The sequence below is a fragment of the Hemicordylus capensis genome, chromosome 4 (assembly GCF_027244095.1).
Source record: "Hemicordylus capensis ecotype Gifberg chromosome 4, rHemCap1.1.pri, whole genome shotgun sequence".
Taxonomy (NCBI): domain Eukaryota; kingdom Metazoa; phylum Chordata; class Lepidosauria; order Squamata; family Cordylidae; genus Hemicordylus; species Hemicordylus capensis.
In genome coordinates this window covers 4010496-4527191 of record NC_069660.1, presented here as the reverse complement: position 1 = coordinate 4527191, position 516696 = coordinate 4010496, and the positions used below count along the sequence as shown (strand labels likewise).

Sequence of the window (516696 nt, the reverse complement as noted above, 5' to 3'; positions counted from 1 at the left end):
CAGCTTTTGATTTCCATCACTCATGTTTTTCATTAAGATTTTTTTTTAAAAAATACATTCACACTGTGGATTGTTGGCTCATTCGGCAGATTGAGGATCCGTTGATATGTAAAGCCACACAATATATTTTTCATAATATATTGTTGCCTCTCCGTTTTTCATTTCTGCCTTCAGCCCTAGGTTTTGGTCACATTTGTCTCTGGAATTTGATATGTAATGCTGATTTCTATTTGAAAAATAAAAATCTAATGTATTTCCACTCGGTTTTATTTCCGCTTTTGTCCTTGGCTTTTGATCCCATTGGTCTCATGCCCCATGTATTCGGTGCTTCTTCTTGCACAAAGGATAAACTTGTTGCACCTTTGCACAAAAGCACCAAGAAAGGAGTTTGTTTGTTTTTAAGTTTGTCATGTCAGCGGTTCCTCACCCCCTCCGTGACCTTATTGGCTAGAAATGCGGGGGTGGGGAGCAGTGAATGCAATTCAGGTGGAATATGGACACCTCCTGCCTGAAAAATCCATTGCAGTGGCGGGCAATAAGGACAGCCAAAACCCATCACGTTGCATAGAAAACTGCATCAAAACTGCTGTGCTTGCAGTTTCAAACCACTGCCTAATTCCGATGCACTTTGCAACACTTTAACCTTTGCAAATTTCGTAGTCCAGAAAATGGCCTTGGTGAAGGGGTACACTGCCAAGCAAGCTGCAATGGAGCAAGACCGCCATCTGCTGGTTCATTGAGAACCTGCAGTGCAAACGTGCAAAGTCCTGACTGGTTAGGACTTTGAAGAATGCATATTCTTTGAATCTTGAGCTTGCTTCCTTTGTCATTTTAATGCACCCTGTGCAATGGTGGTTAGCTCAGAGCCGGGGAATTTTCCATGGGTGGGTGAATCGCCATCACAGAGCCACACAAAGCTAAGTTGGAGTGGATGATTATATGGCGAATATGACAACAATGAATATTTATATTCTGCTTTTCAACAAAAGCTCCCAAAGTGGTTATGGAGTCTGATCTTGTCTATAGTTTCCAGTCTATCCCACCCCCACAGTAATTAATTTTGAAAATAATTTTCAAAATTAATTGAAAATTATACAAGTGGGCATTTTGCTGGAGTTCCATTATTTATTTATACCTATGTAAACCGATATGGAACTTTTTGTTGAAAAGTGGTATATAAATATTTGTCGTATTTGTATTTCTGCATTTCCTGTGAAAAGACCACAAACAGAGAGAGACTAGCACGACATTCTCTGTGACATTGACCAACTCATCAGAGGCTGGAGTACAGAAGAGGGAGAGGGGAAATCTCTCAACCTTCAGCCAGGTAATGGTATACCCTGGATCACCTGCTGACTCTACACTGATAATGATCATTTTGGAAAATTCTGGCTTGTTTCAAGTTTTTGGTATCACTGTAATATGTACAGTATCTCTTACGGTAAACCACCTTCAGTGCCTGTAGAGGTTGAACAGCGGAATATACACTTTTAAAAATACAGACATAAATGTTGCCGCTGTGTTCAGGTGTGGACAGCAGTGTCAGATGGAGCTAAGAATCAGAACATCCTCAGTTCAAAGCTTGGCTCCGCCATAACCTCACCAGGGGATTTTAAGCCACACCTAGGCACAAAGCTCTATATTTGGAGACACCAATTTCTTTTTCTCTTTCAAAAAAACCAGTCATGAGGCATAGTTTGGATCAGGTCCAAGGGGAAAGAAGGACCTAAGCCTTCCCCCCTGCATTCTGGCCCCAACCTAACCCCACCCCCCATGCTGCTAATAACCATGGAGGGGAGAACTTCTGGGACAACATTTTCCCTTTTAGTGACAGATTTTTGGGGGTCAATTGGGCCAGGGAATTGGTGTGGGGATGAATTAAAAGGCTAAATTTCTCTTCCCCTGGTGTCTTAGCCGCAGTTTAAACATAGCCCCCATTGGGAAAAGCAAAAGCAGTCAGAAGCTCCAATCACTGAGTTCTCACATTATATCTGGTTTGAGTCTTTTAGTCTCAGCCCCCCCACCCCATCCTTTGATATGGGGAGCAATAATCCTTGCCTACCATATAGAGTCTGCATAAGGATTTTAGCCAGATAATTCATGAGAAGCATCCTAAACACCTGACAGTGGTAAACAAATGTTACCTATTAGTAGACTATACAGAGGGGTCTGTAGATTGCCGGGCGGAACGAAATCGTCATCAGGGCTGTGCTGGAAAGTCCTACATTTCTGAAGGAGCACAGAAATTCCACAGCATGTGATACTAGGTACAAAACCCATCTTTCTGAGGATCCTAGATTTAGTCATTTTTAAGAGAAACTACAAATTTAGCATTATTTATTTATTTATTTATATTTTATTTATATACCGCCCTTCCAAAGATGGCTCAGGGCAGTTTACTTTAAAATAAACAAAACAAAACAATTAAAATAAAAGGCCAATTAAAAGCAGATTAAAATACAATTAAAACTAGATAACATTGAGACTAAATATCATTCAAAGCCAGGCTAAAAAGATGGGTCTTTACGGTTCACCTGAAGGCCTCCAACAAAGACAATCCTCTTATATCCACGGGGAGCACGTCCCACAACCCAGGGGTGACAACAGAGAAGGCCCGATCCCAGGTAGCCACCAGGTGGCACCCGAAGACGGACCCCCTCCTGATGATCTCAATTAGCGGTGGGGACCTTGTAGAGAAAGGCATTCCCTCAGGTAACCCGGACCTAAGCCATTCAAGGCTTTCAAAGTAATAACCAGTACTTTTTACTTTGCCCGGAAACATATTGGCAGCCAGTGCAACTGTTTGAGAACAGGCATAAGTGTATTGAAGGGGTGGGGTATAAATATTTTAAATAAGTAAATCATGATGTGGTCTCTCAGGATACCCCAGGGACCAATCTGGATGCCAAATTTTGAACTAACTGAAGTTTCTAAACTACATACAAAAGCAGCCCTATATAGAACGCACTGAAGTAGTCCATCCTGGAGGTTACCAGTGGGTGCACCATTGTTTCAGGTCACTCTTGTCAAGAGACGGGCAGAATTGTCGAATTTGTCACAGCTGGTAAAAAGCACTCCTAGCCACAGCCTCAACCTGAGGCACCAGGATGAGACCCGGGTCCAAAAGCATTCCCAAGCTATGAACCTTTCTGGGGAGTGTAACCTCATCCAGAACAGGAAGTTCTATCCGTTCTTGCAGATTACGACCCCCAACAATGGGCACCTAGGTCTTGCTTGGGTTCAACCTCAGTTTATTATCCCTCATTCAGCCCATTATTGCCTGTAGGCAGACATTTAAGGGGCCAATGCCATTTCCTGATATTGATGACAAGGAGAAACAGATTTGGGTGTCATCAGCATATTGATAACATCCAACATCAAATCCTCTGATGACCTTACCCAGTGTCATGTGTACAAGTTGAAGAACTGAGCTTTTCTTAGTTGAAGTTGGGTTACCAGGGTGCAATTCCTCCTCCTTTCTTTTTTAAGCAGCCAGCACACACAGCACACTTAACTTCCTTTTCTGATAAGCAGAATTTAGAAACACTCCCTTACAGGATATTGTGCCAGGAGGCATAATTTCAACACCTTCAACCTAACCAGAGGTGGAAAGTATCTGCACCAGCTACAATAATGGGCTGCTGGTATTGAAGTTATTCTTCTCTGTGTTTACACTTAAACATGAACCCAGCAATTACAACATTCCCCTAAGATTGCCCTTTGCTCATGTAGGCCCAAGTCACTTGCATAAGTTATGTTTAGAATGCATTTTTGGTGAGTTGTATACATGTAACACGGGGCATTTGAAAGACCTTGCTTGCCTCTTGAAAAGAGCCAGCATGCCAAATAAAGAGGCAAACATTGTGAGGCAGTTGGGAGAAGGAGCGAAAGAATCCAGACAGCTGAGGGAGAGAGCTTGGAAAAGAAAACTGAGACTGTGGAGTTTTTTAACTCAAAAGTCTAGGTATTGACTAGGAATTGTAAGCACATGATATGGCTTATTGACTAACAAGAATCTGTTTGCCAAGAATGATTCACTAAGGCAATGATCTTCACTATTTTTCAAGTGGGGACCACTTTGGCAAAAAACAAACAAACCCCAAAGCCTTCAATGGAAGAGCCATTTCCCACTGTGCTCCCTCCACAGAGGACTGTGCTTTTCTGAGTGCTGCAAGGGAGAGATGGAGTCCTCTCTGGAGAGCTCTGTGGGGAAAGCACTTCCCAGCACTCTGTGCAGGCCTTCCAAGATGGTGCAGGGGCCCAAGAAGGCTCCATTTCCTTTAAAGGAGCCCCCTGGAGCTGGGCACAGCACAACACTGCATGGTAAGGATGTGCAAACAGGTTCGACGGCTCTTCGGCCCATTCGGGCCTTCCCCACCTGGCGCGGTGCCTCTGCATGGCCTGGGTCACGCAGTGGCCTATTGCAGGCGCAGCAGCCTCCAAAATGGCCACCGTGCTGGAGGGGGAAGGCCTGGACGGGCCGAAGAGCCAGCCGAATGGGCCGGTTTGGGCTGCAAGGAAGGCTGGCAGGGGAAAGGGGAACCTCCACGGACTCCCCCCCACCTCCTCCATCAACTCCCCCAAAGGGGGTAAGGTTAAAAAAAGAATTCAAGGTCCGCGAACCCCCATCCCAGACTGAACCGAACTGGGGCGTTCGAGAGGGAGCCAGACCGAACTGGCCTGGTCTGGTTCGAATCTGATCTGGACCTGAACTGAACCAGGCCAGCCGGTTCCATGCACATCCCTACTGCGTGGTGAGGCTAGTTAGCACAGTGACAGGGAGACTGTGCAAAGCGTTCTGCTTTGGCCGAAGCCTTGCACAGGCCCCACAGTCAGGCAATTAGACAAGCCACGGCTGTCAGCTTCCAGATTATGAGTACTTGTTCTGGGAACAGGGAAGTTTCTGGTTAAACGCAAGTTGGTAGTGGCTGGGACCTCTCCGAAGTAGCCGTGTTCCATGGCTCCGTTGCCACCACTTGGCCACACTCAGCCCTCTACCCCACCAGCTTTTTCGAGATCTTAGTATGCTCAAGTGATCCTGAGAAAAGGATCCCTCCTGAGCCCCGGTGGCCATGCGGATGGCAGGGTGCCTAAAGGGTGGGAGGAGTGACCTATCGCAAGGCCAGCCCTGCAGAAGAACACCCCCACCCCTCCACACCACACCACAATCAGAGGATGCCCACCAGAGGCTCCTGCCAGCGATACAGCTCAACATAACAGTTGCAGGATGCATTGGGAACCCCACTAGGCTGTGCTGTTCTCCTTCTGACATGCCCCCGTTTTACCTGTCATGACATTCTGCTCTTCAAAAGGCAGGTGGGGGTGGGGAGGATTCCTTTTGATGGGGGCTGATCAGCCGTAGCACAGCACTAATATTCCGGGGAGGGATAGCAGTGGATGATGTCAGGATTAAGATGAGCCAGGGATCATTCTTGGAGGATGTGATCAGAATATATAAGGAGTGCCTCTGAACATCTGCAGAATGATTTCTACGCAACCACATGATGCTGTTTGTTTGACGTGGTTAAAGGAATGGATAACATTAAGAAATTCCAGAATACTTGATTTGGAAGGATTTGGTAGAAGGTTTGGCTGGCACTCATATTTGTGGTAGGATAAAAGCAAAGTGCATAAAGACTTTCTTAATCACTATGTAAGAAGGAGTCTGATGGGAGTGTGGGCAAAATATAAAAAGTGGTTGGAGTGTAAAACACCATTATGGGTATCCCCGATTGAGGCTTTGGCACGTAAAGAGACAAATATGCAATCTGAATGGGGTACCTATAGGGATTTGTGATGTTTTCAAGAGAAGGGCTGTAAATTAAAAAATTTAAATGAAGTACAAAATTTGGTTAGTAATTGGTTTCAGTATCATCAGCTAATGAAATTTATCAAAAGGATCTTAACGTTGGATTTGTGGATCAAATGTCAAGATTCGAGGAGGAGTTGTGTGAAAATGACGAAAGATTAGTCTCTAAGATGTATAAGTTGTTGCTTTTGGAGGAGACAAGAGACGAAGTGGTTAAAATGACTATGATAAAATGGGCTCAAGATGTGGGTCATAACATAGATATGGCTGCTTGGGGAAAATTATGGAAAACTGATTTAAAGTTTACTGCATGTTATACTTTAAAAGAAAATTATTATAAGATGATGTATAGGTGGTATCTGTCAAAAAAAATAGCATTAATGTATAAAAATGTTTCAAACAAATGTTGGAAATGTGGACAATGTGAAGGAACTTTTTTCCATATCTGGTGGTCATGTGGGAAGGCAAAGGCTTTTTGGGATATGATATATAATGAGTTGAAGAAAAAATTTTAAATGACATTTCCTAAGAGGCCAGAATCCTTCCTGCTGGGAATAACTCAAGGAGAGTTTTCCAGAAGAAATTTAACATTTTTTATGTATGCAACCATGGCGGCCAGAATAGTATATGCACAGAAATGGAAGGACAATGAAATGCTCTCAAAAGAAGACTGGTTGATAAAAATTTTGGAATATGCTGAGATGGCAAAACTTACAGCACTTATAAGGGATGAAAATTTGGAATCTTTCAAAGAATATTGGAAACCATTCTTACTATACTTAAAGAACTATTTTTCTAATATGGACTTTTCAGTAGGGTTTGAAATATAGTAATAACAGCAGGTTGGATAGGGTAAAATTGAGTAGTAATATGGAGTATCTATGTTTTGAATTATTATGCAATGGTTTATATGTATAGTTAACATGAACCGCGCAGATAGGTAAGCGGGAAGTCAATGTTTACTTAATTGTAAGCTATTGTAAAAGCCAATAAAAATTTAAAATGCAAAAAACAGTCAGGCAATTAGACAAGCCATGGCTGTCCACTTCCAGATATGAGCGCTTGTTCTGGGAACAGGCAAGTTTCTGGTTAAGCACAAGTTGATAGTGGCTGGGACCTCTCAGAAGTAGCCGTGTTCCATGGCTCCGTTGCCACCATATAGAGTGATTTCTACGCAACCACAACTATCTTTCACAACTCTGGGATTTGGAAGCTCTGGCTGCCAATCGGACGTGAACACCAGAGTGCTATGGCCAGATCCTATTACCCTCTGGTTCAGTAAATGCATAAGAACAGCACTGGAGGATCAGGCCCAAGGCCTGTCTAGTCCAGCATCCTGTTTCAAACTAAATGGGCATTCACTCCCTAAATGCCTGCCTACAGGTAGTAATGGGCTAGATGAGGGATAACAAATTGAAGCTTAATCTAAGCAAGACAGAGGTGCTCATTGTGGGGGATCGGAATTTGAGGGATGAGTTAGATCTTCCTGTGCTGGATGGAGTTATACAATAAAAACAACCAATAAAAAGATTAAAACTTTTCAACAATTAAAATTTAAAACATTAAAACAATTAAAACACAATTAAAACAATTAAAACAATATCTAATTAAAATCCTGGGTGAACAAATGCATCTTGACTGCCTTTTTAAAAATTGTAAGAGATGGGGAGGCTCTTATTTCAACAGGAAGTGTGTTCCAAAGCCTCAGGGCAGCAATGGAGAAGGCCCGTCCCCGAGTAGCCACCAGACAAGCTGGTGGCAACTGTAGATGGACCTCTCCAGATGATTTCAATGGGCAGTATGGCTCATAGCAAAAAAGATGTTCTCTTAAATACGCAGGGCCCAAGCTGTTTGGGGCTATATAGGTTATAACCAAAACTTTGTACTTTGCCCAGAAAATTATCGACAGCCATTGTAGATCTTTTAAGATAGGAGTGATATGGTCTCTCTGAGATGACCCAGATACCAACCTGGCTGCTGCATTCTGGACTAACTGAAGTTTCTGGACTACATACAAAGGCAGCCCCACATAGAGTGCATTGCAGTAGTCAAGTCTGGAGGTGACCAGCAGATGTACTACTGTTCTGAGGTCATTTATCTCAAGAAACGGATGCAGCTGGCGTATCAGCCGAAACTGATAAAAAGCACCTCTGGCCATTGCCTCAGACTGGGACACCAGGGAGACTTTTGTGTCCAGAAGCACCCCCAGACTGTGTAGCTACTCCTTCTGGGGAAGTGTGACCCCATCCAGAACGGGCAGATCAAAATCATCTCCTGAGTTCCGACCCCACACAATAAGTACCTCCGTCTTATCTGGATTCAGCCTCAGCCTGTTACCTCTCATCCAGCCCATCACTGCCTCCAGGCAGGCATTTAGGGAAGTTATGCTTTTTCCTAATGATGTTGACATGGAGAAAAAGATTTCAGTGTCATCAGCATACTGATAACACCCTGCACCAAATTTCCTGATGATCTCTTCCAGCGGTTTCATGTAGATGTTAAACAACATCGGAGACAATATGGAACTTCGGTATGGTGTCCCTCAAGGTTCCATCCCACCCCCAACCCCCTCAGATGCTCCAGCAGGATACTACAGTCGATAGTATCGAAAGCCACCAAGAGGTCCAAAAGGACAAACAGAGTCACACTTCCTCTGTCAATTCCCAATTGGAGATCATCCATCAGGCCGACCAAGGCAGTCTCCACCCCATAGCCCACCTGAAAGCCAGTCTGAAACAGGTCTAGATAATCAGTTTCATCCAAGACTGCCTGGAGCTGGGAGGCCACCACCCTCGCAATTACCTTGCCCAGCCAAGGGAGGTTGGAAACAGGCCTATAATTGCTCAACTCTGAGGGATCTAATGCTCTACGTGGGGCTGCCTTTGGACGTAGTTTGGAAACTTCTGTTAGTTCAAAAAATGTGGCAGCCAGATTGGTCTCTGGGGCAACCTGAAGAGACCATATTATGCCTGTTTTAAAACAGTTGCACTGGCTCCTAATATGTTTACGGGCAAAATACAAAGTGCTGATTATTACCTTTAAAGCCTGAATGGCTTGGTTCTGGGCTACCTTAGAGAGCACCTTCTTCTGTATGATCCCCATCACACGTTGAGGTCATCTGTAGAGCTCTGTCTCAGGTTACCACCAGTACATCCGGTGGCGACTCAGAACCAGGCCTTCTCTGTAGTTGCTCTTGGCCTATGGAATGCACTCCTGGCAGATATCCACAGTTTAGGCTCGCTGTTGTCCCTTAAACGAGCTTCCCCCAAGGATCCCTCTCCTGGTCAGTCACCCACAGCTCAGACCCCATCAGCATATATGTGAAAGACCTAAACACATAGGAGGATGGTTTCCCGATGAAACACTGGCATCTCTTGGTCCCTTTTAATCTAGCTACACCATGGCTGCATCTCTATAGCACCCACCAGCTGAAGCCAGACTTCTCCCACAGCCACAGTGGCTGGTTGACACAATGCACCATATGCTAATCAAGGTAACCCAGAGCATTGCTGGTGGCTTTCCGAGAGGGGAGGGGAGGGGCACGGCCTGCTGAGGTCCGACTGCTGTGTGTTTTGTGCTTAACTGGTGCCTCTTCCGCCTCCCTCCAATTCTGAGTTCAGCAAAAGAGTCTTTGGTTGCATCAAAGTAACACACATGGAGCAATTTGCATTTTGCAGAAGGAAGTTGTTGCCCATCTGCAGTTTCCGAGAAGAGGCTGGCCTTTTGGCAGAGGGACAGGATAAGGTGGGGGGGCTGCTTCTCACTTGCTACCTGATAAGTGAAGAACAGAAGAGCAGTCCTGCTGGATCAGGCCCAAGGCCTATATAGGCAGATCTCGAGAAGGCAAACCTGGCCACAACTACCCATGCCTGAGTCACGTCATGGCTGGCTTACTGTAACGTGCTCTACGTAGGGCTGCCCTTAAAGAATATCCAGAAACTGCAGCTAGTGCAAAATGCGGCAGCTAGGGTTTTATCTGGAGCTGCCCGGTGGGAGCACATCACACCCATTTTGAAAGAGCTGCACTGGCTGCCAGTTTGTTTCCCGGTCCAATTCAAGGTGCTGCTTTTGACCTTGAAAGCCCTTAACGGTTTGGGCCCGGGGTATCTGAGGGACCACCTGCTCCCAAGGGTTGCTGCCCACTTGACGAGGTCATCTGAGGGGGCTCTGCTCCGGGTGCCGACAATCAGGGAGGCTCGGCTGTTGTGCACACGGGACAGGGCCTTCTCTGTTGCAGCCCCCACACTCTGGAATGCTCTCTCGGTGGCTATTCGCTCCTCAGTCTCCATCACAGTTTTTAGAAAGCGAGTAAAATCTTGGCTTTTCCCCAGGCTTTTATGTGATTGTTTCCACTGCTGCTGCTTTGTATTTTGTATGGTTATATTATGCATGTATTTTTAAATATTTTAGTTAGATCTATTTTTGTTTTTTTAGCTTAATATTTTAACTGTGGAATTTTTATAGTCTTGTTTTAATTTTTCTATGTGAACCGCATTGGGATTGTTTGAATGAAAGGCGGTATACAAATCTAACAATATAACTATATAGCCCAGTATCCTGTTGCCCACAGTGGCCCACAAGATGCATCCGAGAAGCCCACAGGCAGGGGGTAAGTGTATGCCCTCTCTAATCCTGTTGCTCCCCTGCAACAGGTATTTAGAGGCATATTGCCTCTGAGGCTGGAGGTGGCCCATAGCCACCAGACTAGTAGGCATTGATCGCCTGTCCTCCGTGAATTTGTCCAAGCCCCTTTTAAAGCCATCCAAGCTAGTGGCCATCACCACATCCCGAGGCAGAGAATGCCATAGATGAGTTATGCACTGTGTGGAAAAGTACTTCCTTTTGTTGGTCATAAATTTGGCCTTAAATTTCATGGGATGACCCCTGTTCTTTTTTTGCTTTTTAAAATTTTTCTTGGTTTTTACAATATCTTAACAATCCCGTTACATCTAATTAAGTAAATATTGACTTCCCGCTTGTCAATCTGCGTGATTCATTAACTATACAAGTCAACCATTGCTATAGTAATTCAAAACATATATTCTACACATTGCAAACTCAATTTTACTCTACCCAACCTGCTATTATTACTAAATTTCAAACCCTGCTGAAAGGTCCATATTAGAAAAATAGTTCTTTAAGTATAGTAAAAATGGTTCCAATCTTCTTTAAAAGATCCAAGTTTTCATCCCTTATCAGTACTGTAAGTTTTGCCATCTCAGCATATGGGATGACCCCTGTTCTAGTATTGTGAGAGAGGGGGAAACATTTCTCTCTGTGCACTCTCTCTTCTGTATGCATAATTTTATAAACCTCTATCATGTCCGTAGTCGCCTCTTTTCCAAAGTAAAAAGCCGCAGATGCTGTAGGCTTGCCTCATGAGGAAGGTGCTCCAGGCCCCTGATCAGCTGCCCTCTTCTGCACCTTTTCTAGTTCTACAATGTCGTTCTTAAGATATAACGACCATAATTGTATGCAGTACTACAAATATGGCCATACCATATATTTGTATGTGGGCATTATAATATTAGCATTTGCATTTTCAGTCCCCTTCCTAATGATCCCTAGCATGGAATCTACTGCATACAATTATGGTCACCGTATCTGTAGTGATCAGTCTCCCCTCCCTTTAAAGAGTTAACTGGAAGTGAACCCTGTTTTTGATTGACAGGCTGGTTAACACCAGGGCTCAGGCAATCAGCACCAGAGGTGCACCTAGGTAACTTTGGAGCCTGGACCTAAAGGCCTTTGGAGCCCCCCACCCCACCCCACCCCCACCATCCCCTGCAAATTAAGTATCATCATGCTCCATCAGGTGATCACACTACCCAGTTCAGACTAAAGAGGGTTTTGGGGGGCAGCTGCGGAGGTCCTGGACTTTGGCCCCAAAGTCCAGGGGTAAGAGCACCTCTGATCAGCACATCAGGTTGGTGGGACCTAGAGAGCTGTTGCCAGGAAGAAGGGAGTAATTTGTTAGAGAAGCAGCTAGGCTGGAGGCAATGAGAAGGACATGTGGCCATGGAAGTTGGCTGCAGGAGAATAACTCTGCAGATCCTTGAAAGACAGGAGGGCAGTAAACTTGAATTCTCATCAGGAGTTTGGTGAGTCCAAGAAAAGGAGCCAGGGCTTATGGCTTGGGGAAGTTTAGCATAGAGGAAATTTTGTTTATTCAGACTTTGCATTAGAGATGTTTTATTTCTTTGGTGTGTACGCTTTTGCATATTCCTGATACTGTTCTATTATTGTTTACCTGTAAAGTAATTAAAATAAGAAACACTAGCCTACGCCTATCCTACATAGGGTGTTGCAGAAGACTCTATAAACATTTAAACATGCATTAAGGGAACCTATTTGTGTAACCCTACTAAGTATTCTTAACTGTACTTAAAAGATGAGAAAGCCTCAGATGGAAGCAGTCTGTAGTAACTGAATAAAACTGTTTTTTCGTTCTTTTCTTTTTACAAGCCTCTCGGAGTTGTTTTTTAACTCAGAAGTGTGGGGGGAGGGATTCCTCTGGTGCAAACACATCCTCAAACATTCAGCAGCTATCAGTTTCTCACCACGTGTAGGCCTGCGTGTGGAAGATTTTTGTACTGGTCCAAGAACCAAATTAAGAGCATTGTTTCTGGGTTATCCCACCCCAAGCCCAGAAAGTTTCTGTAGACAAAAGAGGTGGTGGCAGCAGCATTTTGAACCTACCGATAATACAGAATAGTTTTTGGAGAAGCCTAGCCAGGCAGCTCACCAGGGATGATCCAGCATTTCCTTCCATCACGTGAGCTTGCTCTGAAACAAAGGCTTTAAGCTTAAGAAGGACATTGTAGAACTGGAAAAGGTGCAGAAGAGGGCAACCCAGATGATCAAGACGATCTTCAGTTAGTGGATGCTTCCCCCGGGAGGGAATGAGTCACCAAAAGCACACTATTACAACACAGTTCTGGCATCTACAACACAGGCAAAAATTTATTTTTTAAAAAACTATTATTTTAAACAAAATATTATTTACAGAAAAGCAAACATTTCTCAATAAACTTCTGTCAGCCCTATGTAGGTTGGGTTCAGTCTGGTTCTCAGGAATCTCTGGTTCCTGAGGAACATGCCACAGCAGCACTCTGGATGGGTTAGCAACCACAGCTGGCGGCTTAAGGCCATGAGATACTGGAGAGGACTCAGATCCGAACTGGGTGGATGTGAAACATCCCTTCCAGGCTCTGCTCCAGAAGAACCCTGAAGCCAGCAGGGTTCCACTAGAACTTGGTAGCAAATAGGGGTCTTTGGTGCTGAGAGAGGCAGAAAAAGAATTGTTATGCAAATGACATCTACTTCCCCCATTTCATGAGAAGCTCTGCTGCTCTGGGCAGCTCTGAGCCTTTGCTGCAGGCTTTCTTGTAGCTCAGCTATGTAAATATGCACACAAGAAGGAACTAGCAAAACCCCTTGATGCAAAACTAAACCAGGAAGCCTCTTTGCAGTCAAAAGGGTGGCCGAAATTTAGGACCGTCAAGAGGAAGTACTTTTTCCCACAGCATGTAATTAATCTATGGAATCCTTTGCCATGGGATGTGGTGATGGACACCAACTTGGATGGCTTTAAAAGGGGCTTTGACAAATTCATGGAGGAGAGGTCTATCAGTGGCTACTAGTCTGGTGGCTATAGGCCACCTCCAGCCTCAGAGGCATGATGCCTCTCAATACCAGTTGCAGGGGAGCAACAGGATCAGAGAGGGCATGCCCTTACCCCCTGCCTGTGTGGGCTTCTCGGATGCATCTGGTGGGCCACTGTGGGCAACAGGATGCTGGGCTATATAGTTATATTGTTAGATTTGTATACCGCCTTTCATTCAAACAATCCCAATGCCCCTCTTCTGCTGTGACTCCCTGGCAAGTGGCAAATGTGCCAAGGGGTGCCAAACAAGGCACAGCTTTGTCTCCCATCCTGCCCTGCTCCCATCCTGCCCTGTCTCCCATCCTGCCCTGTTAATGAGAGCTGTCTTGCTTGCAGGCTAGCTGTTCTTCAGGTAGAGCTGCATGTGTTTTGTTGTGGTTGGTTTTGAACCTCCATCCTAGTTCATAAGTTTAACCAGGACGGGTTTTTACCTGCTGTTGCATTTTCTAGTTTTTGTATGGTTTTATTGTATGCGGTTTTATATACTTAATTGTTATGTTTCAAGTTTTTGTTTGAGAAGCCATCTCAAATAATATTTGAAAGGACACAATATCTGGGCATATGGTCACGATCCCCCTGCCATTGCCATGCAAGGAAGAGAACATGTAGAGTTCGGCCCAAACACAAGCTTTGCCCAAGTGGACCTTCCCAAAGCCTCATCTTGTACCAGTGGACGGTGAGCCCCTTCCATCCAAGCGGTCATTATCCTGGGGTTGTAGCTCAGTACAGGAGGACAGGTATGCTGGGCCATGCCTTTCTCCCACTATCTGTCCTCGGCCTAGACATCTCTCACAAAAGTTGGGGGCAAGGCTGCAGCTCAACAGGAGAGCATCTGTTTTGCATGCAAAAGGTGTCAGGCTCAATCCTTGGCATGGACATCTGCAGGGGGTTTTTTTGGGTGTGGGGAGGCACAAAGGCTACACTCCTATGTCCACTTAAAGGTAAAGTATGCTGTCAAGCTAATTTTGACTCCTGGCGACCCCTGAGCCCTGTGGTTTTCTTTGGGAGAATACAGGAGGGGTTTCCCATTGCCTCCTCCCACGCAGTATGAGATGATGCCTTTCAGCATCTTCCTATATCGCTGCTGCCCAATATAGTACCAGCGGGGATTCGAACCAGCAACCTTCTGCTTGTTAGTCAAGCATTTTCCCGCTGCGCCTATAAAGGTGACCCTATATCCACTTACCTGGTGGTAAACCCCACACTGAATTCAAAAGGACTGGCTCAGTCTGGGAGGGAGGGAGGGAGGGGGGAGCTCTCCCTGAAAGAGAGGCTGCTGCCAGTCAGTGTAGGAGACAGGCCACTGCCGAACTAGAAGGACCAGCAGCCCCTCTCCGCAGAAGGCAGCTTCCTGTACTCCTGGTGGCACACCCAACGCCAGGTGGCCTGGCTGTCTCTCTGCCTCAGAAGCCCGTGAGCCCCCAGGCAGCCCAAGCTTCTGCAGGCTTCCTCTTGGAAATAAGTCTCACTGTACGGAATGGAGCCTACTCCCAAGTTAGCATGCACAGGATCAGTTGCAGCCTGGGCTGTTCTCTTGAACTTGCCGAAATATCCTTGCTTGCACGCACCCTCCTTTGTCCACCCCGACTTTCCTCCCCTGTCGCTGCTGTCAACATTCGGAATGGTGAACTGTTCTGGGCGGTGGCAGCCCCTCCCTCCCCTGGCTCTCTTTGCTGATTCTCTTCTCGAAAGAGCCAGGTCTCGTGCTGGTGCCCCCTGCATCAGCAAGACTGGTGCTGTGTGTCAGTGGCGAGACATGCAATCATATCCTCTTGCAGTCTTCTTCACATCAAGCCAGCCAGGGACTCCCCCTTGCACTGATGCAATGTTTCAACCACAAAATGAGTTTCAATGAACACAAAAGGCCCATCTGTCACAAACAAGCCAGGGTGTGATACACTGCGTCCCGCAGCAAGCCAGGGTGGATTCGGTGCCCTTGGCTCCTTCAGCGATCCCAGCCTTCTCCTGTCCTTGAATGATGCCTGGAACTCTCCAAGAATGCCTGCCTGCCTGCCTGCCTGGTGCTCTCCCTTCCCTCCAATCCCTCCTCAAAGTCCACCTTTCCCATGAAGCCTTTGGCTTGACCCCTTGACTCTCATCCCAACAGGAGTGAAGCTGGTGCATTTTTAACTGCAACACAGACTGCATTCCTCCTTCTCTGGCTGGGCCTCTTCCCTTCCCTTTCTTCCACCCATTCTCTTTGTTCTCTGCTGAAAAACAGATTGTTGAGAAGGGAAGGACATGTCTCTTTTGCCAATGAATGACTGAAGTGCCATCATAAGAACATAAGAACAGCCCCACTTGATCAGGCCCAAGGGAGCCCATCTAGTCCAGCATCCTGTTTCACACAGTGACACACCAGATGCCTCTGAGAAGCCCACAATAAGGAGGAGAGGGCATGTCCTCTCTCCTACTGTTGCTCCCCTGCAACTGGTATCGAGAGGCTTCGTGCCTCTGAGGTGGGAGGTGGCCTATAGCCCTCAGACCAGTAGCCGTTGATAGACTTCTCCTCCATGAAGTGATCCAAATCCCTCCTGAAACCATCCAGGTTGTTGGCTGTCACCACATCTTGTGGCAGAGAATTCCACAAGTTGATGGTGCATTGTGTGAAAAAGTACTTCCGTTTGTTGGTCCTAAATTTCCTGGCGATCAATTTCATGGGATGACCCCAGGTTCTAATGTTATGTGAGAGGGAGAAAAATTTCTTTCTGTCCACTTTCTCAACACCATGCATGATTTTGTAGACCTCTATCATGTCTCCCCGCAGTCATCTTTTTTCTAAACTAAAAAGCCCCAGGTGTTGTAGTCTTGCCTCGTAAGAAAGGTGCTCTAGGTCCCTGATCATCTTGGTTGCCCTCTTCTGTACCTTTTCTAGTTCTACAATGTCCTTCTTTAGATGTGGTGACCAGAACTGTATGCAGTACTCCAAGTGTGGCCTCTCCATAGTTTTGTATAAGGGCAATATAATATTAGCAGTTTTATTTCCAACCCCCTTCCTAATTATCCCTATCATGGAATTGGCCTTTTTCACAGCTGGTGCACATTGAGTCAACACTTTTAACGAGCTGTCCACTACAACCCCAAGATCCCTCTCCTAGTCAGTCACTGACAGCTCAGAGTCCATCAGCATATACTTGAAGTTGGGGTTTTTTGTATGTGCATCACTTTATATTTGCCAACACTGAACCGCGTTTGCCATTTTGTCGCCCACTCAACCAGTTTGGAGAGATCCTTTTGGAGCTGCTCACAATCTCTTTTGGATTTCACTACCATCATCAACATGATGATGGTGATGACAAAGACAGTGAGTAATCTTAGTGGGTAAGAGAAATCTTAGTCAAGGGATCACTGGAATTCTAGTAAGTTGATTAAATATGCATATTCATACAGTCATTTTTTCCACTGACTGTCTGAATATGCATATTTTAAAAACATCGAAAACACACACACACACACAAATAAGTCCTGTACGAATTTTTAGTTTTGAAAAGATGGCTCTATGGGGAGATATGTTAGAAGTTTATAAAATCATGCATGGAGTAGAGTGGACAAAGAGAAATTTTTCTCCCTCTCTCACAACACTAGAACCAAGGGTCACTCCATGAAAATCAAGGCAAGGAAATTTAGGACCAACAAAAGCAAGTCATACAGCATATAAACTATGGAATATTATATAGATTATATAATCTATATAATCATACAGCACATAATCTATGGAATTCTCTGCCATGAGATATGGTGATGGCCACTAGCTTGGATGGCCTTAAAAGAAGCGTAGACCAATCCATGGAGAGCAGGTCTATCAGTGGCTACTAGTCTGGTTGCTATAGGACCCCTCCAGCCTCAGAGCAGGCAAGGTGCCTCCAAATACCAGTTGCAAGCAAGCAAGCAATCGCAGGAGAGAGGGCATACCCTCACCTCTTACCTGTGAGCTTCTCAGAGGCACTTGGTGGGCCACTATATGAACAGGAAGCTGGACTAGAAGCAGCTAAAAAACAAGAAGCCTTTGGCTGTTCTTATGTTCTTGACTGGTTTTCCTGCTTCTCTGTCTGTCGAAATCCCCTCTGGCTAGGGAAGGCAAGACCTGGCATGATTCTAGATATAAAGGCACAAGGTGTCTGCCAAGGGTTGATGCCAAAGGTGATTGTGCCTTTCACTGCTCTTAGAGGCGGCCCGCCCAGGAGCAGGCAGGCTATACCTGTGTTTTGCAAGACCCTCTGAAAGAGCATCAGGAGAAGGCTGAGCTGGCTGGAGCACTGGGCCTCCTTAGGGAACAACCTGAGCAAAGTTCTACCCCCAGGGCTGCTGCCACTGAGGAGCCTGTTGTGTGCCTCTGAGCCATGGAGAAGGGCTCTCCGCTCACCCCTGGAGAGATTATCTGCTTCCAGAGGGAGAAACTGCCTCTTACAAGCTGGGGGAGCTTCCCAATTTGGTTTTTGGAAGAGAAAAGGGAAGAGATAAATTTGAAAATCCTCCTAGTGTGAGGCGAGTAAGAGAGTAAGGATAAAGAAGACAGACAGACAGACAGACACACACACCCCAGTGAGGTCTGGGGAGTGGAGGATGCAGTTCTGAGTGAGAGGCAAAGTTGCTATCCATTCTGGATTAGTTACTGAAAATTCCACTATTCAAAAGTGTGATTATATTTTCATGTTTTTTTAACAGACCACTATTCAGGTAACATGGTCAAAGAGGTTTACATAGCACAGGACTGAGAAGATGGTTCTCTGTCCACCAGGGGCTCACCGTCCAAAAACAGTCACAAGGGACAGAGAGCCAGCCAGCAGAGAGGTGCTGTGCCAGGCTGAATAGGGGGGACCACTGCTCTTCTACTGCTAAACACAGGAGAACAGCTGCTTTAAGACTTCCACTTTAAGGGTGGGAAGGATGGAGAGGAGAGTTGGTCTTGTGGTAGCTGGCATGACTTGTCCCCTTAGGTAAGCAGGGTCCACCCTGGTTGCATATGAAATAAAGACTAGAAGTGTGAGCACTGCAAGATTTTCCCCTAGGGGATGGAGCCGCTCTGGGAGGAGCATCTAGGTTCCTGGTTCCCTCCCTGGCAGCATCTCCAAGAGAGGGCTGAGATAGATTCCTGCCGGCAACCTTGGACAAGCTGCTGCCAGTCTGTGTAGACAATATGGGGCAAGATAGACCTATGGTCTGACTCAGTATATGGCAGCTCCCTCTGTTCCTATGTAAGGTTTATATATTAGAATTCCTTTGGGATTAATAGCAGGGGCGTATCTAGGGTAGGTCAGGCAGGGCATGTGCCCCGGGCGCCACTTGAAGGGAGGCGCCATTTTTTTAAATGAAAAAAAAATAAAATAAATGGCCACCAAAAATAAAATGGCCACCGTGCATGCTCAAATGGCCTCTGCAAGGCCCTAGGCCAGGCCAGGCCTCACAGAGGCCAATTGAGCATGCATAGTGGCCATTTTGTTTAAGGCAGGCATTTTTAAAAATAAAAAAAGCTTTTAAAAATGGACACCGCACATGCTCAAATGGTCCCTGAGAGGCCCTCAGCCCGGGACGTGCTGAAGCGGTGAATTAAGAGGCCAGTGGGGAGAGGGGGAACTTTTGCAGACCCCACCCCCATGGCCTTTCAGAAGCCCCCCGAAAGGGCTACAGGTTAAAAAATAAATAAAACATTAATATAATATGTCACTGTACACATATTCAGTTTGGCACGATGTACAGAGAATCAGGGCTTGTGGATACTGAGCTGAAGCTTATGAACTAGGATTGTATTCATTTTACTTTGCTTCTTGTGATAAGTGAGTTAAATGTGATGTCTTAATAATATGGCTGTTAATGGTGAGTTAGTCTTTGAATCAGTTTGAAATCCTTATTATTAAGGCCCACTGGGAGTTTCTTGCTCTCTTTCTCTCATTTTAACTGTCTTTCTGAAATACTAGAATATATTCCAAGCAGTGCCAGTTTACTCGGCACATCCTTTAATTATTTTCAGAGTATCTGGGAAAAGTCAAATTCTCCATTTATTTTTAAAACTTATGTAATAGTGATGCTACAATGCATAGTAGAGAATTAGACAGGCACTTCTGTTTAGTTTTCCAAGTATACCTCCACATAGTATTTGGGTATTTCATGAGCCCCAACATACTGAAATTTGTAGTTTCCCAGCATTTTTTGGTCTGGCTACATCCACTGCTAAATAGTTTTTGAAATATTAAAAGATTAATGAACTTGATTTGTATTTTTGAGCTGATATTATGGTGAAGTTATCTGAAAGATGGGTGTCAGATGTTTGGACAGGGGGCGCAATTTCAGTGCTTGCCCTAGGCGCTATTTCCCTAGATACGCCTCTGATTAATAGCCAGGTAATACCTGGCTGGTTGTTGCCTTGGGCCGTTCATGAAAATACTCTTGGTTTGCAGCTTGTATATGAATTCACCTTTGTATTTGAAAATCTTTTGAAAGAAATTTCCTATTTTTAATGTAACACTATTGTATTATGTCGTATTTAGAGCTGATCCTATTTTGCAAGCTGCTTTGGGTGTAATTTGATGCAGAAAAGCAGCACAGAAAGAATATGATGTATGGAGTTTGCACAGAATAAACAGGAACCGTGCACCTCTTATTTTAACAGAGTTTGCACATAGGCGCTGCCTCATACCAGGTCAGATCATTCGCTGGTGCATCTAGCTCATATGGCAGCGGCTCTCCACGGTTGTAGGAAGGAGTCTTCCCCAGCCCTACTTGGAGATGCGGCCAGGGGGCGAGCCTGGAAGCTTGTGCGTGCCAAGCAGATGCCCTGCCCCTGAGATACATCCCCATGCCCAAAAGTCATGGTGGAGTGTGCCCTTTGTTCATCATTGCATCCATTGGAGGGGAGCTTTTTGTGACCCACCAGTGATAGGCTGCATTGTGTGGCATGAATTCTAACAAGTAGGTTGGGTTGTTTTGACCTGCAGTGACCAAAAATGAATACTTTGTACTCATCAAATTGTCTTCCCCATGGAGACTGCAGCTGAACAGAAACTGGGAACCACTAAATAGATCTCTTCCTTTTCCAGCAAGCATTTGATTTCTTCTTCTTTCCATTTCCCCAAAGGAAGCCGTAAGTTCTTAATTAAGCACAAAGAAAGAGTGCAGGCCCTGAATTCAAGGTGCTTGCCTTGGCCTTTAATGCCATAAATGGCCAAGGCCCAGGTTATCCAAAACAAAACACTCGCCTTCTCCCAAATCTACCTGCTCATCTAAGGTCATCACCAGAGGTCCTTCATCAGCTGTCCCTGACTTCCCAAGTTAGGCTGGTGGCTGCTGAAGATAGACCCTTCTCAGTGGTGACGTTCAAACTGCGTAACTCTATGTTTGCATGGCGCCTCCACTGGGATCCTGAGGTACCAGGCAAAGCCTGTCCTCTGCTCCTGGGCTTTAATGACCATTGCCCTTTGTTCATTTTTTATTGTTTCTTATCAGGACTCATATCCCAGTCAGAGGCATTCTTAGCCCTGGACTTTGGGACCAAAGTCCAAGGCCTCCACAGCCCCTGGAGGCCCCCCAATCCCCTTTAGTCTGTCCCAGGTGGTGTAGTCACCTGGCCGAGCATGATGATGCTTAATTTGCAGGGGGAGGGGGGTCTCCAAAGGCCTTTAGGTCCAGGCTCCAAAATTACCTAGGTGTACCTCAGATCCCAGTTCAAGGGTTTGGCTTGGTTTGCATATGAATGGGCGAGTTCTGTTCTCTATAAGGTATTCCCCTTGGGGGATGGGGCCGTAGCTCAGTGTTAAGAGCATCCACTTGGCATGCAGAAGGTCCCAGGTTCAACCCCTGGCAGCATCTCCGGGCAGGGCGGAGAAAGAATCCTCCCTGAAACCCTGGAGGGCCCCTGCCACAGCCAGTCAGAGCCGGATAGACTAATGATTTGACTTGGTATAAGGCAACTCCCATGTTCCTATGTGCAAACTCCATTAAAATAAGAGGTGCATGGTTAGGCCCTTCCCAGCTTATAATTCCGCAATTCTCTGCAAACTCCAGTCCAACTCCAGTCCTCATGGAGCAAGCCTGGCAGCTTCCTATGTTCCTTCCTTTTCGCTGTGGTCTAAGGCAGCCAGTAAAGTTATTATAAAACACCACAGTGCAATCAAACTAATAAAAGATCAATAAAAATACAGCCAGCTAAAATGCCAGAAGATACTATAAACCATTTTATAAAGACTGTTTTGCTCAGGAGGGATAACTTATTCCACGGATATTCAACAAAGGTTCTCAAATTTACATAGTTTATAAATAAGTTTACATAGAAAAATAAATAAAAGATAAATGAAGTTCTCAAGAGGGCTCACAATGTAAAAGAAAATATAAGGAAGACACCAGCAGCAGCAACCACTGGAGGGATGCGGTGCTGGGGATGGATAGGGCCGGGTGCTCTCCCCCTGCTAAAGATCAGAGAATCACCACTTTAACAAGGTGCCCCTTTACTCTGTTAGTAGAGCAAAATCACCAGAATTCTCCCATGCCATAAAACACCTGAGAGAACGGGGCAAACATTGCCTGGTACCAAAAGGACAGCAGTGAAGCTGCCGGGCACAGCATCTTGAGAGGAAGTCCCAGCCTTTGGGCATCCCCACAAGAGGCTCCTCTGCACTGCACTGTGACATTAATTCCCCTTTGGAAGCGGATGCTTGTTTTGATGAGTTCCTTGGCTCTATCGGCTTTCCCCCTACTGAATTCTTGTTAATACTTTGTTGTTGATATTGATACTTCCTTCAGATATTTGCCACTATGCGGAATATAAGTCTCGAAACAGGCCAACAAATGTGAATCGCTCATCTAGACAGGTCATCTAGACAGGTCTAGATGAGGGTAAATTAATATGCTAAGAGTTCTAGCATATGTTGAGTGCTCTTCCAAAGAACCCTTAGCAGTGGTGCTGTTAAGACTGGACTCTCGGACACAAGTCCAGTGCCACCCCACCCCTAGTGTATGTGGCGGGGCGGGGAGCAGCTTGTCTCTAGAGGAACATGGGGGTGCTTGAAAAAGTCCTCCTCACTCTGAGCCACAGAGCTGACTTCTCTCTTTCCCCCTCCTACTTGCTGGGAAATCTGTTCAGGCTGAAAGGAAGCAGCCAGCAATTCACTGGGTGAGCCGCAGGTCATGGGCTCTGCCAGGTTCTCACCCTGCAGAAGGCCTGAACCTCAGGAGAACCCCAGTATCTGCAGGGGTTCTCTGCTACCACAGATAACAGAACTGAAGATACCAAGGCATTGAGTCAATAGGGGGTTAGGCTCCTGGATGGGGTGGGGAGGTCAAAAGAATGCCCCAAATGGTCAAAATAATGGAGCAAAGTGCTGTACCATGCTCTACAGATCCCCAAATGTCCAGTAGTGCCCCCCAAGCCCAATTCCACCTTTGGGGGCATAATTAAATCTCATTTCCCCCCCTTAACAAATGAGCCACAAAATGGCAGCTGGAAATGGCCTCCAAGTTCATTCCTAGCCACCCTGAACCTGTAGATATACAGAATTAAACCTTTTTTGCTGGTTCCTTTTTGCGTATGCCGAGGTCAGGTGACAATTGCCCAGCCACGGATACATTAAACCGTGGATGCTGGATCCATGAATGCTGAGGTTCTCCTGTACTAGGCTCCTAGAAGGCTGCTGCAGAACCTTTTTATATTGATGGCTGCAGCCTTCAAGATACAGGTTAGAGCACACGTCCAGGGTTAGGGATATGCATGAACCGAGGTTCATGCACAGGTTTAGTGCCAAACCAGTTTGGACGAGGACCAAACCAATACCAATTCAGTTTTGTGTGAGGAGGAGCTGAGAGTGGGATTCAGCACTTGGGGAGAGGAGCTGGGAGAGCAGGTCCTTGCCTGCTCTTTGCCGCCACATACAACTTCCTCTTGCGCTGCCGCAACTGGTGGCGGGGTGCAGGAAAAGGAGATTGCAGAGAAGCCAAATGAGTTCTTTCCATCTGTCTTCACGGCAGAGGATACTGACCATATACCCACTCTGGAACTGAGCTACTCAGGCTTAGAGCGAGGCTGAAGAACTGGGCCAATTTGAGGTGACAAGCGAGGATACTCTAAACTGTCTTCACAGCGGCAGCTGTGAAAAAGGCCAATTCCATGCTAGGGATCATTAGGAAGGGGGCTAAAAATAAAAATGCTAATGTTATAGTGCCCTTATATAAATCTATGGTGCAGCCACATTTGGAGTACTGCGTACAGTTCTAGTCACCGTATCTTAAGAAGGACATTGTTAGAACTGGAAAAGGTGCAGAAGAGGGCCACCAAGATGATCAGCGGCATAGAGCACCTCCCTTATGAGGCAAGGCTACAACACCTGGGGTTATTTAGTTTAGAAAAAAGACGACTGCAGGGAGACATGACAGAGGTCTATAAAATCATGCATGGTGCGGAGAAAGTGGATAGAGAGAAATCTTTCTCCCTCTCTCACAACACTAGAACCAGGGGTCATCTCATGAAACTGAAGGCCAGGAAATTTAGGACCAGCAGAATGGAGTACTTTTTCACACAGCACATAATTAATCTATGGACTCTTCTGCCACAAGATGGCCATTAGCTTGGATGGCTTTAAAAGGAGCTTGGACAAATTCATGGAGGAGAGGTCTATCAACGGCTACTAGTCTGATGGCTATAGACCACTCCAGCCTCAGAGGCAAATACCAGTTGCAGGGGACTTGTCTGTGGGCTTCTCAGAGGTCTTGGAATTTAAGGACTTTGCGCTGTCTCTTGTCTCAATGACAGTGGAGGACAGACTAGTGAGTCAGAGGGCTAGAGGGTCAAGACACTGGTCATCCTTCTCTACTGCTCTGACACTATCCCTTTGGAATGTAGATTGCTAATCTCAGGGACTTCCTTCCTTCCAGCAACTCACTTCCTCTCTCTCTTCTCTTGCTGTTCCTTCTACCTTGCAACATGCCAAGCTCCTCTCCCTGCAGAATGTGTGCAGAGAAGATGCAGAATCCATCTGCATCCAGCTAGAAAGATCGATTAGAGATCCTAACTCCTCACTTTCCTATCTAGAATGGAGTTCCTTAATAAATGCCTTATATATTGATTTGAAACTATGAGCTGGCTCCAAGTTACTTTACTCTCAGCACACACGCATGCCTAACTAAATTCCTCTGTGCTGTGCCTCTGAGCACTCTGCTATAATGAAAAAGGGATTCTCTTACCACAGAGAATTCCCAACAAGAGGCACCTTGTGTGAAACAGGATGCTGGATTGGACAGGACTTGGGCCTAATCCAGCAGGGCTGTTCTTATGTTTACGCTACGCCACAGCCCTGAGTTTAGCGAGCCTTCCATTTAGCTACCCAGACAACCTCCTCTTCACTCTCATCTCATGTATCTATTACCTAGCTGGGCCGGGCACAGAGCATCTGAGCCTCTCGTTTGCCGCAGCCATTTTCTCTTGGCCGCCCACCGCCATGGGCCGATTTCTGCCCGCCCACCAGTGCTTACTTTCCCCGCCAGCTGGCCAGCCAGCCGGCCACCCTCCCACCGGATGCCTCCGCCTGCCTGCCGGCCCACCACCTCCTCCCACCCACCACCCGGCCCGCTACTTCCTCCCCCCGCCGGCAGCCACCCACCAGCGCTGTTTTCTCCCCCGTCCCTATCACCATCTGGGCAGCTGCTTGCGAACTCCCACTAGAGCTGTCACACATGGGATTAGCAACGAGTACGTCTTAGAGAAATAGATATAGATATTGATTATTTTTCTATGTAAATAGCTTTGAGAACTGTCATTGTTGGGGGGGGGTGTCTTGTAACAAGCGAGCCCCCCCCCCCCCCCGGCCACCATGTCCAGAATCTGAAGTTACCTAGCTGCACCCATTTGCCCCCAGGTAGGCTGGGAGAGCTTTTGCAGATTTCGATCAAAATAAGGAAGTATCAAGTGCCAACTGGCCATATTCACTCCTAAGAAAGAACAAATGTTCCTGATTTGTAAAAGTTCACGGGATTTCCCCCCAATTTCAGAGAGAATGTTTGAAAAGGTTACTCTTTTTGGCCGAATGTGAGTATATTTTCTTCCTTTATCATCAATATTTTGTTGCTTTATAAGCAAATTTAGGACAAAGGCATGCGGAGTATTTTGAATGTTGAAATATTCTGGTGGCTTCAGATGATTGCCATTTTCTCCCCCCCACCCCCCAGAGTATGTCTGGCCAGTCCAGGCTGTGCCTGCTTGGAAGGAACCCCAGGACTGGGGGGGGGGCTGCATTCCCCAGGAGAGCCCACAGAAGGGAGAGCACCTCTAGCAAACCTTTCGGTCTGCTCAAGTGGGCACAGCAGCAGCAGGCTTCCCGTCACTGCCCGGGCACTTCCCCCTTTGCAACAGGGGAGGGATGTACTGGGCCATGACAAACAGTTATTACGTTAAACAGCCAAGGAGAGGGAGACAAAAACAGCCGTGGTGGCCACCAGGATACCCCTCTGGGAGGGCTGTAACAAGACGCTGCAAACATTTCAGGACCAGATATCTTCTCAGATATTGAGATGCTGATTTTTGTTATTCATTTTCGACATTTGTTGCCATTTACAGATTCAGAATTTAGCATCAAAGTCTGTCTGTTTGGGCTAAAACAAATGAACGAAGACAAAACGTACTAAATTCTGTGCAAGCCAGTTATCAAATTCTGTCTAGGACTGCATGCCCGCTACCATGTCGAATACTTACTTTTATTTATTTATTATTTATTTCATTTCTATTCTACCCCATCTAGTAGCCCTGGGTAGTTTACAGGCAAGCCAGTGTAGTGTAGTGGTTTGTGTGTTGGACTAGGACCGAAGAGACCTGAGTTCGAATCCCCATTCAGCCATGAAACTCACTGGGTGACTCTGGGCCAGTCACATATCTCTCAGCCTAACCTACCTCACAAGGTTGTTGTGAGGATAAACATAACCATATACATTGCTCTGGGCTCCTTGGAGGAAGAGCAGGATATTAGTAATAAATATAATAGAAACAATCCATAAAACAACAATCCATTAAAATAGCTAAAGTTAAAACAATTTAAAACAACTTATGTCATTTTTCAGCCATCGAAGGCCAGCCTGAAGGACTCCCTCTCTTGAAGGCTGCTAGTGTGGGCCAGTCTCAAATTCCTGCATGGAGAGCATCCCATAGTTTGGGAATGGCTACAGAGAAGGCCTGATCCTGGGTCTTTCCTGGTCTTTCTGTCTGGCTGCCGCTGCATCCCAGATTGGTGGCAGCCGGAGAGAGACTTCTCCTGAATATCTTAATACACAGTGGAGATCAGGCAGAAGAAGGCACTTTCTTAGGTAACCTGGTCCTAAGCTGTCTGGGGTTTTAAAGGTGATTCTCAGCACTTTCTGGGAGACCAACCTGGCTGCCGCATTTTGAACTGAAGTTTCTGGACAATGTATAAAGGCAGCCTTACATAGATGGCATTGCAGTAATCCAATCTAGAGAGTCAACAAATGCACCGAGTACTGAGATCTCTCTCTTGAAGGAACGGCACACAGCTGCTTTATCAACGGATGCTAATAAAAAGCACTCCTGGCCACAGCCTCAGCCTAAGACATCACGGTGAGACTTGGATCCAGGAGCACTCCTAGGCAGCGTACCTGTCCCCTCCAGAACAGGAAGTTCTAACCACGTTCTTTGAGTTCTGATCCCTCCCAATGAGCACCTCCCCGTTGTCCGGATCTTATTAATTTGTTTGTTTATAAGATGTCACACCCCACTTTTTGGACCAAAGCCTCACAAAGTGAATAAGGATAATAAACTAAAATAAAGGAATAAAAACAGTAGAGGCAAAATAATACAACAGCTATATATTACACATTCAACCTTACATTGCGATACCGTCAAATGCTATAATTTTGTGCATATGCCCCAAGGGGTATACAATTTTTTGCTTCACCCAAGGATGGTGTAAGTGCAGGAAACTAGCCAGCACTACATGTCAACTGTGAAATAGTGTTAAACATTACTGCCTGCACTTATCAGATGTTTTCAAATGCTGTCTGCTATTGCATGCCATTCAATGGTTCCCAACCTGGGTTCCTCCGGATGTTGCTGAACTACAACTCCCATCACCCCCAGCCCTGGGGATGATGGGAGTTGTTGTTCAGCAACATCTGGAAGAACCCTGGTTGGGAACCACAGGACTCAGGCACTGATGACTGTCAAGCCACTGAAAATCTTGGGCTGTCAAATGCTGATGCAGAAGACAGACAAATATTCGCACAGCCAGATAATCTGTAATCTGTAAACAGTAATCTGGAGGATATTTGCCCTCAAGGCGTGCAGAATGAGGATGGGGGAGTCATTTCAGTTCTGCCATCTGGCTTGTTGTGGCAAGAATGTTCTTCGTGTAGGCAGCCTGACCTGAAAAAGTGGTTGGCAGAGATGTAGATGGGTTAAGGCAACTTTGACCAGATTTTGAGCTCCCAGAATCTGCTTGTTTTCTGACTACAACCTTGTGGTCCACCAACCAGAGCCAGATGCAAAACAGCAGCTTGCGGGGAGGAGCCAATGCAAAGTGGTGACTCAAGGGGAGGAGCCAGCCACATCTTCCAGACCAAGCAGCTCAGTGGCAGAACAACACCTGCTTTGCCTGCAGAAGGTCCCAGGTTCAGTCCCTGGCAGCGACTCCAGGTAGGGTTGCAAAGACCCCGCCTGAAACCCTGGAGGGGATTGCTGCTGCTGCCAATCAGAGTGGACAATACTGGCTAGAAGGCCCAGAGGTCTGACTCTCTTGAAGGCAGCTTCACCATGTGTTCATATGACAGCTGCTGCTGGGCTACACAACACAGAGCCTGACGGCTGAAGCTGCACCAGAACGAACAATCACACCTCTGTGCATTCATGTGCATGGATGGGCAAGTACCTTAGACAGGTGGTCAAACTCCAGCCTGGCTGAAGGCCGGTCATCCGGTGGTAGCACAGAGCGGAACTGCAGCGACCTCATTCTCAGCCGCTGCTCAGAAGGAGGGAAGGCAGCGGATCTGGGTGTTTCCACATCTGCCGGGGACACCAGACTGGCCCCCTGGATCTGGGTGTTTCCACATCTGCCGGGGACACCAGACTGGCCCCCCTGACTTTCTAGACCAGCAGGATTATGGGCATGTGAACATAGGAAGCTGCCATATACCGAGTCAGACCATTGGTCTATCTAGCTCAGTATTGCCTTCACAGACTGGCAGCGGCTTCTCCAAGGTTGCAGATGGGAATCTCTCTCAGCCCTGTCTTGGAGAAGCCAGAGAGGGAACGTGGAACCTTCTGCTCTTCCCAGAGCGGCTCCAGCCCCTAAGGGGAATATCGTACAGGGCACACACATCAAGTCTCAATGTCCCATCATTAGCCTGGCTGGCGCAGGGAGCTGTGAGCCAGTTCCTGGTCCCTAGGACTCCTGCTTCCTGCCCGCTGCTGATATATGATGAAGGGGGCTCTGGACCTCCCAGATGATGCCAGCAGTGGCTCGTCCTAACAAGCCAGGGCTGGGAGCGCCATATGTGGCACAGCTGTTCCCAGCAGCTCCATTTGCATAGGTTTCTCCTCTCCTGTCCCCTCCCATGTTAACAAGAGTTGCACTGCCTGCAGGCTGGCCATTCATCAGGTAGAGCAGGGTAGCCCACACAGCTCTACCTGATGAATGGCCAGCCTGCAGGCAGTGCGGCTCTTGTTAATGCAGGGTGGCATTGAGGGGATGGCAGACAGAGAGAGGTGCAACTGGGAACCAGAGGCAGCGGCGCTTTGTTTGGCTCATGAGGACAAGCCCCTGCTGGCTGCTGCACTACAACTCCCATCATCCCCAGCCACATGATCCAAGGGATGATGGAGGTGGATTCCAGCAACTGGGGACCCAAGGCTGGGCAACTCTAACCTAGGATACGCTGCTGCCCAGTGGCAGGCTGGTTACATTTTGTGGCCCTGCTGGCTCAGGGCCCTTGAGAAAGGCCCGTCCAGGGGCCCCAGGACTGCAGCCCTTGGCCGGAGCAGCTCCCTGGCCAGCAGCCTCCCTCCTCTCCCTCTCTCTGCTGCAAGCAAAGGAAGAAGCAGACCCGTGATGCTCCTGTCCTTTCCTGCCACTGGTGGTGCCCAAAGCCGAAAGTGATGTGGCCGCCGGGGTGAGGCTGGGGCCAGGGGAAGCTCCACAGGCGTCATGCTTTTTTGAGCTGGAGGGGGAAGTGGGGGGGGCATTTCCCCTTTTGCTCTCCCCAGAGAGGTGAGCTTATTTGTGCACTACAAATCTGCACCGCCCTCTCGCCCCACCTTCCCAGACGGACCCTCCCGAGCAGCCTGTTGGGCAGAGGCAGGAGCAGGGGAGACCTCGTGTCCCGACGCTTCCCTCCCCGACGTGCCTGCCTGGTCTGAGCCCGCCTGGGCTCAGGGGGCCTGCGGCAGTTTCCTTGGGGGGGTTTCTTGGCCGTGGTGGTCCCTCCCAACGTGAGCAGTTGTGCGGATGGAGGGGTTCCCAACAGGGGCATGGCTCTAAATGAACAAGCGGGGGGAGGGGGGACCAATGTCCCTGGGCCCCTGAGGGAAGCCAGGGGCCCGCCAGCTAAGTGACAGCTTGCTCTTCTGTTCACTCCCCCCTCCTGCTTCTCCAAAGAACAGAAGGGGCCATCCTCACTTTTTGTCCCAGGGCCCACTCCAACCTCATTATGCCCTTAAGTTCTCAACCTTGGGCCTCCAGTTGTTTCTTTGACTACAACTCCCATCATCCTTGGCCATTGTGGCAAAGGATGATGGGAGTTGTAGTGCAGCAACCCCTGCTAACTGGGCAAAGAGGCACCTTTTACTGTGGTGATTCTCTTTATTTAGCAGGGGGAGAGTAACTGGCCCTCTCCACCCCCAGCACAGCACCCCTCCAGTGACTGTTGCTGGTGTCTATCTTATGTTTCATTTTAGAATGTGAGCCCTTTGGGGACAGGGAGCCATCTTATTTATTTGTTGTTTCTCTTTGTAAAGCACCCTGAGCTATTTTTGGAAGGGCAGTATAGACATTGAAATAATAATAACAACAACAACAACCACCTTGAAGAGCACCTCAATACCATCGGGGCCACAGAAATCACCATCAGCCAATTACAAAAAGCAACTTTACTGGGAACAGCCTATATTCTGCGACGATATCTATAACAATTGACAATACAATTCAGCCATCCCAGGTCCTTGGGAAGGACTCGATGTCTGGATAAAACAAACCAGTCAATAACACCTGTCTGACTGTGAAAACAAGAAATAACAACAACAACAACAACAACAACAACTGGGGACCCAAGATTGAGATCCTCTGCTTTCAAGAGAAGCACTTTAAGTGGTGCCCAGCAATGGGCTGGCAGCCAGCATCCTTCCGCCTGGTGGCTGGCTCTTCTCTGCCTCCAGATCCCTCTGCAGAAGCACCTTTTCCAAGGAGCTTTTTGCTCAATGCCTCAGTCCTCCTCTTCCCCAACTGTAGTTCCCCAAGTTTCTGTAATTGCCTGGAATAAATGCATATGCTTCCTCTGTTTATTCTTCAACTCCCCCTTTTCCTCTGTTGTCTGCTTTGTGTCCATTTCTATATTGCAAGCTCCTTGGGGCAGGGACCTGTCATCTCATCCTTTGCGAAGCACCTACTTTGCATATGAAGAAGATGAAAAAGAGAAACCTGCAATTGCATACATCCTTCCCCGGCCTTATCTCTCCCGCCCCGCCCCCCTTTTCTCCACTATCTGTTTTAAGCCTGCTGTGCATGACCCCTCGGGGCAGAAGCCTATCCTGTCTGGGTATGGAACTGTAAGAGGCCATGTACACCAAGGGCGTTGTAGTGGTGGTGGTATTACTGCTACTGTTATCAGCAATAATAATAACTTGCAATGCTAAGCTAAGCAACGGATATTATTATAATTATTTTACATTTCTATCCCGCTCTTCCTCCAAGGAGCCCAGAGCGGTGTACTACATACTTGAGTTTCTCCTCACAACAACCCTGTGAAGTAGGCTAGGCGGAGAGAGAAGTGACTGGCCCAGAGTCACCCAGCAAGTCTCATGAGGCTGAATGGGGATTTGAACTCGGGTCTCCCCGGTCCTAGTCCAGCACTCTAACCACCACACCACCAAGGTGGCGGTGGCGGCGGCGGCAGCAGCAACGGAGGAGAAAGAAGCAGCAGCTCTCCAGGGTCTTCTTCTTCTTCTAGGCGCTAGCCTGCCGCTCTCCGCCTCTTCCTCTCAGCGCTGCTGGGGGAGAGCGAGCGAGAGCGAGCCTTTGTCCGGAGGAGGAAGCGCCCTGCTTGAAACCCGGGGGTAGGAGGAGCGGTGTGTGTGCGCGCGGACGGGCGAGCCTTTCTGGAAAGAGGCGCGGCCGCCGCTGAGCTGGGCGGCCCCTCTGCGCGACGGGCCGCGTCGGACAGACTTCTTCCCGGTCCGGAATCTGCTCACCACCCCCCAGCATTTATCGCGGCAGACTGCGCGGTCGGACGGCAGAAGACACTGTCGGAGAGCAGCCGCCGCCGCCGCCGCACCAGCAGCAGCCTCGCGGGGCAGAGACCTCCGCTTCTCTCTGGCAGGACTTGGGCGCTTCGCTCCGGTCGGAGATGCTCCAAGCGCCCGAAGTGGAGGAGCAGGCGGGCTGCTGAGGACGCGCCGTCGGGCTCGGTGGAAGCAAGCAGTGAAGAGGCGGCCGGGAAGCGGCGAGCAGCGCGCCGGGGAAGCAGACGCCGTCGCTGGGCTACCTCGGCAGCCGCGGCTCCTCCCGCGAAGAAGGAGGGGAGGCGACGGGGCACGGACAGTCCGCCGGGCAGGCTGCCGCTCCTGAGTCTCCGGAGGGGAGAGCGCAGAGGTGAGGGTCGCGGCCGGTCCGGCGGGCGGGCGGGCATCCTACCAAGATCCACACCGTTGCCGCGGGAGTTGTTTGTGCAGAGTTCCTTGTTTCTTCCTTCCAGAGGCCTCATTCAGGGTTCCAGATCGGAGAACGCGGCTTCTAGGCAGGAATCTAGAATCCCTAGATTCTCCGATTAGAAATTAAAGCGCTGCCACCTGACCAGCCACCTTTCATAGAGAACGTGTAAAGCTGCCACCTACTGAGTCGGACCACTAGTCCACCTCGTTCAGTATTGCCTACTTGGACTGGCAGTAGCTCTCCAGTGCTTCAGACAGGGCTCTTTCCAGGGCGGGCCTGTCCCCCAGGCAGACCTATAGGGTCATCACCGAGGGCACCTGTGGGGGCTCCATGCCTTCTTCATCTTCTCCAAGCAACCACAGACATGTCTGACTTGTCCACTCTCTGGCCCATTTGCTCTCCTTCCTGAAGGATGAGTGCGGGCGGGGGCGGGGGGCAGAAAGAGTGAAGGACCGAAGCCGGCCCTGCCCTGCCTTGCCTTGCCCTGCTCTGCTCTCTCTCCTGTCCTGAGCTCGAGTCTCTCTCCGCGTTCTGGTGAGTGAGCAACCGGCAGGGCTCAAGTTACAGCCGGGGCTGCTTCTTGGCCGTGCTCGGCTTGGGGCGGGGTGTCTGCGCCACAGTCAGGCTTCGCCTCGGGCTCGGGAGGCCAAGAAGAGCCCCGGGGCTGGCTTTGGCTCCTTCTTCCCAGCACTGCCTGGAGAGGCTGCTGCCGGGGGTGCAACCTGCCGCCCTCCCACATGCAAAGCGGGGAATAAAGCTCTACCTGGCCCCGGAACTGTGACTGCACCCAGCGGCGGGGCTGCAGAGAGGCGCGCCTCGTTTTCGTGGCGTCCAGAGCGCTCCGCGGGCGCTTAAATGCCGATGCATGGCGCTTCGCAGGAGTTTTAGGATTTGCTCCTTCCTTCTAAGTGGGGGTGGGGTGCCTTTCCATCGGTGTTCAGCTGCCAGTGAAGCCTGCTGTCCAGTGCCTCTCGCCCGTGCCATTCGGTGTGCATACGGAGGCTGCCGGTGGTGCTTCTTCTGGGATAATGAAGCCGGGGTGAAAGGCTGGCCAGGCCGGTGGCCCTTCACCAAGGGGCCAGACCCTGGCGACTGCTGGAGGGCCTCAGTTAGCCTCCTTGTTTGCAGGCTCTTGCTGAGCCTTAGGACAGGGTTTGAGATGCGCATGTTAAAGAGCCGGAACAGGCACGGTGCAGGAAACTGCAGATGACTGACCCTTTAAACTACCTCTGGGTGGTGGGGGTGGGGGTGGGGGCAGTATTCTGATTTTGGTCGGAGCAGCAGTGTTGGGTGAGAACGGGAGTTGACCCTCCCCCGTGCCATTTCCCCACCGAAATAATGCAATGTGTTTTGTCACTTCACCTAAATCCTCCCCCCTCCATTAGCAGGCCGTGTGTGTGTGTGATATAGGCATGCTACAGGCTGCTTGCCTTTTTTCCAGACGGGTTGGATTTGGACTGGGGAAATCGGGAGGGGGTTAAACCCACCTCTCTCAGCACTACTACTCCAGTAAAATCAGAGTCCCAGAGATTGATTCATATTCCTTCTCTCTCTCTCTCTCTCTCTCTCTCTCTCTCTCTCTCTCTGGTCAGGAAAGCTGATTTTATATTTCCCGCCTGCCATTGTCCTATGATGTTTAAGTCCAACACCTGTAAACAATGACTGTGACAAGCATGAGTTTGCAAGCAGGTGTACTGTGTAAATCAGGGGGTCCAACTTTGGGTGCCCGGATGATGTCAGATTACAATATGGACTACATCATCTCCAGCCTTTGGCTATCATGGCTGGGAATGATAGGAGTTGTAGTCCAACAACATCTGGGGACCCAGGTTTGAGAATCCCTAGCTTAAGTCAAATGCCCCAGCTGTCCGACAGACAAGGCCCTCTTGACCAAAGCAAGTGTGTCCTGCTTGGACACCATTATGGAGGCAGATCCATTTAAGGCAGCAGATCAAAAAGTGAAGGTGCCAAAAGGGTGCTGATCTCTTGCTGTGCTGAGTCTCCTTTCTGATGAATAAGCCACTCTGAGGCCAGGACCAGCCAGACGCACTTCTCAGAGCCACACAGAACCACCCACAAGCATCTTGGAGCATTTTCCTTCCTTTTAAAAAACAACACCCTTCGTAACACTAGGACAGCACGGTACATAATTGAAAGCTATGGGAGGGTAACTGTAGGCCACCACAAGAATATGCATGTAGCCCTTTAAAAAGGAGAGGAAGGGATGCAAAGTTAGCCGTCCCCTCCAGCTTCAGAGAGAGAGAGTGCTTCTGAATCCCAGCTGGCTGCCGGGGAGCCAGGACCAGAGAGGGGGCTTGCCCCTTTCAGCTCTTCCCTGTGCCTCTTCCCAGAGGCCTCTGGTGGGCCACTGTGGGAAACGGGGCTTTGGGCTAGATTGGCCTGGAGTGGAGCCTGGTCCAGCAGGGCTGACGGATTCATCCAAAGGCAACAGTCTCCAAACGGAACTGGTTTCATTCTCCTGGAAACCTGTCTGTGGAGACCAGCCAGGCGTTCTCCTAGCTTTGCAGAGGGCACTGGCTAGGATGCATCCTGTGTGGTGGCATCCTGAGCCACCCCTTTCCCAACACGGCTCCCTATACCCTGCTCTCTTGGATTTCTGACCAGGTGCAGGTATGGGGCAAAGTGCTCTTGAAGGCTGGTAGGCTGGCTTACTCAGAGGCTGTCAGCCAGGCACCCCCTCATGAGTTGCGTTTGAGTGGGGGTCACCTGAATTTGCTCCTTGAGACCAGCTAGAGATTCCCCAGAGGGAGGACTAAAGCCTTGGATGCCGTGAGAGGCCCATATCTACTCCAGGCAACCCATGCTGTGACCTCACTGCACTTCCCACCCCTTTCCCCTGCCTCATGGCATGTGGGGCCGAGGAGGTGCATAGTGCCGTGATGCCCCATTGCATACTGTCTCTATTAGACCTTGCGAATCACAGAGAGGTGCGGGAGGCACATATAGTCTTGTGTTGCCCTTAAAAAAACATCAGAAGAGACCTTCTGGATCAGACCGAGGTAGATCCCGTTTTCTGTGACCATCTAGATGCTTCTTTGTGGCAATGCCCCCAAGCAGGCCATGAAGGCAAAGGCAACCGCCTCCCTCACTCTTTCCCCACCGTCCTGCAACGTGTATTCAGAGATATACTGCCTCAGAACATGGAGGCTCTGTTTAGCAATTGTGGCTGTTATGCCATTTCCCATAAATTTCTGTGCTCACTTTTTAAAGCCATCTGGGCAGTGGCCAGCACCACATCCCATAGCAGCAAGTTGTGTACATGAAGCAGAGATTGTGTGAAGGAGGACTTGCTTTTTGAAGTCTTTTCCTTCCAAAGGAAAGGAAGCATTTGCTAGGTGCTTGATGTGCACGTTCTAGGAATGCTGCAGGGGGCTGAGTAGCCCACAGAGCTCAAGAGTCAAAAGATAGATTTCTCAAGAACACTCTATTTTAACCTTTTTTTCCTCTCTGTTGCAAACCAAAGGTGGAAGTTCCTGAGAAGGAACTGTATATATCAGCAATAAGGTATTTCCCTTGTCTTTTGCTTCCTGCAGTTGTAGATAAAATGCAGTCTAGTGCTGCGAGCGAGGAAGTTCAAGTTCCTCTTCAGACTTTCCCTGTGTGGCAAGAGTGAGTGTGTGTGTGCGTGTGCGCATGTGCACACAACTCTGCAAGCAGAGGAAGACCACAGATCAGGTCTCTTGAAGGCGCAGCCACCACCACTTCAGAACAATGCTCACAACCCCAGGCTTCTGCGGTGAGGAGGGCTGCTTGGTGAGAACTGGTCCTGCACTCAGCTGGGGGGCTGCCCCTGACATCTTTCTGCCCCAAGTGGCTGAATTGCCCACCTACAAGGGGTCTCGCCACAATCATAGGAACATAGGAAGCTGCCATCTACTGAGTCAGACCCTTGATCCATCTAGCTCAGTATTGTCTTCACAGACTGGAAGCGGCTTCTCCAAGGTTGCAGGCAGGAGTCTCTCTCAGCCCTATCTTGGAGAAGCCAGGGAAGGAACTTGGAGCCTAGATGCTCTTCCCAGAGCGGCTCCATCCCCTGAGGGGAAGATCTTCCAGTGCTCGCACTTCTAGTCTCCCATTCATATGCAACCAGGGTGGACCCTGCTTAGCTAAGGGGACAAGCCCTGCTTGCTCCCCACCAGACCAGCTCTCTTCTCACAATCCCTATGCAACATCATGGAGGATGCTGAGGCACAACTCTCGGACTGTGTGCATCTAGTTTTCCCCAACAGTCACACCCAACCGCCAAGAATTTGCCCCAACGTCCCCTGCACTTCTCAAGGACCTGCCTACCCGCCAATCTACTTATCAGTTAGTGCCCTGGCCCAGCAGCAGCTCGTCCTAATGAGCCAGGGGAGCGTCAAACGAGACGCAGCTGCCTCTGGTTCCCGGCAGGAGCCCAAATGTCTGTGTGTTTCTCCCATCCCACTCACCCCTGCATCAATAAGAACCGTGCTGTTATTATAAAAGCCAATCAAAATTTAAAATGCAAAAAAGAAAAGAAAAAAGAACCATGCTGTCTGCAGGCTGGCCATTCACCAGGTAGAGGCACAGCTCTACCTGATGAATGGCCAGCCTGCAGGCAGCATGGCTCTTGTTCATGCAGGGGTGGGTAGGAGGGGAGAAACAGGTGCAGTTGGGTTCCCGGGTACCAGAGGCGGCAGCATCTCATTTGGTACCCTCCTAGCTCATTAGGATGAGTTGCTGCTTCCCCAGCTCATGGGATCCATTGTGGCTGAGGATGATGGGAGCTGTAGTCCAACGACATCCAGGAACCCAAGGCTGAGCACCTCCACCCTAACCTGCTGCTTCTCTTAGCAAGCGATGAGATCAAAACATTTTGGCGCTTAAGTGGGAAAACGTCGTTAATGGCCTTCAGTTAATTAAGAAGGGGCACCATCTGACTGGGCAGTCCTTTTGTGCATTTGAAATGAGTGGGAGCTACACAAGAACAGCAGCTTTGGCAAGCGATCATTCATCCCAGTGGGGCTTGTGCAAGAGAACTTCCCAGTGAATATTTCAGCCTCCCATGACACTCTGCCACTGATCTGAAGGCCACCCTTCTTCAACACGGTACTCCGAATTAGAATTGATCAAGAGGTTTGCGACTGTGTTCAGTTAGGACTGAAAGTAGATAACAGTTTCCTTTCCCAGTACAGTGGTTCATTCGCTTAACAACACTCGGACTGCGGGCATACAGCTGTTGGCTCCATCTCTGGAAGTTCCCAGTGGATTGTGTACTTACATCCACCTTATGGGAGGGGCTGACCTGCCCTTCTCCGCACACACACACACACACACACACCGGCAAGTGTGCAAGGCTGGTGAAAAGGCAGAGGTGTGAGACAGGCAGAGGTTGAGCTTTGGAGAGTCTGGAATGCAAAGGCAGGTGGAAAGCTATGCACTTTTGTGTGCAGGGTTTTCTCCTTGGAGAACTTAACCTGGCAGATTTGCATGAGGGCTCAGCTATTCGGCTCTATCCAATGCTCTGTTTGCGTATTTATAACCAAATATTACCAAGATACCACATGCCTCCAGTGGTCTCTCCTCCAAAGGAAGCCAGGATCCTAGCAGTGCTCAGGGAAGCGTGGGGAGCCACAACAATGTATTCATGGGGTGATGTGTGGGTCACTGGCTGATATTCCTGAATGGCTCTGTTAACAGCTTTGCTCTCTCCCTTGAAGGGAGGTGAGGAATCTTGCAAGACTTGTAGAGAAGTGTGTTTCGTCAGTGTGAAAAAATAGCAAGTATCTTTTTTATTGTAAACCACCCAGAGATGTGAGTTTTGGGTGGTATACAAATATGTTAAATAAATAAATAGAGAGCTGGTCTATAGATTTTAGGGCCTAAAACCTACGCCAGGCAAGAGTGGCAGCCAGCACTTGAGGATGCAAGCAGATTACATCTTGATGTAACCGGCTGATGCCTTTTAGAAATGCGCCGCTATCCTCCGACTCCATCTGAAGCTCAGCTTTTATACAACTGTGTCAATACACCAAATACTGCAAAGTCACAAGTCTTTGGTAATCCAAGGGAAGCCAGAACTTGCACTGCATTTCTGTAACCTCTCACCATCCGGAGAAGTGCAACTGGGTGTGTGTGTGTAACAATTACAGCTGTGCACAATCACAAATTTCAGATTGGATCGGATTGGAGTTGAAACCAAAGGTACCAGTTTCAGGTCCTTTGGGCCCTTCAGAATTCCGAGGTTGGACAAAATCCAATTCCCCCACCACCACCACCACCAACCACTACAGCAAAAATCCTCATAAAAGTCTATGGGGAAAGGAAAAAAATAACCAGGGGTTGGGGGAGGAAACCACTAGAAAGGGAGCTCTGAAAGTTGGCACAGAAGTAGTTAAAGATGGCTGGACTCTGTGTATTTAATTACAAATGAATCTGACCATGCGTTGCTTTTAAATTATTATTTTTAAGTAACCTGGAAATTGTTCTCACAGAGAATCATAGAGGAAAAGTGATGTAACATCCAAGAATCTCATGGAAAGTGATGTAACATCAGAGATTCTTCTGCTTTCTTTTTAAAATTGTGAGTAAAATAACCAGCTAAAGACTTAAAAAAATTAAGAAATAGATGCATGGTTGGGTAGGTTGATAGATGTCAGGAGGTGATACCCCGCCCCCCCCCAACGTGATCAGAGGGGGACTCCCCCTGCCGTCTGGAGCTTCAAAATGCTCCAAAATTCCCCAAATGGTATCAGAGAACCATGAACCAAAATAGGCTTCCCTAGGATATTTAGATGCCGTGATGTGTCTATACCTACAAAGATTAGAATTGTTTGGACAGTGGTTTTTCCTGTCACACTCTATGGATGTGAAAGCTGGACTTTGAAGAAGCAAGATAGAAAAAGTATTGATGCTTTTGAACTTTGGTGCTGAAGAAGACTATTGAGGATACCATGGACAGCCAGGAAAACAAACAAATGGATCATAGAACAAATCAATCCAGAATTTCCACTCAAGGCACAAAGGACCAGGCTCAAACTATCATACTTCGGACATATTACGTGAAGAAGACCCAGTTCCCTTGAGAAGTCCATAATGCTGGGGAAAGTGGAAGGAAAAAGAAGAGGACAACCAGCAGCAAGGTGGATGGACTCTATCACTACAGCTCTGAATGCACCACTGAGAGACCTGAAAAGCCAAGCTGAAGACAGATCATCCTGGAGAGAATCTATCTATGTGATTGCTAAGTGTCAGCACCGACTTGACAGCACTTAGTCAATCAATCAATCAAAACTGGATTATCTCCTATACCCTCCGAAATGACCCAAATTGGACCATTTCCAGCCTTGCCAATCCAATCTTGCACAGCCCTAGGAACAACACTCATGTGGTGGTGTGAAGAGCGCTTATGTTAATTTCCACTAGATTTGCAATCAGAGGTGCAGTGGTTTCTTGCCTGTGTGTTCAGGGTAGCATTCCCCTGTGGCTGGTGCTGCATGTTGTCCTACGCCAGCTTCTGAGCACCAGCTTGCTTCACCAAAACCCTTGTGGTTTTCAATGGCGGCCTTTCATGACTGGTGCTGTGAGCTGTGCTCGAGCCCACACACGGAACAGGGTCTCTTCCGTTCTGTGGCATGCTTCTGGTTTGTGTTGTGAGTGACCCATGTGTGGGGGGAGAGGTGCTTGGCCCAGGCGCTTTCTGGAGGGTGGTGTCATGGGAACAGGCTGGAGCCTAATGTGGGTGATGTGTATTGAGAGGCGCTTTGGAAACGTTGGATGCAGAACCCCTGTGGAGCGATTTATGTATTTATTTCATTTATATACTGCCCATCCCAGAATGGCTCAGGGCGGTTAACGTACAAAACATTTAAAATATCTAACGTAACATTAAATCTTTTAAAAACATAAACATAAAATAAAAACAGTTAAAATTAACATAACACTCATTTTAAAAACCAATTTAGTATCATTAAAAGCCAGGCTGAAAAGTTAGATCTTTAGGGCCTGAGAAGATGGTAAGCCTCTTCAGGGGTACACGTTGTTTGCTTTTTGTTTAGGGGTGTTTTTTTTACCCTGCCTTTCCCTATTAAAATAATCACAAGGCAGTTTGCAATACATACAAAACTGATTCCCACCCATGTCTTTCTGGCTGCTGCTTCATTACAGCAACATGTGAACACAATGCAGTGTTGGCTACTGGTATATATTCATCGCTTTAAAAAAGCATTAGACCTTTTGGGGTTCTCAGTCTTAGTTCCCCAGATGTTGTTGGACTACAGCTCCCAACATCTCCCATCACAATCACCATGATGGGAGTTGTAGTCCAACAACATCTGGGGACCCGAGGCTGAGAATCCCTGCATTTGCAGTATAGGCAAATGTTAGCCATAATAGCTAAATGAAATTGCCACCTTTAGAGGCAGTCAACGGAGATAGCTAGCTTGTGGGCTTTTCAGAGGCATCTGGTTGGCGGTGGCCACTGTGGGAATCAAGATGCTGGACAAGATGGCTCCTCTGATCCAGCAGGACTCTCTTAGGCTCTTATTAGCCATGATAGGAATGGAACCTCCATCTTTAGAGGCAGTCTACCTCAAGATGATGAGGACAAACAGCGAGAGAGGTTTGTTGCCCTCTCACCCTGTTGCCAACCAGGCACAGGATGCTGGAGTAAATGGACCCTTCTTTGATTCGACAGGGTTGGTTTTACGGCTCTGATGTAGCCTTGGAACATCTCTTGGCATATGAGGAGAGCAAGATAGTGAGGGCTGGACCTGGGCCCCAGTAAGTCTCGACTCTTGGAAGGAACAGGAGCTAGGTCTTGCTTCATACTTGGGGTTCCTCTAAATGTTCACAAGATACGGGACTGGGAAGGAATTTCCCCCCATCTCGTTGGCCTGTGACTTCATTGCTTCTGCCCAACCCTGACTTCTGGTTCTATGTGGTTTTTTTCTCACTTAATTGAGCAATCTGGGATTTCTGGGGGTTTGGGGCTTGTTTTTGTTTTGAACAAGTCATTTCTATTCCTTCCGCTCAGATATTTGTGCTCTTCACTTGAGATATCGGGAATGAAATCTGGGATCTTGTCCCTACAAAATGTTGCTCTGGCAGTACTAGAGAAGGAGAACCACACAAAGGAGATGTGCCATTTTCGCTTGCAGGGGTGTGTGTCACACGACTGATTGCTCCCCCTGCCCAAAGCTCCCTCTCTGTGGAAACCTAGCCTGTCTGGGAGAAGGAATCTGGCCTCTTCATACCAATACTGTGTCTGATCTGCCTCCTGCTCTGCTCCCCCCTTCGTGGCATTTCCCGCCTACAGTTCAGACAGCTGCCCCATATTCCTTCCTGGAAGGGCCAGTCTGAACTGCACTCAAGCTCCCTCTTTCTTTTTGCCGCAAAAGCCAGATGTGTGGGATTCTCTCTCTGGATTTCAAGGGTGTCTCTACTTGGATTCCAAATAGACCAGAGCCAGGCTAGAGTCCCAGAGGGAGTTGGCCCAGTTTCTATGACTCAGAGAGGGTCTAATCCTTGCACATTTTGAGGACTCTTTGCTTTCGCCTCCTTGAGTGAGATTTCCAGATACTCTTTTCCTCATAAAGGCAGCCCTAGGGTGAAGGCACTCTTCCATTCAGTTGCTGGTTTTCTTCTTTAAATGTCTCTTCACATCCTTAAAATTTCCCATAGTGGAACAAAATCTCCCTCCAAATAGATGTTAGTGCCAAACTGATGGCATTTTTAGGACAAGTTTTATGATGTTCTGAAAATGCAAAACAGGCACAAAGAACATGACCACTGCACCACTGTCTCCATAGGTCAGGGGCTCTCAGGCTTGGGTCCCCAGATGTTGTTGGACTACAGCTCCCATCATCCATAGGAGGACTGCTGGTCTGGTGGTAGCAAGCATGACTTGTCCCCTTAGCTAAGCAGGGTCCGCCCTGGTTGCATATGAATGGGAGACTAGAAGTGTGAGCCCTGTAAGATATTCCCCTTGGGGGAATGGAGCCACTCTGGGAAGAACAGAAGGTTCCAAGTTCCCTCCCTGGCAGCATCTCCAAGAGAGGGCTGGAAGAAACTCCTGCCTGCAACCTTGGAGAAGCTGCTGCCAGTCTGTGTAGACAATACTGAGCTAGATGGACCAAGGGTCTGACTCAGTATATGGCAGCTTCCTATGTAGTTCAGCAACATCTGGGGACTCAAGTGTGAGAACCCCTGCCATTGGTCAACAACTAAGCACAGCCGACTCTTGAGGTGTCTCAGGCTGATGTGAGCAGCACCTCCAGAGAGAGAGAGAGAGAGAGAGAGAGAGAGAGAGAGTGCGTGCAGCCTGCCAGATTAGACCAAAGTTACTTCTTCTGCTTCTTTTGGCCAACTTGATGCCACCTTTGGGAAGCCTAAAAGCAGGGCTTGAAGGCAACAGCCCCCCCCACCCGACACACACTCTTTGTCCCCTCCCGCACATCTGGTACTGTCACTGTCTCTAAACATGGAGGTTCCATTCCTGACTTTCATGACTAGTAAGAGCCTGTCTGCTGGGTCAGCCCGGGTGGGTTTACCTGGTTCAGCCTCCTGCTTTCTGCAGTGGCCGATCATCTGCCCAGCAACCTCCTGTAGAGGGTAGTATCATAGCTAACTGGTGTTAATCGACCCACCTACATAAGAAATGGCCCTGCTGAATCAGGCCGGAGTTCCTTCTCCTTCAGCATCCTGTTCCCCACAGTGGCTGGCCGGAGGTTTCTGGGAAGCCCCACAACAGAGCATGAAGGCCATCACCCTCTGTCACTGTCGTTCACCACCAGCTCATATTCAGTACAAAACTGCCACTGACCGTGGAAGTTCCATTAGCTATGGCTAACAGGGGAAAGCATGTGACAAGCCTTTCCTAAAATACACTTTTTAAAAATTTAGTTTAATTTTCTTAGTTTGAACTAATTAAAATGTAATTAATATGCAATCTGGGAATCAGTTCTAGCAATTATTTTGAACTCCCCCCCACCCATGCAAATTAAGACAATTTATATTCTTATCTAGAGGCCAATAACTGTGCTGCCTTTTCACCACTATCCAGTACTTTAAGTTAAAAAAATTATGTATACTTAGGAAGAACGCATCTTATTCAAACAAATTACACCCAAGACTCCCTGCTGTACATTTCCAAATGATTTTTTGTCATTCCAGTAGATAGCTGCTATGAAGTCACTATTTATTAGCATGTATTCTTTCCCAGATTTTTTCATAAAATGTGATTCTGTATATTAGTGCTCTGTGTCCAGTAGTGGCTCATCCTAACAAGTCAGAGGGGTGCCAAAATAGGTGCAGCTGCCTCTGTTTCCCGGCAGCAACTTGGGTTGCACAGTTAGCCATGCAGCTCTACCTGATGAATGGCCAGCCTGCTTGCATTTTGTTGAAAAGTGGTATATAAGTATATTTGTAATAGTAGTTCTACCTGATGAATGGCCAGCCTGCAGGTAGCACTGCTCTTGGGCAAGGTGGGAGAGGAAGGAAGCAATCTGAGCTGCTGCTGGGAAGCAGAGGCAGCTGCTCCTCCTTGGGTGCCCCCCCCATTAGGACTTGAGAGCCAAGCTATCTGCAGGCTGGCCATTCACCAGGTAGAGCAACTGCTATGAATATATACTGCTTTTCAACAAAAGTCCTCAAAGCGGTTTACATAGAAAAATAAATAATATATAAAGATGGCTCCCTGTCCCAAAAGGGTTCACTGTCCTAAAGTACCATAAGGTGAACATGAGCAACAGCCATTGGAAGGATGCTGTGCTGGAGTTGGATAGGGTCAGTTGCTCTCCTCCTGCTAAAAATAAGAGATTCGCCACTTTAAAGGGTGCCTCTTTGCTCAGTTCGCAGGGGTTAACCATGCACCTTTACCTGATGAATGGCCAGCCTGCAGGCAGTGTGGCTCAGAGCAGGGTGGGAGAGAAAAGGGCAACCCAAACTGCTGCCGGGAGCAGAGGCAGCTGTGCCTCCTTGGGCGCCCCCCTCCCCCCCCCCAGCCCCGGCTTGTTAGGATGAGCGGCTACTGTCTTATGCCCCACACACCTCTCCACTCCACTCATCCATTGTGAGAAGGAACCTCAGAAAACATTTTGGAGCCATGAATGCTTGTCAGGAACATGAAATGTTGCTTCCTTGAGCCTGGCAAGGGAGCTTGTACGTCTTGAGAAAATTTCCCCTTCCCCTGCTGAGAAAATGCCATGATGTGGAGGAGGGCTGTTTCCTCCTGGAGTGCCTCTCTGGGCCATTTGGAGCCAGCTGTGAGCTGCATCTTGCTATCAGTGGGTGTGTCACTCTTTTGAGGAAGAGGAGGAGGAGGAGGAGGAGAAGCTTTTGTTCCCTCTTTGCTGGCGGAGGGGATTGCTCCAGGGTGGAGGGAAACAGCTCTTTCCTCCCCGGTCTCTTGCCTTGCCCTGTGGTGACTGATGCTCTGTAATGGAAGGTGTTTTGTTTGTTTGTCTTTTCCCGAGATCTATTGGGAACTGAAGACCCAACTAGGCTTTGCTTTCAGCCGCAATCATTAGGGCAGGTGTGTTTTTAACTCAGTAAACAGCATGCACGGGGGTGGGCGGCGGGCGGCACTGATCTGGATTGGGACCCTAACCATTTTTGTTCTTGTACATTGCCCAGAGCCTTTGGATAGGGTGGTATAGAAATGAAATAATAAGTAAGTAACACAGGGAGGGGACCTTTGAGCCCCATCATATCAGCCCTCCCACAGCTGCGATTTGCCCCATGAAGAAAGCTCCCATTGGCACCAATGAGAGCGTCCTAGGGCAAAGAGCAGCCACTGAAGGGCCCAATCCAGATAAGCACCTTGGTTGGCCCAAGCTTTGGTTCCCAGATGTTGTTGGACTATAACTGTGTATCGCCAGACACCATGGCCCAAGGGCACTCCTGATACACAGGCACAGCAGCACAGAAGCCTGCCCCCAGAAGAGACTGGCCCCTGAATCTCTTCAGGAGTTCCTGTTCATCAGACAAATGTCCAGAACAGCGACTCACACAGAAACACAGAAGGAAGTTTCCTACAAGGATGCACAATTTTTATTCAGTTGGTGTGGTCTAGTGGGGCATCTGCAAGCAGCCTCATGAAGACTGATAACTTCTTTGTGTATCAAGAATGAATGAATGATCCAGTGGAGAGACATGGATTATGGGAGTTGTAGTCCAACAATCTCTGGGGATCTAAGGTCAGGAACCCCTGTTCTAGAAGGTATACTCAGTACACAGAGGAATGAGTGCAAAACTCCATAGGCCTGGCCACACATTGGTTTGGTGTCGGCTGTAGAAGGTTCTCCAGCTAGCGAAATGACCAGGAAGGTGTTCCATGAGGGCAGAAGGTTTGAGAACCAGTGGATTGCCTCCAGGGGTTTGAAAGGGAGAGGAGGACCCTGCTAGAATGAGGTATCTGGACTCCTTGCTCAGGTAACTGACCACAGGAAGCATAGCAGGGTTGTTCTTTCTGATAATGCAGAGGTAGCTGGTATGCAAAGAGGCCAGGAAATAATGAGCCACGATAGGGGTGTGTGTGTGTGGTTGGAATTTCACAAACTTCCTTGATATATCTGGGTTGTTCTTACTTACTCCGTCAAAATGCAGTTGTGGTTATCCTTGGTTTGTGATCCTGAGATGATGATAACCCCTGTCAATATAAGCAGATTTCAGGATGGAATTGTGTAGTGCAGCTTGGGACACTGCATTACTTCAGAATGTAGACGCAGGATCACACAACTGAATGTGCACGCACGCCAGGCACTTCCGGTTTGACGCTGGGTGGCAAAGAGGTATGTTGCCAGTGGGGGAAATACAGCCGTGGTGGGCGGGGAGCATCCTCCTGGTCCCTAAAAGGTAACCCCCAGCCGCCAAACTGGCTCGAAGACTGGAATGGTTCGGAGATCCTGAAAAGGACCTCCGAACTGGTTCGTGCACATCCCTACTAGCTAGGCTTCTTTCTGAAGGGCTATATTTCCATGTGCAGCAGGGAGCAGCTGGGTGTCCGACCCCAAATTCTGCCCTTGGTTGGCTGAGCCCCATAGAAAACTGGAATGGTCACAACTCGGTGCCTAGCTAGTGAGGAGAAAAAGGTCCGGTCCTGCCAGCAAAGACACCCCATTGAAAACATCTCTTGGAGTATGATGTGTTTCTTTCGTTTGAGACAGTTCTTTGTTGGAAGTTTCTTCCTTTCCAATTGCTTTGCCTATGCTAATAATGATTTCATAGCAAGGCTGGGATGTGAGTTTGAAACTTTCAAAATATCATGATTCTGGTTATAAGGAAATAAGAAAAGGTGTCTGTTTGGAATGGATGCAAATAAGAAATGACTCCATCTGTGGCAGCCAGATCCCTGTGCAGGGTTTCTCAAGCTGTGAATGTGGTCTCTGCAGCTTATGGCTTGTGCACCGTTCAGCATGTTTTAAAACAGCCACAACTTGTGGCTATTTAAGAACACGCTGCATAGTTTAATCGGTCGCAGCTAGTGCCAGCCGCAGCCGCTTGCTTCCTTTATGGCCGCTCTGATAAATTCAGCATCTGACAGACATTTGGCAAAAACGCTCCAGGGCCTGGCTGGAGTGATGGGACGTCCAGGGGTAGCCTTTGGGTTTGCATGGAGGGAGATAGTTAAGAACCATCCAATGAAAGGCTGACACCCTGATGAATGGAGCTAGCACAAGGGCACAGAGCTTTGGCCCTCCTGCAGATGCGTCCTCCAACTCCCACCATCCCTGACTATTGGTCACTGTGGGAGCTTGACTCCAGAAATGGCTGGCGGGCAGAAGCACAAAGCTGCTCTGCTAGCTGGCTGTGCTGTGTCTGGTGCTGTGTTTGTGCACAACCTGTGGATGCCTCATCTGTGTTAAAAGAACATAAGAACAGCCCTGCTGGATCAAGCTGAAGGTCTGTCTAGTCCAGCATCTTCTTTCCCACAGTGGCCCACAAGGGCGCTTTCCAGACTAGACCCTGCAACGGGGTCATGACGCATCTCTGAAGTGTGCTTCCACACTTCCTGTGTCGTGACACTGCAGTCCCGATGAAAGTGCCAGGGTGCCGTTCATATGTCGGATGCCTTGTTTCGAATTTAATCGCTGTGACTTAGTGCTATGACGTCGTTTATCCTGTGTAAAAAAGGTGTTGTTTGGGGGGGTTGTTAGTTTTCGTGAAACTGCTCCCCGTTCAAGTTTTACATTTTGAAAGTGATTTGCCTGAACGAAGCACTTAGCCGCTTTTGAGAAGCTAGTCTGGAAAGCGCCCAGATGCCTCTTGGGACCCCCACAAGCAAGAGCTGCTAAGGGCAGGCCCTCTCTCCTGCTGTTGCTCCCCTGCAACTGGTATTGAGAGGCATCATGCCTCTGAGGCTGGAGGTGGCCTCTAGCCACCAGACTCGTGGCCACTGTCCTCCACTGATTTGTCTAAGGAACATGTCCAATAGTGCAAGAGAGATTTCTCAGCAGTGGGGCCACAGGCATGGAATTCCGTCCTTGGGGAGATCCACCAGGCTCTTTCCACTATAGATGGGCTCCCTACCTTTTGGACAGACCATTGCTGTATAATAATAATAATAATAATAATAATAATAATAATAATAATAATAATAATAATAATAATTATTATTATTATTATTATTATTATTATTATTATTATTATTATTATTATTGCTGCTCTAAGAACATAAGAACAGCCCTGCTGGATCAGACCCAAGCAGGCCCATCTAGTCCAGCATCCTGTTTCACACAGTGGCCCACCACATGCCGCTGAGAGCCTACAGACAGGAGTTGAGGGCAGGCCCTCTCTCCTGCTGTTACTCCCCTGCAACTGGTACTCAGAGGCAGCCTGCCTCTGAGGCTGGAGGTGGCCTATAGCCCTCCAGCTAGTAGCCGTTGATAGACCTCTCCTCCATGAAGTTATCCAAGCCCCTCTTAAAGCTATCCAGGTTGTTGGCTGTAACCACATCTTGTGGCAGAGAATTCCACAAGTTGATGATGCATTGTATGAAAAAGTACTTCCGTTTGCTGGTCCCAAATTTCCTGGCAATCAATTTCATGGGATGACCCCTGGTTCTAGTGTTATGTGAGAGGGAGAAGAATTTCTCTCTATCCACTTTCTCCACACCATGCGTGATTTTATAGACCTCTATCATGTCTCCCTGCAGTCGTCTTTTTTCTAAACTAAATAGCCCCAGGTGTTGTAGTCTTGCCTCATAAGAAAGGTGCTCTAGGCCCCTGATCATCTTGGTTGCCCACTTCTGCACCTTTTCCAATTCTACAATGTCCTTCCTTAGATGTGGTGACCAGAATTGTACACAGTACTCCAGGTGTGGCCACACCATAGTTTTCTATGAGGGCATTATAATATTAGCTGTTCTATTTTCAATCCCCTTCCTAATGATCCCTATCATAGATTTGGCCTTTTTCACAGCTGCCACACGTTGAGTCAACACTTTCAACGAGCCATCCACCACGACCCCAAGTTCCCTTTCCTGGTCAGTCACCAACAGCTCAGATCCCATCTGCGTATACTTGAATTTGGGGTTTTTCATCCCAATGTGCATTACTTTACACTTGCCAACACTGAACCACATTTGCCACTTTGTTGCCCACTCCTCCATTTTGGAGAGACCTTTTGGAGCTCCTCACAATCCATTTTGGATTTCACTACCCAAAAGAGTTTTGTATCATCTGCAAATCTGGCCACCTCGCTACTTACCCCTACCCCTAGCTCACTGATGAATAAATTAAAAAGCACCGGTCCCAGTACAGATCCCTGGGGGACTCCACTTCCTACTTACTTCCACTGTGAAAACTCTCCATTTATCCCTACCCTCTGTTTCCTGTCTTTCAACCAGTTAGCAAACCACACATGTACTGTATATGCTTAGTAACCTCTGCCATGAAGCGGATGCAAAGAACTCATTGAGCTTCTCTGCAACCTCCATATCCTCCTTAATAATCCCTTCCACTCCCCCATTATCTAATGGTCCGACCACCTCCCTGGCAGGTTTCCTGTTTCTGATATATTTAAATAAGTTTTTGTTATTCCCCTTGATGCTTTTAGCTAAATGTTCTTCAAACTCTCTTTTTGCCTCCCTTATTGTCACCTTGCATTTCTTTTGCCAGGGTTTGTGTTCCTTTCTGTTCTCTTCATTTGTACAGGCCTTCCAATTTCGGAAGGACGTCTTCTTCCCTTTTATGGCTTCCTTGACGGTACCCGTTAGCCATGCTGGCATCCTCCTGGACTTAGTGGTACCTTTCCTCCTTTTGGGTATACAATCTAACTGGGCTTCTAGTATTGTGGTTTTGAGTAAACTCTAATTGGTTCTTATGCTGTTTTTTGTAGCACAGACTGTTTGATGACTGTCTTTTAAAACTGTTTTGTTTTTTCAATATGTTAAATTCATTAGCTGTATTCAGACATTATGTTGTATGAGTGTCCAGGTGTCTGTATGCTCATACATGTTTTTGTGTGAATTATTGTATCTACGATTTTACAAGTCGGGCTGGGTACAGGCTCCTCAATGGCACAGACAGGAAATGCAATGCTGTACCGGTGTTCAACAGAACGTATGGCTAACAGTACCTGTATACAGTTCTATGCCTGTATACACTCTACTCAGTGCTGAACATAATGTGTGAATAGGGCTATTGTTTAGGGGATTTTTATGCCACACTTGATGACAAGTGGGATAACAATAAATTTTACCAGCCTGTCTAACTGGGTTCTTTCAAGAATCATTATTATTTTTACATTTATATCCTGCTCTTCCTCCAAGGAGCCCAGAGCAGTGTCCGTGGTTATGTTTATCTTCACAACAACCCTGCAGTTCCTTGCACATCCTTACCGTCCATGCATATCGACTACATGTATAAGCACTGTTTTATAGAAGTAAGCTGGCAGCAGATTGTTAGAACTGATGCCTATTCTTCTTTTTAAGATCCAACTTATTTTATGATGAATGCATTATTTGCCTGTGTGTATGTAGAGTTACACATGAGGGGAGGGATTAGAAGTGAGACAATAATTATGAGAGGAGAGCTGGTCTTGTGGTAGCAAGCATGACTTGTCCCCTTAGCTAAGCAGGGTCTACCCTGGTTGCATATGAATGGGAGACTTGAAGTGTGAGCACTGGAAGAGAATCCCCTCAGGGGATGGAGCCGCTCTGGGAAGAGTATCTAGGCTCCAAGTTCCCTCCCTGGCATCTCCAAGATAGGACAAGATTATTTTTTTTAATAGGACAAGATTTTTTTATTGAACCAACAAACTACCAAAGCATACAGTACGTTGCCAAAGCACAATTATATACAAAGTGGTTGTTTGTACATGATATATCTATAGAGATTTACACACAAGGATTTGGAAACCCACAAGGTTATGAAGTATATGCAGGTAGTACTGTAACTCGGGGGTGGGGGATTACAAGGCACATCAGGTAATCGGTGGGGGGTGGGGTTTACGTCCGACGACCATTTCCACAATTTGTCCCATTGCTGTTTAGAAGAGATATACTTGTCTCTTTGCACATAACCATACAAACTTTTCCAGAAGAGATTTACTGTCTCATCTGCGTGAACCTCTTGGTTGTGTCTTCCCTCCCTATTCCTATGCACGAGCATTGCATAAATGACATACAGGTTTACTAACCTGATTACGAGGAGGGGAACATTCCAATTCCCTAGTATGAGGGGCACCCGTTCCATCCCGTTTCCTTGAAGGTTTCTTTCTGGGACCTCGAAAGGAGGTTCTATCGCTCAAACCCGAGGTTAGTTCTTCCCAAGTCTGTTTTTCCAAATCAGGCCACTCTAACAACTTGCTTACTCCCTGCCACACTCTTTTGGCTACCACACACTCTTTTAAGAAATGTGAGTGGGTTTCCCTGAATGTTTTGCCTAGCTCACTAGCTTTCTGTTTGCAGGTTATTTTAGAGCACTCTTGCTGGTCCTCTGGGAGCCATGGCTTAGCCGCATTCATAGTACTTGATGGTATAAGCGCCACCTTGTTTCCCATAAATGGAAAGGGACTTTTTTCTCCTTAAAGAGAGCGATAGGGTGATCGGGTTGCAACAAGTACTGTGAAGTGCGGTGTTTGTAGCGTTTACGTTCTAAATCAGGTTTTAAGAAACCCACTTCTAGAACCTCTCCATAAATTGTTTTCCTTAGCTGCTTAACTGAGGAGGATCCTTTCAATACATCCGGTTCAACCTTCCATTTTTTAAGTGTGAATAACAAATCTCTCAAGTAGTCCAGGTGTTCTCTTTTTAATACTTGTGTGATATTACCGTTGAAAGATCCTTTCCCCCACCATGCTATGCCCCATGCTGACTTGCACCAACGCAGAGCGAAAAGCGAGACCCAGGTTTTTTGCAGGAGGTTGGACATATCATGGACATTCACGAAAATCCAGTTTCCAAAATTGTAGGACATGAATTCAGTTACAAAATAGGGTTGCAGGGCAGGTAGGACTAGGCCTCCCCACTCAACCTCCTTAAATGCTACCGCACGGGCCAAAGGGAAGGATGCTGTGTGCCATACTAGATGGAAGATCTGGCTTTCAACTCTCCGAAGGAGATCGAGCGGGGTAGGATAGACTACCGCCAGGTTATGCACCGGGGGTAAGTCCGGATGTAAACCGCTTTCTGGTACATGGCGAGGCTCCATTTTTTCCACATGGTGATTTTAAGCATTACTTTTTCTTCCCAATCTGTCCAATTTCCCCCCCAGGCTTTTTCCTTAATCCCATATTCAATCCCCAAAATGTTTACTGTATCTACCCACTTCAGTTTGGACTCTGGGGCCCCTTCGCTTTTACATTCAGAGATGGGTAGGCACGAGAGTTGCTGGCGTCCGGGGTCCATTTTAACAAATACACTTTTGTCAGCATTTAATTCTGAGCCCGAGATCTTGCCATATTCCCAGAAGAGGTTTAGTATTACAGGGATTTCATTTTCATTCGATAACAGTAATGTAACATCATCGGCATGAGCTACAAATTTTACCCTAAACTCAGAATGCGGTTCTGAGTGGACAGGTAGTTCGGCTATCCCCTCACTCTTCCTCCTCCTCCCTCCCGGGAAGATCTCGCAGGGCGGAGGGATAGAGACCGAGAGTCCTTGCAGATGGGGTTCTCTCTGAATCCTGATCAGGATTGGATCCAGGGCAAAAACATAAAGTAATGGGCTCAGTGGGCATCCTTGGCGGACACCCGAATGCAAAATGACCGGGTTGCCCCGCCATCCATTAATCTGTGGTGTCACCTAGATAGGGCTGAGAGAGATTCCTGCCTGCAAACTTGGAGAAGCCGCTGCCAGTCTGTGTAGACAGTACTGAGCTAGATAGACCAATGGTCTGACTCAGTTTAAGGCAGCTTCCTATGTTCCTGTGAGGTAGGCTAGGCTAAGAGATACATGACTGGCAGCTGTGAGATTATAGGTAGAAAACTGGAGAGAAATTCTGAAGGAGTCAACAAAAATATGCTTCTCCTGCAACCACACACCCCGTTTCAGGTGGTGTTTGTTAATAGTTAAGAGTCAATTAGAAACAAAGGAGAGCTAGTCTTGTGGAAGCAAGCAATATTTGTCCCATTAGCTAAGCAGGGTCTGCCCTGGTTGCATTTGAATGGGAGAGCACATGTGAGCATTGTAAGGTATTCCCCTGATGGAGGGGGAATGGAGCCGCTCTGGGGGATGGAGCCGCTCTGGGAAAAGCAGAAGGTTCCAAGTTCCCTCCCTTGTAGCATCTCCAAGAGAGGCCTGAGAGAGATTCCCACCTGCAACCCTGGAGAAGCCGCTGCCAGTCTATGAAGACAATACTGAGCTAGAGAGACCAATGGTCTGACTCAGTAATACGGCAGCTTCCTACGTTCCTGTGTTCCCAAAATGAATAGGTTCTTTTATTGACCATTCCTGCTTATCTCTGTGCTTCCCCAAACTTCCCTTTCTTGGCTGCCTGAACTGTGCCACTTCCTGTTAGCTGGTCCGCATACTCTCTCTGCATCCCCCGGCAGCCTCCCTGTCTGCTGCACCAACCCACTTATCTCGTTCCCACAGACTGATGCTGCACACCCCTGCTGCCAACAAAGCCTCACTATAATGTCAGTGTATACTTTACCTATTGGCCCATAGCTCTTGGGGCCAGTTTGGGGAGTTTTCAGATGGAGAAATACTCTGTTGGAAAACAGAAGAAGCCCTTCCTGCTCCACCACTGAGCATTCAGAGAAGGTCATCAGCCAGTGTTCTTAATGGTAAAGCCCCCCCCCCCCCGCCGGCCCCCACAGGAGCCAGCCCGTGGCATGATTCCCCATCAAGCCGAAGGATGGCTCCCTGGCTAAGAGTTTATTGGGCCTGTGTGAAGCTTCGGCCAAAGCCAAGTACTCTGCACAGTCCCCTGGCACCCGGAGGAGACGACCATTCTTGCCCAGTGCCGGGTGGGGGGCTCCTTGAAGGGAAAGGGAGCCCTCTTGAACCTCTGCCCCATTTGGAAGGTGTGCGCTGAGTGTGGGTAAGGATAGCCCTGCTGCTTTTAGTGCCAGCCCCCTCCTAGCACTAAGGAAAGCACAGTACTGTGCAGAGGTCAAACGGCTCTCATAGTTAAGATTATTATTTGCCAAAGTGGCCCCCACTTGAAAAATAGTGAAGATCACTGTCGGTGGCTATTCTGCAGTTTCGCAGCACCCTCTGCTGGCCATTTGCTGCCAATCCGTGATGAAAACTGAGTCTTACTCTATTCTCAGCACAGATTGGCAGCGGATAGGTAAAGGTAAAGCGTGCCGTCAAGTTGATTTTGACTCCTGGCGCCCACAGCACCCTGTGGTTTTCTTTGGTGGAATACTTGCCACCTCCTGCACAGTATGACATGATGGCCTTTCAGCATCTTCCTATATTGCTGTTGCCCGAGATAGTACCAGCGGGGATTTGAACTGGCAACCTTCTGCTTGTTAGTCAAGCATTTCTCCGCTGCACCACCTAAGGTGATTTGGCAGTGGATCGGCTTGCAAAATTGCATGGTGGGATGTCATCTGAACACTCAGCAGTAAGAACTTCCATTTTCAGAGTATTTCTCTGTCTAGAAACACCCTTTTCTGGGCCAAACTATTTGAAGGGGGGCCACCAAAAGCATGTCCATTGCAACATCTTTCATGGATAATCCTCCCGGCACGTCCCTTTACCGAGTGGGGAAGCTCTTCATCCCAATGGCTGCTCTGCATGCCACTATGTAGAGTGGCCATTCAGGCTAACAGCCCTTCCATCAGAAAAGTATTGTCTGAACCCCTGCTTTAGTAGGATTTGTTGTTCTGGGTCCTTCTCTTAGTTAGGATCTTTTGAAAGTCCCTTGGGGCTATAAAGTGGGGTATATGTCTTCAAATGGTCAAACAAATAGCAGAAGGAAACATATGGCAGTAGCAGCAATCATTAAATGAAATTCTGCACAACAAGGGAGTCGGCCCCGATCAAAAACAGCCCAAAGAAATTCAAGGACATGTTATAATGAGCACAGGCAGCAAAGGCGGGGCCAGAGAGGCCTCACTGCAGAGGCCGTTCACAGCGTTGGTGCCACAACATCTCAAAACTACAAAATGAACTGGGATCGGCTTTAGAAAGTATAGTAGGCTTAACCTGAAGCTATCATGCCAGCACCAAAGCAGCTCCTGCTTAGAGAGAGGCAGTCTGGACACTTGGAGCCTGTGTGGGGTGGGAGGTGACCTTTTATCTCCGAGGCCTGAATTCAGACCTCAGCTCTGCAATGCCTCGACTGCCCCCGCTGCCCCCATTGGTTGTGAGGCAAGTCAGTCTTCCTCTCTCCCCATTTGTTTAATGCAAAAAGTGGTGAATTACTTCTCAGTAGGGCTGGCGAGAGTGCAACTCCCATAGAGCTGCAAACCACTTTTGCAAATTCAAAATGCTGTATGATGCCGTGGTTTGCAGCTCTATGGGATCTGTATCAATGAGAAATGGTCCTTGTGCTTTTAAGGAGTATTTCCTTTTCCATTTTTAACTCCAGGAGCTTCTAATGCCTCCAGCCAGAGACAGTAGGGGAAATGGGGAAGCAGAACTTATGGGTTGAGCTCTTGAAGGTTCTGCTTTTCCCAGACAGAACACTGAATGAAGTGGGCCCTGATCCAGCCATGTGCAGGGACTGGATGAGCACAGCCAGAGCAGGTTCCTTTTCCCATAACCTGGCTTTAATTACGCCTTTTCTTTCTCTCCTTGCAGGATGGGCTGTATAAAATCTAAGGAACTCAGCCTTCATGGAAAGGTCTCCAGAGCCAATTCAAACTCCAGCCTCCAACAGGGACATTACGTGAAAGACCCCACGTTCAAGAACAACAGAGTGAGTCCAAAGGCCAAGAGAGCTCCTGCCAGGGTCAACGGGAGAGTCGGAAGTGGTGCTCCACTGCACTCAAAGGGGCCAGGAGGCAGAGGAGGCGTTACCCAATTCCCTGATGGCTTAGCCCACTTCAGAGAGTCAAGGACAGGGGTCCCCAAACTTGGGGGTTCCCAGATGTTATTAGACTACAACTTGGGAGGAGAGCTGCTCTTGTGGTAGGAAGCATGAATTTTCCCCTTTGCTAAGCAGGGTTTGCCCTGGTTTGCATTTGAATGGGAGACTACATGTATGAGCACTGTAAGATATTTCCCTTCGGGGATGGAGCCACTCTGGGGAGAGCATGGTTCCAAGTTCCCTCTCTGGCACCCCCAAGATAGGGCTGGGAGAGACTCCAGCCTGTAACCTTGGAGAAGCCGCTGCCAGTCTGTGCAGACAGTACTGAGTTAGCTGTACCAGTGGTCTGCCTTGGTATGTGGCAGCATCCTAGGTTCCTATCCCTAGCCAAAGGCCATTGTGGCTGGAATTGTAGTCCAACAACATCTGAGACTTCTGGGCTTCTTGTGTTCCTTCTTGCCCTTGGGCCAGGGTTCAAGATGAACCAGTGCTCAGTCCTAGAACTTATTCTCAACACTGGGAGGGAGCCCTAGAAGAACTGGTCTTGTGGCAGCAAGCATGACTTGTCCCCTTAGCTAAGCAGAGTCCACCCTGGTTGCATATGAAAGGGAGACTAGAAGTGTGTGCCCTGCAAGAGATTTCCCTCGGGGGATGGAGCCGCTCTGGGAAGAGCAGAAAAAGGTTCCAAGTTCCCTCCCTGGCAGCATATCCAAGCCAGGGCTGAGAAAGACTCCTGCCTGCAACCTTGGAGATGCTGCTGCCACTCAGTATATGGCAGCAGCTTCCTATGTTCCTATGACATGCAAATTCACTATGGTGCTTCTGAGGGCATCTGCAGTGGCGTACTGTGGAGTATGCCAGTGTCAGCTGTCTATATATGTTAAAAAAATGTTTCTGAGCCAGGTGTGTGAATGTGAGTGTGTGTGAATGTGAGTGTGTGTGTGAGGAGTGTGTGATACTGTTTGCACAGGAGTGAGAGGAAGGGCATGCTGAGAATGTTTTGGTCCACCATGTCCCTATACTTCTTCTGAAGCACAGATATGGGGAGAGGGGGAAATCTAGGGGGTCCGAGGGGCCCACCTGAGCCCCTTCTCCCAGCACCCACTCCATCCTTGCTATCCCCCTTGATCTGCACTAGCTATAGAAGGGTTATTGGGGAGATTTACTGGGTGCTCTCTCTACCTATGAGTGAGATGTACTGCTATTAAAAACCACCACCACCAGGAACAGGCATTGTGAAAATAGTGATGGACATGGAGCTTCTGCTCCACAACTCTGAACCCATTTGCTGTCTGTGTAGACGGCCTCTGCCCGGGCACCCTCTTCTCATGGCCCTGCTCTCGGGCGAGGCAAGGTTCAGCTGCCCGGTGCTAACGGCTTCCCCTTCCACACCATGAGCAGACCATTCTTCTGGAGCTGTGGAGCGTGCACAACCTTCTAGAATTATTCTCCCACACCTTTTCCGTATCTCGCTGCTGGTTGTGAATCATGTTTTTAATTGTAAACCACTTTGGAATATGTCATTTGAAAGTGGCATATGAATATCTAAAATACATACATGGCTAAATTATCCTGCATCTCCGTCTCTGTCATGTTAGGAGAGCAAAGATAGTGGGGACTATGAAGTAACGGGCAAATTCAAAATGCTGACCTATTCAAGGAGCCATGCCTTTCTGTTGCATCTGTTTCAGGTTACCAAAACACCCAGCAAGGTGCCATACCCAGGAAATGATGGTGAGTATGGTCTGCTTCTGAGCAAGGCCCTTCCTGACCCAGGCCTGAGTGCTCTGTCTCAGGCGGAAACTCACGGGCTCTCAAAGGTTGTTCCACAAAGTTGTTGTTGAACTGCATCTCCCATCATCTCCAGACAAAGGTTGTTGTGGCTGGGGGTGATGGGAGTTGTAGTCTAACAACGTCTGGGGACCCGAGGTTCAGGACCCTTGGGCAAAGGCATGATTTCTCCTCCATTAGCAACCATGTTTGCCAGAGGGCTGTTTTGAGAGCCAAACCCCTTGTTGTAGGAAATCTACAATTGGAACTCCCTGCATTTTTTGGTTTTCCTTTAAAGCATCTGTAGGCGCTCTGGTTTTGAATGGATTGGAGACTCCTAGGCAGTTTCTCTGAGCTGTTTTTGCTATTTAATTCTACCTCCTCTGGCTCTGAAGATGCTATTAGCCCTGCGGGCGGCAGGGAGACTGGCATGATGCAGCTAGTTGTATCCCCCCCCAGTAAAGCCAATCACAGCTTTGTGGGGGAAGGTTTAGATTCAAACACACACCTTCTGCAATGCTGCTGTTCTGATTTAAAAAATAAAATAAAATCGGATCTTCCCCACACTCTACTGTTCCTTAAAAAGACAGAGATCAAGGGAGATCGAGATCTAAGCATTCCTGCATCACGTGGGCTTTGGTCATGTAATGAGGAAGGGGAATAGTAGACAAAGGACCTAACTCTACATTACATGCAAATGCATGCTACAGCAAGAGCGTGGATGTCTTAAAAGACAAACCTGTTTCAAGATTTTGACTGGAAAAACATGGGGGATGAGAATGAGATGCTTAACTTGTTTGGGTATATTGTGTTGATGGGGGGACACATCCCCCCAGATCCTCCCAGTGGCCTGCCAGTGAGTCCCATTATCACAGGGCTTTGCAAACTTGGCCCTCCAGATGTTGTTGAACTACAACTCCCATCACCCACAGACCCGATTTGCTGTGCCTGGGGATGATGGGAGTTGTAGTTCAACATCTGGAGGGCCATGTTTTCCCAGCCCTGCATTATGCCCGCTGTGATTTCCTCCGTGTTCCCTTTACCGAAGGATTGATAAGGATCCAGGCAGCCTCCCTCAGTCTAGCGGGCTGCATTTGGCAGAGGGGTTACTTGTTGCAACCCCTTTTTGCTCAGTCTTCACAGCTGTAGCTCCAGACAGCTTTCTTTCCTTTCCTCTTGCTGTTGTAAGTGTTGACCCATCAGAGATAGCAGCCGATGCCTTGCTTGGACCAAATCAATCTGGATTGGAACCTGAGCAGGATAAAATAAAATAGAGAGAAAGAGAGAGAGAATGGAAGTTGACCCCAAGAGAACTAAGTTACAGAGGCTGCAATTCCATGCACTGTTACTCAGGAGTAAGTTCCATTGAACTCAGTGGGATTTATTTCTGAGAAAACATTGCATTGTTCAGTCCTAACTGGCCAGATTGGGAAGTCTGGCCAGATAACTTTAACAGTAGACTGTTAAAGTTATCTTTACCCAGTGCTACAGATTAAATAAATAAATAAATACCGAAGTAGATGCTGCAATCTGAATTAAATATGCAGATTAAGCAAATGTCTCGACTCCTCTCCCTGCAGACACCTTTCCCTGAATCAAGCTGTCCTGAGACATCATAGCCCCCAATAGCAGCACCAAAAGAAAATTGGGGGTGGGAGGGACAGATGAGAGAAAGTGCCTTTATGGATGGGCAGGCTGTGTCCCACATGTTAGATTTCTGAAACAGAAGTGGGGGGTGGGGGAGTGGCAAGCTGCTTTTCGGAATGGCGGGGGGGGGCCTTGCCCACCCATACCCCCACCCTGGAACCACCCTTGGCAGTCTCTCTCAGGCGTGCTGATGTTTCTTTGCTCAAGGAAGCTAGTGTTACCCCTGAGCCCAGCCTCCGTGCCGCGAGGGAGTGAATGCCAGCCTTTGCCTGTTCCCACAGGTCCAGATGAGCCCGTCGTCCTGGCCCTTTATGATTATGAGGCCATGCACAAGGAAGACCTGAGCTTTCAGAAGGGAGAACATCTCCAAATCCTCGAAGAGTAAGTGCTAGGCTGTCTCCGGTGCTTCTGTTTCTTAAACCAGGGCTTCCCAAGCTTCAATCCCCAAATGTGGTTGGGCTCATCCCCAGCCAGAGTGATCTTTGGCCCCTGTGACTGGGCATGATGGGAGGAGTGGTGATCCAGGCACATCTAGGGACCAAGCTTGGGAACCCTTGCCTTAAACAGCAGAGTAGCTGGTGCTGCTGGAGACTGTCCTGATGACGGTCCTTCTCAGCCCGTTTCCCCTGAAGCTGGTTGGGCCCCTTTGCCATGTCCTCTCCAGACTGGGCCAACATGGCAGAGGCATAAGAGCCCCTGGTGGCACAGTGGTAAAACTGCTGCCCTGTAACCAGAAGGTTACAAGTTTGATTCTGACCAGGGGCTCAAGGTTGACTCAGCCTTCCATCCTTCCGAGGTCGGTAAAATGAGTACCCAGAATGTTGGGGGCAATATGCTAAATCATTGTAAACCGCTTAGAGAGCTCTGGCTATAGAGCGGTATATAAATGTAAGTGCTATAGTGGCCCGCTTCTAGTTTGATGCTTTAGGAAGTCCAAGAGTAATTGTCCTTCCCAGGTGCCTCAAAAAGAAGGGCAGAGAGATCTGCGAGATGATCTCTTGATGAGGAACCAAAAAGACCCTCTTGAGTTGACTGTCTCTGTTGCAGTAATGGGGTGTGTGTGTGTACGTGTGTGTGTGTGTACGCACGCATGTGCATATGAGTGCAGAGAGAGTCATTCAAAAGGCACAACTGCAGCACAAAAAATACATTGCTTTTATACCACCCTCTAGTGGCTTTCTGCTGAGAACCCTGGGATTTGTAGTTTGGTGAGCAAGCTGAGAATTCTGGGGGCCAGTTCAGACGATACAGCTGCTGGCGCACACAATAAGGAGGCCGACATGCTGAGAGCACACCTGTTGGGACGTCCTGCATGGACAGCCTGACACCCTTCTAGTGCATCCTTTTCAGGGTGGGGCTGTTCATCTGAACGGCCCCTATATACATGCTCCAAGTGATTTTTTAAAGAAGTACTTAGAGCACATGTATAAGGGCCGTTCTGATGAACAGCCTCCCCATGCAATACATGGACACACCGGGAGGGCATTGAGACATCCAGAGGATGTTCTGACAGCATTCCTTTCCTTGTCACATATGCCAGTGGATGTATCCGCTGAACCAGCCTTGTTGTGAGATTCCTAGCCTATTCTTGCAAAACTTATGATTTCTGCGATTCCACAAGGAAATGGAAAACTGTTCAATCTGTGCCATAGTGCCATACGTGTGCCCTGGGGTTCCATCCAGGCAACATGTCCTGACTTATTTTGGTCACTGGAAAAGGCTGTGCATAGCAGCTCTCAACCTGTGGCAAGCTGTCCAGGTTCAGCTTTCAGCCCATGTTGGTAAGCACTGTTCTTCTGTCACTTGCCAATGCACGCTATGAACAGATATCATGGGAGTTGCAGTGTTAATTTGTAGCCCATCTTATCAACAGGATTTTGGGTGAATCAACAACATTATGCATGCAAATGTGGGGTGGAATATATGTAACATCTCTAGAAATACACATTTGAGTGTGTACTGATTAAATAAAGGCTTGGCAGTCCAAGCCCACAGCCTTATATTGTATCTAGAAGATGCCGGGTTTAGGTGAGGCTAAAGAGCAAGGGGCGGGGGGATTGCACGGCTGGGGAGCAGCGGCTGTGATGAAGGTCTCTCTCAGGCCTACCTGTGCTTTGACTCATTTTGAGGATGGTATATTTGCTGCCTCTCTGCAATGAGAGATTGAAATGCTCTGTCCCTCCTCTCTGCAGGTCAGGCGAGTGGTGGAGAGCAAAGGCGCTATCGACGGGAAAAGAAGGCTACATCCCTAGCAATTATGTTGCCAGGGTGAACTCGCTGGAGACAGAAGAGTGAGTCTGTCCCTTAGCTGTAGAATGGGGCGGATCTTGTCTGTGCAATGTTTCTGACTTAGACACCTGGCTATTTGTCCTGGTCCTTGGGCTGTTGTGGCTGGCTGGAGCCTTTCCCCTGATTTTCTGAGAAAGCCGCACACATGTCCTTCTACCAAATGTGGAATGAATGGTCCCTCCCCCTTGCAAGTCCTTGTCCTATGTGAGTCTGGGAATTCCCTGCTGACCCAGGAATCCTCCAGGAAGTTTTTCACAGATGGCTTTGAGAGCCCTTTAACTTGCATCTCCTCTGGAATGGCGGCGGGGTGTGTGTGTTCACATATTGGCTAGATTTACCCCAAAGTCTCTGCAGTTTGAAACACACAATTTGAGTTTTTCACTGTGTATTAGAGTGTAACCCGATTTATATCCAGGGTAAGAAAAAACCCTCCATTTGTGTCAGGTTTTGGGGACAACTTCGAGCTCACAGTAAAGCGAACTCCCGTAACACACGGCAAAACTTGCTGTGCGTAAAAGCCGCTGGTAGTCTTACATGTCTGGCTGGTTTAAAATAGCATTGAAGCAGATGGCCACCAGCCATCGATGATAATTTAAGCGAGAATATTTAACCCATCAGTGCCTATTGAAGAAGCTAGATTATTTTTGCAACTAGTCCTTTTCTGGCCTGGAAACCATAAAATCCAGTCATGGGATTCATGTTCCGGTGAAGTTGTTCCTGACAGGCTCTGGGAAGTGTGGTGTGATGGCTAGAAGGTCAGAAAAAGAACTTGCTCACCTGGCTGTCCTGTGAATGTTGCCCTGCTAGGTGGTTTTTCAAAGGTGTCAGCCGGAAGGATGCAGAGCGGCAGCTGCTGGCTCCTGGGAATTTCCTAGGCTCCTTCATGATACGCGACAGTGAGACCACTCAAGGTAACGACTCCTTGGAGGCAGCAAGGTGTGTGTGTGTGTGTGTGTGTGTGTGTGTGTGTGTGTGTGTGTGTGTGTTCGCCAGATGGACTCTTCTCCCTAGAAACAGTTGTAGCAGCACCAGAGGAAATAAGTCTCTCGTTTTCAGAGACTTAGCGCTGTCTTAACCATGGTTGCATGCATTCATTTTTTCTGCCTGTAAGTGATAGGAACATAGGAAGTGGTCTTATACCAAGTCAGACCATTGGTCCATCTAGCTCAATATTGTCTTCACAGACTGGCAGCGGCTTCTCCAAGGTTGAAGGCAGGAGTCTCTCTCAGCCCTCTCTTGGAGATGCTGCCAGGGAGGGAACCTAGAACCTTTCTCCATGCATGCAGGCAGGTGCTCTTCCCAGAGGGGCCCCATCCCCTAAGTGCTCACACACGTAGTCTCCCATTCAAATGCAAATCAGGGCAGACCCTGCTTAGCAGCCGGGACTGTTCACTCTTGCTCCCACCAGACCAGCACTCTTCCCCTTCACTATTTTTCAAGCCACGTTGGCAAAACAAACAGACGACCCTGCAAGAGGCACTTCCCACTGCACTGACGTCTGTGCAGTGCTGGGCTTTTGTCAGTGCTGCTGAGCCATCGAGTTCTAGGGCTGGGGACACCACTCCTCAGCCCTCCGTGCGCTGCTCCTTCAAGATGGCACTGGGGGTTTGACAAGCCTCCATTTTGCTTAAAGAAAGCCCACCCCCACCCCCGGGTCACTTCTCTGCTCACTAGGAGTGGAGGGCAGCCGTGTGGCATTTCTGGCTTGGGCCAGAGCTGCCAGTGGCTGCAAGGAAGAACACTGGCCCATATTCTCGAGTCACACAGGTACTGCGGGTTTTGGAGTCCTGCAAAAACATGGGCTATTTCAAGAAGGCGCCAAGGTTTAGTTGGTTAATTGATTACATAATTCTAAAAATGTTTTAACTGAATTAAAAAGATACCCTCAGTTCATCAGGCAACAGACTTTCTAAAAATTATTAGTTCTTTATTTCTAATGCAAGTGATTGCAAAAACTATGTCCGGCAGATGCCCCTTCAAAAGAGGCATTCTCCTCGGCCCTGCCCTCTCAAACCACAGTGCTTCTTCCAATATGTTGATGCTTACCGCAATAAGTCAAAATCAAAGAAAGTATGCCTTTCCCCGCTTCAAAACTGTTGTTCTATTCATATGCAAATTTATGTGGATTTTATTACTTGATTGAAAACATGTAGCGTTTAGGGTTTCCTTAATCAGATGACGGTATTAAGTGAGGTATATTTTAAGTACTGTTTCAGGTATTCAATGCCCAAGACCATTATAGGGCAGAGAAAATGGATGTGTTTACCCAACAGGCAACAACAGCTCTGACATAAGCAATATCCCTGTATCTTTTCTCTCCAGGGAGAAAAAGCAACTTGGGGCATGAGTGGGAAAACAGCTCGAAGGGAAAGGGTAAATAAGCCACGGCAGAGAAGGAGGAATGCAAGATTGCAGCCTCCAACTGCTCTCTTTGTTTAAACAAACAACAAAAAAGGAACAGTGGGGGAAACTTACACACAATTATACGTAACATGTAGACTGGCCTTCTGAAAAACAGACCTTTGTAGCCAGCTGGAGGATGCATCCAGATGGCAATTATTGTCACTAAATATGCTTGTTCCTTGTTGAATCAGGCTCCTTGGAAACATTTCCCCTGCCTGCTGTTATACTGAGTCAGCCCCTTGGTCCATCTAGCTCAGTATTGTCTTCACTGACTGGCAGCGGCTCTTCAGGTTTTCAGGCTGGAGTCTTTCCCAGCCTTACCTAGAGATGCTGCCAGGGATTGGTTTAGGACTTGGGATCTCCTGCAAAAGCAGATGCTTCACCATTGACCTATGGCCTCATCCCAACCCATAATGAGTTGGATCTCAGATCCCATGCAGAAGGTTTTGGGGAAGCTGGTGAAAAATTCCTATCCTAACTCCCCATTCCTTTCCCTCCCTCTTGATTCAGGGAGTTACTCTCTGTCTGTCAGAGATTTTGACAACCAGAACAAGATGGACACTGTGAAACATTACAAGATCCGGACGCTCGACAGTGGCGGCTTCTTCATCTCCCCTCGGAACAGCTTCAACACTCTCCAGGAACTGGTCACCCATTATAAGGGTAACCCTTTTGCTGAATGCTCCTTGTCCTGTGCTGGGAACACACTTTGTCTCTGCTCCAGGATGACTTACGTTCCCATGGTCAAGGCTGTTGCCATAAAGCTGGGTCCCCAGAGGTCGCTGGACTACAGCTCCCATCCTCCCCAGCCACAATGGCCAAGTCCAACATCCCAAGATACTGTAGTCCAACAACATCTGGGGACCCGAGGTTGAGAACCCCTGGAGGATGGTATATGAGGGCATCAGCATGCAGTCTGCCTTCTAGCGATTATCCTGGGTGGTGAAAATGCCTGACGGGGGACCCCTTCTGGATCTCTTTCAGGCCAAAGTGATGGGCTGTGCCAAAAGCTGACTTTCCCTTGTGTGGCGCCAAAGCCTCAGAAACCTTGGGAGAAAGATGCTTGGGAAATCCCCCGGGACTCCCTGAAACTGGAGAAGAAACTTGGAGCTGGGCAGTTTGGAGAAGTCTGGATGGGTAAGAGTAAAAGAAGAAGAGTTCTCCTGGATTGGACTCGGAAGGTCTGTCTTGGGGTAGCCAAACTGAAGCTCTCCAGCTGATGTTGGACTACAAACCCCATTATCCCCAGATGAAACAGCTGGGAATGATGGGATTTGTAATCTGACGACAACTGGAAAGCCTCAGGTTGGCCACCCATGGTCTTTTTAGTCCTATTTCCAACCAAAGCCCACAAACAGCATAAAAGTAATAGCCCCCCTTTTGTTGTATTCAGAGGTAGACTCTCTCTGAATATGGAGGATTCACTTCTATAGCTAATAGCCATAGAAATGCACAACAGAAGCAGTGAACCAGCCAGGTAGCTTTTCAGCTGCATTCAGTGCTGTGATTCTCTTGAGGTTGGGTTGAGACTCTGCAAGGTTCTCCAGAAGAGATGTTTGTACTTGGGGATAGAGTATGGTGTGTGTCGCTTGTACCACTTCAGACTGCAGGTACATTTTTTTAACACTATCTAAAACTCCTTGCATGAAGAAAACTAGCAAGAGAATTCAGAACCTTTATCCCCAACATGCTATTTTTCTACAAGTAGACATGGGACTTCACCAAATGCTGCCCATATGCTTTCTCTTCACGGTCATAAGGGACAGAAACTTCATTTTTTAATGAAAGTTGAGAGAACCAAGATGCTGAATTCTGCACTGCAAACAACATTCTGCATTTCTTATTTGTTTGCACAGAATACATGCAGCCCTGGATCCAGGGCAGTGAATGGGTCTATGTGACTGATTATGTACTTTCTAACTGTGGCTCTGTGCCCACTCTCTCCTCCTCAGCCACCTACAATAGACACACAAAAGTGGCAGTAAAAACCATGAAGCCAGGAAGCATGTCCTTGGAAGCTTTCCTGGAAGAGGCCAACATCATGAAGACCCTGCAGCATGACAAACTGGTCAAGCTGAATGCAGTAGTGACCAAGGAAGAGCCCATCTACATCATCACTGAATTCATGGAGAAAGGTAGGAACCTGGGTTGAGCTATGGGTTCTAGAGCAAACATTTTCAGCTAGCAAGCAAGCTTTGTTGGGGTGGGGGTGAAAGCTTTAGTGGTTTTTGGTTCATTCTTCATTTCCTCTTTGCAGTGGCAGTACTGACTATGTGCCTCGACACTGCTGTGCACAACTTTTAAATGACAAGATGTCAAAGTGAGGAGAGGAAGCATTGTCTTCACTCTGATTTGGCTTTGGACATAATCTTGTAGCTATCTGAACTAGTAGTGAAGCCAAATCAAAGTGAGGGCAAGATAGTAGTAGTGAAGCCAAATCGGAATAAGGACAATACTTCCTGCCTTCAGTTTGGCATCATGTGGGGAAAAATTACAACTAATGAACTACACTACCCAATTACAACTGGCTTTCACTTATCTGTGAATCTGGCCTTCCATTACCTGATGTTGGTTGAGATGTTACAAAATGTTCAGTCCATGTTGTGGAAGAGGCACTGAATGTCAGCTGTCCAGATGCTGTGAGGAAAGTGGAAGGTCAATTTGGCTGAGGAAAACCATGATGTGTTGCCCAGGGATACACCTCAAAGTACCTGTGAACCAGATCATGCTGGTGAGCTCCAGATCATTTGAATGGGTCTAACTCTGTGCTGCAGGAGAAAGTAGATGTAGGTTCCTGGTTCTTGAGCTCTGCAGCAGGGGAAGATTCCAGCCACCTGGCTTCCTCACCCTTCTGCAATTACTTACTCTGGCAAGTGGGGTTTCAGCTCTGGGGAGGGAGGCAGGTAATGAGGAAAACGGCCGCTTGCATTGTGCATATCGAGCAATTGTACTTCCTTTTTAGAACTCAAATAGTGGCTGTGAAGGCGCTGATCAAGACCATGGCATGTGGGAAGGAGGGCTTTTAACGCTCCCCCCTGAGCCAGTCTTCATCCAGAGGGGGCCATCCTGTGTCTTTTTCCCCCTGGGAGGAGGCTCTCATTGATAAACTGCTTTGGAAACTTTTGTTGAAAAGCGGCATATAAACATTTGTTGTTGATGCCAATAGGAGCTTCCCTCCTCGGGGAAACAGCTGCAGAGAGGCAAGCAATCTATATTGGGCAAAGGTTTAAAGCCCCCCGCCCCCAATATTTAGGTTACAAAAACAAGCTTGTCGGCACCCATCACAGACAATGGGGCCATTCACACGACTGGTCAGTGGGGAAGGCTGCTCAAACCCACCTTCCCCTCTGACGAGCACAAACATGTGGGCCATGCTCCCATACGATCTGTGCTGTGCCTCGAAGCGTGGAGTTCCGGAGGCCGGGACAGTGCATCCCGGCCTCCAGGTATCCCGCAATGCACCATGCCACGGGTGTGGTGCCTTGACAGGATTCCCCATCAGACGGGCACTCTAGGCACCAGTCTCTGTGTCTCCTCAGGCACACAATCCCAGCAGCGGGGTTAAGGGAGTGCTTGCTCCCTTAAGAACCAGGCTTGGAGTGAGATGAGGCTGAGCAGGAGCGCCAGGATCCGGGTGGATCCCAGCTGTCCACATGAGCAGCCTCCATGAAATATACCGGGGTGACCAAGCTGAGACTCTTCAGCTGGTGTTGGACAACAACTCCCATCACCCCCAGCTGCATTTTATTGCAGCTGGGGGAGATGGGAGCTGCAGAACAACAACAACAGCAAGAGGACCTCAGGATGGCCAGCCCTGGAATACGCTGTTTTGCTCCTGGGTCAAGGAAAGTCAGGGCCCTCCAATGGGGACAGGCTGTTGTAGAGGGAACAGCTCTGAATTTTCCAGAGCTGGTACAGAGGTGAGTAGACTTGTCCTTGTTGCTCCTAGAAGTCTGGCCCGCTGGTGTTTGTGCCCCAAGATCTGCACAGAGCTGGCAGGGAAAGACCTGGGGAAAGCACAGCGGCTGCTTTGATGCCCTAAAGAGCACCTCTTTCCCCCCTTCACAGGCAGCTTGCTGGATTTCTTGAAAAGTGACGAAGGGCATTTGCTGATGCTTCCAAAACTGATCGACTTCTCTGCCCAGGTGAGTGTCCTGCAAAACCCAGCCCCTCCCAGGGAAGAGGGAGCTGCTTAATTGGAGACAGCTCACCTGGTTCAGTGCCAGGGTTCAGCCTTGGGATATGGCATGAAGTAAGACATTAGTGCCTTTGAGCAAGTGCAGAGTGTGACTTCTTTGGGGAAATGCATAGGGCCTTATGGAAAAGGCGCCAGTGCCTGCCATGAGGAAAAAGTAGTCCTGTTGAACTTAAAAGGACATGCAAGATTTTAATTCCAATGGGATTACTATGACTTAAGTTTCCTCCTCCTGTCAGCCAGTGTCTAAAGACTTCAGGGAGCTGACTGTAGCCTTCATGGTGGAGGTCAGGTCCTTTCTCTCGTCCCAGTGGACGCAACGTGCAGGAAGGCCTCACCTGTGCCTGGCAAGTCACAAAGTCCGCCCTGAGCGCATCTGTGCATGCATGGGAGCATCCAGAGAGCCTGTCGCTTGTCCGCCCTGCCATTTCTCAGGGTGCTGCGTGCCCCAGAGGTAGACTGTGTTCTTGGCCGCCCTAGTGCCCCAAATGGCTCTGTGGAGTGATGGCTGACCCATGCAGGTCACCAGCTGCCCAGTGGCCTCCTGGAGGCACTGACATTTGCCTTGCCGGCACCTAGAGGTCTTTAGCAGGTGGCCAGCCATGGGATGCTGCTGCCTATTGCAACTTTTAAGTATGGCCAGTCCAGTGAACCCCTTCAGAGGCATGATTGCAAAGGAGCCTTGACACCTTGGCCGGGTCCTCTGCCTTTGTGGCATTGTAATCTCTAGTAACCTGCTCCTGAGAGGGCTGGGAGATGCTGTCTTGTGCTGGTGAAGAGCCTCATTGTTCCCAAGTGAAAAGCAGCAAGACGGATTTGAATAGCAAATCTGCATGTGGGCGGCCGCTGGCTTTTATTTCCCTGTAAAAGAAGCCCCCAAACTGGACAGGCTCTCGGGGCATTTCCTTCCTGCTGGTCTTCTCCTCTGACGCCTAATTGTTCTCACCCTGCTGCACAACAGCCAGCCCTTTGTTACCCGAGGCTTGGGCTTGGTTTCCCCCCACCACAATCAGCAATTCAAAAGAGCAGGTGTGTCCCCTGTGTGAGGCATCTGGCTTGGCTGACAGTTAATCGCTCCCTCTTCACAACTCTCCTTGGCAGCAGCAGCAGCGGCTTATTTTACTGAGCCTGCGTGGGGGTGGGCACCAAATGAGGCGCATCTGCTTCTAGTTCCCAGAAGCTCCAGTTGTGTCTCTCTCTCCCACCCCAGGACATCTTAGGAACATAGGAAGCTGCCATATACTGAGTCAGACCCTTGGTCCATCTAGCTCAGTATTGTCTCCACAGACTGGCAACGGCTTCTCCAAGATTGCAGGCAGGAGTCTCTCTCAGTCCTATCTTGGAGATGCTGCTGCCAGGGAGGGAACTTGGAACCTTCTTCTGCTCTTCCCAGAGCGGCTCCATCCCCTGAGGGGAAATCTTCCAGTGCTCACACTTCTGGTCTCCCATTCAAATGCAACCAGGGTGAACCCTAATAAGCTAAGGGGACTAGTCATGCTTGCTACCAGAAGACCAGCTCTCCTCTACACACACACACACACACACACACACACACACACACACACACACACACACACACACACCAGTTTCTTAGTTAGTCATTGTCGCCAACCTTCATTGGCCAGAATATGCTCGTCTGCAGAGGGTGGGAAGTGCCTGTAGCTTGGTAGCCACTGAGGAGAAGCAGCGGAGGAGGAGGACCCCCTGCAGTTCTGCCCTAGACTGAGGGGAGAGCCAGGATGGAGGCAGAGGGTGTGTCCCACTGTGGGCACCAGGAAGTGAGATTATAGTTGCCAGCCCCCACCCCACAAAAGGACTAGAGAGAACGACACCCGGTGCAGATGCTGCTGCATGCAAGTGTCCCCTCATGGGGACAGAGAACAGCTCCAGGGGAGGGGGACAACAGGGCAATGCTGCTGCTGGGCCATAGTAAACTTGTGCCCTTGAGTCGGTGTCGGCCTCTGGCGCCCACAGAGCCCTGTGTTTTTTCTTTGGTAGAATACAGGAGGGGGTTGCCATTGCCATCTCCTGCACAGTATGAGACGATGCCTTTCAGCATCTTCTTATATCACTGCTGCCCGATAGAGGTGTTTCCATAGTGTGGGGAACATACCAGCAGGGATTCGAACTGGCAACGTCATGCTCGTTCCCCTTTTCCAGCACTGCAGTCCCAATCCAAATCACTCCTCCCCCGTAGCTGCTTTTTACAAAAAAGCACAACCAAAAGACAAATGATCTCCTCTAGTTTGGACTTCACTGTTGCATGTCAATGCCACCTTGCCTGGGTGCTGCTCCCCTCCAGTGAAAATGCTTTGCTTCTAAAAGGAGCTGGGTTGTGGAGGCTGTGCTGGATTGTTTTCTGTGCCTCTTTTGCATTTGTAGTCTGTAGAGCTTGTTTGGATAACTGTCATAGTCCGGAAACAAACTTCTGTTCCAGAAAGAGAAATTCATGTGCATGTGGAGGGAAACTTAAACTCTACAAACATGTCGGGTCACTTTTCTTTCCATTGTACAAAGCCGAGGCTTGCCCAAGGCCATGGAGACCGGAGACGTGGCTGAGCAAGCATCTGAACCACTCCTGCATCATGCCCTTGGCTTACTTCTCCTAGCCTCATCCAGTGTTTCTTTTGTAATGACAGCAGATGTCTCTCTTTCTCTCCTTGTGGCAGATCGCAGAAGGCATGGCTTTCATCGAGCAGAGGAATTACATCCATCGGGACTTGAGAGCCGCTAACATCCTGGTCTCAGGAATGCTAGTGTGCAAGATTGCTGATTTCGGCTTGGCCAGGGTGATTGAGGATAATGAATACACAGCCCGGGAAGGTATGAAGAGGTGCTTTGTATCCTAACTGCAGTAGCTGGCCTCATATTCCAGTCTGCTGTTTTACAATGCTGAACAGATCTTAGGAATGTAATTGTAGCTTGGGACAAACTGGACTCTAAGGCTAACGGGTTACACACTGGAAAAGAGGCCCAAAAGAATAAGGACAAGACGCACATTGAAGATTTAGCAATTGTTAAGAAAAACCAAACATGAATTAGCAACGTAATGCTGCAGCAGAAATGGCCAGTTTTAAGTTGGCTTCTTGTTATTTGGCGGGGTGTGTGTGTGTGTTCCATTCCTATAGATGCGTGAATACGGAAATGGTGAATAACGAAACCTTGCGTCAATGGGAATTGGGCGGTTAGATTCTTAACACACACAAAAAGGCCAAAAAAACAGGAGGGGCAGAAATAAGAGAAGAAAAGGATGATACCTTATTCTCCAGCAATGCCTGCTGAAACCCCAAATATGGTCGAATATTTGCTAGAACCTTTTTAAAAGAGCCACAAAATGGCTCTCTGCTGGGAAGTGGAGGCTGGAAGTCATTTCAAGCCACTCACAATCGGGGATAGGCGAATTTCACCTCTTTTTCTACCCACAGATAATGAAACTGGGTCTCTAGGACCCAATAGTGGATACGGAGTGCACGGATAACGAGGGCCACCTATATTGTGTGTATGCAGAAAATCCAGATTCACTCCCCATGCATTTAGGAAGCTGATATCTATTCAGTACAGGAGCAAAAATGTGGCCCCTCTTGTATCCGCACTGCATTTCAGAAAGCAATCAGTTCATAGCCTACAAACCACTGATTCTGGCTGAATATACTGCATTTTCCACCGTCCAGAAATCCCTCTCCTGGAGCTGCTTTTTTGAGAGACCGCTGGTCACCTGTGCTCTCCTGCCACTGCCTTCTTACTGCATCTTACCTTTGTGTTCTGTTCTCTTTGGGCAGGTGCCAAATTTCCCATCAAATGGACAGCACCTGAAGCCATCAACTATGGCTGCTTCACAATAAAATCAGATGTCTGGTCCTTTGGGGTCCTCTTGACGGAGATCATTACCTATGGGCGGACCCCATATCCAGGTGTGTAGTTGGAAAGGTCATCTATTACTACTACTACTACTACTACTCTACTACTACTACTATGAATATTTATATACCATTGTGACGGGACAGGGGTGACTCTATGCTTTCCTGGGATCTACCCTTAGTAGAGAGATTGCTCTGATCCCAATTTTAGGAGCACGCCACTCCTTCAAGGTAGGCTGCTCCAGGTGCCCCGCTGACTGAGCAGCGACGAGGCCTATTTTCCAGTCACTGTTGTTGGTTAGAATGTGTGTGCGTGGGGGTGGGGGGTTTGCAGGTAGCTAATACTTGCTTTAGTTAATTTGAATATAATGATGTGCTGAAAATGGATCTCGGCCCCCTCACACACAGTCATGGTTGGTTCTGGCCCACTGAGGCATTGGCGTTGTGCACCCTTGTTCTAGTAGTAGGCAGGTCCCTGGCTGTAGAGATCAATGCTGCAAGACACCTTGGGGAGTCCCTGCCAGTCCGAGTGGAGAGTCCCGGGTAAGATGGAGCCAGGGTCTCACTCGGTTCCAGGCAGCAGCTTGGCTTTGCACTGCTTAGGCTGCTTTGCTTGTCCAGGAGATCATTTGTGAATGGGCCAGGATGGTTGGTGTTTCCTCCATAGGAGCTGAAGCCTGGGACTGGAGTTGCCTTTCGGAGCTTGCGGGAGGTGACCCCCCCCCCAGGCTAAGAGAAGAGATGGGGTTGCAAACTAGAAGCCCCTTGGAGGGGTGCAGGGCTTCTTTGGGGCTTGGGGGATGCTGCCTGCCTCTACTTCTGCTCCACTTGTAAACACAGCAAATACTACTCAAGTGCCTGCTCTCCCATCCAGAGGAAACCAACGGCCAGATAGTGCTGCTGCTGTACTTGGAGAAGTGGGAAGCACAGCAGTCTGGCTCACCTAAGATGGGTGCAGAGGCGCTCTTACCCCTGCACTTTGGAGCTGAAGTCCAGGGCCTCCACACCCCCTGGGCCCCCCTCAAATCCTCTTTTAGTCTGTCCTGGGTGGTGTGGTTTGTGCCCTCAAAAACCTACATGTTAAAAATGATGCTTAACTTTCGGGGGGGGGGTCGGGGCGCTCTAAAGGCCTTTAGGTCCAGGCTCCAAAACTACCTAGGTACACCTAGGTGACACTACCTGCAGGAAGCCTCTCTGTTTTCATTGTTTCTGACAGGGATGAGCAAGTTAGTCTTGCTCCTTAAATTCTACAAATCCTTAAAATTAAATTTAAATCCTTAAACTCTACAAATCTCCCTCCCTCCCTCCCTCCCTATAATCCAGGGATGTCGACCCATGAAGTGATCCGTGCCCTTGAGCGTGGCTATCGGATGCCCCGGACAGAAGGCTGCCCAGAGGAGCTCTATGAAATTATGATGCGGTGTTGGCAGAAGAAGCCAGAGGAGCGCCCAACGTTTGAGTACAATCAGAGCATCTTGGAGGACTTCTTCACTGCCACAGAAAGTCAGTATCAGCAACAGCCTTAAAACGGAGGGATGACAAGACTGTGGAGCAGGAACATCCCTGCGAAATGATGCTACAGAAAGCTAACCAAGTTGCTATCGCTGCCCTGGGCCTCCATCCCCTGAGCCACTGGGGCAGACTGGGGGGGCCACTAAGTGGACTCTGCAGCCCATCCAACATGAGCAATCCTTGCGTTCTCTCGGGCTTATAGAATGCTGAACAAACTCCAGAATTGGCAGGGGCCAATTTGAAGGGAAGCTGGTGTGCATTTTTGATTTGGTCTCAAGGCTTTGTTGCCAACAGGAGAGCCACTGAGCTTCCCCCGAGAAATGCCTGAAATCTATGGCTGGTGTGATGGAGAGATTCTGAGTGGCTTCACACAACACACAAGAAGCCGAATGGCTGGCAGAGCTCGGCAGAGAGCCCAGTTTCCAGTTGTGTGTGTGTGTGGGGGGGGCGCAATATGTTGACATTGGTCATGTTGTACAACCCTGCCAGTATCTTCATGAGAACAGCCCTGCTGGATCAGGCCCAAGAAGGCCTATCTAGTCCAGTACCTTGTTTCACACAGCGGCCCATCAGATGCCTCTGGGAAGCCCACAGGCAGGAGTTGAGGGCATGCCCTCTTTTCTGCTGTTACTCCCCTGCAACTCATATTCTGAGGCATCGTGCCTCGGAGGCTGGAGGTGGCCTATAGCCACCAGACTAGTAGCCATTGATAGACCTGACCAGCATGAATTTGTCGAAGCCCCTCTTGAAGCTATCCAAGCTAGTGGCCATCACATCTTGTGGCAGATAATTCCATAGATTAATTATGCACTGTGTGAAAAAGTACTTCCTTCTGGCAGTCAATTTCATGGGATGACCCCTGGTTCTTGAGTTGTGTGAGAGGGAGAAAAATCTCTCTCTACCCCCCATCTCCACACCATGCATAATTTTATAGATCTATATCATGTCTCCCCTTAGTCTAAACCAGGCCTGCTCCACTTAGGCCCCCTCAGCTGTATTTGGCCTACAGTTCCCATAATCTCCAGCCACGGTGGCCAATAACCAGAGATTGTGGAAATTGTAGGCCAACATCTGCAGGAGGGATGAAGTTGAGCAGGTCTGGACTCTAAACTGAAAAGCCCCAGATGTTGTAGCCTTGCCTTAGAGGGAAGGTTCTCTAGGTCCCTGATGATCTTGGTTGCCCTCTTCTGCACCGTCTCCAGTTCTACAGTGTCCCTTTTGAGATACTGTGACCAGAACTGTACACAGTACTCCAAATGTGACTGCACCATAGATTTGTATAATGGCATTAGTGATCCTGAGCATGGAATTTGCCTTCTTCACAGCTGCCACACACGGAGTCAACACTTTCAACCTGCTGTCCACCACAATCCCAGTCAGTCACCAATTATAGCTCAGATACCACCAGTGTAGATGTGGTTGGGGCTTTCCCCCCCAATATGCATCACTTTACACTTATATTGTGCTTGACTTGCAGTTCCAAACCAAGATTTGAAGTTGTAACAGAGGTTTGGTTCAAAACCGCCCGTTGAGTGGAATACGCTGACATTGGTGGATTGGTTTGTGTTGTCAGATGTCTGTATATCACGCGTACTCCCATGGAAGTCTCTGGAAACCGGCAGTTCGGCTTTTTGCGTGTCATGTGAAGCTGCCGTGTGTGTGTGTACACCTGCGAGTTGGCCATTGAACTAGCCCAAAAACTTCCTCAACTGACCAGTCAAATAAAGGTCTTGTATTTAAAGCATTAATTAATTTTCACTTGCCGGGTGGTGACTCAGGAGTTGGCCTTCTCTGTAGTCACCTCTAGGCTGTGGAATGTGCTCCCTATTAGACACCTGTGGTTTCACCTTGCCAACCTTTAAAACAGCCCTTGATACGTTTTTTCAGCCAGGCTTTCAGTCATCTTTGAATGTTTTAAATTTTTAAATTGCTGTTTTTAACAGTTTGTTTTGGTTTTTTGTGTGTTTATTTTTGTGAACTGCCTAGAGCCTTTGGGGTCAGGCGGTAAATAAATAAATAAATAGCAGTGCAATCCTATGAACATAAGAAGAGCCCTGCTGGATCAGGCCCAAGGCCCATCTAGTCCAGCATCCTGTTTCGTGCCTCTGAGGCTGCAGATGGCCCACAGCCACCAAACTAGTAGCCATTGATAGATCTTTCCACCATGAACCTGTCTAAACCCCTTTTAAACCCATCCAATCTTTAATGTGTGTTTACTCAGAAGTAAGTCCCACTGTGTTCATTGGCACTTACTCCTGGTAAGTGTGTTTAGGATTACAGCCTTAGTACTACTACAAATATTTAATATTCCGCTCTTCAACCAAAGTTCTCAAAGTAGTTTACTTAAAAAATAATAATAATACATAAAAGAGATGGTCTCCTGAGCCTAAAGGGCTCACAACCTAAAAAGAAAGAGAAGGTGGGCACCAGCAACAGCTACTGGAGGGATGCTGTGCTGGGGCTGGATAGGGCCAGTTGCTTTCCCCCTGCTAAATATAAGAGTATCACCACTTTGAAAGGTGCCTTTAGAAGAAAGAATTATGCTAATCACAAAGCTCCAAGTTAGTAACAAGTATGAGACAATGATATTAAATTCTACATTGCCATAACAGCTATTTATTTACAGCCAACCATATTATGCAAATGTATGCCAATGATATTCAAAAGATCAAGCAGTTCTTCTTGGCTTTTACTTGGAGTGCCAGGGTGAGCTCACACCTTGTCTAAAACAAAGCCAAATGAACCAAGCATGTCCAGCTACTATCAATGTCTGGTTTAAAATGTAAGTTTGGGGCAGTATAAAAATATGTTGAATATGTGACTCTGGGCCAGTCACTTCTCTCTCAGCCTAACCTACTTCACAGGGTTGTTGTGAGGAGAAACTCAAGTATGTAGTACACCGCTCTGGGCTCCTTGGAGGAAGAGCGGGATAAAAAATAGATAAAAAACCAATAGCAGCCGTAGCGCTTGGTGAGCGGGAGAAAAGAGAGCTGGCCCCCTGCATTTTTCACTGGGTGGAATATTTGAGTGCACTCACATAACAGGTGGCCGATTGACAATATGTGATAAATATTCCCGTGTGTGTGTGCGTGTACAAGAGGTTTACAAGCCATGGAAGAGCATCAGAGAGCATCCTTCTCTCTTGTGCTGCATTGCCTCTAGCAATACTCAGCTGTGGCTCATCCTAAGGAGTTGGCGGTGGGGGGGGGTGCCAGATGAGGAGCAGCTGCCTCTGGTTCCCAGCAACTCCGGTTGTGCCTCTCCCCCCCATCCTGCCCCAGCCTAAGGAGCCTCTGCTGGCAGTACTTTTGCATCTCTGCATACAAGCAGCATCCCTGATGGAAAAATCCTTGAGTTCCTCGGGACCAGGGTCTTTACTTGCAGTGTCCAACAACAGTAAAAAATGGCTGGGTTTTCAGCATGAGACACTCTTCGCATCCGCTGTTTTGTTGTTCTTGTCTTTAAAACACAGCAACAAGATGGCTGGGTTTAAAAAAAATATATCAGTTACGTCCACTTATCTGCAGCTTCACAACTTCAGTGCAAAATAAATTTGGCAATTTGTGTGGGGTTAGGTGTAGCAAGCAAAGTTGGAGTGGGCCCTGGGGCAAAAGTGAAGATGGAGCCTTGTCCCCCTCCCCAGTTTCTCCTCTCCCCAACCCCCAACCCCACGTCTTTGCTGCCGAAGAAGTGTAAGGACATAGTGAAAAACAAAACCTTCTCGGCATGCCCTTTCTCTCACTCCTAAGCAAATAATATCACACGTTCCCCATGCATGCAGACTTTCTCACAGAATTTTTTTTTAAACCCACATATAGCTAAATATATATTTCCTTGAGAGGGCTTGTCTTTTTTGAAGCCCAGATGAGTTTTTCGACTGAGGAAGCAACGGCATACCAGAGCAAAGAGCGGTTACCCAGGGGCCTAGGAACATTTGTTTTCCCGCCTCCTTTTTTCCAGTTATGGCTATGTCCCTTAATTTTTCCCCCCATTGAAAAGATGGCTAAGAAGTGCAAAGCTCTAACCCCACTTCTGTATACACTGGAGAAATAACCTCACGTTTGATTAAAAGAAAAAGTTTTACCAAATGGCAGAGTGAGTATTCCATTCTGTTTCAGAAACGGCACAGAGTCTGCACATCCCCTCTCCCCGCTTTCCGAAACCCCACCTTGCCATCCAGTCAACCTCTTTCTTTTTAATCATTTTGTCAGTCCATTTTCCTTAGTGTCTTTTGTGGTGTTTAATGTATTGTCCACAAGCTGCTCTCAAAGCAGGTGAAATACTCAGTCTCCAAGTTGGGAGGTTTACATTTTTAATGTTGGTGAAAGCTGTGGGAATCTTTTCCATTCACTAACTGAAATGCACTGGCAGACAGAGTGTCTGGGTTGCTTCGGCACCTAAACCCACAGCTCTGCAAAAACAGGATGGGTAGGAAAAAATGGAATATGACTTTAAGGATATTTACTTTGTATTGTGATGTAAATGTTGTGATGTAAAGAGTTTGCATGTTTTGTGATAAGTACAAGATGCTAAATCTGTCTTTGGCTGTGTCTTCTGGCCATAAGCATCATCGTTTTGGAACTGTGGATTTGGAAGCAACTTTGTGCTTAACAGTGCCAGTTTAAACCATCTCACTTGCAATGGGATATCCTACACAAGGGTACTGTACTCAGAAATAAGTCCACTGACTCCAGTGGTATGTGCAGCCAAGTAAATGTGTCCATGGGAAGCTACTGTGGCCTCAGACCCTTGGTCCATCTCGCTCATCGTTGTCTGCACTGACAGCCGCTTTCCAGGGTTCTAGGCAAAAAGGGGTCATTCCCAGCCCTACTGGAGATGCCAGGGGTTGAACCTGAAACCTCCTGGGCGCTTTCCAGATTAGACCCTAAAATGGGGTCAGGGTGTACCTTTGAAGTGTGCTTCCACACTTCCTGTGTTGTGACATCGCAGTCCCGACGCTGACCGCAGGATGCTGTTCATATGTCGGATGGCTTATGTCGAATTTAATCGCAGCAATTTAGTGCTATGATGTCATTTATCTGGCACAGAAAAGGTGTTGTTATTTTTCGTGAGACTGCTCCCCCTGCAGGTTTTACGTTTTGACTGTGATTTGTCTGAACAAGGCATTTAGCCACTTTTGAGCAGCTAATCTGGAAAGCGCCCTGTGTGCAGAACGGATGCTCCTCCACTAAACTGCAGCCCCCACTCCCCGGCCTCCCCTGGGCGTTCTGCAAAATGCTACAGTCTCCCACCTCAGGTACTTGGCTTGCCCAGGCCAGCAACTCCCTCTCCAAGGTGGGGAGGACCCCAAGCATATCACACCGCCAAGCCTTGCCTCTTGTGACCTTCAGGCCAAAGGTCTGAAGCTCAAGTTAATGAATTCTCAGGGTTGTGTGTATGAACAGTCTGAATTTTCTAATAGGTTTTCTGATTCTCCAATTTCCTTGAATAACATTCCAAACTATAATTAACTAGTATGTGTGCCTTTTTAAATGTTATATTTGTTAAATAAATTACTTCTGATCAGTTTTTCCTTTTTCTAAAAATTTCTGGGGTTTGGGGTCCCACTAGATGTCGCCAATATATCACAAGGGTTCCTTGACCAATAAAGGGCTGAAAACTGCAGGTCTGCCTTGCTGAGTAGCAGCTTTCCAATGGTCTCAGGTAAAGATATTCATTCCCCAGCCCTACCTGGAGATGTCAGGGATTGGACGTGGGGCCTTGTGCAAGCACTGAGCTGGAGCTCCTCACCTGCAATGGGCCAAAAGAAGGATTGCAGCCGTCTTCAAATATCTGCAGTCTTGACAGTGCTAAAAGCCATTGAAGCATCCTCTTACTTTTCCATAGGTTTTCAGGCTCCTCATTTTGAAGCCTTAAACGACACCTTCCCACCACACTGACAACGATGGGCATGTTCACACACAACACTAAAAAACCACAGGGCTGACTGTAGAGGGGGTGTTAGATAGGGCTGCAACCCCTCATCCCAAGATCAGGTTAACAGTTTGGAGATGCTGTTAAACCCAGCTTTGATTATGGATACCCAAGGATTGCCCATGACACGGAATGCCATTTGCCACCAGTTGTGTCTTTTACTGGTCAATGATTATCTTGTCACAGTTACCCATATCTCAGTAATGTCCCAGTTGGATTACTACAATGTGCTATAGGTGGGGCACCTCTGAACAGTACTGGGAAACATCAGCTGGTCCAGAATACAGTGGCTAGTAGATCAACTAGAACCTACCATTGGGAACATATTTCATCAGCACTTAAATATTTGTGCTGCCTTCCTCTTTCTTTGTGGGTACAGTACAATTCAAAGGCCTGGTTTCAGCCTATAAAGCCCCAGACATTTGGGACCAGGGTCTTTAAAGCAGGGTTTCCCAACTTAAGGCTCCCAGAGGTTGACTGCAACTCCCATCCCCACACAGGGGATGATGGGAACTGTAGTCCACCAGCATCTGGGCTGCCAAAGTTGGGCACCCCTGCCCTAAAGACCCAACTTCTCTGGAGTTAACTGTCTGAGAAGCCACAGGACATGCTCTATGCTCATTGTCAAGGCTCCGCTGTAGGCACAAAATAGCCTCCAATTCCTCCTTTTGGAAGGGCGGTATAAAAGTTTTAATAATAAACAAACAAACAAACAAACCCCATCTCTGGTTATGAAATGGCCCTTCAGGTTCTGTTGTCTCAGACTCACAGGTGCCTGTCCAGTTTGTGTTTGTTCAAAAATGATCTGATGGTAACAGAGGCCACAACTGCTGAGGACACCAAAATATGCAGGACGGTGAAAACCCAAGAAGATTGCAAAGTGGCCAGGTGAATGTGCAACAAAATAATAAATGAGGTTCATTGCAAATAAGTATAATGCTGGGGCAGAACCTTTCAGTTTCACATTTACACTGATGGAGTCTGAATTGTGACCAGGTGCGCAGGATAACAGAGTGGACGAGACACATGTCCCTGGGCTGCAGGGAGGCCACCAAAGGGCCCTCTTGCTCCTCCAGGAACCCCTGGTTCCCCCAACTCCATTTCCCCTTCCCCCCACTGCACTTCCTACCAGGCATGCTACCCCCATACCAACCATGCCCCTTCCCCCTGCATCAGCACCTCAATGCAGAGGGTGTGGTTGGCTTGGAACGCAAGCATGGAGGCCCCTTGCCCTCTCCAGCTGGTGACCAACGTGCTTGCCTGCTGCAGAGGGTGAAGGGCTGCCATGTTTCATTCCCGGGGTCAACCATGCCCCCTGCAACAGTGCACTGATGCAGGGGGAAGGGGGTGTGGCTGGCACAGGGTAGTGCATTTGGTGGCGGCCTCGGTGGCTTGTCTCAGGGCACCAGCAACCTTGCTACACCCCTGGCCATGACTAACCAGGAAAGAGATCCTGGGAGGCAGCTCAGTGAAAATGTGGGCCCAGCATGCAGCAGGCGTGAAAAAGGTAAAGTCCAGGCTAAGGAGTATTAGGAAAGGGACTGAACGCGACACCAGGAGTGTCATCATGCCTTTACAAAAAGTGATGGTGACGCTAAACTGGAACCATCTGTCCACTTCTAGTCCCCCTCCCCACTTCAGAAACAATATAGTACATCGGGAAAAGAGCAGCTAAGTTATTGGGGCGGGGGAGTGGACTGACCAGGAAAGAAATGGTGGTGTTGTGGTGGAAAGCTCACTGAGGAGAATTGGGCAGGAGGGGGCTGCAGAGAGCAGGGTAGGGGCCCACCAGACCCTCAAATCTCTCTCTCTCTCTCTCTCTAATATTTATGCCCCACCCCTCCAGTGCCACACTGCTCAGAATGGTAGGTGCGAGCATTCTTTTCTCATTTTGCATGCAAGGGGCCAGTGCTGGGCATCCGCAGAGACACAGACCTGCAGCCAACTAGGCTGGGGTGTACAGAACAGCAGTGTCTGCCTTACAGGTGGAAACAGGGCTGCAGCCTCTGCTAGGGGAAAAACAGCCGGGGAGACAACTGCAGGGGGGAACCAGAGGCATTATCCCACCACCAGGAGTACCTGAATGTGATGCTTTGTCTCTCTCACTCTGGCCTCAGGATGATGTGGGATCTTCCATTGTGATGCACCTGTTGTTCTTCAGCATTACAATGAGAGAGAGAGGGAGGGAGGGGCAGGAAGGGACAGAATAAGGAAGGAAAAACAGGTCTTGTTTGAGAAACGTGAAGGCAGAAGGGAGTTAACCGCTGTTCCTTGGGCCAGGGTTGGTCTGACACTTGCTGCTGACAGTCTGACAGGTTTGCCCCAGAAGGTCACAGAGGATTGGGTGGGCCCCCAGCACTACTCCGGGCTGCACCATGATCTTAAGGGCATCCAGGGATACCTCAGAGCCAGGGATGCAGCTCCCAGGGCAACCAGTCAGAACCATGGCCAGAGCTCAGCAGGAACTGCAGGAGTCAGGCACTGCAGCAGTGGCGATTTGCTCCAGCAGTGTCTCAGCAGACTGCTGGGTCTTATAGTCTGCTGCTCAGGTAGGGTGACTCAGCCCCAGGGACCTTGCCTGATTTTGAGGCATTTGCTCTGGTGGTGCTGGAGGCTTCCACCATGACTGGGAGGTCCTCAGAGGACTCTTCTGACTTGGAGGACCTGGGCCAGGCAGAATCCTCAGGTTTCGGCAGGGTTGCTATTGGGGATCCTGTGCTTCCACAGGTGTGGGGGTCCCAGTGGTGCAGGGCCATTGTGTGCCTGGGTCACTGCTGTCTCCCAGTCATTTTCCTCCCTTAAATTCCACGCCCCTACCCCCACCTGTGATGTTCCAAAGTCTGGGGTCAAGACAGGTTGCCAGCTCTGTCTACATTTATTCCTGGAGATGTCATTTTCATCCCCTCTCCCCCAATATTTTTCACAATATCAAACCATGAAAATCTCCAGGATTGCTTTCAAAAGTCTCCTGGAGACAGATGCCAATTCCTGGAGCCTCTGAGCCAATTGCGGTGGGTTGGCAACCCTACACCCTGGTATGAGGGGGCCCATGGAGGGCAGTTTGCCCAAGGCCACAGAGACTGAAACCTGGAATTGGTGGTAGAAAGACTTAATGGATTGTGTGATGCTTTGTGGGTGCCCATAAAAAGAGTGCTGCTCCAAGCAACTCTTTGGGTCACTGAGCTATCAGGGATGATCCTAGAGGGGCAAGGAGCCTGGGAAAGGGTTTCATAAGATAAAGCGGCTGCATGAGGGGGCAGGGACAAGTCTGCAGAGAAGACAGGCCAGAAGAAAAGGCAGCTAAAGCTGATCAGGAAGCCCAAGGGAAGAAAAGCAAAGCAGCAGGGAGCAACTTCTGACTCCTGGCCATTGTGGCTGGTCAACTGGAAAAATCAGGATGTGTGCATCTCAGACAGAAGTGTGTCCAGCAGCCCTAAAGTTCAGGAGCTCAACTGTACTAACCCAGAATCATCGTCATTCCTGCCCACCCACAATCTCTGGTGAGGACTGGATACAAGGTCTGCCCCACGTTGGGGGCATGAGTTGTTGAGCCACAAAAACCAGAGGGTAGGGAATCTGAAAAAGAGGAAGACTTTATCACAGAGTGGCAAAGACCAACCACCGCACACTGGAGGAAGGAGGAGCCCCACCTGCCCCTCCCATTGGATTTCCTTGGTTTGGAAAGGAGAACATAGGAGGAGAACATAAAGATCGGGATTGGGTGGATTCCTAACTGGATTCCAAATGTGAGATGCCTGCAGATCTGGCAATGCAGCTAGAGGCATTATATAGCTCTCATATTCCCAAACTGAAGCTGTCCCATTCTAGGGGCTTTCCAAAGGGACATTCAGAACCACTCAAGGGTATTGTGCATGCAGTGTGCACTGCTGCAACACACACCTGGGCATGTTTCCTGGTCTGTGCACACATACTTAGTTGCCTAGTGTCACATTCCTTGCCACTGAAAATGCTCCCCTGCGAACTGGGCAAAGAGGCACCTTTTTAATGTGGTGATTTTATTTAGCAGGGGGAGAGTAACTGTCCCTATCCAGCCCCAGCACAGGACTTCCAGTGACTGTTGCTGGTGTCTATCTTGTGTTTCTTTTTAGAATGTGAGCCCTTTGGGGAGAGGGAGTCATCTTATTTTTTATTTATTATTTCTCTATGTAAACTGCTTTGGAAACTTTTGTTGAAAAGGTAAAGTGTGCCATTGAGTCGGTGTCGACTCCGGGCAACCACAGAGCCCTGTGGTTGTCACTGGTAGAATACAATACAGGAGGGGTTTACCATTGCCATCTCCTGCGCAGTGTGAGATGATGCCTTTCAGCCTCTTCCTATACAGGTGAAACTCGGAAAATTAGAATATCGTGCAAAAGTCCATTAATTTCAGTAATGCAAATTAAAAGGTGAAACTGATATATGAGACAGACACATTACATTCAAAGCGAGACCACTCCCTTGTCATGGACAGATCATCACCTGGTGGGGTTTAGTTTGACTGCTCCGTCTGCCCTCTGCAGGGGTGGTGGGCCGATTAAGATGGTCCGCCCCCGGAGGCTTATGGATCCGCTTGGATTTCAGATGGCCCTCGGGGAGTTTCCAGTGTCCAGAGCTGGTGACCCTGTCGAGGCCTTGGTTGATCTCTGGAATGGAGAGATGGCCCGGGCTGTTGACACGGTTGCCCCCAAACGCCCTCCCCGGCTTGGTGGAGCCCGTTCGGCTCCTTGGTTTTCCTCGGAGCTTAGGGCGATGAAGCAACTCGGACGACAGCTGGAGCGACGCTGGAGGAAGAGTCATCACGAATCCGATCGAACATGGGCTAGAACCCATAAGACCTCTATTAAAAAAGCCCTCCCTTGATCCCTCCAACCTGGACAGTTATAGACCTGTGTCTAACCTCCCTTTTTGGGCAAGGTGATGGAGCGTGTGGTGGCGTCCCAGCTGCAGAGGGTCTTGGATGATACGGATTATCTGGACCCTTTTCAATCTGGCTTCCGCCCCGGGTACGGGACTGAGACTGCCTTGGTCGCTCTAGTGGATGACCTACGCCGGGAACTAGACAGGGGAGTGCATCCCTGTTGGTTCTGCTGGACCTCTCGGTGGCCTTCGATACCATCGACCATGGTATCCTTCTGGGCTGCCTCTCGAGTATGGGAATCGGAGGCACTGCGTTGCAGTGGTTCCGGTCCTTTCTTGAGGGGAGGGTCCAGAAGGTGGTGCTGGGGGACTACTGCTTGGCCCCGTGGCCGTTGGCCTGTGGGGTCCCGCAGGGTTCGGTCTTGTCCCCCATGCTGTTTAACATCTACATGAAGCCGCTGGGAGAGGTCATCTGGGGTTTTGGACTGAGTTGTCAGCAATATGCGGATGACACTCAGCTCTATCTCTCCTTGTCATCTGATCCTAGGGAGGCGGTGGATGTCCTGAATCGGGGGCTGGAGGCCGTGATGGGTTGGATGTGGGCTAACAAACTGAAATTGAATCCGGATAAGACGGAGGTACTGTTGGTCAGTAGGAGAGCCAATCGGGATTAGGAGATTTTACCGGTTCTGGATGGGGTTGCACTCCCCTTGAAGGAGCAAGTACGCAGCTTGGGGGTACTACTGGACCCGGCTCTGCTTTTGAAAGCTCAGGTGGAGGCGGTGGCCAGGGGTGCCTTTGCACGGCTTCGGCTGGTGCGCCAGCTGCGTCCCTTTCTCAAGAAGGCAGATCTGGCCATGGTTACCCACGCCTTAGTCATGTCACGGCTGGATTACTGTAACGCGCTCTACGTGGGGCTGCCCTTGAAGAATATCCGGAAACTGCAGCTAGTGCAAAACGCGGCAGCGAGGGTTTTATCTGGAGCTGCCCGTTGGGAACATATCACCCCCATTTTGAAAGAGCTGCACTGGCTACCGGTTCGTTTCCGGGTCCAATTCAAGGTGCTGGTTTTGACCTTTAAAGCCCTAAAAGGTTTGGGCCCGGGGTATTTGAGGGACCGCCTGCTCCCAAGGGTTGCTGCCCGCTTGACGAGGACATCTGAGGGGGCCCTGCTCTGGGTGCCGACAATGAGAGAGGCCCGGTTGTCGTGTACTCGGGACAGGGCCTTCTCTGTTGCTGCCCCCAGACTCTGGAATGCTCTCCCAGTGGCCATTCGTTCCTCAGACTCCATCACAGCTTTTAGAAAGCTTGTAAAGACTTGGCTTTTTACCCAGGCTTTTACATAATCGTTTTTACTGCTGCTGTGGGTGTTTTTATCTGTTGTATTGTTTTATGCCTGTTTTTATATGTGTTTATACTCTTAGCATGATGTTTTTATTGTGTTTTTATTGTATGTTTTTAACTTTTGTAAACCGCCTTGGGGTTATTTTTTAATGAAAGGCAGTATAAACATGCAAAAATAAATAAATAAATAAATAAATAAATAAATAAATAAATAAAGTCAAGCCTTAATTTGTTATAATTGTGATGATCATGGCGTACAGCTCATGAAAACCCCAAATCCACAATCCCAGAAAATTAGAATATTACATGGAACCAAGAAGACAAGGATTGTAGAATAGAACAATATCAGACCTCTGAAAAGTATAAGCATGCATATGTATTCAGTACTTGGTTTGGGCCCCTTTTGCAGCAATTACTGCCTCAATGCGGCATGGCATGGATGCTATCAGCCTGTGGCACTGATGAGGTGTTATGGAAGACCAGGATGCTTCATTAGCGGCCTTCAGCTCTTCTGCATTGTTTGGTCTCAATTCTCTCATCCTTCTCTTGGCAATGCCCCATAGATTCTCTATGGGGTCAGGTCAGGTGAGTTTGCTGGCCAGTCAAGCACAGTACACTGTATACTTTTCAGAGGTCCGATATTGTTATTCTACAATCCTTGTCTTCTTGGTTCCATGTAATATTCTAATTTTCTGGGATTGTGGATTTGGGGTTTTCATGAGCTGTACGCCATGATCATCACAATTATAACAAATTAAGGCTTGACTTATCTCGCCTTGCATGTAATGCGTCTGTCTCATATATCAGTTTCACCTTTTAATTTGCATTACTGAAATTAATGGACTTTTGCACGATATTCTAATTTTCCGAGTTTCACCTGTATTGCTGCTGCCCGATATACAGGTGTTTCCCAGAGTCTGGAAAACATACTAGTGGGGATTTGAACTGGCAACCTCTGGCTTACTAATCAAGTCATTTCCCCACTGAGCCATAAATTGTTGTTGTTGTTGTTGTTGTTGAAAAGCCTCCAGAAAGTGGGAGACAATCCTCAGAACTGCAAATTCTGTGTTATACTCACTGCTGAAGATTCTGAGGAGTAGCCATGTCATCTGCGGGAACCATCTTTGGCAGGAGGAGGAGAAATGGGTACGCTTGCTCCGGGGCTGGGTTCTGGAGGAGCCTAGACTACGCACTTCACTGTTTTCATTAAGATGAGTAATACAATTTAAGTACGACTTGAATCTTTGAAGTGCACAAATGCTCTTTTAGAACTGCACTTTCTTTTTCTGGAGCTGCACATTTTGTGTCTGGTGGCACGTTTTTAAAAAGCCCTGTCCCATTCATATTTACGCTTTAAAAGGTGGACAGTTGAACCCAACTCTTGAATTTCACAGTGCTGATGAAATCAATTCTGTGGCTGGAATTCTGATTTCCTTCTCTGAAGTTTGCGTTTCTGACAGCCATAGTCCACCCTCAAGACTGGAAGCAGCCTGGTGAAACTGGAGCATCTCTTTCAAATATGAAGATGAATATCCACATTTTGATTTTTCACAATTTCTCATTCACACTTCCAGATTTGTTGCTCTCACTACCTTTCTGGGGAAGATGTAGCGTTATTTGGTTGCAAAGTGCCCTTGGTAATGGCTCCTTGCAGCATCTTCAGCACTCACTGAGCTGACTTTGGTACTGCATTGCGGAAGGTGCTATCACTACCTCTCCGACTCATAATGCAACCAAAGCAGTTAAGAAAGAAGGAAGAGTGTTTTATTGCTGGTCTAAGATCTACAAAATGATGGTAAAGCCAAAAGCTAGATTCTGTTTTCCATATGGTACAGAAGGAAGGTACATTCAAAACACCTCATCTGCTAAAGCCAGTATGGTTGGATATGTGAAACATAACTATTTGCTCTCTCTCCAGTTTCAAAGTGTGTGTTGTAGAACAGATTTAATATGTGTTGTATTTCATTAGTTTATTGTAGGGGTGGAAGAGGAAGGGGAGAGGAGATGATGCTTGCACAGCAGAGATGTGTAAAGGTGATCATTTTTGTCCACAAGTTCTCTTTAACTGATTAGACTGATAGTAATTTGATCAGCAATCATTTGTTTGACGATCTGGCTATTTTATTTCAGACTGTAGAGGAAATCAGGATACAGCTACACATCTGGAACAGGCCAGGTGAGTGGCGGAGAGCAGGAGATATAGTGTGCATCTATAATCAAGAACCCGAAAAGGAATGAGTTCATCCCATCACGCCATGGACCACTTTGCAATACAGTAATACTCAGGTGGGAATAGCAGCTTCTGTACTGTTCTCTTTGGACTGCAAAACATGTTTTTCTGTTGTGGTGGTAACTCCTTGAACAGGTCGTCACCTTCAGTCATGGTGGATTGAGAACTGAAAGGGAAAGGTTCTCAGCTCTTGTCAAAATCAAGAAGATGCTTCTGGACCGGTTGCCACCTTGGCTCCACTCCCCAAGATGATGCTTCTGGACCAGGAGGTAAGGCCTTCAGAAGTCTTCTTGTCAGGTGAGAATGATGTTACTTTACAGGGCTGGCTTTGGTAGAAGACAGAGAAAAGGTGGTTGCCATCTTCTCTTCACAGGTTTAAAAGGATTGCAAAACATGTAAACAGCCTTTGGAATGCAAAACATGTTTCTCTGTTGTGATGACTCTTTTGCCTTCAGTGGTGGTGGACTGAGAACTGAAGAGGTCAGGAGACTCGTTTCTTGGAGTGATGGGAGTCCCAAGCAAATGTAGGAAAACAAGGGTATCTCATGGGGAATGATTCAGTCTAGCCTGAGTGAGTGGGGATTTCTGGTCCTTGCTGACATGCCCAGGGTAGCTCTGACTGCCATTTTTGGGGTCGGGAAGGAATTTTCCTCCAGGGCAGATTGGCCAAGTTTCTGGAGTATTTTTTGCCTTCCTCTGGACATCCACCAGGGGTCATATATTAGGCTATTTTAGGAACGGATAGATATGAAATAAACATGATAATTTTAAAAAAAAACCCAACAACCTTGCAAAAGCTGAACTCAGCAAATAAAAACAGAACACTAAAAATAAAGACAATTAATAAAAAACATAAACATGGACATGGATTTTGCCTCTTTTTGCTGTATTAACTGATATAGGAAGTACATCATTGATACTCATAGGACTTCAGCAAATTTCTTCAAAAACATCAGGAAACATGGATTGCTAACTATTGCATGAATGGTTGCTGGAAAACATCAATGCAAGGGCAATCATTCTCAGTGGGGGGAAACTGGGAAGAGGGTGTTGTACATCCTACTCTGTAGTGGCCAACCCTTGGTGTGTCCAGTTCTGGGCATCACATTTTCAGGAGGACACTGATAAACTGGGATAGGTTCAGAAGAGAACAACAAAGATGGTGAGAAGGTCTGGAAAACAAGCTTATGAGGAACAGCTGACAGAGCTGGGGATGTTTAGCCTGGAGGACAGAAGACAAAGGGGAGCCATGAGAACCATCTTCAAATATCTATGACCGCCATCATCCTCAAAGGGCTGTCAAAAGAAAGAGGAGTGGACTTGTTCTCTGTTGCTTCTGAGGACAGAACGAGAACCAGTGGGTTAAGAGCCAGTGTGGGGTAATGGTTAGAGTGCTGGACTAAGACCAGGGAGGCCTGAGTTCAGGTCCTTGTTCAGCCATAAAACTCACTGGATGACTCTGGTCCGGCCACTGATGTCAGCCTAATCTACCTGCCAGGGTTGTCTTGAGGTAAACTTAACATGTATACCACTCTGGGGTTCTGGAAGAAAGAGCAGAAATAAACTGTAGAAATAAAATATATGTTACAAGGCAACAGATTCAGGATAGATGTCTGGAGGAATTTCCTAACTGTTTCAACAGTGGAACAGCTTGCCTCCTAGCCGGCAGGAGCAGCCAGTGGTCAGGGAACAAGCCGCAGGTGCTGCTCGTTCACCCTTGTCTCACCGCGCCTGCCTGCCTTTCGCCTTGCCCGGCTGCATCATTAGCTCCAGGCATGCCAGGTCCCCAACCTGGTGGTGAATGAGCCGCCTGCATGCCTGGGGTTATTGCTGCAGCAGAGCATGATGAGAAAGGGAGAATGGGCCGCCCCCTCTGCTTTACCCTAAAGGGCCACCACCACTGGCAGAGAGACCAGATGCTGCCAACTCAGTGCAATGAGTAAAAGTAAGATGTGCCCTCGAGTCAGTGTCTACTCCTGGTGCCCACAGATGATTTGTGATTTTCTTTTGGTAGAATACAGGAGGGGTTGACCATTGCCTCCTCCCGCGCAGTGTGAGATGATTCCTTTCAGCCTCTTCCTAGATCGCTGCTGCCCGATATAGGTGTTTCCCATAGTCTGAGAAACATACCAGCGGGGATTCGAACCCGCAATCTCTGGCTTGCTGGGTCGAGTCATTTCCCCGCTGCATCATTAGGTGGCTCCGGTGCAATGAGACTCCTCAAACTGAGCAGCTTTCAGTTTTACCAGTGGGAAGAGTCAAGGGGCGCCCAAAGCAACCAGGCAGTCCAGCCTGCAGAGGGAAAAAGAACCGACAGAGTGCAGCAGTCTTCCCAGGTCGTGTGAATCTCAGTGAGTGACGTAAATGAGGCTCCCGGCCAAGACGGACACGCGCGGCAGACAGTGCGGTACTAAATGAGGTCCAACTTCCCGCAGTAAAAATGGCGCCCGGAGCCGCTTCTCTGTTGCTGTTGCCAAAGATGGCGTCACGATCCTCATGGGCAAAACTGCCCTCAGTAAACATGGCATCCAGACCTTTCCCCGCTTATTCGTCGTACCGAATGGCGCCGGGATCTTTTTCTAGTAAAGATGGTGCCTATGGTAAAGCAAAGCCGCCCATAGTAAAGATGGCGTAGCCCTCAACAAAGATGGTGGAGGGAGGGAGCCTTCCTGCCAGCAACGAAGATGGCGATGCTCTGACTTGCTTCGTTTCCCTCCCCGCTCACCCCCACCCACCCCGGCCGAGTTCGGCGAACCACGTGACTTTCCCCGAGTGTGCCGTTTCTTGGAGACATCGAAATCGTCGTTGCTGGCCCCGGGCGGGTATACCGAGGGTCTCTCCCGGGGCTGCTTCCGCTTCGCACTTCCAGGTCGCGGCCTGTTGCCGTCTCCATGGAGACGGTGCACCTCGGCCAACCGCGAGCCACTTCCGCTGACGTCAACACCGACACGTGGATCCAAGATGGCGGCGTCAGGGATGCTGGTGAGTGAGCGGGGCGAGGCCGGGGGGTGCCCCTCTCCCCCAGCCCCCCCATCTGGGGAGGGGGGGTCCTTCGTGGCTCCGCCCCCGCCCCGAGGACCGCCTCCCTCCAGGTGGTGGGGCGGGGGCGCTGTGGAACTCAGGGGGCGCCGCTGCTCACCAGGCGCGGAAGGTTGGTGCCCCCTGGCCGGGGCAGAGCACGGCCGGAACTCGGCCTGGCCTCGGGGAGGGGCGCGGAGCCAGGGCCGGTAGCAGCGTAGGAAGCTGCCTGTTACTGAGTCTGACGCTTGGTCCCTCTGGCTCAGGGTTGTCTACCCTGACTGGCAGCGGCTCTCCAAGCTTTTAGGCAGGGATTTGTCCAGCTCTACCAGCCATACCTGGAGATGCTGCCAGGGAGGGAACTCGGGATGGTCATCATGCAAGCCGTCAGGTGGGCTAGTGTCAGGATGTCCTAAAAGATATGACAGGCATGCCCCCTGAAAGGCACTAGTTTCTTCCGAATGGCCAGTTCAGAGCATTCCTATGGCCATTGGGAAGGAGCCCTTGCATCTCAGTGGGTGTTCCCTGTCATTCATTTTAGCTCATTCCCTAGCCTAAGTCTACATAATCAGGTGCGTGATGTCAGCCAAGTAGACTAGCAACTTAGAAACTTCCTTATATCAAACCAGGTCCTTCGTCCTTCTACCTCAGTATTGCCTGCACTGACTGGCAGTGACTCTCCAAACATAAGAACAGCCCTGCTGGATCAGGCCCAAGGAGGCCCATCTAGTCCAGCATCCTGTTTCACACAGTGGCCCACCAGATGCCACTGGAAGCCTACAGGCAGGAGCTGAAAGGGGCAGGCCCTCCCTCCTGCTGTTACTCCCCTGCAACTGGTATTGAGAGGCATCCTGCCTTTGAGGCTGGAGGTGGCCTACAGTCCTCCAACTAGTAGCCCTTGATAGACCTCCATGAAGTTATCCAAAGCCCTCTTAAAGCCATCCAGGTTGTTGGCTGTGGTCAAGCAACATCTGTGGACAAGGTTGTGGTTTGCCCGCACAGCTCTACCTGGCAAATGAATAGCCAGACTGCAGGCAGTGTAACTCTTGTAATGTTGGGCTGGGTTGGATGGGAGAAACAGGCACAATCACGGGGCCCAGAACCAGAGGCAGCTGAGTTTTGCCACCCCGTCTGGCTTGTGAAGATGCATTGCAGCTGTGGAGTAGCCTGAACTGATGAGTTCTTCCTGAAACTGTCAAAAGTGAATTTGGGTCTGGACATATTTGGACAAAATACATGACATGCAGAAGCTTATTCTCCGAACATATGGATTCCAGAAGGTGGTGTGAGCTTCCCATACTGCATCTCATGGTGACAGCTTCAACGCTCTTTCTTTCTCCTCTCACTACTTAACATCAACCTGCGGCCTGGGTTAGGACGTTGGAGGATTTGTGGTGCGGAGTCGCCAGTTTTCTGGTATGCCTTAGCTGTACTTCTGGCTCAGGAGAAGAGGTTCTGAACGGATGCCTAGGAACAGTGGTGAGGGCACATAGGCTGAGGGTTATCTAGTCTGGTGACTGTGGGCCACCTCCAGCTTCAGAGGCACGATGCCTCTCAATACCAGTGGCAGGGGAACAACAGCAGCAGGAGAGAGGGCATGCCCATACTTCTTGCCTGTGGGCTCCCCAGAGGCATCTAGTGGGCCACTGTGTGAAACAGGATGCTGGACTGGATGGGCCTCCTTGGGCCTGATCCAGCAGGGCTGTTCTTATGAGGGCACATAGGTGGAAACTTGATCCAGAAAAGATTGGGGGAGAGGTGACTTTGGTGTAGAAGATTATCCTGTTTCACCAGTGTTGCACTCCCCTTTAAGGAACAGGTCCGCAGTTTGGTATGCTTCAGGATCTCCCTTGGCACTTGGATGCTCAGAGGAGTGACCCATGGCCAGGATGAGGCACCATTTGTGTGCAGTCCTTGGAAGCTATTGCTTGGCTAGCTGGGCACACCTGATGCATGCTATGCGAGCTGCCTTTGAAAACCATTTGGTACTTGCAGTTGGTTCAGGATGGGGTGGCCAGACTGTTGACTGGTACCCACTGCTTTAAACACAAATTGCCTGGATGAAACTTTTGTGCTGGTACTCAGGTAGTCTGTGAGCACAGCTCAAAGTGCCATTCTTGAAATATAGAGCCCTATGCAAGCAGGGGCTGGGGTACCTCAAGGACCACCTTGTCCTGCGGAGACCTGCCTTAACAGAGGGTATGAATAAGACTAATATTTATATACTGCTTTTCAACCAAATTTCTCAAAGCAGTTTACAGTAAATATACATAAATATTTATTTTTGAGTTAACATAAAACATCTTAGAATGATTTAAATGTTAATTGCTGTTTAAAGTTTTTAGTTTTAGTAATTTTTTAGTGTGTTAATTTTTTAAAAGTTTCTGTTAATAGCTGCTTGTGTTTGTTTTTGTGAACTGCCTGGAGCCTTTGGAGTCAGGTGGCATATTAATTAATTAATTTTCCCTGTCCCCAAAGGACTCACAATCTAAAAAAGAAACATAAGAGAGACACCAGCAACAGCCAGTGGAGGGATGCTGTGCTGGGGCTGGATAGGGCCAGTTGCTCTCCCCCTGCTCAGTAAAGAGAATCCCCACTTTTAAAGGTGCCTCTCTGTCAGTTAGCAGGGTAGGCTGACCATCATCGGAAGCAGGGCCTTTTTGTTGATCTCCCACCATCACCCCCCGCCCCGTTGTGGAACCCCTTCTGCAGCTGGACCTTTCCCTCCTCTCCCTTCAGTCACGGGCAAAAACTGCTCTTTTCCCAGAAAACCTTTGGAGGGAATTGGAACTAAGTTGGCTCTATACTGCATTCTGGTTTTTTTAATTGTATTTGTTGTTGTCTTGGTTTTTTAATTTGTGTTCTGGCCGTATGCACATTGTGAGCTGCCTTTGAGAGCCTTTTGGAGTGGAAGTGGCAGGATGTAAACTTAGAAATAAAATCTTGGACTTTGATCCTGCATAACCTTGCCTGGGTGTAGGTTGTTCTTCAAGCTGTGTGGATTACTGTTGAATGAGAAATGTGCACAGGGCTCAAGCTGTTGGTAAGAGAAAGCAATATAATAAACTTTGGGGAGGAACACTGTGCTGGGGCTGAATAGGAACAGTTGTGCCGTCTCCCCCCGCCCCCCGAGTATGAGAGACCCACCACTTTTAGAAGGTGCCTCTTTGCCCAGGTAGGAGGGGCTTTAGGAGAGCCGCTCCCTCTTATCCTCAGTCCCCACCATCTGCAATAATACCTTACAGGGTTGTGGTGAGAGAATACATGTTGTCTCTGGGAAGTAATGTAGAAATACTAAGCGTTGCTCTTGCAGCTCTCCCTTGCTCTGCAGTCATAGGTGCTTTTATGTGCAGTCGACCACGTGGTGTTTAAGGTTTCCAAGTGCATGTAGACAGCTGCGCCCAAGTGTAGTATTTACTACTACTACTATTTATGGCTACTCTTCAGCCAGGTTCTCAAAGTGGTTTACACAGAAAAATAAGTAAGACATAAATAAGATTTACTGTAACTTGTTTGGGATGAGGGAAATTCATTTTTATTTATTTATTGTTCAATTTATATACCGCCTTTCATTAAAACAATCCCAGTGGCAGGCCTGATGAGCAGGGCCCCTTGTGGAGTTGCACTCAAGTGGGGCTCTTCTCTGGGTTCATCTTGATCCCGTGTGGCAAGTACCCACTGCATCCTGAGATACGTTATAAACTGCACGTGGGAGGAACTTGCTAGAAGCTTGGCTCTGTGTCTCATAGCAGGGGGCATCATCATGTCCTGGACAGGAACCAGAAATGCTGGGACACGCAGCACGCACCTAAACTGTCCTCAATGGAGGTGACTCTCACAGGGTTGAGGTGGAGCAGCTCTGTGACCCATAGTCATCGCAGCGGAATTTTTGCTCTTGATGGGCTGGGCACTTTTGTAGTAACTTGATCTCAAGGCTGTCCACACATGGGCAAAGACAAACAGTACAGGAACAGTTATTCTAGTGCAGATGCCTTTAACTCATGCAGTACATTTCCCCCCATAAGGAGGGTCATGTTTAGCAACGTCGTGGGAGGATGTCCCAGAGATCTCTCTCTCTCTAGGGAGGCATGGAGGAGGCCTTATTCTGGTGAGTAAACCAGTTTGTGGGTGAGGCCATGAAAAGAGAGAGTATGAGCAGAATTGACAAGAGAGGGCATTCTGCTCAGTGGTAGACTATCCCTTTCCTTGGCAGACACTCAAGCAGTTGCAAAGAGAAAGATACAGGGCCAAGCAGGAGACACTCTGGAAGGGAATAAGGACCGGTTCAGGCCATCCATCTGACAGTCTGTCTAGTATGGCCTCGTATCTAAATATCTATCTTCTGTCTATATATTTAATTCTCTAAGGCATACCCGTGGCTAATCCTGTGCATGGCAGCTCTCACAAGAGTTCGGAGAGCTGCCGGATAGGCTAGCCACAGGACAGGTGGGAGAGGGGAAAATGGCTGTGGCGGCCAAAGAAAACTGCAAAACGGCGGCGTGCTGCATGGGCAGGCAAAACAGCAGTGACGGCGGCTGGGGAAGAAGGTGGTCATGGCAGGCGGGTCAGTGGGCAGGGGAAGGAAGAAGCCGGGTGGGGGTAGGTGGGGGAGAAAACAACGGCGATGGGGGAAATGGCGGTGGGTGGGGAGTCGGCGGGGCAGATGCTCTGCGCCCAGCCCAGCTAGTTTATTTTATTTAGCGTATTTGTACACTGGCAGAAACTCATGTTTCTTGGTGGTTTAAAGCAAACATAAAACAGAAATTAAAACAGTTTAAAACCACAATTCTGGTTAAAGAGCTTGGATGTTTAATTCATTTTTATTCATCTAGATTCATCTTTATTCACCCAGATGAATAAAGAGTCTTTTAAAATCTAAAGGTAAAGTGTGCTGTCAAGATCGATTTCGACTCCTGGTGACAACAGAGCCTGGTGGTTTTCTTTGGTAGATTACAGGAGAGGTTTCCCATTGCCTCCCCCCCCCCCCCATGCAGTCTGAGATGATGCCTTTCAGCACCTTCCTATATTGCTGTTGCCCAATATAGTACTAGCAGGGATACGAACCGGCAACTTTCTGCTTGTTAGTAAAGCATTTCCCCACTGTGAAATCTAGAGGCTCTTTTTTAGGCAAGGAGCGCATTCCAAAATCTCGGGGCAGCAACAGAGAAGGCCTGTCCCTTAGTAGCCAGCAGACAAGCTGGCAGCAACTGCAGATGGATCTCTCTGGATGATCTCAACGGATGGTGGAGCTCATAACGAAGGAGATGTTCTCTTAAATACTCTGGGTCTAAGCTGCTTAGGGCTTTATAGGTTATAACCGGCATTTGGTATTTTGCTGGGAAATATATTGGTAGCCATGTTAGTTCTTTTAATGTAGGAGAAATGTGGTCTCTTTACCATAGGTGACCAGGAATTCTGTCCAAGTGACACATTTTGTATGTGGGCAAGTGGTGATCGAGAGGCTTTTTTTCTTCATTGCTTTAACTTTGTTACACCAAGGCCTCTGTGGATAGCAGTGCCTTCAGCAATGCTTAGAGTTCTGCAGAAGCCATTGCTGCCCACAGAGGCTCAGCATAAAAAAAGGATTAAAGCAAATAAGGCAATCTGCCCCTGGTTCTTAAACATTTGAGCAGGCTAGTAACCTTTTGTGGCTTAATGACAAGGCTGTTCTAGCCCAGCATTCTGTTTCCAGCAGTTGACAGCTGGGTGCCTTTTTGGAAGCCCACAAGGAAGGATGAAGGCAGCTGTTTGCCGTCTGTCCATGACATCTGGGAAAGCAGTTTTTTTTAACTTCTGCTTGGAAGCTCCTTAAACCTGATGAAGTTGTCTTTTTGGATTCCTTTGCAGAACTCTTCAGCAGATTAATGAAGGACTTTGCTCCACAGAGACCTTGTAGATTATGAATACTCAGGCTGTGTAGTTGGTTCCATTAATCTACAACCTGTCCTGTACTGGCCATTGCTCAGGCTGAGGATTCTTGCAGGCAAACAGGAATGCACCAGAGCAGGGTTTCTTAACCTTGGGCCCTCAGATGTTGTTGGACTACAACTCCCATAATCCCCAGACATGGCCTTTGTGGCTGAGGATGATGGGAGTTGTAGCCCAACAACATCTGGGGGCCCAAGGTTCAGAAACCCTGCACCAGAGAGGTCCTGTGAAAGCTACAGGAAGAGATTGGAGCAGCCCCTGAAAGGATTTGTCCCCAGTGCCCGCTGAGGAATAAGGGCCACATGCTTGAACCCGGTGAGGAAGAGGAGAAATCAGCATAAGGCCTCTTATCCCATTTCCAGAGACAGATGGGTTGTGAGTCTGCCTTTACTTCCTTGCTCTGGGACAGATAAGGCTGGCCACCATTGAAGACAGAAGAGTTGGGCTGGTGAGTTCTTGGTCTCATTCCCTGCTAACTGAGCAAGGAGGCACCTTTTCAAAGTGGTGGGGAAGAGCAAATTGCTCTCTCCGTCCCCAGCAAAGCATCCTTCCAATGGCTGTTGCTGGTGTCTATCTTATGTTTCTTTTTTAGATTGTGAGTCCTTTGGGGACAGGGAGCCAATCTCTCCCTCTTGCGCGTGCTCTCTCTCTTTTGAAAAATGGTATATAAATATTATTTGTAGTCAGATAAGCCATTCTTTGCTACTCCACTTACTATTTGGCCTCTCAGTTTGGAAAGTACTAACACATGCCATTAGTAAATCATACACTGTCCTGAGTACATTGGCAAAAGGGTGGCATTATTAGGTAGTAAGTAAATTAATAGAAAGAATAGTAATAGATTCTTAGATTCATCTGTTGCAGCTGTTTTGTAGAGGTGACTGTTCTGTAGATGGATCATTTGGCTGTACTCGCTTGTTCCAACTTCTTTGGAAAACCATTTGACATATCCAGAACCACACAAGTTATGAGTGCCTTTGTAATGGGTAGCATCCCAACCAAGTTAGTCAGTATGAAATCTCATTGAAATGAATGGGATTTAAGCTAGTCATGACTTACTTGTCTCATGGATTTCACTGGTGTTTTGTCATTCTCAGGAACTTACATGTGTGTGTGTTCTGGTTGTGTGGTAGTAGTGGTGGGTGGATATTTTATCGTTTATGCTATAGTGTTATGGCTGTTCTAAAAATTGGGGCTGCTGTTTATAAAGCTTCTGTTGTTTTAAGTAGTCTTGGGTGAGATTGGTTTATAATGTGTTTAGACTTGTCTGGAGAGGAGGAGACAGAGGGCATATCCACTGATTATGGGCTGGCTATTCCAGTGGTGGTGGGGAATAGAAGAAGTAACATGGCAGGTCAGCAGGCCATTACAGGGAAATCAGAAACATAATTGCCATTTCCCCTTCTGGTGTTCCTGGCAGCTCTTTGACCTTGGGGAGCAGTGCCAACCACCAACAGAGCCTCACTTTGCTCCTTTGTAATGCCAGGTTGGTCCAGAATAAACCAGAAATCATCCATAACTGAATCATGGATGGTTCCTGGTTTATTCTGGACCAACCTGGCATTACAAAGGAGCAAGGTGAGGCTCTGTGGGTGGGTGGCACTACTCCCCAAGGTCAAAGAGCTGCCAGGACAACCAGAAGGGGCAGACCTAGTATGTATCACAGAGACTTGGTTCAGGGAGTCTGGTGGCCCAGTGTGGACCCAGCTTCTCCTTCCAGGGTGCTTAACAGAGCAGCAGGTGAGAGGATATGGGCGGGGAGGTGGAGTGGCTATGATCTATAACAACAACATCTCACTAGGGGTGTGCATGGTTCGGAGTCCCCCTGGGTCCGGCACGGGGGGGGGCTGTTACTTTAAGCAGGGGGGTGGTAGTACTCCCCCCCCCGCCGCTCTTCCCCCTCCGGCGCTGGTCGTTTTAAACATCTTCTTAGGGCGGCAGAGTTCCTCCCTGCCGCCCCTGCCCCCTAGCGCTAGTCTCTTTTAACCCTTAAGGAACAACGACGGGGGCAGGGGCGGCAGGGAGGAACTCTGCCGCCCCAAGAAGATGTTTAAAACGACCAGCGCCGGAGGGGGAAGAGCGGCGGGGGGGGGGATTACTACCACCACCCCGCTTAAAGCTACATGCCCCCGCCCATCCGAACCTCCGGACTGCCGAACCGGTCCAGAGGTCTGTAACAATGTGCCCAAACCAAACCATGCACACTACTACATCTCACCCTGATCCATGTCAAAATTTCTGACCATATTGAATCTGTGTACTTAAGTTTGGGGACCAGGGATAGACTGGGACTTCTGTTGGTGTACCAAGCACCCTGCTGCCTAGTGGAGTCCTTAACTGAGCTGATGGACTAGTTCTTGGGCTTGACATTGAAGTCTCCCAGGCTTTCAGTGGTGGGGGACTTCAGTGTTCACTTTGGGACCAATTTGTCCAGGGCAGCTCAGGAGTTCATAGTGGCCATGATGACACTGAGCCTATCCCAAGTGGTCTTGGGACCGACACACATTGCTAGTCACACGCTTAATCTGGTCTTTTACTCTGATCAAGGTGGTGTTCTATGGATGGAGACTTCTGTGATTTCCCCATTGTCATGTACAGACTACCATCTGGTTAAGGTTGGACTTACAACTACATCCCACCTCCACAGGGGTGAGGGGCCTATTAGGATGTTCCACCCAAGAAGGTTATTGTATCCAATAGGATTCCAAGAAGCCTTGGAAGGATTTATTGTTGGCAATGCTGGTGATCCTGTTGATGCCCTGGTGGAGAATTGGAACACCAAACTCACCAGAGCAGTAGACATGATCGCTCCTAAGCATCTTCTCTGACACACTTTAAAACTGGCCCCTTGGTAAATGGAAGAACTGCGGGAGGTGAAGTGGCAAGGTAGACGACTAGAGCACAAGTCTGGAAAAAGACTTGACTTGAATCCGACAGATTACAACATAGAGTGCATTTGAAGATCTATGCTTAGGTAATACGTCCTTTTCCACCGTTCTGCCCATATTGCATCTGCAAGCTCACGTCCAGCAGAGTTGTTCATGGTTGTGAGAGGGCTAGTGCATGCCCCTCTGCCTGTGAATCGGAATTTGGAACCATCAATTTAACCATTGCGGCATTTTTAATGAGTTCTTTGTGGGTAAAATCTCTTGTATTCGGGCCAACTTAGACTTAGACCCCACAATTACTGCAGTGTCTGATGCGGAAGTGTCCAGTAACTGCTCTTGTGTGGTTAGGCTGGATCCGTTTCTGTTTGTGACTCCTGAGGATGTGGACAAGCTGCTTGGAACAGTGCGGCCTACCACCTGTTATCTTGACCCTTGTCCGACATGGCTTATACCATCTGGCTGTGGGGCTGTTGTAGAAGGCCTGGTAGAGATTATAAATGCTTCTCTGAGCGGGGGCAGAATCATTAAGACCTCTTAATGGCAATCATTAGACCTCTTCTGAAGAAGCTTGCCTTGGATCTGAAGCAACTATAGGCCTGTCTCCAACCTCCCATGGCTGAGCAAGGTAATTGAGAGGGTGGTGGCCTCCCAACTCCATGCAGTCTTGGATGAAACCGATTATCTAGACCCATTTCAGACTGGCTTTCAGTCAGGATATTGGGTGGAGACTGCCTTTGTTGGCCTGATGGTTGATCTGAAATTAGGAATTGACAGAGGGAGTGTGACTCTGTTGGTCCTTTTGGATCCCTCGGCAGCTTTTGATACTATCAACCATAGTTGTAATCCACCCAGAGAGACGGAAGTTTGGTCTACAAATTTGTTACGAAATAATAATAAAATAATAAAATAATGTATTATTAGTTGGGTGCCCACACCTGAGCATTACTTTGGATCTGTAGTGCCCTGTCTCTGGGAAGGGCTTGGATTATCTGTGGGTTCACGTCAACTCTGCTCTCTTTGTATTAGAGCTTAAACTAGAAATCAGCAACTGGAGGCTGCTGGGCCCAAGTTAGCCTCCCTTGCCGTCCTGCAGGTGAAAAAGGTGTGCCAAAGGGAGCATTTGAGTCAGAATAACTTCTTGGATTTTCGCTTTACAGTAGGGTTCCCATGATGGTCTACCATCATCTCCAGCCACAGCGGCCAAAAGCCATTGTGGCTAGGGAGGGTGGGAGTTGTATCCATCAATGTATGGGGACCCAAGATTGAGGACCCCAGAAATGTAAGTTGAGAGGCTGGCCCAAGTCTACTCAAAAGAAGTCCCTGTGCAAGGGATCTGTTGCTGGGCTGTCCCGTTTGAGCCTGCCGGTGGGTGACTCAAATGTTAGGCAAACATTTCTATATAGGAAATGCTTCTCCATATAAAATGCTCTCTGTGCATACAGAACTAGCATGTTGAAGGGAGGGGCTTGGGGAGCTTTGCCTCAGACATGCTTGTGTTGTATGTGTGCAGAGTGTTTTATGGGTAAAGGGGTTCAGACCTTCAAGCTGCTTGTCTGTCTTGGATTCCAAGTAATGTTGTTTCAACAAATGCATGTGTGTCTGAGAGAGAATGAGCCATCAGTAAAAGAGTTCAAGGAAGTTAGAACAGGCAGTCTTGAATGCTTCTTGTATATTTCTTCTTCTTCTCGGACTTCAGAGTTGCACCGCGTGCCCCTACTGGATTCTTTTCCTGGCAAAGAGAGTGCAGGGAACACTGTCAGTGAGGACCACAGTTTGACAACCTAGTTGTTCCCCCAGTCTCTCTTTAGAAGGCTCCTGCCCCTCCAGGAATACAGGGCCCAGCCTTCTGACCACTGACCTCCTTGGGTACGTCTAGGAGGCTGAAGCAGGATGCGGCCAGATGAGGCCTCTGGAGTGGTGCCTCTTTCTTGGCTCCTGCCCATCTGCTGTGATTTCCTTCTCACTGAAGGAGTCTGCAAGGGGTTTAGTAGCAGCAAGATTAGGTTTCTCTTGGTTTTCCCTCTGTCTGCTGCTACTTCAGTTCCTGCAGATTTGCTTAAAACAACAGATCTGGTTTTGTGCGTTTGGCCTTATTTTTTTAAAACAACAACTACAGGTAGGTGATGTCGGAAATGGCTTAAGAACATAAGAGCAGTACTTCTGGATCAGGCCCACCAAGGCCCCTCTAGTGCAGCATCCTGTTCCACCCAGTGGCCTAGCAGGGTTGCATTCCTCCAGTGACACAATCTGCTTTCTCTCTGCAGGAAAGGCTCACGTGTCCGGTGCTGCTGCTGCTGATGTGCCATGGGGTGAGCTGCTTCTATGTCCCAGGCGTCGCACCCATCAACTTCCACAGAAAGGCTCCTGTAGAAATCAAGGTGGGTTGGGACCATGAAATGGTGCAAGGCTTCTCACAGTGTCCCAAACGCGATTTTGTTGGGTTGTGGCTCTCAGACACCAAAGAGAGGAATCCAGGTTCCGGCAAAGGCATTGACCTTTGAACTTGACTTGGGTGATTCAGCCTTTTTACAGGGTTGTTATTCCAAGGTGCTCTATTCAGCAGCTGATGTGCTTGCACTCAGATCCCTTGATTTCAACGAGAAAGTTCCATGTGTTAATTTTCTCCTGTTGAAAATAATTAAGATGTAAAAAGTTTTCAACTTTGATTGGGTTTGCCTCCAGGCATGTATTGATTTCCTCCCTCCCTCTCTCTCCATGGGCCTGAGATGGCTTTCAACAGTGAAAAAAAAACCCCAATCTGGGGTTCATAATACTGGCTTGCATGTATCAGGGACGTTGTAAGGCTTACTGTGATAATGAGTGTGAAGTGTTTTGATGTGGTGTTCTTCAGCTTTGTGGGCTGCTACTGGACGTCAGGTCGGTCTGTCCAGGAGCTGCAACACGTCTGCGCTTTGTTCTTTAAGAGAGATGGGGGTGGGGAGGGGGGAGGGCTATGTCCAGTGCTCCCTCTAACAGCGAATCCCAGATGTTAACTACAACTCCCATAATTCCCAGCCAAAGGCCATCACAGCTGGGGATGCTGGGAGTTGTAGTCAACAACATCTGGGATTCCCTGTTAAAGGGAATGCTACACACTAAGTAAAGTTGCGCCATTGAGTCGGTGTCGACTCCTGGTGACCACAGAGCCCTATAGTTTTCTTTGTGGGAATACAGGAGGGGGTTACCATTGCCATCTTCCGCACAGTCTGAGATGATGCCTTTCAGCATCTTCCTATAGCACTGCTGCCCGATATAAACATACCAGTGGGGATTTGAACTGGCAAACTCTTGTTTGCTAGGCAAGTTATTTCCCTGTTATGCTATTAGGTGGCCATATCTGCACACTAAAGTAAAGTGTGCTGTCAAGTCAGTTTCGACTCCTGGCTAGGGATGTGCATGGAACCGCAGAGGTGCGGTCCAGCGCTGGCAGGGGGTCTCCCATTAAGGGCGGGGGGTTGCACTTACCGCCGGCGCTCCGTTTTTTGGAACCGATTTTGGGGCGGCAGCATTCCTCCCTGCCGCCCCTGCCCCTGTCATTTGCAGGAAATATTGGAAGTTAGCAGCGCAGCGGGGGTGGTGGCGGGCGCATGCACGCTTGTTACTTCCAGTATTTCCTGCAAACGACAGGGGCAGGGGCAGCAGGGAGGAATGCTGCCACCCCAAAATTGGTTCCAAAAATTGGAGCGCCGGTGGGGGGAAAGCGGCGGGAGGGTAAGTCCAAACCCCCCACCCTTAAAGGGAGACCCCTTCCGGTGCCAGACCAGGCCACGTTCAAACTGGTCCGGAGGCCTCTGTCATGGTCTCCAGACTGGTTTGTGCACATCCCTACTCCTGGCGCCCCACAGAGCCCTGTGGTTGTCTTTGGTAGAATACAGGAGGAGTTTACCATTGCCTCCTCCCACGCAGTATGAGATGATGCCTTTCAGCATCTTCCTATATCGCTGCTGCCCGATATAGTCTGGGAAACATACCAGCAGGGATTCGAACCGGCAACCTTCTGCTTGTTAGTCAAGCATTTCCCTGCTGCGCCACTTAAGTTACTGTGTCTGCACACTACACATGTATAATTGGTTATGTGTAAGCTGAACTGCCCTGTCTTCTCCCCTGCCTAAATCCTAGGAATAGTAGTTTGGTGTGGGTGATGTGAATTCTCTGCATTATTCTCTCTGCCACTTGCACTACAATTCCCAGGGAGAAGGAATTACTGTTTAATCAGTATGTCTGCACAGGGAAGCCATGCCAAGAAAAAGGCATTAAACCATCGAACATGGGTGCCAGGTGGAAGGCTGGAGTTAAATCTGGGTCCCGGTCTGAAGAGACTGAAGGCTCCTTCTGCTTTTCCGCATGACAGGCCTGCTGCAAAGTGCCCTGCTGGTGAGTGGTGTGCACGGAACCGGTGGGGGGGGGTGCTCTTGCCGCTCCTGCCTCCTTTCCCCCGCCAGCACTGCCTTCTAAATGGACCTCTGGGGCAGCAGCATACCTCCTTGCCCACACGCAGCAGCAACTTCCAGTCCGAGGAGGCACTGGGGCAGCAAGGAGGTATGCTGCTGCCCCGCTGGACCATTTTAAATATTATAAAATATAATGAATAAGTAAATAAATAAAATAAAAGGCAGCGCCAGCGGGGGAAATGTGGCGGGAGGGGTGAGACCACCCTCCCCCATCCTTAAAGAGACACCCCCTCCTTCGAACTGCCCGTCTTTTAAACCAATTAGGAGGCCCATAAAGGGCCTCCAGACCGGTTCCGTGCACATCCCTACTGCTGATACTGTAGGGCACCCCCAGCCCCCCAAAGGGGTGCTCTTCTCCAGCCTGGAACCAGCAGCCTTGTGGCGTTCTTCAGGCCTTGAGTGGGCGGAAAAGCAAAAGACACCACTCTTCCTTCTCACTCCCTCGAGGCTTTCCCCTGCTGTGGGATATTGTGCTGGAGGGTTGGGCTGGGCTGCCAGCCCCAGACCAGAACATTTTATTGCTAGATAGCAAGAGTGCTGGAGCCCTTTCCCCTTTCTTTCCTCCAGAAACTTTCCTGTATAGTGTAGAGAAGGAAGGAGGAGTTCAGCTTCATGGTAGATCTCTCCCAGCCCTAACCCCTGCTTCCAGGGTATTTACTATAAACTGTTAGAGGCTTGAGCAGGCTAATTCCCCCTCTCTCTTGACCCGGCTTCCTCTTTTTTTTTTTTTTTTGGTATTTATTTTTCTCCACCGACACCTGGACATTCGATGTCAGCTCTTCTCTTCAACTGTTCTTAACCCCAGCCTTACAGATTCCCACGGCTTACCCTGCCTCTGGTTTCTTTCTGTTCTTTTCACTGGGGGTGGCAACAGGGGAGAGAACTACCATAGAACCCAGTGGAAAAGTCCGGTGTTTTTGTGAGCTGCGACTGGGTGGCAGTGGCATATCTGACAGGCACGCGGGGCACCTGAGTTTGTGCATAATGTACAAGGATGATTGTGGGTGCCGGAAGAAGGCAGCAACTCACGCTGGGCCTTTCTTTTCAAACAAGACAAAAGAAGCATTTCCAGGATGTGTCTCCTTCCTCCATAACTGGAAAACCACAGCGGGCTCCTCTGTCTGTGCTTCACCACGTGGGGGGAGGGAGTGCTACATGGTGCCGGGTTCTCCAAGAGCACTAATGTGTGGTTCTGGGGTGGTTGGCAGAACCTCTCAGGGGTGAGTCAAGCCCTGAACTCCAGGCAGAATCCACGACTGCGGGGGTCTTTCTGTTTGTTTTTGTAAAGCTGTGGCTTTTGTCTTGTCTGGGAAGGCTCCGAAAATATGCCACTTAGGTTTGGCAGGCACTGAGCACAAGAAGAGCCTTCCTGGGGGAAGCTGGCGATGGCTCCATCTTGTCTTGTGCGCTTCCTCTGTAGTACATAATTTCTCTTGTTGGGGAGGTCATGGGGGGCAACGTTTGTGAACTCTGATTGGGGGGGGATGTGGGGAGCTGCCCTTGCCTCTGGTGGGTTGGAGTGGCATCTAATGGCATCTCTTATTTTTCCAGGCTGTGAAGCTCACCAGTTCACGCACCCAGTTACCTTACGAATATTATTCCTTGCCATTCTGCCAGCCTCGCAAAATCACCTATAAAGCTGAAAATCTGGGTAAGATCTCAGTGCCTTGTGCTCACTCTCCCTGCCAAGTCTGCAGTTCCTATCTATGCAAGTGGTGTCTGCTGTGGGGGGCACGGGGGGCGCAGCAGCAGCAGCACCTGTGTGACATGGGGTGGGGGTTGCCCATTCTGTCTGTGTGTTCCTGCAGTGCTCTCTCCTTTCCCCAGTATTCACCTGCAGAGAGGTTCTCAACCTTGGGCCCCCAGGTGCTGTTGGACTGCAGCTCCCATTATCCCCAGCCACAGTGGCCTTTGGACTATATAGCCTAAAGCACAGGAGGCAATACATAGTGCTGCTTGCATCCTGTGTGGTGAAGTGCTTTAGTCTTGGGTGGTGGGCAGCCTTACAGAAGTTTGAGCGCTTCCTGAAAAGAGGCATGAAGTCCCAGTCCCCATCCAGCAAGCTTGGTAAAGAGCAGGGAAGCAGCTAGACAGCACGTTGCCCTAGCATGGGGGACCTGTTTGGTTGCCTTAAGAGTGGTGGTTGCTGCAGCCTGCTTTTGTTTTTCATTTTTCTTGGGAACTGGGAGGGGGGGGGGGAACACATGACTGACCTTGGTCTCTTTTCTGACTCCTCCCTCAGACCAGCAGCAGCTTAGCTAGTGATTCCACTCTATGTGTCTTCCTGGGGGGAGAGTCCTACCATATTTCTATCTACTTTCTGTGTATTTTGCTGTATAGCTGGACTTGCCTGCGAAGAGAGGGTATCCACGTTGAAATTTAAAAAACACAGACAGTTTGGTCTTGGGCAGGTTCCTCGCCTACCACAATCCCAAGCCCCAGGCCTTAGAGAAATATGGCAAAGGCTTCTCCTCCCACTTACTGTATTATCCGGCCATATAGCCTTGGTTCAGAGGATGTAGTGGTTCTGCCAGTGCCAGCAGGCCCTTTGGGGTCCCCGGTTCTTCCTTAGCCCAGAAGGCGGTGCCTTGTTGCTGGGGCAGAGGAGTCCTGGCCCTCCCTCCGACGGTCTCTTTCTCTGCCCTGCAGGCGAGGTCCTCCGAGGGGACCGGATTGTCAACACTCCGTTCCAGGTTTTCATGAACGTTGAGAAGAAGTGTGAGGTGTTGTGCGACGTTCCCAACAAGCCAGTCCTGCTGACAAAGGCGCAGAGCCAGCTGATTGCCGAGCGGATCCAGGAGGATTACTACGTCCACCTGTGAGTCTCTCAACTCTGGGCAGAAGACAGAGGGGCTCCCAGGTGGCCTCTCCCTTCGGATTGGGCCCATCAGGAGGGCTGCGGGCGGTGGGGCCTGACTCAAGGGTTTGTGTTGTTGCAGCATCGCTGACAACCTGCCTGTGGCGACACGGCTGGAGTTCTACTCAAACCGCGAGGAGGAAGAGAAGAACAAGGAGAAAGATGTACAGTTCGAGCATGGCTATCGGCTCGGGTTCGTGGACAGCAGTAAGGTGAAGATGGCTGTTTTTGCCTGCAGGGAGGGGAGCAAGGACATTGTCGCCCATGTTTCAGACCACTTAAAAATTCCTTAGGAGCCATCTTTAACTTGCAGAAAGCAAGTTACCTTGACTCTGGCCAGCCTTGCTATGAAGCTTGCCCATTTCCTGTTGCAGGGGGTTCACAACAAACTCACCTTCCTCGCCTAATATGGGAAGGCATTTGAGCCACCTGGGCATAAGATGGCATCGTGCTCCCTCTTGTTTTCATTTTGGAGATGAGTGCAAGTCAGAGCTGCACAACTTCAGCCCTCCAGCTGTTTCTAGACCACAAATCCCATCCTCCCTGGCCAGAGTGCGCAGTAGCCGGGCATGATGGGAGATGTAGTTCAGCATCTGCAGCATCTGCACAGGAGGATGTGCAGCCCCTACTCCTGCTTACTGCAGGAATTCTCAGGCTTAGATCCCCCGATGCTGTTGGACTGCAACTCCCATCTTCCCCAGCCACAATAATAGGCGGGGAGGAGTTGTAGTCCACTGGCCTCTGGGCACCTGAGTTTGGGAATCCCTGACAGGCAGGGATTAGGATCGATGCTCGATTGAAACTGGGTCATGGTGGAGCAGGGAGTGTGTGGCCGTTGCTGCTCTTCTCTGGCGCCACCTCCACAGGTGAGCAGCCGGGCAAGGTGGCCGCTGCTTGTGCTGCTCAGTCTCTGCTTCTCCTGGCTTGGTCAAGCAGCAGCTGGGGGTTGCTCCTGACTCTCACAAATGCTCCGAGGGCTTCTGGCTCCCGAGTGCCGGGCTCTCAAGAGGTTCCTGTTCACGAAGAGGGCAGTGAGTGTCCTAGCCTCCAGGAGGGAGGAGACTTAAAGCCTTCTCCTGCAAAGGGCATGTCTGAGGTGGCTTTTGAGGCAGGGTGGGCATGGGGCGTGTTGAAGACCAGCGCAGCCCAGCCCAGAACTGGCATGAATGCCGAGGGCCTGTGTATGTGCTCAGCGACTGAATCGCTTGCCCCTTTAAGTGGTGGTGATGGAGGACTTCCATTGGTCCGGAATGGGTCTTCTAGCGCCCTGCACAGGGACAGATCCTGCACCCTCCCTTCACACCACCCTAGTCTCTTGCCTCTTCCCCACTCCTGATTCTTTGCCAACTGGCTGCAGATGTTTGAGAGTGAGTCTTGGGTGTAAACTGAATGTGGTGCCCTGAGAGAGGAAGGCCGGACAGGAGGCACCCAGGCCAGGGGAGAGCAGAACATCGGCTCCCACAGAGACCAGCTCTGGCCTGTGAGGACTGTTGGGGCAGCCCCTCCTCCACGAGTCCTGAAAGACCTGAAAGGAAGGCGAGGGGGCTCTTGTCCTCTGCTCCTGAAAAGACCAACAGCCTGAGAGGTCTCATTAATCTTATGTAATTTTTAAAATATATATATTGTAAACCACTTTGGGTGCCTTTGTCAAGGCAGAAAGGCGGTATAATGTAACAAACAAGTAATGTATGTGTAGAGCATAATTATACACTTCATGTGGGTAATGTATCCCAACAGCCAAATTTGGAATTAGATTTTCTGAGCAGGGGGTAACACCAGAACACTTGCATCTGTAGTAGGCATAGTTTGCTGTGTCTTCCTACTTGGCATCCACCCCTCTCCCCGCTCCTCCACCATGGAAAGTTTGGGGAGAAGCATGGCTCACAGCCCTGGCCTTCTGCAGGAGTCCTTTGAGCCTGAGGGGGCCCAGACCTCCCTTGAGGAGATTCTGCGTGTTGCCCTGTCTGGGGGCCTCTAACGTGTCTCTCTCGATGTCGGTCTGTTCTAGTTCTACCTGCACAACCACCTCTCCTTCATCCTTTACTACCACAGAGAGGATGTGGAGGAGAACCAAGAGCCGACCTACAGAGTGGTTCGTTTTGAAGTTGTTCCTCAGAGTATTAAGCTTACGGGTAAGATGTGTCCTCTGCCGTCTGGGAAGAAAGCCCTGTCTGGCTGGAGCTGGGAGGGGCTTTATGCTTCTGTGGGACCAGAACGCCTTAGGCCAAAGAAAGCCGAGCTCTCCTGACGGGAGGTTTTGTCCTTTAGATCTGAAGCCTGACGAGAAGGGCACATGCACCTTGCCTGAAGCTGCTGGCTCAGCTCCTCAGGAGATTGATCCCACCAAGGAAAACCAGCTGCTCTTCACCTACTCTGTGCACTGGGAGGTGAGGGATGGGGCAGGAGAGGGAGCGGTTGGATGGGGGCATGAGGTCGGGGTATTGTGGGGAGCCATGTGGGGCCTGGGGTGTTGTGTCCAAGAGGAGGACAGGAGTTGGTGTCAGTCTTAGATCCGGAGGCCCGAGGGTTGGGTCTCAGTCATGCTGAAGGGGTCTTGCTGTGGGTGCCGCCTCCTCCTTCTGAAGCAGGAGTGGCATCTACTAGAAGTCTACCTTTTTCAGTGGTGGGACTCCCCTTCCAGGCAAACGTACCAGGCTTTGCTCCCTTGTGATGTGAGGAGAATGGAAGACACTTCTGTTCGGCCAAGCCTTCAGATGGCTCTTTGGCAGGGTTCTGCAAATGTAGGCTTGGCTCACTAGCCAGACATTATTTGGGGTTGCCATTGATCCCCTCACTTCCCTCAGGTTCCTTTCTGACACACAGAAAGAGGGCTCAGGAGAGAAGCAAGTCTTCTGTCATATGCACTTGGATCTGGAGATGGTAAGAGACAGGAGGAGCTCTGATCTGCTGCTGCTCAGCAAGGATTCCTGCCGTTTCTTACCTTCTCAAAAATGTCAGTGTGAGAAGGAGACCTCTGAGAAGGAGATCTGTGTGCTTGCTGGGTGTCCTGCTCTCCAGAGGGTTGGGGGTACTCACTGCTGGCAGGCAGATTTGCAAGTGCCCGCTCTTTGGGTTTTTTGCTTTATTTTGTTTTAGCTTCTTAGGAATTGGATGGCATTTGCATCTGGTATCTTCCTGTGTACCTTTACAAAGCTGCCTTTGATGCTGAGCCAGGTCACTGGTCCATCTAGGCTAGGATTGTCTCCTGTTACTAATGGCAGCTCTCTGAGATCCTAACTGGGGATTGAACCTGGAATCGGCATGCAAGGCAGATGCTCCACCACTCAACTGTGGCCCCTCCCCATATTTTAAGATTATTTTTAAAAATTTATTTTTATAACAGTTTCCAATTGAGGCGTCTTCAGAGTGGCATCTCACTCCCAACACCCATCTCCCTTTATTGTACTTCTTTTTGCTCTAAGCTGCTTGGTGGGTCCTGGCCAAAGAGCTATATCTCAATAAAAGTGGAATAGTTTTGCTGGATAAGTTGCTTCCTCCTTCACTTTGGCCCCCTTAGTCACTCTGCGGAGGGATCAGGGGATGCTGGATTGCCTGCTGAGCCAGTGAATCTTCTCCTGTAGGAAAGTGACATTAAATGGGCATCTCGCTGGGACACCTACCTCACGATGAGTGACGTGCAGATACATTGGTTCTCCATCATCAACTCTGTGGTGGTTGTCTTCTTCCTTTCCGGTGAGAGCAAAGCTGGCTCAGTGGGTGGGGTGAGGGGAGGGAGATAATTGGCTTGCTGCTACAAGTTAGGATTAGGACCCTCATTTGCACCGTGTGAGCCTAGTTGTGCTGTGGTTTGTGGGGTGCCTGTGGGGTGCTTGGCGAGTCATAAGTCTGATGGAATCCATGGGCCCAGATTCAAATTCTAGCCTTGCCACGCTGCCTCGGCCAGTTGCCTATGCTTGCCCTCAGCTTCCTGTCCATAAACAGGAATGATGACACCTGGTTGGCGGGTGAGCATCCTTCTGTGTTCTGAGCTCCTGTGCTGGGTGGCATGGCTCTGCCGAGTCACACTGCCTCTGAACCTGCATGGCTTGTTTCTGAACAGTGACCAAAGTAATGATGGGGAGCTGTTACTGGTGTGTTGGGAGGGAGATGCAGGCCTCTTCGGCTGCTTCTGTGTTTGGCCAGCTCACTAGTTCTTACATAGAGTAACCATTGCTAATGAGCAGTTAAGTGGGGCCATGTGCTAGATGTACACCCCAAAACATCTCTCTGCTTCCCAGTGAAGAGGGGAGGGAGGGAAGGAAGGAAGGAGTGCTTCCAGTTGGCAGGAGAAATAGACTTCTTCAGATGTGGAGGATACAGATCTATTGCCTTACTTCTCCACCCGCCCTTTGTACTGCTGAGTTATATGTGCTGGTGGGTGGACTCCTGTGGACTCCACAGGACGAGGTGGAATATCCTCTGCTCATTCTGGATTTGTGCTTTTCAGGTATTCTCAGCATGATCATCATCCGGACGCTCCGAAAGGATATTGCCAACTACAACAAGGAAGATGACATTGTACGAGTTGCATGTGCTTGGGCAGAGGGGGGGCATTTGGAGAGGTCTTTGCTTGGGTTTACTTACTTATGTACCACATTGAAGGGTAACATCTTCACAAAGCCATTTACAAAGATATAACCATAGAAACAAGAACTCATAGGCAGAAGATAGGAAACATAAAAACAGACAACAAAAAATAAACAGGGTGAAATCAATAGGTATAAAACCAATAGAGATTTCATGGCAAACATTGCCCTCTCTTCCTCACTAGTATGGAAACATTTCGGACATCACTAGAACCCAGAAGCAGTGTTAAGCTCTTGTGCTGTTGTGATGGCTCACCTCTAAGGGGCGGGGGTGCCCTGAGGCTGTGTTTCTCCCCAGGGCCTTCTGTGAGCCTGTCCTCAGTCCTGTCCTCTGTCCCTGCAGGAAGACACCATGGAGGAGTCGGGGTGGAAGCTGGTGCACGGTGACGTCTTCAGGCCGCCTCAGTATCCCATGATCCTCAGCTCCCTCTTGGGCTCTGGGATCCAGCTCTTTTGCATGATCCTGATTGTTATCTGTGAGTAGCACCTGGAGGGTCTAAGCATTCTTCCTGTAGACGGGTGGGTGGGGGGTGATCCCGAGAACCTGGGCAACCTCTCATTGAAGCAACTGACACCTCTGTGGGCTGGTCTTTGTTGCTTGCAGTGTATCGATGGCCCTGCCTCATGAGAGGGGAATTGTTGTCCTTCAGCTCTGTGGTTTCAGGATGCCTCTGGACATGCATCTGAGGAAGGAGAGAGAGACCACAATGCTGGTGGTGCTAGGGGAACCTAGCTTATTCGACAGTCGAGAAAGGACAAGAGACTCTTGTGCACTCAGCTGTTTCCTTGTCCACCCCACTCCCTTCAGGGAGCCCACTTCCCACCGAGTTACAACAGCCCTGAACATCTCCAGTAGAGGAAATGAAAGAACACACCCTAAGTGGGAGTGTTGGCAGGGCAGAGCCAACAGCCCCAGCTTGAAGCAGAGGTTCAGGGTTGGGGGAGCCTGGTATAGGGCACCCTTTCAACCTCCACTCCTGTGGCGAGGCCAGGGAGGCTCCCCTCATCCCAGCTTTTCTCCTAATGGTTCTTGGTTCCTCCTCCACAGCCCTCTCCCATTTTATTGTATTACACTTTCTTGTTCCGCTCTTTAGTTGAGACTTCTAGAATGATTTACTTCAGTTTAAAACTAGCAGTAAGAAAATCAATCAAGATTTTTGAAAACAGCCAGCAGTAAACACTCGGCATAAGTACAGAATGAAAACGAGAGCTCTAGGAAGCCTTGGAAAAGGAAAATGTTCTGACCTGGTGCTGGAAAGACATCAGCTCAGTGGACAGGTGAGCCTCTTTGGCCGGTTCCCTGCTCCCAGCCTTAAGAGGGGATCCCAGCACCTGGGCGGACTTCAGTAGTAGTAGTAGGAGGAGAGCCTTGAGGCATCTGCTTCACCATTCCTGGGTGTGTGTTTGGTTGCCCTGGAGCTGCCAGCTTTCCTGGGCTCCAGTGCCAGTCGAGGCCTCCTGGCCCCACCGGCCACTAGTTGACTCTTCTTCTTCCCCCACCCGCTGATGCCACAGGAGAGCACAAAACAACCCCTGAAGCAGTGGTGAAAAACTGTTCCGTGGACATCCCAGAACGTGGTCTCCTCCTTGTGTACGTGCAGACACACACTTTCCAATGTGGTTGGCTTGAACAACAAAGACCAGATCAGGGTGCACAGCTTTGGCTCTCCAGCCACTGCTGAACTGCAGCTTCCATCCCCCCTGACTTCTGGCCACTGTGGCTGCCAGTGATGGGAGTAATAGTCCAGCAACAGCTGTGGGGGGTGGGCAGTATAGTATAGTGGTTAGAGCAGGGATCCTCAATGTTGGGCCCCCAGATGTTCTTGGACTTCAGCTCCCATAATCCCCAGGCCCAGTGGCCTTTGGCTGGGGATTATGGGAGTTGAAGTCCAAGAACATCTGGGGGCCCAACGTTGAGGATCCCTGGGTTAGAGTGATAGACTAGGGACAGGGAGTCAAGGGCTCAAATCCCCACTTGGTCATGAAGCTCATTGGGCAGGATGGAAGAGAGAGGCACAAGCAGAACTGATGGGAACCAGAGTCAGCTGCGCCTTGTCCCCATCCCTCCCCCCCCCCCGGCTCATTAGGACAGGCCGCTGCTTGGGGTGAGGCGGGACACACCAAGTATGTTGTTCTGAGCTCCTTGGAGGAATGGGGGATAAATGCTACCCAGTAAAAAAAAGAACCTGGTCTTTCCTGACCTGCTGGCTGACTGCGATGGCCTTGCGCATCCTCTCTTATGCCTCCGGTCTTGCCTTGCAGTTGTGGCCATGCTGGGGATGCTGTCTCCCTCAAGCCGGGGTGCCCTGATGACCACCGCCTGCTTCCTCTTCATGTTCATGGGGTAGGTGTGGCCTCTGCCTCCGGTCCTTCATGCCTGTGCCTGGCCCATGATGGGAGATGGGTAACACTGAGTTTTTTTTGCTCTGCCTTAGGGTTTTTGGTGGTTTCTCCGCTGGCCGGTTATATCGGACACTGAAAGGCCATCGGTGGAAGAAAGGGGCTTTTTGTGTAAGTGATTCTGCTGCCTGCAAGTGAGGGGGTGGGGTGGAGGTTCGGAGGGGTTTGGGGATGAGGAACAGGCAAGGGGGAGGTGCAGTAAACAAACTGTGGAGCAGACGGAGCAGCTTTGCAGAGACTTGTTCTCCTGCATAATGTGTTCTGCTCGTCACGGGGGTGGCACGCTGAAGCCCTGCTTCTGGCCAGCAAAGGCTCCGCCAGCATCTGCAGACGCCAGCCCTGTTCACATGTTATGTTTAGCAGCCGTACAGTCTGTGTAAAGTATAAACAGGCACAGTTGCCGTTCACTCCTGAACGCTGGTAGAGTAGTACACTTCCAGTCCATAGCGGGTGTTTCAGGGGGCCTGTACCCAGGTTTGCTTTTGCAATGACTGTAGATGCAGTTGTGCACACACAAAATGTGTACATGAACGGAAGTACCACGTAGTATCTGAACAGAGCTTCTTAGTTTGCTGAACCCTGTGCCTGGTGCTGAACTGCTGCAGTCCACTTGCAGCCCTGGATTCCTGCAGCTTGCCGGCGTTCTCTGCCCTCCTCCTCCTCCTGGGAGGTCATGACCCAGTCTCATTGCACATGTTTGCTTTCCTTCTTGCAGACAGCCACCCTGTACCCAGGAGTCGTCTTTGGGATTTGCTTCATCCTGAACTGTTTCATCTGGGGCAAACACTCGTCAGGAGCGGTATGTATCCCCTCCCCTCCCCTCCCCTCTCCCCTCCGCACTCTTTGCTTTACTCTTGGTCTGCTCTTCTCCAGCTCTTGCAATTGTGGTTTTCTTTTGTCTTTTGAATTCCTGGTTTTTTCAAATAACAATTGACATCACAATGCTATTCCGGCACAGGAAATGCCACGTACGCATCACCTCGAAACGGAGTGTTCTGACCCACTGCCAGCCCACTTGTTTCCCATAATGAGTTAATTTTGGCATCCTGGCAATATCCCTTTCCATATGCTGTCAAATCATCCTGCCTCACAGTGCAGAGAAGACAAACAAAGAAACAAACATACATACACTTGTTTGTTTGTGGATATTATCATTTTGCAGCAATCAAAAAGACTTTTACAACTATTTCTAAATCTCACTGTTTGGTCATTAGGAATTGCATATCACCTGTCTATTGTATCAGATATTCGTGTCTTCTGCCAGACTGTTTCTACACTCTGAGCAGCTGCCTGTCTCTGTCTCTCTCTCGCTCCCCCCCCTCTCCTCCTCCACAAGTTGCCTTCAGATCCCTCCTTGCAACCCCTGGTTGATAATATTCCCTCCTTTCCTGCCCTTCTGTATGCAGTTAATTAGTTAATCGTCATTGGTGTTACTGTGGCTTTCATAAAGCCATTCTATCCATCTTCATTAGTTTTTAAAAACTACATTTATTGAGGCACTCAGTGTAGAACATCAAGTCAAATATCCTTTTCCTTTTCTAGCACGATTGCCTCGGGGTATTCCTCCTCCATTCAGAGCCCTTTGGGCAGGGGTTGCTACTTTTTGCAATATGCCGTCCTTTGCACCATGTCACTGCATTAACATCCACATTCCCTGGGGCTCTGGAACAGTCTCCCAAATGAAATCAAAACCTCCCCATCTCTGGCTGTTTTTAAACGGCTTTTGAAAACACACCTATTTTATCAGGTTTTTCGTTTATAATGTGTTAAAGTTTTATTGATGATTATTCTAATCTATTTTAAATCTGTTTTATATGATTTAAGGTTTTAATTGTTGTCGGGTGGACTAGTGGCCACTCTGGCCAGGGATGATGGGAGTTGTAGTCCAAACTGCCCAGATAGATAAACTTTATTACAGACTTTGACCAGTACAGAAATATGAAGGAAGGAACATAATGGCACACCCATGCAACAATATAGTTTTACGAATATATAGTGACATAGTAAATTATTCCACGCCGTTAGTCATTAGATGTTTGTCGTATATTCATTGCAATACAAAACTTAGCCATGTTGTAAGTAATGTTGTAAGTAACATTGGCTTGATGGTCTGGCACGAAAATGAGAGATCTACTTCATCTTCTCTGCCTGGTATGTCCATAATCAGGGGTAAAATTAATGACTCATGTGAGTCCCTATAAATTGCAATATAATAAAACGTGACCCACATCTTCTGTGGCCTGTGCATCACGTGGGCAGTAGCGTTCAGAATAAGAAGCCTGACCACATCTTCCATACAGAACTGCTGAGGTTAATACATCAAAGCGGGCCAGCTTAAATGCTCTCTGGTACTTAGGAGTAACTAAAGCTTGACAGTAATCAGCTGGATTAGTACTCCAGGTAAATCTGATTTTGAGTCATTTCGGGGCCCTACCTACCTCCTGTTGCCATTTCATGTCTAATATTCTTTGCTTTACAGCCTCTCGTCAAACTGCCTAAGGATTTCATACAGGGTGGTGTATAAATATGATAAACTAGTATGTTAAAGCCCGTTTTAAATACAGGCTCTAGTTATGGCGCTCCTGGCCCCCCGCCGCCATTCCCCTCTTTGCCGCCCGTCCGGCCGCCCTCCCTCCCAGCTGCTTTTTTCCACCCATCCCCCATGTTTAAGGGCCAAATTGGCCCATTCACTCACCCCCGGCCGCAGCGAGCCAAAAAAGGGGCCTGACGGGGCCAGAGCGCCGCCGCCTCACCCGTACTTCCCATAGGGTGGCGGCCGCCGCCATCGGGGCCAGTTGCCCCGCCGCGGCCTCGCCAGCACTCTATTCCCGTTGGCGGCCGCCGCTTCTCTGAGGCCGCCGCTTCTGGGCTTGAACATGGCTGCCTGTGTCTGGGCGGCCGTATCTTTTTGGCCCGATCTGGGCATGCGCTCTGCGCATGCCCAGAACGGGCCAAAAAGACACGGGCGCATGGGATCACGCCGTAGCCTTTTATTATATAGGATAAACGGATAGTGGCACCCTGTGAGCCTGGGGGAGGGGTGCGGGCACAGGTGTGTCTCAGCGGTTGGTTCAAGCTGGTGTCCAGGTGCAGCTCACCTCTGGTCCAATCCCTTTGGATTTTTGCTTGCCCATAATTTGGAGGGTTGGGCTGTCTTTGCAGGTCCCTTTCCCCACCATGGTGGCTCTCCTTTGCATGTGGTTTGGCATCTCCTTGCCCCTGGTCTACCTAGGCTACTACTTCGGATTTCGCAAGCAGCCATACGACAATCCCGTGCGGACCAATCAGATCCCAAGGCAGATCCCGGAGCAGCGGTGGTACATGAACAGATTTGTCGGGTGAGTGGATCGGAGGGCCTTCCCCAGGCCAGTGGGCCTCTGCTGCTGGGTGGTCTCAGGAGGGGGTGTGGGGAAAAGATTCCAGGCCCCTTTGCTGTCTGTCAGCCTTTCCACTGCCAGCTCCATGGCAGGAGTCAGCATGCTCTTGTGCTGCTTCTGGTTGGCCTCAGGGTGATGTCCAGCGAGCCGCTCAGCATTTAACGGCTCCCTTTGAGTTGGTAGGAGGACTTGTTTCTTAAAAAAAGAAATATTGCTTTTCATTTGATAAGAGAGAGAGGTTTTCTAACGAGGGCAGAGCTCTCTCGCAGACCCCTTGTAGATCTGCTCTTGCATTTCTCCATGAGTTAGCATCTCCATCCCAGTCCGCTGGGCCAGCCATGACCACCCCAACCCCCAGGTGAGGGCTCAGCAGCTCCACAAGCATTTTCTGCCATTTGCCCTTTCAGGAGCAGTCGTGAAGGAGAGGAGCCCTAGTTCAGTGGTAGAGCATTTGCTTTGCATGCAGATGATCCCGGGTTCAGTACCCTCCAGTATGATGGCTAAAGGTGGGAAGGCCTCTGTCCAAGACCTGAAGGGTGCTGCTAGTCAGGGCAGAGAATACAGAGTTAGAGGAACTAAAGTGCTGGCTCTGTATCAGGCAGTTCCGAATTCATATGCATGTCTGGCTATAATGTTCTCATAATCACTGGCTTAGATTGTTTTAAAAGAGGATTAGACAAATTCATGGATGAAGAAACGTCTATTAAGTGAAGATTTAAAATACAGTTTGGTGTCTGTGTCTTTCTCATGTCTCTACCAAGAAATGGCTGTATCTCGCTAGAGGACCAGATTGTTCCCAGGGGGTAGTGCTCAGTTCCCTTGGCTCTGAGGTGCTCTAGAGCATATGCAGAGTGCAAGGTGGCTGAGAACCCAGCATCTGAGAGGTACTTAGTCTCAAAACAATGTATGGACTCAAAGTTGAAGACCTTGGGCTACATTCACTGGAATTGGACAGATCCTTGGAATAAGGATCTCAATTTGTTACTCTGAAATTGGGCTGGTCTGTCTCTGCTCTGAAAGAGAGAGAGATCTCAAATCAATATTTGGAATATTGACCAAGTATCTAGCTTTTGGGGTTAAGAGATTTCAAATTCACCCTGTTCTATTAGAGATCAATTGGACAAGACTTTCAGTGAAGGTTTTTTTTAAGTGATAAGCACATTATTGACACTTAGTGGCATAAGCATAATACACACACACACACACAGAAACAAGGTCTTCTGAGTCCAAACTACCCCTGTGGGCACAACATTGCTAGGGAGTAACCACAGGAGGGGACAATTGCCTTCAAGACTTGCTTGTGGGATTTCTGGTGTGTATGGCTGACCCCTATGGGAATCAGGAGGTGGAGGAGAGCAGGTCTTGTGCTAGTGAGCATGAACTGTCCCCTTTGCTAAGCAGGGGCCCCCTTGGTGTGCATTTGGATGGGTGACTAGTCTGCTGTAAGATCTTCCCCTTAGGGGTTGGGGCCAGTGCTCAGTGGTGGAGCATCTTCATGCTTGCATGCAGAAGGTCCCGGATTCCATCCTTGGCACCTCCAGTTAGGACTGGGAGATGCTCCTGCCTGTAACCTTGGAGAGCCACTGCCGGTCAGTGTAGGCCATACCAGTGGTGGACCAATCATGAAACTCGGTATAAGGCAGCTTCCTATGTTCCTAGACGGGCCTTTGGTCTAGTGCAGCAGGGCTCTCATGTCCTTAATGGGGCAGCCCCAGGTAGCACACTGTGCAGTAGCCGGAACCGGGGGCATGAGCTGGCAGTTGTCGGATTGAAATGGAGCAAAACAAACAGGCTCCTAACAATAAGAGATGCTTCTCTCTCTCTCTCTTTTCTGTAGGATTTTGATGGCTGGCATTTTGCCCTTCGGAGCCATGTTCATCGAACTCTTCTTCATCTTCAGCGTAAGCATGGCTGCCACACCTGTCTCCTTTCTGAAGTGGGCTTCCCAGCCAGCTGGAACCACACACACCCTTTTGAGGAGGGGCTGTGCTATGGGTGGGGCAGTTGAGGTGGAGAAGGGTGGCAGCCACTTTTTGCTTCCCCATGTGATCTGGTCAGACCTTGCAGGCTTGGTTTGTTGGTCTCTTGGGTCAGAATTGCTCCTGCAGAGTCTTCCTGCATTGGCCATGGCAGCTCTAAAGTCAGGGGTGAGCAAACTGACCCTCCAGCTGATGTTGAACTACATCTCCCACCCACCCCCAGCCACAATAAATTGGACTTCAACAGCAGCTGGAGGCCAAGTTTGCCCACCCCTGTCTAAAGCCATGGAAGTGATCAGACTTGGCCCATTCGGGTGGGGGCAGCTAGGTAGAGTAGCGATTGCTTCTTAGCAAAACCATGTAAGATGTTACTGGCATCTCCCTGCTGTGGAGAGCGGAGGTAGCTTTCGCCAGGACAGTGGGGGCTCCTGGATCCTCATATTTTCTCGAGGTTGTCGGATCCTTCTTCCTTGAACCCAGCCAGTGTGGTCTGGTGTGATAGATACACTTGGCTCTGGGCAACCTGAATGGGGCCTTCTTGACTGTGTAAGTTACCCAAACATCACCTGAGGAAGCCACATACCTCGGGGTATTGACAAGAGGGTATCCAGGCAGAGGGGTCTGCCGCCTCCTCTTCTCCCCTCTCACAATATGAGAATTGTACCCTGCATCTTTTGCGTCATGGCTGGTGCCGGCTCAAGGGGTTGTGGCGCCCTTGGCCAATTTGTTCTCTGCCCCCCACCCCAGCAGCAAGAGCCTATTGGAAAGTGTGATGTGTGCGCATGCACCCTGATGCTTTATCAAGGTGCATGTGCATCCCTTGCCATCTTCAGTAGGGGTCTTGCTCTTGCCAGAGGAGGAGAATTGTTATCTTCCTTCACGAGAGAGCTGATTTTCTTACCCTGGCTGCATCAAGAGCCAACACAGCAGTGTCAGGGAAAAGGTGGCAGTGTGGGCAGGTCCTGGAAAAGGCATCGCAACAGCCATTGCAGTGCAGGGTGAGACTGCGTGGCTGTGTGCTGAAAATAACTTACGGGTGTGTGTGTGTATGTGTGTGTGTACTAGGCTGCACACCTTAGAGGGAGAACAATGGCACCCTTGAACTTCTGCGCCCTTGGCCAGTGCCACCTTGGCCCCTGCCCTAAGCCGGCCCTGGTCGTGGCAAGAATCCCGAGCCCCACTCCTTGCTCTCATCATGCAGTGCAGCCACTTAAGGCAGCCCTCTGCAGTGTTTTCTTTTTGTAAGAATTGCTATGTAACGAGTACATCATGGTTGTAGAAGAGTTTGGAGCGGATGCTCTTGCCCTGGTTCTTCCATAATTTTTTTGCTGGCGCTTTTCTCTCCTCTGAGCCGGCTGTGACTCAGTGTTCCAGAAAGGGAGCCGTGTTAGTCCAGAGTGGCAAAGAAGGCAGAGGGCCATGGCAGCGAAGTCCTACTTCCTTCTCCCTGAGCTGGTAACTTGGGGGTCTGGACTGCCACACTTTGGACTGCAAGAGGGGAACTTGCACGAATGGATGCTCTAGAGTCTACCATGCACAGCTATTCCTGATACAATTAGTGCATTGGAGAAAAGGCTATGTAAGAATCCATCTCCTAGGTGTTAAATTAGGAAGGATTCAGTCATGACATGCAGACCCCCCCGCCCCCGCAGTCCATAATGGTACAGCCCAGGCTTAAGTTTACCATCTTGGTGAAAATTAAGCTTGACTGGTGGAACATCCTGTCTCTGGCCTTAAGTAATCACCTAGCTGCCCACAGCTACAGAATAAGGATATAAATAAATACTTAAAATTTTAAAACCTGCGTAAATAAAATTAACCAATATGATACATGCAATTTGCATAATGATTGTGTAGGTTATCTCCCCCTAGATGTCATTTCACTGGTTGCTATAGCAGTTGTTTTCTCTTTTCTTGGAGGTTTGGTGCTCTAGTGCACTCTTGCATTCCACCCTACTGCTCTGTACCCCAGCAGTCAGGCTGCAATGATTACATCCCCTTCATCGTGACTAGGAAATCAGGCTTATTTTATGGTTTTAATGTTAAAATTTATTTTTTTAATGTTTTTAATTTTGATTATGAAACGCCCTGATCCGTCTTGGATTGGGCAGTACACACATGAAATACATTTTTATTTAATCATTTTTGGATGGCTTTATGGATTTGTAGCGGATATGTTTTTGTATAAATTGTAAGCTGCCTTGGGGTGGCTATTCTTCAGTCAGGGTATCAATCTGTTAAATAAATAAATCTTATCCTGCACTGAACCTCCAACTCCCTGTAGACCTCCCTGCTTCCTTCATCTGACATACGTGATGAAGGAGGCTGTTGCCTACAAAAAGCTTCGTGTGCTTCAGCGAAGCAGCTCGTGTCTCCAGGCAAGTCTCTACACTGCAGACTTGAAACTAGTTCAGTGGCCATCCTCTCTCCTCATGGCATCATGGGAAAGTAGGGCGGGTTAGGGAATTAATCCTCAGCACCCTCAACAAACTACAGATCCCAGGATTTTTTCGGGAAAGCCATGACACTTAGTGGTGTGAAAGTGATGGAAGCCTTTGGTATAAGCAGGGGTGCACAACTCAAATGCCTCAGTGGGTCAGAACCAACCATGACTTCTTGTGCGGGGGCCGAAGTCAATTTTCAGCACATCAATTATTACATTAAAATAAATTAAATTAAAAATACTAATGAATGTGAGGAGACAGAGGGTTGGGGTCAGGGGGATGATGTCAGTGGGCTCCGGCCCAGGATGGGGGAAATCTGCTCTTAAGAAGCCAACTTCATTCAGCGGCCGCTGGTGGCCAGAAGGACAGACCAAGAGCTCTTCATGACTCCTGCTGTTGCCGCAGGATATTCTTACCTCTGGGCCACCAAATAGGCCTTTAGGGCCAGATCTGACCCCCTGGCCTTATGTTGTGCAGGCCTGGTACAGAGGCACCCTTTTCTTTTCTCTGTAGCTATTCGCATCTTCAGAGAAAAGAAAAGGGTGCCTCTGTACCAGGCCTGCACAACATAAGGCCTTTAATTGACTTGACGGCACACTTTTACCTTTATACGCATCTTGGGATAATCTTTGCAGATCAATGTTTCCAAGGGGGTGTGTTTTTGTGTTCCTCTCGTTGCTCCAGGCAATTTGGGAGAACCAGTTCTACTACCTTTTTGGCTTCCTCTTCTTGGTGTTCATTATCCTTGTGGTCTCCTGCTCCCAGATCAGCATCGTCATGGTGTACTTCCAGCTCTGTGCTGAGGTAAGGGGCCAGATGCTTCCTGGGCACGTTTTGTGGGGGAAGGAGGGGTATGAGAATAGAATCTGAATGTCTCCCCTGTGTTATAACAATAAATAAACCAACCACATTCCTGCATGAAGAGATCTAACATGTCAGAGAGAATAATGAAGCCTAGCTCTTTCCTGGCAAGCTAATTTTCTGTGTGCAGGAAAGGTATTTTGGGGAGAAGAATCCATGCTTGCCACCCTACTCTTAACTGCAGCAGTACAAGTCCAGGAAAATTTTCCTACATGATTCTACAGAATTTATAAACTAGTCCTACAAAATGGCAGCTTTATTTTATGTTATGTTCTTACATTCGTCTCTTGAACCAAAAGGTTCTCAGAGCAGTTGTACAGAGCAGATGGATGAAAAAAAGAATGTGTTGTAGGGTTAGGGTTGAGCTGCTGAAGGTAATGCGGATTTGCATTTGGATTGTAGTTATTTGTAACACGCCTTGGGTGATGTTGCTCAATATATTTTGTGTTTAACTGCCTTTGTAAGCCACCATGTGAGAACCAGTATTGGGGGGGGGAAACCCTGCTTTGCTCATAAAATGGAGTATAAATGCTAAATATTCTTACTGCTACCTAGGGAACTCCTGGAATAATAGCCAAGGCCTTAAGTTTCAATTATCCATTCTGTATCACATTTAAATACTTAGGAAAGGTTGTGGTGTTGATTTCTTTTTAAAGTGAGAAGGCAGATGCTTTCCCCAAGCCTAATCTAGTAGCTTTTTTTGAAGGAAGATGTAGGCGGAAGACTATAGAAAGGATTCTGTAGAGGACTGTCTTCATTGTACTTTGTTCAGAAGACCTGGGCGGCAACCATGCAAACCTTTGCCTGTACTCTGCTAGTGCTGTCAACTAGAAGCGGAGTCTGTGTTTAGGCAGCAGAAGCTTACCTTGTGCCCAAATGGTATTCCCTTTAGTTCTGCAGATGTGTCATCTTCCTTCTCTGCCCCCTAATTTCCATCTTGGAGCTTAGGGAAGTTTATGTGCAGAAGGATGTGCAACAAGCACATCAGAAACCAACTTGAAAAATAATGGGCTTAACTAAACTCAAGTGTCTCCTCGTACTGCAGGGAGGAGAATTATCTGTTTCTATGCACACATTAATGTGTGTTAGCAACAAAGCTTTCCCCTCTCCAAAGCAGGAGAGTTTGAACAGGTTCTGATACAGATTTCCTGGCTTTTCAGTGCAGACTGACTGTGGTTAACTGCTTGTGTGGACAAACTATGGGTGTCCAAAATGCCTGGGATTCTAAGAGGGACAATGAGGGCCTTGACAAATAATGCAGTTTCTTCCTCTCTCTCCCCCCGCCCCAATTTTTTTGCAGGATTATCGATGGTGGTGGAGGACTTTCTTAGTGTCTGGAGGATCTGCCTTCTATGTCTTGATTTATGCAATCTTCTACTTTGTGAATAAGGTATTGTTGTCATCTGCAATAGGCTGGAATCCCTCTTTCCCTACAGGCTCACTAGCTAGTGAATGGAAGGGAATTCTGGGGCAGGACGTTGTAGAGTGTTAAAAGATAACCTTTTGGTGGCTTGCTTAAGGTGGGAAGCCCCAGAGAGGTGTGTTCAGTGATCCACTCTGATTTTGAGAGTGTCCTGTGCTGCTCCTTCCCTCGCAGAAGAGGGCCCACGGGAGGGTGTGGCTCTCTTGATGCTTTTGTGCCTGTCCTCACCTTGGTTCTTTCTTCCAGCTGGACATTGTCGAGTTCATTCCCTCCTTGCTGTACTTTGGCTACACAGCTCTCATGGTGCTGTCCTTCTGGCTCCTGACGGGGACCATTGGCTTCTATGCAGCCTACATGTTTGTCCGCAAGATCTATGCTGCTGTGAAAATAGACTGACTATCTGCTGACGCAATACAGCACAAAGCAGCCATCTTCTCAGTTTCCTCCTAGGAAGGAAGTGGGGAACACTCTCTCCAGTTTCCCCCAAGGAAACAAACCATGGCGGGAGTGGGACACAAGAAATAAAATAGTTCAACTTTTGGAATGTAATCTTTGGCACAATGTCCGTGGAATCTGGGGGTCTCCTGGTGGGGAAGGGTGTGTAGATACTTTGCATTTTAAATTTATCCTATTCCGGTTATAAGGGATTTCTTTATTTCTTTCAAGCTGAGAAGCATCGCTCAACGAATGATTTTTTAGGGTCTCTTGTCTTAATTCATTTTCTATGCCACAATAATGCGAGACTGCAATGGATACAGGTTTGTGAAACAGGTATTGAGTTGAGGAAGGGTCCTCCTTCAGTTTTTGTGGAGTCGGCTTTGCCTGTGCTTGGAAAAAGACAACAGGAGTTGTGGTCTCCAGAGACAAGAGAGTGGAGTTGTCTCTTCCTAGACAAGACCTGCTCTAGTTCCAGCAATTGTCCATTCCAGTTCTATGGAGATGCCATTTCAAGCTGAGCAAGTGCAGTTTCTCATGGGGGGGGCCTTCCAACTGTGACCTGCCCTGCCTCTCCCACCCCTTCGATGCCAGGTCTGTGATCTGCTGGAGGCTTTAGCTGAGACAGCAACAGCTTATCTTGTCAAGATAATGTGCTTCGAATGATGATTAGAGGATGAAGTGGAAATAATGCCTGTTGGAAGGAGGAGAATGTGCCTGCAGCCTTGTCAAAAGGGCCTGAAAACCAGCGAAGGCTACTTAGAAATCATGGAGGAATTCTGGAGAAACTTCAACCTTCCCAGTAACTCTTGGATTCAGCTGGTTAGAGAACCTGTCCAAACTCACTCGGCTGTTCATGTGCCAAGGAATCCAAGGTTCAGATGCTGGGAACTTCTGCTGTAATGTGCAGGAGAGGAAAGGCAACTAGATGAGTGTGGGGGGGCTCCCCCCACCCCCAAAAAGAATGATTTGTTTCTCTATTTCTACCAACACATCTCCCTTGCAGTCTTGGCTGACTCATATTCTCCACCCCCCCAGTCCAGTTCCGTCCATTCAGAAGCAGCATTTTGCATATCAGTACTTTTATTCAACTTCTGCATAAACTGTGTGTATGGTCAGTGAGCAGCTTCAGGGCCCCCGGCTTTTCCCTATACTAGGAATGAAAATGGTAAAGGGGGATTTACTGTCATTGTAAAGACTGTACCAGCAAAAGTTAGTCTTAACTAAAAACAAAATTTCAGTCTCCTCTCCCCCCCCCCCCCCACAACATTACATGTACTGTGTTAGGCATTGTCTGTATAGGATATAAGCTAACTGTACTCCAGTTACTGGGAGATGTGTTTTTGAAATCTCCTTTTGAAAAGCAAAAAATTTCCTGCGTGATCAGAATTAAAGTTGATTTGACTCTTCAATTTCATTTTTAGTAGTATTTTTAATTATGGCATGAGCTAGTTTCAAGTTACAATTTTTTTTGCCAGATCTAAAGCTCAGTTCCCACAGTCATTTTTACTGAAGTAATTTCATCCAAAGGTCAGACATCTCTGTAAATTCTTCCTTCTTACAAACAAATCCTTGTGGCAAAACAGAATACCATGCCGGGGGGGGGGGGAGGCCACTTTAATTTTCTGTGGAAGAGATCTATGGATGTCTCTTTTTGAGAGCACATTTAAAGGAACTAGGCATGCATTTTTTAAAGGCATGGTAAGACCTCCATTTTATTTAAAACAAAGCAAGCCACCCTCTAAATTTATCCTAAGATGACTGCAAGGAAGGATTCTAGGGTTCCCTATGAGTGTAAACAAAATACAAGTCTGCAAGAACATGAAGACAGCTAGGAGGTGGTGGTGGTGGTGCTGCTGCCTGCCGCTTCAAAAGCTCCAGTCATCTTCAAGATCCTTCATGCCAAAGCCACACTAGCCAAGAATCAAGATTCAACCAAGAGGAAGCGTGAAATTTGTTACTTGTGCTGTGGATTCCTTCATGAACTCAGACTTGAACCAGCTTTAGGATACTTGAATGAACTTTAATTTTAATTCTCCCCCTTGCCCAGATTCTTTTCCAGCCAGGCCTGCTGTATCCCTCCACTATACTCCTTGTATTTTTTAATGTATTGTTTGAGCCCAATTGTAAATAAATATGCTATTGTCCTGTTGCCAGTCCTGTATGCTTTTTGATAAAGCTATGTTTGGATTTCAAAGTGCCCGCTGATCACAATGTGTGAGTGGGGAGTGACAGTGTGCAGAAAAGGTAGCGCCTTATAGCTTTGAAGGGAGTGGAGTGAGCCACTTCCTGTCCCTGCAGGAAGACACCCTGGAGGAGTCGGGGTGGAAGCTGGTGCACGGTGATGTCTTCAGGCCGCCTCAGTATCCCATGAGCCTCAGCTCCCTCTTGGGCTTCCTTGGGCCTGATCCAGCAGGGCTGTTCTTAAGGGAGGCTCTGCTGCTTCATTCTGAGTTGGCCATAGATGATGTTTCCCCCAACCCTGCGGTGTGCCTCGGGGTGCACGAGACAAGTGCCTTGCTGCAAAGAAGTCTAGGTCAGTGACTGCCTGGGAACCTCACATAAGCCCTCAGGAGCTCCATAATACAGTATTTTCAAAGGCATTGACAGCCATAAAGACTCAAAGCCTTTCTATATATTGTTTGTGCGTGTATATTACAATAGCACAACCGCCCATCCCAGCGATCCTCCGTGTTTGGTTTTATGAGCCGAAGAGGGCCCAGGGCATTCAGTAACCTTGCCTGACCTGCCCTACTTACTAGATGGAGGCTGTTAAGTGTCAGTCAGGTGTAGAACTCTGATCACCATTCACTCATGAGAGCTGAAGATGGGCATTCCAGCACCCACCCACCCTTTATAGTAACTGCCTGTGCCAAACCACCTGTATTTTAGTGCACAGGGACATCCAGAAGCATCTCTATTGCCCAGAAAACTTGGGAAGGGGCTATGACTTCCTGGCAGAGCATATGCTCAAGATGCCAGAGTACAATACAGCTTCACCGGCAAGGGACTGCTAGCCTCTCGTTTGCTAATATGCACTTATTAAGTCTGGAGGCACCCTAGGAATCGATCAACCCACATCAAGATAGTCTCCTGCCTCATACGCATCCCTATCCCCGCAACCACCTGCCTGCACAGAATGCATCTGCTCGCTAAACAGCTCAGGGCTCCACGGGAAACTAGAGGCAAGGCATCCCACTCATGAGAATTCCCACTCTCTGTGCTGTTTGTGCAAGGTGGAAGAGGAATCGTCACAAGTGGCAAGAGAAGCGGGTAGTTGGTCTAGGAGAGGGGAAATTCTGCACAGATTAGTAACTACAGTCCCACTCTCCCAAAGAAAATGACACAGATACTTCAAACATTTTAATAAGGAATTTCATTTTTTAAAAAACACATCCTCTCATTTTGGACTTAATTCAGTAAGACAAAAGGAAAAGCTAACTGAACAGTAACGAACTGTACATTTCCTAATGGCACTTCAATCTTTACAGTTTTAAAAACCTGGACTTGTAAGAAGCCCCAAAATACTCTTGATAAAGAGGTTATTCGCTGTGTTTATAAAAAGTGCTAGATTTGTTTGAGAAGTCCAGCTTCAGGCCTAGAGGAGCAGCCCTACCTGAGGTGAGGGTGGGCAGGCAGGCTTGAGAAGATGAGGCTTAGCAGGGCCAAAGAGGTCAACTCTGTCTTGCAGAAATGCATATGGACTCTCAGGCCCAACTGCTAGGATGCAACAGCCCAAACACACAAAAGGGACCAAGTGAGGCCATGTGTGAGTTCTGACTACAAGAGTGATCAGCAGAATGAGACAGCAATTTGCCTTCTGCTCCCAACCGCATGGAGATGTGTGAAGGGACAGAGTATTCCTAGCCTCTATTCAAATCTCTGCAGCAGTGGCAGTGTGTGAGCCTAATGAGACACGGCTGCCTCTGGTTCCCAGCAGACGGGAGAGAGAGAGGAGCCACTAGAGCAGCCAGGAACAAGAGACAGCTGTGCCTCCATTGTGCCCTGCCCCCCCCCCCCCCATTAGGACCTGCCACTGCTGAATCTCAGGCTTCACACAAGGCCAGACCAGTGTTCCCTCTAACGGATTCCCAGATGTTGTTGACTACAACTCCCAGAATCCCCAAGCAGAAGCCATTGCAGCTGGGGATTCTGGGAGTTGTAGTCAACAACATCTGGGAATCCTTGTTAGAGGGAAAACTGGGCCAGACTCTTGCATAAAGGGTGACTTGGCTGCCCATTATCCTGCTGTCCCTTCTTGCAGTGCAAAGCACACTGCTGTATTACACTATGTCAGGTATTATGGCTTCTGCAGGAATAGAGTCAGACCTCGGCACATGCCAACTCTCTTGCCACCAAGCGAAATCCACACACTCCAAGGCTTGGATTCCTCCATGGTGGGGTGCAGGCCACCACAACTCATCCTCCTACACCCATCACTCTCTTTCTCAAACAGCACAGCAGTTGCCCTGTTCCCTTATCATCCTTTGCACACATACCTGGTGCAAGGTATGAAGGGAACACAGCAGCCATCACAAGCAGGTGGTGCACCGGACAGAAGGTGGCCTTCATGTGGTAGGTCACAAGAGGTGGCCTGTCCCAGCCCACCTGCCCCCATACTCTAAGGCAAGCTTCATTATGTTTAGCAGTAACACCTTGGTTAAAAAAAAAATTACATAGAACATTCTTTTAAAAAAACCAAAAAACCAACAACCACAGCTCTTGGATATTAAGACAACTAAAAAACAAAAACCAACCAAAGGGACTTAATGAGATATTGGCTAGAGACTGAGAGCACACCCTAACAGAGGGACAAGAGAAGGCAGCCATTTCCAGCCTGTCAAGATGCAAGAGAAACCCATGTGCTTGGACATGTGCCGCCCCCCCACCCCGCGCCAGATGCACAGCTTGGGCACCCTGGCTGAAGGATGCCAGGACACAATCATGAGCTGGCCAAATGGCGGCAGAGGGAAGTCAGGGCTATCAACACAAGGAGGTCTGTCTGTGTTGGCTTTTGGGGGTGTGAATGCTCAATAGAGGCAGATCCCACTTTCTGTGGTGCCTCAAGACTAGAGCTATTGCTATACAAAATGCAGAAAGTTTTAAACTCCAGAGTAGCACAGAGGAGTTGACAACAGACATGCCTCCCTCAACAGGCTCTCTCCTCACAACTCCCATCTTTGCACTACCTCAACCATTCCCCCCCACCTATCCCTCTCTCCCAGGACCACACATACCAAAGGGACAAACATGCAGTGCACACACAGCCAACACACTGCAAGTCAGATTCCCAGGGCAGAGCTCGCCGGCAATAACCCCTCCTAACTGACGGTTTAAGCTTCTGTATTGTGCTGGTCCACGCTATGCAACTTTCTCTTTTGGTGATTCAGCAAAGAATTTACTCCTAGAAGGACAGTCTCTTTTCAGCTCTGTCCAAAGGAAGAGTCTCGAATAATGATATTTTAGACGTTAATTCCAATGGTTGTTACAGATGTATTCAGAAAATATCCTGAGCAGTGAGGGAAAGAGTGAGGAAGAATTCATAAAGGCATGTGCTGAACAAACAAGGCTGGAATCACAGATTCCATGGATAATATAATTAATTCTTTGTCAGATATTACCACCAAGTTTCAAGCAACTTGCTATCACGAAAGAAAAATCAAGCTAAACATTGAAGTTGTGCCAGTTAAAGGCAGAGATGATACATGTAACTCAATGGACTTGCTATTTACACAGAGAAGAGGCCTATGCTAAGAAAGGCAATGCCAAACCACTGGATTTATGGCTGGTCAGAAGGGAAGCAACAGCTTAGTTACAGCCTAAAACGGTGAAGGAAGTTGCCACGCATGGCTGACTGCAGAGGAAGGGTGTGCAAACTGGGACAGCAAGAAACAGTGGCTGTTCCAGCAGTGCTAGAACACACCTGTCGCCAGCACTTCAGGAACTGAGAAAGCTATCTGGGGTTGGGTGGAGCTGCTAGAACACTTGCACAAATCAAACCAGAGGAAGACCCACTTTTCAGCTTCCTCAATGGGGAGTTAAAAAGGCACACAAACACCCACCAAGGAGGATCAGGCTGCCAAGAGATGGACAACAGAGGCGGCTTGAGCCAATTCATCCTTTGGTTGTGACATCATGAAGGCCCAAGGAGGCAAGCTTGCTGTATCCATTTTGCATGGTGCATGTCGTTTCAACATGTGGCAAGAGCCAGCCTCTCCCACCCAAGGAAAACTTTGCCTTTAATTGCTCGCTAGAGTTTGGTAAATATTAGGTTGCACCATGCATGGATGCAAACCACATGCAGAAGAAAACTGATGTGGTAAGGTTGCCTTGTTGCGATTTAACATAACAAAAAGTAATATATCAATCATAAGTTGAGGGAAGGAGGAAGTGAAGGGATGTTACCGGTGAAGCTTACACCTTTTTGCAAAAGGAGGAAGTGTCCCATTTTGCTTTATGCAACTAGCACAATACACACCACAATCTTGAGATCATCATGTGAAATCAAGTCCCCTTTAAAGCAGGATGACTCACTTCTACATACAGGATTATAAATCAAGGATATGACTGAGTTACAATTTTAAAAAAGCAGCACAATGTACTAGTAAGAAAGGGTGAATAGGGACCAGTTGCTTAAGTCTGCATGTTTACAGGGACTCAGTGAAATTAATATACAGCAGCTTAACAAAAAGGTTTCCCCACCCCCTAACCAACAAGTGTACTGGTAATTTGTGGATCTAGCTGCTACTAGGTGCAAATATGGCGAAAATTGTAAGAGTAAACCCAACCCTGCAAAAGAGATCAGACAATTCTTTGGAAAATAGATCATCCATAGCTATTTGACAAAAACCTCAGGATGTTTAATGTCTCAGATGACCCAAACATTTGAGGCTGTGCACAGACTATTGTTTCTGCAGTTAGGAGACTGTCCTCTCTCAGTTCTATTGTGGTCTAACCTTGAACTGGCACCAGCAGCTTGCCAATTGTACAAGGAGTGGGGAGGTGCCTATTAATTCATCTCTTAGTGAAGTTACTGCCAGGGTCCTGCTGGTGAAATTGACTGGACCAATCAATTTTACTCCTCAGCTGTGAAATATAAGGGATTCTAAAGTGTGAATACATGTGTCTGTTCCTCCCACAAAATGCACCTTGGTTGAGAGATACTGGGCCATCAAGGTGAAGTTGATATATTTGCTTTCTTTGGATGAACTCTGGTCTGCTAACTGGAGTCCTTGCACCAGAGAGGGCCACTCTAAGACAGACAGAAGTGATGAGAGGTTCTTGACCTTGACAGAGGTCATCTTGTTTCTCTCTTTCTCCCCCTTCATAGTAAGCTACTTGTGCAGATGTGTGGAGATTTCATTGTTTCATGAACTTACAATAATAAAGCTCTCTTACTAATGAGCAGAGTGGGACATAATAAATGCATATCATGGCAATTATAGCTTTACAATAGTACCTGCACTATTTCAACTATTTGAAATGCTATCGGTGGTACACAGCCTTAAAATACTGGAGCTTGAAAATAGACAGTTTAGAATGGGATCCTTTTCTTTGATAATCTCTAATGACTTGCCTTGAGTAAACTAGGCTAATAAGGCTCCTCTCTTCCTTCCTGCTCCACACCACCTCTTTCTGATATTTATCCTGGCCAGGAGCATGCTACTGCCAACTGAGAGGTGTGAATGTAACTGAGTGTGTGTACTACTGCCTTTTGCTACAACAGCTGGGACAGAGACAGACAACATTAGCCACAGGTGTGTATGGAGCAGTAGCCAGGTGTGGGCAGCCATCAACCTTCCTCGGTCCAGCTTTGATTGGATAACACTGATCTGTTGCTATAAACTTTTTGGAAGTGGCTAAATCCACATTGCTGAAGCTGAACACCAGACTGGACAAAACCCCTGACCCACTGCAGCTAAATAAATCACACAACCCTCCACTCCAATTACTAGCAGGATAATATTTTGGTATAAATATGAACACAAGATTGCTCCTGATTAAATAGTCAAATTTCTGCTTAACTGCCCAACATAGATATAGATAAGAGATACAAGTGAACAGTGAAACAGTTGAATATTGGCCAGAAGGTGAAAAATTCTCCTGGGCCAAACTTCAGACAGATCATAAAGCTGGGAGCAGCAAGCAGGTAATGGAAGAGGCAGGAGTTGCCAAGAAGTTGGCGAAGTGACGCAACAGAAGCATAGCAACTCAACCTGTGCAATCTCTTGAATCAGCCACGTTCAGAAGTCAAATGCCATTTCTGAAGATGGCAAAATCTATCACAAGTGTTGAGGTAGGGATGTTATGAGGGTTGCATAAGAAAAAAAAAGACTGTGCAGCAATTTCTGGGAAAAGGAGAGTAACAGGAGATGCAACTGAGGTATTTCAAAATACTGAATGATAAGGAGAAGTCCAGCCATTCTCCTATTTACCCAGCGAAAGGCACACACTGAAATTAGAAAGGCAACATCTTAAAACACATCAGGAAGCACAGCTTGTGGAACTAACTGCCACATGCAATTGTTGAGGTAAGTATTATACAAAGTATTAAACTGATATGGGTAAAAAAAGAAAAGAAAAGCCAGAGAAAGAATAGTTATGCCAAGCCTAAAAGCTCTGTCCCTCCAGTGGTGGTGGGGGTGTGGTGGTAGTAGAGAATCCTGTACACAAAATTCTGGAAGTCGGTTAGAGCTTAAAGGAAAATGGAATTAACATAATTAGTAGACAAACATTCCAAGAATTTGCTTAAAGAGGAGGGGATCCAGAGAAACCAATGAGTGTATCTGCAGAACCACTGCAGAAGCTTACAATTCCTGTGCAGGCAAAGAGAGGGGCTGTAATGGGCCGCTCTGGATTTATCCCTCCTGCAAGTTGAGGTATGAAGATATCACACTGGAGGCTTGTGAAGATACCTTGAAACACAACACAGCTGGACTGACCCCAAATGAGGCCACCAAGTGTGATTTTATAAGAACAGGGAAGTGGGGAACCTACATATTCCCTGTGACATGGATGGGAAGGGAGAATAATCCATGCAGAGAACAGAGGAAAGGCTGGAAACTGCAAGGGCAAGAGAAGTTGACCCTAAGCTAGAGGGAAAAGTAGGAACCAAGACAGCCCCTGAATTTATGCTGAAGCAGCAAAAACACAGGCACACAACTGGATGAGCAATGCAGAGAGAGCTCCCATGCACTGGCAGCCAAGCATAGGCCAACTCTGTCCTCCGGACATCATCAATGTGCTACGGAAGACAAAGCATACAGGGACCAGCTCCTGCTAGTCACACCTTCAGCACAAGGTAGCTCCCTACAACATGCTTTGCTTCTCCCCATGCTTTGGCTTCCTGGACCAATGCAAGATCTGTTTTTCTCTCAATAAATTCCACAGAACAGCCCTCATTCTACTTGGACACTGCATTCCTCTAATGCAGGGGAAAGGTGAGGCACGGGCTATGGGGGAAAGGGACAGAAAAAGTTAAGGTGAGGAATTCTTGGGGCTGCATCATGCTGGCTATAGTGCCCCATCCCTTTCTGTCCACCCCGTGCTAGGAGGTGCTTGTTTTCTGTGCTGTGGATGGGGCTTGCCAAGGTTGAGGGTAGCCTTTCCAAAGCACCACCTCACAGTTTCCTCCAATGAGCAGGCTAGAAACAAGTCAACATCTTATCAGGATTTGGACTGAGTGGACTTGCTTCTGCACTGCATCCTTCTTACCTGTTTGACTTGTCACCCCTTAGCAAGCCCATAATAACCAAGGATCAAGTGTCAAACTTCAAGAAGGACCTCAATGATTAGCAGGAAACCACGGAAACAGGAACCATCCCAAACAGCCAAGCCTCAAAGCTTTCTTTAAAATGGACAAGCCCACAGCCACCAAGCACTGCCCACAACCCCTCTCTGTCCCCACACATGCTTTGGGAAACACTCCTACACCTACACACACACACACACACACACACACACACCCCTGTTATGTTGCAGGATCCTTCTGACCTGCATGACAGAGCAGTCAGCTAAACTGGCAGAAACTGAAGCAATCCAAAGTCAGTTTAGTTTCCCCACAGGGGAAGAAATGGAAGTAGTGAGGTGAAATCAGTGTGATCTGATTCCATTGTGTAAACAGTGTGCTAGCTATACCAGAAACAAGAACTGTGTTCCTGGGACTTCTTGATTTGTAATGGTGGGGAAAAGATCCGGGGTTGTGTGAGTGGGATTCTGCTGGAAGAAACCTTTAAACAAAGAGGCTCCTCAGAGAGTAACGAAGTGTTGTGTCTGCACACGCCACAGACCCAGTGTCATGGGCACAACCAGCAGAGGGGAAGGCAGGGAAAGGCAGATTCTTTCAGCCTGCCCCCTGGACTGAGACACTAAAATGCGGAACCAACACCGGGCCCTAACTTAAAACAGGCCCATATTCAGCCTCTCCTAAAGTGGAATGAGGCTGGAAGCCCCCAGTGGCTCTAATTTACCAAAGAACAAATGGGGTCGGGGAGGGGGGGAGAAGAGATACCTGAAATTCTATTTGCTGCAACCTACTCACTGTCCAGGACTGGGGCACACGCTAAAGTGTACACAGCAGTTCCAGTCCTCAGATATTCCTCTCTCCAGCTTTCCCAGCCCAAGATAGGAAAGAGAAGAGATCTGGGCACTCCCTCGGGATCCCATTCACAGCTCAGGGATGGTCTGCTCTCTACAGCTACCTCACTGGAACGCTTGATGGAAACGCGGCAAGGTGGTCGTACCCAAGCCCGGAGAGAATACCGACGGCAATGAATGAAGGGCCCCAAAGCTGAGTGAGGCTGTGGCTCCTGGTGACTCTTGCGGTGGCAAAGTGGTGAGGAGTGACTGGGTATCTCCCTGCGAATAACCCATGACCAGCCCTCCTGAGGACACAGGAGGGTTGCATGGAGGAAGGTTCAATGGGAGGAAGCTCAGAAGATGGGAGAAGTCCATGTTAGCAGCACAGAGAGCTTCAGAAAGTAGAGCAGGGCTCTTGGAGAGTAGAGTCTCCTCCAGAGTGGCAGGCTGAGGAGGGGACGAGGATGGCTCACCAGGCACGAGAGACAGGCCTCCAGGGAGCTCTGCCAAACAGCTGTCCACCTCTGCTTTGGGTAGTTTGTCAGGCAAGTATGAGGTAGACCCAAGCTGGTATTTGGGTGGAGGTTGTGGTGGAGAGGACGATTCCAGGGGGTAACTCATCCCCATTGGCAGGGGGTTGGGGACCAAAGAATGGTGCATCCCTGAGCTGGGCATGGCCGGGACATGTGCGCCATACATGCCCATGGGCAGTATCCCAGGGAAGTTCTTGCTGCTCATCACATCCCGGGAGGCCATGCACAGGACAGGGCTCAGCTCCTCCTTCACCGCTACAGCCGAGCTGCAGCTGAGAAGGCCCAGCATGTCCACTGGCTCCGTTTTGATCTTCAGCAGTTCTTGGGAGTGGCTCTTCTTCATGTGTCTGGTCAGGTGGTCTTTGCGTCCAAAGCGCTGGGCACAGTACTGGCACAAGAAGTCCTTCCGGCCCGTGTGCACAACCAGGTGCCTCCGCACGTCCTTGCGGGTGTAGAAGCGCCGGTCGCAGTGATCACACGGATGCTTCTTTTCCTTCACGCTGCCCGATGGCCTCCGGGAGTGGGCCTTGAGGTGCTCCAGCAGGACCTGAGTGCTCTCAAACATCTGCAGGCACACTTTGCAGCTGAGGTCACCGCTGGCAGCCGCATGCATGGCGAGGTGACGCCGGTAGCCAAGCTTGGTGTTGTAGTTCTTGCCACACTCCGGGCAGTGGAGAGCTTCTTTGTTGGGGTCGTGCGTCTGAAGGTGGTTGCGGAGGTGGTCCTTGCGGTGGAACATTTTCTCACAGTACATGCATTGGTGGGGCTTCTGAGCAGAGTGGGTGGCCAGGTGCCTTACAGGGAAAAGAAGAGAAGAAGCACAGATTAAAACAGCCTTGGCTGCTGTTCTGTCCACCCACTGCAGAGCCTGTTTAGCTGGGGAAAGCAACTCACATGCTGTGTGTTACCATTGTACCATTGTTTAGAGGCCTGTGACTGAAGGGGAGCAAAAGGCCATCTGAGTCAATACCCCACCACCATGACATGCACTGTCATCTCCTTCCCACGACACCATCTATGCAATCCAGATCATACACATGACTCAACAGGGAAGCAAAGGCCCAGAAGTCTTGCACAATGGGACTGGATGCATTTCATTTGCCATTTCAAAGAGTGCTAACTTTGCACCGTAATCTTGGTAACACTCAACCTATAGCTTTAAAGGATAAGTTCTCTTTCTCACATTGGATATCCTCCCATCTGCCAGGAAACGAATCATTTCCGATTCTCCCATTCCTACTCCAGTACCGCTCCTACATTAGGTACTGAAACTGCATTTGCACTGCTTGTTTGCTGTGGAAAGTGCCTAGTACATGGGTTTATTCACTTATCTTGAAGTGAAGCACTCCCCAGAATGCTTTAAGCTACCATTGGAACATTCCACAGAAACCCCCTACGCCAATTAGCCCTTCTAGTAACTACTATCACCTCCAACTTATCTGAATTAAGTTGTAGCTTGTTAGCCCACACCCAGTCCATCAAGGCCTCCAAATCCTAGCTCAGGACCTCTTCCACCACCCTGGGATCAGATGACATAGCAAGAAAAAGCTGAGCATCATCTGCAAATTGATGACATTGCAGTCCAAATCTCTGGACAATTTCCTCCAGGAGTTGAATGTTGTTGTTAAACAACAGGGAGGATAAGATTAATCCCTGTGAGACTCCACAGGCCAACAGCCATGGGGTTAAGCAGTAGTCCCCCAACATCACCTTCTGGACCCAGCCCTCAAAGCAAGACCAGAACCAGTTCAAAACCAAGTCATCCAATCCCAACTCAGAAATGCAGACTAGGACGTCACTGAGAGTTTCCAGCAGAACCAACAGGGACGCACTAGTTCTTGGCATAGATTATTCACTGGGCCACCAAGACAGTTTCAGTCCCATAATCAAATCAAAAACTAGACTGCAGCAGGTACAGATAGTTTATGTCATCCCAGACCCTCTGCAGCTGGGTTGACATCATACACCTTATCACCTTACTCAGAAAGGGGAGATTAGAATTGTTAAGGTCTGAAATATCAAGAGAAGGATCACATCCTTCTCTTAAGAAAATATAGCAGCAAAGACCAAGGCACTGTTGACCACCATGTGCAAGAGACGCACATGGTAAACACAACAGATAAACACCACAGTTTTTAGGCAAACAGAAACAAGTGGGCCTCTGGAACACGTCAAGGTAGGTAGGACACCAACCTACCTGTAAACCTTGTACTTGGAGGCAAAGGCTTTGCCGCAGTGCAGTTGTGGGCAGCAGTAAGGCCTCTGTTCTGAGTTTGCTCTTAGCTTATCCACACTGGGGAAGGAGGCTCCCGAAAGCTCATACTGGCATTTCCCTTCACTCTCACTCTCCCGGCCCTTGGGTCTGGCAACTAGTTTCCAGCCTGCCTCCTCCTCCTCCTGCTTTGCATCTTGAATCCAGTTGGGGACGCTGGTGAAGAACGCTGTCATGGCAGGCCTAGTAGAGGAGGGCCATATGAAGCAGAACTCCTGCCCATGGGCATCTCACTGGTACTGTCACATCCACAGACAACTTTCAAAAGCTTCAACAGGAAGAGGTCTCCACCTGAAAGAGCCAATGAGATGCTTAAGGAAAGTGAATGCATACATGCAGAGAGCTGGGGGAAAGCATCTCACAAACGATAAATCTCTGGGAGCCACTATCTAGTTGCTTTACTCATCCTAACCCAGTTTACAATCCAAACCGACTTCTGCAGTTGAAATGTTAGACACAACCCCCACCAAAAATCTCTTCTGTATACTGAATTATGACCCTCCCATTCTCACTCCTCATTCCTGCTGATTTATTGGAGGCTCTTAAGAGCAAATGTCAGCTTTTATTATTTGTGTTATGAAAATGGACTTTAAAAGTTGACTGATATGGAAGCACCAAATCCTATAGCAATGGTGAAGACAGGGAGCCAAAGTCCTGATCATTGTCCAGATGACAAAACCAACAGTCCCATGTAATCTGCTTTGAACTTTCTGAAGACAGATCAGGGCACAAGAACAAAAGGCATTCAAGGAACAAATGTGTGAATGTACTCTTTAATGCAGTACACACTTAGCGGAGAGTTAGCCTGTAGAATATAATGGGCACCATCACAAGCAAGTCCCACTGAAATTAATGAGATTGAACTTTATCATAACTAACTTGTCTCACTGGTTTCAGTGGTGCTTGGTCACAGTGGCAGCAGCTACTTCTTGGGGCTGGTGGGGCAGAGGGGAGGGGAGGGAGCCAGAGGTAACCATAGGCAGGGCTAACAGTAGGCAGAAGATTGCAAGTTCCCTCCTTGGCACCATCTCCAAGATAGGGCTAAAAGAGACTCCTGCCTGCAACCTTGGAGAAACTGCTGTCAGTCTGTGTAGATAATACTGAGCTAGATGGCCCAAGGGTCTGACTCAGCAGAAGGCAGCTTCCTATGTAAAACTGTCTTTTTAAGGGAGGAGAGCTGGTCTTGTGGTAAAGGTAAAGTGTGCTATTGAGTCAGTGTCGACTCCTGGTGACCACAGAGCCCTGTGGTTGTCTTTGGTAGACTACAGGAGGGGTTTCCCATTGCCTTCTCCTGCGCAGTATGAGATGATGCCTTTCCGCATCTTCCTATACAGAGAGTTGCCTGATATAGGTGTTTCCCATAGGGGATTCGAACCGGCAACCTCTGGCTTGCTAGTCAAGTCATTTCCCCACTGCACCATTAAGTAGCAAGCATAAATTGTCCCCTTTGCTTAGCAGGGTCCACCCTGGTTGCATTTGAAAGGGAGACTACATGTGTGAACACCACTCTGGGAACAGTGGTATCTCCAATTGTTTTCATATGTGTGCAGAATGAGTTCTGTTCTGGGTGGCAGTATGTGTACAGGTATATTCAGAGTGAGACTTTCCTGATTCAAACTGAGCGGGATCTAAAATTAACTGAGTGAACATTTGAAAACTTGTGTGTACACACATTCACATGCCTTAGAGGGAACACTGTCTGGGAAGAGCATCTATATGCTTGCATGAAGGTTTCAAGTTCTCCCCCTGGCATCTCCAAGATAGGGTTGAGAGAGACTCCTCCCTGCAACCTTGGAGAAGCTGCTGCCAGTCTGTAGGCAGTACTGAGCTAGATGGACCAATGGTTTGACTTGGTATAAGGCAGCTTCCTATGTTCCTATGTAACCCTAAGTTAAAAAGAAGTGAATCACCATCCCATGGTTTTCTCCATCTGTAAAGTTCTTTACTTATCTAGACCAAAATCTCCATTATTCATACCAGTGCTTGCAGCTGGCTATTCAGTGCTAATTTAATGCTCAGTTTACCCCTTGGCTGGCTGTGAGTAAAGGAATGTTGCCTTTAGAGTGGTTCATGGTTGGTGTCAGTGTGGGAATTAGCAGCCCTCTCTCTCAAGTTCTTTTCTCCAGTAGCTCCATCCTGTCTTCTATCAGCATTGCCTCCACTTCTCCCTCTCCTTGTAATCTTAGCCCTCTCCTCCTCACCCCATGTAGGAACTAGGCTAAGAAGATCAACTGAAGTGGGGAGGAGTTGGCGTTTTGAGCGCTCTTTTGCAGGTAGCACCTGCATACACACATTCTCTTTATTTTATTCTGATAATTGATTCTTGGTATAAAACTTTGTATGCTTTGATTTCAAGAGATGGAATTTCTTTGTTCTTTGTAATAAAATAATTATTTTTTATTTTAAAAAGCAAGAGGGAGGGTGCTCTTCCCCAGCCCGCACCAGTGTGGGGCAGCAGCATGCCCTCTTGCCACCCCAGTCAGCATCAGACCAGAAGTGGCTGGTGCAACCATCTGCCAGTTAGTGCACATCCCTACCTGAAAATACCACAATGTATTTGGTCACACACAGAGCCCTCTAATTTCTTTTCCTCTCACAAATATGCATACACAGTACATACTTTTTTTAAAAAAAGCAAGCCTCATTTCTCCCTTTCTCACAATATAAGCATTTCAGTGATATGTCCTTGGGCTGCAATCCTATGCACTCAGCAGCTACTTTGGAGTAAGCCTCAATCAGTTCATAAAGGCTTTACTTGGAATAAACGGTATAGAATTGGTGGCAGTTCTATGCAATATTTATTTGAGAGACTCCTTTATCAGATTTGAAAATTAAGCCATATAATCACAAACCTGTACAAAGAACTTATGCTGAGGACCTCTCCTTTCAACACTAATACCATTCACACACACCCAACCCAGCCCAAAAAAGGTAACACAAAATAACCAGCAAGCAAGCACACACACACTAGCTAAGGACAAGAGTTGTGGAGCTATTTGACTATTTTGGACTGGCCTAGTTTCCAAGTTGTGCCTGTTAGATTGCCCATGAAGAAAGGCAATAATCTCAGAATTTTTAAAAAATCAAGACATTTTCTGCATTAAAGACATACACATTTCAAACAAGGTACATTTGAAGTTTTCCAATTAGTAATTCAGTTAAAATGCCTTGTTTTATTTGGAAGCTATAACTCCCCTCTTTCACTCTCATGAGAGAGAAAAAGACAAAGGAGATAGTAAGAGGTTTTGCTTAAAGTCCCAGAAGAAGAGAGAAGGCAGGGGGATACTTGCTTGTTATTAAAATAACTACCCAGAGGAACTGCCAGTCCACCATATCCCCCACTCCCCCCCCCCAATCTTTAGATCTTTGAATTTTGTTAAGATTTGCTAGTGGCATTTTAAAAAGGAAAGGGGGAAAAGAGCTCCCTGCAAATGCTGGAGAATCCAATGCCTCCTGAGAGCTTGGTTGGGGTGCTCAGTGAGGATAAAAGGGCTGGCTTCCCTCTGGAGAAGGAGAAGCTGGAGAAAGTTAGCCAGGACTCCTACCTGTTCTGAACTCCATTCGCATGCAGACTGAGTGCTCCCATTTTGCATACAGATGTCCAGAGAGCATGCCTAGGACTGTGGGATGGATATCAGATGACTAGGCTGGCCTTGTTTGCTGCTATTGGTCAGAATGGGTGCCTTTAAGCTATTCTGACTTCTGATTAGTTGGGGGCTGGGCTAGCCCTTGTCCACCCATAGGGAAAAAAAGAAAAGAAAGGCATATCCTGATTGGTGCTGAGGCACTAAATTGTTTGTGTAGTGACTAAGTATGGTAATAATCTCATTTGCTCAAGCTCTTTGACCTTGGGGAGCAGTGCCGACCACCCTTGGAACCTCACCTTCTATGTAATGCCAGGTCGGTCCAGAACAAATCAGAAACCATCCATGATTTGATTCTGGATGAAGGTGCCGACCTGGTATGTATTACAGATACCTGGTTGGGGGAGGCTGGGGGCCCAGTGTGGTCCCAGCTTCTTCCTCCAGGCTACTCTGTTGAGGAGCAGGTGAGGGACCGGGGGCGGGGAGGTGGAGTGGCTGTGGTCTATAAGAATAATATCTCCCTTACCAGGATCCCTGTTAGAGTGTCAGATCATATTGAAAGTGTGTACTTATGTTTGGGGACCAGGGACAGAATGGGACTTCTGCTGGTGTACTGATCGCCCCGCTGCTCAATGGAGTCCCTAACTGAGCTGATGGACTTGGTCTCTGATTTGGTGTTGGAGTCCGCTAGGCTTGTGGTGCTGGGGGACTTCAATGTTCATTTCAGGACCAATTTGTCTGGGGTGGCTCAGGAGTTCATAGCGGCCATGACGACTATGGGCCTATCTCAAGTGGTCTTGGGACCGACGCACACTGCAGGTCACACGCTTGATTTGGTCTTTCACTCTGATGAGGGTGGTATTCCATGGGTGGGGACTCCTGTGATTTCCCCATTGTCATGGATGGACCACCATCTGGTTAAGGTTGGACTCACAGTCACACCCCACCTTCGCAGGGGCGAGGGACCTATTAAGATGGTCCGCCCGAGAAGGTTATTGGATCCAATAGGATTTCAAGAAGTCTTGGAGGGATTTAGTTTTGGCTCTGCTGGTGATCCTGTTGATGCCCTGGTGGAGAATTGGAACAGCAAACTCACTGGGACAGTAGACATGATCGCTCCTAAGCGTCCTCTCCAACCCGCTTCAAAACTGGCGCCTTGGTATACAGAAGAACTAAGGTGGCTGAAGCGGCAAGGCAGACGACCGGAGTGCAGGTGGAGGAAGACTTGGCTTGAATCCGACAGATTGCAACATAGAGCTCATTTGAAGATCTATGCTCGGGCAATATGGGCAGCAAAGAAGCTATTCTTTTCTGCCCGTATTGCATCCGCAAGTTCACGTCCAGCGAAGTTGTTCAGGGTTGTGAGAGGGCTAGTATGTTCCCCTCCTCCCTTGAATCAGAATCTGGAACCATCAATTACCCGCTGTGATGTGTTTAATGAATTCTTTGTGGAGGAAATCGTTCGTATTCGGGCCGACTCAGATTCCGTCTCCACAATTACTTCAATGTCTGATGTGGAGGTATCCAGCGACTCCTCTTATACGGTTAGGTTGGATCAGTTCCAGTTTGTGACTCCTGGGGATGTGGACAAGCTGACTGGAATGGTGTGGCCCACCAACTGTCCTCTTGACCCTTGCCCGACATGGCTTATACTATCTGGCAGGGGGGTTGTTGTAGAAGGCCTGGTAGAGATTATAAATGCGTCTCTGATAGAAGGTAGGAAGTCTCCTGGTTTTAAGGAGGCAATTATTAGACCGCTTCTGAAGAAGCCTACCTTGGATTCCTCAGAGCTGAGTAACTACAGGCCTATCTCCAACATTCCGTGGCTGGGCAAGGTAATTGAGAGGGTGGTGGCCTCCCAGCTCCAGACAGTGTTGGAGAAAACCAATTATCTAGACCCATTTCAAACTGGCTTTTGGGCTGGCTATGGGGTGGAGACTGCCTTGGTTGGCCTGATGGATAATCTCCAACTGGGAATGGACAGAGGAAGTGTGACTCTGTTGGTCCTTTTGGAACTCTCGGCAGCTTTCAATACTATTGACCATAGTATCCTTCTGGAGCGTCTGAGGGGATTGGGGGTGAGAGGCACTGCTCTGCAGTGGTTCCGCTCCTACCTCTCGGGCAGGTTCCAGATGGTGTCCCTTGGAGACTGTTGTTCTTCAAAATCTGAACTTTTGTATGGTGTCCCTCAGGGCTCCGTATTGTCTCAGATGTTGTTTAACAGCTACATGAAACCGCTGGGAGAGATCATCAGGAGATTTGGTGCAGGGTGTTATCAGTATGCTGATGACACCCAAATCTATTTCTCCATGTCAGCATCATCGGGAGAGGGCATAACCTCCCTAAATGCCTGCCTGCAGTCGGTAATGGGCTGGATGGGGGATAACAAACTGAGACTGAATCCAGATAAGATGGAGGTACTCATTGTGCGGGGTTGAAACTCTGGAGACGATTCTGATCTGCCTGTTCTGGATGGAGTCACACTTCTCCAGAAGGAACAGGTACGCAGTCTGGGGGTGCTTCTGGATCCGAGTCTCTCCTTGGTGTCCCAGATTGAGGCAGTGGCCAGAGGTGCCTTTTATCAGCTTCGGCTGATACGCCAGCTGCGTCCATTTCTTGAGATAGATGACCTCAAAACAGTGGTATATGTGCTGGTAACCTCCAGACTGGATTACTGTAATGCGCTCTCTGTGGGGCTGCCCTTGTATGTAATCCGGAAACTGCAGTTGGTTCAGAATGTGGCAGCCAGGCTGGTCTCTGGGTCATCTAGGAGACACCATATTACTCCTGTATTGAAGGAGTTATACTGGCTGCCAATATGTTTCTGGGCAAAATACAAGGTGTTAGTTATAACCTATAAAGCCCTAGACAGCTTGGGCCCTGGGTATCTAAGAGAACATCTTCTTCGTTATGAATCCCACCGCCCATTGAGATCATCAGGAGAGGTTCGTCTGCATTTGCCACTGGCTTGTCTGGTGGCTACTCAGGGACGGGCCTTCTCCGTTGCTGCTCCAAGGCTTTGGAATGCGCTCCCTAGTGAAATAAGAGCCTCCCCATCTCTGACAGCTTTTAAAAAGTCTTTAAAGACACATCTGTTCACCCAGGCTTTTAACTGATACTATTTTGATTGTTTTTTAATGTTGTTTTAGAGCATTGTTTTTAAAAAAATTAATTGTTGTGTTTTAAATTTCTTGTTTTTTGTTTTTAACTAATGTTTTAATGTTGTTTTTATCTGTTGTAAACAGCCCAGAGATGTAAGTTTTGGGCGGTATAAAAACATGTAAATAAATAAATAAATAAATAAATAAATTCATTTGGGGGCAACGGATCCCACTGAACACCCTAAAATGGAGAACATGGTTTTTCAAAGGAATTTAGAAAAAAGAGCCTGTGCCATCTACTGGCAAACAGTGAAAATGCAAAAGCAACTTTCAAGCAAGACAGACAGACACACAGAAAGAAAAACAGGAGAGGAAGAGATGGTATGTTTGGTGAAGGAATGTGGGGCTGGCAAGAGGGAGGCAATGCTCCCACTGCCCCAAATGTGCAGCCTCCTATGCTTAGTCATGACTAACTAGTTTGGATGTCCCAACAGGACTTATTCTAAGTAAACATCAAACTACATATTTTACGTATGTATATATAAACTGCAGCTTCTAATGCATTTTGCTGTTTTAAAAGTGCTTAATCATTATAGCAACATATAATTTCTACAGCTCTACTTATGGAGAAAATGCCTTAAATTCCTCATCTCTTCCTCACAACCAGCCCTTCATTTATCTTGTTCCATAAACTAATACAACTAGAGTTCAGATTTGCCCCACTGAAACCAGAGAATTTCCTCTGGTCTTGGATCTGAGACACCAACCCTGACTGAAGCCCCCTCCCCCCATCTGAGATCTATCTCACTGCATTTTGAATTCATAAAGATCATTCTTTATCTTTGTTCCAATGGAATTCCCTTCTTGCATCACAGGTTAGACTAGAGGAAGGCCAGGATTTGATGATGCATAGCGGTGTTTGCACTTGCACATCTGCCTAGGAACCTGGCAAGCTGACAGGGCAGGCTGCCATCCAGCTAGGCCAAGAGCTTCCATCCAAGTAGGTCAAATGGGACAAGGCCACGTGATCTTCTCAAGGAGGCAGGAACTAAGCCTGAGCTCCAGAGCTTTTCTCAGGCCTTGTCTCCTAAGAGAAACGGAACTACTACTCAGCACTAGGCACAGCAAATTTGCAGAATCCATGGGCAGCTTGCCTTGTTTAATCCAAGCTCAGCCCGTGACCCGAGTGTCTGAAATGCTACAGCACATCCCTGATGCAGAATCCAGCGCTCAGGAACCTCCTCCCCTGCTAGACTACCAACTAAACAGTTGTAGAGGGGGATAAGTTGTAGAGTTGTCACGGTTATGCACCTCTACAATTGCAGTTGTAGAGGTACATAAACTTATAGAGGTGCATAAACCACCCAGAGACTGCATTTTGGGAAATATACAAATGTGTTAAATAAACAATCATAAATTAGTCCTAGAATGGAGACACAGAGAAATAACTTGCACAGTTACATAACACCACACCAGGCCTGCTCAATTTAGGCCTCCCAGATGTTTTTGGACTACAATTCCCATAATCCCGAGCCACAATGGCCAATACGGGATTACGGGAGCTGTAGGCCAACATCTGCAGGAGGTTCTATGTTGAGCAGCCCTGCACCACACTAGCACTTGCTGCCAGGAGGAGGAGATGCAGGGAATCCCATGAACACTCCCTCCATTGGAGCCTCTAGTTTTCCCGGTTGAGGGGAGGAGGAGATCTTTGGTCTTCAATTAGGGGTTCAGTCTCCAATTGTAACGAGGACTAAGCCCATGCCACGGCATTCACACTGCTCCATCACCTTCATCCCCATCTTCTTCCCTGTCGCACTGTGTCCAACTCAGATTGCAAGCTCCCCGGGGCAGAGACCCGTCTTTTTGTTGTTACTCCAAACTGAACCACGCACCGCACCCCCCCGGTGCTCTCTCACTACAACTATCATCATCAACATTAGCATCACCTCCGGGGGTACCCCAGAAATACCCCTCCCACCACCACGGGGGAGGTGCCCCAAGTAAATTCCACTTGGGGGCTTTCCTCAACCGGCACATTCCCCCAACTCGCGCATGCGCCCTTCGAGCGCCCCCCCCCCCCAGCCCCCGTTCGGGGCTCTCTTGCACGCTCACCCCCGCCCCACGAGCGGCTGCTCCGCGCTGGCTCGTCCCGGTGCATCCAGACCCCACCGAAGCAGGCCCGAGCTGTTGCTGTGGTAACGGAGGAGGCGGAGCAAGCCCCATGACCAGAAACTCTGGCAGCGAAGAGCTCGAGGCGGAGAAGCGGCGCGCCTCAGCCGCCTCTATTTTCCTCTCTCCGGCTCGCTCGCGCCCCTCAAGGCCTCCATGGCGCCACATCCGGCCCAGAGCGGAAGTCACCTCGGGCTGCCTGATGGCGGCAGCCGCCGCCACCTTGCCTAGCCCCGCCCCCAGGAGGCGCTGCATGATGGGAGAGGTGTGGGGAGGGGCCACAGCCCTCCTGGTTTCCATGGAGACGGGTTTGGCGCGGCCTAGCACCCACTGCTGCTCCCGCACCGCACGCCTCGGACTGGGAAGGCCAGGACGGCATGGCGGCCTCTTCGAACTCTCTCGGCGGCAGCGCCGCCGTCCTCGGGCTGCTGCTCCGTCTTCTCCTCATCCTGCTTTGCCCGGGCAGCGGCAGTGGGGACGACGACGACAGCGGTGGCTGGGACCCGGCAGGATATCTGCTCTATTGCCCCTGCATGGGTGAGACAGAGAGGCAGGCGGCGGGTCTCCTCCTTTCCCCCCTCGCCGCCGCCGCCGCCCCCGCTTCCCTGTTCTCCTCGGGGTCTCCGCCGGATCCTCCTCCTCTTTCCTCCCCCGCACCCCGCCTTTCCCGCGAGCTCCGGTTTTATTTTAAGAAGTGAACCTGGAGGAGGAGGAGAAGGAGGAATACTTCTAGACCCCTCTTCAACCAAAGTTCCCAAGGCGGTTTGCGTAGATATAAATAAATAAGAAAGAAAGGATGGCTCCCTGCCCCCGAAGGGCTCGCAATCTAAAAAAGACGCCAGTGTGGTGTAGTGGTTAGAGTGCCGGACTAGGACCGGGGAGACCCGATTCTAGGTTCAAATCCCCATTCAGCCTCATGAGACTTGCTGGGTGACTCTGGGCCAGTCACTTCTCTCTCCGCCTAGCCTACTTCACAGGGTTGTTGTGAAGGAGAAACCCAAGTATGTAGTACACCGTTCTGGGGCTCCTTGGAGGAAGAGCGGGATAGAAAATGTAAAATAAAATAAAATAAAAAGGCTGAGGCAGGCCGCAGACACTGGAGGGGTGCTGTGCTGGGGCTGGAGTGCTCAGCAGCGCTTTGAAATGGTGGCTCAGTTTGCGGGACTGGGGCCTTGCAGAAAGCTGCTCTTCTGGTGCTTGCTGCGGGCGGGGGGTGGGTGGGGAGCTTGCCTGGCCCTTCACAGACTGAGGCTGCCAAGCCCCTTGATGGGCCTGGGCTGCCTCTTCTACCTGAGTCTGGCAGGGCTCTTGCCTGTTCCAGGCGGAGTTCAGCTCCACAGAGTCAAACAAGCAAAAGGGCTACGGAAGGCCAAATAATAAGACTGCCCCCCCCTTGTCTCTTCAGCAAGGGTGAAAGTGGGGGGAAGCCCCCTCCCCAAAGTGGCTTGCCCTCCACTGCCCCCCCCATTTCTGCTTGAGAAATCTAATCTCTAATGCACAGACAGATGGATATAAAACTGAATGTCTATTTGTCTGCTACTACTGATATTTATATACCACTCTTCAACAACATTCTCAAAGTGGTGCACATAGGAAAAAAAATACATAAATAAGATGATCCCTGTCCCCAAAGGGCTCACAATCTAAAAAGAAACAAGGCAGACACCAGCAACAGCCACAGGAGGGATGCTGTGCTGGGTCTGGATAGGGCCTGTTGCTCTCCCCCAGCTAAATCTTAAAGAGAATCACCACTCTTAAAGGTGCCTCTTTGCTCAATTAGCAGGGGTTTCCCCATCTGTTCCCTATGCATTCCCACACCCTTTGAGCGATCAGGACGAAACTTGGCACAGTGACTTCCTAGCAGGGTGGATTTGATTTAAATCACGATTTAAATCACGATTTAAATCACTAGCAGGGTGGATAAAAATCAATGATTTTTTTAAAAAAATCAATTTTTTTATTTTTTTTAAAAAAATCATGGATTTTTATCCACCCTGCTAGTGATTTAAATCGTGATTTAATCAGTTTGATTTAAATCAAATCCACCCTGCTTCCTAGGACACTGCGAGTAACATAGGGTACCCAGGCACCCCAACAACCACCTTGCACAGACAGATGGACATTCAGCAGGTGGATCCACAAAATGGATATGGATGCATTTACAAAAAAAACCTCACACTATAAGCCTAAACAATTCTGGATACTCAAAGCTAGTGTGAGATGCAGCTCACCCACCCATTAATGTACTCTGCCGCCCTCCCCCTTTTCCTGTTGCCGCCGCTACTCTTCAGGAGCGGCCTGGCTTGACTTCCTTACATGACGCCTCATCTGCCCAGCCCTGGTAGTGGGACTCCAGTAGACCAGGGTGGACAACCTGAGGCTCTCCAGCTGTTGGACTGCGACTCCCACTGTCCCTCAGCTACAACTTCTTGTTGGAGGTGATGGGAGTTGTTATTGTTATTATTTTTATTATTTTATTTACATTTTTATACCGCCCTAACCCAAGGTCTCAGGGTGGTTCACAACAAACAAATACTAAAAACAATTTAAAACAAATAATAAACAATCAAAAGTTTAAAAAGTTAAAAAGCTAAAAGGCTTGGATAAAAAGATAAGTCTTTAGACCCTTTTTAAAAGCCACTAGAGATGGGGAGACTCTGATTCCCATGGGAAGTGTGTTCCAAAGTCTCGGGGCGACAACAGAGAAGGCCCGTCCCTGGTGGCCACCAAACAACATGAAGGTAGCCACAGACGAGCCTCCCCTGATGAACGTAGTGGACGATGGGGCTCATGCAGAAGAAGACGCTCTCTTAAGTACCATGGGCCTAAGTTGTTTAGGGCTTTATAGGTTATAACCAGCACTTTGTATTTTGCACGGAAACTTATTGGCAGCCAGTTCAACTCCTGTAATATAAGAGTAATATGGTCTCTTCGAGATGACCCGGAGACCAACTCGGCTGCCGCATTTTGTACTAATTGTAGTTTCCGGACTACGTACAAAGGCAGCCCCACATAGAGCGCATTGCAGTAATCAAGTCTGGAGGTTACCAGCAAGTGTAGTACTGTTTTGAGATCATGAACCTCAAGAAATGGACGCAGCTGGCGTATCAACCGAAGCTGATAGAAAGTGCTTCTGGCCATTGCCTCAACCTGGGGAACCAGGGAGAGGTGTGGATCCAGAAGCACTCCCAGACTGCGTACCTGTTCCTTCTGAGGAAGTGTGACCCCAACTAGAACAGGTAGATCAATATCGCTTCCCGAGAGATGACCGCAAACAATAAGTACCTCCGTCTTGTCTGGATTCAGTCTCAGTTTGTTATCCCTCATCCATCCCATTACTGCTTCCAAGCAGGCATTCAGGGAGGATATGCCTTCTCCTGATGATGTTGACATGGAGAAATAGATTTGAGTGTCATCAGCATACTGATAACACCCAGCACCAAATCTCCGGATGATCTCTCCCAACGGTTTCATGTAGATATTAAAAAGCATTGGAGATAGTATGGAGCCCTGAGGGACCCCATATAAAAGCTGTAGCCCAATAACAGCTGGAGAGCCTCAGGTTGGCCACCTCTGAAGCAGACCCTCAGACACTTGCCTCAGTTGAGTCTGAAACTTAAGATGATGGTCTGGTCAGGGCCCAAATGGGAGACTGCTTTGGCACCCCATGGACACTGCTATGAGTTCCAGGATGGAAGGAAGGTGGGCATATAGGTGTCATAAATAACAACTGAACATCAGTAATGACTGAATATTAAGAATTACTGAGCAAGAAACAGACATTAACACTCAGCCCTTGTAATACAGCAACTAATTGTAAATCCCGAGACTACATAAACAAAGAGTCGTTCTCCCTTTCTGATTTGGGGAGGACCATAGGTTGCTGGTAGAACACCTGCTTTTCATGTGGTCATTTTCTGGTATCTCCAGGTAGGGCTAGGTAAGACCTCTGCTAGAAGCCCTCGAAAGCTACTGCTGACAATAACTAGTGAGATAGACCCATGATCTGACCATATAAAGCAGTGGAAGGTTACACAGATTCATGAAAGACAAGTTTGTCAGCACTACTATATTTATTCGGTTTATATACCGCCCTTCCTAAAGTGGCTCAGGGCAGTTTACATTAAAATTAAAAACACATAACAATTAAAATAAAAAACCATTTAAAAGATTAAAATTAAAATATCGCTAAAAGCCAGGCTAAAAAGATGGGGTTTAAGGCTCTCCTGAAGAAGAGCTTTACTAGTGGGGATGGGGCCATAGCTCAGTGTAAACGATACTGAGCTAGGTGGAACAGTGGTTTGACTGTATAAGGCAACTTTTTTTGCTCCTATGATGCCTTTATGCTGTCTTCAGATACAGAGGCAATACCTTTGAATCTCAGGTACAGGAGAGCAATGGTGGAAGAAGGGGTATGCCTTCATCTTCTGCTTGTGGGCTTCCCAGAGGTATCTATGGTAGTCATCCATTTTGGCAAGCAGGATGCTGAACTAGATTGACATTTGGTCTGATCCAGCAGGGTTCTTCTCATGTTCTTATATGATAGGAGCTCACAGAACAGTGGTAAAGCACCTAATGTGTACAGAAGGTTTCAGGTTCATTCCCCAGTATCTCCAGGTGGGGGTGGGAAATAAGAATATTCTTGCTGGATCAGGCCCAAGGCCTATCTAGCCCAGCATCCTGTTTCACACAGTGGCCTACCAGATGCCAGTGGCCCACCAGATGCTCACAGGAATGAGGTGAGGGCATGCCCTCTCGCTGCACTTCCCCTGCAACTGGTATTGAGAGGCTGGAGGTGTCATATAGCCACCAGACTAGTAGCCATTGATAAATCTGTCCTCCATGAATTGGTCTAAGCCTTTTTTAAAGCCATCCAAACTAGTGGCCATCACCTCATCTCATGGCAAAGAATTCCATAGATTAATGATGCACTGTGTGAAAAAGGACTTGCTCTTGTCAGTCCTAAATTTCCTGACCTTCAGTTTCATGGGATGACCCCTGGTTCTAGTGTTGTGAGAGAGGGAGAAAAATTTATCTCTGTTCACTCTCAACTCCATGCCTAATTCTGTACACCTCTATCATGTCTCCCCATAGTTGGCTCTTTATACACCTCTATCATGGCTCCCCATAGAGCCCCAGATGCTGTAGCCTTGCCTCATAAGGAAGATGCTCCAAGTCCTCTTCTGCACCTTTTCCAGTTCTACAATATTCTTCTTAAGATACAGTGACCAGAACTGTACACAGTACTGTTGTGACACCATAGATTTGTATAAGGTGGCCACACCATAGATTTGTATAACGTGGCCACACCATAGATTTGTATAAGGTGGCCACACCATAGATTTGTGTAAAGGCATTATAATATTAGCATTTTTATTTTCAGCCCCCTTCCTATTGATTCTTAGCATGGAATTTGCCTTTTTTCACAGCTGCTGCGCACTGAGTTGACACTTTCAACTAGGGATGTGCCTGGAACCATTACGGAGACAGTGGGGGTGCTCCCTTAAGGGCGGGGGAGGGTGCAGTCACCCCTCCCACCGCATTTGCCCTCCGGCGCTCCATTGTTTTAAAGCCCTTCGGGGCGGCAGCGGTCCTCCCTGCAGCCTCGTTTCCGTTCTTGGCCGAGGGTGGCCGGAAATACAGTGTCCACCAGGTCACCTTTATCCACATGCCTGTTGACACTCTCGAAGAATTCCAAAAGATTAGTGAGGCAAGACTTTCCCTTGCAGAAGCCATGCTAGTTCTCCTTTAGCAGGGCCTATTCTTCTATGTGTTTATCAATTTTGTTCTTAAGTATGCTTTCCATCTACCCAGCACCGAAGTTAAGGTAACCGGCCTGTAATTTCCTGGATCCCTTTTTGAAAATCGAAGAGTTACATTGGCTACTTTACAGTCCTCTGGTACAAAGCCTGATTGTAGAGACAAGTTACATATTTTTGCTAGGAGATCAGCCATTTCACATTTGAGTTCCTTCAGAACTCTTGTGTAGATGCCATCTGGCCCTGGCAATTTGTAAGTTTTTAATTTTTCAAGACAGTTTAGAACATCTCTTGTCACCTCAAATTGGCCCTATTCTTCAGTTTCTAAACCTGAGAAGCTCAGTTCCGGAGTGGGTATATGGTCAGAATTCTCTGCCATGAAGACAGATGCAAAGAACGCATTCAGCATCTCTGCAATCTCCTTATCCTCCTTAATAATCCCTTTCATACCCTCATCATCTAAGGGTCCAACCACCTCCCTGGCAGGTTTTCTGCTTCTAATATAATTAAAGAAATTTTTGTTATCCCTCTGAGGAGCTATAAGCTCCTCAAACTCTCTTTTTGCATCCCTTATTGTCTCCTTGCATTTCTTTTGCCAGAGTTTGTTCCTTCCTGTTCTCTTCATTTGGGTAGGACTTCCATTTTCAGAAGGAAGTCTTTTCTCATTTTATAGCTTCCCTGACTATTTGTTAGCCGTGCTGGCGGTCTCCTGAACTTGGTGGTACCTTTCCTCCTTCTTGGTATATATTCCAGCTGATCTTCTTGTATTGTAGTTTTAAATAAGTTCCATACTTCTTGGAGTGATATGACCTTCCTGACTTTCTGTTTCAGCTTCCTTTTTACCAGTCCCCTCATTTTTGAGAAGTTTCCTCTTCTGAAGTCCACTGCATCTGAGTTGGACTTCCTTGACAATCCTCCACTCACATACAGTCTGAATTGGATCACACTATGGTCACTGTTCTCCAGTGTTCTACAACTCTGAGATCTTGCACCATTTCCTGGGCACCACTCAGGATTAAGTCCAAGGTTGCCTTTTCTCTGGTTGGTTCCACGACTAACTAGGCACAGTCATTTAAGATGTCTAGAATTTTGACCTCTCTTTCATTACCTGAATGTGGATTACCCAGTCTATTTGTGATTAGTTGGTCACCCATTATTGTAGCTCTGTCTCTCTTTGGCACCTCTCTGATTTGCTTTTCCAACTCCAAGTCACTTTTAGCATTTTGATCCAGAGGGTGATAGCATGTCCTTAGTAACCCATTTCTTTTCAGTCCCTTTATTGTCAACCATAATGATTCTGTGGAGGACTCTGGTCCTCCTAGGTTTTCTAGCTTGTTGGTATCTATCCCTTCTTTAATTTATAGTGCTTCTCCACCCCCAATCCTTCCCTCCCTGTCCCTTCTGTAGAATTTGTATCCAGGAATAATGGTGTCCCAATAGTTCACACCATTCCACCAGGTTTCCATTATGCCCACTATATCTGTTTTAATTAGTAGCCAAGCACTCCCGCTCACCCATTTTGGTTCGGAGGCTTCTGGCATTGGTATATAAACATGTATATGCCAAGTCTCTTACCTGGTGTTGGCATGTACTACGCCAAGTCTCTTACCTGGTGTTGGTGTGTACTATCTCCCTTACCATCATTTGACTTTTTTGACCAGCTGTTATGTGTCATTCTGCACTATTCCTGGTTATATTCTGTCCCCTTTTGGTTTGTCCAAAATGTTTGCACCTTCACACCTTAGGAGATTTTGCTTGCTGAATTAGATACCACCCAGTTCCTGTTGGCAATCCCCCAGATGTCATTTTAAAAGCTGCTCGGTGACTTTTTTAATTTTAAGCATCAGCAGTCTGATTCCAGCTTAGTTCAAGTGTCCCTTTTGTACAGGTTTTGCTTGACCCAAAATGTATCCCAGTGCCTAACAAATCTAAACCCCTCCTCCCAGCACCACCATCTCATCCATGCATTGAGACCCCTCAGCTCCACCTGTCTTGCTGGCCCTGTGTGTGAAGCAGGTAGCACTTCAGAGAACGCTACCCTGGGGGTCCTGGACTTCAATCTTCTACCTAGCAGCCTAAATTTGGCTTCCAGGACCTCCTAACTGCATTTTCCAACATAGTTGGTGCCGACGTGCATCATGACAGCTGACTCCTCCCCTGCACTGCCTAATAGCCTACCTAGATGCAGTGCGATATCCGCAACCTTCACAGCAGGCAGACAAGTCACCTTGCGGTCTACACGTGGGTCACTCTATGCCCTTAACAATCGAATCACCCACTACTAGGAGGCCCCCACCCCACGGAGAAGTATCCTTTGTGCAAGGTGATATGGGTGCATCTACTAAGGAAGGGGTCCCTTCTAAGGGAGCATGCCCCTCTTCCTCAGACTATGTCCTCCTTCCCTGTGACCTTCATTCTCCATGACAGCAGAAGTGCCGTCAGCCTGGTAGTGCAATGCCTCTATCACATCCATTTATATCCATTTGACACCCTAGGGAGCCACCATCAGTATACTCAGCTAGATGGATCACCAAAGTCTCACTCAATATAAGGCAACTTCATGTTTTATCTGCTTGGGCAGACTCTCCTTGCTGCTGTTGCTCACTTACTCTCCTGTTTGGGTTAGCCTCCCATCTGAAACGGGCCCACTTTTAATTATTTTCATATGTGTCTATCTTCCTCTCTCTTTGTTACCTCTCTCTTTCTTTAAAAAAAAAAGGGGGGGAGGGGGGACCTTGCCACTGAAAGACCCATGTTCAGTCAGTACATGACCCACTTGTAATTCTTTATCCAACTGACCGATGATCTTCAAGACTCTCACAAGAGCCTTGAACATAAGCTACCATATCATTAGACCATCTAGTTCAGTATTGGTTACTCTGACTGACAGTGATTCTCTAGGGGTCTTTCTGAGCCCTATCTGGAGAGATGCCAGGGATTGTGTGTAGGACATTTTACATGAAAAACAAGTGCTATGCCACTGAACTGCAGCCCCTCACACTGCACACGTCAGTTTTCTGGATTATTTCTAATAGTGTAGACTGCCTTTCCACTTTTAAGTGCGCAAATAAACATCAAAAACAATTTGAAAAAATCATCCTAAAACTTTGATTCTAGAGCTGCAGCATTATATGTTATAAAGTTCACAGCAAAGGCATTAATCAAGCCAGCAGTATCAGGTACTTTTGCTATACGTCTGTAAATAGCCACTCAGCACAAATCTTACTGAAGGCGAGTAAGATTTGCCTTCAGATTAGACTTCTAATTGCTTTTTACCTTTTTTCTCAATCTTGCAAACAAATCCACACAAGTTACCAGCTCCCCTATCCATGTTTGTCTCTATTAGCCACGTGCCATGTAAAGTGTCTCTTTGTGATCATCTGGATTGTAAGCAATTCTTACTTGCCACAGGTGACCAGCTTTTTGGAAACCAGATTTCTGCTGTTTCATCATTGTTTCTTTCCTATTTTAGAGGTTGCAATTTCAAATGACTTAATGAGGATCCTATGGAAGTTATCTCTGAAAGTTTGTAGAGGGTAGGAATAGTTTCTGGACTCAGTATTTATTCATTTTCTCTGTATGCATTAACGTTAGGAGTAACTGAGTTAAATGAAGGAAGATCTGAATTATTTTGAGTGGCAGCTATTTATTCTTCAGTATGAAGCCCTTGTACAATATGCCAGCCTGATAACTGAGAAATGGTCCTTTTATGTTATATTTCAAGGGAGATTTGGGAACCAGGCAGATCATTTTCTGGGCTCCTTGGCATTTGCTAAGATGGTGAATCGGACCTTAGCTGTACCCCCCTGGATTGAATACCGGTATCACAGACCTCCTTACACCAACGTGAGTAGATATTTGGGTAGTGTGTTTTTGAAGTGCTAGCATTCTTTCCAGTGCCTCATATACTATGACTCAACAGGCATAAGGTCTTAAATTTACAACTCTGTCTCCTAGTGTTTGAGTGCTAGCAGAAAACCTATTAGGAACTGTCAGCTGGTACATAATGTGGCAGATTACTGGCTGCTGCCCGCTGTGGATAATACATCTTGCTTCCTATATCTTTCTAGGCACAATTCAGAGTGCTAGTTCTAATTTTTAAAGCCCTAAACATCTTGGGACTCGGTTAGTTGATAATTTACCTGCTCCCATATAAACCTGTCCAAGTACTAAGATTTTTAGAGGCCCTTCTCTGAGTTCTCCTGTCTTCAGGTGGTGGCAACTGGAGATAAGGTCTTTTTGCTCCTGGTGTCCTGTTTATGGAATGCCCTTCCAGGAGAGATCTGGCTGGCACCTGCTTTGCTAAGTTTTAAATACCAGATAGGACCTTACTTGCCCAAGCTTCCTTGGCTGACATCCAGATTAAATTACTCCTGAGTAGTCCTACTGGAATTAAGTATGGTAGTTTTATAGAGTAACTCCTGAGCAGTAAACTTGAGTGAATATCAGCTAGTGACTGATATTATCAAGAAATGGCATATACATATAAGATGAATATTTATATACCGCTTTTCAGCCAAAGTTCCCAAAGCAGTTTACATAGTAAACAAACAAACAAACAAATAAATCTCTTCTCTAAATGCCTGCCTGGAGGCAGTAATGGGCTGGATGAGAGATAACAAACTGAAGTTGAATCCAAATAAGATGGAGGTACTGAAGGGGTGGGGGGGGACCTGAAAGATAGTTTAGATATGCCTTTTCTGGATGGGGTTACAGTCCCCCTGAAAGATCAGGTATGTAACTTGGGAGTGCTCCTGGACCAAAGCTCTCCCTGGCTTCTCAAGTTGAGGTGGTGGCCAGGAGCGCTTTTTATCAGATTTGGCTGATATGTCAACTACGTCCATTTCTAGAGGCGAATGACCTTAAAACATAACCTCCAGACTTGACTACTGCAATGTGCTCTATGTGGAGCTGCCTTTGTATGTAGTCCGGAAACTAAAATTGGTACAGAATGCGGCAGCCAGATTGGTCTCTTGGACAACATGAAGGGACCACGTAACACCGGTTTCAAAAGAACTGCACTGGCTGCCAATATGTTTCTGGGTGAAATACAAAGTGCTAGTTCTTACCTATAAAGCCCTTAACAGCTTAGGTCCAGGCTATTTAAGAGAGCATCTCCTTTGTCATAAACGCTGCTGCCTGTTACGATTTTCTGGAGAGGTCCAGTTACGGGTGCCACCAGCTCGTTTGGTGGTGACCCAAGACTGGACTTTCTCTGTGGCTGCCCCAGGGCTTTGGAACTCTCTCCCTGCTGAAATAAAAATATCTCCTTCCCTGTTTGTTTTCAGGAAGACCCTCAAGACTCTTCTGTTTTCACAGGCTTTTAATTAGAATTGATTTTTAATAATTTTCAAAGCTTGTTTTGATAACTATTTTGTTTTATTGTTTTTATTGTCATGTATTTTAATCTGTGACTTATAAAAATTTTAAATTTTGTACACCGCCCAGAGATGTACATATCGAGCAGTATGGACATATGATAAATAAATAATCTATTGAGAAAATGCATGTATTAATTGTACATCATTTTTAGATACAGGTGGACCTTGCTATACATCATATCGCTGTTTGTGGTTCCATGTATCTGTGGGTGTCTAATTGACACCCGATCTCATTTTTCATGGATACAAAAGGGTTAAAATCCATGTATCCGTGGTTCCTAGATGGCCGGAAATGACCTCGAAGGTCATTTCCAGCCACCATTTTGTCAATAGGAACCATTTTTTGGCTCTTAAAAAAATAAAGGATCCTCTCCTCCATGATTTTTCATGGGGAAATGGGGAATTTGGGATGGAGGGGCATTCCTGGACAGCTGGACACCCACAGAGCACAGTAGGGCACTTTATCTGCCTCCCCCCCCATGTTTTTGCCCATTTTGCCAGCCTCCAGGAACCTAACGTGCCCAGTCCCATTGACTTTGATGCCCCAATATCTGTGGTTCCATTATTTGCGGTTCCCCTTCAGAATGGAACCCCTGTGGATAATGGGGTCCACCTGTACATTGTTATGCACAATGAACAAATCTTTTAATTACAATTGGAAAGTGAGCTATAAAGCCTTGAATTAAGTAACAAAATACATGGACTTCCCTATCGTCTTTGAGTCAGAAGACAGGCCTTCTGAGTTTGGTATGGATTTACTATTGTTATATTGTTTGCTCAGTTTATTCCTGTGGAAATGCAGCTTGAACTCCATTCTTTCTACTACAGCTACATGTTCCCTATAAAGAGTACTTCAAGCTGGCTCCTCTCCTGGAATACCACCGGGTCATCACCTTGGAGGAGTTTATGGAGAAATTGGCACCTGTCCACTGGGCTCCTGGCAAGAGAGTGGCGTACTGCTTTGAAACAGCAGCTCAGAGAAGTGTTGACAAAAGGACTTGCCCCATGAAGGTAGGAGCTCTGCTTATTCTGAAGGAGCCTGACATGGGCTTGGTCCTTAGGCTAGCATAATCTTACTGCTCTGTAATCTTTCAGGTTACTATCTCTGCTGCTGCCGTTCCTTACACCCCTGATTCTAGATAACTTACTCTGTGGTTTATTTCAGGCACTTTTTCCGTGCCCATCTTTTTCTCACCCGCTCTGTCCCTAGAATATTGCTGGTGAACTTGTGCATAGCTTTCCTAGGGGAGGGTGGTGGGGATGCGGGACACATCAGGAAAGAGCTTGTAGCTCCCCTACTAACTGCAGACCCTCCTGCTTCTCCAGCCTGCCTCACTCTTTGTCTGCTGCGGTGAATGAGCAGCTGCCTTTGCTTTTGCAGGATGGAAATCCCTTTGGGCCTTTTTGGGATCAATTTGCTGTGGATTTCGATAGGTCGGAGCTGTTTGGAGGCATCTCCTTCAGTGCCTCTTACAAGGACCACTGGATCCGAAGGTAGCAAGTCCCACTTGGGGAATGCCATTGGGAGAAGGGCATGGGTAGGTGAGCTGCTCTCCAGGAGAGCTGCTCTGTGGCCATTCTCGTTTGTGGAAGAGTCTCTGAAAGAGAGACGAGTGTTTGCTTTTCCCACTGGTGACTGGAGAAGAAACAAGGAGTTTAAATTAGGGCTGACTATCAGCTTAAAGAATTTGCTTTACTAATCACATTGAAATAAGCCTGTATATTTTCAACATAAGAACAGCCCTGCTGGATCAGGCCCAAGGCCTATCTAGTCCAGCATCCTGTTTCACACAGTGGCCCACCAGATGTCTCTGCGGAGCCCACAGGCAAGAGGTGAGGGCATGCCCCCTCTCCTGCTGTTGCTCCCCTGCAACTGGTATTGAGAAGCATCTTGTCTCTGAGGCTGGAGGTGGCCTGTAGCCGCCAGACTAGTAGCCATAGATAGACCTGTCCACCATGAATCTGTCTAAGCCCCTTTTAAAGCCATCCAGACTAGTGGTCCTCACCACATCCCATGGCAAAGAATTCCATGGATTAATTATGTGCTATCAAAATGTTGATAATATGTACTACATTAATAAATAAAAAGTATCACTCCTGGTTAGTTTTGGAAACCAGTTTTTAGATGATTTGGAGGGGATATTGGTGGGTTTTTTCCTCATTCCCTGTAACACACCAAAGGCAAACTACAAATAAGTGTCTCAGACCTCACCATTTAAAATAGGCCTGAACAGATAAAGTGGTGGCTCTCTTATGTTTAGTAGGAGGAGAGCAACTGTTCCTAGGGGTATGTATTCAGGGACCATTTGCCATGGTTTGGTCCGAATTCAGACTGAACTGGGGGTCCCTGAACAACTTCAGTTGAACTTGCTGATCGGGTTGACAAACCAGCCCGAACTGGTTCAAAGTGGTTTGTGATCAGACCGCTTGAACCAGCCCATGTCGCAGCGGACTGGTTCGTGATCGAACCTTATGTTCTTATACAAGATGTAGTGACAGCCAACAATCTGGATGGCTTTAAGAGGGGTTTGGATAACTTCATGGAGTAGAGGTCTATCAATGGCTACTAATCGGAGGGCCACCTCCGCCTCAAAGGCAGGATATCTCTGAGTACCAGTTGCAGGGGGGTAACAGCAGGAGAGAGGGCATGCCCTCAACTCCTGCCTGTGGCTTCCAGTGTCATCTGGTGGGCCACTGTGTGAAACAGAGTGCTGGACTAGATGAGTCATGGGCCTGATCCAGCAGGGCTGTTCTTACGTTCAGTTCTGCACATCCCTAACAGTTCATAGTCATTCTGGAGTAGTGTCCCTCCAGGGGTGTTGCTGATGTGACCATTGTGTCTGTTTTTAGATTGCGAGTCACTTTGGGCCAGGGATTGATTCCCCCCACCTTTGCTACATAAACCACTGAGAATTTTTTGAATAAAAGCGGTATGTAAGTATTAATAATCTTTAATAATTGGTAGGGAGCAGCCATAAAGCCACCTAATGGCACAGCGGGGAAGTAACTTGCCTAGGGAGCAAGAGGTTGCTGGTTCAAATCCCCACTAGGGCAGCAGCGATAGAGGAAGATGCTGAAAGGCATCATCTCATCCTGCGTGGGAGATGGCGATGGTAAGACAACCACATGGCTCTGTGGGCGCCCGGAGTTGACACCGACTTGGGGGTACAACTTTACCTTTACCTTAGGGAGCAGCCATAGCTAGGGAATAGAGCACTTTCAAAATAATAATTTGATTTCTATACCGCCCTTCCAAAAATGGCTCAGGGTGGTTTACACAGAGAAATAACAAACAAATAAAATGGAACCCTGTCCCCAAAGGGCTCACATTCTAAAAAGAGACATAAGACACACACCAGCAACACTCACTGGAGGTCCTGTGCTGGGGGTGGATAGGGCCAGTTACTCTCCCCCTGCTAAATAAAGAGAATCACCACAGTAAAAGGTGCCTCTCTGCCCAGTTAGCAGGGGTATGCAGTTCCTGGCATTTCCATCTAAAAGGGCTCTTGTGACAGACTTCTCCACCTGACACCTTATATTACCTTCACCAGCTGCCTGTTGAAGTCCATGGTCCAATGTTGTGACTCAGTTTATGGCAGCTTCATGTGTTCATATAATTGTCTGCTGGTTTATAAACCTTGCTGTTCAAGTTTAAATTTGAGGGCGATGCCTTTTGGAACTTCTTTCCTGAGGAGGCCCACCTAAACTCCAGCCTGCAGATTCTTAGGAAGTGATGCAAGGTGTCTGGGGAATTGTTGTAATCTTCATAAGAATTTCAACACTACATTTTACTGGTTAGGCCAAGGGCTGTAACAGCAGGAATGGATGACACGAAGTAACTTTAATCTGGTTAAATTATTATTTGTAACATGTTATACAGTTCTTTACATTCTTAATGATTTTTTTCTTTGTGGAAGCCATTTTCAGCAAGAGTCTGTGACAATAATATCTTAAGAAAAACTTTGTAACAAATAAAAGTAGTATAACCCTGGAAAAAGCAAGCCTTGGCATGTTGTAGCTGTTTCTTCCTTGAAGGCTTTCCAAAAAGAAGAGAGGGCTGCACATGCAGCCCTTAGATATGCCTTCTCACAGTCCTGTTTAGAGGCAGGGGATGGACTAGCTACTGACTTCCTTTTAATGAGTGATACAGCTATGTGGTGGGCATTCCCTTTATCTCTGTCATAAGGTGATTGCTTAGTGGGCCAGTGACAAAGGTGGCAACCACATGGGAGTTCTGGCCCTTTCACTAGAGCTCACTCACCTCAGGTGCTCTGCAGTTCTAGTTTTGTGGGGGAAAGGGAAAAAAATCAGTTTCAGTCCTAATGCTAGTCGGGCAGGTAACTGACTATAGCACTACTATGCTGAACTATTTGTAACCCTAGTATGTACCTTGTGCCTGCTGTTGGCTGTGCTCCTGTAGTAGTTTGGTTGGCTTGATGTCTGTGGTGCAAGACGTTCCTGCTCTCCATGCTGTGGAGCTGTGTCTTCTGTGCCTGGCTCATACCATCAGACAGTGCCTCCAGGTATTCCCTCCCTTCTGTCTAAATCACTGAAAACTTACGTCACTTATTTTTGTTTCATCTGCTATGTCTCGGTTAGATTTCCGCCTTTTGAACATCCTGTTGTTGCCCTTCCGGGCGCACCAGCCCAGTTTCCAGTTCTGGAGGAATATCGGCCTCTGCATCAGTACATGGTATGGTCTGATGAGATAGTGGACAAGGGCGAGTCCTCTATTAATTCTTTCCTGATCAGACCCTACGTGGGAATCCATCTGCGAGTGGGTTCAGACTGGGTATGGCTCTTCCATAGATTTCTAAGGGCACAACACACATGGTCAGTATTGCAATACTTGTTTAGGAATTTAGATCCTCTTTGCAATGCCTCACAGTGGCTAACAATCCATATTTAAAAAATTAAACCACAACAACAATACAGTCCAAAGAAACTAAATCAGTAAACATTTTATCATAAGCATTCAGTTTAAAGGTGGTGGTGGTGGTGGTATGAAATTAACATAGAAAGCCATTGGATGCCTGTGAAGGCTTACATTTTTTTAGTATTGCTTGATGAATGTATTTGTTGTGTTTGTTTTAAAACTTGTGTTTGCTGTGGTGTAAACTATTAGTGCAAGTATGTGCAGGAAATTAATTGGCAGATAGCAACGGCAGTAATGAGACGCCTTCAGGAAGGACAGAGAAACCCTGCTTAGAATGTGGAAGAGAGAGAAAGAGAGCAGTTAGAGCAGGGGTTCTCAAACTGGAGGACCCCCCCCCCTGCCCTTGAGGTCCCAGACAAATTAAAAGGGGGTCCCAAGCAACTCAGGAGGGAGATGCCAGGAGGGCAGGGGCCTTACTCAACTTGTCCAAACAGTGGAAATGGTGAGGGATAGTGGGAATAAGATCCTGAGAGGGGAGGCAGGGGAACCTTTATTTCCTTCCTACTTTCCACATAGGTGCCTGACTTGATTACCTTGTTTCCCCCCTGTGCTGGAGCTCATCAGATAGGGTTGTATACTGTGCATGCTTGAGACAGGACTGGATCACATGAGGCTAATTTCCTGCCACCGGAGGCACCATAGCCCCAGTTCTAGTCCTGTCTTGCTTAAGCTAGCAGGTTGTGAAAAAGCTCTTCATTTTTGGAATATTTCCTAGGCTATGTGCCTCTCCCACTCTTCTTTCTCTATCTATCTAGATTGTGTGAGGGTGGGAAGAGTATTTGGCTACTATTAAAATATTTCTTATTCTAACTTTTTTCAGTTGCAATTTGGCTGATTGATGTATACTAAATTGCATTATTATTTATTTTCTTCATTATGGAGCTGGCTCATGCCGAACAGCTCCTCAGGGGCTCGCTGATGGTACCCCTATTACACAGGAACCTTTTTATCTGGCGCCTTTCTCAACAGCTCCCCCTGTGACTAAGAAATCGGTCTCCCCTGCTCCCGCGCCTTTGGCGACCGCCATCTTAGAGCTGGGTGCCAATAGCCTTCCTTCTAAGAAGGCTGCAAAGAAAATGAAACATTGTGGTGATCAAGTGCACGTGCCGAAAAAGCACAAGAAATATCCAGCTTCCAAATGGGAGAGATCGGTTTGCCTCATTGAGTGGCTGCTCACTCCCTAGACCAGAATGTTTCCCCATCTGAATCTGCTTCTGCTACCATGGTTCCTTTTCCATCTTTTTTTTTTTTTTTAGAAAAGTGATGTGTGCTGAATGACAGCATCCTGCCTCTTCTAAGCCCATAGGTAATCTCCCCAGAAAACATTATTCCCTCCCACAAGATGTTATGACCCTGTACCTAAGGTTGACACCCCGTGATGCAAATTGTTTCAGGTTCCATAGTTTTTTTGTTTATTGGGGGATGGGGGTTGCTTCTTAAATTTTTATTAGATTTTGCAATAACTTTAACATTCAATTACATTCATTTCCTAACTCTACACACAGATAAATATTGACTTCCCGCTCACCTAGCTGCACAGTTCACAATAACTATACATATAAGCCATTGATATAATAGTTTAAAATATACAAACTGCATTCGATACTGCTCGATTTTACCCAACCCGACCTGCTGCTATTACTATATTTCAAACCCTGCTGAAAAGTCCATATTGGGAAAATAATTCTTTAAATAAAGAAAATAGGTTCCAAATCTTCTTTAAAGCATTCGAAATTATCGTCTCTTATAAGTGTTGTAAGCTTTGCCATCTCTGCATATTCCAAAATTTTTATCAGCCGGTCTTCTTTCGAGGGCATTTTAGTGTCTTTCCACTTTTGCACGTAAACTATCCTGGCTGCTGTGGTTGCATACATAAAAAGTGTTAAATTTCTTCTAGGAAGCTCTCCTTCTATTATTCTCAGCAAGAAGGACTCTGGCCTTTTGAAACATGTCATTTTGAAATTTTTCTTCAGTTCATTATATATCATATCTCAAAAGGCCTTTGCCCTCCTGCATGGCCACCACATATGAAGGAAAGTTCCTTCACATTCTCCACATTTCCAACATTTATTTGAAACATTTTTATTCATCAACGCTAGGGGTTTTTTTGTGTCAAATACCACCTATACATCATCTTATAATAATTTGCTTTTAAGGTATAACATGCAGTAAATTTTAAATCCGTTTTTCCATAATTTTTCCCAAACAGCCATATCTATATTGTGACCTACATCTTTAGCCCATTTTATCATTGTCGTTTTGACCACTTCGTCTCTTGTCTCCTCCAAAAGCAACAACTTATACATCTTAGAGACTAATCTTTCATCATTTTCACACATCTCCTTCTCAAAGTTTCAGGTTCCATAGTTAACTCTGAAGGTCAAGAACAGTTAAAAAGTCAGGAAGACCGAAATTCTGACCTACTCCTGAAGAAGGTTCATGAAACCTCAGCCACCACCATTTGGGCGGCCACCACAAACACTATTTTTGCGCATGCCTCAGTACTTTGGGCAAAAGAGCTTGTCAGCTTCGTTCCACCCGAAAATGCCAAACTTCCCCAGGGCATTAATAAAATGGCCAATGCTGCAGCCCTCATGATCGACTCTAGCCTGGACTCTAGCCTAGACTCTATTCAACAGACCTCCAAGGGCATGGTGGCGGTACGTAGGTTGTTCTGGCTTAAAAACTGGAACGTGGGCACCAAGTCCAAACTTGCCTTAACATCTTCTCCCTTTGCAGGCACCAACCTCTTTGGTCCTGCTCTTGACCCTATCTTAGTAGAGACCAGGGACAAGAAAAAAGCCATGACCTCCAATCGCAGGGAATCTTGCAGACCATGTTGTTCCTCCACTCACTCCTTTCATCCCAGCAGACAGTTTCAACAGTCCAGAATGGGGCTATGGTGCTTCCGGTGACAGGAAATTAGCCTCACATGATCCTGTCCTGTCTTGAGCATGCACAGTATACAACCCTATCTGATGAGCTGCAGTCACAGAGAAAAAGAACTCTTCATGGTAAGCCAGTGTTCCTTTCTGACCTGTCTCCCCTCTCAGGATTTTCAGTTCTTTTCATGAACAGGCAATAAGCTTGATGGAGAGAGATGCCAACAACCTCTTGGCTCCTCTGCCACTCCCAAAGCCAAGGGCAGGCACAACAGTGGCACTTCTTTGGCTGATGGGCCTGGGGTGAGTTTCTTCTTTGGAGACACTTGATAGAGCTCATCTAGTGAGTGGCTAAAAGTGTCATTGCTGTGCCTACCCTTGGCTTTGTGAACAGCAAAGGAACCGGGTGGTTTTCATCTCCTGTCTGCCTGCCCGTACCTCTTGAGAAGTCAGAACAGCTCTTCACATTACGTTCTTGACAATGTCCCTTCCTGAATTTTGGATTAATGTGCAAGCTGACTACAAAGAATTACGCAAGAAGGCTATGAAAATACTGACTCTCTTTGCTTGATTCCTATTTGAGTGAATCGGAATTTTCAGCAGTTGCCGCTATAAAGAGCAAATACCCAATGAAAATAACTTGAAGCTTGAAATTAGATTGGCAGTCTCAAACATAAAGCCCAGGTTTGACAAACTAATTAGGAGCAAGCAAGCTCATCATTTACAAGGTAAATGTGCTTTATTTATTTCTGCCTAAAATCAGTGGCTGACATACTGACTAACAAAAGTGTATGTGCTCCTAATATCAGTGAAGCACTAGACCTGCATTGGTCTGCCTTCCTCCCAAAGTGTAGGTACTTTTCCATGCTTGTGCAAGAGCCCAAAGACATTACAGAGCTTACCTGTGCTCTGGGAGTCCCCCGGGAGTGCTCTGTTAGACTGGAAACTAGGGGTGTGTATGCACCCAGGAGGCGCGGGGGGGTGCCCTTATTTCTCCCACCCTGCTCCCCCCTCTGGTACTGCTTCAATAACCGCTGGCGCAGGGTGGCTGTATACCCTCTTGCCGCCCCAGTCAGCATAAAACTGGAAGTGGCAGGCATGCGCCAGCAGTTTTTGAAGCAGCGCTGGAGGGGGAAGTGCAGCGGGGGAGGTAAGGGCACCCTCCCCATGCCTTAAAGTGACACACACACACACCCCACATTTGAACCAGTTCGTACACGGGGGTTCTGAACTGGTACGTACACATCCCTGCTGGAAATGTGTTGCTTGACCCTCAGTGACATGTTTCTGGCCTGCACATCATTAGCCAGGATGTCAGCCAGTAGCTTGGGTGGGGGTCACATCACTTTATGTATTATTTTAGGGGGGTCACAGAAGCAAAAGTTTGAGAACTCCTGAGTTAGAGTTCATTTGGTCAGACAGTTAATGGGAGAAAAAGGTGTTAGCTGGAGACTTGGATCGAAAAAAGGAGGAGTGAACAGGAGGGACTTCTCTGAAGAAGAGAGAAGTGGGGCTTAAGGAGAGGCAGGGAGTAAATCTGCTCTCTATTAGAAAGCTTATTGCCTGTTCAAGAAAAGACCTGGAAATCCTGAGAGGGGTGGCAGGTCAGAAATAAGGTAATCAAGCCAGGCACCTTATGTGGAGAGTAGGAAGAAAAGAAAGAAAGAACCTTAACAGTGTAACATCTGGGAAATATCTGCACTGCTGTAAGTTAGAAGTTAGAGTAAACCCAGAAACCACGCTGCTTTCCCACACTGAAATCTGGTAAACATCATGCTTGGAGAACATTTGCTAAAATAAAACTTGTTCTTTTAGTAGTATTAAAGAATGAGGACATTTTATTTCCTCTCCTGAATCACCAGTGTTCATCAGCTGTTCTGCTTTCTACCTACCCACTGCTCTCTACCTATGTGTGATGCCCCATCCTTTCTTTCCTCTTTCAGAAGAATGCATGCAATATGTTGAAGGATGGCACAGCTGGATCTCACTTAATGGCTTCACCACAATGTGTGGGCTATGATCGGAACTCTGCTGCACCCCTCACCATGGACATGTGTCTTCCAAGTCTGAAGGAGATCAAGCGAGCCCTCAAACTCTGGGTGAAGAAGGTAGAAGCAAAAGCTGTGTACATTGCCAGCGATTCTGAACCCTACACCAAAGAAATACAGCAGCTTTTCAAAGGAAAGGTGAATGTCCTTCCCCAGTTATGCCAACCTCAAAAACGTTGTTGTTTCCCATGCTTATTAGTCACAAACACACCCTTTTGGTTGGTATCTTGCTCCAGGGTGCTTACAGTGGGAATGCAGGGGCAGGCAGAATTCAGGGTGGGGGGAGATAATGGTATTTACATATTATGCCTAATGCAAATGAAGACAACAGGGACATGGAATTAAGAAAGTTTTAGCTCAGAAGGACAGATGACATAAACATGTCCATAGAACTCTTTTGCAACAGTGGCATAGCTGAAACCTAAGGACCAAAGTTGCTCAGATGCAGGTTTGGAGTTTTGGAGCCACTGAATTTTGCTGGATTCAACAAAAAATTTAAATGATTTCCTTTCTACAGGCGTGTCCCAGACCACATTCTAAGTGCTATGATTTCCCCCAAGGAAACATGGGAATTAAGAGCTTCAAGGGAGCTAAGGATCTCTCTTAGCCCCCTTGAATATGATCTGTCTGAGACTTTTGCTCAACTGCTCAGACCTTTCTTGGTCCTGCTGCCAATGCCATGCGGTGGGTTGGCGCTAGAGAGAGGGTCCATCTTCTTGGTTATAGTGCCCAGAATGTGGCCTTCCAGGAGAGGTCCACCTGACTCCATTCACTGCTTATTTTCCGGCGGACGCTGAAGGTGGTTCTTATCCACGTTTTTATGACGTGACCTTTCTAAAAGTGACTTTCTTCTGCTTTCTCACTGTTAATCCTGTTTTGTGTTTGATTTGTATTTTGTTATGAATGATATTTGACTGTGAGCCATCTTGAATATATCTCAATTAGAAAGTCAGATTATAAATGATAGAAATTCCTAATACAAAATAATTAAGAAGTAAGAAACAGTTGACTGTAGCCATTTACCATTACGAGAGCTTTATGGAATAGCATCCTGTTGCTTGTTTAGTTTAATCAACCATCATATTGACAACAAATCATGACATTCCTCTGAACAAATTTCTGGCATATGTTTGCTGCTGCAGCAACAGTAAATTGTGCCCGCTTCTTGTGATCAGTTTGCGTTCTTATTTAAAACTAGAAGATCCAAGATGCTGTAGCCTTGACTCAAAAAGAAGTTGCCCAAGGCCCTGATCATCTTGGTTGCTCACTTCTGCACCTTTTCCAGTTCTACAATGTCCTTCTTAAGATACAGTGACCTGAACTGTCTGCAGTACTCCAAATGTGGCTGCACCATAGATTTGTATAAGGGTATCATAATAGTAACATTTGTATTTTCAGTCCTCTTCCTAATGATCCCTAGCATGGAATTGGCCTTTTTCACAGCTGCCGCACACTGAGTCGACACTTTCAACAAGCCGTCCACCACGACCCCAAGATCTCTCTCCCTGTCAGTCACCGACAGCTCAGACTCCATCATATGTGAAGTTGGGTTTTTTGCCCCAATATGCAGCATTTTACACTTGCTTACATTGAACTGCATTTGCCATTTTGTCACCCACTCACCCAGTTTGGAGAGATCCTTTTGGAGCTCCTCACAATCTGTTTTGGATTTCATTACACTAAATAGTTTGGTGTCATCTGCAAATTTGGCCACTTCACTGCTTAGCCCGACTTCTAGATCATTTATGAATAAATTAAAAAACATCAGTCACAGTACATATCCCTGGAGGACCCCACTCCTTCCTTCCCTCCATTGTAAAAACTGTCCGTTTATTGTATGACTGACAGATCTCTTGGTCACACAGAACACATGCAATCCTTCCAGCACTTCCCCTTTCCTTTCATCCTATGCTTTTGAAGTAGAGTCCTCATTCAGAGACTTTTCATGTAGTTTCCCACATGACAAGTTTAAGGTAAGAAAATATGGTAGGTTATGAAACCAGGTAAACCAGAATGTAGTTCTGCTGTGTCAACACATTCTACTTAAATGAGTTCCAACAGAACTATGGCATAGATGGAGAGTCCGGTGGGTAGGCAGGTAGGCACTTGGTGGGGTGTGTGTGTGTGTGTTGTCACTTCTGCCCAATAACCACTGCAATTCTGCCTGTTTTTGTTTCCCCCAGGTAAAAGTGGTGTATTTGCAGCCTGAAGTGGCCCAGATAGATTTGTACATTCTTGGTCAGTCTGACCATTTCATTGGAAACTGTGTCTCTTCCTTTACTGCTTTTGTGAAACGAGAGCGTGATGTACATGGGAGACCATCCTCCTTTTTTGGCATGGACCACCCACCCAGTCTGCGAGATGAATTGTAGCCTGCAAAGGGAAAGGCACTGTGTTGCTCAGATACCTCTTCTCTTGGATCCACTATTGACACACCACCAGGGAAAACCAGGGCCCACTGAAAGCAAACCTTGCATATATTCAGACAGGCCTGGTGGTGAATTCTGCAGATCCATTCTGGTGCCAGTTCTTGTATATTATTAGATCATTCCCAGGGCTCAGGAAATCTAGTCTATTTGTCCATGATTAGTGAAAAATGATGCCTGACAAGTGAAAACAATCCTGACAAGTAACATACCAACATAGCTTGTCTGGCTGGTGAACTGAACCAACATTTATTGATCCCTGATCATGCCCTGAAAGGAGAAACAGATGACTTCAGGAAACCTTTTCTAACTGCTGTGGATAAATCAGTCAGGCAGTCCACTTGGTTTGCTGCTTGAGTTTCCCTCCTGTTTTTGTGCTTGCTTCTGAGATTGACTTGTACCAACTGGTACTTGCTTAATGCACAGTAGTCTCACAAGACAGCACACTCTGTGAAAAGGAATGTTCTAGAATTCAGTACTGGAAGATTCCACATGTTGTGACTAGCTGATATTTACCTCTTGTGCTTCAGTTTGCAAAATGGATTTAGTCCCCACTTCCTTCACTGGGAAGTTGGGGAGACTGAGAATGAGTTTGCTATCATGTTTGGCATATTTTGGGATCTTGAAAAGGGTCTGAATCTTAACTACAGAGGTGTGTTCTGGATCAGCAGTGCAGTCTGCAGGGACTCGGGCAGCAAGACTGCTGCAGTATGAGTGCATAGAGTTTTTTATTTTTATGTTAACAGTTCATATTACCAGAAATCTCTTTAAGTGTGTTTATATTTTCAGAAATGGCAGTCCAAGTGTCCAGAGTATAAAATGAAATTGCTGAATAGCCAAGAAATAATTGCATTTTAAAAATACCACAATCACCTTAATTGCAAATATGCACTTTTATCAGACAGATATATAACTTGGAGATTCCAGTGCATCTGTTTCCATTTGAATTGCTTGCAGTTGGTCAGCAGCAGTGTTCTCCTCCTGGTATTGCCGTCTGGCCTCTGTCCTGCAACCATTTTTGTTATTATTAGAGTTATCGGAACAAGGACATACCATTTTAGCGTGCGTGTATTTCTTCGTTCTGTTCTCCTGTGTTCTTTGGGCATCCGTTTTATGTTTATAACCTATATATTTTTTAAAGGCTTTCAAGTAGCCGCTCAGTCTGCTTCAAATTTCAGATGCTATCTTTGAGCCTTTTGAAATAGGAGCCGAGATAACATGTCTTGGTAAAAATATTCTCCTAAACCTTTTCCCACAGAATAAATAGCAGCCTGATTGATCATAGCAGACTTGCAGATTGCCAAGTTACCTATTTTTTGTAATATTTCCCCATCATGTAAGATCAGTAATAGCTTTATGTAGTATCAGCAGAATCTCCTTCACTGATATGTTCTGACCCCATGTATTTTGAACATTGACTGATGAATTGTCCTGACTGCTGAATGTGTTTACCTGATTTTCTTAGTTATTTCAAAGTCTCTTGAAATATTACTGTGCGAAGAGGGAGACCTCATTTTCTAAGTGATTTACATGCTATATTGGGCTTGAATTACATAGACAATATTTTTCATATCCCTAAATCTTTTTAAAGTTGTTGATGGGTCTCGATTTCAGCTGAATTTTTTGCTGGTTTAGTTGCTAGCAGGAATATCACAGTCCCCATATCTTTCTGTTTGCCTTTGTGAAATCTACATCTTCTAAATAGTCTGTATTGCAAGTGATGACAGCGTCAACATTTTATAGATTTGGCATTCTTTTGCTGTCAGCAAAGCACATTGATTCCTTGAAAATTTTAAAAGTAGACCTGTGAATGTGTTTATAAGCAGCAACTGCAAGTAACATTCATAGTCTTGCTTGCTTGGTGAAGATAGAGAGTTGCAATTATGGATATTTTCTCCAGTAAATCTGAGTGTCTACAAAAGTTGCTTTCAGCTTTTTCTTGCTTTGCCTTTTTTAGCTTTAGAAATACCAACTAAGCAAGACTCTTCAGTGTTCTGAATTGTAGTTGCTGCATTTAATGCTTGATTGATGCACTAGTGAAAGAAAACACTTCAGTGAGCAGCTACCACATCTTCTTGAGCAAGTTTTATTCTCAATCTGTTTCTGAAAGAGATGAGCTGCTTGCATTTCTTTATGAAAATCTAGTTGACGAATACAGAAATGATGAGCGATAATTACCTTGTCATCAATATTAGGTATATTTGAATGCTGAATCACTGCAGGTGTGCTACCTGTAATATTAATGGTTGAAAATTTCCTTTCTCACTTATTCTTTATGAAATAGTGAAGTTGCTTGGTCAAAAGTTACATCTAACAGGCTTAAAAAAACACCTAATTCAAAAGTTAAATTCAGTGTCATGTACTAGTTTGGGTAGATTCTGCAGCTGAACCTTGTGTGACATAGATGATGATGATTAATCATGTACGCTTCTAGAAATGAAAGAACTCTCAGTATCGCCTCCATTGATGTTAATGCAGAATTAGGAAACATTGTAGGCTGAGACTGCGATAGTACATGGAGGTATTCCGTTACTTTATCTTAACGTTAAGATCCCTGTCAGATCAGACCAAGGGTCCCTTTAGTCCAGCATGCTGTCTAACAGTGGACAACCAGATGCTTCCAACTTGAAAGCCCTCTCTTCTTTTTGTTCCTAGCAACGGCCACTCAATGGCATCCTGCCTCTAAACTGGAAGTAGCATATAGCCATCATGATGACTCACCAGCAATAAATCTATCCTCTGTGCATTTGTCTAAATGCTTATAAGAATAGTTCCCCAGTCTCTCTGTGAGGAGGAATCTTTTGCATGCTTGATTTTCTGATGCAGTATTTTGGTTCAAAAGATTCTTCCTGCTGTGTTAATTGAAAGAAGTAATATTGATGCCAAGTCTAAGCTTTTGTTTACCTGAATTTTATATATTTCCTATTGGTTGTTGTGATGTCCGGACAAAGAACTGCAACGAAGAATGCAGTGGCACCTTGAAGAATAACTGACTTTAACTATACCATTAGTTCTTGTAGAGAACAGCCTGCATTCTTAGTTTCATGTGAGAAGCTCCTAGCATAAAGGATCCAAAGGATCTCTGAAGTGCCACCTTTCAGTCTGTAGCATCAAAAACAAGCAGTAACTTTTCTGCAATTTGTCTACAAGCATAGGGGCTTCTTAAGAGTAGAAGAATTTCCTTGATGGGTCAGACAGAGGTTCATCTAAGCCAGTAGTCTGTTCCCAACAACAGCCAGCCAGAAGCCACTGAGAGCTCACAAGCCAGACATGAAGACAAACACCCTCTCCTATTCACTGTCTCCATCACCTTATACATAGTTATATTGCCACTGGAGACTCTGATTAGCTATCACGGCTAATGACTATTGATGAACCTATCCTCCATGAATTTGTCTAATCATTGTTTAAAAGCCCATTAAGCTAGAGGCCATAACCAGATCCTCTGACAGCAAGGCCTGTGAGATTAATTGATGATGCTGTGTGGAGACTTTGTCAGTCTTGGACTGCTGCTACCAATCAGTTTCATTGGGTGATCCAAGTTGTAGTTCATATTTGCAGGCTTTCTAATTCTGGGCATGAACATGCTGTTGAAGCAAAAGAGCAACTCTGCACAAGCTGCTTATTTCACATATTTTTGTACCATCCCATAGTGTTCTTTTGAAGAACGTGTGTTGGAATGCCTTTCTCTTCCAGTTTTCCCCAAGGGTGCGTGTACTCTTTCCACACTCCAAGCCTTGATATGGTTTCTATCCTGTGTAGATTCTGTGATGGCAGAAGGGCGGCACGTCTGCCTGAATGTGTTTCCCAACTCTGAACATGTCTACAGTTTTTTCTGGAGTGTGGAGAAAGTGGTCTTAGGTTCATGCTCTGACCTTCTCAGCCTTTTCCACACTGAGAGTGCATATGGCTTTTTGCTTGTGTGGATTCTTTGATGGGACAGTAAGCTTTATGCTGTGAGTGAAGTTCTTTTCACAAACTCAACATTTAAATGGATTCTTAGCGAGTTAAATTTGAGATCTGGCTGAAGGTCTTGCATGGTTTCTTTCCTGCCTGGATTACTTGGTGGGGTGTGTGTGTGATGTGATGGCTGAAGCCCTTTGCGCACTCTAAGGAGGTACAAGCTTGCTTTCCTGTGTGGATTAGATGTGATTTATTATGTATTGTTTTAACCTGTAGAGCATTCTTATTTACTTTGCCTCCCTTTTGCCTCTCTTCTTGGTTTGGAATGGCATGGACAGAAGCAGTGATCTTCTTGCTCCTCTGCTGTTCTGCTTTAGTTTTCCTTTTCGGCGGTTCACCCTCATTCTTGCCCTCCCTCCTATCGCCCCACAAGGCCAGATGCCCAGAAATTTCCTCCATGACTTCTCTGTGCAGAGCCCCTTTGCCTGGATCCCAACACCAAAGAGCGAAGGTCCAGCTTGAATTGGGAGAGTAATTTCCCTGCCCAGAGAGGCATTGGTCATCTGAGCTGGTCTCTGTTCTGCGTTTCTTGATCTAGTTCTCCATCTTTAGGGGCAGGATGGTCAGGAACTGCTCCAGGATCACCAGATCCAGCATTTGAGCTTTTATGTGGCTTCAGCTACTACCAGCAAAAGCTGTCAAGTCAGCTGCAAACTCCTTGGGGTCCTTTGGCCTCCTGATAGTGGAACTCTCTGAATCTCTGGGGCTGGTTATCTGAGCTGCTGGCCTCTCCTTCCAGGATCTTCTGTACAGATCTCTCCCTGAGTTCCCTCAAGGCCAAGGAGGTTTTCTTGGTCATGCTGGAAGCAATTTCAGTCTTCAGACAAGTATATATAGTTTAAATATCTTGCCCAAGATATGTGGAAGGAAAACACTAATCTCTGCCTTTGAATGTAACCAATGAATTAGAATTATCTTAGTGAAGCCACTATCAGTACAGAGCTTTTAGAAGCACAGCTACAACTATATCAGTGCCATGAGAATAAAGAGTAGCTGATCCATTAGGTTTTCTAAAAACGGTGGAGTGCAGCCCCACAAGCACTTATGAATTCTCCACTGATGTGACTGGCTCAGAACAGAGGACATCTGGGGTATTTATATGCTATGCATGATACTAGAAGCCATATTTTAATTTTTTTAAACTGTACAGAAAAAGATTTTTGCATTTTTTCACAATAAAACATGAGTATGTATCTTGAGTGTTTTTATATATTTCTCTTCTCTGTAGCTACATCTGCCTAGTGAAATTGCTTGTGATGACATCTTAGGAAAGTGGCGGGGAGTCATTGGCCCAGATGGTCAACTTTCTCCTTTCTGGTTAGGGATGTCCAAACATAGAAAGTCAGTGCTGTGTTGCTGATTAGGCTGATGCTACTAACAGAAGGGCACAGCTTAGAAATGAGATCAGGGACTCTCGCCTTCGACACGAGCTGTGTGCATCCTTCCAAGCAGCTGTTTTTAAAAGCAAAAGATTCTTATACAGAGTGGATTTAGTCACATGCAGTTGACGAGTTTATTCTTCTGTGCAAGAACTTCTGTTATTGTAATTGAATTTAATTAAACCTTTATGGACAATTGAATACATTTAAATGCATTCCATGGAAATAAGTTGTACCTTTTTCTATGGGGCTTAACTTATAAGAGGTTTAGAAGGCAGCAACTCTGGTGGTACTTGACTAGCTCCTGCTTGCTGTGTTAGCTGCTTCAGCTCCTGAAGCAAACTCAGCCTAAGAGCTGAGGGAGGCTGCAGCTGTTCCTTCAGAGGAGGATCCCTAGCTCAATGGCAGAGCACATGCTTTGCATTCTGCATGCCCAGGTTCACTCCCCAGCCTCTCCAACGCTAAGCCTGCTAACTTGACAAAGAGGCACCTTTTTAATGTGGAGATTCTCTTTATCTAGCAGGGGGAGAGTAACTGGCCCTATCCACCCCCAGCACAGTACCTCCAGTGACTGGTGCTGGTGTGTATCTTATGTTTCTTTTTAGATTGTGAGCCCTTTGTGGACATGGATCCATCTTATTTATTTATTATTTCTCTGTGTAAACTGCCCTGAGCCGTTTTTGGAAGGGTGGAATAGAAATTGAATAAATAAATAAGACGTTTCTCTGTTATCAGGATGGGAAAGACCTCTGCTTGAGACCATGAAGAAGTAGCGCCATTCAGTATGGACAGTGGTAGATTAGATGGATTAATAGTCCAGCGCCAGTACAAAGTGGTTCGTGTGTATGGTTAAATTTGGTTTACCACTGCTCTCTTGGTGGAAGAAGAGCTAAAAAGTGAGTGCATGAAAACAAGCTCCTAAGAATATAGGAAGCTGCCTTCTACCAAGTAAGCCATCTAGCTCAATATTGTCTACTCAGACTGGCAGCGGCTTCCCCAAGGTTGCAGGCAGGAGTCTCTCTCAGCCCTATCTGGAGATGCCACGGAGGGAACCTGGAACCTTCTGCATGTAAGCATGCAGGTGCTCTTCACAGAGTGGCCCCATCCCCTCAGAGGACTATCTTAACAGTGCTCACAATTAGTCTCCCATTAAAATGTAAACAAGGGTGAACCCTGCTTCGCACAGAGGACAATTCATGCTTTCTATCACAGGACTAACTCTCCTCTTTGAGGATCAGCCCACTCAACCAATTCTTCCAAGAAAAATCTCCAGTAGATCTTAACAAGTACCGTATACAAATCAGAGTTCTAGGGCAATAGTTACTCGAAATTGATGAGTTCAGGGGCAGAGCTATAATTGAGCAAATGAGTTCAAAGAACAAGAGTTGCTGACTGCCAGGGGCTGCCTCTCTCCCGCCCTCAGGCCACTTTCCCCCTACCCACAGTGCTCCAGTCACTTCTGCTCGCCCCGCCACCTACATGGCAGCTCCTAAAGCTCCAGGAGACACAGCGGCAGCTTTTAAGCTTTCCATCTTCTGCACTTTGTTACCCTAACTGCAAATTTCCCCTCGTCAGCCTTGTGTAACACTGATTAGACCTTGTCCAGATGGTTTTGTTTTGTTTTGTTTGGGGGTTAATCTCTTAGCCCCCAGGGGTTCTCAAATTTGGGTCCCCAAATGTTGTTGGACTGCAACTCCTGTCATCCCCAGCCATTGTGGCTAGGGATGATAGGAGTTGTGGTCTAACAACATCTGGGGATCAAAATTTGAGAACCCTGCTCTTAGCCCCTCCCTTGCCCTGAGTTTGCTGCCATCTGCTCTGCCCACATGTGGCCAGGGTTGAGACTCTTGGGTGCTTGGTCCACTCTTCAGTGGCATGCTGGATGTTCTTGGTGCGGCTCTCATCCATCCACCGACAGCCATCTCTTCCCAGCGGTGTCTTTCTGCTTTTTCTTCACTGCAGGCACCCCCTCCCCATCCATAACTGCCATGCAGTCCTCCTGCTCAGCTGCACAAGCAGTTCCTGACAAGCATTCTAATAGGGCCTTATGCACAACTTCAATAAAGTGGAAACAGAGAAATTGTGTACAGTAAGAGAGCAAAGCGTTAAAGAAACTGCACATGGCAAGCAAAAGGCAGCGGGCAACAAGCCAAGGCTGAAGGCTTTTGTAGCCTCTAGAGCAATTTCCTTGGTCTCTTCCAAGAAGTCCCATAAAATACATTAATCACAATTAAAACGTTTTCCATCAACATACTACTTTGGGGCTTTTATAGAATCCCATTCACATTTTGCTTTCTCGGCCGGGTCTCACATAAATCACGTCGATTCTTCCCACATCCACTCCACAAGAATTACATCAATGGGCACCAGTGCCAAACTTCAGTCCCTAGAAGACTTGTTTGTCCAGTAGGGCTGAGATCATGTGGGATCATCTTTTGCCAATATGCCATACCCATGATAGGTCCAGAAGAGAAGATGTTGGTCAGCTGGAGCCATCCTTCAAACAGACATGAATTCAGTGTGTGATGCCTTTGGATGAGTCATCGTCCTTTAGCCCATTTCTCTGCCTGTAAAATGATGGTGGTGCCTACTTATCATTGTGGTTTTACAGGCAGAGGAATCGGGCTAATGATGCAATAGCCAATTCAGAAAGGATTAAAGAAGGCCTGGATGGGCCAACTAACTGAAAGTTGATTCAGGCATGACAGAAGTGCTCCAGGTCACTATGGATCCTGGACAGGAAATCAGGTTGTGTTGGATGGGATGGCACTCGTGCCGAAAACTCAGGCTCACTGTTTGGAAGTCCTCTTTGACCCAGTGTTGCACCTGGATGTCCAACTGGTGGCCATGACATAAGATTCCTTTGCCCAGCTCAGGTGGGTGCATCAACTGTACCCATTCCTTGATAAGACAGACTTGATTATGGCAACACAGGCTTCTGACACTTTGGGATTGGACTAGTGGAACGTACTCTGCCTGGAACTGCCCTTGAAAAGCTCCTGGAGACTTCAGCTGGTACAGAACGCAGTAGCAAAGTTGCTGAGTGGGAATTGGCCTACTGGACCACATTGTACCAATATAGCTCCAGCTGCACTGACAGCCAATACGTGTCTCGGCTCAAACTGAGCACATGTCCTTGCCTTTAATGACTTAGGCCCAGAGTACTAAAAGGGCTGCCTCCACCCAGATAAGCCTGGCCCCTCTCTGAAGAGGTGAAGAGGCCACAGACAGGCTAACAATGAACATATTGTTGTACTGTACTCTCTACATGGGGTAATGCTCTCGGGACATTTGTGTCAATTTTTATTTCCATTCCTCTGACAACATTGTGATTTTACAACTTTAAAAAGCTTTTAAAACGCCATTGCAAATTTGGCTGCTGCGGGTCAGATGGTCAGTAGGGATGTGTACTAACCTGTTCCGAGGCCCTTTTACAGGTCTCCAAACAGGTTCGAAGGACTGGCGGTTTGAAGGCTGGGGGGATAACTAAGGACTAGAGAGGGTGCACTTACACACACACCCCTCTGAGCTTTCCCCACACCGGCACTCTAAAAGCGGGGCAGCAGTGTGCCACCCTGTTGCTTTCTTGGAGCGGAAGGGACCAGAAGTACCCGACGGGTGCACTCACCGGGAATTTCCGGTCAGAAGAGACAACGGGGTGGCAAGGAGGTATGCTGCCACCCCGCCAAACCATTTTTAAAGAGAGCGCCAGCAGGGGCAACACAGTGTGGTGTGTGTGTGTAAGTGCACCCTCCCCAGTCCTTAAAGTTATCCCACCACCACCACCACCTTTGAACTGGCAAGCGCCGGTTCCATGGACACCACTAATGGTCAAGACAATAAAAGCATGAGAATGCACTGACAGTCTTGCAATGGCAATGCTATTCCCCCCCCCTTTGTTTTTTAAACCTCTAGGGGTGTAGAACTGTTCAAAAACCACCATGAGCATTTGTCTTCTCAGCTGGCACCAACCACCGCAGCTGGCTCATGTACTACTAGGAACCTAGGAAGCCGCCTTATACTGAATCAGGCCCTTGGTCCGTCTAGCTCAGTATTGTCTACACTGACTGGCACTGCAGCAGCTCTCCAAGGTTTCAGGCAGGAGTCACTCCCAGCCCTACCTGGAGATGATGCCAGGGAGTGAAGCTGGGCTTCCTGTGTGCAAAGCAGATGCTCTGCCGTTAAGTTAAAGTCCTATCTTCAGTCCTATGATGTAGCATTCCAAGAAGAATCTGATTATGAGTGCGGCACTGGTCTCTACAGACAAGCACTGCAGCTGTGGACTGCACAGGGGTGAGGATTCTGAACATGTCAGCACAGAAGTGGGGATTCCAAGCACACTCTTGAGGATGTTGTACTCACGTACAGAGTCCCCAGTTTTTTTAACGTCTGAAGAGAGCTGAAATGAGCCATGACCTGAAGTTGAAATCACAGGTTATTTTCAATATTATTGAAAACATTGTTTTCAACACATGTACCCCTATGTACAGTTTATGCATATATTGATCTGTATGCAGTAGAGTTATTCACACTTTATTGTGAATGCAGGTGCAGCAGTACACTTCCTATCTGTACCATTTATTTGAAGGGGTTTGTACCCCAGTTAACTGGTAACAGAGCTCCGCTACAAGGAGCAGTATAAGTCTTTTGTTTACACCTCTTCTAACACTTGGAATAAGAAGCCTTGATGAAGGCTTTGCTGAAATGCATTGAGCCAGTAATAAAGTTCTGTTCAGAGGCATTCAAGGATTTCCCTCTTTTGTTTCACCTCACTTTCAGGATGAACACAGGAACAGACATTCATACAAATACATGAATGGGTATACAGACACTTGTAAAGGTGGGGTATGCATGTATTTAATGAATCAATTTAAAAAACTGAACAGTGGCTTAGTCTGCAGACCTTACTAATCTTTACCTCTGTGTTCTGAATATCTCTCCTGCACATCAATATGTCCTTTTAAGCACAGGAGCAACCCATACTGGGTTTTTCCTGATCCATTGGCACCCTAACTCTTTGTGTCTCTGTGTGTGTGTGTGTACACACACACACACACGTATGTAGGTGGGTGGTTTTGTAAGCTAATTACTGCTATTACACTACAAGAGTCCAGTTATGGGTTTGGAAGGCGTGGGGGGCCAATTTGGAGCTTAGAAGGGGCAAGGGGGCAGTTTGGGTTTCAGTTTGTTTTTTAAAAGAGTCAGGGGGGTTATTTGGGTTTTAGAAGCAGTGGGGTGGGGGTTAGTGTGGGCATTTACATGCACTCCCCAGCTTCTGTTGACAGGTTTACGAAGAGGAACTTCCACCAGCTTTCATTCACAAACATTAGCCCATTTCTTCTTCATCAGCTTTACTACAGAACCTAGCGTCTTCTTAATGAGGATGTCCACCAGCTTCCATAGCCTCAATATCCATTGGGTCAGTTGGCCAATGCCCACCGCTTTACACCTTGGGCATCTGCAGGCTTTAGTTTTGGACTCATCTGCACACTTCTGTGCAAGAAAACTTGCCTTCTCTTCTCATCCACCACTCATCTCCTGTAGATGGCATCAGGCTTGGCCTATGTGGGAAAGAAAAATGTGTTTTTTTAGGCATCTGTGAACTTGATTTAATCCTCCCGGGACTTTGGGTCGAGAACCCCATGGGAGTTCACCCTGCTGTATATCCCCAGGCCCTGCCTCATCTTACCTTTCCCTTGGTAAGCAAGGGGAAGCAGCGCCAGGCTGGGAAGGTCTAGAGTCCCCCCGCCCCCCAAGGTGTTTTCACGCGGTCAGGTCCTTCATATCTCAGTGGTTACAGTCAGGACTCTCCAGGAGACAGATGCGATTCCTGGAGTTTCTACTAGGACAGTCCTGGGGGGGTGACACCCGGGGCCAGTGGTGGCACCAGAAAAAATGGGGGGGGGACGGACCATAAGGTGCAAAGTGGGTGAGTTGTCCCACATGTTTGATTTCTGAAAGAATGGGGTGGGGGGGACTTGCCCCCCTCCCTTGCTGCCCTTTGGAGCCGCCTGTAACAGTAATGCAGAAGTTCTCAAATTTGGGACTACAACTCCCATCGCCCCCAGCAGCCACAATGAATTAATGGGGGGGCACCATGGGAGGAGCAACTTTTCACGGGGGGTGGCCCTGCGCGCTTGCCTCCCGTGGAGCCGCCATTGTCCCTGGCGGGGCGGGGGGCTTTGAGGCGCCCCGGGCTTCCTCCCCACCGCCCTACGATTCCCCGGATGTCGCCTCGCTCCACGTGCGCGACCGGCGGGTGGGCGGTGGAGGCCGGGCGGTTGCTATGACAGGGACGTTGCTATGACAAGGCCGTTGCCAAGGAAGTGATGGCTTGGGGGCGGGCGGCCGCGTTGCCAAGGAAGTGAGCGGTGGCAGCGGCGGGGCCGGGCCGCACCCTCCTCCCCCTGCATCCGGCGCCGCCGCCGTTGCTGCTGCCGCCGCCGCCGCCACTGCGGCGGGACGGGGGCTCCATGGTGACGGCGCAGGTGAGTGCCCCCCCACCCCAGATGCCGTTATGGGGGCGGGCGGGGTCTCCGGAGGGCGCCCACTCCCCTCCTCTCCCCTCCCCTCCCTGAAGATGCTCTGGGGCGGGGCGAGGTGGATGAACTGGGGCGGCACCAGAGGAAAAATGGGGGGCATCGAAGGGGCAAACTGCATTGATGGGTGGGCGAGCTATATGCCCCATTTTAATTTAATTTAACATATTTCTGTACCGCCCGAAACTATTGTGTTTCTGCAGCAGGATTGGGGGCCCAGCCACGTGGGGGGGGTGACACCCCCTCCCTCCACCCCAGTCGCCCTTGGCAAGCAGGCAGGCATCACTGGCCCCTCTTTGCACCCCCCCCAAGAAGTGCGATCCCACCCCCCCGCTCCACCACACACCAAGGTCATCCCGTTCTTGTTTTTGAAACCCCCTCCTTCCCTTCCCCTGCGTGAAGAAGGGTGGGCTCCTGATTTATGCTGCTTGCCACCCCGGTTGCCCTGCTGGCAAAGAGCGCCAAGGGCTGGCCAGAGCCCCCGCCTTGGCTTCCATGTGAAGTGGAGATACTTCACATGTATGCAGATGGGATCTGAGCTGTCAAGAGACTGACCAGGATTGAAATTTAGAGAGAGAGGGGGAAAATGCAGGTTGGGTAGACTAATTGTGTTTGTAAGGGTTTAAATTTATGTTTTGAATTATTTACCCTTGAATAGCAAGGGTAAATTTTATAGCTGATGTTTCACAAAGAGAGATGCGCGGGAAGTCCACTTCTGTTTATTATTTTTGTTATGAATGAATATTATTACTGTTAAAATTAATAAAAATTCAATTTGAAGGAAAAAAAAGAGAGACTGACCAGGAGAGGGATCTTGGGGTTGTGGTGGACCTAGGGAGGGGACTGAAAATAAAACTGCTAATATTATATTGCCCTTATACAAAACTATGGGGTGGCCACACTTGGAGTACTGCCTACAATTCTGGTCACCACACCTAAGGAAGGACGTTGTAGAACTGGAAAAGGTGCAGAAGAGGGCAACCAAGATGATCAGGGGCCCAGGTATTCTCAACGTTGGGTCCAGGGGCATAACTATAATAGGGCCAGGGGAGACAGTTGTCTGGGGGCCCACTGCCTTGGGGGGGGGCAGAGGCAAGTCACATGACTGACTCCACCAGCCACGCACCTGCCCGGGCTTCCTTCAGTTGCATTCATCCTCTGAAATTGATGTGAGTGTTAAGACTTGGAGCTACCAGAACAGCACGTCTTTCTCTAGGACCATGAAATGACTTGCATCGTCCACAATTTACAAAACCTTTTAAAAAAATAATTTAGGATGATGCTCTGTTGTGGCACATAGGAGATATAGATATAGATAAATTTTACTATACTTTTTGTTACCACTATTCAGCCTCAGTTAAGAATTCTTTACTTCATGAGCTGAGCTTCTTGGGGGGGGGCATTTTAAAATCTTGTCTCTGGGCCCACTCCAACCTTGCTATGCCCCTGGTTGGGTCCCCAGATGTTATTGGATTTCAACTCCCATAATCCCCAGCCAAAGGCCACTAGGCCTGGGGATTATGGGAGTTGAAGTCCAGTAACATCTGGGGGCCTAATGTTGAGAATCTCTGGCCTAGAGCACCTTCTTTATGAGGCAAGGCTAAAACACCTGCGCTTTTTAATTTAGAAAAAAGATGATTGCGGGGAGACATGATCGAGGTCTATCATGCATGGTGTAGAGAGAGTGGACAGAGAGAAATTTTTCTTCCTCTCTTAGAACACTAGAACCAGGGATCATCCCATGAAACTGAAGGCCAGGAAAATTTAAGACTGACAAAAGGAAGTACTTTTTCACACAGCACATAATTAATCTCTGCCTTGGGATGTGGTGATGGCCGTTAGCTTGGATGGTTTTAAAAGGGGCTTGGATAAATTTAAGGAAGACAGGTCTATCAATGCTTAGAGCAAAATGCCTCTGAATATTATTATTATTATCATTATTATTATTACATTTATATCCCGCTCTCCCTCCAACGAGCCCAGAGCTGTGTACTACATACTTGGGTTTCTCTTTCACAACAACCCTGTGAAGTAGGTTAGGCTGAGAGAGAAGTGACTGGCCCAGAATTACCCAGCTTCATGGCTGAATGGGGATTTGAACTCGGGTCTCCCCGGTCCTAGTCCAGCACTCTAACCACTACACCACGCTGGCTCCAGCTGCAGGGGAGCAATAGCAGGAGAGAGGGCATGCCTTCACCTTTTGCCTATGGGCTTCTCAGAGGCATCTGGTGGGCCACTGAGTGAAACAGGATGCTGGACTGGATGGACCTTGGGCATGATCCAGGAGGACTGTTCTTATGTTCCTGGAGGATACACTGCCCACACTCCAGTAATCCTAAGCAAAGATGCCTTTGAGCACACCCTCTAGATTTTATTTCTTAGATTCATACCTTGCTCTTCAGCAATAACCATGCCTGCTTTCAAAAGAAGGGGCTGCAAAAATTGTTTCATTATGGGAGGAAAGATTCTTTCCCCCAGGGGCTCACCTAGGTAATGTTGGAGCCTGGACCTGAAGGCCTTCAGATCCCATTCCCCCCAACTTGAGGTCTGGATGGCAGGGGGTGGGGGGAGGCTGTTGGGGGAAAATCAAATTTAAAAAACTTTTTAAAAAACACGGCGGGCACTGAGAGTGGGGAGGCAGCGGCAATAGCTCCTTCTCTGAGCCTGCCTGCTTCCCAAAATGACAGATCGGGCCATTTTTTGCCCATTTAGGTGCTCTCTGTGCATGCACAAAAATGTGCAGAAGCCTGAAACAGCCTGATCTGTCATTTGGGAGGCAGGCAGGCTCTGAGAAGGCGCTCTTGCTGCTGCCTCCCTCCTCCGAGTGCCCTCACAACCACTGGTAGCTCCTGTCCCCGCTGTGTGGTGGCACTTTTAAAAGGTTCTTTTAAAAAAATGGACTTGCCCGGATGGTGTGGGGCATCGGCGGGGCTCTGGGGAGGCCCCCCCAGAAGACAGGAGATGTGACCAAAAGCCCATAGTCCATGGCTAAGTACACCTCTGCTTTCCCTTCCTGGGATAAAAGAAGGGACCTATTTCAACAGATGGAAAACAGGGCTCTTTCAGCTGCATTTCCAGGCATGCTTGGGGGTGTGTTTTTCTGATTAGGCCCTGCTCTGCATTTTCAACATTACTATAATGTTCAGTGACATGCCTTTGCATTTATGAGTGGTTGTGATCCTTTATGAAGAATCAGTTTGAAGTTTGGGGGAGGGGGGTTGCATAAGGACACTTGCTGTGTAGTTTTCTGACAGTAAGAAGCACAGAATAGGGTAAGATGATTTGTTGGTTGGTCCATCTGTTGCTCTAGAAATGTGCAGTATTTCAAGCAGAGTTATGAAACATTTGCATATGGAACCAGACTTGTCCTGCAATAAATGCTTAAATGTAGCTACTTTTTTATTCTGTTTGTTAAAGAGCTCTGTGTAGCTGTACACCTGCCCAGTAGCTATTGGCTGTGATAAAAGGCTTTGGCTTGGCTTTTTATGGTTTTTTAAAATTATTTTATAGGGTTTTGTGTAGCTGGCTGTGATTTCTGGACAAGATGGAAGCATCTGGGGAAGTCAGAAAGTGCAAAGATCTTGGTGTGCATAGATGTTGTTTTCCCAAGTCATGCTAGGGATGAAGAACAGAGAAAAAGTTTCATTCTTGAGGAGAAGCCAGGCAACCATAATTTTTGAGGACTGCCTCTACCCAGAGAGGTGTTAACAACCGCAGTCTGTGAATTCCCCTGCTTTTCCTATATGGATATCTCCAGTCTGGATGGTTGTGTGCATGCCCACAAGCACTGCTGCTGCCTTGGTGGGCAATACCAGTGATCCCAGACATAGGGCAGCTGAATTACTCTTATTGAATAAATTAAAATTATTGCAAGGCAAGCTTTCAAAACATCAGTTGCAAGTATCCAGAAGAAAAGCAACATAAATATACTGGGATAGGTTCATAGATGACCAGATCATAACTATTAGTCATCATTTATTTTACTTCTCTGAAAGTAAAGATGTTGGTAAGGGGGCAAGCTGTGCTGAATGAGTTCCTTTGATAACACCTAGGACCTGGTGGGCTTTGACTCTGTTTTCAAGCCATCTAAAAATGGAATGACAAAAGACATTTTTTAAAGCATTTATCTGAAACATGTTTATATCAATGTTTGGATTCATAAAACCTCTTCGATCAGAAAGCAGATAAGGTAAAATAAACATGTATTTTATTATTTTAGTTGAAGATTAAATTTGTGACGTGCACTCAAAAAATTTCAGTGTCCACTTTTCCCCCAATGCCTACTGGAAGAGTTCTGATGTTTGCACCTGGAATATACCCCATCTGATTTGTGATATTTCTTCACTGAGAGAGAGAAACCTGTTGAGAAAGTAAAATCCAGTTAGGCAGAATAACTGAAAGAACCAAGTGAGGTTAAGAAGGAGCATAATTGCATCTGCAAATACCTGACAGGTTACAGTAGCAAGGATTAAAAAAACGTTTGGGTCTTCCGAGTTGTTTAAAGCTCTGCTCCAGCCTTGCAGGGGGAGGTGTGGATATTTGTTTGGGGCTATTGAAATGAAATTATAGACAATCCCAGAATATATCCGGTAGGTAGCAATCTTGCATTGGTTCGTTGGCTCCAGAGGCAAGAGCTAGTTGAACTAATTGGTCTCCTCAATTCCTGACATCTAAAAATCTCTGATGATTGAGCTGCCACATTAACTTAATTTCAGACTGCACCAGCACTTATTTTTCAAGCATGACTTCATCCTCTACTCCAAGAAAACAGGATTTGAATGGCTTCCCATACTTGATGTTGTAGCCAATTGAAAATGCAATCTGAAGCTCGGACTGTAGTGGATTAGAGTCAATTTGGAATATGGCCAGATTGCTTTGGATTTCATAAGAGTGAGTGCTGTTTCTGGACAGGGCTGTGACATAAAGGAGGGCAACTTATTTGGCACTGAGGACTGCATCAGACCATGAGCTGGTTAGCTGTTGGTAATTTGCGCATTTGGGTGCATGCAATTAATGCATAGTAGTGCTTGTTAAAGCAAGTCAGAAGTGTTTTTTCACTTGGGAGGCTAGTTCTGCATTGGTTGCCCATGTATTTGGGTCACAGAAAAACAATTTCAAAGGAGAGAGGTGCTTTTCTAAGCTATGAGCAGGGCTTCCATCTTAGGACCGTTTTGTTTTTCTTGCTCTTTCTACTTTGCATCTGCAGCTTCTTCCATTGCTTCTTTTGGCAACATGGTCAAATGTATGTGGCTATCTGCATTGCCCTAGAGACTCATGTATGGGGCAGTATAGAAGTATAATTAATTAATTAATCCAGGCAACACTCGGGGACCTTGTAGTATCTTAGCTATTCAGGGATGTGCTTCCTTGCACAAGATCATATTCTAGGATATTATTTATTTAGCATATTTTTATACCGCCCACAACCTGCATATCTGGGCAGTTTACAGTTTAAAATATTTAAACATTAAATCAATTAAACAATTAAAATCATTTAAACATTAAAATCATTAACATTATAATAATTTTAAAAAACAACATTAAAATATTAAAACTATAAATCTAATTAAAAGCCTGGGTGAATAAATATGTCTTCGGTGCCTTTTTAAAAATTGCCAGAGACGAGGAGGCTCTTATTTCAACAGGAGCACATTCCAAAGTCCAGGGGCAGCAATGGAGAAGGCCCATTCCCGAGTAGCCGCCAAACGAGTTGGCGGCAACTGCAGACGAACCTCTCCAGATGATCTTAACAGGCAGTGGGGCGCGTGGTGGAGAAGACATTCTCTTAAATACCCAGGGCCTAAGCTGTTTAGAGCTTTATAGGTAATAACCAGCCCCTTGTATTTTGCCCGGAAACGTATCGGCAGCCAGTGTAGATCTTTTAAGATAGGAGTGATATGGTTTCTCCAAGATGACCCAGAGGCCAACCTGGCTGCCGCATTCTGAACCAACTGCAGTTTCTGGACTGCGTACAAAGGCAGCCCCACATAGAGCACATTGCAGTAATCCAGCCTAGAGGTTACCAGCATATGTACCACCGCACATATATCCTATCAAAATAATGATTATTCCTAGTTCTGTCCTTACTGTAAGCTGGTTCAGATGATGCCATCCACTAGTCCCACACACCATGCCATTAAAAACAAGGGCGCACACATTCTACCCCTACCCCATGTATCATTCTGGTTGACATATTACTATGGGGGCAGGGCATGGAAACCATCCCTAACAGTGTGATTAATATATTACTATTTAAACCAGGGCTACAGCTGCCAGCACCACCTAATGGCGCAGTGGGAAAGTAACTTACCTAGGGAGCAAAGGGTTGCTGGTTCGAATCCCCGGTCGTATGTTTCCCACACTATGGGAAACCCCTATATTGGGCAGCAGCGATATAGAAAGATGCTGAAAGGCATCATCTCATACTGTGCTGGAGGAGGCAATGGGAAACCCTTCCTGTATTCTACCAAAGACAACCACAGGGCTCTGCGGTCACCAGGAGTCGACACTGGCACAACTTTACAACTGCCAGCATCCTCAGCCAGAGTGATCAGGGTTGATGGGAGTTGTAGTCCAGCAACAGCTAGAGGGCTGAAGTGGTGCAGCCCTGGTTTAAACCCTATGATTAGGGATGTTTGGATATTTGCTCCCCCACCCCCGACCACAAGTATGTGAAGTGGAATGATGTGTTGAGGGTGGGGGATGGGACGTGTATCCTTTGTCATGGGTAGAGCCAGTGGGCGCCATCTTCCAAACCAGCCTGTTCACAAAGCAGGGTAAAAGCCCCATGTTCTGAAGTTCAGGAACTGCCCTATATTGCTGTGTCCCATTTAGGCCAATTATGTCTGCTGGCCATGGCTCTCCAGGTTCCATGTCAAGGTCTTTCCTAGCCTTGTTACTCAAGGTCCTTTAACCAGAGATGCTGGGGATTGAACCTGGGGCTTCCTGCTTGCAAAACAAGAACTCTGCCACTCCCCCTTCCTTTGCCTAAGGTGTCTGGTGAATGAGTGAAGCCAATCTCCCCTGTTGCCATGCCTGCGAGGATGACAGGATGGCTAATGGAGCCGTTTGATCCATGTTAATGTTTGTGTGTGCTTATACATCTCCATCTAGTCCAGCTTTCATCATAACTTTCTCATGCTTATGTGTTTCTCAAGCTGTGCTGAGAAACACATGGATAGTTTCGGGAAGATGCATCTGATCTCAGTGACATACGGTACTGGCATGGCATGGCATGGTGGTGTGCTCTTATACACTGGAGGGTCTAGAACCCAGGGCTGGAACATGTATGAGGATTTCAGGGAGCAGGTCTGGCCAAGACACTTCTCGGCCTGAGACGGGGACTCTGGAGATCTGCTGCCACACAGGACGGACACTGCTAGGCTAGATGGCAAGGCAGTGTCCTATGTTCATCCTGAATCTCTTGTTTTGCCGCTCGTTGAATATATTGCCTTATCCTCCAAGGTTCTAAGGAAACCTTGCTTGATCGAGTGCAGGCAATGTCAGCACAGGTTTTCTCCTGCAGTTCATGTTAGGCCTTTGTGTAAGTAAGAATGCAAGCAGTGGCATGTTGTGCTGGGAGGTGGACAGGCAAGGTTGAATTTTTGATTGGAATTGCAGTGAGCTCTTCCTAGCAGTTGACTTGGGGCTATGAGGGTGCTTCTTAGTGTCTCCTCCTAGCAGGAGCCTTGGAATGGAAATGCATCTGTAGTTCAGCTTGTTGGTTTTTCCCTTGGTTTGGATACAGGGACCTGCATCAGAAGATTAGCCGGGTACTACTACACTTAATTTCTCGAAATAATTTCAGGGGCACCTTATTCTTACTGACATGTTCTAGGGTTAAACCTGTTACTGAAAAAAGATGTGAGGGCTGAGTCCTGGTGAAACCTGGCATAGACTGAGCTCTGCATATGGCCTGATTCTGCAACCTGATGGGATAGCAAATGCATTTTGCTATGTTGTAAAATGAAAAGCTGGTTAGAAATATTGTAAGTAGGAGAGCTGGTCTTGTGGTAGCAAGCAGGACTTGTCCCCATAGCTAAGCAGGGTCTGCCCTGGTTGCATGTAAAAGGGAGACTAGAAGTGTGAGCACTGCAAGATATTCCCTTTAGAGGATGATGGGGCTGCTCTGGGAAGAGCATCTAGGTTCCAAGTTCCCACCCTGGCAGCATCTCCAAGATGGGGCTGAGAGAGATTCCTGCCTGCAACCTCGGAGAAGCCGCTGCCAGCCTGTGAAGACAATACTGAGCTAGATAGACCAATGTTCTGACTCAGTATATGGCAGTTTCCTATGTTCCTATGTTGCTCCCCGTGGCCTTGCCCTGGTATCCTGAGCCACCCAAGGACACCGTGCCAGTTCATCAGTGGGCAGCAGCCAATTCTTCTTCTGGCAGTAATTTCTCGTGTTCTGTCTGCTTCTCCAGTGGGGACTCCCATGAACCCGAGCCGCATTCGGTTCAACATTGTACACAGGAACAGTCATTCGCAAGTTATGTTGAACAGGTACAGCAGTATACTTCCTATCTGTATCGTGCATTTGAGAGGCCTGTACCCAGGTTTACTTTTAAAATGAACGCAGGAACAATCATTCGCACAAAAATATATGAGCGCAGCATGACTTGATTATCAAGTCAGAGGTTGCTGGTTCGAATCCCCGCTGGTATGTTCCCCAGGCTGTGGGAAACACCTATATCAGTCAGCAGCAATATAGGAAGTTGCTGAAAGGCATCATCTCATACTGCGCGGGAGATGGCAATGGTCAACTCCTCCTGTATTCAGACAGCCACAGGGCTCTATGGTCACCAGGTATCGACACCAACTCAATGGCAAAACTTTATAGACATCTGTATATTTGTACAACATAATCATACAAGACACATTTATTTTACCAAGCCTTGATTATCTGTAAGTTGGGTTTTATTGTTGTTCTGCTGTTTTAAATTGCTCTACATTTCTAATTCTGGTTTTATTGTTTGTTTTGTAAACTGCCACGAGTCGTTGGTATGAGGCAGTATAGAAATGTAATAAATAAAATATATAAAATAAAATTTAAAAAGTAAGTCTGGATGGGGCTATTTCCATCTCTGTAACAAGCTACAAAAATGGGACACTTTGAGCTCTCCTGCGCCCACAAGCAATAGCCAGTGAAGAGGAGCTGATGGGCAACTAGGTCTGGCGACATCACTCCTATAATGTGTTTTCTAACATTGCATGTTATGCTGTAGGAGACATGGGGCTGTTGCCAGCCATGAATTTTCCTTAGCGTTGAAATGCTGGCCAGAATTTCCACGGTTTCCTGCCAATAAGCCCCTTTTAAGTTTTATTGTGCTATCAATTAAGACTAATGAAGGTGACTTTTACCATTTTTGGAGAGAAGGAAATAGCAGAAGCCATGAGGCAGTTTTCCAGATTACAGTTTAAGAGATCATGGGCTGCAAGTCAAGTTGCTGAAACAGGACTCTGAGCACCCCCTCTTCCTTGGGGCCTCCCTCACAAGAAATGTTGCATTTGAATGTGGTGTGTCTTTTGGCACCTGAGCTTTTTAGCACCAGCTAACTTCGTTTGTATCTTTGACTTGGGGGCAGATTTCATTGGCTGGTGTAGTCCGAGGGCCAGGAAGGAGAGATGGAAACTGTAGAACAGAGTTGGGGCAATAGGATTTGCGATTCAGGAGTGACAAAGAGCTTGGGTCAGTGAGAGAAGCTCAGAGGGACAGGAGGAGTTAGGCAGGATGTGGCAGAAGCCCTGCCTGCAAATACAAGAAGCTGTACCTCCAAACCCAGCTCTGTTATAAAACTGTTAACAGAAATGGCTGTTGCCATCTTTTCTCAAGTTTTTCTCTACAGTGACAAAGTTTAGAAGTGCTAGGTGTTTAAGAGGATGATAACTGAGCTCTTCTAGAGGGATTTTTATGTTAGTGCAGTTTGTTCCCAATATGATGAAAATGCATAGTCTTCTACATACTGATGCACAGTATAGAAAGGATGTAAATTTGGCTGTTCAGAATCAGGGTTTGAATCAAAATATATAAGTCTCTGCAGAATCCAGTATATCTGGGTTTGATTCCAGGGAATCTGAAATCCGTGGGACAGAGTATGGACTTGAAACTGGGACTCTTCGCTTCAAGGCCTCTCAGGTTAGAATGGCTGTTAGGGATGAAAAGAAACAATCCCGTGTATGCTGGAGTTCCTTGGAGGAGGAGACAAATGTCATGATGCTGTGGAAGTAGGAAATGGTCAAGGTCAGCTTGAAGCAGGCAGCTAGAAGCACAGGCAGCATAAGGGCCATCATTCACTCGTGCCTTGCTCTAGCAGTGGGAGCTGTGGCCTTACATTGTATGGCGCCCAAGTTCCTTCCCAAGGCCAAGAGGGAGACAGGCACATGAGACTGATGCAGCTGCTTCCCCAGAATTTTTACATTTTCCGATGTGCTACATTAGCAATAGCAATAGCACTTACATTTATATACCGCTCTATAGCTGAAAGCTCTCTAAGCGGTTTACAATGATTTAGCATATTGCCCCCCAACATTCTGGGTACTGGGTATTAGGAAAGGCACCTTTGCATTCCCAATGAGAACTGGATGGGTCTAGCTAAGAGAAGCCCCTGCTGCCTAAGCCTCTCTGTGCAGACAGCACTCCTGCCTGCTCAGGCCACCACACCTACCTTACTTAACCTGTTGGGAATTCTCTAGGGCTCTTTTGGTAAAGGTGGCCACACAATGGGGCATAATGTACTCCACTTAAGCTGTATCTTATTCTTTCTCTGTGTAAACTGCCCTGACCCATTTTTGGAATGGCAGTATAGAAATCTAATAAATAATAAATAAAATAAATAATAATCATAATCTGTTTGTTATGGGCAGCTGTTGTATGCTGGGCAGAATTCTGTTAACTGGGCAAGAATTTAGTACCTGTTTAGCAGCCATTGCTGTCAGTATGACTCCATACTTAAGTTTTTGATAATGAACCAACAATGTTTGCAGAAATGTCTCTGAAGTAATGGGCTTGAATGGTTATAATACTGGTATTATATTTTAAACACACCTGTGTATGAACACACATGCGTAGTGTGACATGAACATACGTCGTGTGATGCAACACAACAGTCTTGTTGCATCAGATGGCTTTGCACAGACAGATTTATTTAGAGAAGGTGTGATTAGATATCGTACATTATGTGTGCAGCTAAGCTAAAACTTTATTATAAGGGCTGTTCAGTTATTTACTAGCCCTTGTGGGTGGCTTAATTTTCAAAAGTGGTATTTCTAAATTCTAATGAAATACCTTGGAAAGAAGACGGCCTTTAACTCATCATTTAGATATGTCTACTTGCTGTAAGTAATCAAGTCTCAATCAAAGGGGGGCAGGAGGCATTAAAAATAATGTCTCCAGTGATGTCATCTGGAACATGTTCTGCAAAAACATTTTCCACTTCTGTTTTTCCATGGAAAATCTTCCATGCCTAAAAAAATGCATTTTTTCATAAAATTAGTAGCATAATGGATGCAACTTCAAATTTACTCACTTTTCATATGGCTGTTATTTACAATATTAAAAGAAGCAAATAATAGATTAATAAAATGTTGTCTCAGGCTGTTGGTCTTTTCAGGAGTTGAGGACAAGAGCTCCCTGGCCTGGGTGCCTCCTTTCTTGTCTTCCTCTCAGGGCACACTGGTCTTTCCATACTCCTGGGAAGGTGGGTAGGGCAATGTTATCCTCTTTCCATGTTCTGACCATGCATTCAATCAGTGCTTGAAGGAGGAGCAGAACTGTGGTCACTGACCCCAAGCTCATGTATCCACTGGCACTGCCCCCAATTTCTGCCTGCTCAGTGGAAGGCGAGAATGGAATCCATGCCTCTAAAGTCTATTCTTGCCTCCCTTTTAATGTTTGGGGGTTGGGGGAAAGCTGGTGGACATGATCACACGCTCCCTCGGCACGTCACTTGAATGAGTGCACGGAATGTGAGAAGAAGATTTATGCCTAAGAAATTATCTATAGCACAATTCTCTGGGTGTGCTAAAATTATTATGTTTATAGCTTTCAGTGTCTTCTGTTATTTTTAATGAAAAATTAAACAATGTAAAGAAAATGCATATTATTGAATTTGCCTTAAAATGTTTGCAGACATAATTTCCAAGTGAAACTGAATTTTGGTGTGCTTTATGGATCCCACCAAATACATGTGGCCATTGGAGGAAAAAAGTTCAAGAGATTCATACAGCATGTAAAATTAAGTTGGCTTCAGTGTTTATTACTAAATACAAGCCAAACATCCTGCATCAACTTGCATTCTATTTAGGACACTAGAATATCGTAGTCTTCAATTTTTAAAAACAAACCCATTTAGAAAAAATATTTATCTTACATGTTATGTCTTGCTATATTTGTATCTCACAATGATCCCCATGTAAAAAGAAGTTGCTGCTCTTCTCTTATGGTCAAAAAAATGAGGCCAGGACTTGCCCAAGGCCATGCTAGAGACCTGATTAAGCTGGGCATCTGAACTTTTTGTCTCCAGTGTTAAAGCCAAGCAGTGGGCTGAACCAGCTCTTTGGTGCCCATCAGAGTGTTCAGGTGTTGCCTTTGATTCTCACTAGGTCTGGAAGCACCCCTGGCCTTCCCCGTTCTTCTACCAGTTGCAGCTGTCTTAGCGCTAACCTGTCACCATGTCGAAGTTAAAGAGTTCGGAGTCAGTCAGAGTTGTGGTGCGATGCCGGCCAATGAACAGCAAAGAAAAAGCAGCTTCCTATGAACAAGTGGTTGAAGTGGATGTCAAGTTCGGGCAGGTTTCGGTGAAGAACCCCAAGGGAACTTCTCATGAGCTGCCAAAAACTTTCACCTTTGATGCTGTTTATGACTGGAATTCCAAACAGTTTGAACTCTATGACGAAACCTTCCGGCCTCTGGTGGACTCAGTGCTGCAGGGGTTCAATGGGACCATCTTTGCCTATGGACAGACTGGGACAGGGAAAACATATACGATGGAAGGTGTGCGGGGTGACCCCGAGAAAAGAGGGGTCATCCCCAATTCCTTTGACCACATTTTCACTCATATCTCTCGATCTCAGAACCAGCAGTACTTGGTGAGGGCTTCTTATCTGGAGATTTACCAGGAAGAAATCAGGGACTTGTTATCCAAGGATCAGTCCAAAAGGCTGGAGCTGAAGGAGAGGCCAGATACAGGAGTTTATGTAAAGGATTTGTCATCTTTTGTTACAAAGAGTGTCAAAGAAATAGAACATGTCATGAACGTGGGGAACCAGAATCGCTCAGTTGGGGCTACAAATATGAATGAGCACAGCTCCCGCTCCCATGCCATTTTTGTGATCACCATTGAATGCAGTGAGGTGGGGCTTGATGGGGAAAACCACATACGAGTAGGGAAACTAAACCTTGTAGACCTTGCAGGTAGTGAGCGTCAGGCTAAGACTGGAGCCCAGGGAGAGAGATTAAAAGAAGCCACAAAGATCAACCTCTCCCTCTCAGCTTTGGGCAACGTCATATCTGCCTTAGTGGATGGCAAAAGCACTCATATTCCGTATCGGGACTCAAAGCTAACCAGGCTGCTTCAGGATTCCTTAGGTGGCAATGCCAAGACTGTGATGGTAGCCAACATTGGCCCTGCCTCATATAATGTTGAGGAGACCCTCACCACTCTGCGATATGCCAACCGTGCCAAGAACATCAAGAACAAACCAAGAGTGAATGAAGATCCCAAGGATGCCCTGCTGCGGGAATTCCAGGAGGAAATTGCTCGGCTCAAAGCACAGCTGGAAAAACGATCTGTTGGCAAGCGAAAGAAACGAGAGAGGAGGAGGGATGGAGGTGGTGGTGTTGGGGAGGAGGAAGATGAGGAGGATGCCGAAGATGGCGAGGAGGAAGGGGGTGACAAAGATGACTATTGGAGAGAACAACAAGAGAAGTTGGAGATAGAAAAGAAGGCTATCCTAGAGGACCATAGCTTGGTGGCTGAGGAGAAGATGAGGTTGCTTAAAGAGAAGGAGAAGAAGATGGAAGATCTGAGGCGTGAGAAAGAAGCAGCTGAAAAGCTGGGTGCCAAAATCAAGGTAGGACGTTCTTTGCTCAGCTCTGTGAATTCAGAAAATGCTGGTTGTGGAAAGGTGGCTTCCAAGTAGAGACTATGAGGCAATTCACATGCACATGCAAAACTGGTGTAAGAGAGCCCAGCCCAGTTTTGCATGCGTGTGTGGACTCCTGGGATTAGGCCTGATCCTGGTGGCTGCACGGGGGCAAACTCGCTTAAGAAACTCATTTTGAAGGGAGGCTAAAGGGAGCAAGCGCTCCCTTAACTTCATTTTTCTGTTCGTGTGGGCTGGCCCACTTGCGGGGGGTGGAGGGGGAATCCCAGTAATGCACTGTGCACTTGCATTGTGCATTATTGGCGCTCTGGGGGCGGGGCAACATGCGGCGGCACGTCCCAGCACCCCGACCCCCAGACCTGCCCAGTGAGCTGCTGGTTGGGTAGGTGATTTGCCCACCCAGGGAAGGAGCGGGGATCGTCTGTGAGGAAGGTAAGTTAAATCTGCCTTCTCCGCAGACCACCCCGGAGCTCTTCTCACCGATTGTGAGAAGAGCTCCACTATGTGTTAAAGACTGAAACACAAGGCATAAAATACAGATTGAGATGGGAGTTGCTCCTGAAATAATGGGTGGTCCTGACTCCGTCATTATTCCACCACCACACACAAACACTATTCACAGTCCCAGAACATGACAATCAGCAGCTGGTAAGGTGTAGATTATTCATGTTGGCCACGTTCTGGCATCACAAGTGTGGCCTGATATCTTGGTTTGTGAACTAACTAGTTTGAACAAGCCACAGTTCCCCATAATTGAATGTTAAGGGAAACTGCAGTTTGTTCAAAGTCTAAGAGAGGAAATTGAGAAGAATGTGTCAGAACCTGAAGCTGGTGTTGGCGCATTCTCGTTGCAACATACCAGAGTTTTTGCTGTCATGTCTGAAAGCAGTATTCTTGGGAGCTATAGCACAGCACTTCTTGACTACAGAGCTGGCCATTTCCGCTTCAGTAGCTGAATGTGAAAGATTCCTATAACGTTCATCCTATGTATTTGATCAGAGTTTACAAAAGGATAGTATTCAATATAAATAGTTGCCTCATTAAAAAGGGGAAAGCCAGAATGGATTCATGCCACTTAATGGCTTAGGAGCAGCTAATGTGGCAGCAATGCTAAACCTAAGCGTTGATCTGATCAGTCCTTTGGATGGGAGATCACAGGGAGCCCCATGGAAGTGTGATAGAAGTATGGGGAGTGGCCAGAGTTCTATGGCAGGGTATGGGCTTTTCATGTTCAGTCCCTACCATCTCTTGTTAAGAAGGATCTTGGGTAGCCATGTGGTTAGAGAAAACCTCCACCTGAAACCTTAGAGAACTGCTGCCAATCAGAACAGAAAATTCTAGGCAAGATGGGACAAATGGTCCAGCTTGGTATAAGACCTAGAGGCTATTCACACGATTGAAGAAAATTGGGCTAGCCTCTGCTAGCCCGGTTTTCTTCAGCCGTGAGAACCACCGGCCTCGGCTGCAAGCTAACCCGCTCAAGTAGCCCGCCCCTTAGCCCAGGTTTGCGGAGCGAGCGCTCTGCAAACCCAGGCTATCAGATCGTGAATAGCTGTGGCGCGGCTCTGAGCCGGGCCGGTCACGAGGAAAACCCCGGAGGGGAGGTGAAAAGCCACCTCCCGGCTCCAGGGGTCTCACCAGCGCTCGCGCAGGGCATGCTGGAGCTTGTGGGGGCTGGAGCCGGTAATCATGTGGGCGGCCGATCCAGCCGCCCAGGGCTCCCTCCCCGTTCACCACCCCAAACCGAGTCTTACTGATTGTGAGACCGGGTCCCTAGTTTACATGACCACCATGTGAGAAAAAAACTAAAATTCTGTCGTGGAAGAAACTAGTTGTGAGCCTCTGGTGCTAATTCTGTTAATAAGCTTTTCTCCCTCCACCTTCTATTTTTCAGGCAATGGAAAGCAAACTTCTTGTTGGAGGGAAAAATATTGTGGATCACACAAATGAGCAGCAGAAAATCTTGGAACAGAAGCGACAGGAGATTGCCGAGCAGGTGAGATGGTGTCAGAGTTTCTTTCAAAAGCAGTGCTTCCAGAACAGATGAGCTGTATGTTCTGACCCTCAAACAACTTGCATGTGGCTGTTGTGGAACAAACTATTTGGACAAATAGGAAACACTGGAAACACTTCATGGGCAACCACCTTTGAAATGAATAAGCAACTCCAGCGAATGAAAGGAGAGCCCTTCTGGGGTGGACCAAAGCTCCATGTGGTTGCAGCATTCTGTTTCCAGTGACAGCTGGGCAGGTGCTTCTGGGAAGCTTATTACTAGGACATGACGGCCAAAGACTTTCCCTTTTTATCCTTAGCACTTGGTATCTGAAGATATACTGCCTTTGAACATGGTGATTCTGTTTAGCTAGACTAATACTCTTCATGTGTAGCTCCCAGCAATTTCACTAAGAATTGCACCAGAGGTAGTGTTAGTGGGTGCTGCTTTTTCTTCCCCTTCTTAGGTGCTTTTACTATCAATCAACCTTTCTTGATACAGTCACAGACCAGCAAGCACCACCTTACGGGTCGAACGAGAAAAGAAAAAGAAAATATTAATCACAGTGCAAAACATAACTAACAGTATCTAGCAATACTGTGCAAAATAAATTTAATCCCCTATGTGCAACTTGTACATGCTATAAGGAAACTACTATCTGATGTCAAATTTTACTAGCAATCAGACAAAACTTGGCAACATTTAAGGAAATCTCATCCTTCTGGTCAGAGAGCAAAAATGTTACATAAAATAAATCCATATGGCATGGGAAACTGATTAAAGGAGGACATATTTAATGCCGATGAGAATCCCTATAAAACTTACAATATGATAAAACATGAGATATGGTTTCGATGGCGCCTGTTGCACAAGGACAACGTCATTGAGTGTATGGGATTTTTCTAAACCTGCTTTCCAAAACTGCTGAGAGTAATGCATTAAAATGAGCTAAGGTAAGCATCCTGTGATATTTAGGAACTGTAATGTATGTTAAATATCTGGCAGGATTAGAACTAATAGGTTGGCTTCCAAGGAGTACTCCCTTGGGAATCAAAGATTGTTCAGTTTGCCCATCCATATCTAAGACCCTGGTGAGAGCAGTGAGTGCAGACCCTGGTGAGCCCCTGGTGGCGCAGTGGTAAAACTGCCGCCCTGTAACCAGAAGGTTACAAGTTCGATCCTGACCAGGGGCTCAAGGTTGACTCAGCCTTCCATCCTTCCGAGGTCGGTAAAATGAGTACCCAGAATGTTGGGGGCAATATACTAAATCATTGTAAACCGCTTAGAGAGCTCCGGCTATAAAGCAGTATATAAATGTAAGTGCTATTGCTATGTAAGTGGTAAGACATGTCATTTAAGGGCCATTTTGGCCTGGGCATAGGACAGGCTTAGTAAAACCTCTGGGCTAAATCTATATAAGTTTAGCTTCTGACAAACTGCTTTTTCCCAGAATGAATTAAAATTGTCTAATATGAAGCCCAAGGGATAGAAATTCAACTTTAAACAACTGTCAGAAACACTTAACCATGCCCTGGACTCAATTTTAGAAACACCCACTTCCAAATGGATAACTTGAATTAACTCTAATGCTACTGAATTATATACAGACCAGGCTGGGCCCCATAAAGGAGCTGAGCTCAGGATTTAGTTAAAAATAATATAATCATTGGGGGAACAAAGCGTGCACCCCCACCAGAGTGGAAAAAGGACTGGAGGGCTAATGCAGATTTTGGGGCATCTTGAGTTACATACTGAAGATGCGCATTATGCTGGCCTGAAGCATGAAAGACAATACCCAGGTAACTGAAAAGAATTCCAACTTGTTCTAATTTAGGCCCGTTCAGAAACCAATTATGTTGTTTGGGGTGCTTTGCAAAAGCGAGTATTGCTTTTACTAGTTTTCCTTTATTCTCAAAGTATTCAAGCAATAGAGTTCAGGAACCTCATTTATAAGATTCATGAACTTCATTGCTTGAATATTTTGTGAGTAAAGGAAAACTGATAAAGTAAGAACATCACAAGGCAAGCACTTAAATGTGGGAAAGGCTATTTTGGTAAATAACGTATTTCTTCTTTTTAATCTCTTACCATTTTTTTGATCTCTCTGGCTAATTAACACTTCAGAGAAGAATGCCCCTGTTTGAAGTCTATTTCCATGCTTTTGGTTAAGGGATAAGAGTAAAAGGCTAAAATCCAGTGCATAGTTACTTGGGAGTAAAGCCGTTTGAGTTCAGTGGGACTTATTTCTGAATAAATATGCAGATAATGCTTGGCTTTATAAGTCTTTCCTAAGAAAAACCAGTTCTTCAAGCAGAGCCATAAAAAGACCACTCTCAATGTTTTCCAAGAAGTTGTGTTAAATATGATTAAAATCATTTACAGATTCACCAAGTGTGATATGCCTTGTTTAAATTTCCCCCTCAGTAAATTATTGAACTATATCCTAACAGTGCTGAACTCCAGGCAAAATTGATTTAAGCTATGGTTCTTGAGGCCTGGGTGCAGTTTGGATGCAGCAGCCTTCTTTGTGATTTCCTGCAGAAACGGCGGGAACGAGAAATTCAGCAGCAGATGGAAAGTCGTGATGAGGAGACATTGGAGCTAAAGGAGACGTACAGCTCCCTGCAGCAGGAGGTGGACATTAAGACTAAAAAACTAAAAAAGGTGAGCAGGTTCTTGGACACTGGGTAACGTACAATATGTTGGCAGGAGAACATCTCAGGGGGTTGTGCCCAGGGATCCTGCCCAGAGAACTTAACAGTCCACAACTATAGACCATTAGTCTAAACCCTAAATCCCAGGTGAGCAAAATGTAACCCTTGTGAGATTTTTCTTGTGCTACTTTCCCACCCAAAACACCCTTAGAGCAATGTACAGAGAAAAACAGTTTTAAAAAATGAAAAAAAGAGAAGAAAATTCAATAAAATAAAAATAGTCAACATTAAAATAATACTGTTAAAAATAGGGCAATACAACTCATGAAAACAAAATCAGCAGAGCCAGCAGTCTCAACAAAACCATTCCGACTGGACAGGGTGACAACAGGTAGCCAATATTGAAGGGTTGTGAGGCACTTCTAGCTTCAGAGGCAAGATGCCTCTAAATACCAGTTGCAGGGGAGCAACAGCAAGAGAGAGGGCATGCCCTCACCAATGTTCCCTCTAAGGCATGCGCACATGCGCGTGCTCACAAGTTTCTTTGATGTCCAATCATTTAATTTTAGATCCCGCTCAGGTTGAATCAGGAAAGCCCCATTCAGAATGCATGTGCATGCACACTGCCTTGATACTGCTGCCCAGAACAAAAGTCATTCTGCACAGAAATGGAAAAAATTTGAACATTGGCCCTCTGCTCTTGCCTGTGGTCTTCTTGGAGGCATCTGGTGGGCCACTGTGAGAAACAGAATGCTGGACTAGATAGGCCTTGGGCCTGATCCAGCAGGGCTGTTCTTATGTTCGGGTCATCAAAATAAGGCAGTCTTCATTAGACATCAGAATGTCAATAAGAAAGAGTCCAGAGGACCCTCCTGAGAGAGAGAGAGTTCGAGCACAATAGCTGAGAAGGCCCTGTTCTGCATTCCCACCAGCTGCACTTCCAATAAAGTACAGGATGTGATGCAAGGCAGGCAGGATCAATCTCATTAAGATCCCAAAGATTCCAGTATCTAACATTCATGTTTGCAGAGTGAAGTTTTGGCATTTTCAGCACTAAAAATGACCTAGGAAAGACTGGCTGTCTCTAGACTTGGCAAAACCCAGCAATAAGAGAACTGTATTTATATTTGCACATGAACGTCATGTTTTCTCCAAGCAGTTCAGAGCAGTGATTATGGTGTTTGCAGGAAGTTGTCTATCCAAGTGCTGGTCTGCCTCACTGGAACATCAGTAGGTTTTTGTAGGATACCCAGGGGGCTCATCTCAGTGCTTAGGTTGTCACTAACTCCTTAAGCCAGTAATGGACAATCAATTTTCATGTTGGGATGAAACGTGCCAAGTACAGTCGGTCAGAATCTGGTTACTTTTCTGACATGTGGGTTTCTTCTTTACATCATGGTGAGACTGGAAGGCTGCAAGTTGTGGACTTCAGATCCATGTCTGGACCCCTATCATAACAGCCCTGCTGGATCAGACCCAAGGCCAATCTAGTCTAGCATCCTGTTTCACACAGTGGCACACCAGATGCCTTGGGAAGCCCACAGGCAATAGCTGAGGGCATGCCCTCTCTCCTGTTATTGCTCCCCTGAAACTGGCAAGAACATAACCTGTCCACCTGCTGTACATCTTTGACTTAAAACACAGAGTCATTGGTTGGCTTTCTTCTCTTAAATTTACCAACCTGATGAGCAGCAGAAGTTTCCTAAGTTGCAAATGTAATACTTAACATATGACTTAAGAAGTGACTTGCCCACAGATCCGTTTCTTAGAGCCAGTGTGGAGAGGATCAGAGTGCTAGACTGGAAGTGTGGGATCTAGACTTGAACTCCACTTGGCCATGAAGCAACCGGAGTGCCCTTTGGCATATTTCTTTCTTGCTTTTTGTTCACATTTCTATCCGACTCTTCCATTAAGCTCAGGGTGAAGTATGTAGATGAGGGTTATGCCACGTTATCTTCACAGCAATCCTCTAGGGATGTGCACAGAACTGGTTCCGTGCCCCCCCGGGAGGTGGGGGGCTCCTTTAAGGAGCAAGGAGAGTGCCTTTACCTCCCCTGCCCCATTTCCCACACTGGCGCTGCTGCCAAAAACACTGCCGCGGGGTGGCTGAGTACCTCCTTGCCGCCCCGGTCAGCGTGATATCAGAAGTGGCCGGCGTGCGAGTGTGTGGCACTTCTGTTATCACGCTTACTGGGCCAGCAAGGAGGTAGTCAGCCACCCCATGCCAGCGTTTTTGGCAGCAGCGCCGGCGGGGGAAATGCAGCAGAGGAGGCAAGGGCCTCCTCCCTGCTCCTTGAAGGAGCCCCCGCCTCCACATTTGAACTGGTTCGAATGCTAGTTTATGGAATAGAATGCTGAACTGGTTTGTGCACTTCCTTACATCCTCCTGAGGATAAAGCAGGGTAATCCATATATGCCTGAGCTGAGTGGGATATGAACAGGTTTTATTTATTTATTATTTGTCTTTGTATACCATTTTGGAAACTGTTGTTGGAAAGTGGTATATAAGTCGGAGGAGGAGGAGGTCAGGCTGCAAGAGTGATTGGCCCAAGGTCATCCAGTGAGCTTCATGACTTAGCAGGGATTTGAATCGAGGCCTCTCCGGTCAAAGTCCAGCATTCATAACTGCTACATTGCACTGGCTCTCCAAGAGACCAGCAAGTATTGCAATGAGTCAGTTCTTCTTGCCCAGTTGGGTCCATAGGAGGATCTACCTAAGCATGATAGTGATAATGTTACCCAAGGAATGACACTTAGTTTCCTCTTTACTTTTGTACTTTTTAAACTTTTTGTGCTGGAGGGTGTGTGTAAACCACCCCCACCCCCCGTATAAAGATTGCTAGGTGTGTGTATATAGGTGTATAAAGATTGCTAGATTGTGATACAGAGTAGGCTTGACTTTTTGCATCTTTGCTCCCTGTCTCTCAGCTCTTTTCCAAACTTCAAGCTGTGAAGGCTGAAATCCACGACCTTCAGGAAGAGCACATCAAGGAACGACAAGAATTGGAGCAAACCCAGAACGAGCTCACGCGGGAGCTGAAGCTAAAGTAGGTTTCAGCCAGCCTTTTGTGTCTGTGGAGGCCCAAAACGTGAGAAGAGGCTTCAAAATTAGCGGCGTGTGGGGTGAGGGTGAATGTGACACTGTTAGAAGGCTGCATAGAGAGTGTGCTGTCATGGAAACAGAAGTCTGCATTCCTACAACTTGTCTTTCTCTTACCTTACCCTTTGTTGATCTCTACAGGCACCTGATTATTGAAAACTTTATTCCCCTGGAAGAGAAAAATAAGATTATGAACAGATCATTTTTCGATGAGGAGGAAGACCAATGGAAACTGCACCCTATCACCCGGCTGGAGTGAGTTGGCCTCTTGACCTTAGGACTTGGGGAAGGAAGGGTACACCAGTTTTATTTACGTAGATTATCAGTCCAACCCATTCCCAAAGGCTCCAAGTCAGTAACTACATTTTCCATCCAAGCGTCACGCTCTGTTTTCAACTGATGCCCCTGTGGACCACACCAGGTCTGCTCAGAGTATTTGAGATCAGATATAGGCTGGATGGACCTGGTTTTCTTCCTGTAACGGAATTGCTACATGCTTCAATATTGTATCATAGATTTTACAATATAAACCCTGGTGTTTCTATGTTGCAGATTACAACATACAATCTCCAATTTTAGTTTTTGCCCCCCCTACTGTGTAAAATCTTGAAAATTTTGTTTCTCTGAGAATCTCAGCATTCATTTTCAAGTAACGGTCGCATGGATGAAGATGATATTTTAAAAATGTTGAGCTGTCTGTTGAAGGTCAGAAAACAAAATGCCGGAGTGCAGCAGTCTTGCCACTTTTTCTGGTTTTGATGGGATGGGGCAGCGAAGAACAGCTTCATATCATTATGGTTAGATATTTATTCTGCCCTTCCTCCTAGATGCTCAGGGTAGCATGCATCAGTGTTTTCCAGCTGGTGTGCTGCACTGACTCAGCCGCACAAGCGGTGAGGCCCCCTTCCCAGGCATGGAAGAGCAAGTTAGCTGGAAAGCCGGGAGTTTAAACTCACAGCATTGGCAGCTGACTTGCCCCACAATGCGCCAGGAGGATGAAAACAAAACCATGTAGCAGTTTTGCCACATTCACACTCCTTGGGGCGGGTAGTGTGCCCCAATTTTTTTCTCAATCAAAGTGTGCCCTTGTCAGGGGAGAGGTTGGAAACACTGGCATAGATGGTGTCCCCCAGCCTTCCCCACCATCTTATCCTCACAGCTCCCCTATGAGGAAGGTAAGGCTGAGAAGTGACTGGCCATGACCCTTTGATGGCTTCATGGCCAAGCTGGGTCTTGAACCTGTCCTCCCTTGCCTAGGTCTGTCTCTGATTACTACACCACACTGCCTTCAGTAATAATTGTCTCCCAATTCTCCCCACAAGTTGTTTCCTTCTGTCCCTGTCCCTCTTGTGCTTTCCTTCCCTTTCTCTCCCCTCGCCAAAATATATGAATTTTTCTAAAATCCAGGATTGCAGAATGAACTGTGCAGATGTGTTATTGTGCAGACAGTTGTCTGGCTAGGCCCTGTCTCACTGCTCAAGCAGCCCAAGAGGAACATCTTGTGACCTGGAAGTTGTACCCCAGCATTTTCTACAATACACAGAGGGCATCTCTTGGTTTGCCCAGTGCAACCTCTTGGGCTGACAAAATGCCTGGACCTGGCCTAGCACTGGAATGGCCTCATCTTGCAGTGGTGACCTTAACATTGATTCAGTCCACTGGGATGTTTATCCCCAAGAGAAAGATAAGATAGGGTCAGAACAAATCCCAAAGTGCAACAGATTCAAACAGACTGAGGGGGCAGGCTGTGAAACCTCGCTTGTGTATCTGAAAGAAGAAATAGCATTGGCTAGCATATTTTGTAGGAGGGCTCCAAATTCCTTTCATCATCATCTTTATTTGTTAGCTGCCCCATAATAAATTGTTCTCTGGATGGCTCTCAACACAACATAAAAACACACAACAAATTAAATCATAACAGACCAAAAGTGGGAGAGTGGAAGAAAATACAAAATACAATACAAAGCAATTTAAAAACTCCCAACCCATTTAGTCCCAACCCATTTAGAGCTTTAAAGGTTAAAACCAGCACTTTGAATTGGGCCTGGAAACTGACTGGGAGCCAGTGCAGCTGATGCACTAGCGTAATATGCTCAAAATGTCCAGTCTCAGTTAATAATCTTGCAGCCCTATTTTGTACCAGCTGCAGTTTCTGGACCATTTTCAAAGGCAGCCCTACGTACAATGCATTGCAGTAATCCAAGCAAGAGGCTTCCAGAGCATGAGTAACTGTGGCCAAGCTATCTCTGTCCAGGTAAGGTCGCAGTTGGCATATTCTCTGAAGCTGATAAAAGGCTCTCCAAACCACAGAAGCCACTTGAGCCTCTAGGGACAATGCTGGATCAATAAGCACCCCCAGACTGTGAACTTGGTCCTTCAGGGGGAGTGCAGCCCCATCCAGAACAGGCTGAACATCATTCACACTGGCAAAGGAACCACTGACCATAAGAACAGCTCTGCTGGATCAGGCCCAAGGCCTATCTAATCCAGCTTCCTGGTTCACAGAGTGGCCCACCAAATGCCACTGGGAAGCCCACAGGCAAGAGATGAGGGCATATTCTCCCTCCCTCTGTTGCTCCCTGCAACTGAATTTTAGAGGCTGGAGGTGGCCTTTAGTCACCAGACTCGTAGCCGTTGATAGACTGTTCTCCATGAATCTGTCTAAGCCCCTTTTAAAGCCCCTATTGGCCATCATCACATCCCATGGCAGAGAATTCCACAGATTAATTATGCGCAGTGTGAAAAAGTACTTCCTCTTGTCGGTCCTAAATTTCCCGACCTTCAGTTTCATGGGATGACCCCTGGTTCTAGTGTTGTGAGAAAAGCTGAGGGGGGTGTGTGTGTTCTCTGTCCACTCTCTCTACTCCATTTGTATACACCTCTATCATGTCTCCCTGTACTCACCTCTTTTCCAAACTAAAGAGCCTCAAATGCTTGCCTTACAAGGAAGGTGTCCCAGGCCCTTGACCATCTAGGTTGCCGCCTTCTGCACCTTTTCCAGTTCTACAATATCCTTAAAGTACAGTGACCAGAACTGTACACAGTACTCCAAATGTAGCCGCACCATTGATTTGTATAAGAACATTCTAATACTAGTACTTTTATTTTCTATCCCCTTCCTAATGATCCCTAGCATGGAATTTGCCTTTTTTTTTCTGCACACAGAGTCAACACTTTCAACGAACTGTCCACTACAGCCCCAAGATCTCTCTCCTGGTCAGTCACCGTCAGCTCAGCTCCCATCAGTGTATATGTGAAGTTGGTGTTTTTTGCTCCAGTGTGCATCACTTTACACTTACTTACCCTGAACCACATTTGCCATTTTGGCGTCCACTCACACAGTTTGGAGAGAGCTTTTTGCAGCTCCTCAGAATCTGTTGTGGATTTCACTCTGCTAAATAGTTTAGTGTCATCTGGAAATTTGGCACTTCACTGCTTGCCCCAACTTCTAGATCATTTATGAACGAGTAAAGGAGCACTTGATCCCAGTACAGAGGAAAGATGTGCACGAACTGGTTCGGTGTTCTATTCCTAAAACGCCGAACTGGTTCAGAAACCCTGCGTTCAAACCAGTTTGAACATGGGGGGACTGCTTTAAGGTGCGGGGACAGTGCCCTTTTCCCCCCCCCTGCACTTCCCCCTCTGATGCTGCTTCAAAAACCGCTGGCATGGGGCAAATGTATACCCTCTTGCCGCCCTGGTCAGCATAAAACTAGAAGTGGCAGGTGCACATCACACAGCTGAAGCAGCGCCAGAGGGGGAAGCATGGCGAGGGAGGTAAGGACACCCTCCCTGTGTCTTAAAGTGACCCCCCGCCCCCCTGGTGTGCACAGAACTGGTTCCGTGCACACCCCTAATACAGATCCCTGGGGGACCCCACTTCCTACTTCCCTCCATTGTGAAAACTGTCCATTTATTCCTACCCTGTTTCCTGTCCTTCAACCAGTTACCAATCCATCCATACATGAACCGTACATGAACCCTTATACCATGACTGCTAAGTTTGCTCAAGAGCCTTTGGTGGGGAACTTTGTCAAAAGCTTTTTGGAAGTTCAAGTATACTGTGTCAACCGGATCACCTTGATCCACACACTTGTTGACACTCTCAAAAAACTCAAAAAGGTTAGTGTGGCAAGACTTGCCCTTGCTGAAGCCATGCTGGTTCTCCTTCAGCAAGGCCTGTTCTTCTATATGTTTAGCAATTGTGTCCTTAAGTATGCTTTCCATCAGTTTACCCGGAACAGAAGTTAAGCTAACTGGCCTGTAGTTTCCCAGATCCCCGCTGGATCCCTTTTTAAAAATTGAAGTTATATTAGCTGCTTTCCAGTCCTTTGGTACAGAGCCTGATTGTAGGGACAAGTTACCTATTTTTGTTAGGAGGTGGGCAATTTCACATTTGAGGTCCTTTAGAATTCTTGGGTGGATGCCATGTGGCCCTGGCGATTTGTAATTTTTTAGTTTTTCAAGACAGTTTAGAAAATCTTCCCTTGTCACCTCAAATTGTCCCAGTTCTTCAGCCTCTAAACCTGAGAAACAAGCTTCCGGAGAGGGTATATGGTCAGTATCTTCCGCTGTGAATACAGATTCAAATAATTCATTCAGCTTCTCTGCAATCTTCTTATCCTCGATAATTCCTTCCTCACCCTCATCATCAAAGGGGCCAACTGCCTCCCTGGCAGGTTTTCTACTTCTGATATATTTAAAGAAGTTTTTGTTATTTCCCTTGACACTTCTAGCAATATGCTCCTCAAACTCCCTTTTTGCATCCCTTATTATCTCCTTACATTTCTTTTGCCAGAGTTGATGTTCCTTCCTGTTCTCTTCATTTGGGCAGGACTTCAATTTTCTGAAGGAAGTCTTCTTACCTTTTATAGCTTCCCTGACTCTGCTTGTTAGCCACGCTGGCGTCCTCCTGAACTTGGTGGTACCTTTCCTCCTTCTTGGTATACATTCCAACTGAGCTTCTATTATTGTTCTAAATAACTTCCATGCTTTCTGGAGTGATTTGACCCTCCTGACTTTCCCTTTCAGCTTCCATTTTACCAGTCTCCTCATTTTTGAGATGTTTCCTCTTCTGAAGGAAGATCACTCAGGATTAAGTCAAAGGTTGCCTTCTTCCTGGTTGGTTCTGCAACTAATTGTTCTAAGGCACAGTCATTTAGCATGTGCCATAACATTTAGACCAACTGTACTTCTGTCTTGTCTGGATTGAGTCTCAAATTGTTCACCTTCATCCAGTCCATTATTGATCCAGGCACTGATGCAGGACGGTCACTTACTCACCTGCATCTGATGAAAAAGATAGATACAACTGAGTGCCACCCGCATACTGATGACACCTCAGGCCAAATCTCTGGATGATCTCTCCCTGCAGTTTCATGTAGTTGTTAAAACAGCATAGAGGAAAGAATGGAACCCTGAAGAACCCCAAAGCATAACTGCCAGGGGGTTGAGCAGTAATCCCCCAGCACCACCTTTTCGAAACGGGCCTCGAGGTAGGAGCAGAACCACCTCCCAAGCAGTGCCTCCTACACCCAACTCAGCCAGCCTATCCAAAAGGATACCATGGTCAATGGTATTGAAAGCCACTGAGAGATCAAAGAGAATTAACAGGGTTGCACTCCCCCTGTCTCTCTCTCTGCACAAGTCATCCCACAGGGCAAACAAAGCAGTTTCTGTTCCAAAGCTGGGCCTGAAGCCTGATTAAAATGCATCTAGATAGAAATGGATCTTTACAAACAGATAGCATTACTTTCATAATTAATAAAAAGAATATTTGTCAAGAGAGCACATGCTGGGTCCATTCCTTCTTCAAGTGTAAAGTATTCCAAGACCAGCACAAGGAAACCACTGTCAAATCTTCTCTCTCTGATGTTTCCACAGAGCAAATATCCACTGACATGGAGCTTGAGCTCTGTCCTCCTAATGTTCTTTGTAGTCAGTCCAGTTTATTTACGGTCACTGACCAGAGAAATATATACATACAGTTCAAACAGTAACAATAGCTAATCCAGCTGTTCGTAAACCTTATGGACTTCAGCTATACAGATCCACTCTTATTTCATATTCTAATGGCAATGAGACAGAATTTAGTAACTGCAAAAGTAATTTTGTCATCATGATCAGATAAAAGATAGCTAACATAGAATTTATCCAGGCAGCCAGGGTAATTTGCTAAGAGGGGCACTATTAGTTCATAGCGAGTGTCCCTGTAGAAACTACAGTATAGTAGCACATGCAGTCCTGTTTCAATAGCACCTGACTTGCAAGGACACAACTGCTCCGAGTAAGGAATATTTTTGATTCTGTCTTCAAACACTGCAGAAGGTAAAACGTCAAAGCATGCTAACATGAAGGTTCTATAGTATTTCGCTACTGTCTTATCTAAGTAATTAGCAGGTTTCATATTCAATAGTTGGTTACCCACCATTAATCTCCTTGATATAAAACTTCTATTGGATTGTCTCACTAAGTCACAAATTCTTTGGGCACGCACCAGGCTAGCTTGATCAAGATTCATAGCCAACAATGACTGTGGAGCAAACCCATAAGAAAACCATTTCCTTTTAAGTTCCATCTCCCAGTCGGAAGTGAACTTATTTGCTAACATGAGAAGTAACAATCCAGTGGGATTAAGGTTTATTTTGAGTCAAAATTTAAATATTAAAAGCCAGATTTTTAGACTCAACATTTATCAGACCTGCCTCCACTCTCAGAGCTGTGTTAGAAACGCCTCGTGGTACTTGAAATAGCTTTCTAAGAAATTTATATTGGACAGCTTCTACGGCTTGGATGTTAGGATAAAGGCTGAGCTGTGCTCCATACTGCAAATGGGCTAACACATTGGATTCGAAAGGTCTTATGGCTGCCAGGATAAAAAGTCCGCCTCTAGAGTAGAAAAATGCCAATATTGCCTATGATGACCTTTGAGCATTTTGAATGACATATTCTTGATGGATTTGCCTAAATGAATAAAATACAATACCTAAGTACTTATAACAATTGACCTGCTCGAGCTTATGCCCATCAATAGACCAACATAAAAGTCTGGGGAGCTTAGCAAAGCTCATGATCTGTGTTTTAGAGTAATTAATATGCAGAGCGTGATCTTTACAGTAGGAAGCAAGGGAATTAAGCACTCTTCTCAGACCAATAGGAGTCTGCGATAGTATTACAGCGTCATCTGCGTACAAAAGCACTGCTACAGGTTTAGAGGCTAATATTGGGGAATGAAAGTCTGAATGAGTCAGAGAGGCAACCATAGAGTTCATATAAAAATTAAATAATAGCAGAGCCAGAATGCATCCTTGCTGTTGATGGAACGTCTTTAAAGAGATAACCTGCCACATTGCACCTAACTTTCAAATAGGTGTCCTGATACAATTTATATATTAACAAAAGTAAGTGACGATCGATAGTGGATGCTTGAAGTTTAGACCACAGCTTCTCTCTAGATCAGGCCTGCTCAACTTCGGCCCTCCTGCAGATGTTGGCCTACAACTCCCATAATCCCTGGCTATTGGCCCCTGTGGCTGGGGCTTATGGGAGTTGTAGTCCAAAACCAGCTGGGGGGCCTGAGTTGAGCAGGCCTGCTCTAGATACTGAAGGAAATGCAGATTTAAGGTTAACAAACACAGCATAAAGGGCCCCTTTTGGCTTTGAAATGTGCATTGCTCTCAGATGCTGTAGAATCAAGGCCTGAGACAGTGGTGAAGAACCATGCAATGAAGGTGAGCGGAAGAGATGCTGGGGATAGCACTTCCGCTTTTCCGTCTACACCTGATATCGCTGGCTTGGGGCTTAATGTCCAATTGGAGAATATGGACACACACTCACAGACATTACTTCCACCACTGTGATTTCACTTCTCCTCTTTTCTCACAGAGGGAATCATTAATATAAGACAGAGTCTTTATGTTATAGGACTGGGGTGCCCAAACTGTGGTAGTCCAGATGTTGCTGAACTACAACTCCCATCATCCCCAGCTACAATTTATTGTAGTTGGGGATGATGGGAGTTCAGCAACATCTGGATTACCACAGGTTGAGTACCCCTGTTATATGGTTTATTTATTTATTTATTACATTTGCACACCTCCCTAAACTTTTGTCTCTGGGCGGTTAACAATAGCATAAAACGAGCTAAAATATATACAAAAACTTAAAAATTTAAAATTCATCCGCAAATTAAACACCTTAAAATTTTAAAGAACGGAAAAAGCTTGGGTGAAGAGGTGGGTTTTCATATGCTTTCTAAAAATTATCAGAGATTGGGAGGATCGTATCTCAGTCTTGGAGCAGCAACCGAGAAAGCCCGTGGAGGAGGATAGGTCTGTTGATGTGATGGTTATCACATCTGGATTGCTAAATGGAGTTTCCACGTTCAGAGGCAGTGTCTCTTTGAATACCAGATATGGATGTCTTCATGTCCTGGTGGTGGTCTTCCTGAAGGTATCTGACTGCCCCCAGGTGGAAACAGTATGGTAGACTAGATGGACCAACCTTGGTCCAATCCAGCAGGGTCTTAGTATAAGCTTTTTTTGGGGGGGTGTAGATCATAGGAACATAGGAAACTGCTGTCTACCAAGTCAGACCCGTAGTCCATCTAGCTCAGTATTGTCTACCCAGACTGGCACTGACAGCTCCAAGGCAGGAGTCTTTCCCAGCCCAACCTGAAAATGCCAGGGATTGAACCTGGGACCTTCTACATGCGAAGCAGATACGCTACCACTGAGCTATTGTTTCATCCTATATGCCAAGTGTATGATTATGGGAACTTTGCCAGACTAGGGCCCATCAGAAGATGCCTCTTTTTCACCACAGAGAGGAGTAGTCCTAGAACATAAGAACAGCCCTGCTAGATCAGGCCAAAGGCCCTTCTAGTCCAGCATCCTGTGTCACACAGTGGCTCTCTAGATGCTGCTGGAAGCCTACAGGCAGGAAGTGAGGGCATGCCCTTTCTCCTGCTGTTACTCCCCAGCAGCTGGTACTCAGAGGCATCCTGCCTTTGAGGCTGGAGATGGCCTATAGTCCTCCGACTAGTAGCCCTTGATAGATCTCTCCTCCATGAAGTTATCCAAACCCCTCTTAAAGCCATCCAGGTTTTTGGCGGTCACCACATCTTGTGGCAGAGAATTCCACAAGTTGATTATGCATTGTGTGAAAAAGTACTTCCGTTTGTTGGTCCTAAATTTCCTGGCAATCAGTTTCATAGGATGACCCTTGGTCCTAATGTTATGTGAGAGGGAGAAGAATTTATCTCTATCCACTTTCTCCACACCATGCATGATTTTATAGACCTCTATCATGTTTCCCTGCAGTCGTCTTTTTTCTAAACTAAATTGCCCCTGGTGTTATAGTCTTGCCTCATAAGCAAGGTGCTCTATTTATTTATTTATTTATTTATTTATTTATTTGATTTATATACCGCCCTTCCAAAATGGCTCAGGGCGGTTCACAATTAAAACAACTTATAAAACAGTAAAAAGCTAAAACAAATTAAAACAATAAAACAACAGCTAACAATTTAAAACATTTTAAAACAAAAATAAAACATTATCCCCAGACCCCAACTCAAGAAAACGTAGACTCAGTTTAGAGGAAAAGGGCCACAACTTTGTTAACTATTACACACAGCATGGCAGACTGGAACACCAGGTGATTAATCACCCTTGTCCTTGGTTCCGTGTCCTTGGTTCACATGCTGGCTGTTCTTATGGTACTGGGCATGGATTTGTCTGTCACCACGTAGACATGAGTTGGACAATGGCCACCATGAAGAGAAGCCACAGAATGTGCAGGGATCATGATAAAGGGAGTGAGAGGTGGGGGCTTGGCAGGCCGGTTGCAGTGACCTAGGAACATAGGAAACTGCCATATACGAGTCAGACCATTGGTCTATCTAGCTCAGTATTGTTTTCACAGACTGGCAGCGGCTTCTCCAAGGTTGCAGGCAGGAATCTCTCTCAGCCCTATTTTGGAGATGCTGCCAGGGAGGGGACTTGAAACCTTCTGCTCTTACCAGAGAAACTCCATCCCCTGGGGGGGGGGAATATCTTACAGAGCTCATACTTCTAGTCTCCCATTCATATGCAACCAGGGCAGACCCTGCTTAGCTATGGGGACTAGTCATGCTTGCTACCACAAGACCAGCTCTCCTCTCCGAAGTGGGCCACTTGGGGAAGGAGTGCAGCTGTACGAAGCATTGGGTTTAATGTACTTTTTCCCTTAACAGGAATCAACAAATGATGAAAAGGCCAGTATCAGCAGTGGGGTATAAGCGACCCTTGAGCCAGCATGCTAGGATGTCCATGATGGTCCGGCCAGAGGCCCGGTACAGGGTAAGCTCCAACTTTTCTTTTCTTTCTTTCTTTTTTCTAGAAGATTTAAATAAAATCTTGAGTTTTGTGGTTAGAGTGAACAGGAGGGAAAGCTAGCACACTCTTAAAACAGAAGGGTTGTCCACTAAAATGGAGAGGCAGCATGTTAGGCCATTCAAAAGGAAGCACTTCACACAGTGAAATGAGTTCCACATTTTAATCTGTGGAATTCCTTGCCACACAACTTTGTGATGGCTGGCAACAAAAGTCTTTTTTTAAGGGTTAGATTATAATAACCTACACAGAGGATGAGCTTACCAGTGGCTACTAGCTGTGCCAATCAAGTACACATTCTCCATGTGCAGCAGGAGCTTACATCTGCTGACCAGAAGTTGAAGATTTCAGACAAGAGATGATATTGTGCCCAGGTTGGTGAACCTTCCTGAGACATATGGCTGGCCACTTCTGACAGACAGAATACTGAGCTGTGTGGACTGTTTGACTCTGACTCAGCCTGACAATTCAGACATGCTTAATATGGTTATCTAGGATCCTTGGTGGACTTACAGCCCATTTTGAGAAGTTTTGCCCTGCTACAAAACACAGTAATGGCTACCTTTCGGGATGCCTTTAAAAGCAGAATAGACCAACTCATGCAAGACAGATTACCAATGGCTCCTGGTCATGTTAGCTGAGGTGCACTACCTCTTAAGTTCAGAGGCAGCATGTCTCTGCTGGGAAGCAACAGCACGAGAGGGAGTTTGCCGCCTTCTCCTACCTGTGAGCTTCCTAGGGGCAGCAGGCTGACCACTGTGGGAAACAGGATGCTGATTTAGATGGACCTTGATGCTTGGATGCTTAATTTAGATGGATCCAGCAGGGCTCTTCTTCTAGTCACCTGCTGGTGAGTTTCTACCCTCTGGGATGCAGGCATAACAACATAAGAGGGACTCTGCTGAATCAGACCAAAGGTTCCATCTAGTCTAGCTTCCTGCTTCCCACAGTGGTCAGCCAGGTGCCTCTGGGAAGCCCACCAGCAAGAGAAAGCGGCATATTCCCTCTCCCACCGTTGCTGCCCTGCAACTGGGATTTGGAGGCATCCTGCCTCTGAACCTGGAAGCAGCATGACGGCCATCATTATTAGACTTGTCCTCCCTGACCCTCTTTTAAAGCCATCCAAGCTGATGGCCATCACCACCTCCTGTGGCAACAAAGTCCACAGATTATGTGCTTTGTGAAGAAGTGTTTTCTTTTGTTTGTCTTAAATCTCTTGCCATTCTGTTTCTTGGGATGGCCCCTGGTTCCAGTTCTGTGAGAGCGGGCAAAGACCCCTTCTCTCTGCCTGCATCAGGGCAGCCGAACTTCAGCCCTCCAGCTGTTTTTGAACTACAACTCCCATCGTCCCAGCTGCAGGGGTTAGTACTCAGGGATAATGGGAGTTATACTCCAACATCTGCAGGAAGGCTGAAGTGGTGCCACTCTGGTCTACATCATCCATACTAGGAAGCCTCAATCCGGTGGCCTTTTAGCCACCTCCCCCCTCCCCAAATTAAAAAGTCCCATACATTGTAGCCTGTCCTCATAAAGAAGGTGCCTCAGCACCCCACCCAACCCCGATCATTTTAGTTGCCCTCTCCTGCGCTTCTTCCAACTCTCCAGCATCTTGTCTGGAGAGTTATATTTATATACTGTTATATTTATATACTGCCTGATAATGTGCATCTCTAGCCAAAGTACACAATTTAAAACACAATATAAAACAGTGAAAACAATTTCACAGAGGAAATAATTAAAATCTCATGAGGTAAAAACAAATTAAACAGTTTAAAACTGCAGTGACTGGAACAGCACACCGTATTTCAAATATGGCCGCCATACAGATTTGTACAAGGGCATTATAGCAATTTTGTTTTCAGGCTCCTTTAAAATTATCTCCAGGGTGGACTATTCCTTTTTCACAGCTGTCTCACACTAGGCTGGCACTTTCATTGACCTATCTGCCATAACCTCAAGAACAATTCCTTGGTTAGTCACCAATAGCTCAGACCCCATCGGTGTATATGTGACACAAGGATTGTTATTATTTTTTGCCCCAGTGTGCATCTCTTTACACTTACGTTGAACCACATTTGTGCTTGCCATTTTGGCCATTATAGAGAGATCCTTCTGGAGTTCTTCAGAATCTGTTTGGCTGGGCCAGCCCTAGGGTCCTTGGCACCATAGGCAAAGTATGACCTTGGTGCCCCCAAGCAGAGAAGTGCAGAGCCCTGCACATGCCCGGTAGCCAGGGGTTGTGTGTGCAGGGATGAGATGCTCTTCCTCCACACCCCTGAGCTGCCCGGCATCTCGCCCCCTTGGCAGCTCAGTACAGTTGCGTGCTGCAGAACCAGATGCTTGCATTACTTCTCACATGACCTGGGTGTGCAAGGCTGCCGCTGCTGCCTTTGCTGGAACACGCACTTGCCATGGCCCAGCCTGGGCCCTGCCAGGTGCTGCCACCGCCGTCTCCGCTGCCTCCTGCTCTGTTGCTGCCCCCTGCCAGTGAAAGGGCAGATTCCAGGAGCGTGTCTCAAACAGCCAAAGGAAATATACCTGACACAATCGTTATCTTCCTTAAGAAAAGTCTCCATTTTATCCTGGAGGGATCTTTCCTCGTCAGAGGCAAATAAATAGTCCTTGCTCAGTAGCAGAGCACACATGGTTTGCCTGCAGCAGGTCCTGAGTTCAGTCCTGAGGAATTTTGGGCAGCAGGGCTACAAAAGACCCCTGCCAGAGACATGGGGAGCGGCTGCCAGCAGCACTAGGCAAGGTGGGCTCAGTGGTCTGAAGGCAGCCTCGTCTGTTTGTTTGGCATTCAACGGGTGCCCATGCAGCCGTAATCCTGTCCTGTCCCCCAAGCACTCCATGTGAACAACTGTCAGACTTGGGCATGTAAGAGCGAGCAGGTGGGCAGTGGTGGTGGGGGGAGGCAGTAGGGAGGGGGCAAGTGGGTGAGTGAGAGGCGGGGAGGGGGCAAGTGAGCGAGCGGGAGGGGGCAGCTGAGAGTGGGTGGCTGACACTGAGCAATAAAGCAGGGGCTGTGGTGGGGAGCAAGGAGAGCAACAAAGTCCTAGCACACAAATGCTCTGTGCGGGTTCAGCTTGTTGTTGCTGCTGTTACAGCATTACCAGAAAATGGTCTGGCCTGGCTTGGTCTCTGAGGGAAGGGAAGAGGAGGAGCAGCCCCTAACAGCACTTGTGCTCCCTGCATGAGGGCTCAGGCAGTGCCTGCAAGGGAATGCCACTGCTATCTTGAGAAGCTGCCTTCTGTAGGTTCCAGTGGGGCTTTGGAGAAAAGCTTAGAAATGTGTTAAAAATCAGCCACTCCCCCCCCCCTTTTTTTGGTGGGTTGGCTGGTAGGTAGCACCCACCATGCCCTACTACACAACCTACTTTGGTTCCCTAGGAGCTACCCATGGGGAACAATGGGGTGTTTTGAGTTTCCCCATTGATCCCTATGGCCGGAACAAGCTCCACTCACAGTGCAATACATTTTGCAACCCTGCCTTGAAAACCACTGCAGAAGCACACTATAAAGGGGAATCTGTCCCTCCCCACACAGAACACATATTTTAAACACAGTCCAAATGGCCAAAAAAGAATCAGTGACCCAGACTCCACTGTCAGCCCAGTGTCTGAGTGGCAGTAACATCATTGCTACAAGTTACTCTCACACTCTTCCTAGCATTGCAACAGCTGCCACAGAAGCACCCATAGCAGCAAGCATAGCCATAAGCTCAACTTCAGCCACATTTTCGCTGAGTATGTCTTGCAATGCAGATTGCAGAACAGAGAGTGAAGCACCAGTTAGTCTCAAGGCTGGACATGGAACTCATCACAGCAACCACCAAGAAACATTTTATACACATGCACACACAGAGGGAGGGAGGGAGGGAGCTGCCAGTCCATTTCTCACCACAACACTATATCACAAACAAAACAAACCACAACTCAGGGAAGGCAGGCACCCAAGATCTGTCTTTGTCGACCCAGCAAAACCAAATAGTTATAGCAGCAATAGCACAGCATATTATACCCAGAGATGAGAAAAGAAAAATACAAAATCAAACCCTTCTTTCTCCTTTCCTGATGTATCTTTTTTCTTCAAGAGAGGCACACTATAAAGGCTCTCTCTGCCTCCCATTCTCTTCTGAGTACATTTTGAAATTCCTTTCAAAAGTGCTCCCTCCACCCCCCAGCCAATGGGGGCCATGACAACCCGATTTGTATGCTAACAAGCCAACCAGGAAGCAAGGAGATCGTATGCCAATTGAAAGACAGTTCCAGAAAACTCAGCAAGGGAACATCTGGCCTCACAAATGGTGCTTGAAACATCAAGACATTTTGATCAAAGCAGGGTTGTTCTGCTCCAAGCTCGTACCTTGAACTCGAAATGGCCCGTTTTGAGTCGAAATGTTTTGCCGTCGAAACGTTCTACACATCCGGGAATAAATATTTTAATTAAGAACATAATATTTACAGCCCAAGAAGTGGAGCCCTCATATCCCTGCCCAAGACCTTCACTTCACTCCTCCAACTTCACCATGCAGTGCCATTCAAAGGTGCCCTTAAACAGCTCCACACTTTCTCCTTGGCTGCCCCTTATTCCTGACACTCCCTCCCAGAACACATGCCTGATCGGCTTACTTTATCTTCCTTCAAATAGTTTCCACGAAAGCTTGGGCAGCACCTTTGTCCTCAACCCTCGCTGAAACAAAGCCTTAGTACAAGTAACCAAGCTCTGTGCATCTTTCCCTACTGTGTGTCCTTGTGTCTTTCTTCTTTGCCTCCCTCTAAACCTCCCAGTGTTTAATTTTAATTTGTAAGCTCCTCAGGGCAAGGACTGGGCTCCCTGTTGCTCTGTAAAGCACCATCCACACAAATTTAAATTTAAGTTACATATTTAAATTAGAAACCTATTGAATTTACTTTTCCTAATAGAAACGGTCTACTGGGCTGTGAGTGAGTGTGAACTTTCTTGGGTCTCATTATTTAGGCAGAAAACATTGTACTGTTGGAACTGGATATGCCTAGCCGGACGACACGGGACTATGAGGGCCCAGCAATTGCCCCCAAAGTCCAGGCAGCTCTAGAAGCAGCTTTGCAAGATGAAGACGAGATTCAAGTGGATGCCTCCACTTTTGAGAGTACCACAAATAAGAAGTCAAAATCCAGGTGAGCTCTGCTTTTAAGGAAGGGGCTGTTGGTCATTCTGGGAATCCAGGCACTAAGCAATCAAGCTTAAGCTGAATTTGCCAGGTATGGGTCACTTAAATTGAGCAAATGCTGAAGCTGGTATCTGGTAAGGCTGTAAAGTTTTCCTAGAAACTTTGAAGGGAGGCTCCACCCAGGGTGTATTTTCAGTTTGCTGCATCTGCTTGATAAAACCTGCTTAGTTGTTAAATGATACAGCCTGTCCATCTCAAAGGCATGTGGTGGATAACATTTTGGCAGCAATTTGCATGTAACAGGTAGATAGGTAAATAGGTAAAACCATAACAAAGGAATAACTTCTGGCCTTGGATCCTGCCACTAATAATGCATTTAACACAAAGATTAATTATTTCCCAGCTGGAGCAGCCCTGTTCTGACCCAGTCAGTGTTCTCTTGGACTTGGGGAGTGAGAGCTTCTGGAGATGACTTGCTCCTTGTCCCACTGTAGAGGCCAAGAGTGCCAAAACTGCTATCGACATCAAAGCGGTGGGGGACAGGTGGGCAGGCGAGCATCCTGTCCAGAGCATTTGCTGAAGTATGCAAGATCTACTGTACCTATGTAGAAACCTGTCCCTTTTGGTAGTGGAAAACAACTTCTTAAGATTTGTTTTAAAAATGCATAACTCCTTTCTGTGTTTTTAAAATACATTCTAAGCAGTGCACAATGTAAAATCATAAGGACACAGAGAAGCCATTGAAACTTTTTTCAAACATGTTTTCAAGTCACAATAAGTAAGATCTCCGAACAACTTGTGTGCCAAAAAAAAAAAAAAAAAAACTGCCAAGGACATGTATTATTTGCAGGTTCCTTTATTTGTTCATATAGCTAGATAAATTATTTCTAGTCCATTTTTCAGTATATGACTCTAAGGCGGAAAGAATTGATAACAAAAGTATAATAAATCAGCACAAAAGCAAATGATGATAAAACCACAGAAATAACAGCAGAGCTATACCATAATAATTTGCAAAGCATGATGCAGCATCTGGGCAAATAAAGTATTTGTCTGGTGGCAAAAGGACAGCAGAGTTGGTACCAGGCAAGCTTCGCTGGGGATGGCATTTCATAGATGGGGTTCTACATCCAAAAACGGCCCTCTTTCCAGCCCCCATCTGCTTAACCTCAGATGGCAAGGAGACCTGCGCAGGTGCCTCTGCTGAAGAGCAGAGCGTTTGGGCAGGCTTATGGAAAGAAAAGCGGTCTGTGTTCCTCCTTCATATATCTGCTCCATTCACCTCTAAAATGGGATGGGAGTCTACTTTTTTACAACAAATGTACAGATAAGTGAGGAGAGCTGAACCTTCCCCTGCTTTTTCCTACCTACGTCTGCTCCATCATTTCTAGGCACCTTACTCCCCAAGCTAACAAGAAAAGTGCCTGAAGCAATGGAGGATGGGGGAGGTAATGCAGGAGGGTGGGATGTGCTCCCCTCTCTTCCATGTGAACATTCTGTTGTAGAACATAGATCTCTCCTTGCCACTGCAAAGACGAATGAGATGGCTATATGGAGAAAAGTGGCTACCATCTAGTTTTGTCCTTTGAGCTTGTTCAGTTTAGTGGAGAGATTCCAATGAATAACAAGTCATTGTTTATAATTTAAACATGCAAAGTAGCTTGCCCATTTTGTTTGCTCCCACCATAACCATGTTAAGTTTTTAGAAGCCTTGCTTTTCATTGATCTCTATTTTTCTTCTGATTTTTATGCTGCCAGGCCTAAAACTGGAAGGAAGTCTGGAGGCTCTTCTTCCTCTGGCACCTCTGGGTCCCAACTCTACCCCCAGTCTCGGGGGCTGGTCCCCAAATAAAAGCAGGAGTTCCTTGTCGGGGCATGGCTAACATCTTGCTTTTTGAATTGCTGAGCCAAGTGAGAAGCTGCAGAGAGGACTTGTGGCCAGATCTCCAGCTGTTCCTTTGTGAAGAAGCAGTGGCGCCCTCTGCAGCTGAACTGAGGTGTGTCGAGCAGGGGGAGTTCGTGATGGACTTCTGCCCTGCGTGATGGAACTTGCTTTCTCTTTGGCAGTTGGTCTCGAAGGGCAAAGAGACTTTAGTTAGGAAATCAGAAATGCATGAGGTACATTAGTGTGTGTTAGAAGTGACAAGAAGCATGGGGGCGGTGGGGAGGTCGCCTTGCTGTGCTGCTCTCTCTCCTCCTCTTACTGTCTTCTTGCTGCACTTGGCTCTCTTGCCCTTGAGGCAGCGGGGTGGAGCCAAAAGTCATCTCCGCAAAACTAGCTGCCCAGGACTTCCCGATGCACTGAATCTTGTGAGGCTGATAAGTGACAAAGAGCTTTCCCAGCCGTGGCCGATGGGATATTTTCCTTTCTTTCCGTCAGAAGACTGGCATCTTTTGACTGGGGGTGGGGGGTCTATAAACCTGAGGAGAGGTGAAATTGGAATGCATCTTCTAACTAGTTAAACATGTTTCCTTTTTGAAATACAGACCAAAGGAGGGCTTTGAGAACCTGCTCTCCTCCTTCTGGAGCTGAAGCAATAGAAACTTAATAAATCCTTTCACTTGTTTACAAGGAGGATTGGGAAGGATTCTTCCAGGTGGGATTCCTAGAGCTCAGCTGTGACCGGGGGTCTCCCTTGTCCCACAGGAAGCCTGTGTCCAAGTGGTGAGTTCCATGCTCACATTCTTTCTCTGACCACCATCTCACTTCTTCTGTTGTCCTCTACCCAGAGACCCTCTGCTTGGGGCATATCGCGGCCATTGCTTTGTCTTCCACAATCCACTTGGCCTCTGTGGCTTTTTCAGGCTAGTTCTACTTTTCCTCTGCAACAAGGATGGAAGTGAAATTATTATCAGTTCATGTTCTCCTATCAAATACAGAATGTTTCATTGGGATCAGAAAGAGGTTTAAAGCCAGAGTTGCCTCTTATTCTCATCCTGTCCTGAGTGTGTAAGATCTTGAAGTGTTTGAGACCCTCTCAGCTGAATGAGGATGAGATTTAGGATAGACTTTGAGGGAAGAGAACTGTGCCAGTTCCATTGATGAGGCCTGTACTAGAACCTCCTGCTTCTAAATAGTCTCTCTCTCTCTTTATCCCCTTTGAACAATGCTGGCTGTTGAACAATATATGGGAAGTGAGATGCTACTCAATGGGGTAGGGTCAAAAGGCTGAAGAAGGTGCCCTCTCAGTGTATCATTTTGCAGTTCAGTTTGTAAGTTTAAAATTGATGTATATTGAGAATTCAGTTGTTAATATTTCTTCTTTTTTTGTTGATGTTAACTTGTTGTACTGTGAATATTTCCACCGGCTTCCTCTGAATGTTTTAACACTCTTCCCCTACCCAGCCCTTGCTGTGTGACTGGGTGTGTGTGTGTGTATGTGTATGTATGAGAACCTTAGTGTTCATGGCCTTTGCCTTGTGTGTCCTTGTTAAATGTTCTCCAAGTTACTTTCTCCAGGATGCACAAGCTCTGTGGTTTCTGACCCCTTGAGCAAGGGCACTGCAAGAGGCGTCTTGCTGGCATGGTGCCTCAGAAAGCCTAGAGGTGCTCCTAATAGGCCTGGCTGCTTTGATTCATGGAGTGTATTTCTGGAATGGGACCAGTTTGCTGCTTTTAAAAATATTGTACCTGTAGAGTAAACGAATATGCCTCTGGGTGAGGAATCAACTCCCACTGCTGTTACGTTGGCTAGAGGGACCTGGTATTACCTTCCTTTTCTCTAAGCTGGTCTGTTCATGACAAAGAGTCTATTCCATTGGCTCTCGCAGTAGAAAAGAACCTGTTGCTTTTACCCACTCCCATTCTCTCTCTTTGCTCTAATGTTTAATCCTCTTTACTTTGTTCTTTAACAAAAGGATTGTATGGCTTATGTACTGAGGTGCAGTGGTTGTGAATCCAAAGACAGTAATCTTTTCAAGATACAGCTGTGTATTTGTAGGTTTTATCATCCCATTGAGCATCTGTGGCATAGCATTTAATGCTGAGAACCAGTGTTACCTCTAACAGGGATTCCCAGATGTTGTGGATCACAACTCCCATAATCCCCAAACAAAAGCCACTGCAGCTGGGGGTTCTGGGAGTTGTAGTCAACCACATCTGGGAATCTCTCTTAGAGGGAACAGTGCTGAGAACCAGGACGGGAATATATTGGGAGCTGCTTATTCGTGTGAACAGGCAAGGCAGATCTCCTTGCAGGATAGCTAGGAAAAATCACTCAGCTGGGAAACAGAAGGAAGGTGGGAGCAAATAGCTTCTTCAGTGCTGTGCTTATAGTTTGGGGCAGGAAGGGAAGTGGTTTCCCGTGTCTAGACATTCACAATGCCTGTCCCTAGTTGTGTTGTTCTTCTAGGCTGTTTTCATGAAGGAAATGAGGGAGTTTTCTCTAAAACTGACAATCCTGCAGAATTACCTGGATAGCTGACATATGCCAGACTTGCCTAGTCCAGCTGAGGCCTGGCACAGGAGAAACAGAGATCTATTAGGGCTTAGGAAAGGATGTGTACAACTATTCTTCTCACAGGAGATTCCAGTGTGCGTGTGTCTCTGCTCTGTATGATTGGATCTGATTTTTATTTCCCAAGCTCTGTTTGGTAAAAATAGCTCTTGAGGTTCAGAACCAAATGCTATATGATATTGAACACAAAGCATTAAAAGCACTTTCTTCAAAAGCTAACAAGAAACTCTTGGTGAGACTTGATGAAACTCCTGTATGCTGCTCAAAATCACATGGTACACACCACTCCATGACAACTTTTAGATAGGTAAAATGCTGTATACAGATTAGACCCCAAATTCCTAGCTGCCCATCATGGAACGCAGATCTGCTCACCAATATTCAGAACATTGCTGATACTTAAAACTAATTCTCTACAGTCCCAGATTTCAAAAGAAGCCATAGTTCCTGTGGCTGTGTTCTTCCATGGGAAGTCTGCAGGCAAATAGAAGACAATTGCAAAAGTCACAATTGTACGTTGCCCTAATATTGGTCAGCCACATGGGGGCTCCATAGCTGAGTGGTTTGATGGTGGCTTGGTTCTGAAAAGTTGAGGCCCTGGTTGCTTGAGCCTGCCTTAGGTGCAGCCCAGCAGGGCTGTCTCCTGCACAAGCCTGATTGAAAGGAACGGGAGATGCACAAGAAGCACTATCATGCACTTGTGCATCTCCCAATTGTACCAGTGGGGCTTATGCAGGAGACGCATCCAGTGGATGTCACGTGATGGGCACAACTCTCTTCTGCCACCTCTCATTTATGTGGGAGTACCCTTCATCACCCACTCTATTCTTGATCTATACACCAAGAGCAAACATGTCCATAGTAATTTTCTGTCCATAGATTTTACAGCTTGTATCTGTTATCATCTCTCGTCTAGGAATGTAAAAGTGCTCCTAAAGATGTGTAATAAAATCAATTGGACATTGTATGTCAAAATAATAATAAAGTCTCCCTTTCTCCCTTTTGTTCTTGGTTTCTTCTTGGTGTGTTCATGGGTGTTTCAAAAGTCACTTATTCACTGATGGGAAACTTGGTCTTTACTGTTAGAGAGTACTAGAATTTTTATTAGCCTTTCTAGTTTGCCTTATTTCCTTGAGCCTGCCCCCCCTGCCCTTCCAGATTTTTACCCACCCCTTTTATCTGCTTCTCCTTCCCCACTTCCTACCTTCCCATCTCTGGGACCACGACCTCGGGGAGAGCTGGTCTTGTGGTAGCAAGCATGACTTGTACCCATAGCTAAGCAGGGTCTGCCCTGGTTGCATCTGAATGGGAGACTTGATGTGTGAGCACTGGAAGAGAATCCCCTCTGGGGATGGAGCCGCTCTGGGAAGAGCAGAAGGTTTCAAGTTCCCTCCCTGGCTTCTCCAAGATAGGGCTGAGAGAGATTCCTGCCTGCAACCTTGGAGAAGCTGCTGCCAGTCTGTGAAGACAATACTGAGCTAGATAGACCAAGGGTCTGACTCAGTATATGGCAGTTTTCTATGTTTCTATGTTCTATTACCTGCTTTTCTGAATCCCCATTGCCCCCCAAACTTGAATGTGGCCTGCAGTTTCTGAGAAATATTCCCTCCCCCAGCCCAGAGGCTGTTTAAGGTAAGTGTGGAAATTAAATAGAGGGGCCATCAGTGCTCAGGGGAAGAGCACTGGCTTTGTGGGTGGAAGGTCCCAAGTTCAGTCTCTGGCAGCATCTCCAGGCAGGGCTGGGAAAGACCCCGTCTGAAACACTGGGGAGCCCGTCCGTGTAGGTATTACTGAGCTAAATGGGCCCAAGGCGCTGATTCGGAAGGCAGCTTCATGCGTCGGGAAAGGCAATGCCTGTACATATGTATTGCCCCTCCCTCCAGAACCAGGCTCCTGGGGTTTGGGGGTTTAGCAAAAAGGTTGTCTATTCCCCCAAACCCTGATTATACTGGTAGCTCCTCCTCTCGGCCATCTGGTGGTGCTGGTAACAAACCTATATGAGGTGGGCAAGTTCTCCATATGGTTATAGATACTGTGAACTTAATCTTTTATTAGTTAAATGTTCATAATTTGTATTTTCCTTTATACTTGTTTTGATTTCATTTTTTTCTAACTGTGCTTTATGATTTATAGGTTCTGTATGTTAAACCAACTGGATGTCTGTCCTACTCTAGCCCACTTGTTGCCTTGCCAACCCAGCATTTTGGAATGAAAAGTGGGCACAGGGTGATATGCTGGTAAGGCTGGCTGTTACTGCTGCATCTGGCATGCTCTGAGGCATAATCTTGTAGTCTGAAATGGGAAACCTTGCCCAACATGTATTTGCTTTTTGTGGCAAGATACTCTATGTCCTGCTGCTTTTATTTCATTATTGTTGCTAGCGTTAAACCACAACGCTGTATGAAATCAGTTACCCACATGCAAGTGTGGGTTTCTTTCTATAAGCAGCAGTTGCAGCTGCAATCTGGTTGCCTGGGAAAGCAACACTAAAGAACACAAGCTCAGCTTTGCTCCACTTTCAGGGGAGCAAAGCCAGAAGCTACAGGATACCATCGATGGCTCCTGATCGTCCAGAACTGTTATACAGGAAACTGCCTGGACCATGAACTCATATAGCTCTGTATTGTCTACGCTGACTGGAAGCAGTCTCCAAGGTTTCGTGTAAGAGTCTCTCACAGCCCTATCTAGAAAGGCCAGCAAGTGAACCCGAGACTTTCTGCATGCCAAGCAGATGGTCTGCCACTGAGCTATGGCCCCACATTAATGGTAAATTTCTTCTGTCCTTGATACAGAAACCCAGGAAGCTGCCTCCTGTCGCTTCAGACCACTGGCCCTTCTAGCTCAGGATTGTCTGCACGGACTGGCAGCAGCTCAGCTGCAGGCAGGAGTCTCCCAGCCCTGCCTGGAAAGGCCGCCAGGGATTGAACCAGCCCCTCCTGCAGGCCAAGCGGGGTCGCCTGCCCCGGCCTGCAGCCCCTCGGGCGGAGCTGGCTTGCTGGTGATGAGCGAGCAAGCCGTTGTGGAGCTGGTCCTTGCAGCTCTCTAGGCCTCGCCCAGCGAAATAAGAACGCTTGGCTTCCCAGCGGGCGTGGCGGCAGCTGCTGCGACTGGGAAAGGGGAGCCGGAGGCAGCGGGCCCTGCGTTGCACGGGCGGGGTCAAGCCAGGGGCGCTTGAAAGCGGCGGCCTTTACGGCCAAGGCCAGTCGGCTTGGGAGACGGTTCCCTCGGCTGCGGCCGCGCCTGAGGAGGGCAGCCCTGCCTCGCCAGAGAGCCACCGGAGCACCCGGATGCAGCGGCTCACAGCGCGGCCGCCCAGCATGCCTCTCAGCAGAGGCTTCTGCGCAGGCGCGTTCCAGCTAGCCAGAGCCAGACTCGCTCTCCATCTCCCAGCCGGCCGCGGGGCATGCTGGGAACCGCCGCCCTCGGCGCACGCCTTCCCCTCCCCCTCCGCGGCCTTTCTCCCCCAGAGCAGCCGCCGCCCGCCCCTCGCGGACTACAGCCCCCGTCGTCCTTTTCGGCCAAGACCTAAACAAACGCCCTCCTTTCTCTCCAGCGCTTGGCTGGGCTGTCGGTTTTCGCGGCGGGGATTGGCTCTCTGCGGCTTCCGTCGCTGGCTGGCTGGCTGGCTGCCTCCCTCTTCCTTTCCCGCCCACCCTCCCGAAGACCTTTGACCCCCCGTTGTTATGTCGGGCCTGAGCCGCCACCGCTGCCTCCGCATTCCTTAGCGCGCGCTCGCGCCCGGCCTCCCCACGCTGCTTCTCTTCCGACGAGGCGCGCCGCCCCGCCTCAGTGGTTTCACCCCCCCCACACCGCGCCTCCCCTCTCTCTCGCGCGCGCGCCAAAGCCCAGCCGCCAGCCCCTCCCCTCCCCCACCGCCGCGCCCGAGTAACGGTCGGCCCCGCGCGCTCCCTCCTCGGCCTCCTCGCACGCGCGCGCCCGCCCACCGCCCTTCTGCCGCCGCCGCCGCCGCCTCCGGGCCGCTCGTCTGTCGCGCCCCCCCCTCGGAGAAAGATGAAGGAGACGAAGCAAAGGAGGAAGAAGGAGCGCACGTGGGCTGAGGCCGCCCGCCTGGTGAGAGGATGGGGGGGAGGCAGGCCGGCCGGCCGGCAACCGAACAGCTCGACCCCCACCCGCTCCGGTGGCCCCGCCACGAGGGCGGGGTGCTCCTAGGCGGGCTCCTGGCCGTGTTTGGAAAAGCGGAAGGAGGGGTTGTGGGGCCGCGCAAGAGAGGCAGCTGCCTGCTACTGAGTCAGAGCCTCTGCCAGGGAGGGAAGGGAACTGGGACGACCCTTCTGCTCTTCTCAGAGCGGCCCCATCCCCTGAGGGGAATAGCTTGCCCACACCTGTAGTCTCCCATTCAAATGCAAACCAGGGTAGACCTTGCTTAGGCAAGGGGACAAGTCATGCTTGCTACCACAAGACGAGCTCTCCTTTTCTTTCTTTTTTTAGGGGATTCTGGTGCCTTGGGGGTGTCTGATGTCAGGCCTTGTCAGATGGGAGTGGAGGAAAGAGCAGGGAACAGCACACACGCCATGCTTGAGAGGCACCCCAGGGTGGAGGGCATGGCTGGCGGGGAGGAGGGGGAGGGGCTTGCATCCATAGGAACCCGCCTCAGAACCCCAGGCCTGCCATTTGTTTTGCTACAATTTGGGGGTAGGAAGACTTAATTTACAGGGTTGTTGTGAGGAGTATATAAAAATAATACTTGTGGAACACTTTACATGCTCAAAAAGCTCTATGCCAATGCTAAATTGCTCTCTGGATCCTTGCCCAACTTCGCTGCCTCTATCTAGCAAGGAAATTGTTGGAGAACGCCTAGTTAATATAATTAACTCATCACTGAGGGAGGGTGAGATGCCTCCTTGTTTGAAGGAGGCTATGATTAGACCACTTCTTAAGAAGCCTTCCTTGGAGCCCTCGGTAATGGATAGTTATAGGCCGGTCTCCAGTCTCCCAAGCTTGGGCAAGGGGAGTGAGAAAGTGGTGCCTAATCAGCTCCACGCAGTTTTGGAGGAAACTGATTATCTAGACCCATTTCAAACTGGCTTTAGAGCGGGCTTTGGGGTTGAGTCTGCCTTGGTCGGCCTGATGGATGACCTGTACCAGGGAATTGACAGAGGGAGTGTGACTCTGCTGGTTCTTTTGGATCTGTTAGCAGCGTTCAGTACCATTGACCATGCTATCCTTCTGGATCGCCTGGGGGAGTTGGGGGTAGGAGGCACTGCCTTGATTCCACTCCTTTCAGGCAGATTCCAGATGGTGGAGCTTGGTAATGGCTGCTCTTCGAAACAGGAGCTGTTATATGGAGTCCTTCAGAGCTCCATTCTGTCACCAATGCTTTTTAACATCTACATGAAACTGCTGGGTGAGGTCATCAGGAGATTTAGTGCTGGGTGTTATCAGTATGCTGATGACACCCAAGTCTATTTCTCTTTATCATCATCATCATCATCATCATCATCATCATCAGGAAATGGCATTCGCTCCCTAAATGCCTGCCTATGGGCTGGATGAGGAATACAAATTGAAACTGAATCCAACCAAGACGAAGGTGTTAATTGTGGGGGATTGGAATTTGAGGGATGAGTTAGATCTTCCTGTGTTGGTTGGGGTTACACTCCCCCAGAAGTTACAGGTACACAGATTGGGAGTGCTCTTGCATCCAGGCCTCACCCTGGTATCTCAGGTGGAGGCTATGGACAGGAGCACTTCCCATCGAATTTGACTGATTCAACAGCTGCGTCCATTTTTTGAAGAGAATGATCTCAAAACAGTTATACATCAGCTGGTAATCTCCAGGCTTGACTATTGCAATGCGCTCTACGTGGGGCTGCCTTTGTACGTCGTTCAGAAACTTCCGTTAGTTCAAAATGCGGCAGCTAGATTGGTCTCCGAGACAACCCAGAGAGACCATGTTATGCCTGTTTTAAAATAGTTGCACTGGCTGCCAATATGTTTATGGGCAAAATACAAAGTGCTGGTTATGACCTTTAAAGCCCTGAATGGCTTGTCTCCGGGCTACCTTAGAGAGCACCTTCTTCTGTATGATCCCCATCGCACGTTGAGGTCACCCAGTATTTTTTGCTTTAAATTGTGTTAAAATTGTATTTATATTGTTTTAAGTACTGTGTTTTAGAAGTTTGTTTTCATGTTTTTAAAACTAGTTGTGCACGCCCAGAGCCTCTGGATGGGGCGGTTTTAAATGTAACAAATAATAAATAAATTATTACTAGTAGTAGTTTGCCCGGAATGGAAAGAATTTATAGGGTGATTTGTTTATTTATCTTATTTGTTTATGGCCCACCCTGCTTAATTACACACATTTGAGCTTAGTTATACTGACATTGCCTGTGGTGTAAGGATATGGTTATATGGTCCTCTTCACCCCACAGACAAGGTGCCATAATTCATGTGGGAGAAGAGAGTTCTCTGAAGAGATAGCTGGAAGGTTGCAGAAGGGGCAATCACTTCTGTGGCAGATGAAAATGTTTCAAACTCAAAATTAACTACCTTTTACCTGATAAGACTTTCCTCCTCATATGAGAAAAGTCACCCCACATTTGCAAATTCATTTTAGCATAAACATGCAAGACCTGTGTATAACAAACATATGAAGCTATATATTTGGTATAAATACTTACTTAGAAAAGGCGAAGAGAGAAACACGTCTTCCAAACGGACAGGAGAAAGTTTAGTAAATTCTTCCATGTAGGGTCACAGTGCTGAGTCACTGTGCATCTCATACAGTGGAATCATACAAGGGCTGGTGTTTTCAGAAACGGATACTGTTTCCCATGTTATCAAAGCACTGCAAGTGGAAGATACAAGTTGCTACATTCAGCCAGGTTATCTGAAGGATTCTTGGGGAAATGATGCTCCTGTGTCTCCATTGTGAAGAGAAGAGACTAGCAGTTCATTTATACAACTAGTATGTTGAACCCCGTTATAATAATGGGCGCTAGGTTTGTTTATTCACTTTATGGCCGCCGCCGCCCGCCCTCCCAGTTGCCCGATTCCTCCTCTCCGCCGCCCCCCCCCACATGATTAAGGGCCAAATCGGCCCATTCAATTGCGTCCGCTCCACGGGCGTCCATGTAGGCCAAATTGCTGTCCCGCCGCCCGCCCGCCCGCCCTCCAAGCTGGCCGAGTCCTTCTATTGTGGCCCCACTGGTGGCCATTTTGGCCCAATCATTGTCCCGTTCGTTTAAAAAAAATTGCTGCCACGGCCACGCCGGCAACCTCCCGCCCGTCCTCCCAGCTGCCCGTGTCCTTCTTACTCTTTTAGGCCCGCGTCAGTCGGGCGAAAAAAGTCCATAATTTGAGAGGGAAAGAGGAGCTCGCAAGCAGAGCTCCTCTCTCTGAAAAGCCTCTTCCCGAACTGGCGCTTTGGGCGCAAAGGACGCCTATTGCGTCCTTAGCGTCCATAGCGCCAGTTCAGGCAGAGCCTTTGCACAGCGAGGAGCTCTGCTTGCGAGCTCCTCTCTCCCTCTCAAATTATGGACTTTTTTCACCCGGCTGACGCGGGCCTAAAAGAGTAAGGATGACTCGGGCATCTGGGAGGACGGGCGGGTGGTTGCCGGCGCGGCCACGGCAGCAATTTTTTTTAAACGAACGGGACAACGATTGGGCCGAAATGGCTGCCCGTGGGGCCGCAATGGAAGGACTCGGCCAGCTTGGAGGGCGGTCGGTCGGCGGGACAGCAATTTGGCCTACATGGACGCCCGTGGAGCCAGGAGAGGAGGACTCGGGCAGCTGGGAGGGCGGGCAGCCGCGGCGGGATACGTTAAGGGCAATTTGATCATTTTCGCCAACATGGCTGCCCATGTCTGGGCGGCCGTATCTTTTTGGGCCGATCTGGGCATGCGCTCTGCGCATGCCCAGAACGGCCCAAAAAGACACGGGCAGCACGGCCGCACACCTAACCATTTTATGGTATAGGATAATTGCGGAATGGAGTCTGGACTGATACATTTCTTTTTATACTTTTAAAATGAAACTTTTTTAAAACTGAAAGGTGTACACAATTCTCCAGCAGCTATCTTTGTTGGCTGCATTTTAAAACTTCTCAGTGAGGGCACTCTCTTACTTCTACTGTCATTCCCTTGTAAAGTTCTCAGTTTCTGCTCCAGACAGTTACAGGCTGCTGAAACTGTTCTGATGCTGTAAAATACAGGTAGTGTACTTTGGGTTATCTTTCAGCCTTGGCTTTAGAAAAAAAGACTAATTCTGCTTCACACTTGATAGGGGAGAAAGGTCCAGAGATGACACTTCCATATCATGTCTTCATGTACCTGTGCTTAGCAGGAAAGCACTTGAAGCATTTCAAGGGGAATTGCTGGGATGAAACACTGTTTTGTCAAATTAACCATCTCATTTTCCACAAAGCTTCTGTTGAAATTGTCTGTTTAATTCATACAACAGTTGGATCAGATGGGGAATTCTGTCTTTTGTAATGGTGAAACTTGCTTCAAATATGGAACAAGCCTTCTGTCCTCTTGCTCAGAACAACAGGCCATTCAAAGCTCAGAGAAGTCAATGTCATTTCCCAGAATAAAGGAACTTCTCTATTCCACTTCCTTGACCACAGTACTAGGCAGGGGTGAGGAAGATGACAATATAGATTCTCATGTAATGGCTGAAATAGAGGTATGCACGCCTAAAGGCGAGTGCATGTGTATTTCCATTTATGGTGGTAAGAGAAGAAGGCATTTGTGAATAAGCTGCCAGCTGTTAGAAGGTGTTGATTAGATTTCTGTATCTATTTTAATATATGTTCCCTGTATTTATTTATTTAACATATTTCTATACTGCCCCAAACTCATATCTCTGGGTGGTTTAGATATGGACAGAACATCTAGTTGGCTTTGTCAGAGGCATGGGGGTTAATTTTGTGCTGTGTAAAGTGGTATCATTAGGAGTAGACAGCCTAGTAAGCTTTCATCTCCGGAGATGAACCATTTACTAATTCTTCACACAAATAACAGGGAGTAAGCAAGATTGGAGTAAACATGCCTAGGATTGTGCTGAGATTCTGAAGATTCCCTGCTTTTGTTCAGTACTCCCCAGTGCTTCTTAAGATCAAACTGATTTATATTCTAAGGGGCTGGGGCCATAGTTCAATGGCAGGGCATCTGCTTTGGATGCATAAGGTCCCACGTCCCATCCCTGGCAGCATCTCCAAGTGGATGTGAGAGAGACACCGGCCTGAGAAGGCGCTGCCAATCAGTGTTGACAGTGCTAAGATAGATGAACTAAGTGTTTGATTTTGTATAAGGCAGCTTCCTTTGTTCCTAATGTTTGTTTCAAGAATTTACCTATAAAAACAACCCTCCTGGATCAGGCCCAAGGCCTATCTAGTTCAGCATCCTGTTTCACATAGTGGCCCACATGATGCCTCTAGGAAGCCCACAGGCAAGAGATGAGGACATGCCCTCTCTCTTGCTCCCCTGAAACTGGTATTTGGAAGCATTCTGCCTCTGAGGCTGGAGGTGGCCTATATTCACCAAACTAGCAGCCATTGATAGACCTCCCTGAATTTGTCCAAGCACCTTTTTAAAGCCATCCAATCTAGTGGCCATCACCACATTCCATGGCAGAGAATTCCATAGATTAATTATGTGCTGTGTGGAAAAAGTCCTTCCTCTGTCAGTCCTAAATTTCCTGGCCATCAGTTTCATGGGATGACCCCTGGTTCTAGTGCTGTGAGTGAGGGAGAAAAAATTATCTCTGTCTTCTCTCTCTACTCCATACATAATTTTATAGACCTCCATCATGACTCTGCATAGTTGTCCCTTTTCTATACTAAAGAGCCCCAGATATTATTTCTTGTTTACACAGTCAGACAGGTGTTATTGACTGGTTTGTTTTATCCAGACATTAAGTCCTTCCCAAGGACCTGGAATGGCTGAATTTTATCGTCAATACTGTTGGTTATTATAGACATCATCGCAAAATATAGGCTGTTCCCAGTAAAGTTGCTTTTTGTAATTGGCTGGTGGTGATTTCTGTGGCCCCTATGGTGTTGAGGTTCTCTTCAAGTTGTTTTGGAATTGCACCCAGGATGCCAATTACCACTGGGATTATTTGGGTCTTTTTCTGCCACAGCCTTTCAGTTTCAATTTGTAGATCTTTGTATTTTGTGATTCTTTCTATTTCTTTTTTTTCTATTCTGCTGTCCCCTGGTATTGCTATGTTGATTATTTTAACTTGTTTTTCTATATCTGGTGTATTGTGTGGCAGATGTTTGTCTGTTTGTAGTCGGAAGTCCCATAATATTTTTACATCTTCATTTTCGACCACTTTTTCAATTTTATGGTTCCACCAATTCTTGGCTACAGGTAGCTTGTATTTTTTGCAGATGTTCCAGTGTATCATCCCTGCTACCTTGTCATGCCTTTGTTTGTAGTCAGTCTGTGCGATCTTTTTACAACAGCTGATGAGGTGGTCCACTGTTTCATCTGCTTCTTTACAAAGGCGGCACTTGCTGTTTGTTCGACTTTTTGACTTTTGCTCTTATTGCATTTGTTCTTAGTGCCTGTTCTTGTGCAGCTAGTATTAGACCCTCTGTTTCTTTCTTCAAGTTGCTATTCTTAAGCCATTGCCAGTCTTGGTGATGTCTGATTTTCCACTTATATTGTGCAAATGTTGACCATGCAGTGGCTTATTTTTCCATTTTTCTGCTCGGTTCTTGACTTGTTCTTTCTTGTAGGCCTGCTTTGTTTCATTGGTGTTGAATAGTTTCTCGTTATTGACCATTTTAAGTGTCTATTATTATTATTATTATTATTATTATTATTATTAATTCATTTGATTTGATTTGTATACCTTCCAAAATGGCTCAGGGCGGTTTACAATCAAAACACTAAAACAGTAAAGAGCTAAAACAAATGTAAAAACAATATAACAATTAACAATTTAAAAACATTTTAAAACAACAATTAAACAATTACAGTGATTAAAATCCCGAAATCGGGTTTTTAATTTTAAAATAAACCAGATATTAAAACCTCCAAAATTTAGGAAGCTGAGAAAGCTTGGGTGAAAAGATGGGTTTTCAGGTGTTTTTTGAAAATTGCCAGAGATGGGGAAGATTGTATCTCAGTAGGGAGCACATTCCACAAACCAGGGTGGATTTGATTTAAATCAAACTGATTTAAATCACAATTTAAATCACTAGCAGGGTGGATAAAAATAAAAAATATCCGATTTAAATAAAAAAAATCCAATTTTTTTGATTTAAATTGGAATTTTTTTTATTTAAATCGGAATTTTTTTATTTTTAACCACCCTGCTAGTGATTTAAATCAGTTTGATTTAAATAAAATCCACCCTGCCACAAACTCAGGGCAGCAACCGAGAAGGCCCGTCTCTGTGTAGCCACCAAACGAGTTGGTGGTGACTGGAGACGGACCTCCTCAGATAACCTCAATGGGCAGTGGGGCTCATAATGAAGAAGACGCTCTCTTAGATACCCAGGGCCTAAGCCATTTAGGGCTTTGTAAGTTATAACTAGCACTTTGTATTTTGTCCGGGAACCTATTGGCAGCCAGTGTAACTCCATCAGTAAAGGAGTAACATGGTCTCTCCGAGATGACCCAGAGACCAACCTGGCTGCCGCGTTCTGAACCAACTGAAGTTTCTGGACTGCGTACAAAGGCAGCCCCAGATAATGCGCATTACAAAAGTCCAGTCTGGAGGTCACCAACAGATGTACCACTGTTTTGAGTTCATTGATCTCCAGAAACGGACGCAGCTGGCGTATCAGCTGAAGCTGATAGAAAGCACCCCTGGCCACCGCCTCAACCTGAGAAACCAGGGAGAGGTGTGAATCCAGAAGTACTCCCAGACTGCAAACCTGTTCCTTTTGCAGAAGTGTGACTCCATCTAGAACAGGCAGATCAAAATAATCTCTAGAGTTCTGACCCTGCACAATAAGTACCTCCGTCTTATTTGGATTAAGCTTCAGTTTATTCTCCCTCATGCAGCCCATTACTGCTTCCAGGCAGGCATTTAGGGAGGATATGCCAGCTCCTGAAGAAGTTGACATGGAGAAGTAGATCTGGGTGTCATCAGCATACTGGCAACACCCAGCTCCAAATCCCCTGATGATCTCTCCCAGCGGTTTCATGTAGATGTTTAAAAGTATTGGAGAAAGTACAGAGCCTTGAGGGACACCATACTTAAGCTCAGATTTTGAAGAGCAACAATCTCCAATCGACACCATCTGGAATCTATCCAAGAGGTAGGAGCAGAACCACTGTAAAACAGTGCCTCCCACCTCCCTCAGACGTTCCAGAAGGATACTATGGTCAATAGTATTGAAAGCCACCGAGAGATCCAAAAGGACCAATAGAGTCGCACTTCCTCTGTCAATTGCCAATTGGAGATCATCCATCAGGCCGACCAAGGCAGTTTCCATCCCATAGCCTGCCCAAAAATCAGTTTGAAATGGGTTTAGATAATCCGTTTCCTCCAAGACCGCCTGGAGCTGAGAGTTCACCACCCTCTCAATTACCTTGCCCAGCTATGGGAGGTTGGAAACAGGCCTATAATTGCTCAACTCTGAGGGATCTAATGCAGGCTTCTTTAGAAGAGGTCTAATGATTGCCTCCTTAAGAGGCAATCAGATGCTGTAGCCATGCCTCATAAGGAAGGTGCTCTGGGCCCCTGTTCATCTTGGTTGCCCTCTTTTGCACCTTTTCCATTTGTACAATGTCCTCCTTAAGATATGGTGATCAGAACTGTACTCCAAATGTGGTTGTATCATAGATTTGTATAAGGGCATTCTAATATTAGCACTTATATTTTCAATCCCCTTCCTAATGATCTCTAGCATGGCATTTGGCTTCTTAACAGCTGCTGTGCGATGAGTTGAGACACTTTCCACAAGCTGTCCACCATGACCGCAGGATCTCTCTCCTGGTCAGTCATTGACAGCTCAGAGCCTATCAGTGTATATGTGAAGTTGGGTTATGGGTGGGTTTGGTGGGTTTTTTTGTCCCAAAGTGCATCACAAAACAGTTGCTTAAACTGAACCAAATTTGCCATTTTGTCACCCACTCACCCATTTTGCAGAGATCCTTTTGCAGCTCCTCACAACCTGTTTCGGCTTTCACTACCTGAAATAGTTTAGTGTCTGAAAATTTGGCCACTTGGCTGCTTACCCCAATTTCTGGATCATTTATGAACAAGTTAAACTGGTCCCAGTATGGATCCCTGGGAGACCCCACTTCTTACTTCCACCCCACTTTGTGAAAATTTCCATTTATTCCTACCCTCTGTTTTCTGTCCTCCAACCAGTTACCAATCCACACCTGAACCTGTCCCTTTATCACATGACTGCTAAGTTTACTCAAGAGCTTTGATGGGGAATTTTGTCAGAATATTTTTGAAAGCAAGTATACTATGTCAAACAGATCACTTTTATCCACATGCCTGTTGACACTCTCAAAGAACACCAAAAGTTTAGTGAGGCAAGATTTGCCCTTGTAGAAGCCATGCTAGTTCCCCTTCAGCAAGTCCCTTCTTCTATATGTTTAACAAATTTAATCTTAAGTATGCTTTCCATCAGTTTACCCGGCACAGAAGTTAAGCTAACTGACCTGTAATTTCCCAGATCTCTCCTGGATGCCCCTTTGAAAATCAGAGTTACACTAGCTACTTTCCAGTACTCTGGTGGTAGAGAGAGAGAAGAGCTGGTCTTGTGGTAGCAAGCATGACTTGTCTCCTTAGCTAAGCAGGGTCTGCCCTGGTTGCATATGAATGGGAGACTTGATGTGCAAGCACTGTAAGATATTCCCCTTAGGGCATGGAGCCTCTCTGGGAAGAGCATCTAGGTTCCAAATTCCCTCCCTGGCTTCTCCAAGATAGGGCTGAGAGAGACTCCTTCCTGCAACCTTGGAGAAGCCGCTGCCAGTCTGTGAAGACGATACTGAGCTAGATAGACCAACGGTCTGACTATATGGCAGCTTCCTATGTTGGTGACATAGGAACATAGGAAACTGCCATATACTGAGTCAGACCATTGGTCTATCTAGCTGAGTATTGTCTTCACAGACTGGCAGCAGCTTCTCCAAGGTTGCAGGCAGGAATCTCTCTCAGCCCTATCTTGGAGAAGCCAGGGAGGGAACTTGAAACCTTCTGCTCTTCCCAGAGCGGCTTCATCCCCTGAGGGGACTATCTTGCAGTGCTCACACATCAAGTCTCCCATTCATATGCAACCAGGGCAGAACCTGCTTAGCTATGGGTACAAGTCATGCTTGCTACCACAAGACCAGCTCTCCTCTCCTCTCTGTTTCTATGGTACAGAGCCTGATTGTAGGGAAAAATTAAATATTTTTCCTAATTGATCAGAAATTTCACATTTGAGTTTCTTTAGATCTCTTGGGTGGATGCCATCTGGCCCTGGTGATTTGTTGATTTTTAATTTTTCAAGACAGTTTAAAACATCCTCTCTTGTCACCTCAAATTTGCATAGTTCTTCAGCCTCCAAGCCTGAGATGCTTAGTTCCGGAGTAGGTATATGGTCAGTATGCTCTGCAGTGAAGACAGATCCAAAGAACTGCGCTTCTCTGCAATACTTACAGTTGGAAAAGACTTACATTATACATGTGAATTATGAAATCTTAAATGGAGGCATACCTCTTTGTTTTGTGGGGTATTTTTGGTCTGTACATTTGGTAGTTAAGAACAACAGAACCCTACCTTTCTCCAAACTCACAAGAATTAAAAAGAATGGGAATATGGAGAGTTGCAGGATATTTAGATCTACTAAGGGGATAGTCGCCCCATCTTTGCTATATTAATACCTCCCTTCAGGATCTTTGACATTTCCCTCTTTCTGCAAAGTGGAGATGAGCAAAACAGTCAATGGCAAGCTTAGATTTTAGCACAGTGTGGATTATGCAGTTGACTGCTTTTACTGCTACTTTCAGAGGCTGGGTTCACCACCAATGTTTTTCTTTTACTTGGAAAAAAACCCTTTAGAGCTGTGTAGATTGTATATACCCATAGTTTTGTTGATCTTTCTCTTTGCATATAATTGTCAGATGAAATGTTTCGTTTTTAGGTGGTGGTTTCCTTTCTGAGCTATTGCTTGCATGATGGCTGACTAGTATTGGGGTGTGTACTTGTTCCATGTAAAAGTGTTCATACAGCGGTATTTTGTGTGGTGTCCACAAACGTGGAGGCTAGTTTTCTATTGGTGACCATAAGTTTTATTCTGATAACCACTACCTGATCCTGCTGTGGATGCACAACACAGAGTAACATACAGTACCTCTTTCTTCCCCAAGTCCTCTGTGTATCATAGATAACTTAAAGAGTTTTCTGATATGTACAAAGTCCTTAGTAGGATTGGGTAGAAGGGAATGTTCTCATCTTAGTCTTCTCACACTGGACACTAATGGTCAAATGATTAGACAATGTGATTTCAGTAGTTTAAATGTTTACTTTATTAAGTGTTATTTATATCCCTGCAAATGCCAGAGGACGTGGAGGGTGGCTGAGATGGTGGCAACTAAAAATAATGGTCCAGTTAAAAATTTTAGACTCTTGTCATCTGATAAAATATATATACCTGGATTTAAAGATATTGAAGTGGAAGCCGTTGGATTTAAGTGACAGTGTGGTATAATGAAGAGTGTAAAACGCAACTAAAACTCAACAGAGCTACAAAACCTACTAAAAGGAAGTCACAGGACAGTTCCTCTGTTAACTAGCTGAAGAGGCACCTTCCAAAGTGATAATTCTCTTATATTTAGCAGGGGGAGAGCAACTGTCCCTATTTAGCCCCAGCACAGCATTTCCTCTGTGGCTCTTGCTGATGTCTGCCTTGTGTTCCTTTTTAAGCTTATGAGCTCTTTGGCAGCAGGAAGCTATATTATTTTTTTTTAATGTAAATTGCTTTGAGAGTCTTTTCGACTGAAAAGCAGAGTAAGTAATGATATCATTACTACTTTCACTGGCCCAAAGACCTGAGTTAAAAGGGCAGTCTTCAGTTGTCTCTGAAGGATTGGGAGTGAAGGAGCCATGTGGATCTCACCTGAGAGTAAGTTCCAGCCTGGGGGCAGTCACTGAGAAGGCCCTGTCTTGCATTCTCAAGACATGAGTTTTAGCAGGAGACAGCATGTGAATCAGAGCCCTCTTGGTTGACCTAGTCAGGTGGATCAGTTCAGCCGGGAGCAGGTGGTCCTCAAGGTACCTGGGGCCCAAGTCATCAAGGGCTTTAAACATAATAACCAGCACCTTGAATTGTATCCGGGAATGGATTGTATAAGGGCAGCCAAAGCAGTGTTTTTAAAATAAGTGTAATGTGAGCACCTCGGGCAGCTCCAGACATCACACTGGCTGCTACATTCTGCACCATCCATAGTTTCCAAATATTTTTCAAGAGCAGCCCCATGTAGAATGCATTGCAATAATCCAAACGCAAGATGACTGCAATCAGCCTTTGCAAGGAAGGGGCACAGCTGGCACACCAGTTGAAACTGTGCAAAGGCACTTCTGGCTGCCATTGCCTCTTGATTCTCTAAGAGAAGCGCTGAATCCAGGAAGACCCCCAAGCTAGAGTTGGACTGTGTTGGGGATCTGTGTTCAAATCCTCACATATCCATGAAGCAACTTTGTCTCCTCAATCGCTCATGCCCTAGAAGCAAATGTATAAATAAATCAACAAAAAAACAAGGGGGAAAGAACAAGCTAAGTTTATGGCTAGTATTTTCTAGGGTTTGATTTTTGGCTGGTTAGAGGTTTGTGTGTTTGACAGGGCAGCTTTTGGGGTGGAAGATTAGCTCCAGGTGAATCACACAGGTTGGGGGGGGGGGCTACATTCCTGAGGTGCCTCAGTTTGGAAGCAGCTCTTGACAAGACAAGGCTCAGACCAGAGGAGCTGTGCTTCCCAGAAGATTGTGAACAGGAGCTTGCAAACAGATATTGAAGGAGTTTGGCATGGAGTTTAGCGGGGAACTGTGTGGGGAGGCACACCAGTGGTCCCCTTTATTACAGAGGAGACACTAGGCACAAGAAGAAGGTGAGTACTATCCGACTTCTGTAATTTTCTTGGAAGACAGAGATTAAAATCTTTACCTAGCTGTCAACTGCAGCTAAGGCCTAGCTTTAAAGAAAACAAGCTTTATATATTCTAAATAGGCAATAAAAGCAGTCATGAAGGTAGAATGCCATCAGGGGAGGGTTGCATGTATGACTATCTGCCTGAGGGGCAGAAGTCGTGGTTGTGCTCTCATTGCAAATAACTCCTCGCTCTCGGGGACCAAGTTAGTTCCCTCGAAGCCAAGGTGGCTGACCTGGAGAAGCTCGGGGAGACAGAGAGGTATGTGGGTGAGACCCTCAGGGATATGATAGAAGCATCCCACTCCCAGGCTGACAGCTCCTCTGCTGTCATGGAGAATGAAGATCTTGGGGAAGGAGGACATTAGTCTGAGGAAGAGGGGCATGTTCCCTTAGAAGGGACCCCTTCCTTGGGTGATGTACCCATATCCTCTCACACAGGATATTCCTCTGGGGGTTGGGGGCCTCCTAGTAGTGCGTGATTCAGTCATTAGGTGCATGAAGAGATGGGTTTGTGATCCGAATGTAGACCGCACCGTGACTTGCATGCCTGGTGTGAAGGTTGTTGACATCACACATCATCTAGATGGGCTCTTAATAAGTGCTGGGGAGGAGTTAACTGTTGTGCATGTCTGCATCAACGATGTTAGGAAATGCACTCGGGAGGTCCTGGAAGCCAAATTTAGGCTGCTAAGTATCATACTGAAGTCCAGGACCCCCAGGGTAGCATTCTCTGAGGTGCTACCTGTTCCATGCTCAGGGCCAGCGAGACAGACGGAGCTGAGGGGTCTCAGTGCATGGATGAAATGGTGGTGCCAGGAGGAGAGGTTTAGATTTGTTAGGCACTAGGATACTTTTTGAACCAAGATGGAACCAGACTGCTGGTGCTTAAAATCAAAAAGGTTGCAGAGCAGCTTTTAAAATTACTCCTGGGGGATTGCCAACAGGAACTGGGTGGTATCTGGTTTGTTAAGCAAAATCCCCTAAGATGCAAGGGTGCAAATGTTTCAGATAATCAGAAGGGGACAAAGAAGAACCAGGAGTAGAGCAGACAGAAATGCATGACAGCTGGTCAAAAAGGTTAAGTAACAGTAAGTGAGATAGCACACACACACCAATGCCAGGTAAGAGACTTGGAATACAGGTGATTATAAAGAAATAATAAGGGGTATAGGTAGCATAAACAATCCTGATCAGACAATCAATAAGTACCTGATAATGAAATAAGTTATTTTATCAGTGGACTAAAGGAGAGCTGGTCTTGTGGTAGCAAGCATGACGTCCTCTTAGCAAAGCAGGGTCCATCCTGGTTGCATATGAAAAGGAGACTAGAAGTGTGAGCACTGTAAGATATTCCCCTTAGGGGATGAAGCCGCTCTGGGAAGAGCAGAAGGTTCGAGTTCCCTCCCTGGCTTCTCCAAGATAGGGCTGAGAGAAATTCCTATCTGCAATCTTGGAGAAGCCGCTGCTTGTCTGTGAAGATAGTACTGAGCTAGATAGACCAATGGTCTGACTCAGTATATGGCAGCTTCCTATGTTTCTATGTTCCTAATAGGAATATTCACATATACAGTTAAAGGAAAAAATGATACAATATAGGTAATCTCTGAAATAATACAAATAACAAAAAGCTGAGATTATATAATAAATTGAGCAATGTGAAACTTGTGCTAAGATCAAGTTTTGAAATCTTCCTCACTCAATGAACTTCAATCAGTAATCCAGCAACTTGTTTTGTAAATTATAAGCATATTCCAGAGTCTTCCTTTTATCCAAAGGGAGCTAGTAGTCTTGTTTTACTCAACAGATTGACAGTCTTTCTCAATCTTCAGATAGGTAGTACTTTCAAATTGTGGACTCTTAAAAATAAAAGCTACAAATCTAAAATACCAATATAATATTTTTGAAGTAAAAATAAAAGGTAGTCCATGACTTGATTATGGATGAAGAAGCCTACTTGGTATGTATTACGGAGACCTGGTTGGGAGAGGCTAGTGTTCCGGTTTGGACTCAGATTGTCCCAGTGGGTTACTCCATGGTTGAGCAGGTGAGAAGATGTGGGTGAGTAGGTGGGGTGGTTGTCTGTAAGAATACCATCTCCCTTATACCAGGATCCCTGTCATGGATTTGCCCTGTATTGAATGCATGTACCTAAGTCTAGGGACCAGGGATAGACTGGGACTTCTGCTGGTGTACTGATCACCCTGCTACCCATTGAAGTCCCTAATTGAGCTGACAGACCTGGTTGCTGAATTGGCTTTGGAGTGGCCCAAGTTGCTAGTGGTGGAGGCTTCAATGTTCATTTTGGGACTGGGTTTTTGGGAGTGGATCAAGAGTTCATAGCACCCATGACGACTGTGGGCCTTTCCCAGTTGGTCTCTGGACCTGCACATGATGCTGGTCACATGTTCAATTTGGTCTTTGCTCTGATCGGGGTGGTGTTCCATGGGTGGGTACTCTTGTCATCTCCCCAGATGGACGAATCACCATCTGGTTAAGGTAGAACTTACAGCCACAACCCTCCTCTGCAGGGATGAAGGACCTATTAGATTGGCCTGCCTAAGGAGGTTATTGGATGCAATAGAATTCCAATAAGTCTTGGAAGGGTTTAGGGTTGGCTCTGCTAGTGATTCTGTCGATGCTCTGGTGGAATAATGAACTCACTAGAGTGGTAGACGCAATCGCTCCTAAGCGTCTTCTCCAACCTGACAGTCCCGTGGTATTCAGATGAGCTACGGGAACTGAAGCAGCGAGGTAGATGACTAGAGCACAAGTGGAGGAAGACTCTTATGTGAGTCTGATAGGGCACAACACACGGCACAATTGAAGATCAATGCTCTGAAAGTGCGGGCGGCAAAGAAGCGGTTCTTTTCTGCCTGCATTGCTTTAGCAAATTCACGACCAGCTGAGCTGTCTAGAGTTGTGAGCGGGCTAGTATGTACCCTCTCCCCCTTGAATTTGAATTTGGAACCATTGGTCACTCGCTGTGATGTGTTTAATGACTTTTTTGTGATTAAAATCTCTTGGATTCGGGCCTAGCTGGATTCTACAGTTACTGCAAAGTCTACTGTGGAGATGTCCAGCGACTCTTCTATGGGATTAGATTGGATCATTCTCCTGGACCGCCTGATGGAGGTGGGTGGGTGACATACAGTGGTTCCATTCCTACCTTTCTGGCAGTGTTCCCTCTAAGGTGTGCACATGTGCATCTGCTCACAGATATTTTGATGTCCGCTCAGTTAATTTTAGATCCAGCTCAGGTTGAATCAGGAAGGTCCCACTCTGAATATATGTGTGCACACACTGCCTTGATACTGCCTCCCAGAACAAAATTCATTCTGCACACAGATGAAAAAAATTAGAGAGAGCACTGCTCTCTGGTAGATTCCAGATGGTATCTCTTGGAGACTGTTGTTCTGCAAAACAAGAACTAAATTGTGGAGTTCTACAAGGCTCCATCCTGTCTCCAATGTTTGTTAACGTCTACATGAAACCACTGGGAGATATTATAAGGAGGTTTGGTGCTGGGTGTTATCAATGTGCTGATGACACCCAGATCTATTTCTCCATGTCAACCACATCAGGAAATGGCATATCTTCTCTAAATGCCTGCTTGGAGGTGGTAATGAGCTGGATGAGGGATAACAAACTGAAGTCAAATCCAAATAAGACGGAGGTACTGACTGGGGTAGGTGTCATGGACCCAAGAGATGGTTTAGATCTGCCTGTTCTGGATGGGCAGATCTAAACTCCCCTTTACACTCCCCCTGAAAGATCAGGTATGTGGCTTGGGAGTGTTCCTGGACCCAAAGTTCTCCCTGATTTCTCAGGCTGAGGCAGTGACCAGGAGCGGTTTTTATCAGCTTCGGCTGATATGACAGCTATATCCATTTCTGGAGTAAAATAGTGGTACATATTCTGGTAACCTCCAGGGTTGACTACTGTGATGTGCTCTACGTGGGGCTGCCTTTGTATGTAGTCTGGAAACTACAATTGGTACAGAATGTGGCAGCCAGATTGGTCTCTCGGTCAACTCGAAGGGACCACATAACAACTGTTTTAAGGGAGCAGCACTGGCTGCCGATAGGTTTCTGGGTGAAATACAAAGTGCTGGTTCTTACCTATAAAGCCCTTAATGGCTTCAGTCCAGGGTATTTAAAAAAGTGCTTCCTTTGTTATGAATCCTGCCGACGGTTACCATCTTCTGGAGAGGTACAGTTATGGCTGCCACCAGCTTGTTTGGTGGCAACCCATGACTGGGTTTTTTCTGTGGCTGTCTCGGAGCTTTGGAACATGCTCCTCATGGAAATAAGAGCATCTCTTTCTCTGTTTGTTTTCAGGAAGACCCTCAAGATTCACTTGTTCTCACAGGCTTTTAATTAGAATTAATTTTGATAATTTGTTTTACTAATGGTTTTATGTTGCTGTTTTTATTTTTGTTTTTATGCTACTGTTTTTATTGTTTTGTATTTTAATCTGTGCTGTTTTTTAAATATTTTAAATTTTGTACACTGCCTAGAGATGTGCATATCAGGTGGTATAAAAATATGTTAAATAAATAAAATTAAAAAGACAACTAATAATCCAATACCTTTTTCTCCTGTTACCTTTCCAAGAAGATATACCAATAGGCTTGTGCCCGAAACGTTTCGGAGGCCATTATGGAGGCCTCCAAAACGTTTCGGCGCTGGGGGCTGTTTCGGCGCCGGCGGGGATAGCACTTTAAGGGCGGGGGAGGGTGTACTCACCCCTCCTGCCGCATTTCCCCCGCCAGCGCGCTGTTGTTTTTAAGCCCCTCGGGGTGGCAGCGTTCCTCCCTGCCGCCCCGTTTCCCCTGTCGGCCGGAAGTGGCAAGCACGCGTGCGCCCGTCCTTCTGCCGTGTGCGTGCGCACTTGCGCTCACGACTTCCGGCTGACGGGGGGAACGGGGCAGCAGGGAGGAACGCTGCCACCCCGAGGGGCTTAAAAACAACAGCGTGCCGGCGGGGGAAATGCAGCGGGAGGGATGAGTACACCCTCCCCCGCCCTTAAAGTGCTACCCCCGCCGGCACTGAAGATTTTCATGAACATCCCTATGTACTAATACCAGAAGTCTCCAAGCCAAGATGGGTGAGCTGGAGGCTTGGTTGCTAATGAAAACATAGATATAGTGGGCATAACAGAAACCTGGTGGAACGGTGAGAACCAGTGGGACACTGTTATTCCTGGACACAGACTCTGTAGAAGGGACAGGGAGGGGCAGATTGGTGGGTGGAGTAGCACTGTATATTAAAGAAGAAATAGAATCCAACAAGCTAGAAAACCTAGGAGGATTGGAGTCCTCCACAGAATTATTGTGGGTGCCAATACAAGGACTGAAAAGAAATGTGTTACTAGGGTCGTGCTTTCGCCCTCTGGATCAAAATGCTGAGTTGGAGAAGCAAATCAGAGAGGTGTCAAAGAGAGATAGAGCTGTAATAATGAGTGGCTTCAGTTACCCTCATGTTTGGGTATTAACAAAGAGGCCACATTTCTAGACATGCTAAATGATTGTGTCTTAGAACAGTTGGATGCGGAACCAACCAGAGAGAAGACGACCTTGGACTTAATCCTGAGTGCTGCTCAGGACCTGGTGTGAGATGTCAGATTTGTACAGTCTGGGGAATGGTGCCCATAGTGTGATCCAATACAGCTTATAAGTGAGTGGAGCACTGCCAAGGAAGCCGGGTAAATTGATGGAAAGCATTGAAGGCAGAATTATTAAATACATAGAAGAACAGGCCCTGCTGAAGGCAAACCAGCATGGCTTCTGCAAGATCAAATCTTGCCTTTTAGAGTTCTTTGAGAATGTCAACAGGCTTGTGGATAGTGGTGATCTGAGTAAACTTAGCAGTCATGGGATAAGTGGACAGGTTCATGTAACTGGTTGAAGGACAGGGAACAGAAGGTAGGAATAAATGGACAGTTTTCACAATGGAAGGAAGTGAGAAGTGGGGTCCCCCAGGGATCTGTACTGGGACCATTGCTCTTTAACGTGTTCATAAATGATCTAGAAGTTGGGTTCAGCAGCGAAGTGGCCAAATTTGTAGATCTAGCCAAACTATTTAGGGTATTGCATTCCAGAATTGTTAGTGAGGGGCTCCAAAAAGATCTCTCCGAACTGCATGATTGGGCGACTAAATGGCAAATGTGATTCAGTTTAAGCAAATGTAAAGTGATGCATATTGGGGCAAAAAGACCCCAACATCACATATTCACTGATGGGCTCTGAGCTGTCAGTGAAGTACTGCGTACAGTTCTGGTCACTGTATCTTAAGAAGGATGTTGTAGAACTGGAAAAGGTGCTGAAGAGAACAACCAAGATGATCAGGGGCCTGGAGCACTTTACTTATAAATTTACTTTACTTTACAGCATCTGGTGCTCTTTAGTTTGGAAAAGAGACGACTGCAGAGAGACATGATCGAGATATATTTTTTTAATTTATTGTTAAATTTATATACCGCCTTTCATTCAAAACAATCCCAAGGCAGGATTATGCATGGAGTAGAGAAAGTGGTCAGAAAGAAGCTTTTCTCCTTCTCACAGCACTGAGCCAGGGTTCATCCCATGAAGCTGAAGGCCAGGAAATTTAGCACTGACAAAACGAAGTACTTTTTCACATAGTACATAATTAATCTATGGAATTTTCTGTCACAGGATGTGGAGATGGCTACCGGCTTGGACAAATTCACAGAGGACAATTCTATCAATGGGTACTAGTCTGGTGGCTAGAGGCCACCTCCAGCCCTGGAGGCAAGATGCCTTCCAATACCAGTTGCAGGGGGGCAAAAGCAGGAGAGAGGACATGCCCTCATCACTTGCCTGTGGGCTTCTCAGAGGCAACTGGTGGGCCACTGTGTGAAACAGGATGCTGGACTAGATAGGCCTTGGGCCTGATCTAGCAGGGCTGTTCTTATGTTCCATCTCGTAGGGGGGTTTATCTCACTGAGATAGTCCCACAAATGCTTTTTTGAACTCCTTGGAAGAAGTGTGGGGCAGAAATGAGATAGGTTATCAGTGTCTCTATACAGCTGCCTTGTCTCAAGTGTCACCTCAAGATCTCCCTCCTCCTCCTCATTATCTATCTAGATTTCTCTGCCGTCACTAATCCCATGTGGGGCAACTCTCACAAGAGTTAGCGAATGAGTTTCCGGCAGGGGGAGAGGAAAGTGGCGGCAGTGGACAGGCTTGCTGGTGAGGCGGGGAAGATGGTCGGGGGGAGAAAATGGCAGTGTCTGTCAGTCGAAGAAAACGGTGGCAGGCAGGGAGAGAAGGAAAATAGCAGCAGGCGGAGAGGGAAAGAAAGCGGCAGTAGGCAAGCAAGAAAACAGCGGTAGGCAGGTGGGGAGGGAAAGAAAGAGGTGGTGGGGAGGGAGAGAAAGAAAGCGGCAGTTGGCAAGCAAGAAAACAGTGGTAGGCAGGTGGGGAGGGAAAGAAAGCGGCAGCAGGCAAGCAAGAAAACAGTGGTAGGCAGGTGGGGAGGGAAAGAAAGGTGGTGGGTAGGGAGGGAAAGAAAGCGGCAGCAGGCAAGCAAGAAAACCGCGGTAGGCAGGTGGGGAGGGAAAGAAAGAGGTGGTGAGTAGGGAGGGAAAGAAAGCGGCAGCAGGCAGACAAGAAAATGGCGACGGGCATGCAGTGGGGGGAGAACTAGAGGTGCAGGTGTTCTGCGCCCGGCTCATCATCATCATCATTATACCAATTATTCTACAAAACCTACTGGTTTTGTACTCACTAAAGTGAATTTGAAACCTCAGTATTGGGTGCTTTCCTATTAAGTGCAACAGCACAATAGCAGTCAGCAACAGATGATGTCACTGGTAGTTCTGCATATGCAGAGAGCTGTTCTTGGTGACTGCTTCACAATCATGAAGTCCCTTCCTGTCAGATTTTCTGCTTCACTTTAGCATCTCCTAGAAGCAATATAAGATCTGCAGTTGTGTAGAATTCTTTGGTTTAAAAAACCCTTCACTCTCAGTTCTATGAATAGGATTTTCAGACATTAAAATTCATGAACATTTCTTCAAGATTTCATTTAACTGAGAGGTACTACTCTCCCAGTCTGAACAATGGAGTTTAATAAACCTGAATTGCCGGTTTCTGCTAATTTGAGTAGAAATTAGGAGGAAATTAGACTCTTCGATCTCCAGGTGTAGAGAGAGGGGTAATGAAGACCAAGCCACAGAAACTGCTTTGGTCGCCCTGTGGGATGACCTATACAGAGAGAGACAGACAGAAAGTGCAGCACTGAGCAGATTTTGATACCATTGACCATTGGGTCCTTCTAGATAGGCTGGCCTAGTTGGGTGTGGGAGGCACTGCTTGGAGGTGGTTCCATTCTTACCTCGAGGCCCCGTTTCTAAAAGGTGGTGCTGGGAAATTACTGCTCAACTCCTTAGCAGTTGTGCTTTGGGGTTCTGCAGGGTTCCATTCTTTCCCCTATGCTGTTTAACATCTACATGAAACCACTAGGGGAGATAATCTAAAGATTTGGCCTGATGTGTCATCAGTATGTGCTTGACACTCAGTTGTATCTCTCTTTCATCAGACGCAGGTGAGGCAGTGACTGTCTTGAATCAGTGCTTGGATGCAGTAATGGACTAGATGAGGGTGAACAAGTTGAGACTCAATCCGGACAAGACAGAAGTCCTATTGGTCGGTGGTTCCTCTGCCCGGGTGAATGATGTTCAGCCTCTTCTAGATGGGGTTGCACTTCGCTTGAAGAACCAGATTCGCAGTCTGGGGGTGCTCTTTTATCAGCTTTGGCTGATAAGCCAACTGCAACCATACTTGGATAGCGATAGCTTGGCCACAGTTACTCATGCTCTGGTAACCCATCGCTTAGATTACTGCAATGCATTGTACATGAGGCTGCCTTTGAATACAGTCTGGAAACTGCAGTTGGTACAAAATAGAGCTGTAAGATTATTAACTGGGACTTGGCATTTTGTTCATATCTCGCCAGTGCTTCGTCAGCTGCACTGGCTCTCAGTCCGTTTCTGGGCCCAATTCAAAGTGCTGGTTTTAACTTTTAAAGCCCTAAATGGCTTGGGACCAGGTTATCTGAGATTGCCCCATATGCCTTGCCCCATATGACCGGACTTGAACTTTAAGATCTTTGGCGGCCCTCCTCCGAGTGCCACTGCCAAACTAGGTGAGGTGGGTGGCTACTACGGACAGGGCCTTTTCCGTTTATGGGCCTTTTCACCCTGTTTATGGAATATCCACCCCAGTGAGGTTCATCTGGCTTCATCACTTTGTTCATTTAGATGCCAGCTAAAGACCTTCCTGTCCACTCAGGCCTTTTAAATTTGATTTTAAAACTGATTTTTAAAAAAATTAATCATTTTGTACTGTGTGTGTTTATTTGGTGTGTTATGATTTCATGTTTTATGTGTTTTTATTTGATGTATTAATGCTGTTTTGTGAGCAGCCCATGAAACAATTTGTTATCTGGCGGCTAAAAAAGTATTGTTGTTATTTATTATCATCATCATCATCTTCATGACAGATTCCATGCTGAGATGCCTGTCTGCACTTTATGCAGAGATGCTAATCTTTGCAGATCAGGTGCTTTGCATAGACACCTGCCATACTCTGCCGCTCTTTTAACCTTTCTCTCATGCCCGCAGTGTGTGAAGAGCTGCCAGGTGACCTGGAACACAGACTCTTCCTTGTTCTCTTGCCCCTAGAGCCACTAAGAATATGGAGGCCTAATAGAGGATATCTAGGTCTACGTGTGGGTCTCAAAATCCCTGTGTTCATTTTGCCCAATTATGGTGGCCCTTGTATGACAATATAGCAGCTCTCTTCTTGAAGAAAGCTCAGTGTCCCTCTGTGAGTGAACTTGCTTGTGAGGGGACTAGTTTTGTCATGGCCAACTCTTGTCTGAAGGCTCACTTGTGTGCGTGGAATGTACAAGTGCCAGCATTATTACCTTTCTATTTTTGGCTTGTTGCTGGCTCAACCTCAAGTTGGATTATCTACTTAGAGAGTCATAGTCTTTCTGCTTGCACCTGGTTTGTGTGTTGCTTCTCAGGCTGACTGAAAATCCATTCAAAACAGATCTTTATTTAAGTCTGAGCTTTGCTCATCTCTCTCTGTGTTTTCTGAAATGTTGCATTCTCAGTGGTGTTTCTGGATGCCCTGGGTCTCTCGTGCATTCTAACTCCAGATGTTCTAAGGAAAGAATTTTAAATGCATGTAATTCGAATGATCCCTGACACATGCTAAGGTCAGACTGCTAATCTTGATAAAGAGCTAGCCAGAGAAGCTGCAGCCCAGGATTTTAAGGTGTCTGGGTCAGCAAATTGGAAGTGTTTTCAGGCAGTATCTCCAGTTCTTTGCTAGGTGTTGAAGTTGTTTCCCCTGGGCATTGTTTCATCAAATGCTTCAAAAAGATTTTTGTGGAAATAAAATTGCCCTGATAAGTTAGTAAGAGAGCTGGTGCAAATTGATATAGCATCTGATATGAAATCCTGTAGAATATTCACTTTTACATGCTTTGTTAAAAATGACTTCTGTCCTCAGAGTTGGCTGGTGCTCTTTTCCTTGGTAGTGTTCTGCCCTTTCAGATGGAAAGTGTGTGCTCATTTTTTTAACTTTAGGGACAAACCACAAAGTCCTCCTATTGAGCATTCACTTTCAGTGGGTCATCCATGTGAGCCCTGCAGACTGCTTTCTGTGCTTTTTATGGCTGTTGACTGCATCCAGCACCCAGAGATCTTTTTCACATATTCACAGGCATGTTGTACAGTACCTGTGATATTGCTTAAAGTAGGAATCATTGCAGAGGATGAGGTGCAACATATTGCTGTCTGCAGAAAAGTGTCCCTTAGGAACAGGCTTTCTGTGTCATGACACTGATGTGTGGCATGTTTTGTTTTCTGGAGCATTACATGCTGTTAAGATTGGGGAAGCTCAGTTACACACAAACTTCTGTTACTTTCTGATTCATGTGATCCTTTGGTATGGGGCTGCTTGCTAAATTTAGTTGAGTTTTTGTTTTAAATGAGATTTGTGAAAGGTGTCTAAATGCCTTTGTCGCGGGAACAAACTACAGTTTCATCATGGCTGAACCCTTGCCATGGTGTCTCTTTTTTTTTTTTTTTTAAGCAAGGGAGACTAGCTCTTTCTGAAAAGGATCCTCCTGGGCCCACTCTTTATCCCTAAGGGGACTGGGTCATTTAAGAGTGTGTTAGCAGTTTGCCTTGGCACACAATTAGAATGGCTTGCTCTAGTGCTGTGCAGCTTAACACCTTTTTTTTTTTTAAGATCTCTTATTTAGATTCCCTGGGAGCTTCCATTACAGTTAGCTGTAGACCTCACAATTTCCAGTTTCCTTGTCTCTTGCCAGGCCAAATTCACAGTTCTTGGTATATCATTTTCTTAGCATGTACTGTATCTCACTGGGGATATAATTTGCTTTTCCTGGGAAGTGCAGGCAAATTCTTAGCTGTAGTGTGACAGCAGATGTGATGTTCAGAATGAGCTTTTCTTTTGTTCTTGCCCAGGTAGGTGGCTGGTGGCTAGGGACCGCAGCCACTGCTCCTTGGCACAGTGGAGCAACTTGATCTTAAATGAGTCTCTGTCTCTCGCATATACACACATGTGACATGTAGTATTTCCAACTTGTGCTCCCATTAGTGAGACTGAAAGCTGTGATATTGAGAGTGCTGAAATGAGGATTTTAGGTACACCACGTGGAACTTGTTAGGAGAATATGTGCAGTTGCCCGTGGGGTCGGGGGGAGATGTGTGAGCAATATATTTTTCTTAGGAAAAGAGTAGTCATGTAGCATAAGAATGGGGTATCCACCTCTCAGCACTTACTGGTACCTGCCTTCTTAAAAACAGATGCTAAGAAATGCTAGAGGTGGCAGTCGTAGCATTGCCTTGTCCCAAGAAATGTTTTGTTCTTGCCGGGATGTTTTACAGTTTGACTCCTTAACTTACTGAAATTGAAGGGCTTATAGCCTTTAAAACCAGAACTTGATTGCGCTTATTGTTCTTTATTAAAACCTGTTTGAGGCTCTTCCTTTCATTGTGTCTTGTAGCTATGAATTGCTCAGTTTTCAGTAAGCAAGATGTATGTTTAAATATTTCAATGCCAAGTTCCTCCCTGTTGTAATATTATGACAGAAACTCTTGGCCTGCCTCCTCTGTCCTGTTGTTTTGTATACATTCAGGTCAGTTCTTAGAATGTGGTTCCAGTGATTTGTGTGTGGGGTGGGGTGTTTGCACGGACCTTCACATCTCTAGTGCTGACATACTTGTCTGTGCTAGTTCTGAAGAAGGAGGGAGGGAGAGCAGAGGGTGGTGGGGAAGTATGGAAGTATTCCAGCCATTTTGTGGCAAAGATTAACACAGAGGTCTTGCAGGAATTTTCTGTAATAGTAGACTGTCATAAACCTTTCAGAATCCCCCCTCTCCATCATGTGTGCAAGGCTGGAGGGTCAGACTTAGTCATTTGTATTTTTCTCCCCTTGCTAATAAAGGTTGCAGATTCCAATTTTTATTTGTTCTGTGTGGAAACTTGCTTATTGCCAGTCTTCAGGGATTTGGAGTGTGTCTTAATTTGAAGTTCTGGAGAGAATTGAATATAGCGTTCTATATAAGCATTAGCAGAGGTATCTCTGCTTTATCACAGTAAGCATTTTTAAGTTTTTAAAAACAAATGTCGCTGCCCATCCTACTCAAAGAATGTGAATATTGGGGGACTAGGAGCATCCCTTTAGGCTGGCCTTCCGTGTGTGTGGGGGGGGGTGTCGGGGGGAGGGGAAGGGGTGAGTGTGTATGTGTTTATATTATTTTATATTTATATATTTTTATATTATATATAAATATATATTTATATATTTGGCAGCCAGGTTGGTCTCTGGGTCATCTCGGGGAGACCATATTACTCCTGTGTTGAAAGAGCTACACTGGCTGCCAGTAAGTTTCTGGCCAAAATAACAAGGTGCTGGTTATTACCTATACAGCCCTAAAGAACTTAGGCCCTGGGTATTTAAGAGAACGTGTTCTATGCCATGAACCCCACTGCTTGTTGAGATAATCTGGAGAGGTTCATCTACGGTTGCCACTGCCTCCTCTGGTGGCTACTCGGAGATGGGCCTTCTCTTTTGCTTTCCCTGGGCTTTGGAATGTGCTCCCTGTTGAAATAAGAGTCTACCCATCTCTGGCACCTTTTAAAAAGGCACTGAGGACATATTTGTTCACCCAGGCTTTTGATTAGATTTACAGTTTTTAATACCTTTAATGTTAATGATTTTAATGTTTAAATGCTTTTAATTGTAAACTGCCCAGAGACACAAGTTTTGGGTGATATAGAACTATGTTATGTTAAATAAATAAATAAATATTACATTCTTTCTGCAAAACTGGTGTTCTGAGGTTGTCATTTTACTACTTTTCTTTCTTTCTTACATGTATGTATTTATGTATGTATGTATTTATTTATTTATTAGATTTTTATACCACTCTTCCAAATGGCTCAGGGCAGCTTACAATTAAAACAAATCATTAAAACAGTAAAGAGCTAAAACAAAAATTAAAAACAATATAACAACAATTAACAATTTAAAAACATTTTAAAACAACAATTAAACAGTTGCAATAATTAAAAACCCTGAAACCAGGTTAAAATACTAAAACCAATTTAAAAACCTTGGAAAGCCAGGCCAAACAAATACATTTTAAGGGCCCTCCTGAAGGCTAATAGAGAATTCAAATTACAGATTTCTGCAGGGAGCACATTCCACAGCCCCGGAGCAGCTATAGAGAAGGCCCGCCTCTGAGTCGCCACCAGACAAGCAGGTGCTAACTGGAGACTAACCTCCTCAGATGACCTTAATGTGCAGTGGGGATCACGCAGAAGAAGGCGCTCTCTGAGGTAACTCGGGTCTAAGCTGTTCAGGGCTTTAAAGGTAATAACCAGCACTTTGTTATTTGCCCGGAAACATATCGGCAGCCAGTGCAATTGTTTCAAAACAGGCGTAATACAGGTGAAACTCGGAAAATTAGAATATCGTGCAAAAGTCCATTAATTTCAGTAATGCAAATTAAAAGGTGAAACTGATATATGAGACAGACGCATTACATGCAAAGCGAGATAAGTCAAACCTTAATTTGTTATAATTGTGATGATCATGGTGTACAGCTCATGAAAACCCCAAATCCACAATCTCAGAAAATTAGAATATTACATGGAACCAAGAAGACAAGGATTGAAGAATAGAACAATATCGGACCTCTGAAAAGTGTAAGTATGCATATGTATTCAGTACTTGGTTTGGGCCCCTTTTGCAGCAATTACTGCCTCAATGCAGCGTGGCATGGATGCTATCAGCCTGTGGCACTGATGAGGTATTATGGAAGACCAGGATGCTTCATTAGCGGCCTTCAGCAATTCTGCATTGTTTGGTCTCATGTCTCTCATCCTTCTCTTGGCAATGCCCCATAGATTCTCTATGGGGTCAGGTCAGGCGAGTTTGCTGGCCAGTCAAGCACAGTACACTGTATACTTTTCAGTAGTCCGATATTGTTCTATTCTTCAATCCTTGTCTTCTTGGTTCCATGTAATATTCTAATTTTCTGAGATTGTGGATTTGGGGTTTTCATGAGCTGTACGCCATGATCATCACAATTATAACAAATTAAGGCTTGACTTAGCTCGCTTTGCATGTAATGCGTCTGTCTCATATATCAGTTTCACCTTTTAATTTGCATTACTGAAATTAATGGACTTTTGCACGATATTCTAATTTTCCGAGTTTCACCTGTATGGTCTCTCCGGTTTACCCCAAAGACCAATCTGGCTGCCGCATTCTGAATTGAAGTTTTTGAACTACGTACAAAGGCAGCCCCACGTAGAGCGCATTGCAATAGTCAAGCCGGGAGGTTACCAGCTGATGCACCACTGTTTTGAGGTCATCCTCTTCAAGGAATGGGCGCAGCTGTCGAATCAGCCAAAGCTGATAGAAAGCACTCCTGGTCATGGCCTCCACCTGAGAAACCAGGGTGAGGCCTGGGTCCAGGAGTACTCCCAAGCTGTGCACCTGCTCCTTCTGGGGGAGTGTAACCCCATCCAGCACAGGAAGATCTAACTCACCCCTCAGATTCTGAGCCCCCACGATGAGCACCTCCATCTTGCTTGGATTCAGCTTCAATTTGTTATCCCTCATCTAGCCATTACTGCCTGTAAGCAGGCATTTAGAGAATGAGTGCCATTTCCTGAAGAAGAAAGGGAGAAGTTGATTTGGGTGTCATCTGCATACTGATAACACCCAGCACCAAATCTCCTGATGACCTCACCCAGCGGTTTCATGTAGATAGTGAAAAGCATTGGTGACAGAATGGAGCCCTGGGGGACTCCATATAACAGCTCCTGCTTTGAGGAGTGACTGTCACCAAGCTCTACCATCTGGGATCTACCCGAGAGATAGGAACGGAACCACTGCAAAGCAGTGCCCCCTATTCCCAACTCCCCCAGGCGACCCAGAAGGATACCATGGCCAATGGCATCAAACGCTGCCGAGAGATTCAAGAGGACCAACCGAGTCACACTCCCTCTGTCAGTTCCCGGTAAAGGTCATCCATCAGGCCGATCAAGGCTGTCTCAACTCCATAGCCCGTTCTAAAGCCAGTTTGAAATGGATCTAGATAATCAGTTTCCTCCAAAACCGCCCAGAGCTGATTGGCCACCACCCTCTCAATTACCTTGCCCAACCAGGGGAGATTGGAAATTGGCCTATAACTATCCATCGCTGAGGGATCCAGGGAAGACCTCTTCTTGAGGTCTAAATATTGCCTCCTTCAAACAAGGATGCACCCTACCCTCCCTCATTTATATCCTGCTCTTCCTCCAAGGAGCCCAGAGCAGTGTACTACATACTTGAGTTTCTCCTCACAACAACCCTGTGAAGTAGGTTCGGCTGAGAGAAGTGACTGGCCCAGAGTCACGCAGCAAGTATGGCTGAATGGGGATTTGAACTCAGGTCTCACTGGTCCTAGTCTAGCACTAACCACTACACCACGCTGGCTCCTTATTTGCATAAGGGCCATATTCATATGGTGTCAGTCATTGGCAATAGTTTATTCTACAGTGTGAATAGTTTTTGATGTTCTGGAACTAATGTTCAGACTTGTCTCCAAACTAAACACAACTCTTTACTGCCTGTTGCAATTAGTTCTTTCAGTGGAAGAATTGACAGTTGTAGTGTCGTGAATAAAAATATTTAAAATATTATTTATTTTCTGGGTAAACTGCTTTGGAAACTTGTGTAGAAAAGCAGTATATAAATACTATAGTGGTGGTGTCTGAAAGATGATTTATGATGTCCAATGGCACTGCATCCCTTAATGTACAACCAGTCTGGTTGTAGGATCAGAATATATGTATCTTATGCCAGAAGGGCAAATAGCAGGCTTAATGGGGGGTGATTATGCCATGAATGAAAGCCTGATAAGCCTGTCCTACATTCTAAATTATTTATTATTTATTTTACATATTTTTATACCACCCAAAACTTACGTCTCTGGACGGTTTACAACAAAATAAAAACAATATTAAAACATTAGTTAAAAACAAAAACAAGAAATTTAAAATGACAATTTAAAAATTTTAAAACAATATTCTAAAACAACATTAAAAACAATCAAAACAGTATCAGTTACAAGCCTGGGTGAACAGGTGCGTCTTTAAATACTTTTTATTTAAATTAAAAATTGTCAGAGATGTGGAGGCTCTTATTTCACTAGGGAGTGCATTCCAAAGCCTCGGGGCAGCAACGGAGAAGGCCCGTCCCTGAGTAGCCACCAGACAAGCCAGTGGCAAATGTAGACGGACCTCTCCTGATGATCTCAGTGGGCGATGAGGTTCATAACGAAGAAGATTTTCTCTTAAATACCCAGGACCCAAGCTGTTTAGGGCTTTATAGGTTATAACTAACACCTTGTATTTTGCCCGGAAACATATTGGCAGCCAGTGTAACTCCTTCAATACAGGAGTAATATGGTCTCTCCTGGATGCCCCAGAGACCAGCCTAAATAGCCATGGGTGTGCACTATTGTGACCTCAAGTCCTTATCTTGTAGTTAGGCTGAAGGGTTCATGTGCTGCTGAGTTCTTGCCTTGTAATTTTGATTGGATTTCCTAGCCATGGGTGCCTAGGATATTTCCATATTTAACTTAGGATGTTTCTATATTTTCAGGTGTTGGAAAATTATTCTGATGGACCTATGACTCCAAAACAGATTCTGCAGATCATAGAATCTGAAGGCTTAAAGGAAATGAGGTTGGTATTGATCTTCCTGTTTATGTCAGTGTGAAATGAAATTGATGCCTTTCGTTTTCTCAGACACACCTCTTGCTTTTAAAATTTGCTTTTGGTTTCAAAATATAGCATGTATGTTCCTTTGGGCCTGAAGTGAAGGATTTGCTGGATCTCTTGGGAAGAGACGAGGGCCCTTTATTATTTACTAGTATCTTTCAGCCCGTTAAATTAACGGGCGCTAGTAGCCTTCTCCGCCCTCCCCCGCCGCCTCCTCCCACCCGGGCCCACCCCCTCCTCTGGCCGGGGCTGGCGCCATCCGGGGCCGCTGCCACCTCGCCCAGCTTCCCCCGCCACCTCCTCGCTTTGCCCGGCCGTCCGGTGTCGGCGGCGGCCGCTTCTCCTCGGCCTGCCGCTGCTCCTCCCCCCGCCCGGCCTTGGCCGCTTCTCCTCGGCCCGCTGCTTTTCCGCCACCCGGCCAACATGGCGGCCGGCGCCTGCGTCCGTGTCTCCCTCGCCGTGTTCTGTGCACGCGCACCACACATGCGCAGAACACCCGAAAAAGACACGGACGCAGACACCAAGCATCTTATTATATAGGATTTGATTTGATTTGATTTGTATACCTTCGGTTAAAGTCACTCTGCTCTACCTTGCTGGACCATGCCTTTTTCATGGATAAGGCTACTATGTGTGCCCATGCATGTCTGAGGGAGTTCAAAATAGTGTTGCTGTGTTTGGTCCCATGCAATGTGAATGCTGAGTTTACATAAACATTTTGTTTTTAGCATAGCAATTAAAAGTGTAAGTGTTCTTGTCATAAGTACAGGTGGCCCTCGTTATTTACAGGGGTTCCGTTCCTGCCAATTTCTGCAGATACTGAAACCATGAATAAAGAAACCTTAACGCTATGGAAATTGGGGGGGTTAGGTTTCTTGAGCTTAAAACAAATGCTTAAAAAGCAGGGAGAGGTAGAAATAACGGTAGAAAAACATAGTACCTTGCTCTCCATATCTTCAGGAATGCCCCCCAAATCCTCTTATTTTTCATTTAAAATCTTTTTTAAACAAAAAAGAAAGACAAAATGGCTCTGTTCTTCAAAATGGCAGCTGGAAATGACATCCTGAGTGGTTATTTCTGGCCACTCAGGAACTCTGGCTATGCAAAAATTGCCTATATTACATGCAGCAGATAAAGAAACTGGGTCTCTAAGACCCATCTGTAGATACTTGAAACCACAATCCGCAAAACCACAGATAATGAGGGTCTCCTGTAGATGCTTTTGGCAAGGGTAAATGCATTGTTTAAAACAGATGAAATTACTGATATCACATTGTGGGTATTTAATTCCCTGTTTTAAATAATGACAGAATTCCTGTACTTGGGTAGTATGTTCTGTCCAGAGGAGAGATTCATGGACTGTATGACTACTATTCCCTTTCACTCTGTGAGGTTTTCCCCAAGGTAGCATGGGATAGCCTCATTTCTTCCACCCTTCCCTGCATGAAATGTTATCAAGGAAGGGATACAAATAAGGAACAGATTAGAGCATCTACATTCATTTGTGTGAATGCTACTGTAGCGTTCAGGCAATATTCTGTACAGTACTATATATGTAGTATGTATTTAACTCTGATGGGCAGCCCTTTCCCTTTCCCCAGGCATCCAACATAAAGTAAAAGATTACGTCCCCTTCCTGGAGTTCTACCGTGGAGAATTTCAAGGGGGGAGAGGGTCACCCATTTTGTACCATGCAGTTGTACTTCCCTCGAGGCATATGTAAAAAACTAGAGGGAATGAGTGAGGACTCCTCTTGTACTCTGCGCCATGCTTTGGAGAAAGTCAGAAGCAGCATGATTCTCTTGCTGTGTCTGACCTTCCAGTGTCTATTGCAACATCACTGTTGATTCAAGCCAGTCACAAGGGAAGATCAGAACCATTAAAAGTAACATGCACTACCTGACTTCCTCCAAAGTTAGTGCAAAGGGAGCAGGCTGATTTCAGTGGTGACAAAAAGACCACACACAAAAACCCAACCCCCTCCAAAAAAAAAACCCAACTACCACCCAACCACCACCAAATCAAGCCATAATTTGTGACTCTTTGGAGCTTCAGAGTCTTGAGAGGTGGATATTTACTTAGGCGGATATTACTTAGACAATCGTGCTTATTTTCAGACTAAGATAAATGTCTCATTTAAGAGCTTTATGACAAAACGAGGGATTTTGAACATGCATAGAGAAAGGAACAGGATTGTGCCCCTGATCTGTATGTGTTCAATTACAAACCAAATGTGTGTACAGTATATGTGTGCAATTGGGGACCCTTTGAAAAGCAAGGACCGTGATCACATGCACAGACTCTATGTAGCTGCAGTTTGTACTCAGGGTCAGTTCCAACAGTTCACCTGTGTAGGTGGGGGGTTGGGGTCTCCTAGTTCTCCAGATGTAGAGAATGCACTGATTACTACATCTTGTAGATGGCTAAAGTATCTGTGTGATAACTGCAGAGTTTTAAAGCTAACATGGTAACATTCTCTTGCTTTGTTTTGTACTGGAGACTACTGTTATCTGCTGGTGAAGGAGGTTGCTCACTGTGGGTTATCCCTCCCACTTGTTCCAGAAGGCAGGAAATATGTAAATGAAGAACCCTTAGTTGGCCTGAAAGGGGCGGTTCCTTCCAGTCTTATTTCCTGCCTTCACTCCTGTAGGTTTCAGCTTGCCTGTAGCTCACTCTTCCTTTTCTGTACTTCTTTTTCCTTTTATTGTATTTTATTGTCTCATCTCATCTCTGTTTCATTTCTTATCTTCTCTAAATTCTCTGTAAAACCTTGGGAGTGGGGGAGATTTAGTTATTCCTCTCAGCCTTACTAGTTTCACCTTCTATCTATTCCCTTCTGTATTCTCCTTTTGGCCATATGGTAGGGGAACCAAAGAAGACTCCAGTACGTGCTGGCCTTTTGGGCTCAACATGTATGGAGGAATTGATGCCTGTCCCACCACTTGCCACCACGTGTGGAGGAATAGCTGCCTATCCAACTGCTTTGCCACCATGTGTGGAGGATCTGCCCTGCTGTGCTACCATGAGACATGGATCTCCCTGACAATTACTAGTTTAACCACTGCCACCAAGTAGACTTTTGTGCTTTAGGCTGAGTTTACCACAATAGCCTTTCAAACTTCTGTTGCAAAAACAAACTTTGGTAGAGTGGTAAGGCCTATAGGCGTGGGGTGGAGTAAACAGAAACTACATTTTTTCTTTGAAAGATAAACAAATAATTTTACTTTGCCAATTGTTCATTTTAAATCAAAAGTTGCTTCAAAAGTTTAGTATAAAAAACCATTAACCAAAAGAGCATAAGTAATAAACAAAATGTGGTCAAAAATGCATTTACTTATCTGACGCTTACTGAACCCTAACAGAGTCCTTGATGAACACTGTTAGAAACTCTGGCTTGTTCTTTCTCTTGTCCTGGTCACAGTATAGGCCTGGGGTTCAGTCCAGCCTTGTTCTTCAGTGATTTCAGCTCTTGCTACAGCCACAACACTGATTCTCTCAGCCTAAGCTAGCGATCTTCAGCTTTGATTGGTCTCAGTTTCTCCATTTGTACTGAACTCAGTTCCTTCAGCTTTCCAACATCTACTTCTTGTCCTTCTGACTCCTATTGACTCTGATTCACCAACTTCAGCTCTTTTAACTGCAGACTCTGACTTCATCTTCCACTTCAACTCTGACTGGTATCTTCAGAGAGATTCTCTTTCTCTCTCTTTTCCAAAACTGCACTCTGTCTTTTCCAGGACTCTCTCTGTGTCTGACTTCTTCTAGGACTCTCCCTGCTAACCCTCTGAACAACCCTTCTAAATATACAAATTTTTCTCTAACAGTTTTTTAAACAATCCAGTCAGTGCAACACAAAGTTCCCTCCATTTCCCTCCTCTTTGCTCCTTCTGTGCTGCTGCCTTCTTCTTCCTTTCTGCCTACTCCCCTCTGCCTTGCCTCTTTCCTTCTTTTCTGCTGCATGGAAAGGGCTGGCAGGGTTCTAGTGAGCAAATCAGGGGCCATTCTCCAACTAGCATGGTTATTGGAGTTGATGGTATCCACAATGGATTCAGTATCCTGGGCCAGGATACATCTGAACCCTCTACAGTGGGTGCTTCTTCCCTATCCATCTCAGATAGCGTGCAAGACTCAGCTATGCATCAGATTATCGCAAGATCTCATTCACTCTCTTCGTTGGTGGACAATCCCAGAGAATCTATCCAAAGGAAAGCCCTTTTCCAAACCTTTCAGGACCCTGGTCACCACGGAGGTGAATCTGTTGGGCTGAGGGGCCCACTGTCTGTATCTTCACGCCCAGGGCAGGTGGTCTCCAGCAGAGGCAAAACACAGTATCAGCTGGTTGGCATTTTGGGCGGTCAGACTGGCCCTGCTGGACTTCTGTCATGCACTAGTGGGTGCGGATGTGCTCATCCAGATGGACAACATCTCCACAAAAGTGCACATCAACCGCTAGGGAGGCACACGATGGAAATCCCTGCATCGCCTCATGCCCTCAATACATCTCTGGGCGGAGACCAAACTGAATTCCATAACAGCTCATCACATCAGTCAATTATCCAGTGTACAGGTGGGCAGGCTAAGCCACAGGGGCATCAACCCTTCAGAGTGGAGTCTGCATCTGCTGGTCTTCCACTGGCTGACCCCAGAGTTGGGCCATCCCCTAATTGATCTTTTCGCCCCTCCAGAAAATATGGAACATCCCAGGTTCGTGTGTCAGTTTCTAACTTGGGGAGCAGAAGCAGTGGACACCTTCTTGATACAGTGGCCTCAGTCGCTACTCTATGCATTTCCACCTGCTCCCCTCCTAGCATGCTGTCTCAGATGTCTTTGTTGCTCTCAGGCCTCCATCATTCTAATAACGCCATTCTGGCTATGGGGGCTGTGTTTTTCCGAGATGTGAGCATGACGGTCCAAGGTTCACTTCATATCCCGGACAGATGGTATCTTTTGTCCCAGGGGGTCCATATTCCATCCAAACACGGGTTAGTTGAGGCTGACTGCTTGGAGGCTGAAAAAGAACTTTTGACAGCCTGGGGTCTCTCCAAGGATGTGGTGACCACATTTCTAGCCTCCTGTAGACCTTCTATGAACAGGATTTACCAAATCACTTGGAGGAGTTTCCTGCGTTGGGTCTTGAAAAGGGGACTACTAATGATTCCTTGCGGGATTTACTGGTCTTTCTACAACAGGGCCTATCATTGGGTTTGAAAGCCGCAACCCTGAAAAGACAGGCTGCTTGTCTTACAAATATGTTGTTTCCAGACAGGGTTGCCATGGATCTTCTTCACCTGTTGCTGTAGAAGTTCCTAAGGGGGGCAACTCACCTTTCACTTCTGATCTTTCACAGATTCCCATCCTGGGACTTGCATACTGTGCTTCATGCGTTACACCAAAAGTCCTTTTAATTTTCTGCATGAGGTACCCCTACGGGATCCTGTCCTGGAAGGTGACATTCTTGATAGCCATTACTTGGACCCAACAGGTCTCCAAATTGAGAGCCTTATCAGTGAAGCAAGGGCTTCGCATATTTTCCAAGGATGTTCTGTGACTTATTCCGGACTCTTTGTTTACTCCTAAGATCAACTCCTACTTTTTATCGGTTGCAGGACATTTACTTAACATCCTTTCCTCCTCATCCACAACACGGTAAGGAATGGGAGTGGCATAAGTTGAACACCTGCAGGGCGTTGCGAATGTGCATATCAAGAACTGCAGCGTTTTGATGCTTGGACTTTCTGTTCCTGTTCTTTCAAAGCTGCACCCTGGGCCATCCAGTGTTGGCTGCTACCATAGGACGTTGGGTCAAGTTCTACATCTCCTTGGCTTATGAATTGCAACATCTCCCTCCAGCTGCAGGGCAATGTTCCCTCTAATTTTTTTCATCTTTGCGCAGAATGAGTTTTGTTCTCGGTGGCAGTAACAAGGCAATGTGTGCACACATGCATTCAGAATGGGGCCTTCTTGATTCAACCTGAGTGGAATCTAAAATTAGCTGAGCGGGCATCAAAAACTTGCGAGTGCAGGGACACGCCTTAGAGGGAACATGGCTGCAGGGATCACTGCTCATTCTACCAGATCAGCATCCATATTGGCTGCATTCTCTTCGCCTGCATCATTTGAGGAGATTTGTAAGGCCACTACATGAAAGACGCCTTCTACATTCTCACGTCATTACAAATTGGACGTGCATGCCTCCTCTAGGGCGGCGTTTGGTAGGCAGGTCTTACACAAGATCCTTTCAGGGCAGTAGTTTTTGGTCCAGGCTTGTTCCCCCCATGAGCTGTGGTATTACCCACGATGCGTGGCCTCTTACACCAGCAGAGAATGGAACATTGGTACCCTGAAGGTTTCTTCTTGCTGGTGTTACAGAGTTCCCTCATGCCCACCTGGTCTGGGTGGGGTGGAGGGGTCTTTACTTCCTTCCCTCTTCTGTGCCCCCACTGACTGAGTTTTGCTTTCTGTATATACAGTCTGGTTCAGCTCCGCCAGACTTGTGTGGTGTTCTTGGCATGTTGCCTTATGTTCATATTGTGGTGGTTTTTGAGCTCAGGCTTTTCAATGGGCTGGAAGGAACCACTAAGGGTTCTTCATTTACATATTTCCTGCCTTCTGGAGCAAGTGGGAGGCATAACCCACAACGAGTGACCTCCATAACGCCAGCAAGAAGAAACCTTCACAGTGAGTACCAATGTTCCGTTTTAAGATATTACAAAAAAGTGTGTAATGTAATCCTGTGTTTTGCAACCTCTTCCACCGAGACAGAAATATAAATGTGAGAAATAAGTGTCAACCTAATTAGACATCTCTGGGTCAGTTCTACCTACATTTTAATCTTTTCAAGAAATTTCTTTGCAGGTCAGAGAAAGCAGTTTGATCTGTGCTTTGGAGATAAAGTTCCCAGGACTGCTTCTTCCCTGCTGCTCTTTCTTGTTTTAAGTGGATTGTCTGCCATCTGAGGCTTGAACACTCCATTTGTGTTAATTCCACTCTGTTTCCCCATTTCTTTTCATGGGCTGTTTCTCCCCACAATGTAACTAACATCGTTATGGGACCACTGCATGGCCACAGAAGGTAAATGTTTCCTGCATAAAGATGGAGCTCATCAAGACCTTATTTCAGGGATTTAAATGAATCAGTTTCCTCTGATTAGGATTTTTGCCAGCATGGTAATAGCGAAGACCATAGGTTTAAGAGTACTTAAAAATAGTGGCAAGTGGTGACTTTCCACTTCTATAAATTAATTTTACTGAGGGTTTTTTGAAGGTGTGACATCTTCATACAGATACCTCTTCAAGTTAAATTGTTCTCTAGAGAGTTCTGCTCCCCTTTACCATGCTATACATTTTCTATGTCACTTTTCTGTAAATGGGACTCAGAGGGTACATTTAACCTATAGATAGCACATTCACTAAGGCAAGGTGGTATGGAAATTATTGGGTCCTGGCATTTTGGTTAACCTTTAAAACCAAAAGAGGCTGACCTAAGTCTTCACTTCACTTCTTCCTTTTAGACTTTCTGAAATAAAAGGTCATAACCTTTTTATCACTTTAGGGCTCACTTGGGGGGAAAAGCCAATCCTCTGGTCACCTGTGATGAGTAGGAACCTCTTCCAGGTGATTAGATGATCCGTCTTTTCATCCCCTGTTACAGAGAGAAGAACTGAGATTCATATCAAGGTAGTCTTGTTGAGTTCATCTAACAAGTGTAGAGCAGTCTTGCTGAGTTCATCTAACAAGACCTTTTTCACAGCTGCACACTGAGTCAACACTTCCAACAAGCTGTCCACCATGACCCCAAGATCCCTCTCCTGTTCAGTCACTGACAGTTCAGAGCCCTTCAGTGTATAAGTGCAGTTGGGGTTTTTTGCCCCTATATGCATCACTTTACACTTGCTAACAATGAACCACATTTGCCATTTTGTTGCCCACTCCCCCAGTTTGGAGAGATCCTTTTGGAGCTCCTCACAATCTGTTTTGGATTTCACTACCTGGAAGAGTTTGTTGTCATCTGCAAATTTCATCACCTCCCTTCTTACCCAACTTTGTGATCATAAGTCCAGTTATACTATGTCAACTGGATCACCTTTATCCACATGCCTGTTGACAGTCTCAAATAACTCCAAAAGGTTGGTGAAGCAAGATTTACCTTTGCAGAAGCTATGCTGGTTCTCCCTCAGCAGGACTTGTTCTTCTATATGTTTAAGAATTTTATCCTTGAGAATGCTTTCCATCAATTTGCCTGGAACAGATCTTAAGCTAACTGGCCAGTATTTTCCCAGATCCTCCCTGGATCTCTTTTTGAAAATCAGTGTTACATCGGCTACTTTCCAGTCCTCCGGTATAGAGCCTGATTGTAGGGATAAGTTATATATATTTGCAAGGAGGCCGGCATTTTCACATTTGAGTTCTTTAAGGACTCTCAGGTGGATGCCATCTGGCCCTGTCGATTTGTTAACTTTTAGTTTTTGAAGACAGTTTAGAACATCATTTCTCATCCCCTCTGTTTGACTCAGTTCTTTAATCTCTGCCTCTGAGAAGCCCAGTTCAGGCACAGGTATACATTCAATATCCTCTGCCATGAAGACATGCAAAGAACTCATTTAGCTTCTTTGCAATCTCCATATCCTCCATAAATAATCCCTTTCACTCCCTTGTCATCTAACATCCCTTGTCATCGCCTCCCTGGCAGATTTCCTGCTTCTCATGTATTTAAAGAAGTTTTTGTTATTCCCCTTGATGCTTTTAGCTAAATGTTCCTCAAACTCTCTTTTCACCTCCCTTATTTCTCCTTGGTTTCCAGAGTTTGTGTTCCTTTCTGCTTTCCAGTTGCTGAAGGAAGTCTCCTTCCCCTTGACTTTACTTGTTTGCCATGCTGGTATCTTCCCAGACTTGGTGGTGCCTTTCCTCCTTTTTGGTATACATTCTAACTTGTCTTCTAGTATTGTGGTTTTAAATCAACTCCATGCATTCTGGAGCGAAGTGACTCTCCTGACTTTCCCTTTGTTTTCTTTTCACCAAACTCATGTTAGAGAAGTTTCCTCTTCTGAAATTCAGTGGGTCTGTATTAGACTTCCTTGGTGATTTTCTCCTCGCTTGTGTGCTGAATTTGATCACATTATGGCCAGTGTTTCTTAAAGGTTCTGTGACACTGACATCTCGCGCCGTGTTCTGGTCACTGCTCAGGATTAAGTCCAAGGTCGTCTTCTCTCTGGTTGGTTCCATGACCAACTGTTCTGGGGCACAGTCATTCAGTGTATTTGGAAATTTGGCCTCTTTGTCATTACATTTGGCCTCTTTGTCAAATTCATGGAATGTGAATTTACCCAATCTATGCATGGGTAATTTTGGAAGGGCGGTATACAAATCAAATCAAATAAATAATTGAAGTCACCAATAATTATAGCTCTGTCTCTCTTTGAAGCCTCCCTGATTTCCTTCTGCAACTCCCAGTCACTGTCAGCATTTTGATCTGGAGAGTGATGGCATGTCACTAGTAGCACATTTCCCTTCCGGCTGTGTATTGTCACCCACAGAGTTTCTGTGGAGAACTACTAGGTTTTCCTAGATCATCTCGGGTTTTCTAGCTTGTTAGATTCTATCCATTCTTTTAAAAAAATAAAATAAAACATACAGTGCTACTCTTTACATAAAAAAACCAAGCACTGTATATTATTTTTTAATTTATTAAAAATCAGATTATCTAAAAATTGCATGAAGTATGGCCTCCTCTATTGAGTTGTAAATTAACAGGTTTTAATTATCCAGTTTGCACCATTGTTTACGAAATATGTGAAAAAGTATCAGTGGGACACTTGATTTAAATTGAGGGTCCCCCCCCCACCGGTGATTTAATTTGGTCCACTGCTGGACATCTCTCTTCAGCATTCCAGCGGGGGGTGGGGGGGAGTTCCACTGCCAACTAAGAGGGCCAGTTGGGTTTTCCTCACTGTATTACCAGATACGTGAATATATTCTAGCAAATTGGATAGTATTTAATTTAATTTAATTTAATTTATTTTATTTTATATTCTATTATTTATATTTTATTTATTTACTTTATTTATTCATGAATGAATGAATGAGTATTGAAGTTTGAAACAGAGAATTGTTTCAGACCTGCTTTCTTTTTTGACGAGTTGAAACCTGTCAAAACATTTTGAGGGTTTGTTTCTAAGACTGAAATCTGACCTTAAAATAGTTTTCATTTCTGTTTTTGTGATCTTTTAGACTTAGACCATCTCTCTGGGTCTCCATTAGTTTCTGTATAAGTGTAAAATGATATGGAATAAAGGCTTGGGTTTCTCAGCATAGGTTAAGAGGTTGCATATAAGCAAAACCATGAGTGGCTTGGGTGGGTGGGGTGGAATCCAGATAACCCAATTTTATACGTGTGAGTACTGGAGAGATTCAAGCATCTCTCTCCTTTCCAAAGGTGGCCTTGGAAATGTATTGGGGAGGGAAGAGCTTAGACTGCAGCGAAGCAGCTTTTGCCTTTCAATATCAACAGTTAAAACAATATTTGAGAATCCCCATTACAAAGAGCTGTAGATGTCAGACTTCTTGGCTGGAGGATTAAAAATTGAGTGTAACTTGAGACTAAACAGTGAACCATGGCTCTTCATGAAATAAATAATTGTGACCCTGATGTGCTGAGGCTGGGGGTAGTAATTGTTCAGCGTGGGGAGGCTGATTAAGAGTGTGTGTCCTTTCAAGTAGTCTGAAAGTGTCTGGTCAATATTTCTGTGCTTACATGCACCAATGGGGTGTTGTGTTGGAGTACCAGAGCTTGCTGTAATTTTCTGTTATTTTGAGATGGGATGTGTGTGTATGAGCTCGTAGACTGAGTTTTGGATGTTCTCTCCCTTCAGTGGAACCTCTCCATTGGCCTGTCTGAATGCCATGCTTCACTCCAACTCAAGGGGCTGTGATGGACTTTTCTACAAACTTCCTGGGCGTATCAGCCTTTTCACTCTTAAGGTAAGACCAGGTTTCCCTTCCTTCAGTCCATGGACCAGGCAGCTGACTGGTAAATGTTGCGTGAGCTCAGAACCTGGTGGATGATAGTCTCGGTTCTAGGATTTTTTGCAAGCCAACCTTTGGGCTCATAAGCTCAGCATAGTGCATTTGTTTAATTTGCTATTCAGCCTACATAGCTGAAAAAGTTGGGTTTTCCTTTGTTCTGTACCAATCACAGAGTGTCAACCATTAATGCAAAAAGACCTGCCACATAGTTTGTTTCAGCGTAAAAATGGTTTTTAAACTAGCACTCCATGTTTCTGTTTATCTCAGCTGGGTAACTGAATCAAAGTTGTTGTGCTGACTAACCCAGTAATTGACTGGGCATCTGGGTTCAGTAGTATCCCTGTGAGTCTCTGGCCTTTGCCAGCTTTTGAAGAAAGACTTATCAGTGTTCTGATTGGCCCTTTAGAAAGATGCTGTGCAGTGGTCTCGGAACTTGACTGCACCAGAAGGGGAAGAGCTGGATGACGCTGCTGATGCTGAAAGCAGTGGCTCCAATGAAGCCAGCACTGTGAGTGGTGATAATGATGGTAAGTGTCTGCCTGCCCAAATTTCAATCTGCTTGTTATTCTCTTGGATGTTGATAGTGTGACTTTTCTTTTCCAGTATCTTTAGATGAAACCTCTTCAAATGCCTCTTGTTCTACTGAGCCTCAGAGCAAGTGTGTACCTGCTGTCCGAGAAAGTCACAGAGCAGCCTCACAGGTAGGATGCGAGGGCATAAGGTTTGGGAGGCCAAGGAGCACGTTGTGCTGCCACAAAAGGTGGTGATAGCCACTAGCTTAAATGGCTTCAGTTGGGACTGAGACCAGTTCATGGAGAAGCATCAACACTTTTTAGTCAAGATGGCTATATGTGATCTCCAGGTTCAGAGGTAGGTGCTGCTCCTCAGCACATTGGATGCTGAGTAGCAGCAGAGAGTGCTGTTGTCCTTGTGCCCAGCTTGTGGGCTTCCTGAAGGGATCTGGTCTGGATGGAACCTTTTTGTGTTTCCTGCAAGGTAACTGGTGTGTTCCGAAAGTAGAAGATTAGGTCTGAAGAGGTAGCAAATTCCTCCCCTTTCCTTTCGCCATTTCATTCCCCAGACTTGTTTAGCCTGTACTTAATACCACAAAGTGTTTCATAGTTCATTTTTGCCAGTAAAAGTAAAGTCAGGAGTTCTGGTAGCAGAGAAAGGGAAAGAGCCAGGCTGACCCACAGTGATGATTCTTAACTCTTGTGCTGAGTCACCTTTAATGTGGGTCATTAGGACAGAGGGCTTTCAAAAGATCTGCAGTGCAGCAGTACTGAGCAGATAGAAGTCTTTTCTGCCAGTTGACTGTGGAACTCTGCATATAACAAATCAGAGTTGGGCATGTAGACAGTTGCTTCATAGCACCACATAAGTCAGCTACTCCAGTATTTCTGAGGAAGTGCCTCTCAACTTTTCTTGAAAATCTCCAGAGGTGGCGATCTGACATCTTTTCAAATTATTATTTGAATAATTAAAAAATCAGACTGAAGTACTACCGGATTCTTTGTAGAACAGAGATTAAACCAAGAAGGCAGTATTTTGGGAAAGAGCTGCTCATCAGGTCCATTTTAAGAATTTCCAGCTGTGCATATGCTCAAACCCCCACCTATAAATGGGGGGAAATGAGCCTATAGAGTTAATACAGTTGGAGAGAGCTGTTGCTGTTCTGCAACTCCACTCCAGGGTAGATTACTCAGGAGCACACTGCCTAATTCAAATAAATTCTAATTACATTTCTGATTTTCTAGGTACAGTTTAAATATACCTATGCAGATGTGCATGGTCCCCTACCAGCCACATTGGATGGAGAGCATGGAAGTAAGAGAGGGGTTAGGAATTGACAGTCATGGGGAAGGGGACAGCCAGGAGGCAGTGGAAGTGCAGGCAAGCGGAAACTCTGATGCTAACAAAACGAACAAAATTATGTTTAAGAGGCACTACTACTGAATCTGTTGAACACGGTATTCTCTACTGCTGCAATCCAAGGACATCTCAGTGTGGGTTATGCTTCTCCACGTGGCTCAAAGGCAAGACTATGCAAATAAAGTTGAAGCCTTTAAGAGCCAGGGGTGCATAGCTCCTCGGAGTGCTTTTAGTCCTGCGTTTAGCTCCAGGCAGTTCTCTCTCAGTTTTTCTCTGATTGCTTCCTTGTTTCTTCACCTTTTCCCATTTATTCTTCTTGACTTTCTGCTTTGTTCAAAGATCTTATAAAACACTATCTTATCAAAAAAAGAAATGAAAGAAAAATAGGGGAGAGGTTAGCTTTAGTTTTACTTTCAGTCCCGTTCTCTCCCCCCCCCCCCCCCGGCCGCTTTTTCTTGTCTACTTTCTTTCCCTTTCCTGCATGGACCAGGCTAAATGCAAAGTTCACATTAGAGTCCTGAAGGGAAAACACCAGCAAGGCCTTCTAAAGGCCATTCTTGCAGCTGGTAAGCTGCCCAGGAGGTCACATGCCCCTCCTTCTGTTTCCCTCCCTGCCCTAGCAAGCCCTGGGGGGGTGGGGTCTGAAACTTCCCAACCTATGCCAGTTTAGCAGACTTTAAACCACTTGCCTACAGACATGCCACCTGGTTGGTGTTATTGGTTTGTAGGTAGGCTGGCACACTCATTTGAACATTATGACCAATTAAAAAGCGGGCTAGAAAGGGACCATCTTCTCCCTCAAGTGCTTCATCCTCTACCTTAGGGAGCTTGGCCCCTAAAAAGGCACAGAAAAAAAGTGCAAAAACACATTTTAAGAAATCTAAAAAGGGGAAGTCTAGATCTAAACAAAAGGGGAAAGAGCGTACACTCTTCTGAACTCTCGGGCCCTGACTTGCCTGACCCTAGAAGGCCCACCCCACAAGGTACCAGAAGGCTTAAGCCTCCATCTACCCCGGGACCTATTATCCCTTTGGATTTGGAGTCCATATCATCCAATGGAGGATTGCCCAGGGGACCCGCTGCTGTGCCTGACCCTGAACACACAGACTGAGAAGAAGGCGAGTGGTCTGACAGCCAAGAACCAGAAGGTTCAGAGACTTTGCATAGACTTTTCTGCTATTTGGACTTAGCTCCACTGATGAATAAATCTATACATAATCTGGGTCTTGATCCACCCATGTCTCCAGAATTTCAGCCACTAAGTAAAAGTGTGCTTGTGTTTCCTAGCTCAATGGCAAATAATATGGCCCTTCCAATTCCAAAGTTGTTTTTTTAAATGGAGGCATCAAAGGTTGAATGAAAACTTACCACTTCCAATAGAAAGAACTCAGCAATAGCTAACAAATTATTCCTCCCTCCCCCCCCAACAGATGCTCCAGTGGTGGCGATGATTTGAAATCAGTCCTCACCTGGGATGGGGAACTGCCCTAAAAGCCCCCACTGACAAACACCTGAAAGGGGCCATGAGATGCACTCATGATTTAGCCATCTGAGAGCTTCTACATCTGAGGGAGCCCCTCATGGCTTGATACAAGAACCAAACTCTGGTACTGCTTGCATGAGGCAAACACTCATAAAATTATATGAGGCACAGGCCTTTATCTCGGCTTCTACTCTTGACTCTATTCGCCTTACATTACGAGCAACAATGGCTTCAGTAGTGGTCTACTGTAATTTATGGTTGAAATGTTGGCAGGTTGACGCTGCCTCCAAAACCAGCCTGACAGCAGTACCCTTCAATGGGGGGAAATTGTTTGGGATGAGGCCTTAAAAGGAATCCTCCTAGGGTCAAAAAATAAGAAGAAAGTTATGCCCTCCTCAACATGTACTCCAGAACACACACAGGGGAGGAGACTGTTTTCAGCCCATTTTTTGCTCCCTCATCCATCCTTGGTGGTAGGAATCGAGGTTTTAGGTCACAGTACTCTTCCTGGAACAGATCCAGGACTTCCAGACAGGGTTCCGGCAACAGGGCAACCTTCAATGCACCCCCCCCCGGTAGTCTTAGCAGCAATTCTGACGCAGGGTGTGTGGCCTTGGGTGGTCGCCTCTCCACACACTTGCATGCCTGGGAGTGCACCGCCTCCATCCGCTGGGTACTCACCTCCATTGATGCGGGCTACTCCATAAGAGTGGGACACATATCCCCCATCAATGCTTCCTGCCCTCTTCAACCTCCCGCCTACCCTTAAAACTTGAGGGTCTCTCAGGGGCAATCAGCATTTCTTGTCAATAGGGGCCATAGGGCATGTCCCAACAGTTCAACAGGGTACAGGCATCTACTCCATCATTTTCACAGTTCCCGAAAAAGAAGGTGCCCTACAGGCGGTTTTGGATTTAAAATTCTCAACCACTATCTACAAAAAGTGGAAATTTCGCTTGGAGTCCCTAAGGTCAATTGCGGGGGTCCTCCAACATCTCGACTGTCTAACCACAGTGGACCTAAAGAGGCTTACTTGCCATCCCAATACATCAGGACAATCACCACCTACTGCGCTTCCTTTATGCAGGTGTGCATTACCAATGCAAGGCACTCCCTCTTGGCTTTTCCTGAGCACCTCGCATATTTACAATAATCTGGTCACCTAAATGCTAGCACATTTCCGCCTCCAGGGTGTAGGGATATTTGCATATCTGCATGAACTGTTGCTAAAATCTCCTTCACTTCAGACAGGGACCTACAAAAGCACCCTTCAGGACTGCAGCTTTTTGATTAACAGAGAAAAGCCAGCTCATCCCATCTCACCAACTGCTCCATCTGGGCATTCTGATAGATATGCAATGGGACAAACTATTCCTACCCCCAGAGCGCAGGCTCACTCTGGAGAACGAAGTGAGACAAGCCCTAGTATGGAGATCCCTTCTGCTGCTAAGCAGGGTCTGCCCTGGTTGCATCTGAATGGGAGACTTGATGTGTGAGCACTGCAAGATATTCCCCTCAGGGGGATGAAGCCGCTCTGAGAAGAGCAGAAGGTTTCAAGTTCCCTCCCTGGCTTCTCCAAGATAGGGCTGAGAGAGATTTCTGCCTGCAACCTTGGAGAAGCTGCTGCCAGTCTGTGAAGACAATACTGAGCTAGATAGACCAATGGTCTGACTCAGTATATGGCAGCTTCCTATGTTCCTATGCTCTCCCTTTCCATAATCCTGGGGCTGATGGTGGCAGCCATGGAAGTGGTGCCATGGGCGTGCTTTCATCTGAGGTCCCTGCAGCGGTTTCTTCTACCATTCAATCCTGAGATTGCAGTAAAATCCAGCAGAGATGGGTCACCCTGACGCCTCTGGTACTTCGGTCCCTGAACTGGGGAACAACTATTCCATATCTCTTGGTGGGAAAGGAGTTCCTGGATCCACCCTGGACCATCATCACCACAGACTACAGCAGGTACAGGTGGGGTGCCCACTGCTTCTGCGAGTCAGCTCAAAGAAAGTGGTCAAAAGACAAAACACAGTATCAACTGGCTGGAGCTCTGAGTGATCCTGATGACACTGGGGGCATTCCAGTCCATCAACATATGTTGATACGCACAGACAGCACCACAGCAAAGGCGCACATGAATCACCAGAGGGGATGAGATCGGGATCCCTGCAAGCGGAAGCCGTCCTGTTCCAGGGGGCCTAGCAGCCTGTGACAATCCATGACAGCCCACCATTTACAGGGAAGACTTGAACGTGGTGGCAGATTGGCTCAGTCGGAAGGAACTTCTCTCGGGAATAGGAGATGAACTCAAAAACCTTCCACCTTATCATGACACGCTTTGGTCAACCGTCTGTAGACCCTTTTGTGACTCCAGCCAATGTGAAGCTACAGTGTTTTTTCTCCAGGTTCCCCTGCCCTTAGGCAGAGGCAGTGGATGCATTCTCAGCTCACTGGCCGGAGGGTCTCCTGTACACCTCCCCACTGATCCCATTCCTTGCCTGGGTCTTTCAGAGAATAAAACTCAAGGTGCAAATCATCCTTGTGGCTCTGTTCTGGGCCAAAAGACCCTGGTTCATCAGAACTCAGCAACCTGGCCACAGCAGAACACCTGATGCTACTGGTCACGGAGCCCTCCTTCAGCAGGGCTGAGTGTGTCATCAAGATCCAGGCCAGTCAAAGCTAGCCGCCTGGAGACTGAATGGCGCCTCTTAAAACGGCACAACTATTCATCCAAGGTGCTCTGCACAATGTTACCCACCAGATATCCTTCAACAAGTAGGATTTACCAACATACCTGGAGGACCTTCCTCCGATGGTCTACCAAGCATGCAAGGGATCGGCTGCCACGAGGCACTTCTTCCAATTTCTTCAGAATGGACTGGGGCCTTCTGCAAACATGTTAAAATGCCAGGCTGCCTCCCTGGTGGGGCTCCTCTCAGGGGTTTCCAAATGCTCTCTGCAACAGCACCCTCACTTAAATAAAGTGTTTCCTCAGAGGGGCAACTCTGCTCTCTCCCCAGTGGGCACCATCTCCCTATCTGGCAGTGGCTTACTGTCCTTCAGGCGCTTCAGGGTTCCCCTTTAGAACTAGTGAAGCCTCCTATCTTTAGAGCTTGCCTTCCTCATAGCAGTCACTTCAGCCTTCAGGGTGTCAGTGCTCTGCGCCCTGTCAGTGCATAAGAACTTGTTCATTCTTTCTGAGGTCTCTGTTGGGCTAATTCCGGCCTCCTTTTTTCACCCAGAGGTGGCCTCACCTTTTCACATGTCACAAGATGTGGTTTTGCCCTCACTTCACCAAATGTCGGTACACCCGATGGAGTAGGACTGGTGCAGGTTGGTCGTCTGTAGATGTCTAAAGACGTACATAAAACATCAAAACACGTTTGTACCATGGAATCATGTTCTGTTTCTTCTTTACCTCAAATGATGGGCCAGGCCATTTCCCCTGCCACCATAGCTCGGTGGTTAAGAGCTTGCATAGCCCTGGCTTATGAATCCTGGTACCTTAGGACTCCCATTAAAGTGTTTGCTCATTCTACCAGGGCCGCAGCTACCTCGGTTGTTTTTTCTACTAATTCTCCTGTCCAGGATATTTGTAGAGCAACTATCTGGAGGACTCCATCTACGTTCACCAGACAATATAAATTGAACTCCTTCACCTCCGCCCAAGCGGCTTTTGGGAGGCGGGTTCTCCAGCTGCTGCTTCCCCCAGAGTAGGCAGGGTGCTCCCTCCCTAGTTGGGGCTGAGGGCTGTGGTATGTCCCCACTCTGAGACATCCTTGGATTGCAGCAGCAGAGAATAGAGCATTGATTCACTCACCATGAAGGCTGCTTCTTGCTGCTGCATCCAAGGACGTCTCAACCCTCCCTTCAGCACCCGCGCCTCCTTTTATCTAGGGCACCTTTGGGAGTTGTTTTTTCAGATTGTCTGCCAGTTGTTCCTGACACTCGGGGTTTCTTTTTTTGTCATGGTTTGCGGTTCTGCTTGTTCTCTGTTTACTGATCAGTGTTTATCTTCATGGTACTCTTTGCCTCTTGGCCTAAAAGAACTGGGTAGGGCTATGCTCCCCTGACTCTTAAAGGCTTCAGCTTAATTTGCATATTTGAGCCATGTGGAGAAGCATAACTCACACTGAGACGTCCTTGGATGCAGCAGCGATAAGAAGCCATCACAGTGAGTGAACTAATGCTCCATTCAAGATGAGATCTGTTGGGCATGCTGATTCCCTTAATGAAATGAAATGTATTGGGCTTCTCTGCTGTTATTGGATTTTGTTGTATTCTCTGCTATAATATAACCCCTAAATTCTTTTGTTACAGTACTTCTGCCTGGCCACCTATTTCCTCATCTTGTGCTCTCTTCCATAGTTGCAGAGATCAGCATTGAAGCTCAAAGATTTACCCATTTGGGTCAGTTGTGATAGCCAGACAGGATTTGTGGTCGCCAGCACATAATGTTTGAGCCAGGTACCTGGGTGGAACACTAAGATTTGGGACTACTTGGAAAGCAACCGGAGCCTTGCTGCTTTCAAAGTATCTTCAAAGGTTCCTGCCCTTCTACCATACTGCACTCACTAGATCAAAATATGGTCTCCAGTGGGTGACATGGTTTAGCACATTTGTGGACCCTTGGAGACTTCTGAACAATTCTACAAAAGTCGCTGTCATCCCCATGCTTGGATGGAATCTGTTGTTAAAGGTAAAGTGTGCTGTCCAGTCGGTTCCGACTCCTGGCGACCACAGAGCCCTGTGGTTGTCTTTGGTAGGAATTGCTAAATGAAGGCTATCCAAGCATTTCAATTTTGTGCCAGGAAGAGAGACTACTTGCCACTTTAGGCTGCATATTTTGGTATTTTCCTACCAGCACTGTCTCTTTCTTGGTCTTCTCTGGAACACAGGCAAGCAAACAGAAGAAAAGGACTGGTATGATGCTTCCCCGTGTAGTTCTGACTCCCCTGAAAGTAAATGGAGCTCATATGGAAACTTCATCAGGTGAGCAGAAGCCCCCTCACCCACCCTCTGGCTACTAAATCTCCATGGCCTCTACAGCACAAGTCCCATGCAGCTGACCACACATGTACTTTCTCCCTAATCCAGTCTCCAATGGGAATTTATTTGGAACTTTTTAAATATGCTAGTTCTCTGGACCAACATTGTAGGATTCCATTTTTTGTTTAAAGGGCATGTCCCTCTGGCTTGCTCACTGATTTGACTTTAAGCAATTGAAAGAGGGCAAGGGGCACCCCCACTTGCCCCTCCAACTGTAGGCAATTTGTAGGGTCTAGATACAGTCTCTCTAAAATCTTTCACCTGTACCTGCCTCACAGCACTGTTGCAGAGACAGAGAAACTCCTAAAGCAGCTCATGTGCTGGTCCTAGTACCACCACGGTGGTTTTTTATTTTTTCCATATTGCTGCATGTACAAAAAGGATGAAAGCAAGGCTCTACTGGCAGACTTATACACTAAAAGACCACTAGGGAGGAAAGAAGGCAGAGTAGACTAATAATAACTATTAGCCATAATGATTATGGGATTATTGGGAAAGGAGGCTTTGGAGCAGGAGAGAACTGTTGCGGGGTTTCTGAGCCCTACACAGCGGCCTGTTCCTTCCTGTGCCTCTTCTGGCCCCTTCCAAGCCACGCTGCTTCCCTCTGAGAAACGCAGATAATGGCAGTTGGACTAAATTATGCAAACGGAGTACTTAGTCCAAAGCTATACATTATTTTGCCAGCGGTATTTGGGTTTCGATAGTGTGGTGTTTGTGTGCCTGACCATGCACTTAACCCATCTTGATTACTGTGACTTAACTTATTAGAAGGTTCTGTTTCTGAGTATTGGGGTTTCAGTGAGGAGGATGAGGAGGAGTTGAGGCTGCTGGATTGCGTGAGCAGCACTCAGTCCCTCTCTGCAGGGAGAGGTCTCTTGTGCCAGAGCCAAGTTTGTCCGATGGGCTTCTCCTGCCCACTTGTGCCTGTTTCTTTCAGGGCTTACAGGGAGACAAGCGGGTGGTGAGAGCAGCAGCAGCAGCAGCAGCAGCTCTGCAGCCCTGGGGAGCGCTGGAGTGCGCAGCAGGATGGAAATCGCCAGGGACCCTCCTCAGTTGTTCCGGGGGTTCCGGAAGCCCGCAAGCGGTAGGTGTAGTCCTGTGTCTGGGTCAAGCCCTTCTGGAAGGGGGAGGAAGTCCAATGCTTACATGCCTGTGAATAAAATTCCATATATGAACCTCGAGGAGCCGGAGTGATGGGAATTTATGGGTGTTTGCGTGTAAAAAAAAAAAAAGAAGTTTGCAATTACTGATGAAACCTTAAATGTTCTGACTTGGGATAAAGAGAGAGGCTGCAACCTCCTCCTCCTCCATCCAGAATACTCAAGAATAAAAATAACGTGTACAGCTTACTTGAGCCCACGGCCTGAGCTGATGACAAGCCACCTGCTCTTCCATGGCGCTGGAGATAGGTGGGTGCCTGTGCCTTCGGGAGCTCACATTGCCCAAAGAGTCCAAGGCCAGCAGCCCCAGGCCAGCTCTCTCGCCTGCCCCTTGTCGGAGGGTGGCTGCTGTGTGCTCTGGAGAAGCTTGCAGAAGTGCCCCATTTGCACGTCTGTTTAGATGTGCCTCAGCTACCATTCTCTTGGAGCAGATCGCCCTTTGGGCACACGGTATGCAGGTGATGGTTACTTTGTCCAGTCTCCAGATGGTTTGAAAATGCCATCTCTCTCCCTCATCTCTTTCTCTCTCTCTTAAGTTAATACTAGCCGTATTGGTTTTTGGAAACATCTTTGAGAGACCCTTCCTTGTGTTGAAGGGCTGCAGCTGTGTGGAGGGAGTGTGTACCTCTTGAGTGTTAGCTGTGTAAATATTTCTGATTTTTATGGGGCTCTCTGGAAACTGCAGGACAGATGAAGAGGAACAGGGGTGATGACATAGACTTTGAGACGCCTGGCTCCATTCTTGTCAACACAAATCTGCGAGCACTGATAAATTCCAGGACTTTCAACTTGCTGCCCTTGCACTTCCAGCAGCAGCTCTTGCTCCTCCTCCCCGAAGTGGACAGACAGGTATGGTCCCCCACTGGTCATGCCTTGGAGTGCGGAGGCCCCTTGCTTCAGGGCAGCAGTGCCCACTTCCTGTTCCCTTTCCTTTGGTCTTCTTAGGCTGGGACAGATGGACTGACGCGGCTCAGTGGGAGTGCTCTGAACAACGAGTTCTTTGCCCATGCTGCCCAGAGCTGGAGGGAGCGCCTGGCTGATGGTAGGTGTGCTGCGTCTCCTGGGCTGACTCATCCTTTGCAGTGGGGAGGTGGGGGTGACTGCAGGAAGAGCATTGGAATTTCCCTTCTGTAGCCAAGGTCCACCACTTACCTACCGAAGTTTCAGATGTGCCCGTCCAAGAATACAGTTGAGGTGGAAATAGATGAGGCCTGCTTCTGTTTGGGATGCACAGTTGCTGTACTCCACTGCTCATTGTTAGGCTGAAGAAGACCTGACTAGGGATGTGCACAGAACCAGCGGGGTGTGTGTGTGTGTGTGTACCTTTAAGGGTGGGGGAGGGTGCTCTTATCCCTCGCGCTGCGTTCCCCCCACCAGCACTACACTGCAGAAGGGTCTGGCGGGGCAGTAGCATACCTCCCTGCTACCCCATTGCCTCGCTGGGCCGCAAGTGCCCCCCGCCTTCAAACCAGTTGAACTGCCGGTCACTTTGAACCTGTTCAGAGGCCCGTAAAAGGGCCTCCAAACAGGTTCATGCACATCCCTCTACCAGACCACAGTCAGTCTTGATTTATTAAGTGGTCACTTCCTGTGTCGAGTAGGTAGACCTCCCCCAAACAAACTAACACAACAGTGACGGCGGTTTCTGGTGCCAGCAGCCTCCAGCTTTTTCCCTCACCTTCCTTGGCACAGATGCACCCAGTAAACGGACTCTGTGGCAGCCGCCTTTTGCAGCGCCAGGCCATTGAGTGCCCTTCCGTTTCTCCTGGTTTCTGCAGGGTGTCTTGAACAATCTGTGGGCTGCTTCTCGCAGATTATAAAAATGAAATAGAAAGCATTGGGCTTCAGGGTGGAGTTGCCTCCTCCAGGCATTCAGTGTGTAGCACTTGCTGCCGGTCAATCAAGTGCCTCTTGAGCATTTCCAGTGGTGGTCAGAGTTCATGCTTATGTCACCTCCTGGCCTCAAAAGCTGGCTGAAGGCTGTAGACTTGCTTAGCAAGTCCCACTGAACTCAAAGGATTTCCTTCTGAGTAAAAAGGCATACGTTTGTGCTTGTAAATCATGTCGTGCTTCTGAAGGTTTGACTTTAAGTTTTAAGGACAAAGGAGTCCAGAAGCTGTAGAGTATTTGTTGGTTTCCAAACATTTGATCTTTGGCTGACGTGTGTGCTGTGAACGCTTGCCATGGAACTCCTGAGGCCTGTCCGGGGCTCTTGGTTTGGACTTCCCACCATGTTAAAAACTGTTTATATTTTAAATAGGTTGAACTTTAAAGAGAGAGTTAGGTATCACACAGGGCGGCCCAATCTGAATGTCTCAATTGACACACATTCTTTGGCACTATTGCAGAGCATTTTTAAAAAGTAGTTAGCTTGCTGAAGCTAAGCAGGTCAGGGTCTGGTCAGTGTCTGGATGGGTGACCACCAGAGAACCCTGTGAAGGTTGCCTTGTGTTCTGTGATGAAAGAGAGGTGGGGCATGCCTGTAAGTAAGGGAGTGAGACCCCAACTGTTACTCTTGCCTCTGATGGGATGCGGAGGCTTCATCCTTTGTGTTGCCGATGGGTCCTGCTCTGGGCTTTCCTAATGTGAGGTTTGTTGAGCTGCGATTCTTGAGCCTGCGTCCTTAGCAGAAGCCAGCTTCAGTTTGTTGGTGTGCCTTTGCAGGGGAGTTCACTCATGAAATGCAGGTTCGCATAAGGCAGGAAATGGAGAAGGAGAAGAAAACGGAGCAGTGGAAGGAGAGGTTCTTTGAAGACTACTATGGGCAAAAGTAAGTTTTGTTTGTGGTGTTAAAGTAACTGCTTCACTGCCATAGCCACTTGGAGTAGTTTGGTCTCCTCGGGAATATCTCCACTTTCATTTCAAAGCGGGTGGGAGAAGGAATATATCTCTAGCCCTTTAAATTACAGAATGATAAAGAGAAGCATTAGGTTGTATTCTATCCAGTTGCTCAGCAAGCGTGCAGAGGCACTGGGTTGATTGACAAGCACTGTTGCTTGCTTTTAACTGTATTTTCTTGTGATATAAATTATTTAATAAAATATCAATGTTAAACTAGATTTATGCCCCCTTCTGTGTCCCTCTAAGTGCATTCCACCCCCACTCCAGCGCCCGCCCCCCTAATATGCATGTAGAATTCTGGTGAGAGGTCTGGCCTCCTTTATGCAGCAGTTATCAGCCATGAGCATTTTCTTCTGTGCCAGCCTTGAATTGCTGTTCCTGTCAGAAGGGATCATATGGGCTCAATTCCTGAAAGGTTGAGTCACTAGTGAGTTGTCTGGTTGTTCCTTGATAGATTTTTGCCTCTGCTTTTGCATACACAGGCAGGGTGTCAGGCAGCAGCCTAGTTTTAGTATCTTTCTAGTATATTTAATATTAATACAGAATTGCCACCTCTGGGAATTGCCCACTCACTAATTCTGTTGCTACCTTACAGGCTGGGCTTGACCAGAGAAGCACCTCAGCAGCAAAACTCTGTGCAGGAGGATGCAGAGAACCGGACTGCCCCGTCTGCCCAAGAAGAACCTACCAGGCCGCTGCGTGGTCCTGTTACCCGGCAGCGAGATGGGCACTTCAAAAAGCGCTCACTCCGATGCAGAGCTCAGAGGAGCCTGTGTAAATCGCGTGAGCCAGAGAAGGCAGAGGCCGCCACGGAGAGAGAGCAGCCTGTAGAGCCAGAGTCCCCGGATTGTAGAGAGACCAAACCAGAAGTGGACTTGCATGAAGGGAGCCAGGCATCTCCAGAGCCAGAGGTCTTGCCTGAGGCTCCCAGGCTCCTGAGCAAGGTAGAAGATGTGATGGTGGCGGCGGCAGCGGCGGCAGGAAGGATTCCCTGCTTGCCCCAGGAGTCGCCAGACCAGGAGTCCAAGGAGCAGAAGAGAAAGTGCTTTGAGCAGACTGCCTCTGCCTCCTTCCCCGAAAAGAAGCCCCGGCTTGAAGATCGCCAGTCCTTTCGTAACACAATTGAAAGTGTTCACCCAGAAAAGCCACAGCCCACCAAAGAGGAACCCAAAGTCCCACCCATCCGGGTAGGGGAGAGGCTCATAGCTGAGAGATCCTTTGGGGGCACCGTGCTAGAGCGCTCCAGAGCCCGCTACAGGGGTGTCAGGCTCCTGGCTCAAAGAAGAGCGTGGGGGTGGGGGTGGGGGGGTTGCTGCTCCTGCTTGCCACCAGATGAGGACCCCATTGTTTGTGTCTGTAGTTGAGCAGCCAAAGTGGGGCAGGGAATTCCCTTCCGATGTCGAGTGTTAGTGCAGAGCAATGTTGGGTATTGGTTGACTTGCAGGTGTGTCCCTGTGTATGTGTGTGTATTAAGATAGAGAGGTACCTTCAGGAAAAGGGCAGTCGCTCAGTGGTAGAGCACCTGCTGTGATCCCCAAATCAGGCTGGGAAAGACCCCTCTTGGCTGTCATGCTGGGGAGCTGCTGCTGCCGGTCAGTGTAGACAGTACTGAGCTAATGGGGCCAGTGGTCTGCCTTGGTAGGAAGCCACTTCCAATGAGTTATCGATTGGGCTGATCCTGAGAAAGGTCTTCTCTTATTTGCGTTTCTCCTTGCATGAGGGGGAAAGATCTTTGTGTATCTTCCCTTTGCTTTTCAGAAGTTGGAAGCCCTTAATCTGTAGTGGCTTGAAACATCATCTTGTCTGCAGTGCAATCTAGTCTAGGATGCTGCTGCACCATAAAAGCTCAGATCCTGCCCTTCACCTTCATCCTTGGAAGGTCCATTTAGTTTGTCTATTGAGTGTGGTTACTGGGACCCCTTGCTTGATAAAGCTTCAGCCTTGAGCCTGATTGCTGAGAGAGTGCGGCGAATCCTCTCCCTAAGAATACTCACCTTGATAGCGTACAACAATAATGAAAAACCACACACATTAAAATACAATTAAATGAAATGTGGAAACTGGTTTCACAGCCTCCCCCCAGAGCATCCTTTGGGTTGAAGCTAGGGCTTCTAACAGAATGTGCAGCACCTTGACTAAACGACAGTTTCCCACATTCCTTGGAGTCCAACTAATCTGAGTGGCATACAGCAGATGCAAGTTTGTAGTATCTGGGCGCCCTGAGTCCCTAACAAGGGCTCCTCTTTCAAAATAGCCATTTACTGCTCTGTTTTGAAAAGTGGGCAGCAGCACTTCTAAAGATGGGTATTTTTGCTATGCAAGCAGCAGAGTATTGTGTGCATCTTCTTTATTCATGTCTCGTCTCTCTTTTTTCAGATACAACTTTCCCGCATCAAACCCCCCTGGGTGGTTAAAGGTCAGCCAGCCTACCAGATATGTCCTAGGATTATCCCCAATCCAGAGCCCTCCAGCCAGGACAGAAACGGGGCCCCAGCAACTGCTGACTTTAAGGCCTGTGCTCTGCAAGGCAGGATCCAGCGAGAGGCTGCTGCTTCTGCCACCGCCATTGGAGGTGGGGGTGGGCCAGGAGGAGGAGGAAGGAGCACGGATGAAGGCGGTGGTGGTGGTGGCGGCGGCGGCGGTGGCAGCGGCAGCAGGAACAGAGGCCGGCAACCCAGTAACCGCCCCAAGGGCTGGAGATCAAGGAGAACGCGTGGGAAGTGTGTGTCAAATCTACAGCGAGCACAACTATTGCCGCCTTCCCACCTAGAAGGAGAGGCTGGCTTTGAGCTGGCTAAAGCAAATTCACCCACCTGTAGGAAAGAGGCCTCCCCTCCCAGAGCTGAGAGGGATCTTGCATTTGTGCAGGCTGCCAGCATTACTTCACCTGGGGCTGGAAGTGCCACCCGGCTTGCTGAGGCTTCAGGAAGCAGCCACGCGGAATGCACGTCTGCTGAGCTGCCCCTTGATGGCATCGCCACGGAGGCACTGGAGGGCAGCTCTGGGCCTCTCGCAAGTGAGCTTGGCCATGAACAGTCTCCAGGTGCTGTTTCTCAGGAGGATCATGATAGCAAGGCGAGAACCGAGCTTCCTGCAGATAGCAAACAACATTGCTCTTGGCTAGCGGATTCTCCAGTGAATCTCCTTGGAGGTGCTAGCAGAAGGCAGGGGCCTGAGGGTGGCGATCTCCTCATTCTCAACTGCAGTTCTGCTGCAAAGTTAACCACCTGCAGTGCTTCCAGCGACACCACAGATTTGGCAGCCGAGAGCAAAGTGGAAGATGGATTTGATATGCCTGGCCTTTGTGCAGGGGAGCATCTCCCTTCTCGCGGGGATTCTAGTGTCATTGGGGTGGAGGATTGGACTCCCCAGTTCCAGATGTCTCCGCACCAAGTGGCAACACAGAGGCATGAAAGAGAAACACAGGATGGGCTACATAGTCGTGACGAGGAAGCTGCTTTGATGAAACCAGTTCCATGCTCTGTTGGCTTAGATGCCTCCCAAAGCTGCCTTCCAACATGGGGAACACTGGTGTCAGCAGGAGCAGAGGCAGCTGGCCAGCAGGTAGAGACACCACAAAGCACCAGCTCCGCCAGTGACGAGGAAACCAGGAGCATGCTAAGTGAGACAACAGAGACCGCATCCGACTTGGAAGCAGAGCTAACCGATGAGAATGCAGAATTGAATGAGGACTGTCGGGAGGCAACAGAGAAGAGAGCTGCTCTCAACAGGAGCTGTGCAGAGGAGCACCACAAAGTCAAATCTGAATATTCTGTGAGAACGGATGCTCCTACCCACAGGATAGTCTTGCCTCTAGAAGCAGCGACCCCTGCCATTTGTCAGTCACAGTCCTGGAGTCCACAGCCATCTCTTCCGCAGAAAGCTTCAGATTCTTCTCTCCACATTGATTTAGGAAGCCAGAAGAGGCCTGTGTTGGGGACCCCCAAGCCGCTGTCTTCGATAGAAGCAAGCAATCCCCTTGTGGTGCAGTTGCTAAAGGGAAGCCTGCCTCTGAACACTGCTCTCCAAGGAGCTCACAGTGGCACCAAGCTGGAAGCTGCAGCCTCCTCTCTGGACAAGCCCTCTGCAACGTGTCATCCTTTCTCACTGGGGGGTAAGAGCAATGGCTGCCTTGCCCAAAAGTCCCCTCAGGAGGAGGGGATAGGCATGAGTGGCACTATCAGAAATGGATACTGTGTGCCAAGGCCCTTGAAGGACTTGCCGGAAAGGCCAGATGCTTTTGGCCCAACACCCCCACCCATGCCCAGAGAGAGGCTGGGCAAGGAGCCTGAGAGCCTGGAGAAGACCCACCCTGACTGTAGTCCAAACTCCGACTCTCCAGGCCAAGTAGTGATTGCAGTCCAGAAGCCTGAGAAATGGGGCCTGGGAAAGGGGGCACTCTCTTCTTCTTCTCCCTCTGTCCCTGGTATACCAGAGGACAGCACCTCGGCAGAATCTGCCCCCCGTGGGAGCCCTGAGGGGGAGCTCAAACCGCCCATGGCGGCACCTAAACTTTTATCTCCAGGCGTAACCTCTTCGAGTCCAGACCAGCTGAGTGGTGATTCTGCTCAGAAGACACATGGAGCTCATGGGAAGAAGGTCTTTGGTTCTGGCTTCCCTTGCAGTGCTGCTTTGAGAGCACAACGCCCCAACCTGCTTGAGCCCTTCCCCATCCTGGGCATGCTGACGCACAGCAAGCCAGCTCCAAAGAGTAGTGCATCTGGAGATGGCGGGCAAGCCATCAAGGAAGATTGGCCTCCCAAGCAGCAGCGTGCACACAGAGGTGGTGGAGTTGAGAACAAGGATGCTTGTTCTGGCCCAGTCAAGAGGAATGTGGAGAAGAGGAAGGAGGTTCCCCCCAGCCCTGGAGAACTGCAGAGTATTCCCTTCGTCAGGGACTTGCCCTTCTTCAAGTTGCCCAGGGAGCCAGGAAAGGGACTCACCCAGCCCCTGGAACCCTCCTCCATCCCCTCACAGCTCAACATCAAGCAGGCCTTTTATGGGAAGCTTTCAAAGCTGCAGCTGAATTATGCCTCCAACACACCTGTTTTCTCCAGAAGCCTTGCAGGAAGCATGATGCAGCTAAGCCACAAAGCGAACTTTGCCGCATCCCACGGCATGTCCCTCTCTGCGCAGATGTTTGCCGACAGCAGCAGCATGGAAGAGATTTCACTCCAGTGTTCATGCAGTCTTAAAGCCATGATCATGTGTAAAGGCTGTGGGGCATTTTGCCACGATGACTGTATCGGCCCCTCCAAGCTTTGTGTGTTGTGCCTTGTGGTGAGATGATGAACTACGACCCTAGGAGGACAAGGTGTATATTGAGTTTGTCTGTTTTGATAACGAGGACCCTGCAGCCTGTACACAAAATATCATTCTGGTCATAATCGAGGCAATGTTAATGCTGTATGTTTTGGTTTTCCTGCTAGAATTGGCTGTGGTCACAGGGACAGTTCAGTTTTTGCAGGTTTGTCTCCACAGGGACCGTTGGACATGCTGCCTGCTTTCAGCCTTCCCTGGCACTGATGGTTGTATCTCATTAGCTCTTCTGGAGAGGGAGAGTTGGCCTGCGTGGGAACTGGAGCCAACGTCATCCATTTTTAGGGCTGAATTAATTACACTCAGTTTGCTCAAAGTGGAGCAGAATAGTGTCTTCCATTCGCCTCTTCCACTGTCTCCCTCCCCTGGCCTGCAAGTGGAGTGGGGGGAGTTTTGAGAGCTCTCCATTTAGGGAGAGCAGAGGAAATGCATGGTTGCAGGCTTCAGAGCTGGAAGGCAGGGAGGAGGGCAGCTGCAGGAGTGGTGAGTGCACTGCGTCCCACCTCCAGTCTTGGAGTGGCTTGGCTGGGTTGCGGCTGTTGGGCAGGCCGTGTGAGAACTTGGGCTACCAGGGGTTGGCAGGCTGGGTACAGCTCTTTTTACTTTCTGAGCAGTGTCGTTTTTTAATATGTGTGTGTAAATATATACATATATCTATATATATCTTATCTATATATATCTATATATATATATATAGATATATCTATATATATATATATATATAATTTTAAACTTTTTGTTCTTGGGTGTAAAAAGTGAAAACGTTTGGCTCCTCTATGTACCCTCTATGCATCTGTTGGATCATGTATTTATATGTTGTACACAGTACTGGCCAATTCTGTAAATTGATGTTATGTCCATAAAGGGTTTTTTAAAATTCCTTTATTTTTCAGGCTGCAGCAGTATTGCATTAAAGTGGTGTTGGTTACGATTTGCTATACATAGTCAGCTGCTGTGTGTTCTGTCCTGCCTGACGCAAGGTTAACCATGTCTCACAGCTGGGACTGCCTCTTGTGCTGCCAGAATGGGCTCTTCCGTGGTGATGAGATGGATGCTTCCTGCAGAAAGTCTTGTGTAGCTGCTCAGATGTGGACGTTGTGCTTCTTGCTCACCTCCTCTTATCCCTCGTGGGAGCTGAAGGCAATCACCCACATGTATCCCTCACTGGTGAAGGTCCCGGCAGTAGGATTTCCTTCTTGACAGGTGGAGGAGGAAGCCCATGTTCCGTTTTCATTAAGGCAAATGGAGAGCAAAGGTTGGTCATCTTCCTCTTTGCCTTTCCTTAGCTCCTACCTACCTCTTCATTGACCAGGCTCTTTTTCTTCAAGTGTAGACCTTCCTGCCTGAGAGCTGTAGAAGTGTAAAAATCTGGGCTTTATTGTCTCCAAAATGGTTTACTCTTAGCCAGTGTGGCAGCTGTTTAAGACAGAAATACAGCAGAGACAGTGTAAGGTGAAGACATGAATTGCGGTATTAAAGGTAACTAAGCTGATGGTCTGAAACCTGCTTACCAAAGATGGGGGGGGCAGAGCTGAGACCCCCCCTGCTCTGCATCCTCCAGGGCCACTATTGTGTACAGACTGATGCTGGTCTGATGGGGGTGGGGAGTCTTCTCTGATGACCTCTGGTGTTGTATGTCCCTTGTGGTATTGGAAAAATAAACATTTTGAAAAGCTGCATGTGTGGTTTTAATCTTCCATCCTTATGAATTGCCTCTTTCTTTCTGTGTTGGTGGGTCAGGTTGAAGCTAAAGGCTGTATTGAAATGTGCTCCCTATCCCCTGGCAATCAAAACTGGTACTAAACTTCCACAAAGGAACCTTCTGAAACCACATTATAGCGTGTAGTCTTTTGCTTCACTGCTGGGACTTCCAGGTGATTCAGCACTACTGTTTTCTTGACTGCAGTGCTGTTTTATACTTTGTCATGTTTGGGGCTGGTAGTGTTCAAGAAAGACTACTGTAAAGTCATTTCACTTAAGTGAATTAAAATGCACCAGTATTGGCTGGGGGAAACCTGGCTTGGCATTAATACTTGTGAAAAGGATCTAGTGGCTTAGTGGACCACAAGTTGAGCAGGAAGCAGCAGTGATGCCGCTGCTAAAAATGCAAATGCACTCTTGGTGGTATTCGCAGAACCATTGTCTCAAAAAATAGAGTTATGCTCTATTCTGTGCTGCTTAAGCCACACTTGGAATACTGTATCCATTTCTAGACTGCCTTTTAAGGAGGTCATTAATAAACATGAATAGGTTCACAGGAGGGCAGCAAAGATGGCGCACAATCTGGGAGCTGAGGATGTTTAGCTTGAAGAGAAGGCCAAGAGGGGCTCAGCCTTCTCTTGTAACCTCCTTCAAGTATCTGAAGGGCTGGCACAGAGAAGGAGGAGCAGGAGCAGGAGCAGACTTGTGTTAAAATCACAAGGAAGCCGGTTCAGAATAGACCTCAGATAATGCAGCCGTCTGCCTTGTGCGGTGGTGGACTCTCTTTCCCTTCTAAGTTCTGTGATGCTAGGACCACTGCATTGGAAGAACTGTTGACAGAACCCAGACATGCCACTTGCAGCTCCAAATTTTGTTTGGCAATAAGCTGGCAGTTCCCACGCCAGCCTAAGACATGTTGCGGCAATTGGCTGCAGCAGATGATGGCGGGTCTTCTGCCTGGGGTGAAGCATGTGCTGTAGCTGTGGCACCCGTTTGTCCATGGCACGGCAAGGCTGCTTCACATGGCACCCGTAAAAGTCGTCATTGTGGGCTGGCCACTGGACCTGCATGACCCTTGGTGCTTCCCTTCCCAGTCACCTGCTTCAACTGCTGCAGCAGTATGTGAAGCTCTTCTTCTTTCCATTGGCACTCTGAGGGGAGACAAGAGCCCTGACTTGTGTCATACACACAGGGACGCTTCTACATGTGTTTGTGTGAATGACCACACCAATGTAAAGTGATCCTGGGTGCAGCCAGAAAGTGTCTAGCTGAGGAGCCCTCAGTGTATGTTTGGCAGCCAAGGCAGATGGAAATGGCTCACGGCTGTGGCTGCAGTGGGTTTAGGAAATCAAATTACACCCCCGCCCCCACTCTGGGGAATAACCTGGAGGGGGCTGGAAGACAGGCCAAGAGAAGCCCCTGCAGCTGTACTTGAAGCTGGAAAATTTGTTCTGTTATACAGTGTTTATTAAGTAGATTCAGTCTTATAATATGATATACAGACTCAAAAAAAATTCCACGTACTTATGAAATCAGTGCATTTAGCAAGTAATACCATGGATGGAAAGAACCGCTTGATTTAAACAGCTCGTTGGTCTTTAGTTAAGTGAATGGGTCAAGGAGGTGGGCCTGTGCTACTCATTTCACAAACAGAACAGAATTAAGTTGCATCACATAGAACAAACACACATTCTAAGAATTAAAATATTAAGCCACATTTACTGGAAAAAGATCCACTGTATAGAACACAAAAGTATTTCCACAGGGCATGGAGGAGGAAGTGCCCATCTGCTTAGAAGAACCACGTGAAGTTGCATAGGTGCCTGTCAGGAAGGTCTTTTAGAGTTCAGCCGATTAAGCAATAGTGTCACCTTCTCAAGCTGGTTTTAAGTGCCATTTGCTTCCTGTATGGAGTGTGTCTAGGAAAGTAGGGGTGCTTCTGGAGTTCTAATTTTAAGTCAGAGCAGGTTATCCTGGCTCAAACTGCGCTGGGGGCGAACTTCCTTGGTCATGCCTCCGAGCCTCTTGTGCCTCGGTAGTTGGGGCACAAGCAGCTGCTGAACCAAATAGTGCTGTCCTGTGGTTGGGGAGGGGGCTAGCGCGTTGCTTTTGCTTTGTCCCTTTCTCGGAGGGAGCCTGATGTTGGAACTGGCCAGCTGAGAAAACGGGTGGCTGAGGTGCAACCCTTCTTGGGGCACAGCCCAGGAACTGTACTGGCTTGGCATACAGAGACGGGTGGGCTACAGATGAAAGGGTCTGTGGCTTTGCTAAGCAGATGAACAGCGGTGAGGCACGTCTTCCTCACCAAGAGCAGGTCTTGCAGAACACAGAGAGGGGGCACTGGGAGTTCTGTACATGTAAACAGTACACTTTCACTGAGTCCAAAGTCAGGAGCAAAAAGTACAAAGGTTCACATTGGTCTTAGGTAGATACAGGCAAAGAACTGAGCCGTACAGCTCTGAAACGACAACCAAACCAAACTTTCTAAAGCACCACTAAATTATATAAAAATCAGATCATGGACAGATTGTAGTTGGTATTCTGGTGAAACTGCTAGGCTACCTTTTGTAAAAAGTTTTACAAAAAATTACAAATCAAAATTATATCTAACCCTCTGAGTTCAAAGCAGCATTTCTTGTAAATGAATTGGTATGAAATGTTACAGCCACCTATTGGAGAAAAGTGGCCCTCAGTGAACAGGAGAAGAGGTCATCTTGCTTGGAATGCCTTTCCATGGCCCAACATGCTGCTGACGGGGAAGGGAGGGGAAGGAGAAAAGGAGGGTGGAGATTTCTTCCTCATCACTGGTTATTTTAAAAAAAAAAAAAAAGCCATGCCAGCCCACCTAGTTCTCCTTCCCTGTAGAATGGGGGAAGGCAGTGGAGTCTATCCCTGCTTGTGAAAACAGGAGAGATGGCCTTTGGCAGAAAGAAGGGTCCCTACTCAATAGGGATCAGTGAAAGACCAGAGATGTCCTAAGATGATTAGAGCTACAGCTGACACAAACTGGCTTCTGTGACCCAGATATGGAGGAACAGGCCACAGCTGCGATGCTCACCAGAACACCACACAACCCCAGATACAAGTCATGAGCCTTAGCTGGCTTCCTGTTGGTCGTTTTAGCTGCTTCTCGCTCTCAAATGTTCTGCCAGTGGTTTGAAAAACAAAAGCAGCAACATATGCACACTAAACCAAGTTCCAAAGTGATCTAGCGACGGTAACGCAAAAGCTTTACGCAAGTAGTCTGTTCCTTCGTAAGCCTCTGGTAACCAGACCCCATCTCAAGGCTCTGTTCCCAGCAGTGCCTCCAGCAAAGGGAAGGGGGCACACAAGGACCTCCAGACAGCGATTGTCTCTGCCACTCTTTAATGCTGTGGGGTTCCCCCCAAAGGGGATGTGGTCAAGGTTGGCCATTGCTTTCAGGGGCCTTGCACAACAATATTTACACAAAAGTGGGAGGAACGACGCACAGTTTGTGCTCGCTGGGGAAGCAATCCTGTGAAAGGGGGGTTGAAAGGAGGACCCTTGGCCAAAATACTAACCGCAGCCTCCTTGGAAATATTGTTCCAGCTACTCAAAGTCTCCAGAACTATTGGGATGTGAGCTAGGGCCACCCATTCCCAACAAACCGCATTCTCACAGGGAGACCCAAGCCTAGTGATGGACAGTCACAATTGCCAATTGTACTGTGAGAGAATCTGCAGCAGTTTGTTCCTGAGAACTTGCTGTGTGTATTGGTGTGGCTTAAAACAGTCTGGTCCCAAACACACACATTTGGATGTGGAAGGAAAAAAATGAAATTGCTTCCATTTTCATGGGTTCAGGAATGGAGTGTTACCTTTCCTCACCTTGTGTAACAAGGCAAATCAAAGCTCTTAGGGGAGAGAGAAATCACCAGCACTGCTGCAATGTCCTCCTCAACCCTACAAGGGCTGCTCCCTTGAGTGCTGGTGGCAGGGGGTGGGGGGCACTCAAGGTTGGCCAGCTGGGAGCGGAGAGGAGGGGAAGAGAATTTGCCCAGCCTTGCAAGCCTGGGCAAACCCAGTGGCAGCGGCGGCGGCAACAGCGGCTACACAGATTGCATTGCCTGGCTCTGCTTCACAGCTCCGTGCCTGAGCTCCTCATTTCCTGGTTTTAGCAGCACAGGTAAATATTGCACTGAGCAAAAGCAAGTGCATTATGGGGTGGGGGCAGGGAATGCGAGGGAAAAAGTGGCTCAGGCTCTTTCCACACCTCAGAAGCCGTGAGCTTCTGGCACCAGTTCTTTGCCTCAGCTGTGAAATGTTTAAAAGTAAAACTGAACAGGAGGGACATGAAAGGAAGATGCAGTCCCCCCCCCCGCCACCCCCTGGTCCCTCACTGCTGCTGCCGCACCCCCCCCACCCCCCACCCGCTTTGTCATTCTGGTTGCGAACGCAAAGCTGCCTTGAGCAAGTCCTACGCAAAACAGGCTGGGGGGGGGGGGGCGCTGGCCCACTGCAGCCAGGAAGAGGCCAGGTCAGCTGGGCCCCGAGCTGCTCCCCTGTTGCCACATGAACAACAGGCAGTTCTGGGGAAAGCCCACAATGCAGAGTGAGGTAGAGTATGGAGGAGGAAGGCCAGGCAGCATTTCCCCCCCTCTCTTGTGCCCTAGAGACTTTGCCTTTAAAGTGACCAGAGCCAGTCCTCCTGCCTGGAAGTGGCTGAATCTCTGAAGCAGGAGAAGGCCCCAGGCTGTCCCCAAAGGGCTGCTTGGCAAAAGGGGGCCTGAGCCTCAGCGGGGCCGGGGTCTGCAGCTGCCCAGATTTTCTGCCAGCTGAAGAGCCCAGCCCCACCCTGGGAGTAGAACAGTGGGGTGGAATGTGCTCCTGTGCAGGATTAAACCTCCTTCTCATCCAACAGACACAAAAGTGGCAAATCTGTACAAACTCAAGAATCCATTTTCAGAAAAATAAATTATGGGTGGGGTGGGGTAAAGAGCAGGGAAAGGGGCGGGGTCCATTTCTCAATAAATATGCAATGCTTAAGACTTGGAGGAAGTGGGAGAGATGGGGTAGGACAGAGGTGCTGGAAAGTTCTACCATTGGGGGCTCCACAAAGTAAAATTTTGAATACGGCTGCAGCTCCATCCCACTCTGTCCCCCCGCCCCCCGCCCCCAAACAACAGCCCTACGTCTCTCCAAGCTGCAGGGCTGACTCCTCCTGGGTGATGGCATATGCTGGCCCGGGCAGGGTCGAAAGGCAGGTCTTTGGGCCCAGGCTCCTGCGCTAAGACGGACACAGATCGTTTGGGATGCCACCTTCCCGAAAGCAGCGAACGGTGCCAGGTTGGTGGTACTTGGTGGACAGAAGAGTGGCCAGTCCTGAGCAGATTATCAAAGGGAGCCTCGTGCGAGAGGTGGACAGTGTCTTCTGGCACAGGAGCCGCAGGGAGGCAAGCAGTCAGTTCTGCTGTAAAATGAGGTTTTCCAGTTCGTCTGCAGAGCGGAGGAGGAAGGCTGCGGACTCCCGGTAGCCAGCAATCAGCTGCCGCACAGCACTGATTTCCGTCGGGCTGAGCTGGGCTGCTGGCACCCCCCTGTTTGTGCTGTTGGCAGGGGGGGTGGCGCTGGATGCACCACTCTTCATGCTGAGGTCAGTGGGGCCTGCAGACCAAGAGCAAAAGAGCTGGGTCACGAAACACAGCTTGTGTGCAACGGGCTTCCGTTTTTAGCCACATTTTGTCTGCACCTGCTGGTATTTAAAATTGATTTTAAATGGACTTCACTTCTTGGCCAGCTTTTAGCCCAATCTTATTTTGGACGGCTGCTGCCTATTTGTATTTTGTTTTACTGTGGTTCATTATTTTGTGAGCTGCCACAAGCATTGGAGGGATAGAAATGTAAATGTTGTAAGTAAAACAATGCCAGTACCCGTTGCTCTTGAAAATTAAATAAATAAAATTAAATAAAGTTATGCCAGTTCCTGTCGCTCTTGTGATTCCAGGCCAGCAGAGAGATTTCATAACAGACTTCGGGTGTGTTGATCAGGGATATGGATGGAACCAGTTCAGAGGCCGTTTATGGGCCTCCAAACCGGTTTGAATGGCCAGCAGTTCCACTGGTTCGAAGGTGGGGGATATGACTTTAAGGGCGGGGGGGCACTCATTCCTCCCACTGCTTCCCCCTCACCAGCGCTCCATTGTAAACCGGTCCAGTGGGGCAGCAGCCTACCTCCCTGCCGCCCCATCCCCTTGTTGGACTGGAAGTACTCTAAGTGCGCAAGCGAGCGCAACGTGTGCGCACACACGCAGGGTACTTCCACTTACTTGCAGAAGGGGGCGGGGCGGCAGGAAGGTACACTGCTGCCCCGCCGGACCAGTTTACAATGGAGCGCCGGCAGGGGGAGAGTGGTGGGAGGGGTGAGTGCACCCTCCCCCGCCATTATGTCACACACACACCCCCGCCTCCGAACTCCCCTGCGCCGGTTCCGTTCACACCCCTCATGTAATCCATGTGATTCTGGCTTTTGTTTTACTTTGCTTTATCGTTTTAAATAAATGCTGTAAGCCAATTTGAAATCAAGGGGGAAAGCAAAATACAAAATGTTAAACTAATAAGGAAACACACACATACAAATCAATACGTACTTCTATTTTGTAAGTTGCTTAAATCAGCAAAAAAAACAACAACCCAAAAACGTAAACAAGTTGAAACTGCCACCCAATGTGCAACTAGGCCTGCTTTGGGAATCTGCTGCTACTGCTGCAACAGTCTGAGCCATGTTGCCCTGCAGCACTGCCCATGCCAACACCGATATGAACCGCAGTCTCCAAAGGACACACGGCAGCCAAAGCCGAGGAGCAGCCATGGAGGGATCAGGACCGGGGAGAACCTTAACAAGCCTGCTGGGCCAATGGTCTACAGAAAGCAGCAAGCAGGAGGCCAAGCAGTCTTGACTTCTACCAAGGAAGCCAAGAGGGCTGCAGGGGTTCTCCAACTTGGGCCCCCAGATGTTGTTAGACTACAACTCCCATCATCCTTCCCAGCCATAAGGACATAGGAAACATAGGAAGCGGCCATATACTGAGTCAGACCACTGGTCCAGCTAGCTCAGTATTGTCTTCACAGACTGGCAGCGGCTTCTCCAAGGTTGCAGGCAGGAGTCTCTCTCGGCCCTATCTTGGAGATGCTGCCAGGGAGGGAACGTGGGACCTTCTGCATGCAAGCAGGCAGGTGCTCTTTCCAGAGCGGCCCCATCCCCTGAGGATAATATCATAGGAACATACTAAGCTGCCATATACTGAGTCAGACCACTGGTCCAGCTAGCTCAGTATTGTCTTCACAGACTGGCAGCGGCTTCTCCAAGGTTGCAAGCAGGAGTCTCTCTCAGCCCTGTCTTGGAGATGCTGCCAGGGAGGGAACTTGGAACCTTCTTCTGCTCTTCCCAGAGCAACTCCATCCCCTGAGGGGAATCTCTTGCAGGGCTCACACATCAAGTCTCCCATCCATATGCAACCAGGGCGGACCCTGCTTAACTATGGGGACAGGTCCTGCTTGCTACCACAAGACCAGCTCTCCTCTCCTTTGACCTTTGAGACATCTGGGGACCCAAGCTGGAGAACATCTGGAGAACATCTGGAGAACCCCTGCCATTCACAACCTTGGCCACAATTGCTAAGCAGAACGCCTGTGTTCAGTGGCAGTGCCCTTCTAAATCTGGAAGGCCAAACAAGAGGGCAGTTGCCTTTGGTCCCTGCTCGCGGGCTGGACACAGGACGCTTGACGAGAAGGCCCTTTGGTCTGATCCAGCCAGACGTTTCTTCTGTCCTTAAGAGCCAGATGCAGCAACAGCAAAAGCCACAAGGAAGCCTGGGAAGCCCAAGGCCCCTTGGCCAGGATGTCCCCTGCAGGAGGAGGAGGGAGGCTTCCCATCCAGAGCACCGGAGGGCCTGCAGTCTGCAGGGAGGGAAATGGATCACCCTCTTCTCCTCCTCCGACTTGAGGGGATTAGGCGACAGTGGCTGGAGCCCAGGGTGGGGTCTTGCTTCAGGGTTAAGAGGCATTAGGCAGGGATGAGAAGCGTTAATCTCAGAGAGGCATCTTTCAGGACTATGGAAATCACACCCTTCCAGTGAGGGCAAGCCAGGAGGCAGCCAGGGCTGCCTAGAGCAACTTGCCTCAGCCAGACGTTGGCAAACATGGGCCTTGCATTTGGGGAGGGGGGGCAGAGTGGGGTAGACTCAAACTACTAAGGATCCTCCTCCATTCTCAGGGCCTGTGGGGAAAGAAGCCCTTTGGCCACTTCCACCACTGGAGACACGGATTTGGGATTCTGCACATGTGCCCGGCCATATGCAGCAGGTGTGGGAAGTGAAAGAGGCATAACATCCAAAACTCAAGTCACAGAAACCTGTGCTCTGAAGGACAGGAGCACAGAACACCAAGGAGGGACTGAGGGGTAGCAAGCTGGACCCACAACTCGCCTTTACAAATCTAAGGGCACTTTCCTAACTCAGTGTTGCTTCTGATACATCTTCCAGATCTGGCCTTTGGAGCTTGGGCCTTTTGCCTAGACTTGCCGCTGAAAGGCAACACCTGCGCAGAGCTAAAAGACGGGCAGGTGAAGTCAGGGACCGGAGTAACGCCCCGCCCCGCCCCACCCCCCACCCATGAATGCACACATGCTCAGCTGCACCCTGTCATGCGGCCAGCCCTCCTCTCACCATTACTGTGATTCCCTGTCTGGAGTGAAGAAGCCGATTGCAGGCTGCCTCCCAGGCTCCCGTAGCTCCGGTAACTATAGTTCAGGCTCCCGTTGATGTAGACAGGATCTTGGGAGAAGGAGGAGGCTGGCAGTGAGTAGGAGGAATGTGTGATGGCGGCGGAGTCTCGGGAGTGCTGCTTGTCCAGGGCAACTGGCTCGTCCTACAGTGAGGGGGGAAAGGGTGGTGCTGTCAGGCCCTTCTGTACTCGCTGGTCTGGCTAGGAGGCCAAATTCCTCAGGAGAAAGAACCCTCGGGGGCAGACCCACACCACCACCACCAACACCTTCGTTTCCACCAGATTACTGCCCTCCCTCTTCCATGCTGACATTCAGAATCATTAAGGACAAAGTATCTAGATGTGAAACTGGAACGTCAACCAATCCAATAATTTTAATTTGTCCTCTGCTGTGCAGATTTTCTAAACAGAAAAAATGTCCTAAAATATTTTAAATAAAAGCAAAAGTGAAATAAAAAAATAAACCACAAAATCAGGTGCAGCAGTGTAAAATAGCACTAGAAACAGCAGTTCAAACAGCACTGAAGTGATTGTTCCTAAAAGGCCTGGGAGAGGGAGTTAAAAACTGCTTGCCTGGAGGACGGTTAAAATGGGCGGCCGGTGAGTCTCCTCCCGAAGGAGAGACGGCTGAAGGCGGGCTCTCCTTGCCTGCCACCTGCTTCACCCGGAGGGTACCTGTGGGAGGCCTCCAAAGATGATCTCAGCGCACGGGTAGGGACACGTGGCAACACCTGCCGGTTTACCTTTCACCTGTTTTGATGTATCTATTACATCTTAATGAATCCACATGCTACTAAAATCTAAGAAGAGGCTTCTTTCTGAAATACTGAAAAATGTGTGAGATTGCCCAATTGCAATATGCAAAAGCTATCCGCTCACTTTCAGGAAAAAAGGCCATCTTTTAAATGTGTTCATTTGCTAGGACACTTTAGTCACATACAAATGAACCAGAACAGCCTCAGAAGGTAAGACACGAGCACCCAAAATTTGCAACCCCACATCAACCAACTAAAGCTTGGGTTTAGTAATCCTGCAGCCCTGGAAGAAGCTCTGTGTGTGCGAAGAGGGGTGGTGGGGATGGAATCCAGCGCTCAGCAAAGCCCGGTTCCTGACCTGGACCAACTTCCAAAGGCAAGAACCATGAAAAGCGGGAGCCAAACAAGAGGAGTTGCACTCAGCCCTACCCTCTGGATCCCCAGATTTCAAGCACTTCCAAAATGAAATAATAACATAAAATAAAATAAAATGCCCAAGAGAAAAGATAGCAGGCCGAGTAGGCACATCATGGGAATCAACGGCTCCATTGTACCACCTGTAGGACACTTTACTCTGCACAAACACAAATGAATGTTCTGCGAGGCCCGTACCTGTGACGTCTGGTAGATTTCCAGTCGCATTCTCTTGGCTGCTTTCCGTGTCTCACTCTCACAGGCAGCTGCGAGGATGTTCTCGGCCATGGCTGAGGTGAGGTGGGGTGGGGTGGGCCTGGTCTAGAGAAACACAGCAAGAAATGTCAGCATTTGTTAAACAAGGGAACAGTGGATGAGTGGAGGGAGAGCAGAGGAAAGAGAGACAGCAGAAAGACACTGAGCTTCTGCTAACGCAAAGTGTTGGGAGGGAGGAAACAAGTTGCTGACCTGTAACTGAAGGCCTTTGAGTGGTCACCTGTACATTCGCATGCATGGGGCCATTACCTGCACAGAGCAACTCTCAAGCAATCCTAGAGCTCTAGCCAATTGTTTGGTGACAGCAAGACCCTCCTCTCCCAAAGGTGTAGCTGCTGCACAAGCCTTGTAGGATGTGGCCTGCAGCCCTGCTCAGTTCCTTCTAACTGCTGACAGGTAAGAAAGAATGAAGACACTAGCAGAGGGGAAGGCTGGGTGATCACTCAGAGAACTGCAGTCACAGCGGGACAGCAACTCTGCTGCTGCTGCTGCTGCTGCTTCTTTGTGGTCTCTGTGCAGCCACAGGAATGGGACAGCAGCAAGCCTCACATCTGCTCTGGACCTGTGATTTTCCAGAAGACTCTGGAGAAGCAGAGACTAGTGTTTCCACAAAAATAGTAACTGGCCATACAAGTCTCATAATTTGAAATGCAGGTGGACAGAGCTGCCAGGGCATGAGCTTCACACCTGAAGGAGTCAAGCACCCTCCCTTCTTTACCTGTCAGGGCAGGGTGGAGAGCACTCTTTCCAGGGAAGCAGCCACCAACATCGAATCCGGGAAGGGACACGTAAAGGGGGAAATGCAGTCCGCAGGTTGGCCCTTGTGCACATTTGCGATGGTCTCAGAAGTGGGAGGGGTTGGCTCCCCGCTGCCCCAAAGCCTCGACTGTTTCAGGCCGTACAGAGAGCACGGCGAGGGTGACTGGGATGATAAAGCAGCCACGGATGCTGCAGCATGTCTGTGAAGCCGGGCCGGAAGCCGGCAACCTGGGCAGAGCAGGGGCTATGGACTGAGCAGGGAGACACTGGTGAAGCCACACACAGGTGGGCTGCAAGGCTTGCCCTGGGCGCCAAGAGCCAAGGGGCTGTTCCAAAGCGCCAGAGGCAGTTCAGAGGACCTTGGGCTCCTAAGGGAGCGGGACTGGTGACTCCATTCCTCCCAGTCAGACTCCCATTCAGGCCAGGGAGAGCGAGGGTCATGGCACAGTGAGTCATGGCAACAGGAATAATGAAAAGTGGGCCTAGAAGATGGCCACGGAGCACCAGCTCTGTCTGGAGGGAGACATCTCCTCAAGTGGAGAGAAGCATCTCTACGAGGCAAATCATGTGGCCTGGCTGAGTGAAACCCAGGCAGAGATACAGGAGTCAACCCTGTGAGGCGGGGAACACACTGCTCGGAAGAGTGTGCTCACACCACCAAGCCTCTACTGAGGCGCGCATTGCACACACCGTGGAAGCTGCTAAGTCATCCGTCTAAAGTTTTCTTGATCTTTTCTTCTTAATAGCAAGAAAAACACCGATAGAGGACTGGAGAAGAAAGTGAGAAAACCGGAGGTGTCTGTCTGTGTGCGTGTTTGTTTTTCCCAGCTAAAGCTATGAGGGTGAGGTTTCCCTCAGGAGGCTCTTTGCAGGAGCAGCACCAGGCCCAGCAGTTTGAGGAGGGCTGAGCACGAGCAGCCAGCCACGCCTCAAGGGGCGCACACGCACGCACACACACACACACCCCTCTCTCCCTCTGACAGGGGAAGAGGGTGAGGCAGGCGCCCAAACTGCCCTGGCTGGAGCACTAGGCTCTTTTTGATAACTGCTTTGCACCAGCTTAGATCCCACTGATGTGGGTGCCGAGACCACAAAGAAGAACCGCCCGCCCAGGAGTGGAACCTTGGCAGGCTTACGAGGAGGGCCGAGGCGCCAATGGCGTGAAGGAAACCATTCATCCCTGCCAGAGGGTGGGGTGGTTTGCACAGCAGGATCAGTGAGGAAGGCCATGGAGAGTCTCTTTACGCCCAGCAGACAGAGAATTGGATTTGGATCCCTGAGAGGCCAGGGCTAGATTTCCACCCCCGCCCTGCAGTCTGTGGCTCCTGCTCTCCAGCCCGCCAAAGCATGGTTCTGAGGACTGGGATGGAGATTGGCATGTGCGCTCCCCCTCTCCCCTGACATGCCCAGCTGGACGGTACACTCTCGAGGGTTACGTTCTTATGGATGACTTCATGGAGGAGAGGTCTATCAATGGCTACTAGTCGGAGGGCTGTGGGCCACCTCCAGCCTCAAAGGTGGGATGCCTCTTGAGTACCAGTTGCAGGGAAGTAATGGCAGGAGAGAGGGCACGCCCTCAACTCCTGCCTGTGGCTTCCAGCAGCATCTGGTGGGCCACTGTGCGAAACAGGATGCTGGACTAGATGGGCCTCCTTGGGCCTGATCCAGCAGCAAGGTTGTTCTTATGTTCTTATGAGGGTGCCATGATGCCCCCACCAGGGGGCTGAGTCGTCCCTTCAAGCTGAGGACTGCAGGCCAGGCTTGAGGGATTGCTCAACCCAGAGTTTGCCGCGCTGTCCAGCCTAGAGCAAGCGGCAGTTCAAAGTGTGGGAAGGCAGGAGTGTGCGAGCACGGACAGAGGGGAGGAAAATGACCCCTGGATGCGGCCACTGCGTGGGCAGGGTAGGTGCCGGGAGAAGGCTCCCAGCTATGCTGGAGGGAGGAGGTGGGAGGAGAGGGCCAGGGCCAGGAGACCAGCAGCGCAGCGGCAGGGGAAACCCACCATCTCCATGCCGTTCTTCTTCATGCGGCGGCAGGACTTGAGGTAAGTGCGGATGCGTTTGCGAGCCCGTTCCTGGAACTCAGGGAACTGCCTGCTACAGGACTCAATGATGGCCTGGATCTTCTCTTTGGGCTGTTTGGAGATGGGAACCATGCGGTCCAGGTTCTCATCCACAAATAGGCGAACAAACATCTGCAGAAATAAGAAAGAACGAATAAGGGGAAGGGATGCCAATGAAGTCACCCTCCCACCCCAGAGAGGCTCCCCAAGCCCACCCGACAGGCTTGGCACGCATACATTGAAGGCCTTGAGCCGCTCTGGGTCCATCCCTTCCGAGTCGTTCATCTTGTCATTGTCCTCGTGGTCATCGTGGTCGTCGTCGTCGTCATCAGCAGCAGGGGCTCTGCCGACCGTCAGGTCTTCAGGACAGCCGCTGACCTCGGTCTTGACAGAGTCGTAACTGCCTGAGCTGTACGGAGGGGACTGAGGGAGGAGATGGGGAGTCAGCCCTCTGCACCGTCCCCCCACCTGAGCAGAGCTCCCTTCGCCAGCCTTGCTGCTGGTGCCCTGGAGAGAGCGCTCCTCATCATTCCTCCCTCCCCACCCATGCTGTCAGTCCTCAGCAGAGACGTTCGACCAGCTGAGGAGAAGAGGCACCCCCTTCTGGAGCCTCCCAGGGCCTTTGGCCATGTGCACACTACAAAGAGACGAAGAGATCCTGCCCGAGAGCTGCAAGGGCATTCCTGGCAAGAGCAGTCGGCCTCGGAATGCCAGCTGCGGAGAAGCAACCGGGGGAAAGGGCGATGGCCTCCCTGCCCTGATTCTGGGCTGCTTCCCAGAGGCATCCCTGACCACTGTGGGAAGCAGGATGCTGCACTAGAGGGACTCTTGGCTGGGCTCTCCTGCAGAGATGGGGCAGCAAGAGAGGGGTCCCTTGGAGAAGCTCTCTTGGGCACCAGCGGACCATTCCTGCCATGCTTGAGGGTGGACTGGAAGCCACTGTGGGCAGCCCCATCCCACTCCTGTCTCTCCGAAGAAGCCCCTGGATTCCTGCCTGCACCCTCTCCCCATCAGCCTCCCTCACTAGCACTGGAAGACCCACATCCAACCCATGTGCTCTCTTGTGCTTGCACCACAGAATAAAGGCCCACGTGGGGGCGTCTCTCTGTTTTAGTGCCACTGTCAGGCACAGGCCAATGCCCACCATCTTCCTGAGGGCCTACAGCCACCCACCTAACTGACCCTTTTGAGGCAGCAACTGTGGACAAGTCTGTCATCCAACTTGTGCCACCGCTTGCTGTCCGTCCACAACAGGGGGCACCCCCCAGAGACCATTTGCTGCAGGAGAGCCAAAGGCCGTGCGAATTCCGCTCCCCTTCCTGGTCTCCAAGCCAATGGGCAGGGCGGGATGGGCAGGGCATGTCCTGGGGTTGGGGGCTCACAGGGCATCTCCTCCTCCTCCTCCTCCCTCTCTGCACTGTCCCCCTGGCCTTGGGCTCCCCCCAGCCTCTCCCCTCGCTCAGCCCCCGCCCCTGGGCACTTGGCACAGGGGCCCGGCTACAGCCCCCTCCCTCCCGGCCGCAGCTCCCCCTCCGCAGACACACCTCCGCTGTGCTTTTGGCTGCGTACTTCGCCCGGCTCCGCAGGCCGTCAGCGCTGCAGCCGTCCGACTGGTAGGCGGGGGCGACGTGGGCAGGGGCCAGCTTGTCACACAGGTTGATGGGCTGGTCCTCCGACGAGGCACTGAAGTCCATGGGGGCAGGGGCTCCATTCCCGTTCATCTCCGGGTAGGCAGCATCCCCCTGAGTGCTGCTGGAAGTGGACGGGTTCAGGGTGGAGGAGCCGTTCCCGCTGCAGCTCTCCGAGGAGGAGTCGTCTGCAAAAAGGAATCCTGGTCACCCCAAAGCACACCCAGCAGAAGCTCCACGCGGCCGAAGACCGGGCCGTGCTCCATTCTGCGGCCCTGAGAGGAAACGCACAGCCAAAGCCGGCCAGCCCTGCCGGAAGCAGGTGTCCGCGGAGGGCTTAGAGTGGACGACAACCAGGGCAGACGGAAGAAGGCGCGGAAGAAGTGCAGCCGCTCGGGGCCAAAGCAGACAGTACTTTAGGCACAGACCTGACTGCTAGCAGCCCATCCCGACGAGCCGGATGGGGGGAGGCTGGGAGAGGAGGCAGTCTGAGCCACTTCTCACTCTCCCACCCTTGCCTGAGAGCTGGGCTGCCTGCAGGCTGGCCATTCATCAGGTACAGCTGCGTGGTTAACCACACAGCTCTTCCTAACTAATGGCCGGCCTGCAGGCAGCCCAACTCACAAGCAAGGGGGGGCGAGAGAGAGCAACCCGCGCGGCTGGGAAGCAGAGGCAGCTGCACCTCCTGTGGGGACAAGCCCCTCCAGTCACCCCTCGCCCACGGCAGTTTCCCCAACAGCGGCTCTGAATATCCGCGACTGGGGAATTGTGGCCAGTCCTGCCAACCGCGACCCAAGTATCCGCGATTTGGCGAGATTATTCTTCGCGATTGGGGGTTTTCCCACAACTTTGGGGGCTCCAGAGGTTCAAATCCACTTATTCCTCTTGCTGACCCTGCCAACCCCTCACAATTTAAAGTGATTTTGAGTGTTTGGGGGGTGGGTGGGTTCAAAAGTGCCTTTGAGCAATTGAGGGGGGGGTTTCAAAATTTTCCAGAGGTTCAATTTGCTCACTCCTCTTGCTTATTCTTGGTGATTTTAAGGTACTCCAGGTGATTTTTGGCAAATCATCTTTATTTTCTTATTTTTCCATCTTTTGGTGACTGCCATTCCCCGAACCGCCTGATTCTCACTTATTTCACTTGCTGGCCAACTGGGAATTTGCCAAAGGCAAGGTTTTGCCAGAACGGATCCCCTCGTGGTTGGCAAGGGGCGACTGGACTGGACTTGGCCATGGCAGGGTGAAGGCCCCTCCTCCTCACTATGGTCCTCCTCTGCAGGCAAGGAGGATCAATCTAGCTGCGATTTAAGGTGGTGGTTGTTTTTTAAACTGGCCATTTGCAAAGCATGTGCCTAAAGCAGGCCTACACAACATAAGGCCCGGGGGACAGATTTGGCCCACAGGGACTAGTCCTGCGCATGTTTTCTCAGAATTATGTTCCATGGTGTACCCAGTGAGCTTTACTCCCATGCAAGCATGCCTAGGATTGCAGCCTGAAAGCAATGACAATTTAGGGAGAGGAGAGGAGTTGGCATTTATTTTGGGCTGGCTTGCACTCCACGGGCCCCACTGATTGAGCAGATACAGGACCTATTTTCTGGTCAGTATTCTTGGGTCCACTGACGGGGGAATAGATCCACAAGTAACTAATAATAATGTTAATGTAATGATGTGCTTAAAATTGACCTTGGCCCCTGCATGACAAGTTGTGGATGGTTCTGGCCCACGAGGGCATTTGAGTTGTGCAGCCCTGGCCTAAAGTAATGCCTGGTTGGACCCAGTGAATGTGTGCAACTCCCCGCCAGCGGCTGCTCCACTAAGCCAACCACAAACTCACCCACTGGCAACAAGCCCCTCTCCTCTCGGCATCCAACACCCCACCCCACCCCCCGCCCCGCCCCACCCGAGCTGCAAACTCAGGATGGCAACTCTGGCCTTCCTGACAAGTCCGTTGTAAAGATGACAGACAGCAAACTGTGCACAAGGCTGTGCCACCAATGTGGGGGTCACAGGGGCGGGAGGCTGCCCTCAAGGGCTCCACGCGAGCGCCAACTGGTGGTCCGCTTTCCTGGGTCTGTCACATAGGGGGCCGGGGCACTGTGGCGGAGGAATTCCCCACCGGTTTTCAAGCAAAGATGGGGGGTGGGATTGCATGGGATTATAAGAGAGGACACTTTGGAGGAGAGGCAGACGCCCCCCAGGTAGGGATGTGCACGGAACCGGTTCAGAGGTCCTTTATGGGCCTACAAACTGGTTCAAAGAACTGGTGGTTCTGCTGGTTCAACGGTGGGGGGTGTCTAACCTTAAGAGTGGGGGGGAGGGTGCGCTTACCCCTCCCGCCGCTTTCCCCCTGCTGGCGTCCGCTTTAATCCAAGCCCATTGGTGTGGCAGCGTACCTCCCTGCTGCCCCGTTGCCCAGATGTGACCGGAAGTCTCCGACATGCTGGAAACTTCCGGTCATAGCCGGACAATGGGAGCAACGGGGGGGGGGAGGTAGGTACAGAGGGGGCACTCTCCTCCGCTCTTAAAGCAGCACCCCCTGCTGCCTCCACGCCTCTTCCGTGCACGTCCTTTGGTGGGGGCCCCGCGTATGGCTCCCTGCAGTAGCTGCTCTCCTGGCAAAGACACGGAGGCAGAGGGAGAGAAGACGAGCTGAAGGCAGCACAAGAGGCGTCGCAGTTCAGCCCACTTTTGCATCTGGGAAGCAGGCTTGGCGGGGGGTTGTGTGGCTTCAAGAAACCTGCAAAGCCTGCTTGGCCAGAGACGGAAGCGAGACAAAGGCCATGTGCCCACCCCCCACAGGAAGGGGAACAGTCTTCCAAGCACACGGCGGGCTGTCTCTTCTGCTTCGCAGCCACCGCTGCTTGGTGCCTCTCAGGTCTCACTCTGCTCCTTGCTGGAACTTCTGCTTCTGCCACGGTGGAGGGGCGTCTGAGAGGGCGGCAGAGAGTGGCCCTGGACGAACCTCCTGCCACCAAGGCTTGGCAGGAAGGCCAGGCCCCCAGAGGGTGCGGCTGCCAGGGGAACGCGGGCAGGGGCGGGCAGGGGCGGGCAGGCGGGCCAAGAGGCCAGGAGAGCCACCCACACCTTTAGACGGAACCTCCCTTGCGTGGTCCTGGGCCGGGCGCTCGGCTCCTGGTCTGCAGCAAGCGGCACCCGGCCAGGGCCTCCGCGGGCCCTCCCTGGCCTCCAGCTACCTGCAGGGCTTCCTCTCCCAGCCTCTGGAGACACCCCCTCCCCCCTCCCACTGCCAGGCGCTGCTACTCCCCTGGTTCCCATGGTGACCGCCTACATGCTCGGCCTTACCTCCCCACACACTCCCCCGCGCAGACACATGGGTTGCATCCCTGGCATCCATCACACAGAGCAGGTCCTCCCTGCGCGCACAATAGCGCAGGGGCTGGGGGGGTGTGCGTGTGCAGCTGGCGCAGCCTCCTTGCATGCCCCTCCCGCCATGGGGCAGCCCCTCAGCAAGCCTGAGCTGCCTCCCCCTCGCCTGGATCTTGGGGCACCACCCAACCAAGGAGGGCTCTTCCCCGAGGCCCACCTTGGACCCACACCCCACACCTCCTCAAGGCCAGCCGGGGCCTCCCCCCTCTCCTCCTCCCCCCCCCCACGGTCTCAGCCTGTGGCATGCGTGCAGCAGCTGGGAGGCATTCCTGGGCGGCCGCCGAGGAAGAGACCTGCTGCTAGCCCTGCACTCGGGCACCCTGCGCCCGGCTGCTCCAGCAGCCCCAGCCCAAGGCCAGGAAGGAGCCCCTTTTGTGTGCACAGACCACTAGCCCCCCCCCCCCACCACACACACACACACACACACACACACAGAGCGGGAGGAGACGTTTCGACACACACGCCTTCCCGTGGCCCTCCCCCCCCCCTCCTGGCTCCACAGTCAATCCTGGAGTTTCATGAGGTGCTGGGCGGGGAGAGGGGAAAGGGCGAAGGGCGCTTTTGCCGAAAGTGGCTTCCTGTGCAAACTGTGAGCTGGGTGCCAGACAAAGGGCCTGCAGATGGTGCCCCCCTGCTGCCGCCCCCCCCCCACTTCCTGCAGTCTGCTTCCTCGCCCAGGTGGCAGGACAATTGGGGTCAGGCGGCGGCTGGTGGAGAAAGCCTCGTGCCCTTGCCCCCCCCCCGAGGGGAGCGAGGTGGGGGGCGGGCGGGGGGGGGAAGTGCTGCTGCTCCCCCTCCCCACCCCCAGCCGACAGAGGGGCTGCAGAAGGGCTGCCTTGAGGGGCCCTTCCGTCCCCACTCGGAGGGCCGGGCAGGCCAGGAGGCCCAGCTACCGGCAGACGTCCACTCCAGGCTATTCCTGCCTTCTGCCCCAGGGGCCCAATCCTGTGTGGGCCCCCCCATTGCTCTCCAGCTCAGCAACAGCCCCCCCCCACACCTTTGCCCAGCGGGCACATGCAGAGAGCCATGCCTTTGCACTGCACACTGGACAGGCTGGAGGAGCCCCTCTTGTGGATGAGAATCCCCATCTCACCCTCAGCCAGGAGGAGAATCCTCCGTTTCGATACCTGGACGGAGAGTTTGTCTGTTGCATGCATATCCCACTCTCCCTCCCAGGAGCCCAAAGTGGTGTACATGGTTAATGTTTATCCTCACCAACAACCCTGCAAGGTAGGTTAGGCTGAGAGACAAGTGACTGGCCCAGTCACCCAGTGAGTTTCATGGCTGAATCAATGGGGATTTGAACTCGGGTCACTCCGGTCCTAGTCCAACCCTCTGACCCCTACAAAAGATTGGCTCTGGTGTGATTTAAGAGATAACTCATCTGGGCCGAGCACGCGCTCATGCCCTGCCTGTGGGCTTCTTGGAGGCATCTGGTGGGCCACTGTGTGAAACGGGGTGCTGGACGAGAGAGGCCTTCTTGGGCCTGATCCAGCAGGGCTGTTCCAAGCCCCCTCCCTGGCAGCATCTCCGAGATGGGGGGCTGAGAGATTCGTGCCTGCAGCATGGGAGAAGCCGCTGCCAGCCTGGGTACACAATACTCAGCCAGATAGACCAATGTTTCTGACTCAGTATGTGGTACCTTCCTATGTTCCTTATGTTCTTAATCCCTCTGGGGGACAGAGGAAGCTGCCCTCAGTCAAACGGCACAGGTGGGTCCATCGGGCTCTGCACTCCTGACACTGGCTGGCAGCACCTCTCCAGGGTCTCAGGCAGGGTCTTTTCCAGGCCTGCCTGGAGATATCGGGGACAAAACCTACATGCTAGCCCCCTGCGCTGCAGCACCTCCCCTAAAACAAACAAGGCAGAACAGACCAGCTGCTGACCCCACCCGTCATCCCTTTTTTCTCCTGTGGTCACAAGCGGGTTAGAGAGACGACGTTACGCCCGAGTGCAGAGGGGAAAGATCACAGCGGCTTGCTGTATGGGACGGATTGCTTCTAAATGATGCTCTCCAAACCCTCCAAAGAAGACACCCCTTGCCCAAATTCTGCACTGAGAGACCCTCCTCCCAGGGTTGATCTCATTTCAGCCTCAGGGAAGCAGACTGGCCCTAAAGCCACCATGACGACTGCAGTGGAATGACCTCTCGCAGGTGGGCCTGAGTGTGAAGGTGCTGCCCAAGTTCCTCCCGTCTCAGGGGGCCCAGGAAGCTGTGACTCCCCCACCTCAATGCTCTCGAGATCCAAGCATGGTGTACATAGGAACGTGGAACAGCGGAAGCGGCCATATACTGAGTCAGACCACTGGTCGGTCTAGCTCAGTATTGTCTTCACAGACTGGCAGCGGCTTCTCCAAGGTTGCAGGCAGGAATCTCTCTCAGCCCGATCTCGGAAATGCTGCCAGGGAGGGGACTTGGAACTGAGATGCTCTTCCCAGAGCGGCTTCATCCCCTGAGGGGAATATCTTACAGTGCTGCTCACACATCAAGTCTCCCATTCATATGCAACCAGGGCAGACCCTGCTTAGCTAAGGGGACAAGTCCTGCTCGCTACCACAAGACCAGCTCTCCTCTGTAGGGCGTGTGTGTGCGCACAAGTGTGTGTGTGTGTGGGGGGGGGGCTCCAAAGGCCTTTAGGTCCAAGCTCTAAAGCTGCCCGAGTGCATCTCTGGGACTGGCCCAGGGAGGAGAAGCCCCCCCTCCCTTAAACCCAGAGGCTGCTTCGCAGGGATACGAGCCACATTCCAACAGAGGGTGAGGAGGCCAGGACCCATGCGTGTCTACGTATGCATGTTTATTTTGCCTATGCAGGGCAGACGAAAGAGAGCCAGTATGGCCTGGAGGCCCAAGAGTCGCAGGCTCCAACCCCTCCTGGGCCAGGAGCTTCAGTGCACGCTCCAACCTGGCCTCATCCCTTTGCGAAGGAGGCAGCCGGACCACGAGCCGTGGCAGTCCGCGGAGGAGGTCTGGCACACTCTCTTTCTGCTCTCGTGGCTGCTCCCGCCCGTCCATCGGCACCCACATCCCCTTTGTGCCCGGAGCCTGCCTAGATCTGCTGGGAATGGGATCCCTCCCCCAGTCACCGCAACAGGGCGGGGGCCAGCCGGCCGGCCTCCCCCAGGGAAGGAGGGGGAGCTGGAGTTGGAAGAGCCAGGCTGACGGTCCTTGGAGGAGGCGGTCCTTCCCCTGCTCAGCTCCTTCCTGGAGGGAGGCTCCCGGCCTTATCCAATGACGCCTCTCGGTAAGATTAAGGGGAATTATTTCTGGCCGTGGCGGAGGAGGAGGCACGAGCTGCACGGGGAGCCCAGGCATCCTCTCCACAGCAACAGAGCCTCTCCTTGTGTGTGGCCAAGCCAATGACCGGCCTCCCTGCAGGCCAATGGGAGGCGGCAGCGGCGGCAAGGGCTGCCTTGGGACCTGAGCTCCTCCTCCTCACTCCTTGGCCCTGTCTCCTCCTCCTCCGTGGATTAGTATCTAGAGCTTGGAAAGTGCCCGGGGGGCGGGGGGGGGGGGCAGTGGCAGCCCTGGCTGATCCAGCCCGGCTCAACAGTTCACCCTCAGTGGCCGGGGGGGGGGGGGGGAGATGGTCTCCTGCTGTCCCCTTTTCCCCTGGGAGCTGCCTTCACATGCAGCCTGATCAGAATCACAAGGAACTCCGGTGTCATGGGCGGGGGGGGGGCAGGGGAGGAGGAAAGAGCCTGCCGGGAACTCTTATGCACCGACCCCTCTTCCTTCGAAGACACAGTCAAGGTGGCTCAAGAGTGGGGCAGACTCTCCCCACCCTTTCCAGGAATGCTCACTGAGGGGAGTGGGGTGGGGTCTTAAGCCACATTCTCTACTGCACGGAACCACGGTGTGCTGGTTTCTCTAGATTAATTAATGAAGCATTAATCTGCTGGCTATCACTGTACAGCAGCAGGGGACAGACTTCAGAACTGTAAGACCTGCTTTATTTTTCACTAGGTCCATCAACAAGCCGCAAAACAGTGACAAACGGGGGAGATTGACTGACTGATTGCCACCAAGTCAGTGTCGACACTTGGCGACAATTAGGACTAGAGAACGGGGGCCTCTGAGCACATGCTCAGCCTAAGAATTTGTTTTTGGTATCAGAACTGAATTCCGACACCCATTCACCCAAAAACCCACTTCCGTTTTTTCTCCAAGCTTCTTTCATTACAGCAGCAATAATAGGGGAGACTGCAAAAACAAGTAGGCATCCGAAACCCTTGCCAATCTCTTGCAAAGCATGGGCAGACCCTGATCTAGCAGGACCTGCCATCACTATCACACATGTTTCTCGTATCGCTATACAGACGGGCTGCAGCTAGATAATTCCAGGGTCTGGAGGGCCTAATGGCATTAGAGGGGGCCCCTTGCTTCAGGGCCCGGGCCAGACTGGAGGGTGTGCACGCTACTGCTTCTATTAAGAAGTCTTTGCACATGCTCAGAGACTCTCTCGTCTTTAGCATTTGTCCATGCCTTTCCTGTTACTGTGTCTCCAAGCTGGAGAAAGCTCCACTTGATTAACTCACCCTCCAGGAGGGTAATATGCAGGACTTCAATTGTGAAGCGCACAATGAATGTGTGTGTGTGTGTGTGCACGCGCGTGCACACATACACACGCACACACACAGAAGAAGGACCTTCATAGCTCCTGAATAGTCACATATGAGTTTCCTTGGTGCGTGCAACATGGATATAAAGCAAATATGCCAGCTGACTTGCATATAGTCCTGTGAAAGTAAGACATATGCCTTACCTGACAGTTTTCTTGGATCATCTTTTACCTCTCTAAAAAAGTAGGGAGCTCAAAGTACGAACCTTTGAATATTACGGTTTGTTGGGTTTTTTTTAAACCACACACACACACACACACACGACCAGCTAGTGCTAAATATGCAATCAGCTTTGCAGCTGTCCTCATTCATGGCTCAAGGCTGCTGCTGGCCCTACAAGACTATTGTAAGCCTCCCTCCTTAAGGAGGCGATAAACAGATTCAAAGAAAACAATTAGTACTTCTAAGATACAAGGAGGACAACCAAGAAACTCAGCAAACTGCTTACACGCAGCAGGCAGCGGGCTTTTGTGTCCTTCAATGGGCTGTTTGGACCTTTACAGAGTAGCATGAATAATGTCAGTTCCCAGCCCCAATGAGCTTTAAAGTACATTTAAAACAAGGTTGGTGGGAGAGGTGAGGATAAGGAATAAATGTGACATGTCCACTGCTCATTCCTATTCCCAGATAAAACCCATCAGGGGAGGTCTATCAATGGCTACTAGTCCGAGGGCTGTAGGCCACCTCCAGCCTCCAAGGCAGGATGCCTCTGAGCAGCAGTTGCAGGGGAGTCACAGCAGCAGGAGGGAGGGCCTGCCCCTTTCAACTCCTCCTGCCTGTGGCTTCCAGCGGCATCTGGTGGGCCACTGTGGGAAACAGGATGCTGGACTAGATGGGCCTCCTTGGGCCTGATCCAGCAGGGCTCTTCTTAGGTTCTAGGGGCTCCCAGATTTTAGTACCAGAACGATACATTTCAGATGGATTACTGTTTTCAGTCCAGGATCTGGTTGTTCTGATTTGGCAATGTGGGAATTCCCAAAATCTTTCTAATTAATTCTCTTAGCCAGCCATGCATGGGGATGTGGCAAGGCTATGCGTGCCGGTGAAGGAGGCACCTGACTGGCTGAGCTCCAGTTGGCCAGCAGAGGTGCCTGATTGGCCGAGCACCTGATTGGCCGGCAGAGGTGCCTGATTGGCTGAGCACTGGTTGGCCCGGCTGCTGTGAGGTGGCGGCAGCAGGCCTAGCCTGGCCGCGGTCGCAACTGGTGCAGCCGTGGCCTGGGCTGGGAGGTGCTGGGAGGCAGTGGGATGGACTGGCTCTGGCAACGCCGGTGGGGGTGAGTGGGGAATGGGTGGTGGGGGCAAAGCCTCCGCACCTGCTGCAGCCTGGGGCGAGAGGGAAACGGGTGGCGGGGCACAGCCCCAGCACCCGTTGGAGGCCAGGGTGGAAGGGGAACGGGGGGCGGGGCTTCCCTGTTTGCCTCCCTGGAAGAGGAAGGTGGCGGCGGGGCCCTTTTTGGCCACCTGGTGAGACTCTGTTCAGGTGGGGGGGGGAACGGAAGGGAGGCCGTTGGCGGGAGGGAAAGGGGCAGCGGGGCTTCCCCATTCACCGCCCGGGGGGAGGAACGGCGGTGGCACCCTTTTTGGCCGCCCGCTGCCTGGTGAGGCTCTGTGCACGTGGTTGGGGGGAGGAAAAGAAGGGGGAGGGCAAGAGAGCGTGGGGCTGGAGAGAGGGGGGAGAGAGGAGAGACTGGGGCAGGAGGGAGAGGGAGGGGGAAACAGTCGGCCCCAAAGAGCGCACAGATGGTCTGTGTGGGGTCAGCTAGTACTTAATTATAGTACATTCGCACACAATACGCATCCACTATCTGGCTCAGCTAAACTGAATAACTAGCTCATATTTCTTATTTTGTGCAAATGTGCATAATATATTAAGTTGGAGAATTAGGTGTTGAGAGCCAGCGTGGTGTAGTGGTTAGAGTGCTGGACTAGGACTGGGGAGACCCGAGTTCAAATCCCCATTCAGCCATGAGACTTGCTGGGTGACTCTGGGCCAGTCACTTCTCTCTCCACCTAATCAACGTCACAGAGTTGTTGTGAAAGAGAAACTCAAGTATGTAGTACACTGCTCTGGAATCCTTGGAGGAAGAGCGGGATATAAATGTAATAATAATAATAATAATAATAATAATAATAATAATAATAATCCTTGCATCAGTGTTCCCTCTAACATGCGCCTGTGCGCCACTCACAAGTTTTTGGATTTCCGCTCAGTTAATTTTAGATCCCGCTCAGGTTGAATCAGAAAAGCCCCATTCTGAATGCACATGCTCACACACTGCCTTGATACTGCCACCCCGAACAAAACTCATTCTGCACACAGATGAAAAAAATTAAAGAGAACACTGCCTTGCACTACGGTGCCCAGAGCTGAATACAAACAAGTCTAGGAGGCAGCCTTACTGGGGCTCATTCTGGGCTACTGGGACTTGAACCCATCCCTCCTATGTGCGCACGCACACACACACAGACTCTTCCTTCAGCCATCCTCATAAAGCAAGAAACTCCACTATCTCCAGTTAACAAGGCACTGATTCCTACATTCAAGAGCAGGAGTGACAATTAAGAACAGCCCTCCTGGTTTGCAGTAGAGGGTACAGCCAGATGCCTTCCAGAACCCTATAAGCAAGACATGAAAGCCACAACCCTCCCTCTGATATCTGTCCCTTAAAACTGGAATTCAGAGATAGACTGGCTCTAAACATGCAGGTTCCATTTAAGCGTCACGTCTCATAGCTTTAACAGACCTCAATGATTATATTCAATCCTCTTTAATGCTACCTCGAAGCCCATACCCATCACCACATTCCATGTTAACAAATCCCATGAACTAATTATGCATTCTATAAAGGACCTCCGTTGGTCTGTTCTGAACTTGCAGATAATACATTTCACTGCATGACCTCAAATACTAATATTGTGAGAGGGACCAGTTTAGTGTAACAGAACCCTGAGGGCCTTTTTTAAAACAACAACAATGAAGAGAGGCAGACAACTCCTCCTTTGGGAAGGGAGCCACCAACAGCAAAAAAAAAACACAAAAAACAGGTGGCGGGCAGAGGGAAGTTGCTTAATATTTCCCTCACCCCAACCCCACACCAACAGAAGTGGATTTCTTTCTTGTGAGGCTCCAAACGTGTGCTTGCCTGTGCAGACATGCGTTGGGAATCTGCTCGGGGGAGAAGTGGCTGAGGAAGGGCAGGTTTGGAGTGGAAAAACAAGCACTGGTCACTTACTGTGAAGGCTTCTTCTTGCTGCTGGTGTTGAGGACATCTCATGTGAGTTATCCTCCCCAGCAAGCTCCAGACGGGCAGAACATACTTAAATTAGTTAGGAAGCCTTTAAGAGGCCCAGGAGGATAGCCCCTCCCAGTTTAGATAGTCAAGCCAAGCTTCTAGAAAGGAGAGAGAAATTTCATAACCGGTACAGTTAGTATCGAAACACAGGTAACAAGGTACAGACCAGTAGCTGAGGATGCCCCGGGTGGGTTGAGAGGTCCTCAACACCAACAGCAAGAAGCAGCCTTCACGGTGAGTGACCAATGCTCCCTTCTCAGCTGCTGGGTGAGGACATGTCACGTGGGACATGCCGCAGCTAACAAGACCCTGGGAGGGATGGAGACCTGGCTACTGGGGAGGAAGAACGTGTTGATGTACATGCCTGCTGAAGGCAGCCTGAAATGAGTGCATCAGGTCTAACTTGTAATGCCTCATAAAGGTGGATGGAGATGACCACGTTGCTGCTCTGCAGGTATCTTCCAAGGGAGTGTTCGGGGAGAAGACCGCCGAGCAAGTGGAGCGAGCTGTAAGCCTCAGAGGAGTAGAAAGGTGTTGGACTTCATAGGCCAGGGAAATACAAGCCTTGATCCATCTGGACAGAGTAGACATCGAGACCTGTTGTTCCACTGTGGATGGTAGGAACGACATGAACAATGCTTCCGTGGAACGGAATGAAGAGGTCCGAGACAGGTAGGTTTTCAGGCATCAGCGGATGTCTAGCTTGTGCCACTCTTTCTCTCTTGGATGAGAGGGGTTAGGACAAAAGCAGGGTAGAACTAGGTTCTGAGATCTGTGGAATACAGAAGCCACCTTAGGTAGGACCAAGGGGTCCGGAATCAGAGTGACCGAATTTGAAGAGAAGATGCAGGGATCTCAGCTCATAAACTCGCCTGGCAGATGTGATATCAGAAAGGCTAGCTTCATGGACAGAATGCAGACAGATGGAGAGTGCAATGGTTTAAATGGAGCTGTATGTAGTACCCTGAGGACCTTGTGGAGGTCCCAAAAGCAGAACCTGTGAACTACCGAAGGTGATGATAGAGTGGTCCCTCTCAGGAAGCGCTTCAAGTGTGGGTGAGAGGTCAGGCCTTTCTATTTGAAAGGTGAGAGAAGTGATCCCAGAGCTGCTGCATGTCTCTTGACCGTGTTTGAGCTAAGGCCCTTGTCCAAACCGTCTTGGAGGAACAGTAGAAGTTCAGGAAGGCCGCATGCTATTGCTGACAGTTTGCATTGCCTGCACCATCGATGAAAGATGCGCCAGCTAGATTGATAGATGCGGTTGGTGGACGCCCTTCTGGATGCCAAGAGCGTATCTAAGACTCGCCTGTCGTATCCTAGGCGGCCGAGAATGTTGCATCCAGTCGCCAGGCGGCAAGCCTGAACCAGGCCGGGTCGTGATGGAGGACTGGACCTTGGCTAAGAAGACCGCTTCTTGGTGGGAGGAACCACGGACCATCCATTGCCATGTGAAGAATTTCTGTGAACCATGGGCGACAAGCCCAGTAGGGAGCCACTAGGATCACCTGTGCTCCCATCAGTCGGATGCGGCGTAGGAGTCTGCTGAGGAGCAGGACCAGTGGGAAGGCGTACAGTAGTTCCCGTGGCCAAGGAGCTGACATGGCATCCACCCCTTCTGCCTGTTGGCACGGAAAGAAACGAGGTAGTTTCGTGTTGCGGAGAGTCACGAAGAGGTCCACCGATGGGCGACCCAAGGTTCTGGTGGGGAGATGGAAGGTCTGAGGGTGGAGTTTCCATTCTGCTGGGTGTAACTCTTGGCGACTCAGCCAGTCTGCTTGAGTGTTGAGGGAGCCGCTGACGTGATGTGCTATGATGGAGGACAGGTGCGTCTCCAACCAATGCATTAGCAGAACCGATTCCTGGTGGAGGAAGTGGGGTCAGGTCTCTCCCTGGCGATTTACATGGGCCTTTGCTGTCATGTTGTCCACGCTTATTAGAACATCGTTGATTGGTACCCGTTTCTTGAAGGCCCTAAGTGCTAAGCATATGGCTCTCAGTTCCAGCCAGTTCATGCTGTGTCGTTTCTCCTGCAGAGTCCAAGTGCCTTGTGCTGAGTGAGAAAGACAATGGGCTCCCCAGCCGTGGAGGCTGGCGTCTGTCATGACAATTATCCTGGGGGGATCCAGGAAGGCTCTATCCACCAATGCAGAGATTCCTTGATTGGTGGAGGTAGAATGACCCTTGTGTGATGCTTCTGTGCTGTCTCGTTGATAAGCTAGGAGGAAACACTGTAGGGGGCGGAGGTGGAAGCGTGCCCAGCAGAGAGCTTCCAAAGTGGACATCATGAGACCCAATAGTTGTGCTAGGGTCATGACCGATATCTTCCTGAGAGACAGTACGGACCGGGCGAAGGTCATTATCTTGTCTTATCTCTCCTCTGGGAGGAAGAGCCTGTCTTGTAGTGTGTCTATGACCACCCCTAGGTGTTGGAGTTGCGTGGAGGGAGTCAGGTGGCTCTTGGCCACTCAACCCATTAGAAGATAATGTGGCAAGGGTGGTGTTTACATCTTGTATTGCTTACTCTCTGGATTGTATGAGGAGAGCATCTAGATAAGAAAAGAGTCTGACCTTTTGCAGTCAGAGGTGGGCCACCAGGGAGGCCATCACTTTGGTAAAAGATCTTTGAGGCTGAATGGCAGCGCTGTGTACTGGTAGTGGCGTCCCTGGTAAGAGACATGGAGGCAGCGATGGGAGTGTTGGTGGACTGGAACATGAAGATATGCCTCCGTGAGGTTGATAGATGCCAGAAGTTCTCCATGATGTAGGGTTTCCGCTATGGAGCAGAGTGTTTCCATCCAGAATTTCCTGCATCTGACCCTCTTGTTGAGGTATTTGAGGTCCAAAACGGCTCTAAAGGAGCCGTCTTTTTGGGGCACAGTAAACAAGATAGAGTAAATGCCTCATCGGAGCTGATGAGGAGGAACAGGTTCTGGAGAGATGAGGAGGAACTGGTTCTGAAAATGGAATGGTTGACTGCTTGCTGTTGGGCCATGTGTTTCTGGTGAGATTTGGAACGAGGTGTGGACAGGAATCTGTCGTGTCCTTGGGGCGGGAGATCAACTCTATCTTGCAACCGTGAAGAATCGTGTCAAGGACCCATTTGTTGGAGATGGAGGCCTCCCAGGAGTGGAAGAAGCAAGACAGGCGGCCTCCCACACCCGGCGAGTCAAGAGGATTGTCGAGGCTTGGATTGTTGTCCAAATTGTTGTTTCGTAGTGGTAGACTTGGGGTTGAAGCGAGGCCTGTTCCAGCTGGTGTGCTGAGGTCTTGTGTCCCTGTCTCTGGGACGAAATGAAGGCCGAAAGGGCTGATTGAATCTTCGATTAGGTCACTTGTCCTCTTTGCGAGTAGATGAAGGAAGCACTTTCTTTTTATCCTTCATTTCCACTAAGATGTCCTGTAAGGCTTCATCCCCGAAAAGTTTATGGGCTGTATACGCAACTGAGGACAGGTTGGAGTGGGAAGCTGTGTCGAACTGCAAATGTTTAAGTCATAAGGTGCATCTGGCCACAACGTTGTTTGCCGTGGTGCGTGCCCCCAAAAGTACGGCATCCAATGTAGCATTCGCTATGAATGCTTGGGCCATTTGAGTTTTTAATAGGATCTGTCTCTGTCTAGGTGGATCCGGAGGCGGCGATTAAAGGAGTTCGTCCGTCCAGAGAAGTGATGCCCTGGAAAGGATAGAAGCTGCTATGGAGGCCCGTATTGACAATGAAATGCATTCGTTGTTCTTCTTCAGTCCTTGAGGACTAATTCTCCATCTCGGGGCAGGATGGCACCAGATGTGAGAGCGGCCACGTGAGTGTCGACAGAAGGTAACTGAAATAAAGTCACTGCTGTTGGGACAAAACCATAGTGTTTGTTAGCCAGTGTAGTAGTCTTCTGCACGCAAGAGTTTGCCATTCCTGTCTTAATACTTCTGCAAAGGTTTTGGGTAGTGGAAACAACAGATCCGGAGAAGATGTGGTGGGTAGGACCAGGGATTCCTTGGAGGAAGCGGTATTACCCTGTAGGCCCTCAATATTCAAACCCAGAGTCTGAAAGGCTTTCACAAATAAGTTAGAAAAGTCCTCTCATGGAAAAAGCCTGCGGGAATGGGAGGAGGGCTTTGGCCATCTGACCATTCTCCCTCCTTACAGGACTCAAGTTCTGGGTCTGGTTCCGTGGGATTCTGCCCTGATCCAATGGGATCTTCCGGCGGGGGGGGGGGGGGTGTCGATGGCCCATGTAGTTGCAGGGGTTCCATAAGTCTGCCTGGGTGAGGGTCAGGAGAATCATAGTCCAAAATAAAGGGATGAATGCTCAGAGGAGGGTTGCTTGTTCTTTTTGTATTTCTTACCCCTGGACTTGCGGGAGTGTTTGTGCTTGTGATTCCTTTTCCTCCTTTTAGGAGAAGACTCAGAGGACGCCCCAGAGGAGTCCGAGCCCTGAGAAGTGGTGGAAGAGGACTGATCTCTGCGCTTGCCGCACTTTCTATGAGGGCAGCGTTTTTCAAGAGTCTGGTTCAATAAAGAGGAAAACCAGAGACGCCATGGCTCAGGTACCTCCCCGGTGGGAGGTGGGGCTGGAATGGTGATGCCTGTAGGGGGTTGAGGACGCACTGGTCCGCCAGGGCTACTGGCTCAGAAGGTCCTGGACTCACTGGGTCGGGCTGAAGAGGGCTGGTCGGTATTGTTTGGCCCTGTTAGTGCGCTCTCCAACTGGACCATTTGAGTGGAGTTTGAAGCTCCTCCACCCACGCCCTCCACAATGGATCGAGGAGAAGGCATCTCTCCCTGCCTGAGAGAGTCTAGGGAGCCAGCCGGGCTCGCTGATAGAGAGGAGCCCGTGGTCATCTCGCCCGTCCCTTCCCCGCATGTTTGTTTCCCTCTCTTTGGGGTGGGTGCGTCGGCGTCCTTTCTCAGTTTCTTTGAGTGTGGCTCTGGCCGCGAGACTTCTAGGGCACTGAGAACGGCTTCCTCCAAGACCACGAGGTTGGGGCTCACAGGCTTGTTAAGGGGGGAGGTCGGATGGTAGCGCTTCCTAGTGCACTGAATTGCCGGGAGGAGACCACCCCCATGTACTAGCAGTGGATCATGGCCCTTACTTCCCCCCATCACACCCAATGAAGACACACTGGTTGGTCCATGGCAGGGCATTTGGGGCGGCGCGCACCATCACACGGTAGTGAAGGGGCTTACCGGGCTGAACGTAGTCCGCCAATCGCTTCCCTTTAGGCATCAACACATGCAGTATGCCCGATTTCTTAGGCTCCATCGGCAGGAGGGGAGGGAGAGGAGGAAGAGAGCGGGGAGGGAGAGGAGGAAGATTGCGGGGAGGGAGAGGAGTTTGTTTGTTTGTTTGTTTGTTTGTTTGTAGTAGTGGTAAAGGAGGTAAGTGGAAGGGAAGCCAGGTATGGAGGCTGGTAAAGAGAAGGCAAAGGAATACAGGAAGAGTGGAATAGAAGCAAGGCAGCGTTGTTCGCTCTGGAGCTCTGCAGGACAAACTAAACTGGGAGGGGCTCTCCTCCCGGGCCTCTTAGGGGCTTCCTAACTAATTTAAATATGTCTTGCCCCTCTGGAGCATGTTGAGGAGGATAACCCACGTGAGATGTCCTCACCCAGCAGATGAAGAGCAGCAAGCAAGAGAAGGGTTAAGCACCCACTTCTTTGCTATACATCAGGGCTGTACAACTTCAGCCCTCCAGCTATTAGCAATAGCAATAGCAATTTATATTACATTATATACCGCTCTATAGCCGGAGCTCTCTAAGTGGTTTACAATGATTTAGCATATTGCCCCCAACATTCTGGGTACTCACTATTGCTGGACTACAACTCCCAGCATCCCTGAATACTGGACGCTGTGGCTGAGAATAATAGGAGTTGTAGTCCAACCACATCCGGAGGGTCAGTGCCATGCAGCCCTGCTCCAGACAGACCCCCAAGTAGCTTTTCTCTTTAAAAGGGGGTCACTAGGGTCCCACTACATTCATTGGGCTGTAGTCTGTCCTTAGGCCGGCCTGCAGCCTCCTCCTTGAAAGACAGCCAGAGCTCTGGTTCTTTAGTGGGAGGACGTGTGAAGCAGTGATGGCCTCCTCTGGTGTTAAGCCCTGTCTGCCCCATGGGTGGCCCAAAGAACAGCATCCAGGATGACAGCAAGGACTTCTCGGGAACCACAGTCTGGGCAACCTGGCTTTATGCAGCCATTACAAGCACTGAAGCCACCTTGGGCACGGCAACACCACTTGTGCATCCTCAGACGTGGGTTGAAGGGTGTGACTCGCCACTTTTGGGAGCCTTCCAAGATGTGGAGCACAGCAGACTGAGACCCGGCAGAAGCATTCCCAAGATGTATTGTCTCATGGCAGCAGCAGCTCCACCATCTCATTGCCATGTATGGGGTTTGCCCACGGCTCAGGGCAGGATACACAGGCTAACTTCCTCTTACCCTCATAACAACCTGTGAGGTAGCTTCAGCTGAGAGATGGGAACTAAGTGAAAGACACCCAGTGAACTTTGTAGGACACAAAAGAACACAAACTCTAGCAAAAGAAATGCAAGGTGACAATAACGGAGGCGAAAAGAGTGTTTGAGGAACATTTAGCTGAAACCATCAAGGGGAATAACAAAAACTTCTTTCAATACATCAGAAGCAGGAAACCTGCCAGGGAGGCAATTAGACCGTTAAGACAGTGAGGGAGTGAAAGGGATTATTAAGCAGGATATGGAGGTTGAAGAGAACCTAAATGTGTTCTTTGCATCTGTCTTCACGGCAGAGGCTACTGAGCATATACCTGTTCCTGAACTGGTCTTCTCAGGGACGGAGGCTAAAGGATTGAGTCAGATAGAGGTGACCAAGAGATGATGTTCTAAACTGTCTAGAAAAATAAAAAAATAGCAAATCACCAGGACCAGAAGGCATTCATACAAGAGTCCTTAAATTACTCAAATGTGAAATTGCCGGCCTCCTTGCAAAAATATATAACTTTTCCCTAGAATCAGTCTGTACTGGAGGACTGGAAAGTAGTCAATGTAACACTGATCACAAAAAGTGATCCAGGGGCGATCCTGGAAATTACAGGCCAACTGGCTTAACGTCTGCTCCAGGCAAACTGAAGGAAAGTATTCTCAAGGATAAACTTGTAAAGCACATAGAATAGGCCCTGCTGTGGAAGAATCAGCATGGCTTCTGCAAAGGTAAATCTTGCTTCACCAACCTTTTGAAGTTCTTTGAGAGTGTCAACAGGTTTGTGGATAAAGATTATCCAGTTGACATAGTATACCTGGACTTCCAAAAAGCTTTTGACAAAGTTCCTCATCAAAGACTCCTGAGGAAACTTAGCAGTCAGGGGATAAGGAGACAAGTACATGCGTGGATTGGTAACTGGTTGAAGGACAGGAAATAGAGGGTAGGGATAAATGGAGAGTTTTCGCAATGGAGGGAAGTAAGAAGTGGGGTCCCCCAGAGATCTGTACTGGGACTGGTGCTTTTTAATTTATTCATAAATGATCTAGAAGTAGCAGTGAGGTGGCCAAATTTGCAGATGATACTCTTTCGGGTAGAGAAATCCAAAACGGATTGTGAGGAGCTCCAAAAGGATCTCTTCAAACTGGGGAAGTAGGCAACAACATGGCAAATGCGGTTCAATGTTGGCAAGTGTAAAGTGATGCATATTGGGGCAAAAAAACCCTCAACTTCACATATACGCAGATGGGATCTGAGCTCTCGGTGGCTGACCAGGAGAGGGATCTTGGGGTCGTGGTGGACAGCTCACTGAAAGTGTTGACTCAACGTGCAGCAGCTGTGAAAAAGGCCAAATCCATGATAGGGATCATTAGGAAAGGGACAGAAAATAAAACGGCTAATATTATAATGCCCTTATACAAAACTATGGTGCGACCGCACCTGGAGTACTGCATAAAATTCTGGTCACCACATCTAAAAAAGAACATTGTGGAATTATAAAAGGTGCAGAAGAGGGCAACCAAGATGATCAGGGGCCTAGAGCACCTTCCTTATGAGGCAAGGCTACATACAACAACTGGGGCTATTTAGTTTAGAAAAAAGGCGACTGTGGGGAGACATGACAGAGGTCTATAAAATCATGCATGGTGTGGAGAAAGTGGATAGAGAGAAATTCTTTTCCCTCTCACATAACCCTAGAACCAGGGGTCATCCCATGAAACTGATTGCCAGGAAATCTAGGACCAACAAACAGAAGTACTTTTTCACACAATGCATAATCAACTTGTGGAATTCTCTGCCACGAGATGTGGTGACAGCCCACAACCTGGATGGCTTTAAGAGGGGTCTGGATAACTTCATGGAGGAGAGGTCTATCATCGGCTACTAGTCGGAGGGCTAAAGGCCACCTCCAGTCTCCAAGGCAGGATGCCTCTAAGTACCAGCTGCAGGAGAGTAACAGCAGGAGAGAGGGCATGGCCTCCAGTGTTCCCTCTAAAGCGTGAGTGTGTGTGCATGCTCAGACATTTTTTTATGTCCCCAGTTCATTTTAGATCCCGCTCAGGCCTCACTCTGAATGCATGTGTGCATACACTGCCTTGATACTGAACAAAATATACCAGATACCAGAACAAAACTCATTCTGCACACAGATGGAAAAAAATTAGAGAGAACACTGATGTCTTCCTCTCTTGCCTGTGGGCTCCCCAGAGGCATCTGGTGAGCCACTTTGTGAAACAGAGGATGCCGGACTAGATGGGCCTCCTTGGGCCTGATCCAGCAGGGCTTTTCTTATGTGGCTGAGTGGGATTTCCCCCAGGTCTTTGTCCAACACACTAAATCACTACACTACACTGGCACACAGATACAAATTGCATGCTGTGTCCCTTCCAGTGTTCTCTCTAATTTTTTTATTCCATCTGTGTGCAGAATGAGTTTTGTTCTGGACGGCAGTATCAAGGCAGTGTGTGCACATGCATTCAGAGTGGGGCCTTCCTGATTCAACCTGAGCAGGATCTAAAAGGAATTGAGTGGACATCAAAAAAATGTGTGAGTGCACACACATGTGCACGCCTTAGAGGGAACACTGGTCCCTTCCTCCCTTAGAAATCCACAGCACCCTTCTTAGCAGTGCTAACCCCCAGTCCTGGCTGAAGTGATCAGAGCCAGGCCACCACAAGGTGGAGACACTCCTATATAGGAGCACCATGGTGAGGCAAAGCCTTGTGGGGCTCACAGCTCAGGGGCAGAACACATGTGTTGTGTGCGCACATACACATACATGCACAGCCCCCAGAGCTGGCTGCTTCCCCAGATTCCTGGTCAGATCTGAGGTATGGCAAAATTCTTCAGGGCAAGACGAGTGCCTGGTGATGTGTACAGTTACCGCTTGGTAAAAATAAACATCTGTTCACCCATATTTGTCCTACGGATAACACACACACACACACACCCCATTCTCCACGGACAAAGCTGTGCCATGCTCACAAGGAGGGCATCAAGATTTGTGAACCATGAGAACATGTGTGCAAAAAATCCTGCTTTAGGACTCAAGGTTGGAGGTTATCCAAAACACTGCTCTACCTCAAACTGGCCTGGTCTGTTTCCCAGGAAAGACAACACCTACAATCAGGTACATAATCTCCTTTGGCAGCAGGTTCCAGCAGTCAGGACTGGATGCGACCCCCAGGCACAGGGATCAGAGGGGGGGCCAAATCCTGAGCCAAGAGCTCCCCGCAACACAAGAGGCACCTGCACAGCCCTGAGGGGAGGTTCGACGTGCGGTGGGTGGGAACAGCCCTCGTTTGCGCAAGCGGAAGGCACATCTCAGCTCCAAAGTCCAAGCTGCTTTGAGGGCGGAGGGGGGGCCAAGGGAAGAGCTGGCACAGCAGGCTTGCCCTGCCTGGAACGCTGCTAGGTGACAACGCTGAGGAGGCAGCGAGCAAAATAGCTCTTGGGAGCTGCGGGGTGCAATGGCAGGGGGGAGGCACCAGGCGCTCCTTCTGCAAACTCATCGGGAGAGGGACTTGCGTTTGCAGGAGGCAGCTGGCTGGTCCTTGCTTCTGCAGCGCAGGATTTGCAGAGATCCAGAAGGCGAGGGGTGGTCTGCAGCACCGGCTCCCCGACAGCCAGAGTGCAGGGAGGTGGCTTGCTGCAGGATCTTGCTTGGACAGAAAGTGAGGGGGGCGGGGGGGGGCAGAGCATGCTGCCATCTGAAAGCAAAGGACATGTATGGGGCAAATGGTTCCTCCTCCTCCCGTCCCGTCCCGTCGCCAGCAGGGAGACAAAACCCTCTTGTGACTCTAAAGAACAATGAGCTTATGCAAGAGCCAGGGAAGACCAGGCGGCAGCAGAGCAAGGGGCTGCCCTCAGCGGCAGCGCCGCCAATCGCCACCCAGGGTTCTCACGGGCTCCAGGACAACCCACCAATCGGCACGCGGTGGTGGGAGGGGGGAGTCTTCCCAACTGTCTTGCCTTGCCCCCAGGCAGGCCCCGGAGGCTCTGGGGCTTGGCACTGTCTGGGCCGGCAGGCAGGCAGGCAGGAGACGATGAGTCACCTTTTGTGGCTCTGGCAGGCCCTCCCCTTCGGAAGGGAAAGGAAGCCACCCTTCCCACAGAGGGACGCCCCCCCCCAGGGTCTCTTGAAGCGGACCGCCAGGAGCTTACAAGGCATCCCACAGCCATCTCCTCCTCCGGCTCACTGTAACAGCAGCAGCAGCCGCCGCCGGCAAGATGGAAAGGGCCATCAATTATTCACTCGCCCTGAACGGAGGCGGGTTGGGGAGAGGCAACCCAGGGACTTCAAGGGGAGTCACAGCCCCAAGGGGGGAGTTGCCAGCTTAGATGGGGGCGGCGGGGAAGAGACCCGACCCCCTGGCCACGTCTCGCTCTAACCTAAAGCAGCGGCCCAGCCCCACAATCATCCAGGCCCCGCCAGGCTGCCCTCCTTCAGGATGTTCCGAGATGATGCTGCGGCCGAGCTGGCAGAAGTCCAGCTACAGGCTCCTTCCCGGCTCCCTTTGTTAGGGCAAACCCTGCTCCATCACAGCAAAGCCCCAGCCATTCCATCACCAGCCCGCTCGCTCCCCCCAGAGTCTAAATTCTGTGGGTCCCATCACAAAGGCAGAACGCTGGCGATGCTGCGCTGGGGGCAACTGCAGCTGAGTTGTGGGGCAGGCGGAGAGAGGGGACAAAGCGGCACTGTCCTGGGGGCCCTCCTCCTCCTCCGCATGAGAAAGGTATCTCCCTGTACCGGCTGCCTCCCAGCCCTGCCCCTCTCGCTGGCAGTGCTGGAGTACCAAGGCCAACTGTGCTGGGCAGCAGCTTGAGGGAGCGATGCAGCCGCCCCCCCCCCCAACCCATGCCTGGACTGGATCAAGAGACCTTTCGCCTCTCTGAAAGGGGACAGGCCCATTCCACAAAGTCCGTTTCACCTGGGATCTCTTCTCCCTGCTTCCAGGGGCGCAGGGATGTGTCACACTAATGAAGGGGGGGGCAAAGACCTCCCCACCACCAGCCAAGGGGTTTGCCCCCCCACACACACACACACTCCATTAATCAATCATAAATTGGACATTAAATCAGGCTGCAATTCTAAGCACGCTTAATTGAAAGTTAACTCCATCAAAACCAACAGGATTTATTTCAGAGAAAACAGGTTTTGGGTGGGAGAGTTAATGCAAAATACACTCATTTCTCTTGCAGAAATCTCACATGCAGGACAACCATTGCTCCTCTTCCTAAAATGCACATTGCTTCTTGTGTGCCCCCCACGCGCCCACCCACCATTTCTGGTGCTGTCACTGGGCAAAGTGAAATTGAAGGCTACTCCATGGGGACCCCAATGAGCTCTGCATCTGCTCAGGGCATGCATCCCTCTTCTGGCTACTTCCTGTATTCCAGGGCTGGGGCCTGAGCCCTGGCACCTCCCAGGTAAGCAGCCACGTACAGCCTGCTGCCTGCCCTATCTTGCCCATCCAATAATAAACTCTCGGCTATTTCCATGTGCGAGGTCCAGCATGTGCTTCAGACTAAAGTGGAAACAACGAGTAACTGCCCTCTCCACCCAAGAGCTGAAAATGGCTCAACAGAGCCGTCATCACGGGCTGTGAGAGACAGACACTCACTCACTCAACTCACTCCAGCAGGGCTTCTCAACCTTGTCCCCAGGTGTTGCTGGACGACAACTCCCATCATACCTGAAGGACATTGTGGCTGGGGACGACAGGAGTTGTAGCCAACCACCCCTGGGGACCCAAGGTTGGGAAGCAGCCCTGCACTATAGTATCTGGTCAAACAGGTTCGAAGGGGGTTTGCAGAGTCTCAGAAGCCTGTATGACCAAAAAGGAGGGTGGGAAGAAAGAGAGACAGAGTCCAGCACGAACAAGGATGACTCTATTATAGAACTTTCAACTCTCTTAAAAGCGATTGAAGCTATTCACATGCGCAGGCAAAACCAGACTAAGGAAGCCCAGCCCGGTTTTGCCTGTGCATGTGTGTGCCACCGGCATCAGACCCTCAATGGCAAACCCGCCTCTGGAGCCATCCTCCAACACGAGGGTATGCGGTACGGGTGCTCTCCTAACCTTGTTTCTGTGATGGCCTGCCAGCTGCAGCTGCTTGCAACTAGGGCCGGCAGACTGTGGGGGTCCCAGCCAGCTCCGGGGAGGGGAGGGGGGATCCCCATAATGCACGCAGCGCATTGAGGGCGCTCCGTGGGGGGGCAACACGTGCCGGCACCCCAGACCCCCAAGCTACCGGTAATTGTCTGGGCGGGTGCTCTGCCTGCCAAAGAGGAAGCCCTCGATCATCTGTGGGGAGGTCAGCTTGTCAAGGCTTCCTGCCCGCTAACTCTCTTGCCCTTTCTCACTGCTCATGAGAAAGGGCTTATTGTCTGTGTCCAGACTATGTCCAAAAGGACTTCAATTATTCTTCACTCAGTTGAATAATCACTCTGTGCCCCTCATCCTCACCTCATCCACAACTGTGCCAAAATAAATCACAAATCTTGGTGTAATGTATGTGGTTTCCACTGATCAGCAATTTTTCAAAGTGATTTACTTTGGGTGCAGAATGGGGGCTCACCTGGGCCCAGAATTTACATGCTTCAGAGGCAAAAGCCAAGGACTGCCACTTGCAACGTATGCCTAAGCCTAACCTTCACGTGGCAACGGAGAGAAAGGTGCTGGATCCGGAGCTCCAGGAAGAGGCCTTGGGGCAGTCGAAGAGGAAGAGCAACTGCAGATTCTCATGAGCGATCAGGAAGTGGAAAGGGAGGCCCCCAACTCCCTCCATGTCCCGGCAGGCTCAACTTCGCTTTTTCACTTGGTGGAAATGATGAAACACTCATGGCCACTCGGAGGGAGGCAAGGTTCCCTCAGAATCTCAGTCTGGGCTGCATTCAGGGAGATTCCACAATCACATTTTCGGCTGGTGAAGAACTCCTCCCCTTCAGATCAGTCACTGATCCTCCACATGCCAGCCTGCCCAATCAATACTGCAAAAACGGGACCCTTCTTCTCCAGCCCCTTGCCAAATAGTTTGGTTCAGCCTCTGGTCCTCTCCTGCCTTGACTACTTCATCTTTCTTCTCTTTGGCCAGAACTCTGTCACCAAGATCATTCATTGTTCAAACCACGCACCAGACCTCCTTAAATCCCAACGCTGGTTGTCTGTCCACTGCTGGATCCATCACAAACTCCTCACCCTCACCTTTACAACTATCCACAGACTTGCCCCCTCCCTCGTCCCCTGCAATCTCTCTGTTCCCACAGCCTGACACAGCCCTGCCTGTGTCCTTTATTCCTCCAGCTCCATCACCCACAGCCCAGCAAAGGTCTCCTGCTCCCTTGCTGCCCCTGACACCTGGCGCTCCTCTCCAAAACATCCATGTGACTCCTCCTTTCTCTTGCTTCAAATCCCTGCCCAAAACCCACTCTTCTGAGAGGTAAAGTGTGCCGTCGAGTCGGTGTCGACTCCTGGCGACCACAGAGCCCGGTGGTTTTCTTTGGTAGATTACAGGAGAGGTTTCCCATTGCCATCTCCCGCTGCACAGTATGAGATGATGCCTTTCAGCATCTTCCTAGATCGCTGCTGCTGGATTTAAGTGTTTCCCATAGTCTGAGCAGCTTTTGCTTAATCCCTTAGTCCTTACCCACTACTCCAACTCTACACAGGTAACTGAAATGAATGCCTCTTCTCCTGTATTTACATCCCCTCCATCTTCCTCCCTTATTATTTATTTATATCCACATAAACCGCTTTGTGCACTTTTGTTGAAAAGCAGTATATAGACATTCGTCCTATTCATATTCCCTCTCTTCTGTTGAAATTTAGATTATAATCTCAGGGCCAAGACCTGTTGTCACTCCATCTAGTCTGGCATTACATTCAACAGTGGCCACTCAGAGGCCTCGCAGAAGCTCCCAAGCAGGACCTGACGGCAACAGCCCTCTCTCTGGAACTATTATTCACTGGTACAAACTGCCTCTGTTGCTGCCCTTTCCTTTTCTTAAAAAATATAGTTTGGATTTAGTCATAATCACACACACATGCACGCACGCACACCCCTTGAGTGTCATTTGGAACTATTTAAATAAACCAACTTCAATTCTAAAAATGCAATTAAAAATTTCATGAAATAATTAAAATTAACCAGGAGTAAGAAATGCTATGGGAAGGTTGCAAATGTAAAATTTAGAGGGGGAACAATTCTGTGGACTGGGCCAGGAAATGGAACAAGCTGACTCACAGGATGGGTGGATAGAAATTGATTCTTAAAAAACTGATCATTTAATTTAAATCAGATTTTTAAAAAAAAGTGTAAATAAAATACCAGATTTCCAATACTCATAGAAAAAGCAATGTGGTTAACATTAAATCTCATCATAATGTGCTACACCAACACAAATTCACGGAGGACAGGTCTATCAATGGTTACTAGTCTGGTGGCTATAGGCCTCCTCCAGCCTCAAAGGCAGGATGCCTCCAAATACCAGTTGCAGGGGAGCAACAGCAGGAGAGAGGCATGCCCTCAGCTCTTGCCTGTGGGCTTCTCAGAAGCATCTAGTGGGCCATGGTGTGGAATAGGATAATGGACTAGAGAGACCTTCTTGGACCTGATCCAGTAGGGCTGTTCTTATGGTTTTCATGTGCGAAGACTCAGGATGGATAGTAAGGTGGTTGTTTTGTGTTGGAGCTGGGCCAAGGACTTAAGACACATAATAATGAAAAGAAGGTAGAGCAGAAAAAGAGAGGAGGAAAAAAGAGAAGGCATTATTCAGTAGGGCTGTGCAGTCGTATCATTCTGACAGGAATAGCAGAATGATAGGCCCACTACAGTGAATTACTGGAAGGATTTCCAGCAAGACAGCATGGATCCCTGAAAGTAGGAATTTCAGCTAATGTCCCTGCTATCCTTTCGGAAACTCTTCTACTGTCCTTAGGAATATCAGAACAAAAACAGCCCGAGGGCTTGGAGATACTCTCTCTCTAAGCCAGCTCTGGATAGTTTTTTAAAACTGAAACCGCCCCAAATCAGGTGGTGGAGGCAAAGGTGGCCCCCAGGACACACCCACTGGCCCAGTGAGCCCAAGTGAGGTTTTTTTATCAGGTGTTTCCCAATAAGGATTATTGGTAAACTATCAGGTCAATGCCGGCCCAATATCCGATCAGCATTGATCCAATAATCCAGGCCTATTATTCAGTACATAGCTTCCGATATTTCTTCATTTTGCCACCAAAAAAATGTCACCGCTTCCAGGCACAGGAGACAATCTATCTGGGAACACTTTGAAGAAACACTTTCCCTGGGCAAAAGGAAAACGAGTCAAGTGTGAGCAGAGCAATAAGGAGATGTGGGGCAGCTTGACACGGGCAGCGAGTAAGGATATCCATTACATAAACCAGGTACTTCCTAAATTAGTGGAAATCAAATCAAGTAAAAATTATACCAAGTATATTCTCCTATAGATGTGGTAAATGCTCTATTGAGTTGTGAATTCACATGGCTAGAGCATCCTAAAACACACACACACACACACACACACACACACACACACGTCAGCTGGGCATAAAACAGTCCTCCATAATCTGTGCTAAGGCTACATCTGTATACTCTTGGGTGACTTTTTGGTGCAAGAGAGGCGGCAACATTTGCCATGCTGTGGAACGACACAGCTTCTCAGCCACGAAGGGTCCTGGATGCTCATTCGTACATCATGTGGTACCTGTGTCCCAATCCTTGAGTCACCTGATACGAACTCCACCTGCTCTGCTGATTCTGAAGATTTTCTTCCAATGCCTTTTTGGAATCCCTTTTATGCCAAGTCCATTAGCACTAATTGGCTCCCTTCTGCTGTTCCAAAGGTTTATGCTGCAGGATGACACCCAGCCAAAGACTTCCAGGCAGTAATATCAAACAGAGGTGGGGGTATTGCTTGATCAGGCCAGGCCATCTACTGCTCTCCAGGACAGACTACAAGGACCCAGTTGTGTGGGGCTGGGGAGCGAGGAGAAGGCAGCCCGTGCATTCGCACAACTGGGGTAGCAGGGCGCACTTGCACCCTTCTCCCTCAGTATAAGCCCGAGTCGATCCTGGCACGCCACAAGAGCAGCCCTACCCCAGGGAGCGCTGGGCAAGCCCAGGTAGGGCTACTCGTGTGCATGGCCTCTACAGCTTTTTAAGACCTGGGAGTGGTCCTACAGGCTGGCACGGCCTGCAATGCACATCTTTGCTTTCCTGGCCTGATCTCTACTCAATCTGGTTTTGCTGTAGAACTTATTTTATTGTTGAATTTATTGTTGAATTTATATAATTCCTTTCATTAAAAACAATCCCAACTTCAAGTCTTCAAGTGCAGTCACTGCTGACACCCCTGAAGATTCGCTGCTGGAGACCAACGAAAGGGGAGGGCCATTCCCTTTGTGTTCTGCTCAGAGACTTCCAGCTGGCCACACGATGTCAGACTCGACGGGCCTTTGGTTTGCTCCAACAGAGCTCTTCTCATGTGCCTAGTACCTGGGAAAAGTCAAAAGGGGCACCCAGGAGTGTGACCTTCCACGGAGGCAAACAGGGATAGGAAGCTGGAGAACTGGTCTTGTGGTAGCAAGCATGACTTGTCCCCTTAGTTAAGCAGGGTCCACCCTGGTTGCATTTGAATGGGAGACTACATGTGAACACTATGAGATCTTCCCCTCAGGGGATGGAGCTGCTCTGGGAAGAGCAGAAGGTTCCACGTTCCCTCCCTGGCTTCTCCAAGATAGGGCTGAGAGAAATTCCTGCCTGCAATCTTGGAGAAGCCGCTGCCAGTCTGTGAAGACAATACTGAGCTAGATAGACCAGTGGTCTGACTCAGTCTATGGCAGCTTCCTCTGTTCCTAGGGCTTCATAAACATGTTGCAGCAGTGCAAGTCACAGCCATATCCTGCTAGATGGACCAGTCAGATCCAGGCCCAAACTGGGCCACTTCAGTTACTGGTTCTTGGTTCTCCAAGATTTTAAGCAAGGGTCTTGATCAGCCTTGCTGTTCAAGAACCTTCTAGGCAGAGACAGCTCAGGACCTTCTGCATATGAAGCGTGTGCTCTGCCACAGAACTACCTTTCCCTACAGTATGGGCTTGCCTGCTGCACGACAGATCAGCAGCCGCTATCAAGAGAGATTTGAAACCACGTCTCCTGCTTCCAGATGCAGCCCTCTGACTCAGAACTGCTGCGATGGTATAGTCTGGTTCAACTGTACAAGTGCCTATTGGATAGTGTCCATGGTAAGTAACACCACTCTTCCTACCCACCCCGGAGTAATTCAAAAACAGTTCTAAACCTGTGTAAAAGCATGAGCACATGCCCACACAGGTAACCTTTAAAAAGAAAAGGGCGGGGGGGGGGGGGGGCGAGGAGAAAAAACAAAACCCAGTAGTGCGAGATGTTTCCTTTCCCCCTAAGCAAGGTGCTGCTATTCAAGGGAATTCTCTTTCCTCAGCAGTGAAACGGACTAGATCAAAAGCTTCTTGTCACCTGGTCTTGTCAATTTCAATTTGTACAGGACTAGAAGCACAGCAATTAGAGAGGAATCACCAGGCTCCACTTAACCTTCCCTGGAATTCACTCTCTGAAAAACAAGAGCCTGCTCAAAAAGAAACACCAAGTACATAATTTCCAGCAGTGGAGAGGAGCTCCCAAACTGGCAGGGCCGCATAAGGGGGCGGGGTGGGGACACAATCAGACACACATTTTAAAACCAGTTGCTCCAGGGAGGACAGGAGGAAGTTGGTGATGTCATGGACACTAGCTACTAGCCCCCCAGTTCAACCTGAATTACATGGAAGAACTGGAAAGCATTTCCCTCCCACCCCCGCCAAAACTTGCCTTAGGACTAAACAACAACGACAGTGTGAAACTGTTCACATGAGCAGTCCTACAGCGCTGGGATCGGGGCTGATCCTGGCACTGCCTCCCTGGGTAGCCCAAGTTTTTTTTTACTCAGGCTTTTACCTGGGTAATAAGGCATGAGCACACACCTTTTTACCCAGGCCCAGGGACCTGTGATTGCTCCGGCTGCAGTCAGCCCAAGCAGACAGAGAGCTGGGTGCCTAGAGTGCCTGGCGGGAGGGTAAACCCCTCAATGAGCCATGCTCCTCACGTGGTGCATTGAGGGATATCTGTAGGCCGGGCTTCATTTTCCCGGCCTCCGGATGGCGTGGAGGGCTGCGCTCCACACAGCGGATCGATGATCGTCTGGGAGCATGGTAGGTCCAACCCTGCCTTCACGCCCATCCTCCCCACCCCAGAAACGACCAGGTGAATGGCCTCTGTGTGTGTTTCTTAAGTCCATAACGGAATTATCAACCTATCCTTTCTAAAATGTTATGCCCGTCTTCACCCTCAGTAAATATAAACCTATTAAGGTTCTTAGCTCCTGAAACTGTTCCAGGGAGAACTACTCCAGACATTTACAGTTTTAACAGAATGCACAGCCGAATGTTGATATGGCCCAGTTTGTAGACTTTGGTTCTTGTACTAAATAGCTCCTGCACAAGCCAAGATAAAGGCCGGCAGGCCGGCCTTGCCTTCTCCTGTACAGGTGCAAATTTAATCAAAGCCTCAGTTCATGCCGAGCTTCCATTATACTGTAGAGATGACACTGTTCCCTTGGTGTTCAATGCCACCCCAACTGCACCAGCAGTCCAAGCTCTTGGGGCACCAATGTATTCCTGAGTGCCAAAGCAGCAACAGCATGTGCGATCCAGCATTTTGGAGCATGCCTGAGCACAACCTTCATATCATGCAATGCAGTGATTTGGATGGCAAAGTGTAAGAACCAGACTTTCTTTGCCTCGTCATAGCCAGTACAGTGCACCTGGGAACTGGGGAGAGGGAAGCAGATCCCAACAAATGACATCTCCTGCAAACCCCACCCCCATCTCTCTCTCTCTCTCTCTCTCTCTCTCTCTCTCTCTCTCTCACACACACACACACACACACACACTGGACATTAACACAAGCGTCTGTTTTCCTGAAGTTTACATAACTTAACTGCTATTTAAACCATTTCTAATAGTTATATCCTGCCTATTTAGCCCTCACTGGGATCTTAAAGCAACTCACAATAAAATCTATATTCAAATAAAGAACATCAAACCCAACACAGTTTAAATTTGCAAAATGCTTTACCAGTTTGGTTGGGTTTACAATAATCTAACAACTAAATTAGGTTTATTAAATTGCTCCTCAACACTGTTCTATGAAGGAGATCCCAGCTATGCCCCTTTCACCAATGGAGAACTGAGGAAGAGAGGAATTTACCAAAGGTCACACATTCCCATAACAGAAGAGGTGTGTCCCCCAGAGCCAAGTCCAATTCTGCATCCACTAGCCCACTCAACAAGCATCCAACTGAAGGGCCTCCAATGGACCTTGAGGCACCGGTGCCTCTCTTTCTCTCTCCAAGCCCTCTCCCTGATGGTCCCTGCACTGGCTTGCCTTCCCACAATCAAAACTCTCTGCTCTTGTATCTCTTTTTGGCAGCATCTAAACACTCTTTTCTCCCTGGTAAGCTCAGTTTTTGTTGTTCAGAGCTGTGAAGTTCTGGTGTGGGCCTCCAAAGTCTCCTGGCCACATTGCAACACTAGACTGAATGCTTGGAAAAGACTGGCCCTGAGGAGGAAGGGTGTTACTGAAGGAGCTTACCGTAGCACTTCCTTCTCTCATTCACTCATCAACCCCATACTGTAACAGAGACCTGCTGAGACAGCCTTAAAGGAGTCACTGTGAGCCACAAGCAGGGTGTGCAGTGACCTCTTATCTGTTGCACGCACTTTCCCCTCAACACTGCTTGGAGACCTTTTCTCCTCCTTGGACCTTACACATGGGAAGAAGAATGGCACAGAGAGGCCTGTTCATGCTTACCAAACATTCCCCACCTTCCGCCACTCCCAAGTTTATGAAACAAGCTATAGAAATCTAGGTGGAGGAGAAACAATGGAATGGAGAGAAAGGCCCCCAACCACCTTGGGCTTACATGTGCAGGAAAGGAGGAATATGGGTCCTTTAAGTAAACAAACCCAGTTGTATGTTTATAGGACACCCACTGTAAATTCCAACACAAGGGAAGATGGACAAGTTGTCCTAAGACACCAATGCTATACATGTGGCTAAGAGCTCCAAAAGATGCTCTTATCAGAACAGCAAAGCTTTCTGGGCAAACCAAGATGCTGACCAGACCAGGTAGCAGGGAAAATCGGAGTAGAGACGGCCAAGGGTGGCAGCAATGGACGGTCTTTAAAATCCTCATGTTCCAGACATTCCTAATGCAGAGAGCAACTTAGAGGCAGAAACAGATGTTAGATAAAACGGAGTGTAGGGTTGCTGGCCATTCTGCAGAGACAACAGGTCCTCCATCCTTGGCCAACCAAATACTTAGGGTGAGGGGAAAGTGTCCATAAGCAAGGCAGAATGGCGATAATATCCCCCGTCTCTTGAATGACCCCAGCTTACAGCAGTCAGAATCTCTGACTATGGAGGTTAGACTTTTGGCTGACAAATCAACATGGCCACTCGTGGCTTATCCTCGATGGAATTCTCCTGTTCTTTGAGCACAATTTATGCCAACTGTCCGTGAAACATACGGAAGAGCACTAGTCTAGTGTAATGGCTGGACTTGGACAAGGGGAACCTGGGTTCAAGTCTCCTGCCATGGTAAAGCTCACTGAGTGAACCTGGGCCAGTCACACGCTCAGCTTCATACACTTCACAGAGTTCTTGGGAGGATAAAATGGAGTAACCTCCATGTATGTGACTCTTGGAGGAAGAGTTGGATAGAAACTTGAGAAATGAACAGAACAGCATCTATGGCAATTCCTTCAAGAAGTGGTCTGCTTAAATGAAGGCTTCCATATCCAGTTCTAGTGAGGGGTATCGTGAGTGCAGGAGTGCTGAGAGTGAATTGCACTTCCTTGTTTATATCCTCAACATCACCTACAGTTTTCATAAACCCCAATCAACGTCCCCTCCTCCATCTATCCCCTTTGTTTGAAGCCAGGCCTGCAAATCTTGTGACCTACTGAGCTCAGCCCTGGACTTGAGAAGCCTCCTGTTTTCACTGCCTTCCTGAGCCTGCAGAAACAGGAAAGATGGGCACACACCAGGCGGCTGCATGGGTGGCTGCTGAGCTGCATTCGGCCGCGGGGGGGGGGGGGGGGGGGCGTCCCAAGTGGTGCTCAGCATTAAGGGACTCCAGCTCCTTCCCCGGCAATGCCTCTCAGGTGCAGGAGATGTCAGCACCAGCATCTTGCCAACAGCAGACTGCAAAAGATCCCGGTGCGCACAGAGGCAGGGAAGGCCGAGGCCCCGGCACCCTCCTCCTCCTGCGGGCCCTGCTAGGGAGTGGTGCTGAGACAATAGCCCTTTATTGCTTTCAACATAGGGAGAGGTTGTTGGGGGTTTTGTCCTGCCCCCCCCCCACTGCCTCACAGCAGCACATGCCGGCTCTGAGCGCTCCCTAGGACCAGGCATTTCCTCTCCGGCTTGTCCAGCTGCCTCTGTGCAGAGGCCTCTGGGGACAATGAGGGATTCAAGCACTCCAGGAAACCAGAACAAGAGTCAATCCACCGACTCTGCCCAAATGCCATGGAGATGAACTTTGACCCAAACTCCTCAACTTCCGCCCCCATATTTACTCTCGAAAGTTAACAGGTTTTGCAGAGTTAACATAAGGCCTCCCCTTCCCAGCTGGCCTCCTCCCACAGCCCACACGGCTCACCTTTGACTCCTCTTAATTACCTGCACTTCCCTCCCCAGTGGGATCCTCTCCCCTCCCACACCCACACCCCCGCTGCAAACCTTCTAAGCCAGATCCAGCCACAGGCCCTGCGTGACAAGGGGAACCTCCCCACCCCTTTGTAGGAGCTGGCCCTCCACCTCAGCACCTATTCAGATGAGGGGACCAGCCAACAGCAGCATCAGCCATGCTGCCGGCCCACTTCAGTCCTGACTGCTGCGAGTGTGCCTGCCAAAAGGGCTAGGGAGCCACAGACACGGGTGAGCCAGGAGGAATGCCTAACAGACTTCACCTCTTCTTGCTGGCAAAATGTGCCTCTGCCCTTCCATTTCCACGGGCTGAAGGGACAGGACACAGTACAGAGCCTTCAAGGTGTTTTTACTTAGCTAAGAAAGTTGTAATAAAACTGGGGAACCAAAACTTTTGTTCCTAATCCTCACAACATCAGAAGAAACATCGCTGTGGAATAGGTTCTACAAGCTCAGAAAATGAATTCACTCGCTCGCGCACACACTCTTTTAAAACTTATTTAAATATCTTGGCTTTTAACTAACCTTCAAAATTTGTGTCCTCTTAGTTTGGCTTTGGGTAGAGCAGAGTTCACTGACAACAGCAAAATCCCAACTCACACACAGCACAGGCAACCCAAGTCCAGCAGTCTGCTTTACAGGATCCTGAAACCTACCACGCCTCCCAACTCTCTTGCCAGAATATTGTTCAGAGTTCTATCCAGAATATTATGTGAGTGACCTTGAAGCTCATCCAGTTAGGTCCTGCTGAGCTTTGGTGGGGAAGCAGACAGGATTAGAACCTCTCTCCCTGCTATGCTAGCTTTCTCCTTGTAGGGAACATTGCACAGATTGCAGGGAGCTTTCAAAAATAGCATCCACTCACCCACCCCACCTGCAGCACAGTCAACTCTGCTGGGATCCCACCACCACCTTGTTCTGCTGCATCTGTAGGTCAGCCCCTATGCAGAGAATGAGAGCATGACAAGTTCCAACGTTGTGGTGGTGGCTGGGCTGCCTCCCTCTCAAAGCACATTGGCCTCCAATTCACCTCTTCACAGTGTTAATACATGACAGTTTAGACAAAAATGTAGTATCTGTTATCCCGGGGTGGGGGGGATTCAGGCTATGGCAATGCTGTTGCACCTCCATCACCAGGCCAGAGTTGAATACAACCTGCACACAGCCCAAGAGCAAGAAATACTGAATTTACACTTGTTACATGCAAAGAGCCGAAAGAGCTACTCCAAATGCCTAGAGTCCTACAAACTCCACCCCCCGCATGGGAGGGTACCTGACAAAAATGGTGCAGTTAATGTCTGACAAGTTCTAAAGATGGTTCTGCCTGCCCTGTGTCAAAAAGAGCACTGATGGCCACTCACCATCCTCCTGGCTGTGGAGATGCTGTGGGCTGCGCATCCCTTCCTCCTGGCTGGGGCTCAAACTGGAGTTAAGATGCTGGTCAGCTGACATCCATGTGGAGTCACTCATATCAAACTCCTCGCTGCTCACCGACGTCTCATCCTAGAATTGTACAGAAAAGGGTTTAAAAGATGCAAGAAGGAGGGAGACTGTTCTCAGGCAACCCCCTTCGCTCCCCCTTCATCCTGCCCCCAAATCCTGACTCCAGACTTCCCCAAAGCCACGCATTTCCCGCTGGGGCTTCCTGTTTGAAGACGTGAAGATGAGGAACGGCACAGCCGATAATTAAGGACAATTAGACAAGGCCTGTTTCCAGGGACAGATGGCTTTTGCCCTGCCTGGCAGCCACCCTATTCCTCCCTTCCCCACGGAAGAAGGCCGCACAGGCAAGCCTGCCTGTATCAGCCATGCCAAGAGGGCACAGCTTGTCCATACTGGTCGTTTAAACAGGCTGAGCCTACATTTGTGGCTGGAAGCAGGGAACAGATGCTGGGATGCTTGTAGAAAGCCAGCACGGACATGCACGCTGCTATGATGGAGCTTGCTAAATGCAGCTGAACTGGGAGATGATGTGCCCCAATAGTTACTCATCTCTTCTACAGCACCTTCCCCCCACCCATCACACACAGCACTCACTTCTAAGTCTTATTTCCTTCCAACAATCCTAGAGTGTAGGTGAAGAAAGTGTGGCCTGGACACAATCACTTGGGGACTTTCCCAGCCCAGGGAGAAGCTGACCCCAGGACCAAGTCTCCAAGGCGTCTTTAGCCATTGCACCGGTGATGCTGTGCTCTTTCCCCAAATTTGTTTAGTGTCAGAGAGTGCCAGGCACTGCACAGACTACAGCAGTCCCTGGACCCTGCCCAGGAGGCTTAAAAATATACAAGAGAGGGAAAAGGTTGCTTTGGGCTCAAACAGCAGCATATGAATGCCATAAAATAGGGTTAAAAAAGTAAGGATGGGTGAGAGGTCTGAGACAGAGAGGTGAAGGAGGAGGAGGTTACGTGAAGCTAGAGAAATTCAGGAGAGGCTGGGCTTAAGAATCAGCAGGCATGCCATTTCCTATTTCAATTGGGGGTGGGATTTTCTGCAAGCTTAAAAAACCCGCTTGGATATTTTCAGGGTCAAATGGTCAAAGAAAAAGAAAAACAGCAGTAGAATTACAGGGCATCTGCTGTGTGCACATTTGCTTTTGCTTCGTTTTAAAATTGTGTACAAACTATAGCAGAAGATTTATCAACACAAGACAAATCACCCCCTCAAAGGCACAAAAACAGATTTGGCTTACACTATGTCACTGTGGACAAAGCTGTGTTTTAATGGTTTGCCAAAGCAGCTAGTCAGAACGGAGAACCAATGAGTTGGCCAGAAATACCTGTGTTCCTCAGGAGGAAAATGTGGTTTCCACCCTCTGTAACTCGTGCTCCTGAGAAGGGGGCTCAGGGATAGGCAGGAAGGAGGAGATTCTTCCCAGTACCACAAGCAGCTTGGCCAAAGGCCCAGGGAAGGAGGGGGGGGTACAGCAAGAAGCTAGTAGGTCACTGCCCCTCAGCCTGGGGAACACCCCCACCTCTGCCTGACAAATTAAGTCCTTGCATTCAGTGAGGGTGACAAATAAGCACATAACACATTTTGTATTCAACACACACACACACACACACACACACACACACACACACACACACACACAGAGTACAACACCCACACTACACCCTGAAGGATGATTTGGACATCCCACCACAAATATAATACAAACAGGAAAACCTACAGAGAGGAACAGCTAAAGTAAAACTAGAAGATGCATATAAAACACTCCCATTAAAACTCTATTAAATTCAAATTAAACAAATTACTATTATTTATAACAGAATATTCATTATATTAATATTTATCATTATTTCCAACTGTTCCAAGCACTTCATACACACCATCTCAATAGTCTTGTAACAACTCTGAAAGATGGGCCAGTATTATCATCTTAATATGAGAAAAAGGCTAGCCAAAGGCAATTTAGCAAGTTAATGGCAGAGGGGAGTGTTCAACCAGCTTCCCCGTTCATTCTTCCATTCACACACCTGACAAGGTGCACTGCTCTAATCCACAATAAATCTGTTTTTAAGGTGTCACAAGACGTCTCTTTTCCGATCTCAAAACGAGTTTATTCAGAGGTTGTAAACATCAGGGAATCAGATTTTGATGCTGAATAATGGAAGATGGTCCTCACCATTACAGCTTCCTTGTGAAAATGGCTCACACTTCATGTGGGCAAATGTTCACTGTGGGTGCGCTGCTGCAAAAAGCCAGCCAATACGCACAGCACGAACAACAGGCTGCCTGCTGTAATACTTGCAATGGGAAGCTGTGGGGCTCCCGGGGGAGCGTATGTGGGGATTTAAAGATGCATGATGTCTGTTGTTCACAGTTTAAATGTTTTCTGTGGGAAACCCCAGGGTGCTTGTGTGGACTTGCTCCAAGGTGTTTGGCCATCCACTATTGGGAGACTGATTGCCAAAGTGGCTGGACTTCTGGTCCAATCCTGCAAGGCAATCTGCAGGCTCCTATCATAAGAGCATACATTCTGACGTTTACAAGTCCCTGGATCTTAATACAGGCAGAGGTTAGATGTGTACAGTGTGAGACAAACTATTTTACTTGGCCCTTTGTGCTTTTAAAGTAAAGTTGTGCCATCGAGTCGGTGTCGACTCCCGGCAACCACAGAGCGCGGTGGTTTTCTTTTGGCAGAATACAGGAGGAGTTTGCCATTGCCTCCTCCCAAGCAGTGTGAGAGGCTGCCCAATATAGGTGTTTCCCATAGTCTGGGAAACATACCAGCGGGGATTCGAACCGGCAACCACTTGCTCCTTAGGCAAGTTAGTTCCCCGCCACACCATTAGGCTAGATGATCTTAAAGTTCCCTAAAACCTCTGGACCTGTTCGAAGCGGGAGGACGGTTCATCTCCCCATGCAGAGAGAAGAGCGACAGTTCATCTCTATGGTGCAAGCCTCACCGGGAGGGTCTCCTGCACAAGCTCTGCTGAAATGACTGCTCATTTCGTGATTTGGCATTCACCCTCTCTGGTGCCATCGTGAGCAGGAGTGGTGGAATAACCGCTTGACAATATTCTGCCCACCGATTCTTATTTGCTGGAAGAGGAACACACACACCCTCTCAAAGGTCACCGAGAGCCTCGCCTGGCATCTCCACAGCACTTCCTATGGCATTGATCGCATTTCTGCCTCCCACTCCCGCGGCGGTCTGGCCAGGAGGACATTCTCAGGCCTGCTCTCTCCCCCGCCCCCACTTCCTAACCTTCACTGTGCTTTAAGACACAGCCTTGGATGGCTTCCAGTGCCGGAAAGGTCAGCCACGAGATTTCAAAATCACAGCACTGCCATAAAGTCAGTTCTTACCAGGCCAAATGAATGGGAAAGCAGAGACCCCCCCCTCCCTAAAAGGCCCCTGCGGCAAGAGCTGCCGGAGCAGGACTTGATGGGAGCCCCAGCCCCTGTTCAAAGGCATCCTCCGCTTTAATGGGCTTTCTGTCTCCTCCTTCTCTCACAAAGCGACAGAGCAACCACAGCCCTCAGCACGGGCTGGAGCCACTAAGCATATGACCAGAGAGCTTTCTGTTCCGCTTAGACTCCTCTCCAATTCGGAGCAACCTTTCAAAGGCAGCGGAAACAACAAGAACAAGAAGCCCAGTGGCCTACCTGCCTCCTCAGTCCGTCTTCGGAGAGTGGCCAGCCACAGAATCCAGTGGACATAGGAAGCTGCCATATACGGAGTCAGACCATTGGTCTATCTAGCTCAGTATTGTCTTCACAGACTGGCAGCGGCTTCTCCAAGGTTGCAGGCAGGAATCTCTCTCAGCCCTCTCTTGGAGATGCTGCCAGGGAGGGAACTTGGAACCTTCTGCTCTTGGCAGAGCGGCTCCATCCCCTGAGGGGGAATCTCTTCCAGTGCTCACACTTCTAGTCTCCCTTTCGTATGCAACCAGGGTGGATCTTGCTTAGCTTAAGGGGACAAATCATGCTTGCTACCACAAGACCAGCTCTCTTCCCACAGGTTGAAGGCAGGAATCTCTCTCAGTCTCAGCCCCACCTTGGAGATGCTGCCAGGTAGGGAACTGGGAACCTTCAGCTCTTCCCAGAGTGGCTCCATTCCCTGAGGGGGAATATCTCTTACAGTGCTTACACTTCTAGTCTCCCATTCATATGCAACCAGGGCAGACCCTGCTTAGCTAAGGGAACAAGTCATGCTTGCTACCACCAGACCAGCTCTCAATATCAAGATCTCAAGCTGGACTTGGTGACAACGCCCCATCCCTGTTGCTCATTCTTAGCATTTGGCAGTCAGAAATGTACATCCGCTGAACACTGAGGCTGTCCTTTTGCCCATCAGTATTAACATCCAGATCTACCTATCCTCTATTTGTCTACCTAAGCCGTTTTTAAAAGAACCATAAGGTAGAAGAAACCAACATCCTGTGGCAATGAGTTCCATAAGCAGGGCTAGAAAAACCATAGGTTCCAGGTTGTCTGAGCATTCCTCCCAAATGTTGCTTTTGGCACATCATTATTTATATATCATTTTCCAACCGAAAAATTCTCAAAGTGATTTACATGGGGGTGGGTGGGGTGGAGAATAAGAAAAAGATTGGTTTCCTGTCCTCAAAGAGCACACAATCAAAAATGAAACATAAGACAGACACCAGCAACAGCCACTGGCAGGGATGCAACGCTGGGGTTGGATAGGACCAGTTGCTCAAGAGAAAAGAACCATCTCTTTACAGGTTGCTTCTTTGTCCACTTAGCAAGGGTTACTGGATCACTTACAGATCAAATACATTTTTCAGTCCGATGCAAGGCTAGCATCTAAGATCTGATCCTAGAAAAGCTGGCCTTTTCACCAGCCCTACCATAAATCATCCATGCACTGGGTGAAGAAATGCTTCCTTTTGTTTGCCTTCAACCTGCTGCCTATCCATTTCAGACTCAGGAGCTGTATTTCATAGAAAGAGCATTTTCTCCCTGTTCACTCTCTTCGGGCTACTGGTGATTTCATAAACCTGCAACATGTCCCTCATAATTCATCCTTCATTCTCAATTGCATGTCTTTATTCACAGGAAAAATTACAGCCACTACCAGCACTATCCTCAGCCTGAACAGTTCAGTCCTGTCTCTCATTCAGAACTTGGGGACATCCAGTGACACTGACTGGCAACAGATTCAGGTCAAACAAATCGAAAATCCTTCTTTACACAATGCGTAATTAATTTATGGAATTTACTGCCACAAGATCGGATGATGGCCACCAGCCTGGACGGCTTCAAAAGACACGTTTCTGAAGGACACATCTATCCACTGGCATTGGTCATGATGGCCTTAGAGAGCCTCCCTCTTCAGAGCCAGTATGCCACGGCTGCTGCAGGGGATGGGGGCCCAGCAGGAGAGGACCACTGCCTTTAGCCTTGCTTTGGCGCTTCCTAGGAGGCATCTGGTTGGGAAACAGGACGCTGGACTACGCAGACCCTCTTTGGGCTGAACCAGCCACGCTCCTCTTATGCCCATGCTTGCTTTTTTCAGAGCCTTCTTAGTGCTACTGTCAGCTCTGGGCCACAGACCACTCTAAGTGCTGATGCGCCATCGTCTCATTCTTCAGTTCCCATCCCTTTACTAACAATTCCTTTGCTTGCAACGTGCCATTCCTAAAGCCTCAAGCAATGAGGGTCTGGGGCTCCAGCCTCCCTTCCCCAAACAGGCACCTTTTGGCTTCTAAAGCTGCTCTGCCCCTGCCCCCCCCGCCCCCACCATGTGTGTATGTTTTTATTGCAGACAAACATTTTCAGAACAGGCCTGCGCACTCTTCCTCTTCCTGCCCTGCTGGCTGCAAGCAGCTCTACTCACGCAGGGCAGGAAGTGCTGGCTTCATCCTGCCTCCTTCCCCCACCCCAAATCCCACTGAGATGCTCCTTCCTTGCAGGGAGTTTCCTGGAATTTATGGCTCCTGCAAAGCTTCCAGTCTGCCCGGACTTACAACAATGGATGCAAGACATGACACCCTGAAGAGGCTGCTCTGGACTCAGATTTGCACAATCACAAGTCACAGCTACTCACACATGTGAGCCTCCTGTGACAGAACTGGGATGTATGTCACAGAGCACAGGGATGATGACCAAACAACCTTTGCTCATTAGCACTTCCCCCCAAAAACTGCAACAGGATGTGTGGGTGGGGGAGTGGGGGTGGGGGGAGGGATGCAGTAGTAAGATTTCAGGAACCTTTCTTAACAGGACAGGACTTGGAGAACCTTGTTCAAATCAACCATGAATTTACTGGGCAATCCTGGGCAAGGAAAGGTCTCATACAGCTAGTTCAGACAATCTAATGAGCCATGGTTTATTGGATTGGGGACAGGGGCTAAACACTCCCTCCCAGCTCCCTCTACTTCTTCCGCTTGCATGCCACCGGCATCCTAGTAAGTTTAACCAACAACTGTGCACATAACCCAGATCTGGAGCTGCTGGTTAGAAAGGCAACTGCTCCAGGTTTGGACACCATGTGGAGCTGTCAGTTAAACTGAGCCCAGGGTGTCAGTGGAGTGGAAGTTGAGCAGAGGAGGATGGGGAAGCAGGGCATGAGGGGGCTTCAAGCCCCATTCCCAGCTCAACAATCCACAACTTATTGGATCACCTGACTCTGCTCTCTGCCTCAATGCCTTCTTTGTAAAACAGCAACAATAGTTGGGGCTATAGAATTGCTCTGCAAATCAATGGGACCATGGATAAGTGCATAGAGTGGTTTCAGGCACAGAATTCAACTTCCTGAAAATCTCAGCTTTAACCTTTTTTTAAAAAGACGTTTCTAGCCTTTATGGTTGTGAAGATAGATTTGGAAATGTGTGTCAGTCAATGCCTGGTGAAATCTCAGAAGCCCGAGGAATAGCTTGGTAGGCTGTCCTCTGGTCTGGAAGGCGGCTTCAATAGAAACTAGTCTCTTGCCCCTCCCCATGAGTTGTAAAAACAAACTAAATTATGCAAATGTGCCCAATTTGCATAATGTATACAAGTTGTAGAACTGAATTCTTGGCACTGAATTTTAATTCTTTTTTAGCATGCACAGTCTGGATAACAGTGACCTACTCATTAGGGTACTGAGAGTATGAATAACGCAAAAATCGCAGAGTGGTCTGCCCGTCCAACGAGCCATAGACATCCAAAATAATCATCAGCTCCAGCACAGCACCAGGGAACCTCTCTTATCTATAACAAACCATTCCATCCCGAACGCAAACAGAGAAGAGACTGGCACATTTTGCCCATCTCTTCCATTGCCAACAGCATACTTTAATCACTCTAGCCATTTACTGGAGGCCCATCACTACAGCATCTGGGCTCTTGACACATGGCTAGATGGATCTAACTAGAACACTGAGGCCAGGCAAGATGAGATTTTGGCAGACCTGTGTGTTAGATTTGCGTCACTGCCTCCTTGGGTATAAGCCACAAGGAGCCAGCTTGGTGTAGTGGTTAGAGTGCTGGACTAGGACCAGGGAGACCCGAGTTCAAATCCCCATTCAGCCATGACATTAGCTGGGTGACTCTGGGCCAGTCACTTCTCTCTCCGCCTAACCTACTTCACAGGGTTGTTGTGAAAGAGAAACTCAAGTATGTAGTACACCGCTCTGGGCTCCTTGGAGGAAGAGCGGGATATAAATGTAATAATAATAATAATAATAATAATAATAATAATAATATAAAGGAGGCAGAGGAAGTACAGCACGGGCAGAGTGGCAGTGCCAAATCCTCCCAGCCATGCTTGCGCTTCCCCCCCAAATAACAGTTCTTCTGAAGCTGTTTTTACCACAGTAGGGCTCTGTGACAATTTCCACCAAAGGAAAGACCATTAGGGAGATGGCGCATGTGGGAAAAGCACACCGTAGAAAGAGTTTAGCACCAAACCCAACCCATGCTGCACTTTAAATCCCCACCTCAGGATGCTTTAGAAGAATTCAGCACAACCTGCATTCTAATGCACAAGTTATGTGGCTGTAATATCTAGCTCAGCCCCATGGCTGCTGCGACAGTACTTCCCAAAAGCCCCATACCCAAGATGGCTGGTGAGTCAGCCCACCTAGATCCCCTCTGGGGCACACACAGATGGCAGGAGCCACTTTGCCTTGTGCAGCGAGCTTCCCATGCTCACTGCAGGTTTTTCCTAGGTGGGAGTGGTACCTTATTTTCCATGGGAGCCTTCGAGCACAGATATAAGGAAAAGCAAGAGAAACAAAGCCTTCGCTTCTTATTTCAGAACTGCCTTATGGGTGGTCTGACCATGATGCAGATGAGAGGCACTCTTCTACAGCTGCTGCTGGACAACAACTTCCACCATCCCCAGCCAAAGTAGCCAACAGCCAGAGATTTAGTCAACAACAGCAGGAGGGCCTGATCTACTCTCTCTTTAGGAGGCAAGCCCTATTCGTCTGGCACTGGTCACCACCAAATGCTGCATTCAGCTGGACACAGAGAGCGCCAAACAAAGCACACTAAAACAGGGACCCCCTTGATTTCCTCCTGCTTCCACACTGTACCCCAGACTCCCAAAATAGAAGCATAAGAACCTGACACCTAGAGGAGCCTTCACGGGTCTTTTACTGGAGAAAACCTTGTTGTTAACAAGAAACCATGCACCTTTAGGTCCCCTCCTGCCCTCAGCTGCTATGCTCCATGAGACACTCAGCCGTCTGAAAAAGAGAGCACTTGAACATTCAAAGCACTTTGCATACATAATACTTTATGAAAGAACTGAGCACTGATATAGCCCTTCAGACCCATCCTATTTCTGCTCAGCTTGGCTCAGAATATGTTCAGCCAACCTGAGTCAAGTCAGAATCAAATCCTCCCCTGCACCCTGTAGTCAGACCAGAAAGCATGCCAGAGAGGAATTCAAGGGGGAGGGTTGTGGCATAAGTTTTGCCTCATTCCAGGCTAGACAATTATGAAGTTCAGCAACATCTGTGCTTCAAATACATTAACTTCTTTTAATCCTAACAACTCCCCAGAAAGGCAGATCAGAATTATCCCATATTTCAGGCGGAAGAGCTGAGACAGAGAGAATGGCTTATTTAAGGCCATCTAGTGAGTTCCAGAGGAAGCAAGAGTCAAACTGGAGATTTCCTAATATGTACCTTAGTCTCTACAGCATCAGTGCCCCCGCCCCCCAAAAGACAGATGACACCAAGAGGGACATCTCTGCACAATCACTGCACCTTAGATAATGAAGAAAGCCCAGCCAGCACTGATCCTGCCACTGCTGATGGGCAAAGAGCCGCTTGGGCGCAAGACGTGCAGCACGCAGACTGCAGGGGAGCAGACATGCTAGGCGACTGCAAACACACTCTGAGGAAGTGCAGATGTGCCCCAGGAATCCCAGGTCTTCACAAAGACACAAGGACACGTTAACATTTCACGGAGCAATGCTTGCCTCAGGCACAGCCAAATTTCATCCATCAAGGCCAGAAAAATCCCAGGGGCTGCTATGTGCCTCCTGAGTCTGCTGAGCTACATATGTCATTGCCTGGTCACCCTGGATCCGAAATACAATCACAGAAACAGAGACCCCGTCATCTCTGGGATCTGAATCAAGGGCGGCCCGAAATACTGCAGTGCCTGAGGCAAGGCACCAAGTGCTGCCTTTCCCCATGCCCCTGGGTTGCCTTTCAAAAGCAACCCTTGTTTTGCTCTGAAAGTGCACCAGTGGGTGGGATGGAGAGAAGGTTGCCAGCAGCCTCCTCTTCTGCTTCTTGCAAGCTTTGCAAGGAACGCGAGGAGGGGTGCTCTTTGCAAAGCTTGCAGCCGTCAGATCAGTCCCCAGGAGCTGTCCTGATGGGAGCAGTGGCAGGGGGTATTTTGCCACCCAGATGCTGCCACCATAAAATGCCACCTGGGGCGACCACCTTGGTCACAGGACCTTGGTCCCCAATTTAAATCCACGTAAACTTCTACAACCCGTCCTTGTCTCACCTGCTTTGTAAGACCGCCACTGAAGATGATCCACCACACCCCAGGGCAACCACCACCACAGCACTTAGGAAGTTCTTCCTAGGGCCCAGCCTAAATCTTTTCTGTTGTAGCTGGAGTCCAAGATTTCTTGTCTTGTTCACAGCAGGAGGGGAGAACAACAAACTCTTATCTTCTATACAAATTCAGGTATTTGATTGCTGTTATTAAGCCCACACTTGAGGTCCCATTCTCACAGCCCTTTCTGCACAGGGGAGCTGTAACTTTAGCTGTGCTGCCACAGGGTGAGATCACTTAAAATACTGAGAGAGGCAACAGCATCCTATACTCATGCCAACTTCAGTACTTTAGAATCAAAGAACAGAAAAAAATTCATGACCAGTTCAGCGTGAAGCTAAAAGTCAAATGACTAAAACTGCAGCCGTCACATGCAGAAATGATTATCATAACAGGCCTTCAGTTGCTTACATGCTCCATGCACCCAGCTCCTCCTGGGTTTTTTTGGCCCTTATGTCACATTTGTCATGCTTCTGACTGTGTTGCTCTTCTTTGGATTCTCTCCTGTTCAGAGAACCAGACACGACGGGAAACCATGGTTTCCCACTTCAGCAAGCCTCAGACAACCACTTCATGCATGAGAGGAGGAGAGTGAAAGCTTTTACTTTCATTTTAAGAACAGATCAGGGTTCTGTGTTACAATCAAACTCAAGCAGCTGCGATTTAATTAAATAGAATGTATGCACACAACCAAACCAGGGGCGGGGAGGAAGGCAGAAACGGTTTCACGTAACTGCGCTCCAGATGGCCAACAGTGCTCCCTGCAGGGTGGATTTCAGGAGGCCGGGACTTGTTTTCCCAGCCTCCAGGAATCCCACAATGCCCCGTGCAATGAGAGCGGCACATTGGGGGACTCCCCTGTGAGTTGGGTGATCTACCCGAATCTGTGTATGCTCAGGCTGTGTGCAGCCAGAGCATATACATCACCTTGGCACCGGGGTTAAGGGTGCACTTGTGCCCTTAACCCTGGCTAAAGGCCGAGGTAAAAAGTTGGGTTAGACAGGGCGGCAGCACCAGGATTGGGCTCAATCCCGGCACTCCACATGAGAAGCCTAACCCAAGCTGGGCTGCTCGTGAGAATAGCCTCACTGAATCATGTTTTAATCCTGGCTTGTTCTAACTCTAGCTAGTTCCCAGAGTAACAGGCAACTGCAGTTTGGACTTTAGAAGAAAGCAAAAACCTACACCTTCCTTCTCACATGCACACAGGAGCAGGAGCCCGAGGCTTGCTGGGGCTCATTTGCAATAACCTAAATCATAATATAGAAGATCATCTGATCTGCGCCCTTTTGTTTTCTCCACACAAGACTCCTGCAATCGCCAAGCAGCGTTGGCTGCAGTCAAGTTTTCTCCATCTCTCTCTCTCTCGCTATGAGAGGCTTAAGTAATCACACCTTTTGTTGCTCTTTCCAAAGCACAGAGCCCAGCATTTATCCTTATCGAAAGTCACCTCTGTTTTATTTTCTGTTCATGTTTCTAATGCATCAAGTTCATCGTGCATCATACCTGCCAACATGTTCCTATTTTCCTATTCAGGTAAATGGGGAAATAGGGATATGTTAGCAGGTACGCATGCATAATAATTCTATCTTCCTAGGTACTAGCAATCTCTTCCAGTTTGGTACCATCTGCAATGAATATTTGATGCTGGAATCAGAGAGTAAAAGATTTTTCCCATCCAACTGTGTTTGCATGTAACACACTTGAATATTCATCCATTCCAGATTTTTAGTTCACCCAAACAAAGGGGTTTGGAACAGATAAAGGCAGAATGTGAAGGGCGGGGCTGGGGGGTGGGGGGGACAGAAAGGAATTTCTACTAAAATTTAATGCAGTTATTATGGCTGTAAAGTCCCATATTAGTTTTCACCCAGCCACTCAGAATCAGTCCAAAAGGCAAAGACATCCCAAAATCCCAGAAAAGGATGGGCAGCAGTTGCCCGAGTGACACACTCCAGCCACCAACCCAAACCATCTCTTTGTGAGCTGCTTTGTTGTCTTCAGCAGTATCTTGCCACTACCAGCTCAGTGCTGCCTTGGCCAACAGTCTCGCCAGGGTGCCATGTCACAACCAGTAAGGCCCCATGCTGGGAGGATTCCTCACAAAGCCGCTTCCACGCCAGCCACAACTCCAGGCTGTGCCCTCCTTATGCCACAAGGATTCTTGTGATAAGAGGCCTAGACAGGCAAATCCCAGTATCAGCTGTATCTCCCAGCAGCTTTTGTGATGGCACAGCCAAACGGCCACGTCCGGCACTCTGGACTTGGCGCTAAGCCAGAAGCACAAGCAGCCCACAGCCGAGGACCCTTTTCTGGCTCCTAATTCTATTCTCACCATGCAGATGGTGTGCCCTGCTCTGGACATACAACCAGGGTCCTCTGTGTGGTGCGGACAGTGTGAGACAAAACCGTGAGTGCTTGTGGGCACAGGAGTTGGAAGTGTACCTGTGTACACATCCATGCCCCTTCAAAGCTCCCACGTTGAGAAGTATAAAGCCAAAAATGCACACCAGTTAGCTGTAGAGCCCTGACCTTGGGGGCTGCAGAATGGAGGGGAGGGTGCAACAACACCCAGGTCCTCCTCGTCCCAGATGACTTCATGGAGGAGAGGTCTATCAACGGCTACTAGTCAGAGGGCTGTGGGCCACCTCCAGCCTCAAGGGCAGGGTGCCTCTGAGTACCAGTTGCAGGGGAGTAATGGCAGGAGAGAGGGCACGCCCTCAACTCCTGTCTGTGGCTTCCAGCGGCATCTGGTGGGCCACTGTGCGAAACAGGATGCTGGACTAGATGGGCCTTGAGCCTGATCCAGCAAGGCTGTTCTTATGTTCTTATCTGATCCTGCCCTAAACAGTCTTGTAACAGTCTCATGAGAAAGCCAGCACTTCTCACAAGGCTGCACCCTGATCTTGCCAGACTTTTCACCCAGCCTCACAGCCCAACGTGACTGGGCACCTGTGGCTGTGCCCTAGACCTGAACCCCACTCACTGAACCACCCCCCACCATCATTGCCAGCTCACAGTTTCAGGGCAGGAGAGTGGTCACTCTCAGGAGAAGGATCTCCAGGGCCTCGAACTACCACATTTTCAAGCGCAAGCAGCCCAGAGCATAGACATTCCTGTGTGTCAGGCTTAAGAAATTAGCAAGCATGTAAAAATATAGCACTGAAGGCTTAGAAGGAACCCAAGGAATCATCCAGAAGAGTCTTGCAGAAGACAGGCAAGTATTCTTCTGATATTCTACCTTGGAAGCATCTTCCAGTGTAGAACGTCTCATAACAGTCAAAAGAGAAGGCTCTTCCTTTTGATCAGACTCAACCTCCCTGTGGTTTAAAAACAGCCTTTCAAAGAAGTGCAGACATTACTAGCTCACAGTATTTTTATGTACTAGCCAACTGCTGGCCACTAGCTGGTTGCAGTATCTTAACCGTTTGAAAGGAATAAAGGAGTCTGCCCCTTTTCCATCTACAAGGGCTTGGCCTGCTGGTCTGGAGGCCCCCCTCACTTGCCACAGGCAAACGGTTGTCACAGATCTGTTTCAAACCTTTGCTCCTTGCCTTATCCACAGCAGATAAGTGAACAGCCGCCTCCTCACCCCACCCTGATCCAAGATCATTTGGAATACCTCAAAACTGTCCGCACATCTCTCCACCTCTCTTTACGACGCTGAAGGAACTGAACTCTGCTTTAGGATCCCAATATCCCACCTGCATTGATACCCCCCAAGGCAAAAGTGGGTTCACAAGGCCAATCTTCCTATCACTTCACCGGGGTGTGTGTGTGGCTGGCACCATGTGTTTTGGACTCCTTGACAAGACCATGGTCCATGTGGTTTTCAAAACCTGTTATCAGGTGAATCAGCCTGCTCTATCTGGCCGCCCCAGCCACAAACCCTGCTCAACCTAATCTGCCCCTTCGCTTCCTTTCTGCTTGAGAGCCAGGCAAGCTACTCCTTCCCCCTTCCTGGCGTTCTCGGGAGACTCCTCTTTGCTAATTTCTTCTTTCCTGTAAACAAACTACAAATGAAACTTTTATTAGAAAAGAGAACACAAATCCATTACCACGGCCCGTCTCCGAATTGGCCTCCTCAGCAAGTGCAGCATAGACCAGGGATGATGACACAGATGAAAGCGACAGCAGCTGCCCTAATCAGCCAGCACCCTCTCCTGCCTGGCCTCTCCTAGCCTCACCTCCCGCCACCCCTCTCCTCCTCCAGCTCCCTCCCCCTTCCAGGGCTTCGGAGAGAGCCTCTCACCCTGCAGTAAAGTTCCACCGCTAACGTTCAAGGGACAGAATGATTATGGTCATGGAATATTTACTCAGCTCCCTTTCTGAAAGAGCAACCAACCAGCTGCCAGGTACATTCACAAGGCAACACCCAAAGAATGGAGCAGGCACTTCAGGCAGCCCCCACCCCCACCTGCCAACACACCTTGCACCTGCCCTGGTGGTGCTTCTCTCCAGATGGATACCCCCATCTTGTCCCACCTGGAGAAAGGGGAAAGCACCTGTCATGGCAGAGTATGGCGGAAATGTAATACCTCCCCTTCCAGTACGGCAAACATCTTCATAAACAGTTGTTAAGCCTTACAGTTTCCCCAGGACACACACACACACACACACACACACACACACACACACACACACACTTTAAATACACTTCTAAAATGAGAGGAGGGCGATGGGAGGGGCCAGCCCTTGGTAGGACCACAAACCCCACCTGGAAGGTCTCCAGCATAAGTCTAAATTAGGATTGGCACTCCCCCACTTTCCCAAGGCTCCCTTCTTGCTCTGGAATACAGACGACCCGCCCCGCTGCCCACACACAAGCCACTTTCAGTGGCACAATCTTGCTACTGACACCAGATCAGAGAGCTGTTGATGTAACCCTGCCTGGTATACATCAGTAGTGAGTGCTATCAGTAACGTGGTTCTTTTACAGCCAGGGTCAGTTTCTCTGGGGCTAGGCCTGCGTATGGCTCCAAAGTTACTGACACCCTGTACACATCCACCCCTATACTATAGTCCACTGCACAAAACATGCTCCACAACACCCAACCCTTTTTATTCAGGTGCTCAGCTTCCCGTTGATGCAAATAATCCTTATTATCCATTTTGCCATCAACATAGTAGTCCTTCTGTAGGCTAAAGACGGTTTTGCATTTTAATAGAATTAGAGAACTCTAAATCTAAAATTAGAATTGGCAGCAGTCACACCAAACTCAGGAGTTTTACAATATAGGCGGCAGCTTCTTACAGCCCCCAACATGGGCTTCCTACCACTGCACTCCACTCATACGGGTCAGCACCACCAACCCTGCACAGAAGCTGGGCTCAGACTGTGCCTCCACTGGTGCACCTCCATTAGAAAAGCATTCTGGCCAGGATCCAAAGAACTACTTTCAGTCCACCCAAGGGCTTCGGCACACCCAAAGGGATTTAGATTTTTTGCTTTGAACGGCTGTGTGTGTGTGTGTGTGTGTCTCTCTCTCTCACACACACTCACACACACACCCCACACATATTACAAACTGCTTCTGAAGGCCTCCTCAGTTTCAAAAGCAATTTGCCATGTGGTGGGAGGAGGGGGGGAGTGCATTGACGGAAGCAAACCTAAAGCCCAGCCTTTGTTTTTCACGCACATCCATTTGCTATGAGGCATGCAGGGTGTCTTCTAGTCACAGTAAGCCCAAGTGTCCTCCTCCCATCATAAGATTTTACTAGGTTCATTATCAGCAAAAGGCCGGCTGCTACATTTGACAGGCAGTGTGTGCACGTTGGGGACAGAAAGGCGAGGGCCACGGGTGGGGCAGGGTGCAGAACCAGGCCTGTTTCTCAAGACCCAGCCCTGCCCCCATGCAGAATGCAGCCTGCAGACCCCAAGGAGGAGGAGAGAAGCACATCGTAAAGCCATATTCCCTCCTCCTGAACCGGACTCCTTTGGGGGAGGGAAGGAGAAGAGGGAAGGTGGGCTGAGGGGGGAGGCTGGAGCTGCCTTCAGGAGCAAAAGGAGGGACCACGCCTCTCCACCCTTGTCCTTTGAGGGCAAGCCCCCTACTATGGAGAGTGGGGCAGGATTTGCCCCCACTGAAACACTGCCCTCACATAGTGGCTGACGTGATGTAATGGAACTTGGTAAGAGAACCAGGTTCAGACCCTGGCTCAGCCATACAACTCCGCGGGTGACTCTGGGCCACTCACTTCTTTCTCTGCCTAACCTTCCTCACAGGGTTGTTGTGAGGATATGCATAACAATATACACCATATGGGGTGGGGGTGGGATATAAAGGTAAACAAACAAATCCAGGCTGCCAGTGCTAAATGAGAAGTGGCAGCTTTGACCCACTCAACAGTGGTGACCACGTGGGGGCGGGGATCTGAACAACCTCCCCTTCCCCCAAAAGCACTTTCCAGGGGAAAGAGGTATACAGAAATATACCCGAGGGCGACATGACCCTCAGGGATATATTTTCAAGTAGCGCAGAGTGCTTCCAGGGAAGGGAAATCAGAGTTGCCTCCCTTCCTGTGGACCTCCATTGCCGAGTTAGTCAAAGGCGTCAGGATGTACAGATGTACATATCAGGCGGTATTAAAATATGATAAATCAATCAATCAGGAGCACTGCCACTTCTCACACAGCACCAGCGCTTCCTTCGTTCAGAAGCTGGCTACTGAGTTTTATTTTTTTCCGGCTTCGGAATTAATGTGGTCTCCCTTATTCGGTAGAACGCAAAGGGGAATGCGGCAAGGCTCACCCTGTTCCCTCGCTCTCATGAGCACCACCTGAGCATGTAGCCCTGCCCCAGCTTCTGGGTGTTGGGAACTGAAGTTATAGTCTCATTTTAAAAAATAAAATATCATAGTCACCTTTTCTAAAAATAGGTAGTCTAAAACAATAGACAACATATTTTAAAATTCAAATCTAAACTATTAGCATCTACTGCTTAGTCCTTGGAGGTGTTGAGTCTGAAGCAAAGGGGCAGGGCTTGTGAAAATGAGTGGGCATGTGCACAACCTGATTTTTAAGAAAAGTACTGTAAGACCCAGTGCAGGAGGAGAAATGGATGCAATTAGTGTGAAATGCACGTTCTGTCAACAGTGCAATGACACAGTCCAACATCTTCTGTAAGGCATTCACTTTAGTGTTTTTAAAAAAGACAGGAGATCACAAAGTGGCATTGAACAGAATGACAGGTGTGGCCTTCACAAGGTACAAGTGGTGTATATGCTAGAACTTTGCCATGAAGGACACACTCCATGAGATTAGTCAGGAGGCTCAAAGCAGCCTCAGGGAATATTCCATCAAATCACTGCCCATTCGCCCATCTCTCAGCTGCCAAGCATTAAGCATGCCTAGACAGTACTGGGCCCTGTTTGACTAACTCAGAGGTGGGAAACCTTGGCCCTCCAGCTGTGGCTGAAGATGGGAGCTGTCGTTCAAAAACAGCTGGAGGGCCAAGGTTCCCCACCCCTGCTCTAACTAAACCACTTCCATCCACAGGAGGACACAACACTCTTCCCATTGCAACACTTTGATGACTTGCATGTGGGAGCCCAAGAAACCAAGCACAGCGCCGATGAAACCCAATGGCAGCACCCAGGGATTGCACAAAAGGACAAAGATGGCACCTGTTGTCACACCTTACAAATCATATGCATTGAAGCCATCCAGACAGGTTGCTCATTGCTCTTCACAGCAAACCCCACTATCATTATCCATTGCATGAAACTATACCTCTCTTGGGTGTAACAAGAGAAAAGCTGTTCAGTAGCTCTGTACTAGGTAAGACACTAAAATATAAGCCATGAGGCTGGAAGCATTACTTGATTAATCAATTACAATACATTAGCTGCAAATGTATTTTAATCAGAGCTGTCAGCCCTGAAAGAATGTTCAGTGCTGACTATCTTGGGTCTTTGGGGTAGGGGGGCAGCAAAATCTATATACAGCTCTGGATTCAGATCATGCATTTAAAAGATTCTGGACACAAATGTGCTATGTCTTGTCTGTTACGAAAAGGAGCACTTTCATTAAATAATGTACTCAAAATGTGGTCTACAATAAGATGCAAAGGTAATTGCTGTAATCAGCTTAATGTTAAGGGGTTGCTGATAAATTACTTAAAATAAAAAAAAATATTTGACTAATACCCCTTGATCCGTTTACACATTTACTTGGGAGAGAAAACCACTCACTGCAACTCAACTTACTTATACGTAAACAATGTGCAGGATCACACTTCCAAGTAAAAGTATTCAACTTCAACTGCTTAAGTCTTGAAGATTCTCATCTGGTTGACAACTCCAGATCTCTCTCACACACACTTCTCATTAGTTGTTTTTTTAAATAAGGAAAGGAAAAATTAAATATGCAGACTTTGCATGCAAGTTCTTGATGACACCCTCAATTACTCTTCTTTTCAGACTCTAAAAGAGAGAGTTATTTAAACAGCGAGCATATTGCATATGCCACTGCTCTACTAAAAAAAAAAGAAGGAGCAGGCTCTATAGCAAATGATTTTCAAATTTCTGCTTCCAGGCCCATGTAAAGAGGATGCCCACATGGGAGGGAAAGTGTGGATATGCCAAGCAACTGCAAACTGCTGTCAGGCAGGCTTTTCAAAACATCCTTCCTGAAGCCAGAAGGCCTTTGCTCAGGCTTCAGAGAGCGCAACTGGCAACCCACTCCAAAGTCCATTAAAGCCAAGAAATGTGGAATTATTTATTTGAATTGCTAACCACTTCATATCTGTAAAGTTCAGGTGGGTTAATTCTTTCTGCCTTTAATCAGACAAAGTCACCTACCAAAACCCCACTCTTCATTCCAGTTTCACCCTGGTCATAAGAACAAAGGACACTGCCTTTTACTGAGTCAGACCCTTGATCCATTTAGCTTAGTACTGTCTACACTGACTGGCAGCAGCTCTCCAAGGTTTCAGGCAGAAGAACCTGGAGATGCTGCCAGGGATTGAACCCAGGGCCTTCTGTATGCAAGGCAAATGCTCTTCCACTGAGCTGCAGCCCCATCCCCAAAGGTCAGTTCAAAAGCATTCTGGTCACTTGAAATATACAAATACTATGGTTAAGCATGAAAGAGAAAGATCACACAGCATACCCAAAAGAAGTTCAGGCTTTGGCAAACTTCCAGAGGAAGGGAACCCTACAGATGCAAGGCAGCAACTAAGAACACCTCTTTATGTTCCCTTCCTGTTCAAACTGGGTTCACAGAGGAAATAATCAAGCAGGGAGGGGAAGTGGTCTTGGGAGATCTAGAGGACTGTATGGATTTTGCCCCCCAGTCTTTTCTACTATACACCCAAGCAGTATGTGCCCCATTTAGGATTAGCTGGATTCAAATCCCACCTCTGCCATGGATTCTTCATGTGGCCATGGGCAAGTCACTAATGTTCAGCTTTTGCTACCCAATGGGGAAATGGGAACAACATCCTACTTCGCAATGTTGTTGTGAGGGTGAAAATACGACAATCCATGCACTCAAAAAGAAGTCCTGTGCTTTCAAGCAGACCAGAGTAAACAGAAGACTGGCAACCAAAGACTTAAAAGAACTCTGCAAGTTTCAACACCACCTATTTAAACAACAGAACAGGTATACTGCCTGGATTGTACAGGGGGGGCAACTAAACAGGAACTACATTGCATATTATTTAAGGGGGGTATCCTAAACACCGCAATGTTTCTCATTACAGGAAAGAAGTTCAGTATTCTGATCCCTAGGAAGATACCTTGGCGAGGGACCACTTTTACATACAAACCTACCCTGCCCTGCCCAACAAGAGAACCGTCCTTGCTATTCCGGATCCAAACTCTCCCCTTTGAGCAATCTTTACTGTTCCACCAAATATACAGGGAAGTGACACTGCCAAGAAACTATTAGCCAGTGACGCTAGTTCCATTGTTTGCCCGCCCCACGGGGGGGGGGGGGATGCAGGAAGTAAGCAGCCAGTCTGAGAAAAAGGTCTGCAAAAGTGCAGAGAGAGAAAGAAGATTTCACCCCAATAAGAGTCCTCTTAGGAACTCCATTTCAAGGCTTCCCATCCTGCTCACCCACGGACAGGCCCATATCTTTGAGCCCTGGGGAGGAAGACTCTCTGCTCTGGCTGTGAAGTTTCCTCGCCTGCCTGCCTTTTTTGCACCAGCCCCCCTTCTGCCTGCTCGCCCCACCCACCCCCCAGCTCAGGCTGGCAAATCTTAACGGAGCGTTTGCAGCGAGCTGGTGCCCGAGGTTGCAGCCTGAAGCAGGGATTGACCCATAAAGCCCAGCTTTACCTCCGGGAGGAATCTATTTCCAGTCCAATCCTCCCACCCCCACCCAAAAGGGGAGGAAGATCTAGAGCAGCAGCAACCGCCATGGGGGGGGCGGGGGGAGAGCGAGAGCGCACACCAGGGAGAGAGAGACACCACCCCCCCCTTCCAGGTGGACAGGAGATGATGGAGGGGAGGCTACCGGGGGGGGGGCTTGTCTCTCCTTGCGCCCAGGGTGGGAAAGGCAAAATCGATGCCGGAGAGCGGGAGGATACAGCTCCCTGGGCGAAGTGATGGGTCTGGACTCCCCATTGATCCGCCTCCCAACCCACACAGCCATCCCCCGCCACTTTCTTCTTTCTGGGCTTTTGTGCTCTTCCGGGGAGGAGGAGGAGAAGCCGCTGCTGCTGCTGGCGAGGGAAGGACGCGCTAACCTTAACCTTTCTGCAGGCATCAGGCTCATTAGAAACACTAATGAGAGGCTGCTGGCGGGGGGGGGGCGGCGGAGGATCTGGGTGCTGGAGGGGGAGGCAGGAGAAGTCGCCCAGCCGCCCACGGCCAGCCTCCAGCCAGGCGAGGCGGTTCGCTTTGGGTGGGTGGGTGGCAGGGAGGGTCGCTCGCCGGTGAGTTGTGGGGACCGGTCTGGAATCAGAACGCACGAGGGAGTTTTCAAAAAGAAAAACGGCGAGATTCCGCCCCTCCCTCCGCCAAGCGCAGCGGCCCCGATCCACGCGGTGCCAGGCTCCCAACTCCACGCGCCCGAGCGCTCGGTGGTGGCCCAGCTCTCCCCCGGCCCTGGAGGACTGCCACGCAGTGCCAGCCCTCCTCCCGCCCCCGGCAGGCAGCCCATCCCGACACACACCGGCGGCGGCGGCGCCTAGCAACTACCTTCCTGGAGCGGACACACCGCGCCCCCAGCAGCACCAAGCTCCCGCCTCCTCGCGCGCGCACAGCCCCCTGCACGGGGGGAATACACGGCGATGCCTCGCAATTCGTGCAGTCAGTGGAGAGCCCGGTGACCGGGAGGGGAGGGGAGCGGACCGTCGCGCCGCTCACACGCAAGCGCCGTAGTGCAACTCCCCAACAACAATTAAAGTAGCCCACGCGAGACACGCGCAGCCCTGGCTCTTCTTCCTACAGAGAAAGAAACTCCGCGCAACTTCCTGCCATCGGGGTGCGGGCGCAGGGAGCAGCCATCCTCCAGGCCCTCCTGCCCTTACTGTCCGCTCCGCTCCCCCCCCGCGCCGTTGCAGCGCACGCCTGCCTGCCCGCCCGCCCGCCGGCACACACACAGCCCACGCAACCTGTCAACAATCGCGGGGCGCGCAGCTCTTCCGCGCCTTCGGGCTGCATCCACACGGCCCCCGCCCCCCGCATTGCTGAGCACTTCTCTCCCACCTCTTACCGTTGACTGCCCCCAGTCCCGTCCCGTCCCCCCAACGTGCATTCCAAGCTCACCGCGAATACGGCCCGTTGGCTCGTTCCAAACGGACACCCCCCTCCCCCCACCCACCCCGGTCTGGTCGGATCTCAGTCCCGCCCCCCCCCAAGCCCAGGGACTCCCGCAGTGGCACGCAGACAAAAGCACACACACCCCGGGCGGGTTGCGCCCCTCCAGCCTCATCAGGCTGTTGCCAGCGCGCCCCCAATCCGACCTGCGCCCTCCTGGCGGCCGGGCGGCTGCCGAGTCCCTGCCGCGTCCCGCCCCTTCCCGACCTGGCTCCGCACCGCAGCCGCGTCCCCCCACCGTGGCCGCCACCCCCTGGAGAAGAAGCCAAGAACTAGAAAGCACATTGCTGGGCGGCTGGAAAGTGGGAGAGGGGCGAGGGAGAGCGAAGCAGCCCCTGCCGCCGAGACGCGTGTCCGCCGCCGCCACCCGGCCTTTCATCCACACGCCCAATTCTCACCCCCCACCCCCGGGGGAGCTTTCAGCACTCCTCACCCTGGCGCGCGCGCGCCGCCGGGCCGGGCTCGGTCCCCACCCGGCGGGCGCTGCCCACCGTGCGCCCCGCTCGGCACCCACAAGTTGCTCGCCGCCGCCGCCCCCTTCGTCGACTGCGCCGGCAGGGCAGGGCGCAAGGAGCGCGGCGCGTCCAGGAGCGCCCGGCCCTCCTGCGCCGGCCTCCCCGCTCCCTGTGGCCGAGGGGGCTCGGCTTCCTCTCGCCGCCGTCCCTCCCGGGCCCTCGGCCTGGCCCCAGCCGCTGCCTACCTGCTGCGGCGCCTGGGGCCCGCCGCCGGCCTGCGCCAAGCCTGGCCAAGGGAGAAGGGGGCGCTCCGGAGGAGAAGGCTGACAGCCAGCTGCTGCCCGAGGAGGAGCGCCCCGCCGGGAGAGGAGGAGGAGGAGGGCTGGCACTGCGGAGCGCGTCACTCCCGGATCGAGCGGAGGGGAGGGGAGGGAGAAGAGCCGGGGAGGACAGCGCGCGCGGGGGGGGGGCGGCACAGCCAGCCGAGGAGCCTCTTGCATGCACCCTGCGAGGGGGGAGGGGGAGGCGGACGCGCACGCCCCGTGGTGGTGGTGGAGCAGCCGTGCGAGGGAGGGCAGCGGCGGCGGCAGCAGCGGGCGGGGGACACACACGACACACCACACGCGCACACACATACACCCAGCAGCCCGCGGCGGCGATCCTCCACACACACACCCCAGCAAGCGCGCGTGTGTGCGCGCAAAGCGGCGAAAGCCAGAGGAAGACGTGGGTTTGCGCCGCCCGAGGGGCGGGGGAGAAGGAAGAGGGGGAGACGCGGCGGGGAGCGAGCGAGCGAGCGCGGAGAGCCCGTCCATTTTCTAAGAGCGGCCTGGAGGAGTCCTTGCCAAGAAGGATGATGGAAGGCAGGTACGAGAGAGACCTCCTGCCGCTGCCGGGCTCGGGAGATGCGCCTGGGAAGACCGGCGCGCCAGCCCGCTTGGCAGAGCAGGCGCGCTCGCTCGCTCGCTCGCGCAGGGTCGCCGCCTGCACTTTCCAGGGCCCCAAGGAAGTGCTCCCCCATTCGGGCCCTTTACTTGCGAGAAAGTCTCTGTGGAATCCAGGGGCCAGCCCAAGCCAGCTCGCCGCCGCCCGGAGCAAAAAGGGGAAAAACGAAAACCCAATAGACATGGCCCATCTTTCTCAGCCACACGGGCCGGATCCACTGGGAAGTTCTCCTGGTAAACCTCATTAGTGTGTGTGTGTGGGGGGGGGGGGCTCCCATTCCTTTCAAAGAGTCTTGCGCAGGATTGTATCTGATGAGCCAGTTCTGCTCATCTCCCTGCTCTCTCCTCAGGCCTCCACGTCCTTTGCCTGCTGGAGGGCCCTTTCTAGGTTCATTATTCTTGACAACATACCTTAGGCAGCAGTTTGCATAAGGCCACCGGAGCAGCTGGATGGGGAGTCTTCCAACGTCCAAGCCCAGCACTATTTCTTTAAAGTAATAAATACACTGAATATTTTACTGGACAAAGCTCACCTCAGATCAGAGGCAAAAGGCATCTTTTGGGTAAGAATTTCTTTTTCAATTGAGCAATTTAAAGTAGCACTCAAAGTCTCTTTTATACTGCAACATTCTCATTCAGTTTATACGCTTATCAACAACCCAGGACAGGGACTTGCCAAATGGCACCCAGAAATCATGAACAGAACTTGTTCCATAAGCAAAACCCAACACTGTCTGTTGCATAGCACACTGCCCCCAGCCCCCAAGTAACAGAGACTGCCCCACATCCCTGCCTCCATTGCCTTGCACTTTCGGTTTGTCAGGACTTCCTTCACAATTCCAAGGTTCAAATAAATTACAGTTGAAAAGGCTGGCTGCCAATAAATTATCAGATTTGTATTCAGATTTAAGTGTATATAGCAATGTTATACTGCAGATAGTATAGCATGGGGACAAGGCTGTGACTCTGTGGCAAAGCATCCGCTCTGCCTGCAGAAGCTCCCAGGTTAATCCCTGGCAGCATCTCCAGGGCATTTTTCACACAGCACAGCAGTTTACTGCAAGGCTAAATATTTGTTGTTGTTGGCTCTAACTTGGCAAAGAGGCACCTTTTAATGTGGTGATTCTCTTTATTTAGCAAGGGGGGAGAGTAACTGGCCCTCTCCACCCCCAGCACAGCTTTCCTCCAGTGACTGTTGCTGGTGTCTATCTCATGTTTCTTTTTAGATTATGAGCCCTTTGGGGATGGATCCATCTTATTTATTTATCATTTATCTGTGTAAACCGCCTGGAGCCATTTTTGGAAGGGCGGTAGAGAAATCAATCAATCAATCAATCAATCTACTGCTAACTTGCCTCAAAAAACCAACACCAAAAGTGGATATATTTTTTACCCTGGATATAAATCGGGCCACACACCAACGTGCAGTGAAAAACCCAAATTATGTGTGAAATGCTCCCCGATAGCTCACAGGGACTTTGGGGTAAATCTGCCCAATGTGTGAACGCACCCCCTCTAGTCCGGAGGAGATGCGAGCTAAAGGGCTTTCAAAGCCCCGTGTGAAAAATGTCCAGGTAGGGCTGGGGAAGACTCCTGCCTAAAAGCCACTCTCAGTCATAGCACTGGGCTAGACAGAGGAATGGTCTGACTCAATATAAGGCAGTTTCCTATGTACATATTTAATAGTTCTCTGATCTTTCCCTCTTCCAACAAGTCTGGAAGGAAGTGTGACCAGACACCAAGTGATTCAAGATTATACATCCCAAGCAAGCTATGCAAAATGCCAAAAGTTCTCTCTCCAAGCTGGGTGAATGGAGAACAGGATGGAAGAGGAGAATCAACTTAAAGTGTGCAAGTCATTAAGCACATTTGGTCATAAAAAAGGCTTACAGTTGTTTCTTTATTTAGGGGGCGGGGGCACAGTTCAGCATAAAAATTCATAAATGCCAACAGAGAGCAATTTATCCTCTGTAAGGAAATGAACTTTTTTATTGGTGGTGGTTAGAACTACAGTAGTTGTGCTGTTAGAAATCCCTAGAACAAAGAGTTGAGGTTTGGGACATCTAAGAATAAATGCTTCCTGCTTGTGCAGAGGGATTGCAGTGGCACCCGCCCCAGTCCCCCTGATGGCTTTGTGGGATAAAATCCCTACCCACAGGAAACTAGGAAAGACTATTCCTAGCCTAGCTTTCTCCCTGTTAGAAATTCAATTCAAGAAAACTTTCTCCCCTCTGATTTGGGGTGGGTGGGATAGGGTCATGAGAGCCTCATCTGCAGTCTGAAATGGTACAGCTGAGACACAGGTCTGCCACATGCTCTGTGTGAAAGCTAGGTCCAAAACACTGTACTGTCTGAACCAACTGACAAGAGGCAGGACTGTCAACCCAAAAGCCCCTTTTTTCTTCCCATCAACTTATGAGAAGGAACTCCCAGCAGTGGGCCACAGAGAGCAGACATGCAGGTGTCTGCAGAACAAATGGTTCAAGGTGACTCAAGTGAGCAAGCCAAGCTACATCACAAGAGAAGGCAAAACACACCCAAGACTCCTATCTCATGTGACAGGAAGGAAGCCTGAGTTAAAGTCCAACCCACATGCCAAATTTTTCCAAAGGTTTTTGGGGGACTTCCTGCCACTGAACATTTTATTCCTAGTTGTGGGGCAGTATCTTTTGCCCCAGAAAGAGTTGACAAAAGACCCATTATTATAAAGCTTTGTATGAATAAAAATTCATATATATATGAATGTAAATTCACTGGCACCCTGCCAGCACAATTGTGACTGAAAGAGGAGGTAAAATATAATTCACAGAATACTGGATATTGAGGAGGACGGCCTTGAAGGAGAGTGAGGCAGCCTGATGAACAGAAAGCAGATGAACCCGCATGCCAGAAGGTGCCGGGATAGGAATGGTAAGAGACAACACGGAGGGCTGGTGGAAAATGAGCTTGTCAAAAAGGATGGAAGGAAAGGAGGTGGCGTGATCCTATCAGGGGAGGAAAAGGGACATTTGCTTGAGGTAATGGAGACACCCAACCCCACCCTCCATTCAGTGCATTCAATTCTTCATTGCCAAATGTGCTCAAGAAAGCCCAAAGCACCCCATTGGTATAAATATTTTAAATAAATAAATAATTGTTTTCTGGCCAGGCGGTCATCTCCCCACATGTCCCAGTCCAAATTTTTTCAAGCACATTGTATTGCCCCTCTCATCCTTGTAAGACTATTGGAAAGCCAAGTAGCTGCAAATACCTCTCACTGACATACATCGTCCCTCTTTGAGAGGTGCTCTTAATCAAGCAGGCCTGCTCAATTTAGGCCGCCCCTCCCAGCTGTTTTTGAACAACAACTCTCATAATCCCCAGCCACAGTGGCCAATAGCCAGGGATTATGGGAACTGAAGGCCAACATCTGCAGGAGGGCCGAAGTTGAGCAGCCCTGCCTTAATGAGCCCAAAAGCCCTACTTTGGGGATCAGTAGCCTACCATGAAGAGACATGGAAGGGTTTCTTGCATTGCGAAGTCTTTTTGCCTTCAAGCCATTATTAAAAAAGGAAGCCACTGACATCTCTACTGCCCACCTCATCATCTGAACACACAAAGCAGCCTTCTACGGAGTCTGCTCATTGCTCCATCCAGCTTCGACTTGCAATACTGCCAAGGTCTTTCTCAGCCCTGCTACCCGAGATCGTTTTGAGGAAAGAAGCCAGGGATGGGGCGGGCGAGGGGGCATATTCTTATACTTTCCCCAGGGCCGGATTAAGCTAGTGCAGGGCCTGTAGCATATGTTATAAAGGGGCTCTAAATGTTTAAAAAATGCACATAAATATTAAAACATAAATTATCTACTTGCATAGTAAAGTAATTCAGTTTCCTCATTTGCTATATTTTGGAGTATGGGAGACCAAGCCACAAACTCACACTTACTACAACAGTGAACATTTGTATACCGTTTTTCAATCAAAATTCTCAAAGTGGTTCACATAGAAAAATAAAGAGTGGATAGAGGATTCTCTGTCTCCAAAGGACTCACACTCTAAAAAGAAAACTGTGGTAAGCACCAGCAACAGCCACTGGACAAATGCTGTGCTGGGCCTTTTCTTAAAGGGCATGTTTAGCAGAAAAGGGATATTTTATCTAACATAGACCAAATAAAACGAGTAAAGTTTTAACTTTAATTGCCAGTTGGAAGCCGTGCGTGCGGGGCCCTCGAAAACACGGGGCCCGTAGCAAATGCTACATGTGCTACTACATTAATCCACCATAGGCTTTCCCCTTGGGCTTACTTACACCAGCAGCTCTGAACTGTACCCATGAACTGATTTTCTGTTTACTGTCATTTTTGTTTGCTGGTTCTAACCTACAAGAGCTGCTAGTGTCTAGCACAGGCTCACAGGGTGGAAAACAAATTCCTCTCTCCCATGTTACCAACTATGGCCAGCCAGATATTTCTGGTAGAGCTCACAAGCAGGCCAAGAAGACATCAGCTCTCGCTCTTGCTTGTCTGAAGCATTTAGTGCTTCAAAGCTATACTGCTTTTGAATATAGAGGATCCATTATGGTTAATATATCTAATCCTTCTTTGAAGCCATTAGTGCAGTGAACATTTTTTCATCTTCTGATAATTAATCAACTATTGTGCTTTGCGTAAACAAGTACTTCCTTTTGTCTGAACTGTATCTCCTGCCAACGCTTTTCACTGGGAGATTCCTAGCTTTAGCATGATACCTGGGGGACTGCCAACAGGAACTGGGTAGAATCTCGTTCGGCAAGCAAAATCCCCTAAAGTGCGAGGAGACAAACTTTTCAGATAAATCAGAAGGGGACAGAATAGAACCAGGAGTACAGCAGACAGAAGCATATAACAGCTGGCCAAAAAGGTCAAAAGGATGGTAAGGGAGATAGCACACAGCAACGCCAAGAAAAAGACTTGGTGTAGATATATCAATGCCAAAAGTCTCCTAGCCAAAATGGGCAAACTGGAGTGCTTGGCTGCCAATGAAAAAATATAGTGGGCATAATGGAAACCTGGTGGAAGGGTGAGAACCAGTGGGACACTGTTATTCATGGAGAGAAAGGACAGGGAGGGGCTGATTGAGGGACAGAATCCAACAAGCTGGGAAACCTAGGAGGACTGGAGTCCTCCCCCGAATCATTATGGCTGACAATATGAGGACTGAAACAAAATGTGTGACTAGGGACATGCTATCACCCCCATCCCCCACCCCCAGATCAAAACACCAAGAGTGACCAGGAGTTGGAGAAGCAAATCAGAGAGGCGTCAAAGACAGACAGAACTGAAATAATCGGTGATTTCAATTACTCTCACATAGACTGGGCAAATTCACATGCAGGTACTGACAGAAAGGCCAAATTTCTAGACATGCTAAATGCCTTAGAAAAGGTGACCTTGGACTTAATCCTGAATGGTGCCCAAGACCTGGTGTGATTTAAGAGTTTTAGAACCATTAGGAAACACTGACCATAATGACATCCAATTTAGCTCATATGCGAGCTGAGCACTGCCAAGGGAGTCCAACACAGATGTGCTGGACTTCAGAAGAGGAAACTTCTCAAAAATGAGAAGACTGGTAAAAAAGAGGCTGAAAGGGAAGCTATAAAAGGGAAGCCGACTTCCTTCAGAAAATGGAAGTCCTGTCCAACTGAAGAGAACAGGCCAGAACATAAACTCTGGCAAAAGAAATGCAAGGAGACAATAAGGGAAGCGAAAACAGAGTTTGAGGAGCATACAGCTAGAAGTGTCAAGGGGATTAACAAAAACTTCTTTAAATATATCCAAAGTAGAAAACCTGCCAGGGAGGCAGTTGAATCCGTATATGATGAGGGCATGAAAGGGATTATTAAGGAGGATAAGGAGATTGCAGAGAAGCTGAATGAGTTCTTTGAATCGGTCTTCACGGTGGAGAATACTAACCATATACCCTCTCCAGAACTGAGTTTCTCAGGCTCAGAGGCTGAAGAACTGGGCCAATTTGAAGTGATGAGAGAGGATGTTCTAAACTGTCTTGAGAAACTAAAAATTAGCAGATTGCCAGGGTCAGATGGCATCCACAAAATTAAAAGGAAGTTGCACATTGGAGCAGAAAATATATATGCTAATTTCACGTTTATGATGGGGTCTAAACTGGCAGAGATTAATCAAGCAAGATATCTTAGGGTTGTGGTGGACAGCTCAATGAAAACAACCACCAGTGTTTGGCATCTCTGAAAAGGGCAAATTACATGCTAGTGACCATTAGGAAAGGGATCAAAAATATAATACCCTTATACAAATCTATGGTGTGGTCACACTTGCAATAAACTGCCCAGAGACGCAAGTTTTGGGCGGTATAGAAATGTAATAAATAAAAAAATAAAATACCACTGTAGTCCAACAATACCTGGAAAGCCTCAGGTTGGCCACTCCTGAGCTAATACATATGGAGCTTTTCATTTTAGAAAAAAGGCAACTAGGGGCAGGCCTGTTTAAAATGTTGCATGTTGTGGAAGAAGCAGAGAGAAGGAAGTTTTTCTCCTCTTATTCTGTAACGCTAGAACCGGGAGAGTCAGCCAACAAAACTGATTGGCAGGAGATCCAGTACAGACAAAAGGAAGTACTTCTTCACACAGCACATAATTAATTTATGGAATTCACTGCCACAAGATAGCCCCCGATAACTGTGCAAAGAAGAGGCACTTTTCAAGTGGCAGCTCCCTTATATGGAGCAGGGGGAAAGCAACTGCCCTCATTCATATCGCCAATGCATCTCTCCAGCAGCTGTTGCTAGTGGTCTCCCTTGTGTTTCATATTCGGTTGTGAGCCCTTTTGCAACAGAGAACCATCTTCTCAGTCCTTTTACCATGCAAACCACTCTGAGAACTGTTTTTGTTGATAAAGATCATAAACAAACAAACAAACAAACAAACAAACAAGCCCACACCAGCTTAGATGGTTTTTAAAAGAGGATCTCTGGAGGACAGGGCTCTCAATGAGGAGTGCTCATGGTGGCCATATGCTACCTCCAGGTTCAGAAGCAGAACTGCCTCTGAATATAAACTGCTGGGAAGCCACATCAGGGAGGGACTCTTTGCCTGCATGTCCCACTTCCCAGAGGGATCTGGCTGATCACTGTGGGAAACAGGATGCTGGATGAGATGGCCCTTTAGTTTGATCCAGCAGGGCCCTTCTTATGAAGTTCGAAGACAGTTGGAGGTGGGGGTCACCTATCTTCAGCAAACATGGAGATTATTTAAAACTATTATAACAGTGCTTGAAGAAAAAGATTAGAACTGGCATAAACAAGGATGCCAGCATTTATTTCTATTTTGATTTTATTTTTAGATTTATATACCACCTTCCGCAGCAGGGAAATGCTTGACTAAAAAGCAGAAGGTTGACAGTTCGAATACCCGCTGGTACCATATCAGGCAGCAGCAATATTGGAAGATGCTGAAAGGCATCATCTCGTACTGCGCAGGAGGCGGCAATGGGAAACCCCTCCTGTATTCTACCAAAAGAAAACCACAGGGCTCTGTGGGCACCAGGAGTCAAAATTGACTTGACGGCACACTTTACTTTACTTTTCATAAAATTATCCGGAGGCATGGTTGAATAGCAGAGGCATGGCAGCTATAAAAGGCAAGAAGGCTTCCTTTAAAATGCAGAAGTCTCACCCAAAGAAAGGAATTCATAAAGAACACAAACTTGACAAAACAAATGCAAATTTACAACACAGCAAGCACAAAAAGAATTATAGGAGCAAGCTGCTGAAGAAATTAAAAACATGTAATTAAAAAAAAAAGCTTCCAAATATATCAGAAACAGGAAGCCAGCTAACAAGGCAGTAGAATTTATTTTATTTTATTTATTTAAACTTCTTATATACCACCTCATCCAAAGACTCTAGGCAGTGAACAACAGAAATACCAACAACCATCTATTTTTTTAAAAAAGAAATTATTAAAGGACAAACGCCTGGCGAAACAGGTGTGTCTTAAGAAGAGCCTTAAAAGCAGCCAGGGAGAGGGGTGAATGAATTGGGGGGGGGGGTGTTCCAAAGAAGAGGGGTGGCCACAGAGAAGGCCCTCTCACAGGCCCAGGCACCACGCTCTACAGCAGGGCCCAGGACACTCAGGAGGGCCAGCTGAGACGACCTCACAGGACGGGATACAACTGGCCGAGAGAGGCGATCCCGGAGATATACAGGTGCTAAGACTATAAGAATTATTAGGTGACTGGCATGATTACTGAGGGAAACTTCAGATAAGGTATTACGAATGCTTGCAGTAGAAATGTTTAGGTTATTTTTGTGATTCTCTGCTGTTCTTGCTTTCTTTTCCTAGTATTTTTTATCGATTTTGGTTGTTTGTGCCATATTATTTAAATTCTTAGTTTATTTCTTATGTAATTATTTTAACTGTCCTGCAATTGTGGCCCAGTGCTGAAAAGTTGTACATAAATTCTATAAGCAAGTTAGTCTTCAAAGCAAAAGCCTGGTCCACAGTTTTAAGGGGAGGGTGTGATTTATTTTTATTAATTTATTAATTTGCATTTGTATATCACCCTTCCTTTGGATTGCCAACTATTATTATTATGGACTTTTATTATTGTTGTTGTTGTCATTGAATATTATTACTATGGACTTTTATAGAGGATATGCAACTATTTTGGGGACCAAATAACTTTTATTTTTCTTTTCTCATTAGGAGGAAGCGAGACTTATTTTGAGTACCAAACAACTATTTTGCATTTGTGGTGGTGTTCAAAGTTCTGGGGAGCAGCAGGAACATTTTGATCGCTCAGAACACTTTGCTCCCATGAGCAGCTTGCTCCTCTTCCTCCTCCTCCTCCTCGGTCTCTTTCCCCTTCTTCCTACTGACCATCCATCCAAAGGGGAATCCAGAGGGCAGGTTCTGCTTCAATGTGGGGTCACCTCCAGCATTGCTGGAGCACGGATAGGAGGGTCTGGCAGCTGCAGCTTCCTTCTTTCGTGTGGTGGCGGCAGTGAGAAGTCAGCAGTTAGCCAACTACTCAATTAACAGCTGACTGAGTAAAAAAAAAGGCACCTTTCAAAGTGGTGACTCTCTTCTATTTATCATGTGGAGAGCAACTGGCCCTATCCAGCCCCAGCACAGCATCCCTTCAGTGGCTGATGCTGGTGTTCCCTTGCGTTTCTTTTTAGATTGTGAGCCCTTTGGGAACAGGGGAGCATCTTATGATTTATTTCCATTTCAAAACCACCGTGAAACCTTCTATTGAAAAGTGTTGGTATATCAATGTTTGTCGTTGTAGAGAAAAGCAAGCGAGTGGCAGACCAGGCAGGCGCCGCTGCACCAGTATGCAGAGAGGCTGGCTCAGCAGTTAGCTGGCCGCCCTGCCTCCAGCCAGGAGGTGAAGTTGCTGGCCTGGCCGGGGAGAGCAGGTTGGGTGGCCCGTGGGGGACGGGGACAGAGGACTGGGTGTGTGGCAAGCCTAACCAGGAGATGGAGTTACGGTGAAGAAGCAGGGGCCTGGAGCACCTCTTGATTTATTCATTCGATTTCTATACCAGCCTTCCAAAAATGGCTCAGGGTGGTTTACACAGAGAAATAACAAATAAATAAGATGGAAGATGGATGGATGACCTAGACAGCAGATTGAGCAGACAGCCAGCTCACCTCGTCATCATGGTGAGCTGTATGTATTCTCAAATTATCCAACCTTTATCAAAATATGCATATAGAGTACCAATAAATATATGCAAATTTTATGTAAAGTGGAGACTTTTTGGAGACTTTTGTGGTGAAAAGTGTCCTCTATGACCTCTTTTTTCATGATGGATATCGACTTTTTTCACCATTTGGACCTGGCAACCCTACCCTTCCTCTTAGGACCCCAGGGCGGTGATTATGATGGCGGTGATTAAGCTAGTCTACAAAGTATTTGTCAGTTGGACCTACTTGACCCCACCCCCTGCAACCTTTCCACTACTGAGGCAAGTGACGGGACTCCCGAAGCCAACACAGCATGAGGATGCAGTCATATGATAACGGCAGTCAGTGCAAGGAGTCCTGAGATCCCAAGTGCTGGCACTTTATCTTGCATCTTCAGGCAATTTGCAGCAAAACTCCAACCATTCATTGGACTAGCCATATATAACATTTTGTAAGACTATTCTCTCAGCCCAATTTTTCCGACTTCTGCAGGGCAAAACTTCTTCAAGAATTAACTGAATGCAAAGGACAGTAGGGGGAAATAAAATTCAAACCATTAGATAGTAGCTTGCTTTTGCAAATATGATTAAGTGAGGTCTTGGGTTCCCAGAGGAGCCACTGACTCACGGGATGAATATATGTAAGTCACTTGATGTCCTCATGCCTCCAGGGGTGGGCGGGGACAGATAAATATACGGGCATTTCTTTCTTAGACTTCACATTAACCATCAGCTGTGAACTTCAGAAATGCAAGGTTTCCACAAGAGCAATTAGGAAGGAAAAAAGAAGCCCAGATGGACCTTTTTGCATCCTGGCGCCCAGGGTGAAATAGTAAAACGGCAGCTTCTATTCATGCCACCCAACTCCCCTGGTTGGGACTTGCAGCCCCCACTAGCATACGAACACCCTTTTCTGTGGCTTACAGAGGCCAAGAACCTTTTGAACCATGCGTGGTCTTTAGGCACCTCCTCCACCACTGTTTTTCAGCAGCCCACAAACCCGGGGTTAACACAGCAGCAGCAGCGGCAGCAGGGGAGGTGAAGCAGAACAAGGCAGGCGGGGCAGGATGGGGTGAATGGGAATGACCCACACCTGCGGCTCATTTACTACTCACCCTCACTCCCCCCATAGGGGACCCACTGATTTTCTCATGAACAAATGAATTATTAAAAATCTGTGTTCCCCCTTTCCCTAAAAAACCCCAAAGGTGGCTAGCAAAAAAATCAAACACAGAGTAAAATTACAATAAAGAAGAAAAATACAAAAAAGATACTGCAGTAAAATTAAAATGTAGTTATTTCGTAGGTGAAAAGTCTATCAAAAAAGGCAGGTCCTTGCACAGTAGTGGATGCATGCAGAGGTTGTCAATTAATTGTCAATCGACTTTTTATCATCTTCGGCTGATACGACAGCTATGTCCATTTCTGGAGGTAAATGACCTTAAAACAGTGATACATATGCTGGTATCCTCCAGACCTGACTATTGTAATGCACTCTACGTGGGGCTGCCTTGGTACATAGTCCGGAAACTACAATTGGTACAGAATGGGGCAGCTTGATTGGTCTCCAGGACAACACAGAGAGACCACATAACACCGATTTTTTAAAAACTGTACTGGCTGCCGATATGTTTCTGGGGAAAATACAAAGTGTTGGTTATCACCTATAAAGCTCTTAACAGCTTGGGCCCAGGGTTTTTAAGAGAGTGCCTTCTTTGTCATGAACCCTGCTGTCTGTTGCAGTCTTCTGGAGAGATCCAGTTACGGTTGCCACCGGCTCGACCGGGCTTTCTCTGTGGCTGCCCCGGAGCTTTGGAATATGCTCCCTGCTGAAATAAGAGCATCTCCTTCTCAGTTTGTTTTCAAGAAAACCCTCAAGATTCACCTGTTCTCGCAGGCTTTTGATTAGAATTAATTTTAATAATTTGTTTTAATAATTTTTATGACAATGTTTTTATTGTGTTTTGTGGATTTTAATCTGTGACTTTTATGTTGTTTTTAAATTTTGTACACCGCCTGGAGATGTATATATCAGGTGGTATAAAAATATGATTTGACTGATTGATTAATAAGCAAACAAACATTTCCTTCAATTGGTGACAGCCCTAATAAAAACATGTATTTTTTAACATAATAATGTGAAAAATAATTTTTGCCTGTAGGCTCCCAGAGGCATCTGGTGGGCCACTGTGTGAAACAGGATGCTGGACTAGATGGGCCTCCTTGGGCCTGATCCAGCAGGGCTGTTCTTACGTCCTTACAAAACCATCAAGGCCATTCACATGACCTTTAAGTGGGATGGTGAGGGAGTCAGGATAGTACCTCTTTTCCCTGCAGATGATCCGGTGTCTTCTTGTGGCCACATGACTCATACGCCCACATGAGCCTTGCCGCCGTGAGCCATGCAGACATCTGGAGGTGAGGGAAATGCAGCCCAGCCTCCAGAAATCCCACAATGCACTGTGCGAGGAGCTCAGTGCATTGGGGGGATTTCCCTAGAGCCGGGCGCTCTAGCAGGCAGCCCAAGCAGACACATGACTGGGGACCCAGGGCACACTTGTGCCCTTCTGCCTGGGTAAAAGCCTGGGGGGAGGGGGGAGAACCTCACACTACCCAGTGGGGCACAGCACTGGGATCGGCCCCGATCCCGGTGCTGCACACAAGCAGCCCTACCCCAGTTGGGCTTGCGCAAGCCCAGGTAGGGCTGCTCCTGTTCACAGCCTTATTGGCTGGAGGACTGGATGCTGGGTTGCTATTCTGAATGTCAGTGCTCACTAGATGGCTTCGTGGCAGTTTCTAGAAGTCTTTAAAATTCTTTTTTATGCTGTTGTGAGTCACCTGGAGAGGTTATTCTCTCGATCTAAAAAGGCAGGAAATAAATGGAGAATTAGATTGATTTTTTTTAATTTAATTTATTTTTGGCAAGAAAATTGCCAGAGTATATTGGAGAAGGGCAGCTCATTCTGCTTGTCTCAAGAATGGCAAATGTTTACGCCTGTGTTGTACGCAGCACCAAGCACAATGCTGGCACTAGTAAATGTTTAGTAAACTAGCAGCCTCAAGACCCACTGCCCAGTCACCTTTAGACTTGGGGGAACAGGAGGGGGAGGTGCAAGGCATTCATCCTCCACAGCACGGGATAATGTTCCGATCCCACTCACCTCCATCGCCTTCTGGGGCATGCAGCCCACCTGCACCCCCGGCCTCACCCGCTTGCATTGGGCCTGAAGAAAAATGCCTTTTGACAATGCACTCCAAACGTTGTCCCTGCACCACGAGGCTGTTCTCATGCGCAGCCACGACCGGGCTGTCAAGCTCAGCCTTGGCTGCGCGTGAGAACTGCCGGCAGCAGTACGCGGTGGTGCCTCGGCAGCAAACCCGCCTGCAGAGCCAGCCTCTGGAATGAGGTTAAGGGAATGAGTGCTCCCTTAGCCCCGGTTTTTTACTCGTGTGCAGCGCTGGCTCTGTAGCAGGGACAGGCTCCTGCCCACAATGGACTTCCGGGAGCCGGGATGACGCATCCCAGCCCCTGAGCTTCTGTGCTGCCAGGGATAGCCTGTGTCCGTCTGGGCGGGCAATCTGCGCACCCAGCACGGACCCAAGGAGCGTCTGTGGGGGAGGTAAGCTTCGGGAGCCTTCCTCCCCGCACGCCCTCGAGCCCTTCGCACCTATCCTGAGAAAGGGCTCCAAGTGTGCTTTCGCCCCCAGACCTCCATTCCTCACACACCACACATTCCTAGTCAAAGAAGAGTTTAGGATGTGCAAAAGAGGCTGGGCCCGGCCTGATGTGGCAAATCTGCCTCTTAAAATAGCACTACTAGGTCTTGCAAATCCATAGCAACCAGCAGGAAGCTGCTGAGGGATCATGCATCTTGAGTTCCAACAGCAGCTTCTCCCCTTTGCTGACAGAATGACCTCCTCTCTTGGCTGCTACTGAAGAAGGCTTCAGAAATGTTTCAATATCCACTTACGGTTGGCAGCCAAACCGCAAACTGGTTTGGAAGTTTTATGCCAAGAGAGCAATCATGGACTCAGTTCTGCAGGAGCACCACTGAAATGAGATGCACAAGAGCGCCAGCCCACTTCACACCCGGAAGCACAGAATGGAAGGAACCAGAAGGCCATTCAATCCATCCCCCTACAGCACTGAGGCACAACCACCCACCAGCAGCCCTCTCAACAGACCAACCTGCACATGCCACATCCAAACAGAAAGTGGACTGCAGAACAAATCATTGTTACCAGAACAACACCTTCCTCCACCCTGCTCCCTTTTAGAAACTCTGGCTTCCTGTAGAAGCAAGGGAAGCAGAGCATGGACAGTCACTTGGTGCCAGGAGGAAACTGGCCTTAAGAAGCAATGCTGCGCAAAGACTGAACCGGTGCAAAAGCTGCCTAGTGAAAGGTGATACACACACCACACCTCACTTGAATTCCACGCATTCTTAATGAAGCCAGAGTATCTGACATAGCATAAGAACATAACAGCTCTGCTAGAGCAGGCCCAAGGAAGCCCATCTAGCCCAGCATCCTGTTTCACAAAGTGGTCCACCAGATGCCTCTGGGAAGCCCACAGGCTTGAGCTGAGGCGGGCAGGCCCTCTCTCCTGCTGTTGCTCCCTCTGCAACTGGGATTCAGAGGCATCTTGCCTCTGAGGCTAGAGGTGGCTTATAGTCACCAGACTAGTAGCCATTGATTCACTTGTCCTCCATGAATTTATCTGAAGTCCTTCTTAAAGCCTTGCAGGCTGGTGGCTGTCACATCTTTTGGCAGAGAATCCCATAGGTTAATTATTAATTGTGTGGAAAAAGTACTCCCTTTTGTTGGTCCTAAAGTTCTTGGCAGTCAGTTTCATGGGATGACCCTGGTTCTAGTGTTGTGAGAGAGGGAGGAAAATGGCTCTCTATCCACTTTCTCCACACCATGCATAATTTTATAGACCTCTATCTGGTCTCCTATGTGTGACTCACCTCAACAAGAGTCTTTAAGGCTAGAGTGTCTTTAAACCATACAAACACCCCAGAATACTATCAGGTTCAAGTCCCACCTGCAGATTTGGCATAGCATCCTGCTTCTGTTCTGTGCTTCCTCAGTGCACTCTCTTGAAGTCCAGTACTTGGAATCCCTCTTTGTTCACCTTGAAGCCTCAAGTTTCCCCACCTTTGAGACTGTAGAGGACCAAGCCCTATAAAGGTCCTCTCCCCTAGACTCAGTGGTGTGGCTTTCTAAGAGACTTTTTTTGCAGTTGTTGTCACGGAAATCTGGTGGCAATAGCTGCCTGCTACTGGCCAAGAGCCCACCTGGCCGAGCATCTACTGTGTGCTCGAACCCTTTTCCCCTAAGCTAAATCACTGGGCTACTGTACACTTAAGCTGGAACACTGAACCGCAGAGTCCAGAATAGCTGAACGGAGCTAAAAATCACTATCCTTGAGTGTCCCTTGTGTGGATCTATTGTGGAACGGTCAGCACTGGAGAGCCCTGACACCCTTGGAACCCAGAGTCTTAATTCACTCCCTGCATGGGCCTGCCATGGGACCATCCCTGTGCCCACCTGACAGAGAACCGCCCCGCCCCCTGCCCCCCCACCAACTCCTGAATGAGATCCTAAAGGTTTTGAGGCTGGGCAGTTCACTATACAGACTTGCCATGGGGGCTAGCCCCTGTGCCTGAGAAACCCTTTGCTAGCAGACAATGAAAAGTGGTGCAAGGTCAGCATCCCGTCTCCTCTCCTTGCCCTCTGCTTTGGAAAACATGTTGCAGCTGAGACCCCCTAAACCTTCCCCAGTTGAAATCCTCCCTTTTTGGCACACAAGTCAGCAGATACAGACAGATGTTACTGTCAGCCTGCTCTTAGTTTTCTTTTCGCGATCCTTTTCTCCTTTCCCTGCCTCTCTTGCTGCACATACCAATGCCCTCCACTCCATCATCCCCCCTCCCTCCTTATCTAGTCCCTGGGAGCTGTCTTCACTCCCTGTGCAACTGCAACTTGATCAAGCTTGCCAAATATCACCATTTGCAATGTGCCTCTGCATTAGCAACAACATTTCAATTTGTGATGGGGCGGCTAACACATCAAGTTTATTATTATTAAACTTTAATTCTTTGTTTCATCAGCCTTATCTCTGGGTCTGTTGCTCCTCAGAGGTACTCAGATTGCAGCCCATTTTAAATTCACGCTTGCAAATTCAGCTTTGTGCTAAATTCCCTCAAGTCAGCTCAAAGGCATAAGAACATAACATAAGAACATAAGAAGAGCCCTGCTGGATCAGGCCCAAGGCCTATCTAGTCCAGCATCCTGCTTCACACAGTGGCCCACCAGATGCCTCTGAGAAGCCCACAGGCAAAAATTGAAGGCATGCCCTCTCTCCTGTTGTTGCTCCCCTGCAACTGACATTTAGAGGCATCTTGCCTCTGAGGCTAGAGGTGGCCTATAGCCACCAGACTAGTAGCCATCAGACAGACAGACAGACCTGTCCCTGAATTTGTCTAAGCCCCTTTTAATGCCATCCAAGCTAGTGGCCATCACTATATCCAGTGGCAGAAGATTCCATAGATTAATGATGCACCTTGTGAAAAGGTACCTCCTTTCGTTAGGTCCTAAATTTCCAGGCCTTCAGTTTCATGGGATGACCCCCTGGTTCTAGTGTTGGGAGAGAGGGAGAAAATTTTCTCTGTGTCCATTCTCTCTACTCCATACATAATTTTATAGACCTAGATCATGTCCCCCTGTAGTCGCCTATTTTGCAAACTAAAAAGCACAGATATACATATGCATGAGCAAGTGTGGTGAACAGAATTTCCAAAGACTGAAGCAAATGAGCCAAGCTGTATATCACAAGCAATGCAAATACAACTCACAGAGCTGTTAACTCACAATTCACCAGACTGATTCTGGCAGACACATGCTTTCACTACCCCAAATATGGCATTCCAGTCAGACCTTGAAGATGAGTAAAACCCAGCCTAAAGTAAATTATTTGACTATGCTTCTGCAGTTATCAAAAGAGCCCTCCTGGGCCAGACCCCAAAGGTCCATCTGGACCACCATCCCATTTTGAACCAGATTCCGCTGGGAAATTTGAAAGCCGCCCAGAGACGTATGTTTGGGCGGGGAATTAATTAATTAATTAATTAATTAATTAATTAATTAATTAAATAAATAAATAAAAACATGAAGGTCAAGCCTGCTCTCCCTGCACATGAGGGGCCGAATTCACCACCCACACGATTACCAGCTCTGTGACAGAGCCGACAGGGGTGGTGGGAATCAGGAGCCACCTGGCCCCTGGAAGCGCCAGAATGCCCTGAGAGAGTCCGTGGGGCATTCTGGGGAGACCTCGGCGTTGTGAGGCTTTCTGTAGCCTCCCAGTCAGGGTTAGCGGAACCTCGTTTTGGGCGGGGGGGCGCATGATAGGTGGGCTAGCAGCCGGGAGCTGCGTGGCTACCGGTGGTTCACACACATGGGGGAAACTGGGCTGGGCTCCCTTAGCCCGGTTTCCTCCACATGTGTGAATAGCCTCCTTGCAATTGTTCCCCACTCCCAGTATATTGGTTTCAAAGGTAAACAGTCTCTGAAGACAGTGGCTCCATTTAGCTGAAAAGCACTGAGAGGCCTCTCCTAATCCTCCATAAATTTGCCCAATCTTCTTTTAAGCCATCTCAGCCAGCCGCCACCACATCTTGTGGCAGTGAGTTCCATAAGTTAACAATGCATTGTGCAAAATTAACTTGAGAAACTGAGAAGAAAGTTTTGGAAGTGGGAGTGGAGGGGGAGAAACCCCAGGATTATCTACTGTCTTTGACCTTGCTGGGTAACAACCGAGACATCAGAAAGGAAATCCTTCAACAGTAGTGTGTATGCTGGTAACCTCCAGGCTTGACTACTGTAATGCACTCTACATGGAGCTGCCTTTGTACATAGTCCAGAAACTACAATTGGTACAGAATGTGGCAACCAGACTGGTCTCTGGGACCACCTTAAGGGTCCATACGACACTGACTTTAAAAGAACTACACGGGCTGCCGATATGTTTCCAAGCGAAATACAAAGTGCCCAACAGTTTGGGTCCAGGGTACTTAAGAGAGCACCGTCTTTGTCATAAACCCTGCTGCTTATTAAGATCATCTTGGGTGGTCCCGTTACAGGAGCCAGCAGCTCGTTTGGTAGCGACTCGGGACAGGACCAAATCTGTGGCTGCCCCGGGGCTTTGTCAAATGCTCCCTGTCAAAATAAGAGAATCTCCATCTCGGATTGCTTTTTAAAAGACCCTCAAGATACACCTGTTTTCTTAGGCTTTTAACTGAAATTAAACGGTTTTCATCTCATGAAATTGTTTTTACTGTTTTGTTTTGCGCTCTAAATTGTGCAGACCGCCTAGAGAGTCACATATCAGGCAGTATATAAATATAAATAAGATAACTAAATAAACATGACAACTAAATGGATCCATTCCGCTCCGCCGGGAGCCGAGCCAAGGGCGGCACGGGTGAGGCTTGCTCCCACCGTTCTAGTAGTCAGGGGTCCCCAAGCTTGGCTTCACAGGCGTTGCTGTGGTAATCCAGCCGCCTAGAGGGACCCAGGCTTGGCAACCCTTGTTGTAGGGAAAGGCTTCCAGACTGCTGGACCACGAAGAAAGCACAAGGCACGGGGGGCGGGCGGGCAGGAGAGGGCAGAGGGACTCCGTGCATCAACAGGTTAGACTGGTCTCCTCAGGCCACCTACTGAGGAGAAGGACTTTGGCAATTAGTAAGACGGCGAATTATCGCTGATTTTTAAGAAGCGTTCATTGCCTTCCTCCTGATTGCATCCAAGAACGTGGAGGCAGAATGCAATTCTAATATGGGAGCCCTGAATGAAGGAGGCGACCAGAAGGGATCGAGCACAGTCTGATCAAAGCCTTCAACACTCTCTTCCAAAACCTCTAGGTGGTTTAAACAAGCAGCCTTGGTCCTGCTCAAACACCTAACCAATTGGGGAAGGAAAAAGACACCACAAAGCAAAAGTCTGACTCTTCAGGAACTGGATGCAGAAGGGGAGGTTTAAAAAGGCCAGAGATGCAGCAGCTCTCCTCAAGCAGAAACTACAAGCACCACTGGGAGAGGTTATCAACCAGAGACTGACAACAACAACACAAACATTTGGTTGACTCTGAGGCCAAAGCGATTGAGAGGGATTAGTCCATTTTAACAGATTACCCCTCTGACACTTTCTGCTTGCTTCATGCTAAACAAAATGATCCTCTTTAAGCCTGCTTGGCTCATTCTGTGCCTAGAAAAATGGTGAAAGTTCTCTTCTGTCCTGTAAACTAATATGAAACATTGTGGAAAACCTGAAGTAGAGCACCCGATTCCTACAAAATGCACACCTTACACTTGCCAGCCCAACAGGCAAATATGGAACTTTGCTCAATTTCCCAGTTTGTTGTTTCCATTACTGCCCTTTTGCTCACTGTGGTCAGTTCCATCAAATTTAAACCAAAACAATCCACAATATCAGAGTTGTCTCCTGTTCCAGAGCCTATTCTCAGGTACACTAGATTCTACTCTGTAGCAACATCATCTCTCTCCATGCCATCCTAAATGTGTTAATCTTTAAAATGCCACAAGATGTTTCTTGTTTTCCCTGAAACACATTAACACAGCTAGCCCTTCTCTATGGGGAGAAAAGCAGCTGGGAAGAGGGGTTTTGAGAGGAAGAAAAACCGGGCTAAGCAGCCCTTCTGATGCACAAATCGTCCTCTCCCAACTTCAGCTCCTCCGGCTTTTTATTTCTTTAAGAAACAGTCTAGAAGAACCACCAAACTGCCCATCTTCTTGTACAGTTTGACCCTGGTCTGTTTAGGCTTGAGTAAAACTACACTTTAAGTTTTAACCTCTCCCTACCCACCAAATCTTTCCATTTCCTAGGAAGCTCTATTGCCCAGATAAATGTGAACTTCAGCACTTCTTACTTTAAAAGCATATACTGTACTAATTTCACCTTTCTATACTTCGCTTTAGACCAGGTGTAAAAGTTACATTGAGCTTAACTACTAAAGCAGAGCTGAGAAGGATGAAAAGAGTCAAGAATATTCCAACCAAACTTTCTAACAGGATAAAGAACTGAGATGCAGTCAAAAAGGGAACAGCACCCAGTATTTCAGCCATTAGCCAGTTAAGCTTCTATGGACTATACCTAGGATGTTTTCTAAAATTAATTAGTTTTCCTGATTCTGTACTCAGCCCTTAGAAAGACTTGAGGGTTCTCATTAGTGCTAGGGACAGATTGGCTCATATTTCCAAGGGGAAAACCTTCATTTGTTTCTCTCTCTCATGGTCCCGCACATGGTGGAGTGTGTGAGTGTGTGATTTTTTGCACAAGGCACTGGTCTAAACTAATTTCCCTGCAAGAGGTTCCTCCATTATCAACTTTAGACTGAAACAAATGGCAGATGGGGCTTCACTCAGGAACGTCTCCCCCTTCTTTATTCATTACATCCAGTCTGATGGAGAGTTCTGTGTAATTCAAAGGTTTGCATACAGCTCTGTGAACACTGGGTTTACTCCTAACAAAGGTATTCTTTTACTGACACATGCTTGCTGAAATAAGGCAAATCTGATCAGCTATGAAGCTTACCTGCTCCTGGGAATTCATGACCTGCAGCTTCATCTGTTTCAAGTAGGTGGAGGTGAGAGGCATGTTGTAATCAATGATGCCAGAGACCAGAGAGGAGGGAGGCTCATTTTCTAAAGGTAAGCAGGAGAAAGGAAGAAAAACATCACTTGAAAGGTAGGGTGACTGAGCAGCGCTGCAGCGCCACTACTGCCCAGATGCACAGCCCAGACGCCAAGGGGCAGCCACACCCCTCTTCAATCACGTATCTTTCCTGTTCCTATATGCAAAGCAGGTGATGTAGGGGGATGAGGCCTAATTTTTACAACAGGAGGTGCACATGAGTGAGGGAGGATGAATTCCCCACAACTGCTCCTTTATCTCCCCATGTTCCATTGCTTCAGGCACTTTCCCCCCAGCACGGTTCACTTCCGATATCAGAGCTGAGCTGAGATTAAAGTCCCTTGGGTGACAAACGGTGGAGAAGCCTCAGCAACCCTCAGGCACCTTTCGCTGGAAAAGCAGAAAATGACAATTCATTCATATCAGGACTTTGGCTGATTCTCACAAGCATTTACTGGGTAGGTCAAATGTCCTAACCGGCTTGGGGAGCTGTGTGCCCTCCCAATTTTTTTATCATGTACAAATCAAAACCTAGGATGGAGGAGGGGGAAGTGATTGTGTCGGAGCCTTGCACTGGGTAGGAAGGCCTCGTCCTACCCAACACCTGTACCCAGCTGTTTAATGAGGTTGGAGGAAAAGCAATCCTGCCCAGCTTGTGGCTCACACATGATCACTTCCCCCTCCTCCTACCTAGGTTTTTACTCACACATGAGTAAAGCACAGCTCCCAAAGCTGGATAGGACCCTTGTCGTACCCAATTAGCACTCATGAGACTCAGCCTCATAAATGGAGGAGAGGTCTATCAACGGCTACTACTTGGAGGGCTATAGGCCACCTCCAGCCTCAGAGGCAGGATGCCTCTGAGTACCAGTTGCAGGGGATTAACAGAAGGAGAGAGGGCCTGCCCTCAACCCTTGCCTGTAGACTTCCAGTGGCATCTGGTGGGCCACTGTGTGAAATAGAATGCTGGACTAGATGGACTCCCTTGAGCCTGATCCAGCAGGCCTGTTCTTATGTTCTTACATAAATATCATTCTTTTAATCAGAATGGCCCTTTCACCCAAGTGCCTTCTGTACTTTCAGCCTAGCACATTGGCAGGTACCTTTTTGTGCCCATCAGAAAACACCAAACAGCACATCCCCTTGACAGCCATGCCTGTCAGTTAATGGGTGGAAGGGGAAAGAGAACACACAGCAGAGCATCCTATTTAGGTGAAAAATGAGGCTCAGCACATCTGGCCTCCTAAAAAAAAAGCCAGCAGCCAAGTGATCAGCGGCTCTCCCTCTTCAGTCAATTCCAGCCAAGGTCTTCAGCCTGCAACCTCATGGCTTGAGGCTGGGACAGACCCTACTGATTTACTGTGGACTGCATGTGTTCAGGAATCAGAGTCCCAAGAGTATCAAAGCAGGGAGCGTACACATGCCTTCAGAGTGGGACCTTCCTGATTCATCCTGAGTGGCATCTAAAATTAACTGAGTGGGCTTAAAAAAAATCTGTGAGCAACAGACACAGGCATGCCTTAGAGGGAACACCGGTCCCCTTTTCTGCTAGAAGGGACTCTGATTACCTCAGCTGACATCCTGACTGCTGTGCTTGTGCAACAAAAAGTTGGACTAGTGGAACAAGATTGTGCAGTTGCGCTAGATCACAGGGATTTTTGGAATTGCGCTATTATGCAAATGTTCCTTACACAACGTATGAGGCCTGCCACAGATTGCACACCTTGTTGTGCTAGCACAACACTAGTCTGGAATGCAAACTCCAGACTTTGCACAACTAACTACTGCAACAGTCTTGCGCTAGCACAACATCCTTGTGCAAATGCAGCTAGTCAGGATATGACCCCTGGTATCCTCTGAAGAGCACCTGGCCCTGCCCTGCACAACATATAACCCATGGGCTGGATCCAGCCCGCGCGTACATTTTTGCTGGCCCACAGCAGAGCCGGCCAATCCTGGTGAGAAGCGGGCAAAGGGGTGGCAGGAGTAGTGGCGAGGCAGTGTGGGGCTGTGGGACCAGGGGAGGGGGCATGGGTGTTGCCGCCACACGTCTCCCTGCCGCTGCTCACCCTTGCTCCTGAGTCCCTCTGCTGCTCTCGGGGCTGGGAACTGGCCTTAGCAAGCGGGCAGGGGAAAGGGTGGCAGGTGGGGCGGCAGGCTGCTGTGGGGTTGGGGCAGGTGCACAGCCACCTCACCGACACTGCTCCTCAGGCTCAGACTGGCCCACAGGGCAACAGGGCATATTCCCAGTGCGCCCCACCGGCAGGGCTCCCCTGCACCCCAACTCCCATTCGGCTCAAAACGCGGTGCCCTCCCCACATACATTCCACCGCCCTCTCAGTGCCCCAGGTCCGGCCCTGCTGCTCCCCCAGTTCCCGAGCCCCTCTGCTGCTGCTGCCAGGGCCAGGAGCCTGCTGGGAATGAGCCCCCCCACTGGGCTGCCGCTAAGTGGACTTGGGAGCACAGTAGTCCTGCTGGTGCTTGCTTTGTGCAACCTGCCACAGTAAGAGACACTGACATTATGTGGGGCAAGGCAGTGGGGGTAGCCGGGCGGGGAGGGGCCAAACACAGACCCACCCTCCCCTAGCTATTAAAAATGTAAATTAAATTTTAAAAAGAAAATTATTAATTTTAAAAAAATATTTAACTTTAAATAATTAAAGAATCATTTTTTAAAAAAAAAATTAATTGACTTCGGCCCTCGCATACCAAGACACAGTTGGTTTCGTCCCACCGGGGCATTTGAGTGGTGCAGTCCTGATCTTGGCCTGTGTGATGAGCTCCTGGGGTGATCCTTTGCTTGGCAGGAAACATGGAACTTCTGGATTGGACAGGCCTGGTCAAAATATCAAAATTCTGGCTTCCCAAACCTCCGTTCAGCCACCAAACTCACTGGGTGAATCTGGGCCAGTTGCTTCTCTCTCAGCCTAACCTACCTCACAGGGTTGTGAGGATAAACCTAACCCTGTACACTGCTCTGGGCTTCTTGAGGAATGCAGTAAATAAATAAAATAAATATATGTTCACCCTGGCAGGGTGAACGAAGCATTGCCTTTTGCCTGTTGCCCCTTCAAGCTCTGGAAACTGACCCCATGGGCCCTGTGTTGCAGAACAGCTTGGGTCCGAGGTGTTTAAGAGAACGCCTTCTTCTTCATCAACCCCACCGCCTGTTAAGATCATCTGGGGAGGTCTGGCTGCAGCGGAGCCTTTCCTAGAGTTGCCCTGGGACCTTTCTCTGAATGTTTTTGAGAAGGACCTAAAAACATACCTCTTTAGTCAGGCTTTTAGTTTATATTTTTAAAGATCCGGTTTTAGTATTTTTAAATTGTTTTAATTATGTTAATATTTTAATGGTTTTATATTGTGAATCGCCCAGGGATATTTTGTTTGAGGTGGTGTATAAGTGTGCTAAATAAACAAACAAACATACACACACACACACCCATCAGGTCTGGATTTGGATAAGACTTCTCGTGGGCACAGCCTGACCATCACAACTACTTACATCTGTACAGTGCACTGACATTTCTTTTTCAGCCTCCAGCTAAGGCAAGGGTTTTCAACCTTGGGTCCCTAGATGTTGTTGGGTTGTAGCCCCCATTAAGCTCAGGTCATTGTGGCTGGGGATGATGGAAGTTGTTGTCCAACAACATGTGGAGAACCAAGGAGGGCAGCGTTTTGGGTTGCTAACAACTGGCCTTGGAGAATGCTCCTGAGCAACTCCATGCTTGAGACTGAGGAAAGGCTGCCTGTTGTCAGAAGCAAGTCTGTGAGAGATCATGGAGGTAAGCAGCCAGTTCCGTATCTAACTGCAATTCCCTGAGGTTTCCAAACAGACTGATGAACGCAACTCGAATTAGCTATTGTCCTTGATGAACGTTGATCAAACATAATCTAAATCCATCTCTCCTTCACAGGTGACGAGAGCACCTCTATCACCACCCTCTCCCTGCGCAACACATAATGGGAAAGCATGAAGCTCTGGAACAAAAAGGTCATTTGTTTCTCTCCAGCCCTCCTGGCAAAGTGGCAAAAACTTGCCAATCCAGGGATCTGTTTTGCCTGTGTGATTTATGCTTAAAGGACTCTTATTGTGGAAGGGGCAGTCTTGACAAGGTCTTTCTTGCTCACTGTGGATAATATAAGCAATGCAGTCCTCCCCCCTCATGCTATAACTTCTGCAGCCAGACTCCCACTGAAGTAGGAAGAAGAAACGGAGCAAGAGTGGAAGACTCATTCAGGGCCAAGGACCACAATGGAGAGCTATCACAAGGCAGAAGGGCCGTGATGGTTATCTTGCATATTAGACTTGTACACATTTAAAGTTATTTGCAGATCATTCACATGAATCTTGGCAAAAGCCAGAGAGAGAGATTGGCAGGTAGACATTCTAAGCAAATCTGGGAATATTCTTCTGACATTGCAGCCCTCAAAGTATGAAACATGTGAGTCAGCCCTTAGTCAGCTACCTAGGGACAAATTCAGGCCTCTTATGGAGGCTCTGGGCCAAATCCAGCCCTCTGATAAATGTCCCCTAGCTATCAGCCTGGGAATGAAAAGTGCAGAGAAGGCGGCATTTGTGGCAAGAGAGCTTGGTTGTGGCAGGCCACTTTGAGGGACAGTGGTTAACGTGCTGGCCCACCAACTCCTCATTCTCTCCTCAAAACTTCCCCAAGGATCATTGTCCTCTCTCCTCACAATGGCTCAGATCTAGCCTACCAAAACTGATGTGTTATGGGAGCTGCACACCCACCTCAAAGGGCCGGAACTATTTGCACACCTCTCTGTGTGCCATGGGAAGGGCAAATTCCAGGGTTCCTACTTTCCTCTCTTCCTGTAATTGGTAGAAATGTGTTCCTGAAGGCTGCGTGACCCTCAGGGGCATTTATTTTTCAAATTTTATACTGCCTTTCATAAGGCATTGCAAGGCGGTTTATATTTCTACTAGTTACAGGGTGACCTGAGAAGAAAGTAAAAACCCTGAAATTTATCTTCCCCACTGTGTGTTGTGTGCAGTTTTAGTGTGGAGGGCTGCTGAAGTGAGCACACAGCTCTCCATTCCACACACACTTTGGTCGTCCAAATGTGAACCAGCGGTTCTTCAGAAAAACTAGTTACAGGCCAGAGCATTAGAAAATCCCAATACACAAAGACTTCAACATTACCAGTTCTTACAACTATTTATACAGCACCTTCCATTTAAGAAGTCTTAAGCTTTTTAAATTTCTCCTCACAAGACCTGTGATATGTAGTATTCCCACTTTAGAGACAAAAAACTGAGGCTAGGAAGCCGCAAAGACCAAGAGGACAAAATGAAGCCATAGCAAAAGCAGCTCTTGAATCCAGGTCTGCCAACCCAGGAAAGTTGTTTCAGAGAACTTTTATCTGTTTTATGCTAGTCAGTTTGGATTAGCAATTGCTCTTCTGTTTTTATTGTTTTCTGCTGTGTTTTTATCTGGTTTATTGGTTGTTGCTAGCCACCCTAAAAGGACTTGTCCTAAAGAGCGGGGAGGCGGGGTACAAATGTTTTAAGTCAAATTAAAATAAAAAGTGTAAACTTATTGAAAACAAATACTACATTTAGGCATGTTCTCACTGACCAACATGTTTCTGATTTTTATCACAATGTTTTTTTCAAATTTTCAGACTTGCCTCTAGAACCATGAAGGCTAGAAACTTAATTGAGAAGAAAAATAAGAGCTAGGAATCTCAGGATTTTTCACAGCAGCCTTCCTAAGGCATACCTCAAATGGACTTCACATTGCCAGTTATTATAGAATGAGTAGGACTCTGTACCAGGGGAGAAAAAAAGGTCTATACCCAACAATCTACATAGAATCTATCTATGTGGTTGCTAAGAGTCGACACCAACTTGACGGCACTTAATCAATCAATCAATCACACCCAGCAATGCAAAGCAGAATTCTGTGACCTACATATAAATACAGACCACAAATTAGGTAAATTCCCACAATTTGTCTTATTTTGCTCAACTTATTCTGCTGCTTTGTACTATTTTTCATGACTGATTCTGATTTGGCTAATCACAGGGAGGTCAAGGAACTCTCTAGGATACTGAAGCCCCACCCCCAACCACCGGAAATCTTTTTCAGTCACCTCTCTGGCTTCTAAGGTTTGAACCCCCACCCTCTGAAGCAGATGTTTGCAGCCACATGAAGACTGCTCTTTTTCTATAATGAAAACCAAAATTCTCAACTAACTAAATTATCTGCCTAGTGTCATATTCTGTACTTCTTCCGTGCTCCTGTGGAGCCACAGCATTAAACGGCCTCCCCACCTAACCCGATTATAGAAATGTAAGATCACTGAGACTAGGGAACCCTCAGGTGACCTCTCTTCTAACACAGGAAGGAAAGGGCAATTCATAAAGCCAAAACACATTTATCATGCCTAGACCACTATGATCTCCTTTGCCAAGGTGGTCCATTTAAAACTGTTTCAGTGAAAATCCCCAGGCGACTACAGGAAAAGAAGCATGCAGAGGGGTCTAAAGAGATGTAACTATTCCACGTGAAATGATCTGAACATGTACCCCAAGCAGCCAGGTGGCAACTGGGCACTTTGCTGTAGGCCATGTAGGGCCTACAAGCAAAGTGCTTTCTTGAGTACCCAGAATGTTGGGGGGCAATATGCTGAATCATTGTAAACCGCTTAGAGAGCTTCTGCTTTAGAGCGGTATATAAATGTAAGTGCTATAGTGCTTTCTTAAAGCTTTACCTTTAGGCTCCACGCCATTGGAGTTAAAATGCATCCTCTTCTGGCATTCAGTGCAGCTCATCAGGAACCTGGTCACGGCTTCTCTTGGTAGAAAAGCATAGGTTTCAGCAATCTGGAGGAGGAACAAGATGAGATCTATGTGTGTCCTGGATAGTAAGAGTCAATGCCACATGGAGAACTCAGAAGAGCATATTAGCCTTGCTGCTTTAGAACAGATTCTACAGACAGAAAACACCCATTTAAAAAGTTTACAGGTGTGTCTACAGTGCATGCTAATTCTTAATCTTATTAACACAAAGCACTTAGAGAAGACTAATTTGCCAGGCATATGAAAAGCCAATTGACTGAAGGGGAATCTTATCAGTTACCATTCTTAATTATTCTTATTTCTAGCATATGTCTTCCATCCTTTCTCCAAAGGCTCAAAATGGCATATTTAATTTAATTCATTCATTCATCATATTTATATACCGCCTGATATGTGTATCTCATATATTGTAAACTGCTTTAGGTGCCTTTGTCAAGGCAGAAAGTCGTTATAAAAATGTAGTAAATAAATCAATAAATCTAGGCGGTGTACATGATTTAAAACAAAAGTAAAAACAATTAAAACAATTTCACAGGATAAAAAGTTAAAAACAATTTCATAGACTAAAAGCAATTAAGCAGGTTTAAAAGTAATTTCAGTTAAAAGCCTGAGAGAACAGGTATGTCTTGAGGGTCCTTCTAAAAGCAAACAAGAGGTGGAGATGCTCTTATTTTGACAGGGAGCATATTCCAAAGCCCTGGGGCAGCCACAGAGAAGGCCCAGTCCCAAGTCGCCACCAAACGGGCCGGTGGCAAACGTAACCAGACCTCTCCAAATGATCTCAAGAGGTGGCAAGGTTCATGACAAAGGAGGCGCTCTCTTACGTATCCTGGACCCAAGCTGTTGGGCACTTTATATTTCACTCAGAAATGTATCGGCAGCCAGTGTAGTTCTTTTAAAATCAGTGTTATATGGTCCCTTCCGGTTATCCCAGAGACCAGCCTGGCTGCCACATTCTGTACCAATTGTCATTTTTGGACTATGTACAAAGGCAGCTCCACGTAGAGATTAGGGATGTGCACAGAACCAGTTTGGAGGCTCCGAACCATTTCAAAGAACCAGCAGTTCTGCCAGTTCAAAGGCAGCGGGGGTCTCCCTTTAAGAGCAGCGGGAGGGTGCACTCACCCCTCTCACCACTTTTCCCTCGCCGGATATGACCGGAAGTCACTGACGCGCCTGGGCATATGTGACGTACGCACACCCATGCTGACGCGCACAGGTGCATCGGCGACTTCTGGTCATATCCGGAAGATGAGGGCAACAGGATGGCAGGGAGCCACCTTGATGGGTTTTTTAAAAAACTGACACCAGTGGGGGGAAAGCAGCGGGAGGGGTATGTGCACCCTCCCCCCGCTCTTAAAGGGAGACCCCCGCCACCTTCGAACCACCCCACCGCGGTTCCATGCACATCCCTAGTAGAGAGCATTACAGTAGTCAAGCCTGGAGGTTACCAGCATAAGTGGGGTTATTCTCATTTTATGAATTTTATTTGTTTGATTCTTTGCTTAAGACATGTATATCCTGCCTTTCTTCATCTGAATTCAAGGCAGCTTACAATGAGAGACAACAAGGTCACCCAGTTAGCTGCATGGATAAGCAGGGATCTCAATCCAGGCGTACACCAGACCAGACCAGGTTGCCTGTCCTGAGCAGCCAGCCTTGGGTCAATGCCAAACTCATGAACAAACGGGACTGGGGTAATAGCTCAGTGGTAGAGCACACACGATTCAGTGGCCTGTTTCCGTGTAAGATGGCAGCTTCATATACGATTGCTATTTGCCAGCATACCAGAAGGGTGAGAGAACAGAGCAGGGCCATTCTCATGCATATACATGGGGTGGGGAGTGGCTTAGTGTAGGGTTGCCATATTCCGGCTTTCCAAATCTGGGTACCTAATTTGCATATTATGTAAATTGGCTGGAAAATGATTTCTGAGCAGAAGAGTGGCTTCACGTTTTGCTCCGTCACTCCACTTGTACAAGGGCTACAGCTTAGCTTTTTTTCTTGTTTCTTTTAAAGGAAATCTGAAATCTGGGAACATCTGAGTAGGCTAAGCAAGCTGTGTGAGATTTATTTATTTATTTATTTATTTGAAGCATTTAATATACAGCCTACTCCAAAGACTCCGGGCGGTGTACAATGACATGTAAATAAGGTAACATTAAAAATAACAATCAAAAATTACATTAAAAATTGCAAACTAAAACAGAAAGGAAATAGAGTAAACTACAGGGCAAATGCTCAGCGGAAAAGAAGGTCTTCAGTAAGGATTTAAAGACCAGTAAAGAGGGGTGAAACCCAGAATTTCGGGGGGGGGGAGCATGGCAACTCTACTTTAGTGAAACTCAGAGACTGGAGCAGGGCCTGGGCCTCTTCATCCTCGGGATGTGCACAAAGCATTCCGTGCATATCCAGGGATGGGGGTGGAGAGTGCACACTTTAAGAGGAGGAAGGCAGCGTTTATCTGCCCCTCCTTTGCTCCTCCGCTGTCCCCTGCTGTGCCAGAGCGGCACTGTTTGCATTAAGCCGCCAAGCTGTTTGCCCGGCGGCATTTGCTTAGCAACAGGAAGTTCCTTGTTCCCAGCAGCCTCCGGTAGGAAATGGCGTCTGAGCATGTGCAGACGCCAGCTTGAGTGCTCCGCAACACTGGCCACGCAAGATGGTGCCTGCACATGCTTAGACACCATTTCCTACCCGACGCTTACCCCCTTTGGCTGGGGCAGTTCGAAGCGTTTCAGCGACTGGAAATAGAGGTGCCGAAACACTTCGAGCACACTATTTCATCCTCTGGCTCCGAGTCCTGGTCCTCACTAGATTACGCTTCACTTTTGTGGTGTTCGCCAATCGCCCCGGAGCCGTTTCATTAACACTTTGGTCTGGTTGTGTGTCACCCGTAGGAGCCCGGGGGTATGCTTTTGGTGGGTTCAGCAGTTGAGGTTGGGTTCGACGGTTGCGGTATCTGTAGTCCTGGAACCAGAGGTGTCAGGTTCGACCTTGGCTTCTGTGGCAGAGGTTTGTCCCCTGGAGGGTCCTGTGGAGGTCTCTTGGGAGCCTGCAGTGAGGATGTCTGTCCTGGCATCAGTGAGGTGACCCTGAACAAGATGCCCTGTAGCAATCATCCCAGTGGCAAGGATAATGTTGTCCATGTCTTCTAGTGTAGAGCCCCAGTAGGGGCCTGAGAATTCATCTCAGAACCAACCTGTAGACTGGTCCCTCCCTGCATACCACATAAGGGTCCAATGCTCGGTACCAGGCCTGGTTGGTCTCAGCTTTGTGGTGGTATGAACTCGAGGTATGGTAGGAGTTGAATGCCGGGCATCTGCCCCAGTTGTGGTAATATCTGTCACGGTAGGAGACCTGTTCTAGGATCATATCCCGGTGGTAGGGCTCAGAGCTGGTTTGATAGTAGGTGCTTGTGCCCAGTATAAGGGTCATTGAGGTCCAAACAATACCCTTCAGGTTCCGAGTGCACATCCCCGTGGTTAGAGTGGGGTTCGTCTATGGGGACCTCATTGGGCTCAGAGTCACCATGGTCTGGTTCCAAAGGAGAATATAACAGCTCTTTGGGACAGTCCCATTTGGGGTCAAAACATACGGTCCAGTTTGGGGTAAAAAGTGGATTCTGGCCGAGCGTCTGGGTACAAGTGATGGCCCAGGATCCACTGCACAAAATCGGGCAGCTGTGGTCCCGTCCCAATGAATAGCTCTTTATTCAAAGCAAGAAGGATGCTTCACGTGGTTGGTTCCAGGATACAGGAGGCGGTGGTTGTTTGGATGGTTCCACTGGAAGCAGGCAGTTTTTCTTCTTTTTTGGTTTAGGTGGGTCTGGGGATTATCTTCTTGGGCCCATTTCTTTGTGAATTTCAGCCAGGGTTGCCCTGTTGAGTGCAGATCTGTTTGGTATCGACTAGGTGGTGCTGTTTCTTTTTCTTCAGAGTGGTATCTGTAGGAGTTGGAACCAATGCATCTGGCAACTTTTTACGTTTTAATTCTGTGGTGGAGGTCATTGGTACCGTATCGGACCCCAATGCAGGGGTCAAAGGAGCCATAGGCTCAGGGGCGTAACTACTATTAGACAAGGGGAGGCTGCGGCCTGGGGGCCCCCACGCCTCGAGGGGCACCCCAGAGGCAAGTCACATGTGAAGTGTGTGGGTGCGTGTATCAGCGAGGGGCCCATTTTAAAATTTTGTCTCTGGGCCCACTCCAGCCTTGTTACGCCCCTGCATAGGCTCAAAAGTCAGAGTGCCTGAAGGAGTCGTGGTGACTGGCAGGATGACTGACACCAGGGGTGAACCCAATAATGTAGTACAGTGATGGCCCAGACTCTATTCCATGGCACGTTGCATGGTGGTAGGGGTTGACTGTAACAAATGTAGAGCCTACTCCCACAGCCAGGAGGCTCTGTTTTTGCACACCTGCTTGGTGAAGTTGAGGCAGTGCACGGATATGTCTATGATATGGGTCTTGCTGAGGCAAAAGAGACAGCGGGTGTGGCCGTCATGGAAGGGAGTTTGGCCCTGCACCTCATACACTTTTTGAAAGTGACCTTGCTGGCCTTACACCATGGAAATGGCGAGTCCCAGGCTTCTCAACTTGTCTAGGGAGTTGGGGGGAAAGTGGGGGGAAACACAGAGAAAAAATCAACATGCAAAATGAAAAGTATAGGATACTGGGGAGAGGGAAAGAGAGGAATAAAATGAGAATTAAGAACCAAAAACCTGATTGTTAGTTTGTTTGGAAGACAATCTTGGAGCATTCAAGATGAAGTCGATCTGTCAGCAGATGAAGGAAGACTGAGGAGGGAAAGCTAGCGCAAGCCACATATCACCAGAGGGAGTGGGGCTACTGCCAAAAACCTCAATCTCGAGCGAAGCTTGGAAACTTCCTGATGTGGTCTCTGCGCAGGCGCAAAGCCCATTTGTGTAGAGCACAGGGACCACATCGAAGAACTCCTACTGCCTGGAAAGTCTCAGAGCAAGGGAAAGTCAGAAAGAGAACAAAATTATTTCTCTCTTTCTTTCTCTTTCTCTCCTTTTCTCTTCCCTTCCATTGCAACCTTCCTGCCCTTCTCAGAACAATTCATTATTTTCCCTACCCTATCAAGGTTACAGTTAATGACGACACCATGGTTTATGCAGGGAACTGATAGCACACTTACAGATATTAACAAGTGGCAAGGTTGTTCATGCACTAAGCAAATAACAAAATGCAAAAAACAGTTTATATATTTAATTCTCTTACGGCCGACCCGGTAGAGAACTCCGTGGGGATGTTGAGACACGTCTGGATGCCTGCTGGAACTCTCGCAAGGTCCTGCGAGAGTTCCAACCATTGCCTTGGGAAGGAACGGGTAGGAGCAGGAACATTGCCTGGGGCGGGAGGGGAACGGGCAGTGAGACCAAAAAAAATGAGGGCAGCGAGAAAAAAAGGGGCATAGAGGAGGCAGCGGGCAGCTGAGTCACACCACCGAGAGGATCCCGGCTGGGCAGGCGGCGGCTGGGGCAGGCTCCTGAAAATGGCCAGACGGAGGCTGGCGGAGCAACTGGGGCTGTTGTGGCGGGCATGGGGGCTGGGAGGGGGGAGAATGGCGGAGAAGGGAATGGGGTACGGACTAGGGCAGAAGGGGAGGGGAAGCAGCGCAGATGCTGTGCACCGGGTCTGCTAGTACATACCAAATTAAGGGATTCCTAATCCTGTGCCAAATAAACTCAAATTCTACACTCAGAATAAATTACATATATTGATACAAAAGAGACAGTGGTCCCATGGAAAGACCACTTTCTTTTGACCTGGGAGATCTGGGCTCAAGATCCCCTTCTGCAATGCACTTTTTGTGGGACCTGGGGCCAAGTCATTCGCAATCAGCTCCAGTCTGTAAAATAGTAGTAGTAGTAGTAGTAATTTAGTACAGGTAGATCTCCTTACTCGTGGATTCGTTATCTGCGGTTTCGTGCATCCGCGGTCGAGGAAATGACACCCAACCTTGGCATATGCGGCAGGGCACATTGACCTCATGTATCCACAGGTGGCCAGAAATGACCATGGAGGTCATTTCCAGCCACCATTTTAGGACTTGGAGCCACAAAATGGCTCCTGTCGAGAAAAAATGGGGGAAATCACAATTTTCGGTTGTTTGGGGGTACAACTCGGGGGGAGCAGCAGAGACAGGTAAGGAGCTCCCCTTGCAAAAATCAGCCAGTTTTCAGCTGGTTTCTGACCAGTTTCAGCCGATTTGGGGGCATTTTCGGCTGAAAATGGCCAACCGGGAATGGAACCCCTGCAATCCCATAGAGATCAATGCTTCCTTATTCACAGTTTCCGTATCCGCGGTACAGCCGTGGAACGGAACCCCCGCAAATAAGAAAGTCCACCTGTACTACTAGAACTAGCAGTAATTTAGTAGTAGGATTATTGAAAGGGTCAGTAGCAACATCAATGTTATAAATCAATTTGAATATAGATAGTACCGTAGACATTTTCTAAATATTTTGTTAACCTTTTCAATTTGTATTATTTATTCTAACATGTCTTGATGACTGAAAATTATGGGTTTGGGGCAAAGTACAGTGCAGGGACCAGTGGCAAATTCAGTAAGGCTGGATTTGCATGTAATGCCAAACTGGAGTTGAATGGAGCAGAGGTTGGAATTTGTGTACGTCCTAATGTGTGAAACTGCAGTATCACAGCAAAAGCGACCTGTGGTTTCTCTCGCCAAACTCCAATTTGAACCTTCTGTTTTTAGTGAGTTTCGCTGCTCCCACCTAAGGTTTGAAAGCAGCAGCGCTATGTCTAAATGCAGATGCCACCATAACTGGGTGTTCTTGTTGCTCTTTCTGGAACTGAAATCATAGAGAGGGCAACCCAGACTCGCCCAGGAATGCGCCCGCTCCATGCCTGCTGGGCTTCTCACTGGCCGCCTCTCCAAGCACTTGCCCCGCCCCCATTTCCGCACTCTGAAAGCCGTTGCCGGGCAACAGGGACACGTGTTCTAAGCCTGTCAAAGTGAACAGTCACATTGTGGGATGCCCACTTTCCACTGTGTCTCTTGTTCCCTCTTTTGGCAAAGGGGATGGGATGGCACTATGTATTTTGGTCACCAAAAATGAATTAATAAAGAATTATGTTCACAAGCACGTGCAGTCACGGTGGCACCATAAACCGGGCAACCCGGTTTATAACATATGGCAGGGCAGCGATACCTGGGGTAAGGTTCAAAAGGTAGCCCCAGCCAGGAATTCTTGAATGGCTCTGCTCTATTTTTTGTACATAGATGGATGGCTCTGCTCTATTTTTTGGGCCCAGCCCCTTCCCCTTGGGTAAAAGCATGCCATCTCTGGTGTTACTCGTAAGAGCCATCCAGCAGGAGGAGTACTGCCTCTAGTCACAGGAGATATTCTTCCTGTGTGATAACAAGGGATGCTGCTCCAGAGCGGACCACTCTCTCGTGAGTGAAAGGCCATGGAGACACGTATGCAGGCCAGACGGTACCGCTCAGCTTGATTGCTCAATACAAGCAAGCTGCGGAGATGGGTACCACGACAATACCTTTCCCTGTCCTGGCAACTGCCACGAAGAAGTAGTCCTCTGCCAGTCCAACCGTCCATTGGCACATATCCATGTTTGGTTTTGCCCGCAATGGCCACACTACTTTCCTGGGATCGCTGATAATCAGGGCTCCCCTCATCCGTGATTCCCCATGGCTCTCAGATCCCACCTCGAGGGCTCTTCTGAGCCCAAAAACAAGGGAGCCCCAGAGTCAGTAGCAGACTCGGGGGATGAGGATTGGGGGACACTGCAGAGGCCCCAGAACCCCCTTCAGAGCAACTCCCAGAAGAAGACCCTCTTTCAAGGACTTCTAAGAACCCCCCAATTACCTCCCAAGAGGGCACCGAGGAGCCACCGTTTCCAACTCCAGTCAGCCTCTCTGAGGAAATCCCTTGCTCCACAGCCATCCCTATCCCTTCAAGTTTAGTCAAGAGCAGGGTGTAGCCACAAGCCCCCGGACCCATCAGGACCCCCGTTCAGACAGCGGCACATGGCGGCATACCATGGCTGCAAGGAACTCAACCAACAGTGCAGGAGTGCTTACCTCGCATCTAGAACACAACAAACTAAGGGGTCTCCTCGGGAGAAGGAACAATAGCCGGATTCCTCATGAGTAAGGACTGTTTGCTGTTAATCTCCAGGAACAGGGTGTGGCCCTTTCCTAACAGTATTTAGGTCACTTTCTTTCCTGGCCCAGTTAGTCAACAACTGCTCAAACAGGTCTAAACCTGGAGAGTTCTCATGCCATCTGGAGCCTGGGATTCCTGCTTCTGGATGATCTTACCCTGCTCCTGAGACTCTGCATTGGGACGCTTTCCTGTGAAATCTTGATGGAACTTCTGCTCCGTGGGGAGCAGGGGTCAACACCTCAGCACACCCTGCAGATGGAGCACTTCTGTGTTAGGTACATGACCACAGCAGCTGATCTGCACATGCTGCAACACTAGTCCAAACCTTGGAAATTTGAATGAGAGTAAAGCTCTATCCTTGGTCCTGGTGCTTCCCTAGTCTGCCCCCCCTGGGACTGCCCAGACATATGGAGCAACTACTACTCTTTGGGAGCATGAAAGGGTTGCCTGGAGAGGAGGGTGTCATGGTGTGTAAGTTCTACTCATTACCAGAGAGAATGGGGGCCCCACACAAGTGGGGGGCCCTTTATTTCGATGGCCTACCTCATGAGAGTGCATTCTGATGAGGCCTGAAGCCCACGGGGCCTCTGAGCCTCCCCAGTAGATTGCCTTCTCATGAGAGAGCTAATCCCCAGCTGGCAAGCTGACATGGGAGCAGGAGTGTGCTTCGGTGTTCCTGGGCGGCTTTGTCCAGGTCTGTCAACACAACAGCATCCTTTGTCACAGTCTGATGACATGACACAGTCTGGTGACATGAGTGCTACGTTGCTTGCTGGGATGCCACCTTGGCTAACCAGGAAGAGAGAGTTACAAAATTCACAGTTACAAAATAATCTCACATTTGGCTACCCGCAGTTTGCCATTAAGAACATAAGAACAGCCCTGCTGGATCAGGCCCAAGGCCCATCTAGTCCAGCATCCTGCTTCACACAGTGGCCCACCAGATGCCTCTGGAGAGCCCACAGACAGGGGGTGAGGGCTTGACCCCTCTCTTGCTGTTGCTCCCCTGCAATGCTTATTCCCCTGCATCTTGCCTCTGAGGCTGGAGATGGCCTATAGTACAGTTGCCATGCCTCCCCCCCCCCCCGCCCCAATTCCGGGTTTTACCCGGATTTTAAGCATCTCTTCCAGCTTGCTTAGCCCACACAGATTCTCCCAGATTTCAGATTTCACTTTTTAAATTTTTAAAAAAGCTAAGCTCTAGCCCTTGTAGAAGTGGGGTTATGGAGCAAAATGTGTAGTCACTCTGCTCAGAAATTATTTTCCAGCTAATTTACATAATATGCAAATTAGGCACCCGGATTTGGAAAGCCAGAACATGGCAATCCTACCTATAGCCACCAGAGTAGTAGCCATTGATAGACCTGTCCTCCATGACTTTGTCTCAGCCCCTTTTAAAACCATCCAAGCTAGTGGCCATCACCACATCCTCTGGCAGAAAATTCCATGAGTTAATTATGAGCTGTGTGAAGTCCTCCTTTTGCCGGTCATAAATTTCCCGACCTTCAGTTTCATGAGATGACCCCTGGTTCTAGTGTTGTGAGAGAGGGAGATGTGTGACTGCACTATAAGACTTGAGCAACAACTCGGTGAAGACATCACACCCAATCACGTTCCCTGCTAACCCTAGTTAGGAACCCACACCATGAGGCTATTCACATGTGCATGCAAAACCAGGCTATGGGAGCCCAGCCCGGTTTTGCATGCACGTTTGAACCGCCGGGATTGCGCCCGATCCCAGCAGCACCACGGCAGCAAACCTGCTTGTTGAGTCACTCTTTAAAATGAGGTTAAGGGAGCAAGCACTTTCATGGTCATGTGTCAGCTGCTGCTGCAAGACCGCAGGGATCCCAGGGAGAGGAGGGGGGATCTCCATGATGCACCGCACACTTGTGTGGTGCATTATGGTATTTCCAGGGGCTGGGATGACACATCCCAGCCCCCAATCCTCCCCACTGCCTGGGCACATGAGGCGTGCACCCAGCACAGCAAGAGTGGTCCTCTGCAGGGAAGGTAAGTCTAACCTGCCTTCCCCACAGCCCGCTCTGGAGCCCTTCTCACCATGGTTTGAGCTTCCAAACATTCAACAGGCAAATCATGGTTTAGAACGGATTGTGCTCCATCTACCCAGCCCTCGGCTTTAAATGTTTGTAGCTTCCAGAGGGCCTCTGTTCAGAACGTTCCCTCCCATCTTCAAGGTGCAGCAGCTTCTTGAGGCAGAGCAATGGTTCTAACTGTGGTTTGTGAATTCGGGTATAGCAGGAAACCACAGTTAGCACAAAGTGTGGTTTGCAAACCATCAGCAAACTGTGGCTGGTCTAGCAGACCCTCCCAAACCATGGCTTGTAACCTGGCATTGGCTCAGACATAATGCCAAGCCACGGAGCTCAGGACATGGCTTCCTAAAGCATGGAGATTCTATCCTCAAGAGACTCCAAAATCTTGTGCAGATGTTATCAACACATTTTCAACTGCCCCTTTACCACTATGAGGGCTAGAAGCTTGATTCTTTATGGCGGGGCGGGGGGGACTCAAGATATTCATAAATCAAGAAAAGCATGTTTTGTTTTGGTGACAGCATTTAAAACTGAGATTCGGAACGAAATTTAACACCAGGCTACGTGTAATTAAATGTGTGAGGAATTGCAGAAGAACAAACATTGTGGAGGCAGCAGATGAGTTTTTATTTAGAGGAGACAAAGGTGCTGATTGCAGAAACCACAGCCCCCACAGTCGCTCCCCTCCTCATACACTCAGCTAGCTGATAATACTCTGAGGTCATTCACACAATCAAAAACTGTGTTCTACCCGGGTTTGGGAACTGTGTGTGCTCCCAATTTTAGGTTGTGCAGAAGCAAGGGGAGAGGAAAACCTGAGAAGAAGTGATTGTGTGGACACAAGGTAGCAGGAAAACCTGGGTAGCTTTTCCTCCAACTTTGCTTCCACACAACCAAAAATTGGGAGCACACACAGTTCCCAGACCTGGGTAGAACACAGTGAGGCTCTCCACACAAGCAGTGTGGCGAGCCTAAGCGGGCCCTGCAGGCAGAGCGGGCTTAGCTAGATCAGCTGCCCAGACAATTAATGGCTCCTTCATGGAGCCGGTAGGGGCAGTATGGCTCAGGGGGCGCCCGGCCCCCGCAAGGCCCAGGATGCTCTGCACAAGTGTGCGGGGGCATTCTGGGGAGATCCCCAAGGCCAGGAGGCTTGTTTTAGCCTCCTGGAGGGGGTCTCCTTGTGATTCGCCACAGCATCTCACAATTGGGTAATTGCGCGCTCCACTAAGCTCGTTTAAGAGGAAAGGTATTTTCGGAGGCTTGCTGCTGGGAGCCGCATGGCCCCCATTGCAGCATACGACTGGGAGAAATCAGACTAGGCTCCCTTAGCCTGATTTCTCCTGGTTGTGGGAAGAGCCTCAGTGTTTGATTGTGTGCATGACCTCAAAGTGTTGATACTTTGCCTTTCAAGCCCTGTCCTGCTTAGGAGCTAGGTCCTGGATGGACTGCTTGCCCTCCCAACAGCCAGCTGGCCACTGCGATGATTGTGGGTCCTCCTTTGGGTGCCCCCAGCACCTTCTAAGGGGGAGTGGGTAATGACTGGGAAGATCAGCAGTGCTTTCTCTAGGAAAGGCTCTTCCCAGAAGAAAATTAAGTAAAAAGTAAAAGAAAGCTTGCCTAGCAACAAGTCCAACATCAGCTCCATTTACAGAACTCCCCTTTTCTGCTATAGTGTTGTTGTTTTCCAAGGCATGTGAAGCATTTAAACCTTTATGGATTATTTTATATGCTGGATTTTTAGTCACTATCCTATCCTGCTAAGTTTTATTGTTTAGCTGCAGTTGTGAGTTTTTTGGTTTCCGTTTTCTTCTGATTTTTAAAGTTGTGAACTGCTCTTAGCACCCTTATTTGTTGAAAGACAAGATGTAAAATTATGAAATAAAAGTACAGGGTCAAACTGAAATCACAGACCGGTCAGTCTGACCTCAGCTCCAGGGGAGATGCTAGAACAGATTCTAAAGTAGTCTGTAAGCATCTTGAGATCAATGTAGTGATTAGTTGATTTGTGAAAAACAAACGCTGGCAGAGGATTGTTCTCTCTCTCTCTCTCGATTGGATTATTAGTTCAGTGGATTCGGAGGTGCACCTAGGTAATTTTGGAGCCTGGACCTAAAGGTCTTTGGAGCCCCCCTCCCCCGCTGCAAATTAAGCATCCTCTCCCTACACACGCACACCGTCACACACACAGAGTATCTTTTAATACATGGGTTCTTGAGGGCACAAACAGCAACTGAATTCACAAGAATGTAAGAATATAAAACAGGTATATTTATGCAAAGTCTCCTTAAGTGGCGCAGCAGGGAAATGCTTGACTAACAAGCAGAAGGCTACTGGTTCTAATCCCCACTGGCACTATATCAGGCAGCAGCGCTATAGGAAGATGCTGAAAGGCATCATCATCTCATACTGTGTGGGAGGAGGCCATGGTAAACCCCTCCTGTATTCTACCAAAAGAAAACCACAGGGCTCTGTGGGCGCCAGGAGTCGAAATCGACTCGCAGGCACACTTTACCTTTATATTTATGCAAATATTCATTAGCAGAAACATTTCAACACACAACTTAACGAATTTCCATCCCACATATTTCTTTCCCCACTCTCCCCTCTGTTTCTAAAGCAGAGATCACGCTCGGCCGCCTGGCACAGGTCACAGTCATGCTCAGCCACCTGGCACAACACAGGCTGGTGACATGATCCGGCGGCCACAGCACCTGGGACAGACTAAAGAGGATCTGGGGGCCCCAGAGGGTGTGGAGGCCCTGGACTTCTGCCCAGAAGTCCGGGGTAAGAGTGCCTCTGAGTGGATTGTGAGAATGTCATTTAATTCAATTTAGCATTTGATTAGGGAGGAGAGCTGGTCTTGCGGTAGCAAGCATGACTTGTCCCCTTAGCTAAGCAGGGTCTGCCCTCGTTGCATATGAATGGGAGACTACATGTGTGAGCACTGTTAAGATATCCCCCTTAGGGGATGGAGCCGCTCTGGGATGGGTATCTAGGTTCCAAGTTCGCTCCCTGGCAGCATCTCCAAAATAGGGCTGACAGAGACTCCTGCCTGCAACCTTGGAGAAACCGCTGCCAGTCCATGTAGACAATACTCAGCTAGAGGGACCAATGGTCTGACTCAGTATATGGCAGCTCCCTATGTTCCTATGACAAACGACCCCATGATTTGATGTTTCAAATCAACGTCAAATGTCAGCTAGTCAAATGTCAAATGTCAGCTAGATAATACAACTTCAGTATATGTGAATCCACTACCGGTTGGAAAACCATATGCAAAGGATGCTCATCAGTAGCTCCTCATCAGCATGGAGAAGGGCTTCAACTGGGATGCCACAGGGCTCTATTCTGATCCTGGTTCTCGTCAACATTTTTATCAATGACTTAGATGAAGAGAGAGAATCCTCTTCAAATTCGCACATGACATTTATTTATTTACTGACATTTATATCCACTCTTCCTTCAAGGAGCTCAGAGCAGTATACATGGTTATTTTAATCCTCCAAACAACCCTGTGAGGTTGGTTAGGCTGAGAGATACATGACTGGCCTAGAGTCACCCAGTGAGTTTCATGGTCGAATGGGGATTCAAACTCGGATCTTCCCAGTCCAAGTCCAACACTCTAACCACTACGCTATGGATCATTCACATCTCAGAAGACAATAATAACATTCCAAATGACTTTGATAGAATGGAAAAGTAGACTGAAACTAACACAGTCAAATTCTGCAAAGATGAAGGCAAAATTCTGCACTTAGGCAAGAAAAATCCAATGCACAGGTATAGGGTGGGGGATACCTGCCTGCATCTGCATGAGGCAGCAGCATGATGCTTTTGCAAAGAGAATATGGCTTTTAATAAAATCATAGTTTCCAAGCCCCAAGAAGTAACATTCCACATAACTCCACCCTAGGCAGAACTCACCGGGAGTCCTGTGTGCAATCGGTTCTGGGTGTCGGGAACTGTCTGGATTGAGTTTAAGGGCCAAAGACTCTCTGCACAGCTGCTCCTTGTGGTAGATCCACTGAACTGCAGTAGCCTTCCCTGCACATAGGAGTTCTCAGGCCCTGGAAGGGGCCCCACCCAGCTGGGTACTGGATCCTTCCTGCAGAAGAGAGATTTCCTGTTTGGACTCAGCTCTTGCCTCAGGATCAAGGCCCTGGTGCAGAGTGTCCTGCAGCCCAGTTTGCCTGCTGGGCTCTGACCGAATGCACTGGCTTTGACTCACTTTGCTTCCCAGTTCTGATCACTGGCATTGACCAACTCTCATCCATTTCCTGATGCTGGTTAGTCAAGCTTGGCCCTCCTGGTCTCAACGTCAGACTCTGCACTCTCCTGCAGTGACACTCTCTATCATTGGAGGTCTAAGCAGGGACTGGACAGCCACCTGTGGGGTTGCTCCAGGTCTGCTGTTCCTGGCCCGCAAAGACTCCTCCAAGTGTAGGATTCTGTGAAGCTTCAGTCACGCTGTGCAATGCCCATAATGACTGCTATTACGACAGTGCATAGCAGTTTCATGGAATTCCTAGAGTGACTGATTTCTCTGGAGAGTGGCTGCTGAGATGAGCATGCCCGAAGCTTGTACTACCGAGTAGTCCTCCTCTCTAGATTGGCCAGAGGATATATGTGTTGGTTCGTGCTGCTCCTGTTCCTTTTTTGTATTTGACCCACTGTACGATTTCCATTGACTGATCATGGCGGGGCCATTGATCATGGCCAGAGTGTCAGGACCGATGTGCCAGCCGCCCATGAGCAGCCACGAAGAGGGACCTCTATTATCACAGCATTGTTTGTCATCCCAAAGTGACTTCTACATCTTTTCTCACTCATGCTCACAACATTCATGCATCTATATGCTTCCATCTGCTTAATTTAAGAGGGGAGCAAAGCAACTTGCATCCAGTGCCATTTAGCAAAGGCATAACAAGAATTAAACCAGGAGCAGATATGAAGCTGCTTTACACCAAGCCAAACTGTCTGCGCTGACTGGCAGCACCTTTTCAAGGCCTTGGAGGCCTTTTCTAGCCCTGCTACCTGGGAGCCTCCCGAGACCTACTGGGTCTCCCCAGTATGCCCTGAGCACTCGCGCAGAGCATATTGGGGGCTTGCGGGGCCCACGCGGCCCCTGCTCCCCCCACCCCCGCCGGCTCCATCTCGGAGCCGGCCATCATGTGGGCGGCCGATCCAGCCGCCCAGGGCTCCCTGCCCACTCACCAGACAAAACCGGGTCTCACTGATCGTGAGACCTGGTCCTTTGTCTTATTTCACATGAAAACCGAATGGCCTATGCTAGATCACACCATGGGCCTATCTAGTCCAGCACTGTCTCTAGGAATGGCCAACCAGATGCCCATGGGAAGCTCACATGTACAGCAAAATTGTGATATTCATTCCTGGTTGTTTCTTCCCAACATCTGGTAATCGGAGGTGGCATGACTAGATCGCCCTACTCTCCATGAATTTTTCCAATCCCCTTTTTAAAAGCCATCTAAGAGATTCCTGCCTGCAGCCTTGGAGAAGCTGCTGCCAGTCTGTGTAGACAACACTGAGCTAGATGGACCAATGGTCTGACTCAGTATATTGCAGCTTCCTATGTTCCTAAGCTTTCTTCTTGGTAATGGATTCCATATATTAAATGTGTTGTGCACATATTTACTTTCTTCAGTCCAATCTTGAACTTACTATCAATCCATTTCACCGAATGACCATGAACATGCTTAAGTCAATTTCTGTATTTCCTATATCTGCATAATGAAATCACAGCAACCTGCATCAGGAATATGCCATGTTAACATTTTCATCCAGTTGCATCATAGTCACATATATAAATATCAGTATATACTAGTAAAAGGACTTGCAGTTTGCAAGCATATTAATGTCTTATCTCTCTGTGACTCTAGTCTTTTTGTCCGCCTAGGAGGTCTCATTCCCTATTTTCAAGTGGGAGAGGTTTTTCCACATTTACTGGGACATTAATGAATTTTTCTAGGGTTTTGGATTTTTGTAGAAGTGTGGCCGGGGTCTGGAACCTACCTGTGAAAACAGCATGTTTCTAACTTTTGGGGTTTGGTCTGGGAGTTTCATGTCAGTCAATGAGGCTATTCACATGCGCGTGCAAAACCAGGCTAAGGAAGCCCAGCCCGGTTATGCATGCATGTGTGAACCGCCAGCATCAGGCCGATCCCAGCGGCACCATGGTGGCCAACCCACCTAAGAAGCCTCCCTTCAAAACAAGGTGAGGAGAACGAGCACTCTCCTAACCTCATTTTCCTGCTCATCTGTCAGCCGCCATGGCCGCTTGCATTCACACAGTGCATTATGGTATTTCTGGGGGCTGGGACGATACATCCCGGCCCCCAGCCCTCCCTGCCACCTGGGCACACAGGAGCGGTCATTTGAGGTTAGGGTCTAACCCACCTTCCCTGGAGCCCTTCTCACCAGTTTGTGAGAAAGGGCTCTATGAGAGCGCCAGTAAGGGCTTACAGTTTGCAAGCATAACAACATCTTTGCTCTCTGTGACTCGAGCCTTTTACTGTCTCTATGAGGTATCATTCCTTATGGATTTCAATGGGATATTTTTTTCTGGATTTCCTGGGACATTAATAGATTGTTCTGGGGGTTCCCAACCTTGTATCCCCAGATGTTGTTGGACTTCAACTCCCATCACCCCAGCCACAATGGTGGCCATTGGCTGAAGATGATGGGAGTTGTGGTCCTACAACATCTGGGGACCTAAGGGAACCCTGTTTTACATGTTGCAGCAGTATAATATCCAAAGAGGATTCATATGTTCAAGATACAAGAGGCCAACAGGAAAGTTATTTTATTTTGGCAAGCAGTCACATGTTTTGCATGCAAAAAATCACAAGGAAAATTGCTTGTGCCTCCAGCTAAAGGGATCTCAGGTATTGGGAAGTTACCCAAGACCTTGGAGAGTTACAGACAACCAAAATAGACAGCACCAAGTTGGGGGACTGATAGTCTTTCAATATAAGCCAATTCAATGAGCGTAGGACTGCAGCCTAAGAAAGACTATGCCCTGTTTTATAAATTAGGAGAACTATACCTTTAGGAAGAAGGGCAGATATGCTGTCACTCTATGGCAAAAATTGGCAACCGCCATCAGACTCTGAGAATGTACATCATTAAGCATGTGTCTCTTCACTGGACCAAAACGGTCAGCGCTATCCATCAGATATTTCAAATTTAATAGCTACATGATGGGAGGAGAGAGAGTTCAAATAAACAAACACGTGCATGCACAAAAGCTGCTTCCGATGTGACATGTAGAATTAACCATATTAACACACGTAAAAGGAAGTTGGGGGAGGGGGAGAAGACTCCTGTTTGAAATTGAGCAATAACAACTCTTAACATGTCCTTTCCCCCCTGCTCCAATCAAACCTCTTCCGTTTGTATGCTGAGGTCGAGGAAAACATTTCTTAAGAAAATACAAAGCATTCACTACCAAGAAAAGGGGAACACAAATCTTGGACAGCTCTTAAAAAACAGAAAGCGGGGGGCAGCGGTGAGAATGGGAGTGCGCTGGAGAAATAGTGTTTTTTTAAACAGGTATTTTTGTAAGCAAGGAACAAGCCATCCTGAATTTTTTAAAAGAAGATATGCATCTCCACTAAGTGGCAGCATAACCCAATTTTTCCTGGAAAGCTAAGAATGGATGGGCAAAGAGCACAGAGGGGGGACCTGGATCCACAAGGCTGGAAGATGCCAAGGAAGATGCCCTGGGCATCTGCCATCTCTCTCAAGAGCTCGTGCAGGTTCATCCACCTTTTGGCTGAGTGATCAGCCTGCCTAACCTTTTTGTCTCAAGGAGCCCACAAGGCATGTGTCAGCAATTCCCTTTCAGGAGCTGCCCAAGGAATGGATGTAATTCAGTGGACATCATGAGGCTGTTTGCCTAATCCCAAAATGAGCTGAGAACTACATCCCAGACCTGCCACTTCATCCGACTTCTTTCGATTTTTAGTTCAAAGCATCCCAAAGACAGAACAAAGTTTCACATTTCATAGGAGAAGCCATTTGGATCTAGAGGGGAAATTCCTCCTGCTCCCAACTGTGGCCGTCTATTAGAGCAAACCAACATGCTGCTTTCTGTCGCTTCTATCTTCTTCCGTTTACCCTTGTCTGAGCAGTCTGCTTGTGAGGGAGGTGTGGCATTCACGGAAAACTGGCAGATATTTTCCATGATGAAGAAAACTCAAAAAGTGCACTTAATAGACCACAAAAGGTGCTGCGGCTGAAATCCTCCAGTTCCCAGCTAATTAGTACCCTATTCCTACTGTGAGTGGACAATTCACATGATAGGAAAGAAAAACAAGCAGAATCAGTACGTACAAGAATTAGCCCTTGGGCCGGGAGTGTGAAGCTCAACCTACTGAATCTTCCCTCAAGAGAGATGTTTACTTGCAGGCAAGTCCACCTCACCAGGTCTCTGCTGGCAGAAGTCCTGATGCAATATGAAGAATATGCTTACATTGTGCAACTGATCCTTTTCCAGCAGCAAGGGAGGGGGAGAGGAGCAGAGAATGGGGACTACTGCTCAGGCCCCACACACAGAAGGAGAGGATGATAACAGCAGCGCTACCCAATGTGATGTTTCAGGGTTTGAAATGGTCAGATCCTTTTTCTTTCCAAGTAACTGCCCAAAGATGGAAGTTTGGGGCTGTCTACAAATTTGAAAAATAAATTTTAAAAATGGGCCTCCAGGACCAGAAGTAATTTTAATTAATTAATTTAAATCATTTTTAACCATTTTAATTGTTTATACTGTTTTGTTGTAAACCACCAGGAGATCCACTGTGGAGGTATAAAAATATAATAAATTAATAATAATAATTTTATATTTACTGTGCCATTTATTTATTCAATTTCTATACTGCTCTTCCAAAAATGGCTCAGGGCGGTTTACATTGGCTTCAGTAGAAATATCTGCTCTTAAAACTGAATCAACATATAGCCCATTTTCATTTCCTTTCCTTCTCCCACATTTTTAATTCCTTTCCTTTGAGGGGTGGAAGAGAGTAGCCTGGCTGATAGCAGAACAAGATGCTGTCATCCCAGCCAAGAGCAGGAAGGTTATAGGAGCATTCCTAGGTTTTTCCAAGGATTAGGTCAGAAGGAAATGAACATTCAGAATCCACACCACTAACGACCCCTTGGAATCTTAAGAGGGGCCTGTATAATAATCATCCTGAGAGAAGACAGCACAAACAGGATTGTCCCATTTTTAGCATCACGACAACCCTGTGAGGTAGGTTAGGCTGAGAGATAGCGAGGCTCTCCACACGAGCAGTGTGGACAGCCTGCAGGGCTTGTGCGAGGAGAGCGGGCTTGACCACTCTCCCCGCACACGAGCATTCAGCCCTCCCTGGGCAGCCCAATCGGCCACCCACACAAGGATCGCGGGCCACCTGGTCGCCCCTGCTAGTTCCAGAATGCCCTGCGTGAGTGCCCCTGACGCCACCTGATGCCGGGAGGCCTGTTGTAGCCTCCCGGTCAGGGGTCTGGCCATGGGTCGCTGCAGCACGGAGCCGCTCCGCAGCTTCTCATGATCGAGAAAACAGGGTTAGCGGAGCGTTCGCTCCACTAACCTCGTTTTAGGGGAAAGCTACTTTGGCAGGCTAGCTGCCACTGAACCACCAGGCTTGCCCGCGAGCCTGGTGGTTCTCACGATGGAGGGGAACTGGGCTGGGCTCCCTTAGCCTGTTTTCTCCCCATCGTGAGACTAGCCTCAGTGACTGGCCCAAAGTCACCACTAAGTATCATGAGTGAGTGGGAATTTAGAACCAGATCCCCCCACTCTGAGTTCAAGTCCTGCACTCCATACACTCCACCACATTGGCTCAATGAAAACCCACAGGAAGAGGAATCTCTAACATCTGAAGCCTAAGGTAAGAACACCTCTTTTTTTAACCACAGGAAAGAGCCAAGAATAGGCCACAAAATAAAGCCCAACGTTCTTTTTCTGTCATACGGCTGGCTTGGGTCTTCAACCTGGTGTGGTTCTGCTCTCAGAGTTATTCTATGGAAAAATACCCCAGAGTCTAATAGCTGAGCGGTAGAGCTGATACTTTGCATGCAAAAGGTTCCAGGTTCAACTCCTGGCATTTCCAGCTAAAGGGATCAGGTAGCAGGCAGGTGATGGGAAAGACCCTTGCCTGAGACTCTGTAGAACTGCTGACAGTCAGAGGAGATAATATTGGGCCAGGTGGGCCTGTGGGCTGACCACTTCAGCCCACATGTTCAGACTTCCAGCATGAATTTGTTAGCAGACAACTGACAACCATTAATTCTTGTAATCACTGACATCTTGTTGACCCTGACTTTTCCTCTTCCACCACCCTACTTTCTAAAACCTGGCCAAGTCTGGACACCACGTAGGAATAACCCAAGTGCTACAAACTCTTCCACTTTCAGGTTTTAAACTCAGAAGACCGTCCAGGAAGTGGTTTCACAGACTAAGGACTGTGTGTGCACTACCCTAAAATACCTGCCAGGAAATGGGGAAAGAGGTAAAACTGCAGAGCTTAATTCAAGCCAGATCTCACAATGACTAAGACTCAAAATCTGTTTCTAATGCCAAGAGTGAGCCCAAGAACATATGCAGTAACAGTGCCTTTAAGCATGTGCAGAGTGCTTTGTCCTCATCCGTGAACAAACACAGCTAGTCCTCATTTAACATAAATTTGGGAGAAGGACTTCCAGGTTGGAGAGCATGCCTTCCTTCCAGCAAGTCTTTGAGCACTGGCACCTCCTTTTTTAAAACAAATTAAGCACTGGATGGGTGTCATCCCATTTAGGAGTCAGACATCTTGCATATTTCAGGCCTAAGTTCTTTATGTTTATCACATCCCTGCTCCTGAGACAGGTGGCTCTGTTGCAGAATGACCACCATGCTAGCTATTCCAGGAAAAGTATGTTCTTCTCTTTGTTTTTGTTTTTAGAAACCAGGAATTGTGTACCATCTCTGAGCTTTGAGAAGCTTCTTTTCCCCTTCTTGAGAAACAAGAGACATGGGACTGGAAAGCACTTCTATCTCAGCTTCTCACTCCAGCAGCCCCCAAGGTACCTGCTTGCAAAGAGTCAGTTAATTTATTTCTGGCATAGCAGGCAGTGAAGTCTCTCTTCTTCCAAATCCTCCACCCAATTCTCTGGAGGCCACAGACAAAGGCACACTCTCCAGTGACTCTGGCCTAGTTCTCGCTATGGTGTAAACCTGTCTCTGATCTGTACCACTTCAGATTGCAGGTGGGATCTCACTCTGAATGCTCCTCCTCACAATTTTTTAAAAACCTCCTTGCACATAGAAAAGCAGCATATCAGGAAGAAAGCTAGGCTAGAACCCTTCTCCTTGGCATCTAGTTTTCTGTGTGCAGGGAACTGGAGGGAGGGGGTATGAGGAGCATTCGATCATGCAAACCTCACCTGCAGTCTGAAGTGGTGCAGGCCTGATGCAGACTGACCCCTTCGGGGAGACCAGGCTTCTCTGAGTAGAGATGGCGATGACAAAGGGATAGGGTGGGCAAGCACCAACAAGATGGCACTAGAGTCCCTCCCACTCAGAAAGGATTCCCTTTGACACATCACATTGTTCTCTCCCAAAGCAGCATCGTAGCACAGAGGAGTTTATCACCATCACCCCAAATCCAACATCTCAAATTAATTCTGGGCCAGTGGCACATCGATGGGGGCACCAGGGAGATGGTTAAGAGTCCTGCCAGGTCAGAAGGGGATACAGGCCTGCTAATGTGATGAGCTCAGCTCGAGAGCAGGGATGGAGCCGCGGCTGCGTTGCTGTTGGCAGGCCTGGGGAAAGCAGATCCAGCCTGCTCCCCTGAGGCTGTACAAGGCATGGATTAGCACTCCCTGGAGCCAAATCGAAGGAATTAGGGGAGGGCCAGGGCTGTCTGCTGTGGAAACAAGCAGAACGTTTTCTGAATTGGGGTTGTGCTGGTGGCCCTCCTGCAAGATGGGGGGGTCACCCTGCCGGTAGGCAGAGAGGATCAGCATGCAACATAGGTTTCCTAGCCCCGTACGAAGGCGATGGCAGCCTTCCTGCTGTCCGGCCTGCAGTTGCTGCTAAGGACAGGGTTGATGCACACAAGCGCCGCTCCCTGGGAAGGATGCCAGAGGCAAACAGAGCCCAGCTGGGGGAGGGAGGGAAAGGCCTGCACCACAAGAAGTCAGGCAGCCCTTCCTCCCTGTGGAGGCTGCCCCCGCCCGCCCCCGGCCTGCAGGCAGAGACTCCAGCTGTGCATCAGCCACCCCAGATCTCCAGCAGCAACAGCCCGGTTCCTCGCAGAGAGAGGAGCTTGGTAGCTCTGTGGTTTTCCAAACAGAAATCCAAATGACACAGGAAGTCCCAGTGCAAAAGCTGCAAGTTGCCCGGGCCTAGGGAGGCACTGCTTGCTGCATCCAGCTCATCCGCACCCCAGAATAAGCAGAGCGACAAAGAACGAGGGAAGAGACCAAGCCCCGAGTTAAGAGTCTGCCGAACGAACGAGGATGGAGAGGCAGATGAAGCCCAAGTCTTCTCCTGCTAGGGAGCCCTGGGGGGCCAATTCATCTCCAGCCCATCAAATGTGACTGAAGTAAGGATGGATGGAGAGGCAGGGGATATTGGATGAGGAGGGACTGGAAAGTACTTCTTGTTCTTCTCATTAGTCCTAATATAATGAATTAGGAATAATTTAATTTAAATGTGTTGGCCACTACATTGCCAAAGCTTGAGGCAGGTAAAAATGGGCATTAGGGAACATATAAAACTCATCAACATTCACGTGAAAAAATCTAGCATAATAGCATAAACATACAAATGCTAAATCCCCCAGTCTGCTATCTAGATCTGTTTTAACGGGCAATTTCTACCCCACCACAAGGCTCCATAGAGCTCTCAGGGCAGCTTAATGAGATCTGTACAGGAGCAGCCAAGCTATGAACTATGGACCTGTAAGACGCCATAGTGCAAATCTGGCAGCAACTGGGGAACTGGGACAGAATGTTAATGCTTCAGCGCAGGGTGTTCACAGCCCAGCTACCTGTCCCTCCGTGTCAGCATTCCATCAGAGCCAGGGGACCTCTGGCAGGTCTCACAAACAGTGGAGGGTGGTGACACTCAGGGCTGTGTGTGGAAATTTGAAATCCTGGGCTCAAAAAAAACTGAACCCTGCAACCAGAATACATAATACCACTTAAGCCAATCTCCATGTTATTTGCTTATTTTAAGAATGCCATCAGCTTGGATAGAGGATGGGCAAAAAGTTATGTCCAAGATCTAATCTCTGGAGACCCTGCTCAGTCCTCTCTAGCTTCTGAGATTTCATCAGGCATGTCCCATTCACTTTCCAGGTTGTTAACTTTGCAGCACGAAGAGCTAGAAACTTGTTTTGTTTTGTTTTTAATTACAAAAAATGGGAAATTGAGTTTCTCAGTATGCCGAATTCTGCACCTAAAACCTAATTCCACGCTTGCGCAGCATGACATATACTCAGCCTGGATGACACCCTTCCCTGTCTCAGAACATGAAGTTCGCATGTGTGGCTACCACAGCTCCTTCGTCTAGACCTCCTTCCATATTTACCCTTTTCAAAGCCATTTATCCCCATGGACGTTACAATGTGCATTACAACAGAGTCAAAGCAGCCGGGTGGATACGAGACTGTGGACTCACGGAGGGGCCTTAAAGAGGCCACCATCCCTTCAGCCTCAGCCCTTTACCCCTCTTCATCTCAAAAGCTGAGATAGCAGTAAAACTGGCCTACTTTACAGGGCTGTAAGGACCTGAGATAATGTGCCTGAAGTGCTTTGGACACTCGTATTATACAAATCCTAAGTGTCGTTGAACCGTGGCAATGTGTTCCGTAGGTTAAGTATGTACCTTGGAAAGAATTCCTTCCTTCCTTTATTTGCCTTAAGAAGCATTTATTTCTGAGAGCAGTCAGCCTGCTAACCAGGCCTGGCCCCTCCCCTCTCTCAGCACATCTGCCACGGCCCCCTCTCCTTGAGCCCCTTCTGCTCCCCCCTACTATCTAGTCCTGGTTTCCTTTCTCCTATGCAGAAGACTGGGGCAGTGGGAGTGCAAAGAGGGGGTTGCTGGGCCCTTGGGGGCTTCCTGGAGAATACAAAGACAGTGTCTCACCGCCCGGTAGGTCTTCTTCTGCCCTGCATGCTTGGGTGCTTTGCCTGGCTCCACCGAGCTCTCCACATGCATCGAGTAGATGATGTCAAAGAAATCTTCCACCACAGCGACGCGCTTGAGAGCGATGCCCTCGGGCTCCGACAGACCATCTGCCCCCTACAACAACGCAGGCAAGTCAAGTTAGTCTCAGAAATGGGTGACAGGGATGAAGAAAAGGGCCGCAGGATAACAGGAGTGAAAGGCAGCTGAGAGGGAGGCAAGGAGGGAAAGTCCTAAGCCTGCCATAGTTTGAGCATGCAGGGAGGAGGAGGGAGGTGCTCCAAGGAGCTTCCTAGCAGGGCAAGGAGTGCGATGTTTGCTGCTGCTGCCGCCGCCGCTGCCACTGCCACCACCAAGAACCAGTAGAAGAAAAAGGAGAGAGTGAGACCAGAGCAGAAACAGAACCAATGAAGAAATCTCATTTTTCCCCATTTATAGCCACCTTATCAACTGGTTGGGGATACTTTCTTGACTACTGCCCCTGCCCTTGATGGTTGCACAACACAACAGGATTAGCAACTAACTAAGAGGATATTTCATTGCTAAACACCTGCCTTTTAATCCATTAATGTAAAGTTGCATATTATCAACACCTCGATATGCACCTTTTTGAGATATTGAAAACAGTATCAAATTATGTACACTTTAACAAGCAAAAATCTGCCTCCCACTGTTAGAAGACGGACACCTTTATACATTATTTTTGCATCCCCTATTAGTGTAACACAACAGAGCCAAAGGAAACAGCCCTTAAATCACAGCCCCTGCCCCTACAATTAAAAGGTTGCCCTTACAAATTCACATTGGGCTCCACTGATTAATCAATTAAAGTTTCAGTTGATTAACCTACCAATTAAATACATCATTTATTTAAAGGTCATAAATAAATCAATACGTTGAGAATGCTCAGCCAGAGGTACCATCTAATGCCATCTGTGCTCTCAGGCCCACAGCTAGCGATGATCTCCTGACTGGGTGGCACTAAGGCTATCCTGGAGGGCATCACAAGCCAATGCCAAAAAGAAAACAAAAAATGCGAGAAAACCAAGTGCCACGACTTTGCTCTAAGGCCTCTGCAGTCATTAGCCAGAATTGGGAAAGGATGGAGCAGGATTATTTCTTAACAAGCAATCGGATAGAATCCTGCCTGGGCAGGATTTTTCTATATATCTCCATAAACATAACAGCTATAAACTTGCTGGGGTTTTGTTTGTTTGTTTGTATGAATGAATGAATGAATGAATGAATGAATGAATGAATGAATGAATGAACAAAAATCCAAGGAAGGGGCCTGGGTGTCCTCCCATTGCCATAGTCCTAAACCCACTCATTACCTGCCCTGCCACTTAGATCAGCAAATGTCTGGTGCATTGAATGAGCATACCTGACACCCAAACAATGCACATTGTACCTTGCAACTTGCAAACCAGGCCCAGCTACGTCAGCAAGGCAGGGAGAGTGCTAGAGAGATGCATCTAGCAACACACACACACACACACACACACAGAGCTAGACCAATAAGCAGAGCACATTTTCATCTCGAGGCCTGGTTCCCTGAAGGACTGAGCACCCTCCTCCCAAGCTCTGACCTTTCCCAGATTTCACATTCTCTCTTCCTCAGAGACACACAGACTCAGCAGTGCTGCTAAGCTTGGAAGACGAGTACAGGACACTCTAAACCAGCCACATGTCAGAAGGAGAGAGGAGGGAAATGCTGCTGAGCCTCTTATCTGGCTGGCTCAAGGCGCTCTCTGGCTCATCATGGCCAGGCAGAACAGCGGAGAGGAGGCATTCCTTGGTCCCCAGCCAGGTACCTGTGCCCCACCTGCAGCTCCTGAGCCAGGAAAGCCGATGGAAAATGGGAGCTCTAAGGAATGAGGCAGGCGCAAGTGCCTATGCACAGAGAATGGGGGACCTGCTGTTACGAAGCCAATTTTTCAAATTTACTGATGAGTTCAAAGTGCACATCCAGTTAAGATGACAGGCAACGACTCCTACAGCTGACTGAGAGCTTGTAGACATATGTGAGTATACTACTGCCAACTAGCTGCATTCACATAAACATCATTCATTGCCACAGATGTGATGATGATGCCCATTAGCTTGAATGGCTTAAAAAAAATTAGACAAATTTATGTGAGGTGGGCCTATCAATGACTATTAGCCATGAAAGATAAATGGAGCCTCCATGTTCAGCAACAGTATAGCTCTGAATACCAGATGCTGGAGATAAAGGGAGAGGGTGCTTTTGTTACTTCCTAAGATAATATGGTTAGTCACTGTTGGAAACACAATACGAGACTAACAAGGCTCCTCTTATGGATGCATGCAAACTGTGTATGCAACCACGTTATTTAATGAGCTGGTTCTTGAGACCACAAGCTCAGGAGGAAGAGCATCCAGCCAGGCAATAAGGCCTATAACGCTCCTCCGAAATGGTCATGTGTCTGCAAAAATTGAGGGAGGAAGAGAGGAAAGTGATCGTGTGCTAGCCACAATATAGTCAGGATTGTGGCTGCAGTACCCAGCATTGTATTAAGGGTGGAAGATCACTTCCTCCTCTCTCGTTTTTTGCTGACACGTGACCACTTCTCAGGAGCCTGGCTGGACGCTTCTCTACCCAGCTTCTGGTCATGAGAACCAGACCAATTACTCATTTAACAGGCTTCAGAGCTTTATGTATCTAGCAAGCAACTATCTGAAACAGCCCTTGGGAGATTATTATTTTTTAAAATCAAAGATGTAATTAAAAAAAACTGTCAAGCTCAGTAGTATGTGAAGCAAACTGTCCTAAAGGAGGAAGAGACCTAAAGATCATTGAATCCCCTCTGAAAGGAGATTCACAGGCCAATCCTTTGCAGAATTAGGCCCACTGATTGGACTTGGGCACACCTAACTGCAGACAGGACCATCCGTAAACAGCCTTTACACTGGGGTTGATGGAGAGTTCTGAGCAACCTAGAAGTTGCATATCCAAATCCATATTTATAAGTATAAATAACTGTACTACTAATTCCAAAAGATTTAAGAATTTTGTACCTTAGTCGTGTTTATTTTTGTTATTTTAGATACTGTTTTCTTATGAGGTGAAGGGGCTAAAGTCCAGAGAATCCCAGATCTGTCTGCGTTTTCCAGTAATTTGAGGCCTGATATTTTTTAGAACTGTGGTTCGTTGTGGGTCTTCTGTGTTCAAGAAGGGCAACATTGAAGAACAACAAGCACAAAAGAACAAGCATGAAAGAAAGCAACTATTATGCTAAATGAGAGGTTTTTTAAAAAAAACAAAACACTACAGTAACTCAGTAACTTTTTAAACTCAGTAATGCAGCACTGAGAGACCTTAAAGGACAAGTTGAAGACAGATCAGCCTGGAGAGAATCTATCTATGTGGTCTCTAAGAGTAGACACCACAGTACTTAATCAATCAATCAACATCACTTAGCCACCTAATAGTGCAGCAGGGAAGTAACTTGCCTACTGAGCAAGAGGTTGCCGGTGTGAATCCCTGCTGGTCTGGTATGGGAAGGAAACACCTATATTGGGCAGCAGCGATATAGAAACATGCTGAAAGGCATCATCTCAGACTGCGTGGGAGGAGGCAATGGGAAACCCCTCTTGTATTCTACCAAAGAAAACCACATGGCTTCGTGGTCGCCAGGAGTCGACACCAACTCGACGGCACAACTATACTTTACCCTTTAACATCACTTAGCATTTATAGACAGTTTCCCAAAACATTCAAAGTAATTCAAACAGAATTATCTCAGTCATCCTTACAGATACACTGTAAGAGAGGGTAGTGTGTTTATTATCCAGTGGCTATATTTATATTTATCATCCTTTATCCTTATATTTATTTATATTTATCCTCCAGTGGCTGATGCTGGTATTTCTTTTTAGATTGTGAGCCCTTTGGGGACAGGTAACCATCTTATTTATGTGTTATTTATTTTTCTATGCAAACCACTTCGAGAACTTTAGTTGACGAGTAGTATATAAATATTTGTTGTAGTAGAGGGAGGGAATCTTGCCTAAGGCCATCTGGTAAGCCCATGGCTGAGGAAAGATCTGAACCAGGAACTTCCTGAATCGCAGCTCAGTATCTTAGCCACTGCCCTCCTTCTCGGATTAGAAGGCAGGGAACATACATGGACACATGAAGTTGCCTTTTGCTGTGAGGGGCCAAGGGGATGAGGCCATAGTTCAGTGGAAGACCACTTGCTGCACGCAAAAGGTCTCAGGTGCAATCGCCGGGATCTCTAGGAAGGGCTGGGAGAGGCCCTTCTGAAACCCCAAAGAGCCAGTGCCAGGCACTGCAGACAATTCCGAGCCAAAGGGACCAAGGGTCTGACTCAGTATAAGGCAGCTCCCTATGCGCCATCTATATTAGTGCTGTCAACAATGACTGGCAAGTAGCTCTCCAGTCATGATTTCAGGCTCTTTTGTTGCCTTCCCTACCGCAACAGTCAACATTTGGGTTGCAAGCTCTTTGGGGCAGGAAATCATCGTGTTTTTCTGTAAAGCATCAGGTACACTGATGGAGGGCACTTTTTCTTTTATATTTATAGATATATGTGTGTATATATACACCAGAATTGCAATATGTAACCGGTTAATTGGCTTTTTAAAACTTTTGGTTAACTATAAAGCTGCCACAATCAACCACAGAGCAGAAGGTTTTTTAAAATATACATACTTATAAAAACAGAACAAACACCATCTTAAAAGAGGCACTCCCCTTTTCTTGCATACATGGGAGGGAATGCCTCTTCTAAGAAGAAGGCTGCTGCAGCTCACACATACATTGTGGAGGCACCTTTCAAAGTGGCAACATTCTTAAATTTAGCAGCAACTTTCTTAAATTTAGCAAGGGGAAAGCAACTGTCCTTACTCAAGCCAACACAGAGTTCCTCACAATAGCGGTTGCTGGTGTCTCCCTCTTGTGTTGCTTAATAGATTGTGATCCCTTTTGTGATAGGAAACCATCTTAATTTCTTTTGCTATATAAACCACTTGGAAAGGTTTTTCCCCATGAAAAGCAGCATATAAATATTCTAAGATAGTAACAAGAATCACTACACAGGGACATGTTTGGAACTAAGTATGAACCCAGTATGGGGATCAACATCCCAACTTGCCAAAGTCCTTTGCCTTCCACCGCAAGGGACCCTTCCTCTCTAGGAAAACTCCAGTCCTGCCTCACACATGCAGAATCCCTACATAAATCATAATTTGAGATGTTTATCTCTCTCCATAAAAAACCTCCAGAGGAAATTCCACAACTAACTTAGGCAACCTGATCTATGATAACCCAACTATGCTTCTCTATTTCCAACCTAAATCTTCTCTGCTGCAATCAGGGTTGCCAGCTATTTTACTAGTCCTGCTCCTCTGCCTTTACCAGAAATGACATCCAGAAATGTAACTGGTGGCGCTCATCCTGACATGGAAATTAGTGGTGGGGAAAATGTCACCTCTTAAATGTCCATGTGTCAGACTTCTGTTAAAAATGAAGCACGAACTCATATCCTTTATTTAATTTATTTAAGAAGTACCTCCCTTAGCCTCAATTTAAACCCTTTAATTTTTTCTTCAACTCACCTTAGTAAACAGCTAGTGTGCCTCCTCTTTATCGCAACCCTTCACGTGTTTAAAATCCACTATCATCTCACTCATGTTCTCTCTAAGCTAAAGATGCTCCTCCTCCTTCAAATGCGGTAACCCAGAAATATTTCCTCCAAGACCTACCCAATGCCAAATGGCGCAGTACCACCGCCATGCTTGCACCCAATGTTTTTCTTAATACAACCCCAAGTCGCAAGTGCAAAGGCCCAAACTTCCTGCATTTTCCTTCTCCAGACCTGGCTATGGCTGGAATTTTCCCTCCACCACTCCACTAGATGAGAATATCTATCTATCTGTCTATAATTCTCCTAAACGTACCTGTTGTTAATCTCATGTGTTGCAGCTCTCGCGAGAGTTCGCAAGCAAGCTGCCGATTAGTGGTGGGGACGGGCAGAAAGAAACTGTTGGCCAGGAGAACAGCCAAGCAGCCAGGGAGAAGAAGCAGTGGCCAGGCTGGCCGGCTGGTGAAGGAGCATAAAATGGGATTGAAGGGAGGGAGCATGAAATGAAGAGGGGGCGGGAAACAGGGAGAACTTGGGAGTGCAGATGCTCTGCGTCAGGTCAGCTAGTTCTATTTAAAAACCAAGAATTTTGAGGCTCTAGTGCAGGGATTCCAAGTGGGCCATTTGGCAGCCCTGCCTACTCATCATGTTATCTCGCGCCACCATTGCTGTCCTTGGTACCTTCCTGGTACACCCTCAAGCTGGCCATTTGCTTTTGTAGCACTTTTCTTACCAACACTCGGCTCGCTTTTTTCAACAACCCACAAGCTACATAGGGCCAGTTTGGACAATACTTTTCCAGGTCACACTCTTAAAAGGGGGATATACTGAGAATGCACCCATCCTGATGTCCTCTAGGCACATTACTTTACAGTGTGTGTGTGTGTGTGTGTGTGTGTGCGTGCGCGTGTGTGTGACCGGGGAGGGGGTCATTTGAATCACTGCTCTTGCAGCAATTATGATGAAGTGTGCCCCCCACACATAATAAAAGTATGCGCTGGGAGGATGTCAGGACATCTGTGAAAGATGTCCAGATGAGCTCTCTTGGTACATCCCCCTTTCATGAGTACAGGGCAGAAAAGTATTGTCCAAACTGGTTCATAGAGAACACCAGACCTAAATGAGCTTTCTACCACTTCACAGCAATGGCTCCCCTCTAGGGAACACTGGGCATTGTGGGTTTGGGGAGAGAATTCAGCAGGCTTTTAGTCCTCCCACAGAGCAGCAACACCGGGAGGTCATTCACACATCAAACACTGTGTTCTACCCGGCTTTGGGAGCTGTGTGCGCTCCCACTTTTCAGCTGTGTGGAAGCAAGGTGAGAGGAAGGAAAACCTGAGGAGAAGTGATTGTGTGGAGACAAGGCAGGAAGAAAACCTGGGCAGCTTTTCTTCCTCTTACCTTGCTTCCACACAATCACTTCTCCCCAGGTTTTCCTCCTACCTTGCTTCCACACAACTGAAAAGTGGGAGCGCACACAGCTCCCAAACCCAGGTAGAACACAGTGTTTGATTGTGTGAATGACCTGCCGGTGTTTTTTGCAGGGACTGACAGAGAAGCCAGGCTTCGGTCCTTGTGCGCACATACGTGCCTTCAGCCTCACTACCTCTCTCCATCCAGCCTCTCTCTTCTTGCTCCTACTCGTCTTGTCCCATTTTCCTTCCAGCCACCTAGCTCTGGACTGACAATCGTTTTCAATCTAGCCTCCACTTAACTGGTGAAGACTAGTGTCCATCCCTGCTCAGGCCTGTTGTGAGGAGGCCTGTTGTGAGGAGGGCAGAAAGAAGACAATTCCCATGTTGGCTACCTTGAACTCATGCAAATGGGGAGACTAAACAAACATACAGCAAAGAACAGGACCCATCCTAGACCACACTGCTTTGCCCCAAACGCAAGCTGTGGCAACCATTTTGAAAACAGACTGTCTGGCCCTGGATGTGCTGCAGTAACTTACGGCCTAGTTCTTCTCACTGAGGTGGCAAATCTGAGTCCAGAATGTCCCATTTTAGGCCCCGCTGGGGACACAACTGAATGCTTCCCTGACAGGAAAAACCCTTCTACATAGAAAGCTAGCATTTCAGGGCTAGAGCCCCCCTTCACTCCTTCTCCCACAACACATCCCCCCCATTTTATTTTATTTGTTTATTTATATCTGTTTATATCTGTTTGAACATTTGTTGAAAAGCAGTATATACATATTTGCCGAATCCGTCTCTATTGTTCTATCTGCATGGGAAGTATGTGTGCGTACAGACCAGAGGAGAATCCAGCCATGTGAGACCACACCTGCAGTCTGAAGAGACACAGATCAGACACACGTAAGAACTGGGCCTCACTTTAAACAAAAAAAATAAAATAAGAAGGATAAACTTGCATATTTAACCGTCTCAGAAATTACATGAAAGTTAACCTTTAGCTCCAAAACACGAAATAAAACAGCAAATGCACACACACGCTTCCCCAGTCTTTCCGAAATATCTATGAGACACCCCAAACCTCTGCAAAATACAGGCAAGTTCCTATTTAGAGGGAAGAAAATGCTTTTGGTGGAGACTAGGAACCTGGCAACCCGTCCTTCAGAGGTAGGAATGGCAACCTAGCCCATGCCTCAATGTCATTGCTAGGACACACTTGCCAGAAAGTCGTCTGAGAAAAACAAGAAGCTGTCCTTACACATCATTCTTGAGGCACAGTGAGTGATGTGAGGAAGGAGCCAAAACAACTGCTCCACCCTCACATGGGGCCAGACCCACACCCAGCACCTGCCACGCTTCGAAGCAACAGCAGCCATCTTGCTCTGCCCTCCACTGGAGTGACCTCCTCACCAGATTGCGGCAATTATCCAACTCTCGCCCTCTGCCTTCGAAAACACAGGGGAAATTCCACACATGAAGCCACACGAAGGATGTCTATATGGGAAAGATGGCACTAACCTCCAACAGGGTTTTTTCTCATAACTCAATGCAGATTAGTTGCCTTGGAATGCATTAAAACTGCCCTATAGTACAAACTATTAAGTAACTAAAGATGGATTTTTCCACCCTTACAGGATATATGTACAAGTCAAGATGGGATTTTAGCCTTCACTTAAAATATTTTTACTGCAGGTGAATTCATTAATGATCTAGAAGTCGGGGTAAGCAGTGAGGTGGCCAAATTTGCAGATGACACCAAACTATTTAGGGTAGTTAAATCCAAAACAGATTGTGAGGAGCTCCAAAAGGATCTCTCCAAACTGGGGGAGTGGGTGACAAAATGGCAAATGCCATTCAATGTTGGAAAGTGTAAAGTGATGTACATTGGGACAAAAAAACCCAACTTCAAGTATACGCTGATGGGATCTGAGCTGTTGGTGACTGACCAGGAGAGGGATCTTGGGGTTGTGGTGGACAGCTCGTTGAAAGTGTTGACTCAATGTGCGGCAGCTGTTAAAAAGGCCAATTCCATGCTAGGGATCATTAGGAAGGGAATTGAAAATAAAACGGCTAATATTATAATGCCCTTATACAAAACCATGGTGCAGCACACCTGGAGTACTGCGTACAATTCTGGTCACCACATCTAAAAAAGGACATTGCAGAACTGGAAAAGGTGCAGAAGAGGGCAACCAAGATGATCAGGGGCCTAGAGCACCTTCTTTGCGAGGCAAGGCTACAGCATCTGGGGTTTTTTAGTTTAGAAAAAATATGACTGTGGGGAGACATAATAGAGGTCTATAAAATCATACATGGTGTGGAGAAAGTGGATAGAGAAAAAAATGTTCTCCCTCTCAAAGAATGCTAGAACCAGAGGTGAAATCAACCGTGAAATTCATTGCCAGGAAATTGCCAGGAAACTGATTGCCAACAAACGGAAGTACTTTTTCACACAACGCATAATCAACTTGTGGGATTCTCTGCCACAAGATGTGGTGACAGCAACAACCTAGATGGTTTTAAATGGGGTTATGATAACTTCACGGAGAAGAGGTCTATCAACAGCTACTAGTTGGAAGGCTATAAGCCACCTCCAGCCTCAGAGGCAGGATGCCTCTGAATACCAGTTGCAGGGGAGTAACAACAAGACTACCCTCAACTCCTGCCTGTAGGCTCCCAGCGGCATCTGGTGGGGCCACTGTGTGAAAAAGGATGCTGGACTAGATGGGCCATGGGCATGATCCAGCAGGGCTGTGCTTATGTAATTAATACAGTAGTACAAGGATGCACAATAAAATATTACTAAATATTACTTATAGCATGCTTATTGGCTGGTGGGGGAGGATTAAAGTATATTAATTGCTGACTTTATAAAATTTTATTTTGCCTGTTTTAAACTGCATTGAACTCTTGTTTAGAAAAGTGGCATATAAATGCTTTAAAACAGAAGGATGCCATCTTGCATGTGTAGCATTTACAGTTCCACTGACCGTTTTTGCCTTCAGACATTTCCCTTACAATCCCTGCATCTGCTTCCCCTTCAACATCCCATGCATTCTGCCTACTCCTCCAACCCAAAGGAGTATATTATCTTGTCTTATCTTGCATCATGACAGTTCACATTTCTCCAAGTGCCTCGACTTCTAATTTCCCATCTCCCCTCCTGCTTTTGCAATGGCTATATTTTCCCTACCTTCCTTTCCCCACCTTCCCACCTCTAGCCTCAGAGGCAGGATGCCTCTCAATCCCAGTTGCAGGGAAGCAACAACAGCAGGAGAAAGGGCATGCCTTCATCTCTTGCCTGTGGGCTCCCCAGAGGCATCTGGTGGGCCACTGTGTGAAAAAGGATGCTGGACTAGATGGGCCTCCTTCGGTCTGATCCCACAGGGCTGCTCTTATGTCCTAAATATACTCCCAACCTCCTCAAAAGGCCTTCCTTCTCCCTAACAGTGCACTTCTCTCTGCTGCCTTGCTGTCAGTGTATGTGGATGTGCCATCACAAGACATGAAGGCTCTGCACGGAGGATGCAAGAAGGAGCTCCTCTTAACAAAAGGGTCATGGAAGTGGCCAATGTCATTTTTCAGGGTGAAAAAACAAGATGTGCAGTGCTGGTTGGTGGCAGAGTGGAGGATAGCTATTCTACACATGCTTAATGTGATACATACACTTTAGTATGCAGCATATTTTATTCCCACCCTCCTCCAAAAGTTATCCCGTGTTTATTATCACATCAACATTATGAGGTAGGTTAGGCTGAGAGACAATGACCAGTCCATGGTCTCCCAGTACATCTCTCTCTCTCTCACACACACACACACACACTCACACACACACCATTCTCCTTGGTGTAAAGAAACTCTGCACACTCAGAAGCACTCAGCCCAAGGTCAGAGAATTTTTGTAAACAAATATGCCACCCCTGTTCTCACTTGATGTCAGTACCTCACCACCCTCTTTCCCAGCTATTCCCATGCATTCTAGTTTTTCACTCCCTTTGGAGCCAGTGTTTCACCAAACAAGTACTCTCCCCTGCCCCCCACCAAAACGTCCAGTTTCCCTTCACACTCGTGGTGCCCTCTTTCCCAAATCCGTCTCCTCTAGCCCCCTCATCTCCATGTCCCCAAGAGGATACCAATAGTCTCAAACTGGCGGTGTGCTCCCCTCCACTCCATGACATAAGAAGCGCCCCCTCCACACACACACCCCTCCAGCACCAGCATGGGCATTACCTCTTTCTGTAGAGGAACAGAAAGCCCAACTCTTCTTTGTAACAGATGTCAAATCAGTAGAACTAGAAAAAAGTTTTTGCTCCAACAACTGCTGATGCAAATGAGAAACCCTCTTCTCAGCTTGCATTTTGGCTTTGCATAAGAAACATCACCAGACCTCCTACTCTTTGCATTTCTTGGTCCTTTGGCCCCAGGGTTTTGAAAAACAAGCTTTTCTCTGTAGCACTCTGCCGACTAAGGACCACCGCTGCCTGCGTGGTGCGATAAACTCAGCTGTGGCTCACACAAGCTCCTGCCAGAGCAAACCTGTTTGTCTTTCAGGGGCCAAAAGACTCTTTGGTTTTGCTGCAGCCAATGAATACAGTTCTTCATCTGTAGAATGGGACATTTCTGCAGGAGTGACTCAGGTAAAAGCAGATTGCTCCTTTTCCCTGGGCTGAGCACTTCACCTGGAGTTGCCTCCAGAGATCTGGAGACAATTCTTAGCCTGACCAAGCATCTAGGCTCAGAACCCTCGAGGGAACAAAAGAGGAGGCCAGAGGCCTGCGACCAAAATCTGGCTGGCACAGTGCTTTCCATGTGTGTAGCACTAGCCCAGCCCCCTCCAGCTAGAGCCCAGGCCTTTGGGCTCCCTAGGCCAGAGTCCCAGCCTGTCCCAACTTTTTTTTTTTTGTAAAGTCCTTTGTGTGTCAAAGCCTTGCTGTTGCCAAAATAAAGGAACTCTTTATTGGTGAGGAAGTGAAAGAGAATCCTGTGGTGAGAGAGAGCACTAAGGCCGACCTGAGCAAGGAGGACAGGAATTGTGGGTGACTCCTCCACAGTCCCAGAGCCACTAAGGCTAAGATCCTATGCTTAATTAGGAGTAAGCTCCATTGAACTTGGTGCCACTTGCTTCCTACTAAAATGCATAGGATCTGGCTACAGACAGTGGTGGGGGTATAGAGGAATATCTGGCTACTCCTCTGAAGAAGTTAAGAACACAAGAACAGCCCTGCTGGATCAGGCCCAAGGAGGCCCATCTAGTCCAGCATCCTGTTTCACACAGTGGCCCACCAGATGCCACTGGGAGCCTACAGGCAGGAGTTGAAAGGGGCATGCCCTCCCTCCTGCTCTTACTCCCCTGCAACTGGTAGGCATCCTGCCTTTGAGACTGGAGGTGGCCTATAGCCCTCTGACTAGTAGCCATTGATAGACCTCTCCTCCAGGAAGTTATCCAAACCCCTCTTAAAGCCTTCCTGGTTGTTGGCTGTCACCACATCTTGTGGCAGAGAATTCCACAAGTTGAAGTTGAGAGAAGCTGTCTTCTCTCCCTGTGGCTACAAATGGCAGCAGCAGTTCTTAGGACAGAACAGACTGAGGGGCAGGGGGTGGGTAGTGCTGTAGCCAGCCTTCAAATGGCACCCACACACCCCCAGCTGCTTGGGACTTCGCCACAAGTTCTCCCATGCACCTTGCCTGCTTGCACACCCACCTGCCTCTACCAGCACAAGTTCATTACACTCAAAATGATACCTCTAGGCATGTGCAGAATTCATCTTGTTTGCAGCTGAATAAACTCAACTTACAATCACAGCCTAGCTTTGGGCTGCTTGTAAGTTGCGGAGGGAGGAGGAGGAGGAGGAGAACCACCACATCCAGTCAACAACATCTGGTAGACTGCATGTAAATGGCATTAATAAATCACCATCAGCCAATTACAAAAAGCCACTTTTCTGGGAACAGCCTCTGTTCTGCAACGATATCTATAATAATGACAGCAATGATATTGATGATAAAATTCAGCCACCCCAGGTCCTTGGGAAGGGCTCGATGTCTGGATACAACAAACCCGCCAACAGCACCTGTCTGACTGTGTAAACAACAACAACAACAGACCAACCCTGCTCCCTCCCAGCCCAAGCCCTCCACCAGCCAGCCAGGGTGGAAACGCCGCCTCCTTGGGCCAGCAGGACTCGGCTCCTCAGGGCAGAAGGCCAAGCGGGGGCTGGTTGTGGCTCCCGAGGCGACCGCCCTACACACCCTTCCACCAAAGCAGCTCCCACCGACGAAAGACACAAGCGGGGATTTACTGCAGAGTAAATATGCTTGGGCTGCGAGAGGCGAGGCGCCCAAGACGTGCCCAGAAACAGCCTCCAGCCCCCGAGCTGAAGGGCGGCACCTGGCCTGGGGTCCCAAAGGGGGCCCCAGGCTGAGCTCCCAAGTCCTGCAGCAGCTGGCCAAGCCCAGCAGGCAGGCAGCGCGCCCGGCCCAGCCCCAAAGAGCAGCAGCAGCAGCAGCGCAAAGGGGGCGCGGGGGGGGGGGCGGACGGAGGGCAGGGAGCAGCAGCCCTCGCTGAGGCGGCGGCGGCGGCGTCGCCAGCCTGCCCGACAATCCCCCCCGCGCAGAAGCCCCGCAGGACCCGGCAGCAGCGCCACCCCAGCCCCTCGCCAAGCAGCAGCAGGTAATGAGGGTTGCCATGGGAACGGCGGGGGGGGGAAGAGGAGGAGAGGGGAGGGGGCCTGGCAGCGACTGGGACGGGCCGCCGGGCTCGCTCCCCCGCCCTGCGCGCAGGAGGAAGGAGACACCCGCCAGCTGGCAGCGCCAGGGCAGGGCAGGGCGGCGGCAGGCAGCTGCGGCGAGGGCTCCCTTGGAGGGGCAGCGGGGCCCCCTGCACGCCGCCCGCCCCTGTTGCTGGCGAGAGGAGGGCGGCCCCCGCTCGCCCGCCCGCCCTGGCGGCTCCAATTACGCCCCGCCTGCCCGGGCGCACCTGCCGCGCCAGCCACCTGCCCTTTGTTCCCCGCGCTCCTTCCCCGGCCCGTCCGGGCTCTCCTCGGGTGTCGCTTCCCCGCCCCTTCAATGGGGGCAGCCAGGGGCTGCCGCTGCCGCCCAGGCCCATCGCCCCCGCCCCGCCCGGAGACCCATTTCGCGGGCGAGGGGGGGTCCTCCGCTCCGCCCCCTGCCCCGGGCCCGTCCGTGCAGCAGGCGGAGCTCAAGGGCGCCTCTCCAGACACAGCCCTGGCCGGGGCCACCTTCGCTCCGGTCACCTTTTCCCCGCGCGCCGGCCAAGGAAACGGAGCGTGGGTGGCAAGCAGCCGGAGCCCTCCCACTTGTTTCACTGCCCCCGCCAAAATGCTTCCCTCTCCCCTTTCTCTGGACCACCCGGGACGGAACCACGTTTTCAGTGCCAGAGCTTAGCTCTATGACGTGCGGTGTAACGAGCGCCTCTGAGGATGTGTGGAGTGCGTTTTCCCTCAACAGCGCTACGGTACCACCAGTTTTTCTGTCGGAGCGCCTGTGTCTTTCCATGAGAGGCAGAAATCCAAACAGTGACGCCTTCCCCATCAAATCACCAAATGGGGGCGGGGGGGGGGCGGGCTGTAGTTATGAGATTTCTGCAGTTTCCCCCCAAACATCTGCCAGGGCTTAGTTGTGTTTTTACTGCCAAGGTTCGGTTATGGAACAAGACAGGGTGCCTTGTAGCATGTGCAGAGTGCTTTCCTCTCACCACGGGTAACTCCAACTGGCCTCCACAAATCTAGGATTAATAGGAAGTGGTTTCATGCCAGAGGGCAACACTTTCTACACTAAAAGTCAAAGCTCAAACACAGTGTAGATAATAATATTACTGTTTGAGAGTGGTTTTTAACAGCTTTAAAAAAAAAAATCAGTGCACTATGTTACCAGAAGAAAAATTCCAGGCAATTTGTTCTGTACTTTCCTCTAACACACGGCTGCTGCTTGTCCAACCCACCATGAATTATGCCCTCTTTTTTTCCTGACATTAATTTGGAAACTGTCAGTGTTACCCCCTGTTCACCATCTTTTCTCTCAGCTAAATATATCCAGTACATTCAGCCTTTACACGTAAGAAATGCCATTATGATTCTCCTCTCCATGGCTGGCTCAACTGCACAAAGGAACCCACACAGTCCCTCGGGCAGACAGATCCTGCAAGGTGCCAAGGAGGAAGCAGTGGGCATGAGCACATGTGCTGCAGAGAATCCCTTGCAGTGGCACAGAGGATTCTTCTGGGTCACACCTCCCTGGACCAGACGGTGCCACCACTCAGACTTGGAAAAACCTTTGGGGGGCCCGCCCTGCTCCTCCACATGCTTTGCAACTTCCTGAGTGATCTCGGGAAGCTGTATATACGCCATCCTGATTACCTACATGTTCCCAGGCTTATATTCAAACTAATCCAATCTGGATCCGCTATCAGCATTGGATCTATTCTTACAACAATTGATATTTAAAGTCTGCAGTCTACGTTTCAGGCTTGTGCACAGCATCACAGAAATGTGAATTAGTTCAACTTTAAAATGCGTTTTCAATCACCAGTTTTAGTCACAATAACAGTACAGTCGCTAAATAAAGGGAGGGTTATTTCTTCTACAGTGTGTGTTTTAAGGGAGTATTTCATCACTTCCATGCTAATCTCTGGCCCCTCATTCCAGATTAATCTGAAGTAGTCTTGCAATCACTAAAGAAAATCCGAATCATCATCGCTCCACTTCCAAAACTATCTTGGCAAGAGAGTAGAAAAATCTATCTTTCTTTAACTACTCCCCTTGCATTAACCTGAAGGCTGCTTAAAATATGTCCTTATGTAAATATCTGTTCTACAGAACCACTGCTGTGGACACACCACTGAAGTGCACACAGCTTGCCCAGCACCCAACTACAGCTCAGTTCAATGGCACATCAGGAGTACCTAACCCCTATGCATAGCCTTCTGTGCAGAGTCATAACCTCTTTTATGAGAACCAAGGGTTCCCAACTTGGGTCCACTCCCCAGACGTTGTTAGACTACAACTCCCATCATCCCCAGCTGCAACAGCTATTGACCATTGGGTGCGGGTAATGGGAGTTGTAGTCCAACAATATATGGGGACCTGGGGTTGAGAACTCCTGCATTAACCACTAGAGCAGGGCTGCCCAAATTTGGCCTTCCTGCAGATGTTAAGCCTGCAACTCCCATAACCCACAACTACTGGCTCCTGTGGCTGGGGTTGATGGGAGCTGTAGTCCAAAAACAGCTGGAGGGATGAAGTTGTGCAACTCTGCACTACGCTCTTGAGGTCCGTTTGACAGCTCCCTCCTGGTGACTCTGAATCCAAATATGGAACTGTTCTGAATCTGCTCCTCCTTAAAGGGAGGCAGATGCTTAAGAGCAGCAGCCCTGCTGCATTAAACCAACTTGGTTCCATCAAGCTCAGTAGTCTTTTGTTTCCTATAGTGGTCACCACTAGCAGGTTTTGAGAGCAACAATCCTCTCTTGCTGTTCCCAGCAACTGGTACTGAATGGTATACTGCCTCTGAACATGGAGGCTCCATGTAGCAATTCTGCAGACAGACAGACTCCTCCACAGACCCTGCTCCTGAACTCTTCGTTCATATGAGCATCACCCCTTCCCAGACGGTCTCTGTCCGCCGTCAAGAAAAGCAACACTTCTTGTCTAGACAGCAACGGTTCAGAGGAAAACTCCACATGTTTCTTGGATGTACTCCTCGTTGTGGGAATGTGTGCACACACTCTGTACATAACAGGAGTCCAACGTGGTACTCAAGCATGCCTCCTGAACAACCTCTGCAGAACTACCCAGCACTGGCTGCCTTTGTTTATGTGAACACAGCCTCGGATGCAAAAACTCGGTCTTGTTTTCCTCTAAAACACGCAGGCAGCTGCCACCTGATCTTTACAACACTGCTCTGCCGGTAACCTCTACCCTGACCCTCCACAGACTACCCCCCCTCCCCAATTCCCAGAGCTAAGAGCATCTCCTGAAACAAACACAGCGAGTGTCAACCTTTGTGTAAATGAGTAACCTCCTGTGCCCAAGACCCTTCCTGCCAGATGCCAATCAATCAAATCTGCAAGAGAGACCCTCACAGTCTCTCTGGTGCACACACGCGCACACACACACACACACCCCTTTCTGCAAGGTGCTTTGCCCTCTCAGTGCCCTTGGAAAATCAAAGCATTTGAGCCTCAAGAATGCACAGCGCAGGAGAGTGTCCTGCCCCGATGCCCAGGGCAGGCAGCCACAACCGGTGCTTCTCAGGGCACAGATGGTGGCTCTCCCTCGGGACCAGGAAGGGAAGCTCTCGGCCAGCTACCGCTCTCTGCAGAGTCAACTTGGAGGGGTGGGAAGAGAGGTCCGTAAGAGGCTTATCAAGGCCAGGCCATGGGTTAAGACGGGGCGGGGGGAAGGGGCTTACAGCTCTCCCATCGGTGGCCTCTGCTCTGCAGGACTCCAGATATAACCGCTCTTTCTGGCCCTCAGGCGATGGGCTGATACCAGCTGGATTCTGCTTCCTGCCAATACAAAAAAATCGCTTCCTGGCAGTGAACAGGCCTTCTTGTTTTCTGACCACATTTTAAACTCCCATCACTGTGCTGGGGAGGGAGCAGACCCAGCCCTCTGCCCCAAAGTGCCTGGCTTCCCCCCAGTGCAAGAAGCCAAGGCTGACTCCAGCCCTAGGAGCAGAAGCAAGGGCTCCCTCTCTTCCCAGATTTGCATCTCTACCAAGACAGGTGCAGGGACTCAGGTCTGCCAGGAAGAAGTCACAGACTCTGACCTGGAAAAGCCTTATGCCTAATCCCTGCCCCCCTAATGTGTGGGCTTCCCAGTGGTGGTGGTGGGAGGGACACTCTGCACATCCTCAGAGGCACTCTTCTGTATTCAGAGGCTCTACACATTCTTCCAACATCTGACAGAGGGAAATAAAAACAGATCACATGATAAAAGTATAGTCTTCAGCAAGCAAGCCACAACCTGCTTTCGTGAGATCTGGTGACCTGTCCCCATCAAATAATTTTTTTTAAGGTTAACTGAAAATTCTGTGTTATCCTACAGCCCAGATAACATATTTTCACGTTTAGGTTTTGTAAGTTAGCTGACACTTAAAATCACACAATGTAACTTCACTTCCAAGCCACCTAATGCTGCAGTGGAGAAGCAACTTGCCTAGGGAGCAAGAGGGTGCCAGTTCGAATCCCCGCTGGTACATTTCTCAGACTATGGGAAACCCCTATATTGGGCAGCCGCGATATAGGAAGGTGCTGAAAGGCATCATCTCATACTGCGCGGGAGATGGCAATGGTAAACCCCTCCTGTATTATACCAAAGAAAGCCACAGCGCTCTGTGGTCGCCAGGAGTCGACACCAACTCAATGGCACACTTAACTTTAACTTCACTTCTAAAATAACAAAAATGTTCAGAATGTCAACAATCAGTGCCTATAGAAAACTTATCAAATGCAATTACCATGTAAATCAGGCAGCATTGGGCCAGAATAGACACAGCAGCTGGTAAACTCAGGAATGGGGTACAAATGCAGAACAGACTAGTGCAGGGGGTTCCTAACCTTTTATCCCCCAGAAGTTGTTGGACTACAGTTCCCATCATTCCTAACTCCAATGGCCTTCAGCCCTGCACTAGCAAGCTATTCATACAGCAAGAAATAGGAACATAGGAAGCTGCCTTCTACCGACTCAGACCCTTGGTCCATCTAGCTCAGTATTGTCTACACAGACTGGCTGCGGCTTCTTCAAAGTTGCAGGCAGGAGTCTCTCTCAGCTAGAGATGCTGCCAGGGAGAGGACCTGGAACCTTCTACATGCAAGCAGGCAGATACTTGCAGCCCCATCCCCGAAGGGTATTCCATTCAAATGCACACCAAGGCAGACCCTCCTTAGCAAAGGGGACGGTTAATGCTTGCTACCACAAGACCTGCTCTCCCCCTTATAAGTACCTATCAAAAAGTTACAACTGGATGCTTCTGGGAAAACACAATAACCTTTCCAAGGCAGCTTACAAAACTAAATGCATTTCTTTTCTGTATTCCATAAATCATTTCAACAACCTTTTAAGGTAAGCTGATTTTATTATCATTGTGGATTTTAGTCTTGTATGTATGTATGTATGTATGCCTCTACATTCTTTATATATGGAGTTTTATCAGTTTGGAGGTCCTGATGAGCCATAAAGCAGGATATAAATTTAACACATTAATCATCATCATCCCAATACTATAAGAACATAAGAACAGCCCTGCTGGATCAGGCCCAAGGCCCATCTAGTCCAGTATCCTGTTTGACACATGGCCCACCAGATGCCTCTGGGAAGCCCACAAGCAAGAGCCGAGGGGGGTACACCCTGTCTCCTGCTGTTACTCCTCTGCAACTTGCATTTAGAGGCATCTTTCCTTCTGAGGCTGGAGGTGTCCTATAGCCCTCCAACTAGTAGCCATTGATAGACCTCTCCTCCATGAATTTCTCTGAACCCTTCTTAAAGCCATCCAGGTTGTTGGCTGTCACCACATCTTGCAGCAGAGAATTCCACAAGTTGATTATGCATTGTGTGAAAAAGTACTTCCATTTGTTGGAACTAAATTTCCCGGGAATCAATTTCATGAGACGACCCCTGGTGCTAGTGTTATGGAAGAGGGAGAAGAATTTATCTCTATCCACTTTCTCCACACCACGCATGATTTTATAGACCTCTATCATGTCTCCCCACAGTGTTGTAGCCTTGCTTCTTAAGAAAGGTGCTCCAGGCCCCTGATCATCTTGGTTGCCCTCTTCTGCACCTCCAGAGAGAGGCTGAGGATGACAGAGAGTGCCTACCCAATGAGACGAAGTCTTGGACCAGGGATTTCCAACTGGTCTGCCTTGTGCAACTCGAGCTCTGCCTTGGCCATAATGCAACATTGCCTCTCCCAGTGGCTGCCATGTCTCCCTCCCACCTTAGGAAAGAAAACCACTCGTTCCTTTGCCTGTTAAATGCACATCCATATAAAATTGCCTGTTGCCTACCATGGCAACTGAGGAGTCCAAAAACTCAAAAAGTGTTCACACAACCGTAATTCCTGCGGCTAAGGAGGGTGGGGGGGGGGAGGCAGGATTATACCTACCTTCCCCTACATGGCCACGGTGATGCTCTCACCGTGCCGCTCAGCCATGTACACAGTTGCCACTGCAACAAGCAGTGTGGCATTCCAGAGGCTGGAGAAACTCAGCCCAGCCTCCAGAAATGCCACAATGCACCACACAAGGAGCGCTGTGCCTTGGGGAATTTCCCCGGCAGCTGAGCACTCGAGATGCCCGGATCTGTGGGTACTCAGGCTGCCTGCAGCCCAAGCAGATGCACGGAGAGTACCAAGGCAGAAGTCATAGCCCGGGCACAAACCTCAAGCTACCTGGCAGGGAAGCGCCTGAATCAAGACTATGCCCGGTGCTCCACACGAGCAGCCCTACACGAGCAGGGCTGTGTGAGCCCAGGTAGGGATGCTCGTGTGAACAGCCTCAAAGTCTGCTGAACTGGAAGCAATCACACACTTTTTATATTGGTCAGGTGGCAGTGTTATTGGGGGGCTAGCATGCAGAAGCCTAACATTAAATATGAACACTGAGCTATGGGCCTTGCTTTTGCCAGAGTCTCCCCCATGGTCCTCCCCTAGCCCCACCGCCCTTCAATAGTTGGTGATGCTTCGTGTCATTATTAATTAATGAAGCCCAGTCAGTTCTGGATGTCCTTGAGTATGCTGTCGCCAGCTTTCAGTCACTTATAAGATTAAGTGGAATAGAAACATTGAAAACATATTTTTAATCCTAGCATCTATAGTTCTTTGCATACTCAGCTTTGGAAGCAGGTGCTGCTGCTCTTGGAACACTCTCTTGTGAATGTGCCGAGATCACACCTCACTTCCCCAACTCCACCCACTATCAGAAAGCTTTCCAAGTGGAAGCAAATGGCTAGCAGCAGGAGTCAGGCCATTCGCAGGACCTGGAGGGGTTCTCCACTTGTATATTAGTGGGTGAGAGTACTTCTCAAAAGCACAGGAGAAAGCCAGATCAGGACTCTTATTCTGGTCAACTGGCAACCCTAACGTGTCCTTTTACAATAGGAAAAAGTCAACTTTACCATAATCTATGCTGTTAATGGCCAGTATGATATGCAGTGGAACGCTAGTGTTTGGGACCTGTACTCTGAAGCAGCTGTGCTTTTAAAAATCATTTTTACACATTTATATCCTGCTCTTCCTCCCAAGAGCCCAGAGCAGTGTCCGTGGTTTCTGTTTATGCTCAGCACAATCCTGTGAGGCAGGTTAGGCTGAGAGATACATGACTGGCCCAAAGCCACCCAGTGTATTTCATGGCTGAATGGGGATTTGAACTCAGGTCTCCCTAGTTCTAGTCCAACACTCTAACCATAGGAACATAAGAAGCTGCCATCTACTGAGTCAGTGAAATATGTATAGCATACTTGGATCTAAATATATCAGAAAAAAGCCAAAAAAGATCCCACATAAAATAACCAACAGATTGAGGAAGACCACAATAAGATAGAAATTGCTATATTGTGAAAAATAAACAATATGAATCAATTAAATATGCACAATACAATGGTATATACCAAAAACAGATGTCACACTAGATATAATCATATTAATGATAAAGTCCACAGACTGCATATCATAAACAGAGCACATAAATTCTATAATCAAGGCGGTAGTAAAGACATCCACATACACTACGGTGACCCAGTGAACCTCCTTTTGAAAAGAACTCTTTGTCAAGTGATGATGGACATAAGCCTTGTATGTTGATATAAATCAATGTGTTCACATTTCTTGATATTAATAGATGGGTTGTTTGTCAGTTTTGGTAGAACCATTCCTGTGATAGTAAGATTAGAGCTGTAGAAATGCTCATTGTTTTGTTGCCTCTTCTGATTGTTTCTCAAGAATGCCCTTGTATAGAGAGGTGCAAAGCTTACAGGCAGAAGTCTCTCCGAGCCCTATATTGGAGATGCTGCTAGGGAGGGAACATGGAACCTTCTGCATTCAAGCATGTAGGTGCTCTTCCAAGAGTGGCTCCATCTCCGAAGGGGAATATCTTACAGGGCTCACATGTAGTCTCCCATTCAAATGAAAACCAGGGCAGGCCCTGCTTAGCAAAGGGGACAATTCATGGTGTCACAAACTCACACAGAAGGCAGCCCCAGAAGTGTTGCACAAGAGCACACTTGTGCAACTACTTAAAACAGTTTTACATCACTATATTGCTTCCAATGGGAATACCAATGTGCAACTACCCACATGCTCTTTTAAGTCATTGCACAGTCCACTTTGCGCAACATCACTGGTGCTGCCTTCCACATGCACAGCAGCCCTGGTGGGTCCCAAACTCTGGCATTTCACTGTGAGTCATGTTGGTGGTTGTTTTTAAAACACAGAATACCACTTGAATCAGTGCAACGACCTAGCCAATTTTACGTCCTTTGTAAATAAATGAAATAATGGTACAAGACACATGCTTCCAATGAAGCAGCATGTGCACACACACACGCCTTCAGTTGCTTTCTAGATCACAAATATGAGGGTTGCCCCACCACATAACATTTAATCTGGCTATTGGGCATGGGAGGGGGGGATTCCCTCCAGCAACCGGAATTGGGAGGGTAACAAAGAAACATTCATAAGCCCAGCTCTGATGCCTCAGGAACAGATGGCTCCATCAAATGGGACAGAATCACATCCCCACAAAGCTAGACTTAAAAGATCAGCCTGGTATGAGCTTACCATCCTGTACCATGAACCCAAAGCAGCCTCAGAACAGAATCAGTCTGTAGAAAAGAGAAAGAATGAAACCCAGGGTTGTGCTTGTCAAGCTTGGGGGATCCCAACCTTGGGTCCCTGAATGTTGTTGGACTACAACTCCCATCAACCCCAGTCATAATGGATTTCAGCATCATGCCAAGAGCATCTGAGGACCCAAGGTTGAGAGCACCTGGTATAGTTGAATGGAGAAGGGATCTCAAAAGCCTCACCAAGTATAGAGAAGAGAGCTGGTCTTGTGGTAGCAAGCATGACTTGTCCCCTTAGAGAAGCAGGGTCCACCCAGGTTGCAAATGAATGGGAGACTTGATGTATGAGCACTGTAAGATATTCCCCTTAGGGGATGGAGCTGCTCTGGGAAGAGCAGAAGGTTCCCAGTTCCCTCCCTGGCGGCATCTCCAAGAGAGGCCTGAGAGAGACTCCTGCCTGCAACCTCGGAGAAGCCGCTGCCAGTCTGTGTAGACAATACTGAGCTACATGGACCTATGGTCTGACTCAGTAGATGGCAGTTTCCTATGTTCTTACTCCTGTGAGTATTGTGTTAACTTACCATGCTGGCTCATAATGGACAGAAATGGAAGAAAGAAGCTCAGTTTTGTAACGGGTAATGATAACGACCCTGAGAGCTGAGATTCAGCTCTGATTCTGAGCAGTTAGGAGCATCAGTGGGCTTAAGTGCAGTGGGCTTAGATTGCAGACTAATAGGGAGTAAATCCCATGGACAGTCAGTAACCCTAACCAGCTCCTGAGTAAGCATGCATGGGTCATGCTGCACATATCATCTGCTCCAGTTCAGTACCCTAAGGCAGGAAGCTCTGTATCAGACCACGTGGGGTTTTTGGGTCTACCAAAAAAAAATTCTCCTGTGACAATTCTTACAACTTGAATGAATGGCTTACTATCCCAGAAGAGTTTCACAGTTCCTGCCTTGGGCCATGATTGGTTGCCAGCTGGCTTCCTGATTGGCTCTTCCTTGCTATCTTGACTGTCCATCTTGCTCTGCTTCCATCTAGTTCTGGCTGCACACCCAAGAATGGGAATCCCTGCTGCAATTCATCATACATATTTACATTAATAACAACAACAAAGGAGGACATTGACCTTTTGGGAAAGATTCACAGAAAAAATGGCAAAATATTTTAATGCAAATGAGCAACGGCCATCCTTCTGCAAGAGGTGGTATACAGGCCCAACGGATGAAAAACATGGTACGTACCATCTGTCTTTAGATGGAAAGTAAAAGAAGTTGAGTATAGTACAGAAAAAAACCCTCAAATTAGGTGTGCTTTGGGACTCAAATTTGGGATAGCTAGAAGATCTCTGGCCAAACAGGGATAATAAGAGCTTGTCTACATCAATTTGGGAGAAACATTTATTGGTTTTGTAACTGTTTATCCCACCCACCCCCGGTGCTCTAGCCCTTTTAGGGCTAATTCTTAATTTCTCTTTGTTCCCCTCTTAAGTTTATCTGTTATTAAAACATATGATGTGCAATAGATTGTCAAGGTATTTATTGTGAGAAACTTGCTTCTGCTCAAATCTGACCTGAGTGAGCAGGACTGAGCTCAGGGTATTAACTGATTAATCAGCACAGCACCCACCAGGAGGAAGGCAGCTATGATTACATCCCAGGGAGAGGGGAGATCTGCCATCCCAAAAGCACTCGCTGAGTCCCACAAAGATAAATGAGCCTCTTTCTGGAGTTGTCATTCCCCACCACCACCACCACCCAACGGTGACTCTGTGCCTTTAACAGCTGCAAAATGTTTATGTATTTGTTTTAATGTGTTTGTGCACACACACACACACACAAATATACACACTCACACACACTCTGCCTCAACTCCTATTTAATTAATTAATTTATTTAAAATATTTATACCCCGCCCCTCCAGCACACTGTTGCTCGGGGTGGCTCACAACAATAAAATAGATACAGTATACAATAAAAGTAATAAAATTAACCAAACTGAGTAATCAAGTTAAAAGTCAGGTTAAAAACCACAACCAGGATCAAGTTCAAATTAAAAGCTATTTTAAAAGCTAAGAACTGAAAATTATAAAAACGAAAAACTAAAGAACCTACCAGATATAACCAAAGATGGAGCATTAAAAAGCCTCCTTAAAAAGGTGTGTCTTTAGTTGTTGTTTTTAAAAACACTGAGGGGGGAGCATGACAATGCTCTTCAGGGACTGTGTTCCAAAGATGAGAGGCCACAACCGAGAAGGCCCATTTCTAGGCAGCTATCACAGAAGCAGAATGTCAACTGGAACAGCTTCTTTTGAAGGTGCACTTATGAGGAAATCTGCATCTGTTGTATTTCTGCTTGCTAGGCAGTTGTTAAAAGCACAGAACCTCCATCAGGAGAGAGGGGGAGGAAGCAAAACAAACTCTCAAAGAATCAGCAGCTCCGTGTACTTTCAGAAAAGCTACCTGTGAGAAGTGTTTCTAGGCTTAGAGGGAGGAGAGCTGGTCTTGTGGTAGAAATCATGACTTGTCCCCTTAGCTAAGCTGTCTGCCCTGGTTGCACATGAATGGGAGACTAGAAGTGTGAGCACTGGAAGATATTCCCCTCTGGGGATGGAGCCGCTCTGGGAAGAGCAGAGGGTTTCAAGTTCCCTCCCTGGCCCCTCCGAGATAGGGCTGAGACTGAGAGAGATTCCTGCCTTCAACCTGTGGGAAGAGAGCTGGTCTTGTGGTAGCAAGCATGATTTGTCCCCTTAAGCTAAGCAAGGTCCACCCTGGTTGCATACGAAAGGGAGACTAGAAGTGTGAGCTCTGTAAGATATTCCCCTTAGGGGATGGAGCCGCCCTGGGAAGAGCATCTAGGCTCCAAGTTCCCTCCCTGGCAGCATCCCCAAGACAGGGCTGAGAGATTCCTGCCTGCAACCTTGGACAAGCTGCTGCCAGTCTGTGAAGACAATACTGAGCGAGATGGACCTATAGTCTGACTCAGTATATGGCAGCTTCCTATGTTCCTATGTAGGCTGCTGCATCTAGCTCTGAAATGCTCTCCCTCTGGGACAGCCTGCCTACCCTCTGCTCTGATATCCACTTGGTGCCAGGTGAAGACCTTTTATTTGCACAATGGCCTTTTAATGTCAGCCAAATTTGGTTCCTATGCTGTGGTTCTGTCTTTTTGCTATGTTTCATTTTGGCTTTATTGTGCCAAATGATTTGTTGTAACCACCCTGCAAGCTGTTTCAGTAGGATGAAATATAGTTTTTATTTATATAAATATGGGGGATGGCTCTGTCTAAGGGGAGAGACACTCAGCATATGCCCAGAAGTATTCTGTTACTACTGCTCATGATCATTCAGGGCAGAGTCCTGGCTGAGATTGCCATCTACCTTTCAGTAGCTCTGCTTCCACACCTTTAAGGACCAGCCTGGCATGCTGAAATCAAGGAGACAATGCTTTTCTTTCACTATGCCAGGGTCCCTCAACCTTGGGTCCACAGATGTTTGTTGGACTACAATTCCCATCTTCCCCAGCCACTGTGGCCAGCGGCTGAGGATGATGGGAGTCCTAGTCCAACATCTGGAGCCCTACAGTTGAGGACCCCTGCACTGTGCCATGAGAAGCTTGTGTGGGGAGGGGGCTGCAGCTCACTTGCATGTAGAAGGGCCCAGGTTCCGTCCCTGATGGCATCTCTGGGTAGGGATGGGGAGGACCCTCCTCTGCCTGAAATCTGGAGAGCGGCTGCCAGTCAACAGACAACATGGAGCTCAGTGAACCAGTGGTTCAGCTCAGTGTAAGGCACCTTCCTAGGTTCACTTGCTGCCTTTCTGCCTGCCAGGCTGCTGTGAAAGGCACAGAACCATGGCCAAACAAACAAAATGGCACCCTTCATTCTGGCTCAGGTTAAGCTATGATTAAGCCAGGAGTTCTCAACCGCGGGTCCTCAGCTGTTATTGGGCCATAATTCCCATCATCTGTAGCCACAGTGGCCAAAAGCTAGGGATGATGGGAGTTGTAGTTCAGCAACATCTGGGACCCACGTTAAGAACCCTTGGCTTAATCATTCCCAACCAGAACGAAGTCTAACTGTACGTGCTCACACTTGTTAGCTGTGCAACTTCCCTTCCTCTCTGTACCCTGTCAAGGTTGACACATTAGATTGCCCGCCCGCCCGCACTTATAAATATAAAATTATGTGCACTGATGGCATTGTAAATAAATAAATAAATAAATAAATAGTTAATAAAACCAAACAGTTCTTTAAAAAATAATTCTGGAAAACGTTCCTAGTTCTCACAATGTGAATGTAGATCAGATGTTTCTAGACATACACACACATACGCACACCCCTCATGCGAGGTCCCCATTATGAGATAATGGGAAGGAAAGTGGCTGAAAGGAACAGCTCTCCAAACCCACACTTAGGATAAGCTGAAAACAAAAAATAAGTCCTGCAACACATGAGCCTTAGGAAACGAAAAGAAGTACCCCAGAGCAGTCCAAACTCCATCACCAGATCCAATACCTTAATGACTCTAGAAAAGTAAGATGCATTCAGGTCACACCTGTGCTATAAACCTAAACCAGTTTAATTCTGGCTTAGCAGACACAGCATCTCCTCCCCCAGCCCCCTGCCAGCAACACAGATGAAACTTCAGGTAGCAGCATCCCTACCCACGGTATTCTTAAGAGGCCAGCTCATCTGGGACCATCTGGGTTATATTGTGAGAGAAGCAGAAAGCAGGCAGGCTCAGGTGTGCCGTGCTCCAGGGAGGGGTGCCAGAAAAGCCCTGTAACTAAGGAAGCACTCTGAACAAAACCAAGCCTCTGGTCCCACCCACCCCCCTCCGCCGCCATGTGCCTGCTGAGTGTGGCATTTAACATTTGTTATAATGAACAGTCACTTGCATTAGCATTTTATAAAAGGAAAATGTCGCTTTTAAAAACAGTTTCTGTTTTTAACCAAGTACAAAAGCTGGTCATGATCACGAGGAATACATTCATTGTCTGGTCTTCCTTCAGAAAGCTGTTGTTGGAGCAGCTTATGTGGGACTCCCAGCAGTCTGTCTCTCAGCCAGGTGCTGATCAGCTCCACATACAAGCTTAGCTTCAGCTAAGGGAAGGCATCAGTTACTCTTGCACAGGGTGGATTTAGATCGCCAAGGAACCCAGGTTCCCAAATTTTATAGTGCCTACATTTCCTGAACAAGATTACATACCAAATGGAGTCATCATGGTACCCTGGAGCACAGTCCAAAACCTCTATAGTCAAACAGCCCACATGTCTTTGTACCACAGAATGTGCCTCTGGTTAGAGATAGGGGGAGACACCCAATGAAATCAATGCATTTCAGTTTGATTCTCTGAAGACATGCTAGTTCATCAACTTATTTAAATTTTAAATGTGGTTTTAGCCTGGTATTTTAACTTAATGTTTAATTTTATTAGTCTTATTTTAGACTATATCTGTGTTATTAATGTTGTGAGCCACCCTGAGCAGTTGTGTACTGGAGGGGCGGGGTATAAATACTATAAATAAATAAACAGAATCAAAGGCCACAAATTTGCAATGCTGCAAATTACTGGAAAAAATGATGGGAAGTCATGTCCGTGTTGGGTTGACTGTCATAAATACTCCCAACCGGATACCATAATAATTACAGGACCCTATTATAATGTCTTCCCTCAAAAGTCAAATGCTTACCCCCTCAAGACTGTGTCGCTTTCAACACAGAGGTGCAGCAGGTTTTAAGTCAGGGGCACGTTTTACTAGCGTAGGGTTAATCAGGATGTCAGACAACGTGCAATGGGAAGAGAGTCATATACACCAAGTAAAGAGGTAAATACAGAATTTAACACATTTGTTTTACATTCAGATTTCATTTTCAGCTCTTCTTAAAAATCAATACTTCATAGAACTGGGTTTTTAAGAAGAAAAACTTGGTAATCATCCATTTTTATCCCCCCGAATTACTGGGTCCATAATTCCTTCAGACAGACGCAATTTCCCCCCTCAAGTTCCCTAGAGGTTCCCTCTTAACCAGTGTTCCCTCTAAGGCGTGTGCGCTCACACGTTTTTGGAGGTCTGCTCAGTTAATTCTAGATCCCTCTCAAGGAAGGCCCCACCCATTCTGAATGCACGTGTGAGCACACACTGCCTTGATCCTGCTGCCCAGGACAAAACTCATTCCGCACACACAGATGGGGGGCAAGTAGAGGGAACACTGCTCTGAACAGCAGCACCTAGTCAGCAGTGGCCTGTCCTAACGGACCAGGGGGACCCCAAAGGAGGGGCCGCTGCCTCTGGTTCCTGGCAGCCCTGCTGTGCCCGTTTCTCCCATCCTGCCCTGTGTTAATGAGAGCTGTGCTGCCTCATGCAGGCTGTCCACTTATCCGGTTGAGCTGTGCAGCCCACACAGGGCTTCCAGGAACCAGAGGCAGCTGCACCTCTTTGGCAACCCACTCCCCACCCCCCTCCCGGGTCATTAGATGAGTCACTGCTGCCACCCAGGTGCCACGTTTGCATAGCAGCTCCCTGAGCCTCTCGTGGAGACCAGCCGAAGCCTCCCTATTGCCCAGAAGCACCACACCACCACCTTTTCAGAGCTGGCCTTGAGCAACAGGAGCTGGACCTTGGTTGGTGTGTTCTGTGCTTCAGATGTCCTAAAAAAGGATGGATTGAGTTTGTTGGAAGGGGCCAGGAATAGGTTTAATCAAATGTATACTGGAGGATCAGTACCAGTCAGCAGAAAAAGCACCATGAATCTTAAAGACTAAAGGCGTTTCCACACCTTCCGTGAGATTTTCCAATACATACATTTTAAATTCAATTAATCAATTAATCAGCTCAAAGCCAGAGAGTTAGTTGATTACAAATCTTTAATTGGTTCACAGCTCTAACTATTAACAAAAGTGAACAGGAGCCACTTGCTAGAAGAAGATTAACACAACTTTCAGTGATTGAATTTTCCCACTTTGGGACTAAGAAAAGAAGCAAACCTATGCAAAAGTCTACAGGGTCAGCCCAGAATGACCACTAACTAAACCTCTCAGGTCTATTCCTCATGAATCAGGTCCTGCTGTCATTTCTACCATGTCATAGTATGACCTTCTCTACAAGCCCAAGAGCTAATAATTGGGGTGGGAACTGAAGCCACACAGCTGAGAGAAGGCAACACACCACACTCAGGAAGCTGGATACTGAAAAAAAGAACAGCATTCCAGTTGTGTCTTTGCCCATTAGGTTGGGAAACCATGAAGGGCTCATCCCAAGACATTCAACAGGGCAGTCTGATGCTCAGTTTCCTCAGCAACTTTGCTATGGCATTTAAAAGGATTGCCAACTGATCTGAGAGTTGGTTTGCTCTTGCGCCTTTAATAGCTTGCAGAAATCAGCAGGTGATGCTTTTTGCAACTTGGAGATAAAATAAGCAAGACCACCTGCCTGCTCTTAAAGTATGAGGGTAAAATCCGTTTGTTTTTTAAAGGCATCTTCATCTCCTAGGGTCCGGGGACTTGACATGCATAACCAAACAAAGGTCAGGGTACTAGTCAAGCAGATCCTTGTAATATGTGTAGGCCACAAATGGTCGTAGATAGAAAGCTTGGAATCTCTTGGATATGTGAGAATCGCAGCACTCGACAGACCTCTCCTTACAATGCAACTATTTATTGCTAAACAATAAATCTGAAGCAGCAAAGTAGAAGGAACACGTATGCAGCCTGGAAGTGCTCTTGGATCCAGGCCTCACCCTGGTATCTCAGGTGGAGGCCATGGCCAGGAGCGCTTTCCATCAACTTCGCCTGATTCGATGTATGTATGGAGCTTGAGGACCCAGGGCAGGAGCAGGCAATCTTGGCTCTCCCGCTGCTGTTGAACTACAACTCCCATCATCCCCAGCCACCATTTATTGTGGCTGGGGGGATGATGGGACTTGTAGTTCAACAGTAGCAGGAGAGCCAAGGTTGCCTGCCTCTGCCCTGGGGGGTGAGGTCATTGCTCAGTGCTAGAGCATCTGCTTTGCATGCAGAACAGGCCTGCACAACATAAGGCCCAGGGGCCGGATCCAGCCCATGAGGACTTTTTTGCTGGCCCCAGGGGGCCCAAAGTATTGTGGTGCCTGAGCTGAGGTGTAAAATGCCACCTTGCCCCATGGATCTGGTGGGTTCAGCACCCTTTCAAAACCGACTTTTGCAAGTGCATGGGAGACAGGGAAGAAGAAAGGTTGCTAGGAGCCTCCTCTTCCCTCCCTCATGCTGTGGGTAACTCATAATGGTTTTCATTAATATTTGTGCTACTTTTAATGTGATCGTGAATGTGCTGAAAATTCACCTCGGCCCCTGCATGCCAAGTCATGGTTGTGCACCCCTGATGTGGAAGCTCCCTGGCAGCATCTCCAGGTAGGGCTGGGGAGAAGAACGCCTGTTTGGGATCTTGGAGAACGGCCGTGCTAGATGGGCCCCCTAGTCTGATTCGAGATCAAGCAGCCTCCCAGGTTCACCTCAGTGCTGCATCTGCACGCTGAGCAGACACCGCGGCTGTTAAATTGCTGCTCCCAGTGCAGGCGACAGGAGCCCTGGAACTCTTCCTTGTTTGCCTCACCGCCTAGTGCCTGGGGCTCAGCTGCAATTGGGCTGGGAATTGACAGTGAATAGCTTTCCCCCTCCTGTTTACGTAGCTGTTTGGAAGAAAACACGTTCCATGGGACCACCAGCAGCTCGTCCTAACGAACCGGGGGCGGGGAGCCGCAGCTGCCTCTGGTTCCCGGCAGCCCGATTGCACCGGTTTGTCCCATTCTGCTCTGCGTTAATGAAAGCCGCACTGTCTGCAGGTGGGCCATTCATCAGGTAGAGCTGTGCAGGCTTACCTGATGAACGGCCAGCCTGCAGGCAGTACAACTCTTGTTAAGGTGGGGGCAGGGTGGGATGGGAGAAACAGGTGCCACTGGGCTGCCAGGAAGGAGAGGCAGCTGCGCCTCATTTAGTTCGCCCCCCGCCCCGCTCATTAGGACAAGCTGCTGCTGGTTTGGATTTGAAGATGCCTCTGCCTACCCTGAGCCTTCATGAAAGTTTGGGACACAACGAACTCATCAAATGCATTCAGTACTGAAACAAAACTTTGCTGAGATTGAGAGAGAGAGACACACACAGACAGACCGAGGAAGCGTCTGATCCAAAAAGGCAGAGAAGAGTTCCAGCCATCTGCCCGACTCACTCGTGCGCGCTTTCTCTCTCTCTCTCTCTCCCCCAGCCTTGGTGGGGGGGGGGGAGTTGGCAGCCGACAGGTTACCCTTTGGTACAAACAAAAGCCGAGACTCCAGTGGGACCAATTGCTGGGTTATTAACTAGAAGGCTGAAGAGAGGGACTGAAGAAATTAGAAATGCGTCAAAGTTCTAAAATGGAGGCCTTGTTCCTCACCCACCCACCCACCCCTGCCCCTGCCCCCTATCCAGACACCCCCCAAGCAAAGACAACAGCCTTGGGGCTTGCAGGGCTACTATGGAAGAACAGCTGCAAAGAGCAGAGAAGCCAGAGAGGGAGCCGTGAAGGAGCAGGGAAGGGCAGAGGGCGACCCTCCGAGCCACACCGTCACTTCTCTGGAAACACGCAGGCAGCATCCCTCGCTCAGGAGGACCAGGAGCATCAATAATGCAGGATCCCTTCCCTCCAGGTAGCTGGCACAAGGCCGCCTGCCGCCAGCCAACAAGCTATCTGTTTACCTTGAAGAGGCAGGGCAGGGGAGAAGCAATTAAACGGCAGCTTTGATTAGGACTTGGGCAGCACATTCTGCTTGCATCAGAAACGCCCGGGCTTCCTTGAGTGCCTGCAAGGTGGGGGCGGGGGGGGGGGCGGGCAGGGGTGGTGGTCTGGTCCCTTCACCCCCTCCTCGCCAGTGTTTTCCTGGTACAAAAGCAGCAGCAGCAGCAGCAGCAGCCGCCTGTGATGGATGCTCTCTGTCCCACACAAGGGGACAGAGGCAGGATCCCGTTGCTAAGAGACCGGGCTGTGCTTCCCAGCACACACTGACCTTTGTCACTGCCACCACCTCAAGGGCTTTTGCTGGGGGGGGGGTAGAATGCTTCTGCAGGTGAGGGTGAGGGGAAGTGAATGACGACAGCCAGCTGGCCCTCCATGCAAAGCCACCCACCTCAGTGAGGAGTGATGGCGCACGGCTGCCACACTGGTCCTTTTGGGGGTGGGGGTGGGGAGTAGCGCCAGAAACCGCATGCTGTTCTTAAAAGCATTTCTGCACCAAGGGAGGGGCGAAGGGAATCCCGCAGAGGCAGGCTTGTTGCAGCGCGGCTGTGTGGGGACGCAAAGTGGCACCACTGCCCATGCCTGGCATCGAAGCAACAAAGGGAGTGATGCCGGCCGGCCGCAGAGAGCCAGACAAAGGAAGCCACTGGGAGACGGAGCTGGCTCGAGGTCACACACACAGACGGCAGAATCCAGCTCCAGAGGCTGGAGGCTTTTTGCTGCTCTTAGTTTAACGACGATCCTATTTCGGGAGATTTTGATCCAGAAGTCTCGGAATCCCAGAGGATGCAATCGCAGAATGTGAGGGAATATTCTATTGCTATATATACATATTTAAATTTTAAAAACTAGATCTGTAGCCCATGCTACACCAAATGCTCCCTAATAAGGCATTCAAAAGCTTCCAGCCAATTAACCCACAATAAGCCAAACCAAGCAAGATTCACGCTGCCACTTGGCCACCAACAACCAGCACAGACAAAGACGCTTTGCAAAGCTCAATCCTGGTTCACGGGCATCACTTGATTTCTCTCACTTGCCTTCCATACACTGGAGACCTGACTGCTAAATGTGTGGACTGATTCCCTTCACACATGCAGGAACATCCCGGAAGGTGTCTTCATCAAAAGACAAACACATTTTTTGGTGAACATATCCCATATCCTCAGATTCAGGATTTGGCAAGACATCAGGGGGGCAGGCACCCTGGAGGTTAAGGCATCCCTGTCAGATTCTGCCCAGCCTTTCTCGAAAGCCTTCAAGGACAGGAGGATATTCCACAACAAACCCCCCTCCCTCCCCACTAAACCACGGGTCTTCCGCTGCTGAATTGTGACCCACAACTGAGTCACACCAGCAGGAGCATCATCACTTCCTTTTCAAAAGAAGAAAGAAAAAGGGAGATGATGCAAGGTGGGAGGAGAGTGGGGGAGGGAAGCAAGCACGTGTGGTCCTTTAAAACCAAGCTGGTCCCAAATCTGGGAAGATGAAAAGAGAAAGGAAAAACAGGAGGCCACTGCCTAGGTACTGGCAGCTTGCTCCTGGCGGAACTACAGCTGCTAACTGCTTGTTTCTGTGGCCGGGGTGGCAAGCCAACCATTGAAGGGAACTTCCAGTTCTGGAGGTCCCTATCCAGAGGGCTTGTGGTCTGCATTTGATGGACCCAACAGAAAGGGGAAGAGGAAGGTGGAATAAAGGGACAGATGGCAAAGGAGGAGCAGAATATAATAGATTATTCAGGATTGGCTCTGCTAAATAGCAGTTTCTAGGTTTTTTCCTAATGTTTGTACTAACTAAAAATAAAACCTATTGCTGGTTAGCCTGTCCTACATCTGGTCCTGCCTCTTTTAAGTCGGAGCACTGTTAAAACTGGCTAAGTACTGTCTACTCTGATTAGCAGCAGCTCACCACTTAACTAGGGGTCCTTCTCAGCCCCCATGCAACTGGGGACAAATGGATAGGACACATTGCCACCTGTGGGTCTCCTCCGGCTTGTCTTTGTACCAGAAAGGCTGCATATTTACATCCCTCTAGAGAGAGGCTGCAGAATTCCGTTCATGGGGTGTTCAAAAGCCCATGGTTGGATACATCTAGGAACTGCTCTCTTGGGACAGAAGGTTGGACAAGATGATTCTAAAGACCCCTCTGGTTGTCTGCTTAGCAAAGGGAACAATTCAGGCTTGCTATCACAAGACCAGCTCTCCTCCCAATATGCCAAGTGAGGTCTGACCAGTGCAGAAAGGTACAGAAGAAGGCAACCAAGATGATCAGGGGCCTGGAGTACCTTCCTTATGGGGCAAGGCTATCACTTCTGGGGCACTGTAGTTTAGAAAAAAGGCGACTATGGGGAGACATGAAAGAGGTCTATAAAACTATGCATGGTGTGAAGAGAATGGAGAGAGAAATTTTTTCTCCCTCTCTCAGAACACTAGAACCAAGGGTCATCCCATGAAACTGATAGCCAGGAAATTTAGGAAAGACAAAAGGAAGTACATTTTCACACAGTGCAGATTTAATCTACGGAATTCTCTGCTAGGGGATGGGGTGATGGCCACCAGCTTGGATGCCTTTAAGTTGAGCTTAGACAAATTCATAGAGGACAGTCTATCAATGGCTATTATATTATTATTATTTCTTGTTTCCACAGTCAGACAGGTGTTATTAACTGGTTTGTTTTATCCAGACATCGAGTCCTTCCCAAGGACCTGGGATGCCTGAATTTTATTGTCAGTTGTTATAGATATTGTCGCAGAATATAGGCTGTTCCCAGTAAAGCTGCTTTTTGTAATTGGCTGATGGTGATTTCTGTGGCCCCTATGGTGTTGAGGTGCTCTTCAAGGTCTTTTGGAACTGCACCCAGGGCGCCAATTACCACTGGGATTATTTTGGTCTTCTTCTGTCACAGCCTTTCAATTTCAATTTGTAGATCTTTGTATTTTGTTATTTTTTCTATTTCTTTTTCTTCTCTTCTGCTGTCCCCTGGTATTGCTATGTCAATTATTTTGACTTGTTTTTCTTTCTTCTCGACTACAGTTATATCTGGTGTATTGTGTGGCAGATGTTTGTCTGTTTGTAGTTGGAAGTCCCATAATATTTTTACATCTTCATTTTCTTCAACTTTTTCAATTTTATGGTCCCACCAATTTTTGGCTACAGGTAGCTTGTATTTTTTGCAGATGTTCCAGTGTATCATCCCTGCTACCTTGTCATGCCTTTGTTTGTAGTCAGTCTGTGCGATCTTTTTACAACAGCTGATGAGGTGGTCCACGGTTTCATCTGCTTCTTTATAAAGGCGGCACTTGCTGTTTGTTCCTGATTCTTCTATTTTTGCTCTTATTGCATTTGTTCTTAGTGCCTGTTCTTGTGCAGCCAGTATTAAACCCTCTGTTTCTTTCTTCAAGTTGCCATTCTTAAGCCATTGCCAGGTCTTGGTGATGTCTGATTTTCCACTTATATTGTGCAAATATTGACCATGCACTGGCTTATTTCTCCATTTTTCTGCTCGGTTCTTGACTTGTTCTTTCTTGTAGGCCTGCTTTCTTTCATTGGTGTTGAATAGTTTCTCATTATTGACCATTTGAAGTGCATCTTCTTCACTGTCCTTGATATATTCTTCAAGGCCTCTTTTCTCCTCCTCTGCTGTTTGAGGGACTTGCAGCATTCCTCTTCCACCTGAGCTGCGAGGGAGGTATAGCCTATCGACATCACTGCGGGGGTGCAGAGCATGATTGATGGTCATTATTTTCCAAGATCTAGCGTCTCAAGCTCTGCCTGGGTCCGGTCTATTATTCCTGCAGTGTATCTGATAACAGGTATAGCCCAGGTGTTTATGGCTTGTATGGTGTTCCCGCCACTGAGTTTGGACTTGAGGATTTTTCTAACTCTCCTGATGTATTCACTTCCTATTTTTCTTTTAACTTCAGTGTGTGCAATGTTATCAGCCTGGAGAATGCCCAAGTATTTGTAATGTTCTTTCTCTTCCAAGTTCTTGATGTTGCTTCTATTGGGCAGTTCTATTCCTTCTGTTTTTCTTATTTTCCCTCTGTTCATTATTAGCAGCACACTTGTCTAGTCCAAACTCCATTGCTATATCGCTACTGAATATACGGACAGTGTTTAGCAGTGATTCAATTTCTGACTGGGACTTTCCAGACAACTTCAGATCGTCCATGTACAGCAGATGGTTGATTTTACTTGATGTTTTAGATGTTTGGTATCCGAGGCCTGATTTGTTTAGTATTTGTGAAAGTGAAGTCATGGCGATTACAAACAACAGAGGGGATAGTGAGTCCCCTTGGAAAATACCTCTTCTAATGCTAACCTGTCCAAGTGTCTCACCATTGATTGTTAACTGTGTACTCCACATGCTCATTGCTTTTTAAATAAATATCTGAATGTTTTTGCTGACACCAGTTGTTTCTAAACATTTTAGTATCCATGTGTGAGGCAATGAATCGAAGGCTTTCTTGTAGTCAATCCATGCAACACTTAGATTGGTTTTTCTTCTCTTGCACTTTTCTAAAATCATTTTGTCAATCAGCAGCTGGTCTTTTGTGCCTCTGGTGTTCGGGCAATTTCCTTTCTGTTCAACTGGAAGCTGTTTGTTAGTTAATAAGTGTTGCATTACTTCATCTGCTATTATTCCAGTTAATAATTTGAACATGGTTGGCAGGCAGATTATCGGTCTGTAATTACTTGGAACTGCACCTTTTGCTGGTTCTTTCATTATGAGATGAGTTTTCCCAGTTGTTAGCCATTGTTCAATATCACCTCCTTGCAAAACGTGATTGAACTGTTTTGATAGTTGTTTATGAAGGCTTGTTAGGTGTTTAAGCCAAAAGCCATGCAGTTCATCGTCGCTTGGTGCAGTCCAATTTTTAATTTTCTTTGCTCTTTCACTTACTAATTCTGGTGTTATTATTAGATCTTGCATTTGTTGGTTACATTTTTTGACCTCTTTCATCCAGCCTGCTTTTTTATTATAATCTATTAGATTGTCCCATAATTTCCCCCAGAATTGCACTGTTTCTTCTTTATTTGGTGTTCCTATGTTTCTTACAGTTTCTCCTTCTATGCTTTGGTAGAAACGTCTCTGATTCATCTGGAATTGGAGATTCTGCCTGTGTTGTGTAATTCTGGCTTCGTATCTGCTAACCTTATTTGACACTGATGTTATTTGCTGCTTTATTACTTCCAGGACTTCTCTAATTTTTTTTTACTCTAGGTGGTATTTTTGGATCAGATACTGTTTGGAGTTTTCATTCTTCAGTTTCTTGTCTTTCATATCTTTCAATTTACTAGCATCTGATCTAAGCCTGGAGATCTTATTTTCTAATCTAATCTTCCATTTAGGTGATGTACTACTTTCTTTTTTTACAGGTCCACTGATCTTATATCCGAGCTCTTGTGTTATTGTTGCTGCACTGTACATTAGTTGGTTTGTTTCTTGCAAATTCTTGGTTGTTATTTCTGCAAGTGCAGCATTGACATCTTTTAATACCTTGTTAAGTATTGTTTTTTGGCAACTGTTGTAGTTGTTTTTTGTTTTTATTGTTTTTTGGCAACTGTTTTTAGACAGTTGTTTTTTTATTGTTTTTTGGCAACTGTTTTTTTGGCAACTGTTTTTATTGTTTTTTGGCAAGTATTGTTTTTTGGCAACTGTTTTGCCAAGTTGTTTTTTGGCAACTGTTTTTAGAGCTGGAAGTCGAACCCTGGTGATTGTTTGGTTCATGTGCTCAGTTATTTTTTGCTTTAGTTCTTGTTGCTTTTCTGTTAAATGGCATTTAGTTTTTTGAGGTGAAGGCAAAGGGGAGGTTGCCTGGTTTTGATTTTGGAACAGTTCGGCAACAGTGGCATCCTCTATTTCCGACACCTCCTCCACCTGCGCCTGAGCAACTTCTTCAGTTGGTGGTAATTCTTCTTCCATATCTTGAGCCTGTGTTGCTCTTTGCAGATCTTCCAGCTCAACTTCTGTGAATATTTTATTTCTTATTATGAATCTTCTCTGGTCTGCTAGCCATTGTTCTGTTATTTCTGTATCTGGATGCTTCTCTTTCCAAATTTAGTACATTCTTTTTAAATAACCTCTTCTAGTTGGACTAGACTTGTAATATCAGATCATTATTTCCTTGTTGGCATTTTTCGTATATTTTTTTCGGTTAAGCGACGTTTCTTCCAGTAACTTTGCTGTCTTCAGCCCTGGTTGCTCAACTGAAGATCCTGAGTCCTGTTGCCCACTTGCCACCAGATGTCCAGGGACTCCAGCACCTGGCACAGTCCTTGTTGACCCGGGCGACGACCGATCCGGTATAGATTTATTAAAGTTACGTCTCACCATATTTTTGATGGGAGAGGCACTCTTTGTCTGGCTCCTCTGATGAGACCTGTACAGTATGGTTGGACCTCGGGCATAGCTCTCACCTTCCTCAGAGCACACAAGCCCCACAACCATGCCAAGGTAGTGCCTCACTGGGGCACTAGTGGGGCACATTATTGTTGTTGTTGTTGTTTACACAATCAGACAGGTGTTATTGACTGGTTTGTTTTATAAAACAATAAAAAAACTTTTTAAAAGTTAAAAGACCAGGCTAAGACCATAATTAAAAATGGCAATTTTTAAAAAAACTGAAATAAAAAACTCAACACTAAGAAACCTAACAGATATAAGCAGTGGATAAAATATTTAAAATCCTCTCTAAAAAAAATTGTCTTCAGTTGTTTCTTAAAAACACTGAGGAAGGGAGCATGGCGAAGCTCTTCCAGGAGGGCGTCCCAAAGTTGTGGGGCCACAACCGAGGCAGAGGCATCTGGTGGGCTACTGTGGGAAACAGGATGTTGGACTAGATGGGCCTCCTTGGGCCTGATCCAGCAGGGCTGCTCTCATGTTCTTGTGGAGCTATTACGTCATGTGATCTGGACACTGTGCTTCACGGACTGCCACTGTATTCCAGGCTTAGTTCAAGGAGCAGGTTTTACCCTGGTCTCAGGCTGCTGATGGCTTTAAAGGCTGTATTAGGAACTGCCTCCTCCCATGCAAACCGGCCTGGAGCCTTCACTCCTCTCCGGAGAACCTAGTAGTAGAGAAACCTCCATTGTGTTTTCCCACCATCGAAGGCGCAATGGGTGCCAGAAGTGACAGGGCCTTTTTGGCTGTGGCACCTCAGTGATGGACAGGCCGTCTTATATAGGTACGCCATGTCCCTTCACTGTCTGCGTTCAAGAGGGCAGTGAAGTTTAGGTGCGCTTTCTCGAGCTTTTAACATGGCCTTGCGAGAATCTTTTTGTATTCAGGATCTATACCTATGTATGTTTCTGCTGTCAGTTTATATTCATGTATTATTGCTTTATTTGAAAGTAAGTCATTTTGAGTGCAGCAAAGTGGGGTATAAATTTTATATATATTCATTGATTCATTCAGATACTGCCTGACTCCCAAGGCTCTAAATAATAAAAAGACATTGCACATCCAGCATTTAGAATGCTGCTAGGTGCAATTCCGGTCTAGTTAGTGCACATCACAAAGAGCTATGTAAGGTACAACAAATGGTAAGTCCAATGATAGATTCCATTTTTGATAACAAAAAGTTTTATGACCAGCATTCTAGCTTGCTGAGAGAAGCGGGGAAGAACATAGCAGAGGTTCACAAAACCGTGAGCGGTGGTGTGGAAAAAGTGAACGGGGGAAGTATTCACTTTCAGGATGCAAAGCACTGAGAACAACCCCTCAGATTGACAAGCCACATTTTTAAGACTAGGAATAGGAAGTACATTGTCAGATATGGCATAGCTGCCCTCTTGAGCCTTTGCCACAAGATTTGGCGATAGGCACTCAGCATAAGGAGCTACTTCAAGAAGGATTTGATAGGACATTCAACAGGTTCACCACAGCTGCCAGAACCAAAACCTCCAATGCAGGGACCCTCAAACTGGGGTCCTTAGATGCTGTAGGATCACAGCTCCCATCATCCCCTGCCACAACGGCCTTCCACTACTGTGGCTGGGGATATTGGTAGTTGTGGTCTTGAAGACACATCTTTTTGGCCTGGCTTTTAATGAAATTTAGTTTTAAAGTTAATTTCAATCTGCTTTTAAATGTATGTGTTGTTGTTTTTAAAATTGGTATGTATTTTTTATATTAGTGTAAACCTCCCTGAGCCACTTTAGGAAGGGTGGTATATAAATTGAACAGACAAACAAACATCTGAGTAGCCAATTTTGAGCCCCTCCTCTAATGATCATCGCCTGTGTAGCCCTGGAACCTCTCTGTGGGGGGCCATTGCTGGCCAACAGGGTGCTGCTCTGGACTCAGCCATACCTGAGGAATTAATTCTTAGGTGCATTTCAAGCAACCGCAAAAGTGCCATTTTAACAGCCTGAATCCCAGCCATCTCTCTCTCTCTCTCACCATCACAATACTTGCACACTCCTCAACCTTGGAGCAGGAACTGCGTTGCTACATTATGAGTGGCAACCACCCTGCAAACACAGAGAGACTGACTCAGCATAATTTGCAAGAAAGGCACTGACTGGTCCCCACCAACGGCGTTCCCAAGCATGCTCCATCATAGCTTCAACCTGGCTGATGGTAAAAATAGCTTAGCACATCTCTCTCTCTCCCTCTCTCAAGTTTGGCTTTAATTCAATATGCTTCTCTCAAGGGAGGGAAGGGCTAGAAGAAGGGATTATAATCATGGAGGCAAAAGAAATATACCTCCCCTTTGCTATGCAGCACACAGATAACTTCACATACTTTTGTGCAGCAATCCATGCAACAACCACCTTGCAAAGTAGGTCAGTATTCTTACCCTTACACTGCAGACGGAGCTAAGGCTGAGCCGAAGACCAGCTGGCCTGTGCCTGGCAGAGGGGCGATTTGAACCGGGGCTCTGCCATGAAGTTGCTCTGAAGCCAAAGAATCAACAAAGGCAGGTGGGTCTTAAATGGAGGCAGGACTAAGATCTCCTCCTTCCACCTTCAGGGATCACTCGGACATCTATTTGTCCCCAGAGCAAATTTAGCCCACATCTGCTTTACTTTAAAAGCAAGAGCCCCTGGTGGCGCAGTGGTAAAACTGCTGCTCTGCAACCAGAAGGTTGCAAGATCAATCCTGACCAAGGGGCTCAAGGTTGACTCAGCCTTCCATCCTTCCGAGGTCGGTAAAATGAGTACCCAGAAATGTTGGGGGCAATATGCTAAATCATTGTAAACCGCTTAGAGAGCTTCCAGCTATAGAGCGGTATATAAATGTAAGTGCTATTGCTATTGCTAAAATAGCCAACCCCAACATCAGCAGGACATTCATGTCAGTAACAGCTTAGCAAAGCAGAGCCAGAGAAAAGAGCCCATGATGGCCACAGCCCCAAAAGAAACTATTATCATGGCTTCTCTACTGAGTTGCGGCAGGAACTCTACAAACCAGATCAAATCATAGAATTCTAGCACTGGAAGGGACCCTGTCCAGGCCCCTTTCTAGGCCAACCTCCTGCTCAGTGCAGAAATCTGCTACAGAGGCCTGCCCAGCCTCTCTTTGGAAGCCTGTAATGAAGAAGAGCTCATCACTGCACGAGGCAGACTCTTCCACGGTGGCACAGCTCTTACAGGGAGGAAACTGTCTAGCCTGGATCTCCTTCCTTGTCATTGCAGCCCATTGGCTCTCGTCTGGCTTGTCATCAGCAGCAACAGAGAACAACTCTGCTCCATCTGCTATGGGGCAGCCCCTCAGATCTTTGAAGACAGCTCTTGTAGCCCTCCTTGGACTTCTCCTCTCCTGGCTAAACATATACCCAGCTCCTTCAACTTTTCATCACAGGACTTGGTTAGCAGACCTCTCCGCCATCTTGGTCGCCCTCATCTGAACCACTTTATCAATGTCGCTCTCAAAATGTAGGCCCAGGATTCTGAGAGAGGACTGACCAGCATGCAGAATAGAGTGGCATGACCACTTCTCATGGTCTGGGCACTATGCCTCTGCTAATGCAGCCTAAGACTGCCTTAGCTTTTTGAGCTGCTACACCACACTGCTGGCTCACGTTCAACTTGTGGGCCACTAAGAAACAGAGATCCTTGGTCCCATCACCTTTTGCCTCAGAGTTTTGCAAGGAATCTTGCAGGGTTGAGGTGAGGGAATATGCCCGTACCAATCACTTGAGCTTTTCAAAAAAATAAAAAATAAAGATGTAAATTTGCAACTCATGGATGAGCACTCAACCTTCACAGGGCACATCAGCCCATGACTTAAAGCCGCACTGGTCCCTCTCACTCCCCACCAGTCAACCCTCCAGGCAGCAGCCATTACCACCCCAGTGCAAGACAGGCAGCATAGAGGGTAGGGTGCAAGCGCTGAGGGCCCCCACCCCGCCCCACCACACACAAAGGCACTTGTTTTAAGTACATCCAGTTCCTGCTCAAAACACTCAACCGAGAAGGCAGGAAGCTGCACAAGGATGCACCACCAAACCACAAACATCTCAACTGGATTAACCATTGCAAAAAACAAACAAAACAAAACCCAAATTAATGAAGTTTGTGAACATCTCCTGCAATATTAAGGATTTTACTCTGAAGAAGCAATTTAAGATGTACTTCAGGTGCTGTTTTTAATTTGCCACTGGAAAGGTTGATCTATCTGAAGGCTAAAGAACCTAAGAAGGGTCTTGCTCGGCCAGACCCAAAGTCCCTGCACCCCAGCACCCCATTTCCCACAGTGGCCAATCAGATGCCTCCAGGAAGCCCACAAGAAGGTCTTAAGGACAACAGCCCTCTTTGTCCCCCAGCATCTGATAATCAGGGGTATAGTGCCTCTGAACATGGAGGTTCCATCCCTAACTACCATAGCTAATAAGAACATAAGAAGGTCCCTGCTGTATTAGACCAAACTGGGTTGATCTAGCCCAGCATCCTGTTCCCAAGAGCCTATTTTATTCAAGGTAGAATTATACAGGCCTTGACAAATTTTCTTTCAATCTAGGAGCCAGCCCAAAAGTTTAGGAGCCAGACAACAGACACCTGACAAAATTACTGGACTTTCATGACTTACACTGTGGAGGAGAGGGGAGAAAATGGGCTTTTCTTTGTCCCTTTTACATACATAGAAGAGAAATAGGGCTGCTTCAGACAAATAAAGGTTTTATTAAGTAACTCTCCCTCTGACTATCCTAGTCTAGGCACCACAGTTAAATTTCTAGGCACCATGGCTCCCTGGCACCTGGGATATGTCAAGCCCTGGAATTACAGACACTGGGATAGGAGGAGGGGCTGGGAGCCTACTGCAGGTACCACACCAAGCCTGGCTTCTGCCCTCCCAACAATGGGGCACATGAAGCCCACCGGACCCTTTCTGCTGGCTCTTCTGGGGTGGGTTCTCAATTTGCTACCACTGGGAGCAGGAGGGGCAGGAACAATGCAGAGCGGAAAGAATGCTTTCCATCCATCCATCCATCCATCCATCCATCCACCACCTTCCTTCCAAAAAATTGAAACTCAAGGCGGTGTACCATAAAATAGGCAATTAAAAATCACAACTGACAATAAAATATAATAACCGAACCGAACGAATCATTTTAAACCAACAATACATAACCCAACAAACACAAAATACCTCCAGCAGAGTCTTAATTTGTCTGTGAAAAAACAACAAGCAGGGGCCTGCCAAGGCTCAAGGGGCATGGAGTTCCACATTCATAAGAAAGAACATAAGGACAGCCCTGCTGGATCAGGCCCAAGAAGGCCCATCTAGTCCAGCATCCTGTTTCACACAGTGGCCCACCAGATGCCTCTGAGAATCCCACAGGCAAGAGATGAAGGCATGCCCTCTCTCCTGCTGTTGCTCCCCTGCAACTAGTATTGAGAGGCAACATGCCTCTGAGGCTGGAGGTGGCCTACAGCCCTCAGACTAGTAGCCACTGATTGACCTGTCCACCATGAATTTATCTAAACCCCTCTTAGTGCATCCAGGCCATTGGCTGTCACCAAATCTTATGGCAGAGAATTCCATAGATTAGTTATACAATATGTTAAAAAGTACTTCATTTTATGAATTTCTTGGCAATCAGTTTCATGGGATGACCCCTGGTTCTAGTGCTGTGAGAGAGGGAGAAGAATTTATTTGTGTCAACTTTTTCCACACCATGCATAATTTTATAACCTCTGTCATGTCTCCCCGCAGTCATCTTTTTTTCTAAACTAAAAAGCCCCAGGTGTTGTAGCCTTGCCTCGTAAGGAAGGTGCTCCAGGCCCTGATCATCTTGCTTGCCCTCTTCTAGAACTAGAACCTTTTCCAGTTCTATAATGTCCTTTCCGAGGTGTGGTGACCAGAACTGTACGCAGTACTCCAAATGTGGCCGTACCATAGTTTTGTGTAAGGAAATCATAATATTAGCAGTTTTATTTTCAAACCCTTTCTGAATGAAAATAAAACTGCGAATATGATAATGCCCGTATGCAAAACTATGCTGCGGCCACATTCCCTGCATGTCTGTCCCCCTTCCTCACCACATCGTCTCTAAGTAGACATGAGGACTAAGGATTTTCCTTTTCTTGAAACGAAAACTACAGTGTTTATGTCCCTTTGTCGGCTGAATTCATAAAAAAGAAAAAGTAATTACAAATTATTTTTAAAAACTAAAAGCTGCAAGTTTCAAGACACAGAAGCATAGGAAGCTGCCATATACCGAATCAGACCCTTGGCCCATCTTGCTTAGTGTTGTCTACCCAGACTGGCAACGGCTTCTCCAAGGTTGCAGGCAGGAGTCTCTCTCAGCCCTATGCTTCGGTAGTTTGTTGGTTCAATAAAAAAAAAAATCTTGTACTAAAAAAAAAAAAATCTTGTCCTATCCTGGAGATGCTGCCAGGGAGGGAAATTGGAACTGTCTACATGCAAGCCTGCAGATGCTCTTCCCAGAGCAGTCCAATCCTTACAGTACTGCTCACATGTAGTCTCCCATTCAAATGCAAACCAGGGCAGTCCCTGCTTAGCATGCTTACCACCACAAGACCAGCTCTCCTCCCAGACACTGAATTCTACAGGGCAACTACACAATGAGTGCAGAATAAACAGTCTGGGGCTGACACTCCATTGAAAAAACTGAGTCAAGTAATCATGAGTGTTTGAATAATCAACTGAATCTGCATAATTTTGATATAAATAACACGGTCGTTCCAAAGCGGGGGCGGGGGGGAGCATACTTTCATCTTAGACCAGGCCTCATCTTGGGGCCAAACTGGGTTATACATTAACATACACACACTCATCTCACTCCCTACATCAGGGGTTCCCAGCCTTCAGTTCCCACATCTTGTTGGACTACAACTCCCATCATTCCCAGCCGCCGTGGCCATAAGCTGAGGATGGCAGGAGTTGTGGTGCAACAACATCTGGGATCCAAGCTTGGGCATCGCTTCATGAACAGCTTGATTGAGGGCTGTGTGTCTGACAATGCAAAAGGCAGCTGCACAAGGCCCTGACCCAGACGGGGACCACAGCAGAGGGCAGGGGCCCTCTTTAGCCTTTTGCCCCCGTCACCGTCCCAATCCGGATCAGAACATCCCTGCATCTCCTGTTATTTGGCCCCAGAGAATAGCCTTCCATCGGAACCTGCCACCCAGGCATCTGCAAGTACTTCATTAGAAGTAATGCGCCATTTTTGTTTAAATCTGCTGTCCAGTGTTGATGTTTAAATCATACAAAGTGCTGGTTATGACCTATAAAGCCCTGGGTCCAGGATTCTTAAGAGAGCACTTTATTTGTCATACATCCTGCTGCCTACTGCGGACCGCCAGGGAGGTCCAGTTATGGTTGCCGGTGGCTCGTTTGCTGGGCGACTGGATAGTTTGGTGCCCTGGGATCAGGAATAGGCTTCCTGTCAGAATAAGAGCATCTCCTTCTCTGTTCGCTTTTAGGAAGACCCTTAAGACATACCTGTTTTCTCAGCCTTTTAACTGAACTTAATTAAAAACTGTTTAATTGTTTTTTATGCCATGAAACTGTTTTGACTTTTTATTCTATGAAATTGTTTTCACTCTGTTTTACATTTGTCGTGTTTTAAATTGTGTACACCACCTAGAGATGCACATATCAGTAGTATATAAATATAATTAATTAATTAATCGATCCTATTTACATACTGCTGATGTGTGCCTCTGTAGGTGGTACACACAATTTAAAACACAACAAATATAAAACAGAGTAAAAATGATTAATTAATCGACGAAATGTTGCAATCCTGAGTGACCAGAATCCTATTCAGATATTGTGTTGCACAAGTGTACAGGTGTCTGTATACTCATACATGTTTTTGTGTGAGAAACACGCATACTCAGGCATAAGTGTCTGTACACTGTGTTTGTTTTAAAAGAGAACCTGGGTACAAGCTCATTAAATGCATGGTACAGATAGGGAGTATACTGCCGTACCTGTGTTCAACATAACATGTAAATAACTGTACCTATGTACAGATTTGAATCTGTGTACGCTGTGCACTCGTTGTACGACCATTCACCATACTGTCCGAATAGAGCTATAGTTGCATGCCAGAGGTTACTGCCGTGAGAACCCAACTGCTTTCCCACAACTACTGTATAATCCAAACAACAACCCTGAAAGGTAGTGTACTGGGTAGAGGGTAGAGTGCCAGACTAGGAGTGGGGAGACTTGGGTTCGAATCCCCACTCACTGGGGTGGATTGGGCCAGTCACTTTGACCTCGCAGGGTTGCTGTGGGGATCTGAAGCTCTGAAGTGGGTTCCTTCACACCATGCACTATTGCCCACTGACACATGATATCCCGTTCACACATCACGATTATTATATGCAGCAAGCAGAGAGCAAAAGCAAAATTACAGAAGTCTGCTTAACACGAGCACAGTCTCACACAACTAAACAGATGGTTCAAGCAAATGAGCCCAACCACATCCTAGAGGGGAACGGAAATAAAAGATGGCCATTTGCCATACTTGAAAATGTACCCAAAAATGCAATGATGACCCTTAAGACTTCTGGGTTTTTTCCCTCCCAGCCACTGGTTGGGCTGATACCTAAAATACTGAAATACTATGTTTTCCCCATCTGGAAAGAAAATGCAATCCTGACCCCAAATATGGTGACTAGATTCAGAGCAAGAATTACAACCTTTCTATCTCACTTCCCCTAAATATTCTTCACCCTGTAAGAAATGTGCTGCACTCAACAACCTGGCTAGCCACCCGCTCTGGTGAAATCCCAGAGCAGAGGTTCCAAACCCCAGGTCCCCAAATGCTGTTAGACTACAATTCCCATTGGCCACAGTGCCTGGGGATGATGGGAGTTGTAGCCCAGCAACATCCGAGGCCCTACATTTTGGAACTCCTGCCCCAGAGGAAGCTTGGAAACTGGAACTCCCAAGAGTTTGGGGGTCAGAGGGAAAGAAGAACTTCACTTCAGCTCCAGAGCCTTTAACTGGAGGTACCAAAGACTGAGCTTTGGACCACTGAGCTACAGTCAATTTCTTCCAGTACCAACTCCCCTCCATCCCAAACATCATCATCATCATCATTATTATTATATTAAAAATATTTATAACCCGCCCCTCTTACACTACTGCTCGGGACGGCTCACAACAATGAAACAGATACAATGTAAAATAAAACTAATAAAATAAAACAAATTAAGTAAACAAGTTAAAAGTCCATGCTAAAACCGCAATCCGAATTAAGTATCGTTATTTAAAAAGCTAAACATTAAGGATTATAAAAACTGAAGAACCTACCAGATATAACCAAAGACGGAGCATTAAAAGCCTCTTTTAAAAGATGTGTTTTTAGTTGTTTTTAAAAAACACTGAGGGAGGGAGCATGGCGAAGCTCTTCATGGAGGGCGTTCCCATGAACTCATTTTTTTTAAATGCGCAGGAGGAGAGGTTTAAAATACAGCTTGGATGTTCAGCAAGGGTGGATCACGTCAGATCAAGCCGAACTCAATAAACCTTGATGGACAAAAGTGCAAGCATGTTTAAGGGCAGAGTGATAGGAAGGCTTAGAGATGTCTTTTAAAATGTTTTATAGGTAACTAAAGTGTGCCGTCAAGTCGGAGTCTACTCCTGGCGTCCACAGAGTCCTGTGGTTGTCTTTGGTAGAATACAGGAGGGGTTTACCATTGCCTCCTCCCGCACAGTGTGAGATGATGCCTTTCAGCATCTTCCTATATCACCGCTGCCCGATACAGGAAACTATCCAAGGTGATATAGGAGCAGAAACTCTGCTTTTAGGTGAATTTAAAACCCCTCCCATTCCAGAAGATTATGTATGTATGAATGTACTAAGATATTTATATCCCACCCCTCCAGTGCAAACACTGCTCAGGGTAGTAACTCGCAAAAATAATACTGCCAAGAAAAAGTGGCCTTTCCCCCCGCTTTTGGCCAAGTTCATCTCTGCATTCACAAATGCCCCAACAATTCTCTATACTGTCTTCAGGTTTAGCATTTCTTCCTTTGCTGTGTTCTGTTCTGATATTATTTGACTCTAGTGGTTCCACAGTACTTGCCCTGTCTTGCAATTAAAATATTTCACAACCTAAAGCTCCAGCAATTTTGCTACTTTGGAGAGGTCCTTCCCGATCGTCTCCTTCTGATATTAATTTAGTTATTTAACCCCCATTGCTATCCCACCTTTCCAAAGTGCAAAACCAGCACAAGGCGACTAACCATCCAAAACATTTTGTTAAAAATCCAAAAACATGAATATCAACTAGCACATTAAAGGAGCAGTTAAAAGCATAGCATGTTTAAAAAAATTGGTGGAGCATTACATAGGAGCAGCAGAGAAAATGCAACAACTTGCCTCATAGTCCAGGCTTCTAAAATAGAGCAAAAGCCCACAATGAACTCTGCCATGTGTGCAGCACTTTCTTGCTGAACATGCATGCAGAGCACACCAATCATCTCTGCCATCTGCTACACAGAAAATGCACTTCTGCTTCCAGAGAGATCTAACTTCTTTGGTAACTCCAATGCACATTGCACATTACACTTTACACACACAGCAGCCCCTTTCAGGACATTCCAGGTCACATCCTGGAAAAGGGAATCTCTAGCTTGGGTGGCCAGCCTGAGGCTCTCCCTGCACAGGGTGTACCTTTAGCTCCCCAGGCCTCACTACCTTTTTGACTACTGGCTTGAATCCCTGCAAACAATTCACTCGCAGTCTAGCTTAGGGTTTGACAAATCCCAGCTGCCAGGCAGCCACAGCACCTAGAAATTTAACGGTGGTAAATTGAAACCAGGATATTCAGAGGCAGAGTTATTTAATAAAATCTCTATTTTCCCAGGCAGCCCTGTTTCCATCCTAAGTATGTCACTTGTACAGAGAAGCCCATTTAGCCTCCCGCTCCACAATGTTCGTCACTAAGTCCGTCAATTGGGTCAAGTGTCCATTGTCTGGCTCCTAAATTTTGGGGCTGGGGCCCAAAGGAAATCTGTCAAGGCCTGGACTAACTGATTTAAACTGCTTGGAAAGACCTCTGCCAGAGCCTAGGGAGCTCCAGAACCGGAAGATGACACACCATCCCTGGAGCCCGCAGGGGGGGGGAGCGTCTCAAAGCCAGGCCCTCCCCACCTTGCATCTTGCCGTCCCGTTGACTCACCCTGCAAGCGTGCACTGCAGGCTGCCAGAAAGATGAATCTGTCCTGCTAGGCTGGCCTGTGTTCCATAACCGTGACAAGCTGACACCACACACACCTGGTGAAATACAGCACTGATCCAGAGAGCCTGCACAGGAGCTGTTCTGGCAGCTAATACTCAGGTGAGAGGCTTGCGGGGGGGGGGGGCGGGGAGCCGGGGAAACTTGCATCAGGAAGAAAAGCCTCTTCACGGAAACACTAAACATTTCTGAGACTCCCCATGCAAAAAGCTCAAGGCTTGTGAAAGAAACCCCCGGAATGCAACCAGCCCATCAAATAACGGATTTTGGATTTTCAAAAGCCTGGCTCTACAGGTAACCACAACAACCACACCCTGGCTCATCCTAGTTCATAACAAAGGTTCCAACAGCGGAACAAAGAAAAAAGCTGGCTCTAGGCAGAGGGCAGAGCTTAATCTGAGTCATGCTTAAATCCTGAAACTTGTGATGATGATATTTATTATCATTATTATTATTATTATTATTATTATTATTATTATTAATAATAATAATGATGATGACTATTATTAGAGTACCTCTGAGCATGTACAACAGTGCTTAATTGAGCTAGGCTTTACTTTTTATTTATAACACCATCCATGCACATGGTGTTTTATAGCACAAGAGGTCAGGTCTCTGCCGCAAGTTGCTTACAGTCTAAAATGTGTCACGGGAAACAACAGAGGAGGGGGAGGAAAATATGTATTTGTTTCAAAGACATATTTTCCTCCCTCTCCTCTGTTGTTTCCCCTGTAACACATTTTAGACTGTAAGCAACTTGGGGCAGAGGCCTGACCTCTTGTGCTATAAAACATCATGTGCATGGATGGTGCTACATACATAACGAAGACTCAGTCCTAAGCCCTCGGAAATTACATAAATGAAGAATGACGGCAATAATAATAGGGCCGAGTGCCTTTATGTACATGTAGCCTGTGGAGACACAAGTCTCTGAACGCATGATGCAGAACACACTTTCCAGCTTCCTCGAGTGACCACAACAGCCAGTAGCCACAAGTCTGGGATCTGCAGGAGGAAGGGCTACCAGGAGGGAGGGAGGGAGCGAGGCACACACAAGGCAGCCCCAGAGCCTCGCCTTGGAGAAACCAAGGGCCAGCTGAGGGCGGCTGTTGGTATTCTGGATTGCCCCGAGGTCTCTCACGGGTCTCCGTGCACCAGATTCAGCGCGCACACAGCACGGGAGAGAGAAGCCGGCTCCAGCACTGACCAGGCCTTTGTCTCCAGCTACTGCACAGGCAGGACTTCCGCCTGGGCAAGTGACATCCCCAGAGTCCCAGTGCCAGCAGACACAGCCCTGGCCGCCCGGCCCACCCTCTTCTCCCCACGCAGGGCCATCTGCTGCCCCCAGCCAGCCTCTCCTCCTCCTGCTCCGGCCGGCCGTTCTCTTCGTTCTCTTCGCAGCATCCCAATCCCCCTGAAACCAATTCAGGCCCACGACTGGGGGGCGGGAGGGGAAAGTTACGCTGGAACAAACGTGCTTCAGCCACGCCGAAAACATGTTTTCCGCCCAGCTGACCCAACCTGCCTGAAGCAAACCCAGAGCTGTCACCAGGAAGGACGATCTTCTCCTCCGCGCATTTTTTCATACCTCCCTCCCTCTCTCTCCACCCCCCCACACACACTCTCTCTCTCTCTGCCTCCTCCTCCTCCTCCTCATGACAACCTGCAGACACTGAGCAGCACCTTGCAGAGCGCCCTCCCCCGCCCCAATTTCAGTCCCTTTGTCTGCAAAACCCACCAACGGCCACTCCGGACCCTTGCCCTGGAGGGGCCGGGCCTTTCCCTGCGGTGACAGTGGGACTGCCCTACCCCAGAGCAAACTGACAGCTGCCACAAAGCGGGGGGGGGGGGAGGTGGGGAAGGCGATGCTGGCGAGGGAGGGGATTCCATGGCAACGTCCTGCGCACAAGCACCATTTGTGCTACTAATTGGCAGGGCTAATTGCCCCAGTTAGCAGCATCTCGGCAGCATTTTGCCCTCCCGGCCCCCTCCTCTCTGCACCCCCAACAAGCAAAGGGCAATGCCAAGGCACGCAGAGCAGCAGGTCGTGGAATGGGGCATCCAGCAAAGTCATCATCGGCGGTGCTGAACGGGATGGAGAGGGTCTCGGCGGCAACCAAGGAGCACAGTGGGGAGATGCTAAAGCAGAAGCAGCTTGGGGTCTGCCACCCCACAGAACCAGAACACAGGATTTCGTGTTTTGAGGGAAAGGCCTCCATCTCCACCCCCTCCAGTTGCAGGACCAATGTGAAAAACAAGCTGCTCGTAGCCCTGCGACTCGCCACCCCCCCCAGCCCCCCAGCCCCCAGCCCAGCCCCCAGCCCACCCACCCCAACAGGACACAAACAAGACAAAGCCTGGGCCCATTTTTAAAAAGGCTTCAGAACCAAGATGCAGTTTGACAGAGATAAACCCCCTCCCTCCCTCCCTCCCACACACACACCCCACACAAATAGAGGGAGGGGGTGTCATAGAGGGTGATAAAAACAATCAGTGCTTCCATTCAGAACTTTCCCTGTTATGGACACTTATACGGCAGAGAGTGAGAGAGAGATGAAACTTTTATTATTATTATTATATTATTATTATTATTATTATTATTTATATTTATATCCCACTCTTCCTCCACGGAGCCCAGAGCGGTGTACTGCATACTTGAGTTTCTCTTTCACAACAACCCTGTGAAGTAGGCTAGGCTGAGAGAGAAGTGACTGGCCCAGAGTCACCCACCTAGTATCGTGAGGCTGAATGGGGATTTGAACTCGGGTCTCCCCGGTCCTAGTCCAGCACTCTAACCGCTACACCACGCTGGCTCTCTCCCACTGAGTCAGCCCCTTGCTCCATCTAACTCAGTACGGTCTGCTCTGACTGGCAGCTGCTCTCCGGGGCTTCAGACAGAGAAGGGTCCTTCCCAGCCCGACCTGACAATGCCAAAGACTGACCCTGAGCCCTTGACCTCTGAGCTACAACCCCTGGACAACTTCTAGCTATTCCAAACACCTGAGGATTTCCGGGCAGGGCCCAGAGGTAGATCTTGGATGCCGCGAAAGGTGACAGACTGGGAGGCAGATCATAGCCTTGGAGCACAGCCTAGTGAACTGTGCCCCATATTTATTGGGGGGGGGGAAGAGTTGGACACCCCCTGGGTTTCCGCCCTCAGGCACTGAATTACAATGGGTCTGCAGCCTCAACCGAAATGGCTCCTCCTGCTCTTATTATATGACTCCCCTTAGCTAAGGCAACCCGCCGCCACCGCCACCGCCACCCCAAGCAAATATTGGGTATGGGGGGCTAGGGCAGAAGCAAATAGGGTCAGGTGAGTTTGAAACTGGGCAGAGGGCAAAGCAATGGGGAGGGGGGGAGGCGTAGGCTTGTCCCTCTCCCTGGTGGCCCCTCGGAGTGAGGGAGATAATGAAGAAAACAGGGAGTGGTGGGGCTGGGGGGCCCTCGGGAGCTGGGGAGCCCAGGTTCATTGAACCCATCTGCTCAATTGTAGCGGCACCCCTGTGGGGGTCCAGTGCCATTCCGGGGTTCGTTCTCCCCCCTGCAGCTATCAAGGGACATCTTTATCCGCCCAGCAACTCATGGGAACCCAGAGAGGCAGAGAGGGTGGTGGCTGATTTCCAGGCATGTCTAGGTGTTTGCAGTGTTGTGGATCCTGTAGGATTGGGGGCGGGGGGGGGGACGTGCTCCCCCTGGTGTGTGGGCCGGTTTCTCTGGTGTCTGCTTGTCACTGTGCAAAGCAGACTCGCACACACTCCACAGGTCCCAAATGACATGGCAGTGGGAGAAGGTGGGTGTGGATGTGGGTGGGATTACACATTGGAAAAGAGCGCTCCAGGGAGGGAGGCTGTCCAGGCCCCCTGGGAGTCTCCAAATAAGCCCCCCACCTGAGAAAAGCAGGCTATTCAGCAAGCAAGACTCAGACACTGGAGGGGTTCTGGCGAGTGTGCACATTTGCCGAACTGGGGAAAGGGGAGAGAGACTATTGTGTGCCCCGGCCATGTCCTACCTTCCTTCCCCCTCCCAAAGAAAACCAAAATCCAATACACACACACACACAAAGGCAAAGGCCACACTAAATCTCTATTGCATTTTCAGCCTCCTGGAAGGAAAAGGGAGAAGCGAGAAAGGCCCCCCCCCCGCAAGAAGGGAGGCCAGATGGGCGGTCAGTCCTGCTGCCTTTGGAACCATCACCGGCCCCAGACGGGCTGCCCTCAATGGCATCCTCCCCCTCGCGCCTGAAAACACCCCCGTGCCCTCCCAGTGGCGGCAGTAGCAAGCCAAGAGCAGGGGGGGGATATTAAATAAATAAGTCATCCCTCCTCCTCCTCCTCCTCCTCCTCCTGTGCGAGACACTTTCCTTCCCTGTGGAGAATTCTCCCTGCCAACCCTCGAGCTCGGCGGCGGCGGCAGCAGCAGCAGCCCAGCTAAGCTAAGCTGGTGCCTCCTTCCGGGGAGGGGGAGGGAGAGGCGGCAGCAGGCACACAAGTGCACTTTTCCAGCAAGGCCCCCTCCGATCAATTGTCTGCCAAGCGCCCAATCTCCTGGGCAGATGGTGCAAGGGACAGGCCGGGGCGCGGGCGGGGGGGGGGGCGGGATGCTAGCTCGCTAACTGGAGGCAACCACCTCCCCCACTCCTCTTTTCCACGATGCCCAACCCCACCCTGGCACAGCCAGCTGAGGAGGGAGGAAAGAGGCAAGGATGGATGGGAACGGGCGCGGGGGGGGCGAGGTAGAGAGGCATGCAAATCGCAGCAAGCACAAGACAGCTCTCCCCCCCCACCCACCCCACACACACACACACCCCCGCTCGCAGCAAGCTGAAAGTTTAAATGGTTCGGACTAGGGCGAGGGAGGGTGGGGGCAGAGGGGTGGGAGCAAGCGGCGATTCTGGTCCCTCCAAGGCAGCCCAGGAACAATGAGCCTGCGAAGCGGGGGCGGCGGGGGGGGGCGCTGTTCGGCTGGCTGCTCCCTGCCCGGGCCAGCAGCCTGCTGGGACGGAGCGGGGCGAGGCGAGGGGGGTGTGGAGGCTTTGCAGGCGCCCGGCGCAGCGTCCTCCTGCCTGGCCTCTGCAGCCGGGCAGGCGCGGAACAATGAGGCTCCTCTCCTTCTCCTGGCGCTCCGGCCCGGCAGGCGCGGGACTGGCGGGGGCTGCGAGCGGGGGAACCGCTCGGCGGGACAGGCGGCAGCGGGGGGCCAGCAGCAGCAGCGGCAGCAGGAGGAACCCCAGCCCAGCCCGCCTCCGCGCCGCGCTCCAACCTGCGTTTGGAAGGGCGGCGGCAGCAGAACGATGCCCCGGGCGCTGCCCTTGGCCGCCCGCCGCCGCCGCCGCCTCCTCCCCCCCTCCGCCCGCCCGCCCGCCCGCGGCCAAGTGAACGTGCGGGAGGGGGGGTAGGCGGGGCGCGCTCCTCCTCTGCTCCTTCCACCCCCGGCCCGTACTAGGGAGGCGGCGCGGGACAGGCAGGCAGGAGGCGTCTCCAGCCGAGGGGAAGCAGGTGGAGCGCCCGCCCCACTACATACATGCTCGTGCAGGGGGGGATAGAAATCGAGCTCCGCCGCACCCTTCGCGACTGCTGGGAGCCCCGAGTGGGTGGCGGGGGGGCGGGGTCGTGCCCAAAATTAGGTAGCACGAATGTGGCGGGGGAGGGGGGAGCGGAGAGGCAGCCCCTGGCAAGCAGCGATGTGCGTGGAGAGCCCGGCTCAGCCGTGCAGAAACAGCCGGGCGGGCAACCCCCCTCCCCGCCCTCCTGCTGAGCTCGAGGAAGCGGGACGCGGCGGGGGGGGGCGCTCATCTTGGCAGAAATGGGGCTGGGAGAACGGGAGGGCAGCAGACCCCCGCCAGCTTTTTCACTCCCACCCAAAATGACCTCCTGCTGCGCTCATGAAACTGGGAAATTTGTTGGGGAGGGGAGAAGCAGATAATCTCGCCAGGGACAGTCCTGAGGAGAGAGACGAGGCGCCCGAGATGTGGGGCAGGGGCCTCCTCCCTCCCACCCACCCCTGTCTTAGCCCCGTTGCTGCCCCCCAGCCCAAACGCCCTCCTGCTGTGCCCGGGGAAGTGGGACATTTGGAAGGAGGAGAGCAGCGCGAAGGGGGCGCGGCTGGAGCCTCGGGCGCCTGTCTGGCCCCGGCTGGCTTCCACGCACGCTCGCCATGTGCCACGGGACAGCAGGAGGAGGAGGGGAGCTTCGCCATCGGCCAGGGCACCCCCGCCCGCCCCACCCGGGGAAATGCAGCGCCGGGGCGCAGGGAAGGACACACAGAGACACGGCACATGGACGGACAGACAGGCGCGGGGCGCACTAACCGTTCCCGTTTTCACCGGCACATAGACCACCACTTGGCCCATCTTCGCCGCCGCCGGCGACTCCCGGGTGCCGTTGCCCAGGCGGAAGCCCTTGGAGCGCACCCAGAACTGGAACTTGCCTTTCTCCCCGCCGCCGCCACTGCCGGCTCCCCCCTGCAGCACCTCGGCTATGCGCTGGTACTTGCTCCGGGTCACCGTCTTGGTCTTGGCCGAGTCGCCGTAGGTGCGCAGGCACCAGTCCCGGAACTGCCGGCTCAGCTCGCTGTCCCCGGGGCGGCTCCCGCTAGCTGACCGCAGCAGGAGCGGAGGCGGCGGCTTCGGCATGGCTGGCTGGCTGGCGAGCGAGTCCCTGTCCCGAGCCGAGAGAGACCGAGCGAGAGCAGCAGCGCTGCGCCCTGCCTGGCGCGGCGGAGGCAGGAGGGAGGAGCCGGGCTGGCGGGCAGGACAGGAGCCGCTGCGGGCGGGCGGGACGGAGGCGGCCGGGACAGGAGGCGCGCTGGGACGCACCGGCGGCGCCGGCAGTGGCAGCGGCAGCCACTCCTGTGGCGGTGACACCAGCTCGCCTGGCAGGCGGCGGCTCGGGCTCGGGCTCGTCCCCTCCTTCCTTCTTTGCCCCCGCCCGTGCTTGCCTCCTCCGCCCCCTCGCCGCGGGATCCCACCTGTTAGAGCTGCCGCCGCCGCCGCCGCCGCCTCCCTTCGCCTTCTTCTCGCCCCGGGCTCAACGCGCAAGGACGGGCTGCCGGCGCTGGTGGCCCCCGCCCCCCTCGAGGGATCGGGCGGGGCGCAGGCAGGAGGGGAGGCAGGCAGCCGGGGGACGGGATGCGATGCGGCGCTGCTGCTGCTGCTGCTGCTGCTGGTGGGGCAAGGAGAGGAGAGGCGGAGGAGGCGGCGGCAGCGAGGCTCGGACGGAAGGAGGGAGGGAGGGGGAGGAGGAGGGGGCGCCCCGGGGGCACCGGGCTGGCCACAGGGGGCGCTCGCAGCCCAAGGCTGGCGAAGGGCGCCCTGCTGGCTGGCTGGGCGGGGAGGCGTTCCCAAAGCCGGACAGCCTGCCCGGGCCCGCCAGGCCGAGCGCTGCAGGGAGGAGGGCACGTGGGGCCGCCGCCGCCGGACTCAGGCTCTTGGGGGCGCGCGGGGAAGGAGGCGCCAGCCAGGTCTGGCCCCGTCCCGCGGCGTCGGCTTCCTCCTCCTCCTCCCCAGAGAGGAGTCCCGGACTGCACGTGGCGCTGCTGTTCCGGCCGCCGAGCAGAACGCGCAGCTTGTGGGGGGCTGGAGGGCGGTCAGACCGCGGCACTTCTTTCCGGGCTGGGCTGCCCCAGCGACGAGAGAGAGCCCGCTCCCCTCCTCCTCCTCCTCCGCGGGATTAGTGGGCCTCCCGCAGCCAGGCAACTTCCTACTGGCCCAGGGTTTAGTCTCGGAACGTACTAGACTCAACCATTAGAAGACTAGTGATGTGCACGATGCTTCGAACCATGTGCAGAATTCACACACGTGGGAGGAGCATAAACGTCATAAAGAATAGGTGGAGTTTGAGCATGTGCAGAGTGCCTTCCTTCATCACTGAAGTTGGGAAGAAGGCGAAACGATTTGGGGGCACAATTTTGAAACATGAAGTAAGCACACACCAGTGCTCTTAAGCATGTGCAGAGTGCCTCTCTATTTATTTATTTGTTTTTACATTTATCTGCTCTTCCTACAAGGAGCCCAGAGCCCTGTACATAGTTCACTTTCTCCTCATAACAACCCTGTGAAGTAGGTTCGGCGGAGAGAGAAGTGACTGGCCCAGAGTCATCCAACTAGTGTCATGGCTGAATGGGGATTTGAACTTGGGTCTCCCTGGTCCTAGTCCAGCACTCTAACCACTACACCACACTGGCTTACCATTGACCAGAAGCTGTCCTTAGGGCAGGGCAAGCAGGGTGGCCCCCTTAGGCCCCACTCTTTTAGCCCCCATTAAAAATAATGGGAAGGGGCTCCCCTGCACTGAATGCACCAGGCCCCGCCCCCCACCTGGGCTCTCTAAGGACAGCCCTGCCACTGACAATGGGATTAGGGACTCCAAAAACGTTTCTTCCTCATACAATTTGGCAGTGCTTCTCTGCACATGTGCAGAGTACTTTCCCCTCACTAGTGAGTGTGGAATGAGGGGAGGGCAGCCTGACTTCTAGGCCCTTCAGTTCTCATTCTGGAGCCGAGTGGCTGACACCCATGGGAGTGCAGGCAGGGGTGTAGCTATAATTGAGCTGATCGGTTCGCCCTCTCTGCTTCTCGGGGTTCGGATGAGTTGCTGGGCGGATAAAGAGGTCCCTTGAATTCCTGGAAGTTGTCGTGTGTGCCAGCCAGGGGACAAGATAGCTGCAGGGGGGAGAACGAAACCCGAAATGGCACTGGCCCCTCCAGGGGTGCCGCTATACCTGAGCGAATGGGTTCAAAGACCCCAGGGCTCCCAAGCGCCCCCCAAATCCACCACTCCCTATTTTCTTCATTATCTCCCTCACTCCAAGGGTCCACCAGGGAGAGGGCCGAACACGGCCCCCTTTCCCCTAACCGAGCCCCTGGGTGCAGCTTGTCTCCCCTGCCCCCTGAGGCATGAGCGATGGGGGGGGGGAGCTAGAAGACTGGCCCCTGGGAAAGGGAGAGCAGCAGCCCATGGCCCATCCGTCTTCCCTCCCCCTGCTCCCTACCCACACAGCTGCTGCTTCCCCTTCTCCGTGGAACATCCCTTCCAAAGTGGCAGAGGTACCCTGTCGGCTGGGAAGTACCGGGAAGTGATCTGGGTTCCCCTCCTGCCTGGTGCCGCTGCGGCTCCAGAGGTGGGGACGGTGGGGCGAGGAGGGCAGCAGCCTCTGACTCGAGCACAAACCAGCACTGGCCAAGCAACTGCTGGAGACATCACAAGGCCTTTGGAAACCCTCTCCCAGGAGAGAGGAGGATGTTGCTGCCGGCTGGCCGGCCTAGAGAAATGGCAGTGGAGGAGGAGTACTTTGACCCCACCACTCAGCCTTTTCCTCTACTCCTGAAACGAGTGGAATCGTGAGGCAGATCTGGCCGCAGTTACCCATGCCTGAGTCACGTCACGGCTGGATTACTGTAACATGCTCTACGTGGGGCTGCCCTTGAAGAATATCCAGAAACTGCAGCTAGTGCAAAATGCGGCAGCTAGGGTTTTATCTGGAGCTGCCCGGTGGGAGCACATCACACCCATTTTGAAAGAGCTGCACTGGCTGCCAGTTTGTTTCTGGGTCCAATTCAAGGTGCTGCTTTTGACCTTGAAAGCCCTTAATGGTTTGGGCCCGGGATACCTGAGGGACCACTTGCTCCCAAGGGTTGCTGCCCACTTGACGAGGCCATCTGAGGGGGCTCTGCTCCGGGTGCCGACAATGAGGGAGGCTCAGCTGTCGTGCACGCGGGACAGGGCCTTCTCTGTGGCTGCCCCCAGACTCTGGAATGCTCTCCCGGTGGCTATTCACTCCTCGGTCTCCATCACAGCTTTTGGAAAACATGTTAAATCTTGTTTTTTTGCCCAGGCTTTTATTTGATTGTCTCTGCTGCTGCTCTTTGTACTCCGTATTGCTTTTGTGCTTTTGTTTTAAATTTTTTAATCAGATTTGTTTTATATTTTTAGCTTAATATTTTAATGGTGTCTTTTTTTTTTTACAATCTTGTTTTTTAAATTTTGCTGTAAACTGCCTTGGGATTGTTTTGATGAAAGGCGGTATATAAATTTAGCAACAAATAAATAAATAAATCCCTGCATTTTTGCTCATCTCCTTGATATTATTTAGATTTCCCCTGAAATTTCTAGGGAAGTTTCTGTAGGAATTTCAGGGGAAACCAAAATCAAACATGGCACAAGCTGGCCCTTCCCAGATTGCCTTGAATTTCCCCTTTGGCCAAATTCAGGACCAGCTCAGCCTACCTGCACTTCAAAGACACTGTAATTAGCATGTCAAGTTGTATTCCTGTTGCTAAAGGGAAGGCTCTTTCAGCCATCCTGTGTGGTCTAATAAGCAGAGTGTTGGGCTGAGTTCAAGTCCTGCCTTTGGCCTTGACTCACGTGCTCACCAGGAGCCCAAGGTGAACGAGCATGGGGGGGGCAGGGGGAGATCTTTTCCTCCACTACACAGATCATGTCCCATGTGAGCCAAGGCCTCTTTGTGAACCCAGTGAAGGCTCTGTTTGTGTGATCCCCTTCAAAAAGAGGGGAGGGGAGAAATTGCATGAGCAAGAGTCTCTGCAATTGGCTGGGAAGTGACCTGTGGAAGGAGAGAGGAACATAGGATGTTTTCTTATACTGAGTCAGACCATTGGTCCATCTAGCTCAGGGCAGCTTCTCAGTATGTGCACCAATCATTTCTTGGCCTCAGCCCTTCATCTGTGAAATGGGAATAATAGCGGCATCATTTAAGTTCCATAAATATATATGTTTTTGTGGTGGGGGCGGGATCTTTATGGTTTAGGGCAGGAATTGGACAAAATGGGCTAGCTTCTGCTGTCACTGAACTCAGAAGGCTTTTGGGAGTCCCAGTTGGCAACTGCGCTCTGACTTGGATTGTGTGTGCGTTAGCAACAACTACTTATTGCATGTGTTAAGAGTATGATTATTTGTTCTTCTTCAACACTTCTCCTGCATCTCTCCCTGTTTAGGAACATAGGAAACTGCCTTATGCAGAGTCAGCCATTGGTCCTCTAGCTCACTACATAACATAAGAACAGCCCAGCTGGATCAGGCCCAAGGAGGCCTCTCTAGTCCAGCATCCTGTTTCCCACCGTGGCCCACCAGATGCCTTTGGGGAGCCCACAGGCAAGAGGGGAGGGCATGCCTTTGCTCCTGCTGCTGCTCCCCTGCAACTGGGATTGAGAGGCACTGTACCTCTGAGGCTAGAGGTGGCCCACAGCCACCAGACTAGTAGTATTGTCTACACAGACTGGCAGTGGCTTCTCCAAGGCTGCAGTCAGGAGTCTCTCTCCACCCTATCTTGGAGGTGCCAGGGAGGGAACTTGGAATCTTCTGCATGCAAGCAGGCAGATGCTCCTCCCAGAGCTGCCCTATCCCCAAAAGGGGAATATTTTATTTATTTATTGTTCAATTTATATACTGCTTTTCATTAAAATAATCTCAAAGTGGCTTACAACATATGGTTAAAAACAATACACAATTAAAATACAAAAAGTGGAGCTATTAATATGCATATAGAAATATTATCTATTAAATAACCTCTATAAAACAATGATACATAAAACAAAGCAGCAGCCGTAAAAACTAATCTCATTTAAAATACATGCTTGTTACCACAAGACCAGCTCTCCTTCCCTTCTGTGAAGCATAAAACATTTCAGCCTCTCCCCATTTCACTGTGAGTTGTTCTTGTTCCATTTGGGTCTGCTGGTTTCAATTTCCAGACTGTGGCCCCATATATCTTAATTTTGCCATATACGGCTGCAGTGCTGTAGTCCAACTGGCTACTGACTTTGTCTAGTTAAGTTTCCACGGCCAATCTCACCTTAGACAACACACTTTTTGGTGTGATAGAGGCTTGTGTGTAGGGACAGTTAACCTGCAAACTCTGCTCTCTCTGTGATTGCTGTTATTTTAGTATTTATTTATTTATTTTATTTATTTTCATTGTTGCATTTCTATACCGCCTTTTGTTAAAAGACAACCCCAAGGCGGTTTACAAAAGTTAAAAACACACAATAAAAAGGCAATAAAAACATCAAGCTAAAAAATATAAAAACATAAAAAACAGGCATAAAAACAATACAGGTAAAAGTACAGTATTGGCATTTGTAGCTCATTTAGTATTTTTAATCATGGAAGTTGCTTTAAAATTATTGTCCTACTTATTTTCCTTATGCTGTTGTTTGGATTCCCCACCTCTTTGATTAAGCACCAGTTTCTGGTGGATGCCATCCGGCCCTGGCGATTTGTTAATTTTTAATTATTCCAGATAGTTTAAAACATCATATCTCATCACCTCTATCTGGCTCAGTTCTTTAGCCTCTGTTCCTGAGAAGCTCGGTTCAGGCACAGATATACGCTCAGTATCCTCTGCCGTGAAGACAAATGCAAAGAACTCGTTTAGCTTCTCTGCAATCTCCATATTCATTCATTCATTGCATTTATATACTACCTAGTATAAAAATCTCAAAGCAGTTTACAGAATTAAAACATACAATATAAAATAAAACATTAAAATTCACAAAAAGAACAAAAATGATAAAAACACATTAAAATGTAAAAGTTTAGTCTCAGTTGAAGGCCTGGGAAAGCGTTCCAAAGCCCTGGGGCAGCCACAGAGAAGGCCTGGTCCTTCCAGAGCTCTCCAGATGATCTTTAGGCGACAGGGTTCAGGACAGAGAAGGTGCTCTCTTAAGTACCCTGGACCTAAGCTGTTAAGAGCTTTATAGGTAATAACTAGCACTTTGGAAACATATCGGCAGCTAGTGCAGTTCTTCTAGAATTGGTGTTATATCGTCCCTTCAGATAAACTCAGAGACCAATCTGGCTGCCGCATTCTGAACCAATTGTAGTTTCCGAACTACGTACAAAGGCAGCCCCATGAAGAGTGCATTACAATAGTCAAGCCTAGAGGTTACCAGTATATGTATCACCGTCATTTGTCTCCAGAAATGGACGTATCTGGTGTATCAGTCGAAGCTGATAAAAAGCACTCCTGGCCACTGCCTCAGCCTGAGAAACCGGGGAGAGTTTGGGATCCAGGAGCACTCCCAGACTACGAACCTGATCTTTTAGGGGGAGTGTAAGCCCATCCAGAACAGGCAGATCTAAACCATCTCTTGGATCCTGACCCCCTACAGACAGTACCTCTGTCTTGTTTGGATTCAACTTCAGCCTGTTATTCTTCATCCAGCCCAATATCGCCTCCAGGCAGGCACTTAGGGAGGGGTCATGCCATTTCCTGATGAGGTTGGTATAGATAAATAGATCTGGGTGTCCTCAGCATATTGATAGCATCCCAGACCAAACTTCCTGACGATCTGTCCCAGGGGTTTCATATAGATGTTAAAAAGCATTGGAGACAGTATGGAGCCTTGTGGAACCCCACACTTTAGCTCTTGTTTTTCAGAACAACAGTCTCCAAGTGACACCATCTGGAATCTGCCAGAGAGGTAGGAATGGAACCACTGTAAAACAGTGCCACCCAATCCCACCTCCTTCAAGTGACCCAGCAGGATACCCTGGTCAGTGGTCAAAAGACCCCTGCTAACTTGGCAAAAAGGCACCTTTTAATGTGGTGCTTCTCTTTATTTAGCAGGGGGGGGAGAGTAACTGGCCCTCTCCACCCCCAGCACAGCTTTCCTCCAGTGACTGTTGCTGGTGTCTATCTCATGTTTCTTTTTAGATTATGAGCCCTTTGGGGATGGATCCATCTTATTTATTTATCATTTCTCCGTGTAAACCGCCCGGAGCCATTTTTGGAAGGGCGATTTAGAAATCAAATGAATGAATGAATGGTATCGAAAGCTGCCGAGAGATCCAAAAGGATCAGCAGAGTCACACTCACTCTGTCGATCGCCAGTAGGAGGTTATCCATCAGGCTGACCAAGGCAGTCTCAATCCCATATCCTTTAGAAATATGTTAAATAAATAGAAATATAGGTATAGTAATATGTTAAGGCATAGAAATGTGTTTAAATAAATCAATATCCTCCTTAATAATCCCTTTCTACATTTACGTCATAAAGGGTCTAACGGCCTCTGGCAGGTTTCCTGCTGCATCTGATGTATTTAAAGAAGTTTTTGTTATACCCCTTGATGCTTTTGGCTAAATGTTCCTCAAACTCTCTTTTCGCCTCCCTTATTATCGCCTTGCATTTATTTTTCCAGGGTTTGTGTTCCTTTCTGTTCTCTTCATTTGGGCAGGCCTTCCAATTTTGGAAGGAGGTCTTCTTCACCTTTATAGTTTCCTTGACTTTACTTGTTAGCCATGTTGGCATCCTCCCAAACTTTGTGCTACTTCTCCTCCTTTTTGGTATAGATTCTAACTGGACTTCTATTATTGTGGTTTTAAATCCACTCCATGCTTTCTGGAGCGAAGTGACTCTCCTGGTTTTCCCTTTCAGCTTTCTTTTCACCGTATTCCTCATTAGGAGAAGTTTTCTCTTCTGAAATTCAAAATGTCTGTGTTAGACTTCCTTGATGATTCTCTCCTTGCAGTATGCTGAATTTGATCACACTATAGTCACTGTTCCCTAAAGGGTCGATGACACTGACATCCCGCACCAGGTCCTGGGTGCCACTCAGGATTTAGTACAAGGTTGCCTTCTCTCTGGTTGGTTCCAAGACTAACTGTTCTAGGGCATAGTCATTCAGCGTCTCTAGAAATTTGACCTCTTTGTCCTGACCTGACTGTGAATTTACCCAGTCTATGTGTGGGTAATTGAAGTCACCCATTATTACAGCTCTGTTTCTCCTTGACACCTCCCTGATTTCCTTCTGCAACTCCCAGTCACTGTCGGCATTTTGATCCGGAGGGCGATAGCACGTCCCCAGTAGCACGTTCCCTTTCCGGCCTTGTATTGTCACCCACAGGGTTTCTGTGGAGGACTCCAGTCCACCTAGGTTTTCTAGCTTGTTAGATTCTATCCCTTCTTTAACATACAGTGCTACCCCTCCTCCAAGGCACCCCTCCCTGTTCTTTCTGTAGAGTTTATACCCAGGGATAACAGTGTCCCACTGGTTCTCACTGTTCCACCATGTTTCTGTTATGCCCACTATATCTATTTCTGTATTAGCAACCAAGCACTCCAGCTCACCCATCTTGGCTCAGAGGCTTCTGGCATTAGCATATAAGCACGCTTATATGTGGAATCTCTCACCTGGTGTGTGCTCTCTTTCTTTTTGACCATTTGATCTCTTTGCCCAGCTAGCACATCCTTCTGTCTGCTCTTTACCTCATTTTGCTCTGTCCCCTTCTGGTTTATCTGAAGCATTTACACCCTCACACCTTAAAGGGATGGCATTTGCCAAACCGGATACTGCCCAACTCCTGTCAGCAATCCCCCAGGCATCACCTTAAAAGCTGCTCTGCGACCTTTTTGGTTGTAAATGCCAGCAGTCTGGTTCCATCGTGGAACCTGACCCCTTTTTTCAGGCTCCTCTTGTCCCAAAATGTATCCCAGTGCCTAACAAGTCTAAACCCCTTCTCCTGGCACCACCTCTCATTGATGACGGCTTGCTACTCCCAGAGGCGTAACTGGGGAAAACGGCGCCCAGGGCAAGCTCTGCCTCTGAAATTGCACCCCCCCACACACATCCTAACCCTATACCTGCACCCTGGCTGGCGGGTGGCCCAACGGAGTCAACATGTGCCCCCTGGGATGGCTTGTGGGGAGTGAGCTGTTGGTGGTGGGCGGCGGCGGATCGCCGAGTACAGAGCGACGCTGAGGCCTGCCGTCTGGCCCGGCATCGCTTCCCAACTGCACAGGCGCGCCTTCAGGAGCTAGACTCCATCTGCTGCCAAACGGAGCCTTGCGTTTGACGTCTGACCCCACACGTCTGACGTCAGACGTGGGGGGTGGGGTGAGCGGGGCCGCTGCCGCGGACGCAAACGGGCCGCTGGCGGTCACACTCCACCCCTGGTGCGCCACGATAGCTGACTCCTCCCCAGCACTGCCTGATAGCCTCCATAGCCGGTGTGTGCTCCACTGTGTACCAAACTCAATGCACGCATTGATGGCAGCACAGACTGGGCCTGTGGCAGTAGCGGCTTGCCCTGAAGAGCCGAAGGAGGCCCAGCTGCCCCTGCTTCCGGGAGGTAGCTCGGGTGGCCCCTCTCTCTCCCGCCCCACCCGAGAGCCATGCTGCCTGCAGGCGGGCCATTTGTCAGGTAGAGCGGCACGGTTAGCCACACAACTCTACCTGACGAATGGCCAGCCTGCGGGCAGCACAGCTCTTGGCCAGGGTGAGGTGGGGCAGAACAGGAAGGAGCCGCCTGAGCTGCCTCCTTGGCCCTAGAGGAGCCAGTCCTGGCCTGTGAATCAGCCCAGGGGCAAAGAAGGGGAGCTAATTTCAAGGAGAGGTGACAGAGTTGGAAAATAAGGAAGGGGAGTTGGGGGCAGGCCACCTTGATTTTTTTTATCAACCTTTTTTTTTTTGGCTGAGATATGCACCAGCAGGGACAAGCCATGGCAGGGCTGTAACATGCTGATGCAGTGCCCTTTGCTGTTATCAGTGCTGTGCAGCAGTGGCTGCGTTCATAAAGCGTCTGAAATGGAGTATGTTTTTTGAAGCAGCATCCTGCCAGGATATCACAGGCTCCAGTATGAAGCTCCCCCGACTTGGAGATCTTTAGGGATACTTACCTTTGGAAAAATAGGATTCCCTGGAACTGATGTGCTAAAGCAACTCTTGAATCCCAGGTTGGCCAGGGGAGGGCTGGGCCCCCTTTCTTCCTGAGACAGGTCCTCTTAGCTACTGTTTTAGAGGGCTACGGAGAGGCCTGATTTGTCTACAATTCAGGGCAATCATGGAGTGGAGCTTGGGGATTTTGTTAAACCCCCACCCCCCACCCCAGGCCTTCCTATGTTGTCCCCATAATTTCCTGCTTAGTCTCAAGACATGACACTAAGGTCTCATTTTGGCTTCTTAACAGGATATTATTTAACTGGAGTATTTTGGTGGGTGTTTTATTTCTTCACTTTCTGTTTCATGTCTTTTTGTTTATCCTTCTCTAATCACTATTCAAACTTTACATGGTTTTATTATGCTTATATCCACTCCATTTTGTAAACAAATAGAAGTCTATCAATTTAAACATCCCATCATGTTCTCAGGGAACCATGAAGCAGAACCTGCATATAAGAACAAAAGAAGCCCACAGGCAGGGGGTGAAGGCTTACCCTCTCACCTGCTGTTGCTCCCCTGCAACTGGCACTGAGAGCCATCGTGCCCCTGAGAGTTTTCCAAGTGTGGTCGCACCATAGTTTTGTATAAGGGCATTATAATATTAGCCGTTTTATTTTCAGTCCCCTTCCTAATGATCCCTAGCATGGAATTTGCCTTTTTCACAGCTGCCGCACATTGAGTCGACACTTTCAACGAGCTGTCCACCATGACCCCAAGATCCCTCTCCTGGTCCGTCACCAACAGCTCAGATCCCATCAGCGTATACTTGAAGTTAGGTTTTTCATCCCAATGTGCATCCCTTTACACTTGCCAGCATTGAACCACATTTGCCATTTTGTCGCCCACTCACCCAGTTTGGAGAGATCCCTTTGGAGCTCCTCACAATCCGTTCTGGATTTCACTACCCTACATAGTTTGGTGTCATCTGCAAATTTGGCCACCCCTCACTGCTTACCCCAACTTCTAGATCATTCTAGATCATAGAACAGGTGGGGCCATGCAGATGGAAGAGGTGGGGCCATGCAGATGAAGAGGCGCGGCATTGCAGGTAGGAGCTTGCCCGATTTGCAATGGCTGTGGGGGTCAGCGCGGAAAAGGTTGAGCAACAGTATCTCCAAGTGACCTTCTTCACTTTCCTCTGTATGGGTGATTGGCAACATTCACAAAAACATACACGGACATATGCACTGTGCGAACACCACTTGCAAACTGTGCAATGCTTGTGGGGTGTGCATGTGTGAATGGCAACATTCACAAAAACACACGCACACCCCACAAGCATTGCACAGTTTGCAAGTGGTGTTCGCACAGTGCATATGTCCGTGTATTGCTCGTGCTGCCACAAGATATGGCAATAGCCATTAGCATTTATTGCTTTAAAAAGGAATTATGTGCATTCATGGATGGGCAGAGAGTGTTCAACCGGGGCGGCCCTTCCATGAGGCAAGGTGAGGTGGTTGCCTAAGGCAGCAGATTACTGGGGTTCCAGCAAGGAGGGAGCAGCATTTGACACCCTGCTGCAGGGGCATAGATTTCTTGAGCTGCCACTACAGTCAATGGCTATGAGTCACAATGGCTACATGGAAACTTCATATTCAGAGAGTATAATGGAATACCAGTGAATGAAGGAGCAAACATTGGCAAAAGTTATTTCCTTCTGGTCTGGCTTGTGGGCTTCCCAGAGACATCTGGCTGGCTGCTGTGGGAGGCAGGATAATATTAGAACATAAGAACAGCCCTGCTGGATCAGGCTCAAGGCCCATCTAGGCCAGCATCCTGTTTCACACAGTGGCCCACCAGATGCCTCTGAGAAGCCCACAGGCAAGAGCTGAAGGCATGCCCTCTCTCCTGCTGCCGTTGCTTCTCTGCAGCTGGTATTGAGAAGCATCTTGCCTCTGAGGCTGTCCTATAGCCATCAGACTAGTAGCCATTGATAGACCTGTCCTCCATGAATTTGTCTAAGCCCCTTTTAAAGCCGTCCAAGCTAGTGGCCTACACCACATCCTGTGGCAGAGAATTCCATAGATTAGTTACGCGCTGTGTGAAAAAGTGCTTCCTTTTGTTAGTCCTACATTTCCTGACAGTCAGTTCCATAGGATGCCCATGGGATAATCTGGTAGGGTTTGTCGTGATGTTACTCTGTTAGTAAATTATAACAAGGAGCATGAATCTGGAATGATGATACTCATGGGAAGACTTATTAGAAATACCCAAAATTCTGCAAAGAAATCAGAGGCACATATTTGCAGGATTGAAGCCCTTTTTGTTTTTAAACTGAAAAGGCAGGCTATCAAGCTAAAACAGCCAATCTGAATTTGAGAGCTGATGCAGTGCAGCTAAGCAACTGAGCTCCAGATGGAGAAGCCGCTGGCTGGAATCTCACCACCTCTGACGTGGACCCACAAGGAGGCCTTGACTCTCTCAGCCTTGCCCGGCCACCCCTGTTTACAGGAGGGTGGGTGGGGGTAATAATTCTGGTCTTCCTCACATGATTACAAGGTAATGTTGTGGAAGGCGTTGAACATTCGGAAGTACAACAGACATGTGAAATCCGATTGAAAATAAATCCATGCCATTGAGAAGCATTTCCAGTCTGCTGTTGCCAAACTCTGTGCTCTCCTGCCTCCTGAGGCTCCCCAAGGCTAGAGGATCAGCTGGAGTTCTCATGAGGCAAGCTGGGGAGGCACCATGGGTTATCTTGTGATGCATTTTAACGCCCATATCACCTTAAGCGGCGCAGCGGAGAAATGCTTGACTTACACGCAGAAGGTTGCCAGTTCAAATCCCTGCTGGTACTATATCGGGCAGCAGCGATATAGGAAGATTTTGGATGGTATCATCTCATACTGAGTGGGAGGAGGCCATGGGAAACCCCTCCTGTATTCTGCCAAAGATGACCACAGGGCTCTGTGGGGCGCCAGAAGTCGAAATCGACTTGACTGCACTCTTTACCTTTCTATCGCTTTAGAATGCAATGGTTTGGTTTGGTTTTGGTTTGATAAAGGCCCTGACCTGTTTGGAGGAGGAGTCAGGGGTGTCTCTATAACTGAACAAGGGGGTGAGGCAAATGTCTCCAGGCTCCCGAGGGAGAGGGGGCCCACCAGCTGAGCCAAGGCTGGCTCAAAGCTCTCCCTCTTCCACTGCTCTGAAGAAGGAGATTGGGGGCGGGGGGTACGGGCCCCAGCATCTTCCCTTTTTGTCCTAGGGCCCATCCAAACTTGCGACATCCCTGGGAGGAGTCCTTGTGCAAGATAAAAGGAAGAAACGACAAATCAAACACAAAGGAAAAAGTCCTGGGAGGACTGAGCCTTTTCCTTGTTGACAGGCTTTATATCTGATTCGGGCAGACTTGCCAGCTACCAGAAACACCACCAGTCTGGCCGGCACTTGTGGGCTGATCTGCTTGGCCTAACAGCAGCTCGGTCTGCACCCAGCAGGGGAAGCCTTTCCACAACCTGGAGACAGTCAGCATTCTCACTCGCTCACCTCTGGAGAGCAAGGTGCTGATAAAGGCCCGCAAGCAGGCCAGAGGGGTCAGCTGTTTTTCTGCTCAGCTGGCAGCAGTGGCTTGTCCTCATGAGCTGCTGCCAGCTCCAGTTGTGCCTCTCCCCCCCACTCATCCCGCTCCAGTGGAATGGGAGAGAAAAGCACAACCGGAGCTGCCAGGAGCCAGAGGCAGCTGCGTCTCATTTGGCGCCCCCCACCGGCTCCTGAGGACAAGCCGCTGCTGCCACCTGGTGACCCCACATGCCCCATGGAAAGGCTGTCTCTGCCCGTGCAGGGCCAGCGGCGTCAGCCCAGATCTCCTCTCCTGTAGAACTCTGAAAGGAATACAAGGCCTGCTGCGCATCGGATTCGCTACCTTCTCCTAATAGAGGCTGGGCACTGCAATTTGCTGTGCTTGTGATGAATGAATCAGACAACGCGTTTCCCACATGCACAGCGCAATCCAGGCTTCAAAAACAGGCAGACAGCAGAGTGGTTGTGCCACTCACACTCAGCCCTGAGACTGGTGTGGGCGGGAGATGCCTGCATGCCACGTGGATGCCGCTGGGTCTCTTCTCCTCAGCAGTAGGCACCACGTGGGGAGATTGCTGGGAAGATGGCAACTGGATGAGCTCTCTGGCCATGCAAACATCATCACGTTTAGGGAGGGCGGGGGGGGCCTGGGGGTCAGCCCTGGTGGCAGTGCCCTGTTGCATGACACGAGTTGGAAAATGGGCTGCATTGGAAGGGTCCTGTCTGCTTTGTTATTTAATTTGCTTCGATGTTAAAGCTAAACTCCTTCGCCCCTGCTTCCCCACTTCCATCTGGCTCTGTTTTGTTAATTGTTTGGACTTGTTGGCCATGCTGGCAGCCCCATATGACAGGCTGAATCCTTCTATTGTTCCTAATGAGTGGGTTCAGAGCTGTACCCAGTGGAAGAATACAACGGATGCCTCCCCAGAGAGTTGGAGCTAGGATACTCTGGAGATGTTTGGGGAATAAAGGGATGGGAGTCACAACGAAAAGGGTTGGAGGTGAGCAGAAACTTAGAGGGCTGATCTTGCATGGTTGGTTTACTTCAGTGTCTGGCTTGCCATGCCCCTAGGAGCTGGGGCAGGGGGTCTAATTCTAGAGCAACACCCAGGAGGAAATACGAATTTGAATATGACAAATTAGTTTGAACAAACACACCACTTTTCAACAAAAGCACAATGCTGCCCCACTGCCCATTTGTCAGCTTTGGCCTCTTTCACTTCTGAATTGCTACAGTGTCATGGAATATTCACAAACATTCTAATGCTCAGGGGGGAAGGTGTCAGCAGTTTTAAAAAAAGTAGTAAGGGGGGTGCTCACTGAGATCCCTCAGGCAGGAGATGTTGTGAGCTCTTAGCAGGCATGGAGTGGATAGGTGAGCAGAAACATCAGATACAGACCCCAAGAGGACTCCTGTGCTTTCAAAGGTTGCACAGAAGGGGAACACTTCACACAGTGTGGTATTGCTTGTCACTGCAGCCCCGTGATGGGATTTGTAGCGCCTGGCAAATTGTTCTCCTTCTCTGCAACTCTTAAAGATACAAAAGCCTTCTCAGTGTCTGGAAATGGCAACTAACTTCTACAGCTGAAGGAGCTCTGGGAACTCAGAAAAAAGGGCCAGGGGGTCTTAAGGGGGCAGAAAGACCAGACAGGTTAGGGTACAGGACAGGCCTCTGAATGTCACATATTGATTTAACTCAGCAGCTAGAGGGTTGGTTGCAGGTCCCACATTTTTAATAATTCTTTGAGCATTTTAAGCTGTGCATTGTGCCTTTCGAGTCATTTCTCATTCATCCTCGCCACTTGGTTGTTATTTCTCCCATTTTACAGATAGGGAATATTAAGCTACAACTGAGGATGAGTTTGCTCAAAACTGTGCAACACCATGGGAAGACTGCTCAAAAGATGACGACTGCATGAGCTCCCTGACCATGCAAGCACCATACCATTAGTGGTGGTGGGGATAATCCCTGGCTGCAATGCCCACATTAGTTTAAAAATTAGCTGCATTTGGAGGATGCAAATACAATAAAATGAAAAATGAATCCAAATTATCACTCTGTTCCCAAGTCCACATTGATAATGGTGAGGGGCCCAGAGCACCTTCCTTACGAGGCAAGGCTAAAGCGTCTGGGACCTGTTAGTTTGGAAAAGAGGTGACTACAGGGAGACATGCTCAAAGTGTATAAAATTATGCATGGAGTAGAGAGACTGTACAGAGAGAAAATTTTCTCCCTCTCTCACAACACTAGAACTAGGGGTCATCCCATGAAACTGAAGGCCTGGGAATGTAGGAAGTACAATCATAGGAAGTACATAAGAACAAAATAATAGCCCTGCTGGATCAGGCCGAAGTCCGATCTAGTCCAGCAGTGGCACTAGATGACTCTGGGAAGCCTACAGGCAAGGGGTGAGGACACAACCTCTCTCTTGCTTACTCCCCTGGAACTGTGGAGTGAGATGTGGCAGCCAGTTGGTTATTCCGCTGCAAGACATAGGCAAGCCGCTTGGAGCTGTGTAGCCTACCACCTGTTCTCTTGACCCTTGCCCGACATGGCTTATACTATCTGGCAGGGAAGTTGTAGTAGTAGAGAACATAAATGCTTCTTGGAGGGAGGGCAGGGTATCTCCTTGCCTTAAAGAGGCAATTATTAGACCTCTTTTGAAGAAGCCTGCATTAGATCCCTCAGAGCTGAGTAACTACAGGCCTGTCTCCAACCTTCCGTGGCTGGGCAAGGTAACTGAGAGGGTGGTAGCCTCCCAACTCCAGGCAGTCTTGGGTGAAACTGATTATCTAGACCCATTTCAGACTGGCTTTTGGGCGGGCTATGGGGTGGAGACTGCCTTGGTCTGCCTGATGGATGATCTCCAACTGGGAATTGACAGAGGAAGTGTGACTCTGTGGGTTCTTTGGGACTCCTCAGTGGCTTTCAGTACTATCAACCATAATTTCCTTTTGGAGCATCTGAGGGGCTTAGGGATGGGAGGCACTGCCTTGTAGTGGTTCCACTCCTACTTCTCAGGTAGATTCCAGATGGTGTCCATCGGGGACTGTCGTTCTTCAAAATCTGAACTTCAGTATGGTGTCCCTCAGGGCTTCGTATTGTCTCCAATGTTGTTTAACATCTAGATGAAACCACTGGGAGAGATCATCAGGAGATTTGGTACAGGGTTTTACCAGTATGCAGATGACACCCAAAACTTTTTCTCTACGCCAGGATCATCAGGAGAAAGCATAATCTCCCTAAATGCCTGCCTGCAGGCGGTGATGGGCTGGATGAGAGATAACAAACTGAGACTGAATTCAGACAAGACGGAGGTACTTATTGTGCAGGGTCAGAACTTGGGAGACCTGCCTGTTCTGGATGGGGTCACACTTCCCCAGAAGAAACAGGTATACAGTCTCGAAGTGCTTCTGGATCCAAACCTCTCCCTGGTGTCCCAGGTTGAGGCAGTGGCCAGAAGTGCTTTCTATCAGCTTCAGTTGATATGCCAGCTGCATCCATTTCTTGAGATAAATGACGTCAGAACAGTAGTATATCTGCTGGTCACCTCCAGACTTGACTACTGCAATGCGCTCTATGTGGGGCTGCCTTTGGACACAGTCCGGAAACTGCAGTTGGTCCAGAATGTGGCAGCCAGGTTGGTCTCTGGGTCATCTTGGAGAGACCATATCACTCCTATCGTAAAAGATCTACATTGGCTGCTGATAAGTTTCTGGGCAAAATACAAGGTCTTGGTTATAACATATAAAGTGCTAATCAGCTTAGGCCCTGGGTATTTAAGAGAACGTCTTCACCCTGCCCATTGAGATCATCAGGAGAGGTTCATTTGCAGTTGCCACTGGCTCATTTGGTGGCTACTCGGGGACGGGCTTTCTCCATTGCTACCCTGAAGTTTTGGGATGCACTCCCTGCTGAAATAAGAGCCTCCCCATCTCTTACAACTTTTAAAAAGGCAGTCAAGACACATTTGTTCACCCAGGCTTTTAATTATATACTGTTTTAATAGTTTGATGATTTTTAATCATTTTAATGTTGTTTTCAATTTTAAATTGTTGCAATGTTTTAACCTTTTTGCTTGTTTTTATTGTTATGTTGTAAACCTCCCAGAGACTTGTGTTTTGAGTGGTATAAAAATATATTACACACACACACACACACACACACACACACACACACACACACGTATTTAGAGGCATCTTGACTTAGTGGTGATGGCCACTAGCTTGTTTGGCTTTAAAAGGGGCTTAGACAAGCTCTATCAATGGCTACTAGTCCAATGGCTATAGGCCACCTCCAGCCTCGGTGGCAAGATGCCTCTGAGTACCAGTTGCAGGGGAGTAACAGCAGGAGAGAGGGCGTGCCATCACCTCCTGCCTGTGGGCTTCCAGCAGCATCTGGTGGGCCGCTGCGTGAAACAGGATGCTGGACTAGATGGGCCTCCTTGGGCCTGATCCAGCAGGGCTGCTCTTAGGTTCTTATGAGGTTGCTGTCTTTTCCAGGTCCCAGGGTGGAGATAATTCAGCAATATATGCACATCTGCATGTGCTAATTCAGGTGCAAATGTACAGACTTAAGAGCTCCATAGCTGAGCTCATGACAAAAGGTGACCCTACAGCAAACATTTTGATCTGTACAGTCACAGCTGGCACAGACCTGGCACTTGGGGGGCTGGGCATGAATTTCTGGTGGTGCCCAGAAATGTGTGGGAGCCATCTGCAACAGAAGCCAAGATGCTGAGTGCCGTGCCTTGTTGCTAGTCCTCTGTGTGGAGGACTGGAGCTCACTCCTCTGCCTTACACCTCGCCTGGTCTGTAGCTGGAACCAACCCCAACCTTGTATTTTCAGGGAAGTTCTTAAGCTGAAACCTTGAAGGAACTTCCAAAGCACCATGGGTGTTGGTGTGGGTGCAGACGGGATTGTAGTATCTCCCCCTAGGTAAGGTTATTAGGCATACCCACCACCACTCACTTAACCTTATCTTAAAGGGACAGGGCATACATACAACAGGGATTTCCTAACCAGGCAAAGGTCTCCAGCCACAGTGCTTGAGTTTTCATATGCTAGTTTTAGAGTCAGATATTAGTTTCCAGAACCACAAAAAAGGAAGGTGGGAGAACTGAAAATAGCTTTCAGTTTGGGAAATGAAACCGTGCAGTGCTACTGAAGGGTAGGCAACCTTGTCTCTCCAGCTGTTGTTGAACCACTATAAGTTGTGGCTGGGGGTGATGAGAGTTGTGGCTCAACAACAGCTGGAGACCCAAGATTCCCACCCCTGTTCAATGGGGTCCTAATGTACAAGGTAGCCAATTATCTGACTAACCAAGAACTAGGATTAACCACTACATTCAAGGGTCAGTGGGAGGGGAGTTCTTCCAGGAAGCCTACCTATCCCACCCTTTCCAGACTGAAAACTCCCAACACTTGGTCAGGGTCTTTCGCAGCAACGGCTCCGCTTGACCCAAAGGGCGAGTCCCAGCATCCTCTGGGCCATGCAAGGAATCCTGGGCCAGGCTCCGGGCATCCTAAGACACGGCTGCTTTGGGCGGCAAAATGTCTCGCCTTCAGGCTGCAGATGTTTCCCGAGGGATGGGGTGAGGGGGGTGAGCCCTCCCTCTCCTGGATCGAGCCAGAGTTCTGCTTTGGATAGTCCTAGACCTGAAGAGGTTAATTTTTGTGCGTCTCTCCCTGGCTGGGTTGCGGACTCTGGCTGGGACAGAACATGTGTCTGTTGCTATGGTTGCACGATACTTGAAGGGGCTGCCGGATAATTATTGCAAGCATCCATCCTGCTGCTTCCTGGGGCCCTCTGTTGCCCAAACAAGCAGCAAGGCGATGGAAGGTTCTGGGGTGGGCAGAGCACGCAGGAGACCCCCCTGGTGCCGGGGAGCTGCAGCCCGAGGGCGAGTCTCTGCAGCAGACCCTTTCCCCCTGCATAATTAACCAGGCCGGGGGCAGCAATGCTCCAGGGAAGTCAAGTGCAGAATGAATGCTAAGATGGCATGGAGGGCTCCCGCCTTCTCTCTGTGCTGCAAGCGGCCGGCTTCCTCCTTCGCTGGGTCCCCCAGTGGGGGATAAGGGGGAGGCATCTTGCCAGTTCCATGGAGCTCCATGGAGTGTGAGAGTTTAACTCTCTCATGCCAGTCTTCAGGGCCTCGTCCTGCAAACACTCGGATGCCCGCCTTCAGGGCACCTGCTGCAAACCCCTGGGCACTCCGGCTCCCTGGAGGGCCGGGCCGGCATCTCCGTCTCTGCTGGCCCTGACCCTGCCTCTTGAAGCTCAGCCAAAAGAGGCTGAAATCTAGCCGCGGAATGCGTTCTTAACACGGAGAAAAAGCAGCAGGGAAAGCATCCGTGGCGAAATGTCTGCATACAGAGGTGCACCTGGGTAATTTGGGAGCCTGGACCTAAAGGCCTTTGGAGGCCCCTCACCCTGGCTGCCAGTTAAGCATCACACACACACACACACACACACAATTTTTAACATGTGGATTCCTGAGGGCACAAACAGCAACTGAACTCACAAGCATGTAAGAATAGAAAACAGGTCTATTTATGCAAATATGCATGAACAGAAACACTTCAACACGCAGCGTAACATTTCCCCTTCCCACATATTTCTTTCCCCGCTCCCCCCCCTCTCTCTAAAGCCGAGGTCACGCTTGGCTGCCCAGCACAGGTCACAGCCCCACTCGGCTGCCTGGCACAGCGCGGGTGGGCGGCAGGGCCCCGGGACCGACCAAAGAGGATCTGGGGGCCCCCAGGGGATGTGGAGGCCCAGGACTTCGGCCCAGAAGTCCAGGGATAAGAGCGCCTCTGTCTGCGTAGCAGGTGTTAAGGACCTGGACAGAGTGGCCTTCATGATGAAGGCAATGATTCAAAGCAGTCCCATTGGAACTAAAAGGACAAGTTAGGCATTGGGTGTGTGTGTGTGTGTGTGTGTGTGTGTGTGTGTGTGTGTGTGTGTGTGAAATTTAGGTCCCCAGATGTTGTTGGACTACAACTCCCATCATCCCCAGCCACAACCGTCGTTGGCCATCGTCCAACAACAGAGAACCCCTGCCAGAGGCGTATCTAGGGAAAATAGCGCCTGGGGCAAGCACTGAAATTGCGCCCCCTGTCCAAACATCTGACACCCATCGTTCAGATAACGTTACCATAATATCAGCTCAAAAATACAAGTCAAGTTACTCTTTTAATATTTCAAAAACTATATAGCAGTGGATGTAGCCAGACCAAAAAATGCTGGAAAACTACAAATTTCAGTATGCTGGGGCTCACAAAATACCCAAATACTATGTGGAGGTGTACTTGGAAAACTAAACAGAAGTGCCTGGCTAATTCTCTACTATGCATTGTAGCATCACTATTACATAAGTTTTAAAAATAAATGGAGAATTTGACTTTTCCCAGATATTCTGAAAATAATTAAAGGACATACAGAGTAAACTATGTCACTGCTTGGAATATATTCTAGTATTTTAGAAAGACAGTTAAAATGAAAGAAAGAGAGCAAGAAACTCCCAGTGGTCCTTAATACTAAGGATTTCACACTGATTCAAAGACAAACTCGCCATTAATATCCATATTATTAAAACATAACATTTAACTCACTTATCACAAGAAGCAAATGAATAAAATCCTAGCTCATAAGCTTCAGCTCAGTATTCACTAGCCCTGATTCTCTGTACATAGTGCCAAACTGAATATGTGTACAGTGACTTATATTAATTTTTAATTTTTTTTAACCTGTAGCCCATTTGGGGGGGGGCTTCCTAAAGGCTGGAGGGGGGTCTGAAAAGATTCCCCCTCCTCCCCGCCGGCCTCTTAATTCACCGCCACAGCCAGTCCCAGGCTGATTTTCAAGCCAGTTTGGGCCTGCAAAGATCGATGTGGTGGCCATTTTGAAAGCTGCCACACATGCTCAAATGGCCTCTGCGAGGCCTGGCAAGGCCTAGGGCATTGCAGGGACCATTTGAGCATGTGCAGTGACCATTTTTAAAAAATAAATGGTTTTTTTTAAAAATGGCCACCAAAAACAAAATGGCTGCCGTGCATGCTCAAATGGCCTCTGTGAGGCCTGGCATGACCTAGGGCCTTGCAGAGGCCATTTGAGCATGTGTGGCAGCCATTTTGTTTTTGGCAGCCATTTAAAACAATTTCATTTTAAAAAATGGCGCCCCCCTTCAAGTGGCACCCGGGGCACGTGCCCTACCTGCCCTACCCTAGTTACGCCCCTGACCCCTGCTCTGGACTAAGGCTGATCTGGTGGCAGTGGAAGGGGGAAAGGGCTCTGCTTTGGACCTCAGAAGTTCCCTTCTACTGGATCAAACCATTGGCAGCCTAGCTAGCTCAGTCTTGTCTGCATTGGCTGGCAGCATCTCTACAGGGTTTCAGGCTGTGGCTTTTCTTAGCCCTGCCTGGAGAGGTTGGGGACTGGATGTGGGATCTTCTGCTTGCGAAGCAGATGCTCTCCCACTGATCTATAATCTCCCCTTGCCCCCATTGGCTTGACCAAGGTGACTAGGCCATCTCTTGGGTTGCTTGGTGCTTAGCTTTTCCAGATGAAAGTCTTTAACCAGTGGTGGAGGGATAAGTAGAGAAAAAACAAGTTGTTCTAGTAAGAATTAATCTGCCTACTTCCCTTTCACTATCCCCACAACTAGACTGAATTTGGTGGTCCAAATCGATTAGGCAGTTCACAAGTTAGCCCGCTTGCACCTTAAATGTTCATGTATCCGCCATCTTGAATTGGAGTGGACGACATCATCACACACCATGCCATTTGGACATCCTTATGTGCCCCTACACCTGTAGCAAATTTGGTTCAAATCAGTTAGGCGGTCCATAAGTTAGCCCACTTGCGCCTCAAATGTTTGTGCATCCTCAATTTTGAACCAGGGTGGATGACATCATCACAAACTACGCCATTGAGGTGTCGCTATGTGTCCCTACAGCTGTACCCAAATTGGTTCATATTGGTCCAGGCATTGTGAAGTTGATGGGGGTGTGTGCGTGCACACAGACACAGACACAGACACAGACACACACACAGCCAGGTGATCTCATAAGCCTGCTGGAAAGTAGGCTAAAAAATGTTTGGAACTATTCATGGTCTTGCAAACCTTGCCAATGCCTTGGACTACACTCATTGAGCACTCCTCCTTCCCTTCTATGACATAGGAACACAGAAAGCTGCCTCCTACTGAGTCAGCGATCCTCCTCCACTCTGTTGACGCTTCTTCAATAAAATTGATATTGCATAATGGAGAGTAGTTCCTCTGAACATGTCAAGACTGCCTTCCCCTCAGCTACACCCTGTTCTCACAGAGTCAGAGCTAGGGAACAGCGCTTCCTCCTAAAAGAGACATCAGGGGTTCCATAAAGGTCTGAATCCCCAATGCTTCTGTTTTCTGATCAATGACCCTCACCTCCCACAACAGCATTCTGAATACACACACAGTACAATTTCCTTTTTGAAAGTTTTAAGAGCAGTGTGTATTGTGGCACCCTCAGACCACCACCGCACCTTGTGTCAATAGTAGCTTCTGGCTGCTCCTGCTCCTGTTCTTCAACACCACCAGAAAAACTGCTCTGAATGCAGACAGATGGTAGCAGAGGAGGACCTTGGATTCCCAGAAGTTGTTGGACTAGAAATACCACCATCATTGGCCAAAGGCCATTGTGGCTAGGGATGATGGGAGTTGTGGTCCGGCAGCATTTGGGGACTATAACTAGGAACATAGGAGCATAGGAAGCGGCCATCTACTGAGTCAGACCATTGGTCTATCTAGCTCAGTATTGTCTCCACAGACTGGCAGCAGCTTCTCCCAGGTTGCAGGCAGGAGTCTCTCTCAGCCCTATCCTGGAAATGCTGCCAGGGAGGGAACTGGGAACCTTCTGCTCTTCCCAGAGCGGCTCCATCCCCTAAGAAGGGGGATATCTTACCGTGTTCACACTTCTAGTCTCCCATTCACATGCAACCAGGATAGACCCTGCTTAGCTAAGGGGACAAGTCATGCTTGCTACCACAAGATCAACAGCTGGGGTACATAATTCTGCTGGTCACTGGCGAGTGAATCTTTTCATCTGGCAAGAGTCCCCGCAGAAGGACAGAGGCTCTCCCTGACTTTATGCTGAGCTTCAGAGACACTTGAAAGCTGTGGAAATGTCTGGCTGTTTCCTGAGTGCCTCCAAAGGGAGCAGGTTTCCCAACACCTTCAGAGCCAGAAGAATGATATCCTAGGCTGCTAAAAGAACTCTCAGAACCTCTGCCTATCACCTCTGAGCAATCCTGGAGAATATGCCCCAAGACTGGAGGAAGGCTAACTCTGACTCCAACTCCTACGTACATACCACTTTTCAACAAAAGCTTCCAAAGTGGTTTATGTGGAATACATATATAAATAAGATGGTTCCCTGCCCCCAAAGGGCTCACAGTCTAACAGGGAAACATAAGGTAGACACCACCAGCAGCCACAGGAGAGATGCAGTGCTGGGGCGGGATAGGGCCAGTTGCTCTCCCGCTGCTAAACATAAGAGAATCACCACTTCAAGAGGCGTCCCTTGCTCAGTTAGCAGGGTGCTGACCCAGCTTCAAATAGGAGAAAAAGGAGGATCCAGGAGATTCCTGATGCATTAACCTGACTTTGGTGCCAGGAAAGATGCTAGAACAGATTATAAAGTATTCCATCTGTAAGCATCTTGAGAACAACGCAGTGATAAATAGAAGCTGGCATCAAGAATAAATCCTGCCAGAGTAATTGGTCTCTCTTTTGATAGCGTAGTGAATTGTGGGGATTCTGTGGTGGATGTAATTTATCTTGGTTTCAGCAATGCATTTGGCAAATTCCCCCTTGATATTTTGGTTAACAAACTGGCCAAATCAAATGCAGGCTCAGTGATAACACCATCATGACCTGGATGCACAACTGGCTGGAAACCATGTTCAAGGAGTGTCCATCAGTGGTCTCGCTTCAAACTGGAGGGTTGAGTACAATGCCACAGCATGCACTGCGGCCATGCACTGCGTGCCGGCAGGGGCAGCTGGGAGACACCCCACTGGCACATGGGCACAGCTGGGGTGGGGGGAGCTCTGGGATGGTGGCAATGGCAGCGAGCAGAGGAGGAGCAGGTGTGGACCTGCTCTCCTCCATTTTGAAGAGGCTGTGTAAGTCTTTGGATTTAAAGGGAGGTGCCGGCGATACACACAGCCCAGTCGCATTTCGGCACATCCCTATCTTGGCGGTAGTACATGTGAAAAAATCTTCATGAGTCAGCATTGTGATGCAGCTGCAGAAAAGACAAATGCAATGTTTAGGCTGCATTCATAGAATAAAAGTTTCCAAGTCACAAAAAGTAATAGTTCCCCTTTATTCAGCACAAATTAGACCTCATCTGGAGTATCGTATTTACATGAATTGAAGACAACTCTGAATTTAAGATGACCCCCTTAAAAAGCAGAGGTTAAAAATACAGGTTATACCTGCATTTACTCAAAAGGGACAGGATTTCTAACATATTTTTAAAGAACTTAAGTCTTGGATTCAGGTAAATACAATACTGTAATACTGTGTCCAATTCTGGGGGTTGCATTTGAAAAAGGAAGCACACAGATGGGAATGGAATGGGTTCCGAGGAGGACTTCAAAAGTGGGTGAAGGTCTTGAAAATGGATCTAGCGGGGGACTGGTCTATTTAGCTTGAAGAAGAGAAGGTGGGATGGGGACATCACAACGCTGTTCAGTTCCTTGAAGGGTTGCCACACAGAAGAGGGCCAGGGTTTGTTCTCTGTTGCTTCAGAGAGAAGATTTAAAGGGCTTAAGTCACTGGTTGGACTTGAACCTTAGGAGAAACTTCTAATGGTAAGAGCAGTCGGAGAAAGGAACCCATTGCCGGAGCGGGAGCACCTCACAGTGAAGTAACAGGTGCCAAAGAGGAGGAGCCCAGGACAAAGAGCACAAACACACCGCTCAATAGCTGTGACACATTTGACAAACATTCCACCTCAACGGAAGAGAGTGACGGCTGTGTCTGGAGGATTCGGGGATGGCAGCAGCACAAAACAGAGGTGCTCTTACCCCTGGACTTTGGGGCCAAAGTCCAGGTCCTCCACACCCCCTGCCCCCCCCGAATCCTCTTTAGTCTGTCCTGGGTAGTGTGGTTTGTGCCCTCAAGAACCTATATGTTAAAAAATGATGCTTAACTTGCAACCGGGGCAGGGCGGCGGGGGGGGGGGAGGCTCCACAGACTTTTAGGTCCAGGCTCCAAAATTACTTAGGTGCATCTCTGGCACAAAATGCCAACCACATGTCCCCATTCAGGTGAAAGTGAATGGCAGGCATGCAATGGGTGATGCACAGCAGTGGGTGCCTTTCGCACTCACAACCGCCCCACTCAGCACTGTCTCTCGGGGCCTCTTTGCAAAGTAGCCAGCCCCCTCAAACCTGATCAAACGAATACTTAGCATTTATAGAGTTGCTTTCAGAGAATTCAAAGCACACCCCATATGTTATCTCGGGTGACGGGGCTTCCCCACCCCCACCCCAAAGTTAAAATGTGGTATGGGAGAAGGATGCTAACTGCTATGACGATTACTACCAATACTGAGATCCCACTCTTCAACCAAAGGTCTCAAAGCAGTTTACATAGAAAATTGAGTAATTCATAATTAAGACGGCTCCCTGTCCCCAAAGGGCTCACAGTCTAAAAAGAAACATAAGCTAGACACCAGCAACAGCCACTGGAGGGATGTTGTGCTGCTGGGGATGGAGAAGGCCAGTTGCTCTCCCCCTGCAAAATATAAAAGAACCACCACTATAAACGGTGTCAGTTTTGCGCAGTTTGCAGGGGCTAACTGATAACCAATTGTGATGTATAAAACAAAGTGAGAACTCATTGTGATGTATAAACTCATCCCACTTTTGACTCTGTGAACAGGGGTTGTCTGTTTTTGAGTTTGGAAAACCTGCAGCGCCTGTTTGACTGGAGCTGACAACAGGACGAAACAAAGATGTTGTTGGGAAGTGGAGCGCCCCTGCAACAACTTCCAACGTCTCAAATGGCATTTTGTATGTCCCTGGCCCTCATGATCCTTAGAATAACTCAGTCAGGTGGGCCAATATTGTTATCCGCGTCTTGGGAAGGGTGGGAGGGCTGAGGCTGAGTGGGCTGGGCCCCTGGTCCAAAGCCACCCAGATGAATTCAGCACAGAGGCGCCATTCGAACCCGGGACTCTGCAGAGCCGTGGTCTCTTGGCCACTACTCTCCGTTGGCTCTCCAGCTTGCGGATGTTTCGTTATCCCAATTCCCAGCCTGTCTCTCCTCTCGTGTATAATTTAGTTGCATGGAAGCAGGCAAGAGGAAGCCAGGGAAACTTGCAAAGTCAGCCCTGGCTAGAATAAAATGTGTGTCAGAAAGCATTTATAGCAGGAGGAGGAGGAGGAGGAGGAGGAGGAAGGGGGAGGGTTCCTGCTCCAGGGGCTGCTCGTTGCTGTTTGTTTGTGCCAATGCCAGCCAGCCCCCCCTGCCCCCCCCCCCCCGAGATTGCCGGCCGGTGCAAGGAGGCCAGGCCAGGCCGCTCTTTGCCCGCGTCTGTCCCACTCTCTCCTTTTATTGCTCTGCAGACTCCGGCTGGGACTACCCATCGCGGTTGCTATGACTGCAATCTGCTGGAAGGGTTTGGCTGGAGAATAATTGCAAGCATCTCTCCCTCCCTCCCTCCCTCTTCTCCTGCCTTGTGGCTCTCCAGGCCTCTCCATCCAGAGCTCTCCCTGCAAAATGCCACGCGGAGTCGCCACATTCCCCCGTCTGTGGCAAAACAGCACAGCGCATTTTTATAAATGTTAAGATTAGACAAGGTTACGCATGTGACAGCTGGAGCCGGGCAGCCAAGGATGGGAGAGGGAAAGCAGGGCAGGACTACCGGGTGGGGGGGGGGGAGCTGCTGGAGGAGGCCACGGGATTCGCACACAGCCTTCTGCTGTCCCCCTTCTTATGGGCACGCTTGGGGAACTGAGCCCTCTTCCAAGGGCCCCCACCAGACGGGTTACTAGAACGCTACCGCTTGCTTTTCTCTTTCTTTCTTTCTTTCTTTCTTTCTTTCTTTCTTTCTTTCTTTCTTTCTTTCTTTCTTTCTTTCTTTCTTTCTTTCTTTCTTTCCAACTTTGCCTGGTGGATCTCAAGCGGTAGGCAGGGAAGCTGAGACTTGTCCTTGACTGGGCAGCACCCAGTGCACCATTCGCCACTTAATAATCATACTGGTGCCCACCAAGGTTTGGAATTCAACTGATCAGGAGCAAGAGAGGCGAGGTGATGCACAGAACAATTTGCAGCTGTGCCTATCAAACCAAAGTGGGCTTTTCTCAGTCAGTCGGCGGTGGAGAAAGAGCCACCCTGAAGTCCAGGGGGTGCGTTGTGCTGGCCATCAGAGCAGGCTGACTCGGGCTGCTTGTCCGCGTCTCCCGGCTCCTCCGCGCACCCCAAATAGGAGGAGTTCAGGCGTCTACCCGTTTCCAGCTGACTCGGGCCTGGGCAGCCATTGCTGACTCTGCCGGATTTGTGCCAAGGAGGGCCTTCTCCTTCTCCTTCTCCTCCTCCTCCTCCTCCCATGGGGAGCAGCAGGCGCAGAAGGGGCTGGCTGAAGCCTAGAGCCCAGCCGACTCCGGGCCGGTGGAGCAGCTGATCAGTGGGCTGGCCTGCCTCCCTTCCTGCAGCTGCAGCAGGCCATGCAGCTGGATGCTGTCCTCCCTCCCGCCCCCTCCGCTTCCTTCCCAGCAGGCCTGCAAGTGCTGCTGCTGCTGCTCCTCCGTCTCCCTGCCTCCGCCTCCCTTGGGCCAGGCAAGACTTTGCAAGGAGGAGGAGGAGGAAGACCTGGATTCTGTGACCTGTGCAAGCAGACAAAGGCCTTTGCTTTCCCAAACATTCTGCGCCCTGAAAACCCTGCTTCTGCGACCAGAAGCACGGATGGAAACCATATAGAAAGCAAACCACAGCTTCGTAGGCTTCATTGATTCTGCCATGAGCCGGGGATCTTCTGGCCTGGAGGAGTGGAGATTGGGGGCAGGGGGCAGAACCTGGGGCAAGATCTCAGGTGCTTGGGGGGATGTTGCAGTGGGGGGCATGCATAGTTATGCATGGTGTCTGATGAGGGTCAGGGCAGTGGGGAGCTGGAATGGAATGCGGGGGCAGCTGGGAGGCAGCTTGTTCTTTGTTCTCCCCCTTGTGGCTCTCTGAAGAAGGGGGGGGGCAGGGGCCCATCTTCTACTTTTTGTCCCAGGGGGCCCACTTCAACTCTGGGGAGCAAGTTAGAGGAGAACTGGTCTTGTGGTAGCAAGCATGACTTGCCCCCTCATCTAAGCAGGGTCCACCCTGGTTGCATCTGAATGGGAGACTAGAAGGGTGAGCCCTGCAAGAGATTCCCCTCAGAGGATGGAGCTGCTCTGGGAAGAGCAGAAGGTTCCAAGTTCCCTCCCTGGCAGCATCTGTGAGATAGGCCTGAGAGAGGCTCCTGCCTGTAACCTTGGAGAAGCCGCTGCCAGTCTGTAAAGACACTACTGAGCTAGCTAGACCAGTGGTCTGACTCAGTATATGGCAGCTTCCTATGTAGAACAATATACAAAACAGCCTGTTTCCCTGCCCCCTTGCTTCTGGCTCTATTCTGAGGCTTTTCTCCGTCTCTGGAGAACGAGAAGAAAGAGGCTCAAGCCTGGAAACGGCTGGTGAAGCACTAACAAACACCCAGCAATCCTACCCCAAGGAAAGCTCTTCGAGAGGAGCCTCATGCCAGCATGATGCCGTCATGGCCACTAGCTTGGAAGGCTTTAAAAGGGCTTCGGACAAGGCTACAGCGGCATCGGACAAGGCTTCGGACAAGGCTGCAGCAAGGGCTACAGAGTCCCCACTCAGCCAATGCAGCTCACAGAGTGGCCTTGAACCAGGCCCCCCCTCACGCCCTCCCCTCCCCTCCCCGCCCCAGGCAGGCTGAGACATGCTCTCGCCTGCCTGACCCTTCAGGGGCAACTTAAGTCTTATGGACAGCAGGAGGAATGCCTCTTTGTTTGGCCCCCGGGAGGCTCTGTGCCTTCAGCAACTGCACCACAGGTAGAAAAAGTGTTCTCCATCTTGGAAAGGCTTCCCCTGTTGATTTCGGCCTGTTAGTCTCTGTGCCTTTAACAACTGCGTTGCCTCTCTGGCTCTTTAGCAAAAACGGAGGGGCCACCCCAGATGTAAATCGCCCAGAGAACTTGCATTTTGGGCGGTATAGAAATATGCTAAATAAAATAAATAATAAAATGTTCCTACCCTCTTTTCTGGCTGGAGTGTGCTGACAAACTGCCTCTGTGTTAAAACAAAATAGCATCTTGTTGGATGCTGCATACTTTGTAATTCCATCCTCAGGGAATTCGTCTTCTCTTTAAAGAGCCCTTTAGCACCCAGTTATTTATTTGTTGTTAATTATTATGCATCACTCATCTTGCATGCATACATCAGCCTCTGCTGCTCCAGCCCCCGCCCCGCCCCCCCCAACTCCCCGCCCTGTTTACACAGATGACAGAGAATTTTGTTTCCCAGGAACCCAGTAATCCTATTTTACCCCTTTTTTTGTAAAGGAAAACAGACTGGGCTCTTCCTAATTCTTGTCAGTTACTTCTGTTTTCTAGTCCAGGATAAACTCCCATAGCAAAGATCTGCACTTCCAGGATTAGACAACTTCTGAAGGACAAAATGTCTGGCTGTTAGCGATGATGACTAAATGGAACTGCCATATCCAGAGGAAGTCTATCTCCATGTTCAGCGGCAATACCAGTTGCTGGGCGTGGGGGCGTGGTGGTGGGGGGAGGAAGCAGGGAAGGCCTCTTCAGACTGTACTTGTGAGCTGCCTTGAAGCGTCCCATTGAGCACGATGGAAAGCCCAACTAGATGGACCCGTATATATCGATGTCCAAGTGGTGAGATGCCGCCAGGTGGGCAGGAGTGGGGGGGGGGCAGGAAAAGTTCCAGACTGGGAGGGTGGACTTCTTTGGGTCACAGAATCCAGGCCTCTCTTGGTGTTTCCAAAGAAAGATGCTCTGTCCACCCAATCCGCTAGAACTGTTTAAGGAAAGATAACATGTATGGAAATGGAAGGAAGGAAGGAAGCCGAGACTTAAGGAATGGGTTCTTAGTTGTCAGACTCTCTGTGTGTGTGAGTGGTGTGTGTGTGAGTGTGTGTGTGCCTCAGGGGCCGCCTGGCTTAAAACCCTTGCTCAGTCATGGGTCTCTCTGGGTGGCTTTGGGGCAGCAGCAGCTCGTCCTGATGAGCAGGGGGGCGGGGGCACCAAACAAGGCGCAGCTGCGTCTGGATCTCCGCAGCCTGATGGTGCCTATTTCTCCCATCCTGCCCCACCCTCGCATTAATGAGAGCCTCACTGCATTCAGGCTGGCCATTCATCAGGTGGAGTTGGGCAGGCGCCTGTTTCTCCCATCCTGCCCCACCCCCACTGCCTGCAGGCTGGCTATTCATCAGGTAGAGCTGCATACAGCTCTACCTGATGAATGGCCAGCCTGCAGGCAGCATGGCTGTCATTAAAGCGGGGGTAGATTGCGATGGGAGGTGCCCTTGGGCCGCCAGGCACCAGAGGCAGCGGCATTTCATTTGGTGCCCCCCCCCCAGCTTCTTAGGATGAGCTGCTGCAGCCTGAGAGATAGTCATAATCTCTCAGCCTAGCCTACCTCTCAGGGTTGTTGGGAGGATGAGAGTAGGAGGACAGCAAGGCACACGCCTCTCGACTCCTTGGAGGAAGGGTCAAAACGGAATAAACCGTCATACTCTGGAGCGGCCTGTTCTGCAGCAGCACAACTGCTCTCTGGCTGTGCCCTGCTCCAGTGCAGATTGATCCGGGGGGTGAGGGTGGCAACGTGGATGGTCCTGGCTTTGGGGGGTGGGATTCGCCCCAGACTCTTGGCTGATCCAGGCAACTGCATTCTGTGCCAGAGAGGATTCTGTGTGGCGCTTATCAGTGTGTGCACAGTGCTTTGTGCAGCAAGATGTACAAGAAAAGTGACACATGTCCTCTGCCCCAAGTGGCTTACAGTCTAGTAGGGCAGGGAGGGCTGCCCCCTTTGCTGCCTCTGGGCCTGGAAGTTAGCCAGTTAATCAGATGAATGGCCTATGATTAGCCCCTCACTCTCCTATTCAGATGCTGCTGCTGCTGCTGCTGTTGTTAACAATATGCTGCTTGTCAACAAAGCAGTTCTGGCAGTGGTTTACACAGCAAAGGAGGAGAAGATGCTTCCCTGCTCCAAAGGGCTCACAAGCCAGAAAGGAGGCCTAATATTTTATTTATTTTATTTTATTTATTTTATTTTTGCATTTATATACTGCCTTTCGTTAAAAAGATAACCCCAAGGCGGTTTACAAAAGTTAAAAACGTACAATAAAAAGACAATAAAAACATCATGTTAAAAGTATAAAAACATATAAAAACATATAAAAACATAGGCCTAAAGGAGACTCCACCAGCAACAGCCCCTTTGGAGAAAAGCTGGGCTGGCTTGACTCCGGCCAGCAGTTGCTCTTGCCTTGCTAAACAGCAGAGAGCCCTTGCCCAGGCAGGAAGGGGCCTGGGTTCTTTTCAAAGCAAGGGTCCTCAGACCTGGGGCCCGAGATGCTGTTGCCGCTGGCTGGGGATAATGGGAGTTGTAGTCCCACATCATCTGGGGACCCAAGTCAACATCACCTTGCAGTGGTGGTGCTGAGTTGGATTGCAGACAGTGCTAGACATCCCCTACTGCCAGGGTCCCCAATCTTGGCTTTCCCATCCTCCCCAGCTGAAGGCCGCTGGCTGGGAATGATGGGAGTGGTAGTCCAACATCATCTGGGGACCCACTCAAGCCTGAGGACTCCTGTCCTACTGCAGCTGGCCAGCTGGTGGCACAGTGGGGAGGACTTTGTACTGGTGCCTGACCCACCACCGGTGGGGCCCTGGCGGAAGCCCTGCCCTCACAGAGAGCCTGCTTATCACATCAGCCGGAAACACAGGGAGAGCCTTGGAGGGTCCCGCGCTGCTGCTCCACGGGTGCAGCCGCCCTCTCCTTGCTTTCCTCCCCTGGAGAAGGGGGCTGTCAGCAGCAGCAGCAGCAGCAGCAAGCTCTGTTTGCTGGGCTCCTTTCCCCTCTCTGCTGCATCCGATACGGGCCGCTGTAGGAGACGGATCCTGGACTCGGTCTGACTCGATCCGACAGCTCCAGCGTATCACCAGCTCCCTACACAACAGGACATGCTGTGCAGCAAATGAAATGTGGTTGCCATGGAGCAAGGCCACGCTCAAAGCAGCGAGTGTTTCAGAGGAGGAGGAGGGCAAAGTGACACTCCTGGGGGGAGGCATCATCGGGGTGCAAAAGGAGGCTGCAGCCACGTGAGGCTGTTGTTCCCAGGGCTGCCTCTGCAGTCTCTCTGCACCCTCCAGCACAGCTGCTGGGCTGCTCCCAACACACAGCAGGGTGCGTGGCCTTCCCTTTTGGCCAGGAGAGGAGCCCAGGCCAGCCTCACCTCCGGAGGCAGCTCAGGAGGCCGCCCCGCCCGGTGAGGAGGGGCAGAGGATGGCCCAAAGCTTCCCAGCTAGCCGGTCAGGCCCATGGTGAGGAGAGCAAAGGATGCAATCCCTGCCCAGCCCACACGAGATCACCACTGTCTGCTGCTGCTGCTGCTGGAAGAGGAGAGGGAGGGCACATTTCTCAAATGCAAAACAGGATATAAATGAAAAGAAAAGGATGCCTTCTTGAGGACAGAGCAGCTGCTTGCACTTTAGGAGGAGGCAGCAGAGCTCAGAGCTGGGGACCCCAGTGTCCCTCCCATTTCAGGAGACAGGACTGAGCTGCTTGATGTGCACAGACACTTCTGTGAAAGGGGAGGAAGGGACGGGCATTCCACATGAAAAGGAACAAGTAGGTTCCCGGTCAGGTCGACTGAACCCTCGAGGACAGTCAAGGAGCGGCTGCTCAGCTGCCTCTGGGTCCCTCTTCAAAACTATCCTGAAATTCAGTCCAGACAAAGGAGAGGTGATGGAGGTTTAGCTGACTGCACATTCTCTTGATGGGTTCACAAGTCCCCTGAGAGGTCGGGCTTGCAGTTTGGGATTTCTTCTGGATCCAGCAGCAGCTGCAGCCCAGACAATTTGTTACCAATTTCAGTCCAGACATCCGCCGTGCTTGTTGCTGGAAGACAAGGAGCTGTCAACTGCTAGCAAGCATGGTCTTGTGGAGAGCTGGTCTGGTGGTGGCCAGCACGACTTGTCCGCTTAGCTAAGCAGGGTCCGCCCTGGTTGCATGTGAAAGGGAGACTAGATGTGTGAGCGCTGTAAGAGATTCCCCTCAGGGGATGATGGAGCCGCTCTGGGAAGAGCAGAAGGTTCCCAGTTCCCTCCCTGGCAGCATCTCCAAGACAGGCCTGAGAGAGACTCCCGCCTGCAACCTTGGAGAAGCCGCTGCCAGTCCGTGCAGATAATACTGAGCTAGGATCTGACTCAGTATATGGCAGCTTCCGATGTGTCTAACTGCCACCCAGGCTTTGGCGACTTCTAGATTAGATGGCCATGATGCCAGTGGCTGCTCATCCTAAGGAGCCAGGGAGGCACCAGCTGAAGCTCAGCGGCGTCTGGTTCCTGGCAGCTGCACTGGCAGCTCTCTCTCCCATCCTGCCCCATCTTGTTTGACCTCATTCCTCCCCCTCCTCATTCATTCAGACAAGGTCTGCATGATGCCCTTGATGTGGAGCTGCCCTTGAATATGGTTCAGAAACCATCAAGAAGACTTCTCTTTAACACCTAGTTCTATATGCAGGGAGTTTTTTAAGTGGAGGGCCGTCCCACCTGTGCAATTACCTGAAGAGGCCAGAAGAGGTATAGTCTACTTTCACCTGGTGCTGGCGTGATGAAGGACGGGGAACCCTGGACATGCCCATTCCTCTTTGGGATGAGGTAGTTCTCTGGGTACAAGGCCAATGTGGCATGAGAATTTGGAAGGAGCCAGCCCCTCCTCCAGCACCACCAACCCAAGCAATTTAGCTGCCTCCCGCTTGGGGCAGGAAAACCCAAATCACATACCACTCTGCATCCTCATAGCAATACAACCACTTCCTCCAGAGTATCATGTGATGCAGGCTACGATCTTGCACAGCCCTGGTTCGTGTCAAGGATTCCCTGTGGAATTCACCCCCACCCCACTCTCACGGCCACATCTCTCTGTCACCCTTAATGACAGGCAAAATCAACTGCCAGAGATGGGTGTAGTATCACACCGACCTTGTCTCTGTGCACAGCTGGAGCTGCAAATGGAGAGCCCCTTTTGCAGAGCCAGTCACAAAACTGCCATGAAGTCAAGCCACCATAACATGGAAAGTATCCCAGACATCACATCAGGAGTTTGCACGCTGCAGTAACCTTGGATATACTGAAAATTTCAAAACTGGGTTCATTCCTGACCTTAAGAGTTTGCCAACTTGAACTGTAGTATACATTTATTTCCATTTTGCAAAGAATGGACTTTTCTCTCCTTAATGTGGTGCTTTTGAATTTTGTTTGCTACGACTGCTTTCTTCTTGTCCTTTTGCTTGCTGCTTCCACAGACAGACTGTAAAACACGGTAATTCTTGTGTTGGAGATGTGGGCAATGATGGCAAAAATACAGCCATAGGATGAGGCCTTACATTTCAAGGACCTTTACTGGCAGTTGGTCCCGTTGGTTGCTCAAGCACAGCAAGATGAGGTTGCCTAGAACGATCTCACATGGCCCCCCGTGTTGAAGGGTGTTCTCATCACTGCCACACACTTTTCTTCTTTATGGACCGGCTGGAGCGCAGTTTGGGGTGAAAGCTCAGGCAGAGAACATGGTCCTTTGGCACCCTCTGCTGCCTGTCTGTCTGCACTGCATGGGCTGGCATCTTCAGCAGAAAATACAACAACTGACTTGTCTGGGCTCAGTGAGTGTACTAGAAAGTGAATTTACACACACTAAATCTTTTGCATACAGTCACATATAGAATGCCAGCAAAAGATTTAGTCATGGTATAGGCACACCACTGCAAGCTTGATTGCTGTATGTTGATGTCTTTTCTGCCTCGCCGGCTTTTATTGAAACATGAGTGTTTTAATTTTATCTTAAGCCACCCTGAGGTTCTTTGCAGCGGAAAGCAAGGGATATAAATATTTGAAGACTTTCCGTGGGAAGGGCTCAGTAGAAGAGGTGAGCACATGCCTTGCATGCAGAAGGTCCCAGGGTCATCCTCCAGGTAGGATCTCAGGTAGCAGGGCTGGGAAAGGGCTTCCTCTGCCTGAGGCCCTGGAGAGCGGCTGCCTGTCAAAGCAGACAATACTAGGCCAGATGGACCAAGGCTCTGACTCAGTTAATGGTAGCTCCATATATTAATAAAGGTTTTCCAAAATACGTCCAATTGTGCTGTTATTAATGTATGCAGAACCACCAATGTGCAAGGCACTTTAGAAAGTAATTACAAGACAGGTCTCTGTCCCAAGCTGCTTACAGTCTAAAATTCAGCATTGAATGTCACAGTGCTTTATTTGTTTATTTAAAGAAGAGTGCCAGTGCTTAGGAAGGCCCTTCCCTTAATCCTAAGAGAGAAGGAACAGGTTGCCCTGATTGAGCAAATGACTCTCTGTAGATGCTCAGAGGTACATTTGGATTTTCTAAAAGAGATGTGGCTACAGATGAGAGGTATGGCACTGAATGCTGCCTTTGCACCTAAAATTTATTTATTAACCCAGTTGCTCAAAGCAGGGTAGCCCAACTGTTGTACCCTGCTCCAAACCAAGTTAGGAAGAGACGAGAACTCTCTTACCTTGCTTTTCTGGCCATGTGGGCCCATTTACCTTTTCTGTACAGCCACTGGGGCCCAGCAGGCCTGAAAACAAGAGAGAGCTGTGGCTGGAGGGGCTGCTGTCCATGGATGTGTGCCACTCTGCAAAGCACACTCTATGATCCTGGAGCTGCTTCACCAGGGCTGGGCCCACCTCCTGCTCCTACATGGAGCCGAGGACAGCTGCTGATGTGAGGAGACTTTCCAGTTTGCTGGCAGCGCAAAGCATGCTGGGAAAGCCTGCTCGGACTGTGGAGGACCTTCCATGCTTGCAGCTCCCCATTGCAGCCATTGAAGCCTGGCCTGGCTTACATGTGGGTTTCCTGGGCTTGCCACCAGCTGCCTGCCACTGGAGTAGGAGCTCCCAAACCCTCCAACGCCACCCCAGCCCTTCCCGGCCATGAGAAGAGGCCTCGTGTCTTTTCCAGCTGCTGGACTGCGATTGTTCCACTGGGAGAGTGGTGGCCCCCTCAGGCTACAGTCTGAATACAGACTGGATGACCAGACCGCACAATACGGTTACCATTCTGCAGCTGAGCAGGTCTAGCTGTGGCCAGTGTCTGGGCAGGTGGACTTCTGCACGTGCTCTGGACGCTGCGCCCAGTTGGCTCCTTGCCCTGCCGTCCTCACAGGCTGGGAGCCCAGCAGAGATGTTCCTGGGCCAGGGCATTCAGGGGCCCAAGCTAGCAAAGTAGGAGGACCCTCCGTGCTGAATGTGATGCCGCTCGTGCCTGCTCTCACTTGCCCTGCTGGGCCACAGCTTCCTGGGCGCCTTGGACTTGCCAGTGCCCGGAATCCGCCTCCCTTCTCAAGCCAGCGGTCTTGAAGCCCAGCTTCCGGTGGTCAGGGCTGAGCTTCATCACCCTCTGCAAAGCCTTCATCCCATCTCCTCTTTCTGGTCTGTCCTCCTCGCTCTCTGCCACCCCAGTCCTTGCCCAAACACTCAGATTTCCACAGAAGCTCCGAAAAAGGACATTCTGTGAAGCAATCTGGGCCTTTTGCTTAATTTGCATTCTTCAGGCTGAGCACAGAATCGGGAAGGTCTGGGTGCAGGATTTGGGCTGAGACACACAGCCAGTCAAAAATGCCCAAGAAACGCAAGGCCCACGGTCTTTCTATGGCCACCACCCACACATCTGGAGATAACACTGCTGATCAAAATTTGTCAGAAGCTGAGCAGAAGCTGCATCAAATTATTCAGGGGATGAAGTCAACTTCCCTGAATCACTGAACACACAAGTTGAACTGCAAGCCCAAAGTACCATGTCAGGATTTGGCCCACTCTGCTGTGGGTGTTCTGTGACAGATGTGTGGAGATTCCAGGCAGTAGTAATTCAGATCAATTAGTAAAGCAGAGCCATGATGGCTTCCCGTGGCTGCCCTCCTGCTTGGGGATTTACTGACAAAGCCTCACCCTGTCCTTGGAGGGTGTCCGCACCTAGCCGAGCTGACAAAACCCACACTTTCCTAAAGAATGAAATGCAAAGCATAACATGCAAGAACTTCACTGGAATCCAGGCTCATAGACTACAACTCACCCTACTTAACAGGGGACATCACCTCCTCTCTTTGGTCCATGCCCCTCCCTGGTAAAACACTGTCCCTGCTTAGCAGCACTTCTGGGCACTGCAGAGGCTGTACTCTCAGAAGGGAGTCAAGTGCTTTAGAATTGCCTGGGGTATAGATGCTTCCCAGGAGGGTCTAGAGCAGGGGTTCACAACCTTGGGACCCCAGATGTTGTTGGACTACAACTCCCATCATCCCCAGCCACAATACGCTGATGGGTGTTGTAGTCAAGGCCACCTGGGGACCCGGGATTGAAAAACCCTTGTCTAGTAGAGGACAGGTTTCAGGGCTGGGGGCGGCTGTATTTGGACTCCAGGGCATGTGCATGGATGTGCCCCACATATTTATTGTTTGTTTATTGTTAAATGTATATACCGCCTTTCATTAAAAACAATCCCAAGGCGACATGGACACAGCGCCAGAGTCTTGCTCCCCGCTCCTGCCAGACATCATAAAAGCAATCCAGAGAGCGAATCCAGAGAGCCAGGATGGTGCAGAGTGCTGGACTAGGACTGGGGACACCCAAGTTCAAATCCCCACTCAGCCATGAAACCCTCTGGCTGACTGTGCCAATCACGTATTTCTCAGTATAGCCTACCTCACAAGGTTGTTGTGAGGATAAACATAACCCTGCATGCCACTCCAGGGCTCCTTGAAGGAATATTAATGAAAAGCAAACAAATATTGCCGGATGTGTTGAAGTTCCAGCTATTCTGTAATAAGGACAATATTATGGGAGTACACCTTCAGTGGCACAGCGGGGAAATGCTTGACTAACAAGCAGAAGGTTGCCGGTTCAAATCCCTACTGGTACTATATTGGGGAGCAGTGATATAGGAAGATGCTGGAAGGCATCATCTCAGACTGCGCAGGAGGCGGCCATGGTCAACCCCTCCTGTATTCTACCAAAGAAAACCACGGGGCTCTGTGGGCGCCAGGAATCGAAACTAACTTGACAGCACACTTTACCGTACACATTTTAAAATTTCGTTTTGTTTTTTTAATGGTCAGGTTATCTTGCTTTAGAAGCTAGTGCAGGAGAAGCTGGTGCAGGCTAAATGCTGAATACCATGTACTGCAGATGGAAAAGAATTAAGGTATCACTTCTACAAGACGTGGTGGTGGTGGGCACCAGCTTAGATGACTCTAAGAGACAAATTCACAGAGGCGAGGTCTAGCTGTGGCTACTAGTTCCGATGGCTCTAGGCGGGATGCTTCTGAATGCCAAGAACATCTGTAGAGCGGGGGCCTGCCCTCCCCTCTTGCCTGTGGGCTCCCCAGAGGCATCTGGTGGGCCACTGTGAGAAACAGGATGCTGGACTAGAGAGGCCTCCTTGGGCCTGATCCAGCCGGGCTCTTATGTTTTTCAGCAATGTGTATTTGGAGGGGTCCGTTCTTAGATTTCAGATTTTCAAAACATCATTGTGTTGATTTATTTTGTGCGATTTTTGTTTTGTTGCGTTTTAACTGATCTGTAAGCCTCCCAAGGGACCCTTCCTAGGGCCAAAAGGTAGGGTGTGAATGTGTGCATACATTTATAACATGGATAAATATAGCGACAGCATCTATTGTACTAACTTGTGTTAGTAGGATGTGCAAGCTTCTGAGTTACACGCTACAACTCAGGACAAGTGTTGATAATGAGAAAAGGGGCACCAAAGGAGGTGCAGCTGCCTCTGGTTCCCGGCAGCCCAACTGCACCTGTTTCTTCCATCCATCCCGCGGGTTGAGAGCCTGCACAGCTCTGTCTGATGAACCACCACCTGCAGGCAGCCCAGCTCTCATTAACACGGGGGTGGGACGGGGTGGGAGAAACAGGCACGGCCAGACTGCCGGGAACCAGAGGCAGCGATGCCTCCTTGGGTATGACCCCTGGCTCCTTAGGACAACCTGCTGCTACAGCCCCCTCTCCTCAATCCTCATCATCCCTGTTGAGCCAACAGATCTGCTGCACCTCTCTGGCTGCTCAGCCATGATGAAGAATACTTCTTAGTGGGGCCTGGCATAGCCCCCGCTGCAGCAGGGGCTATGCTAGGCTGCAATCTCCGCTTCCCCACTCCCTTGACCCAGTTTAGGGGGATGCACTAGGGACTTGCAACAGAAGTTTATTCAGAAGGACAGAACCTGGAACCAGAGCCAGGCTAATGGCTTCACCTTTGAACTGGCCTGGGGGGCAATGTGGCAAAAGCTGGGGGGAAGACAGGTTGAGGCCTTGTCCTGCCGATCTGGAGGGAGGGGAAAGGCACAGCAAACATCCCAGGTATGCAGAGTCAACGAGCAGTGGGCAACCTCAGCTGCACACTGGGATAGTGAGTGGTTTTGCTGCAGGAGAGGGGTGAGGGTCCCTTCCTGACAGCATCTGCAGTGTGACATCAACAGACCGCTGGTCCCAAGGAGGTTGGAGTGGAGAGAGAAGGGGCACCGCGTTGGCCCAAGTGAGGGCCGGGGAATTGTTGGGGAGACCCGGCACCCGGAATGGGAGTCCTGTTTTGAAGGGGCAGGAATCACTACAGGGATTGCTGTAGCGTATCACTATTCGTATAGCCTGCTGCTATTGATATATTCTGCTATAGCAGCCTCATTTATTAATTTAATAGGATTTATCATTGTTTTAATTTCTTTCAACGTTTTAATCTGTGTCGCTTTATTATAAACCACCCAGAGATGTGAGTTTTGGGCAGTATATAAATGTTAAAGAAATAAAAATAAATGTATTGGTTATGACTGACTGATTGATTATTGGTGTAAAAAATTGTACTATTTTTGAGATGCTGTGTTATTTAGTGATTGGGTTTTGGGGAAGGTTTAAAATATTAATATTGCTCCTGTGATTTTGGATTGTTTATTGAAATGCAGACAATTGTATCTTTGGATCACATTTGATATTGGATTAATACTTGAATTAATTAGGTTCCCACTTTGGGGAACTTTACTTCGGAAAGGCAGGCTATAAAATCATCCAATAGATAAATAAGGTATCAATATTGGTAGCAGTGAACTGTTTATTGTTCTTTAAAAATAAATCTTGCAACTATTTGGGGGGTACTGATATTTTCTACAGTTGGATATCTTGCATTGGTTTTGTTAAGATAGCAGGGTAGCTGTCAGACACGCTTCTCTGGGGAAGGAGTTCCACAAATTGGGGGCGGAGTGGGGTGCCACAGGGAAGAGCCCTCTTTCCCCACCAGCTGCAACTCAGGGGCACTAGAGAAGAGGCTTGAGCCACTGAAGCCTGTCTTAGCACACATGCAGGTTGATTATTATGATTATTATTATTAATTAATTCAATTTCTATACCTCCCTTCCAAAAATGGCTCAGGGCGGTTTACACAGAGAAATAACAAACAAATAAAATGGAACCCTGTCCCCAAAGGGCTCACACTCTAAAAAGAAACATAAGAGAGACACCAGCAACACTCACTGGAGGTATTGTGCTGGGGGTGGATAGGGGGGCCAGTTACTCTCCCCCTGCTCAATAAAGAGAATCTTGCCTCTTTGCCAAGTTAGCAGGGGTTCGTTAGTTAGTTGAATTGTAGTTGAGGCTTGGGAACCCCTGCCTTAAGGTACAGGAAGCTGCCTTCTACTGAATCAGACCCTTGTTCCATCTAGCTCAATATTGTCTACACCAGGGGTTCTCAACGTTGGGTCCTCAGATGTTATTGGACTTCAACTCCCATAATTCCCAGCCAAAGGCCACTGGGCTGGGGATTATGGGAATTGAAGTCCAATAACATCTGGGGACCCAACGTTGAGAACCCCTGGTCTACACTGACCGGCAGCAACTTCCCAAGCAGGGAGCCTTTCTTTCCCAGGGATTGAACCTGGGTCCTTCACAGCTCTAGCTGGAGATTCCAAGCTCGGCAATCGTCCTTTTCCTTTCACAAAGGAAACAAACTCTGCAGAGGCTTAGAGACTCTTAGCCCAAGGTACAGGAATGTTCTGAAGACACGGTGGGGGGTGGCGAGGGTGGAAAGGTGAACTTTGGGACAGTCTGAGCTGGATGCTGTAAAGACTTGCGTTGGAGTAGCAGCTTTGAGTTTGCTGGATCCTGGAAGCCGGCCCGGATTCTGCTCTGGGACTGCGGCTGTATCCCTGCCACTTTTTCCCCAACTAGCGCAGCGGGGAAATGACTTGATTATCAAGCCAGAGGTTGACGCTTCAAATCCCCACCGGTATGTCTCCCAGACTACGGGGAACCCCTCTGTTGGGCAGCAGCGATCTAGGAAGATGCTGGAAGGCATCATCTCATCCTGCACAGGAGATGGCCATGGGAAACCCCTCCTGTTATTCTACCAAAGACAACCACAGGGCTCTGTGGGTGCCAGAAGTCAACACCGACTTGACAGCATACTTTACCTTTACCGTCTGTAAACAATCAGATTTTCACACAGACGCGCCATTCATAGGATGCCTCTCTGCTTTCTCCTCCAAAGGGAACAGGCTGATCTGCAGAAGCTGCCCCAAGTTTCATGTTGCTCACGAAAGCAATGCAGCCAATATGACGGAGGGGGAAAGGACCAGGAAATCCCAGGTTTCACCCAGGCTTTTAATTAGATATTGTTTTAATTGTGTTTTCATTTTGTTTAATCGTTTTAACTTTTTAAATTTTAATTGTTGAAATGTACTAATCTTTTTATGGGTTGTATTTTATTGTTTTGTAAACTGCCCAGAGAACTTGTGTTTTGGGTGGTATAGAGATATGTTAAATAAAATAAACATACAAACAAACAAACAAACAACAACCTGATTAATTTGGCTGCACAGCCAACCTGCCAGCAGCAACTTATGTTCAAGCATGGAGCAGGAGAGGAGGAGAATGGCAAGGGGGCGATCCAAAGAAAGGCCCTCTCCCTGCTCTGGTGGTAGGTCTTCAGGAGAGGAAAATCAGTCTTGGTTGTGGTCGTGAACTTGACAATATCACCAGGGCATATACACCTTACCGACTTCCATCGGCAAAATGGGACGAAAAAATATTTTAATTAGATTTATAGAATCTCTCATTGTTTTACTGTTTGGACTTGGTTTTTAATCGTGCTTTTTTATTGTAAACCACCCAGAGATCAGAGTTCTGGGAGGTACACAAATATGCTAACTAAATAAAACCAGACAGGTCCCTGCCCTCAGGAAGCTTAGACATGCCATGGGGCGGGAGAGGCCAGAGTAGAAAGGGGTTAATTATGGAGGAAATGCTGTTAATTCGTGCTAAGCACTTGGCTACCACAGAGAAGGAAGATTTACAGGCAACTCAAACTTGGGGGGTTTGTTTTAAAAAAGAAAACACACGATCACCAAGAAAGACGGCAGGAAGGGAGGGAGCAGGCTCTTGCCAAAGGGCCGGAAGAGGAGCTCGGGGCTCCCTGCGGAAACAGGCCGAGGCAGAAACCGCTACGCCAAACCCGGTGACACTTTCACCCTGAGCTGCGAGAGGCCCTCACTTCCCCCTGAGCTTTCTGCCCTGCGGAGATTAGCCTTCGGCTTGCTGGGCGTGAGTGGCTGCCGGAAGAGCCCGGCTGGCACCATCCACAACGGGGTGTCTGTGTGTGCTCAGTGTGGTCGGCTCTTGTACCCACCAGGAAAGCATTCATAAAGCTGACACGCAGCTCCTCCTCCTCCTCGCTGCACATCTCTGGAGGGCCTCCCGCCCCCCCGCCCCTGGCCCAGAGGACCACTGCCTCATGGGCTCTGTGCCTCCATGCTCCTCTTCCCCTCCACGCACTCACGTCCAGTCCAAACCCACCATCAAATGTGGCGTGCGGGGGGCACTTGCCTTCCACACCCCCCCACTTTCCGTTTCGGGAATCACATATGTGGGGCACAGCTCACCCACCCATAAATGCACTTTGCCCCTTCTGTGCTCCCACTGCCGCCCCCCCTCCCCGCAATCTTCTTCTGGTGTCACCACTGCCTACCATGTTTCTGAACGCCAGTTACGGTTTGGGGGCAGGAAGAAGAGAAGCTGGCTACTTTCAGTTGAGCACGACCCATTTCTCTTTAGCATGCACACCGCTTTTTTTGAATGTTCAAAGCACTTGGCTCATATCAGAGGCTCCTGTTGCTGAACTACAACTCCCATCATTCCCAGCCACAATAAATGGTAGTTGGGGGTGATGGGAGTTGTAGTTCAGTGGCATCGGGAAACCCACAGGTTGGGAACCTTGGCTGATATGGTTGCAACAATCTTTACAACAGCCTTGCAAGGCAAACTGGTATTATTAGCCCCAAGTGGTAGAGCTGAGAGTGTGTTGACGGCATACAAAGATGTGAAGTCAGACCTTGGGTCCACCTAGCCCAGGATGGTTAACTCTGACTGCGAGCAGCTTTCTGGGGTCTTATTTAGAGGAGGGAAGAGGGTTGGGTTTTTTGGGGGTTTTTTGTGCTGGGAATTGAACCTGGAATCGTCACATGCAAAGTGGGTGCTCTGCCACAAAGCTAAGCACCCCTCCTCTTGCTAAAAATGCCAGTAAACATGAGGCATGCCTTAACTCAGGGGTTCTTAAACTTGGGTCCACAGATATTGTTGGACTACAACTCCCATCATGGCCCGCCACAACGGCCAAAGGATTGATTGATTGATTATTTACATTTCTATTCTGCTCTTCCTCCAAGGAGCCCAGAGTTAAGTTTCTCCAGAGTTAAGTTTCTCTTCACAGCAACTCTGTGAAGTAGGTTAGGCTGAGAGAGAAGTGACTGGCCCAGAGTCACCCAGCTAGTCTCATGAGGCTGAGTGGACATTCAAACTCGGGTCTCCCTGGTCCTACTCCCGCACTCTAACCCCTACACCACGCTGGGAGCTGTAGTCCAACAACCTCTAGCAGCCCAAGTTTGAAAACCTCTTTCTCAACTCGGGTTTAGAATGCTATTTTTAGCTACTCTGACGCTTGATCTGCTGCCAATGCCTGCATCCGGAGACGGGCCCTTGTCCGGCGGGTCTGACCTGCAGGAGGTCCCCCAGGCCTTTTGGCCGCTCTGGCTTGAACCCCCAGCCACTCCTCTGAGGGCGGGGGGGGGGGGGGGAGGCTGCTTCCCAACTTCGCTCTAGGTCTCCACCCAGGGGCAGCCCGAGGTATTGCAGCGCCTGAGGCGAGGTGCTCACGACCCTGGTGGGGGTCAGCCCCCTTTCAGCACGGAGGCTTGCAAGCTTTGGAGGTGATACGGGATGGGGCGGGGGCGGGGGGAGAGCAGATTGCCAGCAGCCTCCTCTTCATGTTTCTGGAGAGGCAAAGCTCCTTGCAAAGCTCGCCGGGGTCAGCCCCACCCTGACCCCCCTCCATTGGTAAAATGAGGGTTCCCCTGCAGCCTTCCAAAAGCAGTACCTAAGCGGCGGGGGGGGGGACCCCTCTGGCCCTCCTGTAGTTTCAGCGCCCTGAGGGACTGCTGCACACCTGGCCTGGACAGATTTCGAAGGTCGCTGCAGCACGTGCTCGGAAACCCAGCCAGTCCACACCAAGGAGAGCTGGTCTGGTGGTAGCAAGCATGACTTGTCCCCTTAGCTAAGCAGGGTCCACCCTGGCTGCATATGGGAGGGAGACTAGAAGTGTGAGCACCTTAAAATATTCCCCTCTGGGGATGGAGCCGCTCTGGGAAGAGCATCTAGGTTCCCAGTTCCCTCCTTTGGCAGCACCTCCAAGATGCTGGAGAAGCCGCTGCCAGTCTGTGAAGACAATACTGAGCTAGATAGACCAAAGGTCTGACTCAATATATGGCAGCTTCTGATGTTCCTATGCAGGAACCGGGTATTCAGGGCCCCAGCGTGGCCCCTGGCACCTCTGAGGTCTGCCAGCTGCCCCCATTTCAGGCTCATCACACCGACCTGGCCAGGGCCACATGCCTCTGTGGCCTGGAGAGTGGACGGCTGCCACACGTTCTACACAGCTAGGGCTGCCTTGGAGGTCACCTGGAAATGTAGCCGGGTGGAAGAAGCTGTAGGCACACAACTTCTGATTGCTCCCAGCTTTTTGGAGCAGCTTAACCTGCTGTGATCTCCTCATCAGGGGTATAATTCCAGGTATCATTCAGACTGCTAGTTAAATAAGAGAGAGCCAGCGTGGTGTAGTGCTTAGAGTGCTGGACTAGGACCGGGGAGACCCGAGTTCAAATCTCCATTCAGCCATGATACTTGCTGGGTGACTCTGAGCCAGTCACTTCTCTCTCAGCCTAATCTAACCTTCTTCACAGGGTTGTTGTGAGGAGAAACTCAAGTATATAGTACACCGCTCTGGGCTCCTTGGAGGAAGAGCGGGATAGAAAATGTAAAATAAATACAATCAATCAATCAATCAATCACGAAGCTTCACTCTTGTTCAAGTGAGGGCCAGGGACGTAACTATAATAGGGCAAGGGGAGACAGTTGTCTGGGGGCCCACTGTCTTGGGGGCCCCCCAGAGGCAAGTCATATGACTGACTCCCCCAGCCGCGCACCCACATGGGCTTCCTTCATTTGTATTCATCCTCTGAAATTGATGTGAGTGTTAAGACCTGGAGCTACCAGAACAGCATGTCTTTCTCTAGTAACATTAAATGACTTACATTGTCCACAATTTACAAAACCTTAAAAAAAATAATTTAGGATGATGTTCTATTGTGGCACATAGGAGATATATAGATATAGATGTAGATTAAATTTTACTATGATATAGGATGATGTTTTATAGAATAATTTAGGATGAC

General features: G+C 48.3%; 7 protein-coding genes and 2 long non-coding RNA genes across 27 annotated transcripts; 6 read left to right on the top strand and 3 right to left on the bottom strand.

Moving 5' to 3' along the window:
* The first annotated feature begins 31640 nt into the window (after positions 1–31640).
* HCK (HCK proto-oncogene, Src family tyrosine kinase) lies at positions 31641–78932 on the top strand. Its single transcript, XM_053249663.1, has 13 exons — positions 31641–32257; positions 55503–55620; positions 57423–57465; positions 59430–59529; positions 61341–61439; positions 62245–62348; positions 64351–64503; positions 64825–64977; positions 65793–65975; positions 67909–67985; positions 70705–70858; positions 71815–71946; positions 73216–78932. The coding sequence occupies exons 2-13, from the start codon at positions 55504–55506 to the stop codon at positions 73416–73418; spliced, it is 1518 nt and encodes a 505-aa protein (XP_053105638.1). The 5' UTR covers positions 31641–32257; position 55503; the 3' UTR covers positions 73419–78932.
* Positions 78933–90584: 11652 nt separating this feature from the next.
* TM9SF4 (transmembrane 9 superfamily member 4) lies at positions 90585–126568 on the top strand. The gene is made up of 18 exons (XM_053248201.1): positions 90585–90751; positions 101868–101981; positions 105606–105705; positions 106704–106872; positions 106994–107123; positions 108920–109043; positions 109180–109298; positions 110493–110604; positions 111359–111429; positions 111841–111973; positions 113760–113841; positions 113933–114008; positions 114613–114696; positions 117060–117235; positions 119112–119175; positions 122382–122501; positions 123859–123948; positions 124228–126568. The coding sequence occupies exons 1-18, from the start codon at positions 90731–90733 to the stop codon at positions 124375–124377; spliced, it is 1935 nt and encodes a 644-aa protein (XP_053104176.1). The 5' UTR covers positions 90585–90730; the 3' UTR covers positions 124378–126568.
* A 1198-nt stretch (positions 126569–127766) lies between these two features.
* PLAGL2 (PLAG1 like zinc finger 2) lies at positions 127767–146948 on the bottom strand. 2 transcript variants are annotated; one of them, XM_053249418.1, is made up of 3 exons: positions 146600–146948; positions 137725–138090; positions 127767–136321 (listed from the first exon to the last, which is right to left on the bottom strand). In XM_053249418.1, the coding sequence occupies exons 2-3, from the start codon at positions 137973–137975 to the stop codon at positions 135118–135120; spliced, it is 1455 nt and encodes a 484-aa protein (XP_053105393.1). In that variant the 5' UTR covers positions 137976–138090; positions 146600–146948; the 3' UTR covers positions 127767–135117. The 2 variants fall into 2 exon arrangements, with proteins under 2 accessions (XP_053105393.1, XP_053105394.1); XM_053249419.1 differs by lacking the exon at positions 146600–146948 and adding an exon at positions 146275–146510.
* Positions 146908–175631, top strand: POFUT1 (protein O-fucosyltransferase 1). Its single transcript, XM_053249420.1, has 7 exons — positions 146908–147193; positions 156140–156261; positions 158625–158807; positions 159178–159290; positions 162396–162588; positions 167558–167800; positions 169846–175631. Exons 1-7 carry the CDS (start codon positions 147034–147036, stop codon positions 170032–170034), a joined length of 1203 nt encoding a protein of 400 aa, XP_053105395.1. The 5' UTR covers positions 146908–147033; the 3' UTR covers positions 170035–175631.
* A 4316-nt stretch (positions 175632–179947) lies between these two features.
* On the bottom strand, positions 179948–181564 carry LOC128324635 (uncharacterized). Its single transcript, XR_008306990.1, has 2 exons — positions 181120–181564; positions 179948–180991 (listed from the first exon to the last, which is right to left on the bottom strand). It is a non-coding gene; the product is annotated as an uncharacterized LOC128324635 (long non-coding RNA).
* Positions 181565–181698: 134 nt separating this feature from the next.
* Positions 181699–224805, top strand: KIF3B (kinesin family member 3B). 2 transcript variants are annotated; one of them, XM_053249416.1, is made up of 10 exons: positions 181699–181918; positions 194570–196039; positions 197967–198068; positions 200607–200729; positions 203648–203766; positions 203961–204074; positions 206985–207035; positions 214054–214159; positions 219173–219351; positions 221103–224805. In XM_053249416.1, exons 2-10 carry the CDS (start codon positions 194639–194641, stop codon positions 221194–221196), a joined length of 2289 nt encoding a protein of 762 aa, XP_053105391.1. In that variant the 5' UTR covers positions 181699–181918; positions 194570–194638; the 3' UTR covers positions 221197–224805. The 2 variants fall into 2 exon arrangements, with proteins under 2 accessions (XP_053105391.1, XP_053105392.1); XM_053249417.1 differs by lacking the exon at positions 206985–207035 and having other exon boundaries at positions 181702–181918.
* A 2647-nt stretch (positions 224806–227452) lies between these two features.
* On the top strand, positions 227453–288631 carry ASXL1 (ASXL transcriptional regulator 1). The gene is made up of 12 exons (XM_053245835.1): positions 227453–227872; positions 258097–258179; positions 269083–269191; positions 269643–269763; positions 269840–269937; positions 277484–277577; positions 278572–278718; positions 279480–279643; positions 279740–279836; positions 281459–281564; positions 282231–282822; positions 284012–288631. Exons 1-12 carry the CDS (start codon positions 227813–227815, stop codon positions 286922–286924), a joined length of 4584 nt encoding a protein of 1527 aa, XP_053101810.1. The 5' UTR covers positions 227453–227812; the 3' UTR covers positions 286925–288631.
* A 1723-nt stretch (positions 288632–290354) lies between these two features.
* On the bottom strand, positions 290355–470573 carry NOL4L (nucleolar protein 4 like). Of its 17 annotated transcripts, none has more exons than XM_053244814.1 (12): positions 469842–469959; positions 413111–413266; positions 402877–403057; positions 388634–388745; positions 381797–381906; positions 338206–338347; positions 303207–303478; positions 301900–302085; positions 301603–301794; positions 298764–298886; positions 297339–297540; positions 290355–294279 (listed from the first exon to the last, which is right to left on the bottom strand). In XM_053244814.1, exons 2-12 carry the CDS (start codon positions 413257–413259, stop codon positions 294077–294079), a joined length of 1872 nt encoding a protein of 623 aa, XP_053100789.1. In that variant the 5' UTR covers positions 413260–413266; positions 469842–469959; the 3' UTR covers positions 290355–294076. The 17 variants fall into 17 exon arrangements, with proteins under 17 accessions (XP_053100789.1, XP_053100790.1, XP_053100793.1 ...); XM_053244815.1 differs by lacking the exon at positions 469842–469959 and adding an exon at positions 427168–427186; XM_053244818.1 differs by lacking the exons at positions 402877–403057; positions 469842–469959 and adding exons at positions 416189–416332; positions 421450–421849.
* Positions 312470–319231, top strand: LOC128322817 (uncharacterized). The gene is made up of 4 exons (XR_008306016.1): positions 312470–312577; positions 315051–315268; positions 318215–318411; positions 318987–319231. It is a non-coding gene; the product is annotated as an uncharacterized LOC128322817 (long non-coding RNA).
* Positions 470574–516696: the final 46123 nt, after the last annotated feature.

Coding starts and splice junctions, on each gene's coding strand:
- HCK (XM_053249663.1), top strand. CDS start 55,504: ATGGGCTGTATAAAATCTAAGGAACTCAGCCTTCATGGAAAGGTCTCC. Junction 62,349..64,350: donor CGACAGTGAGACCACTCAAG/GTAACGACTCCT, acceptor CTCTTGATTCAG/GGAGTTACTCTCTGTCTGTC. Junction 64,504..64,824: donor ACTGGTCACCCATTATAAGG/GTAACCCTTTTG, acceptor GATCTCTTTCAG/GCCAAAGTGATGGGCTGTGC.
- TM9SF4 (XM_053248201.1), top strand. CDS start 90,731: ATGGCGGCGTCAGGGATGCTG. Junction 101,982..105,605: donor AGGCTCCTGTAGAAATCAAG/GTGGGTTGGGAC, acceptor TTATTTTTCCAG/GCTGTGAAGCTCACCAGTTC. Junction 106,873..106,993: donor GAGGATTACTACGTCCACCT/GTGAGTCTCTCA, acceptor GTGTTGTTGCAG/CATCGCTGACAACCTGCCTG.
- PLAGL2 (XM_053249418.1), bottom strand. CDS start 137,975: ATGACAGCGTTCTTCACCAGCGTCCCCAACTGGATTCAAGATGCAAAG. Junction 136,322..137,724: donor TCCAAGTACAAGGTTTACAG/GTAGGTTGGTGT, acceptor TTTCCCTGTAAG/GCACCTGGCCACCCACTCTG.
- POFUT1 (XM_053249420.1), top strand. CDS start 147,034: ATGGCGGCCTCTTCGAACTCTCTCGGCGGCAGCGCCGCCGTCCTCGGG. Junction 159,291..162,395: donor AAGGACCACTGGATCCGAAG/GTAGCAAGTCCC, acceptor TGTCTCGGTTAG/ATTTCCGCCTTTTGAACATC. Junction 162,589..167,557: donor TGCGAGTGGGTTCAGACTGG/GTATGGCTCTTC, acceptor TTCCTCTTTCAG/AAGAATGCATGCAATATGTT.
- KIF3B (XM_053249416.1), top strand. CDS start 194,639: ATGTCGAAGTTAAAGAGTTCGGAGTCAGTCAGAGTTGTGGTGCGATGC. Junction 203,767..203,960: donor ACGCGGGAGCTGAAGCTAAA/GTAGGTTTCAGC, acceptor TGATCTCTACAG/GCACCTGATTATTGAAAACT. Junction 207,036..214,053: donor GCCCCAAGATCTCTCTCCTG/GTCAGTCACCGT, acceptor TTCCCTTAACAG/GAATCAACAAATGATGAAAA.
- ASXL1 (XM_053245835.1), top strand. CDS start 227,813: ATGAAGGAGACGAAGCAAAGGAGGAAGAAGGAGCGCACGTGGGCTGAG. Junction 269,938..277,483: donor GTCACAGAGCAGCCTCACAG/GTAGGATGCGAG, acceptor TCTGGAACACAG/GCAAGCAAACAGAAGAAAAG. Junction 279,837..281,458: donor GAGGGAGCGCCTGGCTGATG/GTAGGTGTGCTG, acceptor GTGCCTTTGCAG/GGGAGTTCACTCATGAAATG.
- NOL4L (XM_053244813.1), bottom strand. CDS start 470,046: ATGCCGAAGCCGCCGCCTCCGCTCCTGCTGCGGTCAGCTAGCGGGAGC. Junction 338,348..381,796: donor TCATGAATTCCCAGGAGCAG/GTAAGCTTCATA, acceptor GTACAATTCTAG/GATGAGACGTCGGTGAGCAG. Junction 303,479..338,205: donor TCTCCACAGCCAGGAGGATG/GTGAGTGGCCAT, acceptor TCCTTTTTGCAG/ACGACTCCTCCTCGGAGAGC.